The 542,308-nt window shown below is 35.7% G+C and overlaps 1 protein-coding gene and 3 long non-coding RNA genes across 10 annotated transcripts; 3 read left to right on the plus strand and 1 right to left on the minus strand.

Moving 5' to 3' along the window:
- Positions 1-5,537: 5,537 nt before the first annotated feature.
- On the minus strand, positions 5,538-487,348 carry Ptprk (protein tyrosine phosphatase receptor type K). Of its 7 annotated transcripts, none has more exons than XM_048354055.1 (31): positions 487,050-487,346; positions 373,042-373,164; positions 317,100-317,371; positions 253,222-253,303; positions 251,155-251,270; positions 228,864-229,038; positions 203,997-204,290; positions 130,639-130,941; positions 125,843-125,952; positions 124,682-124,883; positions 120,845-120,950; positions 107,652-107,925; positions 103,365-103,401; positions 50,971-51,106; positions 40,575-40,735; positions 39,065-39,100; positions 34,721-34,905; positions 32,971-33,058; positions 31,370-31,446; positions 28,357-28,393; positions 26,577-26,674; positions 26,051-26,167; positions 18,886-19,040; positions 16,815-16,950; positions 16,447-16,596; positions 15,382-15,555; positions 14,471-14,602; positions 14,206-14,331; positions 11,290-11,453; positions 10,213-10,348; positions 5,538-7,040 (listed from the first exon to the last, which is right to left on the minus strand). In XM_048354055.1, exons 1-31 carry the CDS (start codon positions 487,144-487,146, stop codon positions 6,987-6,989), a joined length of 4,353 nt encoding a protein of 1,450 aa, XP_048210012.1. In that variant the 5' UTR covers positions 487,147-487,346; the 3' UTR covers positions 5,538-6,986. The 7 variants fall into 7 exon arrangements, with proteins under 7 accessions (XP_048210012.1, XP_048210011.1, XP_048210014.1 ...); XM_048354054.1 differs by having other exon boundaries at positions 50,971-51,109; XM_048354057.1 differs by lacking the exon at positions 39,065-39,100 and having other exon boundaries at positions 487,050-487,345.
- Positions 351,326-353,848, plus strand: LOC125357276. Its single transcript, XR_007212106.1, has 2 exons — positions 351,326-351,434; positions 353,515-353,848. It is a non-coding gene; the product is annotated as an uncharacterized LOC125357276 (long non-coding RNA).
- On the plus strand, positions 439,774-441,324 carry LOC125357274. The gene is made up of 2 exons (XR_007212104.1): positions 439,774-441,173; positions 441,205-441,324. It is a non-coding gene; the product is annotated as an uncharacterized LOC125357274 (long non-coding RNA).
- On the plus strand, positions 449,333-458,184 carry LOC125357275. Its single transcript, XR_007212105.1, has 3 exons — positions 449,333-449,367; positions 456,124-456,128; positions 457,055-458,184. It is a non-coding gene; the product is annotated as an uncharacterized LOC125357275 (long non-coding RNA).
- Positions 487,349-542,308: the final 54,960 nt, after the last annotated feature.

The raw sequence follows: 542,308 nt of genomic DNA on the forward strand, positions 1-542,308 counted from the left end.
GCTGATAATCCAAGATGGATCAATCCAAGAAGGACATGTGCTCTAATAAAAAGAGAGTATTGTTTGTTTACTTATCCACTCATTTAATGAATTTTTGATAACCTTTATTTTTCATTGGAAATACAGATGGTTACAGAATTATTTATTTCACTTTAAGGAGACAACAGTTTTAAGCATATATATATATATATATATATATATATATATATATATATATATATATTGTATAAGATTGAAGTTGTCATTAAAAAAAAAATCCAGGGGCTGGGGATATAGCCTAGTGGCAAGAGTGCCTGCCTCGGATACACGAGGCCCTAGGTTCGATTCCCCAGCACCACATATACAGAAAACGGCCAGAAGCGGCGCTGTGGCTCAAGTGGCAGAGTGCTAGCCTTGAGCGGGAAGAAGCCAGGGACAGTGCTCAGGCCCTGAGTCCAAGGCCCAGGACTGGCCAAAAAAACAAACAAACAAAAAAAAAATCCATGGTCTGATTCCCTCACTCAAATTTACCTGCTTGCACACAGCCATTAGTTTGCTTTGTTTTTCTCAATAAATAACAATGGATGGGGCTGGGGATATGGCCTAGTGGCAAGAGTGCCTGCCTCATATACATGAGGCCCTGGGTTCGATTCCCCAGCACCACATATACAGAAAATGGTCAGAAGTGGCGCTGTGGCTCAAGTGGAAGAGTGCTAGCCTTGAGCAAAAAGAAGCCAGGGACAGTGCTCAGGCCCAGAGTCCAAACCCCAGGACTGGCCAAAACAAAAAAACAAAAAAACAATGGATGCCATGACAATTATACTCGGTGTTTTCTGTTTGATTTGGTATATATGCCAGTCCTGGGGAGCACTGTCCCTGCCTTCTTTTTGCTCAAGGCTAGTAGTCTACCACTTGAGCCACAGTGCCACCTCTGGCTTTTCCTATATATGTGGTGGTGAGGAATCCAACCCAGGGCCTCATGGTAATGAGGCAAGCACTCTACCACTAGGCTGTATTCCCAGCCCTCCAGCATATTCTTAAAAAGAAAATACCCACTTATTAAAATATTTATTATTTTTATTTTATAGACTCTAAGGATGCATTTAGAACAACCAGTAACAAAACTGCACTAGAATTATAACTTGGATAAATATGCAATATCTGAGTCTTCAGTTCACTGAGATAATTGGGAATGGTTATGTTACTAGTCTTTCCTACCTATATCTTTCCACATCTATTTAAGATAATAACATGTTCATGGAAAATAATGACAGTACATAATAAAACACAAAATAGGTTATAAAATGCAGTCATGGAAACTAAAGAATGCTAAAAGGGGGATGAGACAGAAGACAGTAGGTGCAGTGAGTGTTCAAGATAGTACATTTTCTGCATTTCATATATGCAGGTACTGGTGTACAGAGATTTTCTCATTTTCAGTGAGTAAAGACAAAGCCACTGAAAAGACTTTTGGCCCATTTATCTCCCTTAAAACTGTAGGACAATTTCCACTGGCATACTGGAGGAATACATTTTTAGTCTTTAAAATTTATTTTTATTTTTTATTATCCAGGTGAGGTACAGAAGGGTTTCCATTTCATAAATCAGATAATGACATCTCTATTGGGCAATGTCACCCTTCCTTCACATTCTCACAGAGGGAATATCTTTTTGTTGAGATGAAAATTATTCCTGTGAAAGAAAGCACCAGCTACAGATGTTTGTTGTTGTATAAGATTGAAGTTGTCATTAAAAAAATCCATGGTCTGATTCCCTCACTCAATTTACCTGCTTGCACACAGCCATTAGTTTGCTTTGTTTTTCTCAATAAATAACAATGGATGCCATGACAATTATACTCGCTGTTTTCTGTTTGATTTGGTTTCTGAGACCATATAGCACAGACTAATTGTATGGTCCTTGCCTGTCTGTACATTCTAGTCCCCATGTAAGAAAAAAAAAATAGTCATTTGTCAGTCTTATTCTTATATCTGCATAGATTGCCTGGAAATTCTGAGGGTCATTTTCTTTATTGGCATAAATGTTACAAGTTTTAGGACTGAAACAAGACTAACAAAATGTAAGAGAAATCAGATGTTGAGATATTTATACCACTATATCAGAATAAATCAACATTTAATTTTCTGTGTTACATTTTAGGAATTGTATCTCATTTTCTACAACTGGGTAGTACACTGAGATGTTTCATGTGCCATAAAATCTCTCCCTGCTTCCATCCCTGGACAGATTTTAACATTAAAGAAAGAGCTTGCATATAGTGTATAGGGACCTTTGTTTCAGTGGTTTATAAACCCATCCATTAATTTCTTCTAGGAACTGAAAACAATGGTGCCTCTGTGGTGTTGGTTATCCTCCAGGTTAGTACTTCAGTTCACCCTGGAAGAAGCAAGAAGTTCAGAAGTGATATATATATATATATATATATATATATAATATATTATATATATATCACATTTCCATTGATATTTTTTTGGAAAATTTATATTCCAGAAGCTACTTATACCTTGTGTAAGATAGAACCCACGACAGAACTTTCCCCTTTAGTTTTGGAGAGATAATATCTACTCTGCAGACTGCTTGAACAGGCCCAGTGTTGGGAGCTAATTCAGATATCATTCCTCTTCAAGCTCCCTAAGTTGCAGGGGTATTTTATGGAAGTGTGTAGGTAGAAGTTTCCAAGAGAAGCACAAACAGCTCTCTTTTATAGTCACATAAAATGGTATTGAATAGGATATCATATTGACCCCATCCATTATATATAATTCTCCAAGGAGTCCATGAAGAATGTGAAGTTCCTGCCTATGGTAGTATTTTTAGGGCAGCCATTACATGTTACAGTTGAGTATGTGACAAAATGTTGATTTCATGCTATTTTGTTAAGGAAAATGAATGCAAGCCCCCAAGCTGTACACACACTTTTCCTAACTTTTAATGATTACTGGAGTCCAATAAGTTTCTTAGATGCTAGGCTCTCTGAAAATGCTAGGAAAAGGCTGAGAAGATAGCTCAGACTAGAGGGTTAATGAATTTTTCAAATGCCCTTGGTTAAAAGAATAAATTTTTAGTTGCTTTAGTTGCTTGTGTCTCTGACCCACATAATCCCATCCTTTCCTTAGTAATATTATATAAAAAAAGGATTTTTTAATTTATTTTTTGTAATTTATTTATTAATTAAACAAAAATTTTTTGACAAGGTGTTGTGCAAAAAGGGTACAGTTACATAGTAGGGCAGTGTGTATATTTCTTGTGATATCTTACACCCTGTTTCTCTTTCCCTTCCCTAGGTCAGGTAGACATATATACAATACACAATGTACCAAGAACATATACAGTAGCCACGTGGCCTACGCCAAAGAAAATTTGCCTAGGGCTTTAAAGGAAAGGGATCTTGAAGTACAATTTGTGATGGCCATTTGAGGAATAACTGATAGAAATGGAAACCTGTAAAAAGCAGGTCAACTCTTTGGAACTCTGCCAAGGTGCCTTCCCAGAGATTTAGGTGGGAAGGAGCTGGCCATGAACAGGTCTACTCAATGAGTTCCTCAAGGTATAAAGTATGAGTATCTGGTTTTCTTGCTTTAGGGTGTGTGTGTGTGTGTGTGTGTGTGTGTGTGTGTGTGTGTGTGTGTGTGTGTGTGTACTGCAAAGTCTTTCTAGCAGCCCAAGATGGCTTCAGAATTGCTATGTAGCCCAAGCTGGCTCAGAAACCTCAATCCTCTGACCTCCTTGTCTTGAATACTAGGGTTACAGATGTGCATAAGCCTGTCCAACTCAAAGGTGAATTCTTAGAAAAAGTTAGACCTGATACATTGTCCTCTGCAATAATCAAATAAAGCAAGGATTAATTTTTTATCTCTTTAAAAAACAGTTTATTTATTTATTTATTTATTTATTTTTGGTGGTACTGGGACTTGAACTCTGTCCTTGTGATTGCTAGGTAGGTACTAGTTGAACCATACACAGCCTGTTTTTTTTTTTTTTTCTTTTCTGTTTTTTTTTCTTGTGATGGTACTAGGGCTTGAATTCAGAGCCTCATGTTCATAGTTTTTCCTTTCAAGACTGGCACTCTACCACTTTCTGCCTTATCTGCTTAATTGGTGATAAGGATCTCTTAGATATTTCTGCCTGGGTTGGCTTTGAGCCAAGATTCTCAAGTCACAGCTTCCCAAGTAGCTAGGATTACAGGTTTGTGACACCAGTGCCTAGCTTGATTTTGTGGTTTGGAGAAAGAACTGTGTGATTAGCTGTATTCATGATGACCTTGGTGGTGCATGACATATTCACATGACATTATGGCCATTCAGCAAGTACAAGCCTCTGAAGCACTGATAGGGAGTATTGCTAAAGAAATATTGGATGAATTTGTGGGTGTTTGTTAAATGTCTTTGCTAAGGCTTGGTTTATTTCTACTAAACGTCAAGTTGGAAGGGGAAGCTTTGTGGGTGGTTTTTGGGTGACAGTGTGAAATTCTCATGAGGTGATCTTTCTTGTGGGAATTGGGTAGCGATCCTGAGGTAGAGCCCTTCTCTCCTTCATGTGTGAGTTCCTGCCTTTCCACTTTCCACTAGGAAAAGCTGCCTAAGTCCCTCATAGGAAGCCAAGAGCAGGTGTTGATTCAAAGTTTAGATTTATTTTCTAGCATCTAGAACAGAAGTCAAAATAAATATCTTTTGTTCTCCACCACAATCAGGCTTTCTGTCATAGCAACAAAAACAATGAGTTAAGACAAGGTTTTTGTCTTCATTAAACATTTCCAAGTTCATTTGAAAAATAGATTTCCTAGGAGAAAAGTTCCAAATGCTCAAGCCTTGACAATGGCAAAAGAGAGTCTGAGGATGCTTATAAGGAACTCATAAGGAATAATAAGAATGAAGTGACTGTGTTTGCAACATTGTACAAACAGAGGGTTTAGTGGATGGAAGAAGTAATTTAGCCTCAATTTCACCAACTTCAGAATACAGAACCATCACCATTATGTTATCAAGCTTGTTACAAAGAAGTATAGAATGTGCTATTTAAATGGATAGTGGTCATGGTTGATATAATAGAATACCCACTCCAAACTCCTATGCTTAGGACTACAGTCTCGAATGCAGCAGTATTTAGAGCGAGGTTATTTGGTAGGTGATGGGAGCATGAGGTCTCTGACATCATAAATGGATTATCATATAAGTAGAAGAAAGACAGAAAGAGAGGAAAGAAAAGGAAAGAAAGCTGAAAGAGAAAGAAGAAACAAGAAAGAAAGAAAGCTGAAAGAGAAAGAAGAAACAAGAAAGGAAGGAAGGAAGGAAGGAAGGAAGGAAGAAAGAAAGAGAAAGAAAGAAAAAGAAAGAAAGAAGACACATTGACCTTAAGTCTTTGGCTGTTTTATCTTTTATTCTCCTGGGCTGACATTTAATTTAGGAAAAATCATTTAGAAAATTAGAGCTTGGACATTAGTTATTACTTTCATAGAATCTTGTGGCCTACAGGTCTCAACAATTTCGGAACAAGATGTGAAAATTAAGAGGAGAAAAAGACATGTAAACAACAACTACTGTGATTATAAAAACTTTATTTCACACTTACTTCCATTAAATCTTTAGAAGCACCATGTTGTGAACTGGCAATGTAGAAAGGGGACACTAGAAAGCTTTCGTCACTGTCAACTGCAAGCTGATGATGGGAAGTTACAGCTTCATGGAGCAGGGGAACAAGAACATATTTAGAGAAGTTCACGCGAGAATCTCATGACAATGCACACATCAGGCTGGCATTGATTTGTTCACACTTTCTATGGTCAGAGCCTACAGCCTGTGCATGTAAACATCAAAAGAAACTTTTTATCACCTTGACAGTGGACAGTTTGCTGACACTTGACCCAGAAAGCATCTGTGTTGCTGTTAGTGTTGCTGACCGTTGCTTATATTCTGAAGAAAGTTGGATTCCTTTAAAGCCTAAATAATGCTCCAGTACTGTGTTCAACACTATGCAGCTCACCTGCTATGCTTTCCAAAATTTGGTGGTGTGTTTCTCTAATCCGGTCACCAAACCATTATTGTTTATTAATGAAATTGTGAAAAACTACATTTTTGGCAAAAAGAAAGTTTTTAATTTGGTCCTCTATTAAAAGACAATTGCCAAGATGTTTTACATAAGTTTAATTCACAAGCATGTACACAAGGAATCACTATAAAGAACATTGCTTTCCTGGTTTATGAATAAAAAGTTTATCTTCTACTTACACTAAAACATACAAAAAGTAATCTACAAAAATTGTTTACAATTGATTTTTGCTAAAGGAAGAAAAAAATTCTCTGGAAACAAAAATGATTGCGCGGTGGTAGTATTTTTGCCATCAAAAAAGGAATGTAAGTAACCAATAAATATAATGTGCTTTCCCCTTATAGACATATTTACACTTGAGTCTTTGGCTTATGTTATTTTCTAAAAAGAATTTTAAATGAACCAGCCATCATTGCACATTAAAAGAAAATAAGCCAGTTATATATATTTATATATTTATATAGAGATCTGCTACACTTGGAACATATAAAAATGAAATGGACTATGAATTTGCACATCTCTTCTTTGCTCTTCTTCTTTTAATGATTCAACAGCTTTTCATTTTAAAAAGGGAGGAAAATGCCACATAGAAAGTATTAATTCATGCAACATGTATTAGCTGCTCTACCTAAGGCAGGAGAGAAAAATGTTGTGTATTCACTTTACAAACACTGATAAGTTGTCATTTGAATCTGGTTCTTATTAAACATATTTCATGTGGCATGAAATGTGGATACTTTAATACAGCGATAGAAAGTAATCAAGTTCTCTTTTTTATTAAGATACATCTTTATAAGAAAAATACTTTTACCTCTCAAATGTAAAATCCTCCCTCCCCCCACATTAAAATCTCTCTGCACAGGTGTAATGGGTTACAACTGCTGCTGGCTCAACAGACGAACAGGTTTCTGTGTGGATGCACTGTGGAAATTCTCACCCAACTAAGAGGATTCTAAGTATTCCAAAGCTACATCATAGCAGAAACGGTACTGCTCCTGGAAAACATCACAACACAAAGGTTGAGAGAAGTTAGGAAAAAGGCAAATGGTGAAGAATAGCTGCTAAATGAAAATTCAGCACCCAATTTAGACAGTTACAAGATTATGACAGTTACAAGATTATGTTTTTCTATATACAAGAGGAATATCTAGGCCTATTGTACATGGATTCTAATAATTCCTTGCTTAAGAAAAAGAAATAATGAGGAAAGGTATTTTATCTTTGCCCACCTATTTTTTTGTCAAAGGAAGCATTAAAGTCTGATTATAACGTCATTACAGAAAAATTTCTCAGCACAGAAAAAAACCAGAAGAAATATAATTCTATGATATTAAGAAATTAATATTAATATTAATTAGATATTTACTATAGTCTTTTTAAAGTATAATGACAATTCTTTCAGAATAAATAGTCACAGTGTAATTTTTATATTTTACTTTATGTGACAGTGTTATGTGTGTTTTCCATGTTATTTAACATATCTTTTAATGTTACACAAAAAACTATTATATGGATTGGTAGGTGGCTTCTCTATTTTTATTTTTTATATGGCTACAGAGAATGTGTGCTATTATTTTGCTCCACATTGTATATTATATCCCTGGGAGAAAAAAGAAGAAAAGAATGAAAGACAAAAGCAAAGTCAATTATTACAAATTGCCTTTTCCAGTTTTATTTTGTTTATAGCTGGTTATAGGGCTTGAACTCAGAGCCAGGGTGCTATTCCTGAGCATGTTTGCCTAAGCCTAGTGCTCTTCCACTTAGAGTTACAACACTACTTCTGATTTTCTGGTAGTTGATGGGAGATAAGAGTCACAGTAACTTTACCTTGTGGGCTGGCTTCAAATCAAGATCTTCAGATCTCAGCCTCAGGAGTAACTGGTATTACAGGCACAAGCAACCAGGGTTCAGCTCAAATTTTTAATTTTTGCTTTGATTCATAGTCCACCAGACTACTACTTAAGTAAATTTGACACGGATGGCTAGTGATTCTTGAAATGTTCAAGTTTAGCTATACATAAAATTTTATTAATGTTATCTCTCTATACCTAAGACAACATGGCTCGCAATAAAAGTTTGAGTTACACGTGATAATTTAAGTCTTAAGTCCACATATTTGGTTCATTATTAAGGATTTAGAAAAAAATTTATAATGTATCATAAATTGTGATGTACATTATTAAATTCATTGAGAAGTTCTCAAGTCAGTCTACATATCTTAATTAGAGAACAATATAAAATGAATATTATTTATAAACAAATATTACTTATTGATAGAAGTTTTATCAAGAACTATTTAACAATTTTCAAAGTAAATATGGTTTAAATTAGCCTGCTGCTATGGCAAGTCCATCTTATTGATGGTTCTTTAAACCAAAAAGTGTTGGGAACAGTTTTGTCTCATTAAACATTCTCTAATTTTAACTCTACATTTCCTTGCCAAACAACTCATCTCAACCCTTAAGCACCCTGAATTAATTATTATTAACCTTGATTTAACAGAGTGTTTATTATTAATAGACCTGAATGCAAGAAAAAAAAAGTAACTCTATGGAAGGTTCCATAAAGGCAGTGTTCAACTACAGAATTTTTAATTTCATGAAAAGGCAAGATAATAAAGTTAAACGTGGAACAGAAATTGAATTCTGAAGACAGGAGTGATTCTCAGAGCCTGCATGTTAACAGTTTACTGCTCTTCAAGGCAGAAATAGTACCTCATCCATTTTGTATAAAGATCTGAAAATCCTTCCAAAAGAATCCCTCAAACCAACCCTTTTTCCAGTGTTAATTGCTACCAGTCTAGACAAAGCCAGCATCATCATGTCCCTGGGGAAGGGAGAGAGACTTAAGTAGAGGCAGTTGTCTTCTTTCCCTTGTCAAAGCACAAACCGACTTCATACTTTGTCTCAGGAAGCAATTCACCTCTGTGTGAACAACCCAGAAGCAGGAAGTGGTGAAGATACATGAAAGGTTTATTGAATCGCTCATTTTAGTTATCTGATCATCTTGATAAATGTAGGGCAAGCAGCTACCAGCCTTGGTTTTTCTGGTTTACTCTCCTCTGGAGTCTCAACTACACATTTAGTGCTCATCTGACCTATCTTTTACACGTGTGAAACCCAGACATCTTGCTTACAAGTAAAATATGTCAGAGGTTAACCTTTTTAGTTGGCATACCACTTTACCCAAGTGAAACTTCTCTCATATTTACCCATTAGCTTTTATTTTGCAAGCCATCTTCTGGTTTTTGCAAGCCCAGAAAAACTCATGTAACATCACATGAACTGGACTATATAGATGATAAAAACTAAAAGCTGTCCATAATGATAGTTTAATAATTTAATCAGAAAAATCAGGCTGAGATCAATGTTAGCTGTCCTTTAAACATACTGGGTATAGTTGGGTTAGGGTTATAGCTCTAGCATGGGTGAGGCCCTGGGCCCCTACTATACTAAAACAAACAAACAAAAATCAATAAACAGAACAAAACAAAAAACTCAAACTGGGTGTCAAAAATACTGAGGCAACCTATAAACATAATTGCAAATAAATGTTTTACTACTTCTCAATATGCCTTAGAAAATGAAAATAAAGCTGGGTGCTAGTGGTTTTTGCCTATAATCCTACTTAGTAGGCTAAAATCTGAAGATAAAGTTTCAAATTCAACCCAGGTAGAAATGTCTATGTGACTCTTATTGCCAATAATCAGCAAGATGTGAGGGTGGCTCAAGTGGTAGAGTACTAGCCCTGAGGAAAAACAAAACAAAACAAAACAAAATAAAAAAGGCAAGTCAGAGCATGAGGGCCAGAGTTCACGACCCAGTAGCAGCAAAAAATAAATCAAGCAAAATACAGTAGAAATGAGAAAAATGAGAAAAGATCTTTGACAGCAGAATTTTGTCTTCTTGAACCATTTATCAAAGAATTTTTTAAAGCTGATATTGATGATAACAAGAAAAAATTCTATATATCTTATGAAAATACAATGTTTTTCATTAGTCATAGTTTCTGTGATAGGAGAAGAGCTGACCCAGAAGGGGAAAACGCCACAATCTAGAAATGAGTGGGAAGGTCCCCACAACAGCTTATTTTCCCATCATTATATACATGGATGATGGATGAGCCAATCTCTAAGATGCTTTACGATTCTAACACTCTATGACTTACTGGGGCTTCCACCATGTTTGGCTTGCTGTTCCTTAGTGTCTTCACTGCATGGAAGACATCTACAACATTTTGCCGCTTCACCATTTCAACAACAATGCCTATAGCACAGAACATGCCACTTCGCCCGCCACCATTTCTGAAAGTAGAAAAAACAAATTTATGTTGGCAGCTCTGGAGAGCCATCGTATCACATATACTTGAGAGAAGAAAACATGAGCTGCTAAATGCTGTTCCACTTTTGTCTTGATTTTGCTCTCTATGTGTGTATGTGTGTGTATGGGGCAGGAAATAGCAAATACAAGGATGAGGCTAGCTCAGGAGCTTTTCTGGAAAGATGTTCTGTAGGAATATCCTCGATACTTTGACATTCCAATGTATGTGAACACTGTACATCAGGGAAGTTGTTCAATGTAGTGCCCAAAAGAGTTTACATCATTAAAACAGTTATTTAATAGTATTTAGAAAATACAAAAATGAAAGCCACTTAGTGGCTGAGTATTGTATTGTGAGAGAGTATACAAATGTATTAACTGAAATATGGTAGATTCAAGAGTTTCACATATACACATATGGAAGGTCTATGAAGATGTACAGAACTCTAGTATACAAATGACACCCAAGGAGGATACTCTTAGCAACAGATCACAAAGGTGCAATAGTTATGTGTATCTGATCATATGAAATAATATTTATGGAGATGAACTTCAGGAAATGGAAACAAGAGGTTTTTTTTTTCTTTGTTGCTCTTTTTGTTTTCTCTGTTTGTTTCTTTGTTTTTGGGAGGTTAAGGGGGGTGCACAGAAATGGATCACTGAAGAGAACTCACTAGACCCACTAGACACTATTTTGAAAATAAGCTATACAACTTGTGTGTGGGGACAGGAGGAGAAACTGGGAGAGAGCAAGGGAAAGCATAACATTGTTCAAAAAGAAATTTACTCTTTTATCAGACTTATGTAATGGTAACCCCTTTATACAATCACCTTTGCAATAACAATAAGGATCTAAAAAAAAAAATAGGCAAGCAAATGAGCTCAAAGGTGCTCTCTTGTGGCCAGGTCAATCTGTTCTACTCACAAGCAATGGATGATGGTCCGGCCTTCTCCTTCCTCGCATTCCTCCTGCCATTTTTCTACCTGCAGTATCAGTTTCAAAAACGATCGCTTGGATCCAGGTACTTCCCGATGAGAAGCCCATCCTAGATACTGAAACTGCTGTACCATCAGATAACCTTCCTGTGGCTGAAGATGGAAAAATACTTTCATGAGAGGAAGGTGAGAGCAGAAGATTTTGCTGAATGTAAGCGTGCACATACTTCATAATACAAAGTGTATTCACATGGGCTGGAGTCCAGATGACACATGCCATTACAGAATTCCACGAGACAGAAGTGAAAAACATGGCAATTGTCCTTTAGGTCTGTGCTTGGCCCTCACACTCCCAATCCAGGGCTTGATTCCTATGATTATACTTCCTAAGTTCCTTTCATATTCACCTCCCTCACTTTAATGCCACTGTTAGTCACAAGTAATAATAATTGATGTTGATCTTTCTGAATAAACTTTGATACATTTCCAATCTATTCTTATTACAGACATCTATGATGATGTTGATAACTTGAATCGACTTCAAATATCTTAGCATAAAATCCAAATCTCTGCTGTGACCTGAAAATCCTTACGAGATTACATTCCATCTCCTCCAATTCTTTTTTTTTTTTTACTCTGCCTAGTTACTTTTCCAGTTCTAGACATGTTTCTCATTCTCTTAGTTTTGTTTTTGCTCACTGTTTGCACTCTACTATTTGGGCCATTTCCATTAATTTTGCTGGTTAATTAGAAACGGAGTCTTAAAAGTCTTCTGCCCCAGCATCTTCAACTGAGATCTTCCAGATTTCAGTCTGAGTAGACAGGATTGTGGGCATACGAGACAGTGTGACTTGGTTTTACCCTGGTCTCCTTTCATCCATGATCATCAAGACACCTCTTGCCTTGGCCTCTTTGAAGATGCTATCCCCTGGGCCTTGAAAACTTCTTTCTTGATTGCTCTTCTCAATCCAAGTAGGGGAACAGCTTGACTCTGGTTTGTCTGTGGACTTTGCTGTTTTAGAACCAAAACCCATGTGTTCTGGGAAAGTTCTCTGCCTTGGGAAAATCAAGGTCATTTCTCACCCTCAAATACCACTTACAGATTTCAATTTTTGTCTTAAATACTAGTAGCTTAGAGAGGTCTTCTGTGATCCCATAACTATATCTCATCTTCCAGTTTTAAACAAACTGTATGCTATGCTTTTTCCTCTGTCACATATGCATGCTATTAAGTAAATAAGATGGTACAATTAGTTATTTAATATTTATCTTCAGTGGTAAAATATAAATTCCCTAAGGCTAAGCAAATCTCTTTTGCTCACACTTTGTCACAAGAATCTTACATAGTACTTTCCAAATACTAGTACTACTAAAAGAAATCAAAATGTTAAACTGCAAAGAAAGACTATGAAATACACTGAACGAGCCACATATTAAGGCATCATATCTGAACTTCCATGTGCCAAGGGCTCACATATCTTTTGGCAGGACATAGGCTCTGTGGAATACAATTCCCAACTTGATACTTGTGCATACTAAGTACACGAGGAAGCACATCATATTAAATAATGAGACTAGGAACAAAAAAACCTAACATACCCTACAAAGTACCAAATCATCAGATACAGAAAAGAAACAAATAAGCACACATAATGAAAAAAAACCCAAACACTGATTTTAGGTTTTGTTCCTAGAATTTTTTTTTTCACATAAAGAGCTCAATTCACAGAGGTGTTTTACTTTCTTACTTTAGCAGCTACGGTTGCTCAGCTAAACTATAACTAGAACCATAATGTAACAGATGTGCAGACATAATGAGATTCCATTTAAATTAACATCTAAGACATGCATGAATATTGTGACATGATTGAACTTACCCGTTTTTCTACACTGAAATGAGCGATAGAACTGGATATAATTTTATCCCGTTTGTAGTTATACATATGTAGGCTAATTAACAGACACACATATAGTCATATTGATATGAGGAATACTGAAACATGACAATCCTAATCACATACTTAAAATAATGCACACATATAGAGTGGTTACTTTGAAAACAGAGGCAATCTTTCCCTTTATGAAAATGCAGCTTTCTATGTTTTTCAAATTCCACTGCTCTCTAGTGATATGATCTAAATGGTCTTTATTAGTACTTGTTTTGGGAAGAAGAAAATTCCAACTTGCTATATAATGAAATGCGAAGCACATGACTTGTCAGAGGAAGGACTCTTGAGGGACACAGTTGCTATGCTGCTGATAGGAAAAGGCACAGCAGTGGCAGCAGAATTCTCCCTTTAGATCATGAAGAGACAGAGCTGGGATGCTTAGAAAGACGGAATTGCAGGTAGAAGGAAAATCAGTGACGGCGATGATAGACCTTTTCCTTCAGGACTGGACTTTTCTCTTGCATGCAAGTCTTGGAATAGTGACAAGGAATTCTATAATAGCTACTCTGACATGCTCCTCCCTCCTGAGGTAACTTTTCTTTGTCATCATCAATATTGTTATATTCTTACTTTTCAATTGAAGGCCTTTTTTTTCTGGCTAGATATCAATAATAATAAGATATGCAGACCACCTCTACTGAAGTGTATGCAATTCTGAGAATACAGGCCTGGCTATCAAATCTATCTGAGCTACTGCATATGAATCTAGATTTCCAGATGTGATAGGCTAACTTAGTTAGTAACTAGAGAGAAAATTGGTCTTTTCTATTTCTAATTTTGTTTGCGGATTGGATTGCTGTTCTTGTCCTTGCACAAAGGAATAAAATTTCACTATGTGGCATGCATTATGTGGTGCTTACTAATTCTTCTCTCCCAGATATCTGGGGAGAATTATGTTCATCACTATAATTATCTACTTGCTCTGAATTAGTTAGAATGACCCAAGAAAGACTTACCCTGGTTAGATTGCATATCCTAAATATCCGATTGATCACATCACAATCCATTGAGCAAGACATACATTCCACTTGAATAGGGCCATACCGAAGCATCCCTTCCTCTGGCCAGTATTGGGGGCAGCCCTAGTTGAGAAATATTTTTAAAGAAAAAAATGAATATGAAGTTTTCTAACTAGGGTTATATAAAGTCAAAATTATGATTTTTTTTTTTTTACTCTATTAGGTTGTCTATCAATACACAAAGCAACCAATGCCTACTAACCTGGGATAAATCGACTTCATTTAACATCACTATGGAAGTACAGCCATAATCATACACTAATCTCCAGAAATCTTTCACAGTGTTTGGCAGTGGATACTGTGTGACAATGAAAGCAGCTGGCTGCCTGTAGCTCTGTGAAGAAACACAGTAGATGGAGAAATGTGAGAACACAAACTGATAAGCAGTTGTTCAAACAGATTCAAGATACTTCAGGAGACTCATAGGAAGCAGTCATTTCATGTAGAGATGGATCCAAATGTTGCCTAAACTGTGGGGACCACTGGAATATACTGAAATGATTACTGAATTTCTTTCTTGGGAAGAATTGAGGCCTCCAAACTAATGCAAGTGATAATATGAATGATTACTTCATTCAAAGAAGCAAATATAGGACAAAGATGAATGTCAAGCAAGCATCATTTCATCTCTTCTAAGGCTAATGTACACTGGTGTTCCTATAATTACTTCCAAAAAGTCTTTATTAGCTAACAGCAAATAAAACAAATTAGCAGAACTATGAGAACATTACATGACAATAAAATTCTCCCAAGTAGCACAACTTTGGTAAGATATGGCATCTTGTGACTTTTAACATGCATCCTTAATGATAATCAAAATAAATAAGGCATAATCTCCATTATTTTAATGAAAAAATACAACTTTCATAATTTCTTATGTGAATAAAATAACTGATAATTAAGCCCGAATTCTTCAATAAAGCTAAAAATATTATAGTTCCTAAGAAGCTCCGTAGGTCAAATCAAAAATCACTTTCTAGAAAAAATTGTCCATGCAAATTTCCAGTATTTCCATTCTAGGCCATCTAAATTTCATAGAAAAGCAGCCAGTGTTCATTGGCATACATGGAGTTTCATAGCATTTTTCCACTAACAAAGAGGGTAGTCTCTTACATCCATAAGAGCAGCATTGATGTAGTTACTGCTCTCCCCATCAATTGTAATTAAAAAAGGAAGACATCTGTCAGGTGGCAGCATGTCCATGAAACGGTTCTTGTCATGGTTCCTTGGCAGGCATGCTATACTGCAGTCCTCAGCTTGTAGTCGGGGGGTGACTGAATTCAGAGTCTAAAAAGAAATGGGAATCCAGGTTAAAAGACAGTCACCCATTTAATAGCAAAACCCAGACCTATCACGTATTCAGGAGGATTCGTAGAAAGTGAAAGATTTTGTAAGGCATGGAAGTTGCCACAATGACAGACTGATAAGACTTTTTACTTAAAGGTAATAAAGCCTGTGAAGTACTAAAGCAACAGGACACACATTGTTCAGTGTGTTTCTTCTTAGAAAGAAAATGGAAGCTAAACAACGTAGCTACCTGAAAAATACATTCTGTAGCTAAACACAATACAACGCAGGTGACCCAGGCTGCTGTTGCTGCCCCATCCAAGTTGGAAGCTTTATTAGTATAATTTGCAATCACACTTTAGCATGCCACATTTGAAGATTCACAGCGTGTATTTGATAGAACAAACACTAGACTGTGAAGGAAAGTATTGGTTTTCAAGAGCTATTCATGACTTCATTTACATCTATCTTCAGGGGTGTTTTAAGGGCAGGGAAACCATTTTAGCCAGTTGGGGACAATATTTATTACAAACTTTAGCTATTTGTATTTGTGTGCTGATCTCACAGTGAAAGTGACATAGCCAGTCAAATATCTACAAAGCTACATGAAAAGGAAAGATTACAAAGCACCATCAAATTTGACTTTTATTTTGCCTTTCTCTCACACTTTTCCTTGAGTATGCAACTCATTTGCCCTACACAACATAGCAGATGTGAGCTGACTAATACAAAAGTGGTTCTACAATACGTATAATGAAAAAGACATAAATTACACTTGAAGTAGGGTCAAAGGTTGCAAATTTGACTTTCCAAGACCTTTCATGAAAGAATTATTAGTTGCCAGAACAAGTTGTAATACATCATAAAAGAGGTTTTAGAAATAGTCCATACCTGAAATTCATCTTTGAGATGTGAAGAATTAGTCTGGGAATCTATTCTAATCATATCGAAATAGGCAGCTTTAAATTCACAGACAGGTATGGCAGTTTCTCCACATAAACAGGCTTCTAAAATGGCATCATGAATAAAAATGTACTGTTCCTATCAAAAGAAAGAAGAAACACTCATTAGTCTTTTAAGAAAACTTTTCTGTTGAAGGTCAAGGTTAGTGAGAATGTAGATTAAGATATCCAAATTCTCCTATGTCTTGATGAGCTAAATGTCCATCATGCGTAAAAAAAAAAAATTACTACTGGTTTGTTTGAAAAGGCAAAAAATGTCAAAATAAACAATTATTTACTACCAGTGAATCACTATACCTCTGTCTGGACCATATTGATGCGACGAGATCTTAAAGCTTTGACACAGTTGTAGATGTCCACCACACCCTCCCTTTCAGCCATGTCCAGCATGATGTCGATCACAATGTAGCAGCCAGTTCGTCCAGCACCAGCACTGAAAAACACCAGATGCAAAAAACCTGTGTGAAGTATTCATCTTCATAGCCTTAAATATATTTTCCACTTTCAGGTAAAGTGAAATCAAATCGAAGTAAGAAGAGTGCAAGGCACGCTTGTACATACTTTTGTACATACTCTGTGAAGACTTATGAATTCATACCCAGGTTTACATGGAATATTTGCTTTGGTGTAAAAAAGCAAGATCGGACTAAAATCTCCAAATCATTTCTGAATGAAGTGTGTATGTTACTCTAGTGCCATCATCTCACCATCTTTATTTTATGCTCATTGGTTTTGCAAATGAATGGGAAGAACTGGTGGAGTTATGATGTAAGCTTGACTCTAAACTAAAGTCTATTATACCCATCTAGGTATGGCTTCAACAACACAGTGATAATGCTGGCTTAGTATCTGCAAGAGACTCAGGTAAACACCAAGGCAAGAGAATAGTCATCCCACAGTTTACAGATGGGAAATCAGGGGTCACGATTCATAGGAACTGTCTGGCTAAGTGAGAAGGAGCTCAGTAGGACAAAGGCTATTTAAGCCACAGACTTCAGGGAAACGAGGAATGAACTGTGAGGTGTAGAATATTATCTTTTATAGGTTACGATGATAGTCATTATCTTATATCTCATTAAAAAGTCATTATTATACTTTGATTATTTTAGCTTTTGAAAATTCACATTGCAGGCAGTTTTTGAGTCTCCATAACTGAAGAAATGCCTGGGTATGGAAGAAAATGCTACTTCTGTTTCAGGAGAGGATGTGAGAATCCTGGAAACTTCAGAAGCAAGGAATTCATGAGAAAGTTGAATATTAAAGACATCTCTGAACTGAAAACCTATCAATCGAATTTCCTAAGTGTTTAGAAAGCTAATGGCATTGTTTCTTAGTTATCCAGATTCAGACACTTCTCTTAGACTCACTGTTCTTAGAGATATTTAAGCAAGAGACATTGTGGCTATCTCTCTTTCTTTTTCCCTACCATCTTCTCAAACACTGTTCTCACACTGTAGACAGGAACGTAATTGCAGACATTAGGTTTCTCCAAGAAGACTTAAATGAAGATTTATTTTCAAGGAGCACAGTATCGGATCCTTACAGAAAGCTCTCCCTTTGCCTTATTCTCTTGTTTCCCCCTCCTTTCATACAGGTCATTTAAATCCTAAATAAGTTGGATTTTCAGAGAGAAAAATGCACTTAAACACAACCTATTTTGTAGTTTGGAGGTAGTAATATTTGAAGATGGTGCATGGCATTTTGGAAAGCTTTTCAGATTCTGGACCTATTGTCCTTTTTTCCTTATGTCATCTAAAATGAGGATATATAGCTTGTTTTAGTATCTCAGAATGCTTTTTTTAAGAGAAGCTTCCAATCAGAAATCTGGATATAATGGTCATGATTTTTGGCATATATTTAGTGAATCCTACTGATGTAGTTTTCAAGGTCCTCTGATAGATGGGGTTTTGAAAACAAACTTTAAATAGCTGCTTCACGGCCCAAATTCTTGCAATTTAGGCCACTTAGTAACTCGGTATGTTTCAAATTTAGCTTTAAAAGCTAGAGTTCTAGTGAGAATTTACTAGATTGGCGAGGAATCTTTAACCTACCATCACATATAACATTGGATTTACAAAAGTGACAAAAATCCCTGAAACACAGATGTTGCACTAAAAGGCAATTTCCACATTTATAATTGTGGGGAACATCACACACATTAGGATGAATGTATGTATCTCCTCATTTCTGTTTTATATCTTACTTAAAAGCAAGTTTTCTTATATTGCGGTCTGGCATTTTCTGTTATGCATGTTTGCAAGAAAGATCTGCGTAAGCACACGGCTAGTTTTTGTGCTGAATGGCCTTGGCTTGGTACTCTTCTTGAAAGCTGAGTGCACGCAGTGAATGTATTTGTACCATCACTCACCTGCAGTGTACCACGATGGGTCCGGCACTGGGAGGGTTGGATAACTTCACTCTCCGAATAAAGGACAGAAGCCCTGTAGCGTGGTATGGCACTCCGTGGTCAGGCCAGCCAGTGAAATGAAACTGCTTCACTTCACGAATTTCATTGTATGCCCTCTGTGCAAAGATGGAAAGAATCATTTCACACGGGACAAAATAAGCCATTCAATATAATAATGATGGGCAGTGGAGTTGATAGAGAGCAATAACAATTAAAAAGTGACCAGAGGTGGTGTCTTTTCTAAACAAGGATGCTGGCTTAACCTGGCCTACTGTTATCTTCAGACAATTGGTACCAAAGAAATATAGGCATTTGGCTAGGTTTTGGTAAGTCAAGGTAAATAAAATGTATCATGACAGCTTGGTTCTGATTGTGAATCACAACACATAAAATTATTAGGGGAAAAATAGGGAAAGCCTAAAGCTTAAATGCTGCCCAACTGACCCACTGGCTGATTTCTCAAGTGGTGTATAACAGCGACTTTCCAGCTTCTCACCTTACTGAGAGATTTTAATGCTTTGCTTATCCAAGTTGAAAATGGTTTTGAAGCAAAGCATATAGGGATTTTCCAGGAGAGTGGTGCTCTAGATTGGCTTGTGAAAACATATAGACAGCTAAACTGTTCTTTGGGTAAAGTATTTTTCTCACACTGTGAAATAATTCAGCACAAAAAAAACCCACACAATGAAAGAAGTGAGGCTGCCATTGTGGTCCATCTTGCCTATTGGGCTAATGGAAGAGAACCAAGTAAATATATATTTTTAAGCCTTCTCATTGCTTCTTATGATAAAAGAAGGAGGATTCTGGGGCAGCATAGCTAGTAGAGCATAAGTGGAATACTGCAAACTTTATTTTTGAAGAATTCATAGTTATAGAAATAAACCTGCTATAATCTATGCCAGTCTAAGTATACTGTGAGTTTCCTATGAGGATGTCAATTTCATCACTTGCATCAGAAAAGGCAAACACATTATATGAAATAAATAGATCAAATACAGAAAGGCTTTTAGCTTTAGTGTTAAACCAATATGACGACCATTGGAAACTAGTGATCTTATCTTAGGATATTTTTCATTTCTAGTTCCTTATGCAATAGGACCCATGAAGCAAAGCTCAATAATTACAATAATTCCAAGACAAACATTGCCATGGAATCAGAGCAATAAGAAAATCAAGCTGGGCTCTGGTGGCTTATGCCTGTAATCCTAACTGCTCAGGAGGCTGATATCTTAGGATCAGTTTGAAGTCAGTCTGGACAGAAAAGTCTGTGGAACTCTTATCTTCAGTTAAACACCAGAAAACCAGAAGTGGTGCTGTGGCTCAAAGTGGTAGATTTAACCTTCAGTGAACCCAGGCAGGCAATGAGTTCAAATCCCACAACGGACCAAAATAATAATAATAACCTTCTTATTTCTTCCCCCTGGGCCTATTTTGCAAGTCAACTCTAGGAATAAAGAACATGAACTTTTTTTTTTTTAAACCTTTCCAGTGATACCATTTACCAGAGTAGCTACAATGGACCTCAGTCTTTTTTTTTCCCCCTTCCCTTCTGTTCTTAAAGTGATTTTTTTCCCCCCTTTCTGCATGGCTGATTTTCAACTAATCAGTCTTTTATCTAAAATCTCCTGTGGACTGACAAACATATGTCTTTTCCTCAAATTACTGTTTTACATTCTCAATAATGAGAAAAAACTAAAAGTAAAAATCTCACAATATTGTCATTGAAATATTACAAAACCTGTGCAGTGAGATGGGCACATGTGTCTCACACCTGTAATCCAGGCAACTCAAGAAGATGGTAGCAGAGAATTACAGCATGGAAGTCCATGGAAAATAACCACAAAAGGCTTGAAATGGAACTATGGCTCAAGTGGTAAAGTGATAGCTTTGAGTATAAAAGCTCAAGGATGGCACCCAGGCCCTGAGTTCAAGACCCAGGCCTGGCATCAAAAAAGAAAACATCTGTATAGTGATATTGATGTCAAGGACTCCCCTATTCTTGGAATACATGCTGTCTTTTCATTCACTGCTTATTATGTGTCTCCCAATACTCTTTCATGTCATATTCATTTAGGACTTGAGTCTTGTTCAATATAGTCAGTTGGGGCTGGGAATATGGCTTTGCGGCAAGAGTGCTTTCCTCATATACACGAAACCCTAGGTTCGATTCCTTAGCACCCATATACAGAAAAGGCCAGAAGTAGCACTGTGGCTCAAGTTGGCAGAGTGCTAGCCTTGAGCAAAAGGAAGCCATGGACATTGCTCAGGCCCCGGGTTCAAGCTCCAGGACTGGCAATACAAAACAAAACAAAATAAATATAGTCAGTTATTTTTGGACTCAGGGCCTGAGCACTGTCCCTGGCTTCTTTTTGCTCAAGGCTAGCACTCTACCACTTGAGCCACAGTGCGACTTCTGGCTTTTTATGTTTATGTGGTGCTGAGGAATCAAACCAAGAGCTTCATGTATGTAAGGCAAGCACTCTAAAATCAGGCCATATTCCCAGCCCCTTTTATTCTTTTAAATTTTTTTTTTTTTTTTTTGCTAGTCCTGGGGCTTGGACAGAGGTCCTGAGCACTGTCCCTGGCTTCTTTTTGCTGAAGTCTAGCACTCTACCACTTGAGCCACAGCACCACTTCTGACTTTTTCTGTTTACATGGTGCTGAGGAATCAAATCCAGGGTTTTATGCATTTAAGGCAAGCACGCCATCACTAAGCCATATTCCCAGCCCCACATAAAATAATTTTAAAATGTATTTTGTTGTTTATTGTTAGTAAAGAAAATAATCACTTATTAGTATTTATCTTGAGTTAGTTCTTTAAATAAAAATTTCTTTGTTTCATGTAAAATATAATTACTTTTCTTGATATAAAATCTGTAATGCTGAAATAATTTTGTTTCTTCTAACTTGTTACAGATTATTTTTTACTTTTATTTACTTTGCAAATATTTCCAATAACATTAAGTACTAGTGAGAATAAATATTCACATCACTTTCCTAGTGATCATAGCAGTGATACTCTCCCCTTTACATCGGCTATAAGTAAACTAACAGGCTTTAGTACTCCACTCCTTATGATATATGATAATGGTAATTGCTTTCTCATGTTCACAAAGTTCTTTTTTTACTTCCTATTACATTAAATATCATTTAAATAAAAGTAAATTCTTTAACCTATTAATAAGATCACATCATTTGCACCCTTAGTGTACTAGTATAATAAAATATCTTGCTAGGTTTCCTCTTAGTTAAAACATCCTTAAGTCCTTAGTAATCACGCTGTGAAAATTTCTTAATTCACCACTGGATTCAAATTTTCACCAATTCATTTGTGTGTGTGTGTGTGTGTGTATGTGTGTGTTGTGTGTGTGTACTAGAGAAACAGAGTGAGCAAAAAGTGATGCAGAGCCAATAAGCTTCAAAGACAAGCATTTGCTCAGCATGCTTCCTCATTCTGCCGGTGCTCTCACTTAATTCTCCAGTCCAATATTTCTGTCTGTTTTTGTTAGATCTATTATCACAGCTTTTAAAATACACTTTGGTAATTTTAATATGTTTCTTTGGCCAAATGGTTTGAGTAGCACAAGCATTGGCTATTCTTTCAAAGATAAGGAAAGTTGAATGAACTATAAAGCAACAGTCCAATTTTAATAGTTAACTTTTAATCATCCACCTCTTTTCTTCAACCATGTGTTCATGTTTCTCTTTGTGTGCCAGTTTTTGAGAGTTAAAATTTGTCAGAAAAATACTGTCTCTGTAATAAGATAAATAAGACATACACTGAAGTTCATATGTAATATTTTTGTTTATGGCTTTCCTAATAGTAAATATAAAACTCTCATTAGGTTTTCTTTGTGTTTTCTGATATGGTTGCCTTTATAGAATATTAGGATTTTTCATTTTGCCTCATTTAGAATGAGTGATTTATTCAATTTATTGATCTTCTCAAGGGACTAGGTATTTATTTTGTTTTTCTTGTTTGTATTAGACATGTATCTTTATTTTTCCTTTGCTCTATTGAGGTTTTCTGGTTTGCTAATTTTATGACTTTCCATAGGACTTACATGGCTTTCAAGATGGAACTCATTTACGAATATAACTTTTTCTTAGAGGGCAATCATAAAGTAAATGTTTATGAAAATTTTTGGTGCATGCAATACAATTTTATTTCACTGTGAATTCTTAGTTTGGTATACAATTTTATGTTTGAGAAGATCATCCAGGGATGTATTCAAACAAAGGTTTGATGACTTCTAAAAAGTTAATTTGTGGGCTGGGAAGTAGCTCAGTGGCAAAGTGCTTGCCTAGCAAGTGCAATGTCCTGGGTTCGAGCCCCAGTACCCCTGCCCCACCGCCCCCGCCCAAAAGACAAAAAAATACAGTTAAAAAAAACACCCAGGGCTGGGGATATGGCCTAGTGGCAAGAGTGCCTACCTCATATACATGAGGCCCTGGGTTCGATTCCCCAGCACCACATATACAGAAAATGGCCAGAAGTGGCGCTGTGGCTCAAGTGGCAGAGTGCTAGCCTTGAGCAAAAAGAAGCCAGGGACAGTGCTCAGACCCTGAGTCCAAGCCCCAGGACTGGCAAAAAAAAAACAAAAAACCACCCAACCCCCCGAAAAGTTAATTTGTAAGGCCATATATGGGTCAGTGATTTATGAGTGGCAGTGAAAGAGTTGGTTTTCTTCACGACTAAATTCATGATTTTTTAATGTACAATTATGTGACATAAATTTTAAAAATGCATAGTCTACTTCTCTAAATAAGAATGGGTTCTAATTATTCATTAAATCAAGTTGAATGATTAAAATCTCCCCTGTCATTGCTTATTTTCTTCTACTATAATACGAGTAAGAAATTTCCATTTGTATTTTAGTGTTCTGATCATTGTAATTATGTTATTCTGTATACTGCTACTTTTTAGATGGTATTTTTCTCTAATCACTTTTTCATGTTGGGGAACTATTTTCAAAATCATTGGCAAAGAATGCTATTTCTAGATAGTATGTTTAACTATTTCTCTACTGCTAGTGATTTATAGTAATATATAATTTTCAAAGTCTTCATTTCAATTTTAAAAAGTTTGCAAATGAAGTCATTGTATATAAATAAATCCCCAGGGATTGGTTTATAAAAGATATAAACTGTACAGAAGCCTCAATATTTTAAAGTTACAGGATTCAGGGATTTATTGATATACAGAGGCTTAAAACAATGTAACTATGATTATCAACATGTTGAATCTGGACCTCAATATACAGTGTTATTATTCTTTCCTTAAAGTTGTTTATGTGAAGTTACCAAATAGCATATAGTATATAAGGTTAAACTATTTTTTGGCGGGGGGGGGGGGATAATATCACTGGGGTTTGAACTGTTTATAGCTGGTGCTCTACCCCTTGAACCTTATCTCCAGTCTGGCATTTTGTTGGTAAATAAAAGATGGAATCTTACAGACTTTTTTTGCCTGGTCTGGTTTAAACTGTGATCTTTCAGGTCTTAGCCTCCTAAGAAGTGAGGATTACATGTGTGGGTTGCTAGCATGGCTTAAGGGTAAGCATTTTAATAGACATTTTAGTAATAGCCTTCAGAGACATTAATTAATGGCATTGATAATCACACACATGTGCTTTTTACTGTTTTTAATTTATTTTGATACAGGTAAGTAAAAACATTTGTGTGATCAAACCTATTAAGCTTTTCACACATTTGTGTGGTCAAACCAATTAAACTTTTCTTTAAAAATTATTTTTATTATCTTTAGTTGTACAAAGAAGTTGCCATTTAGCAAAGTAATTTATGAATATAAAGTTGTTCTGTAGAACTGTATGTCTATATTCTGCTTCCATTTTCTACATCACCCTCCCTGCTGTAGTTTTCCCCTCAATTACTTTTTGTCTCAACTTCTTTACTCACCATTCTGCTCAATTTTCCCCCAATCCAATCTCAAAAAGTCTTATTGTTCTATTTTTCACACATGTGAAGAAGTATTTTGACCAGACCCGTTCTCTGTCACCCTCTTCTTTCTTCTCCTCCTTCCACTAGCATCCCCACTCCTGATCTGAACAGGACCTGTTTTACAGTCCTGTCATAAAATTCCTTAAGAATATGTTAGTTGTTCAAGAAGGATTTTGACAACCCCTGCCTCCATTTATAGTTTTCTCTCCTCTTCCCCATTCATACTATCCTTTATTTTATCCAAATGTTTTCAGTGAATTTCAATTGCACAGTATTTATCTTGTTCAATCTCTAAAATATGCTTTTCTCCACTCTCCATTTCATTCTTCTTCAACAATCTTACTGTTACTAATATGATATATATATGTGTGTGTGTGTCTATATATGCATATACATATTTTTTTCTTCCCTTGACACTTTATCACATCCTTATTTTCACTAGTATCTTGCTCATGTAACTTTCAAGAAGTCCTTCTGATCATCATTTAAAACCTTTCTTCCCGTACCTCTGTAATATTCCCTATTTGAATTCTCAACACTATTTTTTTTTTTTGGCCAGTCCTGGGGCTTGGACTCAGGGCCTGAGCACTGTCCCTGGCTTCTTTTTGAACTCAAGGCTAGCACTCTGCCACTTGAGCCACAGAGCCACTTCTCACTTCTGGCCTCAGCACTATTTTTTTAACCATTGCATTTTCCAGGCTGCTTTTTTAAAAAAATACTTGCTGCCTATCTCCCTTTAACAGATGATACATTACTATTATTGCACAAGAGTAGAGATTTTTCTTTGTCTCAAGGTTTATCTTTTTTTTTTTTTTTTGCCAGTCCTGGAGCTTGAACTCAGGGCCTGAGCACTGTCCCTGGCTTCCTTTTACAAGGCTAGCACTCTACCACTTGAGCCACAGCACCACTTCTGGACTTTTCTAGACATGTGGTGCTGAGCAATCGAACTCAGGGCTTCATGTATATGAAACAAACACTCTTGCCACTAGGCCATATTCCCAGCCCCTGTCTTAAGGTTTAGAAAAGATATCTGACACAGAGGTAAGTCTCAATGGAGTGAATGAATGAATTGATTTCACAGCATCACCAAAACAAAACCTGACAGGGATTTTCAGAGGAAAATAAATCACTCTACATATTCTTACTAGAATTCTCCAGTACTTACCCTTTCCAGGGTGAATGTCCTAACCACATACTCAGCAAGTGGTTCCATTTCTACACAGGTTACTTTGAAGTCACCATAAACTTCAGTGTCATCAGGCCAATATTTATAGCATTTAACCTACATGACCAAAAACAATACTTTATAGGTATAAATAAATAAATAGTAAAAATTAGTTAAGAGGTTTTAAGTCCCTGGATAACATATGTTACCACTAAAATCGGGTTAGAAACACATTGACAAATGAAAAAAGAGTTCTATAATAGATGTATATACCCCCATGAAAGCACATAACCATAGTGATACAATTATATTTTAGTATATAAGTTTAGTATATAATTTAAACAATTAATGAGAAATGAAATCATTCTCTGCTTATATTAGGTCCACTGAGAAGCACGTGTTTGAAATCGTATACCAATGAAACATTTTTACACAACTGGATAACATTCTCTCTTAACTGAGTTCTGTGTTGCTTCTCAACCATACATCCATTTATTATATAAAAAAAATATTTTTTTCCTCTTACCCGGCCAACTTCAACTAAATTTGTAACCATGACAATACAGGCAGATTGTTCCTGCCAGACCATCCTCCAAAAGTCATACACCGTTTCGTGAACTGGGCCTACAAAGACATTCATTGGAGAGTGTGTTACTTAGTTTCATTATGATACCAGAGATACCTTGTAGTCAGTAAGAATTTTATATTAAGATAAGAAGCACAGTAAATGAAGTAAACTACAAAAGAGAAAGTCTAAATGTTACTGAAATGACTTAAATTCAGTTGATAGATGCATTTATTGCATAGAAAAAAAAAGTAGGCATATGCAAGTTGTTTCTCTTTTTTCTCCAACTTGCCTTTTATTCCCAATTAAAAGAACTGCTATATCCTAGATCTTTCACTAAATCACTCCAGTGCCACTTTATATGAAAAATAGAACTTTTACTTTACTATTAACCAAGTATCATATTTATTCCTGATTATTTATCATTAATGATAAATGGACAATTAATAATATATTAGCATAAATTATTCTTATTTAACTACTAGCGAAATAATTGTCCACCATTTATAAATAGTACATAGTTGGAAGTGGATGAAATTGGTATGTCCTTATATAGAAGGACATATACTAATATATCAGACTATTTCCAAGCTATAGAAACATAGGCTAGACTACATTTTGCTCACTACTGTAAAATATCAGCCCATTAGGTGACTTTTTAAACTTTAGATAGTATACAATTAAACTCATTTACTCAAAACTATTCAAAAACACTTAGAAAATTATCTCTATTAAAAAACAAAACAAGGGCTGGGGATATAGCCTAGTGGCAAGAGTGCCTGCCTCGGATACACGGGAAGAAGCCAGGGACAGTGCTCAGGCCCTGAGTCCAAGGCCCAGGACTGGCCAAAAAAAAACAAAAACAAAAAACAGGGAAGTGGTGCTTTGACTCAAATGGTAGAGGACTAGCCTTGAGCACAAAGAGGCTTGGAGACTGCCTTGGTCCTGAGTTCAAGCCCTCCAACCAACAAAGACAAACAAGCAAACAAAAACAGATATAGGCTTTTGTTTTAGTTTCTTTGTGCAGAAAACTCTTCAAGTTTCTTTTTTGATTGCTAATAGTCAGTTTGGAGAAATAATCAAGTATATGTATGTTTCCTTGCTTGGATACTTTTATTTCCAGTGTACTTCTGTACGTTTACCAACTTTGTTATCATTTTTCTTGGGAAATAAGCTCGCCTAAGTTCCCTCCATCTCTGTCTTGTCTTGACTTGCCAAGAAATTGCTGGAAGATAGTTTAATACCTCATTATAACAATATTGGTCTGGAGTATTATTATATTCCAGGCTGACAAAAGTCTGATGGAAGAAGAAAGGCACCTTACATATGAAGAGCCTATAATCAAATAAGTAATTCTTCGTCATCAAATATGTAATATCTCTCTTAGCCCTACTCACTCATCTTTAGAGCTCTCTGGACACCAAGGTCCAAATTAAATAGGCACCTAGAAACTTCACATTTACTTAAAAACATTTTTTTTTTGGTGGTACTGGGGTCTGAACTCAGGGGCTTGTACCTGGTGGGCAGGCACACTACCTACCACTTGAGCTACACATCCAGCCCTACATGTTAATTAAAAAAATAAATGTATGTAAGTTTTACACAGATAAAATATTTTAAGAAGTGCAGTGCCATTTTAAGAACTATTTTTTCTTCATTTAATTTTTATCAAAATAAAAAAAATCACACATTGGACAAATACCCCAAATGTAGATAAGCTACAGTATTAAAAAAAGTTTACCTTGAGTTGCAATGTAATGGCTTGGTCTCTGGTAGCCCTAAAACAGGAGATAAAATTGGTTATCATTTTACATCAGTACCAGAAACAAATGAATGAAGGCATAAAAAGAGGAAGACAACCACCTGGTAAGATTAAGTTATAGAAAAAGTCCAGAAATGAGTAGTGAACACACAGTTCACTTCTCAAACCTATGCCATCTGAAAAGTAAAAATAGAACAAAAATTGAATATTTAAAAAGAGTTTGGATTAGAATATAAATATATTGTATAATAATTGAGTTTTATTTGCTATGGAATACCCTCATAGATTTTTGTTTTTAGTTTCACTAAATTGTTTATGCCTTCATGTTAATGTTTAGTCATTCACACTTGGAAAAACTGTGTTTAAAATATTAATTCTTATTTTATCATTCAAAAGTACAACACACTGCATTACAAATGGACAAGGACATATTAGAACCATAAAAAAAAAATAACAGAACATTCCAATGTTAGAGCTGGACAATGCATGCATGTCTCAAATCAAAGTCCTGCTAAGGTTTTCTTAGATAATTATTTCTGTTCTGTAAAATGTTCGGAATTCTGTATGAAATAACTTTGTTGTGTGCTGACAATGATTTGCACATACATAATTACAGATGCACTCATCCACAAAGAGTTTTCAAAAATGGACCTTATCCTGAATAAAAAAGTTTTATTTTCCTGCTAGTGTGCCAAACCTCATCTAAACATTGAATATTGTTCCAATTAATTATTCCTGATAAGGAATGCGTTGTTAATTGCTTTATAATGAGTTGACTTGCAGCAAAAATGAGTTGAAAAGTACTGTTGGGATAATGGAACTAGGTTGTGCACTTGTTTCAAGTTTATCACAATCTTTGAAAGTATGTGGTGTGTCCACATTTAGGTTCAGGCAACTTAATACACTTATACTGCTGCAAAATTTAAAGAGCTCTATTCCTTAGTATGTGAACACTGAATATTTTATGGAAACAATTTAAGCTCCATAAACTGTATATACTGTTTTCAAGGAAATAATTATAAATTTCAAATGTCTTTCAAACATAATAAGTGAAAGGAGAGGAAATTATAAAATACGGTGGAGTTTTAGCAGAAAGACTGGATAACAAGACCTACTGAGAATATAGTGGGACCATCAGATCTGTAAAACAGCATTGTAATAAGGCTCCAGTTTATGCCTTGGTAGAAAAGGCAGGTTAAACCAAGTTGCTAAGAATAATTATAAATTTTCAGAGAAATGTTGATTTTCTTTTTGTTTTTAAATTTAATGCTAAGAGTACACCAATAGAAGGCATCTGTGGCTCATGCCTACAATCCTAACTTCTTTAGAGGCTAAGATCAGCAAGATTTAAGGGTAAAACCAGCCTGGGCAGAAAAAACGCACAGGACTCTATCTCAATGGAAGAAACTAAGAGTAGTGACATATGCTTGTATTCCTCAAAATAGGAGGATCACATTCCTGCCATGTGCCCGAGCAGGAAATAAACTCTATCTCAAAACAACCACCAAAAGTGAATGGAGGCAGGACTCAGCTGTAGAGTTCCTCCATAGCAAGCAAAAGCTCCTGAGCTCAAAACCTAGTACTTCAAAAAATAAATAATTACCTTAGTGTCTATAATGACATGTCAAAATTCGGTACTGCATGAGTATAAGATTATAATCAGCAATTTAACCAGCCTACTCATATTATATACATAATTAGTAATTAAATAAGTGTAACTTTCAAAATAACTGTAAAGCATAAAGAGCTATGGAAATCATTTTCTGTTTATATGAATTAGAAAAAATGTTGGTTGTTATATTTCATGTTTTTATATATAAAAGCTATACAACACATGGCTGTACTGTACATCTACATTTTGCTGTAGAAATACATATATTTCCAGTCCGTTAAACTTGGCCCCGCCATTTTCATTGTGAAAGAAAGAGCTGAAGCTTAGTGAGAGCTTGATAGTTATCTGAACGTTTAACACGCATGCTTCTTTTAATCCCCTTAACAGGTGTAGTTACTATTTTTCCTATCCCCACTGTAAAGAGGAGGAACTGAGTCAGAGGGGAGCAGCTTTTACAAGATTTTCAGGCTGATTTTGAACAAGGTGGTAGAGCCAAAGAACCTATCCTCCCTACACAGGATGTAATATATTGTCTCTTTTGTGGTGTTTTCTCTTTCACTTGACAATGACTTTCTCGTAAAGAATTTGCATGTGCATATGTCCACGTAACCAAAATTTAACAGGGGACTGTTTGGTATGCAAAAACTTTCATTTTCATGTTTTAATGTATGTATGTGATGTATGTATTTTACAATTGGGACTTAGTAATTATTTTGATTAGTTTTACTGCTTTACAAGCCAACACCACATACCACAAAATATTCTCCCTGCTTACTTTAAACATCCAAGGTCAAATGCAAAATTAAAAAATCCAGAAACTCCAATATACCACACACTATCCATACTATCCAGCTTCTCACATGTGTTCAGGGAAGGGTAAGAATAAAAGCCAGAAACAGAAATCATCAACAAATAAAACCCAAGTACATAAGAAACTGTTGAAGCCAAAAAATAATCCTGTTTTCTAAACGAGGAAAGGGAAGGAGATAAAATAGATCTTCACACATGTGAAAGAATTACAAAAAAAAATGAGACATATACTGTATGAGACTAATTAGGTGAAGCATGCATAAGTAACTAGTAAGCATTAGTAACAACTGCAATTAAGAATATATTCATATTAAATATTTACAATAGAGTGCTGTTATTTACATATAGTGGTACTTACATCCCTGTACAGCCAAATCTACAGCCCAAACCAAAGTCAGGTGTGAAAGAAAGCACAACAACATCAGTAAGTACTGGGACGTTGAACAGGGCAAAGTGTACAGTTTGTTTTTATTTAAAAAGGAAGCAATCACTTTATATGTAACATAAGCAAAAAGGATCAGTTACAAGTTGATAAAGTGGCCATATACACATACTATAAAAATTACTTACATCTATGTAGTTAGCATTGATGTAATCTGAAGAAGGATCATCCTCCACCGGTTGTAAAATTACTCTAGAGTGATCATCTGAAAGGGTTTAAATAATAAAATGAAAACAGTTAATATTCCTCCTGAGACAATGTCACTAGGAGAGATTTAGAGTCACTCAGTCTCTGCGATCTGTACTTGTCAATACTCCATGCATAATTTATGACTATCTAATCAGTCATTTGAGAAAATGCAAGAATGATAATGAGCTCATTACTTATTACAATGATAACTGAGAATTCAGGCCCACTGACTTGTATCCCCAGAGTTAAGAAGCTTCTAGAGAAGATGTGGAAGTCTGAGACAGAGACTTGACTGTAAATTTGAACTTGTATAAAATCTACTTTTCTTTCTTAGAATGGTTTTAATAGTTGTTGTTTTTTTTTTTTTTTTTTTTTTTTGCGGGCAAGTCCTGGCCTTGAACTCAGACCCTGGGTGTTGTCCCGGCGCTTTATCAACTCAAAGCTAGCAGGCTCTACCATTTGAGTCACAGTTTCACTTCTGGCTTTTTGGTGATTAATTGTAGAGAAGAGTCTCAAAAATTTTCATGCTCAAACTGGCTTTGAACCATGATCCTCAGATCTCAGCTGCCCATACAGTTGGGATTAGAGACGTGAGACACCAATGCCTGGCTGATTTAATACTTCTTCTCTTTCCTTTTTTTTTTTTTGGCCAGTTCTGGGGCTTGGGCTCAGGGCCTGAACATTGTCCTTGGCTTCTTTTTTGCTCAAGGCTAACACTCTACCACTTGAACCACAGTTCTACTTCCTGCCTTTTCTGTTTATGTGGTACTAAGGAATCAAACCCAGGGCTGCATGTTTGAAAGGTAAGCACTCTACCATTAAGCCAAATTCCAGCTCCCTTCTTTCCTTTTTTTAAAGGATGATTTTAAACAGAAGTTGACCATGAGTTTTGAGCCCTGCTTCTAATTCATTCCTTGAAAGTTCAAAGTTATATTTTGAGGTACTTTAGATGATTTAAAATAACCTAAATTCAGAATAGAATGGTTTAAGGAGATTGGAAGCTAATTACAAGTTAAACTATCTAGTCCTTACTGTTCTGTGGTTTCCAATGATGATGGCCTTATTTTTCTATTGTATACACTGTGAAGACCTACTCAGGAATAAGTCTTAAATAATATACAGCATACAATGGAGTTCAGGTCCTGGCTCCAAGGAAAAATATAAAGTTATGCACAAAGAATAATTTTGAATGTGTTTTGTAGAACTATTACAGTAATATACAACACAAAATATTTTTATTAACTTTATATTCTTAGCTATTCGATAACAACCTCATGGGTGCACAAACATGAAATCAAGCATGTTCTCTCCATCAGGTTAAAAGTCTTATTAAATAATCAATGAGGATGACGGCAATCCCAGTGACTGCTACTAGTGCTGTTTTTAATATTAAATAGATTACTATCTAGACAGAAGTATCTAGAAAGAACCTTCCAGTATTTTCTTAAAATATAAAATCATGTAAAGAAAAATTGCCACTTATGATTTATCTTTTTACATCAAATAATTTAAATTCATCAAGAATTTTATGAGAACTTACATGCTATAATGTTCCCATAACGGTTTTTTGCTCTATTTTGATCTTTTTTTGCTACATCCCAAGATGCTGATTGGCCTTCAAAGAAGCTCTGGGGGGGGGAAAAGTAGATTAAAATTAATTTCATTTTTCAAAATAAGTTTACCTGTTGTGAAGATTAAAATAGTAAAAGCTACTTTCTCAGAATAATGGGGATTCCTACATCAGGAAACAAGTTTCTTTCTCAGACAGCATAGCTGGTGTGTGGGGCTCATTCCAGTTTATCTTGGATTGAGTTGAGTTCAAATAAAGGACAAAAAAATAACTTCATAGAAAAAAAGACTTTGGAAGTGTTTCAGATGTAACATAGCTCTCACTTTGTGAGACTCAAGGAGAACATCATCATTCCTTTCAAAATACAGTGAGTAATAATGCACCAAAAATTGCAAAAACTATTTTAATGAGTATCTTTTAAATGTGTGTTCATTAGCATTTATAACAGGAGAAAAACACACATAATTATTCATTTAATCATGTGCAATACATCACATTTTAGTTTCTTTGAAAATCATGAACAGGATTGAGTCTGCAACAAGAGACCGTATGAAACATAAAGAGCCCCTTTCTTCAAGAATCTAGGAACAGATGAATTTGTTGATTGGTTTACTTAGAGTATGTAACAATTAAAAATATGGGTAGGGATTTCCTTCTGCAGAAAAACTTTAACTTTGCTCAACAAAGAAAACGAGTGTTTCAAAGAGCCAATGTTTTTGAAGCAAAGTACTCAGGACTTCACATGAAACAAACAAACAAACAAAAAACATTCACTCTGGCAGAATATTGTAATTCCCTGCATTATTTTGCTATGAAAGCATAATGTTTCACAATATATGTAAAAATTAACATTTAATACTCAAAAATAATTCACTTTCAAACTAAGGCACACAAGTAGTGTGTAGGTAAAATGTGGAATTTATACAAATTTTCTTTTGGACGGAGTTTGAATGGCTGAGTGGTTGTATTCTTTATGTCTAAAATATGTGTGTGTGTGTGCGTGTGTGTGTGTGCTCGCGCGCATACACTGTGATAGGTTTAGGGCAGGTATATGGACAAGCTTCCATACTCCAGATATTTCTCAGTCGATGAGAGTTATGAAAGGAAAGTGTTTTTCTGTTTGTTGGGACATTGGGTTCAAATCACTTCCTTTGTGAGATAAATCCAGCATTTTGGTTTGAGTAGGACAGAGGAGTGTTTGTAAGAGGCATTTTCCATGTCCTTTCCTAAGCATCTGGATAGTGGGTGATGATGTGCTGAGCTTTATCATCTCTGCCACTCTTAGGTAATAGTGAGCAAAATTAAGCTGAGTGGTAAGTAGCACATTGCAAGCACATAGCTTCATCTTTCTTCATGAGAGGATCAGTCAACAGAGAGGCAGCAAAGAAATACCCAGTAATGGAGTCATTCAAGCCTCAGAGTCCATAATAATGCAATGAAACTCTAGGTACTGGATGGCTACTAGATTTGTCAATGAGAAACAATGGAGGAGGTCTAATGAATGACATGCGTTTATAACAGTAAATTAAAACAGATTATACAGCTCCAAAATGAATATAGACCTAGTTTTGTTCCTGGGAAGTACTCTTTCTCAAACAGACATTTGATTATATGTTTATAACTGCTGTGCTAGAGAATTCATAAGGTGTTACATTCTTCCCTATGCTAAGTTCCATTGACACATTAAAAATCAAATTTATCACAGCACTGAAGCATTCACCTCATACTCCTCTTTGAACCCATAGCTGTCCGATGTCTTCATGAGGTTAATATGCTGCAGCAAGTCAGCTACCCTGATGGCTGGGTGCAGCTGGCCTGTCTGGTAAGGAGACTCTGTTCCCTCGCAGAGGTAGCGAGGTACATCCAGAAGGCGACTGGACTCCGCTGTAGCGCTGTGATTCTCATCTGTTATTTTTCATATCACAGAAGATTAAAGAAAAAGAAATGAAGTTACCTTGTTTAATATACATCTATGCAAAGAAGACCTTTTTAAAAAAAGACTTTAAAAAAGAAAGATCTCTCTGATAACAGTGGGGCAAGAAATATCAGCCAATAGGGAGGCCTAGAACAGCAACCCCGAAAAGACAAAATGTATTAGCCTTGTACTTCAGCTCAAGGGTTGAAGCCAGAGCAAGTGACAGGCATATCAGGGAGACAAGAGATATTGTGAGATGTGGGGAGACATTTGTTTTCACCAACTGTCCATAAGGATGTTTAGCCAAATTCTTACTGTTCTATGTACCTGTATTCCTAAGCAGTAGAAGTTGGTGACCAAAAGACAAAGTTGTGAATTAGACATGCACTTTCACTGTTGAGTTGAACAAACTCCTTCCCATTCAGAGCCCAACCTCCCTCAGAGGCCTGAGTTAGGCAACCCATTCTCTGAATGGCTGATCTTGTTCTTGTGGCTTTTCTGTGCACTACTGCCTTAGGCTTCTTAACACACACACACCCTTGTTGGGAATTGTGAGTACTGATAGGATCATCTCTTGAACCACTCTGCCTGCTAGTAAGGTAACACACACATTGATATTGTCTCTGCCTCTTAGCTTCTTATTATTACTGACTTCACTGTTAATATACTTTGACTCTTTGGGCCACCACATGAGAGAAACCAGGGAGAGCTGGAGCAAACTGTGGCTGCCTCCCAGGATTTCTTTCCAGGCCCCTTGGAGTAATGAGAAATAAGGCTATTTAATTTTTAACGGGTCTCATATAATTTCATTTTATATTTTAATTATTTACTTAACTATTTTTGTTCCTAAACCCTGAATGCTTATAGTATAGATACAGAGTGATGCTATTATTTAAAATAAAATTCTAGTACATATCAGTAGTTCAATAAATATCCCAACTAATAGATTGGTTAAAATTAGTTGAATCCCTTACCACCCACATTTAAGTGTAGGCCCCCCTCCATCTCAATTGTGTTAGCTCAAAATGGAAGTAAATATTCAAGTTTCATTCTGTCATAAGGAGGAAGAAAAGAACAAGAACATTTTGCCTATGAAGAATAAACAGTATTTTAATGACCAAAAGTACTAATCATTACAATGAGAAGCATGCTTATATTTATCACATTTAAACTTACCACTTTAAAAAGAAGCAAGTGTTTTAAGGGGTGTTACTTTGGAAAGCATTATACTGTCATACTCATTAACAGAAAAGAAAGTACACTCTTAGGGGAACTTTTGTTTTTAATGATAATGCATACTGTAGAGAATGATATTTAATTAACAGTTAACATATTTCAAGTGCTGGTACATTTGCCTGTGCTATCACCAACTCTACAAATAGGATATGGCAAAAAATGAATTGTTGTCCCCATGATAAACATTTTTTCTTCCTGGAGGAGGAAAAAAAAAAAGAACCCTACAATCAGATTTGTGTGCCTCTATAATTTAGCTTGATTGCATTTATCTTTACTCTCTCTTACTAAGCTGAATGCATTTTTTTGCCTTCATTCCCAAATATACCACACCAAAAAAACAAAACCAGTGCATTCTCTTGTGACCTACCACCCTAAAATATTCATGTCTTTTATTCAGGCTTTGCCCAACCCTCTACAATACAAACATTTGCTAACAAACATTATTCAAGAACATTACCTCTTCCTTCTTTTAGGCTATAGTCAACTGATCTGTATTTGCTAAACTACTGCATAAACTACTGTCAGAGAGGCAAAATTGGTGACTATTCAAGGTGAAGTAAGTTTCCCTGTGTTTCTGAGGCTCTGAGGGGCAATCCTAGAACTCACATGTTACTGGCTGTAGGAAAATTTTTACAATTGTAAAAAAGCTTAGAGAAAAACATTGAATTCAACCATATTGCAATTCTTACAGTTCGTTTTATCCCAATATGAAATAGACAGTGCCTTTTATGTTGCATTAAGCTTTAATACAGTAGTACAATCAGCAGTAAGGTCTTAAAATCATCACAAATGAATTATTAATCTTAATACATTTCCACCTCATTAAACCACCTAATAATGTGACTACTAGTGAGGGTACACGTACTAATCATTATTCTTATTATACATTTAAGAATAACAACTGTGACTAAATACTTCATCGAAAGGTTTTCTAGAGTTCTTTGTAATACACTTACCAGTTATAGGGACTTAAACCCAATGAAGCAGTAAAACACACACAAAAAAAAACAAAAACAAAAATATGAATCAATATGAAAAGTTCCAAGCCCCTTTATTTAATTAAGTAGAAATTAATATTAAGCAATATTTGAAGTGATTTCAAAAATTGCTTTAGGAATACAAAATCAATTGGATGCAAAATTATAAACACAATGACTCAAATAATGATGAAAAATATGACAAATTATTTCAACATCTAGGATGATTAATGAGTGACTCAACTTTTAAAGAATGCCAATTTAAAAAAAATCAAATCACCCAGCTTTATTTTCAAAATGAAATAAAATATATGATAGAAGGTTATATGGATACATCTTATGATTCCATTATGTTAACTCGACCTTTCCTTGGCATGAATATTTATTTTTACAGGGAAAATTTTAATAAAAATTATGTTGATTTTGTGATTTGTAAAACTCATAGGCATTATCTCATTTTCTCTTTACAACCCTCCAGGAAATGTTATGGTGTAGATGACTGTAGTGTACAAATTGGAAAAAGAAAGATGTAAGATTTTTTTAAAAATCAATTCACATTGTAAGTCTAGAGAAACATTGAGATTTGGACCTGGCTCTAGATGTTCTTTGAAAATTATGATAATGAAACCTTTCATATTCAGGCAAGTGATTTCTTTCTTTCATTGAGCTTTCTTTACCCACTGGGTACAGAGAACATTCTACAGTGCTCCACAAAGTTGACATTTGCAGAGGCAATTGAGGTCACTCCAGTGACTCTCACTTATGGCTCCACTCTGCAACCAGGCTACTTGTTGGTCCAAACCCCCCAGTTCACATCCTTCCCTCTTTTCATGTGGTCATCACAGGAAGTGAACAACAGATGGTTTAGAATATGTATTCTTCATATCATATCAAATAAGAAAGGAAGATTTTAAAGAAATAGTTTTGCCACTAAGGGGTATATTTTATGTAACTGAAATTAGCTATATTACTCTTAAATATTTTATAATATAATTAGCCACTTAAAAATAGATAACAAAAAATGGGCCCAAGTGTAAGTTAAAGCTTTCATGTTCATATAAGTTAAATATAAATAACAATTATGGTATTTTGGCATTTTAAAGATTTTTTTAAAATCTAAGGATCCACATTTCTTTCACTAAAGCTTCATCAGAAAATAATAGGCAAAATTGATTTGGAACTCATAGACATGTAGGGAAGTTGGCTCTGAAATGGGGTACAATTTAAAAGTTAAAGAAAGCTGTTCATTATAAGCTACATGGCTTGATTTAAATATGAATGTGATTTTGCAGTTCAAAATATTGGAATCATCACTAACAAAACCAATGGTCTTAGAAGTTACATACAGCTAAACCAAGTATCCTAAAGACAATAATATTAATAATGCAATGCTTACATGCAATGTTAAATCCTACATCAATATTCTACAACTTCACTTGAATTTGTAAATTCTTAGTAAAAAACAAAATGAAAGAAAATGTGTACAGTTCCAATGCTAACTTAGAAATGTATTCCTTTGTTTCTATGAAGTTAGGAGGATTGAGAAAATTCCCTTTCCATAAGGCTGATGCCTAAATACTCTAGTTAATTCAGTTACCATTAGTCACTTGAGTTTCTCCCTCTAGCTTGGGTATGTTAACATTAGAAATGGCACAGATGATACTACAGAACTTTTGCTTTAAATCAACTGAATCATGAACTGAGGAATTCAGTGCTTTTATAAATAATATACTTTGCTAGTTTGAAATTCATTAGATCTGGTTCTGTAGAACAGAGTTGCTGTCTCTGAAAAGACAGTGGGTATTTATTTAAAATATCAAGATGCTTTCTGTAAATCATTACTATGTGGAGAAAGCTACAACCCATGCAAAGAGTTGTGATCCATGCAGATAAAATAAAATAAAATGAAAATGGTGATAAAGATTTAGGGCCTCACCTAACACAGCAGTCGGCACAAGAGGATCATTGGGCACTGTAGGAAAACAAAGCTCATGAAGGAATATACTTCTCTGAAATTGTATTCTGATTTTTCCCCTCACAATAGACTTATGGTTTCTTAAGAAATATAATTGTTCAACTTGCTTTGATAACTGCAAGGGTAAATCTCTCACTCCCAACTGTGGCTATCTCAAAACATCAAGAAAATTTGATAATTATAGTTAGTACTCTGTTCAGCTGAAAGACAAGAACGTTCAGCTTGACATTATAAATATTATAACATTATGAAAAAAGAAAGTGCACTTTATATCTCTCACATGTAAGGCACATATACAAATAATCATATTCTTCCAAATAAATATTTACAGATAACTGTGGGAAGCAGATTTAATCTTTTCCCTAAGCCCATAAGTAGGTATTTATAATTAAATAGCTGAATTGGAACTTTCTAGTACTGTATAGACAACTTGCAGAAAAGTTTGGTTATCAGAATTTTTTTTATGTAGAGTTGATTAAACATTAAATCAAGCACTTTGAGATAATACATTTATGTTTTCAGTTAATTTTGCTTTTAATATTAGCAGTATTTTATATTCTTCCTTGCAATTTATCAGTGAAACAAGAACTCAAACATCAGAAAGAGCCTTTCATGATTGCAATTGAATTACAAAATGACTGGTATAGCCTTTCTAACTTCTTGTTGTAAATCTACATGAGGGGTAATTTCACACAAGGATCTAAAGCAACAAAATCAGGTAAATTAAACTTAATTAAGTCAACATAAACAGAGACATTCTGGAACAGAATTAAAATTCATAGAAAAAGGTTAAGATTAAATAGTATTATCAATTCAGAGCTAATCAAATTGTCTGCCATTAAACAGTACTCCAGTAGAAATATATTCAAAACACTGCCTTCACTAGTCAACATTAGGAATTCTTAGGAGAGATGGATGGGTAGATTTTTGCTATTTGTTCAAATCCTCCAATTTAAGTATGCTTCTAGATTCCACATTAGATATTTAGGAGCATATAAATGGATCTTTCCTAAAGTAACTTTTTGGTATTGGAATTCTCCAAGATTCATTGTAGACTCTTCTAATGGAACTTTACCCATTCTATCAACACCTGGAAAGATTTACTCTTCTCAACTCAAAAGAAAGAAACATCCTTACATTAAGGAAGATGGCAATAGGAAAGAAAGTATAAATTCTGACATGGCCCAATTACATGTAGGAAATCAGACGATAACTTAAGGCTCTAACACTGTGAGTAGTATATATTTGGGAATATTTCTTAAAATTTAATAATAAAGATTTAATAGTACCAAATCCAGTATCAGGAACAAACTGCTTCTTGTAAGTTCCATACTATCCTCTCATATTACTCTTTCTAGCTCCTTCTTCCCGCCTTTATTTCTCTTTCATCACTCAAAAGATACTAAGTAGAGTTTAAAACAGAGCTAATAGTTTTCAGGCCACTTATTAAAATAGTAATACAAGAACTTACATCTTGGACTAAAATTGTGCTGATCCATGAAGGTTATAGAAAGAGGATCTTCAGCGTGCAGAGTGCTCTGATCGGCGTAGCTTCGATCCATTGCATTCACCATGTGGGTCATCTCCTGCCGTGTATTTCCCATGGCATCTTTGCGCTTCTTAGCAAGCTTGCTGCCAAGGCAAATACAAAAGGACCCTAAGTATAAAGCATGAAGCAACAGGTAGTTGAAGTGGGGTTGAGGATAAGTTTATAGATATGGATTGAAAAACCAAACCAGCCTGTCACAATTTCAGAAATTAAGGCAACACTCAAACCATTATACATATTGGTTACTGTAAAACTGCCTTTTTAATATGTTTGGTTGGATATTTCAATATTTAAACTGTCAACCCAAACTGGTTATCACTTCCTGTATTTCAAAACAAATATCAAAAAGTCTGCTTTACCCAAAGTATAAACAAACATTTCTACAGTACTGCAATCTAAAGAAGATTTAAATTAAAGTTATGTTGTGATCTGGATAGTTAATTTCTTTGATCAGCTTTTGGAAATTCTTTGAAACAGTATGACTTAAGTCCCTTTTATTATCAAGACAAAGAGAAGGTTCTGGTAATAAATCTATAACATTAACCAAAATGTAGTTTAAAATCTATCCGAAGAAATCACAGATAATACCTAACCATATAACAATACATAGGACTAAATTGTATACTGTGTGAAAAAGGTAATAAGAATGGGACAAATGTTATGTGGAGTTCTGATACAGTAAAAAAAAAACAAAAAACAAGGGCTGGGGATATGGCCTAGTGGCAAGAGTGCCTGCCTTGGATACACGAGGCCCTAGGTTTGATTCCCCAGCACCACATATACAGAAAATGGCCAGAAGCGGTGCTGTGGCTCAAGCAGCAGAGTGCTATCCTTGAGCGGGAAGAAGCCAGGGACAGTGCTCAGGCCCTGAGTCCAAGGCCCAGGACTAGCAAAACAAAACAAAACAAAACAAAACAAAACTGAAAACATCCTGAAATCTTTCCTATCCCCTGGCAAAATATCCACTTAGAAATGTCTTATAAATATATATAGCAAGTCATATTAGCTTTTCTAGAAATTAGGGGAATTAGCATTTTGAACTACTCAAACCCTGACCTCTTTATCTTAGTTATCAAGAATATAAGCTACCTATAGTCTTCCACGAATGCTACCTATAATATTCAAGCAAAAATATTAAAGTCACATGAGATGTTTAAACCACATTAATCAGGCAATTCAAATAGGTTATAAAAACATACTGGAAAAAGCCTACACTAGACAAATTATACAAAAATTAAAAGTTTATGGCAGCTGTCGATGTTGCCTTGGAAATATTACTTAGTTGTTTTAAGAACACCATTTCTCAGATTTGAAGGCCAGACATTTTCTTCTGAGCCTCATTAATGTATCTGTAAATCAGTTAAATGTAGTTCAAATAGTATAAAAGCTAACTCAATAGATTGTGTTTCTACTGGAAAGCTTTTCCTTGAAACATTCTTTCCACAATTTGAGTGTTGCTCCAATGTGTTTTGTTTTCAAAAACTGCAGTAATTGGGCTCTGGGTCGAAACCCCAAACACGAAATCCTGATAGGACAGATTCGACATTTGTGGAGATGAACTCATTTCTCCCCAAGGAAATAACAGTAATAACTAGAGTATTGCTAATATTATTGAAGACAATGACAGAAACACAATTACCATCACCATCATAACTAATGCTACACACAAAAAAAGTGATCCCATCACCATCATCAACCAATATTTGCTCTCTATAGAAAGCCAGCTATTAATTCTTGCTAGGCTAGAAGGTAACAAGTCTTGGCAAGCATATAGGTTTCAGACATGTAATAGATATCTATGCCACTGTCAGAGGTAAAACATTATATGTAGGGGTGATACTTAAGAAGAATTGGTGAGCAGTTTAGGGAGAACTCTCTTGGTCTACTACATTCAATCTGCATGTTGAAATTTGAACTCAAAAAAATACCTAGTGAAGATTTTCTCCTCCATTCTGTGGGCTTTCTATTTATTTTGCTACCTATGTCCTTTGCCATGAAGTAACTCTTCAATGTGATGTAATCCCATTTATCCAGTCTTTCTTTGATTTGTTGTGAATCTGGATTTTTACTTAAGAAGTTTTGACCTGTGCCAAGGAACCCTTGTGTTTTTCCTGCCCCTTCCTGTAATATTTTCAGGGTAGCTGGTTTTACACTGAAGTCTGTGATCCATTTAGAACAGATTCTGGTGCAGGGTGATATATAAGGGTGTTTTTGTTTTTCCTTTTTTTTGGCCAGTCCTGGGCCTTGGACTCTGGGCCTGAGCACTTTCCCTGGCTTCTTTTTGCTCAAGGATAGTACTCTGCCACTTGAGCCACAGCGCCACTTCTGGCCGTTTTCTATATATGTGGTGCTGGAGAATCAAACCCAGGGCTTCATGTATACAAGGCAAGCACTCTTGCAATTAGGCCATATCCCCAGCCCCGACATATAAGGATTTAACTTCAGTTTTTTGCACATGTAGAGCCAATTTTGCCAGCACCACTTGTTGAAGAGGCTGTCTTTCTTCCATCCTGTGTTTGTGGCACCCATATCAAATATTAAGTGACTATATGTCTGTGCGTTTATTTCTGGGTCTTTTATTCTATACCATTGGTCTAGTACCAAGCTGTTTTTACTACTATGGTTTTGTAATATGAACCATGATCCAGAATATTTATATTATAGTTTTTGAGTTTTTTCTTTTTAGTAGTTTATCTTTCTAAAACAGTATGTAGGCCTAATAAAGCATCACCAGGCCATATTTAACCTATAGATTTATACTTTTAAAACTTTTGTCTAGGGGGCTGGGGATATGGCCTAGTGACAAGAGTGCTTGCCTTGTATACGTGAGGCCCTGTGTTCGATTCCCCAGTAAGAACATATACAGAAAACGGCCAGAAGTGGCGCTGTGGCTCAAGTGGCAGAGTGCTAGCCTTGAGTTCAAAAAGAAGCCAGGGACAGTGCTCAGGCCCTGAGTTCAAGGCCCAGGACTGGCCAAAAACAAAAAAAAAAAAGAGAGAAGAAAACTTCTGTCTATTTTTCTCTAATTTATCACACAGAATCTGCTTTTGAACCCACAATGGTCTTTACCCTCTAATAACTAGCTACAGTTGATTCATTCATTCTCACTCCAGAAGAAAACTTCCCAGGGAGGTGTGTGTGTGTGTGTGTGTGTGTGTGTGTGTGTGTGTGTGAGAGAGAGAGAGAGAGAGAGAGAGAGAGTCCTGGAGCTTGAACGCAGGGCCTGGGCATTGTCTGTGAGCTTCTTTTGCTCAAATCTAAGTTGACCAGTTGAGCCACAGCACCACTTCTACCTTTTTCTGAGTAATCTATTGGAGGTAAGAGCCTCATGGACTTTCCTGCCCAGGCTGGCTTTGAATCATGATCCTTTGGTCTCAGCATCCTGAGTAGGTAGGATTACAGGTGTGAACAACCAGCACCCAGCTATCAAGGTGGTTTTATATGGCTGATTCCAATACAATCTGTTTCAGGTGGTTTTTGTAGCATAATACTTCACTGTAATAACATTCATGACATATCAATGGTAATACTTTTTGCTCATTTTCCCCACTGTATGCTCCATGAAGGGAAAGATAATCTGTTAGGGATTCCCATCCGAATTTCTCATGCCGGGAAAAATAATTAGTTCATTCCTTAAGAATTGTGAGAGAGTTGGCAAGATTAGTGAGAGTGCTTAAGTAACAATGCTAGGAAATTATTAATAAATCTATTTATATAATTGCTTCTCAATTTATATGGGTTTTCAGATGCCTAAAATGTCTCTGGGTTAGGTTTTTAATTTGATTAATTCTTTTTTTTTTTAATATGGATCTCTCAGATTTTTCTATGCAGGCTAGTTTCGAACCAAGTTCCTACAGATATAGCCATTTGAGTACCTAGCCTTTTACTGACATTTATTGTCATCACATTTTTATGTTTTCTCTGACCAAGTTTCTCATTTTGTTCAGAATTTTCTTGAGGAAACCTTTTCCAGGAGTATCTGCAAGCAGATCTGAAGAAATGCTTCCCATACTCATTCTGCAATTATTCTTTTGTAAGGTTGATTATTATAGTTATGTGTCCTTGCTCATTGCCTGTCCATACTTTGCTTTTGCCATTTATCAGACTTACAATAATAAAAACTAAAGCATCTGTAAATTCAGAATATTTAATTGTATTTAAAAGCACCCTTAGACTGCTTTTTTTTTCCTGTAAAGTACTAAGATTGAAACATCTCATTAACACTGGTTGTAAACTTTGTTACTTGAGGAAAAATAGGGTTTGAGATTTAGCTTAGCGGTAGAGCACTTTTCTAGCTTGTACAAGGCTAGTATTTTAATTCCCAGTATGGAAAAAAGAAAAAAAAAAGAGATTGAATTAGAAAAAAGTAGAACAACTTGAAATATGGGTTCAAAATAATGTTAAAATGTTGAAGCTACAAATAGAAAATAACTAGTAGCAATGATGATTTCAAATTTATTTAAAACATCGATAATTTCTATGTTTTTCATGATTGTATAAAACTCAGAAATACTGGATTTTCAAATTCATGAAAAGTGGTACTTTTCATGCAACAAAAGACTTTCATTTTACAAATCCACCATCTTAGAATGGCAAATTACATGTGAATCTCTAACCTTGTGGATAGCTAGATGCCACGTTTACAGCGTGACTTTTTCTTACATGTTAATCCTCACAACAACCCTGTGAGGTAGGTTTTCATTCAGGTTATAGTAAAACAAAGAAAAATTAACTAGAAGTCCTTTCGGAAAAAAACTGACAGCTAGTATGATACCATGTCAAGGAAACTTAGGTGAAATATCACAAACTGTTTTCTAAACTCCACTCTGGTTTATTGTTACTTTGATGACATAAAAGTTTGACACCAATTAGTTTCTCTATGGACCTTCCTTCCTTCCTTCCTTCCTTCCTTCCTTCCTTCCTTCCTTCCTTCCTTCCTTCCTTCCTTCCTTCCTTCCTTCCTTCCTTCCTTCCTTCCTTCCCTCCTTCCCTCCCTTCCTTCCTTCCTTCCTTCCTTCCTTCCTTCCTTCCTTCCTTCCTTCCTTCCTTCCTTCCTTCCTTCCTTCCTTCCTTCCTTCCTTCCTTCTTTTTTTTTTTTGTTCATCTGTCATGGGGCCTGGGAGCTGACCCTGAGCTCTTCAGCTAGCACTCTACCACTTGAGCCACAGCACCACTTCTAGTGATGTTGAAGTAGCCTTTAAAGAAACATCTCTCTGCCCAGCTATGATGGCTCATGCCTGTAACCCTAGCTACTCAGGAAGCTGAGAAGTGAGGATTGTGGCTTAAAGCCAGCCTGGGCAGACAAATCCAACAGACAGTTATCCAATTCGCAAGCAAAAAAAAGCACAGAACTGGAGGCATGGCTTAAGTGTTATAGCACCAGCCATGAGCAAAAAAGCTAAGTGAGAATGAACGGCTATTTGTTCAAGTCTCCATTCTCGCCCATATGTGTACACACACATACATGCACAGGCACACACACAAACACACACACACACACACACACACACACACACACACACACGATCCACAATCTCTCTGATAGTGCTTTTAGTTAGGATTTAAAAATCCAAGAGACAAAAGTATCACAGTAGTGTGAGCATAATGTTAGTGTGCAGAACATACAAATGTTAACCATTCACACGCATAAAAAATCCCATTTTAATTTTACAGATACAGTGACAGTTAATGGTAGGGTTATTGACATTCTCATAATTAAATACTTATCAATTCTAGTATGTCTCATGCTTTGTCTTCCTCGGAGCAAGCAGCATATATAATGCGCACTTCAGGACAGTTAAGCAATTCATTTTGTAAGTACTTGAGTTTGACAGATGTGAAAATGACTTTCATTATCAAAGCAGCCAACAGCATAAACTTCTGCAGGTGGATGTATGTGTGGGCCATAAAGGGGGAAAGTACTCCATCATTGTACGAAATGGTACAGTTAATTACCTTTGGCTTCATCAAACATGATTTAACAAGCATATTATGATTCATCACAATAAGCTAGGAGCACTGTTATTTTACACCTGCTTATTTTAGCAGATTTTAGGAAGCCAAATGTTTGTAATATTTAAAATGTTGGCAGACTTGTGTTTTAGTGATTGACTCATACATTTTGTTGTAAAGCTAGCTTAAATTCACCTAGTGCTGTTCATGCTGTGGGATATCTAACCAAACATACTTAATCTCAAGCTTGAAGCCTTATTATTCCTGTGGATTGGACAGAGAACTGTCTTGGCATTTAGAGTGAGAAACTGAAAAGGACTAAGAAAGACAATGGATTATCTTCTCCGTGCTTATGCAAATAAGCTTAATCTAGAAGGGCTGCAAACTCAGAAAGAGCAAATGAGATATATGAAGTTGTTGCTCCTCCCTCAATAGGTTTTCAAGTTTTTTTTAAAAATTTGTTAGTTTTCTGCTTTGATTTTATATAGTCTTTCTCCTATGTAAGGTATACTAAATAAATTCAAGTATCTCCTCTGAAAAGACTTCATTTCGTTCCCATGAATCATCATGATTTGATACATTTGTTTTAACTAGAGCATACTGACTACCTTAATGGTCACTAAAGCTCTTTTGAAGATATGACCCATTTTGCATGTCTGGAAATGTGGAAAGAGATGTTATTGCATGCATACCAGATTTGTTTTGCTTTTGGCAAAGGCAAGTGTGTGTGTGTGTGTGTGTGTGTGTGTGTATGCATGTGTGTGCCTGTGTCCTTATGCACACATGTCCACTGTTCTTGGGACTTGAGCTTAAAAGCCTGGCAATGTCCCTGAGCTTTTTCATTCCAGACTAGAACTCTTCCACTAGAGTCACAGCTTAACTTCCACCCTTTAGGTTAATTGAGTCTCATGGACTTTTCCTGCCTGGGCTGACTTTGAACCACAATCCTCAGATCTCAGCTTCTTGTGTACCTAGGATTACAGGCATGAGCCACCAACACCTGGCCCGGTGAATGTTCTTCTATGAATATATCACTTAGCTCATTTTTCAAAGATAACAGTATTGTATAATGACAGAGATGAGAGATTTACAACACTATTTTCTGCGAGATGACCGAAGTGTTGAATTGTTAAAATAAAATATTGCCTTGATTTAAGTAAGTAAGTGATGTTTCTCTAGCTACAGACTACAGCTATTTATGGAAAAATGTAAATAAAAATTAAAAGTAGCTGGACATACAGAAATACAATATCCCTTTTTAAAAAGATTGCCAAACAGATAATAGTTTGAAGTTTTAGAGAGCAGAAAATGTATTTTTTTAAAAAAAATCACCAAAGGGACAAACATGGTTTCTTTGTTTGTTTTTTGAAAAGGGATACTGCATCTTTAACACATGTAAAGTCGTACATCACCCATTTTCTACTTACAGGTAGTAGGAGTAAGAATAGTAGCTCCTCCTGGCAAGCAAATCACAGACAGTGGAAAAAGAGAAGCAATGGTGAATGAAAAGCGTGACTCTGTCACATTCAATAAAGCAGAAAATGTGCGTTAAAAATAAAATAAAATAAAATGAAATTCATGTTTTGTTTTTGCTTTGCATTTCAATTTGCACATGCATTGTTAGATTTCTTTTGCCATGCAATTAACAGACAGATATGCAATAAAAATAAAATCTGAAATACATTAATTTTGAAAAAAAATAACATGCTGACATTTCTTTTATTGCCAAAATTGAAGAAATTAAATGGATTGTCTATTTTCAACATGCAGTAAAGCATAGTATCATCCATTACCATTTAATGTCATGACAGATGGAACAGCTGTGTATAGAATTGTATACTAAGTAGACTATTATTCTTTAGGTACAAACATAAAGATCTACTATGTTAATATATAATATATGGAGAATAACACCCAAGTTTCTATAAATAAGTGATTTTGTACTGGTACACAGGTATATACATGTATTATGCTAATATACATATGCACCAAATACTATATATACACAAAGCTATTTCTACAGTAGATGCATGTGAACATGATATCATGTACAAACATTTACTGTATTGAAACATAATTTCAAATAGATGTTTGCAATTATTAATGGGTTCATGCTGTGCATGTAAAATATATAATATGTAATCAATGGAAAAATGGCATACATTTGGAAATAATTTAACAGCAATTAAATAAAAAACAATGACATTGTGTTCTGATAGATGCAATATCCCTTTTCTTAACCTAAAAACTTACTTCATATACACCCTCAGCTGTAATATTTTACTTAGCTGAATTCAAAACCATTTTTCTTTACAACCAAAAACACTTGGAGCTCTTTTCAACGTGAGAAATACACCCACATATATTACTGCCAGTATGGGATAAAGTTTTGAGAAACAACAATTTCCCATAAACATGCAGATAAGAAGAGGCTAATGCATTTTTTTCTGTTATGTTATTATAAATTTCTGTATTAAAAAGGAATGTACCTACCCTACAATGTTAATCTAAACTTGATCATATCCAATACTTCTATAATATCTCCACTTTTTATTTTTAGTAAACCTACTTGAATGTAACTCATATATGATGTATTATACATATGATTGAAGGTCTTAATGAAGTTTCTTAGGCAAGAAAAGATGTGAGTAATTTAGTCCTAATAGTATACGTGAGAAAGTAACATATGGAACTTGATCTATCTATAAAATTGAAATTTGTCCATAGTCATAGTGGTGCTGGTAACAAAGAGGAGAAAAGTCCTATATTCTTTCCATCAGTTAAATTGTAATTATGAAACTCCAGGAAAAGGATTCACATTATGCAGTTATAGAGTTGTCAGAGCGTTTGATTCTCCCCATTTCCAAATGTGACTAAGTGACTGTTGTTAGCATGCTTTAAGAAGTATATTTTTTGTTCATTCTGCAACAGAGTACCATGGGATAAGGAGAGCAACTAACTATAACTATTTTCAAATTAATAACAAATAAAACTAAATCTATTCAAATACTGAGCGAGGACATAATCAGAATCCACTTTCATATTCCAACCTGAAGCGCCCAGGATAATTTCAACTGTGAGGTAATGTTTAGTTAGCTCTCTAAACTGTTTCAGTTTACATCTCTCTCCAGACATACATTTAAGCTGGACAGAGACATAAGATATAAGTCTATTTCCCACAATCTTATTAATCTTTACTGGAAAATTCGTTGTATCTAAAATACTTTAATCTTCTTGCTTCACATAGGATGTAGTTTCCAACCACAGAGGTGTACAACAGCAAATAGAGAAAGCACTATTTGTGGAAAGCACATGATGTAGCTAATTTAACACAAAAGACTATAATGCATACCTAATGTTTCTAATGCAGATGTGTCTTCTCCAACATATATATCTCCAGGGGGTAAAGAGGCAATATATTAAAATAAACTCTCATGGAATTGTTAATACATGTAGTATGAGTCTTATCCATAATGCTGATGTTTCACTTTGGGAATCACATAATCATAATAGTATATTATTAGATTTAATATAAGCAATATCCTTAAGATATTATTCATTAAAGTATAACCACTTCTACAAACAAAGCTGTTGGAATGTACTCTGCATGTAAAGTTTTAAAAATAATAATTTCTTCCAAATTGTATCATTATCCAACAGCACATGACTATAAGGACTAGAGTGCTGTATTAATTTCCAAGACAATGATTTACAGACTGCGACATTCCATATGAGGGTTAAAAACTCAAATGATAAAAATTGTGTTCTTTGAAATGCTTTTCCACAGAAATATATTTTAATCTTCAGTAAAGAGCTACTGAAGTTATTCCACATTTTAATATGTTTATATAATTGGTTGATATAATAGAAAAGATTATGTACATTATCAAATTTTAGTCTACATACATTTGAAATTTCCAGTCAGTGAAACTTTAATGTGCACCATCACTAAACAATGTTATATTTTCATTTCTTATTTGCAGTCAAGATTTAGAAAAACACAGAACATAAAATAACATATACTATGACACAAATAGCACAAAAATCTATATGTTTACTCTTACTAATAATACTTGAAATAGGATAAATTCATGACACAAGTATCTCTTCGGTTGAGAAATCTAAATTCATATGGTGATTTTTACAGTCAATTTAATAAATTTACAATTCATTTAATAGATACATATGCATATCAAATTCAAACTACAAATAACCAAATAAAAATATGAATAAAGATTCAAGTGTTGGTAATCTTGTAAATTTTAAATTCTTTTTGTTTTATTTAAATATACTTAATGGAAGAGTAATAATTTTAAGTCAGTGCCATCAATTGTGAGCAAGAGGAAGGAACAACATTAGATCTTACCTCTTTTTAACAATTAATATGACAACTAACAGGAGGAGGATGAACACCAAAATGCCGGCGCTAATGCCTGCTATTTTCACCACTCTGTCTGTCTGCTTAGCAGGATCTGGGATCACTTCTGGTTCTTCTGTTGCTGCTGCTAAACAAATCAGAAAAATAAGTTACTGAAAGCAGCTAATTATCACAGAAAGGCAAATTATCCCTAGCCAAAACTTACTCTAAAAAGATCACCTGAATTATCACCACAGAAGCAGGTTATTCCTAAACATGAGGTGCTTAAGGTCAGGATAAAAAAAAAAAAAAAGAAAAAAGCTTTCACTCTAGAATTTTTTTCCGCTGTTAAACAACAAAAATAAAATGAAAAGAAATAGCTATCAAAGAAAATGATGAACTATATCTCTCTCTATGTTTTTAAAAGTCAGAACATACAATTAAAAAAAGTATACTGCAAAGAGATGTGGGTAGGTATAGAGAATTAAGTGTTTATCAGTTCATTCAGAAAATATTTCTTCACCATGCATGGTATTGCATACCTATAGTTCTGGCACTGTGGGAGCAGAGGAGTTGTAGCAGGAGATCTGGAATGGGAGGCCTATCTGGGCTATATATTGAGATACTGTCTCAAAAAACAAACAACAACAAAAAGCAAAGACGTAAAAAAATTAAAAACAAAAGCCTCCCCCAAAATTAAACAGAAAGACTACTTCTTGCCTCAAGTAGTACAGTTGTTGCTTTTATGCAGCGTCTTTGACATTAGTTTGGTATACAAAGGTTAGGTTTAATAAATGCTTCATCTAACTCCTAGAGGCACAACTTTGTAAGCTTATAGGTAAGATTTGAGATGAATTGTTCAACAGAAAAAAAAAAAGAAAGAATAAGCAAACCAATACATTCAGGATTATTTCACTTCCTCTCACCAAATAAAACCCAGATAATAGGTATAGGAAACAACTTTGAGAAAGGTGATTTTCTTCTTGACTACATCTCTCATTTTCTTTTTTTTCTCAAAACTACCCTCACCTCTCATGTACATAGACAATTGATATTAGACACATTAATAACTATATAAGCTCTAGAAATCTTCTGAGGATATTTTTCATTTACTTTACTTAGTTTGTGAAGAGCCAAAACAGCATTCAAATCTACACTTTACAGATACAAAAAACCTTGAGGCTTAGAGAATTAAGAAGAGATTATAAATTGCTTGAGGACAAAAACAGAATCTAAAATATCTTCTAGTTTTTACTACAGCATTTTCTCAGTTTCTAGACATATGGCCCCTACTGCTAAGAATCTGTGTGGCTAAAGCCCAGGGAAGAGCAGCAATCATAGCACTTCACATGGAGGCTACAGATAATGGGTAAATGAACAGACTCATAGAGGCCCAATATTGTTCCAGCAGACACTTTATTCTCTTAAAAAAATCTATTTATTTTTGTTACTTGTCAATACATCCTTTAGCTTCTCCTCTTGGCTACTTTCCTCCCAACTCCATCTTCTATACATGTCAATGTCTGCTAGTTTGCCCACAGTTTGGGTCAAAAGGAGATTTAACTTTTAAATGTTCAAAGTCAGAAACTTAAAAAGAACAAATATCCAATAACAATACAGGAATTCAAAGCTAAACCAGTGGGAAAAACAAAGTTTGAAAAAAAAAGAGAGGGAGAGGAGAGAACACAGGTGACTTTGCAAGACAATTTTAATTGCCTTATCATTTTAATTTACAGGATAATTGGTACCTAGATTTTCTGGTAATAGAAAGGAGTTTTCCTTTATGACTTTATGCTTTCCATAAATACAAGCTGTAGGGAAATTCCAATCTCATAATCAGGAGTAATCCTCACATTTCAATTTTTCCTGTTTTTAATTTACCAAAATATATGACATCTCTTCCTTCCTAGGGGCTATTCCATTTCCATACCTCCCCCACAAACACATATAAGACAGATAGTAGGACTCTAACTCTCAGTAGGGTAATGGGACAAGGGTTAATTGTTAGATTACTGTTGAATATTATTAATTAAATAACAATTGATGTTATTGTGTAGTACATTAAGACTGCACACTTTTGAATGGAGATTAGTGGTCGATCAATCACTTTTCTATGACACTGGACCTGTAGCTCAGACTTGAATTCATCCTAACTCTGGAGGGATGTAAACTTAATGTGCTGAATGATAACAGAGGTAGCCAGTACAGGAACTCGATCCTACTGTCCCTCCCACTTTGGGAAGAGTGTAAAGTAGAACACAATCCCTCTTCCAGTTCAACAAAAACCAAAACTATAACCATATCTCTTCCCCTCATCCTCAGGTATTTGAGAGTAGGCCACAGCCCAACCTAGGGCCTCTTGGGGGTAGGGACAAGCAAGTGATGGGTAGGGTAGAGAAATTTTCCCCAGCACCTGGCCCCCTGGGGTCCTGCCAAGAAGAAAAGGGACCTTTGGGACCCTCCACGCCCCAGTTGAGTTCTGTTATGCAGCCATTTTTAAGTCAATTAGTTAAAGTAATAAATAGTAAGGTAAGGTAAGGGAGGGGTTCCTATAGAGAAAACGGGGCAACTGAAACTGAGGGCATCCTAGGAAGGGGGTCCTGGGCAGCCTCAGTTCCCACAGCTCCCACTCATCCTATTCAGAATGTCAGAGAGAGGCTTTGGTGAGGTTATAGAGTTCTTTTCTAGTGTTTATGGTTTCCTTTTAATGAGCTTGCAAGTCAAAAGCGACAACAATTTGATATGCTAACTGACAGCTCTTAGACACTTCCCCACTGCCCTGGCTGCCTCCAGAGAGTGTCTATCAGCTACACTGACAGTTTCATTGGGCTCTTGACATTGTCAGCTTCTTCACAGACATCTTGAGGAAGCTACACTACAACCACAGCCAACTGCTGCCAAAACAGTCCTTTGGCTCCTGAAGTCACTGCCCTGGCACACAGCTTGCACTGGACTTTTTAGCATGATAAACCTCAGGGAACTCTAAAAACACCTTGTAATCATAACCACCTAGGCCAGAGTAGAAGATCCCTACCTAGGGTCCCCAAAAAAGTTTGTAACTGGGGTCAACATGGTCCTTCATTTACATAAGGGATTGACTGCGATGTCTGGAGACACGAGAGTATACTACAACTGAAGGCAGACAACCAGGTCACATACCATTTCAAAAATAATATTTTAATTCAATAAAACAATGCTATGAAGCTGGATGCTGATGGCTCACACCTGTAATCTTAGCTACTTAGGGTGCTAAGACCTGAGGATTGTGGTTTGAAGAAAGCCTGGGCAGGAAACATGTGAGAGACTCATAATTCCAATTAACCTCTGAAAAAAAGCCAGAAGTGGAGCTGTGGCGCAAGTAGTAGAGCACTAGCACTGAGAAACAAAAAGTAAAAGAAAAAGAAAATTATCCTCAATGCCCAGGCCTTAAATTCAAGCCATATCATTGTCAAAAACAAAACAAACCACCCAACCGAACAAACCTCAACAGAATTATGCATCACATATTGCTATATACTACGCTATATATAGCTGTATTTTATATAACTCTTTAGAATTGCTGTTCTTCCAAACACAGATAATACATATAGGCCATGAAAATGATGATTAACAATTTCACATTGAGTATAAAGATGATAAAAGTTAAGTTCATCCAAGCCAGACACTGGTGGCTCACACCTGTAATCCTAGCTACTCAGGAGGCTGAGATTTGAGGATTACTGTTTGAAGCTAGCCAGCCTTCTCCCCATGAGACTCTTATCTACAATTAACCACTCAAAAACTGGAATTGGTGCTGTGGCTCAAGTCACAGAGTGCTAGCCTTGAGAATAGAGGAGCTGTGGGGCAGTGCTCAGCCCTGAGTTCAAGCCCCACAAATGACAAAAAAAAAAAAAAAGCAAGTAAATCTAACATGTTCTCCTAAATGAAATGCCAAATTATGAAAGTAAATCTTTGTGTGTTTAGGATACAAAGCACTAAGATCTATATGATCTACTATGCAAATCCATATTATTAATTTAGTCCTTTAGAGTAAAGAAGAATGGGAAGGAAAAAGATGGGATTCTAAATTATAGTGACCAAATGGTTACCAAATGGTTCAAATACATCTACTTGAGTTAAATAAAAGCATTTCATAGCATTTCATCTGTTATGATTACAATTCTCATGCAAAGAGTTGCTTCCCGTTTTAACATAGCTTTTAAACCTGAATAGAGAAATGTAATCAAGTTCACGAAGTACAGGTGATTTGGCGGTTACTTTCTTCCCATTGTGAGTTCTCAAAGTCTTTAGCTACAACATGTACTATTATCAATGCTACTACAATCAACAGAATTTTAAAAGAAAACTTTATCTATACATTTATTGCACTGAATTCTTTAATCACACATCATATTTTTTTAGTACAAAGGAATTAAAAATATCCTATTTAAGAGCATTCAAGCACAGATGCAGTAAACTCTAAGTGAAAATTTTGTTAAATTCAAAGCAGTTGTACCCCTGAACCCTTTATATAATTTGCACATATATATTTACCTACACAGTGAGGTAGTTTTTCCAGAACTTCTTTCCTGCACCATGAATCTTTACTTTTTTATATGCTAAAGATTAGCCAAAGATATCTAGTGATCTGTGGGCAAGAATGGCGTAATTGTTTGCACAGTGTGGAATTTTGTTTTTACTCAGTAAATTTATGAGGTGTATTTTGTAGGGACAAACATGGCCCAAATCAACTTTTTATAAATTATGTCCTTGCTCCCATTCTTTAAAACTAAAATAATTTAAAAGCCACATATATTTGACTAGCTTGTTAAAACCATCTTCATTTTTGATCAATCAAAATCATTTTCCATCTTTCTGATGGATAGAAGATATGAAAGACCCTAAGAAGAACGCACCAGGTGATGCTGTAGCATCTTCTGAGACCTTGTCATTCAAACTGCAACTCCTCCTGCTATTTCACTAATGCCTTCTTCTTTCCTTAGTTGTAGTTCTAGAAAATTGTTCATATTCACATCTCAATCATTCCTTAAAATTCTACAGCCAGGCATCTATCTGTCAATATCATAAAACTATCACCAAGTAACCATCTATATGACTTACTAGTTACAGAAATCATGAGACACTTTTAATCTTCTTTAAGAACATCTTCATTATGTTAACAGTTTAAAGCAGCTAGCCTACTTGTCCATTCCCTTCTCTGGTACTGCTCTTCCTGGGGATTACATTATTGGAAACCCCTCGTTTTCTTATAACTCATTTCTTCTTTGGTAAATACCTCCTTACTTTTTCAATCCCTGAATATTTGGTGTCTCTTTGAGTTTGTAAGGGGCCCCAGCTTCTTGACATTGTCTTGTACACTTTCTCGAGTGGTGATCTTATGATTTCCATCACATTAGTTATTGCTCATACTGATCATCCCCAGATCAATATACTTTTAGTGAATAACTCCTACTTGGACTCTATTCGATGCAAGACAGTCACTTGGTGACACAACTGTCCATTGTCAATTTTCTCATCCCAATTCTCCTTCCAGTTCCTCCGTTTATCCACATAGCTGTTCAATCAAGAAAAGTGTTATTCTATACCTCTTTCCTCTTGTTACCTCTAAGGTTAACATAAATTGTCATCTGATAGCAGTTGCTTTTGAAAGCAAAAGGGTATACTCTTAATAGTTATACTTGGAGAAAAGGCAGAAGCTGGGACTGTCCTCGGCAACATGGTCACTTTACTTCTCTTGCAAAAACTATGGACACATGTTTCTTATATATTCATATATGACCTGTTTCATTTATTATAACATTCTACAGGTATAGAAATTAAAACCACATAGCATCAGCATGAAATATATGCTGCCCCTTGGAAAAGAATTGGAAACTCCAGACAATGCATTTGGTAAAGGTCAAAATTTGATTATAGATTATTGCATAAATTAAAAAGTTGTATACAGGTAACTAGCTGGATATTGACATGGGGATTGATGATGACCTGAACTATTTCCCAGTGTACATCATACTCATGAAACAATTCAACATCCATTCATGAGGGTTTGCTGCATGATGATGAACAAATTGACATCTCTAAATACTTTCAGCTACAAAATAAAAATAATACTGGTACCTATATTATGTACCTGGTAGGTATCTCAATGGTGTGAAAACATTTTTTTTAATGGAGACACTTATGGTAAAAGTACTATAAATTCTATTGAGCAGATAGAACCTGGGGCTTAGCCTTTTAGGTCTATCATATAAAAATGAAAACTTATAAAAGAAGGGAAGTGACCGTATTGAAAAAAAATCAGTTTTTAAAAAGCCTGAGCAGTCTGTCACATAAATAAATAATGGTGGATTTTGTAAAGTACATGTTATTAATTAAATAGCCTGCCACAGTGGACGTCTTGAGCCTTACAGGCATCTTGAAGTATTTATTATTTAACCGAATGATCCTTTGAAGTTGTTCTACTTTATCACCTCATATGATCTTAGGAAACGTGTACAATTTTAGACTGCAGTCTATTAAAGATGGGTCGCTGATTGTCATTGGTGAAATAAGAGAATACTACATGTCATGCATTTTAACAGTAATGGGAGAATGGTATATTCTTACTTAATAAAGATCATCTTTTCAAAATTTAGCAGAATGCTATAAAGAAGTTGTAAATAACTAGGAAACAAAAGTAACCATTAATATTTTTAAAATCAATTTCACACTACTTACGTCTTAGATTTACATGGCTTAGATTACATGGGTTTGTTTTGATTTTAAAATTACAGTTCAAAATGTCACATAAACAGAAATATTTAAAAAATCCAATATAGTGAGTGTCATGTTTTGGAAGTGTAGTTAAAAATAAAAATGTATAAACATTATTTAACTTTCTGGTATTTTAAGGGCAAATGTTTTATTGTACATGTAAATTTTTCAACAAGCTTCTAATTTAGTGAAAAAATATTCACTGGGGAAAGGAAAGCCTTAATGTGCTTTCTTGCTTTTTAAAGCATTTGAGTCCTACCTGCTATGTTATCTCTGAAATCTTCCATGGATATTCTGCTCAGACTTCTAGAACAAATAAACCTGTCACAAATAAACTTGTTACAAGTACTTTTCAGTGAGTCTGCCACAGATAGAGATAGGGAAGGTAATGGAAGGCAGTAAAAAGTCTTGCCCAGTATTTTAATCTCTACAGATTTAAAAATCTGAGGTGAAAGTTTAGTATATACTTCGAGACAAAGAAATAACAAGTGAAAAATTCTCATACTGTCAAGGTGTGCTACCTGTATAAGAGCACATATCGACTACAATACACTATTCAACATTTTAACATTTGTGAAATGATGTATTAATCATAGTGTTAATTGAATTTATTTATGATATTCAGAACCATTCTTTTGTTGAAACTTATGAGTTATCTTTCATTATCTTTTTTTTTTTTTTTTTTTTTGGCCAGTCCTGGGCCTTGGACTCAGGGCCTGAGCACTGTCCCTGGCTTCTTCCCGCTCAAGGCTAGCACTCTGCCACTTGAGCCACAGCACCGCTTCTGGCCATTTTCTGTATATGTGGTGCTGGGGAATCGAACCTAGGGCCTCGTGTATCCGAGGCAGGCACTCTTGCCACTAGGCTATATCCCCAGCCCTATCTTTTATTATCTTAATACATCATAAAGGTATTATCATATAGACAAACATTAAAGGTAACTATATCACAAATGTTTCAATATAGTTGCCAATACAGAACCATTCTTTAAGAACAGATAAAGAATAGATCTGGTTTGGATTTGGGAACAAAATCTGGATCATATGTTGAATGGTCCCTAAAAGTGTATATGCTGATGACTTGGTTCCCCATGGCTGCAGAGATATTTAGAGGTGGTAGAACTTTTAAGAGGTGGGGCCTAGTTGCAGGAAGTTAGATAATAGAGGTGTGACTTTGAAGAGGATATTGGGAGTCCAGCTCCTTTTCTCCCTACTTCCTAGCATCAGATACAGGATTCCTTTGCCTTCCACACCTTGATATACTGTCTTGCCCAGGGACAGTACCAATGAGGCTAACTGATCATGAACCTTGGCCTCCAAAACTGTTTCTTTATAAACTGACTATTGAAGATAGTTTATTTTTTTTTACAACAGAAATCTGATTATTACACACATGCATAAACATTGAACAATCTAACCAGGTAGAATTATAGTATTGTTTGCTAAAGTAAAACCACTGAGCTGGGTTTACATTCCAGCTATTTTACTTGCTATAGTATCTCAGAGAAGCCTAGCTACTCAGTTTTTTCATTGGTAAAATGTACATGAATAATTATGCCTTCCATACCTTCCAGAATGATTTAAACATCAAGTGAGTCCTTATTATCAAATACTTGCCTATATATATATATGTACACACATATATATACATATATTTACATGTAATTATGTCTGCATATATTTATATACATAAAACTATGGATATGTATAACTATAAATATACATATACCTAGATGCAAATTTAATTCTTTTCCTAGTTTAACATTTTTCAGTCATAGATACTGTAATTTCAAAAAAGCAACATTAGACGGGGAGATAAGTCTTATGCTAAAAACAAAGATTACTTGGTTGTTCATTACTGACCACATGTTGTTTGGAAACTTGAATAGCATGAAACCTTGTATTGGACTAAGACAATAAAAAATAAACAAAGCCTTTCCTTCAAATAGTGTGTAATATGTAAGTGGAAGCAGGTGTATTTGAATGACTGCATTTGGAGATTAGGGCAAATACTGTACAAGAGGCAAAAACAAGGTGGTAGAAGAGATTGTATGCAATTTGCTGACATCCTCATCATTTAAAAATATCATTCTAATAAAAGGACAATTGACTTTCAGATAAGAAAACATACTCTGAAGGGGAAAGCTTTTTCATGATTTTCCTTTTGTGGGCACAATTAAACATAGAGCTTATGCTTTCTGACCTCTCATGTGTTCTGTTCACTTGGAGAGAATGTTGTCAGCCCTCAAAAAGTTGTTTCATTGCCATCTAGTTTAAAATAAAGGGGAAAAAGAATACAAGAGCAGTGTCAACCTTAACTTATGCTTCAAATAGAAGTTCAAGGAGAGAAACATAAAAATACAAACAGATTGACAGGTCCACAAATTCCTCCAGGAGGAAAAGCAAACTTAGACAGGGGTGTGTGGGGTGTGTGGGGTGTGGGTGGTGGGTAGAATGAATCTAGGAGAGTGATATCATGAAATCATGAAAAAAAAATTTAAATCAAATAAAAACATGTTCCATATTTTGTCTTAAATCCATGAAAACTGTATTTTTTATTTATTTGTTTCATTGCACTCATAATTACATAAACTCTTTGTTGTCCCTAGGCATATTTCTAGGGTTGAGAAATCATCAATAAGCAAAGCACAGGGTGCCTCTTCTCCATGCCATTTGCATCCCCATGTTGTGATGTACATGACACACAAAGAAATAATCATCCCTTGAGAACAAAAGGTTCTTTATCCACTTAAGATACAATAAAGAAAGCCCTTAGGTGACTACAAAAGATTTGAACATGGGGAGACCTTTCAGAAAAAGACTTGCAGGAAGATGGTCTAGCTTTTATTTATTGTCAAAATGTGATACAGAGGGGTGACAGATTTATATGAAAGGCAGTGAGTACATTTCTTGTTCTACTTGTTACCCTCTCCCTCACTTCCCCCCTCCCCCTCCCGCTTTCCTCTCCCCCCCAGGAGTTGTGCAGTTGTTTTACAACAAATGGTTTCTAAGTGTTACTTTTTGAATGGTTTGTCTTTTTGTTCTTTGTCTCTGGATTTTGGTATTCCCTCTCCCTTCCCCAGTTCTATTACCCATAAAAAATATCCAGGGTACTCGGATGTAGCACAGTGGTAGCGAGGGTACAGACACAGGAAGGGACTACAAGAGAAACAAAACTAGACAAATCAGTCAAACAAACAGACAGACAAGGAAAAAGAGAAAAAAAGTAGTACAAGTTCACATTGCATGTTGAGAATAACTTCAACAGTGGTATATCTCTTGTTTTCATAACATGGAGTACATTTCACTTGGCACCTTCTTTTTTTTTTTTTGTCCAGTCCTGGGCCTTGGACTCAGGGCCTGAGCACTGTCCCTGGCTTCTTCCGGCTCAAGGCTAGCACTCTGCCACTTGAGCCACAGCGCCGCTTCTGGCCGTTTTCTGTATATGTGGTGCTGGGGAATCGAACCCAGGGCCTCGTGTATCCAAGGCAGGCACTCTTGCCACTAGGCCATATCCCCAGCCCACTTGGCACCTTCTTATGTGGTCATATGGGTGTAGTTATTGGTGTAGCTTTTTTTTTTTAATGTAGCTGAGCTATACTCTCTCATAGCAACAGTAAAAGATCCTGTATGTATTTCTTCCACACACTTGGCAATAAAGGGAGTTCAGAGATAAGCTGCCTGGTTGATAAAGAAGATTCTTTCCTCACCTCAAGTAATGAACAAGGTCACACCATAACAATACCACTTCTATGGAGTCAGGTAATAAAAATGTGTACTTTTGCAGAATAACAAGCCCATCCTTATATATGCTATGGCAAAGTAAGGGGAATGGAAAGGACTGACCCCTTCCACATATTGATTACAATGTGTGAGACAGTAAAGTAGTGATGGCCTATTGATAGTAAAGTGGGTTCAGCTGATGACTCCCCAGAACTGATGGAAAGAACTAAAAACCAATAATGCTGAATCATAGATCTACTACACATAGTCTTTGTATAGTACTATGGGACCATAAAGTATAAACTTTCATGTGAAATGTTTTGTAAAATGATACATGTGGCGATGCTAGGGGAAATAATCTTTGTCATAATGTCAGTGGTATTTTCTTTCCTTCCATGAACTGCAGGAGCAGAAGAGTCTCTAGGAGGGAGGGGAGGAGGGAAGATTTGGGAATAATAAAACCTAGGCACTGCCTATAATTAAAAGGTAAATGCACTTGACATTTTTGTTGGCACAAACTCAGAATGCCAGATCTGGACCAGTCATCCAAACATGTCATTCAAAGCACAGATGGCGGAAAAAGAAAGAAAGCCACATTTATATGTCACATAGGGTGAATTCTAGAGAAATAACTAAAAATCAAAACCTACAATAGTACTCACATTATACAAGTGTGATGTGCTCCAAAATAACAAAGATGATATGGCTTTAAACCAATTCTCTGCTCTTATTTGTAAATCAAAGGGTTAAGACAAGCTGCATTTTTTGGCTGCTTGTTATGAATTCTATTTTCATTTTGAGCAGGTCATTTTCCACCAAGGCTTAGATAATTTATTAATCTGGCATATCTCAGGAGAACACACAATATGGTTTAAATCATATTAATAGAGGTTGCACTGCAATTTTCACAGGTGTTTATTTACTAAATTAGAGATTGCCTTAATATTGGAGAGAGGAGCCAGATTAAAAAATGATTTTATTTGATTTACAGCTGTTCTAAGATAGGTTAGTATAAAGTCTAAATTATTAATGCTTCAGAATTTGAGATTGGTTTTTAATCTTAAAATATCTTTTGGCATTGAGTGAACAGATAGAAGCTAACTTATTTATTTACATATTATTTGGATGAAGAAGAATGCTGGAGTTTAAACTCATGGTTTGTGTTTCTATTGCTGCTGTATCACTTAAGTCTTGCCTCCAGCCCTGTGGATTTTTGTTTTTGGTGTCTTTGGTGATGGAGTCTTGCAAGATTTTCTGTCCATAATATCCTACAAGAAAAAAATCCTCCATTTCTCATTTGTCACCTTTGTGGAAGCTAGGATTAGAAGAGAAGCAACAAATGCCTGGCTATAAGCCACACTTTAATTGTGATTGTGACTGTGCATGTTCCTGATGGTACTGAGGCTAGAATTGCAGGACAGTGCTGTTGCTCAGATTTTTTTTTCTCTCATGGTGCTTTATCACTTGAGCCATCCTTGTGTGGCCAGGTTTTTCTAGTTAACTGCAGATAAGAATCTTGAGGATTTGTCTGACCTGACTGATTTCAAACCACAATTCTCAGATCTGTTTCCTGGGTGACCAAGATTTTTGGAGAGGGGCACTGCATTTCTAGCTTTAAATGGTTAATTGTTGAAAATTATATAAGACAACATTTTGCAGTTTCTAAGTCTCAAATAGCTCGCACACATTTATGTCTGATACACTCTAATGGGTTACATTTTGTCTACTCTTAGATAATAAACCTTTTAGTACTCAACAACTTCTCCTTGTGAGAACTGGACCTTTTAATAGAAAGGAGTTCCATCTGTTTCTGGAAGTCTGCTTTAAGACTTTCATCCCACCCAGATCTTCTGCATTCCTCCATCTTTGTTCATAGTCCCCATCTCCCCTCCTGCCGTACCTAACTCAGGGACTTCTCTAGATAAGTGCTCTACCATCAAGCTACATTCTGGTCCTAAAGTGTGTTTTATTGTTGTTTGCTTGTTTTGTTATTTTAATTTTATTTTTTTAAAATTTTTTTTGCCAGCATCATTGTTCAAACTCAGGGCCTCATGTTCCCTTTGCCAGCATGGTCACAGCTGGCATTCTACTACTTGAGCCACATCTCCAGTCAAGGCTTTTGCTGGTTATTTGGAGGACAGATTCTCACACACTCTTCTATCCAAACAAACTTTGCACCATAATCTTCCATGTGCCGGGTTCTTGCTGGGCTTACAGATGGGAGCCAGTGGCACCTGGATAAGAATAAGGTTTTAAAAAAAGGGCAAGAGGAAGTGGTGCTGTGGCTCAAAGTGGTAGAACACTATTCTTTATTTTTTTAAATAATTACTTATTTATTGTCAAAGTGATGTACAGAGGGGTTACAGTTTCATATGTAAGGCAGTGGGTACATTTCTTGTACAATTTGTTAACTCCTCCCTCATTTCCCCCCTCCCCCTCCCTTTTCCCTCTCCCCCCATGAGTTTTTCAGCTGGTTTATACCAAATGGTTTTTAAGTATTGCTTTTGGAGTCGTTTGTCTTTTTATCCTTTGTCTCTAGATTTTAATATTTTCTTTCCCTTCCCTAGTTCTAATACCAGTATATACAGTATCCAGGGTACTCAGATGAGATACAGTGATAGTGCGGGGACAACCACGGGAAGGAATATAAGAGGATCAACAACAACAACAAAAGCTACTGTTTCACATGGCATGCTGAGAGTAATTACAACGTTGATATAACACTCATTTCCATAACATGGAATTCATTTCACTTAGCATTAACTTATGTGTTCCATAAGGGCATTTCTGTTGGGCTCTTGTGATCCTCTGCTGTGACTAGCCTAAACCTGTGCTAATTAGTCCCTCTGAGGGAGACCAGAGAGTCCATGTCTCTTTGGGTCTGGCTCACTTCATTTAGTATATTTTTTTCCAAGTCCTTCCATTTCCTTATGAATGGGGGCAATGTCATTCTTTCTGATAGAGGCATAAAATTCCATTGTGTATATGTACCACATTTTCCTGATCCATTCATCTACTGAGGGGCATCTAAGTTGATTCCATATTTTGGCAATGACAAATTGTGCTGGGATGAAAACTGTTGTTCTGGTAGCTTTATTGTGTTCTTGTTTGTAGTCTTTTGGGTAGATGCCCAGGAGTGGGGCTGCGGGGTAGTAGGGGAGCTCCATGTTTAGCCTTCTGAGGAATCTCCATATTGCTTTCCAGAGTGGTTGAGCAAGTTTACATTCCCACCAACAATTCTTGAGCAAAAGAACTCAAGGACAGCACTCAGGCCCTGAGTTCAAATCCCATGACCAACAAGAAACAACAACAACAAAAAGAGCAAGAAAGGATTTCTGAAGTGATGAGTCACTGATGCTTAAACATAGGGAAATTTATATAACTTCGTGGAATATCAGTTTCTTCACTTAGATAATGAAGTGGCAATATTCTTTCCTGTGTACTCTGCGGATGAAATAACACTGGAAGTATGATGCTCAAGGTCAGATCCCAGTGTATCTTTTCCCTATCTGCCTTTGTGAGGGCATATACCAGCATTTCCACTTCTGGAAAGGAATAAAGGTCTAAGAAATACACAGTTTTTACATAAGAAATGTGGCCTAATTGCCACTGTTTGGAAAATCTTATAGATTACAAATGCAAATAGGCTATTAACCTTTTGCCTACAGTTCTAAAGCCACAGTAGGTGATATGAATTAGTTCTTAGAAGGAATTAAGCACCTGTTCATGGTGCCTTCTGTTCTCCCATACTCTGCCCATTATTGCCTCCTGTATGGGTGCTGTACATTCTACGCCAGCTCTGACACAGGGGCTTTTGCTTGTTGTATTTTTTTTTTTTTCAAAATCTGCCATCCAAACATTTGGGTGTCTCACTTTCTTTCTCAAATCTACTTGTCAGCAACCTTAAAACTAGTGGCTTCATTTTTCTTTGACCTTTTGAATGCTTCCTTTTTCAATCATTTGCAAATTCCCTGAACGCAGTGTTCACATAACTCTTTCCCTTACTGTACTGAATTCCTTCAAGTTGGTTTCTAGAGTCCCAATGTTGTCCACAATCCCCAGCATATGGAGAAAAAGCAAAGGTGCATGTATTCCGAAGGACCTTCCCAGAGGTACAGACTTCCAAAGTCATCACATGACATAGTGGTACTTATGCAAAGCCCCACGTTGGGAGGAGCTCAGTGTGACTGCTCCTTCTCAGGGACTTCCTCCAGCCTCATATTTATGAACATTTCTTCTTCAGTCACTTCACCCTTTATGTTTTCATATGTAGACTAACTTTTTCAAAGAGAATCTCTCCTGCAGGTTTACACTCACACAGGAGATTCGGTGCTAGATTCTAAATAACTATCTACCAAGGATCCTTTCACAAACCAAGATGTTCTAACAGATTAAAACTTTGAATGATAAACATGTATACAACACCCAGGATACAAATATCAAATACAGTGACAACATGGACTAAACCAGAGGGAAGAAAAACACAAAAAAGAAGAAATAATTTCACATAGTACATTAAAAATAAAAACAATGAAAAACCACTTGTTTCCACCTCTTGGAGTTCATTTCGCTTACCATCATCTTATATAATATGTACATAGTCATTGAGCTATTGTGAAAAGGAACATCAAAATGATGAGATAAAGGGCAAACCAATGTAACAATGACACTCACAAACTAACTGTATAACCTGGAGGGCGGGTTGGGGAGGAGGGAAGGTGGGAGAAAAAGAGGGAGGAGGTAAGGAGTTTTACAAGAAATGTACATACTATCTTACGTATGTAAATGTAACTTCTCGGTACATCACCTTGAAAAAAAATTCAATTAAAATAATTTTAAACAGTTAAGTCCCATTTTCACCAGATTTTCCTGCTTTAAGATAAGAAACAATGTCTCTAGCTTGTAGACAAGTGAGCAGTGGGAATTGGGAGAAACAGAGACAAAAAGAAAAACAAGGCAGAGGCTAAAGGCTTAAAACAAACAAACAAACACACTTTGAGAAACATATCCATGAAAAAATTCACTACTCTTTTTTTAATAATTATTCCAAAATGCTATTTTAAGATTAATTTTTAATTGTTCCAGTCAGAAACAAGTTGAAAATTCTAGTGAAGAGTTGATATAATCAACTTTTCTTTTTATTTTGGCAAGAACAACCACAAAACTAAAAGTATCAGAAAAATTAAATTCAGTACCACAAGAATTAAAATTAGTATTTATTCTGAGTCTTTTTCATTTCTTTCTTTAATTTTTCAATGGTATTCTCCTTCATTTCCTAGCTACTGTACACTGCTCTTTCCCATGTCTCCTTTCTGGACCATATTGAATCTGTGAGCTGTTTCCAAAAGTAAGTTAGCCTTGTGATGGCAGACTATGAGGGCAACAATGTGGCGAGATGCCCACGCAGGCTCCCCACTCTTACTTGCCAGCTTGTGCTGCACCTGTGGTTTTCAGGCTGTATTTATGGCAACATGAACTGGCAAAATTCTACCCACCCCTCTGAAGCAGACGGAGATTCAAAGGATTTCAATACACACTGACATATGAAAGCAGATCCTGTCCATCCCTGATAGCGGAATGAATGAACACAGGCAACTTCTGTGACTTCTCTTGGGAAACAGCAGGTCTCAGGCAGGTCTAACTGATACTATTGGTTCTTTGCACAATCGAGGCATGTTTATCTACTGAGAGCCAGAGGCAATGGGGAGATCTGGTTTCACTAAATGCTGAGGCAGTAATGATGCTGATAGTTTTTTTTTTTCTTTTTTTGAGTTCAAGCTATGTCATATTCAAAGAAAACTTACTTCTACAAGTTATCATTATATAACAACAGTTTAAATAAAGAGAACTAACCACAATACAACCATTGCTAGAAAAGAAACTGCACAGGAATTAGAGCACCCACGGTCCTGGTATTATACACTACCTCATTTACTACTTTAACACTCTTTGTCTATGACCTGACCCACAGATATGAAGAAATGAGACATCTGGCCACTATCTGTGAGCTCCAGTATGCCATTTGAAAGATCCCAAGTGTGACATATTCTTTTGAGGGGACATTTGCTGGTGTCTGAAAGAAGGACAGAGACTAAAGATTCTTTGAGTAGGCTTATGAAAGGAGAACGAGGATGAAGTGTCCTTAGGGAAAACTCACTAAAAGTCTAAGTATATATAGATGTTTCTCAAAATGGTAGAAACCATAGGATAAAATAACTCCGCCAAATTCCCATACTTAACTCTTTCTTCACTCTGCCATATTTCCATACTTTTACTTCTGGACAGAGAGAGGATCTTGGATAACGATGATACTGATTAGATAGTGTGGTCTGATAGAAAAAATACAGGATGACTTGCTGTAAAGGAATGGGACTAGTCTGCTCCAATTTTGTGGACTGTTGAAGCCATCTGGACCTTAGCGTGATCAGTAAACCCTAAACATAGGAATCTATGTGTTTCTCGGTAATATTTATAAGGAACAATAACAATAAAAAAGAATGTCCCTATTATATGCTTGAACAAATGCATAAATTCAGCAAGAAGAAACATTAACTTAGTATTTTCATATCATATTAATCTAGAATATGTTGGCTAAAAGTTGTTAATTACTAGAGTTACCAGCTAGTTTACAGGAAATTCTAGGAAACATCCTAAGGTAAGAAGTAAGGTTTTTGCTGTCCTAGATGGCTGAGAGAAAAGACTTACTACTAGATAGAATCAGAGTAGATATAAAAGTCATATGTGTTCCAGTTAATCAGGGAAGTCTATAGTTGAGATCAATGGTGACCACTGTCTTGAGAATTTACATGATCTAAATATGGATGCAGAAACCAGCTTCCCTCTTCCAAGAGTAGTATAGAACCTCACGCTACTTGTTATGGTAAGAATGTCCTTAAAAATAATCAAACTCATATTACAATTTAGTCCTCACTGTAAAGTATTAAGAGGGTGAGTGGAAATTTAATAAATGTATTTGGAGATGGGAATTTGGGGGAGATAATTAGGATTAGTAAGGTCATAGAGGTGGGAATCCTATGAATGAATACATTATAAGGGGAAGGAGCGAAACCTAAGTTAGCAAGCTTGCTAATATCACTACATAGTGCTTTGCACCACCTGAGATTTTTTATAGAGTACTCAGTGCTAAGAAAACTCCTTAACAAATTTGACTCCTTAGCCATGGACCTAGAACTATGAGCTAAATAAGCCACATTTATAATACAGGATACTAATAATTGTGGTATTCAGAAAACACCATAAGAATACATTTCTGTTTTTATGATATGAAGTGTTTATCTTCAAGCATTAGCTTCTGGCTTTGAATGAATGCCTTCCTGAAGTCAAAGTTTTGCCCATTAAACTTCTCTGGCAGCTCAGTCTCAGTCCTTCCTACTGTCTCTGCTCTCATTTGGGCCTAGCTATGGTGTTTCCACTCTTTGTCCTACCATTCACATGATCTTCACTGAATCTGCTCCTAGCATGTCCTTTGGTTTGCTAAAATTACCATGAAAACTCAGCTGGGAAGTATTCTTTAAAAAGCAAACAAACAAACATGATATAAAAGAAACATGCAATCACTTTACATCCCAGGATATACATTTTAACAGACATATTCCATCCCATATTCGTAACTAAAATTAAAAAAACAAAAACGTTTCTGCCAGGCACCAGTTGCTCATGCCTGTAATTGTAGCTACTCAGGAGGCTGAGATCTGAGGATGGCGGTTCAAAACCAGCCGGGGCAGGATACTCCTTAAGACTCTCATCTCCAATTAATGACTAGAAAACCAGAAGTGGGTCTGTGCCTCAAATAGTAGAGTGCTAGCCTTGAGCTGAAGAGCTCAGGGACAGTGCCCAGGCCCAGAGTTCAAGCCCCATGTTAGGAAGGAAGGAAGGAAGGAAGGAAGGAAGGAAGGAAGGAAGGAAGGAAGGAAGGAAGGAAGGAAGGAAGGAAGGAAGGAAGGAAGGAAGGAAGGAAGGAAGGAAGGAAGGAAGGAAGGAAGGAAGGAAGGAAGGAAGGAAGGAAGGAAGGAAGGGAGAAAGAAAGAGAGAAAGAGAGAAAAAGAGAGAGAAAGAAAGAGAGAGAGAAAGAGAGAGGGAGGGAGGGAGGAAGGATGGAAGGAAGGAAGGAAGGAAGGAAGGAAGGAAGGAAGGAAGGAAGGAAGGAAGGAAGGAATGTTTTTCAGGCAATGAAGTAATTCACATAGTTTTGTCTCTATTTACAGTGTTTCTCCCAAATAGGCATTTAATCTATTTCCTCAATGCAAAGTTACCTAAGTGTTCTGAGTCACAAATCACTCAGTCCTTTAGGTAATTGCATATAAACCATACTCATATAATAAAACAATTGCTTGGAAAACCTGGGTAAACATCTGCACAAATCTTATCCTGACACATCATTTTGTACTTTGGTAACTGAGTCTAACCACATGACAACAAGTTCTTGCATTGTAACAGATGATGTTCTCAATATAAGATTCTGTTGCTATGGCTTCAGCAATGCACCATCATGAAATTTCTTATTTAGCAGGAATATTTTCAAGGAGAGATGAAAAAATATGCTTCTCTATTATATGTTTACATTTACAATAAGTGCAAATTTGGCACAAACCATGAAAATGAATGTTAATACTTTCTTGGTGTACAAACCAGAACTACATTTCAACTGATCTCTGATAACAGCCAGCACACTCTGCAGCATCAACACTATACTTTTGCAATTCATTAACATGTGCCAATAGAATGAATATGACAGAATAAAATGTAAACTGAAATATTTACTTTTACAAGTAAGGTCAAACATAGTATTAGTTCATTTGACATTATAATAAGTATATCTTTGACATATGTGGAATAAATTCTACAGAGCTGAAAGAATTTGTTAGTCCTTTTAGATTATCTCAAGCCATTGCTAAATCCCTAGCAAACAATGAACCATAGTTCTGTATTCTGCTTGAATGAACTTGGCTGACAACAAAGATTTGCATAAGACACTCTCTCCCTCTGAGGCTCAGTTTTGTTTTTCTTTATTAGCTGTATGCATTCATATTCCAAAGTCTCTGATTCAAACAGATTGTTTTCCCCCACTTTTGTTATATCATTTATTTAATCGAAACCTCAAAGGATACAACAGTCTTACAAATCTTGTGTTAAATTGCCCTACCATGTATAGAAAAAATAGGTAAACACATTTAAATGAGGATGAAAATCAATGCATTTTTTATTATTATAATTAGAATATTCTGGTTGGATCCCAGCTCAATAAGATAAAATGCTAACTAAACAAGTGCACCTCAGAGAAAAGGGTCACCAAATAATTTTCTATGTACACATTTGTTTTCCATGTCTACTGTAAAAAAATTCAAAAGTCTCATGGGTGAAAACAACCTTTAGTATAGTTTGGGGAACTACAAGTCCAAAGGCAATGTGGCTGGGTCACACCAAGATGTCAGGAGGGCTGGGCTTCACACCTGAGGACCATGTGTCTCAATTCCTAGCATCTGGCAATAGACAGCTACTCCCTATTCCATGACATCAAGGCAGTCTCTACCTTTGTGCCATACTGCCTTGTGTTCCCCTGGGTGTCAAGTCTTCCTCGTACTTATTTACTTGTTTGTTATGTTTTGGCAGGTCCCGGGGCTTGAACATGGGGTTTAGGTGCTGTCCTTGGGCTTCTTTTGCTTAACGTTAGTACTCTACCACTTGAACCACAACTCCACTTCCAGCTTTTCTGGTAGATTATTGGAGATAAAAGTCTCATGGACATTCCTGCCCAGGCTGGCTTTGAACCATAATCCTCAGATCTCAGCCTCTTGAATAGCTAGAATTATAGGCATGAGCTCCAACAACTGGCTATAATGATTTGTATACAGCAAATATATATTATCAGGGCTTTGGCCATCAAGTTAAAAGCCCTTTACCATAAAATGAATACACACTATCATGGAGAACATAGGCTCGCAGGCCATAAAAGGCCTGTGAAATCATTTGGTACTTAATTGGACAGACATGCATACTTCTAGAATGCTTTGCTTAGGCTGCCTGCTCATGGACCATGTTATAAATATTCAAATGGTCCTTGGAAGAAAGAAGGTTTGTGACCCTTGGTAAACCTTATTCAAATATGTTTATAATTCCAATAACTTCCCTACATATACACACAAACACATACACACAGAAAAAATTAGAAACATTTATACTTTGGTGACAATTTCTCATTCTTGGTATGCCATTTCTAGAATTAGCATACATATCTTATATATGTTGATTCATGGATAATTAGCTTCAGTGCACAGTACACAAAATACATGTTTGGTGGTCAGTGTCATCTACAAGCTGTTTGCCTTACTCTTTCTTACAAGGACATATCTGACTCAATTTAGGGCTCATCATGCTAATCCATGATAATTTTCCCCTGGCATGATCCTTTACTTAATCTTTGTAAAAGGTAACATTTAGTGTGGGTGCCGATGGCTCATGCCTGTACTCCTAGCTACTCAGGAGGCTGAGAGCTGAGGATTGCTGTTCAAAGCCAGCCAGAGAGGAAAGTCTGTGAGACTCTTATCTCTAATTAACCACCAGAAAACTGGAAGTGGCACGGTAGCTCATGTGGTAGAGTTCTAGCTTTGAGCTGAAGAGCTCAGGGACAGCACTAAGGTCCAGAGTTCAAGCCTCACCACCAACCAAAAAAAAAAAAAAAAAAAGATAACATTCACAGGTTTCAGGATCTGACACCATTATTCCAGGATCTGATATTATTACTTTAACTATCAAGATTTCTAACATATGTTGTATAATAGTTTTCAAAGTACATGCTTTGGTAATGAAGGGAATACCAAGAGATCTAAGTTATAAGTGATGATACTGTGAACAAGGAAGAAAATGAATCTTTGTTCTCCACGCATTCACACAAATACTCGCTATCAAAGGTTCTGCCATATTTTAATCTTCTGCTTTTATATGTGTCAAAAATAGAATAACAATCTAGTCATAATAGCTGTTTCCAATAGCTAAAAGCCAGCATTTGAAAGAGCAATGAATTATTCCCTAGACTAGAAAAAAGTTCAAGTAAGGACAAAATCTATACTATGACCTGAAAAAAAGTATTCTGCAATTTTGGTTTTTGAGATCGAATTTTCTCATGTGTAATGTGAGATAAATAATTCCTGGTCTCTGGGTTTATAATAAGGATTATTAACTGTATGTTTAAGAGCCTGGAAGAGCTTAGCACACAATGAGAATTTAACAGTTAATACTATCAGGGTGAGGAAGTGAGCTGTCAACAGCACGTAGCATGTTATATTCTTGAGAAGATTATATAATTTTGAAAAAACAATGTTCTTTCTACATAGCCTATCTCATGTAGTAGCTCTTTGTCATGTATTTACTTTTATAGGAGTAGAGATTTAGTAGCAGCTAAGTGGGTTATTACTCACTGTTGCCATTTTCCTTCCCACTGGGATAAGTGGAATATAACACCACAATGAAATTGCAGTTGACACAGAACTGTAGCCAGCATCCCATTTCATTCACTTTGCATTTTTAATGTCTTTAATAAACATTGTAAGGACCTGGTAAGTGACTGGAGGAAGCAGTTTTAAGTCTGATCCAAGCTCTGCTTCAATGGAGCCTACATTCTAGAAGGGGAGGTGGGAACTAATACATACTGATACATAGGAACAAGTCAATTTACTCCTTTTTAAGACTTTCTAATTTCACAGCCACCAGAAAAATATTGGGGAAACTGATGGATCACATCTATTTAACTATATCAAGCACTTGTCCTACAGCTAATTCATTGGCACAAGAACAAAATACCTATTTTTACATGAATGACATGTGCTCACTTACTCATTTCTTAGGTTAGTGTACACATTACATTCCTTAAGAGTAAACATTACTAGTCTATTTCTCTACCACATAAGCATACACTTAGCCAATAGATTTATATTTTCTGCCATTCACTAGATCACCTGCTACAGAAAATAGATATGTTGTGCAATAATATAAGACATGCAGTGCAGTGATCACATGGAATAAGACATTTCCTAAATTTAAGAGTTCAGAGACTTTCAGGAAATTGGATACCTGAAAAGTCAAACTGACCTTTAGTTTTTTTCCCCCACACATTTTTCTGCAGAATGAATGAGCATTTAGGAGCCTCATAAATGCCAAGTTCTCCTAATATATTATTTCAATTAACTTTCATAAGCACCTCTGGGGCTTGCTGTATCTCCTTTTTCTAGCCAAGGACTGGGATGCAGAGGTAGGGATTTGCCTCTGTCCCACTCTACAAGACATTTCCTTCATTGATGATTCTCATTCTGCCTCCTATTCATCCCAATCTAAATGCATCCTTCATGTGTAGCTTTTCAAAGACCTAAATATAAGCCCTTTTTAAAAGTGTTCATGACTTTCAGTAAGGGAAGGAAGGAAGGAAGGAAGGAAGGAAGGAAGGAAGGAAGGTAGGAAGGAAGGAAGGAAGGAAGGAAGGAAAAATAGGGAATGAAATGGAAGTCACATGATTTCTGACAGTATTTAGTTACTAACAATAAAAGTACCCATGAATGTGAGAAAAGCTTAAGATATAATTGCAACTACAAAATTATCTGTAGCAAATCACCATCACTGAAATTATGGAAAATATTTACCTACGTGTTTGATGGAAAATAAAAATATTAATAATCGTTTATGATATTATGTCCAAACACTTTTACATGTTATGCAATTATTTTAACTATTTTTTTTCTTTTTTGCCAGTCCTGGGGCTTGAACTCTGGGGGACCTGGCCAATGTTCCTGAGCTTCTTGAGTCTAGCATTCTACCACTTAAACTACAGCTCCACTTCTGGCTTTTTCTGTGATTAGAGATAAGAGACTCATGGACTTTCCATGTTGGGCTAGTTTCGACCTAAATTCTTAGATCTCAGTAGCTAGTATTACAGGTGTGAACCACCAGACTCCTGGCTGTTATAACCTTTTTTAAAGGAGAGATGAATACCTGCTCATCTGTTCTCAAGGCAGTCAACCTTCAATCTCACAGCTGTTTCATAGCTCAGTAGCCTTAGCCTAATGTCATATAAATTTCTCAACATATTCTTCCTTAACATCCTCTTAGCTTTTGTGATCTCATACCTTGCTTCATGCTGCTGTGTTTATAGTTTCTAGACCTTCCGAGCAACTTATCTAAATACCATTATATGTGGTATTCTGGGTCACATCTATACACACTGCATGGCACTATCACCACCTCTATGAGGCTTTCCCACTAGTCACACTTCTAAGGAGTGTGAAAATAATATTTTTAAAATCTGCTCAATACTTAGTGTAGGCCATGTGGCAGAGAGTAGGTGTACAACAAAATTATGTGGATTATTTTTAGAATTGTTTTTAAAGTGAGAACATTTGTTTTTTTTTTATATGGTGTTTTAATGGTTTCTGATATAGTAGGATATGAAATGGATTCCATTTTGATATTACAATACTTTCAACTTGCTGATTTCTGCTATGGTCCCAATTCTTCAGAGGTCTGAGTAAAAGTAAGGTTAGAACTGTACTGGACTGCTTGTGACTTTCATCATGCATCTTCTACTGTAAGTGTAAAGTCGAATATCCAACTGTGCTCATATTTCAAAAAACTTGTGAGTACCATGTTCCAGGTGTGCTAGACATTGAGGATGAATGATCAAAGATGATAGAATCTATGTTGTCAAAACCATCATTACTTTAGGCTAGGATTCTTTGCAGCAGAGCCTGAGATAAGGATTTGGGAGCACATGATTAATTAAAGGACTGTTCTTGTATGAAAAGGAGAGAGGGGTATAAGAGAGGGCAAGGAACAAAAGGATATGTGAGAATATGGTCTTAGCTGCATTCAAACATGAATCTGATCTCATAAGAAACTCCAGAGTGAAAACTGTGAGAGCTGACCTTGCCTTAAAGTAAGAGAGTGACCTACCTTTTGTACATCATACCCTCTTGGCAGTCCTTGGTTCTGAGCCAGTGATAGAGAGGTGAGCCCCACAGGTGGTACACAAAGAAAATGCTTTCTGATGGGACTCAGAAACATTGGCAACTGGCAGTTTTAAAATAAGTTTGGTAAAGGGAATCTAGCCACAGTATAAAAAGCAAATATTGGTGCACAAAAACACAACTTTTAAATGATAATGTAACAGGCATTTTAGGAAAAATATTAAGCAGCAAGAGAGGAGATGTATTTAAAATACATAAAACATGAGGCCTGCAACGTAAACAGCAGTGTTTCTAGAAGACCTTAGAGCTTCCTTCTGCCACTAGGTGACTTGGCCCTGTGAGACCTAGATGCTTCTTAGTTTCTACTTTTAGCTGTGCATCCTGGATTATTTTTAATGCATCCCAGTGTTCATGGGCATGACTCAAGCTGAAAAGGGGAAGGCGTCTTCATTTCTATGAAATAAGTCCTACCTGGCTGATCAAGCAGCACCTGGATTGTTCCTCTGAAAGCAGCTTGTTCTCTACAAAGCATTGCACATCTGGTTTGTTGTTTATTTCCCCAGGGCAAAAATCAAGATCAAGAAGAATTTTCATCATAGTTCCCCTTAAAAGAACTCTCTCCAGGTTATACTAAACCTTTCACATGGGAAGGGGTATGAAAATCTGAATACTGCCTGGATGAGTGAGATCATTCTGTTTTTCTTTCCAACCCATACACAGTTACAAGACACTACGTCTAGAAATACAACAAATGATATGACAGATAAGATGATGAAATAAAAATGAAATTTCAAGTTTGGGAGAAATGTTGTACATCATCATGTCAGTAAAATATTACTATTATCATTATTATTAGAGATGGGTCTTGTTAAATAGCTCATTCAGATTTGTCTTGACTTTTGATCCTCTTATCTCAGCATCCTGAGTGCTAGGATTACAGGTGTGAACCACCATCCATGGCTAGTAGCAGAAAAATAAAAAAAAATACAATAAAATCCTATGTGCAAGCTCCATATGAAATAAATTGAGAAAATAGGCACTGTATGTGAAGCAGAAGCAACAGAACCTAAGATGTAAATGCCCTCACTTCCTGTTGCTCTATATATACCAGCTTAATTGGATTTAGGCAACTTAGCATGGACGGTGATTTGACTAAAGCCTCCACAATAAGTTTATACTCTGCAGGCACCTCATTCTAGACTGGTACATTTTCTAACAGTTAAAGCTATAATTCCTGCTCTCTGAAATTTTGTGCTTTAGAAAAAGGGAAATGTACACTCATAATACAAAGTTGTATGATATGACATTAGTATCATACAACTTTGTATTATGGGTGTGTTGTGCTCACTCTGATCTCAAACATCCTGTTTGATTTTGACTTATGACCTGCTCCTAACTTCCAGTTTCAGCATAATGCAAACTACCTAGGTTTCCTCTTCTTTCCTTCCTATAGTTCGTGCTTCCCCAGTTTAACTTTCCTAACAATGATGGCTGGTTTCTGCTTTACTCATTCTCCCTACTTCTCTGAGGAATGTTTTTACAATGTATTTTTATCTTATTTTAGCACTTGTAGTTTTCCTCCTTCAAGCTTTTGGCTCTGTGTGAAATGAATAATCATGCTGCTTATCTAAGGCTAAGCCAGTTGTTTAATTCACATCAGCAACAGAACACTGGCTCTTCAGGTACAGGTTAGTAAAACCACCACTCCATTAGCATCATCTATTCATAGTTTTAAGAGAGGAATTAGAGCGCTGGTGATACATGGTTCCACAGATGTTCAACCATGTACATGTGTTATTTATAATGAGATAAGGTTTCTTTATTGTAAATTGGTATAAAAAGGTCAAGTAAACATCAAAGATGAATATAGTCAATTTAGTGGTAAGGTTAAAAATATACTCTAAGAAAAGAATAATTGAGTTATTCCAGTTTCTAGGGCCAAAAGCCTACCAAATGTAAAAAAAAAAAAAAAAAGCCTTTGGCTTTACAGTTTTAACAGCCAGATTCACAGAAAAGGAGTCAGTAACAGCAGGCACCGATTAGATTGTTACTGAAAGAGTACCAGGCCTGGGACTGAGTCCAGATCTTACTTCCTAAAGTGATAAATGCCTTTTGACAATTAGTTCTGATAACCCAGAAGTCGAAGCTGAAGCTATGTGATCTTCTGAGGAAGGGAACAATTGAGCTGTGTGTGAATAACTGATGGGAAAATAGATGATGCCCATATGGAAATGTTTGGATTGAGGAGGTGGGAGACACAGAAAAGCCAGGCATATGTGTATTACCACGTGGAATACTTCCAAATCATTTCCAGTTGCCCATCAAGTAATGTGGAAAAGCACTACTGTTCTTGGTAGAGAAAAGTAGCATTTGAGGCCTAGCACAGATGACAGAATTGGCCTTTCAGTCTGACAGTGGGTGCTGTTGGGTAATGTCAGAGGGTGTGGAAGTGGATGGTGAGGTATATAATTGTAGTAAAAGATGGCAATTGTTGCGATGTGGAAGGCAAATATCTAGCTGACAAACTTTTCTATCCAAAACATTTGGGATGACATTCAAACTTCTTGAGATTACAGCTATTTTCACAAGGTGTCACCCTGTCAGACTTCTGAGGACATGTCAGAATAGGATATGTCTGCTATTACTGCATGAAGATAAATGTTTTGTCTTACTGATGTAGTAATTTAGAAATTAAACCCACCATTTAGAATGGTGGATAAGTATATAGGTAATAAAGTTTTGGATTTTAAAGTAAACTTGGAGATTTAGAGGTTAATTTCCTTCATCCGTTCCTTCCTATCTTTCTTCCCCTCCCCCCCTTTAACAACAGTACCAGAGTTTAAACTCAGAGCCTTGAGCTTGCTGAGCTAGTGTTCTACCACTTGAAACACGTCCATAACTCCTGCTTTTTGATAGCTATTATTCTTGAGATGGTTTCTTGAAGACTTTTCTCCCTAGGCTATCTTTTAACTTCCATTCTTTGGAGCTTAGCATCTGAAATAGGTAAAGCTTACAGGTGTGAGTTGCCACAACCAGATTAAAGGTCCATTTCACAAGCTGAAAATAATTTAGTGTACAATATTGATGTTGATTACAGTTCTGTGAGAATTAAAGAGAAGTTGAGCTCCTCACATACATCTAGAATGCTCTTCACGTACAAAGAAATGCTCATTTGTATTTATGTCCATCTTCCTGAATACAGACTAGTTTGCCAGAATAAGCTACATTTATGCGTATACAACTATGTAAAATAAACCACCATCAAAACAAAATGATCACTTTTCATTTTAAGTAAGGGGCAGTATAACTTTTTTTTTTTTTTGCCAGTCCTGGAGCTTGAACTCAGGGCCTGTGCACTGTCCCTGGCTTCTTTTTACTCAAGGCTAGCACTCTGTCACTTGAGGCGCAGCGCAACTTCTGGCCTTTTCTATATATGTGGTGCTGAGGAATCGAACCTAGGACTTCATGTATACGAGACAAGCACTCTTGCCACGAGGCCATATTCCCAGCTCTAAGTATATCTTTTAAAAAATAATTAGAATCACCCATACTCATGCTTAAAAATGGTAAAGACTAATTACACCTAGCAAGATAAAAAGACATGTAGGCAGCTCCATCAATATCTCCCTTGTGTTTGCAGAAATAACCCAACATTAACATTAAAGAAGAAAAAGATAACTTGCACTCAAATAGATGACCAACTTTTGATCAGCAGATTTTAGAACAACACAGTGCTTAATATAAACTTCCTAGTAATAAATACGGATCAATAACATCTTCGTGAATGAAATACATGTGCATCTTTAACAAAGTGTATTCATTTATTCCATCTGTCACTTACAAAATTATTAAGTACTTTCCTTTAGCTCTTTTTTTACATTAAATTTAGAAAAGTTTGATTATCTTTTGATCGGTGTGTCTTGACACATGGAATGGATTTTGTTCTTTCTTATGTTAAAGAGAGTCTTAGAAAACTGTCATTATCGTTGGGATGTGGTAGGATTGCATGACCTCCTTTTTAGTCTTGCATCAATATGTGAATACCAGGAGTTAGAGATGAGCAAGGCCTGATTAAAAGTGAGAGAATAAAGCCAACACATCACTAAGATTTGTGTGTATTTACAATCAATGTGAACTCCCTCATTTTTCTCCCTCATTCAGAAGAGTCTTTAGAGACCAACACTTGGTCTTACATTTGAATAAATATGGAGATAGGTACCAAACCACAGAGTTGTATAGAGGATAGTAATTTTAAGAGTTACATAAAACAAGAAAGCACAATTTTTTAAAAAGTGGTAATTTTTAACCATAAACACCAGATGAGATAATTTTCATTCAAGAAAAGTGTCAAGAGATGGAAAGAGCAGCTGGGCAGTGCACATCTGAAAGGCAATACACATATCTTTTTCATATCTGTAGTTCTGACACTGTCTATCCTTGATGGATGGAATTTCAAATCCTTAATAAAATAGAACACTGAACTATATATGGGAATTAATAAGAATGGCAATATGTATGTATGTATGTATGTATGTATGTATGTATGTATGTATGTATGTATAACAAAAGTATAAAGGATGTTTGAAAATGACTATCAATGATTTGGGGTCCTTTTAAAATCAAGTGACCTGATTTCTCATTCATCACACTAACTCATTCTTTCAGTTGCGGTAAGAAGAGCATATCACTCACTTTGCTGCCACCCCTTGCTCGTCTCTTTTCTTCTCGACTAATCAGATTTTTTCTTCTTTTCAGTAAGCAGACCTGTATAATTTGATCTCTAGACCCAGGTCCTCTTGTGACTGATAGATTCTCTCTGGGATAGATCTTATGTACGTAGTCATTTAAATCATCCCAGATTAAGACTGAGTTAATTTACATCTCAGGGGATGTTTGTAACTGGAATCTGCTGTTTTTGGTCACTCCATTTCCTGCTGGAAAGTTAATTTTGTTCATGTTTGGATACTTTGCCTGATGGACAATGGCTCTTTTGAAGAGAACTAAGTAAAAGCTCAATACAAATGTAGGACAAGCCAGACATCTGACAGTTACCCAAATGAATGCTTTTACATTCTCTTAAGACATTAGTTGCTTGTCAAGGTTTAAGAATGCATACCTTAAAATAATGTAAGTAGTTTAATCTTTTGATACTCACACATACTAGTCATATAGTTCATTAGTACATATTTTTAAAGCAAAATTAGCATTTTACTATATGACCATTTCAATGAAATCTGGGTCACAGAAAACCAGGTAGATAAGAAATGTACTCACTGCCTTACGTATGAAACTGTAACCCCTCTGTACATCACTTTAACAATAAAGAAATGAGGGTGGGGGAAGAAAATCAGGCAGCTATAAAGTATCTAAAAACTCACGTTAGCATCATTTCATTAAAATAAATACATTGCCCATGTCAGGATGCATATATTTTTGACTATTTCTTTTACTAAGTTCCTCACAAATTAAAGAAAAAAAAACCCTAAGAGTTTTTTAGTTGAGCAATGTGAAACATTTTATTTATCTTCAATATAGATTCCTGTATGTATGTGTGTGTGTGTGTGTATATATATATATATATATATATATATATATATATATATATATATATATATATATATATATATAAGCAAAATCTTATATAACTCTTTAGGACATTTAAAACAATTCACTAAAAGTCATACTAAATTTGGGCTTTATGCAAACTTTCTATGTAGCTTTAACACGAATTTCCAAAACCGTATGTTCTTTATCAGCTATCAGTATATTCAGCTTAGATGTTTCATGGATATGTGAGACACAGACATCATTATATTGAACACTGAAAATGATTTCTATCAAAACATCTGGTAAACAAAACTCAAACTAAACCTAGATAGTGATGTGCATATTTTTAAAACTATTTTTCCCCAACCTGTTATATGCCTTTGAAGAGATAGAGCTGGATTTTTTTCCCTGCCATGAGAATTTAAAAAATATGAATACACCTTATTCATTTTTATGGTTATTGTGACATTACACTTATTGTCATTCTTTAAAGTATTGGATGAATTTTTTGAGTAGTGTCTTTAACCTAGACTTAAAAAAGAATTTCTCTTCACAGTGAATTTGAAAATATTCTCCACTTTGCTTCTGCCAACTGGCTTATATAATGAATCCCAAATAATCTGTGTAGCTTTCTTTAGCTTTCTTCTACTTTCTTTTTTGACATATTTTACTTTTATTGAAGAATAAAGACGCTTCTGGGGAATGTTGTCCCACTCACTATGGAAAAGTCTGAAGCATTCTGATAGCTGAGACCATCAGTGACTAATAAAGATATCACCATCTAGGGCAATTTAGCATCTATTGTAGCTCAGGAAGTGTGACAGGACCATTATGCACCAAAGCAAACAGAAGTTATTTCCAGGCATTGGCCCTAAGGAAAACTCTTCAATAAAAGAGGTTGGAGAACTTGCCTGACTTTCACTCATCTACTTGAAGAAAAATGTAGCACCTAAATTGAATGATTAACTGAATTCATGGCTTCATTTTTTACAGTTTTTGAACAACAATTTGTTACATCCTTATCTAAGCTACTTAACAGTCAAACATTATGAAATGTTAACAATATATGCTGATGAGAAAAGCAATATCTTCAGAGATGGTACTAATTAATAGTAGTAAGAGTATGGAGAAAGGAGATTCCAATACAGTGAAATGTGAATTTATATAACATTTTCAGGGCCAGGGCTTAACTATTTTTAAATATATACATATTATATGACTTAGTATTATTACTTCTAGGGATTTGTCATATTTCAAAAAATGTAAAGAGATTTTTCCAAGAATGATTACGGAATTACTGTAGTTAATTGCCAAGAACAATGTAAATGGCTACCATTGAAGAAAGGCATAAAAGTACACCCATACAATGTATGTGCTTAATTTTCTAACTTAAACATTACACCCAAGGTGTGCTTTACGTTAAAAACTTAGTTTTAGGCTACTGTTTTACAATGATAGGAATAAAAATATATTTTTCTATTATATATTGATATAGAAATATAGATACATTTGAGAAGAAAGCCTAATACTAATTAGTTTGGTTACTTGTTTCATGAAATTAGAACCAAAAGAGAAAATAAAAAGTTTTATATGGTTTTAGATGTGAATGTAGTTGGTTAACAGATGCTATTAGCAAACTTTAAGTTATAGTAAGTTTATAACATAGATTGTAAATACTCGACTGAAATTGAAAAAGAAGCATCCTTTTTCCAGAAGAGATTTTTCTAAGTTGAGTGATCACTTTGATAAAGATCTTATTGAAACTTGCTCTGCATAGTTCCTGCATTCAGATGTCATGTTTTCCTTCCTACAACCATCTTCCTTGCAGCTCAGTATCTGAGTCAGTACATCAGAGAAAGAAAACACACAATAAATCCTTCCTGAATGAATGACCAAATCTGTACTATTTACCAGTTGGTAGAATCCTGTGTAGGACACTTTAACAATGGAAAAAGATGTATTCATTGGGCGGCTCTTGTTACATAATGATGCAAAATGTAAATTAAAAAATATCACAGCAATAAAGTATTTGCTACTATTTTCATTTATCATAAATGTTATGCTAGGAAAGCTCAAAGAAAAAGTCTGTATCACGAGGTAAAAGTTTAGCCTACATGTTCCTTATTGATTTTCATTTATTTCTTATCTTTACATTAATTTTTTTGCTCTATTCTCTAATCCATAGCTAGCCTCCCAGTAATGAACCATATATGTTTGACCAAACTCCTTTTGTGACTGAACCTGTCAGAACAATATCTGTATAATACAAAGTAGATTTTTGTAAAGGAATCTGAATGGAGATGATGGTTATCAGCATGAATATAAGAAAGTTTTACTAGAACAGTGAAACACATGCTTGAAAAGCATGGCCTATTTGGGTTTTTGTCTGGTAAACAGATTAGAAAACAGAACAAGAAAGCAGGAGGTATGCCAGAATTGGGTAGCCTCCTCAAACAGAGGCCAAGACTGGAATTTTAAGAGGCACAGATGCACAGCCAGGTGTTGTAAATAACAGCTGCTGCCAGCAATTCAAACATTATATTTCAGAACTGACAATATGGGAGGCACACTTGCATACACAAACATCTATCAGAAAGATTAGCATGGTTTACAAAAGATAATTGGTATTTTTAATGGAAGGATCAGTAATATTCAAACTTTAAACTTCTCTCTGCCACTATCAGGACTATACAAAAATGTGATGAAGACCACATAACAATTCTACCATCAATTTCACCATCAATCATTCTACCATCTGCAAACACACAAACTTTAAAACAATGAAGACTAAAGATAATAGTTTTCCAAGTATATGAAAATGCAGAATGTCCTTACCAGGTCTGGAAGAAGATATGGAATAAGATATGGAATAAGAATAGGAAATATAAAAAGTAGAACAAGGATCACTGTATCTGATCTTAGTACCCTAGATACTGTATATATGTGTATTAGAACTAGGGAACGGAAAGGGAATACCAAAATCGAGAGATAAAGGATAAAAAGACATACCAAAATTGAGAGACACAGGGTAAAAAAAGAGAAACAACTACAAAAGCAATACTTGCAAAACTGTTTGGTGTAAGTGAACTGAACACCTCAGGGGGGGAAAGGGTAAGGGGGAGAGGGGAGGGGGGTATGAGGGACAAGGTAACAAACAGTACAAGAAATGTATCCAGTGCCTAACGTATGAAACTGTAACCTCTCTGTACATCAGTTTTATAATAAAAACTTTAAAAAAAAAGCAACACTTAGAAACCATTTGGTGTAAAGCAACTGCACAACTCAGGGGAGAGGGAAAAGGGGAGAGAGAGGGGGAAAATGAGGGAGGAGGTAACAAGTAGAACAAGAAATGTACTCACTGCCTTCCATATGAATCTGTAACCCCTCTGTATCACACTTTGACAATAAAAAATGAGGATATTTGTCAATAATACAAAAAAAAAAGACAAACCATTCCAAAAGCAATACTTACTAAACCATTTGGTGTAAAAAACTGTACAACTCATGGGGGGGAGAGAGGGAAAGGGGGAGGGGGAGGCGAGGGAAAATGAGGGAGGAGGTAACAAGTTGGATATGAAATGAACTCACTGCCTTACTTATGAAACTGTAACTCCTCTGTACTTCACTTTGACAATAAAGAAGAAAAAATTAAAAAAGAATAAATCCTTAAAAAAAAGATAAACAAGGTTCCAGATGTTGAGCCTCAGCAAAGGTGTATGTCAAAAATAAGTAATAGGGCTGGGAATATGGCCTAGTGGCAAGAGTGCTTGCCTCGTATACATGAGGCCCTGGGTTAGATTCCTCAGCACCACATATACAGAAAATGGCCAGAAGTGGCGCTGTGGCTCAAGTGGCAGAGTGCTAGCCTTGAGCAAAAAAGAAGCCAGGGACAGTGCTCAGGCCCTGAGTTCATGGCCTAGGACTGGCCAAAAAAAAAAAAAAAAAAAAAAAGTAATAAAGATAAATCCATTCTAACACTGGAATCTATCAAATATAGAATCATTCAAATGAGGGAATGAGATTCATTTTCTATGTCTTTAGGACATACAACATGTGTGTTGCAGTATGAAGCATCTTTTTGTATATCATGCTACAAAAGGTAAGACATTTTAATCTTAAAATTCATTAGAGTTTTCCCTACCATTTGTGGACATTAAAGGAGTTATCCAATTTATTTGAGAAACTGATCACACAAAAATTATTTTCTAACCTAAAATAGTTTTGGACACATAAAAAAGTCTTCCTACATCCTTTATTTTCAATCACACATAGTGGTTACTGCTCATTCAAGGAAGATCCAATTAACTTTCGATTCTAATGCCATTTATTAAATCAGGAAGATAATCTTCAAAGTAATCCACATTTCATTAAAAACTGAATAGAATTCATAATTTCAGATGCTAAACTGATAGAGGATAAAGGGTATTTTGTTTGTCTATAATAGTGCGATAATCATAAACCTATGCTCTATAACACTCTGTAAATGTGTCTTGAGGAGACCAAATAGGATTTTAATCTTTTTTTTCCTTGAATAGGATAAATATAGAAAATAGAGTGGCAGTGAGCATGTTACCATAATATTGCAATAAAACTAATGTAATCCTTTTGATTTAGGGATTCACTCTAAAGACCTGTTTTTAATTGCTAAGAATAAGAGACTTAGACTTTTCTGTGATTTATCATTTGCCTTTTGTGAAGCTCAAAGGATTAACATTGGGAATGTGTACTGCCTCTACATAGATAATAGTATCAAGAACTTTGATGGACGTGTGCACATATATTTTTATATATTTATTTTTGTTTTGTCCATGGGTGTGTGTGAAAGGCTGTGTATTGGACATTGCTAAGAAATCTTCTTATTTCATATGCAAGTACAACTGTCATAAATTTTGCTCTCTCCAAAATTGCAAGACACAATTTAGCTGGATTTCTGCCATGGAAAAGGATTACATTTCCTTCTGTTTCCAAGAACATGTTCCTTAATTTTTTATAAGCCTCACTGCAGAGAATTTTAACATTCATAGTTCTGATAATAGTTGGTTTAAGGAAATCTAGGCTTTTTCTGGTTCTCTTCAGAATTCCTACACTTCTGACCCACTGCTCAATTCCAAAGTCATTTGTAAATTCTCAGCTAGTTCTTATAGTAGAATCCTACTGTTAGAAACCAAAATCTGTTTGAAACTATAAAAATGCTCTACATAATGATGACTAATTTGTGGGTTAAACCATATAAATTTACTATGTTCTAATTTTTGATTTCTTAAGTCCTCCTAAAGCCAACGTTTTGGGAGGACTCTTTTACTAGAGACTCAAGAGGAAGAATGACTGTCTTGTGTTTCTTCTTCCGTCTACTTAATACCTAGGCAAGGCTGATGGCTCCACTCTACTCCAAGCATTTCTTTCCAATCTTTGCTTCTGTTCTCAAATCCCTTTTCTGACTTTGACCCTTCTTCCTCTCCCTTGCAAGGTCTCTGGTAATAACACTGAGTCCATCTGGAAAACGCAAGATGATTTTCTCATCTCAAGATCTATAATTGAATCACAATGGCAAGGTCACCTTTACCATGGGAGTTACAATGTACAAAGTTCTGAGACTCAGAATGCAGATTACAAATAATTTTTCCATCTATACGACATAACACTGTAGAAATGTTAACTGATTTACCTACCCCTGGTCTGACAGCTTTAAGAAAGGATGTGGGAGCATTCATCCTATGAACACAGGTCTTGATAGCTTTGCTATCACACATATCTGTGAAATTTTTACATGAGTTGTAGAGCTATTTCAGACTCATTAATCACTCATGGCCATGTCCCTAGAATTAAATTGAGACTTTGTTGTTGATATTTGAATAAGTCTCTAGATTAGAACATTCTCCTCAGGCAGCAAATACATTCTCAATGTGATGCTACAGTTACACTCTAAATGAAAATCTCAAACTGTTTTTCAATTGTATGAGAGGGCTGACAGCTATCATGGACAGTCTGGTGTGTGTGTTTCCATGGTTAACATGATGGTAAAGAGAGAACCTAAATAAGGTTTATTCTAGATAGGCCCTATGGAATAAATGATACATAGAATAAAATTCAAGATATTCACTTCTATTCTCATACTCAAAATCTTATATGCTTCCTGGTCAAACCCAGTCATCAATGAAACCCATCCACAAGAGGAGGGCATTGACTTGAGCTTGGAGGTTCCAAACCTTGTAACAGAAAAACATTTTGCAAAAGAAATACTTTATTGAATACAAATATTTTATTAAAAAGTTTGTAAGTTAAAACTTACAACCAGGGCTGGGAATATGGCCTAGTGGTAGAGTGTTTGTGTCACATGCATGAAACACTGGGTTCATTTACTCACCACCACAAATATAGAAAATGCCAGTAGCACTGTGGCTCCAGGGTTGGAGTGCTAGCCTTGAGGAAAAAATAAAGAAGCCAGGGACAGTGCTCAGGCTCTGAGTTCAAGCCATAGGACTGGCAAAACAAACAAACAAACAAACAAAAAACCAACCAACCAACCAACCAACGAAGCAAACAAACCAAACCAAACCAAACCAAAAAAAAAAAAACACCTTACAACCAATGCCATTAAAAATAATTATAAAATTATATAAATAATTATAAAACAGGTGATCAAGTGATAATTTTGAAATTAGGGGATAAGGATAACAGGAACAATATTGTTGGAATTAGTCACATTAATATTCTATTTGGTTGTCTAAATATCTGCACCTGCAATTGCACATTATATTATTTTGGCAAGTCAACTGGCAATTTCATGTTTTCACCAGTTATGTAATTTCGATAGCCTTAGAATAAAAAAAGTTTCATATTTTTACATCTCAGAAATAAAGTGAAGCAAATATTCTTGAAGTTCTTAAAATTTCGACAAAACTGGGTAATCTTTAGAAAATGTAATTGCTAAATACCTTTGAGTTTGAAAATTCTAAAATTTGTTTTCTAAGGATGATTGATTCTTATATATCAAATCCTACATTTTCAACTTTCATCCTGTCTGTGGATTTCACTCTCAAATTTCAAAGAGCATATGCCTACATTATTATAAAACCAGTTGAAACAGGACATACATCCATTCAGTTGCACAGAGCAAAATCTCATCAGCCTTAATTTTATTTTCTTTCATATTGTAAATTTAATCTATCATGAAGTCTTATGGATTTATCTCTCATTTCAATTCCCATTGCCTCTCCCTAGCAACCATATGCCTTGCATGTAAAATGCAATATCCTTCAGTAACTTGCACTTTCTTAACACAATCTGACATTATCATCTATTCCATGGAGTTTCCAGAGTAATCTTTGGCTTAAAAGAACAAAGGAAATCACAATTCCTTGTTTAAATGTTCCGGTGGCTTGAATTTATACATAAACCAAAATGCAAACTCTCTTCCATGGTTTATAAGGGCTTTGAGATCTCCACTATTCCTTGAATGCCGATGGCTTGTTCATAAAGGAGTGCCCTATCTCTTCGGTAAGCTTTCCCATAATTTTATATGACTGGCTCTGCACATTTTTTTCCCACTTAAGTCTCAGATCCAATATACTCCAGAAAGGATTTAACTGAAATCCTATCTGAATTAGCTTCACTCTGCGAACTCACTTGAAATCACATCATGCAGTTCTATTTTCTTCCTTGAATGTATCAGGAATTTAAAACTCCTTTGATTATTTAATTTGCACATACCTTCTGCCTCCCCACCTAAAACATAAACTCCTTCAAAGAAGTAATGTGCTATCCACCACTCCACTTCTGTCATCTGGGGTCATGGATGAGTACATTAATGGCATTTTAATTTTTGTATTTTTGAATAAATGAATGAACTTGGGCAAGTCTTAAAATAATGCCCAAGTTACAACTTTTCCATATTGGCTTTTATCAGTAACATAATTAAAATTCAAATGAAGGCATAAGACAAAGATTGGAATTCATAACTTTCAAGACATTGTTCCTAAGAAATCACGAACATTATTCACAGACACCAAAGTGTGACTAGTCTTCTTTCATAAATAGTATACAAAGGACAGAAACATTTTTATTAGTTTGGGATATTTTCCCATATGTATACAGGTGCTGTGATCATATTCACTTCCTCTATAACAATACTTACTGGATTGGTTTCTAGATTTGGATTTTTCTCATGTCTTAAGTTTCTCAATTTATTTCATATCATTGCCTCTGTCATTTACGAAAATGGCAATTATCTCTAGGGATAAGGAGGGCAAACTTTTAATTAATTTTTTAAACCTATTTTTTCTGATGAAATAGAAAATAAGATGACAATTAATGGAATTAAGAACTCTGGGAAAAATTTTCTCCTCAGGTTTTGTTCATTTTGAGACTGTATAATAGTTTGAGGGGTGCAAAACAGAATAAAACAGAAGCAGAATTTCTACACACATTAATCTTCTAGGTTTGTTAGGCCCAAAAGAAAATAAATACTTAATATTGTTTTAAAATTATGCCAGGAATATAAGTATATAGTAAAAAAAACACATCTGATATATCTTCAGGGCAATGAAAAGAGCAATTCTGAATTATTTTCACCATATAGCACTTTGAATAACAGCAATATTCATTGGTATATTTTAGAAATATTGACACATTTCATTTAAATATCAGGTACAGACCTAAATATAAACACGTTGTCATCCCTAGCCTTATCACCTTTATACTCCACTCAAAGTTCATCCTGATAAAATTCTGAATAATAACTTTACCCCTTATCCTTTGAATTCATTATTGAAATACATTTTTATTCTACTCTAGTGTTTCAAAAGGAAAAAGCTAGTTATCAAACTGGTTAAAAATCTATTAGTTGATAAATTTCAGTAACTTTATTAACAAAGTAACAATGATAGGAAGTCTGACAGATCAAGGGAAATACTGGAACACTGATTTACATTTTATCAACTATTGGTACACTGATTAAGTTTCATCTTGACTTGGTTTCATTTGTGTATGTACATTTTCCTTAGATAATTCTCCATTGCTATACTACTAAAATACTTTCCTATAATTTTCTCCCTCTGAGTTAAAAAACAAAGAAGCTTAAAATAAGACTAATTTTGGAAAACAAGTGCACAGACAATAGGCAGGAAAATGATGCATGCTTGTTCCCTCTTAATAAAACATAAGATATTAAGTCTTAGATTTTAGACCAAGAATAACCTATTTGAATGTACTTTTGTCTTTAGATCTTAGCCCTGATTTTAAACTAACTTCTACTGTTGTTAAGTTCTGTGAAATGATAAAACACAAGGTTTCTATTACTGAATGGAGACTCACTGATCCATTACAGAATAGTGACTCACTGTGAAGATGTTTCTATTTTTTATTTTCATCACTCATGGGGCTTGAACTCAGGGCCTAGGTGATATCCATGAGCTCTATAGCTTTTTTTTTGAGCCACAGTGCCACTTCTGGTTTTCTGGTAATGAGTTGGGAATAAGATTCTCCACGGACTTAGTAACCTGATCTGGCATTGAATTCCAATTCTCAGATCTCAACCTCCTTAGTAGCTAGGACTACAGCATGAGCCACCAGCAGCCTGCTTTTGGAGGTGATCTGAAGTTCAAGATCACCAGTGGTATGTACATTGTGAGAATAAACTCAGTAAGACAATTTCTATACACATAAAGCTATAACCAAATGGAACTTCAGAGTCTTTCTATAACTTCTTGACAGATTTGGTGTTCCTTTCCTTCTTATGTTTGTTATTTTTTGAATGTCTGTCACTTAAAAAAAGGATTTTTCATCCATCTGCATATTCAGAGAAAAGGGCACCATTAAAGACTTACAAAACAAAATGAGACAAAATGAAGTTGAAAAAAATGCTGCTTGAAAACCTGTCCTTAGCAAGTAATTAGGAACTAGAAAAAGAGAAAAGAACAAAGGAAGAGAAAAATGTTACTAGTGGCTGCTGGCTGCCTGACACTAGTGTTTGTATGATTTACATATGTTTTTAATATTTTTGTTCCTTAATTTTGTTATGCATATTTATAACTGATAGTAGCACTAAAGTCAAGATTCAGTCTTTAGCCTTATTCCACAGAAGTATTTTATATCTAGATTCTTTTTTGTTGTTGTTCTTTTCAGTTCTTTTTTTATTGTCAAACTGGTATACTGAGCGGTTACAGTTTCATACTTTAGGCATTGGATACATTTCTTGTACTGTTTGTTACCTCCTCCCTCATTCCCCCCTTCCCCCTCCCCCTTTCCCTTTGCCCTCATGAGTTGTTCAGTTATACCTAGATTCTTATCAATGTTTGTTTGCTTTACTTTGAAAATAATTTTAGGTAACTGAATATATGGTTCTACAAATAATTATACATTGAGAAAAAATTAAATGATATAGGCTAAATATTATTCATCATGATCAAACTGAAGCTTGTTTCAGATTCATCTTCTATTAATTTAATATGAATGAAACATAACTTTTGAAAAGCTTCTGAGGCAATTTTATTATAATTTATATGTATTTGCATGAATCAGTACTTTAAAATATAACCACATTACTCATTAAAATTATTTCCTTTGTAGAAGCACTTCTGACAGGATGAATTCTTTTTAAAATTTTTTTAGGTTTAGTTCTTTTTTCTATTTATTGTCAAAGTGATGAGAGATTACAGTTTCATATGTTAGGCCTTGGGTACATTTCTTGTACTGTTTGTTACCTCCTCCCTCATTCCCTCCTCCCCTTTCCCCCGTCCCCTCTCCCCTCATGGATTGTTCAGTTGGTTTACACCAAATGGTTTTGCAAGTATTGCTTTTGGAATCATTTGTCTTTTTATCCTTTGTCTCTCGATTTTGATATTCCCTTTCACTTCTCTAGTTCTAATACCAGTATATACAGTTTCCAATGTACTCAGATAAGATATAGTGATAGTGCGGGTACAAGCACAGGAAGGGGATACAAGGGGATCATCAACAAAAGAAGCTATGGTCTCACATGTTGAAAGTAATTACAACAGTGATATAACAGTCCTTTCCATAACATGGAGTTCATTTCACTTTGCATCATCTTATGCATTCATAAGGGCGTAGCTATTTCTTATACCAGGATGGCAAAAGATTTTTACCTAACAATTAGTACAATTCTGTGTGGTTATGCAGAATTAGGAAAAATGTTGCAAATAGTATGTAAAAAGATAGAACAAACCAAAAGCAAACATTATTATCGGGGAGTAAAGGCCAGAGTAAAGACCATGTTAATTATACAGTGATTCCATTTCACTGGCCAGCAACAAAACCAAAATCATCCTCGTTTCCTGATCCAGCTTTAGAATAATATATTTCATCAAGAAGCACGAGGTACATGTACTGGATAATGGGATATAGACACCAACATGCAGGCGTTAGGGGTGCTTACTGTAATTAGGATATTAGTGTTATTGTTCTCAGACTCTCTCAGTGAATGATGGGATATACATATCCAGGCACGCATACACACACACACACACACACACACACACACACACACACACACACTGCCCCCCTCCCCCTTGTGCCTTCTCTGCTTTCATCTCCTTTTCTGTTATGATCTTCACATACAGTTTTAGGCATCATGAACATGGGCAACCTTTTATGCAAGTTCCTCTACCTAGACCAGTAAGAACCTGAAACCTCATACTGATATCCTCCACATTTACACACCACATTGGCCATCATCCTGAGACATTACTCAATTATTTTAATTTTTTTCTTATTTTTGCCAGTTCTGGGCTTTGGACTCATAGCCTGAGCACTGTCCCTGGCTTCTTTTTGCGCAAGGCTAGCACTCTACCACTTGAGTCACAGCGCCACTTCTGGCCATTTTCTATATACATGGTTCTGGGGAATCGAACCCAAGGCTTCACGTATAGGAGGCAAGCACTCTTGCCACTAGGCCATATTCCCAGCCCCTACCCAAATCAAATTCTAGATCCCCATCTCACATTTCTCATTGGACACTACATCCCAAGCTGCCCCACTTACATGGACACCATCCTTCCTAAGCCTAGACCTCAGCTTACTGTTATTAGTGATGACCTTCTGAATCTGATGCAAACTGGCCTCGGGCCTCCTCCTCCTGTGTGATGTCCTGCCTTCTCTGCCCAGACTCTAATCAGTCGTGAAAGCCTGTGCTTCTCTCCTTTTCTGTTGTGAGGACCCCACCTTGCTTCACTTAAACTCAGTGTTTTTTAGTTTAAATTGTTTAGGAAATGATGGAAGAGAAGCGAGAAGGTTGAAAAAGAAGAGGAAGCATTGTGCCAAGCTTTTAGTTTCTTTATTTTTATTATCTTACCGTACCAACCTAACAAATACACTTAATCATTTTGTACTTCAAGTATCACAAACAGCTGGAATTAAATCATTGTTTGTTCAACACCGTATAGTGATTCACTGTTTTCCTCTGAGATGGAGTTGGAATGGAAGGTTCTGTCAAATGTGAACATACAATTCCGAGCTTTTATTCTTCCACATTTAACATGAATAGGACTCGGTAAAGTATTACTCTATGTACGGATATACTTTCCAGTCTCAAAGCTTTTGTTCTATCTAATTATTTCTCCCTTGACTACTTTGCCTTTCATTTCCAACTGACAAAATAATATCCATTTTTAAAAGTACAATTTAATAGGCTTCTTCTTCCAGCAAATGTTTCCCTTAGCTTTCTAGCCATAAGTAATTATGAATAATATTAATAATGACAACAGTAACAATAGGAGTTACAATAGATATTAAATGAAAATGTCTCATATGTGAGGTGCTTTACTAGAAAGTTCCTATCTGTTACTGCTGAGCTTACATTAGTCTTGAAAATTAATTATTCGCAACTCCATTTCTACTGTACACACAAACAGTCACAGGAAGTCAAGTGACTTGCTCAAGTGCTATTAGGAAATATATAGTACTGGGAGAGTTTCACAGTCGCACCACTAGCAAGCCTTTCCACACAGGAAATTCAACAGGAAAGCGAGAAAGGAGATGTGGTTTGGGAGCTAGAAAACTAGTTTATAATTTTGTGTCACAGGATAGGATACAATTTCAAAGAGATATTTAACTTCCTGAATCCTTGTGATACGGGCTTGGCAAGTAGAAAGAGAAAAAGAACACACAGGAGCCAAGACAGGAGCAGTACCATGTCCAGATATAATTGACCAAACATTTGGCTCCACCATTGTCCTGGAATAAAGGTTGACCATAGTTGAGGGTACTTCTTGCTACAGTGGCCAAAAGCCTCTGGCAACAACCCCAATAACAACTTCCCCTATTTTAGAGGTTACACCTCATCAATGGCCATCTTGGCATTAAGGACACCTTATTAAAAAACTAAATAAGTAAAAAATATCCTCTGTCCCTAGTTCTTAGACTTACCTCTCCTTTCCTTGGAAAAAGTCACAATTGAGTACATGTCCTTAGCATACTAAATAGTATAATAATGAAAATTTGTGCATAAAAGTACCTAGTAGCTGGGGTGGTGGTGTCTCAAGTCCTTAGTCCTAGCTACTCAGGAGACTGAGATCTGAGGATCAGAATTCAAAGCCACTCTGTGCAGGAGAGTTCATGAGTCTCTTATCTCCAAATAACTACCAAAAAACAAAAAGTTAAGCTGTGGCTCAAGTTGTAGAGTACTAACCTTGAGCAAAAGAAAAGAGCTCAGGGACAGCATCAAGGCCCTGTGTTCAAGCCCCATGACTGAAGAAAAAAAAAGTACTTAAGACTTGCCGAATGGGGGGAGGGAGGTCCACGCTGCTTTTTGGAGCTGCTTCCTTCAGTGTTACACTATTGCTTTATCATCTCTTCTGTTTTAATAAATTCTGGTTTAGACAAAGATAAATCTGCTCTGTTAAATATTCCTCAGAATGTCTGCTCTAATTTTATTTTTTTTTGGGGGGGGCAGTTTACTAAATACTTACCATCCACCTCCCTGGTCATGATCTATATTAAGAGGTGTTTAGACTATATGACTTTTATAATCTCCATCTAAATCAAGTCCTGCATTTGATTACCTTCCATAACGAAAAAGTAACTTTATAATTTCACGCATTAATATCCCCATTACATCCACACTATTATTTTCAGATATTTGAAAGCTCATAAAGTTTCAAGATACTACCTAAAATTCAAATTTAACTATTATTTTTAGTGAATAAATCAGTGTTAGGTCTACTCTAAAAAAAAATGGATCTAACTTCTTAGGCAAACATCACAGCACTCAAGGACTCATCAAAAACTGAGACAGAGTGGCAAAATCAACAGCAAAAAAGCCTAAAAGTTTCCTCAAATGAATACATGCAAATAAACTGGTCCCTATTTGCAATTTCAATGTAGCCTAAAATCTAAGTAACATGTACAGACTTGGATCTATATCATCTATGCACACATTATACAGCTCTGCTGGGTATTACCAAGTTATTTACCAATGTCATTTTACACATTATATGTCCCTCCTATATTTTGTCATATCATATCCCACCTTTGAACCCAAATATGTTGTAAAATAGGACCTGACTTTTGCATAGGCAGGGTACATCAAGTATGCTTTTGAATCCTGGCCTTAGTTCTGAGGTCAGCTGTGGCAGGTAAAGTATTATGTTGCCTTCCTTTTCCTTTTCCTTTCTTTCCTTTTCTTCACTTGTCTCAACCCTCATTCTAAGCACAAGAGTGAGGCTTCTGTGACACTTTCCTTTGCTTTGTCCTCTATTCTCTTTAATGTCTCTGAGTTTTCGTTTCATTTCAGTACATATCTAAGCTGAGTAAGGATCAGTCATCAGCAAAGCCCAAGGCTAGGTGTTTTGTGGACACTAACCTCCAATTTGTCCTTCTAATTGCTCTAACTTCTGTTCACCACTATTTCTACGTATCACTGCAATTCACAAAGTATGCGTTATCATATAGTTTTTTTCTGCATGCTTAATCCCTCTGCTGCTTTCATTTCTTTTATTTGAAATATCCCCTAAAGAGGCTATACTTACCCACCTAAACATTTGATTTGCATATTGGTGTACTAAGGCAGCTCAAGAATGAATAGAAGATGGGAAAACATATTTTCTTCAGACTTCTATAGAGAAGAAAAGAATTCTATATTGAAGAAAGGAATTGAAGCATAAGCCAGTATACTCCCCTAAAGGCAAGTGTCAAAATAAAGCATTATTTTTAAGAAGGCTCTGAAAAGGATAAAGTGTTTTAAATCTTAACACAAGTCTACTTCTCCAGTTACAGCAGGCTAACTAAATTGTGCCTACATTGTGCAAACAACATTGTTTATGCTGAAAATCTATTTCCCTTATGCACATATGGAATCGTGGTAAATACCTTCTCACCAAAGACTTGGGCATCAAGTCTCTAACTAGCTTCCCTGTTAGATATTTTCCATATATTGCCCCAATATAAGCATGTTCATATAGCAGTATTGAGGATTAAAAATCAGGTCCTCTACCAGTTGAGCCCCTTTTGCCAGTGTCCACCCACTGATTGAGATGGAGTCTTACGGGCTTTTATGATAGACTTTGCCTCAAACCGTAATCCTCCAATTCCCACCTTTCAAGTAGCAAGATTACAGGCTTGAGTCACCATGCTCAGATAATCTGCCTAATTTTAAAGTAATGAATACTTAATTTCCACCTAGTTTAGGGACAAAATGAAGAGAATGTGCTTACTTCTTCAAATATCCTCAATTAATATATTTTGCTTCTAGTCCAGTAAGATATATCACTGGAACATGGGTAACAAAGTTTACTTATAAAAATAACTGGGCCACTAATGTTACTTTAGTCACTGCAGTTCTTGTTGGAGGCTTATAAGTAACACTCAGAACTGATGTCCTCTTGAGTAATTTTAGTAATATTTCTGAAAGGAATAAAATTCAAACTTTTCTTTAAACAGGTGAATTCTTCAATATCCTAATAATTCACCCAAGTACTTTTCTGGGAGAGAGCATCCTATTGGCCAATGACAGAACTTTCCCTATGAAAGCATTATATTTTGATGTGAATTGACATTAAATTGGATTTTAATGCCAGTAATGCTTTTGCATTAAGTTAATGGAAAAGTGTTTGTTTTTTTAAACTTGTGTATTTCTTGAAGTTTTTGTAGTGACTGTAGCCAACTATGGATTAAGACTGTGTTCCACAAAGCCATTATTAGAAAGCATTCAGAGTAAGGGGTACACAAGTGCCTAGTGCATGTGTACTGGTTCTTAAGCATCTTGGCTCTTTGAGGTGCATTGCAGTTTTTGAAATTTTTCATTTAAATTGAAATTGGCCTTGCTTATTAATTGAAATTCTTAACAAATTCTTAGTTTGCAGTGTGAAAGGAAAAAAGTTGCTCTCCTCCAATTTTGTATAGACTAAGTACTGTTTACCAAAAAGTATTCACCTTTCATGATTACTTATAGTCTTGTTTCCATGATATGATCGTTTTTCCACCATAACCAAATACAAGCTTTTAGCAAAAATCATTGAAGACAACATTGTTCTTGCAGGTTAATCAGTTATATCGATTATATCCAACATATACACATAATTTGGCTAAAATAGCTGGTATATATGTGTCCTAAAACTAGACCCTTATCAATGAAGCCAGGTCTGTTATCTTGAAATATTGACATGTCACATAAATAAATGATGGTTGCTTTGAGAAAAAAAAAAACTGGGCCAGAAATGGAGGTTTGTGTCTAGTTGAAGGCACCTGAAAAAGGACCATTTAACATAGAAAGCTACAGAGTAACATGATATGGATGAACAAACAATAATTTTAATTAAAATTGTTAGGAAAAGAAAAAATGTTGGAAATAGCATTAAGTGATATACACCTTATTATTTTCTGATGTGTATCTTATAAATGAGGACCATCAAGGCATTCAGAATTCTTATTTTTACTTTCACTGTAACATTTAAATACATTTGGTGAAGTTAAAAAGTTTCTTACTAGCAAAAAATTATATATTATTCCTGTGCTTCCAAGTTATGGTTATGGTTTTGTGTGAGACATTTAATAAAGCTTTAATTTCTCATCATAATGAAGACCTCCAGAATCTAAGTAATACGAGATATATTCCAGAGTTGCTTTAAACCTGTACCCTAACACATCATATTTTTAAGTTCTTATTACATCAGTACAATGCATCTTTCACACTAGAAAGAACATTCCAGGACAGGAAAGAAACTATATAGAGTAAATAGTCATAAAAATAGCACTGATCAAGTTGAAGAGACAACTTTAGGAGGGTTATTTACCCTAAAAGGTAGCTCTTTCAATAAGAAATAATTTGGAAACTGTATACACCGGTATTAGAACTAGGAAAGTGAAAGGGAATACCAAAATTGAGAGACACAGGATAAAAAGACAAACGACTCCAGAAGCAATACTTGCAAAACCATTTGGTGTAAACCAACTGAACATTCATGGGAGGAGAGGGAAAGGGGGAGGGGGAAGGGGAGAATGAGGGAAGAGGTAACAAACAGTACAAGAAATGTATCCAATGCCTAACGTATGAAACTGTAACCTCTCTGTACATCACTTTGACAATAAATAAAAAAAATTAAAAAAAGGGGCTGGGGATATGGCCTAGTGGCAAGAGTGCTTGCCTCGTATACATGAGGCCCTAGGTTCAATTCCCCAGCACCACATATACAGAAAATGGCCAGAAGTGGCGCTGTGGCTCAAGTGGTAGAGTGCTAGCCTTGAGCAAGAAGAAGCCAGGGACAGTGCTCAGGCCCTGAGTCCAAGCCCCAGAACTGGTCAAAAAAAAAAAAAATTAAAAAAAGAATTAATTGTCACAGAATTCAGTGGAAGAAAATAAAATTGAATAAACAGGTATATAGACAGATAAGGACTTATTTGAGCTAATATTTTTAATTTACTGTGTTCTATGTAGAATGAAACAATTTTAGCTTATATATTAGAAAGCAAAATATGTCACAATATAAATACACTGATAGAAACAAGGAGAATATGACAGGAGTAAATATTAGAGACATAATTTATATGTATGTATATAACACAATAAAAGCTAAGAAAACTGTTAAAAAGAAAAGAGTAGGAAGGAAAGGGGCTAAGGAGTAGTAAGGTAGGTCAAGTGAATTTCATCAAAGTACATTATACAGTTGTAAACATCATCAATCTCTTTGTATATGCTTTAATGTTAATAAAATTTTGAAAAAATTAAAGAAAAAAACCCACAACTCTAGCTGTATACAAAATGTGTCTTAACTCATGTATACACTACTCTGACACTTTTCAGAATTACAGGCAGGGTTGTAACTAGTTTGTTTAAACATCAAAGCTGAATCATCTGCCTTATGTTTAGTTTAAATTCAGTGACTGATTCAGCAAATATTTGTGGTACTTAATATAACTCTCATTATGTATTTATTCCTAGAGAGACACAGTGATGCACAAGACTAAATCACTGCACTATTAAATCACTTGACTTGACTTCAAAAGTACTCATGTTAAGTTTTAAAATATATAAGTGTGATAGCATTCATTAATATATAATTTCCCCAACACATTTTGGCTATTAAAGAAATTTTAAAAGGACACCAGGATTTCTAGAGAAGCATATTCTTTTCAACAAAGTTCCCATGATCTGAAGGGAATTGGGAAAGGAAGGCCTTAGTGCTCTAGTACTCACAGCTGAGACTAGGGAAGGCCTGATGGATGGACCAGTGGAACATGGCAGATATGTGCATTAGATGTCAGCAGAATATAGACCATCTCTGCTCAGCCTAGGAATCCTTTGCAGGGCCTGTCCTACTTAACAAAATGGTTTGGGGAGTGGAGATGTACCCGGCCTAGTGGGTGTATGTGATGCCATAAAGAACAGCCTTCCAAATCCCAGAGCCTACTGTGTGTACTCATCATTATTTCTACCTATGGCCATTCCGTTTGAATGTCTTCTTCATTTATCTGTTTCACACTGAGGAAATAACTACCTACTTAAGTGCATATCTATCTATATATATATATATCTGCATTTGAAGTACATAGTTTAGTAATTTTCAACCATGTGCATACTTGTTAACTATTTAGCCCGTTCATTGAAAGTTTTCTTAATGCTTTTTCTCAGTTAATATGGCTAAGCCATTCTAATTTTTAACTGAGCCTTGAAGATGTCATGCCAAAAACTGTTCTATTTTTGTGTTGAACTTTTCAGACCAAAGTAAAACCTTGTATAATATTGATATCTGGAGGACAGTACTTTCAGATTAGCTCAGGTAAATGAAGTTTTCAGGGCTCCATCTCAACAAAAGTCCTGGGGAATGATGGTGTAAGCTTCTCATGCCATCTATAATGAAAAATGTAAATAGGAGGACTGGTGTCTAGACTGGCCTGGAGAAACAAACTAACAAACAAAACAAGACAAAAAAAAAAAAACCCTACTACCTAAAAAATAATCTGAACAAAAAGAGCTGGAGGTAAGGCTAAAGTAGTAGAGGGACTGGCTAGTAAGTATGAAATTCTGTTTTTAAATCTACACACTGTAAAAATGAAAAAGATGCTACCACCATGAGTATATTTTTCCATAAGTAGAAAAATGTTAAATATTCAGAATAGAAAGTATGTAAGATTGAGGCAAAACACTGACAATATAAAAAACAATGAATTTTTATCTACTATGTAAGCTTGCTTTGGTGTGTATACACATTTCTTTCATACCTACATAAAATAAATTATGTCTTTCTAAAGTATGATCAATTACTAAGTTTATAATAACAAACCAGCAGTTAATATTACATACATTTGCAATATGCTAGAACACAGTGTCGATATACAATGGCCCCCCTTATAAGTGAGAGATATGTACAAGAAACACGGTCTATGCTGAAACCAAAGACAATATAACTACACATAAACAATATTTCTTGCTGTACAAAAATCTATTACAAAACTTAACTTATACATTATGCAAGTGAAACATTCACAACAATTATAATGAAACTGAACAATTATAGCAATCTATTATATTATAAAATTATTATTGGCATCCATACTGTCATACTTTGCAGTCATTTTTAAGCAAAGTAAGGGCTACTGGAAGACAAGCACTGCGGTTCTCACACAGTGGGTTGAGCTTGTATGCACTGGACACAAAAGACTCCGAATGTGAGAGGGACAGAGCTGATGATAAGAAATTTCATTATGTTACCCAGAATGGCATACTATGGAACACTTATGAATTGTTCCATTTTTAACATTTTCAATTTCATATTTTTAAGTTATGGTGGGCCACAGGTAACTTAAACGATGAAAAGCAAATTCTCAGATAAGGGATGACTAGTCTCATAATCACAAGAGGAAGTATTCCAATTAATCTTATTTGGAGGATGAGAGCTTTTATAATTTTTTCCCATGCTAATGAACTATGAAGATGCAAGGTCAAGAACTGAACCAGGAAGTGCAAGGCCAGGGTCCTTGTCTTACTCCTGACATCACTGTCATTTCAGGTCCACAAGTACAGCAAAGCTATCTCCCTAGACAAAGAATGCCCACAACTGGACTCTAACTAACTGGCAAACATTCTGTTTTTTTTTTTTTTGTTTTTTTTGTTTTTTTTTTTTTTGGCCAGTCCTAGGCCTTGGACTCAGGGCCTGAGCACTGTCCCTGGCTTCTTCCCGCTCAAGGCTAGCACTCTGCCACTTGAGCCACAGTGCCGCTTCTGGCCGTTTTTTCTGTATATGTGGTGCTGGGGAATCGAACCTAGGGCCTCGTGTATCCGAGGCAGGCACTCTTGCCACTAGGCTATATCCCCAGCCCCAACTGGCAAACATTCTACACCACATAGATAGGTGGATTTCTGTGAGCTCAACCATGTCTAATAGTATATACTATTTGTCCTCAGAGGGAAACAAAATGTCACTTAAACAGCTCATGTAAAACAAATAAATGAGTAGGAAAAATTTAAATGTCAGAATAACTTATAGTTTTCTTTCCTCAGTTATAGAAATGCAGTAGTATCCAATTTTCAGAACTTTTTTTTACCAGCAAATGTGAAAACCTTTCATATTTCATTTTACGCATCGCTATTTCACATCTGGAAATGCACAAGTGATATATTTCTACATGTCTTTATCTATTAACTTCCATAAACTTTAATTCCTGCTCCATTGACTGAAATTTTGAAATACAGTAAGTGCCTATACATTTTCAGATGTCTTCTGTTAAGATGCATATTTTAAAGCTATTGTGAAAGAATCTTCATTCTTTTGAATTGAACAAGTGTAATTTTTTCTTCTGAGATTCTTTTTCTTTTATTCAAATTTTTATTATCAAACTGATGTACAGAGAGGTTACAGTTTCATACGTTAGGCATTGGATACATTTCTTGTACTGTTTGTTACATTAGTCTCATGAGCCAAGCCAAAAAAAAAAAAAAAAAAAAAGCCCTTATTGCCTTTACAAATCTAGAGTAGAACAAATAGGGCATGTTAGTGATTGAGAGAGTAAAATAATGAAAGGAAAGTTGCCAACTCAAACAGAATGTGGCTATTCTTTTTTTTTTTCCTATAAATGAATCAACTAATGCTTAAAAATGTGGGTCTAGTACTAATTGGCAACAAACCATCCAGAAAACCAACCCGAAGGGAGTCTCACAAATACATGCAGACAGCTTTATCTTTTTTCTCTTGCTATAAGACACTAAGTAGCCATCTCCACCTTGTTGCTATAATCAAATCACTCTTAAATGAAAGATTATAAATACAGAAGACTTTCTCCACACTAAATACTCATTTAAAGATGGCTATATGCATACATATATACACATATACATATATTTTTTATATATTTCTGAAAATAACTAGTCAGCTAAGTCAACATCAGCAGGGTTGGAAGGAATTGTCTTTATTATTAGCCATCCCAGACGGTTTTTGTTTTTTTCACAATAGTTGAATCAATAACAACCAAAACCCTTTACAGCCCAACTACACCACTGATAGATATAAAACAATCACCATACCCTCACTCATGTATCATTCGCTTTGTCTTTGTGTGTTTGATCACCTATTACAGAAAGTAAATAGAGGCTTATAAATAAGCAACTTGCTATTTTGAGCTGCTGATGCTGAGTTTTCTTAAGAGAGTGGTTGATAAGCAGCACAAACCTTTCAGGTACTCAATGATAGAAGTAAGCCCTCTATGGCTTTTCTAAATCCTTTCTACTCTCATAACAAGATTCCTTCAGTTAAGTACTACAGGATGGGATGTAGCACCCATAATGTGTAAAGACACCCAAGTGAGTCTGAGGAGTTGGCTGGTACTTTAAGTGAGTCCCACTACAAATACTGTGTAATAGAAATGCCACATTTAATTAGCCTGAAGCTGGCAACAAAGCTTTTCATTTTAGAAAGAAGATGAATAGAGCTTAAAAAACAGAAAAAAAAAGAATCAAACCTCTTACCTTTTGTAGCAATTCGTACACACTGGGTTTTAGTTTCCTGGTAAAATAAAATATAACAGCATAAGTCAATGTAGAAATAATATCTTCTTTCATGAACTTTATTACCAAGACCTAAATAGGGTCTCTCTCTCTCTCTCTCTCTCTCTATATATATATATATATATAAATATATATATGATTGTCACCAGACATCTATAGTATTAAGAAATTGTTTTGTTTTGTTCTTGATATGCACTCTCAAAATTTTTTTTTTGAGTAGTAGGATTTGAACTCAGGACCTCATACTTGGGCCATGCTTCTAGTTCTGCTTTTCACTGGTTATTTTTAGGATAAAAACTCTCAGCTCAAGCGTGCACCTCAGCCGTGATCTGCAGTGTGGCTACACTTTAGGTTTCCTGTCATCATCAGGGCCACAGGCGCCCACTACCATATCCAGCCTCCCTTAGTGACTCAGCATCAGTGACTTTTCTGCCTAGGCTAGTCTGGCACTATGATCCAGTCTCACCCTCCAAATTAGCTTGAGAAAATAAGCCCACATAACTGCACCTAAGCATGGGTTGAGAAGGAGTGTCAAGAACTTTTCTATCTGGGCTGACCTTGAACCACGACCCTCTCAAAGTAGCTAGCATTATAGAAATGAACCTCAGTTATCATGCTTCTTGTTTGTGTGTTTGTTTCCTTTTGGGTGCTAGACTAGAGGGTTGAGCTTTTTTTGCTTATATCTAGCACTCTGCCACTTGAATCACAGCTCCATTTCTGGCTTTTTTTTTTTGGCCAGATAATTAGAGATAAGAATCTCATGGACTTAACCTGTGTCGGCTTGCTTCAAACTGAAATCCTGATAGCTCAGCCCCCTGAGTAGTTAGGATTACAGGAATGATTACTAGTGGCCTGCTATTGGCAATTGAAAAGAGAAAATCTAAAATAGAAGCTTAAAAAATTTCAAGAACTTTCTAAGGGTGTAGATGTCTGTTTTCACTTTGTGATAAAGTAGTCTAACCTACTGATGACAAGTAGTATAGCCTGCTATTTGCATTTATTGTTGCTTCTTAAGCCATCAGAAAGAAAAATGTGTCTGCAAAGCTAATATAAATCAGACCCAAATATTTAATTTTCATGTGCTAGCTATATACTCAGATAAAAAGAACATTATGTACTCTCACTTGAATCCCACATGACTATAGAGCTAAATGGTAGCCTCTAGGAAGATCATCAAAATATTGCTTACTATTACAACATAATTTGTCTGCTTTTTTAATTTAGCTGCAAAGATCTAAAAAGTTTTCAATGAGAGTTGTTTTCTATCTCTTGCTAGACAAAGTAGAAATAGTAAAAGCAAAAGAAGAAAGGTCAAAAATTATATAATGGTTACTAATGTAGTGGGGTAGTAGAAGGATATAGAGCTAGTTTGGGGACCAAATTTCACTTTGTAAGGACCTACTCAACTTAGTGTCTATTTTTAAAAAAATAGTAGGTTAGAAGATAATGTCAAAGCCAAGAAAGAAAACAGAGGCTTGAAAGTTCCACCATGACCTAACCATAACTATCTTGGCTACAACTCCATTTTGCCTGCCAGGTGCTTCAGGCATGCATTTTAAACCCTATAGACCTTAAGAGAGTCAGCCAAATGCTTTGTGCCAATTACTGGCAACTGGGCTGTTTCTTACCTTATACTGGGCATGCTAATAGATTTGGAAGAAGCCCTGGTACACCGGTTGGCCTTGGCTCATCTTTGAGGAGGTTTGCATGCAAATCCATGCCTTCTGCCACAGATGTGGGGGTCCTTCTGTTTTGTCAAGATTTACCTCCCATTAGGGATATCTTTATAATATGTTGCTCTACTTGCATAAATTGCATTTTGTACATTCCTGTATCAGGACCTGATAGTGTCTTCCTTTAATCTGTTGGTCTCTTCCCCCTTCACAGTCAACTCTTACTTACATGGAATAGGTTTTTTCTGAAACAGGCTGTTTGTTTACAAGATACATTTATAACTGAACCTTGAATAGTTATATATGTTGATAAACTGAGAGAATTTATAATTTCTTATTAAGCACAAAATAAAGAACTGAGGAAAAAATACAAAGAATAGTTTTCATTCTATCATAGAGGCTCAAAGAAATTCTTCTGATTTCTTAAAAAGCCATCTCTGTTGATGTTCTGTAAGCACTACTAGCCTCTACTGGGTGAATGGGAGGAAAAACAGTTAAGAAAAAACCTCTTCATTAAAAATATTACTGATATTCTGATTTGAATAAATCACAATGTAGATAGAGTGAATTTATATCCAAACCTTTAAGGAATATAAGAGAAGATGCACTGTAAGAAACAAATATTCACTCATACTCAGACTAAGTAACAAAAGATAATTTGGAAACTCACTTCTCCAGGTATGAAAACCCAAACATTGAATTGTGTTTTCTACCTCTATGGTATTTTATGTTCAGAATAGCTGAATAACTTTCATAGCATTCTCTTCCTTAAGAAGCCTAATTGTGCCGCCACTGCTTTGGAAGGATGTACTGGGAGGTGTGGCCTCTAAAGATTCCCCCGGCATTCAAACGAGGATAGAAGTGCAGAGAATCTTCTGCCATGAACAGCCTCTGGCTTTACAAGATGTCTTTTTTTATTTTTGTAAATATTTTATTTATTTTTTTCTGAATAATTATTTATTGTCAAAGTGATGTACAGAGGGATTACAGTTTCATACGTAAGGCAGTGGGTACATTTCTTGTACAATGTCTTAGAACATGTTGTGGCAGGCATTTTTTTTTTTTTTTGACTGTATACTGCAAGCCAACGCCATTGGCAAGTAGAACAACATAGCTTTCATGTAAAAACAGATTATCAGTACCCAAGTTCTTAAAGCCTCTGCAGAAACAAAAATGACTTATAGCTTCCAATTATAATATTCCAAGATATAATAGAACTGATAAAATTTGGTATCACAAGTTTTCCTTCTCTTTCTTTCTTTCCCTCCCTCCCTCCCTTCCCCCACTTTACTTTGTGTGGTTCTGGGACTTGAACTCAAGGCCCAGGAGCTGTCTCTGAGTTTTTTTGTTGAAGGCTAGCAGCACTTCTCCATTAAAGCCACACTCCACTTCTGGCTTTTTGTTTGTTTGTTTTTGTCTTTGTTTTTTGATGTTTAATTGGTGATAAGAATCTCAAGATCTTTCTGGCCTGGGCTGGCTTCAAATGCTGATCCTCAGATTTCAGCCTCCCAAGTAGCTAAGAAAGGTGTGAGCCACTAGCACCCAGTAGATATTATATGCTATATGTTATCTCTCAGGCGCACACCTTAGGAGACTCAATTATACAAATGCAGTCATTTGTTACACAGTTACAATTCTTCAAAATGTCAGCCCTCAACTGGATTCTAAACTGTGAAAGTTGCTAGTCTCAAAGCTTTATCCCCCTATACCTCTCTGTCAAAATACAAATAAAATAAATAAAAAATAAACACATACATAAAAGTTTTAGGAAAGAAATATTTCAAAAAGAAACAGCATGAAGCCAGGTTGTTTCTCCACTCATGGAAACACGAATGTAGTTTCTGATGTCCTGCTGTGTTTCCCTCTTCAATATTCATTTGAGATCAGCAGCAATGTTCAAAAACAACTGTGTCCAAAATGGGAAAAGGCAGGGCTGCTTGGGAAAAGGAGGGGCGGCGGGGGAATTGGAAAACCGACTTTGGTATCTGCACAGCACCAGCCATCACCAGGCAGCCTTCTGTTTAGGTTCTGTCAGCTGTACCTCAGGCGTCCCGACACTTTGTAATCAGAGGATTGTTACCTGTTACGTGCTATTTGGCTTGTACCCCCTAAAAAGTTTATAAGGGTTTATTAGCCTGCTGTGGAATATACATTCTGTTTATCCTGCAGTAAATTTAATCTTCTGAAGTGTGCCACTATGGAGCAAGGCAGCCAGAACAAATGCAGGGAAAATTACTCAGGGTGGAGTCAGGGTTGCAGTACACCTACTTTTTCAAATCATTTTACTCACAGTTGCCATTGTGGGCTTTCCTAAAGCAGACTCAAGTAGCAGTAGTTACTAGGAAACAGAGATCTGTGAAATGTAACTGGCATGCTGCCTTGGCCTTCCCTCAGTCCCAAACTGTGCTTACTGCTCACAAGCTACAGAAGTAACAACACCCACCACACATTGATTCTCTTTTCTTTCCTTCAAAGACCTGCAAAATTCTTGATAAATGCTACTGAGTATTTATAAAATATGGCTCTGGCTTTTCCTCAGAGCTATGAAATCAATCAAATCTGGGAGGAAGCTCACCTTCTCCACACTGCTCATTGCCTGGAAGTAGATGTTGTATCCTTTGCGTGGGGCTAGAGGGGGGTTCCAAAAGCCTTGATAGGTTCGGTTGTCACCCACGGTAAATGGTGCAGGCTCGGGTAGATTCCCAGGGGGTAGTTCCGCAGCAAAGTAATAAGGTGCACCCCCACTCATGGCATTTTGGTATGTGATAGGAACTTGATAGCATTCCATGGCCCCGGCTTCTCTCTTGGTTCGATGTGGGTGCAACTCCTCCACGACAATCTGATAAGCACTTTTGGGAGAGGAAAGAATTTGCACTTAGGAATTTGAGATATTAAGACATTATTACTATTATTATCATCATCATTAGTTCAGTAGTTGTACAAAGGCGTTTCAATTACACAAATCTGGTTACGAGTACAATGCAATGTATCTTCCTCTGAGCCTCTCCTTCCATCCTTCTCCACCACCTTTCTCCTTCCCATCTCGACCCTCAAGCTATGTAGTTCAAAGTTCACGAAACATACATAATGACTGCGTGTTCTTACTCTTCTTCCCTCCATGTGCCCTCTCTTTTATCCTCCCTCATTCATTTTGTTAATTGATTAAATGGTTCATTAGTTGCTCAGAGGTGTTGTGCCATTGAATCCCTCACCTGAGTATGCTATCTTTTAGTCAGTTTGTTTGTATTTATAGACAATACCCCCATAAATGTTTTCATGTATTTTTATATCTTTGATGTAACTTCCACTTAGGAGAGAAACCATGTGCTCTTTTTCTCTCTGTGCCTGACTTAATTCAGTTAATGTAATTTTTTCTAGGTCCATTTTCCTGCAAAGAACATACTTTTTGGTAAAATTTCATAATTTTTTGGGCACTTTCATGGTCTGTGTGTGTGTGTACGCATGAACACGTGTGTGTATATACTTTACTTTTTCTTAATCCATTAATCAACATTAAGACTTAAAAAATCTTTAACTGTTATTACAAAGATAAAGTACAGATTGATTATAGTTATATAAGTCAGGTGAAGAGTACATTTCTTTTTGGACAAAAACAACAATGAAGACAAAAACTTATTTCTATTTCCTGGAGTTCATTCAATAAATATTACATTATATGATCAGAAGCATTTAGACATTGTGTATTCCTCCCCTTAGAGTCCTGTATAATTTATCATGTTCCATTATATTTTAGATCTAGCCTTTTCATATGAGAGAAACATAAGCACCCTTATCTTTATGAGATTCGTTTTCCTAAAATAAAGATTTTTAGGGCTGGGAATATGGACTAGTGGTAGAGTGCTTTCCTTGTATACATGAAGCCATGGGTTCGATTCCCCAGCACCACTTATATAGAAAAAGCCAGAACTGGCACTGTGGTGCTGTGGATCAAGAGGCAGAGTGCCAACCTTGAGCAAAAAGAAGCCAGGCTCAGAAGACAGTGCTCAGGCCCTGAGTTCAAGCTCCAGGACTGGCAAGTGGTTAACAATCAACGTACCACATCTCAAAGTATCTAAACTCAATCTTAACCTACTGCACTCTTGTTTACATGATTTTTGGCAATAAAATGAAAGTTTTACATGCATTCTTAACCCCTCTACACTAACAGGGATGCTAAGGAACAGAGAAAAGTAAGCCATCAGAAAACCGTACACATTCAAAGATTGAGAGTAAGCCACTTCATAAGGACCCTGATATTAAGCAGACTCACATCGTGGATTAAGTTCTGTGGTTTCTCTCAACATTTAAAGTTAACATCTTCTATAGAGCTGATATTATGAGAGACCCTGCTCATGGCCTGGCAGCATGACAGCCTCGGGTGGGACTGGCGGCGCCGGTTTGCAGTTGTCATAGCCTTAGAAACAGAATGTGCTGACAGGCTTCTCCACCTCTTGACCTTGCCACGGCATCTTCGTTGGCTCAGAGCTATGCACAGCTAAAGTACAAGTGACATGCGGCAATGCGGGCACAGATGGACAGAAATCTGTCCTCACCACTAAAATAGACCGCCTCCTTCTTCTGGAGTTTTTAATAATAAAATGTTACAAATTGTGGGAACAGATGGCATTTGGCCTATTAAAACTCTAACCTAAACCTTCTCATACTTTGCTTAAACGTCTTAAAACTTTTTGATAATTGATGTTATTTTATTGAGAAAAAAAAGGAAAATGATAACCTTAAAATAAAGATTATCCTGGTAACTAATAATTATTTTTCTTGCAAATTTCCAAAAGTGATATATAAGTATTATTTCTTTGAAGAATATTCCCTGGGTTGGGGTAAAGTTTTAGGGAAGGTATATCTAGGAAATTAGACATTGTAATTTTATATATTCCTGATATTGTTAAAAGAAATATATTTTACTATTGTTATTATTATTATTATTATTATTATTATTATTATTAGGTCATGGGGCTTGAACTCTGGGTCTGTGCACCGTCCCTAAGGTCTTCAGCTCAAGGCTAGAACTCTATCACTTGAGCTTAAATGCTACTTCCATGGTCAATTGGAGATAAGAGTCTCACAGACTTTCCTGCCTAGGCTGCTTTTGAACAACAATCCTCAGATCTCAGCCTCCTGAGTAGCTAGGATTACAGGCATAAACCACTATTGTCCAGATTATTTTTACATTCTTTAAAAGTCCAGAAAATTGTCTGGTGAGGCTTACATAAATTCAATATAGATGAGCTGTATATAGGGTTGCACGTTAAAACTTGAGAACTTAGCAAATTTGCTCCTTCTATTCTTCTCTATAGGCAAAACAATTGCTATTCATTAACTCTCCAAAGAAATAGAAATATTTTATTTAATATAGCTCATTAATATGAAGAGTGAAGGAAAGTTGAGTCTGCATATAGGAAAATTAAAACAATTTGGATGTGGTTTGAGATTCTAAATTAAACTGAAAGTTTGTTTTACATACAAACAAAAAACCTTCATAGATTAGCAGGAAGAACTAAATTTAATTAATAATATCAAGAATCACCTTTCTTACAATTAATAAATTTCCTATTTTTTTTCACTGAAACATCACCAAGACAATAGAAAACTGGTATCTCCTGAAAGTGAACATAAATTTTATTAATGCTAGAAATTATGATTCTAGTCAGAAATCTTTCTAATTTCAAATCATGTTAATTTCATTCTTCTCTATAACTTCTGGGCTAGGCCACTGATGGTAGACATGCCTTTGACTAAATGCATGCCTTCCAGTTTCCCATGCAGTAATCACTGGTCAATTTAAACTACTGAAAATATGTAATCCTAACCCTAGGAAAAGAAAGGAGGAATGGTCAACTGTGAAATGCATACTAAGCAAACTTAGTCCTTTGTAGTTTTAATTCATAATCCTGTGGACACACACACAAACTTACACATATATCCTCATCTTTCTATTAAAATTTAACCCTCTATTCTGCTCCCAATGAATGATAATGACAGTTATCCAACCTTCCAATAATTTAACCTAATCCTTAAAAGGGAAGTACTTTGTTAATCATTCCCTTCTCTAGAAAAATCCAGAAGTCTATTTTAACCAATTCTCTTCAATTGACAAAGTTTCCACATTTCAAATTTAGATAAATCATGCATGACAGCTTGTGGTTCTCCAGATAGTTCAGGAACAAGGAAAGGAAGGTATAATCTACTCTTGGAGAAAGAATATTTTGAGTACATTTCTATGAGGATAAACACCAACCTTTGGTTAGCTTTCATATTTGATATTGTTCCTAATTAAATGAAAGAGAAATGATTGTGGTTTTGTAAGTTGGAGTTGTTTTATAAGGCATATTTCTACCTGTCCATACAAATAGTCTATTAATCTTGCAATACAAATTTTGTTTGCTAATATTATTCTTTTATTACTTGAACGTCATAGGAGAAATGACACATTGCATTTCTTTTATTATTGCAAAGCTAAGGCACATAGAGTTTAAGCTACCATTAAAACTTATGCCATGAGTATCATGTTCTTTTCTGTTTTATATTACAGTGTTAGGCACTAAATGTTTGTTTCAAGCCTTTTCCACTGATTTGCAAGTTACAACCTCAAACAAATGCCATAGTATTTGGAGATGTGGAGGTCTTTGGAAATCAGTTGGTTAAAATGGCAGGCCCTTAACCAGGACTGAGTCTACTCCCTTGATCTTGAGCTGTGCAGTCTTAAGAAGTGTGAGAAATAGAAGTGTATCTAGAATTTCGTTACAGTAGCATGAACAAACTGGTAAGTGTGCATATGAAAAGACTTCAGAAATTTTACTTGTAGGCATATTTACTAAAATATTCTTAACATAGAGAGCTACTGTCCCTCCCCCTTCCACTACACCAGACCATCCTGCCAGGAGAAAAGATATAACTAACACCCAGTTCCTTTTCTGGATATTATTCAACCTCAACTATGTTTAACTCCCAAGCTGATAGAGAAGAGATTATTTTTTAAAATTTAAGTGTGGTTGTAAATAGGATAATGAACATTTGTAGAATGAAGAAACTGCTTTTGCTTTTTCTATTGATGTTTTTACTTAGTGCGGACATATCTGAAGCTCTGTTTTTCTTTCTGCTTGAAAGGAATTGTTTTGCCTCAAAAATTTCCCACACTTTTCGAGTAATGTGAGTTTTCTCAAATAGCTTTCTTCCTGTGACTTTCTATCCACTCACCCACTCAGTCCCTTCATTTAACCATTCAACACTGAACATCCCATAAAGGAGCTGAGGATAAAGGTGGAAATGTCCCAGTTTTTATGAACCGTGTATTTGCTTTTCTTTTCTGTTTTGTTTCCAAAATGTAATGCTTGCTAACCTCTCTGAAGTTGAAGCCAATTTAAAAACAATAAAAAAATTAAATTATTTAATTTCTTCCAAACGCTCTCAATTTATGAACTGTCATTGTGCCTGGCATGCCTTCAGTGATGGTGACAACCACCCAGGAGTGTTCGGAATCATCTTAAATCATTTCTCCTGTGTCTCTTTCTGTTACACTCAAAGCAGGCTGAAATTAATTCAGAAACACTTCTTGAAAAAAAGTTAAAAAATTGTTTCTGTTATAACCGATCAACGCCTTAGAAAATGAAAAGCTATTTTTCCATGTAATAAGATTGCTCAAAATCCCTTATTATTATTTTACTATCATATCTTGGGGAGTCATGAATCAGTTCCTTCAAACACATACTGCTTTGAGCTGTTTCTGTTTCTTTTGCTCATTGAGAAAGCATGTGTTTAATCTTTAGAGCGAACAACTGTAATTATAGTAACTTCTCACCAAAATGTTTGTACATATCAAGAAACTATGAACACGACCTAAAGTCATTTAACTTAAGATGGAACTCCTAACTATGAAGTATAAAGTTAAAGACACTCTCTTTCCTTAATTTTTCAATTTGAAAAGCCAGTAAATGTGTCCATTCCTTCCCCTTATTTTTGTTCATGCTGAGGACTGAATTGGGGGCCTTGTGCTTCTACTTTTTAAATCTGTTTTTATTCATGCTAACTTATTTATCAATATGAATTTATTAAAGGACAGACAATAATGAGAAATCAAATTAGAAGTGATTTGACTGATTTCATGAAATAAACTAGTTTTTTTCATTCTTATGGTTGTTTAATTATATAATGGTTCTTAACTCTAGTTATATCCACATATTATTTGAATTTAGTGCTGTAGGGCTAAGTTTATTCCAAATTTACTGTAATATTTTATTCATTCCATCATAGTCATATATTCCCAGTCCTTTTGATTGAAATTTTAAAGTATAATTGTGATTATATTAAAATGAATACAATGGCATGATAAATTGTTAGTCAATACTCAAATATAATTTTGTATGTTTAAAATTTTAAAATGATTTTTATTTCCAAAATAATATTTGATTTAGCATTAGTAGTATTCACTTTTAGGTTTCTTTGGAGGCTAAATGATGCCCTCGTATCTTATAATTTCCCTTCAGCTTCAAGCCTGTAAGACAACATAAGGAAATTTGGCTGTTATCTCAAAAAGAGATGTAATAAATGTGGGAGATAGTTTTCCTTATTTGTAAATACGGAGCTGTAACCAATAGTATCTGATTTAAACTTACATGGACCCCCCTCCACAAAAACAAAAAGACTAAATAAATCTTCTGTGGATATGGTGAGTTTTAGGTTGCATAATCTCATGGAGAAAATAAAATGACACATTATTCAGTAGTATATAAGCAAATCATATTGTGTCTAAAATTCAGAAGAGATTTCATAACTCCAAAGTTTACTATGTCCCTCATGAACATATTTCCCCACTACCTTAGTCATTGTTGTATGTACTGCCCTACTGTTAACATTCAGATGGCCAAAAGGGTATGGTTAAATTATCACCTTCCATCACAATCATATAACCCTGTCTCCTCCAGCTCACTTCTTACACACATAAGCCAGTTCCCCCACAAGTCTTAATTTCTATTTAGGATTCAGTTATTTAGGATTCACAGTTATTTAGGACTCAACGCTCCAAAGTCCTTTGTCTCTACAGTCTCTATTCATATTTTATTTTATTTTTCTTTTTTGCCAGTTCTGAGGCTTGAACTGAGGGCCTAAGTATTGTCCCTGGCTTCTTTTTGCTCAAGGCTAGCACTCTACCACTTGAGCCTCAGTGCCACTTTTGGCTTTTTCTATTTAAGTGGTGCTGAAGAATTGAACCCAAGGCTTCATGCATGATAGGCAAACACTATACCACAAGCCACATTCCCAGCCCTCTCTTCATATTTCAATATGCTGTGTTTTTCCCATTCCCATGTTATCATCATTTCACAAGTCAAGCTCTGTATTTAACTGGGTTAATAGCACACTCCTTTTCATATACTTCATTTTTACTCTTTCTCTGAACTGATATATACATATATTATATTAATATATAGTATATATAATATATTAATCTTATAGTAGAAGGATATAAGTACATAAAAGCACAATATACCAAAAGGAGACGAGTAGCTGGTTTTTTATAGCTCATGCCTATAATCACAGCTATGCAGGAGGTTGAGAATGAAAGGATAGCAGTACAAGACCATGCCAGGGAGAAAAGTTGATGAGAACCCCTTCTATACTAATATCTGGGCACAGTGATGTATGCCTGTCATCTCAAGCTACATGTGAAGCTTAGATAGGTAGAATCATGATACCAGTTCAGCCCTGACAGAATAGTTCATGACAAATGGTTCCAGGAGAGGGAGATAGATATGGCATCCTGTGATCCATACAATGACAGGAAGGCCTGGTTGTGCGGATGGAAGCTCAGGTGTGCCCAGACAGGAAGTGATACTATGTTCTAAATAATATTGATAATAAGCAAAGCTAAAAGTATGGGTCAGTGGTATTGCAGTGGCTTAAAAATATCTACACCCAGAGTTCAAATCCTGTCATCATCAAAAACAAAACACAAAAGGAGATAATGACTCTGATGAAAGAAATGGGAATGTAATATTGGAAAGTGCTATTGTATGGAATGGTTAAGAGACCTGGACATCCTTTGATGGAGAACTTGATGCAACAGATTTTCGTTGTATGAATGGGCATTATTATTTCTTCCTATGTAAATAATAACCTTAAACTCTTGAGCGCAAAACATCATGTGTGATCTTAAGTGTCCAGGGGTCAGAAATTCAAAAGTAGGTTTGCTAGCCAATTCTGGCTAGCAGTTTCTCATAAAGTTACAATCAAACTAGGCTGGGGCTGCAGGCACGTAAAGGCTAAAAGACATTAAAAGAAAGGGTGCCCCTCCTCTCATTGTCTAGTAGAAATCTTTCTATCTGCTATGATTCTGATGAATAAACTTAAATGTTACTTGATTTAACAGGAACTTACAACATTCATACTCAGAAAATGGCAAACATGATTTCAACTTCGCTTATATCTTAGGACATTTGTATTTCAAATTCAAATAATTTTGTTGTTGTTTTTCTGACTGTGATTACAACAATCTGTAAATTTAGGGGAGGTCATCATATACTAAGGATGAGTAATATATCCATAATGTTTAAAGGTGAATATATGACCAAGTGATCTTAGGAAGACAATTAATATACAGTGTTTGAATGAATCACTTTTTTTTTTCTTTCTTGTACTGCGGCTTGAACTCTACGCCTGTGCTTTGTTCAGCTTTGTGCTCACAGATGGTGCTCTACAACTTAAACTATGTTTTTTTGCTAGTGAACTGATGAGAGACTTTTGGATTTGTCTGAGGATTATATGCATAAGCCATTAGCACTGGGCTCATATCTATATTCAGGTCTGCTTTGTATGCTCTTACTGGACCTAGTTACTTACTCTATTTCGTTAAGAAAAATGGTGTTTTTTAGCTATATATAATGACTGTATCTAAGTGATCTCACTAATCTATGTGATGTATAAATGTGAAATTAGATGTATGTGTGTGAAAATGGAACCAGGCAAACTGAGGCATGGATAGAGTTGAGGATGGGGAATAATGAAAGGGATGACAAGGATCAAAATTCATTGCAATTTGAAGACTAAATGGGGAATTGAAACCCTTTTGGATGATAGATAATAAAAATTAAGAAAAAAAGAAAGAAAGGAGAAAAAGAAGGAAGAAAGATATAGAGCGAAAGGATGAACAGAAAAGGACGGACGAATGGAAAGAAGGAAGGAAGGAAGGCAGGGAGGAAGGAAAGAAGGAAGAAAGGAAGGAAGGAAGGAAGGAAGGAAGAAAGGAAGGAAGGAAGGAAGGAAGGAAGGAAGGAAGGAAGGAAGGAAGGAAGGAAGGAAGGAAGGAAAGAAAGCAGGCTACAACATTAATTCTGTAATAGGTATCATTTTGTCTAATTAAAGTCAGTAGACACTGGACATCAGTGGCTCATGCCTGCAATCCTAGCTACTCAGGAGGCTGAGATTTGAGGACTGAGACTGGAAACCAGCCTAAGCAAGAAAGTAGGTGAAACTCTTACCTCTAATCATCAAAAAGCTGAAAGTAGAGCTGTGGCTCAAGAAATATAGCATAAAAGCTCAGGTACATTTCCTGGGTTTTGAGTTCAAACCCCAAGACCAGCACACACACACACCCTCCCCCACAACACACACAAATTGAGCTTACATTTGGAAAATTCTGAAATAAAATATACTTTCATTTAGGTTGCCTTATAATAAACTAAACCTAATTGCAGAGGAACAAATATCTGTTTTAATAGTATTTCATTTCTTAAAGTGAGGCAAATTATTCTATGAAATTTATTTTAAATGCAGATTATATTTATTTTGAATCACAGAAATGATTGTCAAGTGATGACAGGTGTGAGGACAGATCTCAAGAAAAAAAAAGGTGGAAAAGAGATTCAAAGTTCTAGTTAAGAAAGAAACATCCCATCTTTGGAATGATTATAAAATAAGAATATAACTTTCTAGAAGGACAACATTTGTCAAAAAAAAAAACAGCACACATATTACACATTAGCACCAGAGGCACTCATGATGGGCAGGCAGCAGCGACCAGAGCAATAATTGATGCCGACTGTGGTATCACTTACAATGGATATTTTCATTGTACCCACCATGAGCTTAGAGAAAAGCTTGCTGAAAAATATTGGTAAGGCAAACAAAATATATGAAATAACTTCAAGTTCTGGAGAAAGTGGTCATTTTTGATTTAGGGTACAAACACTGAAAATATTACTTAATAACTTAAAAAACAAGAACTTGACGTTTTGGTTTTTTTTTTTTTTTTTTTTTTTGTCTCAGCTACAGATGCTACTGTATTCTCTTCCCTCTAAGCTTTATACATCCTAACTTGTGGAAGTTTAATACATCCTAAGACTTTGTGTAACAGCACAGCTGTGCCTGTATTTTCATTGCTACTGTCTTAATATGGCCTGTTAGTGCATCTCACAGGAACCATTTTAGCCTTCCATCGGCATTAACCTCAGCCTGTTCTTTTTGCTTCTCTTGGTAATCCTTCTAAAATGCAAAATTGCTCAGGGTAATTGCAGTTTACAGTCTTGTGGCCAACTTCAGTTTTTAGACTGGCACTACACAGCCTCATGCTGTAGACCTGCTTATCTCTTTAGCCTCAGCTCCTGTCCCATCTGAACTATTCAAGTGTGTTGGGCTATGTCACATATGCTACCATTTGCTTTGCAGTCATTGGGAAGGCCTATCAAGCTTTTCAGTAATTTGTTCTGCTGGTCAAAGTGACTCTTGGCCAAATTCATTTCTCCCTCTTCTCAAACCATGCAGACAGAATATCTCTATCTGCTGTCATTGGACTTATACTATTTAATTATCAGATATATCATTGTAATATTATGTGTTATTATCATTGTATTACAGATCAATGAGCCTACCACTCTCATTCATGGGCATATGAATCCAACTTAACTCTTGGCACGTTCAGATTGCTATTGCATTTACATATGGGGGCCATTATTAATTTCAGTTTTCTTATTAAAGCTAACCCAAATTAAATATATAAACTCTATGCAACATTGTTTTCCAGTTGCTATAAACGAAGATTTGGAATTGGAGTTTGTTTGTCATTAGGAATATCAAAGAAAGAAAAAAAAAGATATCCATGTCCATTGGAGCTGGAAATGAAAGTTTGGTAAAATGCCATCTAGCAGAAGGTGGGACTGTTATGAAGTAGCGAAAGATAGACCCACTATTTCAGGCTGAGATCAGCAAACAAGATAATTATCAGTTGCTTTTAGGTGGTCTAGCTTGCGGTAAATTGTTCTGCCCTTTTGGGGATGACCACAGACAGTGTGGAGTGGCATTAAGCACTAGCAAAAATAGACTCTTACAGGCTGACATGTAAGAAATAAAGCAGAAATTCAAATAATTTCAAGTACAGCTAAAGGAAGCTTTGTGCACCCAATGTACACAGGGTTAGACCATACAATCAGTGCCATGGAGGCTGAGGACATTAGCATGAACTGTCCTTTTGTTGTTGTTGTTGTTTTAGAAAATCGTAGAGCACTGGATCACATAAACTAGACCATATAAAATGGCTCCAGTTACTGATGGTGAAATGTAAGGCAGGAGTATGGGCACAGGAAAATGGCAGCACTACTTGACTAGAGAATTTTAAAAGCATTTAAGACCAAATTGTCTGACCAGATCAAGAAGTTCAATGCACTGGTCCCAACTATCAAGTATCTGAGCAAGTCATTACATAAACTATAGTACTACTGGGTGTGATCAGAACATCAATAAGAAATCAAGAGAAACTTTCCTTGACAGTAACATTCACTTAAAAAATGCTATTTTTTATTTTAGTATTAAATTATATCTTATAGTGTTTACTTTTGTTGAGCATTATTCTCCTACATTTTATTATTTGGAATTCTCAGCCATTCGGCTCTAAACCATACACAGTGAAAAAAGCCTTCCTAACAAATAAAAATAAAACTTGTATTTCTCTGACAGAAAAGAAGGTTATATGGTCATTAAAAATTCACTTTCACACTCACAGAGTTCACTCTCTATGGATTTTTAGCAATCAAATATTATGATATATAAAGGTAAACAAAATAAAAAGATTGTGAATTTAAAACGTATTACAGAATATATACTAAATTCCTGAACATTGTCAATGATGAAAGGACTTACAAAAGCACAGGATGTCCAACAATCTATGAAGAACCTGGGCATAGACCTTGCATTTTGTTGTGGTCATTTTATCTTTGATTCACAATGCCCAGCAAAATATGAAGTACTTCATACATGGTCAGTGAAATTTTTTGGGAAAAATGATTAAGTGACGAGAACTAATGCGAATTATATAGTATAGCCCAGTAGAATGATAATGATGATCGATGATGAGGATGTTTGGTGGTAACCCATGTTTTCAGTCTATATGAAGTAAAACTAAATTCACTCATATATCTCAGATAAGTGCAGGTAGCTGGTAGCTCATTTAAATGGCAATAGACCTACATACCTACAAAGTAATTTTTGTCACAGGTAGGAACTTGTGAATATCCCTGATTACTTGTCAGTAGAAAAGTATGTTGAGTGCGGCATTTTCCCCTTTCTCTTCTGGATCAAGCAATCAGATACACTCAGGGATCATTGACTCATGAATAGCACTATATACTTACTTTGAATTTTCAAGTAGTCAGTATTTCAAAAGTGTTTACATTACAAGTACACTTAGTTACCTCTCTTGGGAGTGTGGCGTTCCCCTGACTCAGCCAAGATACAAAGTGAGAGTCTGTTTTATGATTTATGGTCTCATACATATTATATATTGCATATATTATATATGTAATATATGATATATAGTTAGTAATGTATATATTTATAGTTAATTATATACATATATAGTTAATAATTGTGTTCCTATGGTTAACTGCATTCATTTGACATATAGAACAAAAACAATTTAATTTTTTAAGAAAGTAGGTAAACTACTTCAGATGATTACATTATGATCTATCTGTATTAATTTCTGTGCCTGGATTTTCTTCTTAGAAAGTGAATGGCAAAGTTCCCATTAACCTAATAGTTTCAACTGGAAATTTCCACACATTATACACGTTCATCTAATTAGAATTGTGTAAAAATTACAATGTTTGGAATAGTGTGACTAATTCCCTACAGAGGACGTGACTCACAGATTTATGAAAGAAGAAATAATAATTTTTAATAATATATGATACATTTTCACATTGTAAAGGTAATGGAAACAGCAAATTAAACTTTAATATCTATTACAGAATTCTTGATAAAGAACAATGTAGGAGCTAAAAGGTCATATAGGTTTCATTCATTTTCACAATTCTGCTTATATTTCCTCAAAGCTTCCTGTTTCTCAATCACTCATGAAATTATTCATAACTGATTTACTGCAGTGAACAAGAGTCATTTCCTCATCCTATTTCTGAAAAATATCTTCAAAGCTTTTATACCACAGACACCAACAGAGGAAGAAGCCAAATGAAATGAGACTAAAGGAAAAAAAAAAGAGCAAAGCTCTTCAATCAAATAACTCAGAAGTGAATGGCTCAGTTCATGAATATCTCCAAAAATCCCCTTAGAATTTTGCTCTTAACTATTTACAGGTTTCATCCAAATGAAAAGTGAATAAGCAGAAGAAAATAAAAACAAAACCTTCCTGACATTAATTATCAAGCGAATGCCTCTAAGGCATAAGGACTACTTTACTTGCTGTTAAGCCACCTTGAGAAAAGGTTTCTCTTCCTCACTGCTGTTTTGGCCATTATTACCTCTTACCTGATAGGTGCACCTTTGGCTTGGGCTGGTCTCAACAGAACAGTGATTGTGGTGGCAGTTTCATTGAGAGAGGCATCAACTCCTTCATAGTCAGGCAAAGTTGGAGCTGAAATATGAGCAATGAGAGAGAGAGAGAGAGAGAGAGTTCAATTTAGAGTAACATATCATGGGTCAGTATAAGTAAATGAGCCTACTTTAACACAGAAACCAACTTATTTTTTAATCATCTACAGTGTATCTGATTTTACGGCAAAACATAATAGTAAACCTTAATCCCAGGAATCAAAGTATAGAAAACTATAAAGACAATATTGTTGAAATTTACATAATAACTTGACAACTTTTGGTAAACATTCGACACTTTGTATGCATATATGAATATGTGGATGTCTGTTTGTGTGTCTCTGTGTGTATATGTGCATGTAAGAGAGAGAGAGAGAGAGAGAGAGGGAGAGAGAGAGAGAATATACTAGAAGTGAACTCAGGGCCTTGTATTCCTGAGGTTTTTTTTGTTTTTGTTTTTGTTTTTATGATCAAGGCTAGCATGCTACTACTGAGGTAGAGGTACATGCCACACCACCAGTTCTGGCTTGGCTGGTTAATTATAAAAGTTTCTCAGATCTGTCTCCCTAGGTTGGCTTCTAACCATGATCCTTAGATCCTGAGTAGAGAGGCTTAAAGGTGGGAGTTACCAACATCCAGCTTGAAATCCTTTTTTGAAGATGCTTTTGCTTTCAGTTTGGAAGGATCTTTTAGGTCAACAAGGAAGGAATGGGAAGAAAGTGGGAACCAGACTTGAGTACTGGCAGTGGAAGATCTGGAGTTCATGGGGGTGACTTAAGGCTGCCCCGTGGAGCAGGGCCATTCTTGCTTAGAAGAAGAAATGGCATTCTTCTCTGGATTCTTCTTCATCCTTTTGATCACCATGGAAACTTGGTGAATAAGGATGGGCATCTTAATTTTATTTCTTGAAGCTTTACTTGAATAAATTTTACTTGGATTATTACTAACCTATTCCATTAGCTGTCATATGTTTGAAAAGAACTATGCATTTTAGTAATACTAGATAAAGTTTAGCTGGGAAATGGTTGATTCCAAAACATGAGCTGGCTGAAAGAATAGCTTCAAATGATTTTTGTTTACTTCCAAGGTATAAAGATACTTAAGTAATGCATACCCAGAGAAGTGTGTGCATTGTCAGGAAAAGCTGAGCCAATATCAGGTTAGTGCATTATTTGAACTCCACCTATTTGTTGAATATTTACAGAATATATAGCATATATAAACTTTTATGAGAAGTGCTATAGAGTATGTTTTCTGCATTTATAGTATCACAAGTAGAATTAACATTTTGTGAAACATAATTCCTATAAAACACAGCAAATGGACTATAATTTATTAGGTTGCCAAAACAGGTTGATAGTTGCCAAAATATCAGTAACTTGTAAGATCAAAAACACCTGAAGTCTTTATTTTTTAAGACATTACTTTCCCTCTTCTCTAGGATACAGACACATTCAGTAGTTCAGAAAAGAAGCTAGAACATATGCATTTCTAGAAAATTCACAAGTGAACCTGATAGTCTGATGAAATACAATTTTAAAAAATTAGTGTTGCAATGACGATGATGGAACAGAGAAAAGACTTCAGGGTTTAGACAATGGGTAAGCCAAGTAAAGAAAAAGTCTAAAAATTCTTCATCAAGATAAAACATAGAGTAAATTTCAGAAAGAGGAGACAGTATTTGAAGATACTACTGCCTGGAAGGACAGGGTGTGTTCTAAACAGCTAACCTGCATATGCGAAGTTGATGTTACTGTACTGGAAAAAACAAAATTAGATTGAGAAAATACCTTAGAAGCAAAGTAAATGTTATCTAAAGTATAATAGAAAAATACATGGAATAGTTTGAGTCTAAGGGCAGAGTATCACTCGGAAAGATATTTCAACAATCTGTTTGTAATGTGGGTCAGATATTTTAAAAAACAGAACAAAGACATTAGACATAGTTGTTAATTATTTAGCAAACAGAACTAAGAAATGCTAAACATAATGCATATAGCATCTGTACACATGCACTGTGTGTATGAATGTGCACATACAAGTCCAACTCTCACAACTCCAATAATCAATTTCACTTGTATTTAAATTGATTTGAAACCTTCTAGGAAATATAATTATTGGACTCAAAGATATTTAATGATAAATTATCTTATATTTCAAGTTGGCTACTCTCTACAAAAAACATTATCAGCCTATTGGTGATTACTGGTGGCTCCGATATGAAATGAGATCAAGTATGGTTTTAACGTACATTCAAATTCGTAGTTCTCAGGTTGATTCAAGTGAAGCTAGAGTTAAAAATTAAAAGAAAACTAGGTGGGTATTTTTGTATTTAATTAAATAATTTCTTTTTTTAATACTAACATATTATTTGAGACTTGACAAATGTTTCTGAATATATAAGCAGCTCTCAGAAATGTACATTTATTCAATGTTCTCTGTTTTAGAAGCTCATGCAAATTTTGTAGTGATCTCTATGGAAATATCTCACTCAATTATAGCACTACTGCTAATTAAAGAGGACAAGAAACTGTCATAACATCACCAAATATTATTTTCTAATAAAGTGATTCATTTATATTTTAATCTGAAGACCCAGAATTATTTCAACAAGAAATAAAATAGCAATTTTAATACACTTTCTTTCTCTAACATATGGATGCTATCTTAAAATGCTCACTTTATTAATCAAATGTGATGCAAGAGAACATTAGAATAGCTAAGTTTATTCATATTATTCATTTTTCAATTTTTTATTATATTTAACATATTTCCAAATAAAATTTTAGACTGAAAACAATTTAGGTAGTGAGACCCGTCCTTTTGATGTAAATATTCAGACTCAGAATAATGTTATGAATTTGTAATAAATATTATTACACATCACTAATATGTGCTATATCAAAAAATACTGAAAATGAACAGAAATAACTCAAAGCCTGCATCAATACTTTAATGTTATATAAATGACGTTTAAAGCATTTACTATTCAAACTTAATTCCACGTGTGTGTATATATATATATATATATATGTATTGTATACTTTTAAAAATAAAATTAAATAGATCAGATGAAATATTTTACAACTTAAAATCAATGTAGGGAATAGTATAAAGTAAATTCCTTGCAATAGTTTAATCAGTTTTAACTGATGGGCTGACTGAAGAAAGAATATAGGTAAACAATATCATTGAATGCAAAATGTAAAGTATGACTATAATAAATGTGAATTTTAATTATCTTCATCAATTTAAATGTCCCCTGCAAGTTCCATTTCTGAAATTGAGATGCTTTCATGTGACCTTTTTATAAAAAGAGAAAATGGACAGTCCTTTTTTTGTAGAAAATTCTCCAGTGTTAAGGAAAACTGAAGAGGAAAGCTAAACTACAACAGTGGGATTATACTATCTTTTGGGGTGCTATATCAAAAATCAGTTTATAGCAGAGATCAAACACCATGGTAATTACTGAGTCCTTACAAATCAAAAGATGACTAGTCTCTATAAAGACTTCGGCAATTTTTAAAAAAAGACATATTGCAACTTTTGAAATGACTACTGTTAATTAAAAGTGAGAACATTTACATTTGAATATATAGCCATTAGTACTCTGTGGCTACATGGTTTCTTTGAAGTGCTTTCCATCATGCATAAATTTATCAAAGATGGAATAAACAAAGGGCACAACACACAGTATATATGTAATTTTTCAGGCCCATACTATTTAAACCAAGAGCAAAACCAATCCTCTTTTGACTTGCTTCATCTGCATACCTGAGATATTAGTTGTCACATTGATGGCTGTGGCTGGCCCAAAGCCCTTGATGGTGCTGGCGCGTATAAGAAATTGGTAGGTGGTTCCAGGGTGGAGATGCATAAAGACATGATGTGTGCTATTCCACAAGTTTGAAACAGTCTGGAGAGGACCAGCCACTGGAACTGCAGGATCAAATGATCTTATGCTGCCATAACTGACCTATTGTAGAAAACATATGTTCCACTAAATGTCCAGTAGAAGTCATAATAAATTGTAAAGAAGAAAAACGAAACCCCTAGCTGACTTAACTAGTATGAAATATTTCCTTGTAGAGTCAATTATAAAGTTTTTCTACTCTTTCCTTCTAATTTTATATCATTATTTTTATAATTCTGTGTATCTGTCTATCTTTTTGCTTTTTTGGTTTATATATCATCTACAGCTATCCGACAGGTTTACTGACTAGACAAATAGATATGTATATATATTTTTTATAAAAAATACCAAGCAATAAATTGATATACTTAGGTAATCATATATACACACAAGTTTATGGTTATTTACTGCAATGTATGAGAAACACAGAAAATGTTCAACAAATATGTGTCATTATTATTATATATTTTGTCTAAATTATGTAACAAATTCCACAAAAGTAGCATTTAAACATGCTAAAATAGTCAAAAATTATCAGACTAGAGTTTCTCATTTCCATGATTCATTCTGTAGCAACTAGAAATTTAAATTTTTATATGCTATAATCAACACTGACTATGCAAGAACAGAACTGTATATTTGGGCAATTAGAGACATCCTTCCATTTCTTCACTTTAGCGTTTTATATTTCAAAACAGTGATTTGTAATCAAATTTGCAATGAAACTCTGAAATTTCTTTGCAGTCTAAGTTTATTTTCAAGATATCAATTCCGTAGCCTGAAGAAACTAACTTTCAGTGACCTCTCCTAAAAGTCTGGATTTCTTAATTTTATAAAAAGAAACATTAGAGTTTGTAAAACATTTTTGAAATATAAGAATTTATAAACTAAAGCAAAGAAAGGCAAGCTTTTAATGCCCTAACCCTTTGTAATTCCTTTTCCGTTATTTCCCTTTACCTTTTTCCTTCCTATTTTTCCTTTATTGTTTCACATTTAAATTAACTTTTTTTGTCTCTCAATACCTCATATTGTGTGATGATTCCATTTGGTTCCAAAGGCTCTTTCCAGTTCAAGAAAATCTTGTTTTCAAAAGATGTTCCTTGGAGAGATTTGACTGGAACAGGGCCAGGCACTATAAATACATATTTTCAGTTATAAGAATGGTTTCATCAGAAGTAGAAAAAGTACATCATGTAAAGTACATAGACAAATTTGAAATAAGAGAGAATGATTTTTGAACAACAAAAAGAGTATAAAACCAGATTTCTAACTTTCTTCCAAGATATGGAAACTCACAATTGTTTCATAAGAGTCTAAAACAGAAAATATTAAAAAGTAAGGCTATTTTTATTCAAAAGAATATTATATCACCTTAGAGAATTATATAAATTATACAGTCTAGTATTCTCGGTTGTATGCCTCTAATAACATGAAGATCTTATTTGTAATTTGTTTCAAGTACACAGCTGTATTTCCCTGAAAGATTTTTTGAAGATTATGATAATCCCTGAAAGAGTCTTCATAAACAAAGTTCATAAAATAATGAATAATAATAATAATTAACACTCTTTGGATGTAAAAGCCAAATCACACAGCATTAGATTGAGATGCTCATTAATAATCATCCAGACTTTCATAGCTATACTTTTGTGTAATTAAACATGACAGCGATGGTTATTATAATTTTTTAAATTTCTTAAAGTTGGACATATTCAAATGTCATTGCTATGTATCAAATCAGATTATGATATCATATTGGTTTAGTATTCAATGATCTGTTAAAAAGTCCTTTGTCTTTTGTTTCTATGGTAAAGAAATGCTTTCCCAGTGAATCACATCCTGCTTACTTCTAAACTCACTACTTTTAATCAGTTTTGAATAGCCTTCGCAGGAGTCCTTACTTGCAAATGTAACTGCAAATCCTATCATTTCCTTTCATATCATTCCATCTCCTGCATGCGAAATATACAACACAGTTCTCTTACTATGCCTTTTCTTGTCATGCATTTTGCTTAGTTTATATTTTAGCTCATATATTATACATCATATAACATAAACTTATGTAATACTTATTTATTAACACAATTGCCCAAATTCTACTTATTTCTACCTATTCTACTTATCTCTCCCAAATTCTGAAACTGCTTTATCACATAGCTTTACCACATAACATTCTTGGCTTAAAAACTTGCTTCCTTTTGAAAATACCAACTAATATTGGGCAAATATGTTTTTTAATTAATATTTTCCCTTAATCTAACGTTTCAGTGATTTTCACACATGACATTATCTAGAAATGCTGTTTCAAAGTATAGAGCAATTTTGTGAGGACTGAAATAAATTAAAAATCACTGGATCAAAGGAAATGCATTGCTTCTTGGCTACAGCATCAAGAAATTCTGAATGATGTGTCACAAGAATAAGATTTATTTCAATCTACAAGGAGACTATGAATGATGTTATGACCTCTGAGACGGGCAACATAATTTGGCCCATGAATAATAAATTCACAGAGTAAAGAAACCCATAGCTAACAGAAAAGATGCCAGCACTGAATTTGGAAGAGGAATATCCCCTATCTGTCAGCTGAAGGCATCTCTGGCCTCACTTTCGTGTTGTGAAATCTGTGGCAATGGCTGAGGCTGTCATGTTTCCTCTGCCCCAGAAGGGGAGGCCTGTTGTTTCTATTCTACCAAAGGATACAGCAAATCACAGTAACTGCGGGAATGATAGTTCTTTGCCTATCAGTCATAGAAGGTGATAAGGAGGATGGGACAAAAGCCCCAACAGTGAGGAGATGCTTATTTGATGATGTAGAGTTATAGCTGCCTATGTTCACCTAACACTATTCAGCCAGCAATGTGTCGTCATTGGGTGTATTTAAAACTGCTCACACGTAGGAAATGTTTCAAATGCTTGATCCATGCTGCATTGAAAGTGAAGAACTGGAAAGCTTCTCTGGAATTTTTAATACCTATGTCCTTCACACACACAATAATAATAATAATAATAATAATAATAATAATATGATGATGATGATGATGATGATGGAATGCACATTCCTTATCCATAGTTCACATTCATACACACACACATACACACACACACACACACACACACGTGCGTACCTACGTAGGGATGAGATGTAGGTACAGATCAAGTATATTCCTTAATTTTGTTTTGTTTGAGAAGTTAAAATTGTATTCAGAGAAGATACCTCTGTCTACTTAAGATTTCATGTGGGCATACAGCACAAAGTTACTAAATAAAACCTTGCCACAGCCTCTACAGACTGCAAGGGACATCACTTCACATTTCCACATCAACAATTTTTAATGGAGACAGAATGCTGACTTTTGTTCCCATGCTTGTGATTTACATGAGAGCTGCTTCAGCTACTTTTTCTTTAATATAGTAAACTCTTTTAAAATACAACTCAAACAATGGGAAAGAAAGGAAAAAATGAAGCATAGGTGGATGGGTGCAGGGGGGGGCAAGATTATATTAAATAAGTGTTATTGCCTTTAAAATGTGATAAATATATTTATAAAAATACCTTTCTATTGTCAAAAATTGTCCCCAACCAAGATTTTCTGCTGAGCTAATATCATAATATTGATTTTTATGAAGGTGGGAATAAAAAATGAAAACAAAAAAGTCATGCAAAATATTCTGCCCATGTGAGAAAAAAAATGTGTGCAATAAATTAAATATAAATTCTACCTTAGGGTTCTGGTGGGAAATCATTCTAGCTTTGCTCTCATGATTTATGGATATCCCAGTATTCTGTTCATATAATTGTATCTTTTTACTGGGTGGATGATAATTTATTCTTTTACTATGTATATAGGGCAGCAATAATTTAGTAAGACTGCCTTAATCAGATCATCATAGTCCATCTATCTTTCCAACAGTGAGTCATGGTTTAGATATTTTTCTTCTTGCTATGAACTAACGTTCATAACATCAAGCATTCTGTGAAGAAACAGAACGTCATATGGATAGATTTGAAGATGGAGATACTTTCAAATCTGTCATTAGATATTATATGTGGCACAAAAAGAGCAAGAACAAACCTATCACTAACAGTAGAAGGCTTATTTTGTGATCATAGTATGAAATAAGTATATGAACCTTAGTACCATTAAAACCAATGTGCTTTTAAAAGCACATATTAAAATAAAACTCAGGCCTGAAAGTAATATTAAAATGAGAAGGAATAGTTATTTTTTTCTTACTAAACTAATTCTGGATGGAATACCCATCACAATAATTTGATCAACTTGGAGTAAAATTGCACAGCAATTCATATTCTGGCTATTAGCCTTCTATATGCTAAGGAAACGTATTTCAAAAATGTAATGTTTTGTGAAAAACACTGTAAAAGCCTCAATGCATTCTTTTAGGGGTAAAAAGCGGATGAATAATCCTTATAAAAGAACATAAACTGTATTATTAAAGGGTGATTGGCTGCTCTGTTCACCACAAAGTTCATGTGACTGCTTCTAAAGTTGTTAAGAAATCAGGATTTAAAATTGTTTAAATAGGGAAAGAAGCCAAGTGAAAAAAATACCTGATTTCTAGTCTGATAGTCATTGTAACATTTATCCCAGATTATATGATACAGATACTTAGTGTTTGAATATAAACTAAAATTTCTTACACCTTTATTTGCTTATGACTTTTAGCCATTCTTTTTGCATAAACTTGTGGTGAGTGGGGTGTGTGTGGGGTGGGGGGGACAAAAGAATTTTCATGTGGCAGTGCAGGTTTGTTAAAGACTGTTGACACTGGTTTGAAATAGTTCAAGAATAATATCTCAAATCGTTCAAGTATGATGAATGAACTCAAACTAAATCAAAAGTACATTTATCAAAGAAGTCTTAGGTTTATTCTCTGAAATTTTAGTATGTAAGAATGGGTACTATAAAAACTTAACCTCAAGTTCTTAGCTAAACATAATTAAAAGGCTCTCACTTCTACCTTACTTTGTTTGTTTGTTTTTACAATAAAGCAACAAGATAGGAAAACAAATGCATTTTTACTTGTCAGAGTAGGAGAACTCTGAAATGAGGAAAGTTCCTAGAAACTATGTGTTATTATTCTGTTTTATGGCAGGCTCATGCTTGGTAGACATCAAATGATACAACGGAGTCTAAAATTTAGAAGGTGAAGGAAGTTGCAAAGAACTCCTTGTAAACAACTCCTTGTTTTCTTCTCTACCCCCGTTGTAGCCTTCCAATCCTGCAAGCAATGCAATGAGAATTTTGGAAGATCATGGAATTTTTGGGATTATCTCCATTAACTACTTCATAGTTGTATAAGAAATTTGGAGCTAGAGAGGGAAAGAAATTTCTGAGCTCGACTACAGAGGACTCATGCTTGCCAGCATTCTCCATCCCAGCATGTGAGCATCTATAAAACATCTAGAAACAAAACATCTCATACCTCCAAATAGATTGTTAATCTTAAAATATTGCTATTTGTAGACAATTTAAATTGGGTTAGGAAATGTGTTCATATTTATATTATTGAAGCATTGTACAGCTAAAGCTCGTGAATAAATATCAGTATAAATATTTGTTTCTATAATTTGATTGTTTAGGAATGGCAAAGAAAGTGAGTAAAGAGACCTCTGTTACTTGGGAAGTGATGAGATATATAGATGATAATGCCTGCTGTTTTGTTAAAGGAAAACATGGTGCACACTTAATTGTATTAAGGTAATTTAGCATTAGTTCAGGGTCTAATTTAGGAAAGCTAAGGAACCCTTTAAGAAATTACATTACTGTCTTTACGTAAGAAAATAGGAGCTTACAGTCTTCATCAGTTTGGATGATGGTCTCTTCGCTCTCCTTCCTTCCTTCTGGATTGGTGAGGATCATCTTGAGGCTGACATTTGTATATGGTGGGAGATGACTGACAACATGTTGAGGGGCTTTGGGGTCCATGTCCAAACAGTCTGCCTTGCTCTCATTGTGACCACGAAAGTAATGGTAGCAGATAGTGACATTGAAAGTGTGGCATCGAGTGATGTTATAACCCAAAGACTCCCAGTCCACAGCAATCTGTCTTGCCTGTATCTCAGCAATCTTTAACGTCTTTGGGGTTCTCATAGGTTCTGAAAAGTGAAGAAGTAGAAAGTTGTAAATGTTGCCATAAATTATCTTGAGGAAAAAAGCAAAACAAAACAAAATCAAACACCTAGCATATCTAGAGTACACAAACCCAGAGCAATGTGCAAATGATGTTTTGTTGTTTACTCATAATCTTACTCTTGAAAGTTTTTATTCAGGATTAGGATTTACCAATGTGGAAAGAAGCTAAATAAGTAAAAAGAGACAACTCCTAAAAAACTTAGAAAGTCGCAGTGCCATTCTGGTTGTTGCTCTTGTTACTGCTCATTTCATTTCCCTGTCTCTCTCTGCTGTTGTCATAATGGAGCAAGAGGGTTAGTTCATATATCACAATGGATAAGAGTCAACGTGTTCTGCTCTATGATTTGTTATGTCACTATGCTATGGTGTACAGTAATTAGTCTAATTGTAACACTAAACTACCATTTGTAAAAAATGACATAGCTGTTAATTAACATTAATTATTTCAGTAATGATGTTGTTCATCAAAGCAAAAAAAAGTCAGAAAAATTACATGAATACATGTGGATATTAATGCTATCTTCCTACTTTTTTAATCTTTTTCATTTTTTTTCTAGAAATCCCACAAGCCTAACCATCCCTTCACTGTCACCCAAACTAAAATTAGGAGGTAAAATTCCATTTAATTGGAAAAAGCTGGCAGGATGGAACACTGAAGACTAGAGTCTCTCCATCATCGATTCCCAGGTGCAGTCTTTCTCATGCAAGACTAATTTTAATAGTCTAACTTCATCAAAATAATTACTCTATGAAAGTCATAGCCATGAAAAATTCTACACAGTAAACACACACACACACACACACACACACGCACACACAGAGTACTATATTGATTTGACAAAAATACAAGTCAAGGCCAAGACCACAGCTTTTGTGCCCCCCTAAAGTCACTAAAGATATTTGAACAATTATATTGAATTTCAACAGTCATGAAAAACAAAATAATACACCAGGGTCCAATTTGGGTTTTTTTATGCATCCTTTTTTTAAGGATAAAAAATTTAATTCTGTGAAAATAATTAGTATGCTACCCAGATGGCAATACCTAAATTGGGAAATCAGTTCAATCATTTTAATGTGGGATCTAAAACCATCTTTGTAGGTATATAATTTAAAACCTTAATAATTCAAAACTCATTTGCACACATGGGAATTAAATTTTGCTTGACGCTTATGCTTAGGGTTTAAATGTTATTTTTCCAGACTTATGACTATCCAATCTCCCTATTTTTATTTTCTTCTGTAAGCTACCTTAGGCAAAAAGAATGGAAGAAGGATGTGCCTTTCGAATGATTTAAATAAACTTGTATATCTAACTCTATGTATGCTATTTCCCCACTTGGTAAATAAATAAGTGAGGATATTTTCAATCCAGCAGACTAATCATTCGATGACCATGCAGCTGGAGGAATACTAACATTTTCCAGATACACTGATTTTAGTGTTGCTGGGAAGCAAGAAGATGCTCTTTAGTGGCCAAGGCCAAGTAGAAATAAATTATTCTTCACTTGTTTCCAGTATGAGGGATAAGGTAACAAACAGTACAAGAAATGTATCCAATGCCTAACGTATGAAACTGTAACCTCTCTGTACATCAGTTTGATAATAAAAAATTGAAGGAAAAAAAACAATTTCCCACAACAACAAAAAAAAGTAAGCATTACCAGAAAAATACCTGGAAGGCATGAATAAACAACAGTGAAAGCTAACAGTAGTACCATTTGCCCCTGCATGTAGTGCTGGTTAGCTGAGTATTTTAGACTTGTCTCCATAGATGCCCCATTTTGAATCTTATGACTTACCATTCCATGAACTTTTGAAGTTCTGGTCTTATTTGGTCTCAATATTTATTTTACCTTAATCCTGTAGTCAAATACAATTTTAAATTGTAACCAGACAGCTTACATGCTGTGAAGGAAAGCAGTGTAGCTCTGAATTCCCAAATTTATGATTTAGTGAAAAACCTGTTTTTACCATTATGTTAAAATCCACAGGGCTCACTTTGAGAATTTCTTTTGCAATTGCATCTATTTTTATTTTTATATTATCATTATCTTTAAGTAGTTATCCAAAAGAGTTTGAATTCAACAAGTCAGATCATGAGTACAATGAATTTTGATCACCATCCCTTTTATTGTTCTCCACATATTCTCAACTCAGTTCTTTTTTTTCTTTCTGAATAATTATGTATTTATTGTCAATGTGATGTACAGAGGGGTTACAGTTTTATACGTAAGGCAGTAGGTACATTTCTTGTACAATTTGTTACCTCCTCCCTCACTTCTCCCCTCTCCCCCCAGAGAATTTTTTTTAAATTTAAATTTTGTTTACTTTGGCATGCATAGTAAATTATACTAAAAGGTTTCACTTAACACTAAGAAAAGAGGTAGCTTAATTTAATCCTATGTGCATATATATATGCATATATACATACATATATATACACACCCTAATTTCAGTGACCAACACTTTTTAACTTAAGTTTGAAAAACTGTGAAGTGATATTTTTCAAAGCTAGAATTTTTCAACAAATCTGTGTAATTTACAATTCAGATCTTCACATTTCTCCTCATGGACTGGATAAATGCTCTAAAATGGCCTGTTGCTGCTAACATGGAGATTTATGCTTAGTACTAAACATTTATTTTTCTTATTTCTCATTGATTCATTTTCTGTTTTGTTGAAACAGGGTATCACCATGTAGCTCCAGATGTGCTAAAGCGTGTTATTCTGCTGCCTCTGCCTCTCAAGTACAGGTCTCAAACAACATATAGAACCAGTGGGATGCGACCACTGTTAAGAGATACGGTCAAATTAAAGTTTCTCTTATTTGGCAAGTTCCTTTTTGTGTTTTTTTTTTCCGACTTTAATTGTGATGGTACTTTCTCGTGTGTGTGTGTGTGTGTGTGTGTGTGTGTGTGTACAAATACTGCATATGTACACACATTTATGTATTGGAGTGCACATATGTAAGTGAATATACTTACATGTCTGATAAACACTTTCTCACTCAAGTCTTTTTAACTGTTACTTTAAGATGGGCTGATGACTAAATACCTAAGGTTGTTTTTTTTTTTTTTTATAAACAGCATTGGAAGCAATCAATTAAAAGCTTTTATGAAAGCTGAGGAAAATTTTATCAAAGAACTAAAAATATCTCATTTTAATTCATTACTCCTAGTTTACTATCAAGAATTGCGTTTGTATTTCTGCAGTATGCTTATCTAAACAAAAAAATTAAGTTTCTAAGTCAGAAAATTTACCTTTATTATCATAGAATACTTGAAACCAGGAAAACATGCTTTGGGAACCATTATATCATATAAATCATGGGAATATAAGCCATTTTAATAATTAAATAATTTAAAGAAATGACCAGTAGGATGAAGGACAAGTTGAGAGAATAAAGTAAGCCATATTTATAGTAACAGCAATGTAAATAATTATAATGTCAGTAAAACAATGGAAGTCATATTCACCAATGTACTATCTGTCAGTCATTTTGGAATATACCAAAAGTTCTTTCTTTTCCCCACTTTTTTGACTTTTTGGTTATAAACTTTTGTTGAGAAGTGCATATGTATTAATTTCTGTTATTTTATTTTATCATCATCATCATCATTATTATTATTATTATTATTATTATTATTATTATTATTGCCAGTCCTGGGGCTTGGATTCAGGGCCTGAGCACTGTCCCTGGCTTCTTTTTGCTCAAGGCTAGCACTCTACCACTTGAGCCACAGCGCCACCTCTGGCCATTTTCTGTATATGTGGTGCTGGGGAATCGAACCCAGGGCTTCCTGTATAAGAGGCAAGCACTCTTGCCACTAGGCCATATTCCCAGCCTTATCTTTATTATTATTATTGGTGTGTGCCAGTATTGGGCTTGAACTCAAGGCTTTACACTCTTGTTTAACTTTCTTTTCTTTTTTGTCCTTTCCTGTGGGGTGTGTGTGTGTGTGTGTGTGTGTGTGTGCTCTGTCCCTTTGGTTTGAATTTAGGGACTAGGAGGTATCTCTGAGCATTTCTGCATAAGGCTAATGCTTGTCTGGCTGGCTTTTATTTTTATTATATAACATTACATTATATCATATTTCTTACTTATTATTATTCATTGTTTTCCTGGCTAACTGGAGATAAGTCTCTCAGAGTTTCCATTCTGGGCTGCTTCAAACTGAAGTCCTCAAGTTTCAGGTGCTAGAGTAGTTAGGATTACATGTGTAAGCATCCAGTTTTGCTTAACTTTTGGCTCAAGTCTGGTTCTCCATAACTTGAGATATACCTCCACTTCAGGCTATTTGATTGTTATTTGGTGATACAAGCCTCCCCTATTTATCTGTTCAGGCTAGAAACCTAAATTTCAATCCTCAGGAATCAATTCTTGAATTGCTACAATTACAGACGTATGCCTGTAGTGCCCAGTGTGTGTGTGGTGTATGTATGTATGTATGTATGTATGTATGTATGTATGTATGTATGTATGTGTATATGTATGTATTCATGTATGTATGACATCTATAATGCTTTATATGTTACTTTTTATTCTTTACACTGTTCTACCACACTTTTCTGCTGAAAGGAAATTTGTGGCAAAATAAGGAAGTAAAAAAGTTGTAGGACAAAGTTTTTCAGAAACATGAAGAGATAGTAATGCAGAATAAGGTTATAAAAACGTTCATATTGTTATACATATATATATATAAAATGAAACAAAAATAAATGTGTATAAAGGTTCAAGAAGCACCCCTGAAGGCACTAATGTGAATAAAACATAATACTAGAACGTCAGGAGCTTTTCACTTATTTGCTACAATTAAAACAAAAAGAAAAATGATTATATATTACATGGATGGAATAAAATATTACACAGGAATCCACAAAATAATTTTCACCTGATAGAGGAGATATTTATATATGGTCTCAGAAGACAGAGATGAGAGCAATAGGCATAGTTTGGGTAAATAATACAAAAGTAGAGAAAATAAGAAAAATTAAAATGTAGAACACAAGAAAATAAGTATTGAATATTTAATCCCATTTGCTTGTTATGAAAATATTGGGAATGAGGGACGAGGTAACAAACAGTATAAGAAATGTATTCAATACCCAATGCCTAATGTATGTAACTGTAACCTCTCTGTAATTCAGCTTGATAATAAAAATATATATATATATAAGAAAAAAGAAAATATTGGGCAGGATACTGGTTGGAAAAGTAGTTTGAGCAAACTTTGTATGTCATAGTAAAATGGAGAACTATGGGAAGTCACTGAAAATTTCTGAACAAGAGACGGTAAGTCAAAAGACATCTTTTAGAAAACTTAATTTGGAGGCCCTGTGAAGCGTAGAGACACTCAGTAGTTAAATAACAAGCATACAATGTGTTATGAAAAAATAGTTGATTAAAATAGATGTGTAAGGAAAAAATTGGTGAAAGATTAAAATCTGAATGGATACCATATACATAATGTGTTTCAATAAACTGGCTAAGAAAACTCAAGAAGGAATACATATGAACAGGAAAAATGATGTAAGTATGCAGTATCATTGACTTACTACTTTGTTTTGGCCAGGAAGTATACATGAGGTAGCAATACAGAGATAATGTTCTTAATGGATTAAAAACATAAAAACCACATCTGAGTTTATCGGGTCCTTAGGTAATTAGAGAACATCCTAAATAAAACACAAAGGAGATTCATCTCTCCCCCTTCTGTTTTTTCAGAGAAAGAACAACAGGGAAGACAACAGAGACAGAGGAAGAGCAAAGGGATGGACACATATAAATGCAACAACACGTGAAACTTTTGGATAGAGGCAATGAATTCATATTGATCTACCTATGATTAAATACTTCATTTATGATTAATTTGAGTATGCATTTTTGATATCTAAGATATCATGTTTATAGGTCCATTGTTACACTGTACGTGTTTCTCATATTGTATAAAGACAAAAGAGTCCATCGAATGCATGGAGTCATATCTATCCACAGATAAAAAAAAATAGTTAATGATTAGATAATGCTCTATTTAAAAAAAATTTCTAGTATTCTGGCCTCCAGAATTGAATTTGGTTAACAGAAGTCCCTAAATAAATATTTGTCATTTTTGTGCTGAGGCTCAAGATGTTAAACCAGTTCCTGACTACCTAAAATCTGCTCCATTGTGTGGCTTACGTGTTGGTACTGTAACTGAACTAAACACAGAATATGTAGATAATCTAATTCATGCACCTTTTCTACTAGAAAAGTAATATATGTTTATAACTATATATCTCAATATAGCTCTGTGGTGTGTGTGTGTGTGTGTGTGTGTGTGTGTGTGTCTATGTTTGTGTATGTGCGCGCATGTGCGGGGGTGAGACGAGGAGGGAGAGGCAGAGAGAGAGAGAGAGAGACAGAGACAGAGAGACAGACAGACAGACAGGAATAAAAGGATTGCTCAACAAAAAGTAAAAATTCCCCTGAGGAGCATGGAAACAGCTACTTGCAGCATATATCAAAATACCTTCTTTTTTTTGTATAATAACTATAAGCCATACAAGATGGAGAAAATAGACAAGGGTTAGTTTTAGATTAGAGATTAGTGAGTCAAGAACAAGTTAAAGTTAAGATGGTAAAAGGAATAATGGAATTTTCCTCAAAATATTCTTTTACAATGTGCTTACTGATCCAATTATTAATCATAAATCATCAAACAAGAAGTAAAGACAGGGTAAAATCCATGTGATAGGAAAGACCATTAGAATGAAGAAAGCTTAAAACTTCATCCATATTGATATGCTAGGCTTGGAGAAGAAGAGTGGAGGCAGAGAGAATATTAAGAAGCAGCTGAATAGAAAAGAACAAGAAGCAAAATCCATCTTATTTTACCCTTTAGGAGATAAATGGCAATCTCACTTATTATATACTCAATAGACAGATGTATAATTTGTCACAAAGTTCTCATTGATTCATTTCCAGTGAATTATATGAAAATGCTTATTTAATTAATTTAAAAATGGAACAGGAAATGTAACCATTAGAAAATTTTTCTCTTCACAGCAAAACATGGACTAACAAAGTAGAACAATGTTTTCTACTCTTCCTAGATTTTTTTTTCTTTACTGTCCATCTATTAGCTGGTGAAGTGAGAAAGGGTATCATAAATCAGTTGAAAACAAATCTTTGGCCATAATTATAGTTAGGAAGTTTCAAAGCAACATGTTTCTGCGTTCACTTAAAATTCCAAACAGATCCAACATGAAAATTTATGTCAGCAATAATTTATAGAATTAATATTTAACCCAACTTAATAAAGAACCATTTGATAATTCTCTGGGAGTTTGTAAAAGTAAAAGCAACATAGGCATAGGCACATAGGACTGGTTGACTTTGAGTCATCTCTCAGAAGCAAGATTTATTAAGTAGTTCCAGATAATAGATGAAAGGGAATTCTATTTCTCTGGTACTTGCTAAACAACACATGCCATGACAGGTCAGTATTCCTGTCCTTTTGTAGTGATAATCTCCAGTTATTCTAAAAAGAGTTGTGAAAACAAAAGCTTTAGCAGCTACAAGAGATGGAGGGCAGGGATCATATTTCCCTAGAATCAGTTTTTAATGATGAACCTTATTATCCAGCTGTTAGTCAGAGAAAAAACAACAACAACAGATGATGTCCCAAAGCCCATCCCAAGAAAGAAAGAAAGAAAGAAAGAAAGAAAGAAAGAAAGAAAGAAAGAAAGAAAGAAAGAAAGAAAGAAAGAAAGAAAGAAAGAGAAAGAAAGATCTTGTACACAAACTAAGAATGCTGAAGCATGACAACAGCTTCTTGCTCCTGGCTGTCTTTTCATCAGAAATCTTCGAAGCTGACTGCCAGACAGGATTTCCATTCTATTTGTTGAAACAAATAGAAGAAAAGTTAATTTTCTGATGTGCCAGAGAAAATATTTGCTAGCGTGAAAGATGAAAGAACTGAGATGAAATTTCAGAACATAGGTGTATTTTAAATAGACAAATAAATGAATAAATGAAGGAAATGAAAGAAATAGTGTCACCTCTTAAGAATGAAAAAAAAAGTAAGATCTTTGCAAGACATTTTTTTTCTCTTATCTTTAGGTCTATTGCATATTTATTTCCTTTTATTCTTGGTAAAGATTGAACATAATCAAGGTTTTACACTTCACATCTTTTCAATGTTACAGCATCATTAGTAATGCCAAAAATGAAAAAAAAGAAAAGATTTCATCTCTGCTCCCATGGGTCAAATTGAGTTAATGGTAAGTTGAAGAGATGACTTGATTAGGGCTGTAACAGGAGAGAGCCTCAGGACCAGGAATAATCACAAGCCAACTGTCAGTTCTGTTGGCTTTCTGGTTGAGTGGCTGAACTGACATGCTTGGACTCGGGGGATATACAGTGACAGAGGGTGCATGAATCTCTTTGCTCTCCTGCAGAGTCCCAATAATATTTACCCAATGCCATCAGAACCTCCCTAAGAAAATTTTCACATTAAGCCAAAGCAAGACCTTGCCACTCATCTCTCATCTTCCCAAGCTCTGAGGATAATCCTAATGAAATGAACGTTGGGACCTTCTCTACAACAATGTCAAAGCATTTGGGCATTTGCTTGATTTTATTTTTAAGAATAGTGTTACCAAAGTGACATGAGTAGTAATATTAATAATGAAAAGACAAAGATGATTATTTTTCCAGTAAACAAATCCTCCCGTGGGTCTTCTTGGGAGATTTAATTCTCAGAATGTGGATGACTGAGTATTTTCAAAACCTTTTAATGCTTTTTCTTCACTTATATTTCATGTAATAATATTACAACATGCTGAATAAAGGCATGTATCTATACACAGTGAGTTCACTGCTCTTTTATGTCTGATATTGTATATGACAGATCTGAGCTAAATCACACACAAAAATGAATTTCTAACTAATCTTGAAGGAAACAACATACAAAGAACAAATTTTCTTAATTTACAGAGCTAAGAGAATTACAATTCTAGAGAAACAAGTTTTATTTTTTCATTCACTTTTATAACAATAGAATAAATCACATACAAAAAGTAGAGCAATTTGCATATAAAACTTAAAATGATATGTAAAATACTGCTACATAATGTGCAGTGCAAAAACTAAGGTGACTTTGAGAGAGCTGAATAAAGCAATAACAAAATTCTAAAAGGGGACCTCAATGCCTTTTTTATTATTTAAAGAAGATAAATTACCTACCTTTTACACTACTCTGAAGAAGGTGATAAATATTGTGTAAGTCAAGCACAGTGATGGGCTTAGAATATATGCATGAAAACTTGTACTTTATGAACAATACAAACTTTTAACATGTTCTCAGTTCAAAAACGAATGAAAATTTAAGTTGCAATCCCAGTTTCTTCTGAAGAATTTGTAAAGATGACCCAAGTCTTTTTTCTGACCATTTGCCCTGTCACTGTGCAGTTCCTGACATACAGTGTCTGCTTCTCTTCCATCGATCTGAGCCTTGTGTTGTGCGATTTGTTTTGATCAATAGAGTGCAATGAAAGCCAGGGTATCCTAGATGTCAACCAGTATCTCCAAAATCCTTGTGCTTTGCTTATAGACCTTGTAAACATAAAATAACAGTGGAGCAGAGTCCAGTTTCCAAAGCCGTACCAGTGAAGGCCAACTCAATCAACCAACAATCATCCCTAGCAGAACCCTGAGCTGCCAAGATTGGTGGCAGTTTGTAACCAATCATCACAGAAGTTACTCAATAAACCTTTTCACTGTGCCACAGAGGACACTAAAACATTAATACTTAGTCCTCTTATTTAATACATTAACTTAATAGTACAGCAAAGACTATAACAATGATGTGTTAACAGAAAACAGTACCCTAAATGGAGAATTTCATTTTCCAAGTACAGGGTTGTGCAGAGCTGTCACAGGTCCATTTAGTAATCTGTTTGATGATAGAAAATGTTTGTTTGTTTGTTTACTTATTTATTTAGCAAGTCCTGGGGCTTGGGACTCAGGGCCTAAGCAATGTCCCTGGGTTCTTTTTGATCAAGGCAATAGCATTCTCCCACGTAAGCCATAGCATCACTTCTGGCTTTTTCTGTTTATGTGGTACTGAGGAATCGAACCAAGGGTTCTATGCTAGGCAAGCACTCTACTGCTAAGACACATTCCTAGCCCCAGATAGGAAATATTTATCAAGAGCATGACATGTGCCAGACACCACTGTAGTAGAGAACGTGTTTTGAAGAATGACTTTGAAATCAGTGCCTGTTGTCTTTGTTTTCCAAATGCTTGAGGGGTGTTTAATTTCTCCACTATGCTCCAACAGAGAGTAATAAGTACTAGAAAGTACTTATCGGGCTGATAAGACACATCAGTACTTTGGAGAAATAATAATTGGGATAGCAGCTTACAAGTAACTAATCCCACCTTTGCAACATCGTACTTACTAAAATATTTTAATTTTGTATGTCAACATGAGTTTGGAGAAGAATAGCAAGGTCCGTCTACATTACAGTACAAATTTCTTTATAAGTAGGGCCGACAGAAAAATACATTGACATATGTGTTCTTATCCAGATATGTCTAATAGTACACTTTCAACTACAAGAGTCTTCTGTAAATATTGTATCTGCCCTTGAATAGACAAATCAGTTCAAATGTAGAAAATTATTTTAAATTATATTAGTTAATGCAATATTGATAGACTCAATTTGAAGGAAGAGGGTATAATATAACATGGAAAACTTGTGACCTAAACAAAAATTCATTATAAAAGATATATTATAAAAATATTTCAAGTGCTTACCACTCATTTTGTTCCCAAGGATAATTATGCTTTTGATTCACAACTTATATCTGCATTTTATTTCTTCTAGAAAATACCACTGTTGTAATTATTACCAACATGGCATGTGAAACCATACCCTTTCTTCTTTGTTTTTTCTTGTCTGTTTGTTGGTTTGCTTGTTTTGTTTAGTTTTGTTTCTCCTATATTCCCTTCCTGTGTTTGTACCCCCGGTACCACTATATCGCATCTGAATACCCTGGATACTGTCTATATGGGTATTAGAACTGGGGAAGGGAAAGGGAATATCAAAATTGAGAGACAAAGGACAAAAAGACAACCATGCCAAAAGCAATACTTACAAAACCATTTGGTGTGAATCAACTGCACAACTATTGGGGGGGTAGGAATGAGAAGGATGGAGGGGGAGAAAATGAGGGAGGAGGTAACAAGTTGAACACGAAATGTACTCACTGCCATACATATGAATCTGTAACCCCTCTGTACCACCCTTTGACAATAAAGAAAGTTTAATAAAAAAAAAAGGCCAAATTTCTTTTGATTTGGTATCTGGAGAAAATAGATAACTTCTAATGTATAATAGAAGAAAGGTATCATATCTAAGTTTCAAAAGTGATCCTGGGCATTACTACACTTTAACACATCATTTGATTTCTCAAAATGCAAGTGTCTTGTAACATGCTTGCTTCAGTGAAATAGAAAGAAGAACTGCAGGGCTGAGGATTATTTGTTCATTTCCTTTGCTGAAGCCACGATTTATTCTCTGTTTTCATGCATGATTAACAGCTTGCGATCCTTCACACATAATCAATAGTAGTGAAGTTTTATATTAGGCTTAGAGATTAGACAGCCTTGATTATAAATTTTATCGATTTGTAGAGCTTAGCACCAGAAATCCCTGTACATTTTTTTTTCAGAGATTAAATTAAAAGGAGATATATGGCCTGCACATACCAGCAATGCTGGTGTGATTATACGTGTGACCTCTTCTACTATTTCTAAAAGATGAATAAAACCTATCTACTGCACTAAAACATGAATCAGTATGTCAACAAGCATCACGCTGAGATAGTAAACACAGTGAAAATGTGACAAAAAGAATCATAAAAACTGCAAGGAAACCTGCCTAAGACTATAATTAATACAGGCAACTTTCAAGGATTAATTGCTTCAGCTCGTTTGTAAATGAGGAAATTGACAGAGAAAATAATGAACTCTTTAACTTCTACCTGGCAAATCAGAGCCCATATTAAAACTGACTGTTCACAATCACTTTTGAGATAAAGGAATAATGGTTGTCTTTTTAATTTCCAGAAGAATAAATACTATCTTAAAGAAAGAAAGTAATGTAGGGATTATAGAAGGCATAAACAAATCTGTGTTGTGAATGTTAACTAAAGAACCATTAAAGTACCACTATGATTTTTATGTCCACTATTTTAATGTCTGATGCTTTCCAGAAAAAGTTAGTAAGAATATACACATTCAGTAAGTATTACAGAAAGCTAATACCAATTTCAAAATCCTTCCTACCCCTCTTTTCACATTATATTGTAGATTTCTGAATATTATTGTAGGCTTTTCCCTGAAAACTTCTTTCACTATTCAAATTATCCCAGATCTGCCACCTCCATACCTGATGATTCGTATACCAGAAATAAATTAAAGGTGTTTCAGCTTAACATGGATCATTAAACTCCATTTACTTACTTCTGGAAAAAAGAAAATATTCAACAGTATGTTTTAAGAGAACCTCAACCTATGTAATCTGCTCTAGTAAGGTTAGTAATATGTTTCAATGTGTTTAATATTGGCCCTGACAGAAAGTGAAATCCACTTTAATTGTATATGTAAGCAAACAAGTTATATTAGTTATTTTATGCACAACATTTGGTGAAGATACTTTCTACGAACATCTAATAATATCTTCAAATGATTACACAAGAAAGCAAAAATGATTGAAAACACCAAAAATGGCAACCCAGAAAACTGCTTTTCTTTGATTCTACAAATGAAATAACTCTTTGAAATATTATGCAGAATTCCCTAATCATTACAGATGTTCTTGGAAGAACTATAAACAGAGAAGGCAGCTAGGAGGAGTGTGAAAACACTGAGGAATTACTTTGTTTGCTCGGGATATATGTTATTTTTGTGATCGCATGCTTTCCACATTCAAATTTGTGTCACCAGTTCTAGCTCATCTCTTGAATCCTGGCTCTGAATATCAAACAGTCTGTAGATTTCCATCTGGATGCTAACATACAACATCAGTGTAAACAACGTTCATAATGTTTTCCTGAATGCCTCCTTACTTTCCGCTCCTCTGAAATGCTTTATTCCCTCAACAGAAAGCTTGAAAACATCTCTTGCTCTTCTGCCCTTCATGTAGTAGCTCTTCTGTTGCCCAACTATTTAATATATCCTTTCAAGAGCACTACTCTTTCTCTTTAATTCAATCTCTAATTATCTTTCACTTCAATTATTAGGAATTCTTGCTCTTGACAAGATTTGAAGTACATTTTTTATCTAGACTTTCTAAAATGCAGTTCTGATTATATAACTCATCCATTCAATTTTGGGGGTGAAGGTCTTCATGTTGAACAAATGTAGTAAAATCTCTGTGTTATACCTCAAAGACCTATACAGTGTTCACATTATCTCAGTTCCTTTTTTAGTATCCTAACCCCCTGCCAATATAAAGTTCATGTAAACTTGCTCATGTAAACTTGTTATCCATTTTATCTCATCTTCTAATTAAAATATAATTTCCCTTGCAGATCTCCTATTGAAGTGCTTCAAAGTCCAATGAAAAATACACTTTCCTTATAGAAGTTCGTCTAGCTTGACAATATGAGAAGTTATCTTTATTTTTCAAACTTTATTTCTCAACAGTGCCTCCACTAAGGTATTTGATCCTGTGTCTTCCATTTATATCTCAAATTAGAAACAATGCCTCAGAAAGTCATTATACATCTGTTCATATAATTCAGGACATTTAGCAACAGTAGTAAGGAAGTGTTAAAGTAGAATAAGCAAATGTTTCTAATACATAGAGTTTTAAGATACAAAATAAATTCTAAGATCAGTTCCTATTAGACATTTAAATACCAAAAAACAGAGTCCTCACCAAATAACCAAGTAAATACAGATGGGCCAGACAAATGGGTCTCTTGGGCCAGGCCAAATGATCATGGTTCAAAGATAATTGAATAAGACAGAACTTACTTTACCTAAATCATAGTGTGATGAAGATACAGGCCCATAAACTTTAATGTGGGAAGAATATACATTTTGGGGATGTAAATACAAATTTTAAAAATTAGGAGAGGAGAAATAATATATTCCTCAGCACTAGTAACAATGAGGTTATTTCCCAAAGAATGGCAACATATTATCCCAACTATTACTCATTCAAGCCCAAACTTATAAGTCTTCCTTTTGACACCTCACATTCACTTCATTTTCAGTTCCAATGTCCCTGCTGAAATGTTTAGAATCTGACCACTTAACCATGCTATTGTTTTGATCTTAGCTATTATCAAACAGATGCATTCAGTAAAACAGAATGAACTCTGCTTCCCCCTCTGTTACTCTTCCTCATGGCTGTCAAACTTCTGCAATGAGAAAGAGCTAAGTAAGTAAGGGTACTCAAGATGAATTGTCCTATTTTCCTAAACACTTGTTCTCTCATTCCACTGTTTCTTCTTCCTTTTACACTTATTCACTCCACACAGACATGCCAGCCACATATCTTGCCTTATGCAGGAAGTTGCAATTTACTCTGATGCCTTCAAGAATGTTCTACGTACTAACAGAGTATCACGGTTTCTCAAACTGGTAGTCTGTTTCACCACAACACTGCTTTCCTTCACCACCTTATTTAAAATTGGACATCTAGTAACTTCATTTTTCTTTATCATGTATCACTAATATTATTTATATATTACTTATATGATTATCTCCCTATACTACAATTTTGGTTACATAAGTATTGCTTTTGAATAGATTTGCTGAAAAATGAATGAATGAATGAATATATGAATTACTAGATTGACTGTACCCATCTTAGTAAGCAGGTGGCACATAATAATTGAGTTCCAAATTATTGCTGATTGTTGGTTATCCTCTTTATAACAGAAAAGGAAAAATAAAAATCTTATGTCTGAATTCAGTTGTGAGATTTAAACAATGTTGCAACCCAATCTACTGTAGCATTAATTTGTTTAAAGCCTCTAAGAAGCAAAATAGACTTCAATAGGAATAACAAAAAATATAAATGACTAGGCAAAATCAATATCAAGAGAGAAAAAGGTTATCACAGCCCTTCCAAAAACTAAGGCAAAAAAAATCATTGACAGAAAGAAGGATACATTTAAAAACAGTCATTTTTATCTATCTATCTATCTATCTATCTATCTATCTATCTATCTATCTACTCTTTGAAGTATTTTTCTCATTTTCTCCCAACTAGTGAACAAGTTAGTACAGGCCAATGAGCATATTTAATACTTACTATTACTACTTACTATTTTATTCAGTGTATTCTTGCATAGTGTAAGGAAACTATGAATATATTAACTTTAAGACATTTTACCCTAACAGGCACATCAAGAAATCCATGGCTCTAACATAAAATATTAAAATAAACCTCAAACAAGAAAAACATTCCTAGAAGTCAATGGCTATTCTTTTCATAACAGAAGAACAGACCTTTAGTGTCTTAAAGCAGTTCATAACTGCAGCTCAAAAATTAAGTGTTATATGTAAATTAAGCTTAATTCACAGAATTGATTTTGCTTTAGATTACACTGAAGAACAGATGGTGCTATTAAATGCATATTACATGTTTTCTTTTCATTCCTGTCAAGATCTACAAGTTCATTGTTGTTGTTTTTAGTTAGAGCCTGAGTCTTTCCTGTTTAGCATGATTTGATTGTCTATCATGGTCTCTATTCCTGGGGTCACCTTCCTTGCTGCACTATTTATAACTTCTCCCAGTCTGGTTATTACAGTGGCACAAAACAAAGTTCAGACTTCTAAGAATTGGTACATGATGTATTCATCTTAGATAAGCAAGTGTAGAAATAATGGGAGGTCACAATCCTCTACTGTTCTCATTCCCTCTCTCTCTCACACACATACATACCCACACATAAATGTGAAGGGATGGATTTGGATGTAGACGATGGATAGCTTAAGTGTAACTTAGTTTAAAAAGCCATTGAATGGGAAATTTTTGAATTTTGTTGTACTGATGATCTCTAGGTGTTAGTGTATGGAATCTATTGAGACTTATTCATTAGTCTTAAAAGGAGCTTAATGGTTTGTTACTTACTCTATGAGTGAATCACAACTTCTAGAATTGTAGTAAGGACAAAATAAAATGCTACATATAAAACACTCTAAAATGAATAAAATGTGGTTACTAATTCTAATTCTAATGTCATTTCTTCAAATTCTAGTAGGCATTATTACATGTAACAATATAATCCTGGAAGGGGAGAATTTATTTGGTGTTTTTAATTTCTAAAACTAAGTTCATCTTCTGCATTCCATGAATATAGTAAAAGGATATTTCATTTTCAAAATTTCAAGATAACATAATATTGGGGAGGAAACCTGGTTTTCTGGGTTATAGTCACAATCTTTGGTCCTTCAAAATATGTGGATAAGTTACTGGGGAAAAGATCGATTTGAAATCTAAGCAGCTTTAACAAAACAACAGAAGGCTAACTAAGAAATCTATATGGGAGAAGAGATGATTGAACGGATCACAAAGCCTTTCTATAAAAGTAAATCCTCTAGGCCTACCCCCTCATTTTCATAAATGAATACAAACTATTTTTTCTCTGCAAGTGAAAATTTCAACATATCTTTAAATGAATGTTAGTAGTGAGTATTTCAAATATTGCTGTTTTGAGTGTCAAGCTACAGGGAAAATTGTTTTAAGTTTATGTTGCCTATTTATCTCTTATAGCTGGGAGCTCAAACTCCAGCACCCAAATTCATGTCCAAACTATAGTTATTTATAATATCTGAGTGATTTTTCTCATGCTTTCTTGGAATGTTTTAGAGTTCTCTTCTTGTGAATGTAAGGACAAAGAATTTGCTAAATACAAGAAACTATCCAAGTTTCTCACAAAGTATAATATATGACTATCTTCCAACTGGGTTTCAATATATCATAGATTTTTAAATTTTTCGATATTCTAAATTATACTGAGTGTATATTTTAAATCTAGTATAATAGTTCCAGGCACTTACCAATATACTACGATAAAAAAGCAATTTGAATAATACATATAAGTATACTCTAACACTTAAAGTAATTAATGGTTTAGTAATAGCCTATGTCCTCCCTGATTTTAGAAGAAATTTATAGCAAAATTGAAGGGCTTTTAAATAAATTGGAAAAATATAGTTCTTATCAATTAGAGTGTAACAGCCTCATCTGTTCATTTTTATATGCTTTCAGAATGCATATTTAGTATGCATTTCCTAAGGGAAAAGTTATTATTGATTCTCTGGCTTTTCAAGAGTTGAAGCACACAGAAATATACATATATATATATAAATATATATGACATTTTTAAACATCTCTCATGAAGAAGGCTGTATTAACCTATTCCCAAGCAGTACAGTACAAAATAATCAAAGAGTAATCTTTAATGTCCTCATTCATATTGAAGTTAAAAAACAAACAGCTATTTATAAAAATTAACACAAAAAATGACATGATCCTATCAATTTGCCTTAAAATTCTCTCACATCCCCTTTACAACGTAATAAACTCTGTGCAAAATGATAATATTTGCAGTAATTTGGGGTGTTCAAGCCTCTCCAATGGAAACCCTGATTCCATCACTAGGGCCTGCATCATCTAGCCGGGCTCGTGCTGTGTGGTATAATTGCAATGTCATCTCCTGCTGAGTGAGACAGCAGCCTCACACATGGGCCCATGCCAAAGACTGTACCAAGAGAGGCCTCTGTGTTTTCTGAGATAATCTGACTTCTTTTTATTCATCAGTATATTCATCACTACAAATCTCCTAATTTCACAGGGTTTGAAAGCTATCTCTCAATGGTTTCATTATGGCACCAGGCCATGACAAAATCAAAATGAAATCATAACTAACAAGAGAAAACATGTACACATGCATGTGCACACATACCACACTCTCTTTCTCACACACACATACATGAAAATATCAATCACTCAAAGGTAATTTCTAGGAACAATCTTAAGTGCCGATGTCATTTTAATGTTAACATTGTTATTCACCGCTTAACTATTGTAATTTAGTTTTTTTCTGATTTAGTTATTGTAGTGATTAGAAATATCAAACTCATTAAATATTGGAAATAACACAATGATGGAAAAAAGAATAAGATAAATTTTGATATGAACATCCATTATGGAGAGGGAAAATCTAGAGGCACTTAACTTGCTCATATAGTTTATACGACTGAGAAGTTTCAAGTATACTACTTTATTCAATGCTGCCATGACCTCCAAAGAGTAAGTATTTCTATTCCTTGCCTTTCTGAAAGAGGAAAATAAGGATTTTATATAATTTAAAGATCCTTCCACGAGAATGAAAGCTGGGTTTGGAGAAATGCCCCAAACACGCATTACCTCCCTAATGCCTCACCTCCCCAAATCATCTCATTTGTTTATCAACTTCAACCTATGAATTTTGAAAGACCAAATATTCAGCTCATAAGACAGAGAAAGGGGATAGGACTTATTAGGCCATTAAATAAAAGTGAAAACAGTGATCCAGCACCAACTGTAATTCATGCGGATATGACAATGGAATCAGGGTGACTAAGTTGACATCCATAGCTACAGCCGCTTCTGGAATGAGCTCCAAGTTCCCATCCTGGCCCTTCTTCACGTGTCACAAGTTTGAAAAGTGAGATTAATTATGATTTTCAACTGTTCACACATTCTTAATAGTTGTTACATTATTAATGACTCACACCTGTTGGTCCAATTGTCTCATCCATCATATTCTTAAGCACTATGTGTTATTTACATATATTAAATAGTTTTTTTTTAATTCTTACTGATTTGTTGCTGTTTGACAATAATACAAAAAGCACTGATGTCTCACATTTAGTTCACTGAATCCTAAATATCACCAACATAGCCATGTCATGAACACAGCACAATATGAGACTCTTTCAGCTGGGACAAAGAGTTGATAAGAGAGGGAGGAAAAAAGTATATCTTATCTACTTAAAACTTGTATTTTCTGGGTTGGGGATATAGCCTAGTGGCAAGAGTGCCTGCCTCGGATACACGAGGCCCTAGGTTCGATTCCCCAAGCACCACATATACAGAAAACGGCCAGAAGCGGCGCTGTGGCTCAAGTGGCAGAGTGCTAGTCTTGAGCGGGAAGAAGCCAGGGACAGTGCTCAGGCCCTGAGTCCAAGGCCCAGGACTGGCCAAAAAAAAAAACAAAAAAACTTGTATTTTCTTCCATGAATGATCTCTAGGTATGAGTGTATGGACAAAATCCATTGAAACATTATTCATCATTGTTAAAAGAAGTTTAATGACCTATTACTTACTCTATAAGTGACACACACTACATACAGAATAACAGCACAACAACATTTTCTAAGGTGACATGGATGAATTAATCACTAAAAATGAGAGAAGATCAAAAGCAAAGAGTTCAAGTTGATCTTGGTAAACTCAAAAGCAAGTGTATCCACTCTATTTCTGAAAGGCATAGAAGTCCACTGGGAAAATTAATGGCAACTACTATGCACTCAGAAAATCCGGGAAAATATTGGCAAAATGTCTACATTAATGAACACTGTTCAACATGGTATACTGTCAACATGGAAGAGTTATACATGGTAGACAAGCAATGCTTGTTTCTTGAAAGTAGTTGCAGACACTGCATTTGATAAGTGAACAAATCACTGATGTTCAGGGATATGTTCTTGATGAATGTGTGGAATAAACTACAGTGATCAAAAGCTCCAAAAGTTTTGGTAGCATTCATTCCAAAGACCCAGGACTACTGAAGCAGGAAACAGGCACTGGATTCAATCCTGAATGAACAGACTTATAAACAGAAGGAAGAAAATTAAATAAAATGTGAATGTCAATGAAGATGTTTAATTCACCATAGAATACCTGAGAGTCAAGTATAATACTACTTGATCTTGATTCAGTGTTGAAAGAAGTAATAATCGTGAATTTTGGTATTCATGATTATAGTGAATCTAATCATCACACATTTTCAATGCACCTAGTAAGGAAGTAAACAATACAGAACTTCTTTGCCATATTAAAATACGATATCAAGAAGCCAGCTTACATTGTTTTAAAGGAAAGTTGAGTGTAAGATTTTTTTTTCTTAATTTGACCATGCTATTAAAAAGTAATCAAACAATTCCAAGTGCCATCCTCTGAAATGACCTCTTCTCCATGATGGTCCTTCTCTCATTCATCCAACCTATCTGGCTCACTTTCTTTTCATCCTGTATCACTTAGGTCGTGTTCTCTGATCTTTTCTCTCTTGGAGGTAAACATCCTGCCACACTGCACCAAAGATCTTACATGATGCGTTTATGTTCCTCTCTGCCTGGAATGAGAGTACCTCTACTTTCATTTTCAGCTTTAGATTCCCAGAATCTAGTATAGTATCTAACACATAAGAGGTGCAGCCATAAATGACTTCTGACTGAATGAATGCTTAATTTTACCTGTGAAGGCAGAGGAAAGCGTGTTGGAAAAGTTTTACAGCTTTAATATATTTCTTCTTCTAATGTTATCACTATTCTCACTTTCAGTGTCTGAGCATAAGTGCAGAAGGAAATCTAGTTGTGAAGGGGGTAGTTACAGAGTTGCTTGACAGATAATTTGCTTTGAGAAATATCTAACTAAACTTTTGAAATATTTCTTTGTATGAGTGTGTGTGTGTGTGTGTGTATGTGTGTGTGTGTGTGTGTGCATGACAAATACCAAGGCTTTGAACTCTGATCCTCCTGTTCTCACTTGGCTTGTTTGCTTACAACTGGAACTCTACCATTTGAGCAAAGTCTCCAATCTGGATTTGTGCATATTATTTTTGCTGATTATTATTTCTGCTGATTTAAAGAAGAACTCCCTTGAACTATATTCCCAGACTATCTTCAAATCCTCCAAGTCTCAGCTTTCCAAGTTACCTAGGATTACAGGGGTGAGTCCCTGGAGACAATTTTTACACACCACTCAGTGTATATTTAATTTTAATGCAACCAAACTCTGGATTTCTTGCTTTTTGAAAGAATTGAATTTGATAAAATTTCAATGAAAACAGCAAGAAAAGCAAGCAAAAATAACTGTATTCTATACTAATGTATCCAATATAATTTCTCAAGGTGTATTGCTTGTGTTACTTGGATGAAAACACACTCAAAAGAAAGTTAAGGGTTGAAGAATTAGGACATTTTTAGTTAATATGAGATCTTGACATTGAATGTTGTGATGCAAGGGTGAATTTTACTATATACTGTGGTAAACTGTTTCTAACTTACCCAAGTGAATGTGTCATTTAGGAATAGTGTTGTACACCAGTGGCAGGTGATGGAGTCATCTTAAGACAGTGTTTCCCAGGTTCAGATATCTTGGAATTGTCTCAACAGGCTACCTAGGCTGGTATTTGCCACAGAAAGCTCATTTTCACACACAGTGGACAAATGCTTCTATGAATTTGCAAAACTTCTCCAGAGAAAGAGGATCATAATTTCCCTTAAATAATTCACCAGGCCTTTACTAACATGGAAGCTAAATATAGTTTAGCACATAAAGGTCAGAGGCCATATGCTTCAGCTTTCTCTTCCTCAGGGAATTAGTAGAGACTAATTCACCGAGTTGATGTCATTTGATTTCTTAAGGGCAATTCAGACTCATGTCAGCTGATGAATTCATCTTTCCTGTCTCTGTTTCCACACTGGATTCTTCTACCATTATCCACATACTTACTCAAAGTCTATATTTACCCTGGTTATACTATTTTCTCCCTCTTTTATACTTTATACACTTAGATTAAGTCAAGTTCCAATCAAACCTTCCAATTTGTTCTTGGAAATCCCCCCTCCCCCATTGCTCCAAGATCTCACATAAGAAGAACAGCCTAACTCCCTAACAAATACCTTAATTTCCAATTCTATCTGTCTTCTCTGTGTTTCTAGTGACATGAGAAATAATAGGATGATTATACAAAGATGATACAAAATACACAAAATGTAGACACAGCAGTATACATACAGACTCATAGACTGGAGGGGGAAACAGTAAAAAAATTAAATCAAAGTGCTAGCAAGTTTTGTGTATCCTCACAATTCTTCTGTCTGGCATCCATCCCAGTGAAAAAGAATGTGTGTGTGTGTGTGTGTGTGTGTGTGTTTAGAAATTATCTGAGAGAAAGAAGAGTCATAATCTTTTACTGACACACACCTGTATATCACACAGGGTATCATTAATATTACACACACATATATATGTATATGTATATGTATAAACATACATAATGGTGTTCCATGTTGCTTGATAAATATAATGATAAATGTTGCAAAGAAAAGGCACAAGGACATATGATATCAGTTAACAAAGAGGCATTGACTGATAATCAGGCATCAAGGCTCTCTTGAATAAAAATCATGAATTTCCCCTTGAAATGTGCGCTGGAGGAACTGATTATTACTCAGAGGTGCCAGAGGATTCTTTCAGGAAGACAGCTTAGCGGTATGTCCCAGAGGAGCTAGTGAAATCAAAACAGGCACACCAGGATGGAGGAGACAGCTTTAGTGCTCTTCTTCAACCACCTCTCTATTTATAAGTGTGTCTTAAACATGTATGTCTTAAAAGAAATGGGTGAATTATACAGTATGTAGATTGTATCTCAATAAAAGTATTCATAAAAAACAAAACAGCTTAAAAATAAGAAAACGCACACTGTTCTATAGAGTGATCACATGAAATACAATCTCATTATATCACCCCTCTACTCCTTATAACATTGAGGATAATGCTGATCACTACAATGTGTAACCCAAGCTGTCTACAGTGTAGCAAAGACAGGTTACTGGCCTGTATCACACAACACTCCCCACAAACCCACTCCAGGCAATGAAGAGAATTGAGTGTCTCTGTTTTCACACTTTGGCTGCCAGTCTCTAAGTCAGACGCACTTGTACCTTATCATCTTGAGGCCTATATATATCAGCAGTTACAATGAAGAGCCAAGTTTCTGCAACTTCTGGCCAAAAATAAAACCAGGAGTGTCCATGCTAGTACACTGAACCAGGCACCTCTACCTGGCACAATTCAAACAGAAACTTAGGTGAAAATAACATACTATCCAAAATATAGAGTAAGATGCTGTGAAAAACATTAGTTTCAAACAGGAAAATTGATCATAAAAAGCAAATTAGAAATTAATTTCTTGCTAGGTAGTCATAGTTCAAGACTAAGAGAGAAATTTCATACTAAAGTTTTATAAAAGGCTTTTCAAATATGGTACTTATACACAATGGAATACTACATAGCGATTAGGAATGGTGAAATATTGTTATTCGCAGGGAAATGGTCAGAACTCGAACAAATAATGTTGAGTGAGACAAGCCTAGAACACAGAAAACAAAGGGGCATGATCTCCCTGATATATGACTGTTAACAAAGGGAGATGGAGAGACAGTAGAGACCAAGTCTGTGAACACTGTATATGTGCTTGATACATTGTATACTGCATATGGGTCTACCTGACCTAGACAAGGGATGGGAAAACAGGTTGTAAGATATCACAAGAAATGTACACACTGCCCTACTAGGTAACTGCACCCTCTTTGCACAGCACCTTGTAAAAAAAAAATTTATGTTTAATTGATAATAAAAAAAATTAAAAAAAAAAAAGAATTTCAAAAAAAAAAAAAAAGGCTTTTCAGTTGAAAAATAGTGCATAAGTTAGGAGGTTCACACAAATGACACTATATAATCTGCCAGCTTTAAATTTTGGAGCTTTCTAAATTTTTATATCTCCAGGTTGATTTTCTTTATCAGATAGGATCTTCAGTTTTTTTTTATGCTGTCAGTTTTAATTGTCAATGTAGAAACACATATAAAAAGAATCATGAACTTTTAAAATAAAACTATTTACTTGTGGCACTATAAATGTGATTCAGAAACCAGAAAATGTACATACTGCACATGAATGAAAGCAGTCCCAAAGAACAAAATATTTGAAAAATCACTCATCGCCCAAACATGTTTTATTTTCAAACACTTATAGGCAAGCAACAATTATATCTGTAATAGTTATGGAGTTCCATGGTTCAAATAACTTCACTGACCCTCCTCCTACTCAACACAGCTGAGTACTAGACTCAGCTATCCAGGACCAATGCGGGACAAAACTGTCCAAGAGAAGGAAAGACACAAAGAGTTCTATTTCAAATGACATTATGATATATATGTAGGAATATACTATCTCTATTTTTTCTCTCATGTGGCGATTTCTGTTCAATTGAGTACAGGGTACAGATCACAGAAATGTATCAACAGTACTAATATAATTCCAATCTTTGTCATACACAAACACAAACCTTTAACTAAAACTCTTCAATTTCCTTATAACCAATAAGAGGTTAAGACAGCTCTGATTTCTGGACTAAAAAAAAGTTGTTGGTTTTTTTCCTTTTACTTCTATTCTGATTTCTCCTTCACTTTGTACTATTTAAATTATTGTCTCCTAAATCATTAATATATTTAAGAACATTCATACAAACATGAATCTGAAGTCACATCACCACTGTTAACCTTTTCCACTTGAGAACATATCCTTTTCTTTTTAGGTTGTTGGTATTCATTCTACGGTATTATATCTGAGAAAAAAATTTTCTTCTGGGTCCACGTTTATCAACTTCCAATAATTTTATTTTACAAAAAATAAAAAAAAAGTTCTGAACCAGCCAGACATTCAAATTCAACTATGGCATTTCTCTCAGGTAAAGATCTATATAACCTTAAACAGATCAGTCAGAATTATTATTTAAACACTGTCATAACATAAATTAGCTATATAATAAGTACATAAATAAATAAGTATCAGTAAGCCAGGCAGAAGTTCAATTTCAGTTTCCTAGTAGCATTAGGTATAATTCATCTATTTAAATCTACTTATTGAAACTCCTTGTGCAACTACTTAAATGTACAGTAAATATATCTATATGAGTTTGAATTTCTTCAGGAATTAGAGATATTTCTAAAACATAATAACATAAGAATATAAGAATATGATAAAATAACTTGGTGTATCCTAGATTGCTATTTTAAATTAACTTTCAAGGATAAAATAATGGGGGAGAAGGTAACAAGTTGGGTAAGAAATGTACTTGCCTTACATATGAAACTATAACCCCTCTGTATTTCACTTTGACATTAAAGGGAAAAAATTAGAAAAAAGATAAAATAATATTGTTTAATATGAATTTTCACTAAAGTCTCAATTTTACTGTCCAAATGAAGAATGAAAATTCTCATAAATGTAAAAGATTCAGAATATTAATTTTCTTGGCAACATACATTTAATAACTTCTTAAGTACAATGAAAAAAATCAGCATTATATAGAAGCCTGAAAATATTTTCTCAAAGACCTATTACCACTACTCATGCAGTTATTTCCAAGAATAATTTAAAGCTACATGTGAGAAATAATAACTAGAAATGTAAATTTACTCAAAGACTGAACTGATTTTATCTCAAGAGGGAAAGACCTAGTTTCACTTAGTTTTCAGTCATGGCTACTCCTGCTTTTTCATACCAAGACGGGGTTAGTTATAATGGAAAATTAGTAACCAGAATGTATGAAAAATTCTAAAATGTGTACACTAGATAGAATTATATCTACAGAATCAATATTAGTCAAACTATAGGACAAATATTTAAGCACTTCACTATGGCAGGCTGTGCTTGAAATCCCATCATGCAGAATGCTAATGCAGAAAGATCTGGGAAGCTCAGGCAACCTGGGAAGTACAAAAGACACCTCTAACAAAGTGTGGGAGGTTATTTATTTATATAGGCTTTTAGAAATAAAAAAAATCTCTGTATATCAGTTTGAAAATAAAATTTTTTTTAAAAGTTGAAAAAAAACATTTACAATAATAATCTTTGTCTAGGAATAAAAAAAATACCTAACTAGAATCATATTAGTCTTCAAAGATTTTATCATATAGTTCAGAAAATATTATTTTGCAGAATAATGACAGTAATATTTAAGGCATTAAGTAAGAGATATTACATAAATAAGCCATAAAGAAAGGGGCCCCAAACAGCTCAAATTCAATGATGCAGATTTGATGGATGGTAGAACAGAAAGGAGGAAATTTTCTAATTGTAATCAGACACTATTATTCCCAGTAGGGACTGATATTCATCTGATGCTTCCAAGGGCAGCTAACTGCAACTGATGCAAATGTTAAATGAAAATCCCAAATATTTACTCTTCACAGTAGAAAACTAAAATAAAAGTGAGAATGCTGAATGACCTAATTAGTGTGTGTAAATGTGTTAATGCTATCTGCATTGTAAAATACTTGTTAACAAAATGGCTAAAATAAAATAACACCAAATAATATATTTGTCCTCCTTGTAGGATAATATTCTTAATGCCACAAAGAAACATAACTGAACACTTTCCACAAAGTTCAAAGTTTGAAAGTGGTACAAGAACAGTATTTTGCATATGAAACTCAGGTAATTGAAAGAAACTCAAAGGAATAAGTCATAACAGCTGCTACTTTTTCCCTAAATGATTGCCTGTTTGGACTTTGTACCTTCCAAATGCGGAGTGAATTTTAAATGTCTTTTAATGTGCAGTTCTTTTTTCCCACCCCAGCAATCAACCAGAAGATTACACCACACCTGCTCTCCCATTTAAGTTTCACTTTTTTTCCCCTGAACTTTGCTGTAGACTCCAAGTACTGAATTTAGCTTTCTGGTTCAAGTCTAAAAACTGAGCCAATGGAAGTTTTGCTAATTTGTGACCATCAGTCATTTAACGGTGCCTCTCTAGTGTTCAAAGATGTCTCACTCCATGATACAAGGGCAGTTAACACCTGTAAGGTAATTATAACTACCAAATGTTGTTGGCCAGGAATATGAATATGTAATTGTTCCTGCCATCTGTTAATTGTTCTATTTGAATCACTTACTTCATCATATACATTTACTTGGCATCTGTGTATTTCTAATAGCCTCTAGAAATGCTGCATTGGCTTATAATATCATTTGCAAATCTTTATACATTTAAGATGGAATTTTTAAGTCTTTGGGGAAAGACAAAATTAAATGATTTTCAAAAGCACATGTGGGCATATGTGGTTGGAGGTGGGCAGGCAGTTCCAAGAAGAAGGTGAGTTTAAGAATAAAGTAGGCCATCTTCAGAGGGAAATAGAAATTAATAAAGAAGTGGTGTTTGGAAGCTACTTAAATAATGGAAAGAAGAATCTTTCCTGAAATTCAAAAGTTTTGAGAGCCTTCCTTATCTCTGTCACAAGGTACCTCAAGGAAAAAAAAAGTGATAAATCTTCATTCTATGAAGTTAACAACACTTTCCTGATAGTTTTACACATTAAAGTGGAACCTTCAGGTTCTAAAAGAGAAATCAGGAATTCAGTAAACATTTGACATGCAATTCATTTGTGTTTTAACTATAATACACTTTTAAATGCAGATGTGAAATTTATGAGCTATGTGATTTGAGGCATGTTTCTTCAATCTCAGATTTTGTACTCTGTCAACAAGAAATAAAGGCACACTGCAGTACAAAGATCACAACCAACACAGGTCCAATGGTCATATCCATAATCATTTAATGAGACTTTGAAATCTATTACCATCATTACCATATCGATTACTTATTACTTATTATCTACTACCACATCTATTATCATTATTATTATTTATTTATTTGTTTATTTGTTTGTTTGTTTGTTTATTTATTTATTTATTTATTTTTGGGCCAGTCCTGGGCCTTGGACTCAGGGCCTGAGCACCATCCCTGGCTTCTTCCCGCTCAAAGCTAGCACTCTGCCACCTGAGCCACAGCGCCCCATCTGGCCATTTTCCATATATGTGGTGCTGGGGAATCGAACCTAGAGCTTCATGTGTAGGAGGCAAGCACTCTTGCCACTAGGCCACATTCCCAGCCCTATCATTAGTATTATTATAAAGACTACTTTGCATTTGAAGGACCACTAGTAGGTTCATTTATATTATAGATTAATTTACATTTCTGGAATCTTTTTTTGCCATAGCCTAGAGATACGACCTGATGTAAGTAGATTGAAAAGTGAATTCAAAACCAGGAATCAGCACATAAAGTTTCAGAGTGGGACTTTAATTGGACTAGGCTTACTCTTTGTATATGTAATTAAGGTGAGAATCTGTAAACTAAGTGATGAATGTCCTCTAAAGGCACTGAAAAGGAGAAAGAACTCAAGAAAAAATAGTCATGTGAAGATGGACACAGATATTGAAGTACAGTATCTGAAGTTCAAAAAAGGCCAGGGAAAGGCAAATGCCACCTCCTAAGACTTTTAGAGCATACGTGGAGATGAAGACATACTAATCTACACTTCAGTCCTTCAAAACTATGAAAGAATAAGTTCACCTTGTTTAATGCCACTCAGATTATGATAATTTGTGAAATTACAGGCAACGAATGCATATGATGTAGAATAGCTTTGTATTGGTCTTTCTTAAATTGACCCTGCTGTATATTCCAAAAATATGTCCAAAATTTCTGAATTTTAGAAAAGTTATAAACTTAAATAAAATTTGCAAAGATGCTACAGTGAACTGACATATACCTAGTTTTCTCTCATGAGTATTACACAAAGTAGTATTGATATCCTTGCTAAGTACCTTACTTTATTCAGCCTGTCTTATTTATGACCTAACGTCTTTTTCTTTATTCCAGATCTGCAATAATATATTATGTTTATTCATTATCACATCTTCATCTCCTTATATCTATGATAGATTCTCAATCTTTTCTGAACTATACAAAGATGTTCACCATAATTCTAAACAGAACGTCCCTTTATTGAGATTTCTCAGTTGTTTTTAGTAACTAAGCTGGGGTTTTGGAGAAATGGGAAAGGCATAGCAGTATTATCACAACCTACCAACAGCATACATGATCAACATGACTCGTCATTGTTGATGGTAACTTTCTTATGTGGATACGTGGTATGTTGGAAATCACCCATCCCAAATTCTTTCCTTATTCCTTAGTCACATCTCTCCTTACCCATACTACATTTGTAGCATACAAGGGTTTAAGATCTCAATTATCTTATAACGTTGTATTCGCTGTTTGGCCATGTAAAGCCATAGTCATCTGTCACAGGAATTTGTATGGAGACATTTTTGGGAATGTTAATACTCAGCCCACTACACTACAATTATATATCATTGTTTCATTGTTCTAAAAATCACCCTGAACTATTCTAACCTTCTGCCTTCTACAAACCCCTGGGAATCACCAATATCTTTACCTGCTAGAGTAGTTCATTTTAATGTGTACTTGGAGTGTGATTTTCATTAGACTGATAACCCTGGAGTAAATACACTGTCCACTTTAATGTGCATTGTTTTCATCTAACCAGTAACTGCTGCCTAAATAGACTCACAAGACCTGCTTCCTGGATGAAAGAGAAATTCCCTAGCATCTGCCGCAGGCTGCCAGCACTGGCTCTTCAGACATGAGCTGAATATTGGCTTCTTCTTGGTTCTTTGGCCTATTGGCATTTGAATATGAAGTTTGTTGACATCTCTTAGGTCTCTAGGCTTCTGGCCTTTCAACACACACACACACACACACACACACACACACGCACAACACTGACACACATACAATACATACACTGTTTAAGTGGTTAAACCTATCAAAAGCTCTGTATAGTTTTTGCCTTTTTTGAAAATGTCATTTAATATGAATTATACATTATTTTTCCCATTGCAGACAATATGTGATAAATGATATATATTTAGGATTCAAGTCTATATGGCTCAATGACTCATTCATTTTCATTCCTCTTAATCACACCACAACATTTTATATAGCACTGCAACATGGAGTATAGTTGCCCCTCTTGTACTTGATTTGGTTTCAGAGGTTTCAATTATGCAGAATATAATGAAACATTAAACGGGATAGTCAAGAAATCAACATTTCTTAGTGTTTTCAGTATCATAATATTGTAATAAAATCCCACAATACCAAACTATTGGATGTGAATCATCCCTTTTTACAGCATTTTTAAGAGCATCTATTGGCGCTATTGTATTATGCCAAGGTTTAAATAGGCTTCATATCATTTAATATCCCCAAACTACAAGATTAGTAATGCTGTCAATTTTATTACATTATTTTTTAAATTATTTTTAGTTATGATTATTAATCTTTTACTGTGCCTAATTATAAAATAACACTTAACATCGATACATCTGTAATGGAAAAAATGTAGTATACCTTGGAATATTGCCTTGTGAAAAAATAATAATTTCAGTATTCATTCATTAACTGAAAGACTTTCGGTTGGATTTTTGTTGATTATTAACACTGCTGATAAAAAAAATCATGTTCTTACCACATGTGATTGGAAAGAGAATAGTTGTTGAACAGTATATAGTATGTAATTTTGTAAAACAAAATGCCAAACTGTTTAATAAAATAGTTTTACCAATTTGCACTGCTGGATTTAATGGAAATTTGTGTTTCTTGTACATCCTTACTAACAAAGAGTACTTGTCTTTTTCCTGTGCATTTCAGATATTCTAATACTACTAGTGGTATGATGCTTTGCAAAGCATTTGCAGTGTTGAAACGCTAGGGCTTTTTCACTTAACCAGCCTTGTAAGAAAGCAGTTGGCCCTTCTAAATTTTCTATTGTATTTCCTTGATATAAATCTGTTCTTTCATATCATACTATCTTGAATGCTAAGGTTTAATATTTACTCTGAAAATTGGGTACCAGATGCATTTAACTTAGTTTTTCTTCCTTTAATACTTTTGACTATTCTAAGGATTTGCTTTTCTGTGTAAACTTGAGTCTTAGTTTATACGTATGTACAGTACATACAAAAGAATTGGGATTTAGATTAGGATATGGTTATATCTACACAGCAAGTTATCAAGAACTGAGTTCTTGGTAGGTTCCATGAGCACAAAAATTCCCTTCCCTTATTTATATATTTATTTTTTAAACACACAAAGGGTTTCACTGTGATAATTCCATAGATATTTTCAGTGCAGTTTAAGCAAGTTTATTCATTTTTATTAATATTTACTAGTAACATACTTATTATTATGTTTATAATAACTTTTCATTACGTGTATCATAATTTTCAGAACCTAAGGTACATTTATATTTAAGCATTTTAAAGGAGTATTTTATTAAATTGTGTTTCCTTATTTCAAATTCCATTGTTTTTGTTTTTGTTTTACTGTATGGAAATTGTCTTTTTTTAGACAAGCTTTGTAGTAAGCAACATTATTATACTTACTGTAACTTTTAGGAAGTTTTTTTTTAAGGTTGCTAAATGACTTCTGTATAAACATATCTTCTATGAATAAGGACAGCTATGTGTATCTTTACATTCTGTATGTAGCAATACTTTTGTTTATTTCACATGAATCAAACTTTACTAGTTAACATTGTGAGAAACAGTGATTTTCTTAATCAATGTCAAAATAACATTTTTAATTATTCCTCTCTACGATTTTGAGTCAGTGTTATTAGAGAGTATTCCAGCATGACAAAATAAAAAATATGTTTTTTATTTACCTGCATTAGCTATATGAATTATAATTTTCTTGACACTGAGTCTTTTAAAAAACACAGAAACCAAATGTATATGGGGGACCAATATAAGACGGTAGCTGTCATCTGATACCAACTCATTTTAAATTTTATCAAAACAGTTTTTCAATGATTGATTTATAAGGAAATTAAAATTTTGAAGGAACAATAGATTAAAATTTATTTACTGTGTAATAATTTCATTCAAAAATAGGTTTCACTGTTACAGAATTGTCTATACTCTCTATATAGAATGGCCCAGGTATGTAGCTGGCCAAAGTGATTGCTAGTCATCATTTCATCCACACTAGAGATATTCATACTTTGTCTACCAGTCAAATACCTTATGCAGACATAAGTCAAAATGGCTAATTACACAATTTGACTGAATAGCTGACTCAAACACTGATATATTTGAGATCACTTTAAAATGGCATATAGAGAAACCTTTGGCTTTTATCATCCAAATTAAACTCTACTGGTTGATTATTCTGAATGCCAGTTAATTTTTTGGATCTATTAATTCAATTTGGAACATCTAAATTCTTCTTCCCAGCCCATTAAAAGCCTTCCTATTGTTGAAGGTTTAGCTGAAATTCTATCTGGATACTCAAGAACAGTCATTTGTTTCCCTCAGTCTACTGAGAGCACAGTGAGTGATCATTATATTACAAGTTCATGGTTCTTCTACAATATCTACATGTTACTGTGTTCCTCAAATGAGCATATGTGTATATTCCAGAACTGACAGAGTAGGAACTGCATGGTAACTGAGGCCAGCCTCCATTAAATACCCAAGTTTAAGGACCAAATTACACTGGGATTCCAGAAAAGGGAAATTCACACATAGTTAATGACTGTTTCTCTTGGAGATAAAGTTGTCTTGTGTTATTCTTAATTATCTCAAAGTTAGTCAGTGGTTATTTTCTAATGCAGAAAATATTTGATAGGAGATTCTGATACACGCATTACTTTTGTATGCTCAAAATTATTAATGCATGAAAAAAGATTTTTATGGAAAAGATGATAAATGATTGCTTACTGAGGCACAGAAAGACCACACAACAATACTTTAATGGCATCCAATAATTCACTCAGTGAAATAAAGTGAAGCTAAAAGGGGCTTATTGATTTCATAGGGAAGTATTTTTAAATTTTGAGCATAATGCCATGTGACATATTTGTAGAATCACAGATTTTTCTTGACTTCATTTGGGTATTCTTCTGTGGCATTAAAATTTGCACCAATTTTCTTTATTTAACATTTTCCCATTTAGTTTGGTTTATGATTCTGTATAGCTATGTATTTTCATTCTAACTATTCATATTTAGGTTGAATATCAACTCAACTGATTTCTCTATACTGCTCTAGTGTCAACACTACTATTTGGGATATTAGTCATGAGTAGTACCTGCTTTCATGACTGACTTGCTTGAACAATAAAATTGTATGTTGCCTATTGTCCCTGTGCTTCCTAATTTAATGTGATGCCACATTTTAAAAAATTGCTTGCTGTTTGTTTATTAAACTTTTTAAAGCAAGTTGTTGTTGCCAGGTATTCTCTTTCTTGTTGTAACATTTATAAATAAAGGCAATTTCCACAGCACTTTCAATAGAGACATGTCTCAAAAACCTTAGTCAAATTGTCCTGGAGAGAGTAATAAACAACATCAGTTTCCCAAGGCAAGAATGAAGGAGATCGTGATGTGATCCATCACGCCCAATGAAAACAGTGTACATATATAATGTTTAAACATAATGGCTTATGTAACACATTTACAAGTTGAACATCATTATCTTCAGAACAAATTCAAAGTAATACTATTTAAAAAAAATAAGGTAGGGTATTTCAGTGAATGTCCCTACTTCCTTCTGCACACATTATTTGTCACTTCACAGCCACATGTGTCACTGTGTCAGCTGAGAACATTAATCTTGCTTAGACTCAAAAGAAAAAAAAATCCTACCGAAGAAAGGCAATGAAGCATTTCTTTATGTCTTTTATGTCTAAAAGCTTTTATCTGAGTGTCATCATCTCATGTCACATGCAGACAATTATCGTACCAGTTTTTTTTTTTCATTTTGGCTTGTGTGTTTGTGCTTTATTTCTTGTTGTTTAATTTGTGCAAGTAAGGGGGCATGGACTCAGGGCCTGGTGCTCTCATATGGACATTTTTCCACTCAAGAGTGGTGTTCTACCATATCACCTATACCTTTACTTCTGGCTTTTTGCCCATTAATTGGAGGAATTTTCTACTCTGGTTGTCTTTGAACCACAATTCTCAGATTCTCAGGTGTCAGTCTACTCAGTAACTAGGATTATAGTAGTGAGCCAGCAGTGCCAAGCCATATTTTCCAGTGTAAATGTCCAGTTCTGCTTATGTTATTGCCAAGAAGATACATGAATACATTAAAAAATGATGATGCTATGGGTATATTTTCTCTAAATTCGATAAAAAAACTAAAGTGGAATGATTTTTAAAATTAAAGGTGAAAATATCTTGAGATAGAATATGATTTGTTTTACTTAGATCTGCCTAAATTTTTTCTCATATATTAGACTTTTACTTCTGTTTATACCTAGAATACAAAATCTGCTTCTGTGAATATTACATTTTCTTAAGGGACTTGTTTTTGGTAAGAAACTTTTTGAGTTGTTTGAATCTACGCAGTTCTTGCATATGTATATATATATATATATATATATGGCTTGCATATATATATGTATATATATATTATTCCAGGTGCCCATTAATAAAACATAAGGAACCAGGATCATGTGTATTTGCACAGTAATGCTCAAAAGCAATTTAGTAGGTAATTATATGAAATGTTTGTGGACTACTTGACCAAACAGTAAGCTACCTTTTCATAATCAAAAAATTGTAATGTTATAAAATTTTAATGATGTCACTTTTAATTTAGATAACACTCTAGGAATAAAAAAACACTTGACAGTAAGCAACATTCAAACAATTGAACAATAGAACTATATTCAAAATAATTGGGTGTGAAAGCTGTTATGGTCTGGGGTTGGCTTCATCAATCCAGCATTAGATCATTTGTTGTTTATGAGTGAGTGGTGGTTATCTATGTCATAATGTCCATCCATTTCTCAACCTCCTGGGATTGTAACTGTCTACTTTTTGCTCTATTTCCCAGACACCTTGTGCTCTATTTATTTCATTCTCTGCTCCATTTTAAGGAAAGACAATTGAGAGAAGGGTGATATACTGAAACAGAGAAAAGAAAATCAATTCCCTAAGAAGAAATAAAAACCACAACTCAAATAATGTGCTACAGATTGTGCAGGGACAGAGGTTGAACATTTAAGTCGTAACTAAAACTTTCTTCCAAAGCAGCTGGAAGATAAAGGTGAAAGCTCTGTGTTGGTTGAAAAACTTTGGCTCTGGTTAAAATAAATAAATAAATAAAAGAGGACTAGCATATGAAGGACTGAGCAAAGGATGCTTGACCTCACAAAAATCTATGGGGAGTGCATCCCATGAGAGGTTACCACTAACAATATCCTGTTGTGGGAAGATGGCAGGTATGTATTTAGACCCACATAGCCTATTAAGTATTATCCAATAGTAAAATCAACTTATTTCTCTTCCTTAGCATCTCATGATAATAGAAATCCACTTCTCACTGAGGTCTGGCTGAAAAATTTTCCCTTGCTCTGTTAGCCAGAAGCAAAATTTGGACACCTGCAGAATAAAATGGTTTCTTTCAAACCAAATAGTTGCACATCATTGTTACATATTTGTTTAAATAAATGTAAGTGTGCTTTAAACCATAATTAAACTCTTCTGAAAAAGAATGGCTAATTCTTTTCAGGTTATTTTTTACTGCACTTATTTCATGTCAAATCAGAAGCAAGTACTTCTATGATAATGTGTTGTAACATGAAATAAAATAGAAAAATGAATCATTAGTGAGTTTTTTAAAACTATTATTTCCACACTAAAGAAAAATATTGACTGCTTAATAGTTTGATTATAAACATTTTAAATAAATTAATCCCATTGAGGTACAAAATTGATGTCTTCAGAGGTCAAATCAATTTTTCAGACTAATAATTATAAACTGTTGCACAGCTAAAAACTCTACTTCTATAAGTTAAGCAGTGAAACAAATGCATGCTACTGTAAAGTTTAAGTCTTCAACTTAACTTGGGGAATGTCCTGTTTATAAAAGAAGTTTTGCTGATTCTAAGCAACATTTTACTGCTATTATAAAAAAGATACTAAGAAAAGACATGCAAACCTTGGAATTTATCTTTTCAGTACTACTTCGATTTGGCCTAAAGGTGGGGCTGGAAAAGGGATGCAAACCTGCTCTCCTGTACCTTATATACTTTCAACGTGATGTACAAGGACTATTCCTGAGAACTATGAAAAAATAAGTTTCTGTTCCTTACAAATTATCTAGACATTTTGTCGTAGAGCACAGACTAAGAAAACAACTTTTCATTAGAATATCCTTCTTAGTTCTGAGCCACTCAATGCTGCTTAATTCCAAATGGTCCTATATAATAGTGATATAAAGTCTAGAAGATGTGCTCCGAGTTTACCCTTGAGTGTTACAACCATATCACAGGCCTTTGTTATCAACTACAGCAAAAGTATAGTACCTAGATACTAAATCCACCAGCTATATTAGTAAATATGGTTATGTGGGCTAAAACGTGTTCTTTCCTTGCTCTATTCCTATATGTTAGTTCTAACTGTAAATTAATTTCTCAGACTATTGACTATATTTGGAGATAGGGTCTTTTTTTTTTTGAACTCAGGGCCTAAGCACTATCCCTGGCTTCTTCCTGCTCAAGGCTAGCACTCTGCCACCTGAGCCACAGCGCCCCTTGTGGCCGTTTTCCATATCTGGCCGTTTTCCATATATGTGGTGCTGGGGAATCGAACAAAGAGCTTCATGTGTAGGAGGCAAGCGCTCTTGCCACTAGGCCATATTCCCAGCCCAGGGGAATTACGGTCATTAAGGAAGCAAATAAGTCATAATAAGATCAATAAGAATAGGCCCTAATCCAGTATTCCTATAAGAAGAGAAAATTTGGACACACAGATAGACATGATGGATAGATGTATATGCGAAGAGAATGGACCACACGAAGAGTCAGAAGGCTTCCAATGGCAAGACACAGATCATTCATGATCTTGGCCCTTTTCCTCCACAACCAAGGGAAAATGAATTTGTGTTGTTCAGGTGATACAATCTGTGTTACTCAGTAATGGTAGCCCAAGTATACTAACGCATGAAGTATCAGAAAAGAAGAAATTGAAACATCTCAGAAAATAATTACAGATGGCCTTAAGGTTCTTTCCCAGGCTCCACAATCTACTTATTAAATACTCATCCCATTTGAATTCTCAGAAAGGCTCAAAATCTAATGAAGAACCCTCAAAATAATTACGCTAAATGTTCTCAGTAGCTAAAATAATATATAGTAATGAAAATGTTATTAGGCCATACAAAGCTTCCCAAGCACTGAATGTATTAATGGTTTCTCTTTTTAGGAATTTTTTTCAAATAATAACAAGTAAGTTATAAGAATATGTGCATCATACCATAAAATTCATGTCAGTCATTTTAGGTCTTTGTCTTGTCCATTTGAAATATAACACTTGCTACATATTTATAAAGACAGGTTTAGAAAACATATGGTTTTATTAAAAAACAGGGCCAGATTTTGTTTTGTCAAGAGAAAAAGTAAGTCTGGACACGTGGTGGCATACATATAGTGACTAATATATATAGTCTCCAAATTAAAATTGGAAATAATGTTTGTGGTGTACTTATTTTGGCATTAGTCAAGATAGAAGAGATGTTGAACACGAATGCTTACTAAGCACTAGGAACTGGACAGAATAAGTTTAGCTTGCTTAGGTTTAAGGGTTTCCTGGAAGCCCCAGGTGAACACAAAGTAATTTTATGAACCATACAATTTAGATTTGTCACTCTTCCTGCTGTTGATTCCTTTTTTTCCCATCTGAGAAGTACAAACGTAATAATGTGGACTGCTAACATTGATCAGTAAGGATGGAGAGGTCTCATGATTTTTGTGACAATCATACAATGTCATTCTTCACTCAAGAAGGTTCAATATATCTGCTTCATGTTAAAGATAATTATCCTATGGATTTAAACCTCCTCTTAAATTCCCCAAAGATGCTTTATTTATTTACTTACTAATTTATTTTTATTTTTCATGGTACCAATCCTGGGGCTTGATTTCAGAGACTGAGCTCTATCCCTAACCATTTTTTTTTTTTTTTTTTTTGGACCAGTCCTGGGCCTTGGACTCAGGGCCTGAGCACTGTCCCTGGCTTCTTCCCGCTCAAGGCTAGCACTCTGCCACTTGAGCCACAGCGCCGCTTCTGGCCGTTTTCTGTATATGTGGTGCTGGGGAATCGAACCTAGGGCCTCGTGTATTTGAGGCAGGCACTCTTGCCACTAGGCTATATCCCCAGCCCCTCCCTAACCATTTTTGATCAAATCTAGCACTCTACCACTTGAGCCACACCTGTACTTCTAGTGTTGGCATAGTTAACTGGGAATCAGAGACTGTTGGACTTCTGTGGCCTAGCTGGCTTCTAATTGCAACTATCAGATCTCAGCCTCCTGAGTAGCTAGAATTAGAGGCCACTGACACCAGGTGTGATTTTATTTTTAGGTTTAAAAAATAACTCTGATTTTTTTCTCACCAATATTTCAATAAACTTTAATCACTCTTACTTTTATTTTTTTCCATTTGCCTTGCTAAACAATTTTAATTTTATAGTAAAACTATTATTTTTCCATCCCCTGCCTGAAACTCCAGGGAACTAGATAGCCTGTCTTTGAAGCATAAGCAACACTAAGCATTTCAGAGTCTTTGTTTAGTTTTCAAAGTGGCATAATAATGGGAGATAAAGCAGGGGGTTTGTAATTAGGAAACTTAATGGACATATTCTATAATCACCTGAGTGCTTTTCCCTGTGGACAGCACTCTTCATCACACACATCATGTGGAAATAGTAAGTAATGACAGGGACTCTGTCACCCTAAGAGACTTCAGTCACATGGGGTAGAGTGCAGGCAATTAAATACCACATGCATCACCTCAGTAACAGTTCAGAGAAGGGAAAAGTGATGTGAGCTAGAGGAGCAGAGAGTAAATAGCATGAGTTCAGGGGACAGAAGAGAACTATGGCTAGTGGTAGTTGAAGCTCTGGTAAGGTTAACAATGGGAAACAAGATTAGAAAGAGAACAGCCATATGATTGTAAATCTTAACTAAGGGATAAAGGTGATACTATTATAAATTTCCTTATAGTGGGAGGAAACAATCTATAACAATTATGTTTTAATAGAGATTATTGAAAAATATTGTCACATATTAGAACATGTAAAGTAGCATTTTATATACTGTGACAAAAGGCTATAGATAATAAATCAAAATGAAACAAATCTCCATCCTCAACTACCTTGGAAATAGCTATAAAAACATATAAATTTGAAGCTCTTGTGAATATAGTAAATGTGTAAGAAGGTTTTAGATTTCATTTACCACTAACAAATGATCTTAGAAAGAAAAATGAAAGCAAAAAGAAATCTCCATACCAAAATTTTGTGAAATGTGGAATTAGCAGCAACAACAATATCAGAAAGAAACTGAGCTAAAGCAAACCACCATAGCAATGTTGCCATGTAGTAAGTAAAGTAAGCATGTTGAGAGGCTATAGATTTATTTATTCAATTTTGGCTGAAAAACTCTTCATATTTATAATTATAAAAGAGTACCATTTCATCTTGACCTTCATCTTTGAGCCTTTCTTTTTGGATTTGTTGGGATGAAATCAATAATGTGTTTGACTTATGCAATGAAGAAGTCACAAGTTTCATGTAGTGTCGGCTGAACTTGAACTCACCATGCTTCTTCCTCAATCGCTTGTGAGTGCCTGAATTATAGGCATGTACCACCATGCTCAGAAAAATTATGCAATTTAAATAGGAGATAGTATATTGTTCAAGATACATCCATCTGCCTAATCCTCAAACATCAAATTCTTTCTAGCAATCAGTAACTAACTCTACGTCTTTCCCCCTTACATATACAAAGATATTGTTCATTAACATTAATATCCTCATTTGATTATACATTAATAAGATATATATATATATTCACATGTATGCCTAGCAAAGTTTATGTGCATACACATATATGTGTATGCATGTTTATAAAGACCACAAAATACAATGCTGCAGCTGCCGGTGACAATCCATGATCTTGCTATCCATTGCTGCAATTATCATCCAAGAACCAGAGAGCAGTAGTTGTTCAGAACATAGACTCAACAAGCAGCATAATTACATTCATTTTTACTTTAAAATTCAAATTAAGGATCCTGGGAAGAAGGTGATAAGCTGTCTAGTAGAGTATAAAGTCTACCACAGTCCAGGAGATCCTGCATAGGTGGATGATGTGTAATGAAGCAAAAGGAATGAATAGCATCTAAAATGAGCAAGTCTATCACAGCTCTCATAGAGGAAAGATAAACATGGGAAACACATGGGAAATGATAAGATTGCACTGAAAGTTAAGAATATGAATACTGCAAAATGAATCCATGTACATTTTTCATAGAATGATATCTTCTAAATGCAAATATAGTTTTTCTTGATAAAAATACAGAGAAAAGAAATTGAACTGCTTTGTCAAATAAAAGATTCAAGGATATTAGAACATATATTTGTATATATGTGTATACATTTTATATATACACAAATATATATACACATATGTGTCCAAAGAAGTCCAGTTAACACTCAGCTTTCAACAAAATAAATACTAAGTTTAACAACATTTTAATGCTTTTCTAGTGATACATTGCTTTGTCATCTCAATATTCTGGTTTCAGAAATCGAAAATGCATTTTTTCACACACAAAAGTAAGATCTGAAACTATCATATATACAGCACAGTATTTTAAGGCATAAGCAAATACAGTTAGCTTGTTAATAAAATTTTAAATTACTTAAGTATAGTTTCACACAATATTTTTTATATGATTTACTTACTTCTCAACTATGTTCTACAACATCTATTTTGAGGGAATCAGAATATTCAGTGTTATTTTTCTACAGTAAAGATCTCTCCACTCTATCTTCCTTCCTTTCCTCAGCTCCCATAGAGTAGCTTAAAGAAACAAGGAAAGATGGCTTTTGCTGCATGATGGCTTGCAATAATATAATAAGTCAGCTCTTGGCTCCCTCTCCAGTTTTCTATCATTTTTAGCTACCTGACATCGCCTCCCAATGAACTTAACCTTTCCCAGACATAGAAATAGATGAGAATTAGCATTTACTTAAGAGTGGCAGTTGAGAGGTGAAGATACAGCTTGTGTTCAAGCACTTGCTTAGTACATGAAGTCCCTGAGAAGTAAAGTAATTAATGAAAGCCTTATAAAACAATCTAGATTGAAATGTGAATTGTCATTAGTATGCATAATTATTTTCTTTCTAATGTTGAGCAATACTTTCTAACACCTGGTTCCTATTTTGCTATTCTGACCTATGGAAGTTTGAAAATGATGCGGCCCCTTCCCCCCTTTTTGGGTATAATTTTGCCACATGAGGTGACCTCTTCTGCCCATCTGCTCTTACCAAATTACATCACAGCCAAACACCTGTTGGGTTATTGCTCTCAGTGAGGCACAGTGCTTTTCTTTGAGCCCTTGGTCTCCAGTGCTCCCAATGCAGTCATTTGAGATCTCACTGGTCCTTTCAGCCCCCTTAGTTTTTCATGCTCCATCATCTGCTCTGGCCTCCCAATCCCAATTTACCCAGTTGCAACTCCAGGTACACATCACAATTATTCCCTTTTTTAAGCTTTGGATTCTTTTTCTTCCCCTCTTAATATTTTGCAAGAGAAATTTCAACAACCAGTTAAATCCTGTTTCTGGCTCCTCTACTTAACAAAAATCAGAATAAGAAAAACAGGAAAAGAAATAACTGAGATTACTGGAGTTATATTCAATTTTTACCACAAACCTGAGGTGAGAGGCAGCTAATGCTACTACTGGTTCCAGGATCTTTCCTTTTTTAAATTTCCACTATCATTTTGGCTGTTTGGTTTGGTATTTATGACAGAGAAGAGAAAAACCCCACAGTTTTTTTCTACCTGGCTCAATTAAGTCTTGTAACTCATACAAGTAATTCCCTTTCCTTCCTCTAACACAGGGCTTCTTAAACTATTTGTAGTGAAGGACAATCATTCTAACCAAGTATAAACCTACACTTTTATAGCATATGATAGAAATAAAATATCAAATAATGAAATCAGATTCAATACTTTCAAGAACATCATTGAAGTTGCTTTTAAAACTCAAGTATAGCCTCATCTCACTGGACATCGATAATAAATGAGCATTTTGCTGACACCCTAGGCAGTATACTATGACAAATCTAGTACCATCCATTTCAGAGCTAGTTATTGTAGCTTACCATACTGCATTCTTCCCCAAGTCACATGGCCTGTCTATATCTTCTTATCCTCAGCTCAAACTGACTCTCTTAGAGCCATCTCCACTGTCCACTTGACCACATTTCTCAAAATTCAGTCTCATCATTTCCCCACAATGACATTGCTTCATAGCACTGAAAATTTACTGGGCAATCTTACTTATTACTTACTGTACTTTTTCCTCCCCAACATAACTTCACCTCCACTTCACACTAGCCAATGAGAGATTTCTAGTGAATATGGGATCATAGGTTCACTCTCTTTCTGGGGTGCTACTAAAGATAGGAGATGATAAAGCTACTAGCACTGACATTTCATTATAAGAGTAACTATTTTGTTATTATTACTTTTTTTTAATGTGGTACTGAGGAATCAAACGCAGGGCCTCATGCATGCCAGGCAGGCAGCCTACCACATATTCATATCCCCAGGCCAAGGATACTATTTTGAGGTGACAGAAAAGTTGTACAACTTGATTATGTATTTGTTTGTGAAGAATCAAATAGCTACATGCCAAAGAGGAAAATATTTACTCTATTTTAAACTATAATAAACCTGACTTTAAAAATTAAAAGTTTAATGTGTTGCTTCACATAATTTGTTATTTGCTACAATGACATTTTACTAGGCTTGTTTTAGAATTGTTTTAATATATGTACCAATTTGGAAAGACTGTATTATTTTACACTTTACTCTGTAAATATGATATAGGAGTCCATGACAAAGTAGAAAATTAATACTTTCATATTATTCAGTGGAGCAGTGTGTAATATCCAACAATTGCATATCTCATTTGCAAAATCTATAAGCATCATGTAATTGCTTCAATTAAAAACATGTTTTAATACAAATGAATGCTCTGAAAAAAAGCAGGCTCTTGAGAACCAAAGTGAGAATGTTTCTTCTATTCTAATCTAATTAGCTCATTCTTCCACCTCTGTTTATTCTCTTGTTATCTGCCGAGGTATTGCTTTTGTATAAATTGGATATTGGTTCCATTTTTAATGGTATGCCTGAATAGTAAATGCACATTATTTGCCATGCACACTTAAATGTCTGCTGTGTATGCAATAGGAAGTGTAGTGTATAGATACAGGAAATACTCAGAACACAGAAATTATATTTAACAAGGCTTTAACATTATAGCAAAGAAATATTCTGCTCAAGACTAAACAGCTACGGCAAATTTTTTAGTAGTATTTATATGTAAATAGAAAATCAAGGGCAGTTTGAGGTAATCAGACAAATCATTTGTCATTCTATTAGGCACTAAATAGTAAAACCTTAATTTGTCTTCCAGGGTGCCCTTTACATATTCACCATCCAAACAATGATTAGTGTCCCTCTCCCATGGAAGGACCTATAGTTTTAAAAAGTAGACTTTTAAGTCTTTAAAAAAAATTAAAAATATAGTGTAATAAAGAAAAAGAATTAAGTATTGTAGGGTGCTGGTTTCTCCCACCTATAATCCAAGTTACTTTGGAGGCTGAGATCTGAGGCTATGGTTCAGTCAGCTCAAGCAAGAAACTCCAGGAGACTCATATATCCAATTTATCACTACAAAGCTGGAAGTGGTGTTGTAGTCCAAAGTGGTAGAGCAGTAATAACCTTGAGCATAAAAGCTCAGGGACAGACTACTTAGATCTTGAGCTCAAGCCCCAGAATCCCCCACCCCACCCCACCCCAGCACTCCAAGTTCAATTTTTAAGAGAAAATGAGCCTAACAGATAGATCTCAATAGTTTTCATTACTAATTGAGAACAATATTCCTATATAACTACCTTGTTATTGACCAGTTAGGTTAAATGTAGATGCCTATGGATGTTTTTGAAACTGAATACAAATTAGTAAATGTATGTCCAAGTGCAACTGTAATTCATATGAAAATGACATGGGAAAAAAACACAAAATACATAAACTAAAGTGAAGAAATTAATTACTTATTATTTTATCTACTATATGTAACATATAATATACACATTAAATATTTATTATTATTCTATAAAACCTAATTGAGGAAAACAGTACTCTGCATTAGGAAATACCTGATAGGGCTAAAGAAGAAGAGCTAACAATGTGCCTGGGATGGGTGCTAGCTCCCATATGTAGTCCTAGCTATTCAGAAGGCTGTGATCTGAGGGTCATGTTTCAAAGTCAGCACCAGCAGAAGAGTCCTTATGACACTCTTGTCTTCAAGTAACCACTCAAAAACCACAGGTTGTGGTGTAGCTCATAATGGTACAGCACTCAAGGAAAGTGCCCAGGTCCTGAGTTCAAGCTCCACAATTGACCAACACACACATACACACACACACACACACACACACACACACACACACACACGTTGGTGGCTCACACCTGTAACCCTAGCAACACAGAAGGCTGAGACCTGAGGACTGAGGTTTGAAGCCAGCTCGGGCAAAAACGTTCCCTTGCGACTATTCAATTAACCACTGAAAAGCCAGAAAAAGAGCTGTGGCTCAAAGTGGTAGAGTGCTAGCCTTGAACAAAAGAGCTCAGGGACAGAGCCCAGTTCCTGGCCAGTACCACCGAAAAATGAATGAATGAATAAATGAAAAAGAGAAACATGAAGAAACAGAGAGAAACAGAGAGAAAGGAAGGAAGAGAGAAAGGAAGAAAGGAAGGAAAAGAAAGAGGAATGGGCTGGAATGTAGCTCAGTGGCTTGCCTAGCAAGTGCAATGTCCTGGGTTCAATCCCCATTACTAAAAAAGAAAAAAACAACAAAAAAATACATTTAAAAAAAAAGAGGAAGCTATCTGATGATCAAAACACAAACGTAACTACACATGTTGTCTCCCCACTCCTTCTTCTGGCCACCAAGGAAAAAGCTTTTCTGCCACTTTCACAACTCTTAATACATACATAATTTTCCTTGTGGAGAAGGCTCTAGATCCAATCTATATAATAACAAATGTGGTGGAAGAAAAGAACAATAAAAATATGCAGAGCAGACTGAGTTGACTGCTAAACTTGAGCCAAGAAAAGACTGTGGAAAATTGTAAAGTAATCTCAGTGACCAGAATAGGGAGGTGAATAACCATTTCATTCAGAACATGCTTGAACCACTCTATGTGGAGTTCCTTGCTCCATATCATATTTTTCACATGGTCAAGATGAATGTGTTGGAATGATAAACAATTGCTGGACCACCATGTAAGGAAATTTGAGTTTGACAATTTGTTGCCAGTTTAATAAGAATACATTTTACTTAAATAGACAGATACATATTCTGATAAAAAAAACAATGTTGCTTTCTGAGGTGGATATTTTGTAATTATTAGACTATTGAAATACTTATAAATAGAAATTTAGAATATAAGAAAAGACTATGCAGTGGATTATGAAATGTCAGGTAGCAATAACACTAATACAAATCCTTCTCTCAAATAATTTCTATGGCAGGCAGTCTCATGGGTATCAGTAATTATTGTGTTGGGATTACAAATTAAGAAAACCTGCATTGTCAGGAAAAGGACAGGGACATTCCCCCATAGCCCCTCCTAATTCAAATGGTTAATGCTGACCATTAGCATTTTATTATTCCTTTCCTGAGGAGACTTGATATTTCTTAACAGGTCACAGGCATTTCTTCAATGTAACAATCAGAGCAGAAATGCAGAATTGAGTGGTTGTGCAAAAAGAATACATTAGCCTTTCATTTCTTAACTTTTCAATTATTCCAAAATATTTGAGTTATGAAGAAATAAAAAAAAAATCTGCTTGCAAAACTTATGTCCAGCTACAATGATTTACTTAGTAAGAGTAAGCACTAGTGTGTAGGAAATATATTTACATGTTAATTAACTTTGGGGTTTGAGACCTAGGTTACTCTAAGATTATATAATGTCTTTCCAAAAAGGAACAAAGTCAAAGTTTGGGAAAATGACAGAATTTAATTACCTGTTTCCATGATGTCAAGGGGAATTCATTGACCGTATCTTATAAAAATGACTGATGCATTTTAATCAAAGGCAACCATGAACTTAATCAGGCTGCTTTGATAGAATGTTGTAGGCTGTCACTGAATATCAAACAAAATCTCTTTGACACAGCATAGCAAATAAAGTAAAAATAATAAAAATAATTCCAAAGAACAAGGAAGATTTTTTAAAGGAGAAATGTACAATAATGTTTTATAAGATACATCCTACATAGGAACAGTATTTTAACTATAAAACTTTTTTAAATTTTGTAGTTGCATACATGCAATAGATAGGTGTGCAGTCTAATTCCAATCTAATTAATCTCTACTATGTGACACTTGACCTGAACCTGCTACAGTTACTTTATCATTTATTATAAAGTTAAATATATATATATATATCTGAGGATAGTTGTGGGAATTAATTAAAATAAATAGTAAAGCATGTATGTAAAATATTTGATAAGGAACCTAGCAATGGATCATGCTTACAATTCCACTTACTTGAGATTCAAGTAAGAAGAACATAGACAAAGATGGCCCAAGCGAAAGCATGAGACTCTCCTTGAAAAACAAACCAAAGCAAAAATGAGTAGGAGAGTGGTTCTGGCTTGCTAGACAATCAATCAGTTCTTAGTTCTAGCCCTATTATTATATTTTGTGACATTGAAGCTTATTTGTGATAATCACAGCATCCCTTGCTAAATCCATATTGCCACCAAATTAAATCAGCTTTGAATATCTGTGCATATAAAAGATAGGTAATAGAAGAAGCAATCATTGTTAAATGTTTCTGAAATTGAGATCATGACCAGCCAACTTGTAGATGTTTACTATGAAGAATGGTAATCTGACAATTACAACCTACCAGTATTTCATAATAATGACAGGATATTCCTTAATAACCCTAAGTGAATGTTACCTAAAAGAGAGAGAATCATAGCTTATGAAATAGAAGCAACTTCTTAAGATATTCATTAGTATCAATTTGACTTAAAAGAAATGCCAGAAGTTTGATGGCTTTGGAAATAACTGATATAGCAGCAAGCCCAAATGACAAAATTCCTCGAGGATGGGATAACAATAAACAGAAGTTTGATAAATACTTCACTGGCTTGTTTCTACTACATTAAGCTCTTAATATCATAAAATCATTTATAATTTTAGACCTTTTGCCGTATATATGTAAGTATGCATTCATGTATGTATGCACATATGTATGTATGTATGTATGTATGTGTGCATGCATATATGTAGGTATGATGTATATGAGAAAGGATTTGTAAAATTCTGTTGCTGTAAAATGCAATCTAAGCCAACTAACCTTATAGAAACTCTGTGTTCTAGGCTTACTGGACTCTGAAGAGCCTGGAGCTTACATTTACCATTTCCTCCTTAGGACAAATGCTACCCCTCCCTCCCCTGCCAGCCTTGTTCATGTTTCTAGAGGCATGCCAAATGTTACTCCTTCTGTCTGGCCTTCTCCGATTCACACAACTTTCAAACAGTCCACTGTTGTCAAGGCTTTGAAAGTGCATCCTGTTATCATATTACATAAACAGCTGCTTATCTATTTGTTCTCTCCTAAATATCACAGTTTGTTGTGCAGTCACAAGTATACAAATGTACGAATATGGAAGGAGAGAAGTATAAGGCTTTAAAATGATAAATCCAAGGTCAAATACTGTCTAAATTCTGAGACACTGTAATTGAAATTTTTATTTCTACCATTCACTACAGAAAAATAAAAGAAGATACCAAGTAGTTTTAAGATTTGAGAATTAGACATTAAGACAAGTCAGTAGGGTGATACTTCGCAAATGCAATTATGTTTCAAAATGTCAGTTACTGTTATTGTCCATAAATCATACATGAAATGCTATGTTGTAACTGTTTTGGAAGAAAAAATATCAAAACAACAAGAAATTTGGGATGGGAGAGTAACTTTCATTGGGATATGGCGCTACAGAATTAAAGAAATTTTTTTGTTAAACTGAGATGACTTTCTAATGAAACTGGAACTTTAAAGAAAAAGATGACCCTCTTGTATCCCCTTCCTGTGGTGTACCTGCACTATCTCTGTATCTTATCTGAGTACATTGGAAATCTTGTATACTGGTATTGGAAGTAGGAAATTGAAAGGGAATACCAAAATCGAGAGACACAGGGTAAAAAGACAAACGACTACAAAAGCAATACTTGCAAAACTGTTTGTTGTAAATCAACTAAACAACTCATGAGGGGAAAGGCAAAGGGGGAGGGGGAGGGCGTAATGAGGGAGGAGGTAACTAACAGTACAAGAAATGTATCCAATGCCTAACATATGAAACTGTAACCTCTCTGTACATCAGTTTGACAATAATTTTTTTTAAATGTGAACTAATTCAGCAATGAAACCCAGTAGACACTATGTTGGAAATGAACTATGCACCTTTGGGGGGAAGGGGTGTCTGGAAGGGAAAACCAGGGATAGAATGAGGGAAAAATGTGACACTGTCCAAAAGGAAATAAGCTCATTATCCAATTCATGTAACTGTAACCCCTTCACCTATATCACCTACACAATAAAATTTAATGAAAAAACAAAAAAAAGAAAAAAGAAAAAGAGAATGCTGACAGCCCAAATAGGGGAGAAGTCTTTTCTCCATTTTAGAGATTTATGCATTTATTCCAATTAATTACATGGTACTCATCAATCAAGACAGGCTCTTATTCTGATTTAAAATCACTGAGGGAGAGTGTTAGGTTCCATAAAAGAAGAAAAAAACAAATAGTAAAGGAAACCTTCAAAACAGATGCACACACAACCAATAAGGTAATCTCAAACCAGGAATAGAAAAAGACCACAAAAATGTATATGGAAACTTTTTCTTATAAAAAGACCACAAACCTTTTCATATGAACAGATTAGGTCAAATAGTTCTTTATGAAACAATAAACAGCAGCAGCAGCAACAAAAACAACAACAATAACAACAAAACCTACCACCACAACAACAAAAATCTATCCAACACATATACGCCTACGCATTCATTACAGGCTAGTACAAATATGAGTGATGTTCACATTTCTTAAAATTGTGTTTACTGAACTTTACAAAACAGGACCTGTACTACAAATGTAGAATGCCAAATCTTTTCCTATTAGGGACAACAATATTTAATGTAGTGGTCAAGAAATACACTCGTATACCAATTCCTATAAGACCGTTAGAGCAAGAAAAATAAATACAATGGATACAAATAGGGCAGAAACAAGTTGAATTATTCCTATTTATAGAAAACATAACCCTACACATTAGAAAAATTAAATATTTAGTCAGGGCTTCATGCTTAATATGCAGGCATTCCACCACTTGAGCCACACCCTCAACCTGTTTGATTGTTTTGTCATTTTCCAGGAAAGGTCTTATTATAATTTTCCTACATTTTTCCTCTACCTGGGATCACAAGATTAGGCTTACTGATTGAGACTGGAGCCTTGCTAACTTTTTGTTCTGACTGGCCTTGAGACCCTATCATTCTGATTATTGTTTCTGGAGTGGCAGTGGTTACCAACCTTCAAAAAGAAACTTATTTTTTTAAACATATAGGATGCACTTGTACTAGATATCAAACCAGCACAATTCCTTTGAATCCTAGCCCTTTCCCTAAAATTCATTTTTATTGATTTCTATCATTAGAACTTTTAAAGGGAGCTAAAAGAAAATGTTAGTAATACACTAACAAGGGAAGTTCATTAATAGTAAGCTAACTATATTTGGAGAATTCTTTCTATAAAAGAATTGATATGTCTTTTTAAAGTAAACAAAACAAAGAACAAAACAAAAACAAACATTGATTTAGTTAATGAAAATTTCTAAAAAGCAGTCAAGCCCAAATGGCTTGCAACTATAATCCTAGCTACTGAGGAGGCTGAGATCTGAGGATCGTACTTCGAAGCCAGCCTCCTCAGTAAAATCAGTGAAACTTTTATCTCCAATAAACTACTCAGAATAAACCAGAAGTGGCACTGTGGCTCAAGTGGGAGAGTGCTAGCCTGGAGCAAAAGAAGCCCAGGCACAACAACCAGGCAATGATATCATTTTCTAAATCACTTTTATGAAATTATCTTAACTTTTTTGTCTTATCTATTTAGTTACACCTCCCTTTTTCTCATCTTCTCTTCCTCTCTCTCTTTTTCTCTCCCTCCCTTCCTCCCTTCCTCACCTCTCTCTCTTTCCTTCCAGACATTTTTCTCCCACAAAAACTCATTTTTGTCTCCAGAGAGTAACTTCAAAGTGCCTATAGCCACAATAGCCCAATAGCTATTCCCTTATGAACACACGATGCTAAGTAAAATGAGCTCCACGTTATGGAAAAAAGCATTATATCATTGTTGTAGTTATTTTCAACATGCCAAGTGAAACAGCACCCTCTTTTTTCTTTTTCTCTCATATTTCCTTCCCTTGGTTTTTACCCCCTGATATCACTGTATCTCATTTTAGAATCCTGGATACTGTATATACGTGTATTAGAACTAGGGAAGGGAAAGGGAATACCAAAATCAAGAGACAAAGATAAAAAGACAAACCATTCCAAAAGCAATACTTACAAAACCATTTTGTGTAAACAACTATATGACTTATGGGGGAAGGGGGAAGGGCAGGTAGAGAGGAAGAGGGAGTCGGATGAGAAATGTACTCACTGCCTTACATATAAAACTATAACCCTACTGTTCTTCACTTTGATAATAAAATAAAATTTAAAAAAAGAATGGCTTCTGAGTCTAGTTTGAATTGACTGAGTTGTGTTTACCTTGAAAAGAACAAGGCATAACTTTAAGAAGAGGTCAAAGCCACTCAGCAAAAGCTGAATGTTTTAACCTTGATCCTGAGACGTTGTCAGATAAATCATCAGGAGTAAACATATGTGGTCTATATAATCTTCCTGGTTACTATTTTTCCTTTGAAGTATTAGTGCCTGTAAATACACAATTGCTAAGTCATTCCAAACATACTTGAACATTGACTACCTCAGATTTCTTTTTTGTTCCTTCCAAACATTTATCAAACAGATATTTGTTAGATCTTTTAATTTTTCCCCTCCCCTAATTTGACCTACAATGCTGCTTAATATTTCCACATCAGTAAGATATACATTATCCTGATTGTCAATACGTACCTAGAAAATGGAATAGTTGGCATAAGTAGGTCTCACATGTAATAAATTTTGAAGCTCCTCTTAATTTCTCAGGATTAATATATATATGAAAATTATTTGGAGGAAGATCAAAAGTTTGCTTCTGATTTACTGTATAGAACCCCTTTTAAGTTATGAATATATTATGGAGTACTAAATAAGGTCAAAATTCCTTTAGAGAGACAAAGACACTACTAAACATGGCCACAACAAATTTAAAAATTTGCCAAATTCAACATAGGACAGAAATAAATTTCATGGGGGAAAAAGTGGGAAAGCTTATTGTTTTTAATCCTAAACCATTGGTTTCACTATGTGAATATCTAAATAGTGAGTCTAATTGCAAGATGCAAGAAATTGTTTCAGTATTTCATTTTTATCCTGGTTTTGATTCAGTGAAGTAGATTAAAGCTACATACTACAGATAAAAGATAAATTACATATAAAAACCTCTAGTAATTTCCATTGTGTTTTGGCATCAATCCACCAAATGAGCCTACCAGTAGAGCTTATTCCTGTCTGCTGTAATTGGCAAAATAGAATATGTTCCGTTACCATAGTTCCTTGACCAAAAATTGCAGGAAAGCATATTTGACATACAAAATATAAGTCTTGGAAAGCCTATTATTTGAATTTTTTAACAAAGCATCATAATTCCCAATATGTTTCTTGAAAGATATTAGACAAAGGAAAACAAAGTTTTGACATTTACAGAACTGCCACTTACAACTTTCATACTTCAAAAGAAAATGAAGATGAACATGAAAAGAAGTATATTATCTTTAAAAATCCACTAGTGCCAATAAAGTCTATTTTTTTCCTGACAATTTCCTTTAAGGAAAGAAAAGAAGAAAAAAAACTATTGCAGAGACATAAAGATAAATGTGAGCTCTCAATCATTTCCATTACAATAAACTGATGTCAAAACAGACAGAAATGGGGATTTAGAGCAAAAATGGGATATGAGTGGATAAATATTTGGCACAAAGTCTAAGGATAGATTATATTTATATGCTGAGATTTTATTTCTGCAGCACAGTTTTATATGGGAATACCAACATTAACTTCACTTATTTATACAGTTCTTATTTATATTTACAAAGCTCTTTAAAATTTTTCTTATCTTTAGGGAATTGAAAAGCTCAGATACTTTTTTTAAAAGATGAGTACTTCTGATTTTTAAAAATATTCTTCATGCCTTAACAAATTAACTTAAAGTTCAGGTTAAGTAAACACATATGTATTTAATTCAAAAAGGATAATTATGATGCACCACAGTCATTCTCAAAATGACCACTATCACTCCTATGAAGATGGGTTCATATAATTCTTTTAAGACAGTAAATAAGCAATGTACAGTATGTTTGTGCTTTTAAATTTTCACCAAAGAAAATTTCTTAAATAACTTGAAAGGATGATAATGTACACAAGTCTGAAAACAATGACATCTCCGCTTTAGGTGAAATAAAGAAGGTCATAAGATAATAAAAGCCAAAATTGAGTACTAAAGAGGAAAGAGCTGCAGAGGTACTTTAGTAAGAAATAATGCAGACAGAAAAATTTTCATCTAAGATGCAGAAATTCTTCATTAATCATGTGACTTGGCTAATTTACTGACCTTTCCCATACCTTGCTTTCCTAAATCTATAATGGTAATTAAATATTAAATTGCTTTGAGCTCTGCATAGAATAAAATCATATAGGTAAATAGCATAACATTTAATGCATTGAAGATAGCTGATAAATCATATGATATACATATCAATTATACACTTAGTTAAAAAGTTGGACGATTCATGGAAACATTGAGGCTAGTCTTCAAAAGTCTACTTGAAGATAGTAAATGACTTTAAATAAAATGAGGTATAATACAGAATCTCAGCAGTTCAAATGATTCACTTAAAAAACAAGTTACTAAATGTCTTAAGACTTTTATTTCTATGAAATTTTAGGTGACTATACCTCTGTCTGTCTGTTCAAGAGGTTTTAAACATTTATTAGCCCTAAGGAGTGAGGGCAGAGCAGATGGTTTTAAATTTTCTTCCACCTTTATTATTTTAAAACTTCCAATAGTTTATGTTAACCAATTACAAACTGAACTCATATATTATAGATGTAATGAAAGGATAAGACTTGTAAAACAAAATGGCTTGCATTTTGAAGGAATTGTTTTGGCATCTGAAATTTAGTCAAATATGCAAAATACTAGATACAGTCACAATAAACAGTTGCATGGCTTTCTTGAATATGAATCAGAATGCATCAACATTTGGTTAATGCATTACTGAAAGTTCATGTTCTAGCAGCCCTATGTGAATTGTCAGTGTGTATTCTATAGCTTGTTATGATTTATCTTCATCAGCCATAGGCCAAAATTACCAGACTCCAATTACTTTGCTTCCCTGTTTCAAGAGAGAAATAGAGAAGACGAGAAATTATGTCAGTCCTACCACAGGAGATGGCTTAAAATGCCTGAGGTAAGGAAAGTAATCTACTGTTCTGACATTCACTGCCTGAAAGTCATTCACATTAACAACCATTCAAACTTGTTTAGTGCAAGCCAATTGCTTCTATTTCCCTCTTGTCAGTTACATTAACTTCAATTCAAATTTAACTCTTATAAAATTAAAAAAAAACATCCTAAGCTTTGACAAGGGTATATACAGGTCTTGACAGAACACAATGCTTCAAAATTTACCAACTTTAATATAATAATTCTTAAAATTTGATTGTCCAAATAAACACTCTAGGGCTGGGAATGTGGCTTAGTGTTAGAGTAGCTTGCCTAGCATGCATGAAGCCCTGGGTTCAACTCCTCAGCACCACATAAACAGAAAAGGCTGGAAGTCACACTGTGGCTGAAGTGGTTGTGCTAGCTTTGAGCAAAATGAATCCAGTGAAAGTACTCAGGCCCTGAGTTCAAGCCCCAGGACTGGCAAAATAAATAAATAAATAAATAAATACTCTAGGCTTTAAAACATATGTTCATTTCTTTTTCTTTTTTCCCCTACCTCCTACACCAAGATGTGGATGATAAGCAAATCAATATATATATATATGTATGTATATATATATAAAAGATAGATATATTGCTTTGATCAGGTCATTATTTTACTTAGATATCCAAAAAATAAAGACCTGTCCACTTATTCTACAACAGCAGCAGCAGAAAAAAAAAGATCATAATTTTAACCAAGACTGTATCATATTTATGATTATGAGATCAAGTTACATTTCAAACTGCATAATATAATCTAATATTCTTTCACAAGGAACTATTAAACTCATATAACAGACCATTAACTTCCAGACAATTTAGAGCTTACAAGGTTAACATCAGCACGACTAAAAGGGAATTGGGATGACATTTAAATAGCAGCAACTGTCAATACACCATTATACAACTCAAGAAAGATACCAGTTTTCATATTTATCTTTTATGTTGGGCATTTAGACTACCACGTTTCACAAGCTGATTAACTATTTCGTTTATATTATTTAAGACTGAAGTATATAAATAAAAATACATGATGTGTGACAATCATTGACCTAACAATTGCATTTTTTGCTGGCAATTTTGCCCTATTTTCTCTTATATCCTTTTGTCTTTGCGTACATCTATCAGTTTGAAAGTGAAAAAGGCAAAGAGAAGAACACTTTCTTGGGGCTTTAACCATTCAATATGTGCAAGAAGAGCCAGAATGTGGAACTAGTTCCCAAGCTTCCTAAAACTGCCCTGACAATTTTCACACAGAAAGAGCCTGAGGTGAAAGCAATAGATCAAAATATATTAAGAAATAATTGTCAAATCCTTGGTGAATGCTATATTTCAACTCGAGAATGAGCCAAGTACCTTTTTAATGTGCTTGACTAATGAAAAAAAGTTGATTAATTAAAGAAAAAATAAAGCATACTTAGTTAATTCTGTCTGAAAGAGGTCCATTAATGGTAGAAATTAAGCTGTAAAACAAATTTCAGGAAGCTACAAATATTGACAGGATCTGCACAGAAACCTGATCAGAGATAATCAAGATTTCAGTGAAAACAGCCAGATGAACATCAAAACACACAGGATTATTCCTCCCTAATAAGCATAATTTTAAATGCTGTTACACACTATTTTATTTTTGTGTAAGTAATGGCTCTTTAAAACTATTTCACAAAGGCAAAACGAAAGTTAAGACAAAAGCAGTACTATCATTTATTAGATAAAGTACTTTAATCTTACTGAATAATATTTCAAATTCAGTTTTCATTCTGACTTTGGTTCACTGTAAGGCTTTGAATTTTTGGACTGGAATAGCATTGAAAACGTTACACCAACTAGCCAGGCGCTAGTGGCTCACACTTGTAACCCTAGCTACTCAGGATGTTGAATTCTGAGGATCGTGGTTTGAAGCCAGCATGGGCAGGAAATAAACTACTAAGAAATAAAGACTGGGGCTGGGAATATGGGCTAGTGTCAAGAGTGCTTGCCTAGTATACATGAAGCCCTGGGTTCAATTCCTCAGCACCACATATATAAGAAACAGCCAGAAATGGCGCTGCTTAAGGGGTAGAGTGCTAGCCTTGAGCAAGAAAAAAAAAATCCAGGGACAGTGCTCAGGCCTTGAGTTCAAGCCCCAGGAATGGCCAAAAAAAAAAAGGGAGGGGGGGAAGAGGTGGAGGAGGGGGAGCAGAAGGAGGAGGAGGAGGTAAAGTAATGAGAAAAGGCCAGAAGTGGCCTTGAGCACAAATAGGCTCAGGGACAGGGCCCAGGCCCCGAGTTCAAGCCTCAAGATCAGAAGCACACACACACACACACACACACACACACACACACACACACACACACACACATACAACACCACCACCACAAACAACAAAATGCTACCAACTTTCTTGGTCTTCATTGTATTAGCTATATTATATCTTAAGTAATAAAACAATGATGCTGTTAAAGCAATGATTTTTTGTTTTCCCACCTATTAGCAATCTACTACAATCAAGTCCCATTTTGTAGAAAAAGTTTAAAATTCATAAAATAAAACCTCCAGTTGCTATCACTGGAAATTCCAAAATATTGATTTATATGTGGTTCAATAAAAAAAAAATCACAAACAGGAAACAGAGCCATAACTCTGTTTGCTGTAAATAAAAGCAGATTGAATAAATGATACAATTTCAAAGTACTAATAACAATATCCTTAATGAGTTTCCATATTTTCTGGCATAACCTAAAAATACTGGTGCTGAGGATTGGACTCAACTACTCTAAGTATTATGGTGTGTGAACAGTTTATAATGGAAGATAATGCTGATTTATAGGTGTGTATTAATTAAAATTATATATAATATTTTTCATATCCCAATTGCCTAAGTAATTTAAGGATGCTTAAGATTTAGAAGAGTATTTTCCTCTAAAACGCCTGTTCTAGGGGAGTATTTCCTGACTCTGTCACTTTCTGTGAAAATGTATGTCTCTTGTTGCTTCTCACCATCTTGTATAGGACATCTTACAGTTAACTCTAATTAAGCTTCTCCTACTAGTGGTTACCACTGACACAATATTAACAGATAGAGATTCACAGGGGGGGCTAATAATGAATTAGAAATAAGCAATATATGGAGATATTAACTGTCCAAGTTCAAAAATGTTGCTCACCTAATGGAAAATATATCTATTTTTCATGGAAAAAGCATGAACCTACAGTCATAGCTCCTCGAACTCATAACTCTACTTATTCTCAGATGTATTCCTCGTAGAAACCTTCAATCACTAGGTTTATTGGGTGCCACCAACTTTACATTTTACTTGAAGTTTGTATATGAAACTACTGACAAAGTGGGTGCCAGTTCTATCATGGTTTATTCTAACATCTCTAACTTAAGGTACAAAAAAAAAATTAAATAGTGTTCTTTTGCTCCAATACAATTGATCTGAATTAGTATGCCTGTATTTAAATAAGTCCTTAACAGTTTCTAACTTTTAATCTTTAGCCATAAGAACTTTTTTTGCTTGTGAGCAAATAATGGCTCCTTCTGTAAAAAACAGACTAAAATAAGCAAACAAGTGGACATAAGGAAAGATAATAAACATTGAACAAGTTGCTGAAGAGGGGCCTAGTGGCAAGAGTGCCTGCCTCATATACATGAGGCCCTGGGTTCGATTCCCCAGCACCACATATGCAGAAAATGGCCAGAAGTGGCACTGTGGCTCAAGTGGCAGAGTGCTAGCCTTGAGCAAAAAGAAGCCAGGGACAGTGCTCAGGCCCAGAGTCCAAACCCCGGGACTGGCAAAAAAAAAAAAAAAAAAAAAAAAAAATGGAGGTGATCTATCTCTCTCTCTCACACACACACACACATACACACACAGAGTTAACTCTTTTCATTCTTATGCACACATCAGATAATAAAAATTATCTAAATAATCACAATGAATGTTCAAAAAAGGGAGAATAAAGCAAAAGCTCAAGTGGTAGAACAATTGCATAGAAACTTTGAGGCCTTGAGTTTAATTTAGCAATACTGCATTACAAAAAAGAAAAGAGGGAAAGGAGTGGAAAAGGGAGAGAAGTGGGGAAAAGGAGAGAGAAAGGAGACAAACACTGTATTGTCACCATTCATTATAAAGAAAAAGCAGATTTACTTTTTGTTTTATACACATACCACCAAATGATAAGGTTTGATAATATTAAATCAAATAGTTTTGATAATATAAAATAGAACTAGACACATTTAGTAATTGGGACTGAAATTTGGAGTGCAATGTCACTATTTCAATAACAACTAAAATACACATACCATAGATCAGTACCATTCTACATTTGTAAATACCTAGGGAATATGCTGTTACCGATGATATAGAGGGTATCTATATTGATGATAATATATTATGTGTAAAAAATTTAAAACCAGCATTTTATATTTATCAAAAGTTGGCATGATGAAACAATTTCTAGATCTTTGCTCTCAGTTATGAATATTTTGTTCCCAGATTTTGATCAGGAGGCTTGGCCAACAAGTCTTCCCTTTGGCTTTAATATTTACTTATAGGAAACATTCCTTTGAGAAAATCAATTCACTCAGAGCCCAAAGATATAGTAATTTGGTAGGGTCAAAAAAGCAGAGACATTCTCAAGGATTGCCTGAAGGATACACATTACACACAGTCTCCATTTTATTCTTAAATCAGCCTGAAACCTACAGAATATACTCCCCCCCCCCCCTCATCCTCATATTAAGGCCAGCTTCTTCTTCTGATTTATTTCCTCATGAAACTCTTATTTCTTTGTAAGTTTGTGGATTTTGAAGTCCTGTCTAGATTTCCATTTCAGATCAACCACTAAATACCAGTTTGACCTCTCATTTGTCAGAGATCCAGTTTGTGGAACATCACCTCCTGGTTTGGTCATTGCAGTAAATCAATAAACGATCCTATAAGAAATACTAGGCAATGTTTAGACTAAATACTTGGTATCTATTAGCTGTTTTCACATTATATTAAATGTTTTTAGTTGCTTGTTATAGTGTCTTTAGATTTGGGAGATGGGAAAGTACTAGGATTTGAGGGTGGGGCTTCAAGGCAAGGTGCTCTACCACTTGTACCATGCCCCAAGCCCTTTCTGTTTTCAGTGTTTTTCCAATAGCATTTTGTTTAGGGACCCAAACCTACTATTTATATTTAGCATACATTTATTGGTTAGGATGGGGTCTTGTAAATTTTTACCTTGGGCTGCTTCAAGCTTCATTTCTCTATATAACAGCTGCCATTTTGAACAAATTTTAATAATGCCAATGTATGTGTTTTATTAGCATTTTATTAGCCTCAGGCTTTATACAAAAGGGTTTCAATTGCATAATACAATGTACTTCGATCAGCTGAGAATGTGGCTTAGTGGTAGAGTGCTTGCCTAGCACTCATGAAGCCCTGGGCTTGATTCCTCAGCATCACATAAACAGAAAAAGTCAGTAGTGGTGCTGTGGCTCAAGAGATAGAGTGCTAGCACTGAGCAAAAAGAAGCCAGGGACAGCACTCAGGCCCTGAGTTCTAAGCACTAAGAAATGCCCTCCCCCCAAAACAAACAAGCAGACAAACAAACAAAAAAACAGCAAAAAAAAAGACAATGTACTTCAGTCAGACTTATCCTTTTTGTATCTCTCCCTCGTCCTTTCCTGAATATTGAATAGTAATTTGTTTATTATAAGTAAAATATAAAACTTTAATAACTGACAGCCTAATATAAATTTCATGCAGAAATTAATAAAAAATAAAGAAGGCAGATATGACTACATATTTTCTGCAGGAAGATGTATATGACTTTTAAGGGATTGACTAAAACTCTAGTGCCTACCACAAATAAGAACCAGAAAACACAAAACTACATTGTACTAGCTATATCCATAATAAAATGTATATCTATTGACATCTCTATCAATAACCATTTCTACATATACACTCTGTACAGGTGACTATTCTGAGAGAGTAATTTCTTCACAACCTTATTTGAGGTTTCAAATGTACAAATTTTAGTCTGCATTTCTTAAGAATGATATTTTGGGATTCGATCACTATCTGTAAAATATAAATAGATACTACCTGGCCTATTAGTTTACTTGAGAAAAGTTCTCTTTTCATGAGTACCAATAAATTTTCTACTACAACTGTTCTCCTCCATGACTGATGTAAGAAGAAAAAAAATTAATATGCCTACCTATATTGAAGAAGAAAAATTATTATACCTACAAAGCACACATGACTGCAAAGGTCATTTTAAGAGAATAAGACTTGCAACCATGAAATCATAAAAGCAAAAATGCAGAATATCCACATTTCACACCAATTGATCATGAATGACTTTCAGAGGATAGGAGTATAGAGACTAGATAATTGATCGCGTCAGAAAATGAACCTGAAGAAGAAAGAAAGAAAGAAAAGAGGCCCTTCAACTGTGCAGTTATGTGTGGAAACCCATGCATGCATACAATTGAGATAAAACAAAGTACCTCATGCACTTTTGCATGGCAACCTCTCTTCAAATTTACTGAAAGACATTCCTTATATGCAATGTGTAGTTTATTGCCAAAGAATATGGAAGTAGGATTGAAAATGAACTTACAGGAAGAGGGTTGAGGAGAGAACAACGAGAACAAGTGAAAGAGAGAGTAACCTTTCATGTAAACTTTCCTTTGTTCAACACAGTTCATCTTAGATTACTTCAGCCAGTATGATACACCCTACTTACACATCAAGTAGAGTTGAGTGACAAAAATTTGCCAAGCAGAAGTGATGTACTATTTGTCAAAAAGATTGAACTTTCATATTAGTACAAAAAAATGACAGCACATTGTTACTGCCACAAGCACGAGGTTGTTTAGGGGATAATGTGAGCCCCTGAACAGTAGGTAGTAATGGAAAATGTCTCCGTCTCTTTCTTCTCTTGCAAGGCAGTCACTTGTAATGTGACTTGTTACACTGCCAAACCATTTCTTATGCCAAATCCTTAAATACCACCTGTCCAAGCTGAGAAGATATTTTAAAATGAAGGCATATGAAATATTCCTTGCTAAAACATCAGCATTTGACAAATGCTTTACTAGTCCCAAGAAAATTAAAATATTATGTATTGTTTGTAACATAGGAGCATATCTGTTTCTATGATTTGCTCTAGGCAGGTACATATTTATTTCTCTATAAAATCAGATACTTTATAAAGATCTTCATATGAAAGGGTTATAATTATGCCATTCCTGTTTTTCCAATATTTCTAATTCTGAAGAAATTTTTATCAGAATAATTCATTGTCTTTAAATTAAGAAAAAAGTTACAGTGTTCCATTTGTCTTTGCGTTCACTAATACACACACACACACACGTGTGTGTGTGTGTCTAAAGGCTATTTCCAAGAATTCAGTTTTGCTCAGTCATTCTCACATATATGAAGATATTCATTTTTTTGAACGAGAATAAAGCAAATTCTCAACCAATTTTAGGATGCTGCTATAATTGGGATCTTAAGTGCTCCCCAAAGCCCATATGGAAAAGGCTTCATGCATAGAGTGAGGCACTAACATGTGGTAAACCTTTTTAAAAGTGGGGACCTGTGGAAAGCTTTAATACCTCTGAACCAATTCTACTTTGTATTTCTCATTGCTCAGTCAGGTGGTGAATGGCTCTGCTGTCAGGATGTGATTTCACAGACCCAAAGACGCAGAACAAACATGAAACCAAATTTCTCAAACCGAGTCAAAATAACTGTTCCTGATGTAAATTATCTCAGGTATTTTTTAGAGAAATGAAAAACTGGTCAACACAGATATATTTTAAGAATCATTTGTAAAAACTGCACATAACTAATGATTGGACTAATCACAAGCTTAGAAAGGTTTACTGGGAATGATGGAAAGGATGACAGCAATCAAGAGGCAGTGGTATCATATATTGAAATGTTGAATAAAAACCCTTGTATAAAAATACTTAAATTTTTAAAAAGAAAAATGCATTGGTTATTTGAAAATTTTAAAAGTAGTATAACAGAAAGGAAAAGATCATCTTAAGAAGTATAATATTCTGAGTATATATGTGAAAATAGAACTAGGAAAATTGAAAGGATGGGTGAGAATGATTTAAGGGGTGACACTGATCAAGATGCAGGGTATTCATGAACTGCTTTGATAAGTGGCAACTCCTTTGTCCAACTATGTAAAGATAATTTGTTTAAAGATGCACTGTACTCAGCAACTGACATGTGTAACAAACTCTTTTGTACAACTACTTAAAGCTAATAAAATTATAATAATTTTAAAAAGTAAACACCAAATAAGCATTGCATTCCAAGATTGAAATGCTTTAAAGAATAAATCACTAAAAATTTTCCCCACCTTTCCTTTCAATAATAGGAAATACAGGGTTACTTTTTGAAGATGATACTTGAACTGAAATTCTAAACGTAAAATATATCATATTTGCTGACCTAAATTATTTTCTGCTCTTCAGTGAAAGAGAGATATGGGTGTTATTTCACTTGCTTTCATGAAAATTCTAAATATTTAACCTCATCTTAAGGAGGAATCTGATTTCAAAATTTAAAGGAGTAATCTAATTGTTACAGCTTATAATCAAAGTACAGAGGCATAGCATTTGAGACAAAGTTTAAAAAGAGGAAGAAGCTGTGACAACTTGCAATTATAGTAAAACATCAATGTAACACTGACTGCTCTATAGGGACATTCAAAGAATTAGAATGAGCAGGTCAGATTTACATATGTGTATCCCTGGTTCCCAGGTTCATACCCCTCACCTGCTGCTTTGTGGAGAGACCTGAAGGATATTAGTATGGAAAATGAATAAGCTGAAGGTTAATGGAAGATAGAAGAGCAATAAAAACAAAGAAAAAATAAAATTTATGTAAAACAAGTTTTAAAATATGCAAACACAAAACAACCTACTGAATTTAAAAAATATTTCCATGTAAAAGAAACATTAAGAATCTCTGACTTTAATAGGTCATGCAATAAGATATTAAGGCTAATAAGATATACAGGCTAATTTCTGCTATACCAAAAAGAGTATAATTTAAGAAACTGATGGAAAGAAACTTGATTGTGTTTCCATTACAGAAATTATAACGTACCTGTGACTTTCACTCAGTGAATAAAACGTGATGACACTCAAATCTGTTCAGGCTGCTCCTTGCACTGTCTACTGAACCATAGATCCAGGAATAGAATTGCCTCCCCACTATCTCATTTCTCAAAATAAACGGAGATTTTCCTGCTAAGACTTCTCCCATTGTGTTTACTCCTTCAAGTTAAAACCTGTCACTATACCTTAATTTTCAAAGCCAGAATTCACTCCAAACATGTCACTAAATTCTACTGATTACACACCTCAAATCTCTCTCAACCTTTCTTCCTCATTCGAATTCTTATCTCTACTGCCTTGGCTCAAGCACTGATCAATTTTTGTTTACACTGGAGTAGCACAGCTTTCTAATCTCACTGAAATCTTCTTTCAAGCCTTTCCCTAAATTGCCACTAGAAAAATAATTCTAAACAATGGACAAACAAATCCTTCTGAACATCTTAGTTAAAAATTCACACAACCAATTCTTCTCTCTCATATAAAAATTAAGATATTAATTGATCAATAAATGCAACGTATCAAAAAATACAGAAACGTACAGCATAATACTAGATTTGGAGTATTCATTTTATAATTTTGTTATTTTCTATCATACCAGGATACTCTTTCAGAATATGAAAAAAAACATCTTTAACGAAATAGGCTTTAATACAGCATGGTCTAATAACACCAAGGCTTAACCTTTCTTACATAAATGGGTACAGCACACTGTATGAAATATTTCAGGTGATATGCATGAAAATGATTGGTTTTATCATTTCGTTTTATAGATAAGTAGTTCTACAAAGATGTTATAATTCCATATGTCAGGCTCTGCGTACAATGCATCTTGGTTAAGGCCAGCCCTTCAACTGTCCCCCACTCATTCCCCCCTTTCATCCTACCCATCAGTTACATTGTTCACTTTCACATAATGTACCTTGAATGCAAAACTACCTTTGCTCGCTCTTCTTCCTTCCAGTTGTATTCTTTTAACAAGAGAAATATCCAAGATTTTTCTTAACAGTTTCAGCACAGGCTCAATGCTGGATCCTTATTTTACATTTTTGAAGATAAACATGGGAAGATTGAGTTCTTTCTGTATTTGTAATAATTAAAAATTCTACTCATCATCCACAGCTTCACTGTACCAAACAGGGCACACTTAAACATTGTTTATGAGTCTAATTATTTCCCTACATGCCGATTTCCTAACCCCCTCTAAGAAGTGCAACAACAGATAGGCACTCAGGGAGCCCCAAATTATATCTGAGAGCTTACACTAACACCTGGTACAAAGTACGTATTCAGTAAGATGATGATTCTTTAGAATTTTAGTGCCTAGACTAAGAGTTTTCATTTTAGACTCCTGGCAAATTCAACACTATCTAACATATAGAAGATACTCATAGGAAGGAAAACAAGAAAATACAAAATGATCACATGAACATAATTATTGAGCTATTGTGATCTTCTGCTAGGACTATCCTAGGTGTATAGTAATTATTACCAATGAGGGAAAACATAGAGTTTATGTTCTATCTACATATGATTGTAATGAACTCCAAGATATGGAAACATGGTTTTTCATTATTGTTGTTATTTTTAATGTACTATGTGAAATTACTTTTTTCTTGCATTTTTCCTCCCTATGGTTTAGTCCCTGTTGTCACTGTATTTTATTTTGGTACCCTGGGTGTTGTATATATGCTTGTCTGAATTAGGGAAGGAGAAGATCAAGATGGTGAAAAAAGGGACAAAAGGTGAACCAATGCAACAGCAATACTTAGAATATGTGGTAAACTAATTGTACAAATGGGGGAGGGGAGGAGAGAAAGTGGGAGAAAAATTAGGGAAGAGCTAACAAATTTGACAACAAATGTACTCACTACCTCACATGAGTAACTGTAACCCCTCTGTACATCACCTTGCCAATGCATTTTTTAAAAAATAAATAAGAAAATACAAAATGAATGATAATCTTCACTTTCTCATCAAGTAGTTGCTTGTTAATGATCGAATGAATTCACTATTGAGTCCAAATGTCCAGAATGCTGATTAATAGGAGTATGACTTGATTAATTATAAAGTTCCTTTCCCACTAAAACCATGTGAGAGCATCCCTCACACTCTGAGTATCAACACAGTTATAATTCTATGAATACAGCAGTAGTATGAAAGTTGCTTTTTCAATTTTGTTATTGCAAAATTTGGCATGGTGTTTTATCCCACATAATTTTAAAAATATTTCTTATACTCTTTACTGATTGTAGGACTTTTAGCAATGGAACTTTAAATAATTCAAACTTGCCATTTTCTCCAGGTAAGCAGAGTAAAGCTCACTGGTTTAGAGGCCAGACACATGAACATAGAACAAAATTTACTAGAAGAGTGAAATTGCAAAGCATGAAAAAGAGACTTGAGAATTATGACTCTGTGTGTGTGCATGTGTGAGGTGTGTGTGTGTGTGTGTGTGCGCGCGCGCAACACCCATGCCAGCACACGCTGAGCCTTGAACTTAGGCTCTGAGTTCTGTTCCTGAGAATATTTGCTCAAGGCTGGTGCTCCACCACATGAGCCACAGCTGAACTTCCATCTTTTTGTGAGTAGTTTATTGGGGGTAAGTATCTCAGGGGCTTTCCTGCCTGGGCTGACTTCAAAGCACAATCCTTAGTTTTCAGCCTCCTGAGTCGCTAGGATTACAAGTGTGAGCCACCAGCACACAGTTTTGAACAAGTATTACTCAGTAATACTTAAAGAGATTCCAAGTCGAAATAAATTATTTTCATGGCACAAGCATATAGAGAAGATATATTAAAAATGACTTGAATAACAAAAATAAATTCTGATATGATCATTTATTACTTTCCTATTGTAGAAAAAATAGAGAGGTAGAAAATAATACAAAAGGAAACCAAAGAAAATTATTTAATTTCAAGATCATCAATATGGGTTAGATGCAACAATTAAAATAGACATCAATGATTTCTAGGTTATATCACATGGAGTGGCAGCTGAATCTGCACAGGCCAAGTATAACATGAATAGCATGAATTCCTACTGTTTAAAGTTTAAATTCTACTGGGATCCAAAAGTCTAATATATCTTCTAAGATTCTAGATTGGACTTTACCCTTTTCCCTTTCTTTTTTTTTTTTTTTTTTTTTTTTTGGCCAGTCCTGGGCCTTGGACTCAGGGCCTGAGCACTGTCCCTGGCTTCTTCCCGCTCAAGGCTAGCACTCTGCCACTTGAGCCACAGCGCCACTTCTGGCCGTTTTCTGTATATGTGGTGCTGGGGAATCGAACCTAGGGCCTCGTGTATCCGAGGCAGGCACTCTTGCCACTAGGCTATATCCCCAGCCCCTTTTCCCTTTCTTTTGAAGATGCTGTTTTCTTTCTGTGGCTCTTTGCCCATAGCTTAGAAGAAACCACTGAAGTTGAGTCACTCATTATAATGATTATAATATAATTATGAATATAATAATGATTATAATTATATACAATGGTTATAAATAATACTATTTTGTAGTAAGGTAGTAAAGACCTGGAAATGAATTCTCCACGTCATGCTAGCATATTCAGATTTGAAAAAGTCAAGAAAAACGTTTAAAAATGATATGATGAATGGATATATGAATGATATATGAACAGAACATCACTACTTCTGGGAAGAAAACTTCAGAGTGACCAACATTCCATCAAAAAGCTAAGAGCCTTCCTTCTTTCCTTCTTTCCTTCTTTCCTTCCTTCCTTCCTTCCTTCCTTCCTTCCTTCCTTCCTTCCCTTTCCTTTCCAACTTTCCTTCCTTCCTCTTTCTTTCTTTCTTTCTTTCTTTCTTTCTTTCTTTCTTTCTTTCTTTCTTTCTTTCTTTCTTTCTTTCTTTCTCTCTCTCTCTCTCTCTCTCTCTCTCTCTCTCTCTCTCTCTCTCTCTCTCTCTCTCTCTCTTTCTCTAGTAGATAATGGGGCTTGAACTCAGAGTCTGGGCTCTTTTGCTCAAGGCTAGCTCTCTACTGCTTTGAGCAACAGTTCCACTTCCAATTTTTTGGTGGTTAACTGGAGATAAGTGTCTCATGGATTTTCCTGCTCAGGCTGGCTCTGAACCATGACACTAAAATCTCACCAAATCTCACCCTCCTGAGTAATTAGGATTACAGGTGTGAGCCACCAGAACATGGTTATTATTTTGATTTACTATATCATTTTTATTTTTAAACCAATTGCTATTTGCTAATATCAAGTAAAAATCCCAAGATGAGTGAAGATTCATGATATATCATGAGACTAATGCTGTTATTCAATCATTTCCACCTGTCAACTTGTTTTTGGTGTTCAAAATTCAATAAAAACAAATGGAGCCAATAAAAAGAATACTGAATGATAACATTAACAGACTCACATGTACTAAGGATAAATATAGTGTGATTTTCACTGGTTGCCAAATGTTTTTCATCAACAATGTAAATCAGAAGAGAAAAATTGAAGCTGAAAACAAACCAACTCTAGTTAATAAAGGTAATTACATTTTTAAGGATAATGTCACCTGCAAAGGACTATGCCATGAGTTGTATGAGTACACATCCTGTTTCTAAATAAAGATTGAAAAAATACATAGTAGACATGATGATTTCCTGTCTCTTAACCTTCATCACTCTTGTCTAGATCCTAGCAAAGACCATTAGTTGAATACACAGATGCCAATTACCTGCTAAAACTACCCCTCTCTCCATAGAGATTTAGAATAACATTTCTCAAATTTGTGACACTCAGATTTCTCATTTTTTTCTGATGATTTAATTAGAAAGTGAATTATATACTTCCTCTCAATTCCTCCATCTGTTCCTATAGACTTTCTATAGGAGATTGGAAAGTAAAAATGGAAGGCAAACTAACCAATATAGTGATTACTGACCAGACTCATTCTACGCATTATATCACCGATAAGGAATTAAGGTTGAGTTATGGGTTGGTCTATTATTGTATTATTTCAGATCTTTTGGAAAACTTAATTGTACTTTTAAAAAAATGTTTTGGTCTTAAATTGATGCAAGGCTTTCTGGTTCATTGAAGTATTTCTGTTTTCACTATACTGTTATGTTTTTATTATGGTTATAATGCTAGACTATTTTGCCTCATAGTAGGAATTTTGTCATATTTATGTTATATCTTCTACAGAAGATACAACTTGCTACAAGTTGGGCCATAGGTCAACTCTGAATGTAAGGATGTAGTCCATTAAATATATACTAGCTCTTGAATTTCTGCTCAATCACTCACGATTCTCTCCTCTGAAATAATTATACACCGAGATTTACATGCATATTAATAATATTTGAAAGGTGAAAGTAATTCAAACAAGAAACTAAAATACATATTAAACTAATAACTCAGTTATAAAATGTCTGTAAAATTGCTATTGAAAATTAAAAATGTTTAAGTCTGTTGATTGAAAGTTCTAAGAATGGTAGTATCTTCCAGGAATTTTCAGATACCCTATTTCTCACGTGAGATTAGATAGAAAAGATCATAGGACATATTGTTACATAAATTATGAGCATGTTTTTATGTTCTCTCTGCTCTCTGCGGATTTCTCAAATCTAGCCCATATCTTGCTTTGAGATGGGATGGCTTTTGCAAAAGACAAGCTACTAATGTCACTGTTTCAGGAAAACATCTTTATCACAGCTGAGTCTTGCAGGACTTAGTCAAAGCTTACCACCAGCCTTGTTTGGACCACAAGCCCAGAATCAGCCTATGGTCCACTGCATCCATTTATTTTCAAGAGCCATAAAACATCTGCAGTGTTTACAACTGGGTTAAACATGTGGTGGCTTCTGTTTGGAATTCTCTTCATAACTTCTTAACATTTTCCTTTGTTTACATGTCTGTTGTTAGTGACTGAAAGGCAAAACACTCCTTATATAAACTGAGAATCTATAACCCAGACTCATAGCAAAAAAAGCAGCCAACAAAAAGAGTTGGGAATGTTTCACAAATGGCCACCTTTCTTTACACTAGTTGAAAAACAGATTGTGATTTACTGAGATTATTACTTAGTAAAAAGAAAGGTTCAAATGAGGTTGTTGGGGTTTTTTTTGTGTTTTTTTTGTCAATTTTTAAGAAAAGTGAATAATGGATTTGCAGTCTTTCTCTTAGTTTTCTTTATGTTGAGTTAGCTTGATTTCAATAATAGTAGCATTGCTTTTATTAAACTCACTCAAAAAAATACAAGACAAAAGATCATGTACTTGTGTTTCAAAAAAAAATTCAGTAAATCAAGTGTCATCATTACACTGTTAAAAACAGAGGAGAATTCTTACAAGAGTTGTTTACTTTCAGCTGTAGGCTTAGTTGTCAATGGTAGCTTGCTTTTATGACAGATAACTATTTTATACCATACTAAAAATCAATGTTACAATTTTGTTGGTAAAATTCATAGCCAAAAGCCCAAAATTTAATTCCATAAATTGTGGCTTTCAGTAAACATCTAAGTATTTTACCCTTCAATTGTGAATTCACAACCAAAAAAATCATTTTTAGTAAATGTTTACATTTAAAAGAAGACATTTTACATTTAGTGCCTCACACAGCTACATGTTTCACTAAAAGTTGCCAAGAGCATTGAATTTCAGTACAACAGTACAGAGTAGTTTTTCCAGAATGTGTAACATATTATATTCTGGACACTTTGAACTATTGACCCTCCCTATGAAGGAGATGCTGCTCAAATGTCAGTCCATCATGAAGCTGTTTAAGGCAGAAAGAAATTTAAAAGAGCAATTTTAATGTGCACTTGCAGAAGCAAGCAAGGCAGACAATTCATGATGAGGGCATATTTTATTTCCATTTAATAACAGGGAGAGAGCTTCCATACCAGCTGTGATACCCAAGGGTAAAAGACATGGAGGAGAGGAGAATGCACTTTGATTGTACATGGAAGTTTTTGAATTATTTCCCATTGAAGACAACTTCACATTTATGCCACTTTTCAAATTTATAGAATGCATGGAGAAACATTATGGTAACGATAGCACGGGTGGGGCTGCAGACTAACGGTGGAATAATCACATCCCTTAGGTTTAATGAGAAGCGGGAAGCAAGCGTGGGTGGCTTCAGCCAAGAGAAGCTGTAATTTCCACCTAACCCAACTTGGGAGACCCTGCAGCAGGTAATTGTACTTTACCAAATGAATTTAATGTACTTTAGAAAGTAAAGAGCAAAAAATAAATAGTTTTGCCAACAAGGCAGAACATTTTCAGAAACAGATAAACACACTGCATACTTTTTAAACTGGATTAAAATGCTTAAAAAGTAAATTATATTTGTCTTAAATACAATCTACTGTGATTTCAAAAAAAGTAAAGATGCGAACATCGGGCTATGCTTTCTTAGTGAAAGAGTGAGCCAATCAGCCTGTATTAAAAAAATGTCTCCAAGATTTTATTTATTTATAATTTCACTTATACATTTCAATTATTTTAAGGGATAAGGCAGGCTTGGTGGATAGAAGGAAGAGAGGGGAGGGGGAGAGCATTGGGCTTTTTTCCCCCTACATATCATATAATGGAGTTGAGTTCCAGCTGCCCAGGTCTGTCATTGGAGAAGTAACTAAATGATTTGCTTAAACTCACCAAATTAAAAATGTGATAGTGATACACTTAATAGGATTATTGGGAACAAAATATATAGTATCAAGTCATAATGTGTTGGTTCTGAAGTAGTACAAATCAATACTGAGATACTATAAATACACATTCTTCTTTCAAAAAAATGGGTAAATTTTCATTCATTATATATTCAAGTAAAACTTTTCAACTGCCTGGATGAAAAATCAAATATTGACAGATTTCTCTGAGGTAAACAACAGATACTGCTGCCAAAAATAAAATGGCAGTGATTCAAGTGTATTAAAATGAAATTTAAAAATTGTAAGTGGTAAGTAATCTATACTTGTATATCATTTGCTCTGTGACACAGAAAATTAATGCAGGCATTTCTGAAATGAAGAAACTATTTTATTGTTTATTGTTTCTTTGTAACTTACAAAACCTTCACACAAAAGAAATATCACAGAGGAAGAGAGAGAGGAAGGGGGAGGGAGAGAGAGAGCAAGCGAGAGCACTAAGAAGTATTTAGGCTTAACTTGAAGGCTTCCTTGGTAATCTAACATGCATGACATATTAAAATATCAACTTCCAGGTAAATATTTATTCAACCAGAAGATATTACTGGTTAAGACTTTACAATTAGAAAGTAGTACACTTTTCCTGATTAAAATAGATTGATTTTAGATGGAGCAATCAGTGCCACATATAAGCCATTATTCAGGGTCAGGTACTATTTCATATACTTAGATAGGTTATGTTGGATATCTCAAAAGGAACATTTCCCTGTATTATGAATACTTTTTAAGCTTTAGAAGTATTTATTAATTAATATAGATAGTTATCATAAGTTGAATTGGCTTTTTTTGATATTGGATCCCCAGGCTGAGGCCAATGGTGTTTCTCATAAAATCTTTGCAACCTGAAATTTGAGAAAAGAGAAACAGATCTGAAGAAAGAAGGAAGGAAGGAAAGAAAGATAGAAAGATGGACATCATAAATTTTTTGACTTCATATTTAGATATATCATGCTTATAAATCATATTCAACTTATTTGCAGAGCATGTTTAAAGATTAATATCATATGTCCTTTCTTAGACAAAACATAATGATTTGGTAACAATGGTTTTCTCTCAAAACTAAAATGAACTTGATTATCTCATGCTCCTCCCTAAGACACTGCATCAGATAAATCTTGTGAAGATATTAATTAACTGTAATAAACATGTGTGACAAAGATTCCCATCACATGTTAAAAAGATGATTTTAAAAACAAAATCTCTCTAATTAGAAGAAAAACGACTCATGATTCAGCCTGATACTATTTAATTCTATGACCAGCACACAGATTAAAAGTTGCTCAAATAACAAGTATGATAAAAAGGACTAATAGAATTGCAAAATGTCCAGGCATTTCACAAGTCAGGCAGCGGCTATGAATGTAAGTTATTTTTACTCTATGCCCTTCCACTCAGGTGAGGCTATTCTCAGATTAAACACCTCAAAGCACTGTATAGCTGCAGTTTTACTTAAAACATTTTAATATGTACACCGAACATAAACATTCAATAAAGATAAATCAATGTTCATTAACATAGTATTTCACTCACTTGATTCATTATCACTAACCTTAAACCATGCCCAATTTATCTGAAATTTCCACATCTCTCACATTAATGATCAATTGCAAATAATCCCTAGGTTTAACAAAAAGTTCATTATGGTGACTGTTGTATTACAACTTTTAATAAAGATAAAAATAAAATAAAAAATGGAAATGATAAGGATAAAGATTAAAAAAAACAGATTAGATATTTTCTCATAAGCAAAGGAAGTCAGAAAGAAGATAAATGGGATGTCAAATCAACACTGACTATGATAATTTGTTTATACATTGTAAGAATGAAATGTGGAAAAAAGAACATTTTAATAAAAAATATGTAGGAATATAGTCAGTAGAATGGACTCTCTTGATTATCTTTTCCTGTTAAAATGGGAATGGAGAATAAATTACTTCTCAGTTCCCACTTTGTTTCCACATTCCAATGAGTTCTTTGAGTGTTGAGATTGTGTGCTCAACATGTCTCTCCTTCAGAAGTTTATCTATTTCTAGAAGAACAATTGTTTCATGACCTCAAACAGGAGGATGTAGAGAATATAGCTCTACAGAATATTTAAAGTAAACTTTGAGATTCAGGCTAAGCCTTGGAGATAAAAACATATCTTAAGCAACTTTCTTAGACCAAGTATAAATATGATCATGACCACATTGTTTGGTTGTTGTGTTAAATGCTGAACAGGTATACTTCCTCCTATTAGTAAGTTTAAAAGGCGCAATTAATATATAAAACCAACTCAATGCCTGAGAGCCTGGTTGCCCAAGGCTGTAATCCTCCTGCTCAGGAAGTTGAGATCTGAGGGTCACAGTTCAAAGAGAGCCTGGGCATAGTATACTACAGTGTTATGTAAGATTACTACTATTGAGTCTTACCTGCACATTTTGTTCTGGTGATGAGCGGTGGTCCTGGAAGCCCAGTTCCTCCCTCACCAGGTCTGGTAAGTAGGACACGGATCTCATACTCAGTATCTGGGTCTAAATGCCAGAGCTTGTAAGTGGGAGCATTGACTGCATGGGTTTCTGTCCAGGATCCTGATGTCATGCGATATTCTACTTCTTTCAGGATAATAGGACCATCACCAATGATGGAGTTGGCATTAAGCTGGATTAGCAGATATGTAGGCCCAACACCAAGCAGCTGAGGAGGAGCAATGGGTCTTGGTGGCTCTGTAAGAGATGAATGTACACACTAATTAGGCGGGAAAGTCTAAAATGTAACAAAACAAATATCTATTCATGTCTTTACAACTTAGTGAATCATTCATTTAGAATCATATGATAAATGTTCAAAAGAAAATCAGAATAACAGCAGTCTGTCAACTGTACTTTTAAAGAACAAACACTTTTTTTAAGCTTTGACCATTTTACATGTTTCTTTTCACAAAACCGTTCCTGCTTCTCCAAGCTATAAACTTACAAAGCACAATAAAAAAGAGACATGAAGAAAGCATATTTGGAGACCCATTAGATTTGAACAGAGTAGATCTTATTATTAATACATTGCTTCATATACAAATTAAATGGCCAAGTCAGGTATGTGTATACATACATACATACATAGTCTAGATATGTAGATATAGAGATAGATAGATAGATAGATAGATAGATAGATAGATAGATAGATAGATAGATAGAAACAGACTACCAGATTACCAGCAGACAAGATAAGGAGCTGTACACGGACGTTGATCAGGGTACTGATTTCTTTCTGCACACTCACCTCACGGAGTAAGAAAGTGATATTGACACCATAGAAAAATCACAAGTCAATACTTAGCCTTTGAGGGGGCATTTGTTAAGGCAGCCTTAATTCTGTCAATATGTCTGTTCAAGGGAAATAGAATGATACAAAGTTCCGAGTACACTGTGACAAGAAGAGAGATGTATTTAAACTTCTAAAACACTTCTCACACTTCACCAAGAAGTTAAAAGAATGTAAAGCAAAATGATAATCTTACTAATCTGGTAATTGTCCTAAAATTGCTTTAAAGATTACTTTTTAATAAGGCAAACATTGCAAAGGAATGTATTTAATACAACCACAAAATGCTTCCTACACACTAATCAACCCAGACAAGGGAAGACTGGAGAAGAAACAAGTATAGGAAGTTAAAAGATACAGCCAGGGACTTTGGAATTGTCCAATAGTGATACACTGTATTCAGAAACTACAATTTGAAGATTCTTATTCAGATCTAAGTGAATTAAGAATTCTCAGGTGGTTTACAGTATTTGTTTCTAATTCTGCTTACATGGAAAGGAATAGCTGGCATAAATCTCTACATTGAAATAGACTAGTTACATCAGGCTAACTCATTTAATTCATTTAAGTTTACAGATGCTAAAATCATGAGTAGGCAATGATTTAGGGCAAATATTTATGAGTGACTACTCATACTTAGCTTTTCTGGATATGGGCATCCATATATTATTATGAAAGAAGAATCAACACAATAAACGTATTAGTTTGAAATGAATTTAGCATGAAATCAATAGAAAACTGTGATAAAAATAATAGATTGAGCACATGTTTTTTCTTCAAACTCATTTTAAAAACACAAGTAATTCTTTATTAAATAATCATCCTATTAAGGCAATAGCCTTCAAAGGGGCTATTTAAAAAAAATAGTATAACTTTTTGATTGACTAGGGTCATGTTTAAAAAGGAAATAAACCAAAATGTATATGACATCCATCGTACACATTTAGGGATAATTTTAAAAATTCTTCACACCTGATTTAAAATGGTAACCAGAAAATCTGGTCTTAATGATTTTGCAAACTGATTTAATAAGGATATACAGTTAAAGTCATACCACAGCCAAATTATTTTCTATTTTACAAATGAATTCTATGAAGTGTTTCCTAAAAACAAAAGCTTAAGAAAGTCAAAATAGTTTTGAAGTTTCACTTATCAGTAAAAATAAGTTTCATTTCAACATAAAATCCTACCATGTAGTCTAAAACTCTAAATTTTAGAGTTTTCCAAAATTTTATTTTAGTCAAGGGGAGAGAGATCATTTTCTCTAAATCCTAAACTGAAATTAAACAGAAAAAAGAAATACATGTATGAGGAAGCATGTGAATGTCTTTCCAGCCTCTCTAAATGTTACCCATATCTTAAAAAGCACACTTGGCTAATAAGCTGAGCGGCCTCATGAGATGTACCATGTTTGTTTTCATTCCAGATGGCTCATATACTGACTAATTTAAGTTAAAGTAGAAAAAAATGGTAAATTCACAGCTCACTAGGGTTCTACCCCAGAGCCATAATGCCTCATTCATTGTACAACTCACCAGTGACTCATTGTGCAACTTGTCAATGGCCCAACGAGTTCCAGAACTTAGCATGATGCATGGACAGGAAGAACATGACAAATGATTTACTAATAGAATTAATTTACAAATGAATAGGTTTTCAGAAAGCTAGTCTTATGCTTCTCTATGCAATATGAGTTCTAACTTTTGATACTCTGGATACTTTGCCACAGAAAATAAAGAGCAAGCAAGAATTGTGAGCAGGAGATGGGGAAAGAGGAAAGGAGACAAAAGCTACAGTTAAACACAGTATTGAAATCAAACATTGGTTTCTATTGTTACTTTCTTTAAACAGGGCCATATCAACAAAATTTGGAGTGAGGAAGCTACATTTCAAAATACATAGTCCTATATGCTGACAGCACAGGAAATGTGAATAAGTTATTTAACATTGCATAACAAGGGAGGTAACATACAAAAGATGTTAAAAATACTCGATACTTCTAAACAAATCCACAAGCCCTATATGTGATACTGAAGGCTTTAGGGGGAAGGGCAGTGCATATATACATTTTAAAACCAGAAATTAATATTCAACATGTATTATGTGAGAATAAGTTTGATGCAATCAGTGTCATCTGAGGAAGGGCAGCAAGGCAGGGTCACCAGTTTCCTGTTTCACAGCTATGCTATGCAAAAAAGAGAACAATCCCAGATGCAAAGCATTAGCTCCAATTCTGAATAGTGGTGATATTAAAAGAATCTAAAAAACATACACATTGATTAGCAGCATGATTATAAGAAGGAAAACTCACATTAATGAGAGTAATATACCATTACATATTAAATTTTTATGTTAGAGGTATAAAGTAGCTTTATATTAGCATATGTACTTTGTTTTGGAACCCTGAGAGCAAGGGTATTTATTTATAAAATCCCTATTCATTTCAATAAATTATACATGAATTTTAATCAGTTTGCAAATGAAAAAATAATTGTTCTGCAGCAATATTAATATTCTTCATAACTTAATATACTTCCAGGCCCAAAGGTATGGTGGAAATAAATCCCAACTGTACAGTAAATATGAAGTGAAGCATATAATCCCAAAAATACAAGATAAACTTTACCAATGTTACCCATTAATGTCCAATTAATGACTCACATTCATTATTCTAGTGCCTACCTATTATAAGGTACCAATTATATATTCAAATTGCCTTATTCATTTTATAATTTGAATATTATTTTTCATTAGGTCTTGAGATCAAGCAACTCGCTATGAAAATGTATTCTCATCCAGAAAATACCAATATGCTATTGGTATTTTACAGGCATGTGTTGGTTATCAAGTGCCAGTTAATCGATAAAATGCAAAACTCACAAACAAAAGCCACAAAGCCAGAAAATGTCAGTAACAAAGTAAATGTCAAGGCAAATAACACTTTTACATCCATTTTCCAAGTAGACAAACAAACCCCCTTGCAATTCTTTTTCTTTCCTAATGGTTTTGTTTGCCAATGAAGCCTTAACATGAAGTATTCTAAGATTAACTCTCCCCCTAGAGAAGGAGGCAGTGATGTTGCTCCAGTCTCCTGGGTCCTCCATAGCAAATTACAATAAGCTAGGTGGCAATTTTTGCTACTTTAAGAGGAAAAATCTATTCTTTTATGGTTCTTGAACCCAGTAAACTAAATCAGTAGCACTAGATAGAAATACATGCCAGAGAATTCTATATCCTTCCACCCCTGCTCCACAAAGACCCTAAGTAAAAGTTAGTTCCTTTCTTCCAATGTATTGTATCTGCTGGTGTTCTTTGTCTTATTTGATACCCCTCCAAATCAATGCTCATGTTTCCTTCTTCTCTTATGAATTTACAAGGAAAGTTGTGATTACATCTAGGATACATGGCCAAATCAAGATAGCGTTACTATTTCTAACTACTTAACAAAATTACATCTGGAGAAATTATTGAGCAATGTAAGGTAATATTCACAGCTTAAAAAATGAAAACATAATAAAATTGGAGATCATTTTTAACCTGTGACAGGCACAGACCAGGATCCCCTTTGTCCTGAGAGATAGCTCAACCATAACAAATTCTAGTGGATTTCTAGCTTGGGGAGTTGGTAGATGACCAACTCAGAATGAAAAAGTTGAGCAAGGATGTGAGGCCCTAACTAACTAACAAACAAACAAACACATCCATCCATCCATCCATCCATCCATCCATCCATCCATACACACATACATACATACATACATAAAAGTAAACAGGGCTGGGAATATGGCCTAGTGGTAGAGTGCTTGCCTCATATTCATTAAAACCTGGGTCCAATTCCTCAGCACCATATATATAGAAAAAACCAGAAGTGGCTCTGTGGTTCAAGTCGTAGAGTGCTAGCCTTGAGCAAAAAGAAGGCAGGGGCAGTGCTCAGGCCCTGAGTTCAAGCCCCCAGATGGGCTAAAAAAACAAACAAATAATAACAAGCAAACAAACAAATAGATTAATAGAATAGAAATTTACTAATGTTTTGAGACGATGACGTGATTTTTTTAAAAAGCTAAAGGTTATATTAAACTTAACAAATTATTTGTTTTGACAGAAATACAAAAAGATGACAAACATTAAAATGGCCACAGGAGTCAGTGTTTTGTTAAGATGCAGAACTTATTTTAAAATTTAACACGACTATTTATAAGAGATACAATACTTTTTATTTGTACAATTTCATTACATAAGTGGATAACTTCAAAGAAAACTATTATTTCTTTGTTTTCATCTCACTGAAATGTTGATCCAGATGTGATTTGTCTTAGATAATGGACTCACTTTTCTTATTATTTAAATTTACTAACCATCAACAACAGTATATTCATGTAAGGAAGAATGAACAGTGAAAAAATTGATGGAAAGCATAATGACATTATTATTGTATTATAACCTCTGGAATTTACTTTATGCACTACTGTAAGATAACTTAAATTACCTTCAATGGGATAACAGTAAAAGTTAATAGTATTTCAGTGTTTTCAGACTCAAAATAACATCACTGACTAAGATAAAGATAACCTTCACCTCATTAAAAGCAGAAAACAGGTCATTTATAAATAGAAGCAGTTTCCTTGGGCAACATACTTGCATTTCATTGTTCCTTAAATGTTGAAACATGAAGTACACATTTGAAAACATTTAGGTTTATTTAACAAGATTTTTCCGATATCTGAGTTTATGAGCTGCAACCTAGATATATGTAGGAAAGAGTAATAGTCTTTCATGATTTTATGTTGTTTTTTCTGACAGTTAACATTTTCAGTCCCAGAAAAATTCTTAGATACTAAGAATTATCATGTGCGGATGGTAAAGCTTTGTACTTCTTTATTTACGAAATTTATCTGCAGGTGCTGAAATTAAGTGTTCAGAAAGTAAGATTTACTACCTCTGATTCTGAACCATGCAGCCAGGCAATTGCTCTGACATTGATACACAGCACCTACAAAATGCTACTATTTAATTAAAGGAGTTAGTTGACTGGAACAAAAGAACACTCTCCAAGCAACTGCTTAGTGACCAACTGGCATCACAAGATTTATCTAGCTTGTAAAATAGGTCCTGGCTACCAACATAGCAATAATTTTCATTTTGCCTTTAGTCAAATCAGATCATTTATTTGATTTGATATAAAAATTTTTAGATGCCTTTTAAGAGCATTTTCATAGAAAAAGTTCCCCTTTATATATCTTCAAAGATATCTGAATATACAAAATAGAGAATACAAATAATATTTAAACATTTAAAAAATATAAAATATATCATTGAAACTTAATATTTTAAAACAAGTTTTAGAGATGTTTTCCATGAATATTACTATAATATTTAAGGGATAGTACAAATGCAAATGACAACAACTGCCATCATCAGAAATTTTTAAATATTTAACAAGTGTCAAAATAGGTATTTTCACTGAAAAGATCATTTTAGGATAATATTTCTAACTGAAAACATTCCTTCCTACTTATAAGCAAACATTATATCTCTGACTTTAATGTAAAGAAAGGTATTATTTAAAACACCTGCAAATACATATATATATACACACTTAGCTTGTCAATAATACATTTCCCTAATAATAATGTCCATTTTTTCTAACTATATGCTTTCATTGCTTTTGTTTTTTTCTTTATAGAACGTTATAACTGTTGTCTCTTGATATTTTGAAAACCACACTTTTATGAAAATAATGAATCACATTATCATTTTTATGATACTAGGATGCAACCCATGGAGCACACAAAAGTAAATGCCAAAATTGGATGTCAGGTAAGGCCAGATTTCTAAACCTCTTCATTACTTAAAATTGTCTAGAAAGGTTTTATTGACATCCAGGTCACTTCATGCCAGCAAAAGCCAAACCACAGAGGTTTTGATGAAAGGATGTGTTCAGAGAAAATGTTCAATGACAAGGGGAAAGTTGGCAAAACAAAAACAGGGTCACAAGGGACATGAGGGCTCCTGTTTATATCCCAGTGTTTGGGAAACTAAACCAGGAGGATCATGAGGTTGTGGTCAGCTTGGAATATACAGCAAGCTTCAGGCCATCCTGAACAACAACAACAACAAAAGAAACCCTGTGTTTAAACCAGCAAAATGTAATCAGTTATGTCAACTCTTCCAAAAGTAACTTAAGCCAAGAATTCACACAGAATGGATTCTTATGGATATGATTAACTGACAAGTGTGATATAATTACGTATCTTATTCTTAGCGACAAAATCTATACCATCAATTATTGATCACAGTCTTGGTTCTGTTTGTGCAAGGAGGTAGCAGCATTTAATCAAGGGTGAGAGATAGTCAAAGAGGCTAGTGAAACTTTCTTCTATAACTCAGCTAGTCAGATTTGATGTTTTTAATTAACAAATGGAAACACCTCAGCAGGGGACATATATAATTTTGAAGGGTAGAGGATGCTTACTTCAGAATGTAGAGAATTTTAATTTTGGAGGGAAGAGAATAACCCCATTATATTGGGATTCTTCACCAAAGATACAAATCTCCCAAGAAAAGTTAAAATAGCTAGGGCACACTGTAATTTCCACAAAGAACTAAACTAACTCTTGTCCTAGTAAGAAAGGAAAAGAAAAGGGAAGGGAAAGGAAAGGAAGGAAAGGGAAAGCCTTTGTAAAATTAGGGCCAACTCCAAGAAACCACTGAAACTGTGCTTGTAAGTGGCTACATTAATATTTGCATACACAATGGGTTTGGGATAATAGCTGAGTCCTTTTATGAGGAAACTCAAGACAATTATAAACACATGGACTAAACTGTACAACAACAAAATGGTACCAAACTTCTTTAATCAGTAGACCTTTATCTACTGATTATCTGTTGTTGTCCTGGAGAGTGAGCATTTATGCAAGCCTTTCATTCCATATCTGTCTAAAGTGTAGTACATGGCATTAAATGCTGCTATTCATCCTTAGATGCTATCACTTCCAAGGACATATTTCATTGATACACATTTCAAGAATAAAATTGACTACTAAATAATTAAACAATTTTAAAATTAATCTGCCCCCTCCAGAAAGCCCTTGATATTAACTAAAACACTGCCTATTGAGGACAGGTGTCACGTGACCATTATATCTGAAAGAGACAAAGGAAGGATCTAGGTTGCCATCTTCAGAATAGCTCTCAATTTTACTATGCATTTCTATGAATGGCATGTATTTTCAATATAGTGAGTCTTATATTCCCTTAATGCTTCTATAATTCTTAACCTTAGCTGTATAGTCATATAAAGACCTCTCTATTTTTCTCATAAAATTGATTTCCTAATTCTTCTTTTAATAAAAGACCAATTTGACATTTCTGGTCCAGATCATGGCATGTGAGTTAGGTGGACATTTCCCTCGTCACTTCCTAAATAAGATAAGGAAATGGCCTTTTGGCCTTTATTCTAGGTAAGTCCAAAACTCTACTCACAGTACAAAGCAACCATAGCCAAACAATTATCATCACTATTAAACATGACTAAGATTACAAAAGAATCAAAATCATTTGTAGGAAAAGGAAAAAGAGAGAGATGAGACAGGAAAATTATAATCAATAAGTATTGGGGCACAGGGACAGGTCAAGTAGTATAGAAACTACATTCCAAGTACAAAGCTCTGAGTTCCAGCCCTTATATCAACAACAAAAGCAAAAAAAATGTACAAGTAATAAATATTAAAAGGGCTCACTCAGACATTAGTTGTGCATCTGCCTTCTCTTTTGTGATGTTAGAATACTATTGAAGTAGAGAGACAAACAAGGAGGACATCATTACACAAAGGACATCCTGAAGGTTGTCTACTGTCCCTGCATGTAGGCCTCACACATCCTACCTTCCTAGAACCAGTTCTTGACAACATAACTGTGGGTATTCTTCCTGATAGGAAGTATAAGGGCACAGTTAAGAATGGACATTTTGCATCTTTACTCCCATTTTTTTTTGTCTGAGGAGTTGGAAAAGTTTCTCCCAATTTTTGATTTTTCTGTATGCTATCCATTGCATTTAAATTGCTTGCCCAAACTATTTATTCTTATATACATATATGCACATTTCTTTTATACATATATGTGTTCATATAGAATTGAAATCATATCAGAGCACACACCCACACACCCATATATGTATAAGTATATTTGTATAATTGTATTTACATCAGGGTATACAAACACACACAGACACACAGATACACACACACACACACACACACACACACACACACACACACACACTCCTTGTCTCTTGGGGGAAAAAAACCTTCAGTTCAGGGAAGAAGGAAATTCAGGTGGTAAATATGCCATCCTCATATGAAACAACATTACATTTTTGCATCTGAAGTCACTATGCAATGTGCATTCATTTCAAAAATATCTTCAAGATTTGTAGAATCAAAGTATTTAATCTCTATGGCATTGCTCTTTCCTGCTGCCAAAGTGCTGACATAAGAAGAATCATTTCAGCAATGAAATTGGAAATTTTGCATATTGAATTTTATCTTATACATTACCAGGGTATTTTATTTACTATGATTTGAATACACTGCTGAAATAATGTTATTACCTTCCTGAAATAAAAAAGGCACAGAAGCAGTACACTGTTTTAGATCTGTCAGAAGAAATAAAAAACAAGGTTAGGATGATATGTAGGCTACATGAAAAGGTGAGGGGATTTTGAGGAGTAAAGTTTATTGTTTTGGGACCCACAAAATTGTAAGATAATAATTAGATTAGAACCTTATTTTTGTCCAAAATTTCTTCCTATGTAATATCTATGTCATTAATTGGTTGCACAATGATTGTATTGTGCTAATTTAACAATTTTACAAACATTTTTCTCAGCATAATAACATGACAGAGAACTAAACACAATAATGAAAATTGTAGGTCCTTTTTCATGAGTTGCATGTTAATAAGTATAGGAGAGTTTTCCTATAATTATTTAATCCCTCATTCCAGTTTTCTTGGAGCTCAAACTGTTCCACACATTTCAGAGAAATGATTCAAAGAATAATAATCAACTCAGTAGTAAAACCAGGAAAGCTTTTCAGTACACATTTTTTTTTTCGTAAGTCTAAAGCCATAAATAGGTAATCACATCATCATCTCACCAGTCTTCTTTATGAAGTAGAAGCATGGTTGGTGAAAAGAGGAGGATTGAGTTTGGCAGTGAAAATATTCATTTTATTTGCAGGCTAAGTATGCCTCAGTTACTTGGCAAAGGCCATGCTTCCATTTTAGGTTATTGTAAAGGAATTTGGAGGATAACCCCATTCATATTCATTTTATAATATCACATATTTAGACAAAAATGAATATGTGTAGTAAAGAAAGACATCAAAAAGAAAATATCAGCAATTACACTGAACACTGTCTATATACATGGGGTGCATATGCACAGAGACACTGGTTTCCAGGCAGGTAAAACACAAGACTAATTCACCTCACATTAATCAGAGTAATTACAATTTAGATTTTATTTCTCTATGACTTTACAAGGCACAAAGGTAGCTTTCTTGTGAGAAAGGGTTGCCTAGGCTTATCCTTCTGTACAACAAGTGGTATTCTTAAATTTTTAATGCAAAAATAATTGTGATATGATGAGATCAATCGTACAAATATCTTAGCCACATAAATAAGAGGTATAGGGGCTGGGAATGTGGCCTAGTGGCAAAGTGCTTGCCTAGAATGTGTGAAGCCCTGGGTTCGATTACTCAGCACCACATATACAGGAAAAGCTGGATGTGGTGCTGTGGCTCAAGTGGTAGAGTGCTGGCCTTGAGCAAAAAGAAGCTGGGGATAGTGTTCAGGCCCTGAATTCATGCCCCTGGACTGGCAAAAAAAATAAAACAAAAAGGAAATATGAGGTATATAGGAACAACTATATACTGATTAAATTGCTTAATGCTATTGACATTTTTACTTTTATTGGCTTTGAGGTTTGACTTCAGGCCCTGGGGTTTACTAGACAGGCACTCTACTCCTGTCCCTTTTGCTTTCCTTTTTTTTTTTTTTTTTTTGCCAGTCCTGGGGCTTGGACTCAGGGCCTAAGCACTGTACTCGGCATCTTTTTGCTAAAGGCTACCACTCTACCTCTTGAACCACAGTGCCAATTCTGGCTTTTTCTGTTTATGTGATGTGGAGGAATTGTAACCAGGGCTTCATGAAAGCTAGGTATGCACTCTACCACTAAGCCGTATTCCCAAGCCCTTTTCTTCCTTTTTGAACAAGTTCTCTCAATTACAGCTCAAGCGGAACCAGACACTGATTCCTATTTGCACTACCTATATATTTTGGGATAAAAAAGCCTGTAGCACCACCACTATACCTATCTTTTTCCATGGGTTAGCATTGCACTTCCTTATATCAAGCAAATAGGTAGCTAAGAATAAAAGAATGTGCCACTGTGCCCAGCCAGTTATTGATATTTTTAAGGATTTTTTTTTTCAGTACTGGTGAATAAACCCAGGGCGTCATTTGAGAAGCAAGAACTCTGGCACTTGATCAAAGTCTTCACTTCTAAAGATATTTTAATAGTGCAATATAGGCATACAGAAGTGTACATTTATTATGATGTATACTTATAAGCTACTTTCTTGAATGCTTACTTCAATAATCACTAACATAATGCAAAATTACAGGGGGGAAAAACACAACAAAAAAGTCCAGAAAATCCACTAACTCCAATCTTCAAAGGACTACCAAGTCCAAGGAGGATCTCATGATGAGATCTTTAAGGTTACTGTACCCCAATGGAAAAAATACAATAGAGGGAGTAGGGAGGGATATAACAAAAAGAAAGAACAAACAAGAGAGAGTAGTATTGTCATATGATTTGATCAAATATGCTTGGGCCATAAAAAACACCACTATGCTGAGCACCAGCCAGGAGGATGTTTTTAATATTCATAGGAAATTAAGATTGAGTGCTGATAGACATTCCTTGCCTAGTAAGCACTATGTCTTCAGAAAGAGAATACGTTATTAAGTTGTGGATGATTTTTTTTCCATTACCCCAACAACTAAGAAAACTGAGAAATGATGAAGAGTTTTATTAGGAGGAATGACAACACTTCGTAACTTTTCATAAACTGTTCTTATGCCTGGTTCTGCCAAGTTCTTAACAAAAACTACCTGGCCTTGGACTCAAATTGAATAAATTAAAAAAAAAATCCCATGTGTCTGCATATGGGTAGGTCAGTTCATCACAAACAGGAAAGAACATGCATACTGGTCATAAATTGTTTTCTTTTTAAAATACCCAAAAGTTGATTTAGAGAGGACTACAGATTCCCTACTGCTTTATTGAAACTTAGGAATTATAAAATAGTAGGTTTTAGCCACAATGCTACTTGTCTGGGCAAAATACAAGCAATTAAATGTAAATGCACCAGTTTCTAAAGTGACAAGATAATAGCCAGAAGAATGTAATATTGAATATCTTTGAAATTTAAGAGGAAAATCTCACAAATCTTTTTTACTTATTCTTATTTATTTAAATCCTGCTTCGCTTCAAGTAGCATTTTTTTCTTATTTCTAGTATAATGAATTAAATCTTGCATAGCCTAGTGTTATTGTGACAAAAAATGATAAGTAGAGTGTGCTGGACGTGAATGTGGGTTATTAGTCTCTCAGAAACACATGAACAAAGTAAGTTTACCTATGAAACCCAAATTGTTGATAGTGATATCCAATACTTGACAAACATTGTTTGAAAATCATCTATCCTAGAATTGTTATATTGCTAATGTAGCATAAACAAATAGGTGCTTATGATTACTATTTGTACTAAACATATATCCTGTTATAAGTAAATCTCCATTTGCTAGAGTGAAGAAATGACTAAATCAAGTTCATTATCTCTATTTAAAATATTCAGTTACTAAATAAGCTACAACTAGAAACTATGTCATCTTCATTACTGATGGTCATGGAAAATGAAAACATTAAAAACATTTCCCCTTTAGAAGGAAAGAAGGCCCTAGGGACATGTCCTGCTTATTGACATGTCACATCCAAAAGATAAGTCACTTTTCCAGATAACATTTAATTATCACAGAGCCTTGAGTTATTGAATCTCAAATTTTCTCTTTAGGATGAAATATAAAAGCAGTGCAAACAGGCCCTGATGAACTTCTTGAACTCTCATGAACAGAATGCAGATAAGAAAAAGGCATTAGAGGAGAATGAGAAACAATTGAAATTATACTATAGTATAATTGAATCACAACATATGATAGATAGTGTATCTTATTCATTTTACTAGCAAAAATAATTGCTAATGAAGCCAATAAGTTAATTATGATTAACTTATGAGAGCTGACCAAATAGTAATCTAACCAATGAGCAAAGTAATAGTGTTGACATTATGTCTAATAAAATAATACATTTAAATATATAGTACAACTTTTATTGAAAGTGAAGTGGAAGGAAAGAAATAAGCAATTGATTATTTATAAAACAAACTGCTCATTTTGGTACTTCTGAAATATTGTTCTTTACATATCAAAATGAACAGAGACACATTTTACAAGAGAGCAATTCTGTCATCCAGAAAGACCTGTCTGATCATCATAAAGGAACTCAAGAAAACAATCTCATTGTATCTTGCAGTTTTCAAAACAATGCCCTTTGAAAAAGCATTAGTAAATAAAAGGCACTTTATTTTTAGTATAAAATTAAGATTATTAACATTAATTGCTTAAATAACATTGACAACAAAGAAGGTATTTTAATGCTGAATATGTAGATAACAGCAAAGAAAATTTAAGTGTTAAAGAATATCAGAAAAGTGTAATACATTTTTTGTACTCACACTAAAACTAGTTTCATGTACCACCATAGGCCAACATGATAAAAGGTCATTGATATATTACTAACTGCATTTTATGAGATAAATTTCATTATAATTGCTTCAACTATTCCAGCCACAATTTAGACATAGAATCCAATTATCCATTTCATTTTCATTTATACCTCATGGGCTAGATCATTTATCATGTTTCATGATAATGATCAGAAGACACATGGAAAGTGATTTCTGTAGGTAACAAATTACCTTCCATATTAGCATAGCTCACAAGTTCCTGTCAACAACAACTATGCATAAATATGAGGTAATTAAATTTACAATGTGCAGGATTATTTGATATGCTACTTGCTTCCTTCACAGATGCCAAAAACCTTGGCTTATTACATGCAGCAAACTCCTTTGGTTTCAAATCAGGAATCATTGTCCCCCAGAATTCCAACAGGTAGACAGAATGCCTAGGCTCAAGTTGCTGGAATGTATCTTTCATCATCTGGTATTATTACTTCTTGCCACAGAATCATCCATCAATATTGCTGAGACAGCTTGGAATGATAGTCCTAGACCCTCACATTACTGCTCCTTGAACTCTGTCTCATCCATCTTTTGCATCATTTCTGATTCACAGCTAAGTATCCTCTCATGGCTGCAAAAACCAAGTGTAAACCTGTAATGCCTTTAACCTGCAGTGTCTCTCTAATAGTAATTGATTTCTCTTCATCATGGAGTCTCTGTTCAGAAGAGACTAGCCAGGATTGCTGATGCTGAAAGATAATTTTTAAAGAAGGCGACGTATTGCATTCAAACAGTGGTTGGGAAATGCATTCTAAATTAGACTTCAGAGCTGCATTAGTGTTTCTATTGGAATATTTATCCATAAAACTAAGAAACACACTTACAGATTCCAGCCTAGATGTCTCTAAGAATACAAATACACACACCAAAATGAAAAGAGAGCACGATATAGTCCAATAGATATATAATACATATATATTATATATGCATATAATATACATATAGAAATGCATGTACATATTTATATATATGTGGGTAACATTTTAATCAGAAAATGATTCACCAAAGTTTCAAATATGCTTGATAAAAATCTAAATGTTTAAGGAACCATGGGCATCAATGTTGAAAAACATGTTTCTCTGCACCAGAATGAAAACAAGGATGATTTAAAGTGAAATTGGGAATATAGCAATGAACAACCTTATAAAAGTCTCTCACTCACTCATTCCTTCCCTCTTCCCTGATCGCTAAGAGAATTTTCAAAATGATACCAGAAAAAAAGTAGTTGGTGTGCCGTAAACTATCCAAGACCAAAGGTTTTAATTCAGCTCCATCTGAATGTTGTTATAAAAGTTTAATAAATCAAAATGATCAAAATGCTCCCGGTGGCAGGTTGGGATTCAGTTTTCAATTCAAATTCTGTTTAATATATGGCTTCTCTGACATCTTGCATTTCTACCATCCACATTGAATTCCAAACACCCTGTTTTTCATCATTACCATGCATCCACCAGTCCGGTCATGGTAAGTACTTTTGAGCAATCCTGCACAAAACACAGAAATGTCAAACCTAGTGGGAGTTTTAACACAGGAAAATTATGACAGGCAGGAACTCTTTATCTACCCTTAAGTAAATATTTTCAAACCACCTGCTGTAGTGAATGATATTCTTTGAAGAATAAGAAATGCTGTTGGCCAAAAGTCCTAAAAAGAAAATTCCCCTTCTTGGAAACCTTTAAAATTTTTGCTATAAGAAAAAGACAGAGCTAGTAGCATTGTTATCAGAAACAATGAAATTCTGAAGAGCAGAAAAAGTGGTGAAGTCTTTAGAGAATTTGCTTCATTTCTACAAAGTTAAAAGTTTTCTACAAAAATAAGGAAAGCATTCTCAGTCAAAAAAGGAACTTTAAATCATACAAAAATCCATGAGGCCATGAAAAAAAATATTTCAACATTATATAGCTTACACATGATTTTATATGTCCATAACATAACAAAAAAGAAAACATGAGGGATATTGTTTAACTAATTATATCAAGCTTATCTCCAAAATAATTCCAACTTGACTCAATACATGTGCTTTTACCCTAAGCTTCACACCTTGAAAAATTCTATTATTACTGTATAAAGTATATGAAATAGAAGCTGATAAAATGTAACTAATTTTTATGAACTAAGTATCTATTGTTCAATTCATCTTGTGTGAATCTGTGCTTAATACGGTGCAATTAGTCTAAACATTATCCTTGTGCATAAAGAATTTGAACCTGGCTAACTTCTGTGCACTCCAACTGAAAATCTGCAATGGAAATTATTATCCTTACTCTAAAAGTCCTTGCAATTACTGTTGACAATAGAATAGTGTGTATAGAGTCTAAGGCTAAAAACAAAATCTAAGTGTTCCTTGACGCTTTTCTCTTCTGATTTTCTACTATATTCTTAATGATATTTCTGCCACAATACCTCACATAGACCCATTCTATCTAGTGCACTTCTCCATCTCAAGCTTTTTTAAGATTGTCAAATTTCCCTACATGTAAACTTCAAAAACAGGACATTCTGCAAATCATACCCAACTAGAGCTTGTTTGAGACCAATGTGAACACATCAGTAATCAACTTCAAATCTCTCAGAGATTCCCAAGTCAAAAGGTGAAATACATTTCTAATTCTTAGTTTAACACTCAAGTTCTTCCACAGGAAAGCCTCTTCCTACCCATTCAATTTATCACACATTTCTTCACTGGAAAGAACTATATTAAAGCCACTTTATTTTTTTTATTTTTTATTTTTTATTTTTGGGCTAGTCCTGGGCCTTGGACTCAGGGCCTGAGCCAGCACTGTCCCTGGCGTCTTTTTGCTCAAAGCTAGCACTCTGCCACTTGAGCCACGGTACCACTTCTGGCCATTTTCTGTATATGTGGTGCTGCGGAATTGTACCCAGGGCCTCATGTATATGAGGCAAGTACTCTTGCCACTAGGCCATATCCCCAGCCACTAGTTAACTTTCTTAAAGACGCTAATGTTTATTCAGATGCTGGTATCAGAATATACATTTTTAGTTCAAACTTATTATTAGATGTTCTAAAAGAGGAAACAAATCTATAGGCTATAATTTCTGTACAATCATCAAAGTCAAATAAATCCTACATGAGAAAAGACTGCTGTAGAAGATCACAGTAAGGGAAGCTAGCCATGTGGCCTCAGTCTCCCTAGCCTCATATTTAAGACTGAAGTGGTAAAACTTCTCCTCTTTTCTAGAGACCACAAAGAAGAAAACAAGAGCCATGCTGAGGTCTAACAAAATACAAATGTTTATCTGTACTTATTGATGTTAATTTTATGCTTATTTTTAGTCTAAATATTTCCTACAATTGGCAACAACTCATTTATATTAAACTAGGTGGAAAACAAAGTGGTTTGCATGGAATATGATAACCTATGAACAAGTAGGTTTTAATTTATTTATTCATAACAGTTGAGTAGAAATTATATTCTCTGCCTTCTTTGTAAGACTTTTGACATTTCATGAATGTATTCTGTATATCTCCTCATTTGGGGTTTTAATAATTGCCTCTGATGAGCAGAATGTAAACTAGCTAACTTTTTTTTTTTCCAGTCTGGGCCTCGAATTCAGGGCCTGAGCACTGTCCCTGGCTTCTTTTTGCTCAAGGCTAGCACTCTGCCACTTGAGCCACAGCACCATTTCTGTCTGTTTTCTATGTATGTGATGCTGGGGAATCGAACCCAGGGCTTCATATATAGGAGGCAAGCATTCTTGCCACTAGGCCATATTCCCAGCCACTAGTTAACTTTCTTAAAGACGCTAATGTTTATTCAGATGCTGGTGGCTCATGCCGGTAGTCCTTGCTGCTCTGGAGGCTGAGGTCTCAGGATGACTGTGTGAAGGAACGAAGTCACCCTAGGTGGGGAAGTCCATGAGATTCTTATCTCCAATTATACACTCCAAAAACCAGAAATGGAGCTGTAGTTCAAATGGTAGAGAGCTAGCTTTGAGCACAGAATCTCAGGGATAGTGTTGAGAACCTAAGTCCAAGCCCAAGGAATGGTGTGTGTGCACACACATACACACACGCACGCGCGTGCACACACTTATACTCACAAACACACACACAAAATACTAATATTTAATGAACAAATAATTCATGTTAATTGAAAAACTCAGCACAAAAATACACCCATAGGTAAAACACTTGTAGAAGACACTGTCATCATTCACTCTCTAGAAGGTAAGATATAAAATGTTCCTAACAAGGTAATGTCTTACCACAGACTTAAATCACCATATTCCTGATTATTACACTGAATGCTATGAATAACCTCTCTGGCATCACTGACTCATTTCAATGTCAGTTACAATGCTTCTGTTCACTCACAAAGTATAACAACATTTACCTTATCAGCATTGGATAACAGGATTTAATAGAACAGCTGCTTTTGGTATGTTTTATTAATAGAAAATATTGTTTTTCATAGAATTAAAATGTGACTAAATCTGAGTTAAAATTCGGGATCAAGATAGTAGTTGCACACTTTCTATAGACTCAATTACATTATAAAAAGGTTCAAGGGGGGCTGGGGATATAGCCTAGTGGCAAGAGTGCCTGCCTCAGATACACGAGGCCCTAGGTTCGATTCCCCAGCACCACATATACAGAAAACGGCCAGAAGCGGCGCTGTGGCTCAAGTGGCAGAGTGCTAGCCTTGAGCAGGAAGAAGCCAGGGACAGTGCTCAGGCCCTGAGTCCAAGGCCCAGGACTGGCAAAAAAAAAAAAAATAAATAAAAAAAAAAAAATGTTCAAGGGCTGAAATTGAGTCTGTGGTTTCTTTGCTGTTTCTCGGTGCCCATTACCACTTTAAGTACACAATAAAGGCTGCTGTCTGATTTTCCAATGAAGTTGCAAGGGAACCCAGAGAGACCAAAAAATCTTAGTACAAATTGACTTTGCTGCTTTCTTTTGAATTAGGGATAAGGGAAAGAAAAATAGTGAAGAGGAAGCAGTGTATAAATAACAAAGTCACCGTTAGTCCATAAAGTGGACATAAGTCCCTTGGTAGAAGTGAGCACAAATCACATTTACCACAAACTCCAGGAGAAGAAATGAAAAAGCTCAGGAGAATATGGACCTGTTATCAATAATCTGAAATCAGATTTCCTCAAGTTCCACAGAAATCATTACTGAGTCATTTAAATGAGTTTTCTACTTCCTTAAATCTGTGCAAATTCATAAGAATGGCAAAAACAAACAAACAAACAAAACTTCCCCAAAGATCCACTTTGGTGTTGTATTAAGCACGCATGAATCACCCATGAAAAAATATTCAGATATATTTTGGGAAACGGTATCATTGCATTTTTATTTTTAAAGTGAAGTTAATACATAAAAATAGATGTAAAACAGTGCAGCATTCTATCATATTTGTAGAGAAACTAAAAGGAAACAGAGGAGGAGAAAATAGATAAAATTAATTTGGAATAATAGTATATAGATGTGGCTACTACTTTCTAATCATTATTCCTATGAAATCTGTCAATCATTTCTCTATAATTTTCAATGATTAAAAAAATAGTTTTGTCAAATTTGTGAAATGTATTGCTAAAATAATTATATGAGCACTTTTCAAAACCATATGCAGTTTCTAGTTGTACCACAGTTTACCATTCGAAACAAGAACATCTAGTATTCTTTTGCTCATTTAAAATTTAGATATGTACCAGACATCTTGAACAACGAATCACCTGAATTACAAGTAGGAACTATGAATGAGAGGAGATTCTGAATGCTTTCTTTGACTTCCTCAAGGGTAGCCAAATAAAACTTAAGTATGAGACGTGTGAAGTCTCCTTCAAATTTAAGATATTTGATACAGACTGACTGTATGGCTCTCTTAAATATTTAAGAGGATTAGAGAAAAAATTAATCGGTGGTTTATCAGTGGGTTATGAGACTCAGTATTTCAGATTTTACAAAGCACCAATTGCATTTTACCAAATAACTTCCTGTTACGCTGACTAGTTATCACAACAGAAGCAAAGAAATAGATCCTTGAAGTCACCATTACGATGAATAAAGATCTTTGTAAGAATTCACAAGTCTGACACCTGCACTATAAAAACCACTTAAAAATTAAAAATGTGTACTATTAGGAGCGCTGTTGAAGGTTTGAAGCTAGAAATTTCAGGATCTTTAGCCAACTAGCAACATTATAGTAAATTATACCATGTTTTCTATTTTTTAAATGTTCTGTTGCATATAAAAATAAAATATTCAGACCTGATTTTAATTAGTATATTCAGAATATTAAAATATTAGTCAAATCAGGACTAATTTATCAAATGAAAAATATTTCAAGCTAAACTTAAGAATCACTTCTACTAGTTTACCTTTGAAGGGAAAGAAACTGGTTCAGATTCTTTACAGAATGATTGCCATCCTCATTTCTTCTACGTCAGAAAGCTCCACCCCTACCTGTAGACTGCTTGGGAGTATGAGGACCTTCACCATTCCCCTACATCTCCCAAGGTCAGCCAAATATTCTGCTGTTAACTACATCATTTATTTGTATTGCATGTATTTATACAAAGGTTTCTGCTAATTATTCAAGTAAACAAATACAGACTAGACACACTTTATGGAAACTAGAGATATGTAAAGTAAAAATCTTATGGTTTATATGCTGATACTTAACAAGTGATTCCAACTAACATTCCGTCATTCACCAAAGAACTTATTATTCCATTGATTGACTTAATATGTAACAAACTTCTCCAAGAGTATTATAGCTCAATCTATATGTAAAATATTTGTGGTTAAAATTTAGTTTCTCTTGGAATATTTCCTCAGCTACTATCAGTCCTAATGCAAGGAATAACTATGACTGAATAAGGCTTTATTCACTGAAGAACTCTCTACCAAGTTCTTAAGCAAACGCTGCCCTAGTCCTCTATAGCAAGCCATACCTTCCTTCTTTCTTTGGATAGTTGTTTGATGTAGTATGTCTTTGTCCCAAACTAGATGAGACCAAGGAATCAGAGTTGTCTTTTGCTTTTAAGATAATCTGTTCTTCCAATAAGATCCAAAATCATTTACTATAGGGCAAAGGATTGCAAAGAACTTAGATCTAATGATAAGATCTAACAACTTTGAGACATATGTCTGCAGCTTCTTGTGACAAAGGCCAGTAAAAACTTATATTTAAACTGACTTACATATTCTTGATAAAAATAATTGGGATTTCTTATCATTTGAAGTACTCATACTGAATAAAGTTGAGTAACTATTTGAGTAAGTTTGGTTACCAATATAAAGCTAGAGGTCACTGTTACTATGATTAGATAAATAGAACAAATGAATCAATATTTTCGATATCTAGAGCATTTTGATAATGGCTAATAGTTGACAGTGAATTTCAATAATCAAACCATTAATAATGTCAATGAAGAGGAAAAAAAACTATCTCCAATTAAAGATGCTAAAATATAATTGAAATTTCAAGGGTAAAATAGTTCAAATAACCATACAGCAATCCAGAAAAGAAACTGCTAGTTGTACTAATCAGAGAATTTTAATAATGTGGATCAGATGACAGAATGTGTAAATGGGTCTTTGATTCGGACAGGTGGAAAACGGATATCACATAATGAAGTAGAGGATGATGAAAAACAGCTGGAATATGAGACAAGGAAGTTGTTTTCTGCCTTATGAGTTGATGTTTGCCCTGAGAAGTGGTTGAACACCACACACCACTATTCTTTCACGTGTGTGTGTACAAATATATTTTTTACAAGGGTTACCCTTCAGTCTTGTGGAATCAGAGAGCAAAACTGTCTGTTCTCCAGCTCATGTGCACACCAACTTTTTTGTCAATAAAGATCAACTTCTACAAGCTAAGATGTTGTTATTAGAAGTACTGCTAAAATCACAACAGAGCAAATTCAGTTTCAGAATCCCATTTTGTTTTTCTTGTGGCTACAGAAAAATGAAGATCAATATTCTCCGGCATGAGAGTTTTAGAGTGAAATTTTCATTTATAACAAACAGTAGCCACACAAAAAAAGAGCCCTAAGCATGCCCTGTCACTTTTAGTTTAAGAGAAAATGTACTAATAAACTCTTACCCATGGGTCATCCTTGACAACAGGCAACATGATGCCAGCTCCTATTAAAGACTATTCATATCAATGCCCTAAAAATTTCCTTTAAAATTACCATCTTTTGTATCCCTGTAACAAGATGTCATTTCAAAAGTGCCAATGAGAGACAGGATCTGTCACCATAGTTAAATCTCAAAACCACTTCAGCACCAGGACAGCAGAACCCCAAGGGTCTGGTTTTTGTTAGTATTAGTTATTTGGTGGGAAAACACTAAAAAAAAAAAATAGTATTTATCTATATTGGTTTTCGATAAAACTGCAAGTAAAGTATCACTGGTATGTATTACAAATAGATAGTAAATTTAAAATTTATGGAAATGATGTAGTTGAGTCCAGTTTAAAAAAAAAAAAATAAAAGAGGCTTGCGGGGCTGGGAATATGGCCTAGTGGCAAGAGTGCTTGTCTCATATACATGAAGCCCTGGGTTCGATTCCTTGGCACCACATATGTAGAAAACAGCCAGAAGTGGCTCTGTGGCTCAAATGGCAGAGTGCTAGCCTTGAGCAAAAAGAAGCCAGGGACAGTGCTCAGGCCTGGAGTTCAAGGACCAGGACTGGCCAATCAAACTAACGAACAAAAAAAGAGGCTTGGATAAAAGTACCAACACCGCTTCTTGCAAGCTGTTCAATAAATGCATCATAAGGCATCAACTCAAAGAAGTTCAAGCTAGGAACAATGAGGTAAAAGCAAGAGGATCGTAAGTTTAAGGTGAGCCTAGGAAATGTTAAGGAGATCCTATTTTAAATCCTAGACCAAATACAAAACACATAAAGTCTCATGGCATGGCTCAAGTGGTGGAACACAAACCAAGTAATGTACCAACTAATGTAAGTGATAGGATGGTGCCTTTTTAGATCCATATAGTGAATGCACAGATGGTACTTGAAGAAGACAAATCAACGACACATCCATATCCTTCTACTAATCACACTAGGATTACCCATAGGGTCAGCTTCCATTTCAGCTTTCAATATTAGGCTCACTGAGAAAGATTCTAAATTGAAGCTCAACAAAGATGAGACTATACTCACCATATATGAATATATGAAAAATTGTTTCTATGAGGCTTTTGTTAAATGGTTTCATATTTTCTTAATTCATTGAGGCTATAATTTCAAAACTTATGTAGGTAAGGATGAGCTGGTGATGGAATTATGAAAGAAGGTAAATTAAATATAGAGTGAAATTCAATGACAATTATAAACATTTTGAAACTGAGTTTTCCTAAAAGTGTTAAGAGGGTAACATAAGATAGTATTAATAAATATTGTTAATATGAGAGAATGCCAAGATGGGATAGAATGAGCTCAATTTTAGGGTTTGTATTTTGGCACCATCATTTACTAGGTTTTTGTGGTTCCGGGAAAATGTCAAATAACTTGACAATTCAATTTCCTTCCCTATAAAACAAGTAAAAGTTAAAGTATTAAAATCTAATAAATCTTGTGAATATGTATATATACATATGTGTGATATGTGATAATGGTTGTCAAACCTTACTAAATTAAGGTGAAACAGACATAGCACATATTTCTTTCCAAGCTCTAGAAACTGGCATGTGCTCTTTTTGTGATCCTTAGTTCTTTATCCATATGCCCTACTTGGGACATTTTTGGGCCTCTAGATCCTACTTTAAAGGAAGCCATTACTAAATGTTTACACTGGTGGTTTGAATGAATTTTGATCCAGTTTAGAGGCTGCCAAACTTCTCCATGAAGAGGTTTACACAATTTATGTTTATTTTTATCTATGTCAATATTGGTTAATATGTTAGTGGATTCAACAACACTGTTTCTTATTATAATATACCTGAATTCTCCTTTTACTTAAGGTTAGAATTCATTTGCCAACATCTCAAAGACAGCTTCAAACAACCTATGTCTTCAGCAAACATGACTCCACACTATATTTTCTATGTTTCCGTAGAGAAAGTTGCTGAAGTATCTAAATACTAAGTACCATGTGGTCAGCAATTTGGTATTTTATTTCCAGATATATCTCTATAACTTACAACAGTGTCTAAAATATACTATAGGCTTGTTACTTTTAAATGCATATAATGAATGTTTTGTTGTTGAACATATTCTTTTAACATTTACTAAAGATCTGGCCGATGTGTCATAGTCCTCTCTTAATTGTAGCATCTGAAAGTGCTAAGAAAGCCAGGACCAGTGGCAGACACTGTAATCCTACATACTCAGGAGGCTGACATCTGAGGATTTGGGTTAGAAACAAGCTGGGGCAGACAAATTGTGACACTCCTACTTCCAATTAGCTAGCAAAGAGCTGAAGAGGAGGTTCGGCCCAAGCAATAGAATACCAGCCTTAATCAGAAAAAACCAAGCAAGAGCACAAGACCATGAGTTCAAGCCACAGTAACAGCAGACGTGTATGTGCATGCATGCGTACATGCTCGGGGCGCGTACACACACACACACACACACACACACACACACACACACAATATTAATGAGGAACTCTTAGAATTTCTAACTTTTTGTAATTGGTTATAAGAACAGAATTAATAAACATTTAATACTTAAGTTCAATACCAGTATACAATATAGGCTACATGGCAATAGAAGTTTCAATGATCTCACAATCCTTTGAAGGACAAAGCAAGCAGCATTCTTTGAGACACTGTAAACTAAATGGTAGAAATATGGAAGGAAGTATTTCATATGTTTCAAACTATTTGGAGCCCTGTAATGCAGATGACTGATGAGAATCACTTTGTGGAAACTTGATTGACAAACTTTAAAAGTACAATCTTAATTTTAACTTAGGTTGAATCATCAGTACTTTGATAATGACATGTTATTTATAGTGACTTGGAATAAAAAACACTGCAGTTTAAAAATCAATCAAAAATGACCACAGCGGTGTTTTTGTGCTAATAAACACATGCAATTTCATGAAGTGAAAACAATTTTTACCTCTCACAATAAGTTGAGCAAAATTGGAAACCCCAGAACCACGTTCTGACTGAGTGACACAGCGATACAAATCCTGGTCGGTTTTTGTCACTTCTTGCAATCTAAAGGAAGCAGCAAATCTTCTGTGATTGATGTTCTTAGTGTGGGCTACAGGTATATCTTCTCCATTTCGTCTCTGCAAACAGAAACCAATCTTTAAAAGCAAGTTCTTAACTGTTCCATAAATCTGAAGCATCTTAGTAAGCAATATCTGTGATGAATTATTCTTGTTGCTGAATTACAAGGAAAATCTCTACACAGACCTGCAAGTTTTTGCTATTTTCTTTGAAACAACTGAAGGATATTAAGTAAAGACATTAAAAAACTAACACAGTTGACATGATAGTTGTAGTGTTGCTTTTCTGTAGCTTTCCTACAGCAGAGAATATGAATTAACAAGAAACAATGGCTCCGTGGAAAAGGATTCCATCCCCATGACTGCGCAGTTGTGGACTGCTTTCCCTCAGCCTTTACACTGCACTGCATAAGCTGAGTGGCTTTGCCCTTGCACAAGATCCACATCATGCTGTGTACAGCTCTGAATTCCACATATACACTTCTGCCACAGAATGAGAATGCTAATGAATACTTTAGAGTCAAAACAAAATCCACACTCTCTGCATCTCATTTCTCTTTGTCATTGACAGCCAATTTATTCATTTTGAGCAAGTAATCAAAAAAGCCTAAATGTTAAAAAATATACCTGTCAACTTTCAAAATGAAGAATTGGAAAACATATTTATGATGTAAGCTTTCTTACACGAGACCAATAAGCGTAAATTATAAAGGAAATGATTGAAAATCTCAGCTCTAAGAAAATGTTTAGCTTCTATTTATTGAAACACATCACAAATAAAGTGGAAAATATCTATAGGCTCTAATATTTGTCAAAAATAACTATAAAAATAAGTAATAAGGACACGTAAAGATCTTCTACAGTTCAGGTAAGAAAGATTAAAAACTCAATCAAAAAGTAAGCAGATTATAACAAAGAAAAAGGTATGTATCTAATAACAATATAAGGAAATCATTAATAAAATTTTAGTGTTTTTCTTTATTTTTAAAGTTGCCTATGTTCAACACAGACAAAAGGCAAACAGAAGCAATTTGAGAAAGAATTGCTCATTACCCTTTACCTGTTACTGTTGACACAAGGAAATAATTCCTAGTATTCTTTTTTTTATTTTTTTTAGACTTTTTTTTTTTTTTGGCCAGTCCTGGGGCTTGAACTCAGGGCCTGAGCACTGTCCCTGGCTTCTTTTTGCTCAAAGCTAGCACTCTGCCACTTGAGCCACAGCGCCACTTCTGGCCGTTTTCTGTATATGTGGTGCTGGGTAATCGAACCCAGGGCCTCGTGTATATGTGGCAAGCACTCTTGCCACTAGGCCATATCCCCAGCCCCCCTAGTATTCTTTAATAATACTTGAAATATAGATTCATAGAACTAGGTAGAAGAAATATTTTTATTTTTAATTTTAAGTCATTAACAAAGGAGATGTGCAAAGAAATTACAAAATGTTTATGTCTATTAAATTGAAAGGTGGGTATAAAGTGATGAGTACAAAATGTTTTCTGTGATTGCATATCACAAAATTGTCAGCTTAATGCTTTAATCATTTTCTTTTTTTAATTTTAGGTGTTTTTTTTATTTATTGTCAAAGTGAATTACAGAGGGGTTACAGTTTCATAAGTAAGGCATGGGTACATTTCTTATCCATCTTGTTACCTCCTCCTTCATTCCCCCACCCCGCCTCCTCTTCCCCCTTTCTCTCTCCGCTGCCCCCCCCCAATGATTTGTACAGTTGGTTTACACCAAATGGTTTTGTAAGTATTGCTTTTGGAATGGTTTGTCTTTTTATCCTTGTGTCTCGATTCTGGTATTTCCTTTCCCTTCCCTAGTTCCAATAAATGTATATACAGTATCCGGTGTACTAAAATCAGACAGTGATAGAAGGAGTAAAACCACAGGAAGAGAATACAAGAGAAAGGGGGAGGGGGGAGGTACAGTTTCACATGGCATGTTGAGATTAACTACAACAATGATATATCATTAATTTCCATAACACGAAGATCATTTCGCTTCGAATTATCATATGTGTTCATATGGACATAGCTATTGCGCTATTGTGTAATCTTCTGCTAAGTCTATCATAGATTTTTTTTTATCATTTTCTGGCAGCTCTCATTACTACTATACAACATGCAAGTTTTCCCTCTTGAATCACTTGTGGGAATTTTTACTCTACTACCCTGTCAATGAGACTTCTTATTCTGTCCTTTTACTTCACCATGCCACTACTTCAAAGGAACTTACATCATCCTCAAAGAGTTCTCATTCATTTAACTTTCTGTTCCATACACATTGACAAAACTGTAAATTTCTTTGTAACTATCCTAAATCTACGGTCTTTTGTAAAAATTATTTTCTCATACAAAAAAGTTTGAGTCATTGAAAAGCAGATTATCAACTGCTACACCTTGTGACTTATATTCCATATTGTTACACACCATGGTTTCAGGATCTTCTCTCTGTCTCTATATGTGATTCATATTTCCATTACACTGTAGAATACAGATCTGTATTTCTTTTTTCTTTCATTTTTTTTCTTCCCTGTGGTTTAGCCCTGGTTGTCATTGTGTTTGATTTTGTTACCCTGGGTATTGTATATACATTCATCTGAATTAGGGAAGGGAAGGGGAACATGAAAATGGTGAGACAAAGGATAAAGGGAGAACCAATGCAACAGCAATACTTATAAGATGATATATTGGAAATTAACTGTACAACTGGGTGAGGATTGTGGAGGAGGGAAGGTAGGAAAAAAATGAGGGAGAAGGTGACAAGTTTGAAAAGAAATGCACTCATTACCTTACATATGTAACTGTAACGCCTCTATACATCACCTTGACAATAAAATTAAATTTTATAAAAGAGAACTGCTTTCATATTTTGTATCTTCAATACAATAAAAACTTACAAAGTGCATTTATCTGTGGTGTATCAAAGTAATTCTGAGAATAGCAGTTTTGTGTATATTTACATGTGTTTTCCTTTAATGCCATTGGGCATTTTGTCTTTATTTTAATACTGCTTGGATATTTGGGTATGACAGAAAATAGTGATGTCTTTTTGTTGTTACTAGGTTTGAAGTTAGAGCCTAATAATTGCTCAGCTTTCTTGCTTGGCTGGCACTCCACCACTTGAGTTACACCTCAAATCCAGCTTTTCCTTTTTGCCTAATTAATTGGAGATGGAGTGCCATGGACTTGACTGTCTAAGTTGGCTTTTACACATGATCTTTCCAATCTGAGGATCACAAATAGATAGAATTATAAGCATGAGCTACTCGTACCCACATAAATCCTACGACTTTTATAAATTATAACAATGTATACAGAGCAAACCCAGATGCCTCTCAGTAGACAAATGGATCAGGAAAATGTGGTACATATACACAATGGAATTTTATGCCTCTATCAGAAAGAATGACATTGTCCCATTTGTAAGGAAATGGAAGGACTTGGAAAAAATTATACTAAGTGAAATGAGCCAGACCCAAAGAAACATGGACTCTATGGTCTCCCTTATTGGGAATAATTAGTACAGATTTAGGCAAATCATAGCAGAGCATCTCAAGAGCCCAATAGCTATACCCTTATGAACACATAAGATGATGCTAAGTGAAATGAACTCCATGTTATGGAAATGACTGTTATATCACAGTTGTAACTACTTTCAATGTCCCATGTGTATCTGTAGCTTCTATTATTGATGAGGTTCTTGTATCACCTTCCAGTGGTTGTACCTACACTATCTCTGTAATCTTATCTGAGTATATTGGAAACGTGTATACTGGTATTAGAAGTAGGAAATTGAAAGGGAATACCAAAACTGAGAGACACAGGGTAAAAAAAAGACAAACAACTACAAAAGCAATACTTGCAAAACTGTTTGGTGAAAATGAACTGAACACCTGGTGGGGGGAGGGAAAGGGGGAGGAGGCAGGGGGGTATGAGGGACAAGGTAACAAACAGTACAAGAAATGTATCCAATGCCTAACGTATGAAACTGTAACCTCTCTGTACATCAGTTTGATAATAAAAATTTGAAAAAGAAAGAAAAAAAATAAAAACAAAGGGAAACTACATAAATACTAAGCCTTCAGAACATCAAAATCTCCTTAATATGAAACTTTTAATTTCATGACTAATTATATCACAAAGTTTGCATTTTTCTCAATCTCACATATGAAAACAGACAGGAAAAAAGAAAAAAATTATATGGGAAACAAATGTCTGAATAGAACAAAGTATAGAAACTCTAAAAAGCAAGGTCTATATTTTAATAAAACTCAAAGCAAGATAAGAAATCTATGAATCTAGGCCAGTTTTTCTGTATGCACTCTTCAATGTAAATCTCAAAAACATATATCTCACATAAAAATAAACAAGTTAAGGGTCTAAAGATTAAATTCATTGAAAGCAACTACAAGACTGAAAGAGAATGAGTCTGGACCCTAGAATTAATGAAAATAGTCAGAAAATATCTCTGCAAAATACATCAAAAGAATAACCTAATATCCCTAGATTAGCATTCAAGAAAATGAGTCATGAAATGAAAAAATAAAAACAGAATTAATAGAACTCAGCAATAAAATGGTAGAATAACAACAGTAATGAAAGAAAAACATTCTCGAATCTGTGCTCAACAAGATATTTTTTACTTTGAGTATGAAGTCACCTCAAAAATAAATTAAATGTATTTTAATTAAGTATATTAAAGATACTTGTAACTGGTGTTTTTTTCTGGCATGTATTCTGAGGCTTATCTAAACAATGCATTAATCCCATCATAGATTCACAACATGATGGAATTATTGGCAATGAACAGCAATCCTTGCTGAAAAAGCTTTAATTTTCTTATCTTTTAAGTCATATATTTATTTTTTTCTAGCTATTAAAATGATGCTATTCTATTTATTTCAAGTTTTCATTTTGCCATAATTTGCATCCCTATTGTTCATCCTGGCTTTGTTATCAGATATGTATGTGGTTTTTTTTTTTTGTTTTTTGTTTTTTGTTTTTTGCCAGTCCTGGGCCTTGGACTCAGGGCCTGAGCACTGTCCCTGCCTTCTTCCCGCTCAAGGCTAGCACTCTGCCACTTGAGCCACAGCGCCGCTCCTGGCGGTTTTCTGTATATGTGGTGCTGGGCAATCGAACCTAGGGCCTCGTGTATCCGAGGCAGGCACTCTTGCTGCTAGGCTATATCCCCAGCCCTGTATGTGTTTTTTTGACTCATTTGCCACCAGGCTGGCCTGGAGCCTTCTGTGCATTGCACATTCAACTTCACAATGTATCTACCACAGTTGCCCGAGCCCTAGGAACACAGGCAATAGGTTTGGGGTAGTTGGTCAGTTATTGGTTAAAACTAAGCTTTTGTTATTTTAGCCAGTACCATAAAGACAGAACACTCAAATATATCAGGTATAAAAGAAACAAGAGATTTTACAATGATACCACATAAGGCCCTACAATAAAAACAAATTACAGGCACTAGTGGTTGATTCTATAATCCATGCTACTTAGGAAGCTGAGAGTCCATGCTTCAAGGTTCAAAGTCAATTAGCATAGAAAATTCTGAGACTCCTTCTCTAAAAATACTAAGTGGTAGGCTAGGCTGGAGGTGTGGGCTTCCTCATGCACCTTATCTAAGTTGATTCATGAAGAAATAGAAAACATGAACAGATCAGTAAGTGACTAGTTTAAAAAAGAACAGCAAAGAAGAGATGCTTTTGCTTCAAAAGCTACTTAACAAAGGAAATAATAGCATCTTAAACTAATCATGACAAATGATTAAGGGAATTTTTCCAAACTCTTTCTATACAACAAATATTACCCTTAAACTGGAACCAGACATAGACAAAAGGAAAAGCAAAGCAAACAAAAACCTAAATCTATTCATTCCTGATGGATATAGATTTTTTTAAGAAGACTCTTCCAGCAAATAGTAAAAAACTGACTTCTTAAAGCACATATTTTTTTTGCATATTCAATTGGGATTCATCCTAGGAATGCAAAGATGATGCAACATATACAAATAAGCAAATATGAAGAATAGAACAACAGAATGACAGCAAAACCACATGATCATCTAAACAATACACAAAATCATTTGATAGAACTCAACATCCTTTCAGGACAAAAAAATACTAGGTATAGTAGACACGTAATGATGATCATATGTTACAGGCTTATGACTAACATTATACCACATATTAAGCTCAAAGTTTTCTCTTTATAATCTGGGTGGAGATGAGGAGGCCATTGTCATTTCTATTCAAAGTAGCAGTAGTAGTAGTAGAGTACAACTAGTAGTAGTAGTTATAGTAATCCTAGAAAAAGCAACTAGACACACAAAAGAAATAAAGGAAATCCAAAATGGAAAAGAGAAAGTAAAACTGTCAGAAAACACCCCTCCTATCACAAAGAACAAGGAGGAAGAAGAGAAGGAAAGAAGGAAGAGGTGGAGTTGGAGGAAGTATTGGTGGTAGAGGAGGAGGCAGAGGAGGAAGAAGAGGAGAAGGAAGAGGAGAGAAGAAACAAAAAAGGTTAACAAATGCTGACTTTTAAAATGGTAATAGATGATAGACCTCAAAAGAAAACACAATTAAACTCAAAATGTATGTGAGTAAGTGCTCAGAATCATATATAAGCACTAAGATGTGAATCAAAGTAAGCTATCACCTTTCTTTCATTAGAATACTTGTCATTAAAAGGATAAAAGATGACAAGCTCTGGAGAGGAGGAAGTGGAAAGGGAAGCTTTGCTGGCGGCTTACAGTGATGCAATGAGTGGGGTCATGATAGAAACACTATGTACATTCCCACAGATATTAAACATGAAACTATCACACAATCCAGCAATTGCTCCTCCTTGGTATCACTTGTAAGGGAATGAAATCAGTGTGTTTATTGTAGCATGACATCTTCAGCCAAGAAATAAAACTTAAGTGGCCAATCACAGAAAAGGGATAAAACCAACAGCACATGGATGCAATGTAATACTACTCTGACATTCAAATGGGAGGCAGCACTGCCACTGGCAACGATATGGATGGAAGACATTATGTCAAGTGAAATAAACTAGGGACAGAAAGACAAATGCCACGTTATAAAATTGGATAAGAAAACAAAGCTGAACTCATAGAAATCAGATGATGAAAGGTTGGTCAGGGTAGTACATTAGCAAGACAGGGGAAATACATGTGTTGATATACTGCATGGTAGGATGATTATAAACAATGGTAATTTGCATATATATGCAAGGATTTTTAAAGTTTCTTCCTTAACAGAATAAACCATTCCTGAGAAGACAGATACACTTCCTTTAATATAAACTTCACCTAATCATTACCAGCACATCACATGGCTTTCCATAAATATGACAGGTATCATATACTAAAATATGTAATAAAAAAACATGTCACATGCACGCAATGAAATATTATTTAAACTTAATCTTGTCACATGTTACAACACAGATGAATCTGTCCAGGACAGTATGATAAAGAAAACATGACGGGCTGGGAATCTGGCCTAGTGGTAGAGTGTTTGCCTCGTATACATGAAGCCCTGGGTTCAATTCCTTAGCTCCACATAAATAGAAAAAGCCAGAAGTGGTGCTGTGGCTCAAGTGGTAGAGTGCTAGCCTAGAGCAAAAAGAAGCCAGGGATAGTGCTCAGACCCTGAGTTTAAGCCCTAAGACTGGCAAAAAAGAAAACAATAAGAAAACAAGTGAGTTATAGAAAGAAAATACAGTTTGATTCCACTTGGGTGAATGATCCAAACTTGTGCAAATCAGAGAAACAAAGAATAGTCTATAAATTGATTGCTAGGAGGAATAAAAAAGGAGAAACCACTCATTATGTAGAGGGCATAGTTTCAGTTTTCAATGTCTGAATGTTTACTGCACAACAATGAGAATATACTTAGTACTGAACTGTATACATGGTAAAATAATTACAACTGTATACTTTGTATTATATCAGGGTATATCCACAATTAAAAATAATGTGTTAAAAGTAAAAAGTAGTTAGAGGCATAAAACAACTAGGAAAACATAGCAAACAGATTAACATCACATATTAAAAACAGTTATCTTTTAAACTAAGTCTAAATAAGGTCTAACGGGGAGAGAATTTACTATGATTACAGTATCTAAATAGTTGGAAATGGAAGGCTAGTATTAAGTATTTAAAATAAGATCAAATAAATGCGAAATTAATTATGACATCTTTTTCCCATGTCGATGACAACAACACCAGAGTTTTAAAAGGATGTGCAACAGAGAAAGTATAACAAGGGAAATATTAGTTGAAAAATCCTTAGGCTTGAATTTGAAATAGCAACATGAATTCTTTAAGTACTTAATTACTGTTATCTTTAAATATGTATATATCAGGCAGGCACAGTGGATATCACCAGTAATCTTGGCTCCTTGGAAGGTGAAGATATTAAGGATCACAGTTCAAGGCCAGATTAGGCAAAAAGTCTGTAGGATACTCTCAGCCAAATGGGCACTGTTGTACATACCTATACCATTGTGCACAAATAAGGTGGTAACAGTCCAAACCAACTAAAGAATAATAAGCATGACATCGTATTTTTTTTAAATGACAAGTGAAAAAGGCTGCACCTCAAATGGTCAAACTCTTGTTTAGAAAGTGTAAAGCAATAAATTCAAATTCCCGTACGACAAAAGTAAAAAGAAAATCTTTCTAGGCTTATGCAGCAATGACTATCCTTCAACAATGGAATTATTGTTTTAATATATAATTTACTAAAACAAACCCATGTCATTGATTAATGATCTGGAAGAGAAAATAGAACATTTCATGAAACTAAGTAGCAAGAAAAGTATCCAAGATTATCAAGCTTGGGTCAAGAAGTGTCAGGAGACAATACCGGGGGACTCAATGACTATGGATTGGAAACCTGAGCTTTAAAAACAGAACAAAAAATGGCAGTGAATCAAAGTTTCTTAAAAGCTTTTAAATTCATGCATTCGTAACATTTTAAAAATCAGTCATCATTGGGGCAAGGAGGGAAAATCAACTCCTCACACTGAAATCCACCAAGGAAGTAATGACTGGAGGAAAGTTTGTCCTTGCTTTCTAAATAAACTGCTTCCCTCGGTAACCAAAATAGAGAAAAGGGTTTCTTTGTCAGCTAAACAAATACAGAAGAATTAAGGTCTGAGGAAGGGAGAGACAGAATATTACAATTTTCAACCTTGAGGAAAGAATAGAGGCATTTAACATCAGCAGCTGTGCAGATCCATGAAGAAAGAAGGAACATTTTTGTGCCATATGTAATTATACCAACAATCACCTATGATCTTGCCAAAGGATCAAACTTGTTTCTGGGTGCCAATTTGCAGATAATACAGAGAATGGGGAGGAGGAGGATATGTTGTAATAAAGAGGATCAGCAAACTGAAGTCTGAGGGAAACAACAAAGCAAAAGCCCTAGGTTCCCAATACATAAATAGGGGGATATAAAGAAAAGGGAGAAGAGTACAAAGCTACAGTTGTTAAAATAGATGAGATTATAAACCATAATGTCTAGGGATAAATACTTCAAGTCATGATGAGGCTGGGAGAAAGCTCACTCGTGTCTGATTGGGTGTGCATGGAAGGAGTTTTCAGATCTTGGCTATGTTTTGTGTTTTGGTGGAGAGGGGAGTATTTGGGCTTGAACTCGGGATATAGCTGCTGTCACTTAGCTTTTTCACTGAGGGTATGACTACCACTTGAAACCTTCCACTTTTACCTTTCTTTTCTTTTTCTTCTCCTCTCCCCACCCCCTCTTCCTCCTTCTACTCCTTTACCTCCTCCTCCTTTTTTCAAACTAGTTAATTGAATATTAGAATCTCAATGACTTTCATTCCAAGACTGGCTTTGAACCATGATCTTCAGATCTCAGCTCTATGAGTAGCTAGGATTACTGGCATGAGTGATCAGTGGCTTGTTACAGCATTTTCTTCTTGACGTATATAGCATTAGCTATATAAAAAATTCATTGCATTATAATATTCATTATTTTTTCAATATGTATGTTTTATTGTATAATAAAATGGTTTTATAACTATTAGATCTATTTACCAGTCTGTGTATCATGAGGAAAAACCTGGGCTTTTGCCCAACCTCCATGTTTTAACTGATTTCAGGAGTTACTGTGAAAGCAGTGTTGTATATAATGTGTTACATCTGCAAAACAAGTCGACTGACAGGGCATCTCCACTCATCGCTCGTGATCAGGGAAAGCATTATTTACACATAATGATAGGGAAAATATGAAGCATCTATGATTTTTCAAGCCATAACAGTCATGCTCTAAGGATAGATAAGGCAGGTAAAAAATATGCTACATATTACTCACTTATAATTATAGGTGCAAGTTATTAGCATTACATCCAGAGTTTATAAATTATTTTAAAATACAATAATTCACTATCAAAGTAAAACATTGAGTCCTCTATATAGAAAGCTACAGAACAGCAACCCAAGTAACTCAGAGATTTTTAACAACCCTAAAAATTAAGTATGATTCAACTTTGCGATGCTTACTAGATAATATACACCTATACAAAATGCCAAAAAAGTAAAAGATTAATCTTACAATTCGTGACACATGGTAAGCAGTTTTATGTCCACTCCATAAGGAAAATACTTAAAATAAAGCAAGACATGAAGAATACAATGCATGGACTAGAATAATCCCACGGCCCAAGCAAAACCAAGCTTGACAAGGATTATAGGTACTAATTAGAAATAGAATATGGTCCTTTAAGTGGAACAGAGTTAATGGTAAGCCAGGGCCTACATGGAAAAATCACTTCAGCTTAATGAAAAGATAAACAAGGAAAATTAGAATTAAATAGAAGGCTATTACTTATCTGTCAGTCTAAATGTAGAGCAAGTTAGAAGACATTAGGATGGCATAAAAGACAAGGTTTGAAATATTTTCCCTTCTTATTTGTGGCCATAGGAACCAAAGTGTCAAATACTGACCACACCAACTGTGTTCTAATTACTTCATACTCCTTAGTGCTTAAAAATGCCCAGAAATTTAAATTGGCCACAAGCTTTAAATCACCTTAGCTGACTTTTATTATGGTTAAAAATAGCCAAAAGGCATCAGAATGTCTCATTTTTTACTCCTACTTAGGATCATTTATATCTTATTATGAAGATAAAAAGGAGAAAAAAGAAAACATAAATAATGATTCTAACAGATGAATTAGTTCCCACACAAAAAAATGAGAAAACAAACTCACTGACTACTTCTGAAAAATAAACTTGGAGGAATTTTAGGGAATTGTCCTTCTGATTTCACTCTAACATCTTAAATTCTGTCAACTCTTTTGTCTCCTTTAAGGTTAGCATCTCACATGCATTCCCCCATTCCTCTGAGCTGTCCAACTGAAAGCCTTCATTAGCTGACATCACTACTGCTAACATAGCCACTTTCATTTACCCCCATCATCTGGATGACCTCCCTTTTCTGTACATCAGTACAATCTTCCCCTTGTACACCCATCCACAGACACACTTAAATGCTTTCTGTGGTCCAAAGCTGTAGCAATAATCATATTCACTTAAAATCTTTGCATATTCAGGTTCTATATCAATGTCAAGCTATCCATCAAGTATCCACTAATGATTTCACAGAATTGTAGTTTATGGGCTAGGGATATGGCCTAGTGGCAACTCATATACATGAGGCCCTGGGTTCGATTCCCCAGCACCACATATACAGAAAATGGCCAGAAGTGGCGCTGTGGCTCAAGTGGCAGAGTGCTAGCCTTGAGCAAAAAGAAGCAAGGGACAGTGCTCAGGCCCTGAGTCCAAGTCCCAAGACTGGCCAAAAAAAAAAAAAAAAAAAAAGAAGAAGAAGAAGAAAAAAAAAAGAATTGTAGTTTATGCTTCTAACTCCCATCTTACTGTTTTGTTCCTCCCCACAACCCAGTATTATGGTCCGCCAATGCTCAGTAGCTGGCACCTTCCTCCTGCACCCTCCACCACTGGACTGCTTGTAGCAGTGTGTTTCTTGTTAGACAGGCCATGCACAGCTTTCCAAAGCACCCTAGAGGACACAAAGTCTCTGCTGCTCAGTGAACCAAAGCTATGGAAGGTCTGTATCTTAGCCCTGAGTGAGCAGAGAGGCAGACCATTCCTTGGTTGCTTTATTTCTATCCTGAGGACAGTAAGATGGCTTGTATCTCTGTATTTGTTAAATTCTCTTTAATTGTTTTAAATTTTCAATCCTATATGCATACATTCATTCATTTTTCTGGTCCTGCGGCATGAACTCTGGGTTGGAGTGCTATCCCTGAGCTCCTCTTTTGATCCAGGCTAGTGCTCTTATCAATTGAGCCACAGCTCCCCTTCCAGTTTTTGAGTGAATCCTGCCTAGGCTGGCTTCAAAAGTATCTACGATTACAGGCATGAGGCTCCAGTGCCTGGCATCATCATCATCATCATTATTATATAGATTATATATTATTATTATTATATATAGATTATACAGAGAGGTTACCATTTACATAAGTTAATGAGTAGATTTCTTTTTGGAAAATGTCACCTTTCCCTCTCTCTGAGTTTTTCCTTCCCATCCCAACCCACAACCTGTATAGTTCATTTTTAACATAGTGTCTAGTGAGTACCACTGCTGTGTTAGTTCACCCTTTGTCCCTCAGTATTCTGTGTCCTTGTCTTACCCTCCCAATGACAGATAAACAAAGAAGACAAAAGGGAATACAAACAAATACAACAAAAAAGGGTAAAAACTCTTGTTTTCATTTCCTAGAATAAATTTCAATCGATATTATTTTATATGACCAGAAGCACATAGGAATTGCACCTTTGTGTTCTAACTCTCATCGTAAAAACAATATAGTTTTTGCTTCCTTATGATTTTTCCTTACTTGGTTAGAGAGTCATTACTTTGGGATAAAGTGATTTTGTAAAGCGTGCAGGAAAAGGCTTAAGTGATTTACTCGTCTCTGGCAAATGACTGTCCACACTATGTTTGGATACTCTCAGCCTATTCAAGGTGTCTACAGCCCTACAGTTAAAAAGTTCTTCCTTAAACTCATCACCATACATCTAAATATATGACTTCAAACCATTAGCTATTATTGTGTATACTTCTGATCTGTAAGGAACAAAGTATTCCCCACTTATACATTCCAAGATCAGAAGGGTATTGTACATCCTTTAATTCCATAGAACTGTCAAAACTTTTGACGAAGTGAGGACTTCATTGGGACAGTTTCCAATAAAATGCATTTCATCTCTTTTTCTTTGTATAGTACTAATGTAAGCTGATCACATTTAAGCAGGTGAACTGTGAACAGTTGCTCTCCAATTTTTTTCAGTGACTTAGCTACTGTAAGATGCAGTGTTTAGGCAGAGATGAATATCATCAGACAATGTTCCTTCATTATGAATACAAATTTTCCAAATATATTCTCTAAGAGAATAGTATGGCAGACACTAAAAACTATGGAACATATGCAAAAAAAAAGATCCAGTACTTAACTGCTAGTAGAGATGACCAGAGACAATATAGCAATGAAACATGTTGCAGGCAATGACTACAAACATTAGAAATGGTGTAGATGTATATTTCATCCGATGAAATGTTTGTGCTTCACATTAACTCAAATTTGTAAAAAGAAAAAAAATGCTTCAGAATTCCATTACTATAGGATGACATGCAGTATAGAAATTGTAAAGTTCTCCAAAAGGAAACCCACCACATGGTTCAAGCAGAAAGGAGTTTATTGGGGGGGAACGCAAACTGCTAGCCCACCCAAGATGCAGGTGTGGGGAGACAGATGGAAAGGGAAAAATATAGAAAAGAGCAAGAGAGAGTAAGAGAAAAGGAAAAGTGTGGGGACTGTATTGAGCTGGATTATACAGGGAAAGGTGTGAGATCTGGCCAGGTGGATTGGATTTGACCTCAGAAAAGGAAGAGGTAACTGCCTCCAGGTGTGCCAGTTACCTAGGTAACTCAGGTACTGGGTGCAGACTTAAACAGGTGGGGGGCATCTGCATGGAGCCCTCCCTGGGGTGGACCTTACAGAAATGAAACTATGGATGATATTTGCCTGAACAGGTAAAATACTGCGTGGTTGTCAGTTTCAGATCAGCCCCTTTTGTTGACCCACAGCTGGCAAGGGTTGGCACTCTAAAAGGTCAGCCTCTCTCTAGTTGGTTTTTTTTCCCCCCCAGGGCAATTTGCATCTCATTTTACTGATTTCATTCACCAATTATTACTCTCAAGCCATTGCTTAAATTATCTGTTACTCCATAAGGAATGACATTTCCCTTGGCTGAGAAACTAGCTGAATCACACCACATTAGCAGTGATGAGACTCACCAAGGGCAAAGTGGTGGCTGACTTTCCTGTTTTGGCAGGTCCACTGAGGAGGCACCAGGCCAGCACCTGCGGCAATTGCTGACAGACTGGCCCAATTGCCATAGCTTTGATGGCAATCTGCATAGGATTACCAGTCACACTTAAAACAGCCTCATTGCAATTCACCAAAACAAATGGTGCCACCAAATCTATCCACACAGTTCCCTACTTTCAATAACTCCAGTGTTGAATTTCTCTGCCCAGTTCAGTGATGCATGTCGGCCAGGCCCTGCAATGATGGATGGAGTCATTACCATTTTCATTTCTCTGCTGAACCTGAGGCCAAAGCATATGGTCTGACAGATGTTCTAAGAATGGATTCTATTTGGTTTGCCATGTAGATGGTCCACTTACACTGGATCTTCATGAATAAAATGCAAATTTATTTGTCATGGTAAAACCCATTCCAATCACTTTCCATCCTCCAGTTACAGGGTGAACTTAGGACACTTCAAGTAAGCTTTATTCTCTATTTTAACTGAAACTAATAATTACAAATTACCTTTGGAACTAACCAAATCTCTTCAAAGGGACAAGATTGACAAAGATGCATGCAATGTTGGTAAGTTAGTGCCACATGATAGCTTGATTAATATGCCAGTAAGTAGAGTAGTTGATAAAATGTGTCATGTGCCCTCCTGCCATCTACAGAGATTCGTCAGTATGACATTATGGTGGATATTTGAATAAAGAAAACACCATTATCTTCAGGTTGTCCTTGTTTGTTTACTTAGGTAAAATGTGGTATAAATAGGATCATATAGCATGCTGATAATCTTCTTGATAACAGAAGAAAGATTTTAGAAGCTGAGATTCATGCATACATTATATACACCAGTAGTTCATTTCTTTTTATAGATAACAAGCATCCTCCATGTTGAATGATCAAATGTTTATGTATATAATTATTGTTGGACATGTATGTTTTCTTATTATTATGAATAAGCAAGTTATTAGCATTCTTGTACAAATCTTTTCTGGGGCATATGCCTTAAATTTCCTTGAGCACATACTTAGGAGTAGAAATGCTACAAAATACGCTTCAAAATTCCCCCTTCCCCCTTTTTTTTGCTGGACATGGGTGTTGTGAACTCTGGACCTGGGTACTGTCTGTGATCTTTTTTTGCTCAAGGCTAGTGCTCTACCATCATGTCTGGCTTTTCTGTAATTAATTGGAGAGAAGATTCTCACAGAGTTTCCTACCTAGGCTGGCTTTCAAACAGTAATCTTCAGATCTCAGTCTCCTGAGTAGCTAGGATTACAGGCAAGAGCCACTGGCACCTGGCATCAAAATTCATTTTTTTTTTTTTTTTTTTTTTTTTTTTTTTTTTTGGCCAGTCCTGGGCCTTGGACTCAGGGCCCAAGCACTGTCCCTGGCTTCTTCCCACTCAAGGCTAGCACTCTGCCACCTGAGCCACAGCGCCGCTTCTGGCCATTTTCTGTATATGTGGTGCTGGGGAATCGAACCTAGGGCCTCGTGTATCCGAGGCAGGCACTCTTGCCACTAGGCTATATCCCCAGCCCCTTTTTTCTTTTTTTTTTTTTTTTTTTTTTTTAATTTTTATTGTCAAACTGATGTACAGAAGAGGTTACAGTTTCATGCGTTAGGCATTGGATATATTTCTTGTACTGTTTGTTACCTCCTCCCTCATTAACCCCCCCCTCACTTTCCCTTCCCCCCATGAGTTGTTCACTTCATTTACACCAGTTTTGCAAGTATTGCTTTTACTGTAGTCATTTGTCTTTTTTACCCTGTGTCTCTCTATTTTGGTATTCCCTTTCAGTTTCCTAGTTCTAATACCAGTATATATGGTTTCCAATGTACTCAGATAAGATACAGAGATAGTGCAGGTACACCACAGGAAGGGGATACAAGAAGATCATCAATAATAGAAACTCTATTCAATCATCTCAAGTGTTCTTCATTAAGAGATACAGTAAGAAAAACAGGAACAAACATTACTACATATAGTCAACCTAACAGTCATTTTTCCTATAAGAAAATTACCTGCTAATTATCAGTAATATAAATAGATGCTTTAATATATTATTTTAGTACATGTGTTATGTTGAATTTGACTTGTGATCCTATTTCCTATAACCTCACTTTTATTATAGGCCCTTAGTCATAAATCACAACTTTCCTAGCTTTGAGGTCCTTGGAAGCACAATAAAATTTAGTTCTGAAGATATCAAGACCTGAAAAACATGGTTATACAGCAAATTTTATAACTACATAAGGGAACAAAAGTATTATTTAAGTATTTATGAATAGATGCATACATCTTTTAGCTTTATGATGTAAGATGAATTTGGAAATTAAGAATGAATAAAACCTTCATTATAAGTCACTTTAACTACATGCTTTAGTACAAAACATAGGATATCATACATAGTATATGATTTCAAAACTATATCTCATGATTTCACTGTATTTCTAGTCCACTGACATTCTAAAAAATCATTAAAAATATTGAACCATGCTTTGTTATGGAGCAATAGTTTCTCACCATGCAAATAGGTTGAGTTGTATATTTTTTCTATATATATACAGCAAAAGGACTTAATCAAAGACTTCATATTCATGTAATCTGATTTTTAAATGCAGAGTGCTTCCTCTAAATACTTCCAGAACCACTATGATACAATTTATGAATTATCATAGACTAGCTGAGGTATCACTTCAAATATTTGCTTTCTCTCCTCTTCCCTTTCAATTTATACAACAGCCAAATAATTTTAGGCAGTAAAATCTTTAAAATATGAATCATCAAAAAGGAATAAAGGAAGAGAGATAATCCTTAAATGTATTTCCATATTCAATGTCTTGAGGTGGGATGGAGCTCTGTGGTAAAGTGCTTGCCTAACAAGGGCAAAGTTCTGGATTCAATTCTCAGTACCAAAGAACAACAACAACAAAAAAGAAAACAAAGTCCCAAAATAACAAATATGTTTAGCTATTTTGCTTAATCCTTCTCATATAGTTGTTGTATATTTTTCCTGAAAAACAGAAAATAGGCAGCTTTGGTAGTTTGTTACTAAATTCTATATTTAGACTGCAGTTTAGCAAGTGAAGCTAAACACAATGTGACTATGTTACTTGAAGGACTTAAAAGAAAAGTTGGTTGCCATTTATGATTTCACCTGACCATGCAGGGGTAATAGCTACTCTATTATTCCATTACTTTTCTGATAGAATGCAGTGACCTTTCATTGAGTTGCTTCAAGTTCATCCATTCTCAATACTCTCCACAGATACTTTCAGCACTTGTTCTCACAGTGAAAGTTAATTTAAGACACCATTCTTTTCCCATACAAAACTAATAACATAAAATTTTTACATTATTCCATCAAACAAAGGGGGTTATCAAGGTCACATTTGAGGTCATCAAAAATAATATAAAATCTTAATTTAGCATCTTACAGCTGGAAGGGATTTTAAGTCTCTATCAAATTATCTCTTTTTATAGATTAGAAAATAAATAAAGGCCCAGAACACTTTAATGAAATCTCTAAGTCCACTATACTTAACTAGGTTAGAAAGGTTAGGAGGGTAAGAATTAAGGTTAGAATTAAAAACTGGGTCTCTTGAACTATATGAGGTTAGTCCCCACCCTAAATGAAAATAACTTGACATCTATTTGTTTGGGTTAGCTGACAGATCTAACACATAACCAGAATTCTTTCTGGTGTATTATGTTTCTTTATGATTTTTGACCAAAGATGAATAAAATTTTTTTTAAGTTTTTATTATAAAACTGATGTACAGAGAGGTTACAGTTTCACATGTTAGGCATTGGATACATTTCTTGTACTGTTTGTTACCTTGTCCCTCATACCCCCCTCCCCCCTCCCCCTGTCCCCCCCCCCAGGTGTTCAGTTCACTTACACCAAACAGTTTTGCAAGTATTGCTTTTGTTGTTGTTTCTCGTATTTCACCCTTTGTCTCTCAATTTTGGTATTCCCTTTGAATTTCCTAATTCTAATACCAGTACACACTGTTTCCCATACACTCAGATAAGATTACAGAGATAGTGTAGATACAATCACAAGAAGGTGATACACGAACATCATCAATAGTAGAAACTACAGATACACATGGGATGTTGAAAGTAGTTTCAACTCTGATATAACAATCATTTTCATAAAATGGAGTTCATTTCACTTAGCATCATCTTATGGGATCATAAGGGTATAGCTATTGGGCTCTTGTGATCCTCTATTGTGACTTGCCTAAACCTGTGCTAATTAGTCCCAATAAGGGAGACCATAGAGTCCTTGTTTCTTTGCGTCTGGCTCACTTCACTTAGTATAATTTTTTCCAAGTCCTTCCATTTCCTTACAAATGGGGCAATGTCATTCTTTCTGATAGAGGCATAAAATTCCATTGTGTATATGTACCACATTTTCCTGATCCATAAGATGAATAAAATTTTTAAGTAACACCATTTTATATCACAGTTGTATACATGAGGACTGATCTTCCCTGGTTGATTGTAACATGGTATTACTTTAAGAATTTTTTATTTGAATATGAAAACCCTCACAGTAAGTAATTTGTGTATTTGGGTATCTTGAATATGAAAACAGCAATTTAAAAAAATTAAGGTTGGGCTGGGGATATGGCCTAGTGGCAAGAGTGCTTGCCTCGTATACATGAAGCCCTGGGTTCAATTCCCCAGCACCACATATACAGAAAATGGCCAGAAGTGGCGCTGTGGCTCAAGTGGCAGAGTGCTAGCCTTGAGCAAAAAGAAGTCAGGGACAGTGCTCAGGCCCTGAGTCCAAGCCCAGGACTGGCCAAAAAAAAAAAAAAAAAAAAAAAAAATTAAGGTCCTCTACATGGTATGGGTGAGAAGATAGAACGGCTTGTCAATAAATGAGATACATATGCACTGCAGAAAACTGTGCAATGGTAATGTCGCTATGAAAGACAAAGACACATTCCACTTCTGTGGTGGATACAAAGTGAAAAAAGGGAGAGAGCAGAACAACAAAAACATCACTGAGTACATTCTTTCAAAAATAGAAGGATAAAAAGTAAAAAACTATTATAAATGAGACAACACACAAAATAACAAGGAAAAGAAAAAGAGCATGGTGACTGCAACCTCCTCAGTCCGGGATAGTCCAGAATATCTGTGTTGTCATAAGACATAAAATCTGTTGATGCAAAGCCTTTTTAATTTCAATGCCACATTAAGTTCTGGATTATAACACCACAGTCCCAGAATACAAAGCCTTGTCCAGCTCCCTAAGGAAAAAAAAAATTAGAAGGCTCACAACTAAAACCAAATACCAAATGATTTTTTTATTTAAATGAAAAAAACAAGAGTCAACATAATAAGAAAATAAGACTAAAATCACTTTTTAAACCAATTATATTGGCCAAAAATAAGAGAGTTAAAACAAAAAAGAAAGGACTTTACAGTGAGCTGATAAAAATTTGGGCAAGAAAGATAGTATCCTCATACCTTTAACATTTAGTTCCAACAGCCTTCTTTTTTTTTGTTTTCTTTTTTTTTTATTATTATCAAACTGATGTACAGAGAGGTTACAGTTTCATACCTTAGGCATTGGATACATTTCTTATACTGTTTGTTACCTCCTCCCCCATTCCTCCCTCCCCCCTCCCCCTTTCCCTTTCCCCTCCATGAGTTGTTCAGTTCATTTACACCAAACAGTTTTGCAAGTATTGCTTTTGTAGTTGTTTATCTTTTTTTTACCCTGTGTCTCTCGATTTTGGTATTCCCTTTCAATATCCTAGTTCTTCTGAACCACATCCAATATCCTTGCTTCAGTTTCCTTAAGCTCCACCACCCCCTTAAGCTCCACCCACCCCCATTACTTCAGGGTTGACAGATTTTCATTTAGTCCTCTGAAGGAAAATGAATTTACTGGAAAGGGTATTTTTTTCCCTGAAACTTTTGAAGCTACTTACAAATCACAAAAGTAGTGACAAACAATTTAATACAAACATTAAGTGTATTTATTATACATCCTGGTGAAATGAGCTTTCACAAAGAACATGTAGTATAATAGAAAACATTATAGTAAGAATGTTTTACATAATCATGTATTATGAGCTCAATCCAAAATACCTACACAAGAATCTCCCCTCCTCAAGGAATACAGTGAAACAAATTCTGATGTCCACATTGAAGAAAGTAAGATAAGCATGCACAGATTCTTCTCTAAGATCTCAATTGGTCACAGTCACAAAGTGCCAGGCAATGGTGACTCATTCCTGTAATCCTAGCTACTCAAGAGGCTGCAATTTGAGGATCTTGGTTCAAAGACAGCCAGGGTAGGGAAGTCTGTGAAATTCTTACCTCCGGTTAACCACCAGAAAACTAAAAGTGGTGCTGTGGCTCAAGTGATAAAGCCTTGGCCTTGAGCAAAAGAAGTCAGGACAGCACCCAGGACCTGAGTTCAAGCCCCATGATAGGAAAAAGAAACAAACAAAAACCACCATACTAATTAAATATTTTCCCTACCCTGATGTAACAATGTAATAATAATAATACTCAGAAGACTTTATTACTTGCATATAATCTAGCCTTAAACGTTTAGTTAAACTTTCATCTGACACTGGTCCAGCCTTCTTGATTTGGTTCCGCTAAGCTCTATCTACCCTCTATAAAGGATTGGCAGACAGATTTTCATTAATTTCTGTGAAGGAAAATAAATATCCCTTGCTCTACAGAGTTGTTTAATTTTCCTGATTTTTTAAAGCTATTCATATGTGCCATTCGCATGTATGTTAAATTATAACTGGCAAATACAGAGCTATTAAAAGTTTAATATATTTAAGGCAGATGTCTTAAATATAGAGCAGTGGTTAACTCTGCCACTGAAAACAATTCTAGACAGATTTTTTTTTCTGGGACTTGAACTCAGGGCCTGAGCATGGTCCCTGGTTTCTTTTTGCTCAAGGCTAGCACTCTGCCACTTGAGCCACAGCACCACTTCTGGATATATATATATATATATTGCTGAGGAATTGAAACCAGGGCTTCATGTTTATGAGGCAAGCACTCTACCACTAGGCCATATTCCCAGCCCCCCTAAACAGAATTTTTTTTTTTTTGCCAGTCCTGGGGCTTGGACTCAGGGCCTGAGCACTGTCCCTGGCTTCTTTTTGCTCAAGGCTAGCACTCTGCCACTTGAGCCACAGCGCCACTTCTGGCCATTTTCTGTATATGTGGTGCTGGGGAACCGAACCCAGGGCCTCATGTATATGAGGCAGGCACTCTTGCCACTAGGCCATATCCCCAGCCCCCTAAACAGAATTTTAATTGGCACTTTTCCAGTTGAAATCTCCTGAAATAACATCAAGAGCTACTTAAAATATTTTTGAAAACTTTCATAGGTAAAGTTAATTCCTAAGTAACTACTATGCTCTTACAAATTATTTTCCAAAAATTATTAAAAAGAAAATTTTCATTCCAATTTTGAATGGATCTAGAGAACTTTTCCTTAGAGTTTGAAGGAAGCAGTAGAGAATCATTAGATTTCACTAGAGACCAATACAAATACTGATTATGTGTCCTCATATTTTTATTAATATTTCATTAGAAAGGAAGATATTTTATCTCAGGCCATTAAGCTAACCCCAAACACAATCAATCCCACATACTTGCATGTGTACTCATACACACACGCACACACACACACAAACACAGAAGACCAGTGCTAATGTGTTGTTGTTGTTGTTGAAAAAGAAGAACATGAATTCTTCAGTTCAGATGCCAATTGGCTCTTACCTGGAGCCATAATTTGTTGTGAACAGCATCTCTTCCTGTAGCAATGCACTGAAATGTAGCATTCTGTCCTGCATTGACTTCTACATCCCCAAGGCGGAGAAAATGAGGAGATTTATCTGTAAATGTGGGGAAAATGTGAAAATAATATTCCACGTTACCTGTTTGCAGCAGAACACTGTTCTTAATGTTTGTGTCTTTGGCCAAGACAAATATGCAAAAGAAAAGTGGTTTTGTTTGTGCTAGAAAATAACATGCCCCCCACTCTTTTGCTCTGAGTAGCTTTATTACCCATTACTGTTTAGCTGTTAAGACATTTCGCTACATAGAGTGAGCACTCAACAATTACAATGAGAGGCTGTTATAGGCTGTTGCATATGGGTCGTAATATAAGTTGTAAGCCAAAGTAAGAAAAAGAGAACAAAGAGACATGTATCAAAGAATAACATAATATAACAATATGTAAAGATTTCTAAAATACTGACCATTATAAGGCCTAGAACATTTAATTCCAATTTAGTAGTTATTTATACCTAAGAGTCAAGTAATTATATCTCCTTCATTCATTCCTTACTTCCTCTCTTCCTTTGAAAACCCCCATAATTCCAAGAAAAGGGGATATGTTAAATCAACTTCATATTTTTACAGTTATAAGAAAATTAACAGAAAAGAAATATTAGACATATGAAAAGGATGCATTCAATGTACACAGGAGTTATGATCATCAATTCAGTATCTGGTAGTTTTCATTTCCAGAAAATATAAACAGCAAAAGTGAAGCCTCTGTGCAGAAAAGAAGAGCTCTTAGAAAACCCTAGCCTGGTACAAGTAGCACTGTTGTGGCCATTTCACAATTTCCTATTCATGAAAGTCTTTCATCGCCCATCGACCATTTAAAAAGTGAACATGAACAGTGGATAGAAATGCAGAGTTCTTTTTATATGAACTGAAAAAAATTACCAATTCATCCTAAACTTTTGAGTGAGGTCATTTTGTTCTATTCTTTCAAAGCACATACAAACGTGGAAAATATAACTAACCTTTGCCTGGTAGGTATCCTAACTTCACTAAGAGCTCAAGGGGGAAAATGTTTGAGCTAGAAAAAACAACAGAAATATCACTCTAAAAGAAGAAATCCATTCACCAGCAGCAGCATCTGGGACTTGATTGGAAATGTAAATTCTCTAGTCCCAGTTCAGAATTAGTGAGACAGAAACAAGGAGGACCCAAGCATAGTCTGATATACCATTCTTTGTAGAGGATTCTGATGCACTAGAGGATGACAACCCCCAGCCAGGACACAGACTGGTCTTTTATTTGAGGTCCTCTGTGCATCCTGCTTACAATGAGTTAGAGATGGGGCTACCAAGGACAGTTGTTACACAGTAGATCTGTAATATATGGGTGTCATAGCTGCTGCTGCTGCTGGGACATAATAACCAAAGTGTGATGCTAGGCCTATATGCTATGACTTTAGTTCCTATAAATGTATGCTATAATTAATTTTCTATCGGGTAACGTGGTTTCAACACAAACAGATATGTGATCTAAAAACCAATGAATATGTTTCTAAGGTCATTCATAACCAATTTAGGTTAGTAAAGAGGTTTTTGTTTTGTTATCTTCCTGTTTCTTTATTGTCAACTAACCAGATATTTTTTCACTATGAAATGAAAAAAAAAAGATAGTCCTAATTTTAAAACAAAGTAAACTAATTCATTCCCTTTGCTGTACCATCACTTACAACTGGCACTTCAAATAATTCAGTCAGGCTTTTTTTTTTTCTTCATTTTCCTGCACATTTGGATAGTACTGAAAATAAATGTGACAGGTCCTACTGAGAGTTGTTTCCACATTTATATTTTCTTCCCAGAAACTAAGTAATAAAAAAAAATACTTGAATCAGAATTCTAGAAATATTTCTGTCTTCTTTTCAAAAAAAGAAAAGGCTAAGAGTACCAAGAATTAAGAGGAGATTTATGACCAAATCCTAGACAATCTACAGTCATTGCTGATGAAAAACAAGTGTTGAAAGGACACAGAAAAATACAATTGACAATCACCACCTACCACAAGGATAACTCAGTACTTGGATGTCATCGATGGCAATATAACCACTTCTTCCTCCTGAGACTTCAGCCTCAAATATTACCTGTTGGGAACAAACAGAAAACATTTACAATAGCCCCAGTAGGAAGAGGACTGTTACAGTAGACTTAAAATGTAAATATGATTTTTTTTAATTCTTTAAATCTTTTAAGAATTTTTAAAGAATTCTTTTTTTCTCAATTTTTATTGTCAATATGATGTACAGAGGCGTTACAGTTACATATGTAAAGTAGTGAGTACATTTTCAAACTTGTTACCTCCTCCCTCATTTTTTTCCTACCTTACTTCCTCCTTGACCCTTCCCCCATGAGTTGTACAGTCGGTTCATAGCAAATTATCCTGTAAGTATTGCTGTTGCATTAGTTCACCTTTTACCCTTTGTCTCTCCATTTTAATGGTTCCCTTCCCTTCCCTAGTTCCAATATATGTATATACAGGGTACCAAAATCAGTTGCAGTGACATCAGGAGTAAAACCATGGGGAAGAAAGAGAAAAGAAAAAGGCATAATTTCACATGGTACATTGAAAATAACAACAATGATAAACCACTTATTTCTACAACTTCGAGTTCATTTCATTTAGAATCATCTTATAGGCTCATATGTAGCTATTGGGCTATTGTGATATCCTGCTAGGACTATCTTGGATATGGACTAATTATTAACAAACAGGGAAACCATAGAATCTATGTTTCTTGAGTTTGGTTCACTTCACTTAATATGACTTTTTCCCCAAGTATTCCCATTTCCTTACAAATGGGACAGTGCCATTCTTTCTTATGGAAGCATAGAATTCCATTGTATGTGTACCTCCTTTCCTTGATCCATTCATCTACTGATGGCCCTGGGTTGGTCCCATATTTTGCTATGGCAAACTGTGCTGTGATGAACATAGTTGTGCTGGTAGCTTAATTGTGGTCTTCCTTGTAGTCATTTAGGAAAATGACAAAAAAATGAGGTTGCTGGATCATAGGGGAGCTCTATGTTTAGCCTTTTGAGGAACCTCCACACTGCTTTCCAGAGTGACTGAACAAGTTTACATTCCCACCAACAGTGTAGTAGGATTCGCTTTTGGCCACATCTCCACCAGCATCTGTTATTACTAGTTTTCTTGATAATGGCCATTCTTGCTGGGGTGAGGTGGACTCTCAATGTTGTTTCCAAAGAAATGAAATACCTCTATGATGAAAACTTTAAAAACCGAAAAAAGGAAATTAAAGCAGAACTAAGGAAAGGGAAAAACCTCCCATGATTCTGGATTGAGAGGATTAACATTATGAAAAGGGTAATACTGCCAAAAGCTAGCTACAAATCCAATACAATACCTATCAATATCCCAACACCATTCTTTAATAAAATAGAGGAAGCAATACAAAAATTCATATGGAACAACAAAAGACCCTGAATAGCAAAAACAATCCTAAGCAGGAAGAACAGCACTGGTGGAATATCAATACCAAACTTCAAACTCTATAGCAAAGTTAAAGTAATATAAACAGCTTGGTATTAGGACAAGAACAGGCCTGAGGACCAATGCCAGAGAACTGAAGACTCAGAAATGGATCCACAGACCTATGACCACTTAATCTTTATAAAGGTGCTTAAAAGAAATAGGATGGAAGAAATACAGCTTCTTCCACAAGTGGTGCTGGCAAAATTGGTTAAACACCTGTAACAAACTAAAGGTAGATCCTTATATATTAACCTGAACCAGAATCAATTCCAAGTGGATCAAAGACCTCAAGGTAAAAGCAGATACCCTGAAAACACTGCAGGAAGAAATGGGAGAAACACTTGGGCTCCTGGCACAGGCAAAACCTTTCCTACTAAAGGCTCAAAAACACAAGAAATCAAAGAAAAAATGGACAAATGGATTGTATCATACTGCAGAGCTCTGTGTAGCAAAGGAAATAGCTAGCAAGATGAATAGAAAGCCCTCAGATTGGAAGATCTTCACTGGCCATATAACAGACCATGGCCTCATATCTAAAATATACTTGGAACTCAAAAAATTAAGTTTCCTCCCCCCAAAAAATCCTCAAAGAAAAACTGCTTCCTTAATAAATGTGCCAAAGACTTAAAGAGAGACTTCTCTGAAGAGGAAATGAGAATGGCCAAGAGGAACACGAAGAAGTGCTCATCACTGGTCATAAAAGGAATTCTTTAAACAATTTAAAGATTCATTTTATCCTAAACTTTGTACATGGAAACCTTGCACAAAGAAAAAATGTTACTGATTTCAGACAGCTCAAATTTTCTTTAAGCAGCTACCACTGTGAATAGGAAATATGAGATAAGCAAACCTGATATCATTAGAAGCAGTTTCTCCTACTGACTTTTTTCCATTTGTATTAATTATTTGATATGTATATACTTGTTCTTCTTAAAAATCAGTATGCTAACCACTGAAGATATCAAGGAAATAAGGTAGTAATTTTCAATAATATAGACAAATATATTGCTAGAATTCCAACCACATTGAGTGATATAGAGTGAAGTAAACTAGAGCTAAAGAGTTGGAGCATCAAATGAGAAGCATAAGGTTAGAAGTATGGAAGGCCTTAGATGAGGAATATCTTGACTCAACCATACCACATTAACAAAAGCCAGCCAAAAAAAACAGCAAGTTGCTGTAGTCCAGTTTAGGCTCCTGTTGCAGAATTGCCTATTGTCCATGCAAACACTTCACGTGGCTTGTACACATGGTGTGATATTCCAGGAGAAAACAAGAATTAGCCTTTAGAATGTCAATATTCATAAAAGCACAACGGTAATTTTTGGTTTATTTAGTAAAGCATTTTGAGAAAGATAATGGAAGATGTGTGTGAGGTAGCAATAGAATGTAATCAAATTGGTCTACAGAAATGTAGTTTGCTTCTAAGGTGAGTGGAAGACCATATGAAAGGGACAGGTAGGCATTATGCTGGCAGCAGTGGAAATGCTTAGATGCTTAGAACAAAAAGCAAAGAAAATGATACACTAGAGCTTGCTGATTCATTGGTTGTGGAGGAGGATAGATGCTTTCTGGCTTAGGCTACGGGGTGAATAAGCCCGTCAGGTCTCTAATCAGGACCAGTGATACAGAAAATAGCGCAAATATGAAAAAGGAAGGTAGGTACAAAGTACCTCTCAGACATGTCAAATTCTATTTTCCCTCTGGCATATATGAGAGGCAACTAGGTAGACAGATCTGGAGGAGAAGTGGCTCTATATGAAGTACTCAACTAGAAGGGAGCACCAAGCCATCAACGGCAATAAGCTAACAATTTGAAATTTAATGTGATGGGTATGTGAGACAGCACAGGAAGAAAAACAAAGAGAGGGTTAAAGATGGCACTTAATGAACACAAATGCTGGGTGAAGACAGTCTTTCCACTATTGCCTGCTGATCTTCAACCATTTCCCCATTCTCATAGGAATATTTGCCATTTCTAGATTTGTGATTCTGGCTCTGCACACACTGAAGACCCTTGATGAGAGAAAAGTAGAAAGAGTGAGCCTTCCAGCTTAATAATATGTAGGTTTAGGAGACTGTGTTGAAGGGAAAAATGATATAGGCAATGTTGAATAATATCAAATACAGGAGGGAGATCCAGGGAAAGAGAAATTTACAAGTATTGATTAGATTTCACAATAATTACATCTCAGGTAATCTTGACTAGGACAATTTTACTCAGAAAAAACTGTAGATAGGAAAAAAGAGGAACATTTATTGAGCACTTACTGTACAAAAGAGATTTCCATAAGCCAGCAAGCATGTTCACACCTGACTCTGCATTGTTTCTCTGTATATATAGATCCATACACATAAATTCAGAGAACAGCATATTAAATAAATGCTAATATCATTGAGCATTAAACTTTTCCCATCTCATGCAATACCCCAGAAACCACTTAAAGCTAACAAAAGGAAGTAGTAGATTGGAATTTATGATTCCTCTTTTCTCCATATAATCTCATCTCAAACCCTGTCCAGTGTTCACATTTTCTAGCTTCCATTTTCCTTTGGTGACTATTAATTTTACTCTAGTAAGTTGAAGCTCCAGAGAATGTGCTCTTAGGGGAAAAAAATGCTTCACAATAGTAGGATGGCTAATGTATGAATATAGAAATGTTAGGGAATGTATTTGCATGTCACATAAATGCATTTAGATTGAATCCAATTGCTAGATTACTTAATAACAGTTGAGACAAAGGATTAACAACAAATGGAGAAAAAATACAAATATTTAATGTATCACTCAGGATTGTGGTATAGAGGATACTTCCTTGCCAGTGAGTTCTGGGACTTTCAGAGCCCATGCCCACCTTAGAACATGTATATAAAACAAGTTTCATCATGAAGCATATGGAATCATAGGAAATGGATAACTGATGTGGATATGATTATACATTGTTTACAGGTGAGGATGTTAAACTGAACCTTAGGAAAGTACAGTTTATTGACATAAAGACAGGTTCATGGAAAAGAATAGAAAGAAAACATCTTTTTTTAGGAAAAAATACATTCTACTGAATAAACATTATATTTGCATAATGACTGGCCACTGTTAATTACTTCAGTTTGCCTTTGTCAGCATGGTTTAAGTTATTTTAACTTCTTGGCTTACCTTAGTGCTACTTTCTAGAGTCGTTTAAGTTCCCTTGTTGCTGATGGGTTGTAAGTTTAAACAAGATTACTATCCCCCTGAGAAAACATTCTTATATGTTCATTTAAATTGAGGTTTAGTCAGGACAATAAATTTAGGCCTGGATTCAAAAGAAGGTGAAATGATTGGTTCTTTATTAAAGAAAGAAAAAGAAAAGGTTCTCTTTTGTAGTGACCTCATTTTCTCTACTAAGTGTTGTCTTTGCCTCATTAACAAGAGCTGGAGGAAATTTCTAAGATCCGATTCCTTTACTACTAAGATGTAATCAGCATTATCACTTCAACCGAGCCCTCACCTTGTAAGGCTCTTCTGTCCAACCAGGGGAAACAAATCTCAACTGCTTAATTACGCAGCACTTGCTCAGGCTAATGCCCGGGTCAGATCTAATGCTTGGTATCAAGTGATCAGCCAGGGCTTTCCAGAAGAAAGCAATGAATACAACACCAGATGTCAACTTTAACCTGTCCAGGAGAACACCCTGGGAACAGGAGACAGGGGCTCTTTTTCCAAGGTGTTTTTATACTACTCCATTACCTGAAATACAGAAGGTGATGATCCTCATCTAGTTTTTGCTACTCTAGCAACATTCCTGGATTATTAACTAAATAAATGAAGTAAAGTCAAATTAAAGAGGAGGAGGAAGAAAAGGAAAAAGTGGCAAAATCAAAGCACAAAGGCTATTTTCTCCTGTAGGAAATAGTTAATGCAGAAAAGGAAGTATAATGTATCAAGGAATGCTGCCTAGAAGCCTGGGTCTGGCTATGGTTCTGCTGACTTGCATAACTCCAGCAATTAACATGTTAACTCCATAAGACCACATTTGGTTGTACAGTAGAGAAAGTGATGTGATAATGTGAGATGGGATAGGATCCAAATCAAAGGCTCTGTGCAGAGCACTACTTTTTTTTAGAGTATGAAGAAAAAGATGTCTGGAAATATAATTTGCAGGATTTAACATAATAAGTGAGTATCTGTGGTATGGCTTTACTGTTCTCAGCTATGAAATGATAAACACAAGGGGTGGTTGAAGTTTAGTAAGAATCAACTACTGTGGAATAGAGAAAGAATGAAAAAAAGTAGTTGAAGAAAAAAAATGTAGTGAGTAGAATTTCCAGGAGTATCACAGTTTGAAGGTAATGGCAGGAATTCTACTAGATCAGAAACCTATTATAATGCTGAGTACATTGGCTCATATAGGTAATTCAAGCTATTGAAGAAGTAGAGCTTCAAAATTTAAGGCCTGTCCATGCCAGGTGTGAAGGCATATCTTTGGTCTCAGCTGCATGAAAGGAACTGATAACAGAATCTCAGTCAGGGGCCAGCACAGGACAAAAAACAAAAGACCCTGTCTGAAAATAACTAAAGCCAAGAAGGGGTTAGGGCATAGCTTACATTTTAATTTATCTGCCTAACAAGCAAGAGGCCCTGAGTTTAATCCCAGTATTGTGCTTCTTTAGATTTAAGTCAGGAAACGTGGATAGAGTGTAAGTAAACAACGTTTACCGAAATGGCAAATATTTAAACATCTAATCAGGATGAAATAAAAGTTTATTTACTGACAAGCTACCTAAACTCAGATGGCATGACAGACTAGGTTTCTTTGAGGTTGGAGGGACCTTAATAAAATGAATACAATGAAATGAGAGGTATCTCTAGGCAGGAAGTGAGAGGCACACATGAACAGTGATAGGACAAACTAACATCTATTTAACCAAAGCAACAGCTTACTGAGGTTAAAGAAAAGGTAGGAACATTTTGGACATTCCATATGGGAAAGTAAAAACTGAATTGGAAAGGTAAATACCTACCCCATAGGTCTGGTTGAAACTTACATGGGAATCAACACAGAGTCTACAAGCGACTGCCAGTTGGGAGAAAACCATTATCATGCCTGTAGTGACATAATCACTGCTGAAATAAAATTTTTATTTTTATTGCCTCTATTAGAATAAGGACATTGAGGGCAGTGGCTTCTCATATTTCTATCATATTAGCATTGAATCAAAAGAATCCTGCTGGAAGTCAGGGGTGGAAAGAGTTCCAAATGAGCCACAGAAAACAATGTGATGTAAGTGGATCCTAATTAATAATTCTGCCTCCAAGGAAAAATTGGGATGAAGTATTTAGACCATTTATACATAACTCATAAAATTTTGTTGACATAATAAAATGATACTCCCCTGACAAAGTTCTGGAGAATTTTGCCAAGCAAATTTAGAAATCATGAAACCATAATTATTTCCCTTCTGCCTGACAGGCTACAAAAGATCGTGTGTGTGTGTGTGTGTGTGTGTGTGTGTGTGTGTGTGTGTGTGTGTGTGTTGTGCAAATGAAAGTTTAAAATCCTGGAATCCAATTTCTTTCCAAATGTGAATACTGTATTTCCATTTATACTTAAAGATGAACTAACACCGAACGAATAGGTAATATCTAAAACTCAACTTGAAAACAATATTCACTCTCACCTGTGACACAGGCACAGACACAATCAATTTACAATTTTGCTTTATCAACTAAGGATTCACTGCTAATGTTGGAAGAAAGGATGTTTCCTGTGTCAGAATCCTGAATGTGTTGCCCCTGTGCCTGCTAACTCCTGTAACTGTTCACATCTTAGAATATAAAGTACGAAAATAGCCTTGGGCCTCTCTGACACTAAGTACTTATTACCATCACTTATCTACTGGTTGCTTAGTTGTTTTATTTCTCAAGGAGCTAGATACCTGGACATGACAAAGGCACATAGATATGTGAACAGGGAATTACTGGGACATTCTGGAGGGTTCTAATTATATGCCAACTTAATATGGAAAGTAGGTAAGACATAATCAAGCAAAAATCCATTCTTCATCTCAACTTTCATGTCTCAGATTTTAGCTATCCTGTCTCTGCTACAAATTATTAACTCATGAGAATTCAAAACTAGTTCTTTTCTTTACAATGGCCTTTATTTTATGATCAGTCCTCTCAAAATTGAACCTGAGAATTTTTTTCTTCTTGGTTGAGAGGAATGTGGTAACGGAATTTGAACTCATGGCCTCACACTGGCTGTTTCCTTGCTTCCTGCTCCCTGAGCTGGTGTTCAACCACTTGAGCCATGCCTCCAACCCTGCTTTCTGCTAGTAATTTTGGAGATGGAGTCTCATGGACTTTCCTGCCTTGGCTGATGTTGAACTTCTATCCTTCTAATGTCACCCTTTGGTATTGCTAGGATTAGAGAAGTGTGCCACTCACATTTGACATTACATAAAAATTTTAGAGTCTCTAAGAAGTAATTAGGGCCCCAAAAACTAAAACTCACTTTCCGAATATAGGCTTTTTGTATGAGCACAGTATAGGAAACTCAGCAACATCTACTTGTGAGTTTACAAATACTTTCTTTTTAATATATACGTACCCACATGTATCTACCTATCTATCATCTATCTGTGTTTAATTTGTTGTTATATAACAGCAATAAGTGAAGTTTACATCGCAAATGTTATTTTCGTTGTTACCAAATATTCTTTTTTTTTTTCATTGTCATTCTTTTTTTTTTCTTTTTTTTTTCTCTTTTTTTTTCTCAAATTTTTATTTTCAAACTGACGTACAGAGAGGTTACAGTATCATACGTTGGGCATTGGATACATTTCTTGTACTGTTTGTTGCCTTGTCCCTCATGCCCCCCTCCCTCCCCCCCTTTCCCTCCCCCCCGCCCAGTTGTTCAGTTCACTTACATATTCTTGAATAAAACATCAATGAATTTTATTTCAAGAGGTTTGGGCTATAAAAAGGAAACAAATTTTGCATAACCCATTGTGTACAAGAGGGAACTGAATATAGCATTATGTAACATGAATAACAACAGCATTAGTTGTAACAAGGCATCATTTGCAAGAAAAGCAGCTATTGTCCAGTGCTGGTGACTCACACCTGTATTCAAGAGGCTGAGATGTGAGAGTGGCAGTTCAAAGCCAGCCCAGGTAGGAAAGTCTATGAGAGAGACCCTTTCTCCAATTAAAAAACTCTAGAAGTGGAACATTGAATCAAGTGGTAGAGACCTAGACTTGAGAAAACAAACAAACAAACAAACAAACAAAAACAAAACTCAAGGACAGTACCCAGGACCTTAGTTCAAGTCCCATAACAAGAAGATAGATTTAGCGGAGAACTCACTCAGAGTAATTCTTTAGAAACACAAAATTCAAAAAATAAGCACCAAGAAATGGGTATTTGGAAGGAGGAGGTAAGGCTAAAGGAGGTTAGATGAAAGAAAAGAAGAAATGGGGGAAATGCAGTCAAAATTGAATATATATCCCACAAAAATTAAGAAAAATGAAGGAAAGGGTGGGTTGGAGTGAGAATGTTGAAAGGGGTGACACTGATCAAGATGCCATTGTATTTTTAAACTGCTTTGTACAATTATTTAAAGAAAATAAAATATTTTAAGAGAAAGAAAGCAAAGCAAAGCAGCAACAGCACCCATTTGAATAAAACCCTTTTCAGAGTGATATTTTTTGTCTGATAAGCAATAGGACATCAATTAAAGCACATGCTAATGTCTAAGAAACAAAAACATCAGGACTAAAGACCTAAAAATGAAAATAAAACCTAAGAGTCTTTATATCAAAGTATAAAAGAAAAGCCCAAAGAATTTTCAGAAGGCTTCTTACTGAAATGAATATATAAACATTGTAAATTCCTACACTTCGGATTAGACCAGAGATTTGGCTATCTCTAATACAATCACCAAAATTATCTAGAAGATCTAAATGAAGAAATTAACAATGATCATTTCTCAGCTTATGCTACAATAGTCCAAGTTCATAATCATAGTATGCTATTTATTCAAATTAATTCTTCATTCTTGAAAGCTTGCACTTGTAAACCATTACCAGTGGTCTTTTAAGACAATTTTAATAGATATTTATGCATGCTAATATGAAGCTGAGATTCATCATCTGATGAAAAATGATCTAGATAAACTTTTCATCATTGAAAATAAGCCCCAAATGTGAACTAAAGGAAAATAATATTCACATCATAAACGCAGGACATTTCTGTGCTTTATTCATATTCTCTGTAGCATTAAAATGCTTTTGAGGAAAAGGAATATACTGCCTTCTCCAAAAGGTTTTATATAACACCCCTAAGAAAATGGAGATACACTGCTGTATACATTACACACACACACACACACACACACACACACACACACACACGCCTACCAGTCACAGGCAGCATAGCCTCAACACTGAGTCACACAGACCTCCATTCAAGTCCTAGTTTTGATCTTATAAAGTTACTGTGCAAAGTGAACAAAATTATAATATACACAATTTAGTAGGTGTTAGTCTTTTTCTTCAGTTCTTGGCCTTCTCCAGGAATTAATTAAGGAGAATGCCTAAAGGCACAGAAAGTGAGAAACATCATTCATCTTCCGGAAGAATGATGCTAGAGATGAGAAGGAGACCAACTACCTGCCCCACTTCTAGTTTCTTTAACTGCTTTGGTTTGGGGTGTTTTGTTGTTGTTGTTGTTTTTGTTTGTTTGTTTGTTTTGGTACTGGTGCTGAACTCATGATATTGCACTAGCTAGGCAAGCGCTTTGCCAGTGAGCTACATCCCAGAACCACTCTTGGTTTCTTACATGCCCATTTCTAAACCATCTCGGAGGATCCATCTCCATTTCTATACAGACCATAAATCAAGTGAAACTGGCTAAGACTACAGACTGCAAGACAAGTTATATCAAATCTGCAGTCTCTTTAGAGGCTTTTCCAATTCTGATACAGGCAAACTGCAGGCAAAGCCTGACAATATATTCTAAATGCATTTAAAATCTGTATTCAGAAGCAAAATTAAAATATGACACAGTATGCACGACATTGCTTATGTTATGTCTGAGTTTAATTTTTTTAAAGAAAGCATGGAAAGGAAAAAGCAATTAGAAGAGGAAACTAAAGCACCAGTGCTTTGAAATAATCCCAGACCTAAAAATGCCACTACACACATATATTTTTTATCCTATGAATCTGTCCTTAGACACATAACCAAGCAACTTACACCATAAAAGATTTGGCATAAAAATGAAAATGGGGAAGCAAAGGGTAGCAGAAAATTCATCAGGAAAATGTCATTTCTGTATCTTTACTATCAGAGCTCCACCATCTGGGTTATATTTTATAGTTACTTGTCTGCACCAAAAATAAAAGATGACTGGTTAAGGTTTCTATTTCTATCAACATGACACTGAATTACAGTACTATTTTTCCTCTCTTCCAGAGATGTGCCATTTGTCTTCCTGCAATCCACAAGCAGAACCTTTTAAATTTTAGCCCCAACAGTCTTACACACAGCAGAGTAGATCAGCTGCTGCACAACTATATCCAAATAAATAAATAAATAAATAAAATGCTTTCCTGCTAGGTGCAAATGATTTTTGAGAGTTTTAATGTAGAATTACAGAATGAAAATAGGAAAATTAAAACTGATGGTTTATTCTATATGTACCAGTAGAGTAAATAACTTCACATATGAAACCCATCGACAATATGCACTAATATAGAAATGTAGGCTTTAGGTAAAGTGGGTGATTGATTATATGTAATGAAGAAACTAACACTAATTGACTATTTTGCATCCAGGCAAAATCAATCAAATTCTATACTTAGGCTATCAGTCAAATATATTATCAGTTCAATCAATGAAATCAATCAAATATGTTATAAAGTCAAATATGTTAATATAAACAACTAATTCTTTTCAAAACCATATATCAAAAGATGACCCTCTAACTATGTCATATTGGTTGAAGAATTAAGCAAGTTCAAAAGTACCTTTTAAATACTGAGATAAGAAGTTCACAGAATGGTCAGTTATATGGTCTTAGTTGAGTTTAGGGATAGAAAGATCCTGAAATTGCTCGGTGATGGAGGCCAATGCCTATAATTCGAGCTGCTCAGGCGGCCGAGGTCTGAGGATCAAGGTTCAAAGCCAGTCCCAGCAGAAAAGTCCCAGGTATTCTTATCTCCAACTAACCACCAGCAAAAACAGAAGTGGTACTGTGGTTAGAGTGGTAGAACTTAAGTCTTGAGCTGAATAGCTCAGGGACGGCGCACAAGCCCAGAGTTCAAGACCCACAACCAAACAAAATAAAACAAACAAACAAAAAAAGATCCTGAACTATTTTTTTAATTAATTTTATTGTTACAGTGATGTACAGAGTGGTTACAGTAGTGAGTACATCTCTTGTCAAACTTTCTATCTCTTCCCTCATTTTTCTCCCACTTTTCCTCCTTCCCAAGCCCCCTCCCAGCTGTACAGTTAGTGTACAACATATTGTAAGTATCGTTGTTGCATTGGTTTGCCCTTTGTCCTTTGTCAAACCATTCTGATGTTCCCTTTCCCTTCCTTAATTCAGAAAAACACATATACAATACCCAGAATAGATCATGAACTCTTTTACGTAATTTGTTTCTTATTTCCCACGTAAAGTAGTCAAGAAAAAAGTGATATATTTGGCTGTAAGAATTAAGTAATGCACATATTGCTACATTGTGTAAAATATATGAGGTTAATGCTTTGAGCTAGTAAAAATTGTACTCAAAATTCAAATCTATTCACAAGAAGTCAAGGCACATTTTAAAGTCAATTCCTACCAAGGAAAATAATGGGAGACTTTAAATAAATATTGTACCCCTACTAAAAAATAAGAACATATGTACAAATGTGCATATATGTATTTGCCTTGACTTAAAAATGTATTTTAAATGAACTAGTTGAAAGTTTAGTGCAGTTACTTCTTCGTAAAATATTAATTCATGTCTTTGGTGATTTAGTTAAAATGCAAATATCATAAATATAGCAACTATAGAATTTTAAGACTTTAACAAATTTTCCTGCTGAAAGTTTTCAGGTTGAAAAAAATTGCAACCTAGATTTTTCTGGATGAGTAATGAGTCAAATACAACAAAAAGGAAAATACCATCTTTACCAAATAGGAAACCAAACAAAAATTTTTAAAGACTCTTCATAACCTTTCTGGGTATCTGACAGCCAATAAAAATGGGTTGTAAGGGGCTGGGAATATGGCCTAGTGGCAAGAGTGGTTGCCTCATAGACAGGAAGCCCTGAGTTCAATGCCCAGCACCACATATATAGAAAATGGCCAGAAGTCGCGCTGTGGCTCAAGTGGTAGAGTGCTATACTTGAGCAAAAATAAGCCAGGGACAGTGCTCAGGCCCTGAGTCCAAGGCCCACAACTGCCCCCCAAAAAAGATTAACAAGTCCTAATGAAGTTACATAAAAATGGGTTGTTAGAAGCAGAAACTTTAAGAAATTAAAATAGAAGAAAGAAATCCTTGGAGCTCAAGACAGAACTGCACAAGCTCTGAGTGTGTGTGTGTGTGTGTTCAAAATGTGACTGATTGATAGATCAATTTTGTTACACATATAAAATAAATGGAATATTGAAACTGATTTTTTTCTTAAAGGTAGCTAGGAAGACATAATGAGTTATAGAGTGTAGATTAGGAGAGAAAGCTTGAATTTTATTAAGACTTGGTTATGAGCATAGTACATGCAAGACATTATAATAACCAGGTATTTTCTTTAAAGTGTAAAAAGTAGAATACAGACTAAGTTGGTTTGGATGGCCTGAAACACATTGCCATTCTAGTCTATGCAAACCAAAAGGCCTTTTCCAGAGAGTCTGGGAACTAGATAACAATGCAGCTACATATACAGATGCAGAGAAACTGAGCTAGAAGTTAGTATTGTGACAGTCTCTCAGAAGAACTGGCCTTAAGAATTTGTTTTCTTCCTTCAGTATTCTTTTTTCCCCCCTTTGGAAAATCAATCTAAAAAATAAAAAGTGTGGGTTTACAGAGTTTCCTCATCAGATAGCTAAGACAAAAATATGTGTCTATATAAAATATTAGTTTTGATATAAACCAATAATTTTCACATTATCTGTTTAATAGAATAATATTTGATAACAAGAAATGCCTAACTCTTAATTCTAGTCCTCAAAAGAGTTATAGTGTGGCCAAAGAGTCAGACACATGAAGAAACAACTACAGCATAGTTTTGTGTGTGTGTGTGTGTGTGTGTGTGTGTGTGTGTGTGAGAGAGAGAGAGAGTGAGAGAGAGAGAGAGAAAACAAAACTGGACAAATATTAAGAGAGTTGAAAGGAGAGAGAAAATGATCCCACTTGGGAAAAGAGCAAAAGACTTCAGAGAAGGTGGCCATCAAATGTTTCTCTGATCAAAGGAAATAGTCTTCATATACCAAGTGTTTAGTGAGCACACACTAAATATTTTAGCCATCAAGGATTCAAAGGCAGATACAAAGCCGAGTCACTACTTCTAAGAGGAAAACCACTATGGCTTACATAGAAACTGGTAATGCTTTGGCAAATTATTTTTTTCTGGAAAAACAGAGAATGATTGTCAAAAAATAATTTCAGAGTAGGATTTTAAAACAAAAGGCAAGTAGTGGGACTATGGGCAATACAGGTCCACTGGAATCAATGTGCAAAAGAACTAAAATAGAGACCATCATAACCTATTGGCACAAGCAGCATGGGATGAGTACAAAAGAGGAGTAAAGACTGGCAGGCTGGAGGCTTTGACCTTATCTTGCAGAGATTTTTCAGGCCACATGAAGGGTCTATCTTGTCTTGATTGCATATTAACGAGGGTTTTACAATTGGGATGATGTGATTGATTACATGTTACTTTTTTCCAACTTTTATTTGTATATAATAATGAACAAATATATGCAAGGTAATGTTTCAAAGAGCCATTCAATTATGCTATGGAAAAAAAAGATGGAAATACCTTACATAATCAGTGTTATCTCAGTTGCTTAATTCATGGCTTTTTTGGCTAACAGCAACCTTTTCTTAAATTGGCCAGGAGACACCAACGCATTTGTAAACACAACTCAAGTTTATGTTCATAAACTCATAATAAATATTGGTAGAAAAACAATGACCAAAGACATTTTATCTGGAAATCTATTAAGAGCACAGAGATTACCTTAACAGGAGAATTTGAGGCACAAAGTCTTCTTCCCCTTACATACACACAAAAAAACATATCCTTACAAGGCATGCATTTGGACATTAGATAACTACTTATCCAGCACCCAATAATGTATAAAAGATGGAACAATGTGAAAACAAAATTTATGTCTTTTATATCTTCAAGTGAAACACTCTAGCAGAGATGAGATCAGGAGCAAACATGTCATGCTGACCTAAGTGGTCTGAGGAAAGAGTTTGAGGATGGTGGTAGAGAAGTTAATAAGGCTAGGGTCTAAGAAGGTAAAAACATGACTAGACACCTGAATGGTATGGACAAAAAAAAAACATCCTAGCAAAATCAATAACAAGCACAAAGACCTTATAAAAGCAAGAAGATTTTTTTATACATATACATTTTATTATCAAACTGAATTACAGTGGGGTTACAGTTTCATACATTAGGCATTGGATACATTTCTTGTACTGTTTGTTACCTCATTTTGGAGCATGACAAAAATCAAAGAGCAAAGGAAAGTGGCAGAGAAGAGCAGACAGTGAAGTTTGTTTGGAGTTAGACAGAAATCAAGTCTATGATAAGAAATGATTGGATTAGGAATGTGCATTGCAAATATCTAAAATGTACTTTTCTAAAGACCAGTGTGCTATAAGAATAGCCTTTCAAGAAGCTGGGAGCTGGGGGTGGTTCAAGCTTTTAATCCTAGGTACTCTGGGGACTGAGATCTGAGGATCATGGTTCAAAGCCAGCAAGAGTGGGAAAGTCCCTGAAACTCTTATCTCCAATCAACTACCCAGAAGACAGATGTGTAGTTGTAGCTCTAGTGGGAGAGCACTAGCTTTGAGAAAATAGTTCAGGGACAGTGTCCAGGCACTGAATTTAAACCCCAGGACTTAAAAATATATATATGGTACAAGTATGGGCTGGAGCTGTATAGAAATTCCCTTTTCACTTAAGCAAAGTGAAAAAGAAAGAAAGAAAGAAAGAAAGAAAGAAAGAAAGAAAGAAAGAAAGAAAGAAAGAAAGAAAGAAAGAAAGAAAGAATGTGACTTGCTTTTGTAGCACCTACGTACCGGTCCATAAAACTTCTTTGATTCTCTAGTCTGTAACCATAGCTACAAAGCAATAGACAACAAAGAAATTATTTCTTTTATAAAGGTCTTTACCCAAACAGTTATTACCTGTAGAAAGAGGATTTATGTGGAAGAGATGTAATGATATGAGGGAGAAATTTCCCTTTTTATTTTATTTATGTTCTATTTGAATTTTTATTTATCTGTATCAACACAATACTTATGTAATTCAAAAAATAGTTTTAGACCTAAGGAGCAAACCAATATTATCTGGACTAAAACTTTTGATGGTATTCCTTTTTTTAAAAAAAAAGAGAGAGAGAGAGATTGGACCTTATTCTAAATGTCACAGAACAGGCTTATAGCAGAGGACTGACATAATCTGAATTATGATCTAAAGAAGTTTATATTGAGGACTGTGAGAAGTGGTTTATGGAAGAGCAAAATCAGAGACAATATTAAAGACAGCACTGTAGCTGTTCAAGGAATGAGGATGGCATTAACCATGAGGATGCTGAGGAAATGGAGAAAATGGTCTTATCTTTTTAGGCCCATATCTAACTGAGCAAGTGACAGGTGGTGTGCCATCGGATTCCACACACATGACTGCAGGAAGCAAGGATGAAGAAGGAGGCCAGGTGGAGGGCTGGATGGTATTTACTGCTTTTTTAATTTGTTTAGAGAGGTATAATGTTTCTTTCTGAAATATCTGTGTATTGTCTATATCTGGAAGGACTCTCCCAATTCTCAAAACATTAAAGCTTTATATCACTACTATTTACAGCAAATTTGAAAGCAAGTGAGCAAAGTTATTGCAAAATACTCTTTTCCTCAGTATACTTGTAGTGCTAATCAATTTTGAAATGTTGGAAGATACTAGGATAAGAAACACTGAAGTCAAACTGAGCAGCTGGCAAGATACTTAAGAAACAATTCAATGACAATTTAATATTTAATTGTATACTTCTCTAAATCCTATAAATAATATTATGTCTCAAATTGACTTTCCTATCTCTCTCATTTGTTATAGTCTGATGTATCTACTTAAGTTTTGCATCCTAACCCTGGATTGCAATAATTTATTTTTTATCTCTCTTGATCCATCACTTAGTAGTTCTGAATTCTGTTTTCTTTTTCACCTGTGTATATATATATGTATGCATGTATATAAATAGGTAGTCTTTTGTTATATCAGATTTAACACTTAAAATAAAAAGTTTCAAAACTAGCTAAAATTTTTATTTAAATTTGTTAAGATTAATCATTTTTTTCCTTTTGCTCAAAGGATTAAAGATCAATATTCACACATATTTTAATCGATTACATGGGTATGAGTAATGTTTTTAGGAGGATAAAAACACTAAAAAGAACAAATAATGGGCATTTTCCAAGCTAGCCCTTCAGAAATACTTTAGTCTGTAACATAATTAAAACATTATACTCTAACAAACTATTAGGTTTATTTTTATTTAAAAAATACATTGTCATCAATTCTTCACAAACAAGATTTTTAAAACACAATAAAATATTGCTGTACATATGAAGTTATTAAAATTTAAGTATATGCCCAATTTCTCCATCTATGGTCCAACTAACTACTATAAGCATAAAACACAGTGGAAATGTTCTATATCCATTCAACATGGGAGACCCTAGCCAGCAACATAGTCATTGCATACTTGAATTGTTACCAGTCACATCAAATAAATGGATTTATAATTTTAATCACATATCTGGCTAGTGGCTACCTCATAGAACAGAAGACCTCTGGGGTATGAATTTCAACAAATCTGCAGGAAAGCACATAGGAGGTATATTATTAATAGTGAAAGAAAAAGTAACAAAACAAACAACAGAAGTATCAGTAAAAATTTCTGTATCAGAGTACGGAAAATTATCTAGAAATCAAGAAGGTCTGATCTACTTTAAAGTGCAGTTTCAAGTTGGGCCCTGACATGGAGGACTAATTACTTCATGGCATCAACAAGCAAGAGTTGCATGGCTAAAGGTAGAATTTAATACTAGGAGTTGCTCAACCTGAACAAAGGCCCTCCATGTGTGCAAATGACAGAACCAATCAAGTGTGCTTTCTGTGGCTCAAGCAATGCTGTATACCTTGCTATTATAGTCAAGTATTACTTTCCAGGTTTGGTTGTCATCCCAATTTTATGGATGACAAATTAAACAGCAAGGTGAAATTTATACTGCAACTCAAAATTGCTCCTACACAAATTTTCTGTCCAGTTCCAACATGTCGTCTTCCGAGATTCAAATAGTGTGAGACAAACTCAAGATTAAGTTACAGAATCCAAGGCAGTAAAAAAAAAAGTATGATACATAAAAGGGGCATAGTTGCCTTAAGTGAATCAGATTGAAAATCTTAATTTAAAATAGTAACATTTATCATCAACATATATGTCATCGTCTTAAACTCTAACCTTTCACTTTTATTTTATTCTTATAGTGAGTTCTTTTGAAAAAGGCTTGAATCCTCACATACAAAAAGCATAAATAACTTCCCAATGTAAGGAATGAGAACAATTAGTTACCTTCTTAGGTGCAAATAAAAGAAAGGCTCTCTAAAAGTTTCGGTCATTAAGACAAAGATATCTATGAAAGAGGAAGAAAGAACTTGCTACCCAACCTAATTCTTTTTTTTTTCTTTTCAATTTTTTGGTGGTCATGGAGCTTGAACTCAGGGCCTAGGCACTGTTCCTGAGGTCTTTTGCTCAAGGCGAGCACTCTACCACTTTGAGCCACATTTGAACTTCTGTTTCTGTGTTGGTTAATTAGAGATAAAAATCTCATGGACTTTTCTGCCCAGTCTGGCTTTGAACTATGATCTTCAGATCTCAGTATCCTGACTACTTAGGTTTACGGCCATGAGCTGTTAGCCTAATTTTCAATAAGATAGTTCTTGGAAAACTTAGTCAAAAGCTTCTAAGAATGAAAAGGGAACTCCCATCTTCATGAGGAGGATCACTTAGAGTTTAGGGCCTATAATGGAGGACCCAAAGAGGGGAAAAAAAATTGCTGTGAGCCCAACAAATGGATGGATGTCGGGGAGATGACAAATCTTAATTTGTGTAATCTGTTCATTTCAATGGTGGATACACTGCCACAGCTATCAGTACAAAAGTTCTAATTGTTCTGTGGGGCAGGAGGTGCAGGAAAACCTTTCTTCCCAAGATCCTCCAGAATAAAATGTAACAGACACCAAGCAACATCAAGTGCACAGCCAATAACAAACTGCAGCAAGTAACTAGACATGGTAAATATAGAGGAGTTATTAATTAGGTTTAATATCATCTGCAAGAACATTAATTTAGCAATTACTATGTTAATAATGAAGTCAAAACTCCTTCAAATTTTGAACTTGCAAGCCAGTTCAAGCCAGGTTAAGTGGGTGGAAGTTTCCTACTGATCTGAATAGGCAGAAGCCATTTACCTGTCTGTACATAGAAGATATGATTTCTGTAGCACTCAATCTGTCCAGGTAGAACTATGTGAAATTTCTATTACAAAGGCCAGAAGGCTCGATCACTTTGATACTAAAAGAACACAGTTGATTCTTTCAGTGGAGTTCTGAGAATTAGCAGTGGCTGGTGTGAGGAATACCAACCAAGAAAAGCACTGGTCCAACTAAGAGAAAGCACCACACCATCTGTGGAGCTTTGTTGCATAGGACTGCTATAAAGAAGGAAAGTCAGAGCAAGATCATGTGGTCCTTCTGACATTCAACATCCATCAGTTAAGGAGAAAGATAACTGACTCCCTCCCATCTCTTGCCAAACCTAGGCATGAGTGGGAGAAAACAAGAGAAACAGGCAAGTTCACTCTTTCAACAGCCAAGCAGCAAGTACAGGTGATAGGGTGGAGGGAATGCAAACTGTGAAGATGAGAATTAATTTGAACACAGGTTAAGTTTTCCTAACCTGAAATGATCAAATGCTATCCAATTTGTTCAACATGTTGTCAGGAAGAAGAGTGACTTGTGAAACATAATTGAAAATAATTGCTGGATGTAGGGAAATAGATCGAATCATTCCTAAGCTGAAAACTCTGAATGAACAGATAAAAAATATGGTGAAGTTGCCGTCATTTAGAATAATGTACAAAGGATTCCACTGTTAACACATTAAGTTGGAAACAAAGATAAAGGATCTTCAAAGAAAAGCAATTTGCTATTTTAAATACTGTTATCAGGCAAATGGTGATATACAGAGTCTTGTTATTACTTCTTGAGCATGTTTCTATCATAGATTTATATCACATTCAAGGATATATAAAGTGCTCTGAATAAGCAAGTCATCATCATTAAACAGTAATAATGCTAGTTACTTTAGATTTTTTACAAGGTATGCTAATGCACATTATTTTACGTGTTGCCAACAAAAGCTTTGCTAGGTACTGTGAACAGATATTAATAGCCACATTTTATAGACTAAAAAAATGAAGCTGAGTGAAATTGATATGTTCACTTAAAAGCCAAAAGTCAATGTATGCCTAAAGGCCTACTGAATCTGTTATCCAGTACACTTTGCTATACTCTGTACATTTAACTATATCACCAGGAATGACATGAATCAAACTGGTTGATTATTATAAGTGCCATGACTAAAATACACATGTTCTGCTGGGCTTTTTTTTTTTTAAGTCTGAATCAAATTCCAATTTTTCAGGAAATTCCTGTTTTCAAGCACCTCATCCTTTTATTATTTGCTTATTAACAAACAGATATTAATGACCAGGTGCTAGAACTATTAAACTTTTTCAAAACATCCATTAAGTACGTCCTCTCAAATACTGTTTGTGGAAAGGCTGTCATTATTGAAGGAGACATAGTAACATATTCCTATCAGTAACATATTCCTATCAGCTTAAGGCTAGTGCCATGTCTGGACCAGGATTCAAACCTAGGAAAGTTTGGCATTACAATCCTTTACTCTTTGGCGCTAGGCTTGTTGATATGCATGAAATTAATGTAATACATGAAATACATGTATTTCATAAAACTCATCAGCAGGAATGCCTTTCAAATTTAAACTTGAAGGTACAATTTAATTTCTGAGGTGATGTAAAATTTGTTAAGTCCTTAGAAAAGTATTTTAAAAGACATTTTGAAATTTAAATTCATATATATAACTGTTATAATGTCTATGTCCTCTCAAAAATCCTGCGTTGAAACCTAATGCTAATGGCATTAGGAGTGGGGCTTCTGACAGCTAAATCAGGAGGACTTTTTAAGAGATGCCTTAATCCCAGAGAGTCTGCACTCCCCCTCTACCATGTAAGGTCACAGTGAGAAAATGCTGTTTGTGAACCAGAAAACAGGTCTTTACCTAACACCTAAAGTGTCAGGACAATTATTTTGGACACCACGACCCCTCCTTCCAGGACTATAACAAATATATCTGTGCTGTTTATTAAGTTCCCTAATTCATGGGATTTTGTTACAGCAACTCAATTGACTAAGCAGACACATATTCTAGCCAAATAGGATAGTAGAAAATGGCAGAAGCAGACTGAGAAGCATATAGGCTGAAGAAACAGAGGTGTGATAGTTCCTGAAGCTGAGAAAAAGACACAAAGTTATTGTGTGAATTCTAGAGATTATTAGGGCTTAATACACAGCAAATAACTAGCACATTCTGAAAAGAAAAGAAAACAAAACAAAACAAATGGAGGTGTTATGGGTCAAATTGTAGAATGCCAACTGTGAGCAAAAAAACAAGTGGCCCAGAGTTCAAGGACCCATACAGGCATCAACAAAACAAAACAGCAACAACAACAATAAGGAAAAAAAACCTAGTTTGTCCATAGTCAGTGGAATATTCCTATATATAGTCTCTAAATATGGCATGAACATTATCCTCAATATTTCAAATGTAAAATAAGAGGCCAAACAATACAAAACGGTGAATTAAAACTGCCAAGAGGGCTAGGAATATGGTCTAGTGGAAAAAGTGCTTGCCTCCTACACATGAAGCTCTGGGTTCGATTCCCCAGCACCACATATATGGAAAACGGCCAGAAGGGGCGCTGTGGCTCAGGTGGCCGAAGCTAGCCTTGAGCGGGAAGAAGCCAGGGATGGTGCTCAGGCCCTGAGTCCAAGGCCCAGGACTGGCCAAAAAAAAACAAAAAACAAAAAACAACTGCCAAGAGGGGGCTGGGGATATGGCCTAGTGGCAAGAGTGCTTGCCTTGTTTGTATACATCCCTGGGTTCAATTCCCCAGCACCACATATACAGAAAATGGCCAGAAGTGGCGCTGTGGCTCAAGTGGCAGAGTGCTATCCTTGAGCAAAAAGAAGCCAGGGACATTCCTCAGGCCCTGAGAAGCCCCAGGAATGGCCAAAAAAAAAAAAAAAAAAAAAAAAAAACTGCCAAGAGGCATAGAATTGCAGTTTAAACTGCGGATTGTAATGAGGGAAATTTGATGATGAACCTTGAGATCAACAATGACAATGATCTGAGAAAAACATTCATTTTCTGTATTATTTTAATTTATGGGTATTAATAGTCAACTCTCATTTCCCAGTGATTACATGGAAATGAACAGTCCAGCTAGAACATATACTAAAGCCTCGTTGAACTACCACAATTCTATTCCTTTTAACAGAAAAATTCTATTATATCTTTTTCAGCCTCACAGAATGAGAGGAAAAATGAGATTGTATTGGCAGGGAAAGCTGGAGTGCACTCAGTTGCTCTGAAATCACTGTCAGGTCAAAGAATGGACACATTGGATTGTACGTTTCCCATTCAATGTCCTCCAGCTTTGTGATTATCCAATAACCATTGCTGTTTCCCGGAAAAATACATTTTATTGCATGATACAATTTTTTAAGTACAAAATTTATCACCAGAGGTTCTTCTTAAATTTATCTTGATGATTTAAATTAACACACATTTGTCAATAAATTTCAAGTGTCACTCATTATTGAGTTTTTCCTTTCTATCTTAAAGGAAACATAAGATGCAAATAAAATGAGAAAGCCATTAATTAGAGTATGTGCACAACAAAGAGAGTCATTTAAGTGCTTGTGATTTCAAATTTGGGAGGGAAAGATGAAGTCCATATTCAGAAGACAATGCATCAAAGACAATAAAAAAGTAAAATATTTTACTTACATTTGCCAACAAAGTCATTATTCTGTTATAATCACTGTGCCCCAGTGAACAGTAAAATTATTTTCAACAAATCATTTGTTTTACAATCTCTCAAATGTAATGGCTATAGTTAAATTGCTAGACAATAGCCTGATTTGTTAAGTTTAAATTGGTCCTTTATAGAGTACTAAGTACCTAGCAAAAGTAAAATATTTTCAATATACTAACCCCATTCTTATTATTTTGTTCATTGCTTCCCCTATATTGCCTTAAGATAAAATAAAGTGTTTACCAATAAATTTGACAACAAAGAGAACTTAAGGAGTACTTTTCCAGTTTCTTTTCTCATCTTGGGGAATATCAATTAGTCTTATCATTAGTTTCTCATCAACAGACTATAAATGTGAACTCTTAGTGAAGATTGCTTGTTCATATATTGTTGTTTTCTTCTATCATTTCCAATACTGTTACATTCATCAAAAGAAAGGATCCAAATAAAATAATATTCAATAGATCTCTTTCTGATATCATACACAGAAGAGATGTCAAATCTACCAGTAATATCTTTCTCAAGTAAAACTGGATATCAGGGAACAACTTGGTAATGTGTGTCATATCTCATATCCTAAGGGCTAATTACTCCCAGCAAAGTCCCAGAGGACAGGAATTCATTCTCTTCATTAAAATAAAGACAGTTTAATGAAATGACATCTGAAAATCATCTCTATAATTCCAAACTTTATCAGTCTTATAAGAAAAGGGAATTGGTGTCTAATTGGCCTTTGAAATTATAACTACTTCATTCATTAAGTTCATTAATTTCTCCGTTATTAATACAGGCACTAACTAGCTTCACTGTGGGCCAACAACATTAAACAAGTATTGCATACCTGTCAGTATCAAGAAAAATTAAGTTTCCATTATTAAATATATAAGCAGAAGTATAGGTTGGGTACTGGGGGCTCATGGCCATAATCTTAGCTACTGTGTTGACTGAGATTCACAGAACCAACCGGTTGAAAGTCAGCCTAGCCAGATAAGTCCCCAGACTCCATCTCCAAAATAAATTGGGTGAAAGCTAGGCTGGAGGTGTGTGGAGTTCCAGCAAATGTGAGGCCCTGAATTCAAACAACCACCAGAAGGGTGCTAAAGTATTTAAGTATTTTAAACTCACACTGTTCTATAGAGATAAATATCAGTGAAACAAGATCATGGCTTCACAGAAATTGGAATATATAATTAAATGCAATAAGGTTTAAGTGACAATTCTTAATCTTCATGTACAATTTTGTGGCCAGCACTGTGCAATACAGTTGGGAAAGGAAAGCTTGATGTTAAACCCATGGATCCTCTTCTCAGTAGAAAAAGGAATCATTTTCAATCATCTCTCTCGAATATGTCAGGCAGTGTTGTAGACACTACAATAAAGATATTCAGAAGAATCAGGAAGCCAGAGACTGGTATGTATAAAGATGGTCCCAGAGGATATTATATGGTCTGTAAGAGGGAGCTACGTAAATTTACAGAGGACAGGGTGTTAGGTACGGTGCCTCAACAGAAAGCTGCATTTTAACTCACTTGAAAGGAAGAGGAGTTGTGAGTAAATGGGCCTGAAAAGCAAGGTAAAGATTTGGTTCTTCAAAGTCAAAGTGTTTCATAGAAATTCACTTAGCCCTGGTTTGCAAAATGCTCTAATTGGACTACTGGTGCCACTAAGGTCAATTAATCAGAAGACCAATTAGGAATCAGGTGGTGGTAGGAATACAGAAAGCTGCCTAGACAGAAAACAAATTACAAATCAACAATCTTACATAAAATAATTGCAATATAAAAATGGTGAAGTTTGTGCTGTAATAAAAGTTCAGCCTTATTTACTTATAAAGTTTGCAGCCAGAAAGATTCTGAGAAAGATTGTGTCACACACAGTACAGAAAGCAGGATAAGTGCTCAAAAGTAGTTGTCACTGAGTATGGTGGTGTATGTTTGTAATCAAAGAATCAAAGGTCAGAGACAGGATGATTGAGAGTTCAAGGACAGCCTGGGCTATAGAAGGAGTTCAGTATATGTCACTTCTAAATGTTAGATAGCTAAAAATACAAAATAGCCAGCTACAATTCTGCAAAACATTCCTTTCTTTATGTGCATTCCTGTTCCTAACTGTACATGTCCTAGGATAAGCCTTGCTATATAAAAATAAACATATTGTTAAACTTTGGGTGGATATTTTCAAGATTCCTAAAAATCACTGACCTATATTCTCTAAAATCAACTCCTGTATAACCTTGCTGCAGTTTTCCAAGTAGTAAGACAAAATCAAAATCAGAAGATGGGGTACTCACAGAGTGAAGAGGGCAAAGGTTGGGGGGAGGGTGGTGAATATGGCCAAAACACTTAGTGTACAGGACAAAGGAGTTTGTTGAGACTTGTTCAGGAAGCAAGAGGAAGGATGAGAGAGAGACGATGTAGGGGATAGGTATGCATAGGGACCTGACAGAATAAAATCCCCTCATATAACTAATTGATGCTAATAACAATGTAAAATTAAAGCAAGCCAAAGAAAGACAATTTAACTTTCCTTATGACAAGAAACTTTTTTAAGCCAATTAACTCACTTGTCCTTTTTGCGAATTGAATCTGCTAGTCCGTAGTCACTAAAAAGCAACCATCTGTAGTTTATACTGTTGATGATGTTCTTGTATCACCTTCTTGGATTGTACCTACACTATCTCTGTAATCTTATCTGAGTATATTGGAAACCGTGTATACTGGTATTAGAATTAGGAAATTGAGAGGGAATACCAAAATTGAGAGACAAAGGGTAAATTAAGAGAAACAACAACAAAAGCAATACTTGCAAAACTGTATGGTGTAAGCGAACTGAACACCTCAGGGGGGGAAAGGGGGAGGGGGCAGGGGGGTATGAGGGACAAGGTAACAAACAGTACAAGAAATGTATCCAATGCCTAACGTATGAAACTGTAACCTCTCTGTACATCAGTTTTATAATAAAAACTTAAAAAAAATCATGAATACAAAAAAAAAAAGCAAACATCATTTGAGGAAATGATGGTTTCCTGGAAAATACACTGTCAAACAACTGTAATAAAGGGGATTAAGTTTTCCCCACCAGTGATGTTATAATACATGAACAATTTCAACCATGTATTTCTAAAAAACAAAAACAAAGCAAAACAAAACCTCCCAATAGATAATCATATACACAAAGAGTGTGCTGTATGTCTGTGGTAGAAGGTATAGTTTATCAGTCATATAGGGTTTTTCTTTTACTAAGGAAGCCTTAGTAAGTTCCTGGATGAACACCATAGTTTTTCAGAGGAGAAAAGTGACACAGAGCTTAAATCTGACTCCACAGGTATTGTGTTATAGACAGAAATAGGACTTTGAGTTCTACTGATTTTAAATTCTATTATTCCTCACCTCTCACTAACCTTAGAAAGCTATCTACAATGGTCATAAATAATTACTGAACATTGATCTAATTTTTCAAAAAAAGAAGCGCCAATGTACTATGAACATATTTTATAGGAAAGATGTGATTAAATCATATTCTGTTCTAAGGATGTTCCATGTAGGGTGCAGATGTAAGCAATATCCCAAATATGGTTTTATATGTATTTTTACTCAGTATGTAATATGCAGCATCCTGTAGTCTTAACATAACAAAGCATTCTTGGAGATTTTTAAGTAACAGTTATATATTCAAACTGCTATTCTGGAAATTTTTAATTTATTCCTGAGCCTAAAAAGAGAAATAAAACCATGTCAGGAATCATTCTATTTCAATATAGCTATCAGAGAATCTTTTTTTATGGAGCAATCAGTGCAATCACCAAGCAACAAGAGACCGAGATTGTAATTTCTGCTTTGTTTTCTTGTTGTTCTTTTTTTTTAATTGTGAATAGTCTATGTCAAAGGAGAAGGCAGGACTGATGGATAGTAAGATCTTTTTTTAAAAAAATTCTTCAAGTGTTGACTTCAGTTGTCAACTTTGGGAACTTAAGATATGCCTTATTCATGTCCTTAACACCAGGGGCAGCCTGGAAGGAATAAAGAGAACAGACAAAGGACTTCTTAAGTGTTCTAGTCTATGGAGGGAGGGAACAGAAGCTTGGCACTTTGGCTTGATAACAGTGGGAGAAACACAACCTTCAGAAAGTCTTCTGTAGTCAATCCAAGGTAAAGGAGAAGGCTGGCAGAGGACCAGGTGCTGAAGAAGCCACAGCAGTTGCCAAGTCAAAAGCAAAGGAAACATGGCCCCCAACTGCCGGAGTCAGAGCAGTGATTACCAGTTAAGTGCTTTAAACTCTGACAGGGATGGTGAGGGGACTGACCAGGTGTCCACACAGTAGACTGGGTCCTCCCAAGTTCTTAAACAAATCAAGATGAAAGCACCACAGGGAGGTTGAAAGCAGATGATTTCATTCACCCCCACCCTGTTATCAGCTTTATAAGAGCTGTTGCTGAAAAATGGCTGATAAAACCCATGTAGTAATCTCCCCTGCTATGCTTTGATCTGGTTTTCTGGCAGAAGCAGCTATTAAGTACTCAAAAAAAGAAAGGTCTGATCAGGTGCAAATCACTGTGGGCATCCTGGCCTAAGCTCAGAGGCCCCCCTCCTCGATTAAAGTTTAAAGCCTTCACAAAATATTAGCACACTGGAGTTCTCAACTTTGAAGGAATCATCACTCCAGCTTGGCTACGATTATAATACCCCTGGTTCTCTTCCAAGACTATTGATGCATAATTTCCACTCAATGCTCTGTAGTCCTAGTACATTTGACTGGTTAATTCATTTTATGTGAAGAGTTGAAAAGAATGCCCTAAAATTACTATAAATAACGAAAGCTTTATAGTGATAAAATAAGAAGTACTAGCATGTTAATAGCACTCTTTAATATGACAACAATTTAATTTCCTAAAACACAAGCCAAATATCAATAATAATGAAATTTTACACATTGATTAAAATGGCTTTATCCACATCTGAACCAGTCATTAAAACATGAGAGGAGGGGGAGGCAATGAATTCCTTTTTGTATTAAGTGCAGAAAAAATAATTAAATCCACTGTTCACAGAATATAATGGTACTTAATCTCTGTGAAGACCCAGAATCCTCTCTATGAAAACTAAAGTTCCTTCTCCCCAAAAGAGTGGAAAATTGAGTTTACAAGCCTTTGAAGCACAAAATTAAACAAACTACTGATCCACAGACCCCAAATTATGAACCTGAATTGCCAAATTCCTAAATGGCAATGCCTTTGGCTACAGTCACTTCAGGATTGCACTGGATGCCAAATCATGCCTGGATGCCATGTGCCAGCTGCATTGGTGCCGAGATGCAGGGATCTCTTGAGTGTACTCAAGAACTTTACACTTAAAAGCACACCACTAAAGGGGTATGGAGAAAATTAGGCAATGTAGAAATAATAAATGTTACTATAATGTCTCAAGAGCCCTATGATAATAGGGAATTAGCCACCTCATAGTAAACAGTTTCCTACAGTTTATAAGTCACCTGAATAAATTTAGTTAGATCATAGTCCCATATGCAAAAGAACTACAGGCTCAGTGACTGGCATTTGTACCAGATAAAAATTTCAGGCTGGCTGGGTTTCAGTGGCTCATGCCTGTAATCCTACCTAAGGAACAGCATCCAGATTCTGAGTACGGAACTGAGACTCTCTCTCTCTCTCTCTCTCTCTCTCTCTCTCTCTCTCTCTCTCTCTCTCTCTCTCTCTCTCTCTCTCTCTCTCTCTCTCTCTCTCTCGCTCTCTCTCTCTCTCTCTCTCTATCTCTCTATCTCTCTCTCTTCCTTTGATCGTCAAATCTACAGTCTTATAACAGTTTTGACTCTAAACCAATGATTCAGATATACTGTCAACAAAATAAGTAGTCTCACCATTAAATTTGTAGGTCAGCTCACAGAGAAATATAAACTAAGGTTTTGCAGTTAGATTATCTAGATGGAAGTCAAAAGGTAGCTTTCCAGTTTAAGCTCTAAACAATAACAATATAAATAAACATGGTCTTTTGTTTCAAGTAAAATCTTACAACTAAAATTATTGAACAGATCATGTTTAAAAGTACCCTATATTATAATTTAGTGAAACTGTTATGAGTCAAATTGCTTTTTTCAGTATAAATTTGAGTGTTTTGAATATTCAGATAATCTAGCTACATTGTTTAGCTTTCAGAAGCATCTATGTATGTATGTGTCTTTCTCCCTCTGTGTGTTTTGAAATCAGAGACTTTCCATAATTAAGCAGGTTTTCAACCACTTGAGCCATGTCTTGCTTGTTATTTCATCATTTATAAACAATGAGAAAACTCCATAATATTTCATAGAAAGAATAAAGAAAAAAGTCAAGGGTCTACTGCAGGATTTTCACTCAAGGTCTACTTGGATATAAAAAACTGTTAAAAAAACATATAAAATTTAATTTCAAGAATGACTGGAATAATCAAGAAATTGAATTGGTAAGAATACTGAACCAGGAGGTAAAGGTCTTACTTCTCTTCTAGTCTTGGGTAAAAAAAGGATTATACTGCTTAATAAAAAGTTACACCGTTATATGGACCCAATAACAAATAGGATTAATACCAAGTTGAATGTGCTGGTGTTACAGTGGACAATTACAATAGAGTCATGGCTTAGTAGAAACACACCAAGAGATTTGACTTTAAGACCTACTCTGTCAATAACTATCACTAAGTAGAGAATTCTTTCAGGACTCCAGTGTTTTCGCTCATAAAAGGAGATGTTTGGACTAAAGGCTTTCCAAGGACTTTCTATGTAAAAAATTTTCATGACACTAAAAAGTAACTTGTACTTGATAAATTATCAGTAATTCTTAAAATTACTTCAATATTTCTTATCTTACACTTTTTTGCCTTTTTTCCTTTATTAATCATTTTGGCACATCATAATCTAGTTGCTCGGGCTGGGGATATGGCCTAGTGGCAAGAGCGCTTGGCCTTGTATACATAAAGCCCTGGGTACGATTCCCCAGCACCACATATATAGAAAATGGCCAGAAGTGGAACTGTGGCTCAAGTGGCAGTGTGCTGGCCTTGAGTAAAAAGAAGCCAGGGACGGTGCTCAGGCCCTGAGTCCAAGCCCCAAGACTGGCAATAAATAAATAAATAAATAAATAAATAAATAAATAAATAAATAAATAAATAAATAAATAAATAAATGAATAAATGAATAAATAACTAAATAAAAATAAATAATTAATTTGAAAAATCTGGTTGCTCATATAAGATGGATTGTAATAACATAAATAAATATACTTTGTAGAATATTCTTCATCAGTGAAATGATATATGTGTAGCTTTTTAGATATAAGTACATACATAAAATAAATGCTATTTGATTAAATATTAGGTGATTAAATATTCAAATCAATATTTATATAAGACAGTGTGCCTTAATCATAAATGTACCATATTAATCAATTAACAGGGGTCTACAATTCTGCTTAAAGCAATATAAAATTTTATGGTATCTGTAAGTAAGTTAAACCTGAATTTATTTAGACCTACTAACTGCATTTACCACAGCATGTTTATCCAGGTCAGCAGAAATACTGCTTTTGGCCACAGAACAGAAGTTGAAAAGACAACTAATACATATTTTTCTAGTTATTCATTTCTGCTGCAGATGTTTAAGATTTGATTATATTCTGACTCCACTCTGTAAAAGATTAGCAACAGTAAAAAGAATGGATCAAGCCCAAGAAAACAGTGTTAAGTATAAATTTGAAAATAAACAGAGACAGAAAAAACTGAGGATGAAGATATCAAGTAGAGCAGGAATAAAGCTATGTTTACTATCAACATTTATATACTTCTTATTAGGGAATCATAATTTAGCTCTATGTTGTCTAGCAATAAATGCAGCAATCCAGCAGCTCCTAGTTTAATTTGATTCAGGAGCATAATTTGATTGAAAGGCAAATTGATGCACTCCTTGTGCAAGTCTCTGCTTATCTGGTTTGATTTGGGGACAGATTTTTAGACCATGTGGAAACAGAGGAAGCAAGGAGTTTAAGACTGCTTGTTGAAAAAGTGTGTGTGTGTGTGTGTGTGTGTGTGTGTGTATACCATAAAATTTCTCATTAATGATATTTAAATGCAGCCTCCCTTGTTTTAATAAAGATAATTGTAAGAAACTAAGTATATATGTACATTCTTAAAAATTGAAGATTCTGTCCTACATCCAAAAAGGAACCCTTTTCCCAGAAAATAATAGCATAGGAGTAGAAATTTCTCTAGAAAAGTCTCCCTAAATCTTCTCTAAGATAATGAGTGACCTAAAGAGTTTACTTACTCTCCTTAGACCTTGGTCACTATTGTTAAAACACCTTTCTCTCATATTTATCCAGAAATTAATTTAATAAAAATACACATTAAATGTTTAGCCTTGTAAAAGTATCCTTGGAGAATAAACTAATTTGCTAAATTAGTGCTTTAAATAAGTTGTACTAACTTTCCCTAAGGAAAAAAAATATAGTAGCATGACAGATGACATTTTTTGATTAGGATGACAAGCTATGAATCTGTCATGAAAGAAAATGGTAATCTTGAGTCTTTGGTGAGGGACCAGGCATATAAGACTCTGCCAAACATTGAGAATCAACTTAGAGAGGTCAGAACACAATCATGTGTCACTGTAATGAAATATGTGACCTACTCTCAGAAAACAATATTCCTGCTGACCCTGACTCTAGAAATAGTAATAATAGAGATAGATTCTGAAAAAGAGATCAATAAGTGGGGTGGGAGTATATGTGGAGCTTAAGCAGCCTACCTCATAACTGACTCCTGACCAACGAACTAAAGGTTGGGGAAAGGACACACATTCATTTCTGTGTGGTTAGAATAACATTCTAGCATGATTTATGAATTGAACTCGGCCAGTGACTTTGACTAAAATTAATTCCAGTCTCCTAGTCCAAACAAATAACATCCTAAAATACGGAGAAAACTTACCGAAGAACCTGATCCTTCTTTGGAACCTAAAACTCTTGGTTGAGAGAATGGCAGAAAGGTACTATTTACCATTGTTGAGAATGATAAAAATGGGTAGAACATGAGGAGATAAAGGAAATACAATTTTAGTATTTTAGAAACAGAATAAAATGACCTTTAAAGAAAAGAAAAGCTATGAATCAGTGTTATCAAATTATCTGTAAAATTACTTTGGTATTTTAAATGAAAACTTTGAGTATTTTCAAAGAAATGTTAGATGTGTCTGAACAATGGATAAAGGAAATATTGCAGCTTTAATTTGCCAATATTTTAATAAAGTATCTGGCAAATCCTTATCCTTTATTTACAAGTAAAACACAAAAATAAGAAGAGTGATGTCACTTTATGATTAATGCACCTTTGATACGAAAAAAAGAATTTGATTGTACATTTTTAATCAGCCAGGAAGCAGTCATCTTGCATCTTGTATGAAGCTGAGTCTTTAGCCTTAATCCCTTTTTATGGTTTATTACTATTATCACTATTGGTAATACTAGTACTATATTATTATTACCTCCAAATGCTTGACGAAGAACATAAAACTATCAAATACATATTGAACACAAGAAAGAAGTATGAAGCAAACTTAACACACTGGCTGAGAAAATTAAATTATTGGATTCAGATAATGAGATACATCTAACAAGGTAAAATTTAGTGGGAATCATTTAAAACTACTTCTAACACAAACCTGATTTCTCAGATCAGTTCTCATACTACACTTCAACATGCTAATAAATCAAAAGATTGGACACTTGCAATCAGTAGGAAGAACAGGCCAGGAAGCAGGTCTTGAGCACAGAGGCCACAGAAGGAGTAGAATCAGGGCTGCTCTGATCTGGTCTTTATTCTACAAAGCGCTGTGTGTTTAGCTTTCCCGTTCAGTCATTAATCATCAGAAGCACTTACTTAGACTAGAAGCAGCTCACACTGAGAGCAACTGCAAGTAGGTTATAACAGAGTGGGAAATCATACTAACCCCTAAGGGTACAAGTCTTACAAATTTCTACTGAGGGCAAATTGAAAAACAACCACCAAAACAAAACCTAAGAGAAATTGTTCAGTGCTTAAAAACCTGTGTTTTCAATGTGGTCCAGGCTGACTCTAATTAAAAGCAAAAAAAAAAAAAGTCAAAAGTCAGACTGGAGATTTAAGAAAAATAGAAAAATATTGATTTGTGATGTTTGAGAAAATGGAAAAGCAACAGGTACTCCAACATTAGACACCTTTAATTAAAAACACAGAGTAAATAGATTAATTCCTCCAATGAATGGCTTTTCTTTGCAGACTAGGGAATTGCTTATCAGTTAAATCTGTAAGGGCAATAGCCACTGGATAGAGATCAATGCAGCTGGAAGCTGGGTGATGCATAGTGCGGTGGTAAACCTCAGAGCTATTTGTTTTTTTCTCCCTTTTTAAAACTGAAGCCATGGGAAGAAAGTATTTTGACCAAGTTTCTTTAGAAATAGTATTTCAGATCTTTAGGGGTAATGAGGAATGAAAAAATGCATCCCCATTAAGGTATTTGGTTTAAAATTTGAGAAGGTATATGTAATTTCTGATATATGTTTCTCCACCATAGTGGCCAATTTTTAGTGCTGTAAGAGAAGAGGATTCCAAAATCGCAGCTAATTCCTGTCATATTAACAACTCCTTCCAAGGCATTGTTCCCTGTCTCACAGAGAGGACAATTTGTAATAATAGTTACAAGTAACATTGAAAAGTCCGGGCAGAAAGGGAGGGGAGAAGAGAGAAAGGGAGAACTAGAGAGAAAGGGAGGAAAAGGGAGAGGGTGGGGTGGGGGGAGAGGGAGGGAGGAAGAGGGAGAGGGAGAGACAGAGAATGCTTTGGGTATTAGTAAGCAATCTTTTTCCATTCAAATATGCATGAAAAACACAAGTATTTGTATTTTTTGAGGAAATTAACCTCATTTCCCCACTTCTTACATTCTGATAACATAGCTAGAGTTAAGTTACTGTGGTTCCTTATCCAATTTAATATCTCTTCCTCCAACTCCCAATTCAATCTTCCCTGACAGTCTCTAGCAAGTTTTCTTGGTAACCAGCTTTCCCTGGCCAGTATCTCCTCAGGGCCTAGAGAATGAAAGAGGGCATCTGTCTTCATGTAACTTCTAAAGCAAAAAGTGAAAATTTTAAATTTCCTATATAAATTTTAGTGGACATAAAATTCACTATGCTTCTCTTTGTATCAGATTTCACAGAAGACAAAAAAATATATTATTTCATAAAACAATAATTTGCAAAGTAACTTGTGGTGGCTCAAACAATGTTAAGGGACAGCAATTTAGCAATATGATGTATTAGCCATCCAAAACAAAGTAGGGTAATGGGGGAATGTCCATTAAGACATTCAAATTTTCAAACAGGATATGGCTATGAAAAGAACACCTATAGACATCTGAAAAATGTTACCATACTAATTGGAGTTATGTTAGGTATTTGGGATTTAGAATGCTGTCAATAATTTCAAAAATACATTTTCCTTACTTTATATAGCACCTAGTTGAATAATCCTCCTCAAAAACTACTCAGGCAATTAAACAAATTCAATCTGAGAAAAACAATACTTTGTGATAGTCTGATCTCTTATGAGGACTATAGGAGTTCAAAGAAATCTGCACTTGCAAATAACATGGCCACATTAAGCATCATGCAGCAATTATTTCTGTGCATCAATATACAAGGACAGTTTGACATCTTGCTGACCCCATGAGCTAGATGCACTCTACTGAACCCTGCTGAGCTGGTCAGAGACCAGAGGGCTTACCAAGACCTGGCAGCTGTTGCAGGGTGGGGGGAGGGAAGCTGCCAACAGGGAAGGCCAGATGTGAACTTTCTCTAAACAAGGTACAGGTCATTCTCCTACTTGATGTCCAGGAGTTCTTTATGCCTGGTCTTAACATAGTTCAGAAGCAGGTGATTGCATAACACTGGATTCTGACTCTCTCCAAGCCCTAACCAGGGATGCTCTTCCTTAGTGGTAGGAGAATTCATCCTATCTTCCTATAGCCCCTATGTTTATAAATGGAAAGTCTCTAGCTCCACATTTGCCCTCCTCTGCTAATCCCCAAACCCACCATACATCTCTCATTGATATAAGGCAAGAGGGGTGCAGATCAGTGGCCATTTACTGTATGCAAACTCAACATCCTTAAAACTACCATGCTCATCTGGCACACCCCAGATTACAAGCTGGAAATAATTTACTATCACTGTTTGTGTAGAAGAAATATATAAATCCAAGGACAAGTGTTTTCTTGAATATGCACAACAGTGAGAAATTGAAGAGGAGGTGGGGAGAGCAAGGTAGCAAGCCTACATTGACAAACAACAAATGAGAGAAGGAAAGTGATGGCTAAGCCCTACCTCTCCAGCATTATTTTCCTTTGCCCCAGCAAATCCACTGAAGTGACTTACTACTATAAAATTGCTTTCAGTCAAACAGAGTAGAACTTGTCCTCCTAAGGGGAAATGACTACAAGGTGTTTGGAAGAAAGGGGAATGTAGATGATTCTTAGCCAACTCTCTAAAAATACCTTTAGCACCTAAGTACTTGCTTTGATTATCAGCAAACACTAGTTATATAAACCACTTAAGCTATATTCATGCAGATAAGTCATACAAATGCTAGGGGTGCTTGTTGAAAATTTTAAATCATGTAATGAAAAACTGATCTATCACTTGCTGAAATCTCAGTTCAGTAGCTCCTGCCCCTGGTCACTGCCGAAAAGGCAATGTAAGGAAACAAGTTAGCCAACAGTGGTTCATTAGTACATATCTGGAATAATTCTTCACACACCACAGCTGATATAACTTGCTTTACAATTGCAATTTTATACTACAGTCAGGTTCTCACTTTCCTCAAGGGATTTGGTTTACATCAATCTCTACAAATGCATGTACTCAGTGTATAAACATTTTAACATAATAATGATTCTTGATCACAATAGAGACACAGAATGGTCTAGTGCATTGTGTACTGTTTACCCTATCCAGTTCTGTCTACTTCACAGGGATTCTGTAAAGATTAATTAGTAGATATCTCTAGAAAACACTGTGAGAGCTCTGGTAAAAATAGCCTACAAACACCATGTATTCATTATATTGCAACAATTTGTGACACAAAGGGAAGAAAGACACAGTAACTTAGCTTTGGGAGGTTTTTGTTTTTGTTTTGTTTTTTTAAGAGATGGTTGTTGAGATCAAAATGGATGAGAGCTAATGAAAAAGATTAAAAGACTAACAAAATGCAGAAAATATAAATATATTAGCCTTACAAATATAATAAAGGGTGATGATCTTCCCCAAAGCACTACACTAAATCTCCTCATCACAAAGAGTTAAAATAAGCCAGGCTTGCCCTCAGCAAAGCTCTGAGTCTTCCAGGAAAGAAAGTACAATCTGAACCAGCTTACTGTTGATTTCATTGGGCCCTCAGCTCACCCCATATCTTGCCTGACCAGCCCATGTCTTTCACAGACCATTTCCTCCAGGGGTACCCCCATCAATTTAGAAAAAGTGACACAGGGAAAAAAAGAAAGAAGAAGAGGCTCTAAAACAGAGCCCATCTCATCAAAAAACAGGAGTCAGAAACAGAAATCAAATGAAGAGCTGAAGTTACATAAGAAAGCGAAGACGGTAATTAGTACAATTTTAATTAATGGCAAAAGTTTCCTAATTTTAAAGCACAATGGAAGACAATTTTCTCCTATCTCAAAAAGAATACTGCTCTGGAGTATCAGAGGAAAGACTTGAAAACACATGCATTTTATGTACAAATAATTACGATAAATCACTAAACATCAGCTAGTAAACTCAATAATTGTTAATGTTCTTATAGTGGTGGGAAGCTGTATGATATCATTTGCAGGACATACAAATCTTATTATCAATACAGGCAGACAGCTACAGGTAGTAGAGAAGCATAAATGTCTGCCTTGTCATACACCAAATGATTTCAGCAGACTTATATTGCCCGAAGGCTGGAAATCTTCTATTCCTGTACAGAACAATCTGTAAAAGTAATGATTCCCAAGCTACCTTTCTCAAATTCAGAAACATAGACTAGAAAAGATAAGTGCAAGAAATCTATACTATGAAGTTAAAACCAATCGCATTTATTAAGAAAATACATTAGTTAGGCTATTAGTACATTATAACTTGCTAGTTATAATTAAACTACTAACAAATCTCCTAAATCTATATAGCCAAAACATGGCAAATACATAAATAAGTTTTCCTAAAGTTAAGCTCTGAAGATATTCAGTATAGGAAAATATTCATAGTGGTTCTATTTTGTTTTTAAACTGAATACTTATTGGCCCAGTGTCCATAGCGCTTCACAGTTTGGCCTCATTCAGTCTTTTCTACTCTCAATTTTAGTTTCAAAAGTAATAACCTGGAATGGAATTGCTGAGTCATAGGAATGCTCTAGGTTTAGTCTTTTGAGGAACCTCCATACTGCTTTCCAGAGTAATTGAACAAGTTTATATTCCCACCAACAGTGTAGTAGAGTTCCCCTTTGGCTGTATCCCCTCCAGCATCTGTGATTGCTAGTTTTCTTGATAATGGACATTATAAATGGGGTGAGGTGGAATCACAGTGCTGTTTTGATTTGCCTTCCTTTTATGACCAGAGATGTTGAACAGTTCTTCATGTGTCTATTGGCTATACTTAACTTCTTCAGAGAAATCTCCCCTTTAAGTCTTTTTCCCATTATCAGTTCGGTTGTTGTTTCTTTGAGGGTTTATATTTGAGTGGTTTAATTTTTTGAGATTTAAGTATATTTTAGACACGAGGCCCTTGTTTGATGCATAGCTAGTAAAATTTTCCCAGTCTGTGGACTTTCTATTTATCTTGCTAGCTGTGTATTTATCCAATAGAGCACAAACAAGGCCACACTACAGCTAACCAGCACAAGTGTGTTCACAATGGCATTGTTTACCATAGCCAAGATATGGAATTAACCCAGATGCCTCCCAAAGGACAAAAGGATCAAGAAAATATTACACGCACACACGCGCACACACACACACACACAGAGAGACAGAGAGACAGAAATTGAGTTCTATGCTTCCATCAGAAAGAATTATATTGTACCATTAGTAAGAAAATGGAAAGACATGGAAAATTTATATTAAGCAAAGTAAGCCAGACTTAAAGAATCATAAGTTTCATGGTTTTATTCATTTGTTTTAACTAGAAAGATTTTATAAATCTACAAGTAAACACACTGGGTGGTAAAAGACAAAAATACACTTGCACATGATAAATTATACAGGACTTTAGATATTCCCAGAGTGAGACTAATGGAGGATATTCTTAGGAAAGGATCACGAAGGCTCAATAGGTCTGTGAACTCCAAGAAATGCAACCAAGAGGTTTTGTTATTTTTTTGTTGTTTTTGTTTTCCTTTTCTCCTTTGTCACTGTTTTTGTTTTCCATACCTTTGTATTGTATGTAAGTTTATCTGCTTTAGGAAGGGTAAAGGGGAGCATAGAAATGGTGGGACAAAGGGTGAACAAATGCAGCAGTGATACTCAGTAGACACAATGCTCAAACTGAACTATACAACTTGGTGAGGAAGGGGGTGACTGTCAGGAGGAAAAACTTAGAGAAAATGATGAAGAGGTGATACTTTAAAGAAATGTTCTCATTACCTTACTTATATAACTATAAACCCTCTGTACATCTTCTTTACAATAACAATAAAATGTAATGTCCTCACATTAACTTAATTTGGACTTTAGCAATCCCTGAAAAGGTCCATCTTTCAATTCCCAAAGCACCTTTTTAAAAGTCAATTATTCTCTCTCTCTCTCTCTCTCTCTCTCTCTCTCTCTGCTTCTCTCCCTCCCCACCCACTCTGTTACAGATGAAATGGGAACCATTCAAATGCTTCCTTTTCTAGTCCTCTACCACACCAAGTTGCGAGATTCACCCATACTCATCTGCCCAACCTTTTACATGCAGAATATTTTTTCCTAAGTAAATCATTTGATAATTTCCACAAACTGATTTCTTTATAGATGCTCTTAGTCCTTGTTCTAAGAGAATAGGAACTCTGCCTCCAAAAGCAGGTGTTGAATCCAGGAATGAATGGTTCTACTATGCAATAAAATGTATAAAAATTATTCTCAGTTTCACGAGGGTTTGTTGGGAAGGATGAAAATGTAAGGACTTACTTTAAGTATCTGATGTGTAGTGTGTATTTATGTATGTATGTACGTATGTATGTATGTATGTACGTATAATCTGATACATATATGTACATATGTGTCTGATGTATTTATAGGGTATTTCATAAAATACATGACATTTTATAATATCTGGTTCAAATACACACATAGTAGGAGAGTAATATCATTTTCTTTTCTTTTAATGACTAAGGAAACTAGACTGCATAAAGTTATTTGGGGCATTTAAAAAATACTAGAAAGTAATCTAAATTCCAGATGTTTTTGTTCCCATGAACATTTTGAGAGGTATGTGTTTTCAGGTACACAAATGTCCAAGTATAATCTGGATACTGGCGGCTTACACCTGTCATTCCATCTGTGTAGGAGGCTGAGACTGGGAGAATCACAGTTTCAGGGAATCCTTGTTGAAAAGCCCCTGGGACTACTCAAATGAAAGTTGAATGGTTGAGTAGTTGCATGAACCTGTCATCTCAGCTATGGTGTGAAGCAAAAGAATTGTAGTGCAGGTAGACAGCCAAACAATCAAACAAACAAAAAGACAAGAGTCTATCTAGAAAATAACCAATGTAAAAAGAAGCTCCAGCTGTGGCTCAGCAATAGAATAACTACCTAACAAGCACAAGATCTGGAATTTAAATCCTGTTACCATCAGGAAGAGAAGGGGAAATGTGGCCAAGTAAATTACCTAACTAAAATATCCTAGTCAACATTAACATCAGCAAATGCGATTGATTATTTGTGATTATCTTCCAGGAAATGAGTATAAATCACAAATCAAATGTGTAAGTACAAAGTATTGGAACACAATGTCTGACTTACAGTTTAAATGAGGCAAAGATCAAATTACTTGACCAATGGTTTTAATTTTCTCTTATTTTCCAATCAATGTAATGACATAAAATTCTTTAAAACTTTATGAAATTTTTTTTAAAATGCTTTTTTAAAGAACTACTTGAAGGTTTTAATAAAATATCTCTGAGCTCCTTTTGCTCCCTTTAAAATCTCAGCCTTTTACCATCTAGATAAATGAAGGAAGTTTGACCTGCACTACATTTTATATATCTTATGTAGATGAAATAACTTTTAAAACCCTATTCCAGGTTTTTATATTAAAGCAATCTGAGTTTGAATATGATAAAAACCATTATGTATTTCATAATGCTATACTTCAAGGACAATTTCAAGGATGTGTCCCACAACATTATTAATTTAACATGTTATTTTTCATGCATTATAAAACAATAAAGTATCTTTATACTACCTAATGTCATGTTATAAAAATATAGGCACCCAGTTTGGTAACTTCAGGACAGTGTTATTTAGACATTTGATTTGTGAATCTTTAACATAATCAGACAAAGAACTACTCCATTTTTTCATTTTCACAATTGAAAAACAGCCTTATTAACTGAATGGAAAGAGGAAGAAAATAAACAAGGATTCCTTGTTAATTTTTGTCTGATGTTATTCCCTGTCTAGGAGGTCCCAAATTGTGGTATCTACTCTATGGTTACAAGATGTGTCACTTCTGATAAGAATATTTTTGAAAGTCTTATACCCAAGATAAAGAAAACTTCCATTAAAATTTGACACTTTCTACCATTTCCAACTTCTTTTCAGTTTTTGGAGAAGTACCAGACAACAAAAAAACAGAAATACATTTAAGGCACGTGGGAAATGAGTCAAATTAACCCTGTTTCCTCATACCTCTTTAAACAGCAGTATCTGTCAATGCTGCACATACCTTCAGCATCAAAATCCACTCAGAGCCTATCAGAAATTCCCATTCTTGATTCCTTCCACCTTGTTTTGAATGACACAGCATAGGAATGGGGTACTCCAGGTATTCCAGGACCTGCTCAAGTTTGGAAAATACTGGTGCTGAAATTATGGGGAAAGGAGTATTAGACTGGGGGATAGAGTTTAAAAAGCAGAACAGCAACTCATGGAATTCAGAAAGGTATCTAAAGAGAATGAAGATTGGTAATCAGCTAACTTTGACACAGGTTGAGAGCCCTGTTCTTAAAAAGTAGATGAGGGAGATAAGAGTCAGGGGTAAACTACAGAAGTGATTAACAAGATGAAATATGAGAAGAGCTCTATCTACTAGTGCTGGTTCTAAAGTGGAAAGGACCATGAGCTAAGGAAGTTGTCCAGTTGCCTCTTCTGGCTTGAAAAGACAAGGAAAGAAAGTCTCTTCTAGAGACCTTAAATGAAAGAAACACCACCTGCTAAACCCTTCACTTTGTACCACTAACCAGAATCAAACATATGGCCTGCAAAATGGCAAGATTATAAATTCGATCATTTTAAACTACAAAATTTGTGGTGATCTGTTATGATAGCAATTCGAAAATTTAATACAGCATGTAATATGCCACAGGTCACGATATTAGTAAGAGACTGAGCTATTACTGGAACTCAGGTGTTTTACATATCCATTTCCCATGCCACCATGTTGTTTTCAAATCAATAACCTGATACAATCAGTATTAAACACGGTGATATTTTTAATCCTTTTCTGAATTGGCATCACTTACAAATATAGCAACCCTTTATCCAATTCACATTTGTAGATGTGTTATTTGGTTGGCATACTGTTATAACATTGATAGAAAGGAAAAGATAAATAGGGCGTTCTGTGAAGATGATGGTTACCAATAGAATATTAAAAAAACAAAAAAACCCCCACAACATTGTTTTTCTGGAGGTCATGGGCTTATACTCAGGGCCTGAGCACTGTCCCTGAATATTTCTCCTGAAGGTTAGCATGCTACCACTTCAAACCACAGCTCCACTGCTGGTTTTCTGGTGGTTAATTGAAGGTAAGAGTCTCACAGACTTTCCTTCCTGGGATAGCTTTGAATCACAGTCCTTAGATCTCAGCCTCTGGAGTAGCTAGGATTATAGGCATGAGCCCCAGGCTCAAAAGTATTTGAATGAAGTGAATGTAGTCAGGTGTCCTTTAATAAGATTACTCTATAGGATTATAGAAAGCAGTTGAAAACATACAAGATTATTTTGTCCCTAGAAAACAAAAATTTAAAAGAAAGGGTATAGAAGTTAACAACACTTCCTTTGAAAATACTGACTTACTTCATACATTATTGTGTATTTCTTTTCCCTGTGGTCCATATCAAAGAAACATAACATCTAAAATAATCTCTTCCAGCTGTGGATTATGCAGTATTTCTCTATCTGTCCTGAACTTTTTCCTGTCTTTCAAGTACAACATGAAAAAAAAGTGTGTGTGTTCTATAGTCTTCCTTTGTCAGTCTTAAGCAGCAGCTAGTCCTCTCACATGTTATCTAGAACACTGACAGATACCAACCCTGCACTTAGAATCTCAAAACAGCTATGATGAATTTAATTTGCAACCCCATACTCCAAGAACTCCTATCCCAAACAAGAAACTCTAATACCCTTGGTAAAGAATTAAGTAAGCCAGACAGGTCTGGGCTCAATGTACAGCTAATGTTTACTGGCTGTCTAACCTTGGTTAAGAAAATTTCAAAGGTCCTTAGGTGCATTTATATTTCATTAATATTTCCCTTCACACGACTATTAAAACATCAAAGCACACACTGCAAGAAAAATACCTCATAACAGAGAAAACTTACTCTGTCTATGCTCTTCTGTGTTATTATAACAAAATAACTGAGTCTGGGTGTTGTTGCATAAAGGAACAGAAGTTCATTCCTCTCAATTTTGGAAAACAGCCAAGTCCTAAGGCTCTCACAGTTTGAGATTTGTGTTCAAGGTTCCTCTCTGCTTCTGAGGTGGTACCTAGTGCTTTCTTTCTCAATAAGGAGGAGCAATATCTTCTTCTTGGCACAAGATGGAGAGGGAAAGCTAGGCTTTTTTATGAATGTCCTTTTCCCATTTGGAAAAGGGAGCCAGATGATATAATCATTGTTTAGAGTCTGAACACTAGACTTTAATGTTTTATTAACTATGATTTTATTTGACCACGAGCTTCCATACCCTGGCCAGAAATGTCAACTATCCTTTACCAGCTTAATCTTAAAACCAAAGTAAAGCAGCAAACAAAATTTTAGAAAAAGCTTCTTCTAAAGCCATATACCACCTCAAATTCCTTTCCAGGAATTATCTGATTTACAGGCTATTGTGTTCACTATAATTAAATAATGATCATTTCATTTAGCTTAAAAGAGCAAGGAGACTAAAGCAGAATTGATTTCAATAATCTTTTTGGAATTGCCTAGCACAGATATGTCATACGCAAATACACAAGGCAGATACAGAACACAGAACAGGCTCTATATCATATGCAAATACACAAGGCAGATACAGAACACAGAACAGGCTCTGTTCCCTGCCTGCCCATTGGCCAGCAGAACTCACATAGATGATAACCTAACTGGCATCAGGAGGCAAGCTTGCTTTCTATCCCAGTGAGATGCAGACTTTGCGCTTATAGCCAAGAATCTTTTCTTTCTAAATCTTTGTGCTGTTTGATTTTTTAATGTTTCCCAGTCTCCACCATATTATCTTATTTTCCAATGAGGACAATTCTTTTTCTACTTGATATATTGATATACTAGGTACATTCCTTAAATATCTTCAGTAATTTCCGTTTTATTTGCTAAGTTCAATCGTATAAGCAAAATTTCTTTAAAAATGAGAAATCAGGCAATGTTGGTTTTGCTATGACTGATAAGAGCAGACTCATTGTGTTATTTGTAACCTTAGAGCTAAAGATCAATCTTTCTTTCTAAAGTTTCTACTGCTGATTGAATGACAGCCTTTGCTCATGACACAACTGTATTCTCCCACATTTACCTAGGTATGGTATGTAAAATCCTTCCCACTTTGGTTTTTTGGACTGTACCATAAATTTGAAATGTTGCAATAATGTTTTCTTGTCTAGAACGTGAAATAACCAACTTTTTGCTTGTTTGTTTCTGGGCTGCTCCTATATTTTAGAATCTAGCTTTGTTCTATCTAAAACCAGGGAATTTACCATGTCTGTGGGCATTTTCCTTATTTAATTTTAGTAAATTAATTTATCAAATTAAATGTTGGGGCCAAAAGACAGCTAGACTGAGTATATTTTAAACTAATCTGAAATGTACCTGCTGTAACAAGAAATTTTTAAGAATTACTTCTATGTCACATTGTCTAGGAGCCAAATCTAAGGGAGTAAGCTATCTTCTCTGTATCTTATCTGAGTATATTGGAAACCGGGTATACTGGTATTAGAACTAGGAAATTGGAAGGGAATACCAAAATCGAGAGACACAGGGTAAAAAAAGACAAACAACTACAAAAGCAATACTTGCAAAACTGTTTGGTGTAAATGAACTGAACAAGTCATGGGGGGGAGAGGGAGGGTGAGGGGGAGGGGGGAAATGAGGGATGAGGCAACAAACAGTACAAGAAATGTATCCAATACCTAATGTATGAAACTGTAACCTCTCTGAAATTCAGTTTGATAATAAAACATATATATATTTAAAAAAAGATGTGCTAATTGCAAAGTTTTTACAGTGTGAATATTATATTGTTTATCCTAAATTCAATTGTTTTATTAAATTGCATGGAAAAATAATTACATTTTTTTACATATAAAGGATAAGGTGACTAACCTACTCAAAGAACAAAATAAGTCTTAACCATTACAATACATTCCTGGGCTAGGTGCTAGTGGCTCAAAGTTGTAATCCTAGCCTCTCATGAGGCTGAGATCTGAGGATTACGATGCCAGACCAACCTGGGAAAGAAAGCCCATGAGACTTTTATCGCCAGTTAGCTATCAAAAAAGCCAAAAATGGAGTTTCTGGCTTTGGTGGTAGAGCACTAGCCTTGAGGGAGGAAACAAAAAGTTCCTAGGACCAGAATTCATGCTATGGGAGCATGTGCCATGTGTGTGTGTGCACACGCTTGTGCACACGCACGTGCACAAACACACATACACACAACCAAAAAACATTTGTGGGGCAAAGGGAAGTACTTGTCTAACATGTGAAGGAACTTACATTCAACAACAAAATGGTGAGAAAGTGAACAGAGTGTGAACCAATGCAACAGTGATGCCCACAAGACACCGTATTGGAAATGAACTTTATGACTTGGTAAGGAGGAAAAGTCAGAGGACATGAGGTAGGGATAACCATGCTTGACAAAAAATCTTCTCACTACTTTATATATGTAACTTATAAACCCTCTGTACATCACTTTGACAATAAAATTAAATTTTAAAAATTCTTATGACTTTAAAAACCTATTTGTGTACGAAGATACAAAAAACATAAGATCCTACATCAAGTATGTGACTTCATTATATTGTAAAAAAAAAAAATCCTTACATTAATAACCTCAGATTTTTCTCACAAGTTAACTATCTGATTGGTTTGGATGTGGAAAACAAACTGTAAAATAATAAACTGTGCATCGCTGTGAACATTTTAAACTACTTTTTTTCAAGTGTTATATAATTTTAAGAGAATTTTGCAGTGCTGGGTTGTATTTACTATCTAAAATGAAAAAAAAAAATAAAAACAGAAGAAAAAGTTTAGTAAAGAAAGATAAGTAAAGTACCACTAATATGACCAATCATTATTATTTGTACAGAACAACTAGAAAATATAAACAATTACACAGACAAATATTAATTAATAAAAAAAGAAAATGGCAATGGGTTTCTTTAGTATGCTAAGGTATTTGTGGAAAGTAGAATACATAATCCAAATTAAATAATGTGGTTCTGTATCTTGGAACTGTATTTGTTGCTTGGCCTAGGCTAATTTAGATCCATTCTACACCCATACCTAAACAAACCTTTTACTTCCTTTCTCCAAAATTATTTGAGTAAGCTAGGGGGAGAGGAAGCAATTCAAGTAGGTGCACCTCAAGGTAAGAATCATCCTGGAGACCATTGGAATGCACCCTTAGACTTCTCCCTAATCTCTGGAAAGGACTTCCTGGCAATTCTACACACTACAAAGAAGCATTACTTTAGGTCAGAGTATACAGCAAACATTTTTCGAAAAGATCTGCTAAAAATATTTTGTCCTTTTCAGGCAACTCTCATTTACAACTACTCAAAAGCTCTTCTGCACCTTAGCACAAGTGGGTAAAAATGAGCACAGCCATTGTGTCAGGAAAATTTTATTAATTCAAAAATGTAAGGAAACATTATTAGATTGTACATAGTATGTACAAAGCCAGACCACAGGCCAAATTTGGCCAGCTAGTAGTAATTTGCCAAATTCCATATCCTAGAGTGCTAGGATATGAGAAACTTTAGGGCATTTCTTTTCTGCCTTAAGTAGCTCTCAATTTAAGTGTAAAGCAAGAATTTTTAAACGATTTAATTCTCAGTAGGAAAAAAACAGGATTTTTTTTTCATGTAGAGAATTATACTAAAGGAAATGAAACAGTGACACCAGAACACTTATATAGAAGATGCAGTATTATAATTTAAGTAAAGAAACCTGGGTTTCAACTGGAACAAAATAAGGCCCTGAGTTTAAATATCAGAGTTACTACCTTTTGTTTCTTATCTCAGTATCACAAAGAGTGAGGAAAGTTAAAGTGTAATTCTAGCCCTAGAAAATCCATCTGGAATCTGGGTGGTCTTGGGCAAGTCGCTCTCTACATCTACAAAGTACAAGGATTATTTTAAATGAATCTAAACCAAAATTTAGCTTTTAAAATCTGTAACAAGGCATACTGAGAACCTATACACTGAACAGAATCCTTAAAAAAAAAATTTTTAAGGACTGTTGATTTACACCAAATGGTTTTGCAAGTATTGCTTTTGGAGTCGTTTTTTGTCTTGGGGGTAGGGAGGAATGATGGAGGAGGTAACAAACAGTACAAGAAACGTAGCCAAGGCCCAACATATGAAACTGTAACCTCTCTGTACATCACTTTGACAATAAATAAGAAAAAATAATAATAATAAAAAGTCAAATAGCAATTCCACATATGGCCAGTAGGCTACACTATAGTAACTATAATTCATGGTTGTAAACATTAAGACAAAAGGTCAGTTGCATTCTTCAATGCAGGATATATATGTATTAGTGTAATTATTAACATGGAAATCGAGTCCCCCTCTCCTTGAGACTTGCATCGAGTCTCCATACGTTCCTAGTAAGCCAGATCCTCCCAAGCACTGCAAGTATCCTCCCTCATTTGCTCAAGCTCACTGCTCTTCAGCAGTGGCTTCTTGCTAGACAAGCATGTTGCCCACCACTAGAAGATTGGTAGACATACACTTTAAACCTTCATCTTTCTGCTCAAGAACCATCTTGGTAGTTTCAGTTCAATTTGAAATCCTAACCTGTCTTTCTTCTCTCAACTGTTAAGCAAAAACAACAGCAACAAAAACACCTCCAAACCCACAATGCTCTGTTTTCTTTTTGATAGCTGTTATTATTCCCATGCAGTCCTACTTATAATGTTAGTGCTAGCTTTTTATTATTTCCCGTGGGCCCCCCCATCACAAAAAAGCTTCTTTAGACAGAGAGTTATTTGTTTCTGTTATTCGTTGGTACATTGTAAGTACACCAACTAGTGCCTGGCATGAAAAAAGACTCTTGGGAAATATTTGTTGAATAAATAAATGAAAGTTTGCTTTAATGAAAGATAAATGTAACTTATTTTAAATAAATCCATGCAAATATACAATTACTCAACTGTAAACTAACTTTTAGCAGCACTTGTAGTACAATTCAATTTTTCCCAAGATAATAATGTTCTTATTCATTTTATTCTCACATTATCTATTTTGGATCTTAAAATCAAAACTCCTCTTTTCAGTATACTCACCTTCCCCAAGTTCAGTTTTAATACCAATAGAGTCATTTTCATTTGTCTTGATATATGCAGGACAATAGATAACACTGTCCTATCAGTTTATAGGTAAACTTTTCAATTAATTGCTACTTACTTTAAAATACACTAAACTCAGAAAAATATTATACACTTCATCTATTATACAATACATATTATACAAATATTATACAATCCATCTATCCCCATCTCTTACCTAAACCAGAACAGGTATCTCCTAAGTCAGATTAATCCAGTATTACCCTTTGGGTCCCCATTTCTCGAGTATATCCTCTCTTTTTGTCAAGGTTATCCTCCATTTTGGTCAAAGTTAGCCTCTTTGTCTACTGAACTCTACTTTTTTTTATAATGGAACCATTCCTAGTAATGGGTACTGGTTTAAAGAGATGTGATCAGTCTATGAGGAGATGCCCTTGGTGAATAGAGGTGTGTAGGATATAAAGGCATCCCTGGTGATGAATATCTGTAGGACAGAGAATATATACTTGGAAAGCACACCTGATAGTGTACTGGTGATACTGCATCTCTCATCACTTCTTCCAATGTCACCATCTAAGTTACTTTATAGTGACATTATTTAATATGTATTGAGAACATTCTGTGTTGCCATACAATACTCCATCATAACTTATATATTTTATTACCTTAGATGTTAAAATAACATCAGCTATATTGATTAATGTCAACCTATAAGACTAAAGGTAAAGCTGTGGCATGAAGATGCATTACGTAATTTTAGTGCTTCAAAATAAAATTGTGCAAGCCATGTTTGCTTTCTCACATCAGATTTTCTTTAAAACACTTGGAATGTTTTTACTTAGAATTTAAAGGACATAGATTTTCACAATGATGGAATTTGTAAAAGCTGATTATCTCCAGTCTAGCACTCATTTTAGGAATTATTTGAAGTATAGATATGTGTTGAAACAACAGAGAAGTTGACCTTCAGAAGACAAAGGCTGACTTGTAGTCAGAATGAAACACAGCCAGGGAAAATCCTATCACGACCCATGACTTCCGCAATTCTGAAGCATTAAAACCACTCTGGAGTGTGTAGATATTTTGCCTGTGGTTTACTTAAACACACTATGAAAGCACCAATGGTGCTTTCTGCTATTCACTGGTAAACACAGGGTGACAGAAGAGCTCTTTCTGCATAATCTGTGAAGGCAGGGGTGGGCCAAAGGGGGATGAGAATGTTGAAGAGGTGACACTGTTCAAGATGCACTGTACTCATAACTGTTTTGTTAAACAGCATTTCCTTTGTACAACTACTTAATGATAATTTTTAAAAAAATATTAAGGAGAAACACAACTTTTCAGTTACTATTGCTACTGACAGTGGCACCATTTCAAATAAGGGAAGCAAAATTTTACCAAATATATTTTAACTTATGTAATTACCTAATGACTCTTTTTAAAGTATACAACAAGTAATTATAATTAAATGATAAACATACACAAACCAGGGGTGTGGGTGAGGAGGGTGGACCCCTAGGTCTTGTGCTATATAAAGCAAGAAGCACTCTAACACTGAGCTACATCACTAACTAACTGAGCAGATTTATGGATACATAGACATTTGCTTTCCCATTTTTCATATCCCATACATAGTTAGGTATTCACAAAATATTTCACTGAGAATAAATTTCTATAAAAATAAAACTGGCCCCATACTTAGAAATGCTTACATCAAGAAAACCAGGAAAAAAAGGAAGACCAGCAAGAGACAGTTTAAAAAAAAAATTAGTGTGGACTGTTAGCTGGGAAGAAGGATAAGTGGTTCCCTTTAAATCCAATATCAAATAGAAGTTATGGGAAGTGAGAAACAGGAAAAGCTTGGAGATGTCTGGTTACCTTCAGCCTGATATTTTCAGATTCATGAAAGAAATGACAAGCAAAAAAATAATTAGAGACAGAGCTTCCAAGTGAAGAAGTTTTCATGTAAAGTTTCATTGTACACAAGGGCTATGTTCATTTCATTAAAAACATTTATTAGCATATATTAGTTGTACAAAGCAAGGAGAATCATTAGGACATTTGTAAACATAGAAATGCACAGATAGAGAAAGAGGATATCTGGGGCACTATTATACAATACATATTATACAAATATTATACAATTCATCTATCAAGGATGAAATCATCAAGGATGGCCACAGACAAAAGTTGAGGATATACATCACTTCTTAATAAATAATATTCTAACTTTGGTCATCAAAAAACTATGGGGCTTATATTACCTTGTAAAATGTCTGACCAGTAAACAATCAAAAAAAAAGGTCAGTAGGTTACAAATTACAGCACTGCTATAAAACACTTGCTCAGTGCATTCCCTTGTAACTGAACACAGACACTAAATCAATTAAGTACTCACTAGGATTAGTTTTTAATAATGAGTGTTATTAAAGAATGTTAGAAGCATCACCTCTCTCACTCCCCTATTTTCTTAACTCTTGATCCAGAACAAGACTCTTTCTTAATAGTTGCATGGTTCTTCAGAATCAGGGAGAGGATAAAGATTAGAAACAGGGCCTCATGGACCAAAGCTGAAGGCAGACAGCAGTGGGTGAATCTAAGGTCCAGGAAGACTTACAAGTCTCTGAGGACCATGGAATCAGTACAGCAGTATCACAGAGCTGAGGTAGCAGTGTTGGTCTCCAATGGACATCCTGGAAGGTGGTAGGAAATGCTACATAATCACAAGGAGGCCAACTTCTCAACACAGTCACTCGCTCCCAAGCTAAGCAACTTGTGATCAGCCTGGGTCAAAACTTTCAATAACACTCAGAAATGGAGTGATATTTTCCACACAATAATATTCAAACTTAGGTTATTCCTATTTTTTGTCTCTCTTCCAGATTAATGAGTAATCAACATTAGGACAGAAAAATTCCCTTTTTGTATCCTGATACTAGTTTGTTTACTCTGAGCATTATTATCCAAAATAATCATTTAAGAATTTCCTTCTGGCCTTGTGTGGTGATTCAAGATTGTAATGTCAGCTATTCAGAAATTGAAGTTCAGGAGGACTGCAGTTCAAAGTCAGCCTGGGGAAAAGCTAATTAGCTCCCCATCTCAACAAATAGCTGGGTAGGGGGTTGAGCACCTTTGGTTCTATGTACTTGAAAGGGATAAGTAGGAGTGTGGTCCTAGGCCAGTCATAGGCAAAAATGTGAAACTCTATTAAAAAAAAAAACACAAAAAACTTAAGTAACTAGGGCAAAGATGGGTACAGGGTATGATTCAAACATTAGAGCACCTGTCCAGCAAATACTAGGGCCCTTAAGTTCAAAGTCTAATACCACACACATACAAAGCTGTTTATTGTTCAATAGTGGCAGCAACACTGAAAGTAAAACAAATACGTTTTTTCAGTCCATGTTCCTACAAACTAAGCCAGTCATTTATATCAGGACTAATCAGAGATACAAAAATATGACACAATGAAAAATGTTTGTGCTTTTCCTTCACGCTTCTTCTCCCTTGTTCTTTTCCTCCTCTTCTCCTCTCCTTCCTTCTTCTCTCTCCATTGTGTGAGTGAGCAACTGTCTTGACCCAACAATGCTCATGTTTCACTTGGTGTGCAGATGATGAGGCATTTACCTGGAGAACAAGATATAGATTGCATCTGCTGTTGAATTCCCAGCTTCCCCTGTAAGCTAACTGATGGATATGTGTGGTTTCTCTGGATGTAGAGATGATTTGTGGGAAGGGTTTATGTGGCTGAATGTAAGAGGATTATGTCTGCAACATGAGCTCTCCTCAAACTTGAGTGGGATGCGAGACTGAAATTCAATTCAGGGCATAACCTCTTGATAAGGATATCCAAGGAATTAAAATTGGAACAAAGATAAATAAGAAGCCATGGCTAACTTTGCCTCCTGTATTCTCTGCTAGATGTTCTTAGAAATAAAAGACAAAAGCAAATCCAAAAACAAACTCACATAAAACTATCCTGCCTTCTAGCTCAGGGGTATGACTAAATAACTCAAATGGCTCAAAACCCAGAGGCAAAAGACAAAGAGAAGAGGAGATAGGACCTTTAACTGCATCATGAAGGCAGTGCACTCATAATTCTTATAGGCCAGCAGCCCAGCAAAAAGGAACTCTCAAGATGAACAAGGAGCTTCCTGCTGCCAATCAATGAGGCACTCCTGGTTATGGAGTGAGTGACTGCCACTTCTGAACCAAGTTGCATTAAATCTACAGGTCCATTTGCGAACAGCGGCCCACTCTATTTTCTAGGTAATCTTGGGGAGCAGCATGCCCTTTCACAGTACAGGGAAAGTTGCTTGGCATATGCGACACCCCCCTTGGAACCACTGACACATAAACCAAATAAAAGATTAGAAGCCACCCAGGTGTAGGAGATTAAGGACTTAGCAGGCAGATGGAGGAGAAGAGCATCATCTGGGCATCCGTCATCTTTTATAATAAGGGCAAGTTCCCCAGTGATCCCCATAGAAACAAGCAAAAAGGAACAAAAAGATGGCAATTCAGTTGACAAAGGAAGAATTCTTCAAGAGGCCCCCTCTATTTTTCTAAATGTGAATGTGTCTGCCAAAATCAGATTACTTTTCAAATCAATCTATACCTGCAAGAAGGTAAGAAATAAATGCCTGGAAGCTCACAGGTGAGCAACTAAAAATGTGAAACATCGCCACTTGAAGAGTGTAGTTTGAGTATGACTCAGGGACAGTGGTCTATGCATGACTGGCAAATGCTGACCGAGGGCAAGTTCACCTTTGATCTGCTGAGCTGCATCCTTAAAATGACTTTGAAAACCACCCCTGTCATTACAAGGCAGTGATGACTAGCCTCCTCAGAAGACTTTACAAGCATTTGGAATCAAAATGAGCAGGTAAGTCTACTGGCTTGGCCTTGGGAACCTCTCCACAATAGGGCTCAATTTACTTAGAGTAAGCTACCACTACTCTCCATTTCAGCCAGGCCAATGTGGTGGCTGCAGTACCCACTGTGATCATTCTCACCTAGGCTCACCTGAGACTGGTAGCTGTGCCGGCTTCTGGGAAGCCCAGATGACATCCCCAAACACTTCCCTGCCAGGCTTTAAATACATGCACCCAGTGTTTTGGCCACAAAGCCTAAGCACTTCTCTCTTCTTGGAACTCCTTTAGTAGTATTGTTTTACTCATTGCTCTGCATCTTTTGTTTTGTCACAAGACAATATGCAAACATGGATGTTGTGTTTCCATCCAAGACATTCTTGCTTTTTGTTCTATTGTAGCATTTTCAACCATAGATAGAATGAGATAATCATATAGGAAAACTCCCTTTAACCTTCACCTACCAACAAAAATTACCAACAGATGAGAAACTGCTTTAGAGGACTTTATGTTCCCTCAAGAAAAATTTTTTAAAAATGATTTGATGCCTTATTGTTTACCTTATCTCAGACCCCAGGTTAATGCTCAAGTAAAGTTGTAGTGACACACAATACAATGGACTTAAATTCATTTCAAAACAGTTTTGAGTTGTCCGTCAAGGATTCAGCTTACTTCATGCATTCAATTCTTGGATGGAAAATCTATATAACCACTTAGCATTTCAAAATAAATATTAGCATAGTAGATATACACATACATGCACACACATATATACATATATGTGTAATATAACCTTGAGATATACATCTCTATGTCTGTCACTCTGTCAGTCTGTCTGTCTGTCTATCTATCTATCTATCTATCTATCTATCTATCTATCTATCTATCTATCTCTATATACTCTATACCTAAGCCACAGCTTCACTTCTGGCTTTTTTTCTTTTCCTGTAGTTTACTGGATATAAGAGACCTACAGACTTTCTTGCCAAGTCTGTTTTACAACTGTGATCCTCAGAGCTCAGCCTCTGAGTAGTTAAGAGTTATTGGTGTGAGCCACTGGCAAGTGGCTAACCAAGACTTTTAAAGAATTATTTTTTCTGAGAAATGCTGTAAGCATGAAATTATAATCTTTCTCTTATACCATCATGGAAAATCTAACCAGCAATCCAGATTTTCTTCTGGCACCAAGATTGCAAAATGATGATCAATGAACATTTCATACAGCAGACTGGAACTTCATAATATACTAGCAAGGAGACCTAGCTGACTTCTAGCTAGCAATATGGCCTACATCAATCTTTATCTACGTTTAAAAAGTCCTAGATTCCTCTTTCTTGGTGAGCTCACAAAACTATTGTGAAGATGAATTCTTTCTAATGTATTAATTACATTACAAAATACAAAATACCATATCATTACATTGCCTGTATCACACATTCAGATCTTCTTCAAAAAGGAAGAAAAGAAGGAAAATGAGAAACAAAAGGTATTTTGGATATTTATGAAACATGTATAAATTAATAAAAAGAAAAAAGCTCCTTAATTTTCTAAAGATTAAAACGGTTTGATCATCTGGGCTGGGGATATAGCCTAGTGGCAAGAGTGCCTGCCTCAGATACACGAGGCCCTAGGTTCGATTCCCCAGCACCACATATACAGAAAACGGCCAGAAGCGGCGCTGTGGCTCAAGTGGCAGAGTGCTAGCCTTGAACGGGAAGAAGCCAGGGACAGTGCTCAGGCCCTGAGTCCAAGGCCCAGGACTGGCCAAAAAAAAAAAAAAAAGCAAAAAAAAAAAAAAAAAAAACGGTTTGGTCAAAGCAAGAAATGCCTATAACAATCAAATACAAAAATAAGTTATTGGACAGAGGGGACTTGTGGCTCACCCCATCAGTGTAGCTACTATGAATACTGAGATACAGAGAATAACAATCCAAAGCCAGCGCCAGCAGAGAATAATGAGCATAAAGCTGGGATGAAGGTATGGCTCAAGTGCCAGTCAATTCTAAAAGCTGAGCAAGTGAGAGGCTCCATGTTTAAATCCTATTCTAAAATAAAAAAGTAACAGTAACAGAGTGAAACAGTTGATGAACACTAAATTATGAGGAGCTCAGATTAAAGACTGAGCTTTAGCTTTAAGGAAAAGGAAAAAAAATACAACTTTGGCAATACTTTAAAGGAAACATTGACGATATCTGAGGAACTCAACACCAACAAATTAACATTCCAAGAAGAGCAAGTGTTTTATAAGACAACTCACGACAAGGGAATACAATTAGGGTTCTGTTACTGTTATTGAATGGGACAATTAAAGCTGTGAATAGAGTAGGCAGAAAAAGATTCAAGATGATGCAAACACAGAGTATGCACCCAGATGAGAACATAAATGAGTACACAGGATCCCTTGATATCATTTTTCTGTCTTTGGGAGGGCAGTGGGGAGACACAGAAATGGTGATACAAAGGGTGAAACACTCAGCTGTCATACTCAATAGATGTTAGGTTGAAAATCAACTATACAACTTATGGGTGGGGATGAGTGGGAAAGAGCAAGGGAAGGGGTGACATTGTTTTAAAAAAAAGAACCCCACTGTGCATCACCTTTACAATAACAATAAAAAATGCATTACAAAAATTCTAAACATAGTCACTCTTTCCTGAGATGGTAAGGAAATCCACTTCATTACAATATATGCATCCCGTCGTGAAAGGTAATGCTTGACGCTATTGATACTTCTGTCCCTACTCCATGCCAACGTCCTTCTGGATTTAGGGACCTGGATTCACTGGGGTGGGGGGTGGGGGGTCTTCAGCTAAGGCCTCAAATAGCTAGCTCTTCATTATCAGATGCCAGCTAAAGATCACTCCAAATACTCATTCCTAACAAAACTGGTCTAACTCTGTTTCAAAAACTCTACTCTTATTTCTACACTTTTATCTGTTCAGCACATACTGCATTCAAATCTGGTTCTTATCTATGCCTCTCCACGTCTGTTTCTTTTTGTCCTTTCAACACTAAAATACAACCTGGAAACGTATTCAGTACCCAGAAAGCACCTACTATGGATTAGACTTAGTCAATCAACAAAATAAAACATGTGAATAAGTATGAAAATTAAGTAAATAGAAGTAATTAACACACATAAAAACAAACGAACCACACAACATTCTTTCTGAGAGTGAGCCCCAGGAGGTTTTCCATGGGCTAGTCTGGGTTTCAGGGGTTCACCCTGGGTATTCAACTTCCCTCAAATGTGAGAATTCCTAAATATTTCAATTCTGTACCTTATTTGCTACTATACCTTAAGCCTTATAAAACATACCTACTATGAATTACACTAGCAGACATCCCACTGTGTGGGGTATACAACTCAAAAGTACCACAACATTCTTTCTCTACCCATAAAAACCTTGACCATAAAAACCTTGACCAGAAGAACATTCTATTTAACAGGGTCAAATAATATCCAGTTCAAGCATTTACCTAACTGACAAAACAGTCTCTGTTACCTACCACGATATAATATTGACACCAGCAACTTCTAATTCTGTAGAATGCAGCCTCAAAAAATATACATCGAGTTATGTGTCTATTTTTCTGCTTATTATAACATCTTTCCTACCATCTAAATGTATGTTTATTGTATTAAACATAATATATAAATTATATATCATATATATTAGATATGTATGTTATATAAATATAACATATATGTATATTATATACACATACATTTATATATACATATATGTTAAGAAAGAAAAAAAGGAAACAGATCTATACCTAAATGTAAGCAGAGGCATCTATCCTAGTGTTTATGCAGCTGAGCTGATTTCATAGGCTTGTAAGCTCTGCATCACTGACATTCACAATGAAACCTTAATTGTCTCTTAAGACTTATTAACTCAGAGAAGCACTGTGTCAGTTTTCAATCTCTGTATTTGTGCAGTGGTTGCAAAACACTAGGATATAAAGATATTTGTTATGTAAGTGCCAGAAATTATTCCTTCATTATTACTTTACTGAAGTATTACATGGCACAAACGTAGAACCACAAACCTTATTTTTTAATTAATTAATTTCTTTATTGTCAAAGTGATTTACAGAAGGGTTACAGTTTCAAATGTAAGGCAGTGAGTACATTTCTTATCAAACTTGTTACCTCCTCATTTTTCTCTCACCTTCTCCCCTCCCCGAGTTGTACAGTTGGTTTACAGCATATTGTCTTGTAAGTATTGCTGTTGCATTGGTTCAACTTTTACCCTTTGAGTCTCCATTTTTTTGTTCCCCTCCCCTTCCCTACTTCTGATAAATGTGTATACAATATCCAGGGTAACAAAATCAGTTGCATTAACATCAGGGGTAAAACTATGGGGAAGAGAGTCAAAAGAAAAAGGCATAATTTCACATGGTACATGGAAAATAACAATGATAAATGACTTATTTCCATAACTTGAAGTTCATTTCGCTTAGCGTCACCTTATGTGTTCATATGTACATAGCTATTGAGCCATTGCTATCTTTTTCTAGGACTATGCTAGACATGTACCAATTATTACCAATGAGGGAAACTGTAGATTTTATCACAAACCTTATTTTTAAACATAAAATGAAAACTGAATTACTGCATATAGGAAGCTTAGAAAAATGACTATTAAAATATCATTCAAAGAATATTATTATCCTATGCTCATCAGAGAACAACAGTGCTGAATACAAGGGTAATTTACAACGAAATACAGAAATGAGATATAGCAGTTAGCTTTATAATGACAAGTTGCTTTGCTTTCTGGGGGTTTTTTGTAGGATTTTTTTTTGGGGGGGGGCAGGGGGTAGAGTGTCCCTGAATATCCCAGCTTGGTCTCAAATTCATTATCCTCCTGACTTAGGCTCCACAGTCCTGTGATTAAACTTATGCACCACCAGACCCAGCTTTTGGTGAGTATTAATAATATCTTTTTAAAAGGAAGAAAGATAAAATTAACTATAAAATTCCTACTATATGACATAAGTAGCTAGTTACATTTCCAATATTCAGTTTGTTTTTGTTTGTATTCTAATCTGTGTTGCTAACAACACAACAATTATATTTTACTTTACCTGAAGAATGATAAAATACATATAGACTATATATAATACACATACCTTTGTTCTGTTTCCTTCCTACTGCACTCTCAACTGATGTTTTTGCTAAAATAATTTCATTCTCTTACTTTTCTACTATAATCTTATAAGAAATGAATCATAGCAAAAAAGTCAATTCTACACAAAAACATGTTATTTACCTTTCTCTTTCTTTTAAAAGAGCCAGCATTTTGTGACCATATTACATGTAGATTATACTGAAGATGAAGCAGTCTTTGAAAATGAAAGTGGGCAAGGAAGTCACACAAAATTTCAAGGTGGGCAAGATTAGAAAGCCCCTCAAAACTAGTTCTAATAAACTATCAAAATCAGCAGAGAAATAAAAGCAGAAGGAACTAACTTAAGAGTTGCAGCCTATATTTTCTCTATAACATAGAATTGCACAGTATCAGAAACATCATTAAATTGATCACAAGGAAATGGGTGTCACAATTTTATGATAAATAATGCATCTGGCTCCATGATTTTTATAATGGTTCATGAGGACTGACTCAACAAATATGAGCTACATAATTTATAAAGACATAGGCAAAATGAGAAATAAGAAGCATGCTGATTCAGAATCAGTCACCTGAACTGAATGAAAATTGAAAATGAAGGTAAAGAACCTGCAATTCTTCAACTACCCTATGGAACATCAATCTCCCTCTTCCCTTCAGATAAGACACACTCCTAAGGAAAGAAATGTCACCTATTCAACACATAATGCCTATCTTCCCTTAATGCTCATTAATTTTTCAATCAGTTAGTAAAAGGGAGTTAAATTATTTAATAAAAATATTCCCCCAAAGCAAATTACAGGGAGCTCTGTGGCAGTTCCCGCTGCCCTCTATTAAAACAGGTGTGAATGAGTGAACAACGATGTTTGTCTCACATGAAAATGATGTTAAGTAGTGTCCATTTATTTTTATTTACTTATAAGACAAACATTCACTGATGAACCAATACAGAAATTAACATTAGCGTTGAAGTTTTGTAATTAAAGCAACAGCAAACCTTCTGTGAATGCAGGGAGAAGTCACACAGAGTTACAAGTTTCAGAAAAAGAATGACTATGTTAAGAGGGAAGTCTTTCCAAAGCTATGTTGAGTATATTATATTGCAACAAAGAGAATTTTGAAGATTATAAGGCAGAGGGCTACTTTGCTAATCATCTGTAATATCAGAGGTAAATTTTTCAACAATGGAAAAATGAACCACAATGAACATGGCAGGCAATTCCTGTTGCCATAAACAAAACAAATGGATAAATTCAGGAGTCACTAGCACAACAAAATTCCCAAATTTTAAAAAACCAGTTGAAATTACTACAGTGGAAAATGGAGAATAATTCTGTCACCAACAGATCATCAGAAATTATGCATACCCAAGGAGAATTTTTAAAACCTTACTTAACATTTTTCACAAGACTAAAAATGAATGAGATAACACACATTAAAGTAGACAGCCCAGAGTCTACATACACATGATAAACACTCAATATATCATCTTTGCTTTCTTTTTCTTCCCTTTTAAATCCTTGATCCATTGTTATATAGCCTACTGACTTTCCAATTAATGTACACTTGTGTTTTATTCCCAATTCAACCAGAAATATGAATTCCTTCATTCATAGAATCCTTGATAGTTCTTTCATGCCACATAAGGGCTCAAGAAAAATATAACATGATGTACTTGAAAGCTTTTGGTTGCCCAGCAGATTATTCATGTAAATGCTGCTTAAGGGGTGATTTATTTCTTCATTATGACAAGATGTCTTCACTAGTACAAGGCACGGGCTCATCAGCAACACACCTCTCCTTGGCATGATGTCTCCTGGCATTATTTCCTTCTAACTCATTAACTAGAGGCATATTATAAAACCACTTCTATCCCAGAAAGGCATGTGGAAGAAAAGCAAGGCAAATGAAGTCTTGTCAATATAGAAGATGCTGAGGAGAATGACTATTGATTTGATAACAACAATATCTAAAATACTGCCCAATATTAAAACAATGAGCCAGAAGCACTTGCATTGCTTAAAAATTCAGAAATCACATCTGTAGGCTATGTCTAGGAGAGAATACTTTCCCCTATCTTTTCAAAATGTGACTGAATATAGATGAAAGAGGACTAACAATACTTGGAGAGATCGCTGGAAATATAAGAGGACTCAGCTTCCGATCCCCACGCCTCTAGATCCATCTTTTAAAGCCTCCCTCCCCCCTCCCAACTTTTCTAGATCCAAAGCCAGCAAGACTCCTGGAATGTAGCAAGGTTGCTACTGACAAAATTGGTGTAATACATGGTAATAAATCCCTTTTAAAAAGAAATGAAAGTAAAAAGTTCTTTCTCCTGTTTTTATATTTCTTCAAACAAGAGAAAGAACATGCTAGAAAGAGAATAGATTGAAAAAAGTGCAGTGCTTGTTTCTCAATGAATTAGAGGCAAGGGTGAGGGCTTTTCTGCTAAACTGTCACTTTTCGAATTTCTGGCCAGACCCCTGGAGTTTTCATCACGCATCATTTTTGTGATTAATGATGTGCACCCAGTTAATGGAAAACAGCAGATTAGGTTTCCACTAATAGTTTTGAAAGTTATGTACGTTTTCTGTCTGCCTCATTTAGTCACAAACTCACTGTTCAGTAAGAACATCATAGATTTAATCCCAAAGCAGAACTTGGTTTTATGCATACAAGACAGGTCAGTTTTCTAGAGTGGAGAAAATTACTCTTTTAAAATTTCCAATTACAATTGGATTTCCAATTACAATGTAATGTTGAGACATGTTACATTACAACACATTAAGGTATATATTGTATGATTAATACATTATCAATTATAGTAATATAATCAAATATGTTAATAAAATTGATTATGTTAATGCAATCGATGCAATATAATTACTATACATGTATTAAGGCACAGTGGTACATTATGTATTAAAATGTATACATATGTATAATATATACAATAACACATGAATGTATGTATAATGTGTCCTATATATGTATAATACATACATATTAACTTATATAATACTTCATTTCACTTAGATTTCATCTCCTATTCATCAATTTAAAATCTACACATCAGCTTTCATCCTATAAAAAGGCACACAATTGTATCTTGCAACAATGACAGAAAAATCTAATTTCCATTATTAGAATGCTGAGCTGAAAAGATATTTGTTATTCTGAATGCAAAGGCAAGAAACAGTCCTTTATATATTGGTATATTACTGTAATGAAAAATGCAATGAAAAGTATATAATCAATGGTTCTCTTCTGCTTCAGAGTGGATAGGGAAAAATTAATCTGCTATATGATAAAGCCAGTACTTTTGTATGAGTTGGACCAGCCATGAAGAGCACCAAATGAACTTGTGAAAACTATATGGTAGCAACAAAATTAATGTGTGAATCCAATGGATCTTTTCTTTGAATAAGTTTGTCCAAACATAAGGATAATTCATCCTGGCAAGTCTAATCACATGTTCTATTTTTTTTAAAGAACAATATATGAATCTAGTTGAAGGTCTAAAGTTTTCTTTGTTCAAAACAGGCATGTGGTGGTTTTTATCTCCAAGGAGAGGCTATTTTCTTTCTAAACTCATCTTTTTAGAAAATAATTCTTAAATCTGTGTATACAATATGTTTCTGGAGGGACCAGTCACAGTGACAAATCTCTTTAAATTCCCTTTACTTAGAAGGTAGAATTTGGGGCTGATTGTATTGATGCTAGCTAGCTGACATTAGCAAGACCCCATCAAAACAAATAAAAGTAGGAACAATGGTGCACATTTGTTCAGTTATGCAAGAGGCATAGAAGGGGAAAACAGTGCAAGCCAGCACAGGAAAAAAATGCAAGACCCTATTATTAAAAAATAACTGAAGCAAAAATGGCTGTGGGTATGGCTCAATTAATAGAATGCTAGATACGGCGGGGGGGGGGGGTGACCAGTAAAAAGAAAACATGAATGATAAAAATAAAGACACAGTTTGCTTCATAGGTCCACAGAAAGCTCCCTGATCGAAAATGAGACTAAACAAAGAACCACTGGCCCAGTTTGGGGCACTATTTCTCAATATGAAGACTAATATTTCATCTGTATCATAGCAGTTTAATTAATATCAATGACTCAGAGACTTGTTTTAAAAGAGAATAGGAAGTTATAATAATGTCCTTTCTTAGTTATAAAGGGTGGAAAATAGATAACACAAATGGATGTATCAAAACCTTTTTCTATGTTGATTGGTTTTGAACAGATAAATACATAATAGTTTGATTCCTCAAACATCAAAGCTATCTATACAGGTAGCAAAAAGCAAACAGGTTTGAGTACAGGCAATCAGATTCCAAACCTAACATCTGTAATGATGTTGTTAGATTTAATTATTTCTTGGGGGGGGTGGGGATTTGTTTTATGGAAGCTGAATGTGTTGACAGTCTTATTCTGCTAAATAATAGCTTCTTCCACAGTGTTACATTAAGCTTCAAAGAGAGACTCTCATGTATTCAGTATGCTGATAATACATACTGAGGTGATCCAGTGATGACGGTTATCAAGCTACTAAAGTCAGATACTAGTCTTTCAATCTTACATCCATTGCTTTAATATAAGTTATACCTAGGCAGAAGCTATGTACACACACACACATACACACACATCCTTTATCCCATATTCACAGCCCTCCCCAAACTGAGACCCCTGAAAATGCAGGGAACTCTCCCACACTGAAGAGAAACATTCTTCTTTTCAGGAACGATACAGTTAATTGAATGAAAATCCACAGACATCTCAAGACACATATCCTCAAAATGAGAACTTTACCTGTGGGGTCATTTGCCATGCGTGATGTGAGAAATATTGTTATTTTTTTAAGTTTTTATTATAAAACTGATGTACATAGAGGTTACAGTTTCATACGTTAGGCATTGGATACATATTTTTAAAAAATTAATAATAATCTCAAGAAAATGCAAGGAAGGCAAAGCATTGATTGTGTTGCCTTCAGGAAGAAAACAAGCCTGACTGGAAGAAACAGAAAATTTTCTTTAAAAGCACAAATAAAACTGTTACTATCTTATATACTAAGAACTGACAACCATCAAGTAAAATGTTGAACAAATACAGGGTCATTAGGTTCTATGGTAAGCTGAACATAAGCAATTCTATTAACAGCTTCAATCTCGTGGTCAAATACACACACACACACACACACACACACACACACACACAGAGAGCTTTACAAAAGAAACTATTTCCAGGTGCTGAACCTCATGGACAAAGTTATTGAGCAAGTCTTCAGAATGGTTAAATGGGTTCTTTTATGGCTTTTTGTTGTTGTTTGTTTGTTTTGTTAAACCAAATAAAAATCAGTCAAATAAACCTAAGCATTTATTCCTGCTATTTGTAGTCTGATTTAAGCATAACCAGATGAAGCATTTCTGAGGGAAAAATTCAAAGATGTTGTAGACAACTTGTTCTTTTAGTTTGCTTACTTTTGTACTCCATTTAGTTGAAAAAAGATAAATAATTAATCAAAATGCCCCCCCCAACATAACATTTCATGAAACACTGTTTCATGTTTATTTTCCAAAAGTTATTTTTAAGAAATCAGTATACCAATTTAGTCTGAATATTACAGTCAAATTTTTAAAAATCTTGTTTCTTTCTGAACAAAACCATAGAAATACTTTGCTTTTGCCAAATGAAAAACAAATTTTGGACCTCAACCTACTTTTCCCCCTATTATGTGTAGAAATATTTTCTCCATTAAGGTTTTACATCAACATATTCAAAATCTTCCTCAAGAATAAGGGTAGGAGCAAAGGGACAAACTCTTTATTGTAGAGCCAATGTTTAGGTCTACCAATTACACATAGAGTAAGAAAATCATAGATAATTACCTGATACTCATTAGGCCAAAAGGTGCTCACTGCTAGCTCAGCCCGAAGCCAGCCTCTTCCTGTGAATCCGGTCACATTCCAAATTGGATTAGCAAGAGGTCCTTTATTCACCCTCACTAGTATGTTCAAAGTGCCAGGATTCAACCCTTTGGGGCTATATAACAGGTAACTGAAATCAATGCAGTGAGTGTCATTCTCCTTCATTGTGGGTAGCTGAAGTCTGGCTTTTTCTCCAGGGTCATGATTTGAAGAATCCACTATCATATAGGAACCTGAAATGACATCACAAATAATTTAAAAAAAATACATGAATAGGTAAGCCAAATTGAAATATATGACAATTAAAAGATATTACTCATGAGGTAGAGCTGTGGCTAAAATGGTCAATTACAGCCTTGATGAAAAAGCTACAGGGACATCATTGAGTTCAAGCCCCAATGTCAGCACCAAAAAATTTTTAAAAATACTTCTGAGTCAACACGTAAAGCCTAGTTCAAATTCTGATCTCATGAGTAATCCTCTAGTCCTCCTAAAACTGATGAATATAGAAGACAAGCCTTTCTTTTTACCCTAATCAGAATATTAAGGCACAGAAATGGAAGACAACAGGCAATAGAATTATTGTAGATGTCAAATGCCAAGATTATTATTTGGACAATTTCCATTTATTAACCAGCTGACCCTCTGTTCAAGGACTAATAATACTTTGTAGAGTTAGGTTATAGGCTAATGTTAAAGTTTTCTAGAACTAACACTTAGGTATCTAATACAATGAATATATTCTTGCTCACTAAGTAGTCAGCCCATTACCATTTCTATTGGCTCCAATTCTGCAATGCCCTATGGCCTCCTAAGGAAACAAAATCTGAGGGAGTAAGACTAACCTATTCCACAGTCTATGCTTGAATATTGGTGGGACATGCATCCTGAAGTCACAAAGAACAGGGAAGTGAAGTCCCATTTTTGCAGTCAAAGTCCCTTCTCTGCAGGCAAAGTTACATAGTGCCTCGCTACATAACCAGGACTTCAAAACTGGGTTGCTAAATGAATGTAAGAGCCTATCCAGGAAAAACAGTTGTTTTCATCCCACAGTTGAATTAACAGAGATTACATAGCACAGAAAACATAAATACAACAGTGTGTCACAATTAAAGTAGACAAACAGTTCTGTTATAAACATTTTGCCCCTTTTAACCAAAAGGTATTGCCATTATAAAACTCAATTGCATATCTGGTGTGTACTAAACCAACCTCCGTATTCTCTCAAGAAAACCGTAACACACACCTAAAGCACATCAAACAAGCAGTAACTATTCTTCTTACTTGATTACACAAATCTCGAGCAATAGGTTTGAGTTATGGAAGTGAGGAGAAAGTCAACTATTCAGCAAATTTTAAATCTGACCATGGAGTGGTGAACTATGGGTCTAGAGCTTTTGCAAAAAGTTTTTTCTACCTCTTTATTATATACATGTACTTCAAAAGCAATGGACGATATTGTTCATTTCAAGTTTCCATCTCATTTTTTCTGACAGATTGAATTCTTCTTATTTTTCTTCTCGATTCCCAAGTATGACACATTAATAAAATAAATTGTCTGTGTATATTTTTGTAAAGGCTGTTTCTTTTTGTAACAGGATATCCTGTTTCCTAATCTAATTTACAGAAGCAGATGTTTCTATTCTTGGTAATATTCACATTGTAGAAGCAATAGCTGAACATAACATTTTAAATTCAATTTGTATTAGCATAAATTGGTTGGATAAAAGGTTGAATTACATTTATGACGTATATCAATTCCATCTCATCTATATTACTGTTTCTTTAAATCTATATATGCTGTAAGAGATAAATAGATATAGGTAGGTAGGTGGGCAGGCAAGCATCAGGTAGATAGACAGACAGATAAATAGACAGACAGACAGCTAGATATATGGATATACAATTATAGAGGCTAGACATTCAGCCCAAGACAGCCAAAATCTGGACCCAAAGATATGAAAAGTAGAGGAGCCAATTTTGTACATTCCAATCTAGATCAGAGCTTACAAATCAGGAAGAAAGATGGTGTAGAAGCCAATAAAAGCACAAGTCTGAAGTCAGAAGACTGATGTGTCAGCTCAAGATAATTAGGCCTATCGTAATTTTTTAAAATTATTCATCCTTTGTTCTATTGAGGCCCTTGATAGATTGATTGAGGGAGGGTTATCTGCTTTACTCTATTATTTCAAATGGTAATCTCATTAGGCACACTAAGAAATAGTGTGCAGACAAATATCTGGACAGATCATGTCTGCAACAAATAAAACAAAATTAAGCACCACAAAGGGCTTTCCTCCATTCTAGTTGCCTACAATCAGAGAGAAGCCTATCACTCCATAAGAGAAGAGGAGAAAAGCACAGGTAGTATTCTCTTCTAATAAGGGAAGTATTTTTGTGTGTGCTTAATATCATTTTGAATAGCTGCAAGGTTCCAAAACACTCTGCAGCACAGTGAGTTCTTGGCATTGAATGAGACTTTCCCAGTAGAAACAAAGAACTTGCCAGAAACTATTGGTATGAAAAAACTAAAGAAAACATACAGTATTATAGTTTCACAACCAGACTGCTTAACAAGCAACAAAGGAGATTTCTGTTAGAGAGAGAAGTGAAAATTACAATCAGAATTTGGACCCCAGATCCTCTTGGGCAGTTTTCATTGCTTTCAAATTAATGGTCTAAGTAATTTCTGCAGCTCATATATATGAGCTGAAGACAATACCTTTTCTCTTTATTATTGTTATGTTTTCTTTTCTTTTTGCCATTTTACTACATCTAGATAAGTAGTAACATCGTTTTCTACAACTAAGAAGTCAGGGATTGCTTTAGTATTACCCTCACGGTGCTTTCTTTCATAATTTACCAGCAATTCTTTTTATCTACTGCTAAATTGTCTTATCAATGAATCCATTTCCCTTCACAGTCAATAGTTTTATCAAAATCTAGTCATTTCTACAGACAACAACCAAAATAATCTCAACTGATTTCATGGGTTCCACACTAGCAGTCATACAAAAGTTCTACAGTCCCCTGCACCACATATACAGAAAACGGTCAGAAGTGGCGCTGTGGCTCAAGTGGCAGAGTGCTAGCCTTGAGCAAAAACAAGCCAGGGACAGTGCTCAGGCCCTGAGTTCAAGGCCCAGGACTGGCCAAAAAAAAAAAAAAAAAGGAAAGTTCTACAGACAGATTAATTTTTTAAAACATAAAATTAATCTTTTTCATATCGTCACATTGCAATGTGAATAAAAGCCAAACTCATTATTCCTCTGCTTCAATATGATTGGCACTTGTCAGCTCCCACTTTATCCCATATCCCACCCTTTCCTTTACTTACTATCCTCTGGATACAGTGGGCTTCCACCCTTCAAAGTACCTGAATTTATGTGTACCATAGTTCCTCTACATAGGACTTTCCTGGAGTTGGAAAGCTACCTCTCTGAACATCACTCAACATTTCTGCTCCAACATGGCATTCATTCATCTGACAATTAATGGCTCCTTCTAAGAGTCTTTCTAATAAATTCCCTTTTTTGTTTTGGGTTTTGTTTTGTTTTCTTTTGCTTTTTTTCCAGTCCTGGGGCTTGAATTCAGGGCCTGAGCACTGTCCCTGGCTTCTTTTTGCTCAAGGCTAGCACTCTGCTGCTTGAGCCACAGCGCCACTTCTGGTCTTTTTCTACATATGTGGTGCTGCAGAATCAAACCCAGGGCTTCATGTATACTAGGCAAGCACTCTTGACACTAGGCCATATTCCTAGCCCTAATAAATCACTTTTGTAACTTCCTTCATATCACTTGCAAATGGATTAATTTACTTGCTTACTTGACAAAAAAAATTGTATGAAAACTTTGGTGTTTGTTCTATTTTATTCACCCACAGGTCTAGACAAGGCATTGAACATTCTGTCTGGAGAAGAATGTCTTCATAACAAAACCTGGTATTTGTTTTCTAATGGTTCTTGCTCCTGACTCCAAAGCATGTATATAATGCATGCTCTCTTTTCTGTTCGACACTTGTATATGCACCTCTCTACTAGACTTCCCAAGATCAGAAATCCCTTTGTCTCTCACCAAAAACATACTACAGGGATATCACACTTTAAACTCTTTGTCAACTCAATTTAAGGCAAGCAACAATAAAGACAAAATGCTAAAGCCATAACTGTTACTTTAAAAAGGCTGGGAATATGACCTAGTGGTAAAGTGCTCGCCTCGTGTACATGAAGCCCTGGGTTCAGATTCCCCAGCACCACATACATAGAAAACGGCCAGAGTGGTGCTGTGGCTCAAGTGGTGGAGTGCTAGCCTTGAGCAAAAAGAAGCCAGGGACAGTGCTCAGGCCCTGAGTTCAAGCCCCAGGACTGGCAAAAACAACAACAAAAAACTAAAAAGGAAAACTATGAAATATGAAGTGACTTTAATCAATGTCTTCAATCTGGAGAATTTTCTAAATGTTTCTATTGTTTGGGTGAGAGAGGCATCAATTTTCTCACTTTCATGGTGGATTCTATTAGCAATTCTTTCAGCTTTTACAGTATTTCATTCTAAAAGATAATGCTTCTCACTTAGTGACAGTTCATCCCTACACCACAAGAAAGACTAAGGCACTTATTACAAAATGCCAGATTAGGAAAAATAAACTAATCATCAAAACTCCCAGCTGGACTTACATCTGAGACTGTGAACTTAGTCTATATGATAGGTTGAGGAGCAGGAGAGACAGGCCCTCCATAATTTCTTCTCTTGGACTTATTCATTCTAAACCACCTAGTACAGAGAACTTTGGAAATGCATGAAACGGATATTTTGAAATGTTAAAAATGAAATGACAGTGTTAAAGAGCACCACATACAGAAAAATTCCAATTCTTTAGCACTTAAACATCACAACAATTGTTAACCTTCCCTCTCATGGCTGTCTTTCATCTGTGAGCCAAGCAACCTCACTAGTACTTCCCTCTCTGTTACTCTCTAACCCTCCCTTTTCTCACGTTTTCTTTCTTTGGAATCTCACATTTAGAAGTTATAAAATTTGGAATGCTCTTCCATCTTCACTCTCAGAAACACATACACACTACCAATCTTAAAGGGTTCATGTTTTAACCTTAAGAGCTAGTATATAATTTCTCCCATTCCTGTAATGCTGGTGTGCTCCTATGGCTTTCCAAGCTGAATAGCTTTCATTTTATGTTATGTGGTACTGAAATGTTTTGAGAAGTAGCCACTAAAATGAAACGCAAGTTGAGAGGAAGTAATCAGACTTGTATGACTCCAAAAATTTAAGACAGTGTTTGTCCTGGAGCAATTTTTTTTTTGGGGGGGGGGGGCAAGTCCTGGAGCTCGGACTCAGGGCCTGAGCACTGTCCCTGGCTTCTTTTTGCTCAAGGCTAGCACTCTCCACTTGAGCCACAGTGCCACTTCTGGACATTTTCTATATATGTGGTGCTGAGGAATCGAACCCAGGGCTTCATGTATACAAGGCGAGCATTCTTGCCACTAGGCCATATCCCCAGCCTCTGAAGCAAATTTTGTGATCACTTTCCTTCCCAACGAATCAAGACTACAGAGAACAGAAAAGGTAAAGCAAGGTAGTACAGCTTACAGTCCCTGGAAACTTACATCCTGTGACTAAATGTCAAACTAACTATTTCAACCTGTCCTCTGGATATACCTCAGCCCTGTTAATAACAGAAGGCCAGCAATGAAGTTAACATGCCTCGTCCTTTCCCATACAATGCCCATTCCTGAAGCTAAAATATTCTAGTGAGTAACAATATTGTATCTTTACATTTCAGAATTTTATTTTTAACATACCAAAGGAACAAGTAGACCTTCACTTTGACACAAAACTCATAACGAGTCTTAATTACTTGATTCTAACTATGGCAATATTATACCTATTTCTGAATGATGTAATGACAAGTTATGATCAACAAGTAAAGAACCTGGGCTCTGTGTTTCAAAGGTAAGGTCACAGGTAGAGTTTAACTGGGAATCTATGTAAATTCCTTTCTTTCATATGCTTAGTAAAATACTAATGTTGCTAATTACTGTAGCAAACAGATACTTTATAAAATACTCCAAATGTAGGAACTGGGCTGGAAACATGACTCGTACAGTAGAACACCTGCCTGTTGAATACAAAACCCTGAAGCCTCCCCCTAAAATGAAAAACCCACTGAATGTAGAATAACATATTGTCCACAATTATGCAAACTCTGTTCATGAAAAGGTTCAGAATCAGGCTATGGCAATTATCATCACCACCATTGGTCTAGTTTTCCTACCTGTATCACTTATTTAACTGATGAAAATTTTGAATTGAGAAAGGATAAGTTTCTTAAACATAATAAAAGTACCATTTGAGAGGACTGCTGTAAGGATTGCAGAATTGGGAGCTCTCAAACAAAAACATCATCCATATCTCCCCAACTATTATTTGTAGAATATTACCTATTGGCATCCTTTTATTAACAATCCTGTCTTAGAGGGGAATGAGAGGACAAATGAGCATGAGAAAAAAAATGAAAGACTGAGTACAGGGAAATGAAGAATACAGAGTCAAAAGTGGAGACAACTGCATGAACACTTTAGTATGTGAGAATGGTAAGACAAGGAGCAACAGGTAAGACCAGTCGTTTTCAGTCCCTGAACCAAGTAAATAGTGAATTATATCAATGAATTATGTCGCTATTCTCTGGGATAAACTATTCTACCTACCTCCTAAAATCACCTGGGTCAGCTATGGTGATGCAAACAGACAAGTAATACAACTTCCTTTTAGCAAGTATCAAGCCAAAGAGGCTCTTTCTCCAATGAAACATTCCTTTTAATGAAGCAAAGAAGCAGTATGACGCAAATGACCTTCCTTCCCAAAGTGGGGTGTGTGTGTGTGTGTGTGTGTGTGTGTGTGTGTGTGTGTGTGTGTGTGTGTGTGTGTTTAACAAAGCAAACAACTAAGGACTATTGACTATTCTTTAATCTTTTTAGAAATACTTACAATTCAATGGATGAAGACAAACATTGGGAAATTGTAGATTTTTAGTTCCCACACTAACTTTTTAAAGCTTCACCTCTGGGGTGCACTGTAGAAACTAAAATAGAAAACAGTTCCAGCCAAAACAAGTAACAGTTGGATCTCTGACCAACAAGCAACACAGGTGTCCCCCTAACCCCATTTCCAAGACCAAGGGTGGTCTTTCTTTTCATAGCAAAAAGGGAAGAGGAAAATGTTACCAATTTCAGGGGATTGAACTTTCACCTCTTTCAATTCATTATTGACATAGATTTTCAGGATTCATTAATATCCAAAACTAGACATACTGCAGACAGGAAAAATAGCATCAAATTTCTCTCTTGAGAATAACTACATACAAGGATATGTCTCCAGAGGCTGGGAATATGGCCTAGTGGCAAGAGTGCTTGCCTTGTATGCATGAAGCCCTGGGTTTGATTCCCCAGCACCACATATATAGAAAATGGCCAGAAGTGGTGCTGTGGCTCAAGTGGCAGAGTGCTAGCCTTGAGCAAAAAGAAGCCAGAGATAGTGCTCAGGCCCTGAGTCCAAAGCCCAGGACTGGCAAAAGGAAAAAAAAAAAAAAAAAAAAAGGATATGGGGCTGGGAATATGGCCTAGTGGCAAGAATGCTTGTCTCATATACATGAAGCCCTGGGTTTGATTCCCCAGCACCACATATATAGAAAACGGCCAGAAGTGGCACTGTGGCTCAAGTGGCAGAGTGCTACCCTTGAGCAAAAAGAAGCCAGGGACAGTGCTCAGGCCCTGAGTCCAAGCCCAGGCCTGCCCCCCCCCCCCCAAAAAAAAAGGATATGGCTCCAATATTTTCTTCCTCTATGTTGTTATCAAGTATCTCCCTAGGAACTGTAGCTAACAACAACAAAACTCTTTGAGATGATTCTACAAGCAGCTAAACTCAGCAAGTATCTCAGGGTTACAGTGGTTATTTTATTTCACAAAGCCTTGCATTCACCAAAAAGAAATGACACAAATGTATTGGTTGTAGCAATTACCTGCAAATCTGGACAAAACTAAGAATTATACTATAAAGCTGTTACTGAAAATTAACCCATATAAACTTTTCAGTGCTTATTTGCCACAAACAGAATGCAAAAAATAGTAAGCCAAAGATGATATATATATATATATATATATATATATATATATATATGTTTGATTTACCATTCTTCCTCTTGCCCACGAAGGCTTAAATTGTTCTATTTCTCTAGGGAACTCCACTATTACCTTCTCCATAAATTCTTATGTTTAATTATACAACTTTTTAGGTACCTAACAAAGCATATATTTCCTATCCTTTATTATTATGCTGTGTAGAATTTTCCAAAATCAGCAGTACTAAACTTCTTAATGGCTGTTACCTCCCATTGCCTAGTGATCTAAACAGAGATGATACTACATCAGTGGGAGTGATGATGGAGCCTTGTATTAATTAGTAGGACAACATAATTCTACTCCAAGTGAGCAAAGTACTGATTATTTTATATACTAAATGCAAACTATAACATACCAAACACGAGGTTTACAAAATCTAAATGTGTATCCAAATCTAACATAACAATTTTCTTCAGCATGTACATTATACTGCCTTTTACAGTAAGAAATTTAAATTATGAAGAGATAATTTAAGTATATTTTAAATTTAACAGAAAATCAATTGATGATCAGTTTAACAAATGTTTCAGTGGTTCTCTTTTAAGTGGCTTCTTCCACAACCACAAGACATTGCACAAATAAACCATAGACATACATACCTAAATAAAGAATAGAAACTGTATGAAAGGGACACTGGCTTTAACAGTATACAGTGGAGACGTATGATCTAATCAAAAAGGTATGAAGAGCTCTCAGATAAAATAATGCTTGAATCATAGTCTAAAGAGTGAATGTAAAATGGTTCAGCCACTCTGGCAAGCAGTATGGAGATTCCTCAGAAGGCTCAATATAGAACTCCCCTATGACCCAGCAGCCCCACTTTTGGGTATCTATCCAAAAGACCACAAACAAAATCACAGTAATGTCATCAGCACAACAATGTTCATCGCAGCACAATTTGTCATAGCGAGAATCTGGAACCAACCCAGATGCCCCTCAGTAGACGAATGGATCAGGAAAATGTGGTACATATACACAATGGAATTTTATGCCTCTATCAGAAAGAATGACATAGTTCCATTTGTAAGGAAATGGAAGGACTTGGAAAAAGTTATACTAAGTGAAGTGAGCCAGACCCAAAGAAACTTGTACTCTATGGCCTCCATTACTGGGAATAATTAGTACAGGTTTAGGCAAGTCATAGCAGAGCATCACAAGGCCCAATAGCTATACCCTTAGGAACACATAAGATGATGCTAAGTGAAATTAACTCCATGTTATGGAAACAACTGTTATATCACAGTTGTAACTACTTTCAACGTCCTATGTGTATCTGTAGTTTCTATTATTGATGATGTTCTTGTATCACCTTCCTGTGGTTGTACCTACACTATCTCTGTAATCTTATCTGAGTATATTGGAAACTGTGTTTACTGGTATTGGAAGTAGGAAATTCAAAGGGAATACCAAATTTGAGAGACACAGGGTAAAAAAAGACAAACAACTACAAAAGCAATGCTTGCAAAACTGTTTGGTGTAAGTGAACTGAACACCTGGGGGGGGAGGGAGGGAAAGAGGGGGAGGGAGGGGGGCATGAGGGACAAGGTAATAAACAGTACAAGAAATGTATCCAATGCCTAACATATGAAACTGTAACCTCTCTGTACATCAGTTTGATAATAAAAATTTGAATAAAAAAATAAAATAAAATAATGATAAAGAGTGAAAGAAGCCAGGCACTGGTGGCTACACCTGTAACCCTAGCTACTCAGGAGGCTAAGAGCTGAAGGTTCTGGTTCAAAATCAGACTAGCAGAGAAAGCCCTGAGACATTTATCTCCAATTAACTACTCAAAAACAGGAAGTGATGCTCGGGCTCCAAGTGGTAGAGTGCTAGCCCAGAGTGAAGGAGCTCAAGGACAGTACCCTGAGTTCAAGACCCCTAACTGACAGAGTTAAAAAAAAAAAAAAAAAAAGACTGAAGGAGTTACCCTGCCAAACTTTGACAAAACTCAGGATAATGAATGAGGACCTGGCATTGAAAGACTCAAGAGAGGGAAAGGGTGGAATATGAAGATGCAGCAAATACAGAGAAGAAGGAGGTCTTGCATACAATGGTAAGTGGTTTGTCTTTACCTCAAATGCGATAGGAAATCCCAGAAAAGATCTAAGTTAGAAAAAAATTTCAGCTGAGATTTACATTTTGGAGAATTACTCTGGTTTCAATATAGTGAATGGTGGTGTGATGGATGATAACAGAAATTAATATAGGTCAGGCATGGTGTTTACACTGGAAAGCCAGTTAAGGATGGAGGCAAAGGAAGGAGGATCATTGTTCAAGGTTAATCCTCCATAAAAAGTGAGATCCTGCCTGAAAGATACAGGGACATGGCTCCAGTGGGAAGATATTTGCCCAACAAACACGAGGCCCTGAGTTTAAATTTCAGAATTTGAGATTGGATAGAAAACAGCAGTAAGATGATGCTAAGTAAAATGACATACAAGATACAGAAATAAGAGTTTTTTCACTGTTATTTTTAATGTACTATGTAAAATTATTTCTTTTTTCTTCCATTTTTCTTCCCTATGTATTTGATTTTGGTACCCTGGGTATTGTATATATCTTTGTGTCATTAAACACGAGAGAAATGTTACAGAGGGCAAGGAAGAATGTATTTAACCCTAATCTCTAATTACATGAATAGCTTTTATAACTAAGAATTTTCTTGCCATTTTTTACCAAAATGTTACTCTAAAAGTGATTAACATTTTGGGTCAAATCCAAGACTCCATGATAGACTGTTAACTGAAGCTGGATAAGAGCCATCTAATCTTAACACAACTACTTTTGGTACCTCATACACAAATCACTTCCTGACCTTCAAGAAAAACATCTCCAATCTCAATAGCTATCTACTGATTTAAAAACCTAAATTCCTGTTGAGCATGCTGTACATTTATCTCGATCAGCATTCAATGTAAAGACAGTACAGTGTGTTCTGGGAAAGAAAGAATTGACAAGATGCCACAGAGACATATGTATCTGGGGAGCCAAAATTAGAACTAAATGTGATTGAAACACAATTGTGATGATATTCTTCCTAATAGTTTTGGTCTAAAATTACTTCTGGGGACAAAGAAATGGACAAAATTATCTTCCAATACCTGAAAAATGAAGTGCATGAATGAGAATCCAACACCAAGTTCATAGCTATCAGTTGCTGCACATGAACTTCCTGCTGGGCTATGAGGAAGGAAGGGAACTCCACTGGTTCATTAGCAAGGGGCACCAGTCAAGCCATTGGACCTGATAAACTTACGGGGGTAAAGAGCCCAATAAGAATTTAACCATCATGCAAAGTATGTGCAAGGGATGAAGATACTCCATCCATCTTGCTGGTTGTCCCAAATACTTAAACTAAAATCCTCTCTAAAATAAAACCAGAAATGAAAAATCATGATAGGATTGTTACAAAGTGTCAAGGAAAAACTGACCAAAAAGAAAATATGAAAGGCCACATTACCTGCTTGTTGACTAACTTAATAGAAGGTTCAGATGACATTCAAGGAGAATCAGTTTCTCCAGTGGCTAGAACTGCTTCCTAAAATAAATGATTTTGTTGAATAGAAATTATTTCTCCATGCTCCAATAAATTGATAGAAAGAGCAAGGAGTCTACAGGCCCAAACTTTTAGAGACAATTCACAGAACATTAAATACACAGAGTCACTAGATTTTAAAACCTTCCCAGAGGATGACCATTTGTTTCAGGCACCAATCTCAGACACAGATTTCCTACTGAGTCCCCCTTCTTCTCTCACAGTAGCTAGTGGGTAAGCAAGATTTTTATCTTGACAAACTCTAAGTACGCAAGAAAGCATTCTCTGTTAATTCCCCATGTCATCAAGCAATCTAAAAGCAAACTTCTGACTCAATGCTCCTGAAGCATGAGTAAATCATCAATCTTTGAAAAACAAAACTTAATTCAGAGAAAGTTAAACAGTAACAAACTCTACACAAATACTTGAATATTTTCTTTTATGCAAGTAACAAGTGTATAAGAACAATGAAATTTAAATTACTGTTTATTTGACATGTTTTGTGAAATAAATGATCAATGTATTATGTATGATGTATTATGTATGCTTATGTATGATGGAGAAAAACTTTTAATATATACTGTGCATAAAATATATCCACTTCTGGGTTGATTCTTCTGATTTTGTCCATGAGAAAACAATTTTAAACCAATCTCATCATAAGGTTTGCTATCTTATGTAGTGGTGACTTATAGGCACTGATTAATGATTTTGATAAACCAGAAAGTTTCATAGCAAATCCCCAACATATAAAATGGGAAAATTTCAAAGGGCTTAATAAAAATTCTTTTCTAAATTCATTACATTTATTATTAATAAGCATGCCCACATTAGTAAGTATGCATTCAGAGGCTGCATCACAATGTCTTCAATTCTAAAAAGATATAGTATATTATCAACTAGTATTTTTGCATGCATTACAAGGCATATAATTATTGTTCAACTGACATTTAATCTCCAAACCACAGTGTAATTCATACTGGTCACAAATAGTAATAATATTCCTAAACTGAGTGCCAGTGACTCACACCTATAATCCTAGCTAGTGAGGAGACTGAGCTCTGAGGATCACAGTTCAAAGCCAGCATGGGTAGGAAAGTTTTTGAGACTCTTACCTTCAATGAACGACCAGAAAATCACCACCAGAAGTGGTGATGTGGATCAAATCAAAAGAGCCTTGAGCAAAAGAACTCGGGGACATTGTCCAGGTCCCGAATTCAAGTTTCATGACCAACCTTGATGATGATGATGATGATGATGATGATGATGATACTGAAATTTCTCAACCACATTGTTTTAATTATATGTGTGATATGTATTTATTCTATTTTATTTAGTTCATTTCTTTAAAAGTGTATCACTATATGGCCAGACAAATCTTGAACTTTCAAAATTCTTTTTCCCTAGTCGTCTATCTCTATTGCTTCAGGGCTGAGATTAGAAGGGTACACCACCCTACTTAGATGACTTTAATTACTGTATAAACATAAAATGTTAAAATTTCATAGAACCTGGAGAATTTTGAGTTCAAATCAAGCTTAATAAACTCAATGTCAAAAGCTTATCACACAATAATAGAGGCTACAATTACATATGGCACGTTGAAAGTAGTTACAACAATCATTTCTTGTGTAGGAGGTAAGCACTCTTGCCACTAGGCCATATTCCCAGCCCCAACAATCACCTTCCTGTGGTTGTACCTACACTTTCTTTGTATCTTATGTGAGTATATTGGAAACCGGGTATACTGGTATTAGAACTAGGAAATTGGAAGGGAATACCAAAATCGAGAGACACAGGGTAAAAAAAAGACCAACAACTACAAAAGCAATACTTGCAAAACTGTTTGGTGTAAATGAACTGAACAACTCATGGGGGTGGGGGGAAGGGGGAGCGGCGAGGGGGGAATGAGGGACGAAGTAACAAACAGTACAAGAAATGTATCCAATGCCTAATGTATGAAACTGTAACTGCTCTGTAATTCAGTTTGATAATATATATATATATATATATATATATATATATAGAGAGAGAGAGAGAGAGAGAGAGAGAGAGAGAGAGAGAGAGAGCTTATCACACAACCTAAGTTGTAGAGTGCTAGCCTGGAGCAAAAAAAAAGCTCAGAGATGGACAGTGCTCAGGCCCTGAGTTCAAGCCTCAGGACCAAACAGAAAAAAGGAAAGAAAGGAAGGAAGGAAAGAAGGAAGGAAGGAAGGAAGGAAGGGAGGGAGGGAGGGAGGGAGGGAGGGAGGGAGGGAGGGAGGGAGGGAGGGAGGGGAGAGAGAAAGAGACAGAAAGAAAGAAAGAAAGAAAGAAGAAAGAAAGAAAGAAAGAAAGAAAGAAAGAAAGAAAGAAAGAAAGAAAGAAAGAAAGAAAGAAAGAAAGAAAGAAAAGAAAGAAAGAAGGAAGGAAGGAAGAAAGAAAGAAAGAAATTTCTGTTATTCTGAAAAACCACTGCTTACAAAACCTACGTCAATCATTTACTTTCCTTGGTGAAATGTTACAAATATTTACCTTAAAATGGGCAATAGTAAAAAAGTGTTTCCTGTTTTTAATGTATTTAGATATAGGGATCGATGCAGTAAGAAAGATAATATATGTGTGTGTAGCAAAAAAATAAAATAAAATAAAATAAAATTGAGGAGTAGCCAGCCAGGTATGGTGGTGCATACCTGTAATTTCAGCTATGTAGGAGATGGGGTTTAGAAATACTTGGATTTGAGCCTTTCTGGGCAAAAATTTAGTGAGACTCCTCCATCTCAACAACGTTAGGTATGATGGTCCTTTCCTTTGGTCCCTAATATGCGGAAGGGATAAAAAGGAGGATTCTGGTCTGGTGCTATAATGCAAAAAATAAAAAATTAACAAAAGCATCAAGGAATACAGTGCCTGCCTTCAGAAGTAAATAAATAAAAGGGCAACTTGATTATTTTAAGAACAACTCAAAGTTTTATTTTACTTTAAGACTTAAAAAGTTGAGAAACTGAAGACCTAATTTGCAGACAGTAATTCATATAAGGTAGTGCTACAAAATACAATGGAAGTTCTACTGCTAACGTGTCTCATAATGAAACAAAAGCAATGGAAACTAGAAATTCAGCTGCAGAATGCTTTTTCCTTAAAAAAAAAAAAAGAAAGAAAAGAATACAAATTATGCAAAAAGTTTTTCACATTCTCAAATGCTTGACAAAATATACAAGGGACAAGTTATTATTTGTCCCAAGTCCACTTGAAATAAACAGGACAGATTTTTTAGCTAAGAAACATCTGCCATTCTATTTTTATAAATATATTGCTAAGAGAATAAACTTGGATTCAAATTAACATTGGTTGAAATCCTAGTATTAGTGCCAAAAAGTCAAGTAATTCTCAAGCATCATTTCCCCTTTACATATATATTTGGCCTCTATCTGAACAAAAGAGCCATCACTACCAGTTGTACAGGAATACTGCAGGCATCTGTGAAGTGTTTATATTCCTTTCAATGTGCCAAGTATTAGATAGAAACAACAATAACAAATGAATTTCTGAATTTCGGATCCTAAGGTATCAATAGCCAGTATTTTCACTCAGAGTAAACTCAATGTCCTCACCTCAAAACTCTATTCCAAGTAAGTGAACAATTGATTCAATACATGAAGTTTCTTAGGCATCATCTAGTACTGCTCCTCTCCAAATTCCATTTATTTAATAAAATCATACTCAACTATCACATACCCAACTCAACCCACACTGGGATTCTGAGGTTGAATTTAATAGTAAAGTTTGACCATTGTTTAACCAAATAATGCAAACCAGAGGCGATAACCCATCATGTATGTTGTATGCATTTGGACTCAACAAGATTATGGTATAATTATCCAATCTTTCACCCATCCTATCCAATCACTCCCCGCTTCTAACAACTTTTATCTGGATATTCACCTATTGTTATGTCTCTAGAAATTGAAGAAACAGAAGCAATGTTTGAAAAACTCTAGAAAATAAACTTTATTCATAGAATAAAAAGAAAAGAGTTATATAGAGAAAAGAAATAATCTGAATGTTTAAATATGGCAGTAGCAGATTCTAGTGATGACTTTATTTGTATTGTACTAAACTACATTGTGTTGTGTTGTGTTGTATTATATATTTTACTATTGTATTTACAAAACACAGAGTTTGGCAAATACTACACAATGTGAAAGTGTTAAAAATCAGATAAAGGGTTTTCTTTGGCACGTTTCAAAGGTTTTTAAAGTAAGTTGTTTTTTCTATTTAGAATGATATTATATATGTACCAAAAGATGAACATGAATACACAGATACATACAAAATCATATATCAGAGTCTTCAGTGAATATATTCTATCCTTTTTATGCTGAATATATGCTATCTAGTATGACATAAGAGATTTCAGCGGTGAAGCCTAAGCAAGATGTAATTTTGTTTTTATTACACACATGGAACACTTAATGATCAGATTGTCACTAAATGCTAAATAACAGTAGCTATGTGAATGGTAATATATAACAATAGTTGCTCTTATTCTGTTGCTTATTGCTTGAATATCCTGTGTACTTCTGCCTTCTCTTAAACAAGACAAGTCATCTTGCTGATGGCAAAACTTACTTCAAACTAGAGCATCCAACATTGTTCTAAAAAGGGGTCAGGAATCAATAAGTATTGGCTAATTGAATCACTGACATTTGAGAAAAATCTCAACATCTGAGACACAGATAATTAAGTTATGAGTCAGCTTCAGGAGAAGCAAGAATGCTTTCCAATGTAGTTTTCCTCCAACACTGCAGAATTATTTGTACAGACAAGAGAGATAAGAGTGTGAACTAATAACCAAGCAAAAGGAATGAATATATATTACAAATATTGCTATCCCTCCCCTGGTATATTTCTTACCCTGAGGGTATTCATATATTCTCATAAATAATCACATATGTAATCTCAAATGTATTTTCATATATAATCTCTAAATTATCAGCCTCTAAATGTATCAGGCTCATTACACTAGAAATACATATTACATAATCTATACACACTATATATTACATACATACATATATGCATATGATGAATGTATGTGATATAAATGTATAATTATTAAAACAGCAGCACATAGTTTTCTGTAACTACAAAGAAAAATAGTACACATTTTTAAAATACCGACGTATTGTGCCTATTGTTATTTTTAGTTATTTTCAGTTATTTTTTTAAATTAAAGCTTACATATTTCAGGTAGTAAAACTTTACTGCAAAAGAATAGTCTACTATCATTTTAGTATATACCCATTTGTTGAAAAAATGTTAAGTTAATCAACAGAAATAGTTAAGAAAAAATGGCAGAAGGATATTTTAATACTAATGTCTTCTTTATTAAGCTGCGTGTGACCAAAAACTCACAGAATTGTCTGGTGTATAGTGACTTGACAGATCATTTGATTCTGCCATATGTACGTTTTGTAGTTTATAGATTTAAAAAACACCGAATTTAAGTGACATACGGCAAGTATCTTAAATATTCAAAGGAAGCAAGGGAAAATAGAAAGATGAAATTTGACAGGCAGTCTTTTTATTTTTGCTTGAGCATAACTATGTCATTTTAAAAAGCTGAAGTTCTAACCAATTTTCTGTTACATCTGGTATCATAACAAGACTTTCACTCCTTTTCTAAATATGATTTGTAAACATTGAATCTGAAATCTTATAAATTCTGTTAATTGATTATTTTTCTTTTCCATTGCCTGACAAGTTCATCCAATGCAGATTCTATTCCTTCAGGTAACAGGAAGATTTTAGGGTAAGAGTTTTTTTTTAATGCTTTGGAAATGTATAGCAGATAAGTACAGTAAAATAGTCATAACAATGCAAGTGCATTATCTCGAACAAAGTATTTACTATTGTAAAACACAGGTCCTTCACCTGTTAAACTGAGGTGTGTAGCTTGTCTCATAAAATTAACAGGAGAAATCCATTGGAATGCATCAGCAAAGCACTAGGCTTGAGGCTTCCCACATCTTGGGATGGCTTGCAATCCCAATACAAACAGGAAAGGGATGATAAAATATTAACTTACATGCATTAAACATCTAGCCTTCAGTGATAAACCTGATCACCACACATACACCAATACAAACTTTAAATGACATATTAATGAGTGGCTAATCCAATGTTCTTTTCCTACCAACGATAATAATGTTTTAGGTATTATTTTACTCTTTGATCTCTAGTTGCAAAAAAGAATGTTAGTCTACACCAGCAAGCTGGATTGGAGAACTGGGTACAACCAGAAAGAAGATTTGTGTCAAGCACATAGTCATTGTCTCCAGACTCATAGAAGGCTGATAAAATCCATTTGTACAAGAATATCCTGGTGGGAGTGTTTATAACACGTCCTCTCTTGCAAAAATGGTACCACCAAATGCAGATGATTGAAGCAACTCACTGCGGAGTTGGAATTTATCATTTAGAATGATGTCTCTAGTATTCTTTTTTTAATGACCAAAATGTTTTCTATAATACTCAAATTTTATATTTTTCTGAATAATTTACTTATTTATAGTCAAAGTGGTGTACAGAAGGGTTACAGTTTCATATGTTGTTCAGTTGGTTTACAACAAATGCGTTTGTAAGTATTGCTTTTGGAGTCATTTGTCTTTTTTTTTTTTTTTGCCATTCCTGGGCCTTGAACTCAGGACCTGAGCACTGTCCCTGGCTTCTTTTTGCTCAAGGCTAGCACTCTACTACTTGAGTCACAGCGCCACTTCTGGCCATTTTCTTTATATGTGGTGCTGGGGAATTGAACCCAGGGCTTCAAGTATACGAGGCAAGCGCTCTTGCCACTAGGCCATATCCCCAACCCAAGGAGTCATTTGTCTTTTTATCTTTGTCTCTTAATTTTGATACTCCCTTTCCCTTCCCTAGTATACCAGTATATACAGTATTCTAAAGAAAATGGATATAAATGTATAATGATAGGGATCAATATAGGAAGTTGGGAATTCTTTTTCATTTGTTTATCAAATGCATTTTCTAAAAAAGGAAAATCAAGACTGTATCAAATATTTCATTATATGTATAAAAAGCTTATATGTGAGTATCATGAGTATATAGACAAATATAGTTAATGTAGTCTCATATTTAATGGTCTTTAAGCTTCACTACTGTATTTTTCCTCATGAAACACTGGTATTTTTCATTGCATATTAGATTAGTGAACTGAATTTATCTAAAAATAAACTTATTAAGAAATATGAATTCCTTACATTTTATTTACAACACATCAATCTCTACATTATAATGAAAATTTTAAAGTGCATCCATGCATAGAGATATAATAGTCCACTAATTTGAAATGTTAGGTTGATTTAATTGTTGTTCACTAAATTTCTTTCAAATATTTGAAATTTTGCTTTCCCACCAATAAAGACCTTTTAAGACATAGTTTTCCAATATCATCTATTGCAACTTCCAAAAACACATGAATTTGCTTAAAATCTCAGGACAGTAATAACATTGAGTGTTATTATTGTTACAGACACATTAAATGAAGCTATGCTATTTTCAAATATGTACATACTTATATAATTTGCAAATAAATTTTCTCATTAATTCACCTAGCATATAAAGCAGTATTAACTAAAATAATCTAGTAAACCAAGACCAAAAATGTAAAATTTTGTTAACAATAAACATTTTAATCAAGTGCTGGTGAAGAATTTTGGATCAAGTTATGAGTTTCATATCTACCATCTGTAGCTCAAAAATGTTTTAGGCCATTAATATAATTAATTTTATTTACCTAACAAAAATCACCCCCAACTCTTTATAATGATTGACATTAGTACTTGTTGTTACTTTATTTTATTTATATTGAATATCATATCCTAATAATTTATAAAACAATTTCTCAAAAATATGATCTGAGAACACTCTTATAAAATGATAGTTCAATATACTGTGTTAGCAGATGCACAATTGATTTTTAATTACTCTTATTATATATATATATTTTTTTATTTTTTATTTTTGGCCAGTCCTGGAGCTTGAACTCAAGTCCTGAGCACTGTCCCTGGCGTCTTTTTGCTCAAGGCTAGCACTCTGCCACTTGAGCCACAGTGCCACTTCTGGCCATTTTCTATATATGTGATGCTAGGGAATTGAACCCAGGGCTTCATGTATACGAGGCAAGCACTCTTGCCACTAGGCCATATCCCCAGCCCTCTTATATAATTCTAACCATCAGCCTAGAGATAATTACCATGCAGTTAGCCATTAAGGATTTATAGTCATGTTTTTGGTAAGTCATATATGAAGTCCTATACCAATTTGTTTACCTTCTGAATTGAAAGTGAAGAGAATCAAGCTTCCTGTGGAACACAGATAAGAAAAGTACTGACTAATTTGTTGATGAATAAAAGTAAGTGGGTATTGAATCTCAGAAATGTCTGTGTCCTTATTAAATATGAAAACAAATGGAAAGTCACCTATCTAAGAATGTTAACAATTGCTTTGGATGTTTCCAAACAGATATTTACATACTATAGGATTTTTATTTATATTAAATAAAAAGGCCATTTTAGGTAAAGAAAATAAATGATAAATGAGTAATCAGGTCCCATGTAAGATCCAAAAACTTCAAGTGTGGAATCTTGAAAAAGGCATAAAAATTCACAGCCAAATAGAAACAATAGAAAATTGTTTACCAAACTTAATACAAAGTTACTATTCGCCTTCCCTCTTCTACTCATTCTCTTATTCAATTGTAAGAAGGAAACAAAACACTTAAATAAATTTACCCATAAAAAATCCTGGTAAAATTTTTAAGATCTAAATCCCCTTGATAATAGCATATATTTTAATGTGCAATTGCAAGTGAATGAGGGGATATTTCAACAGAAAAACACAGAGATCCATTCTAGCTTCTTACTTTTGTGATTTTGGCCTTCTTACTTTTTTTATTGTGTCAAATATAAATAAGTGAATAAGTGAAATGTGAGATGAGAGACCCACAGCGGCAATTTACATGAAAAGCTTGGGCAGCTTCACTGCTTCACTTAACAGAAAACCCACAGATCTTCATAAACTGATTCTGTTTGGAGGGAGAAAAACATTACACAGCCATATTCACCCTGCTCAAAGAATGCAAGTATGTGTCAGTATACATTATTAACTTTATTTGTAAAATGCATGAGAAATTCTAATGAAAAGAAGGGCTGAACAAAAAGGGTTGTCATATTGTTTTCATTTCCTGATGTAAAAGGAAAACATTGTGCATTTAAAATCTACTCAAGGATTAGGATCTGGGCTAACAGCAGGGTCAACTCAGTGACCAACATAGGAGAGAAAACCATGAAGGAAGTGACTGTGTAAGTCTTCTTACAGCTGGGTTCAGTGGTGCATATTTCTAACACCAGCTAGCTACTTAGGAAGATTAAGCAGCAGGATCTGGAGTTCAAGGACAGCTCAGGCAAAACAAATTACAAAGGGAGAGGTTGGGGGGAGCTGTCTTAAACGACTAAAACACTTGCATGTTCAAGGTCACCAGTTCAATCTCCAGTACTTGAAAAACAAAATGGCTGTAATCCCAGCGAAAGGGAGGCTGAGATCTGAGGATCCTGCCAGCCTGGGCAGGAAAGTGCATCACACTCTCCAGGAAACTACTCAGAAAAAGCCAGAAGTGGGGCTGTGGCTCAAATGGTACACCTATAGCCTTGAGCAAAAGAAACTGAGGGGTTGGGAATATGGCCTAGTGGCAAGAGTGCTTGCCTCCTAGAAGACCTGGGTTCAATTACTCAGCAACACATATATAGAAAAAGGCCAGAAGTGGCGTTGTGGCTCAAGTGGTAGAGTGCTAGCCTTGAGCAAAAAGAAGCCAGGGACAGTGCTCAGGACTGGCAAAAAGAAGAAGGAGGAGAAGGAGGAGGGGGAGGAGGAGGGAAGGGAGGGGGAGAAGGAAGGGGAGGGGGAGGGGGAGGGGGAGAGGGGAGGGCGTGGAGGAGGGGGAGGAGAAGAAGAGAAGCTGCTGAGGTGCCTAGGACCAAAGTTCAAGCCCCAAGGCCAAGAAGATATAAATAAAAATAGAAACATCCTCCTCCAAAATCAAAACACAGAGTTACACACAGACAAGGAATGGGCACTGTTTAATTCTGTCCAGAAAACAAGGCATAAACCATGACATCTCCACATATCATAATATACAGGCAATTCAGAGACTGACTGAAGAATTCTAAGCACTGTTTCTATCTTGGACAGTTTTGAAAGAAATTCTTATACTAAGAAAACAAGGTACTAAGGCTATATAGATGGACATACATATGCCTTGGCTTGATGAGAGATATGAAAACATATAAAATATCCAGGTAACAGAGCAAGAAGAGTTAGGTGATCAAAGACACTAGATTACTGCAGAGTTAGTAGATACCAGGAAGGGAAAAGTATGGGATGTACCAAACAAGGTCCAATATAAAACTGATTTTAGGCTGGGGATATGGCCTAGTGGCAAGAGTGCTTGCCTCCTATACATGAAGCCCTGGGTTCCATTTCCCGGCACCACATATACAGAGAAGTGGCACTGTGTCTCAAGTGGTAGAGTGTTAACCTTGAGCTAAAAGAAAAAAGAAGCCAGGGACAATGCTCAGGCCCTGAGTCCAAGGCCTAGGACTGGCAAAAACAAAATAAAACAAAACAAAACTGATTTTACTCTTGGAAAGTTTTATTTCTACTGTAAGAAGCAAATAAACAATTATGATATTTATTAGAGTGAGAAAATAGAAGATAAGGAGAAAGTAAAAGTCAAGGGCCAGTAGACTTAGCAACAGTAACAGTTTTCTTAAAGAAGAAAAAGGCAGAAGATAGAGAATAAATATAATCCCATAGCTTCCGGGACTTAAGTAACATTTTTATAATACATTAATGTGCACACTAGGTTTAAGTTTTCAGACACATAAATGAGATGCAATCAGTCCACATCAAAGTTTTGTTTGGTTTGCATAGGACATTTATGAACGAAGCCAATATATTTCAAAGGAAAATGTAACATTACATATTGGGACTTATTTTTCCCCTTAAACAACTGAGAACAACACACAATGATTAGCCTACAGTTGAGCACCGCAAACAGCTGGTATTGTAGCACACAATATTTATACTTTAGGTGGAAAAAAATCATAACATGTCAGCAGGAAAGCTGTTGTTCTGTTCTTCTTAAGAGGGGAGAATAAAAGATATGTCTTTTTTTAACCCCTAATTCAATGTTATGCTCTTTTAATATTAACCTGGGAGAAGTTATTATGGGAAAAGTATTGGAAGTAATTATTTTAATTCAACTGCCTCAGTTCTATGTGCTTCTACAAAGAGGTACACCTATCGTTTTGACTCATACCAAGAGGTAAGTCACTACAAGTCTTTTTTTGCAAAAGAAGGCATTGACTGAGTTGAAATGTGATCAATTCAATCTTGCAATTAGGGAATGTCTATAGACCTGAAGTATAAGCTCTAGAAAAGTGAGGAGGTTGGTGATGAAACCTCAGCAAAATAATGTCAGAAGAAGTGGAAATTTGCTGGAGATATAGAAGAAAAATATCAGGAGATCCACACAGCAACAGTCCTATTCATATAGGCAATAAGGTTGGTGTAATTTATAAGACAGAAAATGAACTGTGAATGAACACAGGGTAGTCAAGCTCTGACATATATGATAAAGGAGAAAACATTGGTGTAATTCCTTTAAAATCTTGTGGAATATGTAATACTAAGTGAAGTGGCCCAGACCCAAAGAAACATAAACCCTATGGTGTCCCTCAGAGGGAATAGCTGGTACAGGAATAGGGTAGTCATGGTAGAAGAACAAAATACCCCAATAGCTACACCCATATGACCACATAAGAAGATGCCAAGTGAAATGAACTCCATGTTAAGGAAACAAGAGGTGTACCACTGTTGTAATTATTCTCAATATTCCATGTGAACTCACACTACTTTTTTCTCTTTTACCTTGTCTGTTTGTTTGACTGAGTGGTTTGTCTAGTTTTGTTTCTCTTGTAGTCCCTTCCTATGGCTGTACCCTCGTTACCACTGTATTACATCTGAGTAACCTGGATATTGTCTGATACGGGTAATAGAACTGGGGAAGGGAGAGGGAATACCAAAACTGTGAGACAAAGAACAAAAAGACAAAACATTCAAAAAAACAACACTTAGAAACCATTTGGTGTAAACCAACTGCATAATTCTTGGGGGGAAAGGGAAAGGGGGAGGGGGAGAGGGAAAGAGAGAGGGGGGATGAGGGAGGAGGTAACAAGCAGAACAAGAAATGTACTCACTGCCTTTCATATGAACCTGTAACCCCTTGGAATCACACTTTGACAATAAAGAAAAAAAAAGAACAGAAAAACTTATACTTCAAAAATAAAGTATCTCAAAGGACCAATCATCAGCTTCTCACATAATTTTCACATGCCAAATTGACTAAATAAAAGTTCCTGGTAGTTCATTTTCTCACCTGACTCTTACTTTAAAAAAATATAAAAAGTAGGAGTTTAAAATTTGCTTTCTTTAAATTAGCATTTACCAACCTAAACTCCCCCAAACCCTAAGGGCAAAGACTTTCAAACACTTTGTTCACAGAAAAATCTATGTCAAAATTAAATCATGCGGGGCTGGGGATATAGCCTAGTGGCAAGAGTGCCTGCCTCGGATACACGAGGCCCTAGGTTCGATTCCCCAGCACCACATATACAGAAAACGGCCAGAAGCGGCGCTGTGGCTCAAGTGGCAGAGTGCTAGCCTTGAGCGGGAAGAAGCCAGGGACAGTGCTCAGGCCCTGAGTCCAAGGCCCAGGACTGGCAAAAAAAAAAAAAAAAAAAAAAAAAAAAAAAAAAAAATTAAATCATGCAATGAAATTTACACAAAAAAAAAACAATAAAAACTAAAGCACCTCCAAGGCCCCAAGTAATACAGCCCAGTCTACAAAGATCATTGAATTGTCCAGAGGCTAGAGACAGTGACACTGACAGGGTCCAGATAGGATGTGGTAAAAAGGAATGGATCATGACCTCAATTTTATGATAAGTATGTCCCTGTAAGAAAATCATAAAATCATCACTAAACTCAGAACACCAAACAAGCAAAAGCCTTCAAACAATTTTGAATATAAATCACTTCTGTAAAATACTTAGTTGATCAATTATATGTCTGACAATTTCTCCATTCTGGGGTTCTCTCTCCCCTCTCCTTCTCTCTCTCCTCTCCTGTCTCCCTTCTTCCCTCTCCCCTCTCCCCTCCACTCCCAACCTCTGTTTTTAACTGGAGATAAAAGCTAATATCCGGGGCTGGGGATATAGCCTAGTGGCAAGAGTGCCTGCCTCGGATACACGAGGCCCTAGGTTCGATTCCCCAGCACCACATATGCAGAAAACGGCCAGAAGCGGCGCTGTGGCTCAAGTGGCAGAGTGCTAGCCTTGAGCCGGGAAGAAGCCAGGGACAGTGCTCAGGCCCTGAGTCCAAGGCCCAGGACTGGCCAAAAAAAAAAAAAAAAAAGCTAATATCCTTTCCAGCACTGGCTTCGAACTGCGATCCTCAGATCTCAGCCTCCTGATTAGTTAGGATTCCTGAGGTGAGCCAACATTGCAGGGCATGTAGAACACTGCCTCCTCCAATGTGCACAGATTCTCTGTTTGGTTTCCTTCCTATGTAATCCAGAAACATTGAGCTTCTTGTATTTCCTCTATAACTCCATGTTCTTTCCGATCAGCACATCTTTGCACATTCGGTGCCTTCCATCCCCACCTGTCACCTTTACTTATCTAAGTTCTGCTTATACAGAACTCAACCGAAGAGACAAATGTTCAACAGCTACAGGCTTCCACCTCACCCTGTATTTCCCCCAACAAAGTTCATTATCACAAGTTCCAATGATTTCAAGCACTGCTTACTTGCTCAGTACTGGAGAATATACAAATGTCAATCCCAGCTAGAAGATAGTGCAAATGAATCTTTATAATGAATGATAAACAAATGATTGTTTAGTGTCTTGAAATTTTTCATCATAACACTAAAAACTATTTTTAATTTTTATAAACATATATAAATGAAACAAATATTGAAATATAGCTTAGCCATCTTGTGATGAAATTTGTCATTCAATCCTCTCTTTCACTTACCTATGTATATAAAATGTCATGTAGACTTCCAATTGGATATATGGAAGCAACAGAAACATCCCGTGTGCCTCTCACACAGAAAGTGAAAAGAATGAGTTAGCACAAAGGGAAACGAGTGTCAGCAGACCAAACCAAGAAAGTAAGTTGGAGGAGCTTGAGGTCTTAAGGCCTGAGTTCAAACCCTGGTACTGACACTGCTTCGATTCTAAGAAAGGAATTGTGTTCCAAACATAAAGGCTTATGCTTTTGGTGTCCAAATATCATATATTTGGAGTGATTATGTATTTTATGCCATATAAATATATATATATAGTAAGATCTTTCTCTCTTTATGTGTGTGTATACATACATACATTCCTTATGGAAAAGCAGAAATGCATTTAAAATACTGAGAGAAAATTAAAATCATTCATACTTCTTATATCATAAAATACTATGTATATACTATATATGCATATATATGCATATGCCTGTCCCACTTATAAAAACTATAAAAATACTCCCCTTTGACAGCAATTCCTATAAACTGTATCTTTCCATAAGATATTCCTCCCACACCCACACCCCATCCTATAGCTTGAATTCGGGATCTGTGTGCTGTCCCTGAGTTTTGGTTCTTTACCTCGAGCCACAGCGCTACTTCCAGCTTTTTGTGGTTGGAGATAAGAGTCTGATGGACATTGCAGCCCCAGCTGGCTTTTAAAAGCCATCCTCAGTCTTAGCCTCCTGAGTGGATAGGATTACAGGTGTGAGCCACCAGGGCCAGGCTTAAAATATTCCTGTATTTAATTTTCTATTACAATCTAAAAAAAAAAACCCACACAAATTATCTAAGACTGGCTAACATCGTTAGAAAGTATAAGGCAAGGTGCTAAGTACTTCATAAGCATCACTATGTCCAGTGTGTATGACAGTAGTGGACAGCATTATTATTCCTGTTTCACATGGACTGGAAAAGTGGTATAAGGTCTCACAGGATCCCACAAGTCTCATATGAGGAACTCAGATGCATGCTGGTCACTTTTTACCTGGATCTTATTTCAACACTTGCTTCCAGCCCTCAATGGGCACTAATTAAGGACAAATTATAGTTTGTTTTTAATAAATAAATATAGTTATTACTAGTAAATATTTTACAAAAAAATCAAGAAACTAATCACAGCCTACTAAATATTTAATGAATTTGGTTAAGAACTAACATTATTTCTACTGAAATGAAAAGCTGGTAATTTGCCTTGGTAATAGCACACTCTAAAGGATATAGTTATTTCACTTCATTATTTTACACCACTTAACCATTTTCTTCAGCATTATTTACAACCTGAATACCTTTGTGTAAAGGTAAAAGTGTCTCTTTACCTTTTTCTATAGCACAGATGGATTTTGTAATTATACCATGTCCAAAAGTTGAAGATACAAGCTGGATCTGCTTAGAAAACCACTATCCTATTACCAAGAAATTATTTTCTGTCCTTGTTGTCTAAAATATATAAAATTTAAAGTAGTGATATTGAAATACTCAAGACTCAAAATACTTAAGATCTGATACTGTCACAGTCTTTCTTTACCTCTTCTTTTTTCTAGTACAGAGAAAGAAGGATTTTACTGTCATTTAGTAATGCAGCTTTTGTGGAGAGCATATTCTCTTTCCTGAGCAATAATAATGTACACACTGTTGTATTCAAAACACACACAATCCTGTATACACATACACATACAATAACTTTTTACCTCCTTTTCTTGGTATACAGCTCCTAAAATTCTGGGTAATCTCCTTAGTGATTAGTGACATTTGCATACTAAGAAGATGATTGGTGGTTGGCATCCCTCATGTTTATAGTAGGGACTAGGTACATGTAAACCAGGGGAGGATTAGAAAATTGAGACTTGCAGCCTAGCTATCTCCATCGCAAATTCTTAGGAATTCAGTGCTGGAGGTTAAATTAATAGCCAATGATTTAATCAACTGTGTGTATGTATATTATTTACATGTATACTCTCTTGTGTATAGGTAAAAATAGATAGGCATATGTACATATGTGTATATGTACACCTTATTTACATAGCATATACAGATATATCCATATATATGTATAAATGCATAACATACACGCATGTACATATTACCTGTGAATATTAGATATGTTCCATATGTATAGATGCATATTATCTATCTGTATTATATACATTCCATAAAAAAACAAAAGTCCTGGGCTTGGGAAGCTGACAGATTACAGAACTCATGGGTTCTTCTCTATTGCTCAATTCCTAGTAATACTATCTCTAATAAGCTGTTAAAATGTTTTCTTAAGTTTTGTAAAACACTCAAGCAATGCAGCATAGATTTAATAGCATCATAGCTAGCTAGGAAGAGATAGTGAGAGTACTTGAATGACTGCTGTTACGTCAGAGGAATACAACATATTTCTTGTGACTGGCATTTAGGAGAGGGAAAGTTTTGTGGGAATGAGCCCTCAAGGAGTCTGAGGCTCTCTAGATGGACAGTATTAGAAAGGAAACCATATTAGGGGACAACCAGCTGATGGATGATGCATAACCAGGGCATCCTGGAATGATTGGGTTTCATTTAGGATGTGGAGATCATTATAATGTGGAAATAGAAGAATTTGTTCTTTATGTATCTACACATACATGAACACACATGTACCAGTGAAGATTGGAGTAAAATTTTAAGATCTGATATTTCTACAAAACACATTATTTTCCTGCTAGAAATTCATAACTGAATGTATTGGAGCCTACTCATGATAGCTCATGTTTAGAATATCAGCTACATCAGAGGCATAAACAGTAAGATGAAAGACCAGATCAATGAAGGTAAAATGAGAACATCTTGAAAAATGAACTGACAAAAAGACCTGAAGGGTATGACAGAAACAGCAGAGCATCTGCCTAGTAAGCATTAAGTTCTGAGTTCAAGTTCCAGAACCAGTGAGAAATACAAATTTAAAGAATTATCAAAACTTAAAGAATAATCTTACTATTGGTAAGAGTAATCAGAGGTTTTATTTCATTAAAAGGTATAGCAGAAATAGAAGGTGACTAGGCATAGACAGTAATTCCAACAGGTAGAGAAGCAGCTTGGATATTTCTCAGGCTTCAGATCAGTAGAGGAAGAAATTCTAGACAAAACTGAATATGCGGAGAGTCTGAAAGCACAGTGAAAGATGAGGGAAGACCCTGCAGATCCTTCCCTCCTAACAAAGCAGCAGAGATACTTTTTATTGTTTACATATTTATTTTTTGTTATCTCTTCAATTACCTAATGAAACAACAAAAGCTAGCTACAATGCTGCTATTAAATCTAGGCCATTAGCCTGTTCATTCAGGTAGGGATCAGAGTTCACATTTTAATAATCTCCTATGATATCACAATATTAAGCAGTAGAGAAGAAGCAAAAGGAGAGCTCATGGACCTCTGATTATTAACTGCCTCTTGTAAATTGTCAAACACCATCTAGGATGTGGTCATTTCCCTGAGAGGGCAGCAAAGGCAGCAGTAAGGGGGAAAATCACAGGAGACCTGTATTTCAGGGCTCTGGTGAGAAATCCAGGCTTCCTGACATCTAGCTCCAACAGCAGGGTTAAGAACTTATCATGTCCAGCCACTGTCACAGCACATACTGTTCCCAGCCTCTGTCTATTTATATTTATACACTAGCTCGTTCTCAGTAGCCAGAAGAGATCAACACTACCCAAATAATTATAAACATTCATACATTGTAGGGACACTGTCTTTTTTCCCCAAAATGAAAGCTATTTTAGTGCCTTACTAACAATTCTTGCTAATTATTTATCATGCTAGTAATTAGCTAGCATTTGTACATATTATCTATCCAGCTTGTACATATAATCTATCCAGCTTGACTGTAAACATTACTTTTGTGAGTGCTTTTTTTGCAGAAAGTTAACACACAGCTTCAGCTTTGTGAGTAGAAGAAATGTTCCTTTCTGTTAAATTTATATTTACATAATTTTCATAAAACTGATATGCCCTTTGCAAAGTTAGAATTAGCCTAAGTAGTAGCTGAATAAAATTCTAGGAAACTGGGATGAAGCAGGGATGGATTCCATTTGATTCAGAATAATTTCTCCAGGCACCATCAGTGGTTGGGAAACAGTTTTCATTCCTACACACCTTGATAGGCAAAGCTGTCCAGTCTTCTCCATCCACCATCACTCATGGCGTTGGTAGCTCAAGAAGAGTCCAACAGCTGCTGCTCAGTGCAAACCCAAAATGTGCAGATAGTAGGGAAGACTGCTCCAAACACAGGACATTTTTAATAGACCATGTCATGCATCCCAATGTTTAAGCCACTTCAGGAAGGAAAATAAGAAAAATATAAAGGGAGAGCCCCAACACAGCTCTTGGGTATTTTTCAAATATTGGGACGTTTCATTGATCAAAACTTGTCACTGGACTGAAAAATAATTAAAAAATAGAGTACAGTTTTTCATAAGCAGACTACTGGGTAGCAAGATGTTTTTCAGGGTCTGTTGTCTCACGGCAAATAATTGTTCTGATAAATCATGCAAACAGAATTCTTACTCAGCTGAATGATAAAAATATCTAGCATATTATCTCAGCACATGAATAGGCAAAAAATAATAATAATGATATAAAATGAGGAGGAGGTTTCGATTTTTGAGTATCTGCAGTCAGCAGTTGGAAAGTAGTGATGTATTTCAATTAGGAAGGAGTTTCTGAAACTCTCAGAGACTATTCAGACTTGAAGACAAAAGGAGAAGAGTGTGTAGACTGATAAATAGAAATACAGAGATAAAGATAAGTTTTAGTTACAAGAGACAAGCATGGTTTTTACTAAGTGTGCTACTTAGGAAAGATGTACATGCAATGAAAAGCAGATTTGTTTGCCCTTTCTTACACAAAGGTGCATGGAATTTTCTGCACTACCGGATTTGAAATGTGCCAGTGTATACCACTGAAAGGCAACTGTACAAATCAGCAGCTAGTTATCTAATCAAGAGGGTCAATTTCCAGGTTCCACATCCAGATACTCTAATTCTTGAGCCAGTCTCTTTCAGAATGAACAGTGTAATAAGTTCTTTTGTATGGGGTCACACTCTAAAAGACTACCATGATTTCCTCATTCTCTATACCCTCCCTAGTCCTGGTAGCCTTAAAAAAAAAATTGAGGGAAAATAAGATAGTTTTGTGAAAGATGATTTATATTACATGAGAAAAAAATCTACCTTGGTCAACTTCTGAGAGTTTTGCCAAGCAATAAACAGTTAAGTTTAGAAATACTTTTCTATTTTCCTGCTTGGCAGCACCTCACATTTGTTTGTGTCATGCTTACTTTTAGTGCTCATTGCTATCATATTATATTCTATTTTATAGGCATATTTTTTTATTTAAGAGCCATGCTTTTTTACTACATGCCAAAATTCTTGTTTCAAATTTGTAGCAGCATCTATAGTATCCAACTTACCAACGCTTTCAACTTAAAAGGCAGTGTATTATATGAATATAATCTATGTCATTCTCTGTATAGTGATATGTGTCAATTTCCCTAAAGAATAAATTTTGTAACGTTTGATAGCACTCCAAAGAAGAAAATTATTTTTCTTTCCTTCTTGTAATTCAAAAAAATTGTCTAACACATCTGTGAGTTGATGTTTGCCTTCTAATTCAACTAGCAAGTGAAAAACTAGAAAACTAACCTTAGGCTACATATCAATATTTTAGTAGGTGCATGTGGCATAATTCTTGTTTATTTTATTTTGTTCTTTTGTGAAGGTGATGTACAGAGGGATAACAGTTACCTACGTCAGGTATTGAGTACATTTATTTTTGAACAGTGTCACCTCTTCTCTCCTCATTTTCTCCCAGTATTTTCCTCCCAACCTCCCTCCCCAACAAGTTGTATAGTTTATTTCCAACATAATGTCTAGTGAGTATCACTGATGAATTCTTTCATCAGTCCCATTTTTGTGCTTCCCCTTCCCCTCCACAAATTACAAATGAGGGAAACCATGATTCTTATGCTTTGGTCTAGAATTAAAGGAAAGTTAATCTCTTTCATAGATAGTCTTTACTTCTATAATTTATTTCATTGCTTCATGAGTGAACACACGATAGGAAAACTTACTTACTGTTTAAAAATAACCAATTTCTATTTTTTGTGTGTTTGTTTCTTGGGGCTAGATTCTACTGAGACATTTTTTTAAACAAACACTTAAAACAACCATGATCTTTTCACAAGGACAGAGCATTCTAAAGCATTTCACAAAATTATGCCGTCCTAACCTACATCTAAGAAGAAAACAAGAAAGCATAAAGAAAGGTGAACTCATCTTATTTTTTCCAGGGCTTCTCTCAGCAACCAGAACAAAATTACTAAGAATTATGAACCAGATGTTTCTAAGGTCAAACTACTAAACTTTGACACATTATTTAATTAATCCTCATTGAATCTTTGTATTTCAGAAAAGGAAACAAATCATAAAACCCTGGATCTGTAACTAGCTCAGACAGAATTTCAATACCACCGCTTTGAAATTTTATCAATCAGTGTCAACGAAGTAATCACAAAATATTGAGATGTGATGATAGCCAGCATTGTATAATGTCAAGGTGAATTACCAACAGGCATTTGAAACATATATATTGAATACCAACCTGTGATGTGTGGTGAATCTGAAACTGGCATTCACATCTAGACTGTGTTCTGTGTTTTCAACTTCCCTTGGTAGAAACTGCTCCACTCATTCTGAGAAGTATTTCTATGACAAGATTGCATGTGACTGACTGCCTTCATGGTCATTTGGGTGTAAGAAAACTTTTGTAACTTTTAAAGTAAGCACTAACAAATCAAGAGTTAGGACACTACACAGGAAAGGATGAGGACGATTTTCCCCCACTATACAACCTAAGTTGTTCCCAGTCTGCTTCCAGCAGAGGACCACTGATATGAAAAGTCCTTAGGTTTCTCATCTGCAAAACTTGTCTGCTTTGACTGGTTAGTTATGAAATAACATCCTTTTAGTGGCCACCAGGAACTATTCAGTTTTACTAGCTTATGGTGTTACATGCACAAGAGCCTTTCTGTGTGTGCACATGCATGTGTACACATGCACGCAGGTTTGGAGGCTTGAATTCAAGACCTGTGCACTCTCCCTGAGCTTTTGTGCTCAAGACTGGTGTACTGCCACTTGAGCAAAGGCTACACTTGCAGCTCTGTGGTGGTTAATTAGAAATCAGACTCTAGGACTACCCTGCCTGGGCTAGCTTCAAATTACAATCCTCATATCTCAGCCTCCTGAGTAATTAGGATAACAGATGTGTGCCACCAACACCCAGCCACAAGAGCCATTTTTTTAAATCCTGAAAACCAGATACATTTAAAAAAAATCTTCCTGTTATTGCTTCTTTGTACTTGAAGCTTCAGAGTAGGGTAAAAATCACTATTAACTCCTTGAAATTAATACAGCCAAGTACTGAGTAAATCTGTGAGGAGTGGCTCTTCAGGCATTTAAAATGCTTCATAATTAGCATGGTTTACAGGGTTTTGAGAAACAGCTTCAAGGATTCACTGCACATGAGCTTTCCTCAAAAACCACACAAAGGAAGTTGCTATCTCAAGCACAAGAACAAACAAACAACAATAACAACAATAGTAATATAGGTCAGGTTGGTTGTAATTATTAGAGCTGTCTAACCTGAAAGGTAGGAAGCCCAATTCCATTTGTTCTTTACAAATCCTAAGTTATGTCTTCTATTATGCCATTCTGTTATGTCTCCTATTTGTTTTCTGCTTTTTTTTTTTGCTTTTTTTTTAACTTTTAAAAACATAATTATTTATTGTCAAAGTGATGTACAGAGGGGTTACAGTTTCATATGTAAGGCACTGGGTACATTTCTTGTACAATTTGTTACCTCCTCTGTTATTTCTCCCCTCTCTCTCCCCTTTTCCCTCTGCCCCCATGAGATTGTTTTCTGCTTTGGACAGCAAAATATCTATACATAAATTTGCCTTAGTTACAGAATTTTAGTTTTCTTTTATTGATTTTTTTATACATGAGAATACGTCACTAGAAATGCAATAACTGGGGCTGGGGATATGGCCTAGTGGCAAGAGTGCCTGCCTCCTATACATGAGGCCCTGGGTTCAATTCCCCAGCACCACATATACAGAAAATGGCCAGAAGTGGCGCTGTGGCTCAAGTGGCAGAGTGCTAGCCTTGAGCAAAAAAGAAGCCAGGAACAGTGCTCAGGCCCTGAGTCCAAGCCCCAGGACTGGCCAAAAAAAAAAAAAAAAAAGAAATGCAATAACTGAATTGTTAACACAATGCCAAAGTTTCAGTCTTATAGTCTACATCTTGGTTAATTTTCCAATCAAACGCATTATTAAGGGGCATTATTAAACAAGTTTTTAAATCAAGTCTAGAGCAGTGATTCACTTATCCTCTACCACCACCATTAAATAAATTCCTCTTTCGCATAATCAGCTATATCTGACTACCTTAAATCAATAGATAATAACTAATATTGAACTTTCTCATTCCACATATATGAACATAGGCTGTGTGCATTTTAAATTAAATGTAGTATTGAATTATTTCATCTTCTCTTCTACCAACTATTTTTGTTATTTGAGATATACATAAAACTAGAAATTATTTAAGATTATAAATTGTCATCTGGTGTATCTAATCTTTATAAGCAGTAATGGTAAAATAAAAAAAACTCCTCTTTTCCTAGTTATGAAATCATTTGGCTAAGCTGTGTGTCTTTTTTGCTGATGGTAAATTTGAGAACAATTTTATATAAGAATACTGTATACATCTATAATAGATGATAAAGAATATCTAATAAATATTGTGATTCAAGCCTAACAATTTCTTCAAAGTGTCCCTTAAAATCTAGCGCAATGCTCTGGAAAGCAGTGTGGAGGTTCCTCAAAAGGCTCCCCTATGACCCAGCAACCCCACTTTTGGGCATCTACCCAAAGGATTACAAGCAAGACCACACTAAAGCTACCAGCACAACTATGCTTATCTCAGAACAATTTACCATTGCTAAATACGGAACCAACCCAGATGCCCCTCAGTAGATGAATGGATCAAGAAAATGTGGTACATAAACACAATGAAACTCTATGCTTCTATTACAAAGACTGACTTGGCCCCATTAGTGAAGAAATGAAGACTTGGAAAGAAATTATACTAAGTGAAATGAGCCAGACCCAAAGATACATAAACTCTTTGGTTTCACTCATTGGAAATAGTCTTGGATAATCCTACCAGAAGATCATAATAGCTCAATAACTATGTATATATGACCACATAAGATGATGCTAAGCAAAATTAACTACAAGATTTGGAAATGAGCGGTTTTTCTTTGTGGTTGTTATTTTCAACATCCCATATGAAATTATGCCTTTTTCTTCTGTCTTTCTTCCCCGTGGTTTTATCCCTGATACACTGTAACTGACTTTGGTACACTAGGCATTGTATGTATGTTTATCAGACCTAGGGAAGAAGAACAACAAAATGGAGAGACAAAAGGTAAAAGATGAACCAATCTAACAGTAATACTCATAAGACAGTATGCTGAAAAAAATATAGAACTCAGGGAAGGTTGGGGAGGGAAATTAAGGGGGAGAGAGGTGGGAGAAAAATGAAAGAAGTAACAAATTTGATAAGAAATGTACTCACTACCTTATGTATGAAAATGTAATCCCTCTGAACATTACTTTGACAATAAATAAATATTCTTAAATCTAAAACAACATGCCAAAAGATACTACATATATGTCTACCAAAAGCAGACACACACTTGAATAAAAACTTGCCAACATTTTAGGCCAAAGACAAGCTTTTATCAAGTAAATAATCCATGTGCTCAATTTTCTCTTTCCTAACAATCTTATCTAAATCTCCACAGCCACCAACAATAAAAGACACTCACTCAGCTTAAAAGTCACTTCTGGGTTTAAAGTGTATAAGTGTCTAAATGACATTTGCAATTTGGAATCCTTTGCATAAAGGTAGATGTAAAAGGAATTGAGGATATATTTCACTAAAAAACAATGCATTGGCAAAATAAAAATAACTTTCAGAAGATCAAAATTCAGACTCTAAAAGGCCTTCCAAAATCTTTAGTAACTGATCTGAAGTAGAACTGGCATTTCTTCTACCCAAGGACTGAATGGACTCATACTGGATAAGAATCTGGGTGTCACATGTTCGAAAGCCACAGTGTCCTTGCTTCAGTGGCTAATAGCTATGGAGGCTGGATTTGAGTGTGTACTGTGTCAGCTGTGTCCAACTGTGCCTATGTACTTTCAGAAGAGGGACAAGCATCTCTCCCGAGGATTGAGTGTTTTCCAACCAAATGACCTTATTAAAGATTTCAGCTACCAAAAAAAAAAAGTAACAACCAAAAAAAGGACAATTTGATAAGATTCATTTAAAAACCTAACAAGGTTTAATACTCAAATGTTAAGCTATTTTTAACTCTGTCAGAAGAAAGTCATCCCGGTGATATTTTCCCTCAAGTCTCAAGCCACAATGTTTTACACTGGCTCTAAGTTGAGATCAGTTACAGGAAAGGCAATATCTCTCTGAGTAGTGGAGAGAAAAGGTTTTCTGTAGTTTTCACTTGACAGATGTGCCCCTACCATTGGAAGCAAACCACCTAAGTTGGCATCACACAGAGAAGCCCAAGGTAAGCACAGAAGTGAAATGGACCCTGGATGCTTTTGGAATTAATAAGTCACTGTGACTAGCTCTTTAGGTTCTAAACTGTTGGTATTAAGGTAATATTTTTCGTAAAAGCTTGGATCACCTCATGCAATAATGCTCTAAACTATCCAAGAAATTCCACTAATAAAAGTGATGAAATTAAAGCTCTTAAACTGTCAGGAAAAGACAAGCACAAATTGTTTCACACCTCTTGTGATCCAGTAAGATTTTTTTTTAATAATTTACATAGCTCTAGATTTTAGCTATTAAACAAAAATGATCACTTCTGCCATGGTATCTGCACCAAGTACTAAGCTAAGGGCCTTAACTAGTTTAAAGGTGCACAAAATCCTTACAAAGTAGAAATCCAAAGTCCAATTCACGGCTGAGTAAATAAATGTCTGAAGAAGGTCAAGATAAAAAGTACAGAAGACAGACGAAAAATAAAGCAGTCTTGATTCAGAGACTTTGTGGCCATAATGCGGTTCCAACACTCCAGAAATAATTATAGACAAGGAGACTCAGAGGCATTTCCTAATGCGCGTTTGACATACGTCAATGAGAATGACTACGAAATCTCTGAATTTTGTCATTTCCTTCTTACTTCTCAAAGTCTTATCTCATGTAGGTGCAGAGAAAGTTTCTAGCTTGGGTAAACAGTTAGCTGGGTTTAACCCTCACCCTCATGAGGTACCTTCCTCAAAGGTACAAACTCCATAAAGAATGTTTTATTATCTAGTTCACCACTGGCACATATCAGACCCTCAGTGAATATCTGCTGGAATGTGCTTAAATTAAGCACAGTCCCACTGTATTCTTTGTAGTTGATTTCCAACACTGCCAATAGGTAATGCGGAATTATCTGCTTCCTCCCTACCCCTTCTATTTAGTTCTGAACAGTTTGATGGCATTTACATAGAGAATTACCAATGACACAAAAATTCTGGATATTATATAAAACCATCCCATTGAAATACCCACATAATTCTATAGTAATTGTCTTCAAATCCAACTCTTGATAAATTCAGTGATTATCTCGATGCCTTGGAGTGCTTTTCAAAGCACCAATACCCTAGCCCTATTCCTAGAGAGTTAAAGATAAGTAGTCTCAGGTGGGACCTGCACAATTGTTGTTTGTTTGTTTTTTAAAGGCTTCCAGAATTGTCTAAACCAGCCAATTTGGATCACCACTGTCCTTAACAGTTAATAGTTGGCAGAAAACCCATATTAAAATATAGCTTTAAATATGATAATAATGAACACCTCTCCAAGATGTTTAATATGTAAACCAAACTCCCTAAACCATGTAATCTCAGATGCCTGCCTTACACATCGATCTCTAAGTACATTAATAGCAATCTTAAGATAGAACCTATGAACTGCTCTAAAAAATAAATGCTCACTCTTTACCTGAAAATTTCAGAAAGCTTTTGAGAAATGAACTATTCTCATCATAATAGGTTACACTGTAATAGATTACAGTTAGTTTTAGAAAGCAATGTAAGAAACAACACAGGACAAATGATGGAGATGTGACATATATATATGTGTATATATATACACACACACACACACACTGCCAATGCCCACATCTACTCAAACACAATGTGAAATGCATTCATGCCATCCCCTTCCTACAGTGCTGAGTATATTTGATGTCACTTGCTTTATGAATCAACAGATGTCCGTAACTAATTTTCCTGGATTTTAGACTTAAAGAAAGAAGGTTCTTGGGGGCAGACAAGGATAATAGGAAGTAAAGAAAATAGAACATAAATTCAAGGTGAAAGAGCAGAGGTTTCTACTCTATTTAAACAAACAAAACAAAATCAATAATATAAGAATAGTCCACTTTTAATGATGGGAGAGGTCCTCTAACAATGAAATATTCTGCTTTTTAAAAAGGAAAAAGAAAAACAATCAAAATCCAGGCAAATCTGTGGCAGGGCCAATGAGCAAGATCTTTCCTTTCCTGGTTGCTTACTTTGACTAGCTAAAGCTTCCTTTGAGTAATCCTAATTTCTCCCCAGTGAAGCCTTGTCATTCTTTTCAACTTACTTCCAAGTTATTTTTAACACCAAATAAGTGCTGTTGACCCAAGGTTGCCATTAACCAGAATAAAGAATATGAGACTCACAAGCAGTTCTCCTTTAACTCTTTCAGGTCACAAAACTAGAGTGAGGGACGGGTTCCTCCTGCTTCCAATTTTAAGGAGCTTAGTGCTCTTCACCTTCAAATATTCCTACTTCTTTGGAACTAGGTTTTCATATCGTCAAAGCAAGGAAGTTGGGCTAGACTTCTACAGTAATGTCTACTTTGAAAGTACTTTAAAATTATAGACTATAATAATGGTGTTTTAAAATGCAGGTGCCAGAAAATCTTTCCATTATGCAGAGACTACATAAGAATACAACACTTCTTTCCAAAAGAAAAATCACCAAAGAGCTAAGCTGCACAGTCGACTTAATTCACTTTCTTTTAAAGAGCCTTGGCATTGCATGCAATTTAAACTTTACCACTTCACAAGCCAAGCTGACTGCCTGTAAGACACAGTAGGTACTGCTCCAAAAGAAAAAAAAAAAAGTTATCCTGAAAGTATATTTACACATGGATTCCCCCCATCATTGTCCAACCAGTCTTTTATGAAAGTTTTAATGAATCATTTCCTGCTTCTAAATTCCTAAAAATAAAATAAAATAAAAAGATGTAGTTTGCAGAAGTGCAGTAATTTCAGAGTAGGCTTTTTCCCAAAGTACAGTTTTTACTTTCTAAGAGCTCTAAAGAGAAAATTAAAATGTTCCATATGGAAATAAGGTTCAAAGACTGGCAATATCAGTAAAACCACTGGAAAATCATGCAACCCGAACATCACATAAGACATTCAAACCAGAGCTGGCTCTAGTTGTAAATCTAAGTTTAATTTTGTATTACACTGCATAAAATAAAATGATACAAGTCAGAAATGATTGTTAGTGCTTCACATAGAGAAGACTATTTAAAACAACACTGGTTAAACTAACAATAAGTTTATAAAAACTCTGAATTTTTATACTTATTGAGAAGCTGGATTTATCATAAAAATAGCACTTTCTTAGGGGGAAAATGTTTTAAAAAGTAACCTATCTTATAGACTTTCTCTAACATTAGAGTAGATAGCTATTGTGGCATGTACCATGATGATTTAAGTGCCGTTTCCTGGAAAATATTCTCTTATAAGGAAATCCGTTCCAGAAGAGAACATTTTATCCCAATGAGAAATGATGAGAAGAAAGTGGAAGAATGCAAGTTTCTTTCTTCTCAGGCTGTCAGCATCATACAGGAATCAATCATTCACATCTGAGATCATTCAAAACATCCCTGGCCTAAATAGATATGTACTGATGATTCCTCCATGTTGGACATGTACAGCAAAGACTTGAATGGAGTATGAAATGGAATATGGCTTCTCAGGGGGACTTTGAGTCTACTAGGAAGGACACATTAATTGATCCCTAGCACACACCACAGTCCCAGCCTAAGTATTTTTAAGTAAGCATTTAAAAACTAGCTCTTCAGTGATAATAGTGTGTGTTCATATTGTAGTACTTGCTATCCCACCCACAGAGCCTAATGTACTAAATAAACATCATCATTCACCAGGGTATCCCTGTTATTGAGGTAGCTGGAAAGTATTACTCATTCCTTACCCAAATGAGGGAGAGATTTTGGAAGGTTAAATTAGTTGCTCAGAGCTACAGAATTAATAGTAAAATAGGGAATAGAACTGCGAGTTCCCTAAGCGACTGCTCCAGATATTGGTTCATTTTCTAAATAAGTTATTTTTTTCTTCCCTTTATAAGCCTTTAGAGGCATCTCAAGTATTTTTGATAGCAATATTATTTGTGAGGCAGTGCATTTTATTATCAAGACATTTAATCATATTTATATTTTTCTATTTTAAACGAGTATTATTTTCTGCTGAAAGTTTTCTATTCCATAAAACTCATTTTAAACTCTAAATTATCACAGCATTCCAATCTTTTCTTTTAAAAAAAAGAAGTCCCACTACTAAGTCATCATGCTATAAAATTAATTTTAGGCTTTGACTATTACCATTTTTAAAAATCACCTCACCTCATTATAAAGCATTTTATCGTACTACTTTAAAAGATAAAATGTTAGCCTCCATGATTTATTACAAAAGTTCATATTAAATTGAAGCCTGTTTGCTTTGGAAATTAATTTAAATAATTCGGTTCCAAGCAATAGCAAGGAGACAACTAACTACGGGTGGTGTTTTCCCTCATGCCCTTTGTTAGTTTCAGCAATAACTTTACTGTGCTTGTGGCTATTGTTTCAGTATAATTGAATTCTTCAAAGATTTCATTTGCCTCAGAACATTTCAAGTGAACAATATGAACAACTCAATTATAATCAGACAACTCAGTGAATTGAAACTGAACAAGTATAAATACTGGGATTTATCTATGAATTATACAGTACTGTGCTTTACTACACACTTGCTCTTCGACCACCCATAACAACCAAAACCTTAGAAAAACACTGACTTTATGTTTAGTTCTTTCCTCTTAAAATTAATAATCTGTTTTTTTTATCAGACACATCTATTTGACCACTATCTGCTATATGATCTTTTTAATCTTTAAATACAGTTTCCAGTGAAAAATAAGATGGAAACCTAAGGGCAAATAGAAGTTATCTATAGTTGTCCTTCCTACCTGATTTAAGTTACTAAAGCTAGGTAGCTATGAGAACATATAATTTTAGTGTATATCCTACATGCCCATTTTTGATGAGCTTATGACCATAAATCACTGGTTATGAATGACACTGGCATAATTTGGACCCACACCTGGCCTTTAGGGATGTATCTAACTTCTGAGGCATAGCAAAAAGACATTTCTGCATAGTCTGTGTTCAGAATATTTTCACCATTCTCCTTGCTGAAGTTTGGAAAAGATATGTGATATGGCAAAATGAAAAACAACAACAACAAAAAAAGAAGAGACCAATACTTAGGAACCTGAATATGTGTATTACAATACATGGATATATCACAGACTCTAAATGCTGTAAACTAATGAAGATAATTTCAAAACAAACATGGTAACAAAAACTGAAAAGATCTCAATGTAATCTTAGCTATTGTTTTTAAGTAAAACAAGGAATATATAGCACTTGCTCCAGCCAATCTTTTTATTTACCTAAAATTAAAAAAAATGGGCTTTATTCCTTGTAAAGGTGCATTAGTTTAGATGTCAGGTAGAGCACACACACACACCAATTAGATCATGGTGTATATTCAACATATCTACAACAAGAACAGGACCAACTTATTGCTATTTAAATTTTCTCTATTATTTTCACTTTCTGTCTCTTTAGGGTAGAGACATATACATAATGTACTCCTTGGAAGTATTGTGCTCTTCATTTAGGTTAATGATTAGGGTCTCATCTAGTCTTATGGTTTCCAATATATCTACAGTAGAGCTGTGCACTAAGCACTAAGTGTAAGCATTTTAAACTTACATCTCTAATTCAAATTTGCAATCATCCACACCTCCCCCATTAATCTCCACATAACTCATAACAGTTGTATTCTATCACATGTTACAGCTAACCTGTGCCATCTTTATTAATCCATGTCTCCAGTCTTAACCTCACATACCAAATCCAATTCATCATTAAATTGGATTTCCCTGGACACTGGGTAATCATTTCTGATGACACCAGATCTCAAGTTAAAATTTCCCCTCATTTGGATATCACAAGGACCTCTGACTGGTGTCCTTGCTTACACGCTTGCTTCCTCATGGTTATTTTTCAAATTGGGCCATCCTGCATGACGCTGTCAAGATCAGAGTAAAATTCTTTCAAAGGCCAGGCATGCACATCCTTCCAGGGCTTTCCATTTGGGAAGCCAAATGCCAGTACTGTTGTTGCCCTAGAAATTTGCATGGATGTGCCTGCGTATCTCTTAGGTCTTTCATTTTCCTTCATAACTTTGGAAACACTGCATATTTTACTTTTACTACACTTGGGTTTAAAAAAGAAAACTTTTCCCTCCAAGACACAAGCTTCTTGAAAACAAGGAAATGTATCTATTTGCCTCACAGGTTTATCCTTAGTAACTCAAATAGAATGTGGCACATCCAGAATTATATAAATAACTATTCAAAGGACAAATAGGTGGGTAAGAAATAGGTAAATATAACTGGCTAAATTCTCCTCATCATAACATTTGACTTGTTATTCAAAATTTTGAGAAACAATTAAAAGGAAAATAGTAATCTACTTTATTAAAACAGTATGAATCCAAAATATAGAAACAAACAAAATAAAACCAGAATCGATGTTTTCTAGACATGAAACCAACTCCAAACTGAAAAAAAAAGTCCTAATTAACATAGAAGGTCAAGTAAAATGAGAACTGCATGCAATTTTTATTCCATCTACAGATTTTTAATCAAGTTCAAGACTGTTATAAGCATATAAACTAGGTTCTATTTTTAAAATATTAACTTCTTTCTTTCTTAATATTGAAAAAAATCACTTCTTTATTCTACATAACTCCAATACAGTCCAGAACAATACTAAAGATGTTATCTGTGAATGAAATCTACAACTCAGACTTTTACAGAAACACAACAAATAACCACATACAGTTAAGGTATATTCCAATAAAGACAAACTATAAATTGTTTTCTTCAATATATATATTAAGATATTATTGTTTATCTGGTAGGCCTAATAGCTAGTAATGGGTTATAAAAAGATCCTTCAAATATGTTGAATACAAACAAACACTTGTTCAGATATAAATAACAATTAAAAATTTAAAACAAATGAAATCTGTTTGTAGTATAGGAAAGCTGGATCTTAAAAACAAGGGCAAATATCAGTCATATATAGCCTCAATATGCTCTAGTAGTTGCCTAAGGCTACTTATATGGTAACAGAATCCAATTTTACAGTGCAGTGAGTCTTTAAATAGTTATCATTCCTTGGTGTTTAGATTTTATTTAAAATTTTATTCTACCTTTATTACATTTCATATTGTGCTGTTAATAGTAAGTAAAATGATGAAGTTCATAAGGAAAAATATTAAAGTACAAGAGATCACGAAGTGATTTCGTAATGCAAATAGGACAACTACATAATAATATATAACTACATATTAATGTTCTCAAAGAGTTAAGGAAAAGCAAAACCTTTCTCAAAATTATGCCACACCTCAAATATTCTATATGAGTGAAGAATGTTTGAAAAGTCCAAGTTGACCTACAGTACTGTTTCATGCAAATCATTTTCAGATATCATTATGTATCACAGTACAAAGCACATGCATGCAGTGAACAATTATGTAGGAAAGGTAATTTTCTGAATTGGACATAAAATAATTCCTAATGAGCTGCTGAAAATACAATGGGGAAATGCAATTAATTCTGTACTTAAGTAAGTGAAAGGAATTCAAATCAATTTCTTACAGATTAATGACTTCACTAACCAACCATGTCACCTTGGACGGAAGGGAAAAGGCAAACAGTATTTATTAAGCAAAAACTACATGCTAGGTATTATTGGGATGCTACACAAATATGGTGTTTTCCTGGAATGGCACAACAAAAATTGACACAGAATCTCATCTCTTATTTACTGATAGTGAAATGGAAGGTCAGGAAGGCTAAAAGTCATAACCAAATTGCAGCCAGCAGAATGTGGATTGTAAACTCAAGTTACTCTAGTTCTTTCATCTGTTTACATACATCTACAGTGCTCTTGTTGTAGAATAAAAGTCTGGTCCAATTCTGGGCTGCTACCAAGATGGGTTCCTCAACACATTTATAATGCACATTTGCTAAGTCAAAACTAGGCAAATTGAGCAGCAAGAAATGTCTTTGATTTCAGCTATATTTAATCAGTGTCCACAAAATGGACAATTTGGATACCTACACAAACAGACACACAAATGCATGCACACACACACATGCATGCAAACACACACATGCATAGATCTGTATGCACACAATGAATATACTTGTTTTGCTTTACCACTCATTTTTCTCTAGTCAGTCCGCTGTAGTGACTCCTTGAGGCCTATAAGGGTCTATTTCCTTGTCAGATATATGAGGCCTTAAAACTTTCAAAACTCTTCGGAGCACTGTTACTGTTCCTCTGAAGTCATTGCTCGGCTTGCACACTAAGAAAGTAATATAAAAACTATTTTATCATTGTCTGCATGGGTACCAGTATTAGGAATGGAACCCAGAGCTTAGGCTCTATCCCTTAACATTTTTGGCTCAACGATATTTCTCCAGTAATTGAGTCACAGCTCCAGCTCTGGCTTTTTGGTGTTTAATTAGTGGTAAAAAGTCTCATAGACTTTCCTGCCAGAGCTGTCTTCAAACAACAATTCTCAGATCTCAGCCTCCTCTGTAGCTACAATGACAGGTAAGCGCTATCAGTGCTGGGTCTAAAAGCTATTCTTTTTTTTAAAAATGGATTTCAATAAATCCGTTTAAGACAAGAGAGAAACTTAGTGTTTAAGATAAGGAACGTTACATATAACAGCATCAACTTGTTATGTTCCCTAAGTTTAATTCTGAGTGGGAAAAAAAAATCCAAGAGAAGAAATCATCACTTTCACCCCTACATAAAATCTGTTGCTTAGTTTCACTTGCATACCATGTAAAAAAGGTGACAATCATACTCTTAGTAGCTACGTTAAACTATAAAACATACCATTACAAATATTATCTTACAATACTGCTACAAAGATCAAAACTTCCAAAGATTTCATATGCAGGAAATATGAGCAAAAATCAAATATTACACCATAATATATTGTTATATTATAACATATATTGTACCGTGTGAAATTCAAGTCCTTTTCCAAAATACTCTTCTTTATTTTAAGAGTCTCATGCTCTAAGAAGTGAACTAGCTGGGTGCTCGCTTTTATTTCTTCTAGATCAATATTTTCCTTCTAGATCTTCCATGCATGCAAATTTTTGAATTCCATACAAATGATATATGCTCTCAAGAAAAAAGAACAGAGTAAACCTCATTTTAAGATTCTGAGTTATTCAGTGACTATTTCAACATACACAACTGTTTTGTCTTTTGTGTTAAAACTGCACAGTGAAGTGGCATTTTCTCACCTTATTCTTAACATTAGTTCTTTAACTTTTTTCACAAGCAAAATGATTTCACAAAGCATTTCACTAGCATACTCTCTAACATTGCTTAGATATTATTCCTTGAAAGGGCAAATCAAAATTATTACTAGATTACTTTCACAAGTCTTGAGAGTCTACACACATTTTATTTTTCTGTAAAATGCCAAGTGAAATATTTCTTAGCCCTCCACAAAGTCAAACACTAGAAGAAGAAAATTAAACATCCAAATAGTTTCCACAGTTACTATTGAATTTATTTCTTAAACATTCTTAAAAAGGGCAATTTGTTATTATGAGTTAGGTTACATTCTTACCCTATTAGGTTCTGTTCATTATCAGCTACTAAGTGAAAAAGATCATTTCAAAGTATTTTTTTTTCCTTTTTGAGAGCCACGACTCTCTCTTTAAAGTGTAAAGATAAATAAGAATAAATAATTGTGATTTTCCATGGATATTCAAGACTTGTGAAAGTAATCTAGTAATAAGTTTGGTCTGCCATTTTGGGGGAGGTCTGGTTATTCAGGTTGGCTTCTCAGAGACATATCCCACACAGTAAAGGATAGACAAGACATCCCCCTAGAGTTTTCTCAACATGTGAACATAACAGACAATTCACCCCAGACCATTTTTGCCAATATTTTGAATTTTTCTAAGAAAGTATTTTCACTTATGACTCAAAAACTCCAAAGGCTGAGTAGGTCAGTGGTAAAAGACTTAAGTAGGATTTATCAATCTCCAGCATCATGAAAATAATAATACTAAAAATGCTAATAAAAACAACTGAAAATTATCTGTTAGTGTGCTTAAAACCTCTGAATTTCACAAACAGATTTTTGACAGCAAGTGGAGTTTGCTGTGAGCTGAATGGCAGAGAACAGTGCCATGGAAAATACAGTAATTATTTCTTGAGGGATTGAAAAGTTTCTGGTTACTGGAAAATGCAGAAGAGTAGACAAAGACACCTGAATGGATATTAGAAATGGTTTATAAAAGGCCATAGAAACTTGTCTTGGAATATAATACAAACAAATGCCAAGTTCTGAAAATAAGTAGGCTCTATTGCAAAACTTTTGCCAAAGTTGATTTAGTTCTGATAGCCTTCTCCATCTTTCTAGCTATCTCTGTTTTTCTTTCTCTCTCTCTCTCTCTCTCTCTCTCTCTCTCTCTCTCTCTCTCTCTCTCTCTCTCTCCTTCCTTCACTCACTTCTTCAACAATTTCACTGGAAAAATAATAACACTGAACTGGAATCATAGTGTGTTAAACTGGATTCTCTGTTAAAATAGAAAATTAATCTTAAGATTGTCAGTTTTTGCTTAACAAAAGGTTGTAAAAATCTTGGTTTTGGTTGGGTTTAGTCTGGTGGTACTGCTGGTGACTGCACCAGCTAAACACATATTCCACTATTTTGGTGGGGTTTTTTTTGTTTTGGGCTTTGTTGTGGGTTTTTTTTTTTGACAGTATCTATCCATATTACCTAGGCTGGCCTGGATTTCCTAGCATCCTGCGTTGGCTCCTTAAATATTTGGGACACAAGTACATACATCACACCTAGCCTAAGACTTAATTTTAGTCTTATGTTTAATCTGAGAATTTTGTATTTCTCCAAAATAATTTACGCAGTAAGTTGATATTATTTTGGTATTGGTAGCTAAAACTAAAAATCTTCTCCGAGAGCTGTTTCTTTATAATCATATTACATCCTGCTATTTAATTTTTTAATATGAAAATCAATTACAAAAATAATGTAATTGCTATTATCATTAAGTATTAATATGCATGCTATAAAATATTGTTGCTATTTCTGATTGCCAAATATTCTTCCACAGCATTAACTATATGAGATCATTGATAACATTTAGATTTTTAAGCAAGGCTTGAGTTAATTACTTGCCTTTTTGCTACTTTTCAATTTATATCAAAGGCATCCTTCTTATGTCTGGAAGATTATAAACACCGACAAACTGAGGTACACCCTACACATCATGAGACAAGTTTATTTGGGAAAAGGAACAGTCTAAGGTCATAACTGTACTTAGTCATACCCTTTGCAAGGAAAAGCAATTTTGTTCCGCTGGACTATGTATTGATCTGAAAGTATATATTATAGGTGACTGTACAGATTTTGAAATTAGTGTATATTCTTATCTCTTAATTTATTTAGGAGGTTGGAGGTTGTCCAGTACTGACACCAGCACAATTCTTTTCCTTTTTTGTTTTTTAATCTTTTTTAATACTAAGCTGTGTTTGCCCTGAGATATACTGGGACATATCAAACTAAGATACATTATATCCCTGAAATAGCAGCAAAAAAAGAAAAAATCCTGTCTCAGCATGCCAGTTCCATCCTCTGTAATTTAGACATTCTTCATGCTGCATTTATACTCATAAGGGTAATAGTCCTTACATTAAAAACCAGCCTTCATTTAGTGGTTCACCCTTCAAGCAGTCCATTATAGTCTTTCACTCTCTCACCCTGCACTGCCTCCAACTCTCACTGCACTTAATAAGCAACTTGAAAGTGGTAAACTGTCTTCTCCATGCTCAGGGCAAAAAAAAAAAAAAAAAATAGCAACAGACACTTGATAACATGGTGTGGAACTGCTCATTGAAATAAGCCCATAATTCTTGTCCTAAAATACTTCACTGCAAACAAACGCTTCAAATTATTTTCAAACCCTAACTTTAGTCTGATTCCTTTGGTCCATGAATTTCTTGTCCACTGGCCATTCTCTAAAGAGAAAAATAATATGTTTCTTAAGGTTGGTTTAGATGGATGAACAGCAAGTATTCATCAAATAACTAAAAATAGCTGACAGGTAAATCAACACACTGGTGAAGCACCTATGCAGGAGCTGAGAATACCACAATACCATGAGGGGAATTCTCAATCTCAGTAGCAATTCCAGAGTAGACCTTAGAGTCCGTTTCCTATGGACAGTCTTTTACAGCATTAAAATACAAAAACCAGTAATAAACATCACTGTGGCTTACGCAGAATAAATGAAATAGACCATTACATAGTAGATTTTAATGCTCACGTCCAAGTCAAGGAAATTAGTCAGTTAAGCTACAATGAAAAAGCAGGATGCTACTAAGACAGCACTGACTTTAGTATTTAGGTGGAGAGACCTCAATTCAAATTCTTTCCTGGGGTTTATTCAATTATATTGCAGATACTTACTTGGGCAGGACAAACATATATATATGATATTCTGCCGGACACAGTTATCTACAATTCTAGCTAAGTGGATGACAGACATTGGGAGTATCACATTGTCTGACCTAATTAGGCAAAAAGTGTGTGAGAACCAATTCAATCACACATACACACACACACACAAAAAAAAAAAAAAACTGGGTGTTGTGTCTTACCATTGTCATCCCAGCTAGAGGTCTTGAATCTAAAACCCAATTCAAAAAATAATAAAATCAGGCTCATGCTTGCATACCAGTCTACTCAAGAGAATGAGATCTGAGGATCATCGCTCAAAGTCAGCCCTTTCAGGAAAGTCCTTCACACTCTTATCTCTAATTGATTACCAAAAATCCAGAAGTGGAGCTGTGGCTCAACCAGTAGACCATTAGCTGCCCAGTGCCTAGTCCCAGGTTCAAGCCCCAAGATCAATAAATAAGAAGAAAAAGGAGGAGAAATATTAAGAGGTGGAGGAGGAGGAGAAGAAGGAGAAAAAGGAGCTGGAGTGTCATGGCACAAGTGGTAGAGCATCTGCCTAGCAATTACAGCACCCTGAGTTCAAATGTATGTATGTATGTATGTATGTTTGTATTCTCACACATATGCTCATGCACACATGCACAAGGTATGATATCTCAAAACTGTAATCTATCAGTAAGTGATGGCTAACAACAGTAACAACTTCCATCTCAGAGATGTTTATCTGCGAGTGCTTTTGAGTGGGAAGAACCATTGCTTTCAAATTATCTATATGGTCTTATACCTTTAACTGATTTTCAGAGATTCTAGCTTGAAGAAACTGGGGTGCTGAGAGATGGGCTAGGTTGGGGGAGACAAGATGGTACAAAATATGCAGATATCCGTATATTTAATTTCATCTTTTCATTTCACATTTCTGAACACTAGGAAGCATCAGATTAATAAAAAAACATCCTTAAAGATTATCAAGCCCATGGAACAAAGCCTAGTTTGTTACACATTTAAACTTCCAAGATTTCAGGATCTTTAGAATCTAATTCCTACTTGAAGGGGAAGGATAGAGTTGGTAGAGTTGGTAGAAAGAGATGAGTAGGAACAACAGAAAAAGGTGAAATTGATCTCTTTGTATAACTAAAGATAATTTTTTTAAAGAAAACAGAATCTACTTTCTATCTCCCATGTTGACAGGTTTCCCCACTTGTGTTGAAGAACTCGTGTGTAGTCATTCTTTGACCCTCTTCCCCTTCCCCTTTCCTTCCTTTCTCATCACTACCTCATCTCTCAGGTCTCCTGAAGACTAATGCAATTGTTCACACACATGATTACATTGCAAGTGTTCACTCATGCACAAAGTTTCAGTTTGTTAGTTAACAATGCAAGCTAGATGAGGAAAAAATAAGGAAGCACCTTGGGCTCTAGAAAAAAATTAAAAAAGAGAAATAGAAGAAGGAGAAGGAGAAGGGGAGAAGGGGGAGAAGGAGGAGAAGGAGAAGAAGAAGGAGAAGAAAAAGGAGAAGGAGGAGAAGGAGGAGAAGAAGAAAACTACCCTTAGTATTAGGAATCCAACATCTCATTAGAAACATCTCAAGCACATAACCATGTTCTGTTTCCGGCAGACATGCTGTCAAAAAATTCTATTAATTCAACTGTGTGCGATTTCCAGCAGGTATGATTTTATAAAAACTTGCTTTTATAGCAACGGTGAGATCCTCTCTTTAAAAAGCCTTATCTATTTTTTATCATGTATGTGATAAAAATAAGATGCAATTTGATCTGCTGGATTTAGTAACTGTATATCATTCTCAAAGAGAAAATCTAAACATTAGAAATGGTAAATTAAACTCCCTTCAAACTTCTTCTGAGATGCATTAAAATGCATTCATAGCACTGGTAATATTATTTTAGAAAATTCTATGTGTGTTCTATAAAATTAAGAAATATCATTAACTAGAAAAATCAGCTGAAATGTTACTTATCAATTTACCATACACATTTATATACACATTTATATACACATTTGTATATTTGTATACAAATGTTTCTATACAAATGTATATGTATATAGCAACCATTGATGTATACATTAATCATTGTGAAATCACTATATCACTGTCAGAAGAAAGCCAAGCACAAAAATCATGTGACCAATCCATGTGCCCTACCAAACACAGAAGCACATTGTATCTCACCAAATAAATATTTAAAGAAGGCAAGCCTTATTTTAACCACCTGGTTAAAAATTCATAGGTTAATCTAAAAGGAAAAAGACATCTATTCTTAGGAGTAACAAATAAATATAAGGGATCATTTCTTAGCAGCATTATTCATTTCTTTTCTTTCATTGTGTAATCTCTGCTCCCTAAATATTAGTTGGGAGCTTTGAAATGGATCTGAATTGAGATCCAGTAGGTCTTTAAAATAGTGGATCCCAGCTCACTAAGTTTTATGGAAGAATGGTTTCTTGCTACACTCTTCAGATTAATCTAATGACAGAGGGCTTTTATTTTTTATATTATACAGTGTGTGCATTTTAAATGAAGAACTGCAAAATGATTTACATTATCAGTAAAATGTAGCAGACTGAAGGTGGAATATAATAGTGTCATAATTTTAAATACTGTCAAATGGGTACTCTAGAGACTCTAAAACTAAAATTCAATTAGTCACTTTATAGAAACTTGTTAAAAAGAAAAAGCAGTTATAATTTCAAAGACAAATGTGTTGAGATGTCATTCATAATCCCTACTCTCAGATTTAGAAAGAACATATATAAAATTATCAAATAATTTGGTTCATAGGGTCATAAGCATAAAAGAATACACAGACTACATGATAAACAAGGCCACAAGCATAGATTTCTAAGATCAAAGAATAATTTCTAGTTCAATGCAACATATCACATTCTTTCTGAGTCTGTATTTTATATCATAGATTTCTGAGAAGTGTACTATAGGTGTTGATTTCCAGAGAGAGAGAAAAACAAGAGGCAGAGAGAAAAAGAAAGGTAATGACACTTCTTTCTTCAAAAAATTAATAAAACTTAAATATGTTTCAAATAAATATGTGATCTTATTTTTAAGGGTGAAGGCCTAATATGAATATTCATGAGTCTTTCAATTATATTAAAATCTGAATTCAGCACAATGTTTGTGAAATGGGATTTTTTTCGTCAATTACTTTTTAACAAGAGAAGAAAAAAAAAGTTCAACATTTAAATTCTAACCAAAATATTTTAAACCTTATGTTACAGAAGTTGGCATTTTTCCTCCTAAGGAAACTGAACACTGTCTTGAGAAATGAAAGAAAAAAAAAAGTAAAAGACCCTAAGATGTCAAAGAACATAGTATTTTTATATGTCTATACCCAGAGAAAAATCCAGGGTGGAAAGTGACCAAGAGTATGTATTCACTTGGGATATTGTATTATGTCTTGTTCTAATATATAACGTTTCATTATTATTTTAGTCTCTCAGTACTATTCTGGTGAGCATTGGTTTCACTCACACTTTGTTTTTTTAACTTCAGTCAATATAAAAATGTGATATAACTCATCAATGGAGAGCTTAATGCATTTTTAGTGTTGCTACAAAAGCAACAGTCAGGCTAAGAAAAAATTAATAACCAGAATTAATTGTAAGTAATATTAACTGGATTTCCAAATTGCCCCATGGTTTTGCTTGTTTATAAATTTCTGTTACTGGAATACATTGTGAATTCTTTCAGGTCAGGTTTGATCCCTACCACATGTTAACAAATTTCACCTGTACCATCATGTGTGGTAGTATTTTATTCACTTATATGGAGTAATGATAGCCCATTATATAACCATCTCCCCATTTATTTGCCCATTACATTGTTAAAAGAAATTATAGTTACTTTTGACTTGGAACTACTTTGGATGTTAATGCTGTGAACATTTCTGAGTAACTTGTCTACACTGATTTCTTAGACTTAGACCTTTGAATGGATTAGCTTGTTGTTAATTTATATGGAGTAATTGAATACACAGATTTATCCTCCCATAGCTCCATGACTGTCACATTGTCATGTGTGTAATAGGTTCTCACTAAGCTTTTAATCTACAATTCTATGAGGATTTAGTGAAGTAGGTGCTCATATCCTGTAACTTCTGGCCATTAAAACTCTTTTGATCAATGTTTCATTATTTTACAGTTATTTTCAAACATTTTTAGCCATCATCATTGTCATCTAACAAAAGTCATGTATAAGTCTGCCGAGGGTAGTGGTACATGCCAGTAATCCCAACTACTATGAAGATACAAGTCAAGATTTCAATTCAAGGCACGCACAGGAAAATGTGAGTGAGACCTGCATCTCAGCAAATATGTCTGCAACCCCAGCTACATGCAAGCTATAAGTAGAAACGTCATAGTTGGAAAACACAGGCCCTTATCTGAAAACCAACTAAGGCAAATAAGAGCTGGTGGTATAGTTTATGCAGCAGATAGTGAAGCTTCAAATTCAAATCTCAGTAATTGCTCCCAATACCTCCAAAAAAATGCAGGAGAAGAGAACATTCTGAGAAATTATTGAAATAATATCTTTTCTCATATGGAGAAATTATTTTCTTCTTTTGTCTGTGATTCCTTCTTCCCATCTTCATTCTTCTATGTTATTTTTTTGCCCTTTTTTAATTTTCCTCCTCTGGGCCAAAAAGGGCAATAAACAATGGACACTAAAAACAATTAACAATGTCCAAGTATTACAGAGTTCAATAGTATGTTGATGTCACTGAGGCAGTCTTCTTACCACTGAATTGACAAGTGCTTTCTTTGTGTTTTATACTAGTGTGTGTGTATGTGTGTGTGTGTTGAATAAACAAAAGGAAGTATGCACACCTGCCTGGTTTTTTTTTGAAAATGAAGTGAACATTAAGACAATTTTCAAAAAAAATCTATATGTTATTTTGCTAACATCTAAGCAGGATCATGTTCAATTTGTACCTTTAAAGAACAGCATAAGGAAAATGGAACACCTAGTATCTCTTGCTAAAAGAGAAGAATGTAAAGCACTCATTTGAGTGCTTTCATTCACCTCTCCCCAGATTAAACACAGTAACACCATTGGACAAAAAAATTAAATGCCCATGACCTTTTACCCTTCTTTGCATGATTAATTACTTAATGTCCTACTAATTGGAGGATGTGGGTGAATTTCAAACACTTTCATTTTATGCACATATCATCTTTTATTGTAACTACCGATTAAGCTGTGCATAAAGGTGAGCCAACAAGGTCATCTGCACACTGCACTATCTCTTCAGCTACTCATTACCCACCATCAATGGCAATTACTAATGGCAACATTTCCATAAATCAAAGTCTTTCTGATTATTCTCTGATGATAAACAGTCAAAATGTGTGCATTTCAACCCACCCTCTTCAGTTTTACATGAAAAATTCAGTCTAAATATACCACAGAGAAAATTCAAGTGAAAAATTACAATAGTCTCTTTAATTAAAATGCACCAGGAAAATAAGGTTATGCACCTCTGGAAAAAAATACAAATCTCTACACAAAAATAAATGAGCCTGCTGACAACGTAGGGGTCAAACATAAGAAGTAAAGGATATCAACTACAAAGTGCCAATATATTTGCTGCCAAAAAAAAAAGATCATGCTCTGTCCAGACTGAGAAATAACCATTAGCACACTCACCCACAGACAGAAACAATTCAGAATAAAAAAGCAACTTTAATTCATTTGCACATCACATGATAGGAATACAAAACAAATTTTCACAGGATACATTTACCATTTTCTTCTATGACCAGCCATTACACATGATTACCTGTTGATTTTGCTTTCTTTTCTTTTTGTACTTTGTATTTTTTTTTTGTTTTTCCTTTTGATATCATAAGTCATAGTAAATAACAAGTTCAGAGATGCTACTAATGTCAGTCATTGAAACTGACATTTCCACTAAATTCACAAAAGCTTACAGAAATTGTCTGAATTTGTAGAAAAATATATTGTATTTCACAAAAATTATAAAAAGATTTTAGTAAATTATTAGTAATAGGAAATCAACATCAATTTTATGATTTCATGCTATAAGATTATGTATAGGGGCTGGGGATATAGCCTAGTGGCAAGAGTGCCTGCCTCGGATACACGAGGCCCTAGGTTCGATTCCCCAGCACCACATATACAGAAAACGGCCAGAAGCGGCGCTGTGGCTCAAGTGGCAGAGTGCTAGCCTTGAGCAAAAAGAAGCCAGGGACAGTGTTCAGGCCCTGAGTCCAAGGCCCAGGACTGGCAAAAAAAAAAAAAAAAAAGATTATGTATAAATATATATGACTTGTAATTATATATTTTATTCATTTTTTAAAGTTAGAAGAAAAATAGCTCTGTTGTCCAGTTTTTCAATAGTTTCACACTTTTTTTAGTTCTATGATTAAACATGTTATTTTTCAATACATGACTTAGAATTAGTTTCAAATTAACATATAGAAGTGAAAGCACAAATGTTTTCTAGGGCTGTGTAAAATAGAATGTACATGTTCATATGTTATCTTAATGTGTTTTTCACAATGAAACATCAATATGTCATAAAAAATAAAAATCCTATTATCTCAAAACATTAGAAAACTCAGAGGATATAACAAACTCTAGATAAACAATGGATATGACATAGCCCTCTTTTTATATAACTCATTCAGAAAATACCATTGCCACCAGACCATTTTATCTGCAAGCTCATGATCAGGTAGAGAATGAGACCGTCTGTCTTCTGACTATGGGAGAGAAGTGTGACCTCTTGGTGTGATTGGATCAAAGGGAAAGAAAGACAAAGAATCTGAGATGTGACCAACCTACTTTTTATAATAAATTACTGTTTTTATAATCAAGATAAGAAAGTGCTACACAGCCCCCAAGGTAATCTCCCAATGATGAACAAAGTGAATGTAGCTCACCTTGGGGCATTTCAGGTGGCAGGTAATGCGGTTCTTGAGCACTAACGTGTACCCATTCAAAGTCATCATACAGATCCTGGTGGTAGTCACAGGCTGCTGGACCATCATCAAACGTGCAGCCACCTAGAGAGATAAAGGGGACCACTGTTACATGCTAAATAAAGCTTGTAAAATGTTAGGAAAACATGGAGGAAAGCACATGCTGTGGTAAAATATGTAATGTGTCACTCATATTCAACAACACTGTCACTGTTATCCTTTTCAAATTTTCATATCAAAAGAAATACCTATTCCTATTTTCTATTTGAATAAGCAACAAATTTAAACCTCAGAAGGAAGGTTGAGGCACAGATTTTTAATATATATGCATATATACATATATTTATGATACATGTACAGTGAAATTTTCTGGAGATATACATTACCTTTAGCTAATCTTTAAAAGTTTAGTGAAGAGAAAGAAAAAGTGAAAATTATTGTACCTTGTAATGCAAATTTTTTAAAAAGTGAAATTACTACTGAAGTGTTATCAAATCCTTTGCTTTAAAACAATTCTATGAAATCTACTTGTAATAGCAAATGAAACGTATAAACCTTTATTATGGGGTCCTTACAGTGTTTGGGGATTGAGAGATACTCTTCCTTACTTTGTTTAGATTGCTTTCATATACAACTCTGATTTGGAGGTAGAACTAAACCACAAAATCAAGTGATTAGCCCACAATCACTTCCCAATTCCACCTTATCTAATAACCTATTTCTTATTTTCTGGTGTAATTGTATTGCAATTGCATTGCAAACGGAGAATGATTACTTTTGCTTCTTTGCCCATTCTACTGGCACAATCCAGACATACTTAGTCTACTCAAATCATGAAAGTAAGAACTGGTGTATATGTCTGATCTGGAAAGAAAATGGATTACAACTAATGAAAATCCAGCAGCAGCTTTAATGAGAAAAACGAATAACCTGTCGACTTTCAAGTAGCTTATTTGTTTAGTTTCCATGGGGATATGTGAGAAGAAACAGAGTGATTTCTAGAACTAGAAACAACAGACTAATAGATGGTAAAAATTCATCTCTCCTCATCAAAAGTTTGGCAACCTAAATTTCTATGAAAGTGACATCCCTTAGTAACCATACAGAAGATCTATGTCAATAACCAAGCACACATCTGATTGGAAAAAGTGACACCATCGCCGTAAAAACTCTGACAAAATCATAATCTATTGTGGGCATCCACAAATTCCTCTTACAAGTACATTATTCTTTAAAGTAATCCAAACTCTAGCAATTTGAAATCTTATTATGGTCTTTTAAGTATGCCCCAAACACTTCTTTACGCATGCTCACATCACAAAACGATGTACTTTTTAATTTAAAATTAATCAACATGAGTGAGGTTGCTAGGAAGTGCATTTCACATTGCAAGAGGAAAGTTTCCCTCAAAAATATAAATTGCTATCACAACCCTGAAATGACTTACAGTTTTGCAGCACATGCCTTCGGGGCCCCCATTACCCTTTATACTGGTACAAGTGCCCTCTGCACATAAATTTAAACTGCCAGTGGAATCCACATTGACTCATTTGGAAGACAAATGGCCTTAATTGCTGCCCTTCATAGCCACTGTTAATTTTAGACTCCAGGATTCTGATTAACAATATCAACCAGGAGTAGCAGTACAAAATAAGTGGGTTGTTATTGCACATCACTGCTAATATAGAAATGCTGTCGAACAGGTCTTGAAAATCATTACTGGACAAGAGCAAACATTTTTTAAGATGAATTTTTTATTTCGATGATCTATACTTTAGTTCTAACCCAAGAGTTGTCATGTATCTATTTATCCCATAAACAGCATATTTATAAATCTCTGGTAAAATGTTTTTATTACAATTGTGGATGTGTGCGTGCAAGCATGCATGCATGCAGGGCTTCACCTCAGGGTATTGTTCCTGAGTTCTTTTGCTCAAGGATGGCCCTTTATCACTTCAGCCACAGCTTATGGCTTTTTAGGTAGAAAATTAGAGGTGAGAGTCTCATGATCCTTTCCTATCCTTGTTGGCTTTGAACCACGATCCTCAGATCTTAGCTTCTAGAGTATCTAAGATTACAGGCAGGAGCCACCAGCACCCAGCTTATGGCTAATTACAATTATTTTTATACTACATTTTGTATTTTAAGGCCAAGGACAAATAGTAGTACAGAAAATTATTAGAAATACAAATCATCTGAGGCAAATGAATGAAACAAATACTGTATTACATGGGATAACAGTATAAAGATTCTAGAAAATCTGAATACGTAAACTAGGTTGGTTAATGAAGCACTTATTGAGTTACACCTACCTAGTGAAAATATTCAAAGATGCAACCAGAATTTTTAAAAAGGCAAGGGGGCTGGGAATATGGCCTAGTGGCAAGAGTTCTTTACAAAAAAAAAAAAAGGCAAGAAGGAAATGTGGTTGTAATCACAGACAAAGCAGGAGAAAAGTTACAAATTAAAAAAAAAAAAACCCACAGAGTGCTGGGGAATAAAAGTATGGAAAGAAGCTTGAAACACAAGTAAATAGGACACATATCACAGGCTATGAAAGAGTTGACATTTTTCCCTACCATTGTACTGAAACCATTAAATGACTTGTCCCTACAAGTATGACACAATTCAAGCCACATTAAAAAAAAAAAAAATAAGAATGACTCTAGAGCCCACGTAGTAAAGAAGGGGAAAGGGCGTAAAAGGATTTAGTAAATTTTGGTCAGACTTATGAAGCTGTGTGTGTGTGTGTGTGTGTGTGTGTGTGTGTGTGTGTGTGTGTGTGTTCTAATCTATTCATCATATGCTCTCCTCACAGATTACTTAAAGCCCTAACTACCAAATCTTTTGTGTTACTATGTCCTGCATGCACATGTTCTGAGTTATAATATTTCAAAGAGAAATAGGATAACAAGGCTCAAATTCATAAATAAAGGTTGATGAATTTTAAGTCTCACTAAGGTAGATGGCAGAACAGAAGGTGGCAATACTGATTTGATGTTAGGCAAGGGGAGAAAAATGAATGAGGAAACATCCTCCATTTTCAGTTGTTGGAAGACTACAAATGAGTAGCTGCAAATCACGCCAGAGAAAAGATTGACCACAGTTCTTGACCCTGAGAAGAGAATTACTTCTAGAGAGCATTTCACAGATTGCTAATTCCTCTCTGCCAATCAATCAGCTAACAGTCAGTTCTCTAGCTGTGACAGTCTGATCCTACTATGACAAGCTACTTCATGACCTTTGCAGCCTGTTCACCTGAAAATAAAACCAGGCTGATGTAGAACTGTCAGAATTTCTTTTCCTTCCTAAGCTGCTCAATGGAAGGAGTAAGTAACACTTGGCATCTAAAAAGTAATATTCCAGCCACAAAACTACTTCTCAAATATCTGCATTTCTTAGGTACTCATTCAAAACAGTGATATCTTTGTAAAAGAATATGAACACAAGGCATTTTTCTATAAAATTCACGGAAACTGGACATATTAAAACTCAAATTCTTTCTGACATTCAGGATTGGGTTCATTTAAACGAAGTTGAACTGGAGAAAAATACAGTCCTTAAAACCCTGACTCTCTACATTTTGTGGATGACAATCTTTTAATTAAAACATATTGCAGTATAATCTTTCAGTTTTCCCATTCAAGACACTTGCATATTTGTAATTTTCTGTCCCCAAAGCTCCTACTGCTCATAAAGTACAAGCGCTATTTAGCTTACAATATATGGCACTTCATTTTATTAAATCATGTGGAATATATTGGCCTTAAAAAGAAAAAATGTCCTTGTTTAGCTTAGTTATTTGATGACTTTCAAAGTAGACAAATTAACTTTTCAAATTGTGAATCAAGCTGTAACACACAAACTTGTGCATATAAGAAGTAATCAACTTTAGACTGATCTTTTTTAATTTAAGTTTATTGTCAAGGTAATGTACAGAGGGGTTACAATTACATATGTAAGGTAGTGAGTACATTTCTAGTCCTACTCGTTACCCCTCCCTCATTTTTTCCACCACCCCTTCTCCCCCACATCCTGAGTTGTATAGTAAATTTCCAACATAGTGTCTTATGAGTATCGCTGTTGTATTGGTTTACTCTTTATCCTTTGTTTCACCATTTTGATGGTCCCCTTCCCTTCCCTAATTCAGATAAATGCATATACAATACACAGGGTACCAAAACCAAATACAGTGACAACAGAAGATAAACCATATATACATGGCTATTGAGCTATTGTGATCCTCTGCTAGAACTATCCTAGACAATAACTAATTATTAGCAATGAGGGAAATCTTATTCCACCTGGGACATAGAAAAAGATTAAAACTCACTGCCTTAGGACATATACAACACTGAGCTAAACTAACTTTTGAATAGGCCACCATTAATTAAGCTAATAAGAAATTATAAACTAAATTTAATTGTATAATATCCAAAATGTATTAAGAAATCCAATTTATTTCAAAAAACTTTAAAGACAAAAAGATAACTAATTGCTAAAAATCTTAAGTGCAGTTCGATAATCTGAGCAAGTGTAGCTTATTCCCAGAAATATGCTTTGTTCAAAAAAATGCAGAAACTGATGCTTTTAAATAAAGTATGTATTTCCTTTGAAATATTCTGCATGTCTTAGTAGGTACCCCCCCCCTCCAAGAACTCTATACCTCTGGGAATGACACAGAATAAGAATGATAGACATGATCAATATTTAGGAATTGTGTATCCATCCTTGGCAAAAGCAACATTTTCTCAATTTATGTGTTGAAATTAAAATACACCAAAAAAAATCAAACTAATTACCAAAAATTAATGTCTTCAAGAACATATGGATGATTTGTAGTCATGATGTACTGTTGCAGTTCAATACAAAGTAAGAAAAAACTAAGAATAATTTTAAATAAGAGCTCTTTTATATGATATTTTCTTAGAATGTTTTTGTTTAATTTTCTTGTCAAGGTGACCTACAGAGGGAGGGGTACAATTATGTACATAAGATAATGAGTACATTTCTTGTAGAATATCATTACCCTCTCCCTCGTTTTACTCCCACTTTCCCTCTCCCCTCACCCCAATTTCCCCATTCAAGCCAGATGTCAGTGGTTCATGCCTATATACCTAGCTAGTCAGGAGGCTGCAATCTGAATATCACAGTTCAAAGGCAGTCTTGGCAAGAAAGTTCTTAAGACTTCACAGTCAGAACAAGCCTGAGTTGAATCCCCAGGGCAGACAGGCACACACACACACACACACACACACACACACACACACACACACACAAAAGGTCAGGCTTAGAAGAATCTCCATCATAATGCTTATAGTTAATTTCTTTTTTTTTTTTTAAGATTGAGTTTTTTTATTGTCAAAGCAATGTACAGAAGGGTTACAGTTACATAAATATAGCAGTGAGTACATTTCTTATCAAACTTGTTACCTCCTCCTTCATTTTCCTCTCACCTTCCCTCCTCCCTGGATTCCTCCCCACCTTCCCACGAGTTATACAGATGGTTTATAGCACATTGTCTCTTAAGGGCCTCCTATCTAACATACACGTAGAACTCAAAGAAATAAATTCCCCCAAACAAATTCTGAAAGAAACAACTGCCTCCTCAATAAATAGACTAAAGACTTAAAGAGAGACTTCTCTAAAGAGGAAATGAGAATGGCCAAAAGACACATGAAGCAATGCTCAGCATCACTGGCCATAAAAGATTGAGTTTTGTAGTTCACACCTGTAGTCTTAGCTACTTGAATCCTAAGGTAAGGAGAATCATGGTTCAAGGCAGTGCAATTAAAACTTTGCAATACACTACAGGCAAGTTCCTCAGAATGGAAATGATCACTTCTCCATCTCCATTATCAGTAAGAGGAGGGCTAAGAAATAAAGAATCAAAATAATGGTCATCACATCTTATAGTTAATTTCTAAGTGAAAATATCACTTAGGTCTACCTCCTTCATAAAGGAAAGGAAGTTTGAGGCATATTTGTGAACATCCAGACCCATCATTTATTGCTAGGTAGAAATAACTCTTTAATGATGACAGAAGAACTCATTTCATATACACCCATTAATTATCTAATTGTTCACCCCTAGAGTTCTAACTCCAACCAAGAATATATGTTTAATATATGTAATCCAAGACTATTTAGCTGATAAGGCTTCCATTCAAATTGCCCATGACTCAAAGTAAATGCTATACTTTGACTGTATAATCAGCCTTTAATAAGACTGAATTAGCCAAAATGGAATAAAAACATCCAGATTAATACTCTTCCATCTTGGCATAGAAATGATATTAAAATCTCCTGTTCTTCAATGACTTAAGATAAGAAACTGTCACTAGGCACCAGTGAGGCTGAGATCTGAGGATAAATTTTGAAACCAGACCAGGCAAACAAAACTGAGAGACATCTAATAGTAAATAACCAGTAAAAAGATAGAAGAAGTATGTCCCAAGTGGCTCAGCACCAAACATAAACAAAAAATTAAATAAATAAATAAATAATAGCCAAGTGAGAGTACACATTTCTAAGCTGAAGCCCGAGTACTAGCCAAAAAAAAAACAAAACTGAAAAAAAGAAAATATTGATATCTGTTCATTCTTGTGGCACAAAATAGATATGTACATGGATTCCACACTGATTCATAACTACATACATGGTTTCTCTTTGAGCTTCAATTTCCTCCCCAGTAAAGTCAATTTAGTGATAGGTACAGTAAAATGATGTGTGGACTCGTCACAAAACAAGATGCAAAGTTCATCATACTCTACAAGACTTTTTAAAATGCACTTTTATTCTTCAATTTGCTCCATGTGATATATATATATATATATATATATATATATATTTCAGAACAATTCTCCTACAGCTGCATTTCTATGAAACATGGATTCCACCTAATTTGACCAGAAAGACCAGATTGTTTATTTAAAGGTGGTTACTACAATACAGACACCAATTCTCTTTGAGCAGTCATCATTTAAGCTTTCAAACAACAAATACATTCCTTTAGATCCAGAATGTCTGTACAGTCAGTTAGTAAAAGGTTTTAGGGTTTGTCAGTCTTACCATTTCTACTGCAATTACAATAGCTCTTTATAATTGCAGCAAGACAGCAGCCTCAGGAAATAGCTAACAAATGAGCATGTCTGCATTCCAATAGAACTTGAATAAAACAGATCTCAAGGTAGATATGGCCCAGAGTCAACAGTTTACCAACCTATGGTTTAAGTATTCTTTAAAACTATTGCTATAATCTGTTTAAAAGCTTACAAAAGAGTCTTTGATTCTGTATTACCTCCATATAACTCAATTTTCTTCCTCATATATCAATCAGCTTGAGTGGCAGCAGGCAGCAGCCAGCTAAATCAGAAACGGAGTCTGAAATATAGTTCTATGTTTGAAACTAATTCAGTTGTCTTCCTGGACAGGAGTATTATGTTAGAATCTATGAGATTATGAGAGAGCTAGAGATACTTTCAAGGTTCTCTAGTCCAAAGGTTTCAAATTTGCATGAGTGCAAAAGGAAATGCATTTTACCCTATAGCCCTACACATACATGAACACATGCATGCCTGCTGATCCTACTATATAGTCACCAGGGTGGTATTGTTTCCATTAATGAATTAAAGTGAAGAGGAATAATGTGAATTAGGAAATAAATAATAGGGGAAACATAAGCTATATTTTTCTTTAAATAAATATAATCACAAAGCCATTGATGATAGGGATCCAAATTTCTTTACCTAATTCTCAGGTTCAGGCACAAACGGAGGCCTGACAACACAAGTGTAACTTTATCCAACCTTATTATGGAGTTATTGGGTGATTACATGCCAAGTAACTTCAAAAATAATTTCACAGATAAAATGAGTTTATTAAAATGTAAGAACAACATTATGTCATAAAAATTAAAATTGTTCATGGTCCCAAAGTAAGAAAATACCAAAGGAAGAACCAAAACCTAAGCATTATGATTTCTTCACCCTGCATCATTGCATGAAATGGAGATAAAAATGAGGGAGGTAACCAGGTGCCAGAGGCTCAGGCCTGTAATCCTAGATACTCAGGTGGCTAAGATCTGAGGATCACAGTTTGAAGCCAGCACGAGCAGAAAAGTCCATGCGACATTTACCTCCAATTAATCACCAGAAGACTAGAAGTGGAGCTGTGGCTTAAAGTGGTAGATCGCTAGCCATGAGCAAAAGACCTCAGGGACAGTACCCAGGCCTTGAGTTCAAGCTTGAGGACTGACACAAATCAAAGGAATGGACAGCGAGGTTAGATAACATCCAGTAGAGCTTCCTCTAATGCGCACAAGAAATTATTTATTGGAATGGGTTAAGATTCTATATGGTAATTACACTTCCTATGACTCTAGCTTGGCAAGTTTCACTTTTCACTTACCTTTCCCAAAATGTGTACATACCAACAACTTAACTATCATTGACTTAATGAAAACATTTCACAAAACTAAAAGCAATTTTGCTCTGATAATTTCTGTTCCTGTTCTCACATTAACTATAAGAAGCCAGGTGTTTTCCCCAAGATCACTGCTGAGTAGAAGAATTTCTTTTACTACTTTTTATCCTTTTAACCATTCCAGGAAAATCTCATCTTTTTCACTTAGCATTAGATACACAATCTAGAGAAGCCCACTGAACAAAGTAATTGAGAATAAATGTAGTGAAAAATAAAATTCTCAACTGAAGCCGTATTTACATTTTGGTAAAATTGGAAATCACCCAGGCTCACATTTAAGCCTTTCACTGTTGTGATTCCCATGGAGGGATTACTGGTGATCTTACTTCACCCACATCAGGAACTTTCTGGATAATTTCAGCAGTTGCTCCTGACTCAGCTCAGCCTTGATAGATAAGAGATCATTTGTCATTGCTTAAAGGAATTCTGAGAGGGAGTGAAGCCATGAAAAACAGACTTTCATGATACAACCTTCTAGAAGGTAGGGTAAAAACCAGCTTTAAATTTAAAGTTTGATGTCGTATTGGCAAAAACCCTCGTAAATAAGTTCAACTACATTTCAAGAAGCTCAACAACTCAAAGAAGACTTTAGAATACACTTGGAGGAAACAAATATGCAACTAGAAGTAAAGTATTAAATGCATCTCAAAAGGAGAAAAAAATACTCTGGCAAGTGGACCAAACTTGTAGTTAATCCTAGCTACTTGGGAGGGCAGAGACCCAAACTCAAGACAAGACCAAGTAAAAAGGACATTTGTGAGACTCTAACTCAACCAAAGGCTGAGCATGGTGGCACGCACCAATTATGCCAGCGAAAGAAGCACAAAGGCTGGGCACAGTATCTGGTGCCTCCCATCCTAGCAACATGAAGAAGCTCAGGACAGAAGATAATGACCAAGGCCTGAAGGTTACAAAGAGAGATCTTACCTCAAAAATAGCCAACACAAAAGAGGTGTGGCTCAAGAGGTAGAGCATCTGCCTAGGAAGTAAAAGGCCTGGAGTTCAATATACCATTCCAAAGACAGATAAGACAATGGGATGATAAATATCCTTCCTTATTTTGCATTAAAATAAAACTATTTCTATCTAAATGTTTTCTACAGTTGACTTATATAGAAAGATAAGCCCATGTTTGGTTTTTTAAGAGTTCTTAAAACATGCTTAAGAATAAAAAATTATAGTTCTGGCATATTTTTTTCTTTAAGTACAGTGAGAAAAATGTCTGTCTTCATGATTTGAGCCACAATAATAACTACTGTTATTGGATGAATTAATCAGTTCTTCTTCTATCACCAGTAAAGTTGACCTGGGCTTCTACCAATACCACAGTAAACAAGACACTCACACAAGAAGCTGGAATCACATTTGTTCTTTCCTCTAGTCTTTTCTCAGGAAAGTAGATATACTTACCAAGAACTCAAACTGTGACACAAAGGAAGGTTTTTTGAGCAGCAAAAATCACTATACACAGACCTTTAAATGGCATTATTAAGTCAGTGGTCATTCTAACCTAATGGAGACAGTTCAAGTTGGAGAAGGTTGAATGAGTTCTATCTTGGGTCTCATCAAGACTAGGGTCTTTTGGGGATGCTGAATTTTTCATTTCTATACCACCAAGGAAACGATTTGGCTTCCTTTTCCTACATCCATCTTCTAATGAGTCAAGAATGCAAACAGCGGGGCTGGGGATATAGCCTAGTGGCAAGAGTGCCTGCCTCGGATACACGAGGCCCTAGGTTCGATTCCCCAGCACCACATATACAGAAAACGGCCAGAAGCGGCGCTGTGGCTCAAGTGGCGGAGTGCTAGCCTTGAGCGGGAAGAAGCCAGGGACAGTGCTCAGGCCCTGAGTCCAAGGCCCAGGACTGGCCAAAAAAAAAAAAAAAAAGAATGCAAATAGCCAAGAATGAAATATATACACATATATGTACACACACACACACACACACACACACACACACACACACATAAAACACAAAATTTAAAAAAAGAGAAGTATGGGTTGGGAGAGAAGGATGAGAATATCGAAAGGGATGACATTGATCAACATGCTTTGTATTCATAAAGTGCTTTGTTAAATGGCAATCCCTTTGTATAATTACTTAAAGATAATAAATAATCTGTTAAAAAGATATGAGATATCATATCAAAAGTATGTGTGATTTCTTATCTGCAAAGGATGGGCTCATAACTTTTTCATAGAATGAGAAAATATACATATTTCTACATAAAATCTTTGGGCCATGATTATGATTATTTAGATACTCTTACAAAACTATTTAAACTAACCAATTAGTAGTAATCTCATATTAGTAAAACATAATTTATTTTACTCAAAGCACTCAACAATCATTTACTCAATGCACTGAACTAGTGAAATCACATGTTAACCACATCAGGAGAATTGACACACACCTTCCAACAATTCCCTTCTAATTCTAATAAAGGGACTCTAGGTTCCAGAGGAGAAAGAATGGGGCTAAAGACTTTTGGAGGATCCAAAGTGGGTGGAAAATGAGCAAATAGACCCTCTGAGATGGAGGTCCAGACAGACAGTAGTAGAATGTTTGAGCCACTTAGTCTAGATGAGAGAGCCCCAATTCAGAAATAACTGGCAATGCACTCATCAAAATAACCATGAATTCTACAAATTTGTGATAGGTCATTTTGATGCAATAAGGTTCCTGTTGGACAAGTTTTGATCTCCAATCAAGTAAGGATTGCCAAATTTACAAAGAAATGTATAAGATAGTAATCCACTCCAAACTGTGATCAGATCCACACGAAATTGTTCCCAGAGGAGCATTATCCATTGAAAGAACCCGATAATCTGTTCTCACTTTCTCTTACATATTATAAAAGGATTGACTAAGAAGGTTAGTTTTCTCTAATATTCTGAGCATATATTAAAACAAAGGAAAGGGTACTTCTTACTTTGGAGATACTCACAAAAACACAATTGATTTCAAGATTTTTTATTGTCCCGGGTCTTGGGGAGGTGTGGAGTGGGGGAGGTGGGCATGGGTGCAATTCCTGAGTTTCTTTTGCCCAAGGCTAGCACTCTACAAACTTGAACCACAACTCTACTTTCAGGTTTTTTTGTGTGTGATTAATTGGAGATAAGGGTTTCATGGGCTTTCTGGTTCTGCCTGGCTTTGAACTGGAATCCTCAGATCTCCTTCTTCTGAACGGGTTAGGAATACAGGCATGAGCCATTAGTACCTGGCAAGAAATATTATTTCTAACAAAACATCATAAGTCAATAAGCATTAGAGACTTGGCACAACCTGGTGAAGGTCACAAGGAAATCCAATCCTAAACTGGAATCATGTGAATTACTGAAAAACCTTAAGATCTCACTAAATAACAAACCATTGAATCTGACTCAGCTGCATTAGTTACATCTTCAAGAATGAGGTGAGTAAAACTTTATAGTACTATAAATTGCTGGTGTGCAAGTATCAAGAGATTGGCACTCAGGCTAAGTACTTGAGGCAGTAAAGCATACTTTTTATCAGGCACCAACTTGACCAAAATTAAGGTTTGGTGATAAAACTTCCTCCTTCACATCCTTAAATTTATAACCAAAATCACAAGCACAGCCTCCAAGGAAAGCCAAATGAACAGATGCAAAGAAAAACTTTCCAATGATGGTAAGTATTAGGCCTATCATGTTTTCTAAATTTCCAAATTTCTGTAGTTTCTAGGAATAAAGCCCTATCTAAATGAGTCAACATGGTATGATTCAACTATTAAAAGAGAATTAAATCCTGTCATTTTTTGGCAACATGAATAGAACTTGTGGGAATTAACTTAATTAAAATAAATCAGGAATAAGAAAAACAATACTAAACCCAGAACAGGAAAACCAATACTACATGTTCTCTTTCAACTGTAGAATGCAATATTGATTTCATAGAAATAGAAAATAGAATACAGTCAGTAAAGGGTAGGAATGGAAGAGAGGAGAGGAAATAAGAAGATAAGAGGTAGGAAAATACAGTTAGATAGAAATAGTGTTAGTCTTCTAAAACACAGTACAATGACTGTCATTCATAGCAAGTTATTATGCATTTTATTTTAAACATGAGGCAAGGAATTTGAAGGTTCATAACATTAAGAAATAATAAAGATTTTAAAAGATAGTAACGTTAATTGCCTGGATAATTAACCCTTGTATATAAGGAAAGACATTTTGTATCTCAAAATATCTACATTTTAATACTTCCTTTCTGTGGAGAAAACCTAAGGACTTTTATTTTTGAAGCTTAAAGATGCATGTTATTATTATTATCTTTAATGAATGTGGTATTCACCTCAATTTATTGAAAATATTTTTATTACAAATGAATATACAGAAAATATAATCATACATTCACATACAGAAAGGAAAATTTAAAATTTTCACTCCAAAACAGCAATTTTCCATCAGTCCTATGATCAAGTCTATTTTCCATATATTGCCAGCTCCAATCAGATATAAATAGCAGTGGATTATAGTACATATCATTTAGAATGCATTTTACAATTAAAAATTTTAGATGCATTAAAATTCACAAACAGAGGTTGGCTTATGGATCTCAAAAGGGATTAACCAAAACATTTGTTCAGAATACCAATGAAGTATAAAGCCAAAAGTTATTTTGCAAATACCCAAAATATTTAACACAGTTCACAATATAGAATGTGTTAAATAAACAACAGGGTTTATTTCATTTAAAAGAGCTCATATCTTCCTACTAACCCGAGATCCTGAGGTTAATATATGGGCTTGCATTACTGTCTAACCTTTTACATATTGTATTTACCCAGTTATTGATGATAATTTAGAAAGTTATCTAAAAATCATGTTGCTAATAATCTAAACCTAATAGTTTTGCAGTTGATGTCATTGGAATGTCTCAGTAGAAATTTATTTCTAAATAATACTATTTTTTCTCCATGTGTATGTCCTTATTAAATCCATAAGAATTTCCAAAAAAATTTAACAATTGCTGAAATTGAGCAGAAAAGTATTAGTGCTCCTTCTATCAGCTAGGCACTCACTGACTAAAAACTTACCACTCGTATTCTGATTTCCTTCCCATCAAAGTGGTTTTTTTTTTGGGGGGGGGGGCGGCATGTTGGGGGGGGGGGTGGGAGGAGGGAGCAACATACCAGGAAAAGCAGCAGAAAAAAAATTAACCTCAGCCAAAGATGACAGAGTAGGAACTATATATCGAACATTACTCTAAGCACTTAACCTGAATAAATTTAATTCTCCAACATTAAAAGATGAATGTTGGGTTGGGAAAGTGGCTTTGGGATAGAGTGCTTTCCTAGCATGCAAAAAGTCCTGGTTTTGATTGTTCAGCACCACATAATCAGAAAAGGCCAGAAGTAGAGCTGTGGCTCAAGAGGCAGAATGCTAGCCTTGAGCAAAAGAAGCACAGGGACAGTGCTCAAACCCTGAGTCTAAGCTAGCAGGATTGGCCAAAAAAAAAAAAAAAAAAGTTATCATTTTTTTCTATTTCTTAATGAAAATACAGTAAAGGGAATTTTAATTTTTTCCAGTTGTAGTGCTAATAAGCATCCAGGCCAGCATCCAAATCTAAGCAAAGCCAGCGTTTCCCAAGTTTCTTCAAATGGATGGAAATGAGCACTTCAAAAGGAAGTGTAGAGGAGCAACCCAGACAACATTTCAGGTATTACAAGTTCAAAAATGCAGACTAAATAAGCAGCCTCTCAAAGTCCACAAAACTCTGTCCTTCCTAGATATGTAGGGAAGACTTCTAAAGAAAGAAGAAACTACAACTGACTACCAGTTCCTGTAATCCTGGAATCAGGAGGCTGGGCTTTATGATCACTGTTCGAAACCAGCCAGAGCAGACAAGTCAGTAAGACTGTACATTTCCAATTAACCAGCAGAAATACAGAAGTAGAGCTATGGCTCAAGGGGTAAAGTGCTAGCCTTGAGAAGAAAACAACAACTTCAGGGACAGTGCCTAGGCTCTGAGTTCAAAACCCAGAATTGTCATAAAACAAGGGGCAGCACCAACAATTCTTCTAGGCCCAAAAAACTTAGAGACTTCTGAAGCCAGTAGAGTTTAAGTAAGTTGTTGGCATGCGTTCTATTTCACTGTTTCTCCCTGTTCTTCTCTGGGACGGGGGAGGGTGCCATGGACTCTTTTAGCAGCTGTGACTCAGCTGTCCATTCTACATGCCTGCACTAGGAATTTGGACAAGCCTGTGGAGATGCTATTTACAAACAAGAAATTATCAGGAGATCAAGATACATGCCTCCTTCAGTTAGCATTCCTTTTGTGTAATAAATATTTTTAACACAGTTTATTTCAAAATCTACAACCTATACATTTCCTCAGTAGTAAAGGGCATTTAATTTACTAAAACTAGCGATTTTCAGGATGGAACAGTACTTAAACCACCTACACATTTCTAAAGTAGGACATAGCAATGATATTCAAGTGTCTTTTGATATAGTTCAATGCAAATCTTCAAAATAACCATAATAACAAAGATACCTACCAATTGCCCATCCGCAGACTACAGCTTAGAGCAAGGCACAAGAGTCTGGCCATTTGTCCTCATCCTCCGCCAAGTCAACCTGAGTTGACTAGTAAATTTTAGGGATCTTCTCTTTTAACTGTTCATTTTCTTAAAGGGAAAGAACTTAGTTATGTGAGAAACTACAAAAGATTCTCAAGATTCACTGAGTACAATTCTCCACCCAATCTAGGAATGTCCTCTAGAGTCTCAGGACAGATGGCTTCCCTGCATCTGCTTAGATATTTTTCACGTTCTTCAACATCAGAAAGATATGCCATCTGTGATACCAATGGTATTTCTCCAAGATATCTTTGAGACCACTTGGCTATTCACAGTGAATGGCATGGCACTTCTGAGAAATTAGTTCTTCGGCAAAGTTATGCCCTTGTACAACCAGTAGACTTCATACAACCAATGAATCTAAGAAGTAGAAAGCACTATCATATAAGCAAAAGTTAAGCTTTAACCTAGATTACAACTCAAATCAGAGAAGGAAGAGGGGCATATAAGTGAAGCTTACTATAATAGAAGATGAACATTCTAAAGAAAGCTTCATTTCTACTACTAGCTTTTCTTTACTCAAACTAAGGTCGTTTTCACTTTCCTCTTTCCATTCCTATCGATGACACTGATTACGCTGATGTTTTAAGACAAGTAAAAGTAAACAAGTCACTAAAAGCAATCAGATTCCAGTACAAGGGTCCATTCTGGCACCTCTGGCACCTCATAACTAAGAAAAAATTGAAAACGGATTCATCTAGCTTTTTAAGAAGGTCTATACAAAATAACAAATTCTATGTGAAACTGCTCAAACTCTATGGCAGACTTCTCTGTGGACCAAATAAATGTGTAATCTTAAGCATATAAATGGCAACAGAAAAAAAAAAAAAGCATGGATGCTCCAACTTGTAGTAACAGTATATGAGATGTCAAGATTTGTAATATGACTCCACTCCTATTTCCAGGCATGGAAAGTGCTGCAGTCTCTTTTCACACCTACAATTCTATGGTCACCATTTGCCGGGCTTGCTTTACTTCCCCTCTGCTTGGGGGTCCTGGGCTTGTCCGCTCCTTCCTGTGTGGTCCCTTATCACTCTCACATGGGACCGATGGCCACAGGTAGCCTCGGTTAGTGTGTGGTCGCAAGGTGCCCCAAAGCTGCCAAGGAAGACACGGATGCGTGGGTCCCTGGAGAAAGCCTCAGGGACGTTCTGGTTTATTCAAATGAGGAAGCCAACAGATATACCCCCAAAGGCGGGCACAGGAGAGGGGCCACTGGCCACTAGGACTATTCCTCAGGTGATGTCATGGGACTTCCTTTATGGGCAGAGACCCAGCCCCCCAAGGCCTGGGTTCTGGGTCCCCATCAGACACTTGCTCACCTCCAGGGGCAGGGGGCTTCTCTTCCTGTTAAAGGTGGAAGGAGAGGGGACAGGCTAAAGCCAGATGTGCCCTCTTAAAGGCACAGCTGTCCCCAACATTCTAAAAGGTTAACTGATGTCCTAGACTATAAGGGAATTATGAGAGACCACAGCCCAAGACTCCTGTGTCCATTAGAGAAATTTTCTTCCCCTTTTTACAACCCTCAACAATATGTATTAGTTATTATTCAACTGGCTTCACTGAGCCAATTTTATTATTTTTAGTAGTAGTAGTAGTAGTAGTAGTAGTAGTAGTAGTATTTTGCTAGGATACACAAGTGGAACTTTCTTACTATGGGAAAAAAATTAAAGACAGAAGATGTAGTCATTCATCTATTTTTTAAATGAATGAAACATGTAAGAATTTATACTGATTCTTTTTTCTTATTTATTGTCAAAGTGATATCACGTACAGAGAGGTTACAGTATAATACGTTAGGCCTTGGGTACATTTCTGGTACTGTTTGTTACCACCTCTCTCATTCCTCCCTCCCCCTCCCCTTTTCCTCTCCCCCATTAGTTGTTCAGTTGGTTTACACCAAATGGTTTTTGTAAGTATAGCTTTTGGAGTCATTTGTCTTTTTATCCTTTGTCTCTCGCTTTTGATATTCCCTTTCACTTCCCCAGTTCTAATACCAGTAAAACCTCATCTTCCAGAAGAGATTAGTTATTTTATTGCCCTCTCCAGTTGATCTAAAAAATAATAAAGCCATTTCTAAGCGTTACTCAATAAATGTGATATCCAAAAAAAAAAAAGAATGAGAAACAAAATAGTAACTTAAAAAAAAGAAACTGTTTAAGAAGAACACAATAACTTAAAAAAAAAACTTGTACAAAGTAGTTTTATGAAAACTGAAATTGTAGGTGATACTTTCATTTAATGTCTTCAAACATTTCATTTAATTTTGTTATTTAATATAATATTCACACATACTTATTCCCATATTTTAAATTTATATGAGATAATAATATTTCATTCATTATTTTTCAAACAAGATCATTGAAAATACTCTTCACTTTACAGACTGTAACAATGAGAAGCATTTCTATTCATTGACCCAGCTAAGATTCTAATATCATTAATCGGTGGATTGAAACTTCTATGTACTTGAGTACAAAATAGTAATAATCCACTTAAAACAAGAGCCATTTGGGTACTAATTATAGGTAACAAAATTAAGAAAGGGAAGAAATTATTCATATGCACCTGACCTTGTTACCAATCAGGTAGCAGTTAAGTATTTTGTTTTCATTTGCTGATATTTCTCTAATTTATTCATACTTGTTCTCATGTTTCAAGGTATGACACAACATGCCAGAAAACAAAAAGCTAAACTCTGTGTGTTAGCTTCCACTCTTTCTCCCTCATAACTCTTGGCTTCTTCAGTGACACGAAAACTAAATTTAGAAGTGTTTTAGTCAAATTATTTTTTTCTGCGAAAAATCTGGAGGAAGCATCATTTTTTTTTAAAGTTAACTACTTTAATGTATTTCATCCTGTCCTAGGCCACAAGACAGTTTCCTCAATTAAAGTAAGTTTTCACTTTTAACAAACAGTTAATTATTATGTTAACACAAAAAAAAATTTGAGATGCACAAAAATCCCAAAGTCATCCTGCTCACAAACCATGCTCACAAAGCCCTTGGCAGAGATACTTTTGAGGATAATGGCCACTTGTCCAGGCCCTTCCTTTTCTGTTATTGTACCAGGTAAATGAGAATTCCTGTGGACATTTGCTGGTTTTTCAGGGAGCAAAAGAATTCATCTCCATAAATTCATGCACTATTGTTAGGAATGGGGAAATTAAGTAAGGGATACTAAGTGACCAAAATCCTACTGTGATTAAAGAAATGTGATTGTAATTAAGTAAATCAAGATAGAAGGGTCAACTTCAATAATTATTAAATGTCTCTTAGTGACCAGAGGATTATAACAGTAATAGACTCAGAAGGAATATTTAATGATGTACCACCTTAGCTTTCCTGTTAAAGTGATCTGTGCCTGTTAGTATTATTAAATAATCCCACGATTTCCATTACACTATTGTGTTTGGAATTTCTATTTCTAACTGCTCTATTTTTATGTATGAACAACATATAAAACTTCTCTTTGTAGTTAATGGTAGTAATGGACTTTTCTTGAATAACAATGTAGCTATGAACAAAAAAGCTCAGGGATAACAGTTGGGCCCTGAGTTCAAAGCCCTAGGGCTGGCAAATACAGATAGACAATCATTTAAAAAGAAAAAAGCAGGGAAGGCATGGGAGGGAAAATCTCATCACAAAGACCAAATGTATTTAAATATGTAATTTTCTTCTTCATAAATTTGAAAAAGTGGGGACAAAAGAACATTCAAAAGGAAAAACAAAAATGAGAAAAAGAAAAAAGAATGGAGAAGGAGAAAAGAGAAGAAGAAGGAGGAGGAGAAGGAGAGGGAGAGAGAGAGAGAGAGAGGAAGAAGAAGAAGTAGGAGGAGAGGAGGAGGAGGGGGAATAGCTCCTGTTGTCAGAAGCAATTTCAGAAATACGATTTTTTTAAGGAACTGCTGGTGTTTATGACAGAAGATGGAAGTCTGTCAATTGTCCAAAAATAAAGTGGTAATAAAATACAAATGGAGAAATAAGAAAAGAGTCAGTAGTTCCTTGGGGGGAAAAATTCCAATGGAAATAGTAATCTTAAACAGATTACAAATTTGTTAAATAGTAAGAGTAGAATTTTTTAAGTGAAGTATTTAAGAATATTCCTTCTCAGAGTTACAAGAATGGCTTCAGTATGAAAACAAGCCACTTTCTACTCTCCCTAACATACACAAAATGTACTGTGAAATAGATTTGTCAGTACTATTAGTCTGATGAATCACTACGATCAGCATAAAAATATTTAATGAGAGCCTGATTATAATGATAGAATTATTATCAAGTAATATTTCCTTAAATCTTTGCAATAAATCTAAAAATAACTAAAATTCTGTTCTTACAGTCATTTAGTATGACAAGGTGTGGGTTTGCTTACCATTATTGGCAAGCTTCTAAGAACACCTTTCTCTTGTAATAGAACAATTCATGATTCATGAGGCTGAGTCCATTCAAAAGAGAAAACATACATTGCTAAGCAACCTACAAAAGCTCACCTACCTTAGTGCTCTGGCCAGCAACCATGAGCCAACAAAGCTTCTTTGTACTTCTACTTAAAAGTTCCCCCTAATTGCAACCTCTTTTTGTGTGGTGTGTTTTCTACTCATGCAAATATAAGCTTATGAACAAAGTTTTGTGGCACCTTGTTTTCCCCATGTACATTTTTAATCAAGTATTTCATATGAATCTAATGTTGATTTCCTGCATGTGTACCTAAGTGTGGTGAATAGATGTTGATGTCTTACTCTACAAGTAAAAACTCACTGTCTTACAACATGCTTATGTTTTCCTGTGAAAGATGGGTAGCACCGTGAAATACTTAGTAGCTATACTACTGGGTAGAGAAAAAGAGTATAACTCAAAGCAGAGGAAATATGGGCAGCACACACAGAGAAACAGAGAAAGGAGAGGAACTACAGTAAAACACTGTGGAATCTTCATGCAGATATAACCGTTCCTGAGGTCAGACTGCATTCCTAAAGTCCTCATAGAAGGCTATTTAGGGTTCCTTTTGTCTTTGGGCTCCTATAGATTCTCATGCATCTTTCTAACAGATTTCTTTCCTACTTCCAAACTCAGATCTTTGTCTACAATCAAAACCTAACAAACACATTATTAGTCCAATTTGTTGTAACATGGGAGAGAGCTTTTTTCCCAAGGAACTCAAAACAGGTTTTAACATTTACAGATGTTTCTTATTAAACAAAATAAATAAACAGAACATTTATGCTGTTTAGAAATATTTGAAAACAGAGACTAAGAGGCTGATCTACAAAATAACCTGGTGAGTCAGTGGTATAATACTGTTCCTACTCTACAAATTTCACAGTTCTCTAATCTGTATGTCTCAAACTCAGGACCAGCAAACTCAACACCAGCATATTTCTTTTCTTTCTTTCTTTTTTTTTTTTTTTTTTTTGTGCCAGTCCTGAGCTTTGGACTCAGGGCCTGAGCACTGTCCCTGGCTTCTTTTTGCTCAAGGCTAGTACTCTGCCACTTGAGCCACAGCACCACTTCTGGCCATTTTCTGTATATGTGGTGCTGGAAAATTGAACCCAGGACCTCATGTATATGAGGCGAGCACTGTTGCCACTAGGCCATATCCCCAGCCCCTGCATATTTCTTAATATAAGTTCTGTTCCTTCTCAGAATAAAACCTTTCCCACAAATCAACTAGGGTCTACTGTTTTCTAGATCACCTACAATCATGTTAATCTGTCTATCTGGGGGAAAAAAGATGGAAAAGTCCAATTTACTTTTATTTCAAAACAAAAAGTCTTTTGTGATGTTTTTCTCCTCTTCTTTATGTGGAATCCAACTATTGATTAGTAATATAAGTGTAATTATCAATGTAGAAAAACTATTTTCAGACTCTTCTCATGACTAAGAATATAAAATTTTAAAGGAAAAATTAAAAGCTTAATATTTCAAAAAGTGACTAAACTGTCAAAGCCATAACAGAGACTTGTCCAGATATCTTTAAGGAAAAAAAATGAATAATACATTCATGTAGGTGTAGAATCAACAATGCATTCCAGAACAATTAAGAATTATATATTAAATAATCTTAACAGCAATTTGAAGAACGTCATATTGAATAAACCTTACACATTTTAAAAATAATTTTGGAATAGATATTTGTGAAAAGGTTTTTTCATATTCTTTATTTAATATTATAGTGGGTTCTTTAGACCATAAACACAGAATATATAATAGTAAACACATTCACGTCATGTGAGTATTTTAAAAGTAGCAGATTAAATTACTGTTCAGAGAACAATATAGCAAATAAATGTTAGGGTGAGAAACATTTACTTTCACAGCTACAGGACAAAGATGTATTCCAGAGAAATAATAGCAGCAATGAAAAGCGGTTTGAAGCAGGAAATCATGTCAAGTTCATCTTATCAAATTAGTATCTAGAAGGCTGAGGGTAAGCTCCACATTTTTCAGCAAAGCAGCACTCTACTTAAAGTGCCACCATTCACATCTGGATAAAATTACAGTAGCAAGTAAGTAAGTGGACAAGTTCCCAAGGACTTCTTCCCTTTCACTGGTGGGTCAAAAGGACCTGTGAAGAAAAGCAAACTCCATGACAGAACCCTGGTTCTGATGTGATGTCACTGTTACTCTGAATCAAATCCGTATCTCCTTAGGTCCAGATGCCTAGAGGTTGCTCTTCCAGTAGCACCTCTCATCCAGACCATGTGTGGAGCACATCATGTGACCAAAACCACTTGGGCCAAATTACTCCCAAACGACTCTGTTCCCTTACCTCAAAAGTATACTTCAACAAAGGTATTTCAGTAAACCTATTTATGTAGTGCTAAAGATCGAAAAGCACTGAAATTAAACATTTTTATAATTGAATGCTAAGATGCTTCCCAAATTTAGAGGTGTTAAAATGTATCTATATTTAACAACAACAACAAAGTCATGTATAAGGCACACATGACCAATATCCAAAAATGGCTGATTCAGCTTCTTTCCTTTCAATCCTCTCCTCAGATAATTACCACACCGACTCCGGTAATATCTACTGAAACTCAAGTTTAGTACTCTGACAAGGCTTATTACTGGACAACATCCCGTCTCACATGATCTGCAGATTAACCCTTGCAAAGGGCACAAGTGACCCTGCATACACCACAGATGGTTCATTGATACAAACTTCACAATAGTTTGTTGCAGTTTACCTCTGCAGACCAACACTTCCAATAATAATCAGAAAGAGACAGGTGCCAGTGGCTGGTGCCTGTAATCTTAGCTGCTTAGGAGGCTGAGATCTGAGGATGACAATAAAAAGCCAGCCAGGACAAGGAAACTCTGTAAAACCCATATCCTTAATTAACCATCAGGAAACTGGAAGTGGTGCTGTGGTTCAAGATGACGTAACACTAGCCTTGTGCAAACAAAAAGCTCAGGGACAACACACAGGCCCTGAATTTCAAGCCACACAACCGGAAAAAAAAAAAAATCAGTAACAAACCATTTCACAAATTATCTTTGTGTATTTACTATAAAACTGTCATAATTAAATAAGCTAATATAAAGAATATTAAACACTTTTTTAGTAAAAAAAAAATCTCAGAACCATTAAAGGTGATTTACAAATCTCTAAGTGCCTAACGTTTCTACATCTTATCATAGCAACCTTTCTGTCCTTTCTGTATACAAGGTCTCTGGTGTCTAGTTTTTTTCTCAGTGGAATAAACTAAGGCTTAGTCCTTCCTATACTTCTCCCTGATGTCTGTCCTGAGTCCTGGCACATTATGGTCCCTTTTCAAGCACACATTTCCTCCTCATGGCCTACAAAATACATTCATACTTACCAATTCTCTGCTTCTCAAGACCAAGTGTAAATACCTGATTGTTTTTAAAGCTCCCATTGAAGTCTCCAGCTAGGAGTCACATCCCCAAGGACACCAATTCTACTACTTTTCTTTCAATGTCTACTCTTCTACTTTCTATTAAAGCTATTTTTTCTATGTTTCACTCAGTCTCTATAATCCATTCGAGAGTAGCAACTGGACTTTATCCATCTTTTTATTGCTTCCAGCACCCAACAGACTTTAATTATGTCTTTAAAAAAAAAAACAAAAAAAACCTCAAATGTAGCCTAATCCTGTAATTCCCTACAGCCCTGTCTCACACCAAGCTTCTTTAAGTGATTTTCCATGAAAAAAAATTTAATTTCAGCATTTCCAATACTTGCCATATTAAGCCTAACACTTTCAGAAGAAAAGGTTATAGTTTAAATTTTTACTGAATATTTTGTCATTTTGTGTCATTTTTATAATCCATTTTTGGAGTGATGAAGTAGAAACAAAAGAAAAGCATTTCTTCCTACATAAGAGAACCATGTAAAATCTTGTAAAGTCATTTATTTATTTACCTGAAACAAAATACAGAATGTTCTTGCTGTACGTAAGATCTGTCAAGGAATCTTTTTTTTTTTTTTCTTTTTTTTTTTTTTTGGCCAGTCCTGGGCCTTGGACTCAGGGCCTGAGCACTGTCCCTAGCTTCCTTTTGCTCAAGGCTAGCACTCTGCCACTTGAGCCACAGCGCCACTTCCGGCCATTTTCTGAATATGTGGTGCTGGGGAATCGAACCCAGGGCCTCATGTATATGAGGCAGGCTCTCTTGCCACTAGGCCATATCCCCAGCCCCCTCATTTTTTTTTTCTTTCTAATAAACTAGTACATACTCAAGATTTCAGAGGTCTGAATTTTCTTGATATTCAGCAACCCCAATCCTTCTTTTTTTTTTTTTCACAAATATTAGTATATTTAATTGATTCATTTACAATGTTTTTACATATTACATAGTCAAAATGCTATAGATATCATAATCATCACAAGCTTAATATGCAATTTCCAAAGTCCCTCAATGTCTAAAAAAGTAAAATTTACAAAATTATTAAGCAATTATTATTTTTTTTTAGTACTTAATTTATTTTATTTTATTTTTTTTCAAATTTTTATTATCAAACTGACGTACAGAGAGGTTACAGTATCATACGTTGGGCATTGGATACATTTCTTGTACTGTTTGTTGCCTTGTCCCTCATGCCCCCCTCCCTTCCCCCCTTTCCCTCCCCCCCCCCCAGGTGTTCAGTTCACTTACACCAAACAGTTTTGCAAGTATTGCTTTTGTAGTTATTTCTCTTTTTTTACCCTGTGTCTCTCGAATTTGGTATTCCCTTTGAATTTCCTACTTCCAATACCAGTAAACACGGTTTCCAATATACTCAGATAAGATTACAGAGATAGTATAGGTACAAACATAGGAAGGTGATACAAAACATTATCAATAATAAAAACTACACATACACATAGGACATTGAAAGTAGTTACAACTGTGATATATCACTTGTTTCCATAACATGGAGTTCATTTCAATTAGCATCATCTTATGTGTTTCTAAGGGTATAGCTATTGGGCCTTGTGATGCTCTGCTATGGCTTGCCTAAACCTGTACTAATTATTCCCAATAAGGGAGGCCATAGAGTCCATGTTTCTTTGGGTCTGGCTCACTTCAAGAAAACTAATAATAACAATTGTTGGAGGGGATGTGGCCAAAAGGGAACCCTACTTCATCGTTGGTGGGAATGTAAACTGGTTCAGCCACTCTGGCAAGCAGTATGGAGATTCCTCAGAAGCCTCAATATAGAACTCCCCTATGACCCAGCAGCCCCACTTTTGGGTATCTATCCAATCCTTCTATAATGGAATAGTCTATGTGGCTAAGGGAGTAACACTTTTTTTTTTAGGCATGAATTCTTTCAAAGCATAAGACCCACAGACATTGAAAGATTACAAACTTTCTTGAATGTATTTCCCTTTCATGTGTTCTACTCTGCATTTGTACTGAACAGCTATGTCTGACTAGCATTGACTGTATTGATTATAGCAATAGGGACCAGGGCTATAATTCAGGTACAAAACAAGTCTTTAGCTGATTGCTAAGCCTTGTGTTTGATTGCAATAATCACAATAATACCTAAACTTATAATAACATTCACTATGAACTTTTACACTACTTAAGTGTAAAGTTCATCTCCCTCAACCATCAGGGTAACACTATGAAGACAGTACCACTGTTACTAACACAAATACCAAAATCTCAGAGGTGTGATAAAATCAGTCCAATTTCAATAGCTAGTAGTAGGTTTTCACCTTGCACTTCTGCCTGTCTTCTATTAAGACATAGTAGAAATATTATACAATTGTATTCCTGGTTAGAGAACCCCTCCCATCTATGAGCATACATTTCTTGCTGTCACTGGAAATCAGAAATGATATGGAGAGCTATTGGAAAGCAATCATGTATGTGGCTCCTTCCTAGAGAAGGACAGCAAGTTTATTAGGAAGAGAATGTAAAATGTAAACATGATTTTCAAAGTCTTTGTAATTTAAGGCATATGGTTATAGATAGATTTACTGAATCTCTTAATTACTTTTAATTCTCTCAAAGTAAAATGAAATCTTTGTCAATTCCAATGACTACCAGAATACCATCAGCCTTCTTCATTCCAGCCTTCTCTACAGCTAGAAATAAACAAAATTATCAGTTATTAACCCACTAAAATTGTAAGCCTACCACATATGCCTGCAATCTTTCAGATTTTTTTAAGTAAGTTTTTTTTGATAAATATGGTCACCATTCTAAATATAATGAGAACAACAAAAATGATGTTCAAGAAATCTTATTTCGTTCTTTTGTTTTTTGTGTTTTTTTTAAGTTGGTCATGAGGCTTGAACTCAGGGTCTGGACACTGTTCCTGAGCTCTTTTTGCTCAAGCATAGTGCCCCACCACATTGAGCCACAGCACCATTTTTGGTTTTCTAGAGTTAATTAGAAATAAGAATCTCGTGGACTTTCTTGCCCAGGCTGACTCTGAACCTTGATCTTCCTTAGGTCTCAGCCTCCTGAGTACAGCCATGAGGACCTAGTCACTAAAAACACATACTTTACAGGTAAGTCTGGGAATATAACCTAGAGGATTCAAAAGGATGCTTTACTAAAGAGATGTTGAGATGACTAAAAGACAGATGCAAAGGCAACAATGTGATTAAGAGTAATTTCCACAAGATGGCTGAGTCATTCCAAGCAATCAAACAGCTAGAATAAAGTGTCAAATGTCAGTTCAAAATTCAAGCAAGTCCAAGGAGCGGAGGACTTAAGAGTCATCTTTTTACTTCCTAACGAACATTTGTTATCCAAACTTGATAACATGATTTGTCTCCAAGGTCAAACTTGTGACCTAATTCACAAACTGGGAGGCCACCCAGAATGTAATACAATTATCTATAAATCATTTGAATTATCTGAAAAGAGGATATTCTATGAGAGAATTTGGAGGTCTTAAATCCAGCTTATGTCACTGGCCTAATGCAATAGGCACTTGCTGATCTCCAAAATGAGACATAAAAACAGATGTCCCTATGGTATATTCTGTATTTTGATGGCCATAATATCTGCCAATTGAGTAACTTTTCCCAAGTGAATAATTAAATTGCCCTGTCTCAACTTACTGGTGACAGAGCTAAGAGAAGCTGTTTCAAATATGTGCCAATTATCATAGAAAAATTATGGTCCACCAGATTATAAAACTATGGTGTGAAGTTGACTATCACTGTAGGTAACTGAACTAATAGCCAATATCAAAAATGTTCTGGCTTCTTTGATAAAAGTCAAGATCCATAAGATCATTCTGTGGTCATATTCTGTTATGTAAAATAATAATAATCCTGAAATAAAGCATAAAACAGTACATCTTTAAGAACATAGCCAGACTATATGAAATAAAAGTTTAAAAAAAAGTTCCAAAGTAATAATAAAATAAAGTATGACAACTAAAAACACCCCCTTCATCTACTCTAATACGTATATAATAACATATACTTTATAGTGTGTTTTACTAGTAAAAGGAGCAGATAAGTATTTTAAATGGGTATCTCTGTTTAAAATCCTAGATGCCCATCTGAAAGTTTGCTTTAGTAATTAAAAATGCAAACTTGCTCAGCTCAAGGAGTATGTAATACTAATTAGATAATTTCTATCTTGAGAGATTTGCCTTCATAAAAATCAAATATACTAAGAACACCTACTCTGTTTTTTTGTTTTTTTTTGGCCAGTCCTGGGCCTTGGACTCAGGGCCTGAGCACTGTCCCTGGCTTCTTCCCGCTCAAGGCTAGCACTCTGCCACTTGAGCCACAGCGCCGCTTCTGGCCGTTTTCTGTATATGTGGTGCTGGGGAATCGAACCTAGGGCCTCGTGTATCCGAGGCAGGCACTCTTGCCACTAGGCTATATCCCCAGCCCTAAGAACACCTACTCTGATGAGACATACCTCTATAGTCACCAAGCTGCAGAATTTATTCTAAATTATTGGAATTGTTTTCATTTTTGTTTCCACTTCTTAGGTAAGATGTTATATTCATAAGAGCTCAGATGTAGTACTTCGTTAGTCTGTAAGTCATTACGAAGATGAAAATGTTACCTGTCAGAGTACTGGAGGTCACCTGGATGGATGCCCTTCAAATTGGTTTGGTTTGTATTATATGAACACTTTCAGTGAAGAACGTTAGATTCAAAAATTGTAGATTCTATTGATTTTCTGGCAGTGATGGAATACAAAAAGATGTGCATAATGCATGATAATTCTGACCCTCAGCATGTAGCTTAACACAATTTGACCAGAAGACAGTCTCCACATCGGTAAGAGGGATAATACCTCCTCCCACTCAACATTATTTGAAAGATTATATGAGCATTGAATTTCAAGTAACAAATGAAGACATTAAAATATACTACCTTTTTCTCCAATTGTCCTCCTTTGAATCCTATTTTGATTTTGATTCAGTAAGCACTTGCCGAGTGTCCATTATATTCATAAATTACATTAAATACTAGTGATACAATGATGACAGAAATATGATCTTAATGGTAGAAAGATCAAGTAATTATTTCAGCATAATATTCATAAGGGTATATAAAACACATACACACGGAGAGATACCTGCTAGGGGTGGGGGGCAGAGACATAAAGAAGAAAAGTAAAAAAATGACTTTCAGATTTCATCTTAGAATGTAAGTGGGAATCTCTCATGACAAAAACACAAGAAAGAACTTATCAGGAAAGAGGAGAAATTAATTCAGCACATATTTTTAGAACTATAGCTTTTGCCAGGCTGGGAACTACTACCAAGCAGAGACTTGTGGACATGGACATAGCTGCTATCTTCGTGGCAGCGGGGGAGGGGGGATATCTGTAAATATATATATGTAAATATGTGTATATATACATATACATATATGAGCACACACACACACACACACACACACACACACATAATGAGGTGGAATGCTACTGGGGTTTGAACTCAGGGCCTCCCACTTGGTAGGCTGTCAGTGCTGATCCATGCCTCCAGCATTGTTTTCCACTGGGTATTTTTAGAATGGAGTTTAGCTTCCAATCTGGATGCCTGTCTAGTTTTAGGGTTCCTCTAGTTTCTAAGACCACAAGCATTAATCAAATCATACAGTTTCCTTCCATGAAGAATCTTCTAGACTGTTCTGTTAGAGCTGGCCTGGTACCACAATCCTCTGGATCTCAGTTTCCTACATAGTGTGGGATGACAGGTGATTGCTACTGTGCTCAGCTTTAGATTGAGAAGATGTCTTCAAAACTTTTCTACCTCTATTGGCCTTGAAACACTGTGAACTCAATTTTCAGCCTCTCAAGTAGTAAGGATTACTGGCAAGAGCCACCTGTGCCTGATTTAAACATGTGTTCCTTTTTTTTTTTTTCAAATACAATATGTCTACCATATATATAGATTTTTAAGGAAACAAACAAAAGGCTCACATAAATTAAACTTCTTAGGAATTATTACTATTGTAGTACTACTGAGGCTGAGATCTTAAGAAATAAAAAGCTAAACACATGAAATGTCATTATAAATTGTCCATGTATAGTCAGTTATATAGCAGCCAATGGGTCTTACCCATTTAAGATTCTACAACCACTTAAGCCTATTACAAATTATGAAGATTGTCAGTGCTGCTCTGAACCTTACAAAAAAGCATGTTCATATCCCTCTTAGGAACTCAAGGTAAAACTACTTCAGGTGAGACATTAATTCAAAAATTTTAAAGTGTATATACTTTCTCACAAAGGACCCAGTCGAATGTTTTGAGTGCCAACATGACAGAAGAGTAATTAATGTTGCTCCTGCCATATAGGTATGCTATGTTCAAAGGCATATGCATACAAAATACATATTCATAGCACATAAAAAACAAAAATACACAGCTAGAACAATGTAATTTATTTAATTTTACATTGCTGTTTTTATTAGAAACTTCCATTTAGTAATTATCTGATTTTTAATTTTCTTTCCTTAAGCTGGACACCGGTGGCTTATGCCTATAATCCCAGCTATCCAAGAGGCTGAGATCTGAGTATCACAATACAAAGCCAGCCACGGCAGGAAAGTCTGTGAGACTCTTATCTCCAATTAATCATGAAAAAGCAAGAAGTGGTGCTTTGGCTCAAAGCTGGCCCTAAGAATTCAAGCCCCAGGATTGGCAAAAAAGGAAAACAAAGGGGGGGAAAGGCTATTTCCTTAATCAACCTACATTTATTTGTCTTCTGGTTTTGTAACCACTTTTAAAAAAAATCACATAAGCCACATGTGGAAAATGGTCCTATGAAGTCATATTTTGAATGGTTTTACATTAAGCCATCCCCATTAGACTGAGCACTAGACAATAGTGGCTCATAAATAGCCAGGGATGGCCTGGAACTCAAAGCTCTTCCCCTACTGTTGGGATTATAAAACATGCACCATAGCCTGAGTCAAGCTTACTGTTGGTACATTCAGAAGACATTCAAGAGCCTGCACAGGTAAAATTATCTCTGGGTGCTAATCACAAACTTGCTTGTGAAATAACAGCCTAGGTGAATTGAAGCAAGAAACAATTTCTTGACCCTGGGACAGTTCAAAGATTGTCTGTGGAGGCAGTTGGATGTATTAAAAGTCACAGTCTCTAAGTCTATGATTGTGGCCTTTTCTCCAGAGCAAACCAGCATGGGAGAGACAAAGACACACATGGGATCTACCTAAATAAGCCTTTATACTTAGTTTCCAAAGGACTCAGAATAGAGCAAAACCAGATACTTCTGCAACTTTCTTTCAGCTTTGTTTTGTGGAAGATGCACACGCTCACACAGAGCAGCAGAAGACAGTGAGTAAGCATGTGCAGAGCATACTCCACACTTAACAGCTAGATAACCTTGAACAAAATGCTTAACCTCCGGAAATTGCAATTCATTTATTCTATACAAGAGTCAGCCCTAAAACTGATTCCACATTTCTTGGAAGCATGTCTGGCACTTAAATTTAACTAGCAAATGTAACTAGTTTAAAAACACATATATGAATTCAAATTTAAAATACTTGCATCTCTCTTTTCTGCTGGCCCACTGCAAAATAAACTCATATAAACACAATTATCTCACCTCAGGAAAGGCATTTATAGGACTCAAATGGAAGTGTCTCAAAGCTGCAACTTTTATTTTTAAAAATCAAGAAAGTATCTGTTTTTATCATCCTTCCAGATCCTTTCTACAGTTGTTTAAAAATATATCTGAAATTTCCAAAAGCTTGGACTGCAACTGACAGCCAGTGAGGCTCAACTACCATACCCAACATAACTAAACTAACTCTTGGCATCACACTTGCTCAACTTGCTTGCTCACTTGGTACTCCGCCACTTGAGCCACACTTTGAGCCCTGGTTTTTGCTTATTTTGAAGACTTTTCTACTCAGGCTAATCTCTGTTTTCTGACTCTCAGCCTCTTGAATAGCTAGGATTATAAGGTGAACCATCCATGCTTCAAGTAGCTAGTCTTTTGAGGATGATAGAGCTTGGCTTGAGGTACATCATGCATCTATTACTAAAGGTATACATCTGACTTTAAACAAAAGTTTTCTCTTGAGGGCTGGGGATATAGCCTAGTGGCAAGAGTGCCTGCCTCGGATACACGAGGCCCTAGGTTCGATTCCCCAGCACCACATATACAGAAAACGGCCAGAGGCGGCGCTGTGGCTCAAGTGGCAGAGTGCTAGCCTTGAGCGGGAAGAAGCCAGGGACAGTGCTCAGGCCCTGAGTCCAAGGCCCAGGACTGGCCAAAAAAAAAAAAGTTTTCTCTTGAGGTAAAAGTGTTCTCAGTATAGCCATCAGATTAGGTCTATAGCAATTAGGAAGAGGCTTGGGCAAAGACCAAGGGGTATGAGAGTAGTAGAAAAGATAGTTTTCTATCCTCCTGGTGGATGATTTTAGAGCAGTTCCTTATCTGTTACTTGAAAGACAAATAATAACAGCCATTAGAGCCTGCTCTAAAGGGAAAAGTCACAAAGTGTTGATTTGTGAAGTCAGAAGGAGTATGACTGCTAAGGGGTGCAGTTCTCTAGTATTTAGGAGTATTACCATTATGTGAAGGAAGCTACACAAACATTCCCAGAAAAGCCGGTACTCAGAAAATAAAATGAAAGCAAGTGGGAGGTTTTCTAGCAATCAAAAATAGTCCAACAAAAATGGGGCTCTCAAATAAAGCACATGCAAAATAAACATCTTGGAGTTGTGGTGGGTGTAAATTTAAAATAGAGGAAATGAACAGACTAGGTAAATTCCCAAGTTAAATGGCAAGAATTGTACCTCCTTGAAGTTTTGGAGAAACACCATAAAGGTAAGTTGGCAAATGGTAAGGAAAAACTCATTCTTTTTATTCAAACTTTCAACTTTTATTCAAACTTCCAACTTTTTCTTTGGGTCTAACCCAAAACATCTGGGGGTGAGTTGATACTGATGTTTGAACTCAAGGTCTTGCCACTTTTGTGGCTGACACTATAGGATTCAAACCATGCCTCTGATCCTGTCTTTTGTTAGTTATTTTGGAAAAAGAATTTATTAGCTAAGATGAGGCATAAGCCATTAGGTTTCATTTCCTAAACATCACTTTAAATAAAGATAAGTTTCAAAGAATAGCTCACAAAAATTGGTAGATTTTAATTCACTTTCAGAGTGTTTTACAAATTTTTTGTTGTAGAACTGTAAAATGAGAAATAATAAAGTACGATATTAATAACTAAAAGAGTAAACTATCAGACTGACAGTAAACTATCCAACTGAATGAATTTATGAAAATGTATTTTACCTTATATGGATTTCTAATGCAAATTTTTGTGAAAAAGCAATAATGAAAAGTGTATGAAATTTCTAAGTATAACTTTTGACATTTTCACTTACTTTTAATTTGGTGAAAAGCTACTTCCTCTGAAAAGGATTTTTTCATACATTGAATATACACTGACAGTAATTACATCAATGGAGATGGTAACACTTGAATGAAAAGGTGCCAAATAATTAAGCCAACCAATCAGAGGGATTGTTACACATGAAATGATGCAGACTTTATTTTATTTCAGTGTCACAATTTTTGTTTTTAGGAAACAAAGCCTTTGAGTACTAGATAATAGCCTACTCACAAGGAAGAGAGAAAGAAAAAGCAAAACCTAACTCCAGGCAATGTTTGTTTTTCTATGAAGCCTAATTCCTCTCATGAGTTATCAGAAGTAATCAGGCTCAAAGACACAGAAAATAAAATGGGTTGCCAAAATCTACAAAAGGCAAAAGGGAGAAGATGCTCAATGGACATAATGTTCATGTTACATAAAATCAATAGTTCTGGAGCTCTGCCTCATGATTTATAGTTACACTGTGACTATAATCACAATTAGTAATGTTGCTTGATACTCTTCAAATTATTTTTTACTTCCTTTGGTAAGTGTTGCTACTGTAAACATAAAAGTAAATGTATTTTAAGCAACAGAAAGATGCCATTGTGTTGTTAAGGTGACCAAAGGCAGTGAATGAAACTAAAAGTGTTCATGCTAGAAAGAAAAGAATGAGATAGTTAAATGCACAGTAAGGAGAGAAATCAAAAGGCACATTCAAACTGGCAAGGGGGGCATAGGGTGGAAGGACAATCTCAAAGGGAGAAGGGCTTGTGCAGTGTTATAGCATGTAGCAAACAGGGCATGATAGTGAAAATACACAGGTCCCACTTTGGCCAGAAAGTATAGCTAGCCTAAGACTCAGCAGAGTGTATAAATTAGGACTGATTCTCTAGGTCAAACCTCTTTATGTCACTGAGGATATTAAAGGAAGGCTTGTGTGTGGTAACATCATCCCCTTGTGCATGTGTGCACACGCGTGTGCATGCACACACACATATACAGAGTCATGTCTACTTCTACTCATAAACTAGAAAATAAACGCAGACTTGGCATGCTGCTTCTGAATGTCTGCCAATCCAAGGCTGTGGCTCTTCACACAAACTATAGTACTTCTACACATATTAACACTTGAAAGCCATAATCATTCTTCAACTCTAAGTTTCTTCTTTGAAATACAGTTGCCAGCAGGGATTTCTCTAGGAAGAATGTGCTTTGTCACTGCCAGGGCACAGAGAAGTTTGAATTAAGGAAACAGCTGGCTGCTTGCCACAAGCACAGGGAATGGAGAGGAGAAAGTCAGTCAGCATTCATCTCTCTAGTTCTGTCCAACTCACTACTTTCAGCTCTCTTCGTCCACCTTCATCTCATCTTTGATTTAGTGATCAAATCAAAGGGCTTTTACCCACCTCCAATGCAATGCACAATCAACTTAAAAAGACATATGAATAGTGAAAACTACAGAGGCCCCCAGGTACTACGTTAGGCTAGGAAAAATCTAGAGACAAAAGAATTCATGCTGCAAAGCTGAAACTTGAATACATTGCCAAATATAAGTACTGTCATCTAAACCATTACTGATCTATTATATCTAAGTTAATCACTGACCAACAGTTAGTATTTAAGCTCCTAGTGTGCGAGGTACACAATAGAAATAGCTAATCCCTACATCAGTTCAGTTCAAGAAGGTGTTTTTGCTACTCAAGTTCTGGAAAAAAAACAAAAATGTATCCTAAGCATTACTTTGCAATTATTAGCTAGTGATTGCGTTATGTTTCAACTATGAATTCAACTATATATTACATATTGTTGCATTTCTTTTCTTCTATTAATATTATTTATTCTTTAGACTTGAGAATAAATCACAGGACTTCTTCCAAAGTTCACCAACTTGAATTCAGTCCGTGCAAAAGTTGCCAAGCAAGGAAAGGTAAGCCACTGGCTTACTGCAATGACATTACAAATGCCTTTCAAAAAAAAAATACTGCTTAAATGAGAAATTTTCCATCCTTGTATGACAGTACATGCCTGGAATTCCAGCTATGGAATGGTAGAGGCAGGATTCTGGATTCCAGGGTAGCCCTGACAAAGTCAGGGAGGTCCCCTCTAAAATACAGCATTCAAACAAAATAACTTGGAATATGGTTCAAGTTGGTAGTGTATGCTTACAAACACAAGATCCTGGGTTCAATCCCAGGTAGAAAAATATATATAAAAGGGAGTATCAAGGGATTTCTTAGAGAATCAAGAACATACTAACTGGGGCTGGGGATATGGCCTCGTGGCAAGAGCACTTGCCTCGTATACTTGAAGCCCTGGGTTCGAGTCCCCAGCACCACATATACAGAAAATGGCCAGAAGTGGCGCTGTGACTCAAGTGGCAGAGTGCTAGCCTTGAGCAAAAAGAAGCCAGGGACAGTGCTCAGGCCCTGAGTCCAAGGCCCAGGACTGGCAAAAAAATAAAAAATAAAAAATAACATACTAACTGACCAATGTTCTTGACTAAATTAGAAGTGGATAATTAGGGAAAGAACACGAGCATTTCCCCTCCTACTTCGTAAAATATTTTACAGTGAACTTGGGGGGATATAAATGGATAATGTAAATGATTCCAGTGTTTATAAGACTGCAGATGTAACAAAGGCAGTAACTCTGACTCATTATGTAGTCCTCAAGACTAGACATAGTGTCTAAGTAACAGCCAATACCTATATTTTGTTAATGAAATCATTTTTTTAAAAAAAGGGGGTAAAGCTATTCACACTGCTATAATTTGAAACAATCATCCTTTGTACAAGGATGTACAAGCCTTCCTCAACCATGAAAGAATAATAGTAAGCTTATAATAACAGGATCTGCTTCAGAATGCTTTTTTTGTGATTTCTTCATTGATTTCAGAATTTTAAAACCTATGCAATAGGGTAAATAGAAAGTATTAACAAAACAGGCCAACCGCCAAAGAGTGCAACCCACAATTGCCATAAATGACATGGCCTAAGATCTTGCAAATGATTATATGTCCTCCCTCATTAGTTTCCCCAAAAGTTTGAGAATTAGTTTGCTGAAAGTTAAAATTCAGTTGTAAACCGTTACAGATTTAAAGCAGTACTTAGGTTCTCAGAGTAGAGAATTAAATATATTTGATCTGCAATATACCTCATTCATATGAAACTCAAAGTTTATTATATATTTTATATGGATTTTAATTTAAATTCCACTCACACAAAGGCAGAATTTTTTTTTGGCTTGGAGTTAGTTGACTGTAGACAAATTCTCAAAGAAAATTAAATTGGGTTTTGGAATGTTTTCATAGGGGTTTTTTTGGAATGTTTTCATAGGTTTTGTTGCAAAGGTCCTCTTACCTATTTTTATACCTTCCCAAGACTGGAAGCTATTCCCATTGTAGGTTCTAGATGAGATTCAGTCTAAGAACTGAATGATCTGCAGTTGATTCACTCCATTTCAGATGAGAGTTAAGGTGAGTTACTTCAAACTATGTAGCCATCAAATGACATCTAAGTTTAATTCTTAAGTGTAATACTATATACATGCTGTTGCAAACATTTTAAATACTGTGGTATTTTCATGAGTAGCCTCTTCCTAAACCATATGCCTGTGTGTACATATGTACATATTTATGTATATAAACAAACTATTTTTGACATACACTTTCTTGTTTTTTGTCTCCTACTTAATAGGTGATGATTGCTCCTCAGCCTTTTGGTGAAGATGACGTGTAATAGGCAATGATAGGTGAAAGAAAGGAGAACAGTTAGGTAAAGATGAAAAATGGGAGACATAATATGTGATAGAAGGGCTGGGGATATGGTCTAGTGACAAGAGTGCCTGCCTCATATACATGAGGCCCTGGGTTCGATTCCCCAGCACCACATATACAGAAAATGGCCAGAAGTGGCGCTGTGGCTCAAGTGGCAGAGTGCTAGCCTTGAGCAAAAAGAAGCCAGGGACAGTGCTCAGGCCCTGAGTCCAAGCCCCAGGACTGGCAAAAATAATAATAATAATAATAATAATAATAATAATAATAATAATAATAATAATATGTGATAGAAAATGTAGGGCCCATCATGGTGCTTCTTGCTCCCATAATGCCCTGGGTTGCCACTTAAAATCCTATGATAGTAGCTCATGACCAGGCACAACTAATCAAGTCCACTTCCATACTTGTGCATGACAGGCCAGGACCAACTGGATTTTCTTTTGTACTAATAACGTGAGACAAGATAATCAACAGGGGACTGGGGATATGGCCTAGTGGCAAGAGTGCTTGCCTCGTATAAATGAAGCCCTCGGTTCGATTCCCCAGCACCACATATATAGAAAACGGCCAGAAGAGGTGCTGTGGCTCAAGTGGCAGAGTGCTAGCCTTGAGCAAAAAGAAGCCAGGGACAGTGCTCAGACCCTGAGTCCCATAACTGGCAAAAAAAAAAAAAAAAAAAAAAAAAGATAAACAACAAAGGGAGCCAGACCAGTGGTGTGAACAGGCCATTAGGCAGAGCACATACCCAGGGTGGAGATATGGGAGGGGTCCCCATAACATAACTACCCTCCCATAAGACCGCAATGGACTCCCAACTGTGGGTCCCTCTTAGGGAGAGTCTATACTCTACTTTGACTTTCAATGAACTTGTACTTTACTACACTGTACTACTCCTCTGCCTCTTAATTCATTACTTGGTGGATCAAAAGACATGTACCCCAAGGAAGGCATCAGTTGCACATTGTACATATTGTCAAGTATTAGTTTCTATAATCTTTAATAAAATGCCTTGCCCTTTCTACATGAGTATGTTAAGAACAACCTACCAGGTTTAACTTTTTTAACAGCTGGAAAGTATTCCCCTTTACAAGTGCACTACACTTAATCTGAGTAGCACAACACTGATATTTACAGTCTTCTGCTATTAAAAATAACAATATGAACTTGTGTTCATAGATGGTTTTAATTGATTCCCAAAAGGAGGTTGTTACCAGCTACACCCATAACTAAACTACCCTTTGTGGGGTGTCGCCATATACATCAACATGGAAAAATGCTGATCTCATAAACCTTGGCTAACAAAAGGAAGGAACAAAAAGGAGAGAAGGAAGGAGGTAAGGAGGAACAGAGGGAAGGAATGAAGGAGGGAAGGAAGAAAGGAAGGAGGGAGGGAGGGAGGGAGGGAGGGAGGGAGGGAGGGAGGGAGGGAGGGAGGAGAGAACAAGAGAGAGAAAGAGAGAGAAGGAAGGAAACAAGAGGAAAGCTGGAATACTAATAAGAGTTTTACCATCCCCCTAAAGAAAACCTAGAGAACCATTTCACAAGAGACCAGTGCTGCCACCAAACAGTAGCGACAGTGAGTACCACATCACAGGATCAGGCTTGTTTTCTAGGGAGAATTGTTAAAAGCAAAGTACCCTTTACATTTGGCCCCCCTTTTATGTGGCTGTTCCCCTTTCTATTTGTCTATCATAACAATAATGAGGAAGCTCTTACCCTATAGAGCTCACAACCCTCATCTACTCTTTGTCTGGGTGATACTGACTAAAAACGGTGAGGCTGAGGTAAAACAAAATACCACATCATTGTGAAAATAGACTAGATAGAACTTATTGCTTAAAGTAGAGCATTTAGGGACAGAGAGAATTATGACTCCCAGATTTCTACATTAACTATCAAGTCAAAGTTAAAGAGATGAGGACACAGAAGGAAAATGAACAAGAATGCACTGTGTCTTATACTATGTCTGGGGAACATCTAAATTGAGAAAATGAATGAAGGAAAGATCTAGGTCTTGACTACTTTGGCTGGCTCCACTCAGCCCTCTTGCATTAATAACAATCCCCTCAAACACACACACACACACACACATGCTATCCCTGATCAAATTTCTCATCTCACAATACTTCCCAGATGATCACCTTGGACTAAAAACAATACTTTCAGGACTGTTTAACCAGGATCTTTCCTCTTACTCCTTCCCCTCTAACTTTTCTGAGTGATTTTCCATCCAGTTATTTCCCTACCTCAGTACTCACCCATCCCTTAACCGTGTTCCCACTACAGAAAGCAATAGGCCCTGTTCTATACTGAGGTCTCCTTGCAATAGTTCCTGAATAAAATCTGTTTTTTACACACTTCAACAATTATTCAGCTCTGGTTTTCTTTAAAAGACTTATTGGAGATGGAATGCAATTATAAAATTAACAGTAATGAGTCTGCTTATGCATGATAATAATAATAGTTATAATATTACAGGATACATCATGAAAATAATGTTGAATACTAAAAAACAGGTCTATTATAAGGCACTAAGGATGTCAAAGTAAGAGACAATGAACTTATAATTAGAGCTAAGCTAAAACTTTCTAGAGTATCTACAAAAGTAGGAGGAAAAATGGAATTATGAGCCTCAAACCTTAATAAGAATATCTCATCGGACTGCTGGGATGATTAATGTATATATACTATAAGTATATATATAAAATCACGGTGTGTTTATATATAATTATGTAAAGTACTATGCAAAATAGATGCTTATAACGTGTGTGTGGAGATAATGTATACATAATTTCTGGTATATGTTGATGCCCAAAAATGCAAGTACTTTTTTTTCCCCAGTGCACAAAGGATTTTTTTTTTTTTTTTTTTTGCCAGTCCTGGGCCTTGGACTCAGGGCCTGAACACTGTCCCTGGCTTCCTTTTGCTCAAGGCTAGCACTCTGCCACTTGAGCCACAGCGCCGCTTCTGGCCGTTTTCTGTATATGTGGTGCTGGGGAATCGAACCTAGGGCCTCGTGTATCCGAGGCAGGCACTCTTGCCGCTAGGCTATATCCCCAGCCCCCACAAAGGATTTTTTAATTTCATTTTTTAAGTAGTTGTTAAAGATGTTAACATTTAACAAAGTATATGAATACAATACATCTTGGTCAGTGTCACCCCTTCTAACATTTTCACTAAAAAATATTTAAATTATTCTTCTTGTTGGGCATATTTTCAATCTTATCATTGATGCTGAGTGAGCATATACATATAGGTAAATTTTTCCACCCATTTTTCTTTTTTTAATTTAATTTTAGTCAAGGTGATGTACAGGGGGCTACAGTTATACTATATGTAAGGTACTGAATACATTTCTTTTCAAACTCCCTCATCTTTCTCCCACTTTCCCCCAACCCTCCCCACAAATTGTACAATTCATTTCCAACATGTTGTCCTGTGAGTATCGCTGTTGCATTGGTAAGATGGTGCTAAGCAAAATTAACTCCACAATATGGAATCAAGAGGTTTTTCTTTGCTGTTGTTGTTTTTAATGCACTATGTTATTTCTTTTTTTTCTTTCATTTTGTTTTTTTTTTCCCCCCTATAGTTTATTCACTGGTATCACTGCATTTGATTTTGGTACCCTGGGTATTGTATATATGTTTATCTGAATTAGGGAAGGGAAGAACAACGGATTGATAAGACAAGTCCTGAGAAAAAAGCTGCATTAAAAATATGTAAATCAGAGGGCTGGGGATATGGCCTAGTGGCAAGAGTGCTTGCCTCGCATACATGAAGCCCTAGGTTCAATTCCCAGCACCACATATATAGAAAACAGCCAGAAGTGGCACTGTGGCTCAAGTGGCAGAGTGCTAGCCTTGAGCAAAAAGAAGCCAGGGACAGTGCTCAGGCCCTGAGTCAAAGCCCCAGCACTGGCCAAAAGAACAAAACAAAACAAAAATATGTAAATCAAATTACAGTATATATTTGGCAATAGGTGTATGTATAGTAATTATACTATCCTCATTTCAGTTGATTCTTTAAATTCTTTATCTTTACCTTAGATATGTAGACTGATATTTATCTTCATCCTTACAGAAGGACAATCCAGTGCAACAGCCTACATTAACAATAAGCTTGTTAACTGTAGTTTGAGGAAGTCCCGCAAGGAATGATCGCAGGATGAGTAATACAATGCCCACAATTCTCTGCTTCTCTTTGGTGCTTTTAAAATTGAGCAATAATTAACTTTGATCCACTTGGCAGGAACTTCCACATGTAGCAAAGGCTACAGGTTCAGTCTTGTCAACCTTAGGACTTTCTTTAGAATCTTACACTGGCCTCTCACCAAAAGACAGGCTAAATGATAGACCAGGCAAGAAGGGAGGAAGGGAGACAGGGAAGAGAGGAAGGAGAAGGAAGGAGACAAAGGAAATCTACTTAAGTCACTTAAGTAATGGTGATGAATTCACTTAGGGCTTTGCAACCAGCAATTCCTCAGTCACACGCTTAGATATCTGGCAGGATAAGCAATTCCAGATAAACAAGAGAAAGGGTAAAACCTCTTCCAGAAAACTCCCTCCAATTAGCAATCACCTTCATTTAGCAGCAGCACCTCTACCCAGCCAGCTGCAGGGGAAATTAATTAAATTTAATAGAAGCCACAGGGGAAGTAATTAAATTTAATAGAAGTCATGGATCCCAAATGAAGATAAACTGTATTTGTAATCAGACCTACTGTGCCACTTTCTTCACCCCAGGTTCATAAAAGTATGAGCCAAGTACAAAGCGCCTTCTGCAGGAACACTGAGTTATCTGGAACTACTCTCCTCACTTCTGAATGGGAAAGGATTGATACCGTACACTGAAAAATGCATGCATATATATATGCACTAGTGTTCCACATCCATTACTTGTAACTGAGCAAATCTGAATAGCACAGAGACAATAAGTAATGAAAAGTTGGCATGTTTGCTTTGGAAAGGAAAACTAGCAGACATTCATCTAAATGCAGTTATGTTTCAATTTAGCTAAATTACAAGGTTTGAAATTAGCAATGCTTCAAGTGCTCTAGGCTACCTCTCCCACCAGAATACTTGCCTCTTTAATACCTGCTCTAGCTTTGAAATGAAACTAAAGAGAGCAGTAAGGAAAACATTCAAAAACAGCATTTAACAAAGGCCTTTTGTAATAACTACGATCTGATGTTTTTACCCCTCAGAAGATCTGAAAGTTAAGTGAGATGAACCTAAGGAATACTTGCCCTTACTTAAAAGATACTGTATCTTATTGGACTGTTAAATGTTACCTTACACTAGTTTACTTAACATGATAAAATGTAAGATTTGGGACAAATAATTTATTTTATTTTTTATTATCTTAAAAGACAAGGTATGTTGATATTTGAAAATTAACTTTTGAAATGACTTATTGTGGTTAAATACAACATATTGGTGGGGGGAGTCATATAAAGATATAATTCCCAAAAAAATCACATCAAATAAATAACATACTGTCACTTTCTTGTTGTTCTTTCAGTGCTTTGCATATGATATGAGCACTCATTTAACATTTGGTTAAAGATGAACCAAAAATAAATTTTTCAAAAAGTCAAAAAAAAAAAAAAAAAAGAGCCGGATTCTGTCAAAATTCAAATATCTTATCTCAGTTCCTTACCCAGGGCTTTTTCCATGGTGATGAGTTAAGAAATATGCTTTACGGGCTGGTAATAGGGCTTAGTGGTAGAGTGCTCCCCTAGCATGCATGAAGCCCTGCCTGGGTTAGATTCCTCAGCACCACATACACAGAAAAAGCCAGAAGTGGCGCTGTGGCTCAACTGGTAGAGTGCTAGCCTTGAGCAAAAAGAAGCTCAGAGACAGAGCCCAGGCCCTGAGTTCAAGCCCCAGGACTGGCAAAAAAGAAAGAAAGAAGAAATATGATTTATAACCTAATATAATGGAAAAAAGATCATATTCTCTCTAAATAATTACACACACAAAGCAGTTCCTTATCTGAGCAAGAAAGGTTGTTTTCTTTGATGGTTGTGCAAAACCTTTAATGTATGCCAGGATTTCTACCTGACTAGTGAAATAACAGAAATAAACCCCATTTTGGACTTATTTTGAGGCCTAAATGCTAAAAAGTTTATTCAATTCCTTTAAAGGAATAATGCTGGTGACTATAATATATAACAAGTATCTCCTAAATAAATGTTGGTCACCCTGATAAGCCCTTTACATAGATTATCTCATGAGATGCTCACAAAAACCATAGGAGTCAGCTACTATTTTAATGTCTGATTTACAGAGGAAGATAGTAAAGCTTAGAAATGCTACCTCACTCAATCAAGGACCCAAACCCTAATTCATGGTGAGATTTAAACCAAAGGTAAACTATTATGAATGCTGACAATGAGAAAACTTCCCTATTTTCCAGGGTCTAAATTCAAGATCATGGGGCTGGGGATATAGCCTAGTGGCAAGAGTGCCTGCCTCGGATACACGAGGCCCTAGGTTTGATTCCCCAGCACCACATATACAGAAAACGGCCAGAAGCGGCGCTGTGGCTCAAGTGGCAGAGTGCTAGCCTTGAGCGGGAAGAAGCCAGGGACAGTGCTCAGGCCCTGAGTCCAAGGCCCAGGACTGGCCAAAAAAAAAAAAAAAAAAAAAAAAAACAATAAATTCAAGATCATGTTCCTTAATGATGGATGAGTCATACGTATAATACAAAAGCAAAGGCCTCTTAATTTTAGTCATATTGGGCTGGCACCAATGGCTCATGCCAGTAAAACTAGCTATGCAAGAAGCTGAGATCTGAGGGTCATGGTTCAAAGCCAGCCTGTGCAGAAAAGACTGTGTGGGACTCTTATCTCCAATTAACCACTCAAGAGCCAGAAGTGTGGGTCAAGTGGTAAAGTACTAGCCTGGGGTACAAAGAAACTCTGGGACAGCTCCCAGACCCCAAGTTCAAGTCCCAGGACTGGCAAAATAAATAAAAAAATAAAAGTAATTTAGTTTTATTGGTTCTATGTACATGTAAAGTAATATTTCACGATACAGAAACATCCATTCATATATTAAGGCATGTAGGAATGTCTTGTTGATATGCTGGCCACCAGCTCTGTGAGATGCCCCTATGTGTCTCAATTCCAAGACCCTTACTATATGCTACGGAAATGAGGTGACTATCCTACCAGAGTTGCCTGTGTCCTGCATTAATGCCAGTATTCCCAGGACTGCCCCATAAACAGATGTTCTAGATATGTTAGAGATGTCTGAAAACTACATGAAGAATTAATAACATTGGCCTGGTCATTTCTATTTATAATAATTAGGGCATTCAAATGCATATAATCACAGCTTGACACCTATCCCACAAAGGCTTCTCTGCCCTCCTCCCCTGCCAGTCTCTCCTCTCTCTTCTCTCTCTCTCTCTCTCTCACACACACACACACACACACACACACACACACACACACAAATACACTCTGACCAAGGCATCAGAACATAGCCTTATCATAGAAGTTAACACTTTTCCCTCATTTACAATATCCTTTATCAGGCCATAAAAACCATATCTTATGCTTCGTGAATCTTCAACACTCAATACAGATTGTGATGGTCTGCATTAAGTGCTAATTATTAAAAATAACTAATTTATGTAAAAACAGCTCTTTATGAGGCTAGCTCTTTTCCCTTAAGATTCAAGGATGTTTCTATTTGTCAGTGAGTTGAGAACACGAGTTGGTGAAAATAATTTATAACTTACTTTTTAATCACCAAGTGCAAAATGAAAACTTTTGCCATGATCACACCAATTTTTTTATATTTCTGTCTTCTGCCATGCTAGATTATTTTAATTAGTTTAAATATTTGTGCTCAGGTCATTTTAGACATAAATAGACACGACTATGAAAAAGCTACTCAAAAACTTCTCTGTATATGCATGTGAAAAACTAATTCCTTTAACAATCTTAGTATTTCATTTATCTACATCTCTTTATGTAATTGAGGGTTTTTCTTTTGTTTTGTTTCAGAGCTCAGGACCAAACTCAGGACAGATGTATGCTCTTCCACTGAGCTAAATCCCCAACCCCTCTTTATATTGTTTAAAAGAGATTATTAATACCTATGATTTTATTTAGTTTTATTGTCAATGGATTATTACTACCTATGGTTTTTTTGTATTTAACATTATTGTGAAGGTGATATACACAGGGGTTACAGTTACATAGCAAGGTAATGAGTCTATTTCTGTCAAACACTGTTATCTCTTCCCTCATTTTTCTCCCACTTTCCCTCCCCCTCAACTCCCCCACACCTAAGTTGTAAAGTTTGTTTCCAACATATTGTTTTGTGAGTATCACTGTTGCTTTGTTTTACCCTTTTTTACTTTGTCTCACCAGTCTCTTGTTCCCCTTCCCCAAATCAGATAAATGTATAAACAAAACACAAGGTACAGGGGCTGGGGATCTGGCTCAGCGGAAGAGCGCCTGCCTGGCGAGTGCAAGGCCCCAGGTTCGGACCCAGCTCTGGAAAAAACAAGAAAAAAAACAAAACTACAAAAGACAAAAACACAAGGTACCAAAAATCAAATACAATGACAACAGGGAATAACCAAAAGGGGTGGGGGGTGGGACATGAAATAACCTCACATAGTACATTAAAAACAACAAAAACAAAAGAAAAACCTCTTGTTTGTATATCTTGAAGCATCATCTTATATAGCTTAACTTGTATAGCTATTTGGGATATTGTAACTATGATTTGTGCTCTATTTTATTAGAACTTATTTTGTTCGCTCAGTCTATTGATGCCAATTCACACAATTGTTAGCATACTAGTAAAACCTGTGCTACAGGCCTAGTTATAGTAGGACACTTATTTCAACCTTTTACATAAAGCTGATTTTGTTTTGTTTCTCAGGAGGAAGCTGAATTGAAAGGATGATAGAATTCAGAAAAAGAGGACAGAAAACATTCAAAAAGAACTAAACCCTTATCTCTTTCCGTAAAAATAATTTTTTTACAATTTTATAATTTTTTATAATTTTAATTGATGATTAAAAATGGTAGAAATTAATATTTAATGCTGGTGTTTAGAGCAGGCCCTGTGTAAACTTAGTAAGTGAAAGTAAAACAAATTTACACTTACATTGTTGTTGTCCTCATACTACATTTATGAAATTAAATTATAGCAGCACAAAAATCAGATCAGGAATCCAAAAGCAAAGAAATAATTAATTCTTAGGGCACAAGAATTATGTCATCTGCTCAAACCATACTTGCTTGTAAGGATGCAGAGACACTTACAATAAACAACATGATCACTATTTATAAGTACACTATAAAGTATCAAATTGAACAAGAAATGTACTCAGTGCCTTACATATGAAACTATAACCCCTCTGTACTTTACTTTAACAATAAAGGAAAAAGAAGTATCATTGTGCTTAATTTATTTGAAAATTAAAAATGAATTATTATTTTCTTTATAACAGCAATTTAATTTTTCCAAGCTGCTAATGAACCAATTAAGCAAAAGCATTTATCCTAATGCAAGGAAGGCATTCTACTTTTAGAAATGTAGACAAGTAACTTTTACATGAACGTACATGATCTGACTTTACCGTTCATAACTACCACCCTCCCAAACCAAATGCATTCAAACTATGAGATCTTCAGAAACATTCTATCTGTCCTGTGAAGCCACCACTATTTTCAAACTGATACCATAACATTATTTATCTCTCCGGTTTTCGGTGAAGAAAATGTCCTTCGCATGAATCCAGACAGGGTGCCAGTTTCTAATAGTTCTCACTGACATGCTGTCACAATGCAATTTCATTTCAGAATCTCTTTGATAAACCTGTAAAATTAATACATTTTAAAAACATGAACACTCCACATTAAAAAGAAAATGTTCACTGTGTAAACAACAGGGCAGGGTGGCTAGTTATGGACAAACAGAAGCTGAATGAGTTATCTTCATGAAACATCATGTAGACTTGAGTGAGTGACTGAAGACAAAATCATTCCAACATAACCATGACATTTTTGGAAAAAAATGAAGGAGTGAGCCTGCCACAGAAAGGAAATTAGCTTATACTTGTTAGGAATGATAAAATTTGAGCTTTTATGTAAACATCAGTATCCTGACAGCTTTTAATCAGCAGTTTGACAGATATCGAATACTTAAAAGTTTCCCTGATATGAATAAATGTGATGCTTGATTTGTAATGAGAGGTGTTAACATTTCATAGTACATGGTGTTCATAGCTAAAACACTTGATATAACATCATTTTCCATCTGAACAATGCATGCTGTTACATAATGATGTGTGCTAAATATATGAATGTAATTGAAGGTAGCAAAATGTTTTTTTTAATACATTTGTACATTTTTTACACATACTCTTAAGAAAGTAGAATCTGAGATTTGGGTATGTGGCTCAAGTGGTAGAGCACTTGGCTAGCAAGTGCAAAGCCCTAAGGTCAAATCCCAGTAAGAGGAAGAGAAGGAAGAGCATGAGAGAAGGAGGAGATAATAATGAAGAAAGGGGCTGGGGGTAGGGGAGACAATATGGAACTCTGGTACTATATCAAAGAGATACCTAAATGTATTTGGAAAGGCATTGAAATGCATCCCTTTTCCAAAGCTACCTAATTGGATGGAGCTGGATATTGTTTATATACTACCACAAATAAGATATATTACACATATATATATATACCATACATTGTAAAACATTTCAATACAAATGCAGATACTAACATGTAGGTGTCTTCTAGAAAGCTAAAAGATATTTGCAAAATATGCCTTTAAAATAAACTTATTCTTCTCTATTTTTGTTTTGGAATAGAGAAGATTAAAAGAAAAATTGGGGGACTGGCACTGAGCAGCAGGAATACACCTGCGTAGCAAGCTCAAAGCCCTGGGTTGTATCCACAACACTGAAAAAAAAAATTGGGAGGGTACCCAAATACCAGTGATTCACACCTAGAATCCTAGCTACTCAGGAGGCTGAAATCTGAATATCAATGTTCAAAGGCAGCTCAGGCAACAAATCTGTGAGACTCTTCTCCAATTAACCAGCAAAAGGCTAGAAGTGGAAGTGTGACTTAAGTTAGTACTAGCTGTAAGTCAAAAAGCCAAATAAGTGCTCAAGGCACTGAATTCAAGACCCAGAACAGACACAAAGATAAAGAAAATTATGTTAATCTGTACTTAGTTTTGTTTTTTTGTTTGTTTGTTTGTTTTTGGCCAGTCCTGGGCCTTGGACTCAGGGCCTGAGCACTGTCCCTGGCTTCTTCCCGCTCAAGGCTAGCACTCTGCCACTTGAGCCACAGCGCCGCCTCTGGCCGTTTTCTGTATATGTGGTGCTGGGGAATCGAACCTAGGGCCTCGTGTATCCAAGGCAGGCACTCTTGCCACTAGGCTATATCCCCAGCCCCTGTACTTAGTTTTTAACTGTTTATTTCCTCAGTTTCGTGTGTGTGTGTGTGTGTTTGTGTGTATGTTTGTGTGCACGCATTTAGCTATTTCACTCAAGATTGGTGCTCTACCACTCAAGCCATACCTCCACGTGCAGGTTTATGCAGATTAACTGGAGAGAAGATTGTGATAAACTTTCCAGACTGGGTTGGCTTTCAACGAAGATCCTCAGATCTCAACCTCCTAAGTAGCTAGAATTATGGGCATGAACCACCAGCACCTGGCTAATTTCACCATCTTGACTTCTCTTATAAGTATAGTTCGATCATTTTGATTTAGCATATGTTAAAAACTAATAGATACACTCCATTTAGCACACACATTTGGGGTACTTACAAAAATGCAAAGCCATTTATAAAAAATAAATTTTAAAAAAGGGCTGGGGCATGGCTCACATGGTAGATGCCTAGCTAGTTTGAGGACACTATCAAACAAAAACAAAGTACAAACAAAAGCATTTGATACATTTTCCTCAGGCAAGGCACTCAATGCCTTAGGTCTCATGTCCATGCTACTCAAGAGGATGAGACCTGGAAGATGAGGCACTTCAAAACCAGCCAGGACAGAAAAGTCTGAAAGACTGCATCTCCAGTTAACTGGTAAAATACGGGACACGAGGTTTGGCTCAGTTGGTAGAATTTTAGACAAAAGAAAGCCCAGTGAGAATGCAAGACCCACAACCACACAAAAAAATAAAAATAAAATAAAGCTTAAACCATTGGAATAAATAGTCCAATTTTTCTTTCCTTTTCTTTTTTCTTTTTTTGTTATTGCTGTTAGTTGTTTTTTGCTTTCTTGGCAGTACCAGGAATTGAACCAACAGCCTCGCCCTTTTGCAGTGTATCTCCAAATCATTTGCTTTAATTTGTTTTTGAGATAGAATCTCACTAACTTTCCCAGGGCTGGTCTTGAGCTTTTCAATACCTCCATCTCCTGCTTCCTTAGTAGCTAAAATTATGGGCATATGCCACAAAGCATGAGTAAGGCTGTTTTTCTAAACTTCAAATTCTTCAATTATAATGATTCAAAACCATGCAGGGGTAAGACATAGAAAGATTTCTTCTTGAGTGCTTATTTCCAAATAATGAGCAATACCTGTTGGGGGGGGGACAGCAAAATTGTGAACATGATTGGGTGGGGAGGAAACAGCAAAATTCTGAACCTGATTAGCCAATTCCTTCATAGTGCAACATTAGGGCACACTGAAAACTGAAATAAGCAAGCTCTAGAGATGAGATCAAATTCTGACACTGGGTTAATTGGCCCCATATATGCTATGTAGGATCTTTGGTTTTGTCTGGAAGACAACTTTAAATTGGCTTCTAGAGCAGGCTATTGTCCAATTTACTGTTAATCCCTATTAATTTTCCTCTGCTTAGTCAGCATAATGGGTAAGAGAGTAATAGAATAGAGAGTTTGTGCAATCAGCTCAACTCAGGTTCAAGGTACACAGTGTCACGTGAGGAACTCACTTTCCTTGATCCTAAACTAATAACAACTGTCCTACAAATTCCTGGATTAAACAATACCATGAACAATATTGCACACATCACATGGAAAATGTTAGTTATCATGGTCTAATCAAAATAACCATACTAGTATATACAACTGTGTATGTGTCCATTCTCTTATGGCAGAATCAAAACAGTAAAAAATCATCTCAGCTTTTTGCCTCCGAATGAGTATCAGAAAAAAAACAAAAACATAAGGGAAAAGATTAGATATGTGAAGTACCTGATTCTGAAAGGAGCAGAGAATTGGATCCATTGTATGACTGCTCTTTCTCCCAACCCTCTGTACCTTCAGCCCTAGCCTCACTCTTTCCTAGCCCCATAACTGTAGATGAATTTAGCTCCTTGTTTTTCTTTTGCTGCATCAGAAATTAGATTATTGGCCTTCAGAGGTGTTACAAGGGTCAAATGAAATGATGGCTCAGAAGAGCGAAGTTAGAAACTGGACACAGAACAAGCACTGAACAAATGTTAGCTCTTGCATTATTATTTCCAGGCTACACTTGGTGTGTTTCTTCTATGGTTCATTTACTTTAGTTTGTAGATGAATGAATAATAAGCAAGCAATTCCCAAAACACTTCTGCAGAAATTGCTTTGAATGAAATCCATATTCTTGTGATAGAGTTTGGCAAAAGGATAAATCATGTGGTTAAAAACAATAGCTAACTGGTAAATTTGCTTTTATAATAAGTAGTAAAAACTGGGGATATGAGATGCATCCAAACTTTACATTGGTCTTCTCAGAGTGTACATAAGAACCACCTGGAGAGATGTTTAAAAACATGATGCATGCTGGGGCACCAATTTAGTATGCTGAAAACTAACACATAAAAAAAGAGAACAGTCTTATTTTGCCACCATAAATTATATTTCCACATATCATAAACTGTAATCTCATCATGAGACAATTATGCTCAACCATCAGAAATTCCTGACCAGCCCTATCAATACTACATGTGACAAAAGTCAAAGTCATACTGAATATAGGATGTATTAGGAAGTACATGAGAGGAGAAGGGACAGGATCAAGAAGGAGAATCTTAAGAAGAAGAGAAAAGGAGCAAGGAAGGAAAAGAGGAAGAGAAGAAATAAAAAAAAGGAAGGAGAAGTTAAGAGAAAAGAATGAGAAGAAATATGGGGAGAGAAAGGAAAAGAGGCAGAGTGATCAGAAGGGAGAAAGAAGAGGCAAGGGGAAAGGAAAGGGGAAATGGTGAAAGAAAGAGAAAGGATAAAGGTAATAAGGTCAGAAAGCTGAATAGTATTTAAGGCATTCAAGTTTGTGATCTAACTGATCCTAACAATCAACATGATTTTGTTCTTTATTAAACAAGGCACACAGTTCCTTATTGTGACTTTTCTGCTTCCACAATGAATCCCCTGTCAGATCTGTTACTTATATGTCCAGAATGGTGACTAATAAAAGTAGAATTCAGATACTAGAACAAGTTAAACAGTACAAGTTAACCAAGGTAGCTATTTCAAGACTAATAATAGATATACCCAATAGCACAAAATTAGAAAACTAATGCAATCAATAATGTATCCCTATTCTGTAATTATTCAACCTAATGAGTACAAATTTGAATTGAAACAAAAATGTAAAAGAAAATTTCTAATGACCAGCCAAAAAGAAGAAAAAAAAAAATAACAAGTACTGCTGGGCATGGCTGTACAAACATGTAACCCCAGTACATGGGAGGTTGAAGCAGGATTACAATCAAGAAGCTATCCAAACAAAAAAAAAACAAAAACAAAAAAACTTGCTAAAACATATTTTCTATATGTTTGGAAATATAAATCTGGATGGATAGAAAGAAAGGGGAAGGAGAAAGGATTGAAAAAAGGAAAGAGAAAGGAAAGGAAGGGTATAGGAAAGAAAGAAGAGAAAAGTAGTTCATGTTGTAGACTAAATGTTAATGACTCTACAAAATGCATATGTTGAAACAATATAATGGTATGGAGTAGTAGTATTTTTGAGAAGAGAGTAAGTCTTGAAGGCAGAGTCCTCATGAATGAGATTTGCACCCTAATAAAAGGGACACTGGAGTGTGTCCTCAACCTTTCAACAGTGTGAAGGTGCTGCCAGAAGTTCCTTAATTGTAAACCAAATAGTGCCAAATAGTAAGCCAAACACTAAATGTACTGCCATTTTGACCTTGAAGTAACTATCTCCAAAACTGTAATAAATTTATATTGCTAGTAGGTCACCCTACTGAGCATGTACACTGTAGCAGTGTACATGAAAGCCTTTTCCAAAAACCCAATCTCTAGGTAGCTAATATTCGAATATTTTGAAAGTCAATTAATAGCGTAAACAAGATAACAGAGTGCTAATGTAAACTAAATAACTCAGAATCTTAGGTTTTTTCCAACTCCTAATTGATAAGCCAATTATGCATATCAAAAATAATAAAACTTAATTTCTATAAGATCGTTCTGTGATTAAGGCAGTCAGTTAATTCAGACAGGTGCTGCCTACAACTCATCTAAATTAGCCAATTTTTATTGGAATGCTATTAAGCTACACAGGAAAAAAAAAACAAATGAATCCAAAATGGGCGTATTTGCTCATACAAAATCTCATTATAATTGCTTGTCATTAAGCACACTCATTTTCTCCTCGGTCTCATGCCAATCCATGGCTTCACCAATCTGGAAAGCAGGGGGCTGCAGGTAGAAAACTACTGCTCTCATTCTTCTGGGTTCTCAGTATTTGGAAAGGTGTTCACCTTCTAGTACTAAAAGTTAAAAATATTCAAACACAGCAATGCACGGGGTATTGCGACCACAATGTGTCAATCTACATCGGAACTCAATGGTAAGAACCCTGATTTACAAATTCGATTCAAATCCCTGCTCTTCTTCATTTGGGAAGTCCCACTGGAGTCACTGCACATTTATGTCTTTCCTTCCCTTTCTCTTACAGGGAAAAGTATAAATGCCATTATAAAAGATTTAATTCTAGTTAAATGGTATCTACAGCTGTTAAGTGATTTAAACTTGAGGATGCCCATCATAATGTTGACCCATCCACACACGAAGGCAGCCACTCTCACGGAGTGTAAATTTGGGAACATTAGAACTGGAGAACATAAGCAAATTGAAAAGCATATGCACACTTTGTTGTCTGGAATAATACTGAATGGATGAAACCATGCAAGTCATTTTGGAAGAGAGGGGAACAAAATCGGTAGTGCAGTGTCCATCACACTGAAGTGTAAGAAAACACTTTCATCCTAACTATGGCTGTTGAGTACCAGAAAAGAAACATCCACAAGCCATTTGTAGAGTAAATGTCAACTAACTCGAGTTCCAGGACTATTTCACTCCAAAGCCATGTAATCCATAATGTGATCTTTTACATGGACTCTGTCATCAAAAACAATAAAATCAGAGCCAGATGCTTGTGGCTCAAATTTATAATCCTAGCAACTCAGGAGGATGAGATCTGAGGATCACTGTTCGAAGCACAGGCAGGAAAGTCCATGAGACTCTTACCTCCAACTAACTAGTAAAAAGCTGGATGTCGAAATGGAGAAGTTAGTAGAGTATTAGCCAGACAGTAGAGCACTAGACTTGAGTGAAAAACTAAGGGACAGCACCCAGGCTGGTGCTGGCACCAAAAAACAAACAAAACAAAACAAAAAAATCAGTGAGCTATTACCAATCATATACAACAATTGGGTCTTTTCTCAGTTTATCAGTCTCTTGAAGCACATTAATAAAATTTTTAACCTACAAAACTCACAATCCAACATTGAACTTCACTGACACCATCAATATAAAGAAAAAGGTTCTCCACCTTCACAGTGAAGCCAGGGAGCCATAGCACAATGGATATAATGAGACTCGCCTCACAAGTTACATACCAAGGGCAATAGAGCAGAGAAGTTATCAGAAACATTCTTACTTTCAGCAGTTTGTTAATATGAATCAAATCTAATTGTGTCCCCTGAGTATTAGCAATAAAATGTGAGTACACTCACATGGGGAATAAGACAATACTAAATTTTCTCCTTTGTAACAGAAAATGATACAAGCCCCAAACTCTGAAGGTATGCAGCCTATGCAGTATGGACTGTAGTTGTAACACACTAAACCACAGACACAGACATGAACTACATCATTTAAATTCATAGCTGCTACTTTTAGATTTGTCTATATATATTACTTAACTCCAAGAGTGATGGCTCTACACTTTTATCATTTGGTAGTATTGACAAGTGCTGGAGTCTGTACCACATTCGGCTTTCAGCAATGCTAAATCAACTTTCACTTAAAACTGTCGCAAACACAACAAATGTCCATTTTGATTAGAAAAGCATTCATTCAATACTATGTATAGTTTTTAAAGTACACCTAAACTGCATACAAACTTACATGCGTACACATGTGTCCATGTGCACACACACACACACACACACACACACACACACACACACACACACGTTTCCCAAAGATATTTCTATTTAAAGTGCTTGAAGACCAGCCCTTCAGTAAAATCCTCCCAGCCCACCCTTGTAATCCAAGTCCTATTTGGTCCTGCAGTGCAGTCGAACGTGGGATCCCTGCATCAATTTGTTGCCATGGAAATAATTGAGATGTCAATGTTTTCCACATTATGACTGTACCATAAGAGCAGATGGGCTGACAAGGGGAAAAATTATTTGCAAATATCTCTAATAATTAGCCAAGGTGTGCACTTCTCTTCTAAATTTATACTATTATAAAAGCTTGAGTAAGACCTACCTACACAGTACAGAATACAACCAATTTAAGCCCATAAATCTGCTGGAGGACAGTGTCTTCAAATCAAAGAAAACAGTGAGCTTCATTTGATTATGCTTTTTTGCTTAGAATATTCATTTTATACTGTAGGAAAATATATAACCAATTGGGACTAAATCAGGATTGATAAAAGCAACTTATTCTACATAATAAAGTAGATGACAGAGTTCCATAAGTTGAAGAGACAAATTCAGTTTTGACTTCTTTCAGTCCTTAGTGAATGAAATTATTTTCTTTGTGAAGAATACAAATTTGTCTCTTTTGGGTGTAATATACAGATAATATAACATATTAACCGATACTAATACAATTTTTGCCAGAGCTTGCACATTTGCTATTGTCCTAGAACAGTATTTGTCCCAGAAAACTGGATACATGTGTGTGCATGCACACACGCGCATGTGTTTGTGTGCTGGCCCTTAAATTCATGGCCTATGTGTTGTCATTGAGCTTTATTGCTCAAAGCTAGCGCTTTACCAGTGGAAACATAGTTCCATGTATGGCTTTTGGGTGACCAATTGTAGATAAGAGTCTTATGGACTTTCCTGTCTGGGCTGGCTTCAAAGCATGATCCTCAGATCTCAGCCTCCTGAGTAACTAAGATTACAAGTGAGCCACTGGCATCCTGCAGAGACCAATTTTGTTTTCTACATCCTCTACTGTATTTAGCCATATCATTTACTCCAAGCTTTACTAAAGCCATTTGAATATTTATTTACAGAGAACTTTTATAATTGTTTTATTAGATTTTTAAAGGGGTTGGAGCTTACATATGTGTGCATAGATAAAGACATAATCTCTAAATCATGAGGTATACGCTGATCTTTGTAGGCACTGTCATTTGGAAGCTCTTACTCTACCACCCACAGGGAGCCCTTTTTATCCACACATGAAAACATTGTTCTTCCCTATTGCGGGTTAATTACACCATCTGTTTAGCCACAGTTCTATTAATGTTAACTCTTTAACACTCCCACATGCACTGCCCTCAAGCACGTTAAACTGTCAAATGTACAAGTAAGTGGTGGAGAAGGCAAGGAAATCTCTCTCACAATTTGCATTCTCCACTTTCTCTGAGCCACACTAGAGGCCCCTTAGAGACCTGAGTTCTCAGACGCCCCTCCACCTCTATTCACTTTAATAGTCTAAACTGTCAAGATGAACAATAACAACAATGACAAAACCAATCCCATTCCACTTATCAAAGCTAAAAAAGTAGACAGTGTGTAACTGTTTGGGGAGTAGAGGGAACAAAACCAGGAAACATGGGGCAGATAAAGAGTCAAATAGTCCTTGCTTATGACTAAGAGTAAGCTTTATTTCAGCTTTATTTTGAAATAATGATCATGAAAACAATATGGGTTTGTAGCCATTTGCCCAATAATGGCAGATAATTTTGTACTAAGTAACTTTAGATATAATCTCAAATTCTTCTCTGTGAATTAAGAAATGCTGGATTTTAAACCTTTATACCCATAGCTTCCACCAAATCATAAACTAATAACAACAGCAACAACAAACAGAATTATTTGGAAATAGGAAATAACATAAGATCTGGGACTGGTCTGGACTTCTAAAACCAGAAAGAAGCTATCAACAGTCTACTTACTAACATTCTTCAAGTTTTTCCAACTAATAAATCATGGTGTACACACACAAGTAAGTGCTCTACCCCCTTGATACAGAACTTCAGCGGATGGACTGCCATTTCTAAAAATAAGGAGAGGCCTGGCACAAAGGGCCAACTACTTGCAAGGTAGAGATCTAGAAGATCACAGTTCAAATCCAGCACAGGCAAGAAAGTCAACAAGATTAGCTGGATGTGGCAGTAGGCACCAGTTTACCTAAAAGCAGTGATCAGAGGTTGTTAGGAGGATCATCATTGAAGGACAGCCACCAGGAAAAATCAAGACATAATCCAAATAACTAAAGCAAAAAACCACTAAGGGTATAGTGCCTGCCTAGCAAGAATATGCCCTGAGTGCACATCCCAATATCATATTAATTAAATTAGTTTGATTAATAATTAAATTAAAATAAACTAGAGGACCTTGGTGCATACCTGCCAGAATAATATTGCATGAATATAGTAGCTGTTTTCCAATATCGACAATAGATAGGCCCCTTACATCATCAAGAGTATTCTTTTGTTTGCAGCAGAAGTTATCACCAAGGAGTAGATTAGTTACAAAGTTTAAGGATTCCTTGTCTCTTAAGTCACCAGCACAAATTAAGTCACTAAAATTTTTCCCTTTTGCTGTTCTTTTTTCTATACATGAAATTCAGATGTCCTAATGAAGAACCACAATTCATCACATATTGGGACATACTGAGGTATAAAAGAATAAGTAAAAGCTTAAAAAAAAATTAAAGTCATACTTAAACACATTTGCCTACCAAGTTCCCTTTGGGGGAGAAACAGCATTAAAATAACTTCTGCACATACACTAATATAATTTAAAAGAGACAGTAACTGCTTATAAAAGTTCTACCACAGGGTGATCTGTTTCTTTTTATTAATTAAGACAAAAGCTCATGACCACTGTTGACAATAGAAACATACATAGTATGTTAGGTAGTGATAGATAGATATATAGGTAGATAAATAGATAGATTAAATAGACTAATATTAAAAAGGCGAATTTACCCTAAAGAGGAACAAGCTATCCAGCAAAGCCAACAAAAGACCCTCTAATATCATGAGCAAAATATGGTATTTGTTATTTCAAAACTATAAAACATAATTCACATCCCACAAATTAACTCTATTACATTCATAATTCAGGAGGTCCTAACATACTCAGTTATGCAAAAATCATGATGATCTGATTTTATATTTCACCCTAATCAAAGAAAACAAGGAAACATTGTCACTCATTCTTCACTTCACATCTCCCCAAATCCTGGGTACTAAGTGATCTACATTAAGTCTCTATTTATAGGTATGTTCAGGCATATCATATATTTATATGGAATTACAGATATGTGTGTATATGAAAAATATTGTATATGCATGTATACATATGTATATACATGTGCATACATATGTAATATATACATGTAATTCCAGGTATATATGTCTGGATTCCTCTACTTAGCATCACATCTCTTATGTTCATCTAAATGGGACCATGAACCAATGTTCATTTGATTGATACTACTAAATTATAATCCATCTAACATTTGTTTTGAAAGACAGTTTTAGGAGATTTTTCAGCTTCCCAATTTCAAGTCCCCATGAAAATACTTTTTGAGAAATGAAAACAGAAAGAACAGAACATGTCCTGAGAGGGATGGTACAAAAATCAATGAAACAGTCTATAATTATGTTCTTCAATAGAAATGTAATGTACGTAATAATTGTAAAATGAGCCTGGCACAATTGGCTCATGCTCGTAATCCTAGCTACTCTGGAGGCTGAGATCTGAGGATCACAGTTCAAAGCCAGCCTGGGCAGGAAAGTCCATGAGACTCTCAGTTCCAATTAAGTAGCAGAAAACTGGAAGTGGTGCTGTACCTCAAAATGGTAAAGTTCTAACCTAGAGCCAAAAAGCACAGGGACAGCACCCAGGCCCTGAGTTCAAACCCCATGAAAAAAGGAAAAAAAATTAAAATTAATTTTTAAAAAATTTTTTTCAATTGTAGTACTGGGGCTTGAACTCAGGAACTCATATTTACTAAGAAGATATCTAACACTTGAGCTTTGTCCTCTGCTCTTTTTGCTTTAGGTATTTTTCAAAGGGGATCTGATCTTACTTGTTGCTTGAGTCAGCCTGGTCCCTTTTTCTTTATCTAGCCTTCTCACAGTGAATGGTGGGCCTATGCTTCCAGACTCAACTTTTTATTAGTTGAGATGAGATCTTAGGAACCATTTTTACCTGTGCTCGCCTAGAATCAAATCCTCTCCAATTTTAGCCACCCAAGTAGCAAGGATTTACAGGTGTAACCCACCTCAACTGGAACAAAACTAATTCTACAAGTACTTTACATAATCCAATATATTTAAAATATTGTCAGACCTATAGAATAGCAGGAGAGAGGCATCAAAGAAAGATGAGAGTGGCTAGGAATAAGAAATAGATGATAATGCTGCTAATGGTGATAAACAGGATATGAGAAAGGAACGACAGGCAGGAGGGGAAAACACAAATTTTAATTTCTATATTAAACATTTTCAGTCACATAACTTTACACCTATCAAAATGCAATACACCTGGTCAATGGATTAAATAAATAGGTCAGCAAAGGGTCCATAAAGAAGGGGTTAATACTCGCTTCTCTGGAATAAACATAGCATCAACATTAAGTTAGAATGTTCTATATACCAAATGCAGATAAAGCAATACAGAAAAGGTCTAAAAGCAGGAGGATTTGTTGAGAAGTGGGGTGATCCAGCACTTCCCTTCCTCTAGACTACACCCCCTCACCACTATCACCCTGCTCAAACAATCCACTGTCAGTCACCATTATAACAGTGAAAATTAAAAGTCTGTTTGATGCCAGGGGTTTGATCACTTGGCAGCCTCCAGCATGCTATTCCCAGGCTTAATAACCAGGTTATGATTTGGATCTCTGCTTACACATGTTAAATGTCTCCGATGCACAATCGCTTCTTCAAACTACTAAGGCCATAATTTCTCTGTGCCCTGCATCTTAACACCACATCTAGCTAATTCTGATTCCTACACTTTCTTTCCCAGCTCCCTTTTTTCTCTCCAATGCTGGCGATGTATCCCAAAGCCACACACACACTAGACAAGAACTCTTCCACTGACCTACTCCCTGAGCCTCTAAACATCACCCCAACAAAGTTATACTTTACTGTTCCCTTTTCAGATAACAACAAAATATCCAGGTAACTAATTAAAAAAAGAAGAGGCAACGAAGATTTTTCAAAATGCTTCAAAGTGATCCAACTTTCTCTATGACAATCAACTTTAACCTTTAAATATGTGATTCCACCCATGAACTCAATACTCAGTCTTGCATAATATTTCAGGCAACAGGCCAAATTACAGTACATATGAAAGTTTCATTTATCACCTTATAGCTAAAGAGTTGGTTCTGCTCAGAAATAATATAGAAAGTCACAAGTTCAACTCTTAAGACAGAGAGTTAGTCTAATCTCTGCAAGGAAAAAAAAAAAATCAAGGTGATTAAATACTGGCAAAAAAAGCCAAAGGAAGAGCTTTAAAATCTCTAGGATCTGAGAGGAAGAAAGAACATTAGTCATCCATCATGTCTCTTTATTTCATTTGCCCTAGAAGACAATCATGAAAAGAAAAAAAATAACTACAGTAAAACCCACAAACACAAATCTGGCCTCTGCTTTACTACTGTGGCTCAAAATCTAAAGTAATAATAATTTTTAAGCTACACACACACACACACACACACACACACCACCACCACCACCACCACCACCACCAACAACAACAACAACAATAACAACAACAACAAAATATGCAGAAGCTTTTAATTTGAAAGAAAGGGAAAAGGCACAATACAACAGATGGCCACACAAGGGCTCTAGCACATTCCTTGGAGTACCTATAACACCAGCACAATTAACTCTGCCAAGGTATGACAAACAACACAATTTTTTTCTTTACTTGGAGGAAAATAAGATTGCTCTGTTTCTTTAAAAAAAGATACCATCAACACAACCAAAGTATTACAGGGGTACAAGAGAGGGATAAAAGGTTTTTAATGTTATGGACAAAAAGATTAAAGCCAATTTATTCTCTCTTTTCTTTTAGCTCCTTTTTTTCCACCCACTGAATGAAGGTTTGAGATTGCCAATCTACAATATTAAGGTGTATTCAAAGTCCCCATTCAAAGGAGATACGGGCTTTGATAAAGCAGTCCTATAAAAATTGTAATTTCTAGCCAAAATAAACAGCCATGCCTGGATGTGATGGTATAGTAAAGTTGTACTTAAAATAACTTAGGACTGAGGGTGTAGCTCAGAGGCAGGCTGCTTGCCTAACACACACACACACACACACACACACACACACACACACTCCCCAATTACCAAATTATGAAATAAAATCTTAACTAAAAGTCATGACAAATTTGTGTTAAAACATTTGAATGTTGGGGTGCATAAGCTTAACTTAAAATTTGGATTAATTGTGTAAATCCATAGTTTAAATTCATATTATAATTACCATGGAAGAATGAATTGCTCTATTTCAAAGATAAAATGTAAATCAAAAGACTAACTGCATGGTTTTGGGAAAGACAATTTCAAAAACACTGGACTTAAGTATTCCTTTAGATTCTAACCATAGACAAATTCACTCTTACATGTTTCATAAAAATTTGAACAACGACTTTTTTTTTTTTTTGCCAGTCGTGGGCCTTGGACTCAGGGCCTGAGCACTGTCCCTGGCTTCTTCCCGCTCAAGGCTAGCACTCTGCCACTTGAGCCACAGCGCCGCTTCTGGCCGTTTTCTGTATATGTGGTGCTGGGGAATCGAACCTAGGGCCTCGTGTATCCGAGGCAGGCACTCTTGCCGCTAGGCTATATCCCCAGCCCCTGAACAACGACTTTTGATCTTATTTCTAATACAAACAATAAGTTGGAGAAGGTGTTCACTACTGATCATTGTCAAGGCAAGCTATAAAATTTGCCTAGGATAAAATGAAAGAAAAAATTATTTTACATTTCTTTTGAAATTGTTTTACATTTCTTTAGAGACCTTGCTCTCCACCATCATGTTGCTTTTTAATTGTTACTGGATATCTACTATCTTAGGTATGGAATAGTCCTAGGGTGTTCAGAGACACACCTAGGTTTCACCCACAACCCAGTAAGTGGTAGACACCTGCAGGACTAAACTATCCACACTCCCTGTCCAATCCTCTGCAGAGGCAGAGCATGGACAGTCAGTGGGCTGAGCTGGGTGTGGGGTAGGGGAATGGGTAGAGAACAGAGAGAGGCTCAGTGGAAGCAGATCATATGTGGATTTAGCATCCAAGCTTCAAGCTCTCGGTCCACTATCCTACTGGACTTCATTTACAAAACCCAAATCAAGGGAGATTTTTATTAAAAAAAAAAAAAACACCAACAACAACAATAAAACAAACACAATTAGCCTAAGACATGATACACAAAGTGTGCCCCCCAACCCACTCCCTACTCCCACCCTCCACCCCCCATCTCCTCTCTCAACCCCCCATCTCCTCTCTCCACCCCTGAGTTTGAGTTCTGAGTAGTTGAATTGGCAGCCTGCCCATGTAGTAAGCTCTGAATTACTATTCAAACTAAAAGGAAAAAAAAGGCACTGAACAAGAACTAACACTATCTCCATGGTGGAATCTGTCTTTAGAATATCTACTGCCAAGACCTTGTTGATGCCACAATTATAAATAAGAGCTCCCTAACAAGAAAGAAAAACAATAACTGGATACACAAATCTTATTAATTAATTCATTCACCAGACAATTTGCTTTGCCATACTGAAGGGCAAAGAAAATTAAACCTGAAAGTTGAAGAACAGCATGCACAAAAATGACATAAATGAATATATCAACAAATAGCCTTTCTTTTAACCTGGAAAATAAAGCAATTACAGCTGATGTACATCCTGTGCATAATGTAAAAAGACTTCCTACTGGCTTTGGGTAACAAATGTCAATAGATGCATTTCAGGCCTTTGAAATGTCAGAGTGACCAGAAACATATTATATTCTTAATAATTACAGAAAGAGATATTATTTATGGCCAAACATTTAGACACTTTAATGGGAAGTGATGTTTGTGACAAAAGTCTTATGATTTTATGAATACAGGGGGGAAAGAATCATCCTAATAGATAGAGTAAATATACAATTAGTATGAATCAACAGAAAAGCTTTGGTTCACTTAAAAGCAATGTACTCAATCCTTTCATTAAGCTAAGGTACTAAGTACACATAAAATTTAAGCAAAAATGAAGAGAACAATAATAGATAAATCTGATATACCCTAAAGTAATAGAAGCAAGTCTTACAGATGTAGTAAAGCTAAGAGAATAAAAACAGGCTAGGCATGGTGTCATACCTCTGTAATTACAGGTACTAAAGAGGAAGAAATCAGGAGGATCTCAGTTCCATGTTTGCCCAGGCAAAAAAGTTGGGGAGACCTCCCTATGCAAATTTCAATAAGCTGTATATGGTGGTATACACCTGTAATCTGAACTACATGAGAGACCTAGTAAAAGAATTATTTGAAATAAAAGGCAGGCCCTTGCCAAGAAAAAACAAGACCTATCTGAAAAATAACTAAAAGAAAATGGGTTATAGTCTGGGAATATGGCCTAGTGGTAGAGTGCTTGCCTCCTATACATGAAGCCCTGGGTTCGATTCCTCAGTACCATATATATAAAAAAAGGCCAGAACTAGTGCTGTGGCTCAAGTAGTCGATTGCTAACCTTGAGCAAAAAGAAGCTAGAGACAGAGACAGTGCTCAGGCCCTGAGTTCAAGCTTCAGGACTGGCAAAAAAAAAAAAAAAAAAAGGAAGAAAGAAAGAAAGAAAAGGAAAAAAAATGGGTTAGGGGTATGGCTCAAGTGATAAAATGCCTACCCAGAAATCACAAGGCCCTGAATTTGAGTGTCAATACCAGCAAGAAAAAAGGACATTCAGGTCATGATCACTGATAACTTTAGTTTCACCCATGCAAAGTTCATCTTGTTTCTGAAAAATTAAATACTAACAGCCACTTTCTACTCTTCACATTCTGAATTTTTATGATATATAGATGTCCTCAAGTTTCTTCTAATCATTCTGGTCACACCTAGATTTCCTTTCAAATCCATGGTCCTTTAATTAGCCATTAAATGGGTTTTCTCATTAGCAGCAATCTTTTTAATTATAAACTAATGTGGTTGTCTCATTAAAGTTCTTAAAATCTCTAATTCAGTCATGTCCTTTGACTTGTGGTCCTACGGACCCAAACATCTACTTGATTTGTCAGTCACAAAGCATTTCAAACATATTCACTTGCATATTTTGTCCTGAACCAAGATCCTCTTTGAGGGCTCCCTCCCTCAGTGATAAAGTCTCCTCTCTCTAAATTGGGAAGGCACCAAAACCCAGAATTCACTACTGCCTTTCTCTTTTCCCTCTTTCCTGTCTGATTTCTCACTTCCCCTTTTCACTGTCACTCCCTCTCCTACTTTGTCCTTCATCAACATGATGAATCTATCACCAAGACTTGAGATTTACTTTCTAACATTCTCCCTTCTGTCCGTATCCTTAAACATCAATCAAGTTACTTCTCATGCCTTAAGTTTTGGTGAATTTTCTCAGATTCATACATCACCTGTATCTGTTTTTCATGGCACACTCATTGTGTAATTGATTATTATGTATCTTCCCTTTGGGACCATAAGCTCCATTAGATAAGAGATCAAATTTATTTGCCTTTATTTTTCTAACTTCTAGCACAATGCAGGCTAATAAGTAGAAACTCAAGTTCACATGATTTGAGGAATCTTAGCTAATGATGGAAAAGACATCTTTGTATAATGACTGAGTCAACAAATTAACAGGCTATATATTTGTTACTACATATACATATATATGCATAATACATTGTGTTGAATAAAACTGCAATACGGCATCATAACATAAATCTTAAACTTCCAACTTTAAGTTTGAGTCTATAGCTATAGTCTTTAGAAGGAATTTATTGGGTGCCACCATTTAAAAGCCAGTCAACATCATAACAGGACATTTCTTACCATGCAATGTTTATTTTTGTGTTGTATGTCTCCATTTAGCCTCCTTTATCTCTGTGTCCATATTTATAGTACTGTTCAGCCTGTTATCAGTAGGAATTGTTCTGAAATTGCAGCAAAGAATTGCCCACAAGCCACCAGCAATTCCCTATCTTCTGTTAGCAATATCCAAACCTCCTCCTTGGTAATTAATTTTTGAATATATGTGCCCTCCAATGAACAGATTTCATCTGGTTCTGTTTTATTTCTAATAATTATTTCTATGCTTAGCTCTTCCTAGGGAACTTCTGGACTACGGGTCATATAAGGCTCAGCAAATCATTTGGTATATAACAAAACAGACATTTGTTCTTCTCCTATGCTTCTTTTCCTTGCCCCCTCAGCCTATATTGATAGTTTTGTATAGCCCATGAAAGATTTAAAAATATCCCAATGGTCCCTGTCAAGTAAAAGTTTCCCCACCCCTAGAAGTAGCCACAGATTCCTCCTCCTCTGTGACAACTTGCAACAGTTCTCTTTATATTAAAAAAAAAAAAACTCCCCAGTTTTTATGCCAAATAAAAACAGTACTCAAGGCTAGGGAAGTTCAATGTATGCATTAAACACTTTCCCTGCAAAAAACAAAGATGTCTAAATGTATCTCATTTCACCAATACACAGTAAGTTTTCTTTTTCTACAAAATATTTCCTTTGAAAAATAAGTCTTACAATTTTGGAACGTTTGTGCTTGGTAAATAGCAATGACAAAGGTACTTATCACTTTTGTGGAAAAATAAGATATCTCGTAACATTGCAAGCAAGATTTAAAAAGCCAGACCAACATCTAACTCTGCACATAGAGAAGTGATCATTACAAGGAAGTGCTTTCCTCTGTGTATTTTATCTAGTTAGAAAGCATGTGCTAAGCCACCTATCATGAAACAAAAGGTTATCTCATGTACTTAGCTGCACAGCTATGCCAAGGGAAGGTGCTGGTACAAATTAATAAAGTGAGAATGCACAGAAGGAGAGCATAGCTGATTTGTTCAACTTTCATAACCTGGAACTGCCTCCAAGATAATTTGTATTCTGACCTAGAAAACACCTTTAAATTCAATAAAACAAAATGCTGACCATTTCTTATATTATTGCTGTTATGAACACCTCAAAGTAGCTTTCTGCAGATGTTCTAACATAAGGCTTTAGCACCAGATCACCATAAAACAGCAAAATAAAAGCTGAATCTGTGCCTTTGAAAAAGTAAGTATACTGTTTTGAGTCCTGTTTTTATCTTAGCATGATTATTCAGATTCCTTGTGGCAGAGAAAATCACACCCCCACCCCCACCCCTTGCCTGACAAGAATCGATTATGTAATCCATGACAACTGTGAATATGTTAGGTTGCATGCCAAAGAGGAATTAAGGTAGCAGAAGAAATTAGGATTGTTCATCAGCTAACTTTGTGATCAGAAGATTATCCTGGATTACACAAGTAAAGCCAAATATAATCTTAAATACCCTTAGATGTGGGAGAGGGAGACAAAAAAAGGAGAAAAAGAGAAAAAGCAGTACAGGAAGAATTTCGCCACCTGATATGGTTGGTTGTAAAGATAAAAGCCATATACCAAGACTGTTTATAGCTTCCAGAAGAAGAGAAGATTTATAGGCACATTCCAGCTCCAACAAATGAGGGAAGCCATGCAACCTGTGTTTTTCTTTCTGGCTTATTTCACTTAACACAATTTTTTCCAAGTCTTTCATGTCCTTACAAATGGTACAATATCATTCTTTCTTATGGATGAGTAAAATTCAATAATCTATAAGTAAATACACTTAGTGGTATGCAAGCAGTTATAAATGAATCATTTGAAGTATAATAGACTCAATGGAGAGTGTAAATAGTATAACTTTTTAGAAACACTAAGTCAAAGCCCAACAAAATAAATACCAAGGTACTTGCAAGAGGAAGGGGAGGGGGGCAGGGCAGATTACAGGCAAGAGTACATTGTATATACCACAGAATTGAGAAAAATAAGAGAATGGGGTAGGCAGAAGGGGATGAAGATTTTGAAATGATTGTGCAGAACAAGATGCACTGTATACATAAATTGCTTTGTTAAATGGCAAACATTCAATACATAACCTAAAAATTAAGAATGGGGGGGGATGGGTGGGAGGAATGGAAGAGAATGTTAAAAGGAGTGGTACTGATCATTAGGTACTATACTCATAAACTACTGTACTGTACTCATAAACCCCTCTGTACAACTACTTAAAGAAAATAGAAATACTCAACAACAACAAAAAGAAGGGTGAGAAGAGCAAGTAAATGAAAAGGTAAATAGCCCCAGAGCCTGCAGAAGGTATATGGTTCTGAAGATATCTATATGGAGCCAGAGATGCCTACCTTAACTCTGATCACAAATGTGACAAAACAAACGTACCATGTTTTAAGTGACTGAGCTTGTTGCAATATCTGTAGAGCCATAGATATCTGATGTAATAGTCTACAATTAACAACAAAGTGTTTGGATTATGATAATATTAATATATAATATTAGTAATATATTTTTATTTCCTATATAATTTGATCTTTCTTACAAAAATCCTCATTCTACCATAGGCCTGACAAAATTATTAGCTGCTTACTTCTCTTTGGTTCTGTTTCCTTTTGTGTTTTGTGCTTTTGTTTCAATGAAATGGAGTTTGTTGGCATATTCGAAGGTTTCTTGGAGGTCTGAAGTTCCCTGTGTCTTTCCCTCTTGGATGCTAAGTGTTAAAACATTTTCCAAGGCTTGCTTTTCCTATGAAATCATTTTGTTAACCTCTAATGAGCATCTTTTTTTTTACCAAAAGTATTCATTTTAAACATGATGTAAATTCAGACAATTATTCATAATAACCTCCTGACTTTCATTTTCTATCTCTAATAGCTACTTTGCTTTGCTATGGTACTTGTGTCTTCCAGAGAACAAGTTCAAGCAAGACATGGCTCAATAATATCTTAGAAGATGGAAGAAAAGTCAATATAGTGCAGAATTTTGCTTTTACAGTCAACTCAACCCAAAGATATTTACTGGAATTGTCTAGAATAAAGAGCAGTATATCTTTTCATTTTTTAGTAGTTAAACAGTTCTGGCTATATTGTTTAACATCTCTAATTTGTCACACATTTTTCTGTTTTTAACCATGTTGTATTTGAATTGCTAGGTATTTTAAATGGGAGCTGAGAATAGCCCAACTGAAAATGAAACAAGATAAGGAAAGTTACTTTCATTAAGAGCTTGGCTAAGTCTCCTGTAGGCTGGAATATCAAAATATACTTGTAATATATGATAATGCCTTCAATGAAAACCACTGAAGGACATCATTTAAAAGTAAATTTTATGCAACAATGTTCCAGTTGCTTTAAATGTATTTAGTATTCCTCAGAGTGACTCTCAGTCAAGGTCAATAGAAGAAAACCATCAGAGAATACATATATGCAATTATTTTCCCAGTTACTGTTATAAATATGGCAAACAGTAAAGCTTTTTTGTGACAAATTATTTCCTGAGAAGAGCATTGTAAGCTGTCTGTCTGTCTATCTGTCTGTCTGTATGTTTACAATGTTACTCAACAAAACGAGATGTTTGGGGTTTAAAATATCTGGTAGTACAAATTGAGACAGGAAATGAATAGGAAAAAAGAAAAACGAATGGAACAGAGGATTCTAGTTATCATGGGAGGTAGGATGAAAGGTGGTGACACCCTGTTTTAGAAGAAAACCAAAAATAACAGAGAGTTGCCAGGAAGAATAGCAAGCACAAGTGCAACAAGGGCCAACAGAGATGTACCAGGACTATACCAGAGTTCAGAGAACAGTGGTCCAAAAAGGAAACAGATACAAGCTAGTGAAAATTAGAAAGTTAAAATGCACTTAATAGAAAAACCCTCAACAAAAGCAGGCCAATCAATAAGAGGAGATTGGGCTTGATGCAAAATGGACCAGGCAGATGGACTCACTGGGGAGCACATTCCTATTTTTAATCATGAGTTAAAGGTCCTGGCAGGTATCTGTGTTAGATTACACTCATCATCTAAGTGTTAGGTTCACCTACATCAGAATGACTACTCATGGATGTACCAGAAAGCAGAAAAGAGGCATCTAACACATACACACACACACACACACACACACACACACACACACACACACACACACACAATCTACCACATTTAGTATACTTTGAGTTTGCCCACAAATCACTCCTACCTATTAAATCTAGCCAGGCAACAGATCACCATTCGACTGTACTGTCTTGAGCTTGAGGATATAAATAGTAACCACTAATTAAATTATATCTATATATATTTGCCAGTGTTTTTTCTATGTAAAACTAAACCAATTATCCAATTAAAACCTAGCTCCCCTAATTCCTGAAAGGAACATTCTAGAAGGTATGTAAATATTTAAAGGAATGATGTCAAGGAAAACCATGGTAACTTGGTCTTCCAATGGGTGAAAGATCCTCATAGATACAGAGGCAGTAGACACCAACACTATACATTATCCACAATAATAAATTAATTAATTTTAAAAGCTATGGCTGAGAAAAACTCAATCCTTCACTTGAATAAAAGTGCCCTGTGATATTCATTTGACCTTCAAAGGAATCCAGCAACTTCAGAAATAGCATATATGTTTAGAATAGACTATACAGCCAGACTATAGAGCCTAGGCCCAGAGTTCATGCTCCACAGCCAACAAAAATTCAAAAAAACAATAGAGTATGGATTTAAAGAATGACCAAAAAGTTGGAAAATTAGGCTGGATAATAGACTTGTATTAGCATGTTCCCCTTCTCAAGGCAAGCTTAACCACCAAAAGGTTGCAATGGCTCAGTCCATTAAAATTGTAAAGTTTTTGAACTTGTAGAACAATGAAAAACTCCTGACTACTTCAGGCGAAAGCAAAAAAAGAAAGAGTTTCATAGCAAAGTTCACCTTCAAATTTTTCTCAGTGGTAAAATATCTGCCCCAAATTATCTACAACACAAGGTCAAAAGAAGACACTGCTAAAAGGAAATGATTCTGTTATTAGTGTTGTAAATTCATGTTAAAATGCTCAATGTCTCAAGTAAAACTAAGCCACACAATGTAACAAATAACTTAAAAGCCATTAGTATTTACCAAGTCAAGAAGCAATGCTTTTCAGAGTTAATTTTATAGTATAATCTTCTTTATAGAAAGTACAAGGAAGGCCATATTCAATTTTGAATCTCAAACTCTCTCTTCATGGAAAGCAAAGGATTAGAAATATTAAGTCATGGTGTTTACCTACAAGACACTTAGAATTGGACTGTTTCTTCCAGAAAGTTATTTTTTTCTAAAATAGGGACAATAAGAACTAATACTTCTTTTAATGATTACATGAATTCTTTGAACATAAAAAAAAATTAAGAAGTAAGGCTATATTTGATTGGCAACAAGGAGATACTAAACATTGAAGACAGAACACCCATTATTCCTCGGATTTTTCTTTCATATAGATGATTCTGAGAACATAATAAATGGTACAGTGTTATGATAAAGAAGATTATTTGAGCAACTAAGGCCCGGTAATGATCAGTCAAAGACTTAACAGCAGGAACAGGAAGGAGGCCTGAGTATGAAAGAGTCCAAGGAAACATTACAAGACAGTGTTAAGGACAATAACAAGAATCAAGGCAAAATCTCAAGCTTTTAGCTTGGGTAACTACAACTGAGTGTGTTGTTACAGGAAGCATGCTTGAGAGCAAATAACATAGTTGCTGAAAATGTTGAGATTGCAGCACTCCTGACATCCCTAAGGTTCAGACTTAAGAAGATCTGAAGCATAAAAGAAAAGCCTGAGCTGGAATATCTATTTGACAGCCATCATTTCACTGATGGAAATAATAGGTTTTTATTCTAGAGGAGAAACAGATAGCATTGCATTATAATATTGAAGGGTGAGTATCTATGTACAATACTTAATACTGACACGAAAATCCTTCCATCAACATCACACCTATTTTTCAATGTCAGCACTAACTTTGATGCACTGATTGTTTTTCTTGAAAAATTTAGAAATGATGGTTTACCAAGGTACAGACATTATTTCTTTCGATTAATTCTGCAGAGGAGACTTTCACAGTGCAGTTCTAATTCTGTGGCCCAAGAAGTATCTATAAGCCATTGTGTTCACTAAAGTCTTTTTCTCCCACACTAAGAACTATCTAGTTTGGACTTCAGGTCATAGAACTGTACCTTCAGAGTACCTCAAGACAGACAGACAGACAGACAGGCAGGCAGACACACACACACACACACACACACACACACACACACACACACACAACATTAACTATGCATAGTAATGGGTGTTTGAATAATTTCACTGTGAAGACATCCAGGTTTTATGTTCCAATTAAATAAAACAAAGAAAAAGCATGTCAGTAAGCATCTTGGTCACAAACATGTTCTTAACACCTGGTTCATTGGAATCACTCTTGTCTAACATGAATGAATGCATGACTATGTAAGCAGTATGAATGCTTGGATTAATTATGTATAAACAATTCACTGAAGAACCATAAAATCATCTTAATGGCTTAGTGGTAGAGTGCTTGCCTCGCATACATGAAGCCCTGGGTTCGATTTCTCTGCACCACATAAACAGAAAAGGCCGGAAATGATGCTGTGGTTCAAGAGATAGTGTTAGTCTTGAGCAAAAAGAAGCCATGGGCAGTGCTCAGGCCCTGAGTGCAAACCCCAGGACTGGCAATACAAATAAATGAATAAATGAATGAATACATAAATAAAGTAGGCATAGCTGGTCACAGTGGCTCTTACCTATTATATTAGGCTCCTGAGATCAGGAGGCTCACAGTTCAAAAACAGCCCAGGCAGAAAGTTCACGGTACCCCCACCCCCGACCTCCAATTCCTAAGTAAAGAGAACAAGGGCAAAAATATGCACCACAGCACTATAGGTATTATCTTACTTGAAGAGGATGTGCTGAAACCAGTTCAAAGTAATGATAAAGGGGCTGGTTTTAGCAGCCCTACCTACTCAGAATTAATGAATTCAAGCAGTCTTGAGAGACACTGTTTTGATATAAGTATTAAGTGGGGAAATTAGAACAAAATGTGAAATTAAGAATTGATTCAGCATTCTGCTTAGAATTCATGGATGCCTCTCCATTATTCCACCCACATTTCTGCTCCCTGCAGGATTCCGGCACCACATAGAATAGATGAGGCAAACACATGAGGTCTTCATGCTCTTGACTTCACTCTGGATCCAATTTGAAGCCAATATGGAGCTGCCACCAATAGTACTAAATCTTTTTTTTTTTTTTTTTTTTTTGGCCTGTCCTGGGCCTTGGACTCAGGGCCTGAGCACTGTCCCTGGCTTCTTCCCGCTCAAGGCTAGCACTCTGCCACTTGAGCCACAGCGCCGCTTCTGGCCGTTTTCTGTATATGTGGTGCTGGGGAATCGAACCTAGGGCCTCGTGTATCCGAGGCAGGCACTCTTGCCACTAGGCTATATCCCCAGCCCCAGTACTAAATCTTGATACTGTTGTTTGATATACTCATCCTGGGCTTGAGCTGACATGTTTTTGATCATTTCTCCATGTTCTTAATGGTCCTAATAGAACCTTTGATCCTCACAAAGGTAAAACAAGGCACACAGCAAGCCTGTATCAGATACAGGCTATCTTAAAGTTGCCCTCAGATTTTCTATTTATAAGGTTTGGTTCAGTGGTTTCCTAGCTAAAAAGAAAAAGGAAATCATGCTTTGATGTCTATTTAACAGAACTTTCTAATAGTTCCTTTCTTCACTTTTCCACATCAGAAATACATAGTATTATGGCTAGAAAAGAATAGTTTGGTTGTTTTTCTTATTAGAATTTCTAATTTCTAGGTAAATTGCAAAGTGCTTCCAATAGTAGGTTAAGTTTTACCACTAGAAGCTAAAGAACTTAAACAATTCAGCAGCAATTCCTTATAGCCTAAATGCTTCTACACCAACAAAGAGGTGTGCTGACACACTGCTCTACATTATTCTCATCCATGTACCAGCTCCAGTTTTCTTCCAGTCTCAGCTGGTTCCTATGCCTAGAGCTACATAGAAAATCAGATGTTCTTATGGGGAAAGAGAGGCAAACTAAATGTTGTGGGAAAGCTGGATCAAGTGTGAGCCATGCTTGAGTAACATTTGTCATTGCAGTTGAAAGCGAGCTCCTCCCTGACATATACTGCAAGGTACAGAAGACTTCTTCAAGCTGGCAAGTGCATTCAATGGACAGAGAGGACTGGAAGGGCTTTTACTTCATCAATGTCAGTAAAACAATGATTCTGATGCAAATTTGTTGTAACAAGTTAGATACCTTGGGCAGGAAAAAAATAAATAAAAACAATACCATTTCATTCTGAAATGGTTCTGTCATGAAAACTTACGGACAAAAAAAAGGGTGATTTTGGTCTTCCCTCTATAGATCACTGGGAATCCTGCTTTAAAACATTTTATCTGCCTAGTATCAACCAAGTGAACAGAGTGATAAATTCCTCTACTGACTCAATCCCAATCCATGTCCAAATTCCACAGGGACAGAATCCATCTTAATCCAGACACAGTGTTTACAGATAGATCCTCAAACTGATTAGGACCTCCTTCACAGCAAACAGACTTGGAGGTGAGGGGATTGCTGTTTTAGCATCAGCAGTTGAGGGAAAAAGTCTAACATCTAAGTTTCTGAGGCAGAGTTGTACTTCATTTGGTGAGGAAAGATGAGCAATAACTGAAAGAAACATTAGAAAAAGTAGCCTCCCTTTTACTTAGCACACAATTAAACCTAAAGTGTCTTGAGTTTTAATTTACCATTATTCCTTTTCCTCCTAGAACTTTCATTCTTGCCTTTCAATTAAACAAAGAATTTTATTGTTATAATCTCCAGTTCCTCCACAGGTCAAGGGAAATGCCTGGAGACTACCTGCTATCTCATGATCAAACCCGGGGGTTTTCTCAGCCTCTCACATTCCCTTGGCCTTCTGTCATTTCTATACCTTTTCCCACTTCTCTCCAGTTTCTTCTATCCTTGATTTCCATGTGATTGGCTCTGGATTCCATGAAGGACTTCTCCCCTATTTCCATTCCAGCACCAAATCTTAAGTTAACACTCTTCTTTTTCTCCCTCCCAGCCTTCTTTAGTGAGTCTGCCCTAAAAAGACTGGCTCTGTTTAAAACCCAGGAGCCAATAGCTAGCTCCTAATTCCCTTCTCAAGTTTGTTCTTCCAAATGCTGGTAGGATGTCATACTGGAATGTCAATCAAGCGTAGCATGTAAAAACCTAAGATCATCTTCTTCCCCCACCATCAGCAAGTGTTCCTAACATCTGCCATAGACCACTGTACCCTCTGACCTCCTAATCTTCTAAACTCACAAATTCAAATTGTTTTCCACATTGTCTTCATGCTCCACATTCAACCTGTCTACAGACTTCCATTTCCACCTCTACCTTATCTCTGTGAACTGTATTTCCCTCAACAATTCCAAATGCCTTTCCAGATCAAGTAAGTCATTATCTCTCACATTTAAATTCAAATTCATCCTCACACCTTCATTTTGTGTTCTCAACACTAAAATGCCAGAATAGGTTTCACACACTACAGAGGGCACCTCAGAGACCAGTTTAACACCCTCATTGTTCTGAGAACAATGTCAGAAAGATGAAATAACTCCATCCACATTTCCTTATCCCATGACTTTGCATCTAGTGTTACACTGCAATGGAGATGCTTTCCCTTGTCTCAGAGATCACCCCAGGCAAGGCGGAGTCCTCTCACACATTGCACTGTAGAAGACCTCACACTGTACAAAGCCTGCACCTTTCACACATAAAAAATACTTCCTCTTGCTTCTTCACATTTATTTCTCATTACTCACCACCATATCCTCTCTTCCCCAGGGCACTCTCCTTGTCACACCCAAACTCACATGACTTTTCATCTCATTGCTGGATCAGTGACATACACCCTGAACAGACAGTCTTCTTTTCTTGATACAATACAGCCCTGGGAAAAAGTTTTACGATAAATTCAGGGTCAAATAGGCTTGCATTTTGTAAGCCTATTTCAGAGAATACAAAAAAAAAAAAAAAGGGAGTACTGTATTCCTCTGAAGTTAAAAAAAAAAAATGTATTTTGACCCTATCCTATCAGTAACTTTGCCCAGCCTTTAAGTTAAAATACACAGAAATTGGCTAAGTTCAACTACTAATAATGGACATTAACATCAGAACACAAAGTCCTTGTTCTTTTTTCCTTTTCTTTTTTCAATGTGGGTTATGGGTTGCATTGCAATTTAATTACCTTATATCACTAGATGCCAATAACCTGCCATATTCCCAAGACTAACCAATCCAGACCCTGAGACAGTAGACACCTATGAATAAATTGTTTTACTTTGTAGGTGGTAAATTAATGAGAAGCCCTTCCCTCACTAGGAGAATCCCTTTCTCCCTAGGAAGACTGAGATGGGGAGGATCACAGTTCAAGACTAGCCCAGACAAAACATTGGAAAAACCCTATCTCAGCACAAAAGCTGTATGTGGTAGTGTATGTTCCTATTATCTCAGCTACATAGGAATCATAATTAGGTAGATCACAATCTAGGCCAGCCTAGGGAGATGGAAATGCAGGACTCTCTGGAAAAATAAATAAAGCTTAAAAGGTTATAGGCACTCCCCAAAGTGTGAAATACAAGATCCTGAATTCAAACTCCAATACCAAAACATAAAAGCAAAAGCAAACAAACAAACAAAAAAAGCAGAAGATCTTTCACACCTTCTTCTAATTCTCGATCGTCAACCCTCTTTTTTTTGACCTGATAAAATAACCATTCCTCAATTACCTTTGGTTGTTTTGTTTTAAATTATACCTTTATTAATTTACTGAAAGCTATATTTCAGCTTGTATCAAAATTTTTCATGAAGTTGGGCACCAGTGGCTCATGCCAGTAATCCTAGCTTCTCAGGAAGCTGAGATCTGAGAATTGCAGTTCAAAGCCAGCCTGAGCAGAAAAGTCTGTGAGGCTCTTATCATCAATTAACCACCAAAAATCCAGATGTGTCACTGTGCTTCAAAGAGGTAGAACACCAGCCTTGAGCTGAAAAGCTCAGCGACAGCAACCAGACCCAGAGCTTAAGCCCCATGACCACTTAAAAAATGTCATGAATATATATTTCCAAGTTCTCCAACAGGACAGAAACACTACAAACAATTATATCTTACAGGTCTGTTATCTTTCCAGTACTATACAGCATAGACTTTACTAAAAACAGACACATATAAAAAAAAATCATTAACTATCTCAAGAGGGATTCTAAAATGGATGGTCTAAGTGCTGTGAATCCTCTTCAAATTTATTTTTTAATCTAGTACCTCATCCCCAAAATAAAGAAACATGAATAAATTCTGCTTATGTGGATTTTAGGCAATAGCACAAATTAGCAATGTGCATGGTGCCTTTTTATGTTATTTATTGCTAACATTTGCCCCTAACAGTTCAAACAACAAAAGTGACTTCTGAACTCTACCTCAAGCTAGATGTGTACCAAATTACATCAGCAAACATTCCCCAGTTCTTTGAAGAAGTGAATGAGTAACTGAAATAGCCAGGGTTGTCATTTTCACTCTGGTCCACAAGATTCATCTCTGTTCATCTTTTCTCACAGTTCCTATTGCACAGTGGTATATATACTTTTTATTTATTGTAAAGTTAACATACAGATGGGTTACAGTTACATAAGTCAGGTAATGAGTACATTTCCTTTTAAACAGTATCACCCATTCCCTGGTTCTCTCGCAGTTTTTCTCCTCCTGTCTCCTATCCACCCAAGTTGTATCATTCATTTCCAACTTAAGAGTCTAGTAAATATCAATGCTGAATTGGTTCACTATTTGTCCCACTCTTTCTGTGATACCCTTTTCCCTCCCCAAATAAGATAGACTTATATACAAGACAAGGAAATAACCCAAAGAAACAGGAAAATAAAAGAAAGACAAAAGAACAACAAAAAGTAAAATAAAAACAACTCTTGTTTCCATTTCTTGGAGTTCTTTTGATAAGCATTGTTTTATATGTCATATGCACAGCTTTTGAGCTCATGTGATCCTCTCCTAAGAATATCCTCTTCTGTTCTCACTGTGTGAATGTTTAGAGTCTTGCTAAAGTAATCTTGTCCAAGAGTAATTATTTGTCTTCTTCTATCATTGGAATTACTTGTAGATTTATAGACACATTCTCATTAATACAAATGAGGAAAACCATGCAGTCTATGTTTCTTTTGGCCTGGTTCACTTCACTTAGCATATTTTTTTCTGAATCTTTCCATTTTCTTACAAAGGGAGCAATGCCATTCTTTCTGAAAGAAGCATAGAATTCCATTGTGTATATATACCACATTATCTTGATCCATTCATCCATCAATGGCCATCTAAGTTGACTCTATATCTTAGATATAGTAAACAAATGCTTCAATGAACATGGTTGTGCTGGTAGCTTTAATGAAGCCTGGACACTTATCCAAATCGTGTGTGTGTTTGTTTGTGTGTGTGTGTGTGTGTGTGTGCATGCAAGACAAAATATACTGAAATGGAAACATAGAAAATCCTGACTACAAAAGTCTTGTAGCCACAGTTGTGAAATAGGAGACTGACATAGGAAAAGGAAACCAGTGGTTTAATTAAGAGGTAAAAAGAAGATAAGACCAGAAATCTACACTAGCAGATAGGCTCAGAAATACAATGTGGGTATCTGTAGATGCTGAGTCGTTACATGAAGGTATGAAGGTCATAAACAACAGCCTGATCACAGAAGAGAAGCATCTCCACAAATGTCACCCATGTGCACTATGCTTCAGTCAAGTCAGTCAATATTATTTTTTGCAGACATGAACAAAAGAAGTAGGGTGTAAGAAAATACAGAGAATTCCCTCTTCTACTGTTTCAATCAACAAGACTCCAATTATTCTAAGCTGAATGGCTTATTCTGGGAATTCTTTTGACAAGACTGATCAGATAGCATCTGTCTCCTACAAGTAAAGGCACTAAGCCAATGAACAGTTCTCATTACTCCAGACAACAACAAATGAAGTCAGAATAAGGAGGAACCAGGTGGTATCCTGCTCATAAAACCACTTGATGCGTCAACATCATGCTCTTTTCTTAGCTGAGCCAAGGAAGAGCTAACTTCCTTAGATGCAAGATCCATGATCAAATAAAATGTTACAATAGGAATAACTGCTAATATTAATAATATCAATTTTAATATCTAATTCATATTAGAAAATAATATGAATTAATAGAGCTCTTTACTGTGCAATACACCACCAACACTGAGCCAAGCAATTTCTCTATTTATTATTTTTCAAAAGCTTGAGCAATGTATTACTGTATAATTTTATAAAGCTTATAAGAATCATGTTGACTACCAAATATTTAATTCCATGGACTCATTTTTGTCTTGTATTTTTTACCATGTTTAAGAGCAAAAAAGTACCACAGTTTGCATAAAAATAACATAATTTGAAACCAAAGTAATTCTAACTTTGCTTCTACATGGGTAGTAACTTGTTTCTACCAGCTTCGTTTATCCAATTAAACAATTCACATCTATTTGTCAAAAAAAATAAAGAGCATCACATTTCTTATTTAAAAAGTAATTTAAAAAAATCTAATTTTGATTTTCCTGTTTCTTTTCACATCTTATCCCTGAGATTATAAATTAATAGCATAGCAATATGGAGACTTTTTTCAGAAATGCTATTTTTTCATAGTAAATAAGGGAATAAAGTAAACAGAGTAATGAATATTTAAAGTGCCAAAGGAACTCACAAATTTCCTTGGCCCAGGTTATAGTCACTGTATTGTATATTCATAAATATTTTGAACATAATCATAGGTGTTCACTGATTGGAAGAGCTTGTTGTAAATAAAGTCTCTGCACTCCAGCATCAGATAGCCTTTGCCTGCAACTAGCTTAGAATTATACTGTAATTACAGTGAAATTCAAATTACAAGTACTAGGCTAATCTGATATGCAGCATACACAGGCTACATTGTGTCTATATTTGCCTTTGTCTTCTAGTGTGTATAGATCTTATCTTTTAATAAAAATAACAGAACAAAGATTTGGCAATGACATCCTGGGCAGGATGTCCTAATAATTTCCAAAGCAAGTCATTTCCTTTTCAACTTATTTTCCCCTTTTCATGATTCTGTTACACATCCCCAGTTTCCCTAGATTCCTCAAAAACATATCCTAATTACTGACTAAAGTGTTCTTCAACTGTAGGAACTGATAAATCCTAGAAACGCACTGCATTTTCCATGTTTAACAAATAAAACAAAGGGAGGAATTGGAGCAACCCTAGTTTTTCCCCACTTGGTAGTACAGGCTTCCTCATCATCCTTGATCCTAAATTATGTCCAAGACAGACTAACGTTTAGAGCTGTGAGGTTTTAGGAAACCAATATATTTTCCTAAAATCAGCAGGGTTCACTCCCACTATGCTTTCTACTTTCTTCCCTAGAAGTTCGGTCAATTAGTGCTTCCCTCCTAACAGTAAAATGATCATCTACTTTGGAAAATTGATGTTTCCCAAAGGTTGTTTTCAATACTGTTTGTACACGTAAAATTTTAATATTAGCATTCAATAAGTGTGTAACTACAAGCTTTAGTAAGTCAAACAATCTAATACTAACAACAACAAATTTTGGTCAACTGAGTCTGTGATGCTAATTTCATTCTTGCTGGCCAGTTGTCAAGTGGTAGTATTTACATATATTCATTCACATGGTTAGAAATAAACCAGGGAAGAAACCAGTTCCTGATAAATGTTTCAAAAAGTAAACTTCAAATCACAAGTAAGCCACTTGTAAATCTCATTAACGTTCTGTTTTGAAAACAGTGTTAAGAAAATGCTGAATGAGTCCTTGGAAGCGCTGGCAGGGCAGCGGCTGCTGCTGCTGGCAATTCTTTGCAGATGTATTGCTGGTCTTGAACATTATCCCATTTGAAAGCACCAGGGAGGAGCATCATTATGGAGCCTTGATTGGGCTCAACGGGGAGAAAATGGCATTGAATCACGGTGATGAGCAACTGAGGCTCTGGAGAAGATACTGCAAGGTGAGTCCACCTCCCATTGAGGAATCCCATGCCTACTACCATGAAAGTCTGTGATGTACCCTTGGAGCAACTGTCACGATCTGAAAGCTCGAAGTATGTTCTGGAGAGACTCCTTCCCTACTGGAATGAAAGGATTGCTCTGGAAGTGCTAAAAGGCAAAAATATTCTGATATCTACTCATGGGAACAGCAGTAGAGCCCTCTTGAATCATCTGGAACATTGCCAAGATGTCTGTATGTGTGTGATAAATTTTTGAGGTAGGAAAAAAAAAAAGAAAATGCTAATTTTGTTGAATGGCAAATCCTTTGTACAACTACTTTAAGATAATTTTTTAAAGGAAAGAAAATCCTGAGTCTTGCTTCTAAAGTACAATAAGAAGAAACAGGAAATGAATTGCAAGTATTTTTATTTTTTCAAATAGTGTCCTTCAAAATAAATTTAATTAGAGTCATTTGTTAAAATCAAATCACATTTTTGGGGTTTTTTTTTTAGTATTTATTATCAAACTGAATTACAGGGAGGTTACAGTGTCATACATTAGGCATTGGATACATTTTTTTCGTACCGTTTGTTACCTTCAAATCACATTTTTAAACTCAGTAATACCCTTCTTTTCAGAAAAATCAAATTAAGTATACACCCCTAAGCACTGTAATTTTAACTTGCTTCAAAACATATACAAACCTCATAAAGCTTAAACTTCCACTTAAGCAGGCAGACAATCAACAGGATGCTCTTGGGATCAAAAGCATTAAAAGGGGGTCTATGAACCCACAATAAAAGAGGGAACTGATCTATACATAGCAGATGTAAATTACATGACGCTTAATGTTACCTGAAAAAAATAATTGAAGCTCTGTAATTAAATTGCAACTATATGATTAGAAAAATTATTGGAAATATCTAGTAGCCTATAAAAATGTTAACCTATGACTCTGTTGCAATCAACCCATAATCACATTTTGTTAAAATCACTTAAGTAATGGCATCATAAATTTAAACCACTTGTTTATAATAATACACATAAAACAGTTGTCAGCAGGTTCTATGCAAGCTAACGAGCTATCCTGTTATTTACTCTTCACTCATTTCTGTGACTATCAAATTTCCAACACTTTTCTTCCTTGGAAGAAAAAACAGAGTAAAGAGAAAAAAAGGTATTCCTGGTATTCAATGCTAACAGAACTGTATATATCCACATAAGTAAATGTTAAGTAGAAAGTTATGCATTGAAAACACATGCAAGGCTGGGCACGGTAATAAACACCTGTAATCTCACACACTCAGTACACAGAGGAAGGAGGATTAAGAGTTCAAGACTAGGCAAGTACTGATGGCACACACCTGTAATCCTAGCAACTCAGGGGGTTGAGATCTGAGGATTGGTGGTTCAAGCCAGTCAAAGCAGGAATGTCTATGACATTCTTATCTCCAATCAACCACAAACAAAGCCAGAAGAGGCTCTGTGGCTCTAGTGGTAGAGCATTAGCCTTGGGCAAGAAAGATCAAGGGCAGCACCCCAGCCCCGAGCTCAAGCCCCAGGATTGGCACACAATATAAAACAAATGAAATATAGTTTGTGACTAGCCAGGACTACCCATCTACACAGAGAGATGATGTCTCAAGCGACAAAAAGTTTACACAGCGATAATACCTATTTATACAACAATGCTGGTTATTACAAAGGTAAAGTATCAGAATTAGAGAAGAGACTGGGACATTGATGTACATTGCTACGTTAAAATGAAAGGGGGAAAATGAGGATGAAAGTCCTGCACTGATTGCTCTTGTCTGTAATCCTAGCTACTCAGGAAGCTGTGATCAGAGGATTGCAGTTTGAAGCTAGCCCCTGCAGGAAAGTTGCTGAGACACTTAACTACAATGATAAGGAAAAAAAAAAAAAAAAAACCAAACAGAAAGCAGAGGTGTGGCTTAAGTGGTAGAACACCAGCCTTGAGAGGAAGAAGTTAACAAAGAGCTCTCTGACCCTGAGTTAAAGCCCTAGTACCAGCAAAAAGAAAAAGAGAAAGGAGGAAGGAAGCAATAGAAAAGAATGAGTATGACAGAAAGAAGAGATACTGTTAGAATGAAGGATGCTACCAAACAGGCAAAGATCCCATGGAAGAATTACAGTGCCTAGCTCTCAAGAGTACCCAGATTGGAGGTAATCTCTACCACAGAAAAGATGTAGATCTCTACCAAAGAAAAGAGGCAGAAATGAAGTAAACAGTGTCCACAAGGAAATGGTGGTGCTCCTACCGGAAATATGTTGCTAAGGAATGAGTTGACAATAATCAAACATTCAACAATGGAAAGTACCTTCCTCAATGACGAGTAACCAGTTTTCCTTGGATGTTAAACACAGGTTTGTTTTTTAATATACAATGCACTTACTTTTTTCATTTCATTTTTAATAATAAAAACAGAAGTTGGCCACTATTATCCCCCTTTGTCTAAGAAGCTAAATAATGGCTTAACTTCTCGATTGTGTTGATAATACCACTAAGATAGTGAATGGCAGTTTGGATTTATGTTCAGTTATATTTGGGTTCCAAAATAAATGCTTATTCATTTTTTTTTTCTCCACCATCACTCTTGTAGAAATTAACTCAGGGAACACTACTACAAAAAAATCAAGAAGTTCTTTATTATTTTTTAATAATGGAATAGTAGTAAAAGTAAATTTAAACAATGAACATGGACCGGATTGTAAACCAGGATGACAATTTATGTATTATACAGCTTTTCTTAAGGCATCTGTAAAAAAAAAAAAAAAAAAGATTGAAGAAAAGGAGTATGTGTTTACTATGTGTAATAATTTGGGGGGGGGGGGTAAAGAAGAAAAACAAATTTCTATCTGATGTCACTATAATTACTGCAAGGAATTTATGCCTATGACCAGAGAACATGTGTAGAAAAAAACAATTTGATTGACATGGCTACTGCTTTGATTTAAGTGACAGAAACTTTAATTCAAACCAGGCAAAAGTAAAAATGAACTGACTTGGGGAAACGCTGAATAATTAAACCACAAAATATGCAGGAAGCAAGTTCTTATAAATAACCAGATCCAGGGATTGTCAACATGCCAAGAAAATCCCAGTTTCTCCCTTTTCCTACTCCTCCATCATTGCTCAAACACAAGGAAGATGGGTACTACATATGGATTATCTTTGTGAGTTTATTTCATTTCACTTAACACAATGATCTCCAGTTCTCTTTCCCTGCAACTGACATAATTGCATTCTATTTTTTATGGCTGAATATAACACCAGTGGGGGGGGGGGGGGGATGACGGGGTGACATTCTCTATATCCATAGAGAATTACTTTCTTTTCTTTTTTTTTCTTTTTTTGCCAGTCCTGGGCCTTGGACTCAGGGCTTGAGCACTGTCCCTGGCTTCTTCCCGCTCAAGGCTAGCACTCTGCCACTTGAGCCACAGCGCCGCTTCTGGCCGTTTTCTGTATATGTGGTGCTGGGGAATCGAACCTAGGGCCTCGTGTATCCGAGGCAGGCACTCTTGCCACTAGGCCATATCCCCAGCCCGAGAATTACTTTCTTGAAAGTCTCAGTTTAAGCAATCCTGGGGTAAGATTCGTATTTTGGGATGTGGTTCAGCCACCCACCACGTGAATAATGGACAGATGTCTGAAAGTTCTTGCAAGAACTGTACCCAATGAGGAGGCATCATTTCCCATGGCACAGTCTGTATACTGCTTCCTTTTACGAATAGGAAATAGATACTGGGCACCCGCAAACTACAGTTGCCTACCATAGGATCAAGTAGAATATGCTATTTGTAACATAAACCAAACAGATGATTATCTTTGAAAAAGATCCCACCCCACCTTTCATGTTGAGTATGCTGGGTAATTACTGCTAAAATTGCTTATTCAAGTGCACAGGGCAAAGCCTCCATATTTTTGGTTAGTTCAGCCAAGAAGTACCTTTGGTTCAGCATCTGTGGGGTTGAGTACTGAAGGAATATGGTTCACCAGAAAAGCATTACACCTATGTCAGCATGATGCACTTTTCAATAAACAAACAAATTTCAAACTTAAATCTTAACATGAATTCTGAAAAGAAAAACAAATTTCAACTATGATTTTAAAGCGCATTGATTATATCCCTCAGATTTCACTAACAAATACACTGACTGAAAATAAAACAGAACAAATTTACTTCCATAGAAAAGTTTACGTGAAAACCTAACAAAAGCCATTGATCTGGGAAGAAAGACAACTGTATATTATAGTAATCTATTCATATTTTTAAATGCCTGTATTTTTAATGTAATAAGTATGAATAAAAACCATGCCAGGAAAAACATGGTATGCTTCATGTTGTTTCTTGGTACATTTTCCATAAATCTGAATCCTAGAGTTTTACAAATATTTCTACAGCAGCTAATTCCAATGGAATGAATAGAAAAGTACATCTCAAAGCTTTAAATAAGGACAATCCTAAAGATAAACATTAGAAGATATATGTTAAGATCAATCTACTTGATATTAGAAGATTTATGTTTATTACTATAGATTAATCTACAAAGAAATGGAGTTTCATTATAATACTCTAATACATGTATATTATATATCTTGGTCATTTTCACCACATTTTCTTCTTCATTACTCTTTCTAATTTTCCCTTTCCACATTTCCATTAGTCCATCCTTTACTTACCTGCTTGTTATCCTAATTTCTATACAGAATAGAAAACAAGGGGCTGGGAATGTGGCTTAGTGGTAGAGTGCTTGCCTAGCAAGCATGAAGCCCTAGGTTCGATTCCTCAGTACCACATATACAGAAAAAGCCAGAAGTGGCACTGTGGCTCAAGTGGTAAAGTGCTAACCTTGAGCAAAAAGAAGCCCAAGGATAGTGCCCAAAACAGTTCTAGCCCAAAGAAAGACAAAAAATAAACAAATAAATAAAATAGAAAACGAGATTATCTTTGTGAGTTTATTTCATTTCACTTAACATGATGATCTCTAGTTCTCTTTCCCTGCAACTGACATAATTTCATTCTAATTTTTGTGGCTGGATATAACACCAGTGTGTGTGTGTGTGTGTGTGTGTGTGTGTGTGAGAGAGAGAGAGAGAGAGAGAGAGAGAGAAAGAGAGAGAGAGATTCTCTTTATCTATTCATTCATGGCTAGGCATCCAGTTTGATTGTACAACCTGGCTGTAATGGATAGTGTCAAAATAAACATAAATGTAAGGCATCGCAGTAGTGAGCTGACTCTGGTTCTTTTGAGTGCATAATCAGAGTTGGTATAACTCTGAATCACATGGTAGTTCTATTTGCAATCTTCTGACTAACTTCTTTACTAATCATAGTATCCCCAAATTTACATTCCCACCAATCCTATCTAAGGGTTTCTTTCCCCCATCCCATCCTCATCAATAACTGTTACTTTTCTTTTCTTGATGGCAGCCATTCTTTTGGGGTGAGATGCAATCTCAATGTAATTTTAATTTGTATTTGCCTGATGGCTAAATATGCTGAAAGTAGGATATATTTTCTACTGAAATTATACACAGACACATAGAAATGAGATTTTCTTAGTTCATTCAAAAGGCAGATTAAAGTTTCACCCTTAGAGTAAAACTCAATAAATCCTCCTTGTTCAGGTGTTGGTAAGTGTATAACACATATAACAGGTATCATGGACTGGGGACAAACCAGATCTGAGATAATGCCAAGTCTCAGGCCTATGTTTAGTGCTATTAACATGGCTTCCAAAGCTAAAACCATGCTTTTCAGACAACTGTCTCAATCATACAAATTTAAGTAAAACATAAAAATCAAACAAATCAATGCAACCTAGTTGTAATTTTTACCAATGTCCAAATCTCTATCCAAATACAAATTTCAAAAGACATATGAAGAATCACACAAACTAGTCTTCCTTTAATTATGTCCTTAAAGAGTGGTGGGTCCAAGAACTTATTATTGGTTGTGTTTTCTTGTACAAACTACACTTTGTAAATTGTCTTCCTGTTCAGGAAAAGTCCTATTAACTGACCTTCAACTGTCACTGGATTGCAACTTTATATCTATGTCATTTCTTTAGGTTTACTGAAGCTTAACTACCAAAGCCAGTATCATATTTTAGGTACTATCTTAAAACATTTAGTAAGCACAATTGTATCAGTGCGTGTTAATTGTACAAACGAGCTCCATTTGTGATATTTCCATACACACATACAATGATCCTTTATCAAATTAACCTCTCTCTTAAATCCTTGTCTTAATGCATATTATTATTACTATTATTATTCATTGTGGTACTGAGGAATTGAACCCAGAACCTCATGCATGATGGGCAAACACTACCACAAAGCCACATCTTCAGCCATTTTTAAATAGCAAAAAAGTTCCAAATTCATTGATTATGTAAGTCTTAGGTATCAACTTACTTTAATTCAAACAGTATGTTTTCTTCTCTTCCCAGTTCCTTGTTCTTACCCACACACAAAAATTTTTCTCCAAAAAATGGCAGTCAGAGTTATACTACCTAAGCAGCTTTCAGCAGTCACAATGAAGCTAATGTTGGGGGGAGGGGGGAGGGGGAATGAAAGTGAGTTTTGCTATTATTTGAAAAGTTAATGCGTGACAAGAAACACTTTTAACAGTGTTTGCTGACCCTGCTCATTCTGAACCATGAAATTGCTTGAGCCAGAGAAAATTACCAACCATGACAAGTATAAAGGATTCTGCAGATGTATCATTCCCACAGCCCATGGTATGGTGCTCTGGACGGAAGCAAAATGTCAGAGGTGTTATGTAGGCTCATCACCCGGCCCCAGGAGCTTGATCTTTACATGAAGTAAAATTTCATGAAGTAGAATAGCACACCACTGATTCCATAATCATACACCCCATGATTAAATCCTCACTCTTATCATTTCTAGATGCCCCTGAACTAGATTTTCAATGTTTCCACATCCCCACTTCTTCATGTGATAAAATGTGCATTAATGTACTAGAGCTGCCATAACAAAGTACTTCAGATTGAAAGGCTTAAAAGAAGAAAAAAAAAATTTCTTTTTTGAAGTTCCAAAGTCTGGAAATCCAAGATCAAGATGCCAGCATGGCTGGTTTCTTCTTGGTTTGCAAATGACTGCCTCCTCACTGTGTCCTAACTTGGGCCTTTTTCTCTTCATGTTTATTCTTGAGGGCTCCTCTCATCAGGATACTAGACATAGTGGATTAGAGTCTCATTGATAAACTTTAATTAACCAAATTTGCCTCCTTACGGGACTACCTACACAGCCACATGGGAGATGAGGGCTTCAACATATGAACTTGGGGTACACAATTAGGTCTGTAAGAGCCTATAACAGTAACATCTATTTCTCATGTTCTCGCTGGTGATTAAATGTGTTCATACAGATAAAGTGTCTGGCAAATGGGAAGTTCTATGTAAAAGCTTACTTTGTGGTTAAGTGCCATTAAATTTACTTATTGAAGTAGTATTCACAAATCACCCTCATCCAGTGCCTGAAAACAGACATATATTATTTGGCTTAAGGGATGGCTTATTATGGGAATGGTAATATCTTCGGAAGGAAATGTAGGACACATCTTGCTGGTAACAGTTACCTCAATTTAAAACACAAGTGGCTAATATAGAAATGTAGTGATTCCTAACCAAGAGCAAAACCAATAGCTAGAGGTTTAATTTTCTCACATGCCCAGTAGGATATAAAGCCTTTTTTGTGTCACCAGATGATGTGCTGATAAAGAATGCGGAAAGAATGTTTATGAGGAAGCAGACAGGCCTCCCTGGCTTCACACTTGGCAGCTGTAATGCAGTATGGGCTACACCAATAATTTCCATTTATTTTACCTGCAGTCATTTCCCAAACTGATAATTGTGGGGAGAACATCAGATTTAATAGAGACAGGTTTGAGTAACTGTAAGAACACAAAAGCTACCTACCACCAGATTGAACATTAGGTCTATATTACTCCATATTGTTTTTCTGCGTGCCACAAATATGATGGCTGAAGGATAGAATGATGGGTAACACAGCAAAGACAAGAGAAGCAAAATGTCTGTGCGCATATGGCTTCTAGGTTCTCAGAGCCTAGGCTTCAACTCTATGATGAGTTTTATAGGCAATGTAATTTTCCCTAAGAAGTGGTTCACTTTCGTTCACTACTGCTCACATTAAAAAAAGAAAAGATTAATATAATTGTCTAATTGTTGGCATCTGATATTCTTTCTCCTCTACTTAAAAGCCTTTCAATTTTATCAAGTTGCATCTAGGATAAAATCACTACCTTGGTATAGGATCCACAGGTGTCATGTACTCCCAACAAAGTGCTACATTAGTCTCTCACACCTTCAAAGACACCAACAGCAGTTCTGCTTCTTTATTTCTGGATCTGTCACAGGCTGCTTAGTCTGCCTAGAAAAAGCCACCTTCATGTCAGAGTCATTTGAGCTCTCAATGCTGGTATCATTTCCTTAGGGCAAACTCCATCTGCCCACTCCCAACTGAATGGTTTGCCCTCTTTGGTATGTTCCCATGAAGTAGTCAGAGCTAGCAGCACTATTACTGAATTTATCACACTGTGATACATCACATTGCTACCTGTTAAATATTTAAGCATCTCCTTACTTGAAACTTTTAACTGTATTCGGTAGGCTAGTGCTGTAATTTGAATAGGAAAAGAACCGGGAAAGAACTTGTGTGTTGAAAGCTTGCTTCTCGGCTGGTGATACCATTGAGACCAAAATGGTTCCACTTTCATCAGTGAGCAAAAGCATTAATGAGTTCATGCCTATTAGGAAGTAGAACCTCAGTGGCAGAAGTAAGTCACAGGTAGTGGGACTTTACATGGTAAATTTTCTTGGCCTGGGCCCTTTCTCTTAGGCTCTGTTTCCTGGCTGCCATAAGGTAAGCATTTTTCTTTAGCTGTACTACTTTCCACCATTATATTTCTCCTTTGCCATAGGCTTAAAAGCAATGGTGTTAATAGTGGAGCCTCTAAAAACAAGGGCCAAAATAAACCCTCCCTCTTTTGGTTCATTGGCTCAAGTATTTTGTCATAGCAATGAAAAGTGACACACACAGCAACACAAACACCAAAATTCCAGCATCTATGGATTTCATAACTTTGCTTCTCAGATACAGTTGCTTTGGGAACCTCTCCCCATCATTTACTACTCAGGTGGTCCCTAGAGAAGGTGTCATGCAAAAGATGTAATACTTATCTTATAGGACTTTTGGAGGATTACATATATATGCTTTGCCACTGTACCTGTCTCAAAGAGAATAGCTCTTTTTACTCAATTGCTCTGGATCTAATCTATCTCCTTCAACTCTATTCAATGTAACCCACTCTCCCTCCAAGTTGAACCATTTGGACTGAAAGTACTCTTCATTTTTCTCATCCTCTGAGATGCCCTATCTCATAGCCTCTGGAAGTCTTGCATTTCAAGAAACACCCTGTATGCCACACTCTCCACACAACCACCATCACACCTAGAAACACTGTCTCCATCAAACACATTTTGAAGAAGTAAGACAAAGTAATTTATTTTGACATTTGTGGTACCACAAATATATTTTGGACTCCATTCCAGAAAGGAGTCTATCTAGGCCACCAAAATTTAAGCTTTGGGATGGAAAGGAGTGGGTTGGAATATTTATTTTCATCGTTCATTTAAACAGTATTTCACATACTAGGCGGTCCACAATATACATTGAATGCATAAACGGCAAAAAGGAAGCAAATATTCATCTTTACTTTTTGACAAAGCAAATTCTATTTAACAAAATCCACTAAGACTCAGAATTGAAATGGAATTCTTTTAAATTTATCAGAATATGAATACCTCAAAGCCAGTTTTGAAACAGACTTATACCCAATGCTTAAACTATAACCAATTCATGGAAAGATATGAGAACAGTAACAACCAAAAAAGAAAAGTTGGGCTGGGAATATGGCCTAGTGGCAAGAGCGCTTGCCTCCTACACATGAAGCTCTCGGTTCGATTCCTCAGCACCACATATATGGAAAACAGCCAGAAGCGGCGCTGTGGCTCAGGTGGCAGAGTGCTAGCCTTGAGCAAAAAGAAGCCAGGGACAGTGCTCAGGCCCTGAGTCCAAGGCCCAGGACTGGGCAAAAAAAAAAAAAAAAGAAAAGAAAAGTTATCAAATCCAACACAGTGGTGACTTGGTATTCACGTACTTTTCTTCCATGTCTCTAGTCTACAGACTCCAAGGCTAAGTTCTAACACAGTTGTCCCTACCTCTGTGATATTTTCTCAAATTCTCCAAAGCTGTCTCCTTCCTCAGTGCATTCCTTAGTGAGCTGTAGCACTATCAAATTTCCATCTTTCAAAATGAATTGTAGCTCATAGAGATTGGCAACCTTAGCAGAGCTCAATATAGTACCCAACATACAATTGCAGTACACTATGATTGTTTTCTTTAATGCTGAATAAATGACAGTTGATAGATTTTCTTAGTTTATGTAAGATTAAGATTTATGTTAGAGTTCACCACAATCATTTTAACGATGTAATGACATAATTAAACTCAATTTTATATATAACTTTCTTTAAGTACAGTCCAGTTAAGTTCTGACCCAAAAGTCCCTTTCAAAAATATATCCCTTAAAATCTGTATGTTGTGCTTCAGATAAGACTTGGGGAGCTTTCTGCTCAGCCAGAATTATAGTGTGTAAATAAGGAACAACTTTGAAACTGCTGCCCGACAGCTGGAGAGCTCGGCAGGAGCATTGGAGTAAAAAAACACTTTTCTTTCCCAGGGGCAAAAGGTTAGAGCCAAACACAATAGTACAACAGAAACAACAAAATGAGAAAAAAATGTTTACAGGATTTATCTTGACTCTTTGGGAAAGAAAATAAAATATTACAAGCCTTCAATCGAAGTGGCACCATGCAGTCATGCAATCCAAAAGCATTTTAAAATCTGCCCATGATGTTTCTTCTAGTAAACATTTCCGAAAGAGCCTGAAAACTTGATTTATGTGCGTGAAAGGGAATTAGAGTATACCTCCCTACATTTTACAATTCACATTGAAACGTCATAATGCCCTGAAAGTACATGGAGAAAAAGTAAAAACCCTGAATTCCTGTTTTTCTGACTTTCCTACACAGACAAATTGCAAGATTTTTTCTATTCCCTAAAAGAATAAAAGAGACTCTCAGTTATCAATGTTCTAGAATGTGTTCAAGACAATCCATTAAAGATATGTAACAACTTTCAAGTTTTTTTTTCTCCATTTCCCTAAATTTTGTTACACACCAACACAGAACAACCTATAAAGAATCATGTGCATTTGTAGGTATATAATATGCATATAGGTGTATATGCATATGTGTATGTGTTGTGTGTTCATCTTTAGTTTATAGAAGAAAAAGTTAGCAAGGGAAGAACAGAAAACAGAAAAGCTTATCGCTGAAGGAATTTAAGACAGAAAGGGCAGGAAATCAATAGAGAAAGATATCTGGAATAAGGATCAAATTACTTTATGTGGAGTTGAAATGGGTAATTTCCAATGGCAAATTCCAACACGTGAACATTACTACCATGCATGCTTTAAGCCCTAACATAGAGATAATTTTGACAGAAATAAAAATAGCTATGTCACCCAAAATAGAACTCTGTATTAAAAGAGGAAAATGTAACATATCAACTTGTTTTCAAATACTTTTACAGCAAAGGCCTCAAAAATCCAACTTTAATGTTCCTAATCTTGATAAATGTTACAGTACAAAGCAGGTGCTCCAGAGGCTTTGCTCATCCTTCCTTTTTCATCGGTACCCACAAATGTATCAGCAAGTCCTATCACTCTTTCCTTCAAGATACATCTTTCTATCTAACCACTTCTCTCCCATTCCACTTTCATCTAGACTACTGATTATCCTTCTCTTAGAATACACTAATGTTGTCCTAACAGGTCCCACCAAAATGCATATCGAGCCTTCTTAGAGACATCCTCCTAAAATGAATATCATATCATGTCTTTTTTCCTTCTGAATCAAATCCTCACAATGACTGAATGGTATTGCATGGTCTGGACTCTGCCTGAAAGTCTTGCTACTTCAGCTAAACTTCCCATCAGTCTCTTCTCCAGCATGGTGGTAGATGGACTTCTGTCAGGAGTCCATCATACCTGTGTCAGTGTCTCCGTGCTTTTCAAGTCTCCACTCCTCAAACAACTCAAACTCTTTGCTTAGAATCTTCTGCCTGGTTTCCTTCACAGCAAGGATTCCCACTCACTCTTGATCTCTCATTGAGACAAGGGCAATCCCCATTAGAGAATTCTCCTATACTTTTACTAAGTAATTTTACTAATTTGTGATTATTTATTTAGAAATATCTAGGTAACAGCTTGTCTTTATGAAGGAGCATGATTAAATGACCACATCTTCAATCCCTAAAACATGCCAGAGAGAAAGTTTTCAACAAGTACTTAAAAGACTGATAGAGGGTGTCCTCCAAAATCTCAGAAGAGGCATGTCAAATGAGAAAGCCTCATCCTAGATCCCAGCAGTATGATTGATAGAAAACATATATTTCCTAAATCTGGACAGATGCAAACTAGGAGAGTACTAAACCCTGATCAGTAATAAAATGAATGAAACAGAATTTTAAGTATAAAATACTCTGGTTTTTATATACATGAACAGGGAAATTTTCACAGCCTTTGTGTACCTATAGCTTCTATCAAAATATTATACACAATTTTCATTCAATACATATTTTCATGATGATCATTATTAATATAAAATATTAAGCCAGATGAAGTAACTCAAATGTAACAGGATCCCAGGACTTAAGACAAGGTCCAGGTATATTCCATATATGGTCATGACCTAGAATATGAGGAATAGTCTTTAAAATAATGTAACACCCTTCAGTTTGATGCTAAGTACCAACATGTCCAACATATAGAGTTATAAATATATTGGAAAATTTATTTTTCTTAAATAAATAAACCAACTCACACTACCCATTGACTTATAAAAATAAATTAATAATGACACAGTATGACAGTTTTAGACATAGTTTTTGAAATGACTGTATTGTCATTTTATCATACATTTCTTTATAAATGAAGAAGACTATAATGTTCCTAAGAAATTCTTACTCAAATTACATGTATACTGTTTGGAATCACAGTAAACTCAAAAGGGCCTCAATAAACCAAGGTATTGTCTGGAATCAATGAAACGTTACAGGTAAAACTGAGGCTTAGAAAATGATACTCCAACACATAGTACTTTTGGCATGCTGAATATTTTAAACCAAAGGGCATTTGGAAGCCTTAGAAGCAGGCTGAGAAAATGTCATTCACCCCTCATCCTCTCCAAAGGATTGAGTCATCCAAACTTGAACCCACTTTGCCAAAAGGTCATAGAGCTTAAAAATGTTGCTCTATTGATGACCACCACCACTACCCGTCATTCTGGCCACAAGGAAATTCTCTGATCTACCCTGTGTAACAACAGATTATAAGAATCTCATTCAAGAAGCCAAGAAGATTGGACAGAATCTCACTGACCTATTACCATTAGATCATCCTTTTCCTTCAGTCACATTTCTATAATTCACTCTTCATCTTCATTTAAGTACAAAAGTGGACAGTTTCCTTCAGTCTTGGAGTCTTCATTCCAAATGCTTTCTGTCACTGAAAATTCTAATTAAACAACTATTATATGTTTCTACTGTTAATCTAACTTTTCTCACAGGGGTAACAGCTCTGCCCTAATGAAGAATGAGGAAAGGTTTCACATCTTTCCACACCTATAGAAACAAACATAAGGTAACTTATAAACTGAAAAAGATAACACCTAGAAAGGATAATTCCCACATATTGAATAGTACATGGTTAATCATTTATAAAATTCTCATGCTGCAATTGTCAAAATTGACATGATTATATTCTATACTACAAGCAGTTACATTGTAACTCCAGATGTTAAAAAAAAAAAAGATGTAAATGCCAGCAGTTACAGAACACTAATAATCAAAATGCCACAGAATAGAGGGAATACATGGCATTAAAGGAAACTCACTTTTGAAATGGACTTAACTTTATTATTACATCTATACATAATGTAAAAATAATAATGTAAATAAAATTCCTCTAAATACTTGATATTTTATCTTCGTTTAAAAATCAATAAATGCAAAACTTCACATTTCAGTCAAATAAATGTCAAAATTAGAGTAAAAATTCACTTCGATCATCTTGTTTTGACTAAATTTTCCCATTTTTCTCTTTTCTTTCTTTCTTTCTTTCTTTCTTTTTTTTCTTTTTTGCCAGTCCTGGGCCTTGAACTCAGGGCCTGAGCACTGTCCCTGGCTTCTTTTTGCTCAAGGCTAGCACTCGCCCAACTTGAGCCACAGCGCCACTTCTGGCCGTTTTCTATATATGTGGTGCTGGGGAAGTGAACACAGGGCTTCATCCATACAAGGCAAGCACTCTTGCCACTAGGCCATATTCCCAGGCCCTCTCTTTTATTTCTTACTCCACCCCTCTTACATCTTTTCCCTTATTTAATGAACAGTATTTTCTTGGTTTGAATCAAAGTTTAAGTGAAATATAATTTATCTGAACTTTTATCAAAGTTGGCTCTAAACTGTAACCCTAGCTAATCAGGAGGCTGACATCTGAGGATGGCATATGGAAGCCTGCCCAAGCAAGAATGTCTGTAAGACTCTTATCACCAATAACTACCAACAAAAGGCAAAGTGGAACTGTAGCTGAAGTGGAAGAATGCTAGCTAAGTTCAAGGCTAATGCCCAGGCCTTGGAGTTCAAAACCCCAAGATCAGTATTTAAAAAAAATTTAAAAAAAGATATCTCACTAACTGAGGTACAGTGATATAACTATGAACCATTTTAAAATATGAATTGTAAAAGATAAATAAGTATTTGTGTAACAATATATTTTATAAATAATGCTGCTAAAAGTCTTGTAAAGACTTTTCTCGGGGCTGGGAATATGGCCTAGTGGCAAGAGTGCTTGCTTCATATACATGAAGCCCTGGGTTCGATTCCTCAGCACCACATATACAGAAAAATGGCTAGAAGTAGCGCTGTGGCTCAAGTGGCAGAGTGGTAGGTAGCCTTGAGCAAAAAGAAGTCAGGGACAGTGCTCAGGCCCTGAGTTTAAGGCCCAGGACTGGCACACACACACACACACACACACACACACACACACACACACACGACTTTTCTCACAAAAACATATGAATGCTTTGCTCTTAGTATGTTGGTTATACCTGAAACAAATAGATGAGAAAAGCCTATGCCAGCAATCCTAGCTACTGAGGAGGCGGCAATTTGGAGATCCAATTTGAAGCCAGTCTGAGTAGAGAAGTCCATGAAATTCTAATCTGCACCTAACCAGGAAAATGCTTGAAGTGCAGGTATGGCACAAGTGGTAGAGTAACAGCCTTGAGCAGGGAAAGCCAGGTAAGAGGGTAAAGCCCTAAACACAAGCCCAGTAAAAGGCACAGAAAGAAGAAAGAAAAGAAGGGGTAGGGATATAAGGGAAAAAAGGAAGGAGACAATTACTTAGCTTGGGAAGTATAAATAAACCATCAAAAATTCTAGTCATTTCATTACCTTAACACTGTCTGGCCATCTAGATGTTAAAACAAAGTACAGCCTAGCTTCCATTCTAAGCATCCACACTTCCAAAACACCTCCAGTTTCAAAATAAAAAGCCTTCCCAAGTTGAGCTTTTAGTGGTGAGGGAATTTTGCCTTGCCTCTTTTTGAGGGATAGATACATAGGAGAAACACAAAACTTTCCTGCCCATTTCAACTATTCAGCTTCGTTCAACCCAAGGAGCTGCTCAGTTCAATAAACAACACTTGGCCAGGAGGCCTGCCCCTACTTAATTTGCATCCCAATATCCTCCAAGCTCTTAGCAGACCAGACAATGGGCTGCTGGAGAAAGGTTATGAATGTTCCTCTGTCCCAAAACAGTTCCTTTCTCTAAATGCTGAGAAATATCTAAGTGTGATCATGTCTATACCTTTAAACCTTCAAGGTGCACACTGAATCAAGCAGCACCATGCTATCATTCAAAATAAAAAACTTTGGGTCATGGAATAATATAAATAAAAACATACTTCTTGATAAAATATTTAGTTAAGAGCCTCTATAGTCGTAGGTGGATGACTGGTTTTCTGGGCCTCAACAATAGAATGACAGAGAACTTACTTTAGGAACCTAAGGAGTTGGGATTTGTGGTTGGGGATTTAGCTCAGTGGAAGTGTGCTTGGCCTGGAAAGTCAAAGGCCCTGAGTTCAGTTCTCAGCATGGCAAAAATAAAAAATAAATAAAATTGAGGAATAAAATTGTGTTTGTCTTTTATACCTCTGTTGTTTCCTTTTAAGTCTTGTATATTACTCAGAATGTTTTTAGATGTTCTATTGAATATCACCATGGTTATATAATTTTTTGACAAACAAGTTTTATTTGCATAATGTTTTCTTTTAAAAATGGGGATTCAGGTTTATTTGAAGACAAATGAATAATGAGTTTATACAGGTATCTTCAAAGTGCATTTGCCTTCTGTTGTTTTGTCAAGAGTATCACCAAAATAGAAAACATAAATATAAATAAAAACCGTAGTTTCTTCATTCACTACATCTTGTCAGAAACAAGAAACAAAAGGCTATATAAAGTACTCTACAGAAGTTGCCTCCAATGCTGAAACATTGAAATGTAAATTTTAAGGCAAAGAAATACATTCAAAGACATTTAATCCAAACCTCCCTTCAGGTAGTCAATTGGCATTTAAAGAACCAAAGAACAAGTCATTGCAATAATAATACCACACATTAGTTCAGGGTACAGAGAATCAAATAAGGGAATTTATATGAATAGGAATTTCCAAATACAAAGACAAGGCATTATTATTGTTGCAAACAGCATGTTCTTTGGTTCTCTAAATTTAGATCTACCAGATCTAAATGAAGATAGTTGAGTAGATGTCTTCAAAAATCTTCTCAATCCCAAATTAAGCACAACCCAGAGTTCTTTATAGTCAGCCAGAAGTACCAAGAGATAATGGTTAAGAAAATAATCTGGGAGATTATCTTCTCAAACCCAACTTAAGCACAACCCAGAGTTCTTTGTAGTCAGCCAGAAGTACCAAGAGATAGTGGTTAAGAAAATAATCTGGGAGATTTTGAGCAGGTGACAGTGGACTGTAGTGCTCTTTCTAGGAGAGAGGCCAAGCCACTTTCCCACTTTTTTGGTCAGATATGCAATTAGAAATGTATTACACATTTGTAACTCAGGACACAAGCTTATCAAGGCAGAAAAATTGACACAAAATCATTAAACAATATTCCCTCACTTTCTCACATGGTATGTTTGACTTTTTTTGTTATCGTTATTTTTATTGTTATTTCCTTCTAATGTTTTACCTAATAAACTGGACTTGGTACCCACAAAAATCTGTGGTTACATGCAATTTGAAAATAGCAAGCTGAAGGCTAAAGTACTTATTCTAGGCTAAGAATAAATATAAAATACCAGTTATCAAAAATGATACGTTTAGAAATTCTGTCACTGAGTTAGTGAACCTAAAACGTGTGTGTGTGTGTGTGTGTGTGTGTGTGTGTGTGTGTGTGTGTGTGTGTGTGAACTTGGAGCCTTGGCCCTGCTTTTGAGCATTGTTGCCCAAAGCTAGCACTCTATTATTTGAGCTACAGTGCCACTTCCAGATTCTTTGGTAGTTAATTGGAGATCAGAGTCTCAAGGGCTTTCCTTCCTGATCTGAATTTGAACTGTGATCCTCAGATCTCAGCCTCCTGAGTACCTAGGATTACAGGCACAAGCCACCAATGCCCAGCCCAAAAACATTTTTTAGTGATGTAATGTTTGCACTTGAAATGTCAGTCTAGCAAGATATATAAACAATCCCAGAGAAATATATACCCTTGGTCCCCATTTCTGATGTAAACATCCTGGCACCATGCACTGGTGTCATCAAGACATCATGCTTCCATAAACGAGGGATGACATGTGGTGAGAGATGAACTCAGATCTCTGTCAAGCCCTGTTGAAGATCTAGAATGTTGTAATACAAAGTTACATAAATTAGGAGTTGTCTCTCAAAAACAAATGCTCTAAAATTGGCCATCCTGGTTGGGAGAATCATATGATTAACTTAGAGATTATCTCATTTTAAAGATGTGTTCATCTATTAGTAATCTTTCCATCTTCATGAAATTGTAATCTTCGTAGCATAATTACATGTGATTACACTTAGCTAATCCAGGCCTCTGGCTGGATATTAATTGTTACAGTATTATAGATATAAAGGTAAGAGACTGAGTTCAAAGTCTACCAGTAATAGGCTCATAGCCAAAAGTGACTGTAACCTGAAAAGAAAAACAAAAACAAAAACTCTTTGTTGTAGCCACAGTAATTTTTTTTTAAAAGCTCCAGCCAAGTCACTATTTGTGTGTGTGTGTATGAGTGTGTGTGTGTGTGTGTGTGTGTGTACACCAGTACAGGGGCTTGAACTCAAGCCCTTGCATGCTTGCTTAGCTTTGTTGCTCAAGATTGATGCTCTGCTACTTAAGTGGCACCTACACTTCCTACTTTGGGGTGGTTAATTAGAGACAAAAGTGTTTCTGCTTTGTTTTTTGGGCTGGCTTCAAACTGGGATCCAATCCTCAGATCTCAGCCTCCTGACTAGCTAGGATTACAGGCCTCCATCACTGGTGCCCCACCAGTATTTCACCTTATAAATTTTGAGTAAATATTTGTCCCTTCTACATCTTAAGTTTTTCAAAGACAGTGACTATTAAGCAAAATTTAAATCTACATTTTGATATACTGTCTGGGAAATATTTATTGTGAAATCAAGTCTTAAACTGAAAAGTTTAATAAAAGCTTCTAGATTTGGGAAACTGTCCATATTTGAAGGATAAGAGGGAAAATAATTCATATGAAATATACTAAGAGAATTAACAGTGAGAAATCCATTTTGCTAAAAATAAATCACTGGAAGACAGTCAGCACTTTGTCCTACACAGAAGCACCTCAGCTTAACAAGGAGATTATATTCCAATTTAAGTTAAAAATGCATTTAACACGCATTACTTACCAAAAAGCATAGCTGCTTCCCTTGCGATGCTGAACCCCGAGAAGGTCCATCATTGGAGAGTTGTACCACACAGCCCTCATGGGGAACGATCAAACTTCACAGGGCTGGGGATATGGCCTAGTGGCAAGAGTGCTTGCCTTGTATAAATGAAGCCCTGGGTTCAATTCCCCAGCACCACATATATAGAAAATGGCCAGAAGGGGCGCTGTGGCTCAGTGGCAGAGTGCTAACCTTGAGCAAAAAGAAGCCAGGGACAGTGCTCAGGCCCTGAGGCCAAGGCCCAGGACTGGCCAAATACAAAACAAAACAAAACAAACAAAAAAAAAAACTTCACAAAGTATGGTGGTTTCCACTTAAGAGCAAATACATGTGGTGGTATGCAAATATATACAGATATATTAACTGAACTATGGTAGATTTAAAGGAGAATTCAAATACTGTAATTGCTTAGAAAAGCAAAGACAGAGTTCAGTAAAATAAAACATTGAGAAGGGAAAGAGTGAAGGTTAAGGGGAAAGAAATGAACATATGGAGAAGAGAAGAGGGGGGAGAATGCAGTCAAGAATTCAATGAATATCCTACAATATTAACAAGAGTGGGGAGAAAGATGGGTAGGGTAGAGATGGGTGTGAATGTTTAAAGGGTTGGCATTGGCCAAGATATATTGTATTTATAAACTGTTATATGGCAACTACTTTTGCAACTACTTAAAGATAATTTTTAAATGTTTAAAAAAATCTTGTTTTCTTTTTCATGTAATTAAAGACAATTCACTCATTGGACCTACCACAGTCACATCAAATCAAAAGGCTTATTAGAGTCACGTACTGAAAATCATTCATTACAACTTTGAAGAATTTTGTTAACCAGTGCTAATTGCAGCCATTACTTAAAATCAAATTATATAAACCCCTAGTTGAATAAATTATATTAAAAAGCAGAGGTTAAAGACTAAAAACTGCATAATTGCCTAATTATCTTATTCATATTCTTTGGGTTATTTACTTGTATCTGTGTGTTGTTAGTACTGCATAACAACATGTATCATTACAATTCCTCCCAATATCAATCCACTGAAGACTGAAATTGATCATGGTGGCAGTTCCAATCCAGATACAGGCCACAGAAAAAGCCTGAACCAGTACTGCCTCTGTTTCCCCTATGAATTGTGTGTTCCTTCTTGGGGATTGCTCTAATTGATAGCCTCCTAACCCAGAAAGAGTTAAGCAAGTTACCTTAGGATTGAGTACATTTCCCTTGCTCCATGTCCTGATGTCACTTATGGTCAGTCCCCACTCTGAATTATAACTGTTTATTTTTTTAGATCCTGCAAATTGTCTGTGATGCCTTTCCATGCACAGATATGGTGGCAAACTATTTCTTCTTTACTCTGTGCTGACCACACACTGGTTGGCACACAGGGGATATGAATTTAGTCTTTGGTAAATATATATAGACCATCACGAAAAAAGACAGCTCTGCCATGCACATTGTGTTGAATAAAGAGACTACTGGTTTACCAACCTACCTGACAGGGATTGTAATCAATCACACGAATGCAACAAATCAATGATTCCTGTAACCAACAAGGTGTTATGAGGAAAGGGTGCTAATGATTTAGGCTGGTATCACTTGTTTTAACAAGCTCTAAAGGATATTATATCTGACAGGCTGTTACAAGTTCAAATCTATTGCCATAATGTATAGGAAAGATATATCCTTTCTGTCATTGTTCCATAAAAGACAATGTTTGATGTAACTATAATTCCAACACTAGAGGAGGTGACAACAAAAAGAGTCTCAACCTAAGACAAAAGCTCAGTGCTGCCCAGGCATTAGTACCTGGAGAGGCAAATGATAATATGACATCCTGTCCTAGCTCCCCTACGCTTCACTTAACTAATACACTGAAAGCAACTGGAGACATTCTTTAAAAAAATCACATGCTTTAAAAAAAGATGTGCTGGCAATTGGTGAAGTTTTTAAGATAGTTGTTCATGAGTCTAGGAGTGGGTACTGATATCCCATGCTGTGCTGACCCCACTTTGAGGAAACTGCTGAGACACTAGAAAAGATCTCAAGTGGATAATTAAGAGAAATCCAAAGGCCTACTCAACAGTTGCTCTGACCTAAAGTAAAGGTGTACACAGCAGCACTCAAAGCTCTACTTGAATCTGTGTTGCTGATGATAACAGCAAGCACAGAACACAGTAAAACTTTGACTAAGACCAAGCCCAAGCAGTGCTTGGGTTCTTCTAGGTCTTCTGGTTGTGGGTTTTCCCAAATCCCTACTGCTACAAGATCAGAAGTCAGAGCCTCAGTCACACTGATTAATTTACAGTTTCTCATGGAGATCATTCTATATACTGTCTACTGTCTGATTTTTCACTCTACAGCCAATATCTCATTTTCAGTTAATCATTTTCTGATTCAGTATATCATTTAGGTATTGTGGAGACAGTTATATGGAACTCTCACTTTGTTTTCTTACACAAAGATCATTTTTATTAAGTCAATGATGCAGGTCAAATACTATACCACAATGACAACACCTAAGCAACTTACAAGAGTGAGGGAGGAGGTAACAAATTATACAAGAAATGTACCCATGCCTTTCGTATGAAACTATAACCCCTCTGTACATCACTTTGACAATAAATAAGTAATTTTTTTTTAAAGGACCTAAACGAAACTTTTTTTAGAGGGAGAGGAGGCTAATGAAGACATCTGCTGCTACTGTATTCACAGCCTGAACCCAGAGGCTCCAGGCAAAGCCCCAGGTTGCACTGTTTCAGTAACAATGACTAACCTTAAGACCATTACTTGAGTGACACTGAAGCCTGCAGTGGAAAGCACAGCTTTGGTAAGTAAGATGACTGCACACTGTAAATATCTGGACAGCAAAGTAAAATAGAAGGAAAAAGTGAAAATGGTTTCACTTAAAACTAGAACACTTCTTATTAAAAAAAGTGAAAGAGTACAAGAGAGAGAACTTGAGGAGAACATAAAACCCTTGGGGAAGTTTACAGAAGATTTGCTCTGCATTGACTGGCCACAGAACAATTCTGCAAAAGGACTAACAACTGTCAAGGGCTTGGCCAAGCCTTAACTGCATAAGCAAGACTAAAAATGGCTTTAAAAAGTAGTCAGTGTATGGTGGCTTAAAAGGTTTTAGAGTAAACAGCTTTGAAACTACCTCATTAATTTGTGTGAACTAAAGTAGATTAAATCCCCATGGAGTCTTCAAAAACAAAAACAAAAATGTAAGCATTCTGGAATAAAAAGATGTTTTAAATGCCAGTGTACATTTTCTTAGCGCATATGTCAAATGCAAACAACCCTTTCTTGCTCTATAATCCCTAGAAAAAGATATTCTTCTGTGTTACGGAGATCTTACCTTTTTGCTTACTAATCCACTTCCTTTCTAAATCTGATTGCTGCTCCTAGACAGGACACTAATCTCATTGGTCAGACAAGGCTTGAAGTGGCAGAGATTTCACCCCTTGGCTTTCTGGCCAATTGCCTCTTTAATCACATTCCCAAACTATGGTTTTCATATTTTATCTGACTGTCAGCCTCTTCACAGGATAATTTAATGTATGCCTAAAACTTCCTATCTTTTATACTGCTTAAGAAATATTAAGTGAGCTGTAGATAGTGGTCCACACTTATAATCACAGCTGCTGGGAAGGCAGAGGTGAGAAGATCCTGGTCCCAGGCCAGCCCGTGCAAAAGTACAAGAACCTAAAACCAAAAAGAACCAAAGCACCGCAGAGCCCTAAATTCAATTCCCAATGCTACCAAGGCAAAAAGAAAGTTTAAAATGCATTTTCTACTAGTCTAAGGAGTACTCTTACACCTAAAAAATAATGCACTTCTCTCTGTTTTAATCTGTTTCTCTGTCTCTGTCTCTGTCTGTCTGTCTGTCTGTCTGTCTCTCTCTCTCTCTCTCTCTCTCTCTCTCTCTCTCTCACACACACACACACACACACACACATACACAGACACAGCTGCTATTTGGGAAGTTGTTTTATATTGTCCATAGTGGTGTGTTTTGTTGTTGTTGTTTGTGGCTACTGTTGTTGTCATTCATCCTCAGATTCTGAAACTTAGGGATTGGTTGTAAATTTGTCTCTTGTTTTCCTATGCAATGACATATTCTTCACAATGCTGCCTGTGGTTTTTGTTAATCAGCATATTGAGCTAATTTATTTCCGGTATCACCTACTCTCAGCTGGCTTTATCTTAAAGTAAAAGATAATGCAGTTAGAAGTTTGAGAAGATAACAGCATGAGATTAGATATTCTGCAAACATTAGTTAATTTAGTCCAGTAATAACGATGGCAATAATATTAGCTAATGTGAGTGAATGTCATCAGTGTGCCAGGCACTTAAAGTCAAGATTTCGTTCTTCAAAGTGCATACCCTGGCAAGGTCCTTTCCTTACTCCATTTGGCAAAAGTCAGAACTACAGGGAAGTGTTGGGATCAGAAAATGTTGGATGCTGGCAGGCAGGCAAGCACCAGTGCCTTTGCTCTTCCAGTTATACCATATCTTCTGAATGAAAATCAGTGTATGGTGGTCTATTCCAGCCACAATGGGAACAAAAGATTAATGACTCAAGTAAACCAGGTTTTTGCTTTTTCAAGTTTGAAGGGACCAGGAAATTTGGCAATTTTAATTTTGCTTAGAAGACATTTACTGTTTTTGAAAATCACTTGTCTCCAGAATTCACACGCTGCAGTTATGTGGGTCTCTTTTAACACAGAAATGCAGCAAATCTCTGTTTTCTGGTAAAACTGTAGGTAGAGTTGCAATGTAAATATTCTTATCCTCTTCATAATGAATGACCAAAAGTGCCTAGATGTGAATTTGTTCTGCTCCTGAGATACAGGTGCTGGCTGGGGAAGCAAGAGGGGAGCTGCAGTGTCAGCAGTCCCTGCTAGGTCTCTGCTGGTCTCCCTCTTCCTAGTGGCTGCCTACCACTCAAGGCAGTGAGTTCCATGAAACCAGCAGTAGTGAGTAGGCCCTACATAGTCCAGGGAGCAGAGATAGCTCAAACTGCTGAAAGTTGCTGCAAGTCTGAATCTCCAGCCAACCAAAGAGAGATTTTGCATCTGGATGTCCAGCAGGTGATTGTACATCTGCACATACTGCAGCCTAAGATGTTGTTAACCAATCAACCTTCCTGGTTCTACCTCCAGCATTTTACTGACATGAGCCTCCAGGAAACAAATGTTCTCTCCTCTACCAGACTTTGTTTATACTTCATATTTTGGGAAAACTCAACTCTGTGGAATTTTTATCTTTGGAGCAATCATGGCTTACTTCTTTGGTACTCTTTTGCTATTTTGGGTATATAGTGAGTATCAAGGTAAAGATAAAATACAAATGCTATATGGCAGTATATACATATATACACATATACACATACATATATACATATATATGAATATGCACACACATATGAATTGAGGAGGACTACACTTGTGGCAGAATTACTCATTGTTTAAAAGAATCATACAAACATTGTACCACTTCCTTCAACATTAGGATATGCAATGTATAACTGACATATATGAAATATCCCTTTTCCTCATTCCCATTCCTCAGCTTACATTATTTTGAGGCCTTCAACAATAATATGTCTTCAAAACTCCCTACAGAAACATATCACTTTACATATATATGTATATATATATACAAAAATGAGTACATATTATAGAAGTATGCAAGTACAGAAGAACTTTCACGTGAAGTATATGTTTTACCTTTAAAAAGTTAACTAGAAAACACATTTAAATCAGTCTTTCTTGTAATAGATCCACTTTAGTGACAGGAAAATGAAGAATCAAACAGGAAAGATTACAACTGATGGTGCTAAGTCTGGAATCAGGTCTTTCCTTGTTACAGGCCTCCTACATAGATCTCCAATCTCTGGCCCTCTCTGACTCAGGTCCCTGACAGTTCCTCCACCTCCTATATCCCTAAGTATTCAAATATGAGTTTTGATAAAGGGCAATAAGGAACAGTCTGCTCCAATCCAGCTGTTACTTCTCTACATTTTGTTCATTAAGCAATACCCCAAATATTTCAACTTCCTAATACCCACATTGCTCAGATAAGCATTATAGTTAGGTAGCAGAGATTAAAAGATCAAATGTATACACAAATTCACTGCCAGTGTTTTTTTTTAAGATAGGTTTCTAAACATTAGGTTTTATTTCTCATTACTTAGTATCATATAGCACAGCTGAGCTATTTTTCTGCCAGTAATTAAAAATAAATATATGCACATACATACACAAGTAAATCCTTTTAGGATACCTGAACATCAGGTAGTTATCTAAAATGGTCTCTTTCGTTCAAACACATACTATTACTGTAATCAAAGCTCATCATTAAGTCAAGTTTGCCTATGGAAACAGCGTTTTAAAAATTCTAGACACAAACCAAAATAATTCTAGAAGTTCTTAAATATCACCTATGCAAATTACTATTAAGTAAAATTATATGTGTATATTTATGTAATTCTGTATGGGTATAAATGTGTGTGTGTGCGCGCGCACGCATGCATGTGTAGAACATTACCCCTACATTAAAATCTTGAGGTTGAGCTCAAATTCTTCTAAAACATATTATTCTGGGAAAAATACATCAGATGAAAGAATCATTAATTTGATGTTGGATTTATTTAATACTAAGTCAGAGAATAAACTAAAAAGAAAATTAAAAAACATATTCACCTTAACGTAGAGCTTAAAGATAAAAACAACATAAAAATAAAATTTCCTTCAATCACAAATATCTTTCTTCCTTAGGAACTGAGGCTTAGATAGGCATGTTTTTCTTTTGGTGTTGCCATCAAATCAACTGAATTAAATTGACTTTTCGCCTCCACCTTTTTTCTTCTTCTCAGAACTACTATTACATCACACACACACACACACACACACACACACACACACACACACACTCCCACATTCTTTTTATTTATTTATTTATTTATTTTGGTAGTCTACTTTCCTGTCCTGGTTGGCTTTCAACTGCCAACCACATGCCTCAGCCTCCTGAGTAACTAGGATTACAGTCTGAGCCACCACAACAGGCTGCTCCCACCTTCTTTTTACTGCGCAAGGCCAGCTGAATTGCATCAGAAACACATACTCTATTTGCCTTTCCAGAATCTATTTCCCACTCAGCACACAACTTACCATTTGTATCTTAACATAGTTCTACAATTGGTCCACATACAACCTGAGTGGAATCTAAGATTGAACCAAGGATCTTGACCTAATTTTAAAAGTAATTTCCCCTTGGCCACAGCCCTTGCTATACTAGTAGGATGAATGATCCACTGGACGCAGTCTCATTGAACTACCAGGTTTTCTGAAAGTACCACCAGCAGGTATGTTCACACATCCCTGAACTTGGGTGGTGGGAAATGCCTTGGTCATTTTGTCTCTATATACAGCCACTCAGAGCCACATAGAGCAGGCAGAGAGAGACTATGTCCCAGTACAATCCTGCAGACTTCTAATTTAAGTTCCATTTAAGTTGTCATGACAGGCAATACATTCTTCTTTACTTCCCCCCACACGGGGTTGCATTTTCCACTAATGTGCAACATAGAAAATGTATAATCACTACATTATTATTACTGAATGTAGAATTATTGAATGTGTGTCTTTATTCATTAACTTGGCCCATGGAGTTCCTCACACAGCCACTTGGGATGAGTCATTGCTCTCTCTCTCTCTCTCTCTCTCTCTCTCTCTCTCTCTCTCTCTCTCTCTCAACCTGTTTTTTTGTGAAGATTTGGAAATACATAAAGCATTGACTACAGGGCCTGGTGGTTCAGACAGAGAGGATCTCAGTAATTGCCAGCTCTTTTTTTGTTTGTTTGTTTTTGTCATGCTCTGGGAGAAAACATCTCTCTTCAGCAATATAGAAGGAATAAAAGAACCTAATTCTTGCTGTTGAGAAAAAAAGTAGAGTAATAGACAAAGACAAGCTCCAGAATTTGGTTTAAATTTAGGAAAATGTAACTGGCCAGATTATTTGAAGTCCAAAAATCTTGATGGTATGCAAAAATGACTTGTGGAGGGTTCTTATCTCTAGTTGTCTCTCAATAATCTACCTCCAATAAGACTGCTTCCTTGAAATGCTAAAGTCTTTAAGAAAACACAGAAGTCATATTGATTTACAATTACAATGTAAGCTAAGAAAAATTTCCCTTAAGAACATAAATTATTTTTTTAAAGCTACTATCTCTTATCCCAAAGTCTAGCTTCTAAAAAACCAATATTACCAACTACCAAGGTTACATTAATTTTCACTTTCCTTTCATTAGTCTCTGCCATAACCATGTCATTATGCCAGTATTTTCTGAATCACTAGTGAGTGGTAAAAACAAATATACCAGTTGTGATTTAATCAGAAATCAGAGACTTCACTGTTGAAACAGCAAGCACAAGTAGACACATTTAGAATAGTAAATGAATAACAAAAAAAAAAAACTTACAGGATCATTAATAAGAAAGCAATTAGGTCTTCTGGGAAAATACATTTTTGAAAGAACGCTAAAGTAAGCTATAAAATGCAAGCAAAATTGTGCTTTGACAAGAATAGTACACACTGTCTATTACATCATAATTTTTCTCTTGAGAAAACTGACAAGAATCTCTGTTCTTAAATATGAGCATAAAGCATAGTAAAAAGAATGCTCATGAAATTTAATGCATTCTACCTACTACCTTCCATTCATTACATTTGACTGTCCTATAAATGAGCTCCTTATTATGAAGATCTTTTATTACATTTGCAAGGAAAAAAACAGAGAATTATGAAGACACTACCACTAATAATGTCAGAGGGAATACTATTTCCTGAACTAAATTACATTAAGTAAAATGAACTGCACTTGGTATTTTGGGTTCCTCTGTGTATTTGCCACTAAAAGTTCTAATCAAAACACTCATAACTAAAACTACTTAGCCTTATTTTTATTTTCCTGTGAACCTATTTCTTACAAATGTATATGAGTATTCTTTAAAACAAAAATAGGTAGCATGGTTATTTTGATGTGTCTGGGATGTTAAATTACAATCAAGTAAATATTAGTAAGAATTATAAATCCAGAAGAATTGTTTCATCTTATAATCTGCTCACAATAGCCTTCAAGTTCCATAAAATCTGAGCTTTCTTTGTCTTCCTGTAGCATATCTCAATGTTAAATGTCACGAGAAAGTCACCTCGCCTTATTAAAGAATGACTTCTGATTCAGTAGGTTATAAGGTGGCTCTGATCAGAGCTCAGTCCATGTTCTCAGGTATTAGTGAGGCTGATAGTCCATGGACCACATTAGGTAGCAAAACCCTGGAGAACCTTGTAGTGACAGAATACCTTGCTTTTGAAACAATCAGCTATCGGTATTAGGTACAAAGTAAGGACTGCAGAATGGCTTCTTCTCCACTCTTGATGGCTGAATGTCCTAAGGCAAATCACGTGAACAGTCTAGCCTGACACTAAAGTTGCTGGTGGATTTACCCATTGCCTAACTAGGATCAAGGGAATTCCTCTGGCTGGGTCAGCAGGTTTGGAGAATCAGCATTACCTCATGCAGGAAGCATTGGGAAAGTTTACACAAATACACAACAATCTAGAGGGTGATTGATTGCATTCTCCTGAAGAAAACATAGATAGGAGATGATAGTATAAAATGTCTAGTTCATTTCATCTTCACCACAGTTTCTCCATCTATGAACACAGATAATAAGGATCTATTTCCAATAGTATTTTTAAGAATGTAAGCATGGAGCTTTGTATTATTCCAAAATGTGTCTTTGTAACCTGATCCTTTGTACAATGAATTACTATCATTGCTAGGATACATATAGTTACAGCTTTCCCAACAAAATCCATGCCCACAATATCTGAACTATATATTACTTCATGTGGCTTTATTCCTGAGCTTCTCTTATTAAAGCAATTCCCAGCATGACACCTGGAGCTAGCACTGCCCTAGTCATCATTGTTTTGCTAACAGAGCTCCACAATCATATTAAGTGGAAACATGAATCATGTCATGTAGGATTACTTAATTGGCTCTTAAAGCAACTGCAAGTGACAAAATAAGCCACTGATTATTGTTATGGATTATCAATAGATAAAACAGAAAGTCCCCCTCCCCTCAAAAAAAAAAAAAAATTCAACCAAAGTTAAGTGGGAAAATGGCAAGGTTCCACAATAGAATCAATACAGTCCTCACATTCCACGCCTAACGTTTTCCCAGAACCTCAACAATCTAAAATATATCACAAACCAAGTTTTTAAATTATTAAAGTTCAGTTTTTTCTTACCAAAATATTAACAAATCCAAAGAATTCCAAAAAGAAAAACCTCATAACAGAATCGTCAAGAAACACTTCCTATGTGTAACTATTATGATTTTTAACTCATTTACTTTTACTGAGATGAAGTTTGAAGTTTGCAAATTACCTCAAAATTTGTACTATAAATATTCAAAACCAATTATATTAATTTTTTCCCAAAACACAGCTGTATGTAACTTATCACAAAAACTAGTAGGCAACCTGGTGCTCAAAGTTTCTATCCCCATATACAAAAAGGAACATAGAGTCAACTCAGAGGCAGATAAATACAACACATAAACATTTTGTGACATTAAAGAATTATTTCATAGCTATCAATTTGCTCTGGGCATCAATTGAAATAAAAGTAGCTTGACTGATTCACCAGCTTTATTATTAAATACTACTTGAAGATATATCATGATTTGATATTTCTTATACAATTTTACAGAAACTACAAAAACCGCAAGAATTTTGACTATTTTTTAAAGTCAAGTTCAAAAGCAATTACAACCTTTTTAGGCAGAGAAACACCATTTAATAAAGGAACACAAACCAAGATACATATGATCAAAGGGTAAAGTCTGAAAGGAATACACAGAGGGAAATTTTTACATTGACTGAATAAGAAATGAAATCTACTTGAACAAAGGCAAAGGCTGATTCAAATAAACAAGTCAAAAACAGGACACTTTTCCTTCTCCTGAATATGACACACACACACACACACACACACACACACACACACACACACACACTGTTCCATTTTGTCTGAAAAAATAATCTGTAAGCTCTCTTGGTTTCCTGCTCTCAATCTTCCACCATTTCTCTTCCTCTATGAAGAGCTAGTAGAAGAAATGGGATCAACACAAGTCCCCTTCAACATGATTTACACTGCCCTTAACATCACCCTCAGTAAAACTAGCAAAATGTACTTCAAAAATATAAGGCTCAAAACACCTTCTCTATCTGGCATTATATCACATGAACTTAGTAACTACAAATGTATTTAAGCATCATTGCTAGATACATGAGGTTTGGTAGGAGAGTGGGCATTAGTTTTCAGCAGTGGGATCAGTCCTATTTCCAGTTTTTAATAAAGAACACATCCATATTATATCAAGACATCATGTTGAACCTCATATAAAGAGTTATTGCTTATTTATTCATAATAAAATAAGGCTTCAGGTCAGCACTGGGCTAGGGCTAGAGCCAGAGAGCAGGAAGAGGCAGAAAATCTAGGATGGTCCTGCCCCACCAACAAGGATATTTGGTGAGACCTAAAAGATTGCAATTTTGTGTATATGCACATAGAGCTTGGTTGGTGCTAGAAATGAGTGGGAGGGAGTGTGAAAGAGAACTGGAATGGCAGAGGGGTTGATTTATACATATATATATATATATATATTCCCATTTATAAACACAAAGAGAAGAGATGTCAAGAGCTTACATGCCAATACCCAAATAGCAGCCAAACCTGCCTCTCTTCCCGTCTGGGCAGGCCAGACACAAAAAATGACATCTTGAAATCTAGGAAAGTCAGCATTCAGATAGAAGGGGACAAGTAAAAGAGAAAAAAAAAAAATCCAAGCCCAGAAATGCCCAATGACCTATCATTACTAGTGATTGTAAGTTGGAGACTTTATGTACTAAGGTACCAAATGCACTGAAAGATAGTGACCAATTAAGACCAGCAAACTAAAAAAGCAATCTTCAACCCAAGCTAGCTAGAATGTATTTTCCTAGTAGATAATAAGTATAAGTGAAAATAGTTCTGTCTTAGGGACAATACGAAGTCAGACACAAGGGAAGAGGCACTGCTTAGATGGGTTGCAAGGTCCTAAGGGATTACCAGTGTGACATGCCAGGGAGCACAGCCAAAGCAGAATTCTGAGCTGCATTTTCTGTCTCACATCATACTAAAGAGACAAGAGTCCCTCTCTAGGTCACAGGGAAGACTGCATCTAAAAGCTGCATGACATTCTCTACATTGAGATGGAAAAGCTAAACCAACAGTTCAACAAATAACTCAAAACAGCTGGTTCAATGTAATATTTTTTCTGCAATTTGAATGCTGGGAATATTGACACTAACTTGTCCATGAATTTAACACATGTAAGGATCTACAGAAGATAAAGAATACCTTATTTTCAAGGATAATTTAATCATTGTGCTGTCACTGTCACACATTGGTCTGTGACAACATAAGATGTGTGCTTAACAATGACTTAAATGAATGACTAGCCAGATATCATTGGCTACTGATGATGCCTGTAATCCCAGCTACTCAGGAGCCTGATTCAATGACACCTGGGGCATGAAAGTCTGTGAAACTGTTGTCTGTAATAATCCACCAAAAAGTTGGAAGTGGAGCTGACTTGCGTGGTAGAGCACTAGCCTTGATCAATAAGGATCAGGGACCGCATGCAAGCCCTGAGTTCAAGCCCCAGGACTGGTATGAAGAAAAGAAAGAAAAGAAAAAGACTAGTGAAAGACTAGCACACACATGCGCACGCACGCACACACACACACACACACACACACACACACACATCCTGAACAGTCATCACTGTCACTCAATAGAGTATTCCAAGACTTTGGGAACATTAAACACTGAAACTAAGGTTCTTTAGCTACCTTAATGCATGATGATTACATGCCAGACAGCTGCCTGATGCTTTACAATTGACAGTGCTAGGTCACATAAACTGTGTTGCCTCATCCTCATAAAAACTACCTGGAATGATCAGAACAGGTATTATTATCTTCATTTTATAGATGGGAAAGCTGAGTTTCTAGTCATCTCTTCTGAGACTGGTTTTGTAGGTCATCTGAGTTCTTCCACAAAACACTTTCTTACATGGTGATACAAGAGGCAATAGCTCCACAACCCAATACATATACTGTACTATCACCTCTTTTGCATTTCTGTGTCTCAATTTTCCAAGACATTTTAAGTGAATGACTGAACTTGAAAGAATACAAGTTGAAATTTATAGGAGGTCCTGGTTTTAAAAAGCTTTGCATTGGAGCTGTACACTTTTTAACTCCAAAAGCTAAGAAAGAAGTCACAATAATGAAAAGCCTTAAATGGTGATTTTAAAAATATAGACTAAGTGTATACATGATATATCAAAGGCCCAACTATCTGCCTTTCAAATTGTTTATAAGCGTACTACATTAGGAGTCACACAATAATTTCAGAAGGTTGTGAACTGGCCTTAAGGAACATGATTTAAAAGACATCTTTAACAGAATAACTTATAGTCAATTTGGAAAGGAATTTATATATTTAAAGCATTCTAATGTAAATTTTTCAAAAAGCTCATTATTTAAAATATCATCTCTAATTCATCTGTAGTCTATGTCCTTAAACAATTCTGACATAGGATTTGATGACAGTACAATTTCAAATGATTCATGATTAACCAGAACATAGAAATAATTAGAGACCAAACTTTTAGGACTATAGAGTCTACAATCTGACTTTTAAAACTGAGAATAAAAGACATCTACCTCTGAGTAACTATGCATATTTCCTGAGTGGCAATTTTTTTTATTTTCAACCCTGTATTATAATTAGGATTGCATAGCCTACTAATTAAATACAATATAAATCACTGAGGAGAAAAGTCCAGCATATTTAGAAAAAAAATCATTTAGAACTAGATGTGCATAAACAGGATTGTTCATTTGAGATATCAAAACTCCAGGTATCAGAAAGCCCCTATATTGTGGTAAAAGAAATATATTCCCTTGTTCATTAAAGGGTAAGTAAACACTTAAGGGGGAAAAAGTTCCCTTACTATTGAAAATATATCCATCAGTTGTTAAGATACTAATAGCTGCGACTACTGAATACATGTAAGTTTAATCATGCAACTGGTAGAGTTCAAACTTTCAATTAACAAACTACACGCCTTTTCAAGCGCAGGCTCTTTGTGCCATTACAAGCACTGCAAAAATCAATACTGTCTCCCACTTGCTGCATATCATGAGCTACATCAAGCCTGCTTCCAATACTAAAGGGGAAGTGTGTCAGAGAGGCATGCAGTAATGGTCAGTCCAAAGAGAATCAAATTAAAACACTGAACAGAGCTGTGGCACACTTCATCTCTACACATCGCCTTTCCTCGCCATTTCATCGTCTCTGCCTAAGTGGATGACACAAGCTGCCACCCGAATCTGTCGTCTAATTCTTGAAGAGTTCTGAACGGGGGAGGGGAGACGGAAAGAAAATACACACTACTGCCCCGGAAAACAACAGGGTGAGTTTATTCCCAGGAAATCAAGCAGTCTCAACAAAGACACTGTTTGGCACAAAGTAAGTTCTTTCTGCACACCCTGCGGGCTGAGCCAGGAGTGAGGCTGTGGCGGTTCCCGTCTTCTCGGTCACCTCTCGGCCACCTCTGCGTGGCCATCTGCTCAGTCAGCCCGCCAGCCAAGCTGCACCAGAGTGGCTGGGCTGGAAAAGTTATCAGGACCGGGAAGGAAACAAATTGGTGACCGAATGCTCGCTCCCCAGCGTCCACCGGGTGAAACTTCAGTACCCCCAGAGGAGAGAAAGGTAGAAGCAACCAAGGAACAAAATTGGAAGGGACTCCAGGGCCAGCCTCCGGCCGCCCTCGGGGCTAGAACTCCTGGACTTCCCAGAGTGGCTTTACCAAGAGCTCAAGGGAAAGGAGCACCACGCCTGACTGCCTCGGCTCCGTCTTATAAAGGGTTCTGCTGGCGGGCAGTAGTCATTCTAGCCCCACTCACGCAGGCGGGCCAAGGGAGGTGCGGGGCCAGCCCTGTGACGGCTTCGTGGGACAAACGGGTTCCCGCATGAGGGTCGGGCTTTGCGGCTGGGGCGCCCCGAACTCCCTAGCCAGGATCGCTCTGCACAGATCCTTATGATGGCATTGCAAAACATCTTAAAAGACTCCGCCAGTATACACATGCAACAGTCTCCAAGCAGTCCCGACCCTCAGCGCACCGCCAGGAGCGACGCCCGGCTGGTGCTGGGGGAGGAGGGACGACTGGGAAGTCGCCGGACAATAGTCCACACGCCGAGGTTATTCCCCCGGACAAAAAGCACCTGGCAACGCGCGCCCAGCTCCGTCCCTCTGAGGCTCCACATTCCTGACAAAGGCTTCCTCGGGATTTTTTTTTTTTTTTTGAACACTCTGGGGGGGGCAGGCAGCAGCCAGGAGCCTGCACCACCAGCCACAGAGTAGTCGTCCTTACACTCCTAACTACTTTTTCCTTCCCCCCCCCACCCCCCGAGCCCCAGGGCCAGCTGCGCCGGACCCCAAGGTTCCACCAGTGCGCTCAGGAAAGAGCAATGTGTCCGTGCACTTTAGCACAGAGGTGGCACCCTGAACCCCGAGCGAGACTCTGAGACAAACAATGGATCGCCAAGAGGAAAGTTACCTGCTCCAAGTGACGCCAGCCCAGTGCTCCGCGCCCCGCCTGGCACAAACTCCGAGGACATCTCTTTCTAGAACCTGGCACCCCAGTCACCAAAGCCTCCCCTTCTCCTTGTTCTGGATTCAGAGGAGCTGGCGGCTGGGGATATGGCTCCGGGCTCGGGACACCCCCTCCACGCACACAAGACACCCCTCAAGCCACTCACCTGCGGAGAACTGGCCTTGGGCCGACCCCAGGAGAGGCCACGGGGAGAGGAGCACGAGCGCCACAAAAGCAGGCAGCGCCGGCGCCGCCGAATCCATGGCGAGTTTGGAAGAAGTTTCAAGCAGCTTTGGAAAGAGCTGCCCCGGGGGCTCGCGGCGAAATCCACGACCGAGCTGCCTGGACGACCCCGTGGGGTGAGCGTTGGGAGTCTGTGCCCGCTCCCCCCCCCCACAGACCCCCAACTATTGCCTTCTTCACGATCGCCCAACTACCTCGGGGGCGAAAGCGTCCCCCGCGTCCCCGGCCCGCCGCGGCGGCAGCTCTCCATGCTCGGCCGAGGCAGCTCCTGTTAGTCAAGAGTTACTTTGCTCGGGGAGGGACGGGGGGCGGAGCCTGCGGTGACGTCGCCCCGCGGGCTCTAGGCGCTTTGGAGGAATGCGGGCTCCCGCGCGCCCCCGCCGCCGCCTGCTGCCGGAGAGCCGCGCGCCAGCCCCGGCCGCGCGCCCCCCTGCGCCCCGCGCCCGGCTCCCGATCGCTGCCTTTGTTCGCCGCCGGGGTCCCCAGCCACCCGCCGGCCGCTCTCCCTCTGGTAGCGGGCGGGAAAAGAATCCGGATAGGAGCTTCATGCTGCCCTGTTGCAGAAATCGCCATGGAAGCCGAGTGGTGTTGCGGCGCGGAGAACAGGGGTCGCCCCGAGCTGAGGGCGACCTGGGGTTGAGCCCCCAGATGGAGAGCCCACCGCAGCCACCGCCGGTAGGAAGAAAAGGTGCAGAGACATCCCTAAGGAAATAAGCAGCCTGCATAACACAGAATAGGGCACCCCCTTCCCCAGAGAATATTGACTGTTTCTAACTCATATAATATATAAAACACACCAAAATAAATATTCCGTAACTTTCCAGTGCGAACAGCTGGCGCGTCTCCTTTTCTAGTTTTGTTTGTCATTAGCCCAGAGAGTGTTTGAGGTTAACTTTCTGCTTCAATGACTTGGTTGTTCTGGAACCTCATAGCCTCTTTCCTTTCACCTAGGCTTGGTGGAGTAGACTGTCTGTGTGTGTCTGTGTGTGTGTCTGTGTGTGACTGTGTAATTTTCATTTTAATATATTGAATCTACTTAAAGTATAAATGCTTAACAAAAGGAATTCACACTGGCAATGAAAGTAACAATGTATAATAGGCGAGAAGGAATATAAAGCCATATTATGACAGTGAAGTATTTTATAGTCTGCTACTTGGGCAGCAGCAAAAAGTAGTTTCACTCTATGCCACGCTGGCTGACTTGCTCCTATAGTAAGAACTGTACAGGGCATACTTAGTTCGTTCTTGTAAAATAGTACAAAATGTGTGCTGTCACATATAATAAACAGAACCCATTCAGAATCACAGCATCTTTACAATTTCTAACAATAGTTTGTTGATTGATGCCTGTCAGTCAGATATATCTTTAGCTCTTCAAAACCAAGAGAATGTGATAGTCAATTTAATATAACATTCGCATAGTTTACCAAAGCACACATTTCTTTAATCATATATATACTGTGTTATGATCAGGCTTAGTACACAACCTGAAAATGGAAATCCAAGACTCACCATATATATATATATATACATATAATATATACATGAAAGACATTTTAATTGTTAAGAACAGAAGTTTATTGTAAACAGAAATTCTAATCTTGTGCATTGCTCGTTAGAATAATTACCAGCCCAACACTTGTCAATTCAGTTTAGCATAGTAAAGGTCATCCTTCTTAGAGGACAAAATAGATGCTTTTTTTAAAACTCATTAACCTGTAATCTCAATACATCCTACCACCATTCCTGTTTCTTAAATTGAGAAACTTTCCTAGATCATAAGTAATCAAAAGCTGAAAGACACACACACACACACACACACACACACACACACACACGGTCTTAACAGAACTTTCCCAAACTTAGCAATTATGCACAGAAGTAAAAATAATGAAAACTAGGCATAGTGCCATTATGCCTATAATTCAATACTTGGGAGTCTGAGACAAGAGGATCACAAATTCCAGACCAGGTTGGACTACATGTGGAGCACCATCATGGAGAAACAGAAAAAAGATACATACATACATACATACATACATACATACATACATACATACATACATAAATACACACATAGAATATACAGTAGTATTTGGTAAGTATGTATAACATATATATATACTAATATGCTCTATTCTTGAAATATGATTAAATGTAGTAGTAAAATTTCTTTGAAGACTAACATATACTGTTGCAGTTCTTAGCTTGCCCATTCCTTGGGAGGAAGATTGCATTTCACTCACTTCTGTCATGGAGTGGTGACAGCAGCAGATAATGTTGACAGTCTGTTTACAGGATATGCTACTGCTAAGATGCCTATTATTATATTGTTCAACATTAAGAATGGTCCAGGGCTGGGGATATGGCCTAGTGGCAAGAGTGCTTGCCTCGTATACATGAGGCCCTGGGTTCAATTCCCCAGCACCACGTATACAGAAAACGGCCAGAAGTGGCGCTGTGGCTCAAGTGGCAGAGTGCTAGCCTTGAGCAAAAAGAAGCCAGGGACAGTGTTCAGGCCCTGAGTCCAAGGCCCAGGACTGGCCAAAAAAAAAAAAAAAAAGAATGGTCCATGACTCCTTGAGTTTAGGCAAAAATCACATGACAAAGAATTATTCTCACTTCAAAAATAAGGAAACGAGGGTAGAGATTAATTCACTAAACAATCATATATATATATACATATATATATATGTAAGAAATGGAGAAGATGAATTGAAGAGCAAAAAGGAAATTTCCAAAGGGAATCACCAAACCCGCAAAGATGACTTTTCATTAAAATCAAAGAAATGCAATAAAACCTTTAGAAAGTATAGCAACTGTTTTGTCCTCAGGACCCGTGACTAATACTGGCTTGTATCATTTGAAATAATTTCAGTAGAGTTCAAGTAGTTCTTCTATATTTGCAGTTAATTTTTGGCAAATATTATCAACTTCCTGAGTTTTGTTTTGTTCTGTTTTGTTTGGCAGGGTCCAGGTAGGCCAGACTGATCTCAAATTTGCAGTTCTCCTGCACTGACACTGCTAGGATTACAGCAGTGTCCAACCGTGTCCAACCTACATTGTTATTTGAAAGAAGTAATGAGTATGTCCATCAATCACCAGATTAAGTATAAATTTTCTATAACTTTTAGAGATTTGGCAACTTTATTAAAATTACTAAAACATTACTCTTTTTGATCTTGCAGCTATTCTAATAAAATAATCCAAAATATGAAACTGTTATATAGTCCTAGAAACTTATAAAAAAGGAAAGTGTAAATATTGTAAATGTCTAAAAACAGGATGATTATGAGCTGAAAGAATCTAACAATCATTAAAAGTAAATGCCATGAAAGAAGCAAACTGAAAGATAGAAAAATGCTTATGATGAAATATTGAATAAAGAAATCAGCAGATAGTACAGGGTTTCAATTAAAGAAGATTAAATGTGAATACATTTAATGCCACACATTATACACTCAGAAGTGCTAGTGTGATAAAATTTATGATGGGTGTGTGTGTGTGTATGTATACATTAGAGATCAGATGACCAGCTACTTGAGAGGCAGAGATTTGGGGGATCAAGGCTTGAATCCAACCTAGACAAATAAGCAATGGAGACTTCATCTCAACCTAAGGCTGGACAGATTTGTGTGAGCCTTGTTATCTCAGCTACAGAAGAAGAACAATGACTGGGTAGGTGTATCTAGCAAAACAGGGCAGCATAAGAAGGAGTACAGTAACCAAGGTCTAAAGTGCATAAAAATGTACATGAAGTGAGACTTTACCTCAAAACTTACCAATGGAAAAAGAGGCTGTAGGCATGACATTAGTGGTAGAGTACCTACTTAGCAAGCATGAAGTCCTAAGTTTGCATCCCCCCCCACAAAAAAATGACAAATATCTACAGGGTCTTTGGTTTAAAAAAAATAAGGAAGGAGGAGGAGGAGAAGGAGGAGGAGGAGGAGGAGGAGGAGGAGGAGGAGGAGGAGGAGGAGGAGGAGAGGAAGGAGGAGGAGGAGGAGAGGAAAGAGGAGGAGAAGGAGAGAAAGGAGGAGGAGGAGGAGGAGGAGGAAGAGCAGGAGGAGGAGGAAGAGGAGGAGGAGGAGGAGGAGGAGGAGGAGGAGGAGGAGGAGGAGGAGGAGGAGGAGGAGGAGGAGGAGGAGGAGGAGGAGGAGGGAGGGAGGGAGAAAGAGAAAGAAAAAACTTAGCGGGTGAGGAAGCAGGTAGCTGAAAAGGAGAATGCTAGTTTAGCATGCCCAAGGATCTGGGTTCCATCCACAGTACTACAAAGTAAATTAAAAAACAGACCATAATATTAAGTTTACTACCAGTAGATATAGAATAATAAAATTTAAGCTACCCTTCTTTCTTTTCTTATCATTTTGGGTACTGTGCATAATGAATCTTTTCACTGATCACAGACTTTAATTTTTTTTCATATACTAATTCCAAATCACAAACTTAGACCTGCATCAGGTAGAATGTTTTCCATAGAACCACAATTCAATCTGATGCTCATATACTTGTCACTTAAAAAATAATATCACAGTTAAATGGGTTTGTAGCACCTTGGACTAAGCATATTTGGACATATTTCTTCCCTTATAAGATCTTTTCCATGACTATCAGTATGGTATGGTGTCTGGGACAGTGAAGAATGTAACAATTCTCCATTTGGGACCATGGACCATTTTAATAGAGGAATGTGTTAGTCATCTTTCCATCACTGAAGGAATGGTGAAGGTATTCAATATAGAAAAAAGAATGGATTATTCTGGCTCATGGTTTCAGTCTTTGGTCACTTAGCCCTGTTGCCTTTGTGCCTGTGAGGAAAGGAAAAGAGTAGAGAAGGAAAACCTGAAGTGAGGGTGGAGAATTTGGCTTAGTGGTAGAGTGCTTGCCTAGCATGCATGAAGCCCTGGGTTCAATTCCTCAGCACCACATAAACAGAAAAAGCCAGAAGTGGCGCTGTGGCTCAAGAAGTAGAATGCTAGCCTTGAACAAGAAGAAGCTAGGGACAGTGCCCAGGCCCTGAGTCCAAGCCCCAGAACTGGCAATAATAATAATAATGATAAATTAATAAATAAATAATAAATAAACTCTGGAATGCAGGAAGCTGTTCTTTTCATGGTAGTAAGGAGACAAAGACAGGAGGGGAAGACCATGTGACCCAGACATCTCCCTTTGAGATCATTCTACCTTTGACTCCTTCCAATTAATTCCATATCTTAAATATTCTACTCTTCCCAGTGGTACCAAGCCTTCAGAATACCAGCTTTTTTTTTTTTTTTTTTTTTTTTTTTGGAGGGAGTGGGGAGGATTGTGGTCAAGATCAAAACAATACTTAAGGGTATCTCTCAGGGGTAGGATGCAAAAAAGAAGGATTTGGAAAGAACCACCTTAAGAAGTATTTAGTATCTTTGAACCTTGATTTCATATAAAATGCAATTTCTAAACTCCGGTTTTTAAATAATTAGATAAAATGTATTTTTTCTTAGAACAGATGATTTATAAGTACAAAAAGGCCTGGATGATAACAACTGCTTAATAAATGCTGGGTTCCCCCCATCCCCCTTCTTGTTCACTGAACAAATCTGCAGCCAACAGAAGCAAGGTCTTACTCAACCAGTGACCGAGCAGGAGTTCACACACAGCATGCATTTATAAGCAATTAGATAATATTCTCAGCTTGTTAGTAGGAACTAATTGGTTATATGCTTTTCGCTTTGCAAAACATATTCATGTATGTGATCTCAATCTATCCTCACTCTAGCCCTGTGAAGTAGGCAAGGCAGGTAGTATTATTAATTCCACTGAACTAATGAAAAAGCCACAGCCTAGAGGATTAAACTATTTGTCCAAGAGTATGAAGCTGGTTAACAGTTGGGCTGTAACTCTGACCCAAATCTTATTCTGTATCTCATTCCCCCTCCTGATTCCTAGGTAGCTAATTCTCATCCTCAATGCCAATTTATCAGGCAGAGTCCCTTGGGGTGGGAAGTGGAAATGAGCTTCTATTTTTTTTTCCTCCCTTGAAAGTTAAAAAAGGTGGGGGGGGGGGGGGAAGTTCATAAAATTGTTGTAAGGGTTTAAGTTTTGTCAAAAGAATCCCTGGAGGAGGGAGAGACAGGGCATCTCTGAACAATAATGCCCTTGGACAGAACATGAAGTTCTAGAAATTTTTCTGAAAGTGTTTGCTAAACCCATAAAAGCCATAGTGCTGGATGGGTATTGGAGTCTTGGACCTAGAGGAAAACTTAGTTGTTCCCAGGAGTTGCAGAGACCTAGCCATTTACTACTTGGATCTTGACAACAGAGCATCTAGGAACTAAAGGAATCCTGATCGCCATCTGCCTTAGTCTCTGTGGAAATTCTCCTCTGTCGAAGTCTCCAAGGAAATTCGTTCCATCATGTTCTTAGGTAACTTTGGATCCACTGGAAAGAAATACACTATATTCAAAACCAGAGTCATTTTGTGACTGCCTTGAACCTTTTAAAAATATCTATCACTGGGGATTAGTTCAGAAACACTAGTCAAGAAAATGCATGCTCCAAAGGTTTTATCAAGGGAAGAAAAAAAAAAATACGAGCAGCTTGAGAGCTCAGTGTTGCCAATTTGGAAGCGCAATTTGCCTACAGCTGGATATAATTAACAAGCATGGGTCAAACAGGAAGCCAATCATAAAAGTGTGAATTGGATTGAGGTGGAGGAATGGGACAGTGATAGTCACTTCCAGAACTGGTATATTCTCACAGGAAGCCTCCCTTCATTATCAGAAAGTCTAATCCAGTGATAGTCATAAATTAATAAACTTTGAGGGGAAAACAAATGCTTAGCCTAGTAGTAACTTACTATGTGTTTGACAAATTGTCTTTTCTGGGACACTCTAAATCATGCCTTATTCTTCTTTTGTGTTGAGTATTTTCCTTGTCCCCAAATTTGTGTTTTGTTTTTTCCAGATTTAGTAGGGGGGGCGGGCAGGATATAAAAGGTACCAGCTATGTACCATCCCACTGAGCCTCATTTGAACTCTTTTGATTTGAATGCATGCATTATCTTATATTGCTTTTTGTTTGCTATTTTAGAAAAAAAGGAGGAGAATAACTTGAAACTAATTAAATACATCATGCATTCAGTAAAACATTCTGTGGGGTTAAGAGCTCATATGCAAAGTTGCAGCCTGATGAGAATTCACACAGCTGAATAAGAAATTCTCTAATGATCATGCTCCTTTCTTCCACCCACTTATTTCTGAAGGGGGTTAGGGGGTTGGCTTCAAATATGGAACCCTGTGGATCTTGCCATCTTTCTTCTCACTTATTCTGGTCTTGAGACAGAATGAAATAGAAATCTGAGCACAAAATGCTGTGCTTCCAAAGCTCTGGAGAGTATTCTAATCCTCCCAATGTTCTCCAATAAAATCCTCCCTTCACACGGTTGGTGTCAGTACGACATTCATAGCTGGGGGACGTCTGACCAGAAAATGAGGCATTGAAACCTACATACAAACACAGGGGCTCATTTCCATGCTGAAGCCCTCTTTAACCAAAGCAAAGAATTCATTTTGTTATTTGCAAGCACTTATTAAGTGCATGACCCAGTGCCAGTTACACTATGGGAGACAGGGGAGAATCAGGAGTTTACATTCAAGATTAACAGACAAAAAATAAAATAAGAAACAACACACTGCTTAAAGGGAGAGAAAGATTAACAAGTAGATATATAAATACCTGTGTGGTTCTGCACGTGTGTACATGCACACATATTTCAGAGAAATACGTAAATACGTGCATCCTATACATGAAGTAATTGAAAGCAAAGTGTTGTATCACGGTGAAAAACACTTGTAGAGAAAAGCTTGGCTAATTTTGAGGGGAAAATCCTGAAGGAGTAAATCACTGACAGAGGCTTCCTGGGAAGAAATTGGTATTGATGAATAACCAAAGTCGGGCTCCCATTGACTGTGACACTTTTGTATCATGGAGATGAGGTCTCAATTTTTTTTTCTCCTTTAGGCTATTACTAGAGCTTGAACACATAGCTCATGCTCTATCACCTACGCCACACTTTCAGTTTAATTTTTGCTGGGCCATTGAAAAGTATTGTCTCATGGATTTGTCCACTGGGGCTGGCTATCAGCCAGGCTCCTCAGATCTCAGAATCTTGAGGTAGCATTACAGGTATGAGCCACAAGCTCTTGGATGAGTTCTCATTTTTTAAGCTACATAAATTTGTGTAGTAAGATTCACAAAATTTGTAATAGATTTCTCATATCATCTTACATGCTTTTAAAGTATCACAATTACCTAAAATGAACAAACTCAGAAGAGTTCATTAAGAAATAAAAACATTATGACATTAGGGTATATTAAAAAAAATGCATGCAACTTCTTGGGGCTGTAATTAAATAATCAATTAACTTCTTAGATTGTTGATAACTACACCTAATACAAACTAATGTTCTACTGATTTCAACAGAAAGTCAAAGGACAAGTTCAAACAGGCTGGGAAAAGAACTAGAGGCAGAAGCAGTGAAACCTTATTGAGGTCTCAATTTCTACATCATGTAAAATGGCCATTTAACTACTTTGCAATAAATTTCAGAGGTGCTCAGTGGACAAGGCAAATCTTCAAAATAAATAATATTAGCTATTTTCACCCTTAGTATTGAGGCTTGGCCTGAGTATTGTCCCTTTGCTTTTTTGGTAAAGGTTGACACTCTACCATTTGAGCCACAGTTCCACTTTCAGCTTTTTGTTGGTTAGTTGAAGATAACTCCCAAACTTTCCTTCCCTGGCTGACTTCAAACAATGATCTCAGCCTCCTGAATATCTATGATTATAGGCATGAGCCACTGACTTCCAGAAATACTAGCTGACTTTTAAAATTCAAGGCACAGTAAACAAAGTAATGGAAACATACTTCATAAAGGAAAAGATTCCTATGATGTAATCTTTGAAGTTGTGACTATTTTACCTAAATTATGAATTATTCAGTGGCAATATATTCTAATTTACATCTTATTTTGATATATTTATTTGACATATTTGTCTATATTTGAATGCAGTGGTTAAGTCTATTACTGATCAATAAGCAAACTTACTCCAGGAGAACAGATACTTTAGTTTTGTGGGTTCATATGATAAACCACTTTGTCTATGTCTTCCTGTTTCTTAAATGTGTTTGGATTAAAAAAATGCTAAGTTACAGAAATTCAAGATTTCATAGTGGATCCTGAAGCCTGACTTATAAGCTACCTGCTAAGCAATCAGTGATTGAATCATTTACCATGGTAGATCTGAGGCAAGAATAGTTTCTGTGCTTTGAAAGCTATTGATTGAAATGGAATTTAAAGTTATGCATCTTTAACTCACAAAATCCTACTAACTTTAAAGTTTCTATCATACCCATTGCTATTCTGTGAATTACCTTTGAGTGTGTGTGTGTGTGTGAGTGTGTGTGTGTGTGTGTGAAGGAAAGAAATTAACATGAGCAAGTCATCCAAGATCATACTAAAATTGTAAATAAATCTTCGTATAGATTGTATAAATCATTGCACAGGGACATGTTTATGAAGACTGGGTAAAGTATCTGAACTATCTCTGAATGAGGGCTATCTGCCTCTTTATTAAAAAGCAGCAATGTGATTTGGATTTAAAGGTATGATTTCTCATAGAAAAATGATGCCTGAGTTAAAGTGACAAGAGCCATCCCAGAGCTATACTTTGTCCAGTGGCAACCCAGCAGCTGATCAGGTTCCTAAAGTGCCCAAGGGGAAGATTAATTATTTAGCAGTGGAATAAATTGAAAAGTTGGACCTAAACTACTTCAATATAAATTATAATGCACAACGCTGCAAAGCTTTCAGCAATAATCACAGAAAATGTGAGGGAATTGGAAACCAGGTTTTACAACTTGTCTAACAGCAATGTCTTCTTTATCTTCCTCTTAACCTTCCATTTCCATTTTTCCCATTCCAACTCATCCAATCACTAGCCTTCCTTCTCACACACCAGACTATGCAGTACCTTCCCAATTTGGCAATTTATTTCTCTATCCCATTCCTTCTTTATCTGTCCTTCCCCTGCTATATGCATTGTACTGTACCTGGCATTGAGGGTACAAAGATAGAGCAAAGGCTCTCACCACTCTAAGAGTGTAAGTTACCATGAAATGGTTAGCACCATGGACAATCAAAATGACAAATGGAAAAGAATTAGGAATAAGTGCAAACACAGTAGGCACAATGGAGGTACAAACAACCTGCTGTGAAAACACAGCTGAAGAGCCAATTAATTTCTGTCATCACTAGCAATGGTAGGTGACAAATATCTTCACTCTGCTTGTTCTCCTCCCATCTGTTTCTCTCACTTCTAATGGGGATTATTTGGGATCCAGGCTGTCACAGGGGAAGCTGAAGGATGAGATTTATTTCTATGTCAACCACAGAAGACATTCTGCATTTAACTTAATATAATGAAGGAGCAGCTTAGTGACCACATTTCCTCAAGGAATTATTATCCTAGAGCTCTGTATGCTTTCTCCTTTCTCCATTTCTCCTGTAGTTTTCCAACCTCTTTTCAAAACTTCTCAATTGTTTTCATTTGTTAAGTCACCTCTGCCTTTGACGTGCCTATCCCAGATGTCGAATGCTGAAAATATAGAAGAGTCTAAGTGTCAAATAACCTGGTTGCCTAAGTATTATAAATTTACCAATACTTTTCAGAACCACTGTGGAGAATATGTCTTTGATGCGTCTGTCATAGTTTAACCCTGTGAGAGCAGAGCATGTGGACTCTTGCTTACCCCTCTGTTAAAATTATTTTATCGTGTTCTTTTAATAACTAGCAAATATGAACTACCTTGGAGGGGGCTACATCATTTAACCAACATTTCCTTGGAATACTCAATATTGGGATGTTAAACAAATTCACTTGTCTGGCACATGTACTACTTAGTGGGGTAAAAGCATGGAGAAATCATTACCACCATCTTGGGTGGATAAGTTGAAATTGAAAGATATTAAAACATAAATAATGAAATGGAAAGTGAAGGATTCCTCAGTTTCCCTTTTAATCCACTCCTCCAAGTCACCTGGGAATTCTTTGTGTTTTAAATCTATGTTCTTTATTATACAGACATATTAAAGAATACAGAAGAATGCTTCTACCAGTCCCCTAAAGTCAAGAAACTCCTCTTAGTAAGCCTTCATAGACAATGTTAATAAGGAACTCAGGTGTTTATTACTTTAATTTTTAAAATAATTTTCCTTTCTTAGGAAAATATACAGTGATTTGTATATGACAATATACAGTCATTTCAGAAAATTTAGAAGAAAGTTGGAAAACATCATAACTTCTCTCCTATGGTGATTGATATTTTGAGTATAAGCTTACTACTTAAGAATAAATTAATGGTGAATTCTTTGGTACGAGAAAGAGATTATTTGCTTCTTCTCAAGCCAAGAGGTTGTCACACAAACAACTATGGAACATTTCATGGGACGTACCAAATCTAGACAGATTTCCTTCTCTCTAGCAAATCAATCAGCATACATTAAGTAAACGCTAATAGAAGGGCTGGGAATGTGGCTTAGTGGTAGTAAAGTGCTTGCCTCCTATACATGCGGCCCTGGCTTCAATTCCCCAGCACCACATATACAGAAAATGGCCAGAAGTGGCCCTGTGGCTCAAGTGGCAGAGGGCTAGCCTTGAGCAAAAAGAAGCCAGGGACAGTGCTCAGGCCCTCAGTCCAAGCTCCAAGACTGGCAAAAAAAAAAAAAAAAAAAAAAAAAAAAAAAGCTAATAGTATTATTATAAATCAGTATAAATATTTTTTTCTGTGACTTCAGATTAATGCTTCTTTAAAGCTTTTTTTCAAGAAACACACTCAAACATTAATAGGAACATATACTAGATAATGTACAGGCTATATTTCATTTCAATTTTCTAAATTATCTTTAAATAATTGTACAATGGAGTTGTAATTTTTAAAAGCAGTTGATGAATACAGTTTATGAATACTTGATCAATGTCAAACCTTTCAATATTCGCACCCATTCCTCCCCTATCTACCCATTCCTTAATTCTAAATTTTGTAGGATATGCATCGAAATCTTGATTGGGGCTCCTCCCTTTTCTCCTCTATTCCTTTCCCTTGATACCACCTTTACAGGTAATATTTCAGAGACTTATAAAAATTAACTGACTTTATTATGGCCACTTTTCTGGTAAAGGTCTGAATCAATTTGAACCCCAAACTACCTGATGTCAAATCTCAGAGTCTTAACATGATAATAGCATTCTACAATCTTATTTCCAAATAATACTAGTATCCAGTGAGATATTGTTGCATTAAAAAAAAGAAGTCTTGGGCTGGGGATATGCCTAGTGGCAAGAGTGCCTGCCTCGGATACACGAGGCCCTAGGTTCGATTCCCCAGCACCACATATACAGAAAACGGCCAGAAGCGGCACTGTGGCTCAAGTGGCAGAGTGCTAGCCTTGAGCGGGAAGAAGCCAGGGACAGTGCTCAGGCCCTGAGTCCAAGGCCCAGGACTGGCAAAAAAAAAAAAAAAAAAAAAAAAAAGAAGTCTTCATTGTCAGTTATGTTTGGGAAACACCAAAATTTCAGCAAAATAAAATGTGTTTAACTCAGTTTAATACTCAGCTTCTGACTATGGCTTAGGCGCTATTATTTTATTACTTAGTTTTTTACCCTTAAAGGGATTTTTTTTTCTTTTTAAATGAATTCTCTTTTGTAGAATACATAGTAACTTATTTAGGTTAATTTTTTTTCCTTAAAAATTTGAAGCTGGTTAAGAAGGATTTGAAAATTGGTCATTCCCTCCTATCAAGAATATAGAGGTAATGGGAAACACAGAATTACTTGGGTCTTTAGACCACTTTTTTTTTTTCAGCTTCATCTCCATAGTTTGAAGTTATTGTGGACTGAGAGGAATGAATATTATCTGGAGACCAAAATAAAGTTACTATCTCTATTTGACTTTAATTATGAGCTATATTTGGCTTTAAGATTTCTCATATGTTTCTGAGACCTAAGTAAATTTATAAAACCATTTTGATATTCAAGGGAATATTTTTCTTAACTTCAGTAAGTCTGGTTCTGTGTCCATAACATGGGCTCAGTAATGTGGGTACATAATATAAATTATAAAAAGAGGTACTAGATTGTGGGGGATCATAACTTCTTTAAATTACAAGACAATAAATAAAGACTTTGCTTTTATATAAAAAGAACCCCTTAACTCTATTCCTTTCTAGCAGGGAAGTTTTAAGGAAATTGATGTGGCAGTAGAATAAAACAAGAATTATAAGAGATTCTTTGTACTCTACACGAATATTTGGAAGTGTGGCATTATATCAAAATAGCTTCGTCGATTCCAGTGTGGGCTACAGCCATTTCCCTGTAGTTGATCCCCTCTTACTTCAAGCCTCTCAATTATTACTGGTCTGATTGATTTTGTTTATTAACTCACAATTAAGTTCTCCTTGATTGCAGCTGGTGAATTGAAATTTGACAAAGCTATGACTATACTTTTTCATTATTTTATAAGGGTAAATAGAATTGTCTAGATCAGGAAACATGAAATGAATAACATGAGAGAGAGGAAGTCTTATCAATACAAAAGAATTAGTGTATCCAACTGATGTACAGACTTTCAGCCATCACAGACTACTGACAAAGATGAGCAGTAATGACTAAGGAAACCTTAGAACCATCCACTGAGCTAGGTTCTTTGCATTTCAGCACCATTAAAATAACCACTCACCACTGGAAACATCACATCTAAGCTCAGCGAATGTTTAAACAACAGAAAACAAAAAATACCCAAAGTGACTATTTTCTTTTTGACCTCCAGGACAAATAGAAATCGGTTTATAATGGATTCAGATGAATAGGTTTACCTATAGGTTCTTCCAATGGATACTTTCCCAAACTTGGGAATTATTGTAATAAACATTCTTTGTATGATTATAAACCTTATAAAAATATTGTAATCAAATGCCTGTGGATCATGCCTATAATCCTAGCTATAAAAGGAGGCTGAAATTTAAGGATCCCAGTTCAAAGCCAGCCCAGGCAGGAAAGTCCATGAGACTCTTAACTCCAATTAAACAGCCTAAAGCAGGAAATGGGGCTGTGGCTCAAGTGATAGAGCAATGGCCTTGGGCAAAATATTTCAGAGATACAGCCCAGGTAGGCTCAGAGTTCAAGCCCTAAGTTCAAGGCCACCACCACCAACAAGAAAAAAAGACATTGTACCTGACTATCTCTTTTCTTTTTTTTTTTTTTGAGTGTCTCAAAATTTATTTATTTATTTTGTAATTTATTAATTAAACAACATTTTTTTGACAAGGTGTTGTACAAAAAGGGTACAGTTACATAATAGGGGAATTTCTTGTGATATCTTACACCCTGTTTTTCTTTCCCTTTCCTAGGTCAGGTAGACATATATACAATACACAATGTACCAAGAACATATACAGTAGCCACGTGTCCCACGCCAAAGAAAATTTGCCTAGGGCTTTAAATGTAATGTCAACATTAGACAATATGTTGACAATAGTCTTATATGAATGTACATACATAGCTTTTGAGCTATTGTATTCCACTGAGAGGTCAATTTTTGACCTTTATATGTTGAGTAGTTGTTTGGTTTTAGTTACATAGTGTTGGGTCGCTGACCCAATCCTGTGGGAAATACCATTTGACAAGTAGTTTTTGGTTTCACAGACCTGGTCTCTACTGTCTCCCCTTCACCCCATCTTAACAGTCATATATCAGGGAGATCATGCCCCTTTGTTTTCTGTGTTCTAGGCTTGTCTCACTCAACATTATTTGTTCAAGTTCTGACCATTTCCCTGTGAATAACAATATTTCACCATTCCTAATCGCTCTGTAGTATTCCATTGTGTATAGGTACCATATTTTTTGGATCCATTCATCTGTAGAGGGGCATCTGGGTTGATTCAATATTTTGGCTATTGGGAATTGTGCAGCAATAAACATGGAAATGCAAATGTCTTTTTGATATCTTGGGACCTGCTGTTCAGGATAGATGCCTAGGAGTGGTATGGCTGGGTCATAGGGTAGGTCTATATTGAGCTTTTTGAGAAACCTCCATACTGTTCTCCAAAGTGGTTGTACTAATTTGCACTCCCATCAACAATGGAGAAGGGTACCTCTTTCCCCACACCCCCTCCAGCATTTGTTGTTGCCTGAGTTCAGAGTATAGGCCATTCTAACTGGAGTGAGGTGATAACTCAGGGTTGTTTTTATTTGCATTTCCTTTACTACCAGGGATGTTGAACATTTCCTCATATGTTTCTTTGCCATTTTTATCTCTTCTCTTGTGAAGTCTCTCTTTAGCTCCTTTGCCCATTTCCTATTCGGTTTACTGGGCTTGGAGGGGCTTAGTTTTTTGATTTCTCTGTAGATGACAGATATTAGGCCTTGGTCTGTTGCTGTGCTGGTAAAGATCCTTTCCCATATGGTTGGCTGTCTTTCTATTTTGGTGGGTATGTCCTTAGCTGTGCAGAAACTTTTTAATTTGTAGTAGTCCCATTTGTCGAGTCCCTATTTGTTGGGCCCCTGGGACTATATTCAGGAAGTTCCTTCCTGTGCCTATAAGTTCTAGTATCTTTCCTACTCTGTCCTTCAGTAGTTTCAAGGGTTCAGGTCTGATGTTGAGGTCCTTGATCCATTTTGAGTTAATCTTGGTGCATGGTGATAGGGTTGAGTCTACTTTGAGTTTTCTGCATATGGCTGCCCAGTTCTCCCAGAACCAGTAGTTGAAGAGGCTATGTTTATTCCATTGTATGTCTTTAGCTCCTTTGTCGAATATCAGTTGGCTGTAAGAGTGCGGTTTTATTTCTGGACCTTCAATTCTAATCCATTGGTCTTCCGGTCTGTTTTTATACCAATATCAGGCTGTTTTTGTTATGATGGCTCTATAGTAGAGCTTGAAGTCTGGTATTGTGATACCTCCTGCACTGCTTTTTTATGCCTAGAATTGCTTTAGCTATTCTAGGTCTTTTGCTGTTCCATATGAATTTATGGATTGCTTTCTCTATTTCAGTGAAGAATGTAACTGGGATTTTGATAGGGATTGCATTGAATTTATTTAACAATTTGGGCAATATGGCCATTTTCACTATATTGATTCTGCCTACCCATGAGCATGGGAGGTCTTTCCATCTCCTTGTGTCTTCTTTGATTTCCCTTATTAGATTTTTATAGTTCTCATTAAATAGGTTCATCATGTCCTTGGTTAGGTTGATCCCTAGGTACTTTATTATTATTATTTTTTTGGCTACTGTAAATGGAATTGTTTCCATAATTTCCTTTTCTGCTTGTACATTGCTGGTGTACAGAAAAGCTGCTGACTTTTGTGGATTGATTTTGTATCCTGCTACTTTGCCAAAATGGTTTATTAGGTGTAGGAGTTTGGGGACTGAGTTTTTTGGGTCCTTCAGATCATGTCATCTGCAAATAGGGATAGCTTGATTTCTTCCTTGCTGATGTGGATCCCTTTGTTGTCCTCCTCTTGCCTTATTGCTATGGCTAGGGATTCCAGCACTATGTTGAAAAGAAGTGGGGAGAGTGGGCATCCTTGTCTTGTTCCTGAGTTTAGGGGGAATGATTTTATTTCTCTCCATTTAATATGATGTGGTCTGTTGTATATGGCTTTTATTGTTTTGAGGAATGTTCCATCTATTCCTGTTCTCTCCAGAGCTTTTCATAAGTATAGATGTTGTATTTTGTCAAAGCCTTTTTGGGCATCGACTGAGATAACAATGTGATTCTTGATTTTAGTTCTGTTTATGTGGTGAATTACATTGATTGATTTACGGATGTTGAACCATCCTTGTGACTGTGGGATGAAGCCTACTTGGTCATGATGTATAATTTTCTTGATCAGTTTCTGGATCCTGTTAGCTAATATTTTATTGAGGAGCTTTGCGTCTGTGTTCATTAGTGATATTGGTCTGTAGTTCTCTTTTTTTATTGGGTCTTTGCCTGGTTTGGGAATGAGTATGATATTAGCTTCATAGAATGAGTTTGGGATTTCTCCCTCTGTTTCTATTTCGCGGAAGAGTTTGAGGAGTATTGGTAGTAGCTACTCACTAAAGGTTTTATAGAATTCGTTGGTGAAACCATCTGGGCCTGGGCTTTTCTTTGTTGGGAGGTTCTTGATTACCCCCTGTATCTCGCTGTAAGTTATTGGTTTATTTAGTTGATTTATTGCTTCTTGGTTCAGTTTGGGCAGTTTATACTTCTCTAAGAATTGATCCATTTCTGTAAAAATTATTGTTTTTTAGTGAGTAGAGGTTTTGGAAATATGATTGTTTGTTATTGTTTGAATATCGTGTGTACTTGTTGTAATTTTTCCGGTGGAGTCCTTGATTTTATGTATGAGTCTCTTCTCTTCTTTTTTTTGTAAGTCTTGCGAGGGGTCTGTCAATTTTATTTATTTTCTGAAAGAACCAGCTTTTAGTCTTATTTATTTGTTGAATGGTCTTTCTATTTTCAATCAGATTTATCTCTTCTTTAATCTTTGTGATCTCTCTCCTCCTAGTCATTTTAGATTTGATCATTTCTTGTTTCTCCAGTTGATTTAGTTTCATCGTGAGGTTACCTGCTCTGTTTCCATTCTTTTAATGTGAGTGTTGAGGGCGATGATCTTGCCCCTCAGTACTGCCTTAGCTATGTCCCATAGGTTTCTTTGTGATGTATTTTCATTGTCATTGTGGCTTATGAATTCGTTAATTTCATCTTTAATTTGATCTGTGGCCCAAGTGTTGGATAACAGTGTGGGGTTTAGCCTCCAAGAATGTGTATAGCCTCTGTAGTACCTGTTGTTATTGAGGGTTACCTTTATTTCACTGTGGTCAGATATAATACATGGGATGATGTTAATACTTTTGTATTTGCTGAGGTTCTTTGTGTGGGCTATGACAAGGTCTATTTTGGAGTATAATCCCTGAGCTGCTGAGAAGAAGGTATATTGGGTTTCCGTAGGGTGGAAGATTCTGTATAGATCTGTCAGATCCATTTTGGATAAGGTGTTACTTAGGTCCTCAGCTCCCTTGCTAATCCTCTGGGTGTTGGATCTGTGTCTTGGAGAAAGTGGGGTATTAAAGTCACCCACTATGATTGTGTTTGGGTCTATCTTCTGTAGTTCTGTGAGAATTTGCTTGACATATGTAGGGCCTCTTTTGTTCGGTGAGTATACATTTATCACCGTGATGTCTTGATTCTGGATTTTTCCTTGTATTAAAATGTAGTGACCTTCTTTGTCTTTTTGAGTTGATTTTAATGAGAAGTCCAGCTTCTCTGAGATCAGGATGGCTACTCCTGCCGTTTTGGTTGGTTTGCTTGGAAGATCTTGCTCCATCCTTTCATTCGGAGCCTGTTTTTATCCCTTGCTGTAAGGTGGGTCTCTTGTAGACAACAGATGGCAACTTTTTGTTTGCGGATCCATTCTGCCAGTCTGCTTCTCTTTATCGGAGAGTTTATACTGTTTATATTCAAAGAGATCAAGGATAAGAGTGTTTTTTCTCCTTCCATTTTCTTGTTAGGCTGTTTTTCCTCTTTTTTTTTTTCCTTGTCTTTAGTGAGCTGCTCTTTCTGTTGGGCTCTGGCTATTGTAGTTTCTTTCTGTTTTATTCTAGGTTGGCAGTTGTTGGCCTGTAGGACTTGGATGGGGTTCTTCCATTCTCTTCACGCGTGGTAGGTTTGTGTGGAGAGGTCTGCTGTTATTCGGATCCTCTTCCCATTGTAATAAATTTCTTTCTTCACTTTGGTTGCATTCAAAATTTACTCTTTATTCTTGAGATCTGAAGTCTTGATTAGTATGTGCCTGGGCATGGCTTTTCTAGGGTCTGGTCTGCCAGGTGTCCTATAGGCTTTGGTTACCTGGATGGGTTCCCTTGTGAAATTGGGGAAGTTTTCTGCAATCACTTTATTGAAAATATGTTGAAGCCCTCTGCTCTAGTATTCGGCTCCTTCTTCTATTCCAATTATGCACAGATTATATCTCTTGTCTTTGTCCACTAGCTCCTGGATTAGTCTGTCCTGGAACTTTACCATTTCTTGGAGTGTGGTAATTTTCTGGTCCTTATCGGCTGCATCATCGTCCAAGAGAGAGATTCTGGCTTCAATATGGTCAATTCTTTGTGCTGTGGATTCAAGTGCGGAGTTTATGGATGTCAGAGAGCTACTTATGGTTGCCAGATCAGCTATGATGGTGGAAATTTCTTCCTTTAAAGAGTTGTATTTTAAATCTATTTTTTCATGCATTTCACTTCTCAGGATGTTAAAGTCTTCTTTAATGGAGGTTTGCACTGTATCCATTTTTGCTTCCATTTCTTTCTTGGCTTCCTGGATGTCCTTTGAGACTTCCACTCTAAACTCCTGGAATTGTTTTCTGATTTCGTGTCTGAGGCTTTCCATCATTTCTGCTATCATAGCCTCAGTTGTTTTTTTATTCTCCATCTCCTCTTCAGTCGTACTGCTTTTTGGAGCTGGCGAGTTGGCTTGCCCTTTGATGAAATTTGTTATATTTCTTTGTGATTTGCGCATCGGGAGATCTGTGGGTGGCTTCCCTGGTTTGGCTTTGTGCTGGTTCCCGCTGGTCAGTCAGTAGGAGACTTGTTTGTGTCCTGGCTCTGGGTTTGAGTTTGGCTGTTGAATCTTACTGCCCAATGGGTGAGTGTGACTGTCTTGGTTGTTGCTGGGGTGGTCACCCTCACTGCACTTGGGGGTGGGTAAGTTCTGTGTCTTTCTCTGCAGGACAGTGTCCTGCCGCAGTGTTGTGCTGACCCTAGCGTGCCCCTGGTGGGGGTTTGCTGGTCGCTGATTCAGCGTGGCGTGGAGGCTTTTCTCTTCTTTGGTTCTTTTTTCCACCTGGTATCTTGGTCAGAGGAGCTCACCTCTCAGGCGGTTTGTCCACCTGTGTGGAACGCTCCAGGGCTTGTGTTGCTGAGGGGCGGTCCACCCACTTGTGCAAAATGCACCAATATGAATGGGCGCTGCCGCTGGGGGGCTCTGCCCTCCTGTTTGGGTGCACCTATCAGAGCGGGCCCTGCTGCTGGGGGGCCCTGCCCACCTGTGTGGGGTACACCTACCAGAGCAGGCCCCAGGTTGTTGGGGTGTGCTTGTGCCCTCCTGCAAGTTTGCTGTGGGGGGCGGTATGTGTGGGCCCCAGTGGCATCAAGTGTCCGGGTGTGGGTTGATGCCCACAGACTCTGTGCCTCCACTGCGAGCGGGGCGTGTGATCGGGCCCAGGTGTCCCTGCTGGGCTGGTATTGCCCACCAGCGAGCCTGTGACTTTTGTTCAAAAAGTCTGCGAGGCCCAGGCACCTCAGGTGGGGCTTCCAATGCCTGCCGGCCCCCCGGCCCCTGTTGTGGGCGGGGCTGGTGGGACTGGTTCAGGCTCCTCTGCTGCCTTGGCCCTGCTCCACCCCTGCTAGCTCCTGTGCCCTCCCAGAGTCTGAAGGGACCTTTTGCTGCCTGATTTGGGGGTTCTTTGTTCCCTCGGGGCGGGGAGGGGGAGGGAGGGAGCTCTAGCTTCTTTGTAGGGTTTGGGTCTCTCATAACTGGTCTCCTGTTGGGGAAGGGGGTAATAGGGAACTTACTGGTCCTGGATTGTGTGTGTGTCCCGCACTGCCGATGGCCCTTCGGGGCTGTGGTGCTAGGGTGTGCTGATCTCGTTGGGTGGTGGCGGCCCCAGATCTCCCCTTCTGCACTGCCTGGTTCCCCCGCCGCTCACGTCCAATCCCAGCACTGTGGTCCCGTACCTCCCGTCTGTTGCCGTCTGTCTTGATCGGTTCATGCACCCCCTGGGGTCCGTGGAGTCCTGCTGTCTGGACTCTGTGCTCCTGGTATGACTTTTCAGCAGTTGGTGTGTTGGCTCCGGGTCCTCTTTCCAAGCCTGGCCCTGTTCGGGCCAGGGTCGGTGGTTGGGGGGAGGGTACTTCGGAGATTTTCTGGCTCCGTGCAGGTTATAGGCTCTTCTTTTTTTATTTTATTTTTTTTTTCGTTTCCTGTGTTTCTCTGTTGCTTCTGGCTGCTGGTTTTGCTGGGTTCTCGACGGGGTGTTGGGTGCTGGAGTTCCCAGCTTGCTATTCAGTTGGAGTGAGTTGGGGTGCCTCCCTACCGTGGCGGCGCCATCTTCCTTCTTTGACTATCTCTTTTCAACTTGCTCTATGTCATATTTTTATATTAGAGATAGATTGTTTTAAGCAAATTATAAAGTGAGTTGAGCATTTAGTTTGTGTAATACAACAGTTCTTTACCAGGAGTGATTTTTTGCTTCCCAGGAAATATTTGAGGTATAAAAATCAGATTGGTGCTGGGTGCGATGTCTCATGCCTGTAATCTTAGCTACTGGTGGCTGAGATTTGAGGGGAGAGGTTTGAAGCCAGCCCAGGAAGGAAAGTGTTTGAGACACTTATCTCCAATTAACCAGGAGAAAAACGGAAGTGTGACTCAAAGTGGATCAGTGTTAGCCTTGAGCAAAATAGTTCAGGGACAGAGTTCAAGCTCCAGGAACCAGAAAAAAAAAAATCAGGTATGTGTTGGGTAGGTCTTATTGATTTCTAGTCAATCAAAAAAGGTGTTGCCAAATAGCCTGGAATTCACAAAATGTCCTTCCTCTAGCATCTATTAATCTAGCCCTTAATGTCTTTGGTTCCAACAGCTGAGAATCCTTGGTTTTGTAGACTACATAGTTAAGTTACTCGTAGTTGTGTATGTACAAAAATGGATCCAAAGAATACTCTACACAATTGTCATCATACACAGGACCTGAGACCATATTGCTATATGACGTTGCTGTATAGTGACTGACACTAGACACATAGAGATGGTGAAAAGCAAAGGTTGGAAATAAGCCAGAAGCTGATTGAGATTATTTTTCCAAGTACCAAATGTGTGCAATTAAGGGAAAGATTACTACTCAGGACGAAAGTACTCTTCTGTCAGGAACATAACAAGGCAGCATGCAGAACTACAAATATCCTATAATTTTTTTGGATGAGAATTATGCAAATGAATTTATAGGACTTATGTGCAAACCTATGACAAAATGCTCTAAAGCCATGTGTATCCACTCTTAAAATCACATGCTCTGGGCTGGGGATATGGCCTAGTGGCAAGAGTGCTTGCCTCCTATACATGAGGCCCTGGGTTCAATTCCCCAGCACCACATATACAGAAAATGGCCAGAAGGGGTGCTGTGGTTCAAGTGGCAGAGGGCTAGCCTTGAGCAAAAAGAAGCCAGGGACAGTGCTCAGGCCTTGAGTCCAAGCCCCAGGACTGGCAAAAAAAAAAAAAAAAAAAAATCACATGCTCTATGCATCTTAGCATATAGGACAGTCTCTGCATAGCATCATCAGCTATGAAATGGGAATCTGAAGGAAAGTTTTCTGAACTCCAATTAATTTAAAGTACATTTGACCTAGAGTGGTAGAGCACAGACTGCAGTATCTTTCCATTCTAACTACAGATGATACTGCCACATTTGTCATATCAGGAGTGATCAGAGATACAAACAAAACCAGTATGGAAAAAGCATAGAAGTATGACCTTGATGAGGGTGGGGTTGGGACAGACGGAGAGCAGGATGATGGAATGGATGACCTTTATCAAGATGTATTGCACTCATAAATTGAAGTGTCGAATTGAAATTCCTTTGTAAAATGATTTGAAAATAATAACAACTAAAACACAAATAAGAAGAATAAAAAGAACAGAGGTAAGGCAACTAAGAAGTAAAATTATACAGTCTTTGAAATTTGTGATGTTTATTAATCAACTTTGAAAAATATAGTTTTTCATGATTTTTGTTATTTTAAATATTGATATTTGAATCTAATTTTAAATACATTTTATTTTTTAAAGAAAGGGTCCACAAAGTTGTACAAACCTTAGGTCTCATAAACCAGATTGTTTACCTAGATAGGCATGTTATTTTACAAGAAAATATTGAATTTTTTCCTTATATTTCTTTATAAACAATTTTTCTTCCTGCTCATGTTTCATTCAGAAAGCAGCTATACCAAGAAGTGCATTTTGTTCCTCTTCTGCTCTGTCTTTCTAGAACTAAAATATTCTCTTCCATTTCTCTTATTTAATAGGAAATGGAGATGCAAGGGAGGAAAAATCCTATTACCTCTGTGAGACCTGGAGCCCTAAAGTCACAAACATAATTTATGGATTCTAGCCATGCTTGCATTCTTTCCATGCCAATAAAGTTTATTGAAATTGGAACTGGAATTAAAAAGTATAGACCAAAAACTCCAATCCAGAAGTTGAAATTATGTGTGTGTATTATATTCATATATGTGTAGGTTATCCACAAAAATATTTTTCTACCTCTAGCGACACTATCATGCAAATTAGCAAAAGTTGTCTGTTTTGTAAGCCAAGCTAATCTTGTTAACATTGAGGGAAACTCATTTTATTTAATATTCTGTGATATAAGACATACCATTCCATATTGAAATTGAGGTCCAAGAACAAGGGAATTTTTTTAATCTTCTATTTCAGAATTCTAGGACTCTAAGACTTCGAAAGAGTATGACAAAAAATCTTTGTAAGGCTAAAATTACAAGTCAGGGTGAACATTATAAAAATGTAAGTAAAAATGAATTTAAAAGTGATATGAGTACATTGAAGTGGTTGAAACATAAAATCCCACAGAGAAGTATTTGTGGATTGCTGCAGGAAATCTACATTAAAGTACATTATTTCATGCAGAGAGAATCTCATTGAAATTATAAAGTACTCCTATGGCAAAGGGAAAGAACAACGCATAGCTTTAGAGCAGCAGCCAGAGTAATAGTACACATCTCAAAATAAATCTCTCATACTTTCAGAGGGATAACTGCCATTAATCAATTGTCCCAGAACATCTGGGCCCTTTGTAGAGTTGTCTGAACATTCTGACCAGAGAGATGGAAATGTAGTTTAAATAGGGCGTAATAAGTTCAGTGAATTTTTAATTTCATTCAGTTTCAGAATGCCCAGAATAACAGAGAGAGCCCAAAATGATAAGTATTGAGAGCTTACAATTTCAGATTAGGGAATATTTGAAGCTAAAAGTAATTACTAGGCTAGGTATGAGAGGATAATAGAACAAATGAAACATTTCTGAGCTCCTGAGTCAATGTCTTATACTTTGATAATACTCTGTAGGAATCTACTAGGCTGGTTGTCAGAAATTTTGGGGAGAATATGTGTGTCCACAGGAGATCTTTCATTTGTAGAATTTAGATGTGAACTCTATCAATCATTTGCCATTAAGAAAATACTGAGCCTGGCACTGGTGACTTCCGCCTTTAATCCTAGCTACTCAGGGGTTGATACCTGAAGATTGTGGTTCAAAGCCAGCTAGCCAGAAAAGTCCATGAAACTTTTATCGTCAATTAACCACAGAAAAAGCTGGAAGTGGAGCTGTGGCTCAGGTGGTAAAGTGCTAGCCTTTGAGCGAAAAAAAGAACTCAGGGAGAGAGCCCAAGCCCAGAGTTTAAGCCCCAGGATTGACAAAAAAAAGAAAGAAAGAAAAGAAAGAAAGAAAGAAAGAAAGAAAGGAAGGAAGGAAGGAAGGAAGGAAGGAAGGAAGGAAGGAAGGAAGGAAGGAAGGAAGGAAGGAAAGAAAAGGAAAATACTGAGGTGGACCTATAAATGTAATCTTATACAATAAAGAGAAATGTAGCCCAGACCAAGAAAAGGCTACCAATCTAGAGACATAGAAAGGGCTTTAATTTCTTATTCTATAAAATACATAATGGTACTCATTTTAGGGATGGGGTAGAGATTAGATGATAGCATATATGAGGTGTTTGGAACAAAGTGAGTTTGTTGTTACTGTTGTTGTTGTAATAGTTACCTTAATCATTCTCTTTCATTGTGTGGGCAAACATTTTGAATTTGAAGGAGAGAGTATTAACAAAATGAAGAAAAAGACTCATTAGATGATTCACAGAGCAACAATGCAATTTTTATTTGCTGAGAAGCAAGATTGGAGATGCAACATTCTAAAAATATTTTACCTGTGTAAATATGCAAATTACCACGTGTAGTTAGAAGTTTGTTTACTATCTTTCTTTATCAAATAAGCTCAACATAATCTGAGTAAAAATCAGGTTTTTAAATAAACAATATTAAATATAAAAACCATGTTGGAATGAAGTCAAAGTAGAACAATGGTGAAATAACACACACACACACACACACACACACACACACAATGCTGTATTTCACTTTTAAGAGAAAATTTGGGCTATTAATTAGGACCATTATACAGGAAAATGTCTACTACCTTAGCCACCTAAATGGAATACACTTGAAACTCTATTTGGGGGGAGGGGGCAGTGTGGGGGGAATTGATGCCTGCCCTGGGCTTGAACTCAGGGTCTGGGTGCTGTCTATGATTTTTTTCAGATCATAGCTAGTACTCTGTCACTTGATGAATATCTTCACTTCTAGCTTTATAGTAGTTCATTGGAGAGAAGAATTTCACAGGCTTCCTGCCAGGGCTGGTTTGGAACCACTATCCTCAGATCTCAGCATCCTGAGTAGCTAGGATTACAAGACTGAGCCACCTGTGCCCTACCATACTGTGTTTTGGAGCAGAAGATAACAGCTGGGCCTCAATCTCAATGTCTCAAGTTTGGATATAAAAATTTTACTATAATACTATTCTACCCCTATAATAATATTCTACCCCCAGATATATGATAGAATTCATGTGCAGAAGTGTGTTCTAAGATAAAATATGAAATATGCTATATAGTACAGTTCTGCCTACCATATCATTCATAATCCTTGCTTTTCTCTAAAAATAGTAGTTGTTGATAGAAACTAATTCATCTATATTCTTTTTAGTTTCTACTCAAATCACTAACTTGGCCATCTGTTCTTTGTTTATAGTCGTTCATCTAAAATTAGCAAAATTTAAACTTTGATTTCAGAATTCATAGCTACCCTTTTTATTTTAAGGAACCTTAGAATCTCTATAGGCTCCTCTAAAAGAACATATGAAGGCCTGCTTACACATTAATTTGGATTTTTTTTTGTCTCCAGATAAAAGAGAGAATAAACTTCTGTTTTTATAGGTATTCAGATTTATATTACTTTGTTACAGCCACTGTGGAAAACCTTTATGATGAATTATTCCCATAGTAGACATTTTAGGTAAGATATCTCAGAATGTCTTTTCAATCCTTAGACTCAGGGAAAAAAAAAAGAAATTGAAATTAAAGACATGGCGTTAACATTAAAAGAATGAACATAACTACACTTTCAAAACTTACATGATGGTACTTGGGAAGGGAACCACTTTTCTGTCAAGCACCATTTGGGTATTTTTAGCATCATTTGTGGGCAATATAAAATTGATACAGGCAGATGGGTGAGAGCAACTGAGAAGTCAGCTGTGTGAGGATATACAATGCTCATCCTTGAAACATTACTGACACATGGTATTTGAACTTTTATCAGCAATAAATCTGTATTATTAACACTTGGAAAGTAAAAGGAATCCATTAAAATGTATACTTTTTCATTTTGAAAGGTATCAAGCAAAGCGTAAAAAGCCAGCACTCTCTTCTTTTAAAGATACTAAAATTACAGGTCCATAATGCTTTATCTGCAAATCTAAAGTCCAAATACAATTGATATAAAGAGGGTCCCCAACTTCATTGATGAAAAATCTGTCATGGCTGAACATGAATCTATTCATGATCTGTTTTGCATGCTTATAGACATTCGTGCATTCCTTTGCACAAACGGTCATGTCTTTGAAAAAACTGGATATGCAGTCTTTAGTATGATGTGTTCCACCTTATTGCACTTCAACATTAAAAGTTCTTAATTGTGATACATTGAGCTCCTAGGCCTCAGGAATGAGACCGTAGTCTTGGGTTACCTTCAAGATTGCTCTTGTTTCAGCTTTCAATTTACTCTTTTTACATCTATTTTTAAAAATTCAGCTAATTTCAATTACATTAAGGGTCAGCTGTGTTTAGAAATGAATTAAGGATTAATAATTCAGGAACTCTTCTGAAATATTAAAACTGGAATTGGAGTTATTTTGGCTAGAGAGAATGAGGAAACACTAGATTTGAAATAGAACTTAGATGTTGGAAACAAAGAAAAAGATATTATTCTTTATCAAGGAGGAAAATTAAGAAGCTAAATTTTAGGTAAATTTACTTTGATATACTTGTTTTATCATTAGCAGATGCCTAGCACTAGCTATACTAACTGCTAAGAGTGCTGTGATTCTCTACCATAATCCAGCTGTTTTAAAAGTTTTTGATGGATGGATCTTACTGGTCTGCTACCCTGCTCTGTGAGTCATGTAATTGTTTACTGTCCTGGCCCATTTAACTCACATTTAGGAGCATTTCTCATACATATCCACAGTATTTGTATTCCCTTTCTTTGATCCTAAAAGCAAACATTTTATCTTTTCTGCATATGAGGTTTCAAGAATTCTGTAAGGAAGATTGCAATAAAAAAATTTCTCTTCTTCTCTTTCCCTCCCATTTTCCCTTGCTTGCTTGCCTCCCTCCCTCCCTTTATCCCTGCCTCCCTCCCTTCTATTTTTCTCCTTCTCCTTTTCATTCCTAAAGTTTAAAGAAATTTTGATACATACGGATCCTTTCTCTTAGAATAATAATGCTTTCTCTCCACAGGTACATAAACACAAGTCTATTTAAAACTTTATAATGAACTTTTATCTTTATAGTGAAAATGTTCTGCAATAACACCTGAATCAAGGGCAAATATGATTATAATGGTTAACTAAACATATATTGTATGTTAATTATATTTTATTGTGGATGAAAACACAGGATTTGGAAAGTAAACCTCTTTATTTTGATAAAATTTCCAAATTAATTCAGAAGGAGAAAAATATTTGATAAACTGATTTATCTTAAAGTGCACAGTTTGATACATTCTGGTATATGTGTACACTTGTGAAAACATCAAAGTAATTAAGATCATGCACATTTCCATCTGTAATCCCTGAGCTTTCTCTAAACTCTATCACTCTCCCTTCCCTCTCATCCCAATCAACTTCTCTATTTTGAACACAGACTGAGGTTCTTTCTTTCACTTAGAATAATTTGCATTTTCTAGAACTAAAAAAGGAAGTGTGTGAGTGTGTGTGTGTGTGCGCGCGTGCCCACGTGCGTGTGTGTTTATGGACTTTTATATTGTTATTTTGAGATCTTCCATCCTGTTAGTACCTGATCTTTCTTTTCCTTTTTTCTTCTTCTTTCTTTTTCTTTTGTGTAGGGTCTCACTATTAGCACAGATTAGCCTTGAACAAATGATTCTTCCACCTCAGCCTCCTGAGTGCTGACATTACAGGAGTATACCCCTATATTCAGTTAATAATTTATTCCTTTTTTAAAATGCTGGTTAGTAATACATTGCATAGATATGGTAGTTTCTATATCCACATACTATCTTACAAATCGGTTTGGATAGATTCTACGAGAAAAATGAATGGTTGGTGTATGTTTGCCACAGTTTTTTAAACTATTTGTACTTTTGAAATTCCTATCTGAAGTAGAATACTTCCCCATTGAGAGGAAGTACTTATTCCAAACTTATTTCTTTCAAATAGAGAATTTGTTAGACCCTTTATTGAATCATTGAGATGAAAGCACAAAGCATTTCCACCTACCCTGGCAAAATTTACCCTATCGTCTTATATTGTAGACATTTGTCACAATTAATTTACTAATACTAATATATTATCATTAACTAAAGCATATACTTTATTAATATTTCTTTTTATCTAATGTCCTGCATTTGTTCCAAGATGTCACCTAAGATTTTTTTCTTCTGCTTCCTCCTCCTCCTTCTCCTCTCTTTATGACAGTTTCTTAGACCTTTACTTTGATGACTTTGACAGTTTTGAGGAATACAAATGAGATCTTTTATAAAATGCTCCTTTAATTATGCTTGCCTGATATTTTTCTAACAATTCCCTGGGATTATAGATTTGGGAGGCAGACTGTAAGGGTATTATATCAAGGACTTCAATTGTCAACTTTTTTTTTTTTTTTTTTTTTTCTGGCCAGTCCTGGGCCTTGGACTCAGGGCCTGAGCACTGTCCCTGGCTTCTTTTTGCTCAAGGCTAGCACCCTGCCACTTGAGCCACAGCGCCACTTCTGGCCATTTTCTATATATGTGGTGCTGGGAAATAGAACCCAGGGCTTCATGTATATGAGGCAAGCACTCTTGCCACTAGGCCATATTCCCAGCCCCTTTAATTGTCAACTTAATCTATCATGCTAATGTTGGCTTTATGTAGTGTTTCTGAGATTTCTCTGCTCAAATGCTCTCCATTTTTTACATATTGTCTGGAATCAAATCACCCTCTTTAAGGTGAAATGCATTTTTCGAGTTCTCTTTGGAATTATTGTTTCACACTCCACTTAAGACTTGCTCATTTTTTGTTATGTCAACATAGTCTCATAAATAAGTATTTTATGTTTTGCATTTTATTTCTTTAAATAATGGAATAATTTTACTTCTGGTACTGCTATTGGTGAAATCATACAACTTTGATCACCAGGAACTCGTTGTGTGGTTTCTATATCTCCCTAATGGACAGATGGATTTTGTGTGTGTGTGTGTGTGTGTGTGTGTATGCATATATATATATATATATATATATATATATATATATATATGGGAGGGGTTCATGGGGCTCGAACTCAGGGCCTGGGTGCTGTCCCTGAGCCACTCTGTTCAAGGTTAGCACTCTACCTCTTTGAGCCACAGCAACATATCCCATTTTCTGGAAGTTAATTGGAGGTAAGAGTCTCATGGACCTTCCTTCTCAGGCTGAATTTGAATGTGATCTTCATATCTCAGCCTCCTGAATCATTAGGATTACAGGTGTTAGCCACTGCTCCCGCTCTTTATACATTCTTGAGGTAAGACTATCATAAAATACATAATTTAGATGTAGTTTTTCAAAGTCTAGTAAAGAATTTTCTTAAACCTGTTGCTGGTGGCTCATGCCTGTGATCCTACGTACTCAGGAGGCTGAGATCTGAGGATCCCAGTTCAGAGCCCGCCTAGGTAAGCAAGTCCAAGAGACTCATCTCCAATTAACCAGAAAAAAATCAGAGTGGAGCTGTAGGTCAAATAATAGAGCACCAATCTTGAGCTAAAAAAGCTAAGGAGCCCGAGTATTCCCTGAGTGTGCAAACACACACACACACACAAACACACACACATCTTAACAATGGCTTTTGAAGTGGAGAAGTTTTTAATTTGCCAAAATAAAAGTTCTTTTTGTTTTATGGACAGTACTCTCAGTATTGAAACTGAACAGCTTTGGTAGCCTCGTCATTGCAATTTTTTTATGATATTGATTCTAGAATGTTATAGTTTAAGGGTTAATTCCTTGGTTTTGTCATTCATTTTGATTCCCTTTTTGTATATAGGAAGGAATAAGGATTACTTATTTTGGCAGTTTACTATCCAGTCTTTCTATCACAACTTGATTAAGAGAATTTGCTTTCAGCAGTGAATTCCTTTTGCACCCTTGTGAAAACACAACTGACCATAACTATGTGAGTCTTTCTCTGGATCCAATTATCTTCCTTGTAGCCATTTTTCTCTCTTTACACCATTATCAAGTGGTCTTAGTGTACATTTGTATCATCTGAAGTCAGGAGATACAATTCTTCTAACTTCCTTCTCTCATATTTGCTTGGTAAATACCTATACCTTTTGTATTTGTTTAGTGAGTATTCATTATATGAAAAAGAGCAGAATTTTTGGAAATCAGCTGAAAAGATGATCATGTCATTTGACAAAATTGCAAAGAATATTAAACACACATTAAGAAGAAATATGTAGGAATAATAAAGAAAAAAAAACTTTCTTTGTTAATAATAAAACAAATGAGCATTTGTGAAGTTGGGCTAGAACTTGGGTTGTTACATTTCCTAGGCAAGCACTCTACCACTTCTGCTACACCTCTAACCATTTTTACGTGCAGGTATTTTTCAGATAGGATTTCAGATTTTAGACCTGGGCTGATATTATCTTCCTACCTGTGTATCTAGCACTCCAGACTTGTGCTAATATACTTGGCTCACTTGTTGAGATGAGCCTGGCCCTTGGGATACTTTTTAAATGTTAAAGGAAAATTATCTGTGGATGATTACAAATATCTGAGGTTGAAGAAGATATGAGAAAATATGCATTATCATATTCTGTTGGTAAAGGAAGAGGAGTGAGATGAAATTTAGAACTGCTCAACATTAGCCTTCCACTCAGTTGATATCTTTTTAAAAGTGAATACCTCAGTGTTCCTGACTAAATCTTTTTATGTCTTCTATTGGAGTGAAGGAAAGCTATCTGAAGGCAGTGGGCTCCAAGGCATACTTCTGACTGCAACTGTGTTGGGAGTGTACCCATCTCTAGCCTTTCTGACATTGTAAGAGGTAACTCCCTGAGTTTTGTAATAATCCCCTTTCAAATCTTAAGAGCTCATCTTGCTTTGCCAACATGATTACTGTGGCTCCATCTGCTTTTTATCTCTCCCATCTTTGTTCATATTTCTCACCCACTGTTGTTTTTTCTCTAATACTCTCTGTACTTATAGGGTTATTCTTTTGTTAATCATAACATTTCCTCATTTTCATTTGAAGGGGGAATGAAAATAGATGGAAGAGTTTAACTTGCCATGGTCAAATGAAACCTATTTCAAAAAGTTACTGCAAGATATAGGATTCAATTTTAAAATCTAAAGTTACTTTAAAATGAAGGTTGAATTTGACAGGAGACTCTGGCTCGATGACTCTCTTTCATTGGTCCTATAATTAAACATGAATCAAACACAGGGTAACTTGACGGTTTAATAACATCTCATATATTCAACAGAGCCCTAACACGTTAGTGAGGTATTTGTGCAGTTCTCTGTTAATTTAGATGGAAGCTTGATTCTGCATGAGTTGCAGTACTGCTCACGTTCAATGTAAGGCTACTGCCTTAGGATGGCTGCACAAACTTGCTCACTGAAAAGCTGTCAAAGCTAGTGAATGAAACCTTCAGAGTTTTATTCAGAGATGATTCGCCAAGTTTGTACTTGTGTCCAAAATGTGGAGAATTTTTGAAAGAAATAAGGTATTAGCATGAGAAATGTAAAAAAAAAAAAAAGCAACGAAAACAGTTGAAATTTTTATCTTCCTCAACCTTGACAGGATGCTATTGATTTTCACAGGTCTTTATTAGAAAATTTGAGAACAGAAATTAAGGTTAATCAATGACATCTCATGTGTAAATGTCTACCTTACTCATATAGTCACTGGCTTATTCTTCACATGCAGTATAATACTGTTCTTCCAATGAGAAGCTTTATGTCTTCTGTTCCACAATTGTTTTCATTTCCATTAAAAGAGAAAGACACAGATAATAGACAGAATGAAAGCATGCAATCTATGTTGTGTCAGTGAATCTGTGATGTCTATTAAAACCCATCGAAACTTGCAATTCCCTTGACAGAGCACGTAAGGAAGGCCGTTCTCCAACTGCTGTTTCTGCTGATGAGATGCCAAATGTCTTTACAGATATATCTTCAAAAATGAGAGTGCATGAGAAAGAAAGAAAAAGAGAAAGGAGAGACAGAGAGGAAAGCGAGTGGGGAAAAGGCAATGCAATAATGCAATTATAGCAATTATGGAAATTCTGCTCTTTTCTGGACAAAAAAGTGGATGATTTTATATATACTAAGTACAATACAAGGATGATTTCCTATGACACTCATGAAAAACAAAAAATAATTTTATTTGATTTTTAAACATTGGTTTATAGCTAATTCATGCTATATGAAATGTCCGCCAACTGCCACTTTATGGCACTTCATCCTCTTACAGTATTTTCATTTAAAGAAATCTCTAAAAATTTAAACTTTGTGGATGCTTTTCACTTACCTGGAATCTAATTATTTTTGTTCATTAATACCATAGAAGAATAAATACTGAGACACTCAGATAAATATTGGTTTTGGCATATCTTGTTTTTGTGTATAATTGGGTAACGAAGGGACAGCATTAGATTTGTAACTATAAAGTCTACAATTTAAAATAAAAGGATTATAAATTTTTGTGTTTAAAAGTCCAAAATAATTTCCAATGATGCTTCTTTCCACAGTCTAACTTTTATTTATTTATTTATTTATTTATTTATTTGGCCAGTCCTGGGCCTTGGACTCATGGCCTGAGCACTGTCCCTGGCTTCTTCCCGCTCAAGGCTAGCACTCTGCCCCTTGAGCCACAGCGCCGCTTCTGGCCGTTTTCTGTATATGTGGTGCTGGGGAATCGAACCTAGGGCCTCGTGTATCCAAGGCAGGCACTCTTGCCACTAGGCTATATCCCCAGCCCGCTAAATCAACTTTTTAACAATTATGTTTCTTGTTTATTTTATTTTTAAATGAATATTTACAAATGGTTGTACAAGGAGGCAACAATGGAACATATCCATCTATGTGTACAGTGCATCTTGACCAGAGTCACTCCTCCCATCATTTCCTCAATACTTTTCTCTTCCCACACCCATCAAATCATTTACCACTTACTTGGTCACACAAATTCATGAGTTTTCTGACTGCATTTGTCTACTGTTCCCTTTTCCATTCATTTGTCACCTCCCATTTGACTCCCTCATCCAACAAGTTTCAGTTTCCTGATATTTATTTTATTAAGCTGTTAATTGTTCTAAGGGTTTACATCATGGTGTTCCACATACTGTACATTAGCCAGTTTGGTTGAATGTAGAGGCATATGATCCTGTATATGTTTACACAAGAGGTTGTATGTGGTGTTTAAGATCCACATAAAGGGAAAACATTCTGCAGCTTATTTTTGTATTATTGGCAAGGTTTCTATTAGCTTTGTCAGAAATCTGAAGAAAAACAGCCGTTGAAAGGCCAGAGTACTGTTATTAAATTAACATTCTACATGCTTGTTGAATCATATCTGGACTGGTAAATTCACTGTTGCTTTCCTTTAGATATTGTTGATAGGTGTTCTGAGACATATAATTAATTAGTGTTTGAAAAATATTCTAATAATTTTAACAATAAATGATACAAGACAGCAAAGGCTACTTTCACAATTTGTATGTGCATTTGTACATGTGATAGCATCCACCAATAACAAATATAATATGTTTTTCTTTCAAATGCCTTATCTTTTCAAACAATGTCCACCCTCAATCATGTGATCAGAGCAAATTCAGCTGCTGTTATGAATTGATAAGAGGCACAAAATATGCAAAAAGAAAATAGAGTCAAAGAGACAATTTATAGTTTATCAAGATCTACCGTTACTAAATTATTAAAAAACACCACAAGCATTATTATTATAAGATCTTTGGATCCCTGGTTACTTTTTAATTATCTATGCTATTTTCTCCATTGTTTGAATTATTTTCCATTCTTTACACTTTTTTACCATAGTCCTCAAAATCACTAGATCTCTAAGAAAGCTATTAGCAAGGAAAATGTATAAATTCATCACACAGATTGATTTACATTATCTCATTTTCTTCTTTTATTCACTGTTATTTTATCTTCTCTATTGTATGAACTATTATGTCAAATCTTTCCCAACTATTCATAATTCTACAAGCAATAAATAAGGCATGAGGAATATTGAAGAATGAGGAATACATGGTTTAATTCAAATTACTCAAATTCTCATAGGCTGTGTGGAGGTCAGATATTCCTTTGCGATGGCAGCCCATGTGTGCATGCACACGCACACACACACACACACACACACATTCTTCTTTACAGAATACACATAAAACATTAAAAGGTACATCCATGAACATAGTGGAAGGTGGGAACTTTGACATTTCTAATTTCTCCAATTTCTTCTTTTAATGCCTCGTACTGGATGCTTTTGTTTTGTTTCTAAAGGGGATTTTTTTCTATTTAAGAATGAAACACAGTGTAGTTTCAATTAATAGCTTAGTAGATATTATCTATGAAGACAATCCAGTAGTAATCCTTGAGAAAGAGATACTCTAGGAATGTAAAGAATCTGGAAAGTTAGACTGACAAGAAAAAAGATGAGGCAGAGGAGCTAACAATCAATTGTCTCATTTTGTTCACCCTGCCAACCAAAAATGTCATTTATGTTTCATCATCTGAATGTGTGCCATAGCTTTTTAATATTCAACAAGTATTTCTCACTACCTGCTGCAATTTAGTGTTTCCATCCATTTGATCCGAGAACAAAGGCAGGTAGCCCTGTTCGATTTCATCTTAGGATATCTTTCTCTGAGACCATTGAGAATGTATTTGCTTGTTCTGGATTCAGATGTATTAAATAATTTTGCTAATTGGAAATACAATTTGAAAATTTTGTCAAGACAATTTGTGGCTTTGTCACTGGATAATGGATGAGGGGTTCCTTCAGTGTTCTAATTTTTATACAAAATCAAAGGGCCTTGAGATCCTCCCATGAGAAGTATTTCTGGTTGTCCCATAACAAGATCTCACAAGGGGAATGATTTTGGCCAGGATTGATTTTAGTGTACAAGATAAAATAGAGGGAAATAGAAATCTAAGAGAAACCATTCCTGCTCCCCATGCAAGCAGCAGGAATTGAAGACTCAGGATTGGAGATTCCTACCTGTAGCCATTTTACTTTCTGAGCTAAGTGGTTACAATTCCTGATCCAACATTTTGAGTTGGGTAAGTGGGTGAAGGCTAGCCAAAATGCAAATAACCTTCAGGACTTGCTTTTCCTTCCTTCCTTCCTTCCTTCCTTCCTTCCTTCCTTCCTTCCTTCCTTCCTTCCTTCCTTCCTTCCTTCCTTCCTTCCTTCCTTCCTTCCTTCCTTCCCTTCCCTTCCCTCCCTCCCTCCCTCCCTCCTTCCCTCCCTCCCTCCCTCCCTCTCTCTCTCTCTTGCCAGAAATGCTTCCCATCCTTTCTGTTTCTATCCATTCAGGAAGAGTTTGGAGCTTTTTTGCATCTCGAAAAAGGAAGCAGACGGGGATAGCTTCTCTTATGTCTCCTGTCCTTTTTAATTTAACATCCAAAAGTTAGTGTGGTGGGAAAAGAGCCCAAATTCCATTCCTTAGCTTGTTTCTTGCTTTCAATTTCATAGGTTGGCCTTCTGGATACGTGTTTAATGATTGACCTGTGTCTTCTTATCTGTTTGTCCTGTCTCATCTTTCTTTCATGTATGTTGTATTCTCTAAAAGATTTGCTTCTTTTTCTCTGTCAACTCTACAGCACAACTGTGTATTCTTTCCTTATATAGTGTAACTTACATACAAAGATTTTAATTTCAAGAAGGTATTGTTTGATTACTTGCTTCCCTTTCCTTGATAACTCCACAAGTTTTCCATCCTTCTGCAGGGTGTTCAAAGTCAATGTCAATCAATAACCAAACCTTTGCTCATTCTCTGTCTCTCTTTCAAGCTTCCTATAAACCACTCTGCCTTCATCTCCATATTGCACTTAAGTCTCTGTCCTTTGCTCTCCTTTGATTGCTAAGAGCTGCCTTTCCTTTGCACTGTCCGTGACTCTTTGTCTTTAACTTTCTCTCTTCTTTTTTTCTAATCCATTTACCTCCCACACTCCAAATGATTTTGTTCTCTCTTCAATGGTTGCATTTTGGAAATTCACTTCTGCATGACAAAAGTAGCCCTTATAACTAAGATCCTTCACTTCCACCACTACAAGTACATTTTTCTTTAAATGTGCGTGGCATTGTTTTGGCAATTAATGATATATGCAAGTGCTTGCTTTTGAAATATGATCAGTCCAAAAGAGAAAATCCCCAACCATCAAGTGTTAAATTGGGAAAAGAATTCAGAATATACCCTCATTAAACAGCCAGCTCTGGAAAAGACTCATTGGTGAAATTGCAACAGTATTGGGAATCCTAGTAGCTTGATAATGTCAGTGAGATGAAAAATCTTGTTTATTTATACAAATTCAAGCCTTTATTCAAGATTTGCTATGTAAATGAGTATATTCCTTTGAAATATGAAATGAAAATTCACTTGGGAAACTGTGTGTACTTCACAGGAACAAACAAATTAGTAAATACTTGTTATTTGGCTGTGCCTTCTTTGAGTTTGAAATAAAGCATTACCTACACCATGGCTAACAAACTAGTGTTTGAGCTATAACATTTTACTGTTTCACAGGATCAATGGATTATTTCTTCTCAACATTTCTCATCTGTCCTCTTATTATTCCATTTATAATACTTTAGGGCATCTTTAATAATTAAATAATAATATCAACCCCAAAATGATTTCCTGCATCCTAATTTCTCTTCCTTTCTCTCTACCTATATCTGTTTACCCACTTATTCACTCTCTAGCATTTGCTATGGTCTTGACTATTCTCTGATAATACTATGCTGATACCAGTATGTTTATTTCCTTCCTTAAGGGGCTAGTGCATCGAACCTTGTAATTCTCTTTTTAAAAACCTTTAACATCTATCAGTGACTTTTAAGATGAGGTTCAAATTTATCTGGGTTTGCAAGACTCTTCACATTTTTGCACAATATTGTTTTGTTTGAGGGCTGGGGCAAGAGCCAGTGTTTACTGATGTCCTGCGGCAAACATAGCAGTTATATATAACATAAAAGTGTCCCACAAAATGTTCAAGGAGATGAAAATTTCATCTAAACCCAGATCCTGTTTTTAATAATGTGCAAAATTTCATTGTATGTTGTTTTCTAGAATGATTTTTAATATGTATGGATTTTTTTTTTTTGCCAGTCCTAGGGCTTGAACTCAGGGCCTGAGCACTGTCCCTGGCTTCTTTTTGCTCAAGGCTAGCACTCCATTACTTCAGTCACAGCGCCACTTCTGGCTTTCTGTTTATGTGAGGAATAGAACCCAGGGCTTCATGCATGCTAAGCAAGCACACCACCACCACTAAGCCACATTCCCAGCCCCTATATATGGATTTTGATTCTACCTTAAGCTATGACACTGAACTAGACAAACTACTAAATATCACTTCTAGTTTCAAGTTTCCAGAATTCAGAAAAAGAAAATGAGAACTTGAAGATATTCTATTATCCTCTGGGAAGTTTGAGAACTTAAGGACACACTATTGCCCTCTGAGCCTTTTGGGAAATACTTCATATTTAACTCTATGTGTGTGTGTGTGTGTGTGTGTGTGTGTGTGTGTGTGTGTGTGTGTGTATGTGTGAGAGAGAGAGACAGAGAGACAGAGACAGAGACAGACAGAGACAGAAAGGCAGAGACAGAGACACACAGACACAGAGGTTTTAGTTGGGATTAGATACAGTACAATAGGGAAAGTAGGAAAGTACAATTGGAGTCAATTTTTGCTCTACATTTCACGAATGCTTCCATTCTTTTATTTCGCTGTGCCTATTCAAAACGAGTGCATATTTCCCTACTTGTCACAAATAATTCTTCATTCGTTTCATGTAGGCACACACATTTGACCATTCCATACGTCTTGTGATGTTCTTGTATCAAATCTTTCCATGTAGAAATGTAAATTATTCTAAGGAATTTTCCCCCTTATTATGGGTCTGTAACTATAGTTTGGGACATTATTTCTCCCTCCCTTTTCTTCCATCCTTTTTTCTTATTCATTTTTGTCTTTTTGAAATTATATGTAAATTTTATTTGAGGATAACATAGGGAGTATAGCAAAACAATTGTGACTAAAATAGGAATGTTTGATACATTAAAATTGAAAGCCATTGTATTAGAAGCAGGATGTTGGTTCCTTGGACTATCAGCAGGAACCTCTTCAAGATTAAATGAAATGTTCTGTAAAAAACAAAACAACACCCTCCTCCAAGAACAACAGATTTCTATACAAGCTTCTGTACTTTGAATATTTAGGCAAATCTAAAGTTACTATCAATAGAGATATTGTTCTTAGGATGTAAGTTAATTGTTAGTTTTTTTATATAAATCTCTGCTATACAATGAAATAAAGCTCATAAAATATATAATATAGTACTTAAGAGTTCTTCAAAGAAGTAATGAACCTCCTCTGAATGTGTTATGAGAGAAATATGTCAATGATGATTATTCCTTTGGAGGCATGTGTGCACTACCTAACTAAATTATACTGGAGAGATATTTGCCTACAAGAAGCTAAAAATCAGGGCTGGGAACATGGCCTAGTGTTAAGAGTGCTTGCCTTGTATACATGAAGCCCTTGGTTCGATTCCCCAGCACCACATATATAGAAAATGGCCAGAAGTGGCGCTGTGGCTCAAGTGGCAGAGTGCTAGCCTTGAGCAAAAAGAAGCCAGGGACAGTGCCCAGGTCCTGAGTTCAAACCCCAGGACTGGCCAAAAAAAAAAAAAAAAAAAAAAGAAGCTAAAAATCAACAGCTCATTGTCTCCACTTTCCATACACAAGTCAAAATGCATGTCTGTTTGGGCTTGTTAACCTTATAGGCATGAAGAATAGGAGAAAACTGTTATTAATGGTCTGTACTTGCACTATTTCATTTAATACTTAGTACCTCTACACACTATTATTATTTTACAAATAAATAAAATCACATTGACAGAGAGAAATAACTCACAAGGTTATGCAACAAATGAATGACAAGGCCTGTATGTGAACTATGTTATGTCTAACCAGTTTCTATTATTCCCTCATTTAGTTAAAATACCTGATTTGGTGAAGGGAAGGGGAATCACAGAAACAGTGGGCCAAAGGGTGAGCCAATTCAACAGTCATATTCCCTAGATACTATGTTGGAGTAGGGCAGGGTGAAGTGGGAGAAAATGAGGGGAGGATAAAAAGAAATGTACTCATTATTTTACTTACGTAACTGTAACCCCCTGTACATCACTTTTACAATAAAATTTAAATATAAAAAGTGAAAAAATAGTACTTAATATATTTCAAACAGTTAGGCATTGAAATGTGTGTGTGTGTGCACGTGCACAGACACCCCCCCCCCACACACACCTATTTGTAGGAGTCACCTGAAAAGCCCAAGTAGGAAAGAAAGCTAATCCAAGAAGAAAGTTGGGAATGTGTGTGTCTCTGGGTAGAGACGATTTAAGCTAAACCTTTAGACTAGGAGTAGAGTCTGGAAAGAGTAGGGATAAGAGCATTCTAGGTGTGAAAACAAACCAGTGTGGAGGAGAATGAAATGTCTCCAGGTTGGATAATACAGGAGATATTGTAAAGCAGAAATATTCTTTGAAGTATGACTGGCTGTATCTATCTGCATCTTAGAAAAACTTTAATTTGCTGGGATGCAGCACTTCCTTTCCTTATAGAACCTGGAAGGATCTTCCATATTTGAGCTACGCCATATGAAATCAAGTTAATCCTTCCCTCTCCTAAGGGTCATAAGGATATGAGATCCTGGTTTGTAGCTGCTGTTCTTTTCCTACCACTGGGGTTAGAATGTTCTATTTTAGACATTTTCCCTACTCGGCAGGCAATCACTAATAGAGATCTTTCCTGGAATAGTAATAGGAAAATAATGTTAGCAAAGCTGACACATCACACGCTGGGCTGTATTGAAGGTGCAATCATAACTTTTGATTTAAAAAGTTTTATTTTGGTAAATAATAGCTTTCCAGCTGTCCTAACGGATACCAATAGAAGTGTCCTCTTGGATGGCCTATACTCTGAACTCAGGCAACAACAAATGCTGGAGGGGATATGGGGAAAGAGGAACCCTTCTCCATTGTTGGTGGGAGTGCAAATTAGTACAACCACTTTGGAGAACAGTATGGAGGTTTCTCAAAAAGCTCAATATAGACCTACCCTATGACCCGGCCATACCACTCCTAGGCATCTATCCTAAACAGCAAACCCCAAGATATCAAAAAGACATTTGTACTTCCATGTTTATCGCTGCACAATTCACAATAGCCAAAATATGGAAACAACCCAGATGCCCCTCCACAGACGAATGGATCCAAAAAATATGGTACTTATACACAATGGAATACTACATAGCGATTAGGAATGGTGAAATATTGTTATTCACAGGGAAATGGTCAGAACTAGAACAAATAATGTTGAGCGAGACAAGCCTAGAACACAGAAAACAAAGGGGCATGATCTCCCTGATATATGGCTGTTAACAAAGGGAGACGGAGAGACAGTAGAGACCAAGTCTGTGAATACTGTCTATGTTCTTGATACATTGTATATTGTATATATGTCTACCTGACCTAGAGAAGGGATAGAAAAACAGGACGTAAGATATCACAAGAAATGTACACACTGCCCTACTATGTAACTGTACGCTTTTTGCACAACACCTTGTAAAAAAAATTTGTGTTCAATTAAAAAAAAAAGAAAAAAAAAGAAGTGTCCTCTTGGGACAAGTTGATGGTGGGAAGCCATTGCAGTTTCCCCCAGGAAGATGCCCTGGGCGGGAAATCTCAGTGCACTCCACCTGGTGTAGTAACAACATTGCAGCTCCACCAGTCAAACCAACTCTGAGGCTGTACCAAATGAGCTTTTACTATTTGTGCTTTTGTTTTCCTTGAAGTCACTTTTGAGTTTCTGCTTCTCAAGTCTGGAAGAAGCAGGCGTGTCAATTTAGCAGAACTTTTCTGAAGGTGTTTTTAGTTGTTTTATTGTTTCAGTAATGAGGTGACTTGATGCTATTGGTTAAGACCTCACAGATTTCCATTTGTAGTTGTGTCAGCTCAGCCTTCTGGCAAAATGAAGGGTGCAGTCAATTATCCAGGTAGCTCAGGCAAAAAGGTAAAAACAAAGAGAGGATGATGTCATGTTTTTCCACATCCTGTTGCTGTTATTGAGGTCCGATCCACAATGTTCCAGTTAAGTCTGGTTAGGCCAACCTGAGCCACTCATTGCTGTGACTAGGGATGAGAAAGACAATCCTTTCTCCCTTCCTTTCACTATTTATTATCTGCAAATCTCGAGGAATTGTGATATGTATTAGAAAACCAAATGCAATTCACAATAAGCTCATAGTATAGTTATTGAAGAAAGCATGAATAAATAATCATAACATTTTGATGGTAATAAATCTGGAAAGGTGTTAAAAATAATGCAAGGTGATACTAGAACACCCATATACAGAGAAAATGCACATAAACCAGTAACAAAAAAACAAACAACCTCCCCACACAGGAAAAAAGAAAAGCAAACAAGTACTGGTAAACAACAAAGATACCTGAAAAGAAAACTTAGAATATTGACACAGATACTCATTAACACAACGTAATATTTTAGTTCTGCAGAGAATAAACCTGATATACAATTATTGATTGCCTAGGAATACTGGTTGATTAAATTAAATGCATTTTTAAAAAGAGATTTAATTTCCTTTTCTTCCCAAATCACAAAGTTCATTACAGTATGGAAGATGACTATTTTTTGAATTATCTTTATTTCCTGACACATAATAAATGCTTAATTAAAAGATTTTGATGCAAGGAGAGGTAAAAAAGGATTTTCTATAGAACACGTTATGGATGGCTCTGTATTCGTCAAGGACAGTACTGTATGTAATTTACCATGTCTTCAATAACTTAGTATGAGTTAAACTTTAATGTGAAAATGGAAAAGTTGTGGGAAAGGTATAGAATCAAAGTATATCAACATTTTCTTTGTTAAAATGATTGTCAGATTGTAGAATGCTTTTTACTTTCTCACATGTTTGGGAGAAACCACATATTGTTTGGCTCTGAGAAAAATATAATTCCCCAATATAAATTATGGAATAAAAGGACACAGTCATGTCTTCAGTTACTTTCTTGTCCTCGAAAATGCATATCTCCTGTCAGTGGGATTGTCAGGCTAGCCCCAGCAAAATCATTTATAAGACTCCATCTCAGCAGAAAAGTCTAGGAGGTTGTTGCCTGTAATCCTGGCTACTCAAGAGGCTGCCATCTGAGGATCATGTTCAAAGCTAGCCCAGGCAGTAAAGTCTGTGAAACTCTTACCTCCAATTAACCACCAGAAAACTGGAAGTAGAGCTGTGGATCAAAGTGGCAGAGTGCTAGCTTTGAATGAACGAGTTCACAAATAGCTCCTAGGCCTTGAGTTCAAGCAACATGGCAGAAAAGGCTAGGGATAGTAACAAATGTTTGTCCTCCAAACTACAGCAGGGTGTGATAAATAGGAGGATTGAGATTCAGACCAACCTAGGCAAAAAATGATACCCTATCTCAACAATGACCAGAACAAAAACTGCTGGAAGTGTGGCTCAAGTGGTAGACTACTCACTTAGCACAAGGGTCATCACTTCACACCTCAGTACTACACAAGCACACACATACACACACAAACACATACATTCCTCTAGTATTTATAATTTATTTTGTTCTCCAAGTTGTCTCTACGGTACTTGCTGATCCCTTTCTAATTTTGGTACTGCATAATATGGAATCGTTGGCCAGGCTCATATAGTTGGTAATGGTGAAACTGGGAATCAACTATGTTCACTGAGAACAATCAACTCTGTGTGTTAAATACCACATCAATATTTTCTACAATGTCTCTATAGTCTTATAGGCCAATGGGAATTAAGAGTTCATGGTAAATATTATAGAAGTCAAACTACTTATAAATTAACTTCCCATTAAATTAACTTTCCCAATAACTTTATATGTTCCAAGTAAAAACCCAAGGGTAGTTTAATAGTATGAGGGCAATGGCAGGCAGAGAAACCATGAAACTCTTTTGCAACACATTCTGCTTTGAGTATATTCTACAATTTTCTTAAGTAAACCTATCATTCAAGAAAGGCTCTTTTAAAAGTACATTGCAGGTGGCAAAATATGGTTAAAACAACTAGAAAAACAAAACAGAGTTCTACCCACCTACCTATTAACACATGCCTTGTAAATATACAGCTAGAAATGAACATTATTTTTGATGGATGGAATTTCTAGCAGTGAATGTTTTATTATATAAAAAGACAGCAGGAAGTGTATATGCAAAGCCCGAAAAGGTACACTTTTTCTTCTTAAACTCAGCACTTTGAGATTATTACTGTTTGGCAAGCAGGAGTAAATTGGACCATAATTTCTACAGTTTTGTAGAAGACAATGTTGATAAGTGAGTTCTAAAATACCATGTCCTTTTCTTCCACCTTCACTGTTTGATGACTTACTTTCCAAGGACAATTAAACCCTTAGGTTTCATGTCCCAATGCCAGATGTGAATGTTGCTTGTCAGAAATCAACTTGTGGTTCAAGTAGCACAGAGAGAGTTTCTTCCAGCTGGAGCTGGGGGAAGCTGTGTTAGAGCACTTGTTTAGCATGTTGAGGCCCTGGTTCAATCCCACGCACCAAATCAGTCCTGTTAAAAATAAACAAAGCTCCCCATGAAACCACAGATCATCCCACTTTTTGCTAATAGGTATGCAATCACTTTCTGTGACTCATTATCATCTTTCTGTATATATCTGAATATTGTCTTGGGTGTTTTACTTGGGCAGTAGATTCCCCTTGTGAAAGTTACCTTTGCCTTGTGTTGTTTGGGATTCTCAGAAGACAATGACCTTTCCAGTACAGCATTGCCTTTGAAGTTTATATACTTAGTAGTACAGACTGCCCTCCTTCATGAGGAACCTAAGCTAGATGGAGCTAGCTTGTGTTTTGCTTCATTAGGTGATTGTGGTATTTAGAAAAAGGGAGACATAGTAAATTGCTGTACTACTGTGTCTCTATTAAGGTATCATGACCTGCTTTCCATGTGTTATCTTATTTAATGTTCATATACATAAAAATCTTTGTAAGTTACATAATATACCTAGTTTACAGTCTCATATTTAGGAAAGTTAGCTTATATAAAGACAGAAAGCAGAGGCGACATTGAAAAGCTTTACCTCATTCCCAAGATAATTCTCTTTCTATCTATCATTTCTTCATTGAGCTTTCTTTGTCTTTATACCAGGTGACAGTGAGAGAATTTCTCTTCTCACAAACTGGAGTAGCCTTTACTTTCCATGGCTATATTTTGTATGTGCTTATTTCCTTCTGTTAAACACAGAGCATATCTATGCAAAGGCGTCTAGTTAAAATAGGATTTTCCAACTTGGAGGGAAATGGGACTTTTTAACAAGGTTTGGTTTAACTGACTTCAGTTGGATCTACTCAGCCCAGATCTTTGCATTTGGCAATAGTTTAGAAAGACCCTTTAGGCCACTTCATGAAACTAAACAAAAGATTTACTAAGAATGACTAAGCTGTACTTGGGAATGAGAAGGACATTCATTTTCTTTTTGTTTTTCTCTTAGCATCCATTATTTATACAGGGAATTTTGTTTTGACATGCTTATATACACATACAATGTAACTTGATGAAACTTAACTTTTCCATCACTCTTATCCCTCTCCTCCTTCAATAAAGAATCTCAATACGTTTCCTTGTTCTATTTTCCTGCATCTCCATAAGTTATTTTGACCATATTAATCCTCTTTATCCTCCTCAATTGCCTTTATTTCTCCTATTAATATCAGACAATACTTGTTTTACATTGCTGTCATTCATTTTTAAAGAGTATGTTAAATGTTAAAAGGGGTTTCACTGTGATATAGAATGCGTGCATACACTACACTTTAATCATATTGGTCTCCTTATTGCTCTCACTTTCTTCATCCCCGTTGGCCCCCATTAGTCTCCATTAGTCAACAGCTTTCAGTGAGTTTTGTTTTGCCTTCTTCATGCAGAGACGTAATGTATTTCAGAAATGTTCACACTAATATTTCTTTTCCTTACTTCCCTTCTAATCCCCTAAACCATTCTTACAACTATAAACATGGGCATGATATTGTGTGTTATCCTCTGATATTGATACACACACACACACACACACACACACACACACTTAGGATTAGCATATGGGAGAAAGAATAACTTTGTCATTCTGTACCTGGGTTATTTGTTTTACATGATGATTTCCAGATCCACCCATTTCTCTGCAAATGACATACCTTTTCTTTTTTTATGTCTAAACAATACTTCATTGTGTATATGTATCACATTTTCTTGATCAGTTCAGCAGTTGTACAACATCTCTGCAGTTTTAATTTCTTGGCTATTGTGAATACTTTTGCAGCGATTGTATCCTGACTTACATTACTTTTGATAGATGACTCAGAATGGTATCCCAGGATCATAGAGAAGTTCTTTTTAGTTTTGGGGGAACCTCCATGTTGATTTCATAGGGATTGTACCTATTTACTTACTAACCAATTGTGTATGAGGGTTTCATTTACCCATGTACTTGCCAGTATTTGTTGTTGTTTGTGTTCTTGATAATGGTAATTTTGATTGGAGTGAAGTGAAATCTCTACATACATTGTTATAGAAAATTAAGTACTAGATAGTATGACTATGGTGAAAGCTTGTAATTGTTCTAGCTGCTTTGCATCCTCAGAGACATAAGTCCATTAATCATTTTGGTGGTGTATCCTGGCTTTTCCAATTGGAATTTCTAAAGAGTTTGTTTAACAATGCTTATTTACAAAATTTTGAACCTAGAATTTCAAATAGCCTAAATTCACTTCAAAGAAAATGTCACTAATAGATTTCTATGCATCCTTTTAATGTACTTGCTACTTGATTTCATTATTAACTCTAATTTCTTTGTCTTTGATATATCTACTGAGGAAAGAGGCCTTTAAAAAAAATTACCTGCTTTACTTTTGGTTGAAGTAAGAGTGAGCTCAAGTCATGGTGGCTTAAAACAAAAAAGGGATTGAAGAATTTTTGTTTCTGCTACTCTGTTCTATAGCTTTGGAGTAATGAAACATCTTGCTAAATTAATTCCTTTGCCATTTTCTTGGTCATTGTGTCTGAAAATTTATCTTTCCACTAAATTTGGCTTGCCTTATGGCTATTAAATGGCTATGACAACTTTGAGTGACCTATTTATCTACTGTGGTTTTTGGAAGAGAATAAGAGTATTGCTTCCCAGTGGTCTAGAGTTGTCACTCAAAGTATGCCTGAGGTTCATTTCCCAGTACTGGAAGAAGAAAAGAAAGTAAAGAAAGGAGAAGGAGAGAGAGCATGAACGTTTAAGATCCATGCTTCCAAATTTATGGAACTATTTTTTTCCTAAAGTTATCACTCATGGATACTTATGAGTGCCTAAGATAAATAAGATTAACCTATGTAATCTATTCTAACCAAATGACACCTGGAGGTCAACTGTCCACAAATGCATGGCTTTAATAAAATGGAGAAGGACAAATATTAGGGAGACAATCTAAATTCCAAACACACAGTCAACAATCTAAGTATTATATTTGATTTTTGTTGTCTCTTTTGTTATGAGCATTGAAGCAAACAATGTTGGAGGTATGTTATTAGGATCTTCTTGATGAGATAGTCACATTCCTTTGAATGACCTTGATGAAAAAAGATTTTCTTCTTTGCAAAATATTGGGAAACAATATCCTAAAAGCTTTCAGCAATAGTTGGTCTAACAAATAATTTTAGTCAATGGCTCTGTCCTCAGCCCAGAAGCATTGGCACCTCCTGAGAAAATGCAGAAAATGCAAATATAGAAAAAGAAACTCTGGAAATGAGGCAAATCTGAATGGAACATGCACAGCAATTGGTTCTAATCAAGCTAGAATTAGAGAATTACTAGTCTAAGAAACATGACAATTTTCCTATCCTGTGGTTTGCATGTGCACTTACCTGGCTTATTTATTTTATTTGTATTGAAATTGTGTGGGACCAGATAATGGAGTCCTGCAGAAACGATTTTCCTGTTGTATTTGGTACCACGTTGACATAACCACATTATACAGCCTGTTTGTTGTATTGATTGTTCTTTAAAAAGTTTGCATTTAGGGGCTGGGAATATGGCCTATTGGTAAAGTGCTTGCCTTGTATACATGAAGCCCTGGGTTCGATTCCTCAGCACCACATATATAGAAAATGGCCAGAAGTGGCTCTGTGGCTCAAGTGGCAGAATGCTAGCCTTGAACAACAAAAACAAAAGTTTGCATTAGGTGAGAGTATTTCATATACCAGACAAATGAGGTGAATGCAAAAAAACCACACACAGGTTTAGCAGGAATGTACAGAACTTTAACTTAGGCTTCACAGGTTGGCTTAGGTCCACATCTACTATTGCAACTTTTTGTGGATTTTAGAATGTGTTCCTTCTGCAATTCACACTAATTTATAATTGACAACTTTTCTAGAGGTAAACTTCAGGTCCTTTTCAACAGGTAAACTTTAGGTCCCTTTCAACATCAAGGCTATCTATCTATCTTTGTGATATCTTTAAAAAAATATCCTGGTACCAAACTTTTTTTTGTATTGTTTGGAACACCAATATTTTTCTATGTTCTTAGGCAGGTGTTGGTGGTTTGTATCAATAATCGTACCTCCTCAGGAGTCTGAGATTGAGATTCCTGGCTCAAAGCCACCCTTGGGCAGGAAAGTTTGTGAACCTCTCATCTCCTATGACTACCAAAAAGCCAGAATAAGAGCTGTGGTTCAAGTGGTAGAGTACTGGCCAGGAGCAAAAAGAAGCTCAGGAATTGTGCTCAGGCCTTGAGTCGAATCTTAGAACCAGCAAAAAAAGATAAAATTTTAGAAACTTTTGTGCTCTATTGAAGCAAAACTAAGGGTAATTTGCCAAAATTTAGAAACTGATAGCCCCTAAACTTTACTTTCTTTATATTCAAAATTATATTGTTACCTCATCAGGAGCACAAAAATAAATTTAAAAATAAAGTTAAAATGTACAGGGGCTGGGGATATAGCCTAGTGGCAAGAGTGCCTGCCTCGGATACACGAGGCCCTAGGTTCGATTCCCCAGCACCACATATACAGAAAACGGCCAGAAGCGGCGCTGTGGCTCAAGTGGCAGAGTGCTGGCCTTGAGCGGGAAGAAGCCAGGGACAGTGCTCAGGCCCTGAGTCCAAGGCCCAGGACTGGCCAAAAAAAAAAAAAAAAAAAATGTACAAGGATTTAAACTGGTTTACAGCCTTTGAAATATTTGTTTTCATATGGCATATTTTGTTAAATTTACCACTCCAGGCTTTAGCTACAAATATTAGTCTGTTTCCAAAAGCATTTGAAAGAAATACTTGCATTTCTACTTAGTGTTCTCTCTCTTTGATAACCAATTAGCACAGTAAAATACAAGTACCTGAAAATTGCTCTAATTGTCCTCTCCTGCTTGGAATCAATTTTGTTGATATGTGCCAAGATAATTTTTCAAAATCACCAGAAGTTTGACATCCCAATAGGAAAATTTAAAAGCCAAGGGTGTTTTCTTCTTGTCACTATTGCTATTATATTTTTCCTCTAATATATTTTCTTTGTACTGTTTCCCATTTTCACCTAAGATTTCATATATATTGCAATTCTAATATAATAATAATATATAATATGTTCAACTAATATATATTAGTTGAAAGAGTGCCACAGAGAAGTAAAAAGCTATTCTTATTGTATGACAGGAAAAAAATTCTCCTGTAATTAGCTGTATATTCATGCCATTATAATAATTGGATTAGATCAAGACTAGCTGTTATTGGGCAGTGCATGGGGCTTTAGGCCTAGGGTTTTCCTGCCGTCACCAACATGAAGACTTTGTAACAAATGGCATTTGCAATTTATAATTTGATGACAGAATATCTAAATGTTTGCTCCATGAGTAATGAACCTAGGCATCAGAAGCCAATAGGTTTATTGGACTACAAAGTATATGAAAAGCATATTGTATGAGGACCCATTTACATTCAGCTTCCTGTTTATAGCATGAGGTCCTGTCTAACATGGAAAGTCTGGGTTTAAATTTCTAGACCAATCTTGTACACTGAATATTTCCAAACTCAATATATGTCATTTTTCTTCTATTCATTTTCCTATGTCCTATTGAGTTTTTCATGGCTAGAGCATTTATGAGAATGAAACTATCAGGCTATCTGATGGGTTAGAGTACCTTTTGCGATGAAATCAATGCCCATTGGATTTTCTCTTATTAATGAAGTTTTAAAAGGCTGTACCAATGCACTAATATGAAGTACAGAAAAGAATGAAGAGCTGCAGTTAAAGAAGTGTCCAGTGACAACATAGAAAGCATATTAGAGTCTGAAGTATAATTTATTCCTGCCATCAAATATATGTTTATCATAGTATTTTTTTCTTGCTGACCTATACTATCATACCAGTGTTGTTCAATGATATACTTTAAAATATAGTTTTAGAAAATATTCTCCATTTCTACAATTGTAAAATTAAATACAGTAACTACTTTTTGGATCCCACTTGTTTCTGGAATTACCATCCCATAAACTGAGGAATCTGGATCTGTTTTACTTGGAATGCTTTGATTTTAAACAAACAGGGAGTGTGATAGTGTGCTACTCATGCACAAGGCTGTTCCCTGAGCAGTAAGATTGGTTTAAAAAGCCTTGTTTTTTGTAATTAAGGAAGCAATCTGTTCAAGTGATGTTGTGCAGCAATGACTCCTTGGAGTTATTTATTTTTTCACTATATTCCTGCATATCCTCACACCGGCTTACCTCATGATGCAGTGGTGGGCACTTATGAATACTAAGTAATGAAGGTTTAGTGAGGAAATAATAGTGCCTGATGGCCTTTGAAAGCATTTAGCAGTCAAAGGTGGCTTGTCCAAAATGCATTTATCTTGAACAGAACTACAGTGAAACTATGAAGTTTTTATCACTATAATTATTTACTACTTACTATGTTGTTTGTGTTCCCTCCAAGGTTTCCGCATCACTGTTATCTGTCTTAGATTATGATATGTCTTGCCCTCAACTCTTGTTTCCTAAATTGCGCTGTGCAATTAAATGCTTTGTGATCATGATAAAAAAAAGCATCATTATAACTGCTAGACTAGAGGTCCGTGCACAAATCTGGATCCCAGGGAAAGCATCTACTGCCACTGAGCCATGGCCAAGTCTGACCTATGGAAGGGAGGAACAAATGCTTATTCAGTTTAAAATAAACACTTACTCATATCTTTCTATATAGAGCACAAAGCTAAATGTGTGTATGTGTGTGTATGTGTGTGAGAGAGAGGGATTCACTGCTCGATTTATTATAGAAGATACCAATCAAATTGAATTATACAGGGAGACTAATTAATGTATTAGTTAATTGAGAGCCTTTGATGGTATTGTTGACCTATATGAGTTGACCTCTTAAATCTGCAATCTTTATAGACAAATTAGTGACTCAATAAAATGTAAGACACTTGAATAAATATGTTCAAGATAAACTTTATTCTTTGCAGCAATAAAAAAGTTTCAGGTCATACCATTAACTAAATGATTTCCATTAATATTTTCTTCCTGCCTGAATAAAAAACAGTGGTCGGAGAGAAGGTCTTCCATAACTAACCAAATGATCTTTTCTGTGATCAAAGTTTTTTGCTAAGACATTGGCATAAACACATACGAGTTCACTCACAGACAAAGAAGTACACCTACAAATAAAGTCAATGTGCTTGATTCAGCTGATATAAATACATATTTTGGACTTTTTCTCTGAACAATCTATAAGAACATTTGTAAACCTGTGATTAATCATTAAAGGTTTTTTTTTCCCCCAAATTGACTTTTTAGTTTCATTCTTGCTACCATTTGTAAAGGAAAAATAAAAGCTAGTGATAAATGTTCTGTTAATACTTGTAAACTTTACAGATTGAATAATAAACAATACCCCAAGTCCTTGATAGATGAGTATCCTGAATGCCAAATGAATTTTCAGATGATATATAAACTGACAAGCATGTCTATATTTCTAAACCAAACTCCAAGTTGCTTTTCATGCGATATAAAGCCCTTAAATCATCAAAAGAGTATTTTATGTTGGAAAAATTCTGGATTTGAAAATTAAAGCAAATATTTCAGAGTGTTGGTAAGAAAATAATCCATTAAAGACTGCTTCTGCAAGCATAAACTCCTGGAAAAAATAAGAATTTACGAAGACATTGAAACCCTTCTGACATCTCAGTGGCATTTAGTGTTAATGAGCGTATCTGATAATGGAAGTCTTCATTTTTTCGTTCTGACTGCTCTATGAACTCCATGACTGACCTTGGGCAGGTCATTCCATCTATCAGTGCCTTTTTCTTCATATGTCAAAGAGATTTGTCTGTAAAATGTTTAAAAGTCTTTCTGCTTGTAAATACTACTAAATTATCATTCCAATACCATAGTAGGATTTAAAACAGTATTTTGAATATACACTGTATTCAGAACTCCTATGTTGAAATTCCCAGAGGTATCACTTAAATGGACTATTGCTCCAATAACCAACTTCCACAAGAAAAATGTAAATATTTTCTCTTAAAATTTGTGCATTTGGCTAGGCACCATTGGTTAATGCTGGTAATCCTAGTTACTCAGTACGACGAAATCTGAGCCAGTCCTGTCAGGAAAGTCTGCAATACTCTTAATTAACCAAATTAACCACCAAATATCTGAAAGTAGAACAGTGGCTCCGTTGGTAGAGTGGTAACCTTGAACAACAAAAACTCAAGAATAATGCCTAGGCCCTAAATTCAATCCCCAGGGCTGATGCTTGTATGCTTGTGCACATGCACACACACACACACACACACACTCACACACAAATACATAAATAGATAAATAAATAAGTGAAAATAAAATAAAAATTTTCTTAAAACACTGATGGAAAAAGTACATGAATATATTATAGTAAATTATAGAGAATTATATGTAACTTATTGTAATACATCGGTAGAAAATGTGCATTATTATATATGTAAGATTTGTTAAGTTTAATGACCTCTAGTACTTGTCAATTTGCTTCATTTGTATATGTACATTTCTCTTGAGTAAAATTTATTTCAAATATCAGCATCCCTGAGTTAGACAGAAAAGGTCAAAGCTCTTACATCAATCCAATGTATATCAAGTAAAATTCTCAGATCAAATGTAATTTGTGGTTAGAATCTTTCAATTGCAGGGTAAAGAGGAGGACAGTATCACAAGGCAGGTAATTTATTTATTTTTTCAGCAGTTCATTTAAGAAACCATTAACTGAATATAAACAGAGAAAATGCATAATTTCTTGTTTGTTTTCATGTTGCCTGCACCCTGGCAATGAATTGGAAAAACATCTGTAGGAATAGACCATTCTGTGTTTCTGAATTTCTTAGACCTGAAGTAATTGGCAGTGTGAATCTGGAATTCAGACACAGAAAGACACACTTGGTTTGATGCCTTTTTCATTTCTGGCTATTCATGTTTTTATTTGGTGCATTCACCCCCCTCCTCACATACCAACTATTTCTTTAGTTAAAAAAAAATCAAGAGGGGAAAATTACAAGGAGGAAAAACAGCTCATTATCTCTCATGTCTGAGATTGGGCTTCTGTGATTGGTGCATTTGATTTGTTCTGTCATTTCATAGTAGACATCAATACTAGCAAATGAAAAGGAAAAAATCCTCAAGTGTGAGACTAAGCACCAATTATTTAGGTATGTGCATACTTGAAGGCTGAACTTCTAACTATTGATCTTTAGGTAAGTGTCTAGGCTGAAGTAGATTTAACTGTGTAGCCAGTGTGCTGTAACTTTACATTGCTTGTAATTAATATCTAGAAAAGCATGAAGGAAAAGACAAATTGTTGCCCTCATTATTTTCTCCATGTGTCTCTGCAGAAGTAGAAAGAGAATGATTACTTTCTACCTACCTGAAACAGACATTTAAACTATAGTGAATTCACAAATCTTGAAACATTTTCTCACAAAAGTCTTTTTTTTAAGTGAAATTGATATGAATAAAAAATTACATTAAAAATGGTAGTGCCATTGCTCTTAGCGGAGTTAACTGAATGATTTCCTAGGCCAAGTAATCTTTTAACTATTTTCTTCTAGATCATAGGGTTAGAATACTAGGCCAGATTCTGTTGCTGTGTAGCATTGTTATTTTGGGTATGTTATGGAGTACAATGACAATCCTAGAGGAATCTTTCTAAGGCTTCGCTTCAAAGAAAACACAACAACAACAACAAAAAACAACAACAACAAAAAACCCCAGAGTAGATACTATAGCAAAACATAATTCCTATACAAAATACAGCTGTAAAAATGAAAATGCAGTTTGAATACATTTAGAATGAGTCTTCAGTGCTTTCTTCATTAAATAAAAGGATTCTAAATTAAAAGTACTCAAAAATTGTAGTTGACATTCAAAAACTCATTAGCTTCATTCTTCTTCAAAATCACCACAGCAATTAGTCTAAACTTTAATTGGTCAAAATTGCTTGTCATTAAAACTCTGACTTTTAAAAAGACTATTTCTTATTCAGTGCCTTAGACTCACATTTCTTTTTTTTTTTCTTTAGGCCTTCTACCAGTTCCTGAAGTGAAAAAGCACATTTACTTGGTGTTCACAGGCCCAGGGAAGATACATACGCCTTCTCTTTAACTGTCTCATTTCTAGCCTCTGCTACTTGGTCAAATTTCTATGATGACTGGCTATAGAGTTCATGTCAGTCTATATTTCTTTCTTTTTGGTTGCTGTTGTTTGTTTGCCAGTCCAGGGACTTCAACTCAGGGCCTGAGCACTGTCCCTGACCTTCTTTTGCTCAAGGCTAGCACTCTACCACTTAAGCCACAACACCACTTCCTATATTTTTTCTGTTTGTGTGGTACTGAGAAATCAAACCCAGGGCTTTGTAGGTGCTAGACAAGCCCTCTATCACTCCCAGCCCTTCTATATTTCTTTAAAATACTCTAATTTTCATTTAGAAATTTTAGTACAGATTTGTTGTTTCATATTCTAAGTTTATGAAATACTATATTTTTCATCCCAATTGAATTTCTTCAGTTTCAAATATTGGTTATATATCCAAAGAAGTAGAGTCTTAAAATTGCCCACTAAGCAGTTCTAGGTTATTTGCAGTGTGTAGTAAAATGTAAGAGCTGTAATATTTTTTCCTTCTGTCATGTGTTGAGTAAATCAGTTACTTGTGAACTCATGTCTTCTAGTGCTGTTACTGCAGCAAGCACATGGACTAAGCAGAGAAAAGAAATGTGCTCTATGATATAAAATGCTTACAAACAATTACATTTAAATGCTACTATGAAAAAAGGCAGTAGAATATAAAGGACATTCTAGAGACCCAAAGGAAAGGAGAGTTATTACTATTTAGATGGGG

This window comes from Perognathus longimembris, chromosome 9, assembly GCF_023159225.1.
Source record: "Perognathus longimembris pacificus isolate PPM17 chromosome 9, ASM2315922v1, whole genome shotgun sequence".
Lineage (NCBI taxonomy): Eukaryota > Metazoa > Chordata > Mammalia > Rodentia > Heteromyidae > Perognathus > Perognathus longimembris.

Coding starts and splice junctions, on each gene's coding strand:
- Ptprk (XM_048354054.1), bottom strand. CDS start 487,146: ATGGATTCGGCGGCGCCGGCGCTGCCTGCTTTTGTGGCGCTCGTGCTC. Junction 253,304..317,099: donor TTTGGCCTAATGAGTATCAG/GTAATTATCTAT, acceptor TGTTCCCAACAG/GTAATATTTGAGGCTGAAGT. Junction 16,951..18,885: donor CCCATCGTGGTACACTGCAG/GTGAGTGATGGT, acceptor GGTGTTTTTCAG/TGCTGGTGCTGGACGAACTG.